We start from the raw sequence: 576,716 nt of genomic DNA, 5'->3' as shown, positions 1-576,716 counted from the left end.
ACATATGCTGAAGCAATTTCTTCACTGGTACCACTCCTAGGGCAATGGAAACTAAAGAGAAAATAAACAAATGGGACTACATCAAAATAAAAAGCTTTTGCACAGCAAAAGAAACCATCAGCAAAACAACAAAAAAGCCCACTGTATGGGAGAACATATTTGCAAATATTATCACTGATAAAGGTTTAATCTCCAACATCTACAGGGAACTTATACAACTTAATAAAAGGAAGATAAATGATCCAATTAAAAAATGGGCAATGGACCTAAATAGAATCTTTTCGAAAGAAGACAGAAGGAAGGCCAAGAGGCATATGAAAACATGATCAAAGTCACTAATTATCCGAAAGATGCAAATCAAAACGACAATGGGGTACCATCTCACATCTGTCAGAATGTCTATCATCAACAAACCAACAAACGACAAGTGCTGGCGAGGATGCGGAGAAAAAGGAACCCTCGTGCATTGCTGGTGGGAATGCAGACTGATGCAGCCACTGTGGAGAACAATACGGAGTTTCCTCAAAAAACTAAAAGTGGAACTCCCATTTGACCCAGTAATCCCACTTCTAGGAATATACCCCAAGAAACTAGAAACATGAATCAGAAAGGATATATGCACCCCTATGTTCATAGTAGCACAATTCACCATAGCTAAGATTTGAAAACAGCCCAAATGCCCATTAGCAGGTGAGTGGATTAGAAAACTATGGTACATCTACACAATGGAATACTACGCTGCTATAAAAAAGAAGGAATTCTTACCATTTGCAGCAGCATGGTTGGACCTGGAGAGCATTATGTTAAGTGAAATAAGCCAGACAATGAAAGAAAAATACCACATGATCTCACTCATTTATGGAAAATAAAGAACATTATAACCTGATGAACAAAAAGATAGACATAGAGGCAGTAAAGCACCAAACGGACTGTCAAATTACAGTGGGAAGGCTGGGGAGTGTTGGGGAGGGGGGGAAAGAGATCAACCAAGGGACTTGTATGCATGCATATAAGCACACCAATGGACACAAGACACTGGGTGGGGGGGGATGAGGGCATGTGACGGGGGTAGGGGAGGCTGGGGGAAGTTCTATGGGGGGAAAAAAGGAGATATATGTACTACTATATGTAATACTTTATACAATAAAAGAAAATTTAAAAATAAAGAAAGAAATGTGTTCCTTTAATCCACCAAGTTAGTGGCAATTTTTATAGCAGTAACTAGTGGCCTGGTGCACAAAATTCGTGCACGTGGGTGGGGGCGTTCCCAGCCCAGCCTGTACTCTCCAATCAGGGCCCCCTAGGGGGATGTCTGACAGGCATCGGGCCTAAACCCCTCTGCCTGCCGGCTGATCGCCCCTAACTGCCTCTGCCTGCCTGATCACCCCTAACTGCCCTCCCTTGCCGGCCTGATCTCACCCCCAACTGCCCTCCCCTGCTAACCTAGTTGTCCCCAACTGCCCTCCTCTGCCATCCTGATCTCACCCCAAACGGCCCTCCCCTCCCAGCCTGATCTCACCCCCAACTGCCCTCCCCTGCCGACTTGATCTCGCCCCCAACTGCCCTCCCCTGCAGGCCTGATCTGCCCCGAACTGCCCTCCCCTCCCTGCCAGCTCTCACCCTCAACTGCCCTCCCCTGCTGGCCTGATCCCCCTTAACGGCCTCTGCCTCAGCCCCCACCACCATGGCTTTGTCTGGAAGGAAGTTGGACATCCAGAAGATGGCCGGTTGACCCGGTCTAATTAGCTTATTACCCTTTTATTAGTATAGATAGATTATATAGAATAGGATTGCTTAATGAGGGGGAAAAGCCTTTTTCATCAGGAGGAGATGCTCTTGGCAGACAAAAATACATAATCCCTATATCTTGACTGATAGCCAGCCATGTGCATTATACTGCCAAACCGGTCATTAAAAAATGGAACCACTTTCTTACACCTTACACCAAAGAGCTGTTGCCCTTAAAACTCCTCCTCAGCCCCCACCTTAGGTTCTGCCATCGCAGTTCACCCAGATTAGGTTCTGACTGGTTGGTTTCTATGCCAGTCAGCGTCAAAAGCTCCGCCTCCTAGGAAGCCATTGGCTCCTTGCACTTCACCCAGATTTGGTTCTGATTGGTCGATTTCTGTGCCAGTCAGCATCTCTGGGCCTATCAACGGCCTGATCAGAGAGGCAGGGCTGTTCAGCAGCCCCAGCGGAGGCCCAAGAGAAAGAGAGGCGGGGATGCTGGCCAGGCCCGGAGAGAAAGAGAGAGGCATGGGCTGATCAACAGCTGCCATGGAGGCTATGAATCAGACCCTGCCTCTCCCCATCCTCTCTTCAGGCCTGATCTGCAGCCCCCTCAGCAGTCAGTGCTGGGTCACTGTGCCCACAGCAGCGGGCAGTCAGTGCTGGGTCACCATGACTTCCAGTTGGTCGAGGCTTTGGTAGTTTTGGATGTTATGGACCCTAGGTTTTTATATATTAGGATGGGAAACTAACAGAATAACTTAAGAAATTTAAGGCACAGCAGAAAAGCATAATAAATGCCTAGTTTAAAATTTATTTCAGCACTAAAATCCAATGATTATACTTGGCCTCATATTTTTTTTTGGTGGGAGTATATTTGGGAAGTCTCACATTGCTATAAAAATTTTATAGGCAGTATTTTATGATAATCTTGGATTATATTATATGAGGCTGCATGCCAAGAGACATGACCTCAATGAGGATAGGAATTGTATTGATTTTGTTCAGTATTGTATATGTACTAGAGGCCTGGTGCATGAAATTTGTGCACTGGGGGGGGTGTCTCTCAGCCCAGCCTGTGCCCTCTCGCAGTCCAGGACCCCTCACTCCTTACCACCTGCCTTCTCGCTGCTCCTTACTGCTCAGCTTACTACTCCTTAGCGCTGTCGCAGAGGCGGGAGAGGCTACTGCCACCACTGCTGCACTCGCCAGCCATGAGCCTGGCTTCTGGCTGAGCGGCGCTCCCCCTGTGGGAGCACATTGACTACCAGGGGCCAGCTCCTGCATTGAGCATCTGCCTCCTGGAGGTCAGTGTGCATCATAGCGACCGGTCATTCTGGTTGATCCGCCATAATGGTTGCTTAGGCTTTTATTATATAGATTACTTATAGAGAACTGGCCACATCATAAGTGCTCAGTAAAATATGCTTGGAATACTAGTAAGTGAAATCAGATTCTTAAACATTCTTCTGAAAGAAAATATATGAATACCCCTGCACAGGTAATTACTGTGCTCTTTTGATTAGTACACATGATAAAAGTGGGCTTTTCTCTACTGCCAAAGATGTAGGCAGATTCTAGCTCTCTGGCCATTTTTGTGATACACACATCCTAATATATAAAGAGCCAGGGTCCGTAAAGTCCAAAACGACCGAATGGATGACTGAATGCCAGGCGGTGTGCACAGCAGGCTCGGGTGGGCGGGGACTGGCGAGTGGGCTGAACTGCTAACTTCTTGGTCCCTCCAGGGTCGCGAGCGCCACGGTGACCCAGCACTAACTGCCACCATCAAGGTGGGTGCAATGCGATTGGTCGGGGATCCCTGCCATTGCCCCACGATCGCCCCACAGAGGAAGGCCCAGTCCACCGGCCAGGGGGCTCTGCGATTGCCCCAAAGAGGGAGACCCAGGCTACCGGGTCGGCAGCAGGTGGGCAGGGCCTCCCTCTGCTGGGCGATCAATCGCAGGGCTCCTGGACTGCGAGAGGGCGCAGGCCGGGCTGAAGGACCCTTACCTCCCGAGGGCACGAATTTTGTGCACCGGGCCTCTAGTACACAATAATAAATGATAAAAAAAGAAGTTGAAGTAAGGAGAATATACAGTAATGAAAGAATAAAGCCTTCAATAAGGCAACTACGGACAAGTATTCATAAGCTCAGCAACTGTGCACAGCTATGAGCTCCGTTCCTTTGACAAGGTATACCCATTTGTCACTTTAGCCCAGGCGTCCTCAAACTACGGCCTGCAGGCCACATGCGGCCTGCCAAGGACATTTATCCGGCCCGCCGGGTGCCGCTGCCTGTCCTGCTTAGCAGCCGACTCGTCCCGGGCCCGCAGTGCACATAGGAATTTGCTCATAGTTTTTTTTTTTAAAACTATAGTCCGGCCCTCCAACAGTCTGAGGGACAGTGAACTGGCCCCTTGTTTAAAAAGTTTGAGGACCCCTGCTTTAGCCATTTCACGCTTTTGAAGCAGTTTATTGTATTGACATGTTGTGGTAGGGTCATCACCTGGGCCAGCATCTCTCTCCTTCAGGTGGATGAGCTCCAGTGCTAAAAAACAGATCATGGCTTTCAGATTATTGCCACTCCAATGCCTCATTGACTACTTAGAGAACCCCATTTTCAGGTCAATTGCATAAGTTAACTCAAATAAAACTATTTGTGAAGAGGCACCTTTCTGGACTCCTATTAAATAGAATATGGACAATCAAGAAGTAAAGGAAAAAGAAAATTTTCCTGTAAAAAATATTATAGAATCCTTGGATATTAATCCATTTCCTCCTAATTTTAGACACCATAGCAATGTTAATTTACTTAATATCTAGTATACATAAGAAGTAGTGAATTAGCTGCAGTAAGATGGTACTGCATGCTAACAAAAAGATAGCACACAAAAAAGCTATAAGAAGCCATAAAGCATGGCCGTTAGGAGCCAGCAGGAGGTTATAATAAAATTAACAGTGTAGCATAATAATTGCCCTTTTGAAGGATGTATTCTTTCATTGGGACACTGATTCCATTTCAATAAATCTGGTTCAAATATCAGCTTCACCACTTACTAACTGGTGATTTCAGTTTCCCCACTGACACAAGGGAGATAATAATAGTACTTACCAATAGTGGAAAGGATCAAATTAGATAAAGCAAGTAATATTAAAAAACAAACAGTGCTTAGACATGGTAAATGTTAGTTGTTCTTTTATCAATTTTATTATAATTATTACCATTTATAAGTTATGTAATCTTTTTTTAATATATATTTTATTGATTTTTTACAGAGAGGAAGAGAGAGCGATAGAGAGTTAGAAACATTGATGAGAGAGAACATCAATCAGCTGCCTCCTGCACACCCCCTACTGGGGATGTGCCCACAACCATGCCCTTGACCGGAATCGAACCTGGGACCCTTGAGTCCGCAGGCCAACGCTCTATCCACTGAGCCAAACCAGTTATGGCAAGTTTTGTAATCTTAGGAAAGTTACTTTATCTGAAACTCAGTACCCTAGATTACCACTCATGGTTGTAACAAAATCAACTAAGGAAGTACATTATGTAAAACCTATCTTTAAGCTGCCAAATATTAATTATATTTTTACAGGAACAAATTATCCTATTCCCTTTTGTAATTCCAAAGAGCTGTAGTGAAATTGTAAAAAAAAAAAAAAAAGTGATGTGGTTATAATAATTTTGAATCATTAAAAATGCATTTAACTAATTTCATTAATCTAGTCAACTAATATTTATAAAGGAGATCTTCTTAGTCTGATACAGAATAGTTCAAATACTTCAAATATAAATAGTATAATAGACCATGGAAGTAGGAAAAAAATCCTTTGAGGGTATAAATCAGGGAAATTATAGTGAATTAAGTGGATATTAAAAGCTCAGAGGCATTGCCTCTCTATATGGGGAAGAAAGCATTCTAGACACAAATGGAGGGACTAATAGGCATATCATGTCTGTGAAACTATGAAAACTACAAGTATGTACTGGGGATTAAATGAATCAGAGAGAAGCCTACAAGTGAGAAAGAGGAGGATGAGGTGGGGGCGGGGGGCGAAGAAAGAAGAAAGAAGAAGAAAAGGTGGGCCCAGCCAGTGTGGCTCAGTTGGTTGAGCATCTTCCCATGCACGAGGAGGTCACAGTTTGATTCCCAGTCAGGGCACATGCCCAGGTTGCAGGCTTGAATTCCAGTAGGGGAGTGCAGGAGGCAGCTGATCCATGTTTCTCATCAACATTTCTATCTATCTCTACCTCTCCTTTCCTCTCTCTGAAATCAATAGAAACATATTAAAAAAAAAACACAAAAAAACAAGGTGGGACCCTGTGTGACTTACTAAGTGGTTTGACCAATATTTGGAGTCAGAGATTTTTGTTGCAAAAAATAAGAAAAAACACACATTATTACATAGTTTGTGGGACTCACAAAATCAGCAGGAGGCTAATTTGGAAAACAGAAAAATACCAAGGAGCTCCTGCAGGTCTAAAAACACAAGCAGAATAGCTGTTTTTTCATTAGAACAGAGAGGTTGGGAGGCCACCTCCACCCCTACGGGATGCTTCTGCAGGTTCTCCATGAATAGATCAAAATGTCTATGGCATTGGTGTAACCATCTCGAGTCAGTGCCCTGGGCAGGAGGATCCAATTTATTCCCCCTTTAGTTTAAATAGTAAAAGATGGGGCACTGAGTCCTACTAAAACTGAACACAGTAGCAGATCTTCCCAATATAGGAAAAGGGAGTTGGATAACAGAGAGGGGGGGAAAAAAAAGCAAGAACACGCCCTGGCCGGTTTGGCTCAGTGGATAGAGCGTGGGCCTGCTGATTGAAGGGTCCCGGGTTTGATTCCGGTCAAGGGCACATGCCTGGGCTGCGGGTTTGATCCACACTAGGGGGCGTGCAGGAGGCGACTGATCCATGGTTCTCTCTCATCAATGATGTTTCTATCTCTCTCCCTCTCCCTTCCTATCTGAAATCAATAAAAAGATATTTAAAAAAACAAACAACAACCAAAAAAAAAAAAACAACGCAAAAGCACACCACAAAAACAATCTTTGTAAGCAGCAGCAGTAGCAACAACACTACAACCAAAATAAATAGGCAGTCACAGACAGGATTCACATGTTCAACAGAAGATGGCTGTAAAGTGATGCGAAAGGGGACACATCGAAAAGTAATTATCCTCACTTCTGATTCCCAGGTTGCTATTTTCCTTCCCCAATGACATTTTTGCTATTTTCTTGCAAATATATATTTCTATGTATTTTATCATTTTGGTTACTAGGTAGATGGCATATTGCTTTTGATATATAAACTACTATTACAAATTCTTTTATTGCTTATAATATTTTCCCTCTGATTCTCTTTGGCTGATCAATTTGTGTGGTAGGCAGAATAATGGCTCTCCACATCATGGAACCTGTGACTATTGACAAAGACTCCCTTTGACCAAACTTTAGGCTCCTCTGAGCCATCTTCTCAACTAGGCCTTGCTTGACCTCAGGGCTTCCATGTCTGTCTTTGCATTGCCCAGTTTCAGCAAGAATCCTGCTAAGTCAGTGCAGCCAGAAACCCCACCCTTGATATCTAATTACTCTTAATATCTGAACAAATTCCTCAACCCCTGCTACTCCCCAGGTGATATCTGATCACCCTGGCCTGCCTTTGGCAAGAATCCTGTCAAGTCAGTTTAGCTAGAAATCCCCTTTTACACTTGATGTTTCTTTCCTTTTAGTAATTTTTCATCCACTGGCCCCCACCCTGCTCCTTGGCTAAATCCCCACTTGCTCATGTTGTATTCAGAACTGAGCCCATTTCTATACTGAGCTCTCTTTTCCTCTATTGTAATAGTATTGAATAAAATCTGATTTTACCTGTTAAACACAGCTCTGGTTTTTCTTTGACACTATGTTGTTACTTCATCTGGCAAAAAGGATTTTGTGGATGTTAATAAATTAAGGATCTTGAGGTGGAGGGGTTATCCTGGATTATCTGCGTGGGCCAATGCAATCACAAGGGTCCTTTGAAGGTGGAAGAGAGAGATAGGAGAGTCAGAGAATGAGAGGTGATGATAGAAGCAAAGGTTGGAGGGATACAGGGCATGAGCCAAGGATTGTGAGCAACCTCTAGAAGCTAGAAACGGCCAGGAAATGAATTCTCTCCTACAGCCTCAAAAAGAAACGCAGCCCTAGGACGCCTTGATTTTAGCCCAGTGAGACCCATTTTGGACTTCTGACCTCCAGAACGCTAATATAATAAATTTGTGTGTTTTAATTTATTAAATTTGTGGTGATTTGTTATAGCAACAATAGAAAATCAGTAACCTAGCCTTTCCCTCTCCTCTTATGTTTTTTTTTTTTTTTTTTTTAATATCTTTATTGCTTTCAGAGAGGAAGGGAGAGAGAGAGAGAGAGAAACATCCATGATGAGAATCAGGGACTGGCTGCCTCCTGCACGGCCCCCACTGGGGATTGAGCCCGCAACCCCGGGGCATGTGCCCTTGACTGGAATCGAACCTGGGACCTTTGGTCTGCAGGCCAACGCTCTATCCACTGAGCCAAACCAGCCAGGGCTCCTCTTATGTTTTTTAACAAATGATATACTGTATTATTTTTCTGTATCTTCGATTTTTTCTCTAATATATCTGAAAGACCATTTAAAATCATTTCACACAGATCTGCTTTATTTAACAGCTATAGAAAATTCTGTTGATGTACATTTTTCCCTATTAAAAAAATTGTGCTGTGGTCTTATTGAATTACACGAGCTGTTTATAAAACAAAGAAATAAGCACTACATCTGTAATATGTTCTAAATATTTTCTGCAATTTGTCAATTTTTACATTTTGTTATTAATATTTTTCATTTTTGGTAATACTTTAAATTTATTAATTTTATCAATATCTGCTGTGAATATCCGTGTGGATTTGGATTCTGGAGTTATGTCAACTTTGGAAGACTTTCTCCCTAATGAGATTATAAAAAATTCTTCAATGTTTTTTCCAGATTAGTTTTCATGTTTAGATCTTTGATCTATTTGGCATTTAATTTGCTATAAAAAAATAAGGTAGGGGTTCAAGATTTTTCAGATGGCTATCCAGTTGTCCCATCATCATTTTCTGAATAATCTATTTTTCTTGCATTAATTTTATATATTTTTTGTCTATATCTATTCTTTCTGTTCTCATCCATTGATCTAGCTTTCTTTTCAAGCTTTTAAACATTATAACTTCATAATGTTTTACTATCTAGTAATCTATTCTCCCCTCACTTCATTTCAGCTTTTCTGAAAAACCTCTTTTTTTGAAATGTCCATCCTCTGAGTATTTTTATTGGATAGAGAATTACATTAAATTTATAGTTTGCCCTAACTGGTTTGGCTCAGTGGATAGAATGTCAGCCTGCGGACTCGGGGGTCCCAGGTTCAATTCCGGTCACGGGCATGTACCTTGGTTGCAGGCACATCCCCATTAGGAGGTGTGCAGGAGGCGGCTGATCGATGTTTCTCTCTCATGGATGTTTCTAGCTCTCTGTACCTCTCCCTTCCTCTCTGTAAAAAAAAAAAAAAATCAATAAAATATATTTTAAAAATTTATAGTTTAATTAGGGGGTACTGATGTTTTTTTTAATTTTTTTTAATTTTTTTTATTTTATTGATTTTTTACAGAGAGGAAGGAAGAGGGATAGACAGTCAGAAACATCGATGAGAGAGAAACATCGATCAGCTGCCTCCTGCACACCTCCCACTGGGGATGTGCCCGAAACCAAGTTACATGCCCTTGACCGGAATCGAACCTGGGACCCCTCAGTCTGCAGGCCGACCCTCCTTCCACTGAGCCAAACCGGTTTTGGCAGGGGGCACTGATGTTTTCATACAATAGTGGTATCTTACCATTTGTTTAAATCAACTTCTTGATTCTTGCAAGAACACATTGTTTAGTGTGAAATGGCATTCATTTAGGCTTTGAAAAACTAGGAGGATTCTCCCCACACTGGCCAGGGGCATGGGTAAAAGGTTTAGTCCAAAAATTGATGAGTTGTTGGCTCAGTCTACTGATGTCCCCATCTAGGCAATCTGAATTATAAATGCGGAAATTATTTGCCAGTAGGGGCAGGACAGAAGAAAGTAGAAACATTTATTATAGTCAGGCCATATCTATGCAGAGTAGAACAAAGTTCACAAATTCTGCTGCTGAGTACTCCAGGGCTCTCTTGAGTCTAGAATCACTCCTGGAGACTTATTTGACTGTATTAAGGCACCTGTTTTGGGGGTTCTTAGACATTCACTCCCCATTGTTAGTCTACGAATGTTTTTTGTTTGTTTGTTTGTTTTTTGGTTTTTTTTAGTCTATGAATGTTTGTACAACAGCTCCACTATGAACAATATTCTTGAATAGATTTATTACTCTTTAAAAAGAGAGCCTCCCAAGGAAAGATATCTTACAATTACCTATCAGTTTACAAACTGCTGTCACAAATATTCCCATTTAATCTATCAACAACCCAGTAAACAAATGAACATCAGAGATGAGTTCTTGAGGCATCTAATAATTAAAACCACAAGGTTGAATAATCTGACGCTAAACTTTCATTAAAGGCGTTGGATAACTTACAGAGAGAAATTTCTTTCAGTGTCCTCTGAACATGGTTGGGTGTGAATGTATGTCCTAAACTGCTGTAGCCAATTCACCAGCAAGCAGAGGGTGAAGTTGGCACACACAGAGAGGCAGAGTCAAGGGAACGGTAGAGAAATGGAGCTGGAGCCAATGAATTAACACCAACCTGACACCTTCCCCATCTCTGAACTTCATTTCTGTGAGCCATTACATTTCCTCATTGTTTCAACCTGTTTAGACTGTAGTTTTTTGCTGTCTGTTACTGAAAACATACACGTTGATAGAGTAGCAATTACATTTTTAGATGCATTCAAAAAGCAGGGAAGTGTACCCCTGATTGGGGAAGGAGGGGTCTGAGAAATCTGGCCAAAGGATTTCTGGCCTAGTCAGTTCATGGGTATGAGTGCAGAGGAGGGTATTGGATAGCTAACTGATTGGAAGAGAAGACAGGAGGAGAAAATTATAGGTCAAAGAAAAATAAAGATAAATTACATGTACTTATAAGCTCAGCTCCTTCTGAGTTTGAATAGTTTTAGCTTTGATAGGAAACTTAGAACATATTCATAAACATGCAAATAAAAATAGTAATTTCTGACCTAGCAGGTTTGGCTCAATGGATAGAGCTTGTGGAATGAAGGGTCCCAGGTTTGATTCCGGTCAAGGGCACATGCCCGGGTTGTGGGCTCAATCCCCAATAGGGAATGTGCAGGAGGCAGCCAATCAATGATTCTCTCTCATCATTGATGTTCCCATCTCTCTCTCTCCCTTCCTCTCTGCAGTCAATGAAAATGTTTTTTTAAAAAAAAAGTCATTTCTGACTTTTAGAATTACATTTTAAATAGCGCTGTCTTAGAGCAGTGTCTCCCAAGCTTTAGTTTTCTCCCATAACACGTTTAGATGTTTGTCATATCTAAGCATGGTTTTTACCTAATGTTTTCCTTTAAATCAATGATTCTCAACTAGGAGTGATTTTCCCCCAGGAGGACATTTGTCAATGTCTGGAGACATTTTCATTTGTCATAACTGGGTGCTACTGGCATCTAGTGGAAAAAGTCAAGGATACTGGCAAGCATCCTACAATACACAGCACAGCTTACCATGAAAAAGTGCCAAATGTCAGCAGTGCCAAAGATGAGAAACCCTGATTTAAATCAGCTCATTTTCTTTTAAACTTTTACTAAGCAGCAATATATTTTAAATATTGTTCCAAGTGCTTGTCATGCAATATCCCACTGAATCCACTCATCAACATTAACATTAAACCTGTTTTACAATCGAGGAAATTGAGCGTTAACTCACCCACGGTCATACAGCTAGTAAGTAGCTGCATCTGGATAGTATGATCTTTAGTTTAACAAATAGGCTTTACTTTATATCACTATTATAAATGAAAACCAGTATCACACACCTTATGTAGTAAAACATATAAAGTCAGTAAGAGCAAAATGATATTAAACTCTAGCTAAATGTTGTTGCCTGCTGAAGTCTCTGAGTCTGAAGCCTGATATAATCAGAAGAAATGAAAGTGAACTTAAAAGGAAATAATTTTCCTAATATGTGATTCAATATTATATAACTAAGGCCCGGTGCATGGATTTATGCACGGGGTGGGAGGGTTCCCTCAGCCTGGCCTGCGGGGATCGGGCCTAACCCGGCAGTTAGACATCCCCAGAAGGATGTAGCAGTGTGCCAAATGGCAGGCGGCCAGGGAGGAGCCCAAGCCGGGGCCAGGTGCCCCTCACGCTCATCCCGGTCGCCGCCGCACCACTGCAGCTGCACTCACCAGCTGTGAGCCTGGCTTCTGGCTGAGCAGCACTACCCCTGTGGGAGTGCACTGATCACCAGGAGGCAGCTCCTGCATTGAGCGTCTGCCCCCTGGTGGTCAGTGCGCGTCATAGCAACTGGTCAACGGGTAATTCCAGTTGTTCCAGTCGTTTGGTTGTAACGGTCGCTTAGGCTTTTATATATATAGAATGCTGTGCTGTGTGCCACTTAAAATCCCAACTGTTCCATAATACACAGTCCTGGGATGTGTCTGATTTTACATGAATCAGATAGACCTGGGTTCAAATTCAGGATCTACTGGTGTTACACTAGGTGTGATTTAACATCCCCATCCATAGGACTGGGACAACCAGCATCCGCCTCATAGGGTTGTGGTGAGAATTATATAAAGAGTTTTGCAAAATTACTGGCAGAAAATTACACAGCAGAAAGTAAATATTAGTTCCCCTAATTTCCTGAAGATTCTGTGGTCTCTTTCCAGCTTTCATGATACAAGTGCTCTAAGAGCCATGGCAGGACAGGCAGCCACAGTTGGCTCCAGAGCATCACAGAGAACAAAGAGCTGCTTTCAGTCCTGTCCAAAGAAACCACTGGGGCCTCCTGGGATGAACTGACTTTTTGAGCCATGCTGTGTAGCCACATCCCTCACCCTCACTCCCAGTGAGGTTTGTTTTTATGATCCAGGGAAGGTTTATGGAAATTGCAAGCTAACAGCCCTGTGACAATGACACTGATAGATGATGCAGGTCCTTGGAGGTTGCCCGGGGAGAAGGGGAAAGCTTTCTTCCTAGGAACAGAGTTGTGGGTCCATCTTAACTTCTTTATACACACACATATACATGCTCCAATTTTAGACCTGCCATTTGGCCATGCAGTCATTGAGTTCATGGATAAAGGCTGTACTTGAAATATTCACAGAACCTCCTATAGGATTGAATTTGTGATTCTGTAGTTATTGGCTGTAGCAGAGTTCAAATGAGCATTGGAACTATTGTCTGTCTGGTAGTCAGAAGACCTTTTATCTTTATATTGTGATTCCAGAATTTCTTCCCTACTTGATTCCTGATGCTTCTATTCTTTTAAAATATTCAATAGACATGAGACGTCATGTCATAATTAGGGATAATTAAAATGTAAATACAACTAGAGAATTAATATGCTGCGTTAAACTCTGAATATCTTCTCCCTACTAGAAAGTAAACACTTGGGGTCAGCGACTTTGTCTGTTTTGAAACTTATCGTATATCCCCCAGGGCTTACATAAATAACTAGCATATAGTTAGGGCTTAATAAATATTTGTTGAATGAATGAATGAGAGTTCATGTTAAGGTATCAATGGTTGTAAAAGTGAACATTTCCTTCCTCTATGCATGTTGGTTCTTTTTTCCATGACTCTGGCTTTCACATGTTTCATCATCTTCCTGCAGTGCCTTCTCTGCCTCTTACTCCTCCATCCTTACTTCCTCACCTGGAGAAAGTCTAATAACCCTTTAAGACTCATTTTTGTGGTAAAACTCTTTCCCTTATATTCTCCTCAAATTAAGTGACATTCCTTCACCAGCTGAGCTCCTGTAGCCCTTTCCGTGTAATCTATTGTAAGAGGGATCATTTTGTACTGTAATTACTTGTTTACTAGAGGCCCGGTGCACGAATTCGTGTACCAATGGGATCTCTTGGCCTGGCCTGTGGGATCGGGCCGAAACCAGCTCTCCGACATCCCTAAAGGGGTCCCGGAATGTGAGCGGGTGCAGGACAGGCCGAGGGACCCCACTGGTGCACGATTGGGGCTGGGGAGGGACACAGGAGATTGGCCAGCCGGGGAGGGACTGATCGGCTGGACCCCAGCAGCAAGCTAACCTATCGGTTGAAGTGTCTACCCCCTGGTGGTCAGTGCATGTCATAGCGAGTGGTTGAGCGGCCTTAGCATATCATTAGCATATTACGCTTTGATTGGTTGAATGGACAACCAGATGACCGGACACTTAGCATATTAGGCTTTTATTATATAGGATATGTCAGTCTCTGCCACTAGAAACAAGCTCCTTGAGGGTTGTGATGTTGTATATCTCTTTTGTATCCTCACTCTTAGCACGATAACTGGTTTATGGTAGATCTTTAATAAATGTTACTGACTGAGTCTGAGCCCTTTATCCTGCAGGGCTTCTGGAAGGTCTCAGATAGGTCCATTATAAGGAGTGCATTACAAGATCACTCCCTTTAGGGGATAAATGGTGATGGATGGAGATGACTTGAGGTTGTGAACACACAATACAGTGTACAGATGATGTAGAATCGTACACTTGAAACTTGTATAATTTTGTTAACCAGTGTCACCCAATAAATTCAATAAAAAGGGAAAAAACAAAAGCAAAACAAGATCACTCCCTTTAAAAGCTCCATTTTGGATAGGAAATCTTCGTGCCCACAATGGTTTTATTTTACTACGTCCCTTTATCCTGTACTCAAATGGAATGACTGGTGTGGAAACACAGAGTGCAACCTATAAATAAGGGATTTGGAAATACTTGGTCAAATTTCAAGGTAAGATTGATTACCTTGGTCTTCTCTGTAATGCTCCCTGGTTGCCCTGATGCCACTCAGACCTTAAGGACCTTAGGGAGAAATACCAGAATTAGCCACAGGGTGTGTGAATTCAGTATTTATCTCTCAGGCATTGATAGCATTTGCTTTTAGTTTTATAGGAACAGTGATGTTTTGGGAGGATTTGGAATAACTCTCTGGAGGAAAAACAAATGGTTTGACTATCTGGAACCAGATTCCAGTTGGTGCAAGACAGGGGAATTATACTGTGCAAAGCTGTATCTCATGTCTCCAGCTATAAGAGGATTGTGGCCTGCTCAGGTTGCTATGGTTGTGACTATGACAACTATGGAAAACATGAGAGAGATGCCAAGAGGGGGTGTGAGAGAATAAATGGCCAAGACCAGGGACTGCCTAGAGTCTCTGGAGTCCAGTGGTCATATAGGCAGGGATTCAAGACCATATTGGAAGATCTGCCTTCCACATTTCATTATTTACATTGATGCAAACCCCGAACTGCTCAAACACAATCCCTTTCATTTATCCATTCTGCTTTAGGTTACTCTGAAGAAGGCAATGGAGAAGAGAATGGGGGGAGCAGCATAAGTACTTAGGGCACAACCCAAGGGCTGCAGTTCTTGAGAACAGGCTCTACTTAATTATGCCAACTGTGAATTTGTGTGGGTGAAAGTAACAGCTGCTGATTCTTAGGATATTTTTAAGGTGCAGCCAGTTGGGATACTCTATGTCTATATATGGTCCTTCATGTTAAAGAACCTCCTGGAGAGGGTTGGGCTAAAAACAGAGTCCTTGAAACTACATCCTCATCTCTTGGTTCTTGACAGCACATCAGTAGCCTGTGGGAAACTTCAGCAAGGTTAAAAGTTAAGCTGCTCATCTGACATATTCAGTGGTGACTCCTCCACCCCCGCCCCCCCCCCCCCCACATTGTTGCTAGGCTTTTTTGAGATTAATGGATAGACTTATTCATTTAGTCCCCATATACTCTCAAGCTGCTTTGTTACCATGTCTTTATGCACAACATGCACTCCAGGCAAACAAACTTTTAAGCGCACATTGAAGCAGCAAGCAAGCCTAGCAGATTAAGCCCCCTGAGCCCATGCGCTATATGAAGCAAAACAAAACACAGCTGGTGGAGTTAATTTTAGGCTTGCTGACCTTGGCAGTGTCCTATCAATTTGAGAAAAGCAGCTTTGAATAGGTTCAAAAAGGACCCTGCCTCCTCCTTCTCCCCATGCAGCTGACTGAGAAAGTGGCTTCATGGTTTAAGTTTATTGGGAAAAAAACAAATAATTATGAACAACGGTAAACTTGATAGATCAAGAAATTCATTTATTGAGCAAGTACAAAGCCCATGCAAGAAATATTTTATAATTTTTGTCCTATAGACTAGGAGCCTCAAAATTATACTGCAAGTAGCACTTTCTGACAAGTTCTAAAATGCTGGCTTCTCACAAACTACGTCCTGGCACTTTTATAAATATAGCAGGAATTTAAATGCATACTATTCACTTCTAAATGCACAGGATCCAATTCTCTGACCACCAAAATCGGTGAGGTTCCTGCAATATACACTCATGGACACTGGCACTGATACAGTTTCTAATTTTACTTTTATTTGTTTGATTGCCTATATTTCCCAATGACCTATAGGATTTTTTATGGCAGGGACTATATCCGTGTTTTCTGCTCACAGAGGCTCAGAGTAGATAATAGTTGTTGAATGAATAAATGAACAACTTGCACCTCATTGTTCCTTTAAATCTAGCATTCTATTACACTATCCTTGCCTTCAAAAGAATGAACAGCTTGAAGGGGAGGGTATTGAGTTAGGTTTGGGGCCAATGGAAGAGTCCTTCTTCCACTATAACATCCTATCTAATAAAGAGGGAATATGCTAATTAACCATCGCTCCATCACAAAGATGGATGCACCCACAGCTGAGGCCAAGTTCCCATAAGGAGTCTTAACAAGCAATCAGCAGGAACCTGAGGCTATGCCCTCCCCTACCCCCGTGGGGCTTGACAGGGGACCTCAAGGTGCACTTCCTGTCCTGGTGCTGGGCTAGGGGACCTCAGGCTGCTCCCCCCACCCCAGTGCCAGGCCAGGGGACCTCAGGCTGCACCCCCCACCAGTTGGGGCTTGACAGGGGACTTCAGGCTGCACATCCCGCCCCAGCACTGAGCCAAGGGACCTGAGGCTGCGTCCCCCTGCCTGGTAGGGCTTGACAGGGGACCTCAAGGTGCACCCCCAGTGCTGGGTCGGGGGAACTCAGGCCGCACCCCTCTGCTGATGGGGCTTGACAGGGGACCTGAGGCTGCACCCCCCCTCCCCCCGCCCCGCCTGGCGAGGCTTGATGGGGGACCTAAGGCCATGCCCCTCACCCAGCAGGGCTTGACAGGGGATCTCAGGCCATGTCCCACACCTGGTGGGGCTTGACGGGGGATCTCAAGGCATGCCCCCCCACCCCGGTCTGGGCTGGGGGACCTCAGGCCACATCCCCCATCCTGGTGCCGGGCCAGGGGACCTGAGGCTATGTTCCCTGCCCGGCGGGGCGTGACAAGGGTGGAACTAGCCAGGTCTGGATCTATCCCAATGAGGCGGCGGGGGGGGGGGGGGGGGGGGGCTGGGTCTGGGTCTCACGTGATTTTGAGGCCCATGTGGGTAGGTGGGTTCTTGACTCTGGGTCCCATGGTGTGCCCCAGACTCTGACAGGAGGAAGGTTTTCATATACATTTTACTAATTTTCTTTCATCTCTGTCACTTCTATTATAGAGAAAGGGCAAATAGCAATATTAAATTATTTCCTCTAATTAATCCCCTTTTAATGTGCACGAAATTCATATACCGGGCCACTAGTGTTAAATAAGACGCTTTGTGTTTTGATGCTTTCTGGCTTTCAGTGATAAATGAATGCATTGAGAGACAAGCTTCATGAACCAATCTTTTGTATTTCCATTCTCTTCTATTGTGTCAAAACAATATGTCCTTGAGAAGCATTTAGAACCATACATAGGCTTGTCTTTAATGAAGTAAGACACAGAATTAAAATCTAAAGAGCATTGATAAGGGTCAAATTGAATTGCTATCTATGTTAAGTATGATTGTGTAGAATGCTGAAATTCATTCAGAATCTACTCTTTCTAACTTAGGATATTTTTAAGGTGCAGCCAGTTGGGATATATGGTCATCCTGGGAAAAGGGAAAAGGAATTAGATATTACTGAATTCAGATTGTATTCACTAGTTATGTGATCTCGAACAAATTACATATATAACCTTTCAGCACTAATTTCCTTATCTATAAAAGGGGAAAAGTAACACAATATCAACCTCATGAGGCAGTGTAAAAAGTAAATGAACTAGAGTATATGAAAAGCTTAGCAGAGTGACTGGTCCATCAGAAATATTCAATATATGGTAGCTATAAAAATAATCTCATGTAATAAACTAACTGAATGCAATAAGTACATCAATGTAGACATTATATAACCCAAACACTCCTGCACAACAGAATGCATTTTATGAGGTTACTAAGAATTTGTTGTCCTGGTATACTTTTTTCTAGCATCTGTTTTTTAGGTATCTATTCCTTCAGAGTCAGATCATATTTCTGAATCAGAATTGAACAGCCACTCAAGAAATACCAGAGTTAGCCACAGGGTGTGAATTCAGTATTTATCTCTCTGGCATTGATAGCGTTTGCTTTTAGTTTTATAGGTACAAGAGCATCTTTATATATTTAGAAAAAGCTGGCTAATGTGAAGAACTCTCTAGTCCAAAAAATCATCAGCAAATTTACCAGCAAATTTTCCATTCCCATCATTAATAACACTTCTGTTAGGCCTCTTCAAAAGGAAACCTGGTATTTGTTTGCTTTTCTTTTTATTATGGAAAATTTCAAAACTAAGCAAAAGTAGACAGCACAGTATAATGATCCTCATGTACTTATCAACTCATAGCCAGTTTCTTTTCATCTGTATTCCTACTCTCCCTTCTACATTATTCTGCAGCAAATTCCAGGCATGTTATTTCATCTGTAAATAATTACATTAATATTTCTAAAAAATAAAGGCTCTTTAACCACATCATCAGCACAATTAATAATTGGTACATAGAATCATCAGATATCCGGTGTTCAAATTTTTCAGCTGCCTATAAATGACATAAACATTTGTTATTGTTCTTTTTCAGATTGCTCTTTTGAACCAGAATGCAAATAAGTGCACACATTATAATTGGCTGATATGCCTCTTATGTTTCTTTAACCTCTAGATTTCTCCTTCAGCTCTATTTTTGCCTTGCAATTCATTTGTTGAAGAAATTGGGTCCTGCATAGTTTCCCCACAGTTTGAATTTTGCTGATTGCATCCATGTAGGGTCATTTCACATGTTCTTTACCATATTCTTCTGTTCCCTGTATTTCCTGTAATTTGGTAGACGCTTGACCAAATTTAGGTTCTATTTTGTTGGCAAGATATCTTCACAGGTAATATACTAGTATTCTTTCATTAGGATACACAAAAAGTATGCTTGTCTCTCTTGTTATACTAGCAGCCAATGGTGTTCAATACCCAGATTCATTAATCTATTAGGAGTTGCAAAAATGGTGATATTATAATAATAATTCAATCATTCCTATTCGATTTTTTTAAACTAAAATACTCTGTAAGAAGAAATTTTTCCTCATCTACAATTTGGAAACCTGGCTTTAACTGGTGTTATTTTATCTAGGAGGGAAACATATTAATTAACACATTGGAAGTGATTAATTCATCTGATAAAAAGGTATGATGAATTATTTTCTTTAAGGTTCTAGAAACCCTCACATTGAGGGAAAAGGAGACTATAATTACACTGAGGGAGAGGTGGTAAATGGTGATCAGAAACCTGAGATATCTGGGGAGAGAAGTAAAGCAATAAGAAACACAGATGCATAAAGGTAACATTTTGCTAAGTCTATTCTTATTTGGCATAAAAATTCTGATTTGGAAGCCCAAATTATGGCTTCAAATACTTTTACTTACTGAGGACTCCTGCATTCATACTCTAGTTCTAACCTCTCCTCAGGCTTTGCATAGTATCAAAACTCTACCTGACATCAGCCCTGGCCTGTTTGGCTCAGTGGATAGAGTGTCGGGCTGCAGACTGAAGGGTCCCAGGTTCGATTCCGGTCAAGGGCATGTGCCTTGGTTGCGGGCGTATCCCCGGTGGGAGGCAGCTGAATTGATGTTTCTCTCTCATCGATGTTTCTAACTCTCTGTCCCTCTCCTTTTCTCTCTGTGAAAAATCAATAAAATATATTAAAACAAACAAACAAAAAAACACTCTACCTGACATCACTACTTTGATGTCTAAAAAAACGTCTTGCCCCTAGCCAGTTTAGCTCAGTGGGCCTGTGGCCTGAAAGGTCCCAGGTTTGATTCTGGTCAAGGGCATATGCCCAGATTGTGGCTTGATCCTCAGTAGGGGGTGTGCAGGAGGCAGCCAATCAATGATTCTCTCTCATCATTGATGTTTTTATCTCTATTTCACTCTCCCTTCCTCTCTGAAATCAATAAAAATATAAGTAAAATAAAAATATTAAAAAAGTCTCAAAGTTAATATATCCAAAATGGAACATTTTATTTTACTGCAATTACCTTGAGATTATTCTTTTTGTTGTTGTTAATCCTCACTTGAGAACATTTTTACACTGATTTTTAGAGAGAGTGGAAGGGAGGGAGGGAAGGAAGGGGGAATGAGAGAGAGAGAGAGAGAGAGAGAGAGAAACATCCATTGGTGATTGATTGCCTTCCTTGGGGCCCCCAGACTAGAGCAGGGATTGAACCTGCAATCCAAGTAGGAGGCCTTGACCGGAATCTGACTGGAATCTAACCTGAGACCCTTGGGTGCTCAGGCCAGCACTCTAACCACGTCAACGCTCTTTTTTCTATTATTAATGACATTACCCCACACCAAATCACAACTTTTGAGAAACAACTGGAAGAGTCCACTAGTCTTCTCGCTTACCTTCTGACATGTTGGTCCCTGCTAGTTCATTCTCCACAAAAAGGGAGAGGGGGAGCTTTCTAAAATGTTAATCAGGGATCATGAGCTGATAATTGGATTCATTAAAATAATTTCTTCCCCTTTGTATATGCTTGAAATTTTCCAAATTAAAATAAATGTTATTCAGATTATTTTATCTTATCCTCGTATTACTTTACTTCTCTGTTGACTTTTCAATGTTCTTAGAATAAAATTAAAATGTCTTGCCTAGGCTAGTGAGCCCCTCCTTGTCCTCTGTTTCTATTAAGTCCATTCTTGCCTGATGCCACTCTTCTTGCTCACTCTGCCCAGGCCATAACCAGTCAGTTCTACGAACACTTAAAGCTCTTTCTTATCTTATAGCATGTGCACTTGCTATTCTCTCTACCAGAAAATGTTCATCCCCTAGCACTCTGCAAAGCTGGCTCCTTCTTTTCCTTCAGGTCTCAGAAAAATGTTACCTCCTTAGAAAGGCCTTTCTTAATCACTCAATCTAAATTAGGTCCTATTCCTTCACCATTACGCTCAATCACATTATTCTGTTTATTTCATATCTTACCACACTTTGTAATTACCTTGTTTGTTTATATTTATACAAATATACTTACTTGTTATGACAAGTAACTCAAATGAATATTTAAAAGTATTTGAGGGCATAGACCTACTCCTATTCATTTTTTAATTTCAAATCTTTGAAAAATTGGCAGATAGAATATACATTTTAAGAATCTTGCTTCATAAACAAAGATTTATAAATAAAATAAGATTTTGATTTGGAGAATAATTTCTTGAAATTGAAATTTTAGGGAGTGGTATGAAATATACAGTGGGGCAAAAGCAGGTTTACAGTTGTATGTGAAAAGAGTCTATTCTTATATTATTAATTATTGTATTATTTTCCAATGAAACAACTATAAACCTACATTTGCCACACCCTCTATGAATTGGTGAAGAAATTGGAATTAGAAATGTGTATTTAAAAATATACTCTCGCTTTGATTATAGATTTTTCAATGTTTTTGCAGTGCTAAATAATTTTAAGTGACAGCTATTATGTGATTTGAATGACTAATCTCTGGAATTATATTCTGTATTATTAACATGACAGCTCTCTCATTTTTAGGTCCAATATATTTAAGTTATATCAGCTATTAATTTTAGGCAACTCTCCTAATTGAAGAACTCATCAGCTATCTTTGCAGCTTCTTTCCTCTACCAGTCATTGCCCTGTTAGTGTCATAAAATTCATCTAAATTGTGTTAAACCAAAAGCAAGGCTACATAAGCCACCTTACCAAATCAGAGAGCAGATAGGAACTGTCTGCCAAAAATCTGAAGGATGCCCCTAGCATGACAGACTTTTAGAACTGGACAATATCTTAAAGATCATGTAATAATCCAAGGCCCTCATTTTAAAAGGGGTGACACTGCTGTTCTAATAGGTTAACTGACTTATCCTTCCCAAACATAATTTCCTAATATGGTATCTCAAGTTTTATTTTCAGTAGAGTCTTAAGGAATTAAGTTAGTAGCATATCAATATCTAGAAATATATTGACATAATATTAAGATGAATCCTCCTTTTGCCATCTTTCCTGCATCTTTTGAGCCTTTAGGTCTTCTCAAATTCTTCTAGGGACCTCTGCTGTTCCCGTGATAGTGTCAAGATTTCAATTATTATTCTATTTTAAAACGTAGTTTGATTTAGCAAAATACCAAGCGAATAGTGAATACACTCAATTGTACGTATTTCATATTGGCACCTCCTTCAAGTCTATTAGCCTGTGGGTTAATAGCTGCATATAAGTTTTGTTCAGATTCTTTGAAAACTTACTTGTGTGTTTGATGGGTGTTGCTAGAGATGACCATCTTTCATGTAGAGTAAATGGGTACCCACTGATAATGCCGTGGTAGGTTGGTCATCAGTGGCAATGATGATTGAGCACTTATGCGGCCCAAGTCTATTATAACCACTGGGCATCCTGATGCACAAACCATTCTAGAATCTAGAAACGATTCAGTTCCTCTTATAGAGGGACCTGCATTTCACATAAGTTAAAGGGGCCTAGGCAAGTCTTTAAAATCTATTCAAGAATGCTCCACATAGTTCGAATATGTCACCACAGCAGTTTTCCCATTTTCCCAGCTGCTGATGAAAGCCTAGCTTGCCTGTTCAGACAGCGATGGGTCCTGACAGGGTTTTAAAATATGCCCTTAAAACAACAGGGACCTTGAAAACCCAGCTAGATCCTTTCCTCTCTCCTGGCAGAACCACACTCAAACCATTCTACCCAGATGAAATTTCCTGCTGTTTTTATGTAGTAGTAGATAGACTCCATAACCTTTCATCACCGTTTGCTGGCATTCACAGTGGGCAAAATTCGGATTGGCATTTCCATCCCTCAGAGCAGGACCCTGACATCCCGGAGTTGAAGCCCACTTCCTTCCGGAAGGATGAAAGGCACCTAAGCACCTCGGAACACTCTGCCACAACCCACCACCCTGGCGGACAGGCCTCGATCCGCACGGGCCGCTTTGGCGTCCTCGCGGGGCGTGCTGCGGCGCGGCAAAGGCGTCCAGAACCGAAGCACCCAGAGCCGCAGTCCGTGGGCCGGAGTGGGCACGCGTCTTTCTCGCGAGAGTTCGCGGGGTGGGGGCAGCTGGGGGCCGGCGAGGAGGAGGCGAGGGGTTGCACTGCGGCGGCAGCGGTGGCTGTTGTTCAGGGGCAGGCGAGCGCCCTTTCCCCGCCTCCCTTTCCTTCCCCTCCCACTGAGCGACTCGAGCTGAGCGCTTCCCACTTCCGCCCCCTCTGCGTGCCATTGGAACTAGAGTAGCCGAGCAAGTTGCGGCCGCGGAACCGCCGGCGCTGCCCTGCACCGCCTCTCCTCGCCTTCCTCTCCTTTTCTCTTCCTCCCGGGCCGCCGCCGCCGCCGCGTCCGAGGCCTTGCGACCACCGACCTGCAGCCCGCGCCGCGGCCGACATGAGCTTCTTGTTGTGAGTAGCCAGGCCCCGCGCGCCGGCTTTGTTCAGGCGACCTGGGCCGCCGCCCCCGCCCGCCTCGGCCCGCGGCCCCCTCCCGCCAGGTCCCGCGCTACCCGGCTCGGGCGTTCCCACCGCGCGGGGCTCCGGGAACCTGCCCCCGCGTTCGCGCTGCCCGGCCGCCGCCGCCTCCCCGGCCCGCCCCGAGCACGCGGGGGACCCCCAAGTCCCGACACACCCGGTGCCTGCGTTCGCATTTCTCTATCACCGCAACCTCGCCCTCTCTGGGTTTTGTTTATTTGCACGCTCTGAAGAAATACCTCCCACTCTCCGCATGACCCATATCCGACGCGTGCCGTCGCCTGTTTCAGTCTCCTGCCCATTGCTTTTTTTTCTGTGTCCCAAGCACAGAAGATAGAGCGCCGTCCTCCCCACCTCCCCCCAACCCCCGGTCACCCCAGGACCCTTTACCAGTACACTTCCCTCTTAGGTTTTTAGGAAGTTGGGGTGACAAGTCCTGTGGATGTTAACACACTTAACGAGGCTGTTTACAGGTCAGGACGCCCTGGTGACAGCCTGATGGAGTCTTGGGGTCTGGAGCAGCTTCTTGCTTCAAGTCACATGCTTTCCTGAAGAATATGGGCTTTATCTTTTCAGACAACCACCAACTAGGGCTTGGGTAGTGTGCCCTAGGTTGATTAGGTCCCCTGGGGACTTGTTTTGCAAATCATCTGTAAATGACAACTTAGTTTAGTACTGGCTGTCTTTTCCCTTCTCTTACTACAAGACATGTTGGGGGGCGGGGTATGGGTAGAAAGATGGGATGGCCAGATAGGGGTATGGAGGCAGCAGACAAGCCTCACGTCCTCGGAAAACAGGACCTTGCACCCCGCAGAAGGCTTCCTTATGATTCATTCATGTTTAATCTGTGGTTAGAAAGCTAATAAAAGCTCGAAGCTTGAAACCCACCCCATACTCTACTGTTGTAGAGAAAATATCATTTAATGATAATTTTATGTTCTGATGCTCTTTCCCCACCTTACATAATTTTTAGTCATCACCTTGGCACTTGAATCCTGAGAACTTAACCCTTATTTTCACATGCTCATATCTAGAATATGAATTCTTTTTAGGGTGTTTAAGCAAAATTGAGAGATCACAGAAGACAAACCTGCAGACAGACATTCTAACATGCATAAGGGGCCTGGCTTTTGTCATCCTGCCTAACACATTTGAGGTTGTGAAGCCTTTGTTTTGGTCTCATCCTAGAAGTTGAGTTTTTCAGATAAATGGTGATAGATAAGAGGACTGGGTGACTTCAGTCTTTGTTTTCTATTTTAGTTTGAGTCAACATATCCAGGCATCTCAGCTTGAAACTTCTCATCTTGAGTCTGTTTGCATTGCTGATGTTTTATTTCTTCAAGAACTTAAAAGCTATCTTCAAAATAGTAATATAGGTGATGTCCATGACTGCTGCTGATGGGCTTGTGTCTCTTGGAACTCACAGCTCAATTGGTTGAAACAGGGAAGAACTATATTTGGCAGAAATTTGGGGCTGGACAAGGTTTTGGTGGTATTTTCTGAATACAAATGTAATATTTTTTACATGGCTCAGTATTTATTAGCTACAGAAATTCAGTGGATAAGTTAATTTCTCCTGAAACATATTAGCTGGTACAAAAATGCTTTCCTGAAGAATATGGGCTTTATCTTTTGCCATTGTATATATATTCTCTCTCTCTCACACACACACACACACACACACACACACACACACACACACACATATATACACATATATATATATGTGTGTGTGTGTGTATATATATATATATATATGTACACACACAACATTAGAGTGTACTGTTTGAGGCACAATTTTTCAGTCAGGTTGCATATTACAGTTAATACTAGTAGATTCTCAACATCTTGAGCCTGTGTGCTTAGCAATCCAAAAGAGTAATCCAACATTTTTGGTTTTGTTTTTTGTCCACCATGACGTTTAAAATCTGAAGTGAATACCTTGTAGATAAAAATTATTAGAATGTAAAGAACAAAGTTTTGGTTATTTCATCTGTTATTTGGTATGGTTTTCTGAAAATTATTTCTATACCATCAGGTGAGCAAAGAAAATAAGAGTTGCAATTTAGGAGTTAAATAACAAATACTTTCTTCCAGTTCTAGGAAGCTTCCTCGTAAGGTGACTATAAATGGATGGAGCTCAGGAAATAAGGGCAATGCGAGATAGTGTTAGAAAGGCAATGACTCATAACTCATGAGGGCTTTTAGATAGAAGGAAAGAATTTTAGTTAAAAAACAAAACAAAACAAAAAAAAATCCTTCAGCCTGGCTGGTTTGGCTCAGGGGTTGAGCGTCGACGTATGAACTAGGAGGTCATGGTTCAATTCCCCATCAGGGCATATGCCCAGGTTGCAGGCTGGATCCCCAGTAGGGGGGTGTGTGTGCAGGAGGCAGCCTATCAATGATTCTCTTTCATCATTGATGTTTCTTTCTCTCCCTCTCCCTTCCTCTCTGAAATCAATAAAAATATATTTAAAAAAAAAACATTCATTGTGCCAGGCACTGATACAGGCATTGGGTATCATTTGTGGACAAATTGGATAAATATTCCTGCATTAGTGGAGCTTACATTAAGCAACCATATAGTATGGTAAGTGGTCTTAAAATGCCATGGAACAAAGTAGAACAGGGTGAAGAGGTTTTTTTGGATAGGAAGGTGAGGGAGATTAGGTAATCCCCAGAGGGTGTCCAGATAATCTGCAGCAGTGACGCCTTTGTGTAGCTTTTGTACAAATTTGCAAATAAATTTGCACTGCATATGTAGATCTGACTGGGACAAAGCTGTGGTTGTGCTGCAAATTGGCCTCCATGCATCTTCAGGTTGAGCTAAACTCCCCAGATGGTGCCTAGGGAACCTTCACAGGAACCTAATTTAACTTTGTAGACTCAAGTTTTTAAACACAGCTTCAGGACTTGCTGTGTTCTCTAGGCATTGTGCAAGAAGTGGGACTTCAGAGCTGGTAGACAGTTTATAAATAGTCCTCTATAATAGATGTAATACAGTCATTGGGGGTCCAAAGAATATGGAGCAATCTGATTTGGGCTCAGGGAAGGTTTCATGAAAAAAGGGATGGATATTTAATGGATGATATAACAAGAGTTCTCTAAAAGGGAAGGGGACATGGGAAACGGGAGATTTCAGTCAGAGGAAACATGGAGGCCTGAAATTGCCTGTGAATTCTCCATTTTCAGGTTTGTCCAAGAGGCTGTTGAATTTTGAAGCTAGATGGGCTCTATCAGTAACATAACTTACCTTTTTTTTTTTCTGAAATGGTAAAATCACCAACTTCAGGTTACTGGCCTAATTATTGTCCATGATAGAATTGGAACATAGTCTCTTGACTTAAGAGTTTTTCCTCCTCTGACATTTTAAGCATATAAAATTCAGGGAAATTTAGGATCAGAGTGAGTTCTTAACAATTACTCAAAAAGAGTGTTGAGTGTTCTCTGTGTTTCTAGCATTTTTAAATTGCACGTATCTTCTGACTGATGGAATTCCACAGAAACATTAGACTTGGAACAGAGTTAAAACTAATACAGCTAACTTGAAAATGCAAGTCTGTAGGAAAGGTGGTTTAGGAATGAGAATGAATATAAACCAGGTTTATTTCTGTATAGGAAGAAACAAAGAGATAGGCTGAGAAAGGAAATATTTGTTGAACATTATGCTACAGAGCTTCCATTTGTCTTCAACAGAATAGCAGTTTAGTAAAAGAGATCCAGGATTTATTTCATTGTGTTTGTATGTGTCTGTCTCTTGCTTTTCTGTCTACTTGTCTCCTTCCTACCCTCCCTCCCCCAGCATCTTTGTTTTCTGGCAAATGACTTTAGTATTTCAGTATCTTCACCTGTGAAAGAAAATGATGATAATAAAATAGCTAGCTAAGTACTATATGTCAGGCATAGCAGATGAAGAAACTGGCAAAGAGAGGTTAAATAATTTGCACAAAATTATGTAGCCAGTCAGTGGTATAACTGGGATTTGAATCCTGGCAAACTAGATCCAGAGATCTTGCATCATACTGCCTTATCTGTAATTGATAAAATTATATAAAAAGGTGGTATTCAGATCTTGTTTTTAAGAGAAATCTTAGGTTACTAGGTATTAATATCTCAAATTACTGGGATCATTTTGTAAGGTTCACCAAGAATATAATGGTGGAAGAGAAAATAGAAACCTTTAAATTTAAATAATACTTGTAAATTATTTTTTTACTTCCATTTTTAATGTAAAAATGATAAACATGGTGGAGAAATTATGAAATACTGCTAAGAAAATGAAGCAAATAGTCACTCATAATCACACCTTCAGGGATAACTGTTATTTGTGTTTTATGTCAATAGTTATAATTCTGCAACATCATTTTGAATGGCTGTCAACTAAGTATTACCTTAACGGTTTTGTTACCTGACAGCCTGGTTTAATATGTTATGCTCTTTTGGTGGGAGAAGTGGAAGTAAATATGGTCATCTTTTCAGAACTAAAGTTTGAGGAATTGCAGTCAGTTGGCTGGTCTTAGTTTACTCCTCCCATCTGATATAGGATTGCTTTTGTTTTACATTATTGAGTGCAAAACAATTGCTATGTGATTACTTTTATCTTTATTGCCTTTTTTTCTTGATGTAGTTGCAGAGTTTTTGTACCTTTGGAGTTTCTGATACATGAAAGAACATGTAGACCTTCTCTTCAATTTTATATTAGAAATGAAGCAGAATAGCTATGAATTATTACATGAAAAATGGTATCTGTTAAGAATGTTAAATCCTATAGAAAACTTTTTTTTAACCCTCCTTCCCACATTTCTATATTTTTCCTGATATTCCTGTGTTTAGGACCATACCTCAGATGTTGGAGGATTAGAGATACTGAATGTAAAAGACCTCAGTAAATTGTAATTATGTGTGCAGCAATGATACCTAGTTCATTACCAATATCTCAATAGTGCGATGATTGCTAGTAGCTGTTACTATATTTTATAAACATTCATCATTTCTGATTACTTAAGTTATAGCCAATTTCTGTGGGTTTATTATCATATGTATCAGTGCTACTTTGATTTTCTGAGGATTTTGAAGAAAAAAAAAAGACAAGCAGGAGTTAGAAGATAAGCAAATATTGTTTGGTAATAGTTTAAGTACCTCATAGCCAAGTAGCCTTATTGTTACCATTATTTGTGATGAAAGATTGAATTTCTTATTGCTATTATTGTTTTATCTTTCTGCCTAAGTTCTTTTGTTGTTTTCAAATTGAAATTTGATGAGAATAGTTCAATAGTTATATTGGGTATTAGAAAGAATATTTTTTGTGTGTTTCTTTGTAGAAAGAGATCATGATATAACTTAAGAACTTTCTTAGTATTCAGTGTAAATACAGAATATTTAAATAGAAGCAGGAGACGTGAAAGTCCTTAATAGCAACTTTTTTTTGGTTATCTTGCTGCCCAGATCATGTTTTGACAGAGCCCCAGCGTGACCTTCCCACTCTAGAGAATTCTTCCTTTGCTAACACCCTGCAGCAAAGGAAGATTTCACTACTGAGATAGCTCTTTGTTTAAAAACTCCCTGTGAGAATGATTTTTACTCCCAGATGCCCGATTTCAATGTCCCTAACCTTTCCCCACACTCTGCCAAAATATTCATCTGGCTCTCTTATTACGATTATTATTATTATTATTATTATTATTATTAGTCTCACCCAAGGACATGTTTATTGATTTTAGAGAGAGAGGAGAGGGGAGAGAGACAAACATCGATCCATTGCCTGCTGTACGTGCCCTGACTGGGGATTGAATTTAGAAACCTAGGCACGTGCCCTGTCCGGGAATCAAACCCTCAATCTTTAGGTGCACAGGACAATGCTCCAACCAACTGAGCCAATCTGCCAGTCTATCTTATTTTTAACTCTTAGGAATGGCACTTTTGAGTCAGTGAATAACAAACCAGTTTGTCAAAACTGATGTTTAGAAACAAATTAAGTTGTGGTCTCTGCCTTTAAGAATCTTAAAATTGGAGACTAACATGTGACGTGGTAAAATCACCAATAATTGCTTTTAACTCATGAGTTTTAAGTCCACTGGCTAATGAACATTTAACATTATTATTTTTTAAATATATTTTTATTGATTTCAGAGAGGGAGAGAAAGATGAGAGAGAATTCATTGATTGGCTGCCTCCTGCACACCTCCTACTGGGGATGAAGCCTGCAACCTGGGCATGTGCCCTTGATTGGAATTGAACCCAGGACCCTTCAGTCTGCAGGCTAGAATGATGCTAGAATATAATTTAAACATTCTTTGTCGAGGTTTCATCCACTCAGCCAAACCAGCTAGGGCGTTTCAACATTATTGATGACGCATTTTATACAAATTTCTTTGCATGTAAGTGTAAAATAGTTGTATTTGGTATTTATAAAAGTTATAAGGTGTACCTAGTATATTCATGTATTCAAAATGGTAAGAGTTTTGCAGATGTTTGTCTCTGTATTTTCGGCATGGGCCGCTTCTATTGGATAGATTTTGGGGGCTGCCCTGCTTGGTTTTGGCACTGCTGCCACTATCTCTCTAGTCTAACTCTGCATTTTTTAATAAGGTAAGGAAGTGGCTGGAATCCTTTGTCCCACAGATACAGAGTAAAGTGGCCTGGAGTGGTGGGTATAAGGAGCCTCCATATTATCATTCCAGCCTCATAGGTGCCCTCCTGCCTTGTTCTCCCCCACAGAGCTCAGCCATTTTATTTGTATTTCTTTCAACATGTATTTCTTCCACATCTGCCTGCCTTTGTGAATGCCGTTCCTGTTATTCTGGCTGGACTGCCCTTCTTTTCCCCACCCTCATTTCTTTAGTGTTGGAGCCAGCTCTTTCCCTGACCTGTACCCCCTTGCCAATTTGTTAGATACCATTTCAGTGTCCTCTGTAGTCCTTATTATATAGCCCTCATAAAAAAATACTGTTCTGGTCAGTTTTCAGGCCTTTCTTCCTCATCAGAGTGCGTGACCTCTTTGAAGATGCATTAGTTTCAAAACTACTTTTAAATTTCTACCACCTAGTATAGTGCCTAGTGTATATTACACACAGCTTTAAAAAAACCGTATCAATGACATCTTCAAGTGTTTTCACAATGGTAGGTGGAGATATGAGCGATTCTCTTCATTCTGCTCTAATTTCCCCCTTCCAAAGACTTCTGGGGAAATATGAGTAGACTAGAGGCCCGGTGCATGAAATTCGTGTATGGGGGGTGGCCCCCTCAGCTCACCCTGCACCCTCTCCAATCCCCGGGACCCCTCGGGACCACTGGCTCCTAACTGCTCACCTGCCTGCCTGCCTGATCACCCCTAACTGCCCCCCGCCTGATGGCCTGGTCACCCCGAACTGCCCCCTCTGCTGGCCTGGTTGCCCCCAATTGCCCCCACCCTGCCAGCCTGGTTGCCCCTAACTCCCACCCCGCCGGCTTGGTTGCCCCATACTCCCCCCCCCCCCCACTGGCCTGGTCACCCCAAACTACCCCCCCTGCCAGCCTGGTTGCCCCATGCAGCCTGTTGTTCGGTCGTTTGCTTGCCCCTCACTGCCCGTCCTGCCAGCCTGGTTGCCCCACGCAGCCTGCTACTCAGTTGTTTGGTCGGCCCTCACTAACCCCCCTGCCGGCCTGGTCACCCCACACAACCTGTTCGGTCATCCGTTCGGTTGTTTCGGTTGCGACAGTCGCTTAGGCTTTTATATATGTCGATAGCTCCTGTGCACAGAAAGGTTTGGGATACCTGCTTATTGGATTTCTATTTCACAATTTTGTAGAGATCTTGTTTTACCCTTCTTTCAAGGATTGGCATATGCCTGGCACATGTAAATTGTGTTCCAGTAGCCGTGAATGAGAGTAACATTTCCCTCATCCCCACCACCGTTGCACTACTAAGAATAATAATCATGAGAGCTTCTTGGGCTTCTATATTTACACCAAGCAAATCTTTTGAGCCCTAACTGGTTTGGCCTGCGGACTGAAGGGTCCCAGGTTTGGTTCCGGTCAATGGCATGTACCTTGGTTGCGGGCACATCCCCAGTAGGGAGTGTGCAGGAGGCAGTTGATTGATGTTTCTCTCTCATCGATATTTCTGACTCTCTATCCCTCTTCCTTCTTCTCTGTAAAAATCAATAAAATATATTAAAAAAAAATCTTTTGGAAGATTCTCCCAAAGAATTTCTTTTGTCATAGAGTGCTTGCTTCCATTGCCATCAACCTTTTTTTTCTCTTTTATTGTAAAAGGAAAAAATAGTATCTTTTTTTTTTTTTTTAAATATATTTTATTGATATTTCACAGAGAGGAAGGGAGAGGGATAGAGAGCTAGAAACATCGATGAGAGAGAAACATCGATCAGCTGCCTCCTGCACACGTCCCACTGAGGATGTGCCCGCAACCAAGGTACATGCCCTTGACCGGAATCGAACCCGGGACCTTTCAGTCCGCAGGCCGACGCTCTATCCACTGAGCCAAACCGGTTTCGGCAAAAATAGTATCTTTTATGTTAAAATTTAGAATGGAGCTCTTTGTTAATAAATGAAATTTAAAAATTAATAGTCGTGTGAAAAGTAATGCTAGAATATAATTTTAAAATTGTCAATGTGTTTACAGTTAAAATACTAAATTTTAAAATACTAATAACTTACTAGGAAAATATTACTTTCTCCAAGATGAGCACGGATTATAATCTGTAAAGGAGGACAAATTGAGATTTGTAACTCCAATCGAATTTCTTGTTTCTTAGTTATCTTTCTGATATTTTAATGCAGATATTAAACTGATAAATTAATGCAAATAATAAACATGTTTGGGAGGCATATGGCTTACGTGGAGCTGTAAATATCCTGTAGATTCTGGAGGTAGATTAAATTTTTACCTGTTACTCTTATCAGATTTATCGCTTTTCTCATGAAGTCTGCTAGAGAACTATGCCAGGGGGTTTTCTTTCTGGATTATTTCAAGGTGGGGAAATTTTCCCCAAAGCGTAAATAGTAGTGTCCAACTGTTAGTGAATCTGAAGACTGTGCCTTTATGATACGGTTATAGTTTTTGAGCATTTATAGGTCAAACTATTTATAAGCATGAGTAAGTTATATGTTATGACAACTTAGAACATTCTTTTTTTAAATTTTACTTATTTCCTCACCCAAGGATATTTTTTCCCATTGATTTTTAGAGAGAGTGCAAGGGAGGAGGGGAGAGAGGGAGAAAGAGAGAGAGAAAAAACCATCTATGTGAGATAAACATCAATTGGTTGCTCCCTCATGGTCCCCACTGGGGTGGTGGATGGAATCTGCAACCCAGCTATGTGCCCTTGACAGGGAATCGAACCTGAGACCCTTTGGTGCAAGGACCAATGCTCAACACTGGCCAGGCCAACTCAGAACATTCTTTATCATTTTATCAGTAAATACTCTGTATAATTGTTTTTTTTTTTTTAAATATATTTTATTGATATTTCACAGAAAGGAAGGGAGAGGGATAGAAAGCTAGAAACATCGATGAGAGAGAAACATCGATCAGCTGCCTCCTGCACACCTCCCACTGAGGATGTGCCCGCAGCCAAGGTACATGCCCTTGACCGGAATCGAACCCGGGACCTTTCAGTCCGCAGGCCGACGCTCTATCCATTGAGCCAAACCGGTTTCGGCTACTCTGTATAATTGTATGTGTGAGAAGTCCTGCTAGCCTTAAAGAATTTGTTCGTTTTTTTTTTTTTTAATGGTAGTTCTGATATTTACATTTCACTTAGTTAAAAGAAGAAACTGGAGAGAAAATGGGAGGATTTTTGCATTTAGTTATATGCATTTTTTAAAAAATTTCATTTTATTGTTTAAAGTATTACTAATAGTAGTACATATATCTCCTCCCACCCATTGACCTTCCTCCAGCCTCTCATAACCCCTGTCACATGCCCTCACACCCCCCTCCCCCCAGTGTCTTGTGTCTATTGGTTGTGCTTATATGCATGCATACAAGTCCTTTGGTTGATCTCTTTCCCCTCCTCCCCAACACTCCCCAGCCTTCCCGCTATAATTTGACAGTCTGTTCGATGCTTCACTGCCTCTGTATCTTTTTATTCATCAGATTATAACGTTCTTTATTTTCCATAAATGAGTGAGATCATACGATATTTTTCTTTCATTGCCTGGCTTATTTCACTTACCATAATGCTCTCCAGGTCCATCTATGCTGCTGCAAATGGTAAGAATTCCTCTTTTTTATAGCAGCATAGTATTCCATTGTGTAGATGTACCATAGTTTTCTGATCCACTCATCTACTGATGGGCACCTAGGCTGTTTCCAAATCTTAGCTATTGTAAATTGTGCTGCTATGAACAGAGGGGTGCATATATCCTTTCTGATTGGTGTTTCTAGTTTCTTGGGGTATATTCCTAGAAGTGGGATTACTGAGTCAAATGGGAGTTCCATTTTTAGTTTTTTGAGGAAACTCCATACTGTTTTGCACAGTGGCTGCACCAGTCTGCATTCCTACCAGCAGTACACGAGGGTTCCTTTTTCTCCGCACCCTTGCCAGCACTTGTCATTTGTTGATTTGTTGATGATAGCCATTCTGACAGGTGTGAGATGGTACCCCATTGTCGTTTTGATTTGCATTTCTTGGATAATTAATGACTTTGATCATGTTTTCATATGTCTCTTGGCCTTCTGTCTTCTTTCCAAAAGTATCTATGCCCGTTGCCCATTTTTTTTTTTAATATATTTTATTGATATTTTACAGAGAGGAAGGGAGAGGGATAGAGAGCTAGAAACATCGATGAGAGAGAAACATCGATCAGCTGCCTCCTGCACACCTCCCACTGGGGATGTGCCCGCAACCAAGGTACATGCCCTTGACTGGAATCGAACCCGGGACCCTTCAGTCCGCAGGCCGATGCTCTATCCACTGAGCCAAACTGGTTTCGGCCCGTTGCCCATTTTTTAATTGGATCGTTTATCTTCCTTTTGTTAAGTTGTATGAGTTCCCTGTAAATGTTGGAGTTTAAACCTTTATCGGTGATAACATTGGCAAATATATTCTCCCATGCAGTGGACTTTCTTGTTGTTTTGTTGATGGTTTCTTTTGCTGTGCAAAAGCTTTTTATTTTGATGTAGTCCCATTTGTTTATTTTCTCCTTAGTTTCCATTGCCCTAGGAGTGGTATCGGTGAAGAAATTGCTTCAGCATATGTCTGAATTTCGCTGCCTGTGGATTCCTCTAGTATTTTTGTGGTTTCCCGTCTTATGTTGAAGTCCTTTATCCATTTTGAGTTTACTTTTGTGTTTGGTGTAAGTTGATGGTCAAGTTTCATTTTTTTTGCATGTATCTGTCCAATTTTCCCAACACCATTTATTGAGGAGACTGTCTTGACTCCATTGTATGTTCATGCCTCCTTTGTCAAATATTAATTGAGCATAGTGGTTTGGGTCGATATCTGGGCTCTCTATTCTATTCCATTGGTCTATATGTCTGTTCTTGTGCCAGTACCAGGCTGTTTTGAGAACAGTGGCTTTGTAATACAGCTTGAAATCTGGTATTGAGATCCCACCTGCTTTGTTCTTCTTTCTCACGATTGCTGCAGCTATTCAGGGTCTTTTTTTATTCCAGATGAATTTTTGGAGAGCTCTTTCTAGGTCTATGAAATATGCTGTTGGTATTTTAATGGGGAGTGCATTGAATCTATAGATTGCTTTGGGTAGTATGGACATTTTAATGATGTTGATTGTACCAATCTATGAACATGGTATGTTCTCCCATCTGTTTATGTCTTCCTCTGTCTCTTTTTTCAGTGTCCTGTAGTATTCCGCATATAGGTCTTTTACCTCCTTAGTTAAGTTTATTCCTAGCTATCTTAATTTTTTTGGTGCGATGGTAAATGGGATTGCTTTTTTAGTCTCTCTTTCTGTAAGTTCACTATTGGTGTATAGAAATGCCATAGATTTCTTGGTGCTAATTTTGTATCCTGCTACATTGCCGAATTCATTTATTAAGTCTGATAGTTTTTTGATGGAGTCTTTCAGGTTTTTTATGTACAGTATCATGTCATCTGCAAATAAGGACAGTTTTACTTCTTCTTTTCCAATTTGGATGCCTTTTATTTCTTCTTCTTGTCTAATCACAATGGCTAATACTTCCAGTACTGTGTCGAACAGGAGTGGTGAGAGTGGGCATCCCTGTCTTGTTCCTGTTCTTAGGGGAAATGGTTTTAGTTTTTGCTCATTGAGTATGATGTTGGCTGTGGGTTTGTCATATATGGCTTTTATGATGTTGAGGTATGATCCTTCTATTCCCACCTTGCTTTTATCAAGAGAGGGTGTTGGATTTTGTCAAGTGTTTTTTGTGCATCAATTGATATCACTATGTGATTTTTATCTCTCAATTTGTTTATGTGATGTATCATGTTTATTGATTTGCGGATATTGTACCATCCTTGCATCCCTGGGATAAATCCTACTTGGTCATGGTGTATGATCTTTCTGATGTACTGCTGAATCCGATTTGCTAGAATTTTGTTGAGGATTTTGGCATCTATGTTCATGAGGGATATTGGCCTGTAATTCTCTTTCATTGTGTTGTCTTTATCTGGTTTTGGTATTAGGTTGATGCTGGCTTCATAGAATGAGCTTGGAAGTGTTCCTTCCTCTTGAATTTTTTGGTATAGTCTGAGGAGGATAGGTTTTAGTTCTTCCTTGTATGTTTGGTAAAATTCCCCTGTGAAGCCATCTGGCCCTGGGCTTTTGTTTGCTGGAAGCTTTTTGATGACTGCTTCAATTTCTTCCATAGTTATTGGCCTATTGAGATGTTTAGATTCTTCCTGATTGAGTTTTGGAAGGTTGTATTTTTCTAGGAATATGTCCATTTCCTCCAGGTTGTCCAGTTTGTTGGAATAGAGTTGTTCATAGTGTTTTTTTTAACAATTCTTTGTATTTCTGTGGGGTCTGTTGTTATTTTTCCTCTTTCATTTCTGATTGTTTATTTGGGTCCTCTCTCTTTGCTTCTTTGTGAGCCTGGCTAGAAGTTCATCAATCTTGTTCATCCTTTCAAAGAACCAGCTCTTGTTTTTGTTGATCTTTTATATTGTTTTTTTGGTCTCTATGTCGTTTATCTCCGCTCTGATCTTTATTATTTCCTTCCTTCTGCTTACACTGGGCTTCTCTTGTTGCTCTCTTTCTAACTCTTTGAGTTGTAGGGTTAGGTAATTTATTACCATTGTTTCTTGTTTTTTGCAGTAGGCTTGTAGAGCTATGAACTTCCCTCTCAAGATTGCTTTTGCTGTGTCCCATAGGTTTTGGATTATTGTGTTTTCATTGTTGCTTGTTGCCATGATGTTTTTTATTTCTTCCTTGATCTCTCTGGTAACCCAGTCATTGTTTAATAGCATGCTATTTAGTCTCCATGTGTTTGATTTTTTTGGATTATTTTTATTGTAGTTGATTTCCAGTTTTATGCCATTGTGATTTGAGAAGATGCTTGATATGATTTCTATCTTGTTGAATTTGAAGAGACTTTGCCTGTGACCCAATTTATGTGGTCTATCTTTGAAAATGACCCATGTGCACTTGAGAAGATTGTATATTCTGTGGCTTTGGGGTGAAATATTCTGAAGATGTTAATTAATTCCATCTGGTCTAGTGAGTCACTTAGGATTGATGTTTCTTTGCTGATTTTTTGTTTAGAGGATTTGTCCAATGGTGATAGTGGGGTATTAAAGTCCCCTACATGAATGTATTGCTGTCAATCTCTCCCTTTATATCCTCCAGAAGTTTTTTTATGTATTTGGGTGCTCCTGTATTGGGTGCATATATGTTTACCAGAGTTATTTCTTCTTGTTGGATTGCTCCCTTTAGTGTTATGAAGTGACCTTCCTTATCTCTTTTTATGTCCTTCACTTTGAGAACTAATTTGTCAGATATAAGTATTGCTACCCCAGCTTTTTTTTCATTTCCATTCGCCTGAAAAACCTTTTTCTGTCCCTTCACTATCAGTCTGTGTTCGTCTTTTTTTCTGAGGTGGGTTTCCTGTAGACAGCAGATATATGGGTCATCTTTTCTTATCCAATCAGTTACCCTATGTCTTTTGATTGGGGCATTTAATCCATTTACATTTAAAGTTATTAATAGGTACTTGTTTGTCTCCATTTTTATTCTTTATCCGTGTGTTCCTTCTTCACTTTCTTTTCTTCCTTTTAGAGCAGACCCTTTAGTATTTCTTGCATTGCTGGTTTGGTGGTAATAAACTCTCTTAGTCCTTTTTTGTCTGTGAAGCTCCTGATTTCACCCTTAATTTTGATTGATAGCCTTGCTGGATACAGTATTCTTGGATTCAAACCCTTGCTTTGCATGACTTTGTATATTTCATTCCATTCCCTTCCAGCCTGATGTGATTCTGTTGAGAAATCAGTCGCTAGTCTGATGGGGGATCTTTTGTAGGTAACTTTCTGTCTCTCTCTGGCCGTTTTTAAGATTCTTACTTTGTCGTTGGTGTTTGCTAATTTAATTATAATGTGCCTTGGCGTCGGTCTTTTGGGGTTCATTTTGTTTGGGACTCTGTGAGCTTCTTGGATTTGTGTGAGTTTTTTCTTCCCTATATCAGGGAAGTTTTCTGTCATTTCTTCAAACAGGTTTTCTATTGCTTGCTCAGTTTCCTCTCCTTCAGGCACCCCTATTATGCAGATGTTGTTTCGTTTCTTGTTGTCCCAAAGTTCCCTTAGGCTCTCCTCCTGTTTTTTAATTTTTTTTGTTCTAGATGCTGCTCTGCTTGGGTATTTTTTCCTACCTTGTCTTCCAGCTCACTGATGCGGTCCTCCGCTTCTTCTAGTCTACTGTTGATGCTTTGTATTGAGTTCTTTATGGCAGCGATGTCATTTTTCATTTCCTCTTGGTTCTTTTTCATTTCCTCTTGGTTCTTACACATATTGTTGAATTTGTTTTCCATTCTTTTCAGCCACCTTATGACCATTTCTCTGAATTATTTCTGTGACAGCTTGCTTGCCTCCATTTCGTTTACTTTCTTTTCTGGTGATGCCTCCTTTTCTTTTAGATGTGGTCTGTTTCTTTGTCTCCCCATGATCTCTCTTCTCCTGGTGTCCGGTTATGTAGTTCTCTCTCTCCTTTTCCTAGGCGAAATCTGACCTTTCCGTGAGAAGGTGCAGAGCTCCTCGGAGTCCGCGTATTTGCGCTTCTTGGGGTCCAGTGTTCCTGGGTTCGCAGCTGTTCCCTGGGTGGTGTTGTAGATTTCCGGGATTTTTAGACTTCCGATAACAGCCACTCTCCCCTTTAAGATGGTGCGGTCTCCGCATCAGAGCTGGTTGTTCCAGGAGGTATTTTAGCAGCAGTGCAGGTTGCCCGGTCAGGGGAACCCTTCTGGCAAATCCCAACAGTCCCTTGGAGTATAGCTGTCCCTCAACTCACCAATAAACACTCCCCATGGGACCACACACTCTCCTTTCGTTCTCTCATTCACGCACTATCTTTCAGTTTGCCTTTCTGTTGGCAGCCATCTTCCGGAGCCTTGCATTTATTCTTCTTCTTTCTCCTCTTTGATGCTTTTCACTCATTTGTGCTACTCTTTCTTAGTTTTAAATTCTAGGTATTGGGGCCACGGCATGTAACTCCTGATTAAACTAATTGTGAAAGTCTGGACGATCATCTTCACTCGCACTTGCACAGTATCCTACTTGTACTAAAATCTGAACCTTTAGTGAGATCTGTGGTGTAAAATGGCTTGCTTTAGGATTATGTTTCCTTATGTAAATCAAGTTATTTATTTATCTACTTCCTAATTTAAAAAATTTTGTTATTGTCTCCTCTCTCATTCTCTTTGTTCTTTTGGGGTTGTGATTTTAAAAAAAATTCACTTTATTGTCACCTTGAGTAGGGAACGAAAGCTAATGTGTATTTTCAGCTCACCATCTTCAACCATCACTCTTCAAAATAGTCTTCTTATAAGTACTAATCTATTTTTATTGCCTTTCTGTTAGCATCCACAATTGTATAGTGTCTCTGAGTGAAAAAAAAGTTAAGCTGCTTTATGTTTTTTGAGTTGTCTTTGTTACTGCGATTAGTTTGTAGTGAGTTTAAATGTCATTTTCAATGAATAGTTCAATACCTGATTTTTTTTAAGAAAACAGGTTAATCGAAATTTGAGCTAGAAGAAACTATCTTTTATTTATTCATTATTATCAGTCTTTAGTGATATTCCAGATTATTCAGGTTATGCTTCTGAAGTATACTTTAGCAAATCTTATTTAAATCTTTAATGTCTTTGACCTTAATTAGTCATTGGTAAAATTTATCTCTAAATTAGGAATTATTTTTATTTTATTTTCAGGTAAACAAACTAGCTGCATTTGAAATTAGATTTAAAGGAAAAAATGAATAACTTTTACATTCATGTTTCTAATATTTTTCTCCAGTTTCAGTAAATAAAAGAAATAAGGGCTGTTCTCATTTTCCAGGACACTTTATCAGATTTTTATCGGTATCAACATGAGCTTCTTTATTTTTTTTAAGAATATTAATTTAATTCATCCAATTTCCTACAAATTCCATGGTTTTGAACTTTAAGGTAAATTATTCTACAAATATGATCAAACCTTTCTGTTAGAATTATTATTTAATAGAAAAAACAAACCGTAGACTGTAATCTATAGATTTTTTTCATTGCATAAAAGTCCTATGCTTATTCATCCTGAATGTCTGTGTAGTTTTATCCAGAAGGGTACATCTATAGGTAACTTTAGAAAATAAATGTGGAGCTCAAATATTTTAGAATTGAATGTTGTCATGCTAGCCTGAGAGAAAGGAGTAGGGCAGGAGTTCTTTATCTGGGTTTATGAACAGAATTTCTGTATGAAAAATATGTTTCTTATTTCTCTAGAGAGAAGGCTTATACTGTGTTTCAGATTATCAGAGGCTCAAAATAGATTAAGAACTAGGGGCAAAAGCTTAGTAAAGAAAAAATTATATAAACGTTCAAGAACAACATGGAAAGTGTTTCCATATTACATAGTTCAGAGATAAATGTTGGTAGGCTCAAGTTCATTGCTTTATTTTTATTTTTGTTTTATTATGATTTACAAATAGTGAAATGATCAGATCTTAAGTATATTTTAATTAGTTTAGACAAATGTATACACACTTGTATAACCCACACTCCTTTCAAGACTCAGAACATTTTCATCACCCCAGAAGGTACTATAGCTTTTTTTTTTTTTAATATATTTTATTGACTTTTTACAGAGAGGAAGAGAGAGGGATAGAGAGTTAGAAACATCGATGAGAGAGAAACATCGATCAGCTGCCTCCTGCACACTCCCTACTGGGGATGTGCCCACAACCAAGGTACATGCCCTTGACTGGAATCGAACCTGGGACCCTTGAGTCTGCAGGCCGACGCTCTATCCACTGAGCCAAACCGGTAAGGGCGGTACTATAGTTTTTTACAGTAAAACCAAAGGCCATTCTTTGTGGGTCATTGAAAGAAGTACACACTTCCACTTCACATAGTTCTAGAAATTTCATTAGCTATGAGTAGCTCAGCTTTATGGAAGAGGAACAGATAGTCTGTTATTGCCTACTGTTTGCACTTGCTGCCCATTTTTACTCAGACAACACAACTTTTTTAACTGTGATCATCCTTTTGGTGAGCAAAGCACTGGAATGACACTTAGAACATCAGCTCCAAGGCCCCTAAAGAAAGTAGCTCATGTCAATTATTATAATTACTAGTGGCCCGGTGCATGAAATTCGTGCATGGGGGTGGGTGGTGTTCCTCAGCCGAGCCTGCACCCTCTCCAATCTGGGACCCCTCGAGGGATGTCCGACTGCCCGTTTAGGCCCGATATATCGGGCCTAAACGGGCAGTCGGACATCCCTCTCACAATCCTGGACTGCTGGCTTCCAACTGCTCGCCTGCCTGCCTTCCTGATTGCCCCTAACCGCTTCTGCCTGCCAGCCTCATCACCCCCTAACCACTCCCCTGCCAGCCTGATTAATGCCTTATCGCTCCCCTGCCAGCCTGTTTGGCCCTAACTGCACTCCCCTGCAGGCCTGGTCACCCCTAACTGCCCTTCCCTGCAGGCCTGGTCTCCCCCCACAACCCTTCCCTGCAGGCCTGGTTGCCCCCAACTTCCCTCCTCTGCTGGCCTGGTCACCCCTAACTGCCCTCCCCTGCAGGCTTGATTGCCCCCCAACTGCCCTCCCTTGCAGGCCTGGTCCCTCCCAACTGCCCCCCCCTGCTGGCCTGATTGCCGACAACTGCCCCCCCCCCCCCCCCGCTGGCCTGATTGCCCACAACTGCCCTCCCTTGCAGGCCTGGTCCCTCCCAACTGCCCTCCCCTGCTGGCCATCTTGTGGCAGCCATCTTTTGTCCACATGGGGGCAGCCATCTTTGACCACATGGGGCAGCCATCTTGTGTGTTGGAGTGATGGTCAATTTGCATATTACTCTTTTATTAGATAGGATAGAGGCCTGGTGCACAGGTGGGGGTCGGCTGGTTTGCCCTGAAGGGTGTCCCGGATCAGGGTGGGGGTTCCCTCGGGGCACGGGGTGGCCTGGGCAAGGAGTCGGTGGTGGTTTGCAGGCCAGCCACGTCCCCCAGCGACCCAAGCGGAGACCCTGGTATCTGGGATTTATTTATCTTCTATAATTGAAACTTTGTAGCCTTGAGCAGAGCCAAGCCTCCTGCTCGCTTCATGGCTGCAGCCATTTTTTTTTTTTTAATTTTTTTTTTTTAAATATATTTTATTGATTTTCCACAGAGAAGAAAGGAGAGGGATAGAGAGTTAGAAACATCAATGAGAGAGAAACATCGATCAGCTGCCTCCTGCACACCTCCCACTGGTGATGTGCCCGCAACCAAGGTACATGCCCTTGACCGGAATCGAACCCGGGACCCTTCAGTCCGCAGGCTGACGCTCTATCCACTGAGCCAAACCGGTTTCGGCTGCAGCCATTTTTGTTGGGATTTATTTACCTTCTATAATTGAAACTTTGTAGCCTTGAGTGGAGGCCTGTGCTGGCCAGGGTATGTGGAAAGCTTTGCTTCCTCCATCGCCGGGGGCAACTCAAGCCTCCTGCTCGCTCAGTGGCCGCAGCCATTTTTGTTGGGATTTATTTATCTTCTATAATTGAAACTTTGTAGCCTTGAGTGGAGTCCAGGGTATGCGGGAAGCTTGGCATCCTCCATTGCTGGGGAAACCCAAGCCTCCTGTTCGCTCCGTGGCCACAGCCATCTTGGTTGGGTTAATTTGCATACTCGCTCTTGTTTGGCTGGTGGGCGTGGCTTGTGGGTATATCAGAGTGATGGTTAATTTGCATATTACTCTTTTATTAGATAAGATTTATTTGATAGGATTCCTGTTTCTGTGATGAATCAACATCTGATATAAAATATGAGTAAAAGAACTTAAACTTTCCTAAACATAGTAGTTCAAGGAATAACAACTTAAAAAAAAGATCAACAATTATCAGTTGCTGTATTACAAAGTAACTTCTGGAAAAATACCTACACGAATAAGACTTGCAGTACTTGCTCCTAAATTGCGTATGGTAGTAGTGGGATCAGAGTAGTTAACACAATTCTCATAGTTTGGTGAATACAGTAATAAAGGACTGTGTAGAGCACAGCAGTACCTGGAAGAAGGCATGGTTAATTCTTTAGTGGATGGTCAATAACACTTTCTCTGAGATGCTACCTAAATAGTCGCTAGGAAGAGGAAGCTGGGCTTTGCTATGTGACGTCATTACCCGACACCCACAACCACCGTTTCTGGGCTGGGCTGGGCTGTGGGCCGCATTTTACACCATTGCGTCTCGGCAGCATCAGCTGTGATTTGGTGGGCTGTCGCTCCAGGGTGGTGGCGGGGTCTGTGTCACACTTGGGGGAAGCCGAGTGTTGCTTTGTTGGCGCCAGGTTTGCACTGCTGTTTCTCTGTAAATGGCCAGTGCGCATCACGGCAGCTCCTGCATTGAGCGTCTGCCCCTGCATTGAGCGTCTGCCCCCTGGTGGTCAGTGCGCATCATAGTGACCGGTTAGATGGGTGGAGGGACACTTAGCATATTAGCCTTTCATATATATAGATTTGTAAAATTGGGTTACTGTTTTCTATAGAGAGAACAGAAAAATGATTTACTTTTTCCTCTAATATGGCTGATCAAAATGTGTTTATTATTGACTAGAGTCCCTGTACATGAAAATTCGTGCACTTGGGGGGGTCCCTCAGCCCAGCCTGCACCCTATCACAATCCAGGACCCCTTGGGTAGGGTCCCTAGGCCTGGCCTGAGATCAGATCCTATTGGGGCTTTCCTTCCCCTGGCTTCAGGCAGCTGGTCCCACCCCCGCCACTGCCACTGCTTGCCATCTGTGGCTTCCCTCTGCACGCGACAGGCTGGGGTGCGATGGCTTGGCTAGCCTGAGCCTCCCTCTTTCTTTGCTGGGGGGCGGGGCCAGCCCTGAGAGGGGCCGTCTGCCTACCTGATCACCCCTAACCACTGGCCTGCCTACCTGATCGCCCCTAACCACTCTGCCTGCCTGTCTGATCGCTCCTAACTGCTTGCTTGGGGGTGATGTCAGCCCAGCGAGGGGCCATCTGCCTACCTGATCTTCCCTAACCACTGGCTTGCCTATTTGATTGCCCCTAACCACTTTCCTGCCTACCTGATCACCCCTAACCACTGGTCTGCCTACCTGATCACCCCTAACCACTCTGCCTGCCTGCCTCATTGTCCCTAACCGCTTGCTTGGGGGTGGGGCCAGCCCACGAGGGGCTGTGGTGGTCTGGTCTCTGGTCGTTTTGGTCGTGACGCCTCTGGCCTTTTATTATATAGGGTAGCTTAGAAAGGTTTCTGATTCTCAACTCATTTTATTGGTAATTTCATGTAATATTTCAAGATGGGTGCCCAAAGTACTGAACAGTCGTACTATTGAACTGTTTAAAAATAAGATGTATATTACTATGCATGTATAGTATGTCCTTATGCTCTTGTATCTGCTATAACTGGGCCTATTTTTATAAGGTGAGAATATAAACTTAGCAAATGTTGCCAGAGTTTTTGCTTTACCTACCAGTTTTGATCTGGAGTCCTTTATCAGTTTAGCTCAACAAACATTGAAGATCTGGTCTGACCCAGGCCTTCTGCTAGGAGATGCAGCGATGACTTAGAAACAGCCCTTGTCTTTGAGAGACTTGTGGTGCATTGTCAAATAGAGACACATGATAGTGTCATATGTGAACACAGAGAAGGTGTCCTTAACCCAACTTAGGATATCCGGGAAGCTGTCTGAGGAAAATGATCCCTGAATTAATTCTCTAGGGATGACTAGACATCCAATGTGTAAAAAGAAAGTTCAGTTAAAAGTGTATGAGATAAAAAGGAGTAGTCTGCATCTGATTTTAACTTTGTTTTTTTTCTAGTCAGGTTTGTTTTATTACAAGAATTTAATTTCAAAGCATTTAGAACACAAAACTGCTATGTCACTGATTTCATTGGATGCCTATGTTGTTACTGCTTCATATTTGCAGGCAGATATAGGAATTGTAGGTGAATCTTTGCCCTAGTGTTGGTATCTGTATTTGATGTAAAAATTGTTCCAATTACGGCCAAAGCTGCAGGCTTGACCTTTCATTGCACCCTTTATAATGGGCTGCGGTTTTGGATTAAATGCCAGGGGGAAATTCTGCTCTTTTACTTTGAAAGAAAATTAAGTAATCCTATTATAACAAGGAAGTGCATATTAGCTATTAAGAAAATAAAAGCTAGCCCAACCAATGTGGCTCAGTGGTTAAGCATCATTCCATCCCAGTCAGGGCACATGTGTGGGTTGCAAGCTTGATCCCCAGTGGGGGGCATGCAGGAGACAGCCGATCAATGATTCTCATCATTGATGTTCTATTTCTCTCCCGCTCCCTTCCTCTCTCTGAAATCAATGAAAAAAAACCCCAAAAAACACACTCATATTAAAAACAAACACTATTCTAAAAAAATAAATTAAAAGCTACCTCTTCTGTTTCTCTTCCTTTCCAGGGAAGAGTAGGAAGGAGTAGGCTTGCTTAGAATTACTGAGATGACTCACTTTGATTTTTTTTTTAGTGAATGATTGTAAAGGAAATTTTGGTGTCACGGTTAGGAAATATCCCCAATTCATCTGTTACTTCTCTGGCTGCAGTTAAAAACTTTTAGATTTGTTGCACCAAATAAAGATGATGGATCAATTCCTTCCTTTAGTATTGAGAACAACTGCTCCTTGCAATAACAACAAGATTTTTCTCTTTCAATATCGTTATTTAAGATAGTAAACCCTTATTAGGTATCTGTCCCAGGTTCTCTATTAGGGTAGGTACTGCAGATCAAGGATAACTAAGATATGATCTATGTTCTTGAGTAACTCACAGTGTAGTGAGAGAGAATAAGTAAAATGCAAACAAACACGAGGATACAATGCTTTAAGTTGACCTTTGTTTATGTATGTGTAAATTCTCACCCAAGGATATTTTTCCCATTGATTTTTAGAGAGAGTGGAAATGAGGGCAGGAGAGAGGTGGGAGAGAGAGCAAGAGAAACATGGATGTGAGAGAGATACTAGTGCATCTATTGTTGCCTCTTGCACAAACCCTGACTGGGGCCAGGGATGCAACCTGCAACTGAGGTACGTGCCCTTGACCAGGAATTGAACCGTCAACCCTGCAGTCCTTGGGCCATTGCTCTAACCACTGAGCAAAATTGACCAAGGCTTAAGTTGACCTTTTATGGATTAATAGAAGTGTAGTAGGAGGATTGCTGTTGTCTCAGTGCATCCCCCCAAACTCATATGTTGAAATCCTAATGCTCAATGTGGTGCTATTAGGCGGTGGGGTCTTTGAGAAGTGTTTATGTCATGAAGGCTCCACCCTCATGATTGGGGTGAGTGTCCTTAAAAAACGGACCCCACAGAGTTTCATTAAAGTTTTGTGTTTTTTTAATTTTTTTATTTTTAGAGAGAGAGAGAGGAAAGGAGAGATCGATTTGTTCGGCTTACTGATGCATTCATTGGTTGATTTTTGTATGTGTCCTGACCAGAGATCAAACCACAATCTTGGTATATCTGGGTGATGCTCTAACCAACTGAACTACCCAGCAGGACAAGACCCCACAGAAGTTTCATATTTTCATTAGAGGCCCGGTGCACGAGGGACACAGTTCTATAACTCAATCAAAGAATTTCCAGAACACTTACTTCCTCTGTCAGTTTAGTGTTGGATTTTTCTAGTGCATCCACTTTTGCTTGAAGGTTGTTTACAGTAGCACTATCAAGAGAAGAAAAAAACATAATGGTTTCTTTTGAGAAACAGAACAATATCCTGTACTTCCTTTTAAACACCCATCACACTTATCATTCATTAGAGGCCCGGTGCACAAAATTTGTGCATGGGAGGTGGGTGGGGGTGGTGTCCCTCAGCCCAGCCTGCACCCTCTCCAATCTGGGACCCCTCAAGGGATGTCCGACATCCCTCTCACAATCTAGGACTGCAGGCTCCCAACCGCTCGCCTGCCTGCCTGCCTGATTGGCCCTAACCACTCCCCTGGCAGCCTGATCGACGCTTAACTGCTCCTCTGCTGGTCTGATTGCCCTTAACTGCCCTCCCCTGCTGGCCCAGTCACCTCTAATTGCCCTCCCCTGCTGGCCTAGTTGCCCCCAACTGCCCTCCCCTGCTGGCCTGATCTAGCCCCTTAACTGCTCTCCCCTGCAGGCCTGATCTCACCCCCAACTGCCCTCCCCTGCAGGCCTGATCTTGCCCCCAACTGCCCTCCCCTGCCAGCCAATTTGGTTCTGATTGGTCCGTTTCTATGCCAGTCAGCGTCAAAAGCTCCACCTCCTAGGCAGCCATTGGTTCCTTGCACTTCATCCAGATTTGCTTCTGATTGGCCGGTTTCAATGCCAGTCAGCATCAAAAGCTCCACCTCCTAGGCAGCCATTGGCTCCTCACAGTTCACCCAGATTTGGTTCTGATTCGTTGGTTTCTATGCCAGTCAGTGTCTCCAGGCCTATATCTGGGCCTGATCAGAGAGGTGGAGCTGATCAGCAGCTCCTGCGGAAGCCTGGAGAGAAATAGAGGCATGGCTGCTGGCGAATCCCGGAGAGAAAGAGAGGGAGGCTGCGGATCAGACCCTGCCTCTCTCTCTTTGGGCCTCTCTCTGGGCCTGATCCACAGCCCCCTCGGCAGTCAGTGCTGGGTTGCTGCGCCCACACAGGCGGCAGTCAGTGCTGGGTCACCACGGCAACCCAGCACTGACTGCAGGACTGACTTCTGGTGTTTGGTCAAGCCTTCAGCCGTTTTGGATGTTATGGACCCTGGGTTTTTATATATTAGGATAAAAGGTTGTCAGAATATGCTAGTTGAATGAAAGAATGCAAGAGTAAATAAATGGATAAAAGAAGCTGACTTATTGTTGTAAGGAGCATTATTGAGAAGCTACTGATTTTTTTTAATAGTAAAGATAAAAATTTTTTTAAATTGAGTTACACCATAAAAATTCACATACCATAACATTTATCCTTTAAAGTGTAAAATTTAGTGGATTTTAGTATAGTCACAGAGTTGTGCCACCATAATGACTAATCCCAAAATATTTTCATCATCCCTCAAAGTAACCTTGTATCATAAATATCACTCTTTATTTCTCCCTCTCTAGCTTCTGGCAACCACTAGTCTACTTTTTATTTCAATGGATTTGCCTCTTCTGGACATCCTATATAATAAAAGAGTAATATGCATATCAACTGAACAGCGGAACGACCGGTCGCTATGACGTGCACTGACCACCAGAGGGAAGACGCTCAATGCAGGAGCTGCCCCTGGTGGTCAGTGCACTTCCACAGGGGGATCACCAGTCAGCCAGAAGCTGGCTCACAGCTGGACAGCGCAGTGGTGGTAGTGGGAGCCTCTCCTGCCTCTGCAGCAGCGCTAAGCCATCAGTCAAACATTCCCCTTGGGCTCCCGGGCTGCCAGAGGGATGTCTGACTGCCATCTTAGGCCCCAGGGGATTGGGCCTAAGCCGGCAGGTGGACATCGCCTGAGGGGTCCTGGACTGCGAGAGGGTGCAGGCCAGGCTGTGGGACCCCCCGAGTGCATGAATTTTTGTGCACTAGGCCTCTAGTCTATAGTAATAAAAGGGTAATATGCTAATTAGACTGGACGTCTTCCGGACGTCCTTCCAGACAAAGCTGCAGATGGCGACTGCTGCTGCAAGGGCTGGGCCGAGGCTCAGGCAAGCCACGGATGGTGGCTTCTGCTGCTGCGAGGGCCCGGCTGAGGCTCAAGCAGCCGTGGTGGCTATGAAGGCCGAGGCTCAGGCAGCCGCAGCAGCCGGCAGTGGCAGCAGCAGCGACATGATAGGGGCATCACCTCCCACAGAGGGAAGCCAGAGGCAGCAGCAGCGAGGAGGTGATGGGGGCGTTGCCTTCCCCTGATCAGCTAATCGCCTCCTGCAGAGGGAGGCCAGACTGCAGCTTAGGCCCGAGTGGGCCTAAGCCATCAGTAGGACATCCCCTGAGAGCTCCTGGTCTGTGAGAGGGGGCAGACCGGGCTGAGGGACCCCCCCCATGCATGAATTTTCATGCAATGGGCCTCTAATTTTATATAAATGGCATCATGCAATATGTGATACTACATGTTTTGTATCTAGGCTCCTTTCACTTAGCATAACATTATTAGCATCATGTTATAGCATGTATCAGTACTTCATTTTTATGGCTGAATAATGTTCTGTTGTATGTCACTATACCACATTTGATTTATACATGCATCAGTTTGCGGACTTTTTGTTTCTATTTTTTGACTCTTACAAATAGCTATGAACATTACTGTACAAGTTTTTTGTTTGGACATATTTTTCAGTTTTGGGGGGAATATACCTAGTCATCTTTCCTCCCTTCCACCTGAATCCCTCTCAGGCAAGCACTGATCACTTTACTGTCTTTATAATTTTTCCACAATGTCATGTATTTGGAATCATGCACTATGTAGCCTTTATAGGCTAAACTGGCTTTGTTTACTTGGCAGCATTCAGTTAAGGTTTCTTCATGGTGTGTGTGTGTGTGTGTGTGTGTGTGTGTGTGTTTGAGAGAGAGACTCTATAGCTCATTTCTTTTTATTAATTACTAGAGGCCCATTGCAGGAAGATTCCTGCAAGAATAGGCCTTCCTCGGGCCTATTCCTGCAAGAATAGGGCTTCCTGCAGCCAGAGCAAAGTGGAGAAGGCGGGCTTCGCTCCCTTCTCTGCTGCCTCGCTCCCTCCCATCTCCGCTGCCTCGCTCCCTCCCTTCTCCGCTGCCTCGCTCCCTTCTCCGCTGCCTCACTCCCTTCTCCGCTGCTTGGCTTCCTTCTACGCTGTCTTCAGTCTTTGATCTGCACCTGTGTATGCAAATTAACTGCCATCTTTGTTGGGTTAATTTGCATGCTCGCTCCTGATTGGCTGATGGGCGTAGCGGAGGGACAGTCAATTTGCATGTTTCTCTTTTATTAGTGTAGATAACAGAGAGAGAAATGGAGAGGGAGAGATCGAAACATCAGTGATGAGAGATCAATCATTGATTGGCTGCCTCCTGCACACCCACCACTGGGGATCAAGCCTGCAACCCAAGCATGTGCCCTTGACCAGAATTGAACCCGGGACCCTTCAGTCCACAGGCCGACGCTTTATCCACTGAGCCAAATCGGCTAGGGCTCTTTTTATTGAACACTAGAGGCCTGATGCAAGAATTCGTGTACGGGTGAGTTCCCTCGGCCTGGCGGGCGATAGGGGCCAATTGGGGCTGTCTCACCCAGTCCCGATTGGGCCGATCGGGGCCGGCTGGCCAGGGGGAGGTATTGCAGGAGGTTGGCCGGCCAGCGGGAGGTTGGCTGTGGGAGAGCACTGACCACCAGGGGGCAGCTCCTGCTCTGAACATCTGCCCCCTGGTGGTCAGTGTGTGTCATAGCTACCCACCAGTCATCCGGTGGTAACAGTCGCTTAGGCTTTTATATCTATAGTAGAGGCCCGATGCATGAAATTCATGCAAGGGATTCAATCCTTGTAGCCCCTCTCAGCCTCAGCCGGCCCTTGCAGCCCAGCTTCTTCAGGAAGGTTGTCCAGAAGGATCTCCGGAAGGTCGTTCAGCTGTTTGGTCTAATTAGCATATTAGCTCTTTATTATATAGGATATATAAAAGCATAAGCCACTGTTATGCCCAAACGACTGGTCAACCAGTTGCTATGACATGCACTGACCAACAGGGGGCAGACGCTCAGCAGCACAGTGGCAAGGGAAGGCAGTGGGGAGGCGGGGAACTGTGCAGTGGTATGGCACCAGCATCCATTCCTTCCGCGCCTGGCCCAGCGACCATCGCCTCCTCTCCCGACTCTACTGGAGCCTTTGGGCCCCAGGCTGGGATGGGTAACCGGGGATGGGTGGTGGCAGATGTGGCCCCTTTCCCAGTGGGGCTGAGGGCCAGCTCCCTTCTTGGGGTCGGCGGCCAACCTTCCACGCCCCATCCCTCCTCCCAGCCAGCCAACCATCCACGGTCCCCCCCCCCCCCCCCCCCGTTCTTACCCCTGGCTGGCAGGCCTCAATTAGCCTGGTCCTAAAGGCCCTGATCGTGGGCCAGGCCTAGGGACCCCACCCTAGGATGTCTACAGTTTGGTTATCCATTCACCTATTGAAAGGCACGATTAAAATTGATACAAACATTCACAGGTGGGTTTTTTGTAGATACAGGTTTTCAAATCCATTAAGTAAATACCTAGGAGTGGGATTGCTGAATTGTATGGAATGATTGTTTTAGCTTTGTAACAAACTGCCAAACTGTCTTCCAGAATGGCTATACAATTTTTCATTTTGCATTCCTTTCAGCAATGAATAGTTCTGCATCCTCATCAGTATTTGGTATTACCAGTTTTATGAATTGTAGCTATTTAAATAGTTGTGTAGTGGTATCTCATTGTTTTAATTTTCAATTTCTTGATGACAGATGATGTTGAGATTCTTTTCATATGTTTATTTGCTATCTGTATGTCTTCTTTGATGGGGTTTGCTCATATATTTTTGCCCATTTCTTTATGGAGTTGTTTTCTTTCTGTTGAATTTTAAGAACCTTTTGTGAATTTTGGATGCAAATTCTTTATCAGATATATGGTTTGCAAAAATTTTCTCCCACTCTGTGGCTTACAATTCTTTCACAGATCAGAGTATTTAATTTCAATAAATTGTCTATAGAGGCATCTCCCTACATCCCACACCTGAAAGTTCTGAGCCTTATCCTAATGTTAAATATCTGCTGCCACTTGCCTACCTCCCAGAAAAGGCCATCAGAGGAGGGTATTGAAATTCACTGGCTCAAAGTCTCTGAATCAAGTTCCCATATAATTGCTGAAGAGTCTCCTAAGGTCATTCTCCTTGCTGTCATTCTGAGTTTGGAGAATGGTGGAAATCACTCTTAACTTTGTTGCCTTATCTTTTGGGCATATACTAGGCTAGTTTTATTCAGACTTTCATTGTCACTGTGTCTCATCAACTTTTTAATCTTACCAGAGTTTTTCAATTTTGATCTGATAGCTTTCTTTCTTGCTTTCTAAGAATGTTAAGGATTTTTTACTCTCTCAACATGAACAATAATAATAAAAGAGAAACATGCAAATTGACCATACCTCCGGGACGCCCACCAGCCAGTCAGGAGCGAGTATGCATATTAACCCAACAAAGATGGCGGCACCCACAGCCACAAGATGGCGGCGCCCAGAGTCCCGTCAGCCCTGCGGGAGTCCCCGGTCCTTTCAGCCCTGCGGGGGGGTGGGAGGGTGGTGGGCAGGGAGCAGGGAATGGGGGTTTCCTTTGCGTGGCAGTGGTGGGGTAGCCCCCAGGCCTGGCAGACAGAGCCCGGACAGCAGGGCATGGGGGCTTCCTTAGTCTGGCAGAAGCGGCCAAGCCCCCAGGCCTGGCAGACAGAGTGCAGACGGTAGGTCATGGGGGCTTCCTTCACAGGGCGGCAGCGGGGAAGCCCCCAGGCCCAGCAGACAGAGCTGTACTGTGAACACACAGTACAATATACAGATGATATATTATAGCATTGTACACTTGAAACCTATATAATTTTATTAACCAACTAGAGGCCCGGTGCATGAAATTTGTGCATGATGGGGGGGTGTCCCTCAGCCCAAGCCTACAATGCTCTCCAATCTGGGATCCCTCTCACAATCCAGGACTGCTGGCTCCCAATTGCTCACCTGCCTGCCTGCCTGATTGCCCCTAACTGCTTCTGCCTGCCAGTCTGATCACCCCCTAACCATTCCCCTGCCATCCTGATCGACGCCTAACTGCTCCCCTGCCGGTCCAATTGCTCCTAACTGCCCTCCCCTGCTGGCCTGGTGTCCCCTAACTGTCCTCCCCTGCAGGCCTGGTTGCCCCCAACTGCCCTCCCCTGCTGGCCCTGTCACCCCTAGCTGCCCTCCCTTGCCAGACTGGTTGCCCCTAACTGCCCTCCCCTGCCAGCCTGGTCACCCCAACTGCCCTCCCCTGCAGGCCTGGTTGCCCCTAACTGTCCTCCCCTGCAGGCCTGGTCGCCCACAACTACCCTCCCCTCCTGGCCTAGTCACCCCTAACTTCCCTTCCTTGCCAGCCTGGTTGCCCCTAACTGCCCTCCTCTGCAGCCCTGATCCCCCCAACTGCCTCCCTTGCTGGCCTGATTGCCCACAACTGCCCTCCTCTGCTGGCCATCTTGTGTCCACATGGGGGTGGCTGGCTATCTTTGACCATATGGGGGCGGCCATCTTGTGTGTTGGAACGATGGTCAATTTGCATATTACCTCTTTATTATATAGGATGTCACCTCAATAAATTAAATAAAAATGTTTTTTAAAAGATTGTCTTTATGGTACTCATAGCCTTTAACTTTATTATTTTTAGAACACATTCTACTTAATTTTGACAATATCTAACATGTTTTGCTGGTGCATAATTACCTTTCTAAAAGCCTAAGTGTGTTCGGCAACCTTTGGGGGGAAACTGCTCTCTGGTGGAATTTTATTTTTTCTTAATGGCAGTACTAAGTATTCATCTAAATTAGAAAAGATGAGAAGAGAGGAAATGGAATTAGGTAGTTTGAAGATTGTTTTTAAAATGTGCCCACTGCCCAGCTGGTGCGGTTCAGTGAACCAGGAGGTCACGGTTCGATTCCTAGTCAGGGCACATACCTGGGTTGTGGGCTCAATCCCCAGTAGGGAGTGTGCTGGGGGGTAAGAAGAGGGAGCCGATCATTGAGAGTCTCTCATCATTGATGTTTCTTTCTATCCCTCTCCTTTTCTCTCTGAAATCAATAAAAAATATTTTTAAAAATGTGCCTACTAATAACTCTTTCAGCATAAATTACTCTTGTGTTGCTTCATAATTGACTTGATTACACTGGTGATATAGAAAGAAAATTATTACAATTAATTGGATAGAAAATAAAGGTAAACACCATATAGTGTTGGGGAGTGGATAAAAGAGTGGGCTATAAAGATTCAAATCCTAGATTTAAATTCTGGCTCCTCAATTTACCACTTTTTTAATCTTGAGCAAATTATTAAAGTACTTAGAGCCTCAGTTTTGTTACTCATAAAGTAATAGTATGTACATCATAAAGTTATGAGTACTAAATAAGATATTGCTTGTAAAATACTTCTGAGCACAAAGTCTGCAGTAAATATTAGTTAACTAGAGGCCCGGTGCTCAACATTTGTGCACTTGGGGGGCGGGTGGAAGGTCCCTCAGACTGGCCTGCACCCTTTCTCAGTCCAGGACCCCTCAGGAGATGTCCGCCTTCCAGCTTAGGCCCTGCTCATAGTGACCGGTCGTTCTGTTGTTTGGTTGATTTGCATAACAGGGTTTTATTATATAGGATGTTAATTATCACCATTACTATCCTGATAAGGAGTTTTTAGCCTGAAGTTGATTATAACTGTCAATCTATACTAATAAAAGGGTATTATGCTAATTAGACTGGGAGACCTTCCGGACCGCCTTCTGGACAAAGCCATGGTGGCGGGGCTGAGGCGGAGGTGGTTAGGGGCGATCAGGCCAGGAGGGGCGGGCAGTTGGGGGCGATTAAGCCAGTAAGGGGGCAGTTGGGGGCGAGCAGGCCAGCAGGCACAGTGGTTAGGGGCAATCAGGCAGGCAGGCAGGTGAGTGGTTAGGAGCCAGAGGTCCCAGATTGCGAGAGGGATGTCCGACTGCCACAGGGATCGGGCCTAAACCGGCAGTTGGACATCCCCCAAGGGGTCCCAGATTGGAGAAGGTGCAGGCCGGGCTGAGGGACATCCCCCCCCTCCCCCCGTACAAATTTCATGCACCGGGCCACTAGTCCTATATAATAAAGGCTAATTTGCAAATCAACCGAACGGCGGAATGACCGGTCACTATGACACACACTGACCACCAGGGGACAGATGCTCAATGCAGGAACTGCCCCCTGGTGGTCAGTGCGCTCCCACAGGGGGAGTGCCACTTGGCCAGAAGCCAAGCTCATGGCTGGCGAGTGCATCGAAGTGTCAGGAGCCTCTTCCACCTCCACAGCAACGCTAAGGATGTCCTACTGCTGGCTTAGGCCTGCTCCCCGTGGGGACATCCCCCGAGGGCTCTCGGACTGCGAGAGGGCGCAGGCTGGGCTGAGGAACCCCCCCCCCCCCAAGAACATGAATTTCATGCACCGGGCCTCTAGTTAATAAATATTTATCAAGTACCTAATTGCTAATATTAGACTTTAGACCCATGGAAGGAGATACCAATGTGAATGACAGATTGCTACCTAGAGGTGGAGCAAATATGACTAATACTGAGTTCTTATCACAGGGTTCAATAATAAGGTAGCTGTTATTCCCATTTTATTGATGAGGAAGCTGAGGCTTGGTGATGTTAAATAACTTGTTCAAGATAATAGACTGTTCTTGAATCCCATGTCTGTCATTTAACTACCGTAGCTGTGTGGTCGGAGTAATTCCCTTAACCTTGAAGGAATAGAGACTCAAATAAATTGATGTTAATTTGCTTGTAATTTTGAATATATTGACATGTTCTTTAGTATCAGAATATACAGATATCTATTCTACTAACTGTTATTAATGCCCTTTTTTAGTTCTCTATACATCTCCTCCACCCTCAATTCCTTCAGCCTTAAGATTCTCTAGTCCAGGGGTGGGCAAACTTTTTGACTCGAGGGCCACAATGGGTTCTTAAACTGGACCGGAGGGCCGGAACAAAAGCATGGATGGAGTGTTTGTGTGAACTAATATAAATTCAAAGTAAAGGAGCGGAGGGGAGAGCAAGAGAACCGGATAGAACAGCCGGATCCGGCCCGCGGGCCGTAGTTTGCCCAAGGCTGCTCTAGTCCAACTTAGAAAATACCAACTTCATTGATAGTTATTAAAAATAAAGCATTAAAAGTAAGGGTAATGATGGATGTGAGTGTTGAGATGGTAAGAACCAGTTTATGGGCGTTAACCTAGGTGTCACTATGGGGCCTAATCTATTCGTTAGTATCTCAAAAAGGAAATAAATGATGCTGTTGAAATTTATAAAAGATCAAATTGGCTAATTGTAAGGGATGTGTGCTCAGAGTTTTCCCTTAGGGCTCAGTTATTTACTTGTCAAACCACCCTGTCTTGCTGTAGAAATTGATAGGCCTTCAACTATGAATAAGAGAACTGGGGAAAAGAAATCTGAATTCTGGATGTTTATTTGGAAAGAAAATACTTCAGGTTAATGTTATAAATTATCAATACAACATCCCTTATATGTAATATATCATTCACATTCAAATCAAAAAGCTCTAAATTCTCATGAAGTTATGACACTATTTTTTTGGGAGCTGTCCAAGAAAAATTAGCATTGAATTGCTGTTCTCGAAGACCAAAAAATGTGTGTAACTACTCTCATACATCATTAATGGGATTGTACAAGGGTACAATTTATTTGGGGGGGAAGTGGGCCTTATATAAAATTTAAAAACATACATTCTGTGACCAGGAATCAAACCGTGACCTCTAGTTGTGGGCTCAATCCCCAGTGGGGGGCATGATGATTCTCTCCCATCATCGATGTTTCTGTCTCCGTCCCCCTCTCCCTTCATCTCTGAAATCAGTAAAAATATATTTTAAAAAAATGTACATTCCCTTTTACACAACAGTTTTACTTCTAGGAATTTATAGTAACAAATGACTAGAAACAACCTAAATGTTTATCAATAGGTGATTGATTAAAATATATATCTATACTATTAAATCCTTAAAAAGAATAAAGTATATTTACTTCTACCTTAGCATAAACAATCTCCTGGGTATATTACATGAAAAACAAGATTTAATATTCTTAGTATACAACAATTGTGTAAAAACAAACAGGCACAAGCATTCTTATACTTGTATAGACATACTCTGGAAGGATACACAATATTTCTTCTGAGATTCTTCTGATACACAGATTTCTTCTTAGATGGATGAGTGGAAGGCCAGCATACTTTCTGTTACAAAAAATGTTTTTTAATATTTGTATCAAATATCTAAAAATGCAATGTGATATATAAGCATTTGGCCATACATTGTTGCTGTAGGAGCTTGTATTCCTTGGTGAGGACTTTTGTGTACATGCTTTGGTATTTGTGCTTTTGATTTTTGAGCGGGTCTGTCAGTTGGCCTTTTGACCTAGGAATAAGGAGCAGTATTGTACTTCTAGGGTAGGGTGGATACTGGTAGAAGTTTCAGGTAACAGTTGAAGAAAAAGCTGAATATCATTTTAAAAAAGAATATTAAAAATATAGAGAGTATTAAAATGGTTAGTATTAAAATGGTTTATTCTGCCTAAAAAAAGCAGAAGGTCCAGAAAAGGAAAATTATATGGGAATTTTAAAGCATTTTGGAAGTATGAATGTACATGGAAATGAGAAACAGAGAAGGGAGATGAAAGTCCCCAGGGAACTAAAACCATTTTATAAACATGATCTCATCTCTAAACTATACCCTTTTGTAAAAAGTTATTTTCCAGACTTTCAAAAACAAAGAAATCGAAGCCCAGATGACGGTTTGTGGATTCCTATGTAACATAAGAAGAAAATAGCAAAATGAGGAATAGAACCTTGTTTTCTTGATTTCTAATCTAGCCCCACAATTATTCTGAGATCACTGAATCTTGATACAGATATAGCAACAAAAAACATGCAAACTTAAAAAAAAAATTCAGTTTTGAACTTGATGTGTAAAAGCATTTGTTTCCAAAGTAAGGTTTTGTTTTTCTGCATCCAGTCTTAGGAGATGAAGGTGGGAATGGACATTGAAAGAAAGCTTTGGACATTACACTAATTTCTTTTTATTATGAGTCATTCTGGTTCAGGAAAAGGAAAGATAATGAAAATATTAACATTTGCAAAGCCTTTTACAGTTTTAAAAGCTTTTTTCACATATTATTTTCTTATTTTACAGTTGTTCCATGATATAGGTTGTGGTGATGTTTTGTTATTTTTATTAGTCTTTCACTGTTAAAGAAAAAATAGGCCCAAGAAAAGTTGGGTAATTTGCCTGAGATAACATAGCTGATAAGTGTCAAAGCTGGCCTTCACAAAATTGAACTCAGATTTATTTTTTTCTTTCTACCCAAGCATAAGCTTTTACGAGGTAGATTTACTTAGCTTTGTGGAAACCAATTTTGGGTGGGACAGCAATCAAGAAAACATTTGGAAGCCTAAAACTTCAGAGCAGAGTGGTTCAATAAGTAGATGGTATTGGGGACAGATGAGGCTCTGACCCTCCTGAGTGCAGGTCCAGCTGATGTCCTTCTCTTCCTTTTCATATGAAGAGAGAAAGGGAATATTGAGAAGAGATGATGACTAGGATATAATACAATTTGGTAAGAACTTGCCAGCATTAACCAAAGAATCCATCTCTTAAAAATTCTTAAAATCATTTCTAAGACTAATTTCATTTGATCCATTTAAAAATACATATGAAATTTGAGCAAACCAATGCTATTAGTGTACAGCTACTTGTCTACATAACTAGAATTATGGATTAAGATTCCTGATGCTACCTATATATAATTGGGTAGAAGAACTTGTAGCTTTTCTTTCTTGCTCTAGGATTTTTGTGTTTTATTGATGTAAAATTGTATCTTGCCCTGGCTGGTTTGGCTCAGTGGATAGAGCGTTGGACTACGGACTGAAGGGTCCTGGGTTTGATTCCAGTCAAGGGTACGTGCCTGGGTTGTGAGTTCGATCCCCAGTAGAGGGCATGCAGGAAGCAGCTGATTAGTGATCCTCTCTCATCATTGATGTTTTTGTCTCTCTCTCCCTCTCCCTTCCTTTCTGGGGGAAAAAAAAATTAAAAAAGAAAAAAAGATCCCTGATCTCTGGGTTCAGAGGTAGATGCTCAACCACTGTGCCATGTCAGCTGGGCTGCAACTGTAATCTTGAATCATTAGTTTATTGTGAAGAGTTGGATAGTTACAACTAAAAATTCTTTTTCTCCTAGGAAGTTGCAGTAGGAAATATAGAGAAGGTTTGTAGGAGTTTTGGGTCTCAAACACATTGGTTACAGCACCATGTTGCCAGGATTTAATGTAGCCAATACAACTTAGGGCTCTTTATTTGTGGACATGTAGGATTACCTCTCTGTTATTTTGTCCAGTAATGTAGTGTAGTTGACTCTGTTGAAAGTCATGCCTTAAATATTGAAGTGCCTTTTTTTTTTTTCTTGTGTATTGTAGTGGTAGCCGCTCCTCTAAAACGTTTAAACCAAAGAAGAACATTCCTGAGGGTTCTCACCAGTATGAGCTCTTAAAGCATGCAGAAGCCACACTTGGCAGTGGCAATCTCCGGATGGCTGTCATGCTTCCTGAGGGAGAAGATCTCAATGAGTGGGTTGCAGTGAACAGTAAGTAGCCTTTCTGTTTCGCAGAAGATTCTAAATTAGGTTAGTAGCCTCATTATAGGTGAGTTTTGGGGTGCTGTCTATTCTGGAATCTAGTTAGCAATCTAATATCACAGTATAGTGATAGCTCAATCCACTTTAGCCTTTATGTTACCAGTATTTTATTTCTGAATATAGAGTTTTCTGAAATTCTTATCTCCTGTTATAATGACACACAAAGCATAGATTTACCATCTTTAGTGGATAAAAAGATCAACACAGCAATTAATATTTATGAAATACTAATTATGTGTCTGGCACTCTGCTATCCTGTCTACATGGATTATTTTATTCATATTTGGAACCTCATGATATAGGTACTATTATTATTCCAATTTAAGACAGATTAGGAAGCTGAGACAGAAAGATTAGGAACTTGCCTAGGTCATGCAGCTATTAAGTGGCAGACCCTGGGCTCTACTATAGAGCTGTAGAATTTTAGAGTCTGCACTTTAAGCACTCTGCTAAATTGCCTCTTTCAGTAGCCTACTCAGTTATCTAAGTTAATGCTATTTTTTTAAAAAAGACAAGTCACTAGTGATTTATGAACGTAATAAAATATATTTATGAGATAGTCTTAGCACCAAGGAAGAAAAACATATAAGTAAAAAGTAAATATATTCTTGGGAATTAAGCCAGAGAAAATTGGGGAATAAAAGTGGTACTTTTAATATTCAGGGTTTTTCAGCATTAGTAAAGAAACTATCAGAATTTACTAATTGGGAGTAATTTATATGAATCTAGCAAATAAAATGAAATTTAATTGAAAACATACACTATATGTCAAGGCTTTGATTAAGGAAAAACAAAAGAGTATTTTTCTTACAATATGTGATGTTATTATAATTTGAAATATAACATTGGATTTATAAATTGAGCAGCCACCCACTAATAACTTTTAGAAATCTAAAGGATCTTATTACTGAGGTGTCTAAAAATGTTACTGTGACAGCATTTGCATACAAGTAGTATCCTCCTATATAATAAAGAGGTAATATGCAAATTGACCCTCATGCTCTCACAAAGAGGGCTGCCTATGACTAGGCCGGCAGGGGATTAGTGAGGGATGACCAAATGACTGAACAAGCAGGCTGCGTGGGGTGACCAGGCTGGCAGTGGGGGGCAGTTGGGGGTGACCAGGCCGGCAGAGGGGGGCAGTTGGGGGTGACCAGGCCGGCAGAGGGGGGCAATTGGGGGCGACCCGGTCGGCAGGGGGGGCAGTTGGGGGTGACCAGGCTGGCGGGGGGGGGGGCAGTAATAGGCAACCAGGCCGGCGGGGGGGGGGGGCAGCAGTTAGAGGCCATCAGGCCAGCAGGAAGGGTGCAGTTGAGGGCAACTAGGCCGGCAGAGAGGGCAGTTGGGGGTGATTAGGCCGGCGGGGGGGGGGGGGAGCAGTGAGGGGCAACTAGGCCAGCAGGGGGGGCAGTTAGAGGCAACCAGGCTGGTGGGGGGGGCAGTGGGGGGCGATTAGGACCAGGCCGGCGGGGGGCGGGCAGTTAGGAGTGACCAAGCCGGCAGGGAGGGGGTAGTTGGGAGCGACCAGGCTGGCAGTGGGGGGCAGTTAGGGGCTATCAGGCCCGTGCCGGGGGCACTTAGGGGCGATCAGGCCAGCATGCAGAGGTAGTGAGGGGTGACCAGACAGGCAGGCAGGTAAGCGATTAGGAGCCAGCGGTCCAGGATTGTGAGAGGGATGTCCCCCAAGGGGTCCCGGACTGGAGAGGGTGCAGGCTGGGCTGAGGGGTACCCCTCTCCCCCAATACATGAATTTTGTGCACTGGGCCTCTAATTTATTATAATGTAGTTATCTTCCTGGACCCAGAGGGTTTAGTTACTAAAGAAGTAAAGTGACTTTTACTTTATTGGTCATCTTACTTATAAGATGGTTCTGTGACACTTCAAAATAGTATACAGAATAAATTTCCAATTGATTGTGTGCATTATTTTTTGTACTTGTTTGTGCCTATTTTGTGTCATTTACTTGAGTATCATTTACTTGATAACGCACTTATTTTAAAAATCTAAGGAAGGCAGCATAGAGCTTCTGTACCACATGAGATTCTTACTTGTAAGTATAAAAGCAGATCATCATTTTCTGTCTGTATTCTCTGTCTCAGTTGCCAGAACAGAGTGTCTGTACTACTGAAATGTCTAGAACTTCAGGAATTTCTAAAATTTCACAGGCATTTTGCAATTATAGTTAGACAAAAATTTCTTTGAACTGGAGCTTCAGAGCATCCCCTTAGAACAGAAATTCTGCCTTGAAAATACAACATTTGACTGAAGTATTGGATTGTAATATTTTCCCTAATTATAGTAATCTTCCCAAATGACTCTGGATGAAGTGAATAGGATTTGAGACTAGATATGTCCACTCATTGATAGTGGTTAAATAGACATTTGGGTACATAAAAGAGTGAAGGGAATTTGTTGATAAGATTGGCATCTTAATGACTTTTTGGCTTCAGTTCACTTGCCAGGTAAAGATAAATGGTTGAAGATGGGAAATCTTTACAAATTCAACAACTAGTCTCACAGCCAGAAACCAGAGCTTGCTTTTGAACATTCTGCTGCTAGAAAGAGTGGTAGCTTAAAGAAGACAGAAGGTTCAGGGTTCTGGAAAAAGCTGGATGGATGGCTTATAAGTAATTTATGTGGTACCGAATTCTGAGGTCATATCTTAGTTTGTGGAAGGAAATAAATATTTATTAATGCCCACTTAATGGTGGCCATATATATTTTTAATGCTTCATAATAAATCCAATTTTAAAGGTAGGGAACTGAGGCTCAGGGAGATTAAGTAACTCAACTGGAGTTGAGATTCAGACTTATCTTATTTCAAAGCTAAAGGTTGCTCTCTGTTCTTGTGGAGGACAATTTAAGAATTATTAAGTTGCACAGTCATTACTTAGTAACTTGGCTCTCTATGAGGTAAGAGGGAAGAGAAAAACTTGTGTGATTAAATTTAGTGTAATGCTCATTACTGTTCTACTTTCATAAGCAATTATGACTCCTTTTAAAGTCAGTTTTTTTCTTTGCTCTGAAAAGTCTGAAATTAAAAAAGCAAAGTGCTGGTCATGGGTAATTAATGGGATGAAAAAGGGATTTTAGGACTCTGAATAAAGAGGGAACAGGGGTTAAGCTCATAGTCACCATATGTAGTATTTATCCTTAAATAGTTGGTGGGGCTAAAATAGATTGAAGCAAAAAATTTAAACACTAAAGAAAGCTGATACAGTCATTAATATCAGACAAAGTAGACTTCAAGGCAAAAAAAAAAACACAATAAAGAGGAAGAGTTTAAAATGATAAATGGTTCAATTCACAAAGAATATATGGCGTTCTGAATTTGTCTCTAATTATGTCTTCTATAAAATAAAACTGCTGACTGAACAGAAAAAGTAGACAAATCCACAGTCATAATGGGAGATTTAAACACTCTTTTATTAATGGACTAGTGGCCCAGTGCACGAAATTTGGGGGGGTTGTCCCTCAGCCTGGCCTGCACCCTCTCCAGTCTGGGACATCCCTCTTGTAATCCGGGACTTCTGGTTCCTAACCGCTCACCTGCCTGCCTTCCTGATCTCCCCTAACCACTCTGCCTGTTGGCCTGATTGCCCCCAACTGCCTCCCCCCTTCCAGCCTGATCACCCCCAACTGCCCCCCACTGCCGGCCTGATCGCCCCAACTGCCCCTCCCCCCTGCTGACCTGCTCGCCCCCAAATACCCCCCCCCCACCCCCTGCCCACGGGTACCCTCGCAGGTAGCAGGTGCTGATTAGAGGAGGAGGGCATGATTGTTTCCTGGGACTGTAGGTTTTGAAGGTTTGCAGAGGGTTCGGCAGGCCTCGGAGGGGTGGACTCTGGCCAGCAGCCCTGTAGCGGTGGTCATCCCTGGAGGTGCTGGCGGGGGGTGGGGTGGGTGGCACTAGGGGGCGCTAGGGGGTGGGGCCAAAGGGAGAGTAACTGTCAAACCTCCCGCTTGGCGCCATTCTTTAAATGTGGCCGTTTCACAGGTGGGGGCTGGGCCAGGGCAGGGCCAGGCAGGCTAGGAAGGCGGGTTTAACTATGGCCCCCAGTGAGATTCAGAGACAGTGCTGCTGCTGTAGGGCGGGGTATGGGTCTGACCTGGGGGGCAGCTCAGGCCTGGCGGGTCTGGAGTTGTAGGGAGAGGTGTGCCCGGCCCCAGCGGAGGGGGCCTAGCAGTGGCGGGCTGCGGGTCCCAGGTGCCTCGTGGTGCTGACGGGTCATTGCTGGCATGCTATTGTTGTGGGTGCCCCTGGTGGGGATAGCAGGGGGAAGAGATCAGGAGTCGGAGGTGTGGGCTGCAGCTGCCCCCGAGGCTGGGTCTTCTCCTGGTCCTGTCAGCCTCCCTGTCCCTCCGGAGGTGCGGGGCCTGGGGTAGGGTGTCTGTGCAGGGGGATTGGAAGAGCTCCTCATGGCTGCTTCCTCTTCCTTCTTTGCAGTCCGGGCTCCTGTCAGGCACTCTCCTCAGACCCCAGGGGAACTTGGCTCTGGCCATCCCGTCCCTCCGTGGCTCCCTGCGCCCCCGCCTCACTCAGCTCTCCCCCGCCGCCCACCTGTCAGGAGGCTGCCAGGGTGCTCTGCGCCGTGCAGCGTGGTCCTGGGGTGTAAGGGGAGGGGGTGTGGGGAGCAGCTCCAGTGAAGTTTAGTAAACCCCAGGTCTGCTTCGGGATTTGGCTGCGGAGCCGCGGGGGAGTCTGCCTGGGTGGGACGAAATCACTTGCAACCCGGAGTCCCGCCCCGTGGCCCCACAGCCCCACCCACCTTGTTGACCGGTCGAGATTGGGACACCATAGGACCAATTAGCATATTATCTCTTTATATATATAGATAGAATGAGGAGGAAAAAAATCAACAGGGAATTAGAAAAATGTAAGCCATTTTTAATAGACTTGATTAATAGACTTGACCTGAGGGACACGTGGCCTAAGCACCTCAGATTACACATATGCACATTTAAAAAAATTGAAATGATTAAAATGATAAAACACACAGTTTTTGACCATAGTGGAATTTAGCTAGAAATCAGTAACAAAATCTAGGAAATCTGTATATGTTTAGAAAGAACACTGATAAATCTAGGTTCTGCTTAGTAAAATTAAATATTTTACTTATAACTGATATTTGCTTTGCAGCTGTGGATTTTTTCAATCAGATCAACATGCTTTATGGAACAATCACAGATTTCTGTACAGAGGAAAGTTGTCCAGTGATGTCAGCTGGCCCAAAGTAAGACATGGTTCATGATCAGTTCTCATTTTTACTTTATTTTATAGTTCATAGATAAGAAGATAGTTAATTTCTGTGCTTAGCATCCCCTTCGCTGGCTTACCGATGAGTAATATAATATAGTAAGTTCAGATTCCTTAGCCAGAACTTTATGACCCTTCTTGTATTGTCCTCCATTTTGCCTTTCTTCTGTTAACTTACACATCTTCTTTGGTCTATCCAGACAAGATTATAGAAGATGCCTTGCTTGCTATTCCCTCTACTACTTATACTCTGAAAACTTGTTCATTCTGTTCTTTTCTTGGATATTTTGCTTCTCATCTCCCTCTTATCTTCTGTTAACATTTCCAAAAATCTTACCCATCTTCAAGGCCCACATCAGGTACTTCCTTCTCCATGAAACCTTCTGATTTCTTCATACTAAATGTGATCTTTCTATTTAACTTTTTTGTTGTTACAATTTTATTTCTTTGTTATGCTATGATTATACTAGTGGCCTGGTGCACGGATTCGTGCACATTAAAAGGAAATTAATTAGAATAAATATTTTAATATCGCTATTTGCCTTTCTCTATAATAGAAGTGTCAGAGATGAAAGAAAATTAGTAAAATATATGAAAATAATATATAAATTGATTAATAGATAAACAATAACAACATGATATAACAACAAAGACCTGATATAAAAGCAACATGATATAAAACAACAAAAACATGATATAAAAACAACATTGATAAAAACAATGATAAATTGATTAATCATATTTTAATATCTCCCTGTATACCACATTAAGAATAAAAACACTTTGAGTACTTGACTAATTTCCCTTGTGATGAAATATTTACAACTTTAACTTTAACGTCACACGCTCTTCGAACTCGAGAGAAAGCAACATGTAACTGACCATGTCTGAAAACTGGTTCAGGTAGGAATATTCCTACTCTGTCTAGAGTTTGTCCTTGTGATTTATTAATAGTCATTGCAAATGCTGGCATCATGGGAAACTGTCTTCGAATTAATTTAAATGGGAGGCCAGTGTCAGACGGTGAAAAATCAGTTCTTGGAATCAGAACAACCTTTCCTTCTACAGATCCTGTTAATACTTCAGCTTTGATTATGTTAGTTTGCAATCTTTTGATAATAAATCTAGTACCATAACAAAGACCCCATTTACTATTAAGATTTCTCAGTAGCATGATGATTGCACCTACTTTCAATTTTAATTTATGACATGGCATTCCCAGAGAAGTAATACTATTAAGAAATTCGATAGGAGCTTTATATATATCACATATGTGCGAGTCAATGTTTATTTTTTACTCTTTTATTTTTTAAAAATATATATTTTATTGATTTTTTACAGAGAGGGAGGGAGAGGGATAGAGAGTTAGAAACATCGATGAGAGAGAAACATCGATCAGCTGCCTCCTGGACACTCCCCACTGGGGATGTGCCCGCAACCAAGGTACATGCCCTTGACCGGAATTGAACCTGGGACCCTTCAGTCCGCAGGCCGATGCTCTATCCATTGAGCCAAACCGGTCAGGGCAACATTTATTTTTAAATTGCCAGTGCGTGTCATATGTACCAGTCGGTCGGAAGGTCAGACAGATGTACAGTCAGTCACTTAGCCTTTTATATGTATAGATTATTTATACATGTCTTATTTAACCTGTCAGATTGGTTCTCTTTTAAATCTCTTTTGGTCAAGAATAGTCAGTGCCTGCAATCTAGTTACCGCTCAATAAATGTTGCTTTGATCAATAAATTTTTGAAACTTGCTTTTATTATGACTACTAGAGGCCTGGTGCATGGATTCGTGCACTGGTGGGATCCCTCAGCCTGGCCTGTGGGGATTGGGCCAAAACTGGATTTCTGACGTCCCCCAAGGGGTCCTGGATTGCGAGAGGGTAGTTCTCGGGTGATGCACCCAGAATTGGCCTCCCTCCTCTCTGGTTCCAGGTACATCACCCAAGAACCACAGCTGCCAAGTCACTGCAGCTCGGCAGCTCCTGTGTTGAGCATCTGCCCCCTGGTGGTCAGTGCACATCATAGCTACTGGCCAGTTGGCCAGTCAGCCTGTCGCTTAGGCTTTTATATATATAGATAGCTGACAATAACTATGTCAGCTACCATTTATTCAGTACTAACTAAATGTAAGGCCTTTATACAGCAAACCTATAAAGTAAGAAAACTATTGCTATCCTCATTTTACAGGAAAAGAAATTGAGTCTGAGAAAAGTTAAGTAACATGTCCAAGGGTCCTGTTATCCAGAAACAGAACCAGGTCTCTGTCATCCAGGACTCTTTGATTCCAGTGTGCCTATACTCTTAATTGCTACATTGTATTATTTTCTAATAAGAATATGAATTGATATTTATAAACTATATATAGAAAAGTTTTATTTTTAATGCTGATTTTTTATAAAGTATGTTCTCTCCCCCCAGTTATAAACAAAGCATAAATATCAAAACAAAACAAGGTGTCCAAACTTACTAGTGTATAGAAATATTATCATCAGTAGTAACCTTAGATTGCTAATCACTTATTGTGCTAATGTTTTCATTGCTCAGAATATTTTTGCTAATTTTTAAATTACAGAGCAGTCAGATCACTAGCTACCCAAGAGATTCAATTTTATTACTGCATAGTAATAGTTTGTTTATTGACCAAATTCATATATTGAACAAAGTATTACCTAGAATGGTCTACTTCCTTCCTCAAATTGACTCTAAATGAGTTTAGATGTTTCTCAGAACCTAGTCCTTTAAAAAAAATTGACAATTTTGTCATGGTAAAACATGTTCAAAATAATATGCTTTGACCATTTTCTGCGGTAATTTTTTTTGAAAAATAACTTATTTTCAAACTATTTCAGACTTGGAAACTTCAAGTAATTTCAAATGTATAGAAAAGTTGCCAGAACAGCACAAAGAACTCCCGTATCTCTTTTATCCAGATTCCTCAATTATTAACTTGCATGCTTCATCACTCCTCTCTATGTGTGTAGTCATTAAGATTAATTTTTTTCTGAATTTTTTTGAGCAAATTGTAAACATTTGCACCCCTTTATGCCTACATATTCAACTGTGTATTTTCTAAAAGCAGGAATACTCTTCTATACAACTAGCATATAAATCCTCTAAACCACTTCTTCCAGTTCATAGCCACCATTCACATTTCATCAGCTACCTCAATAATATCTCAGTTTTTCATTTCTACTCCAGGATCCTGTGTATGAATATGTATTGCATTTATTTGACATAACTCTTTAGGTGCCTTCAATCTGGAATAGTTGCTCAGTCTTTCCCTGTCCTAGTCTTTGTGCATAAAAGAGTTAATATAGCAGGCCTGACTGTAATCTCTTAAAAGGCCTAATTATCCTAATTACCTTATCATGTTAGTGTCTGCAAGGTTTTTTCACCTCAAATTAGTCATTTTCTTCCCCTTTGTAATTGACTAGTGTTTTATTGGGCAGTTTTCTGATATTACACCAATATCCCATTGCTGTGAATTAGGCAGAATTACTGCCACTTAGAATACAGCTCTGATCATTTTTCCCACAGAAATCTTATCTAAATAGGTGGTATAGGAACAATGTACCTAGTTATTTAAAAGTAAGAGTTGCTCTAGCCAGTTTGGCTCAGTGGATAGAGCCTTGGCCTGTGGACTAAAGGATCATGTTTCAATTCAATTCTAGTCAAGGGCACATACCTGGATTGCAGCTCGATCCCCAGTAGGGGGCGTGCAGGAGGCAGCTGACCAATGATTCTCATTATTGATATTTCTCTCTCCCTTCCTCTCTGAAATCAATATATTAAAAAAAAAAAAAAAGAGGCAAAGGATCTCTATAAAGATAATACAGAAATGAAAAATGACTTCCCTCCCTCCCTCCCTCTATCCTTAACCCTAAGTTAAAAACCCCAAGTTGTAAAGAATTGTACTGCATAAGGAAAAATATTTTTGAAGTAAGAAAATAGCCATAAAAACGTTAAGGATGGTCATCATAGAAGGAAGTAAGCTAGGTTTTCTACTATGACAATGTATGATTCTAAAATTTAAATTCTATATATGAAAGAAAGTTGTATAATAAACTTAAAACATGGGAGGAAAGCATTGAAACTCAAAAAAAATGAGTTTACTGAAATCTGCTTAGTTTGGGTCATAATAAGTACAAAAGAGTATAGTAACCATTTGAAAACATTAAATTAAAATGCCACATGTGGCCCTGGTTAGGTGTCGTCCTGATATGCCAAGGTTGCGGGTTCAATCCCTGGTCAGGGCACATATAAGAATCAACCAATGAGTGCATAAATAAGTGGAACTACAAATTGATATTTCTCTCTCTAAAATCAGTAATAAATAAGTAAATGAATAAATGAATGCTAAATGCAAAAATCTTTATTTGGAGGAACATATTGTTTAAAACATGTTCTGTATTCATTCATGATGCACACATGTGTCATATAAAAATATAGATACTGTGTATGGGTATATACTAATATTGTTTGCTTTTTATCTTTCTAATACAGATATGAGTATCATTGGGCAGATGGAACAAACATAAAGAAGCCTATTAAGTGCTCCGCACCAAAATATATTGATTACTTGATGACTTGGGTTCAGGACCAGTTGGATGATGAGACATTATTTCCTTCAAAAATAGGTATAATTGTTTTGTATAATTGGAATTGATCATGATTTACCTAATTTTATGTTTCTAGAATTTATTTTCTCTCTATTCCAGGAACCATACTAGATTGCCATATTTATAAAAATACTTCTAATCTTACACATTTAAAAGCATCCTGTCTTTTTCATACCAATTTATCATTATCATTAAGATAAACCTTACATTTTAATCTGTGAGAAATCAGTGTACCTCAAACAGTAACAAAATCTGGCCCATGTTATGGGGAAAAAAAAAAGACTGGTTATTGGGTTGGCAGCCAATATCATCTGCAACAGTCATATCCATTTTTTGTTTAGGGAAAGAGCTTGTATGCCTTATATCCAGTTTTACATTATATTTCTGGCAAAGAGGGAGTTTTAATTTATGACCAATGGTGTGAATTTTATAGACTGAAATCAAACTAGGTGAGAAGAAAACAAGATTTGAAGGGTTGGCTGGTTAGTAACTGACTTTTGTATTTTCATATTTTAAAAAAATTGATCCTAAGAGAGAGAAGAAGAAGGGGGCAGAAGAGAGAGAAACATTGATTTGGTGTTTCACTTATTTATGCATTCATTGATTGTTTCTTATATGTGCCCTTGTATGAGTTTGCTGGGATCTGCTTAGTTTGGGTCGTAATAAATGCAAGAGTCCAGTAACGAGGTTTGGAGTTCGAATCTGAAACCTTTGCTTATTGGGACGACACTCTAACTGAGCTACTTCGCCAGTGCCTTTCATATTTGTTCTTAAGGGTCAGCCTTTCAAGTGGAAATTTTTCACAATTAAAGACAGTTCACAAGATTTTACCTTCTCAAACTTCTTACAACTGTGTTTTCTGAAAAAATTAAGAATTTGTTTTTCTAGCAATAAATAATTTTTTGGCTATAGGACAGACAGTAATATAAATAGTTGTTATTATGGATTGTTTTAAACACATTTATTGAATGATTTTACTACTTTGGGGCATTTGTAATTAAAGGTCTATTTTTCAAGGCCGCTTTATTTATATATCATAATGGTTTTGGATAAGTGCCCTCACCTTATCTTTTATCTGATATATATATATATATATATATATATATATATATATATATATATATATATATGGTGGGACAAAAGTATATATATATATAGTTGTGAGTATGTGAAACACAGAGTTTATTCTTGTATTATTATTTATTAACTAGTACCCTGTGCACCCTTGCGTGAGTAGCTCGTTGCCGCCTGCCTCAGCTGGCCACCCTGCCCACCACCGCTGGTAGCTCTTGGCCACTTGTAGCTCACTGCCCTGCCCTTCTGTAGCTCTATGCCTGCTGCCCTGCCCTCCTGTAGCTTCTCCCCGCTTGTAGCTCACTGCCCCGCCCTCCTGTAGCTCTCCGCCACTTGTAGATTAGTTGTGACGTTATGGCATCGTGGCTAATTTGCATATTCCTCTATTATTATATTAGAGGCCTGGTGCATGAAATTTGTGCTTGGGGGAGGGTTCCCTCAGCCCACCCTGCACCCTCTCCAATCTGGAACATCCCTCTCACAATCCGGGACTGCAGGCTCCTAACTACTCACCTGCCTGCCTGCCTGATCACTCCTAACTGCTCCCACTGCTGGCCTGGTCACCCCAAAATGCCCCCCCCCCAAATGGCCTGGTCGCCCCTAACTGCCCCCCCGTGTCCTTGATCTCCCACGCAGCCTGCTGCTCGGTCATTTGGTCACCCCTCATTAACCCCAACTGCGGCCTGGTCGCCCCTGCTGCTGGGTCGCCCCTCACTAAACCCCCTGCCGGCCTGGTCGCCCCACGCAGCCTGCTGCTTGGTCGTTTGGTCGCCCCTCACTAACCCCCCTGCCGGCCTGGTCGCCCCACGCAGCCTGTTCAGTCATCTGTTCAGTTGTGATGGTCTCTTAGGCTTTTGTATATATAGATTAGATTACTATATTATTTTCCATGTGAACAACTGTAAACCTGCTTTTGCCCCACCCTGCATTTTTAACGTTTACTTTTGACTCAATTTTAAGAGTTTTTTGAACATTTTAAGGAAGTTTCATATTTGATGCCCTTTTATCCATTTGTGCTTCATTGTGTATTTCCTTAGAAAATGACAGCATAATTATCAAAATCAGAAAATTAACACTGCTACAGTTGTTTAATTTACAGATCTTATTCAGACTTTCCAAATTTTCCCAATAATATTCTTTAAAGTGAAAGAAAAATTTTAATAATTTTTCATGTGGTTGTCATGTTTCATTAGCCCTCTTTAGAGTATGTATGCAGACAAGTCCTCGGGTTACATCAGATTCGACATACGTCGTTTCGTGGTTACATGGCCATCTCCCATTTATTTATAAAAAAAAAGTTCCATCATTTCGATGTATGTACATATGCGCTTTATGTTTTTTTATTATTTATTTACCACAAGTAAAGGTCAGGAATTGTTATCTTTTTTAAAATTTTTTTTTTTACTGTTTAACTTCATTACTGCTGTGTATGTATGTGCTCCATGTGAGTGACGTAGGTGCTTATATAGATGGGTTCCGACTTACGGCAAAAATCACGTTACGTTGCACCATAGGAACGGATCTTTGACGTAACTCGAGGACCTACTGTACATCAGTCTTTTGTGGACTTTCATAACTGATCATTTTGAAGTGTGTAAGCATGCTATTTAGCATCCCTTTATTTTGGTTTGTGTTATGTTTCCTTGTGACCTATAATATATATAAACTATAGGCCCGGTGTGTGAAATTCATGCGCTGGGTGGGGCGGTGGCGGTGTCCCTCAGCTCAGCCTGCACCCTCTCCAATCTGGGACTCCTTGAGGGATGTCTGACTGCCTGTTTAGGCCCGATCCCCTAAACCGGCAGTTGGGATCTCTCTTACAATCCAGGACTGCTGGCTCCCAACTGCTCGCCTGCCTGCCTGCCTGCCTGATTGCCCCTAACCACTTCTGCTTGCCAGCCTGATCACCCCCTAACCACTCCCCTGCCAGCCTGATCAATGCCTAACTTTTCCCTTGCCACCCGATTGCTCCCAACTGCCCTCCCCTGCCGGCCTGGTTGCCCCCAACTGCCCTCCCCTGCTGGCCCAGTTGCCCCCAGTGTCCCTCCCCTGCTGGCCCAGTCGCTCCCAACGGCCCTACCCTGCCGGCCCGGTCACCCCCAACTGCTGCCCTCTGCTGGCCTGGTCGTCCCCAATTGCCCTCCCCTGCAGGCATGGTCACCCCCAACTGCCCTCCCCTGCTGGCCTGGTTGCCCCTAACTGCCCTCCCCTGCAGGCATGGTTCCCCCCCCAGCTGCCCTCCCCTGCCAGCCTGGTTGCCCCTAACTGCCCTCCCCTGCTGGCCTGATCGCTCACAACTGCCCTTCCCTGCCGACCATCTTGTGGCAGCTGTCTTGTGACCACATGGGGGTGGCCATCTTGTGCGAGAGCATGACAGTCAATTTGCATATTACCTCTTTATTATATAGGATATATTTTAACCCTCACCTGAGAATATGGCTTTTTTATTTTAGAAATGGAGAGAAACATCAATGTCAGAGAGAAACTGATCGGTTGATTCCCATATGCACGCCAACTGGGGATGGAACCTATGGCCTAGTTATGTGCTCTGACTTGGAATCGAATGCACAACCTTTTTGGTTTATGGAATGATGCTCCAACCAACTGAGCCACCCAGCCAGGGGATGACCAATCATATCTTTTTTTATTTATCCTATATAATAAAAGGCTAATATGTGAACGGTGGAACGACTGGTTGCTATGACAACGCACTGACCACCAGGAGACAGATGCTCAATGCAGGAGCTGCCCCCTGGTGGTCAGTGCGCTCCAACAGGGCGAGCGCTGCTCAGCCAGAAGCCCTGAGCTGGCCTCATGGCTGGCTAGCTCAGCGGCATTGGTGGGAGCCTCTCCCACCTCCACGGCAGTGCTAAGGATGTCTGACTGCCAGCTTAGGCTGATATCCACTGAGGGTTCCCAGACTGTGAGAGGGTGTAGGCCGGCAACCCCTGCTCCACCTCTCCCCCCCCCCCCCCCCCCCCCCCGCCGAGTGCATGAATTTCATGGATTGGGCCTCTAGTTAAAATATTTTTATTGATTTTTAGAGAGAGAGAAGGGAGAGGGATAGAGTTAGAAACATCGATGAGAGAGAAACATCACTGATTGGCTACCTTCTGCACGCCCCCCACTGGGCATTGAGCCCACAAGGGGCATGTGCCCTGACTGGGAATTGAATCAGTGACCTCTTGGTTCATGGTTCCACGCTCAGTCACTGAGCCACACCGGCCAGGCCCAATCTTATTTTTAAACTAGAGGCCTGGTGCACGAATTTGTGCATGGGTGGTGTCCCTCTGGGTGGCCTGCAGTGATTGGGCCAAAACACGCAGTCCAACTCCGCCTGCAAGTCCTGCCTGCCACTCCCGCTCATCCCGGCCCCACTGTGCCTGCCACGGGCTTGTGCCTAATCAGTTCTGATCTATCGGGAGAGGCTCATGCTGCCGCAGCAGGGCTCACCAGCCCTGATCCCTGCGTCTGGCACCCTCCCAAGGGGAGTGGCCTGCGAAATCAGGCTGAAACTGGCTCTCTGGCATCCCCCGAGGGGTCTTGGATTGCAAGAGGGCGCAGGCCAGGCTGAGGGACCCCACTGGTGCATGATCAGGCTGGGGAGGGACCGCAGGAGGCCTCCAAGGCATGTACGGCCCATCTTGCTCAGTTCTGATTGGCTGGACCCCAGCAGCAAGCTAACCTACCGGTCAGAGCATCTGCCCCCTGGTGGTCAGTGCATGTCATAGCGAGCAGTTGAGCAGCCTTAGCATATCATTAGCATATTACGCTTTGATTGGTTGTTCAGTTCTGCCGTTTGGTCTATTTGCATATTATTCTTTTATCATATAGGATATGTAGGATGAGTGGTATGTAAAATGATGACATTGAACCCAGTAGTACCAGTGTTTGGCTTGTGTTTTGCCAGTCTAGATTATTTAGCAAGAGTAACAAAGTATATGGAATTTTGTATTATTCTAGTTTTGTATTCATTTAATGCTGCAAAAGTGCTTTAATTCATAACAGGGAGCCTAACTGAATAGAGATTGCAGTTGTTTTTCAGGATAAATGTAGACCTGGATTAGTAATGAAATAATTCCCATAGAAAATATTTTAAAAATATATTGCAAGCATTTTAAACAAACATGATTAATATATTATTTGTGTCCAGCATATCTATACTAATAAAAGCCTAGGTGGCCCTCATGCCTTCACTCAACTCCTTCACGTCATCACAAGATGGCCGCCCCCATGTTGTCACAATATGGCTGCCTCCATATTATCACAAGGTGGCCGCCACAAGATGGCCAGCAGGGAAGGGCAGTTGTGGGCGATGAGGCTGGCAGGGGAGGGCATTTGGGGGTGATTGAGCTGGCAGGGGAGGACAGTTGGGGGTGACCAGGCTGGCAGGGGAGGGCAGTTGGGGGCGACAAGGCCTGCAGGGGAGAGCAGTTAGGCGGGACCTGGCCTTCAGGGGAGGGCAGTTAGGGGCAACCAGGCCAGTAGGGGAGGGCAGTTGGGGGCTATCGGGCTGGCAGGGGAGGGCAGTTGGGGCAATTGGGCCGGCAGGGGAGGGCAGTTGGGGGTGATCGGGCTGACAGGGGAGTGCAGTTGGGGGTGATCAGGCCAGCAGGGGAGTGGTTAGGGAGCGATCAGGCTGGCAAGCAGAAGTGATTAGGGGCAATCAGGCAGGCAGGCAAGTGGTGAGGAGCCAGCACTCCCGGATTGTGAGAGGGATGTCCGACTGACGGTTTAGTCGGGTCTAAACCATCAGTTGGACATCCCCTGAGGGGTTCCAGATTGGAGAGGGTGCAGGTTGGGCTGAGGGACACCCCCCAGTGAGTAAATTTTGTGCACCGGGCGTCTAGTATTTGTATAAAGAAATGATGTTACAAAATCTGAGGATCTCAGTGTGAGTTTTAGCTCCATTACCATCTTAGGCATTCATTTGTTTCATTTTAGTAAACTGTTGGAGGCCTAAAGGGCTATACTGAAAATTAGTTCTTGTTCCATAGAAGCTTTGAAGTTTATTTTCAGTCATGATATGTTGAAGACTTCTGAATAGTACAGTAGGTGTATTAAGTAGTAATTCATAAATCCTTCTTCTTTTCAGCCTTGTCTTGGCAATTTATGTTGCCATTTGTTAACAAATTCATATTGCCTTGTTCCTGTTCCTTTTTAATAGATGGGATTGTTTATCTATTTATTAGGTGTCCCATTCCCGAAGAACTTCATGTCTGTGGCAAAAACTATACTCAAACGCCTCTTCAGGGTTTATGCTCACATTTATCATCAGCATTTTGACCCTGTGATCCAGCTTCAGGAGGAAGCACATCTGAATACATCTTTCAAGCACTTCATCTTTTTTGTCCAGGTAAGTTGGATTAGGAGGCCTTTTTTGTTCAGTAAATTAGTTATCTACAGAGTTCTGAGGTGAATACTGCATTCACAGGATAAAAATTTGCCCTATTTCTCTAGTATTCCTCTTCTATACTTGCCATGATGATAAGGACTGGCCTTGTGTGTCTGAATTCCATTTATCTCTAAGCAGCCACATGCAAGTCATGCAGGTCTAAATAAAATGGCTCTGGGAATTCTTTCTTGGATTTGATTTAGTTAATGGGCTAATATGGAGGGGCCGAATAAGGAACCTGGCTAGTTTGGCAGATCTTTTTATGAACTTGATCTCTTGAACTTTTTAGCACTCCTCCTACTCCTCTTAACCCTCAAATCCAGGCTACTTTGGAACTTGTTTAGCATCCTCTGTCCTAGAAATGAGCTTTGAATATCACACCTTTTTCCCTTTTTTATTTTTAAATATTCTGAATAATTTTTAAGTTAGGTACTGTCCATTATGTCCAAAGGGAGAAATCTGTGTTACTATTCCAAGAGGTCCATTAGTCTTTGACCTGACTCCTTAGTTGACCTTTTTTCCTTCTCTTTTTAGTTCTCAGAGAACTAGACTTAGAGATGAGATTAAGAGGAGTGAAGATAGTCTCACCCTGCTATAACAATTGGAGAACTAACAGCCAGGAGTGAAAAATAGATGGCAAAGATAAGCTGACCAGCTTTTCTTTGGTGGAGATTGAGTGGGGTTTATGGTAAGCAGGAGAAGTCTAAGGCTTGGATTGGTGGTGTTTTTGTATATCTTTGGGTATATATACTTATAAATGCCTTCCCTGTGATCCATCTCCACTAAAGAAAAATATGTCTGTTTTCTCTCTATATACACTCTTCACACTGAAGGCACACATTTTGTGTCTCAGTTTTACCTAAACACTTCTTAGGAGATAGTAACATGCCAAAACGGTTGCTCTGAGCAGTTACCTCACTATGGTATTTCATCTACAGATACCCAGAGAAACAAAGAAAATGTTATTCTAAAGTTTGCATCTGTGCACAGACATGATTGCCAAAGTTCAGGTTTTAGTGGTTTAGGTGAGGATATTCCTCCACCAGAAGAGTTAGTTTTTACCTTACTGTATGATCTTAAAGTATACTGTATCTCCCAAGTCTTAGCAAATAATAGGGGATAGATTAATGACGTTTACTACATCTGAATCTGTTTACATCTTAGGACCTGCTTAAAGGTGGGTCCATTATACAGTATCAGCCCTTGAAGGAGAGTAAGCCCTTGGCCTCACAATTTAGAAAATCCTGCTCTGCTCCTTCTCCAGTTGTACTCCTCCCCATAGAGTGAGGAATCCACAGGGCAAACAACATACCTACCCAGATTCCTTCTGGTGTGTGCTTCTACCTCAGAATTTCCTGTCCAGATAGTCCCAAGTGTATTTCCAAGGTTTGCATAGATCTTTTCATTGGGTCTATTCTTTTGAGGGAAGGTCTTATCTCTGATTCGTATACCTCTAGACCTAAGTGGTAGCCAGTTAACAGCTGTTGATGAGGGTGTGTGGCATCCTATCTAATAAAAGAGTAATATGCAAATTGACCGTCACTCCAGCACACAATATGGCTGCCACAAGATGGCCAGCAGGGGAGGGCAATTGTGGGTGATCAGGCCGGCAGAAGAGGGCAGTTGGGGGTGACCAGGTCAGCAGGGGAGGGCAGTTGGGGGAGACCAGGCCAGCAGGGGAGGGCAGTTGGGAGGGACCAGGCCTGCAGGGGAGGGCAGTTAAGGGTGACCGGGCTGGCAGGGGAGGGCAGTTGTGGGGGACCAGGCCTGCAGGGGAGGGCAGTTGGGGGCAACCAGGCTGGCAGGGGAGGGCATTTAGAGGCAATCGGGCTGGCAGGGGAGCAGTTAGGCGTCGATCAGGCTGGCAGGGGAGTGGTTAAGGGGTGATCAGGCTGGCAGGCTGAAGCGGTTAGGGGCAATCAGGTAGGCTGGCAGGTGAGCAGTTGGGAGCCAGTGGTCCTGGATTGTGAAAGGGATGCAAGGAATCCCAGATTGGAGAGGGTGCAGGCTCTTCTGAGGTGCACACACCCCCCCCCCCCGCCCCGTGCATGAATTTTGTGCACCAGGCTTCTAGTTGCTTGTATAAGCAGACGGTGTCCACACTCATGCATGTGAAGCCCTTTGAAGAGCAGGATGGATCTGGTGGTGGGGAGATCAGCAAGGTTTGCTGAGGGTCAGGGGCTGGCTCTACTTTCCAGTGCAGAATTCTGAGGAGTCTTGAGAATTCTAAATTTGAATCTGCTCTCCTGGTCAATATGAAGGTATATTTTGTCAAGGTAGAAGAACAGAACATGTTTTATTTATCAATATATTAGCTTAATGTAAAATTTACTTAGTCATGCAATATATATATATATATATATATATATATATATATATATATATATATATATATTTGTGTTCTTGGTTCAGACCCCACAGATCTTACTGGTAGTGATAGGCTTGCAGTTAAATGCCCCCTAATGTCTCTCCCCAGTACATACTGCAGTGCTTGGCACGTGATGGATGTTAATAAATGAATGAAATTAGGAGTGCAGAATGCCCCACCATGGCAGAAGATTGGAAGTATAGACAGCTTCTATTTATTATAGTTCAGGGGAAATCTATTCAGAGTTTTACTTCAAAATGACACATCTCATGATAGCTTATAGATATGTTAGTTTATAACATAAACTAATTATTTTGGTCTGAAATTTGCCTGAGATGGTAGATATTTTGGTCTCAACTTGGTTGACTATATCTAAATGGTGCCCAGGTTATTCCTTTTAACAAGGAGCAGCAATTCCCAGTTATTGAGTGTTTACTTTGTGCCAAGGATTACTTGAAGTGATTAACTTACAGTATCACATTTAGTCTCCACAATAATTTTCTGAGGTAAGAGGACTTATTATTACATATGTAAAGCAATATCAAAAGTGGGTAAGTGATTTGTCTAAGACAGTGAGGGAATAGAAACTTAAAAAAAGAGATTTGACTTTTATTTACTTTAAAAGCTAATTTCCAATAAGTGTTAATGGAAATCTCTTTTGGAGTGAAATGTAAATAATAAGTCTTTGCTATTTCTTCTGCCTTTCTTTATCACGCATAGGAATTCAACCTGGTTGATAGAAGAGAACTTGCACCACTCCAAGAACTGATTGAAAAACTCACCTCAAAGGACAGATAAGGGATGCAGAACTGTGCAAATGGTTCCTCATGAAGTTGTGTGGAGTGTATTTGGATTTCATTGTATTTTATTTTTGTCTTGGTTGTTTTTGTCTTAGGTTTGGGGGGTTTATTTGGGTTCTTTTTTCTTCTGAATAAATAAAACCATATTCTATTGCTATAGGAAGCCAACAACCATTCTCTATACACTTGATAGGCATAAATTTTGGCATTTTTTTTTCCAACTTGGTTTTGGTTACTTGTGGAATTTTTTATAACGTTGTAGGTTGAAAGAGAATGCTTATTGATTGGGCTGCTCATGGATGGGATTCTACGTTGTGTAAATTGTGGCTGATTTTTTAAGTCCCCAAAAGACTTATATTTTAAGTGCCTTGGCAGGCTCACTTCTGAGGTGCAAAGCACATAGAACCAAACAGGGCTTGAAACAATATTAGGATTATTACCCAGAGCACTTACTGATGCATGTTTTAAAATATCTATGATAAAAGCCATAGTTTACCTGAATTGATGATCTCTAGCTTTTACTACATCAAAGAAACACAATTTGTAAAGGTGTGCATGTAGAGCATAAAAATTAGTATTTCTTAATTATTTTTCATATTGATGGTAATTCTGTTCAACAGATGCTTAAAGGTCCACAAGCAGGTCTTTTTCCATCTCTTTATATCTGTGATATTGAAACTTGAGGATGCTGAAATGCAATATCTATTGCATTTTGGCTTTCCACATGTTAACTGCACTGTAGGTGTGACTATTCAGGTTTATGTACAGGTTTGCCATCTTCAGAGGTGATGCTGAACTGTGAGGTTTCTTTGCAATTGCCAAATGAGCCATAAGTCTGCAGAATCTCCTTCTACTTTAAAGAAGCGGTGATAGGAGTGTGTGTTCTGTTGTGGGGGATTAGTTTGTATAAGGAGTTAAAGATGGAATTAACTATGGAGAGTCAAGTTCAAGAAGGTCCTGTCTTAAAATCCTTGAATAGAATGGCATGAAGATTTTAATCAATTTCTTGTAAGCAGAGTCTTAGAGACTTCTTTTTAGGAATCAACTTCCATAGAGAAGTTAAAAGTAAATTATTAATTTTAGGTATAGATATTAAGTAAGGAATAAAGAACTATTTGGGGACATTGACCACTTTCCAGCACTTCCATTCAGTGAATGGAGCTGGTGTTTGCCTGTCATTTTAAATGATACAGTACATTCTTTGCTTATTATAGGCTTAATTTGAAGCGTTCTGACATCTGATTTTCCACTGTGAAAGGAAATATTTTACTTTGCAGTGATATTAAACAATGAAAGTGCTAAGTCAGAGATTATTAACTTCTACATTTTAGTTTCTTTGACTTTTTAATGAATTATTCCCATAAGAAGTTCTGAAAATTGATTTTTAAAATAAATACTAACATTTTCACTTCATTTTTATTCTTGAGATACATTCTTTTTAGACTTCGTTTTAATTTTCTCATTTCCAGTAAATCTGTTTCTTCAGTTTGAAATATATACTCTTTTTTTTTTAAGTTAGAAATTTATACCTTTTTCCTTGTAGAATAGAAATCTTGCTCTGAAATTGTATAGAGTAAAAATACTTAGAATCTAAAATGAAATCAGTTAGGTTTTGCTCTTAACAAGTAGAGCAGTGATACAGTTTAATTACATTATAATTACGATCACTAGGAGCTGCCTTTTTCTCCATTTCATTTATAGCCATCATTTTCAAGTACCAACCATAGAAATATCAGGAGAGCCTGGCAGAGATATATTGGACATTCATTGGTAATGCTTAGTTATAAATTGCAGTGAGAACTAGCTGATGTCCTTAAAACAAAACTTTTAATATCCAGATCTTTTGGCAGCCATTATGGGTAGATTCAGAAGTAAAATTCGGCATCAACTGATTTTGGGTTCTATCTATTTGGGAAAATGAAGCACATAATTACTCAAGTAGTCTTCCGTACTGCATTTGTCTTCATATCAACCTAGTTACAAAGGGGTTGCAATAGCCAAATGTAGAGAGTATAGTGAAAAATTGTTCTTGCTCTTTTAAGCCTTATACAGTAATATACTGTAAAAATGGAAAAATGTTTCCATCAATGAATGTTTAGTAGTAGGACCTACTTTCCCACTGTATGTATATAAGAGTTTGTTGTCACTATGCCGGAATCTCAGGTGCCTGCCTCTGAGTATTCCTGTAAACAGAGTTATTGGAAAGCAAGGAGTTATGTATGTGTATATATGGTAACAAAGTAGAGAGGTTCTCCCAGAGGCCTGGCATTGTACATGGTGTTACATGGCTATGAGTAGGGAAACATTCACCAGAGCATGTGAGAAATAACTAATTTAATAAAAAATTGCTTTGATTCGGTTAGTTCCCATGAACCCTTTATAAAATAAGGATCACATCTTGGCTTTGCAACAGAACTTGTTTATAAATGTCTATTGAATTCTTTCCAGATTTCTTTGTTAAATTTATAAATAACCAAGATAAAGATTTTCCCCCTGTTCTTTATATGGAAATGTAAAACAGAAGTTGGTTTTCCCATCTGCTGATAAAAGTGTAAAATATAAAATAGTAATTTAACATAGTATTATTTTCACAATGCTTTGGTTAAATATTGATATGAAGCAAGTTTTAGGAATTATTTTAAATGATGGAGTGCTGGCGTTGGAGAGAACTTAACAGAAAGTGTGAAAATCTTTTAGTTAGCAGTAGATGGTGCTACTGGCTTTCATTTGCTGACTTGATTATTCTGTTTCCCATTAAAAACCCATTGTATTAAACTGCACTGAAACAGTAAACATTTTGTTAGTTAGCTGGTAGAAACTTTGGAAGTCAGTTTACCTTAACTTGAAAGATTTTAGATTGCTATTGCTTTTTACCTTTGTCATCTGTAAATTCTAAATGATCAGCATAAAATGTATTTGGTAGGAGATGACATGTTTAGTGTATAACATATCACAGACTGAGTTACTGCCTATTTTATCAGCAGAGATAAAGCACTACAATCGCTTTTATTCAGGAAGTACAGATGATGTGGAAATTTATATTTTACATGTAATCACCAGACTCCATTTTATGTATTAGCATTTTCCTTGCTTATGGGAAAATAGCAAAATGACAGATTTCTTTTATACCTTTGTCTACCCCTCTCTGAGAGAGGTTTTGATAACCACTGAAATGGTAAAATTTGTGAGATGCAATTGCTAAGTTGTAGGACTGCTTTTAAAGAAAATATGTTATTCCTTAAACATCCAAATGAGAGTTGATCTTCAGGGTGGTTCCTTTGGGAGCACTACTTATTCCAGCTATGCTGCAAAGGTGTAGAGTTTTTGGAATGCCCTAAAAGAAGCCTTGAGAATCAGTGTATGACTATGCAAGATAACGTTTCATCATTTTAGTTGCACCAAAGCCTCTTTTTGGCAACTTAATATGACTGTCTCATTCACCAAACCAACTCTGCTTTGCTGTTTTCTTGGAACTAAACCATGAAGGAAGTTCAAAAGAATGTACCACAGGTTCTGAAATTTGCAGAAGAGAGTGTTTTGAGCATAGGTAGCATCATATAATAAAGGAATCATTTCCCGATGTCACTACTTTGAAGTATACAGTATCATTTGGATATATAGGATTTATTTTTTTAATTTAGTTTAATTGTCTTATAGTTAAGTATAATAATAAAAAAATCAAAGTCTTTATCTTGTTTTCTATTTTTTTCCTTTCCCTGATAACTCTTGAATTCAATCTTGACTACTGTAAAATAGTTTTGATTTAAGGGATAGTGAGAAAAACATGGATCCAATATTTAAGATAGAAGTAGCCTAAGGAAACAATAGCCTTTACCTCCATCCCTTTTATTGAAAACCATTTTCACTCAGATGAATAATTTGAATTTAAAGACTAGAGATCATTTTACAAAGAAATTGGAATAAGTTTTATATATTAATTAGGCTGACTTTTAAGCTTACATATTACAGATAAAATACTTAAAATTGCATAACCATTTCATATATCATTTATAAATTTAAAATTATGAATGTCTTTTTAAAAGATATGGGACCAGAAGTCTATTTCTAATTTGAAAACGAGTCTGCATACCAAGAGAAAACTTTACTTATTTAGAAACTTATCTGAGATGTTAAAGAATATATCAGTTCTTAGAAATGCTATTCTACATCTACATTTTAAGGATCATTTCTAAAATAATTTCAATATTAGAATTTTGTCATAATGTTAAGATTCATCATAGGAATTACTGTTGTTCAGCTGCCACTTTAATGGTATATGAGATAAATGTTTAGAGGTAAAACTATCTCAAGATTGAATGAAAAATTTTAATTTTAAGATATAATAACAATTCTGACTGCAGACAGTATGAATTTTTAGGGTTTTCCTAATGAGCTAATCATATGGAAGAATTCATTTTGAAGGTATAAAACTGTGCTCCATGTCTGCTACTTGTAGCTAAATTGATACAGGATTGTGACAAAAGATATTACAGATTAAAAGATTGAGTACTCTCAATTTTGCTAGTGTGAATTTCTTTTTCTACATATAATAGTACACATAGATAACTTTGGATTACAGTTCTCCAATACAGATAGTGAAATCACTGGCCTTTTCCAGTTGACATCCCCTTCTCCTTGGAGGTAAATTACTTCCTTTACTGCTATTGGCTTTCCATATCTCCTATCCCCCCAAAACACACCACTTGGAAAACAAACAGGTCGATTGTGCAAGTCCTCATTAGTGCTTCTGAGGTACTTGCTGTCAACATGTAGGCTTCAGCTGAAGTGTTGGAAAATGCACTTACATAGGCATTCTTGTATTTTTGGCTGACAGCTTTCTTTAAATATGTCACTGAAGCTGAGATCATTAGCGATAAAATTAAACATTTTTGTTAATATTTAATTTCTCATATTATTTTTATGTGTGGGTGTTTCTTACTGGTTTGCACATGTTTTCCTTTTTACTTTGTTTCTGAAATACTTAATAATGTATAGGTTGTAAAATAGATTACATTTTCATTTTAAGAATACTTTTCTCCTTAAATTGTTCTGCTGAGATAACTATTTTTAGGGGAAATAGTTTTTTAAAGCAACTAAATTGTATTTGTTATTTTTGTACATGCATAACTAGGGTGCTGAGGGCACTAATGTGGGAAGACACTTAACTTTTGTTCTAGTTGAACTTTTCTTATACATTATTACTTAAAATTATCTAGAAACAGTGTCATAAAATCTAGGTTGAGAGAGAATACAGTATACATGAGACAGTTAAAGTCTGAATAGAAATTATTTATGGGGACAAAAGCAGAATAATACTGTCAGTGCCATATAATGGAAGCATAGAGGCAGCATTCACATTGTACAAGTATTTCAGAGAATGTGTAAAAACAGGGATTCGGCTCTATTGGAGATAGACAATTTCTATTAAAGTAGCTGGAAGAGGAAAAATGATCTAAAATATGAAATGTAACATCGACGCTATGTTGTAAACTGTGCCAAGATTACTCAAATTGTAGTTATTGTTGGTCAAAGTTTAACTGCTTTATCATTTTTATTTTAAAAGAGGATACTGAATGTCAGAAAATCCGTAATATGTTTTAGTTGAGAGGTGTAAATAATGTATACAGACTTGTATTTGATGGGATGGGAAGAAATATTTAAATTCTAGGTTTTTTTAAAGGAAGATACTGAATGTTTATTACAAAAAATAAATAGTTATGTTTGGCCATGAATTCTGACTTTGTGTTAATGTGTATTTTTGCTATCAATATTCCCCTGCTGAACACATTCCTACAGAAATATTGAAGGTATTTGGAGTATGTTAACATTTGAAATTTGTTAGGCGTTATTTTTTATGTTTACAACAACCCTGGATATTAGTATTTTAGTCTTACAAATTAGGAAACTAAAGCTCAGAAATTGTATAAGTCACTAACTAGGGTTTTAAAACCCAAATATTCATTGACCTTGAAGCCAACACTTTTGTTTGCTTTCTTTAAATACACAGTAGTCTCCTCTTATCTTGGGTTACCCATGGTTAACTGCAGTCTGAAAATATTAAATGGAAAATTCCAGAAAGAATTAGTAAGTTTTAAATTGCAACCATTTTGAGTAGAATGATGAAATCGTGTGCCATCCTGCTTCATCCTACCCCACCCTGCCCAGGATGTGAATCATCCTTGTCCAGCGTATCCATTCTGTATATGTTTCCAACCCATTAGTTGCTTATTAGCTTTGTCAGTTATCAAATCAACTGTGGAGGTATGGAGTGCTTATGTTCAAGTAATCCTTACTTTGCTTAATAATGGCCCCAAAGCACCAGAGTAGTGATGCTGGCAGTTCAGGAATGTCAAAGAGAAGCCATAAAGTGTATGTATGACTAGGAAAAATCATAGTATATGTAAGGTTATATATAATTTGAGTTTCAGGCATCGACAGAGGGTTTTGCAACATGTCCCCTATGGATAAGGTGGGACTACTGAATTATTACCATGAGAACAGTTAGCAAAATATTTATTTTTTATCTTCCCATCAAGCTAAGATTTCATCAAATTTTGTCTTCATTATAGACCATTAAAGAATGAACACTATGCCCTGGCCTGTGTGGCTCGGTTGGAGCGTCATCCAGTATACTGGAAGATTGCAGGTTCTACCCCTGGTTGGGTTCCTCTCTTCGCTAAAATCTATTTTTTTAAAAAAGAATGAGCAGTATTAGAGAATCTTCATTTTACTCTGATTTCTAAGTTCCAAAAGGAAATGGATATTTTAGAGTATTTTCCGAGTATCATTATTTTAGAGGTATTTATTTTTAGAGGCATTGTGTTTGGACTGTCAGGTTGAAAATATTTTGATGGTAATAGCCACAGATGCCCATTGTCACTAATTGGTATTTGAACAAAAGCCTGGAAGTAGAAATGTTAGTCCACACTGATGTGGACTGTCTCCAGGTTATTTTTTGTTGTTGTTTTTTTGTCTCCAGGTTTTAATAAAAACATCTTGTATTCTGCACATACAGTATGTACAAAACTTTTTTGTATAAAGAAATACTTATAAAAATTAACTACATTTTGGTAGGTTCATTTGTCTCTCTTGTAGTAAATTTAAATATTTAATTGTTAAATAATATTGACTGGAATAATGCATTTTGATAACACAAACATTCTAAATAATTATTCCTTTAAGGCTTAACCACGTTTAATGTTTTACACTCTTTTGTTTTAAACTGCATAATGAATACAGTGTCACATTTTTTTGATGACCTAGAGATTAACTTTACAAGCATGCTGCAAAATATAGCTTCCTTTCCTGAGGAGCTGTATAGGGCTGATGGCTGGCTCCTACGCCCTGCTGGTGTGTTATTTTGACATTGCACTTCAGATGTGCTGGAAGCACCCTGACCCTCCACCCTTACTTTTATGATGGCTTCTACATCCTCCTGTTTTCTAGTCAGTAATGAGGGAAGGTTGCAGGAGAAATTTATAACCAAGCTCATTAAGTTGATAGACATTATTTTACAAGAGTTGGGTTGGTATACACAAATGTGTAACCACTTCTTACCAATGTTAAGGGCCCATTATTTTTTCTGCCTTTGTTCTCATTTTTTGAGTTGGTTTAGAGTTTTCTCGATAAACTTGTATGTCATCAGTTAGGACCCTATCTCATTCACCAGCATTTCCACAGGAGAAAAGGAATTCCCAAATTGAAGGACTAGTAAAATTTCTGGCAAGAAAGTGTTAAGGTAGTAGCATGCTCATGACTGGATGGATGCTCCAATCCCCCTTTTTAAAAAAATATATATATATTTTTATTGATTTCAGAGAGGAAGGGAGGAGAGAGAGAAACATCAATGATGAGAGTGAATCATTGATTGGCTGCCTCCTGCACACCCCTATTGGGGATTGAGCCCAGAATCTGGTCATGTGCCCTTGACTGGAATCGAACCCGGGACACTTCAGTCCGCAGGCCAATGCTCTATCCACCCAGCCAAACGGGCTAGGGCCAATCCTGTGTCTTATCTGCAATTCCAAAATCTGAAAAGCTCAGAAAACAAAGTATTTTATTGATTCAGTGCAAACTTTACCTGATCTTAAGTGTCACCGCCAAATATTAGTGTATTTAATACTTATGCCGGAGGGTTAGGGAGAGTGACATAATGTGTATAGTATATGAATATTTCTTTTCTAAAGTCCAAAAATTTTTGAATTCTGAAACAGATCTGGCTACATTGCTTTCAGATAAGGGGTTGTGGACAAAAATCAGGAAGGCACTTTTAAAAGTGCACTCTGGTCTCTTCCTTGTGTTATCCACAAATTATGTAGGAAAATGGAAAATTATGCTGAACTTGGTGCCAAGAGAGCTAGATTCTCTTGTTTCCCCCATTTACTTTGTATTTTTGAGGTACACTCTTAAGCTTGGAGGAGCTCAAGTTCGCACAGCCAGAAGCTGGCAGAGTTGGATTTGAAAGCAGTCTTTAATTTTTCCGTGCTTAAACTGTTACTCACACTTCTTTTGTGTGTGTGTATGTGTGTTTTATGTGTGTGGAAACCACATTTGGGGATTCCTACTCCTCAACCCCAAACATCTTTAAGGGATCTATATGGACTTCAGTTCCACTTTCCTCCTGTTTGAAGGCCTCAGAGATTCACTCTGCCTTACCCCTTTCTCAGTAGCTGCCAGTACCCTTATCATTTCATGGGTGTTTCCCCAAGCTTAGGTGTGGAATAAAACACGTAGGAGCTTTCCTAGCTTCTTTGCCATCCTTGATGACAAGCATTCAGGCCTTCTTCATTTCAAGGATCCTGCTGCTAATCACTATGGGATAAACAAAAGTAATGCACATAAAGTAATAACTAGTAGCATAACAAACTAACAGGGAAATTACAAAGAATAATTTTTGCTGTTTTTATTCTAGAGTTCTCCATGAGATCACATTTTGATTTCTGCCCTTTATTTCTGAGAATGATTCACTGTTTTACCCACCTCCTTCTGAACTCCACCTTTAGATGCATTTTAAATGTGATGATAGTTGCAAAGTAAAAAAGAATAACAGGGCCGTTTGTTTTTGTAGATAATTTGAACTCAGTAACTTCTAGACTGAGTAGTGTCTAGTTTACTGGTTTTTTTTGTTTTTGTTTTTGTTTTTTACCATAATTAAAAAATGAGTTCCTGTGGGCATTTTTTACTCTGTTATTTGCCTCCAGCTAGCTGAGTGTTCTAGCAGAGTACATGGCACATAAGTACTCTGTGTTGAATTAAACAATTCAACATGTTTATTTGTTAACTATGTGCCAGGTATAAGGGCATGCAAAGTTAAATAAGTTCTAGTCATGCTGAAATATACCCAATGTGTTAACTTCTACATAGCATTGTAGAGGTGAAAAATGTTTTCCTTACTCCCTTCTAGGTTCTTTAGCTGGTCTAATAAGTAAATTGATATAAGAGAGGTTAATAGGAGAAAACCAAATTTTTTTCACAAATTTTATTTGTACAGCAGCCCCATAAAAATATGAAACTCAAAGTGAGCAAAGTAGGAAGCTTTTATATCTTTTAGACGAATAAACGATAAATTTGTGAAGACTTGACAAGGCAAATGATTTGGGCTTGTATGAGTACATTGGTGAAGAAGTAACAAGGTTTGTTAATACAGCCTGCTCTGCTCTAAATTCCCACCCCAGTTCCACTTGCTGACTTTGAACAACAGCCTCTCAGTGCCTGTTTCCTACTGACAAATGGGGTTAATTGTGGGATCTTCAGCATTGGTTTGCTAGTTACTTCATGAAAAGAGCTGGAAACTGCCTGGCTGGGTTGCCCAGCAGAATTTAGCCTGATGCTTGTCCTCCAGGCTGAGAACATAGGCCTGTAAGGTCTGGGGCTGGGAAAGCAGGAACTTTACAAACTTTGCTTTCTAGCCTGCTTGAATAATGAGGAAAATAAACTTAAGCTGTCTGACCTTGTAGGCCAGAGACTAGATATGCCCATAATTTCAATGCCATGCCAGGTGCATTTTTTAATTGGATAGAACTGTGTTGTTTTCAAGGCCAGCAGCGAGATAACCACTAAGTGCACATAGGGCTGGCTCTTTAATAAAAAGGGAAGTTCTGCTTGTAACCTTGCTTAGAATTTGAATTCATTTTCTCTAAGCCCACTGGTGAAGCCCACCGGTGAATAAGTGTGACTCCCCCGGCCTGTGCTCTCGGACCGCGGGACCTCACCCGAGAGCTTTCAATAAACGCGATTTTTCGCTTTTACCCTGCTTGTCTTGGTCAACTTATTGGTTTCGGTCGGGTTAAGTCTTACATCTCTGATTAAACCTTACAAGGCCAATGTCTGATTTTTCTATTACACATTGCTTCAGCCCGACAAGTTCAAAGGTTTAAGTCCAACCAATTCTGTTCAGACGCTTTATCTCTACTAGCCCCACCGCAGAGGCAAGTTACCCAAGCCCAGCCCAGGTGCCGACAGCAGGCCACACCCGCTGCCCTTGGGCGCCCTCCCGCGCTCCCAGGTCTTGGGCGTTTGCCAGTGGTTTCCACCACTCAGGAAGCACCCAATCCTCGTCCCCCCCCCCCCCCCCCCCCCCCCCGGCGGAGTTCCCGGAAGCGGCGCGCCTGCGTCATCTCGCGCGCGGCCCCGCCCTCTGCTCTCGCGGGATCCTCCTTGTGGGTAGCACCCAGCGGCCCCGGACTCGGCGGGCGAACTCTGAGGGGTCCGAGTCGACGTTCCAAGCTGCGGGGGCGGGGGAGGGGCGTGGCCTCCCCTCTGGGCGGGCTGCCCCGCCGCTGGTCCGCCTCCGTCGGCAGCCGCCTCCGCGCGCCAAAATCAAATCGGAGACCCGCCGGCGGGAGACCCAGTGACGAGCCGGAGTCCAGCCTGCAGCGCGGCGGCGGCGCGAGCAGCTGTGTCCACTTCCCAGCCACCTGCCCGACGTGCTCGGGCCGCACCCTGTCGAGGCATGGCCACCCCACCCAAGAGGAGCTGCCCCTCTCCCGCGACCAGCTCTGAGGGAACCCGCATCAAGAAAATTTCCATCGAAGGGAACATCGGTAAGGAGCTCCGCGCAATGTTGGGTCCATAGAAGGGGGGTCACGGCGGCGGCGAAGCGCGCGTTTGCTGCATCTCTGCTGCTCCTCAGTGAGGACCTTCTTCCCAGGCTGGCTGTGGAGCTGCGGTCTGGAATTCCCCTCCGACCGCAGCCTCCTCCGTGCCCTCCCGGCCTCCTCCGTGCCCTCCCGGCCTCCTCCGTGCCCTCCCGGCCTCCTCTCTGCCCTCCTAGCCTCCTCCCTGCCCTCCTGCTCTCTGCCCTCCTAGCCTCCTCCCTGCCCCAACGACGGCGGCGGCGGTGGCCTCCCGGGCATCTGGCAGCGCTTTGGGCCGGTTTCATCCTCTTTGTTGGGACACCACAAATGGAAGTTTTTTTTTTTGTTGTTTTTTTTTTGGGGGGGGGGTGTCAGTTCTTCTGGTGCAATTTACATACGTTAAATGACCCCTTTTAGGTGAACTCTTCAGTGAGGACTGGCAAACATATAATGTCATTCTACTACCACCACGATCAGGATTAAGAACATTTCCATCACCTCGGGAAGTTCCCTGTGCTCCTTTGTAGTCAGCCCCCTCTCTTCCTAGCCTTTGGCAACCACTGATCGCAGTCCTATCCTTATAGGTTTTGCCTTTTCCAGAATGTGATATAACGGGAATCATAGTGTGTGTAGCCTTGAGTGTTATACTTTAAATTAGCATAATTATTATATATTCATTCATGTTGCTTGTCTCGGTAGTTCTTTTCTATTGCCTGGTACTATTCCATTGCATGGTTATACCACAGTTTATCTCTTCCCTAGTTGTGGACATGTTTCCAGTTTTTAGGGATTATGACTAAAACTGCTATAAACATTGGTGTACAAGGACAGAGGTTTTTAATGATCTAACAGCATGGATTTCCTCACTGCCTATCCTACATCCAAGTAAACTTTGGGCTGTGATTCAAAGACCATTATGTTTCTGTTCTTTACCCAGATGAGGACAGAACACACCATTAATGCATTTTGCAAGATGCATCTGAACTTATGCTTCTTATATATTTCCTACCACAGGAAACCTATGCCTGACATTTCCTGTTTTGAGATAATTTTTTTTTTTGTCTCCAAGTTATGTACTAGTCATTCATGCATACAGTGAATGTTTTTAAATTTTTACCCCATTCAAAGCGCTTGCACTTTGTTTTTTGTTTCTTTAATTTTTATAAAGCACTTGGACTTTTAAAAAGCAAGACAAGCAGATGCTTTAGCAGCATTCCAAGGAATAGAAAAGAAGCTGAACATACCCTCAAAGAGGACATTTTGTTTAATTGCTCTCGTATTAAGGCACCAGTGGAAAAGATCCATATACAGTTGGACCCTTGAACAACATGTGTTTGAACTGTGCAAGTCAACTTATACGTGGATTTCCCCTCCAATAAATACCTGTACTGTTTCTGTAGTTGGGAGTCCGTGGATGCTGAGGGCAGACTATATGCATTGATTTACACTATTTTATATAGAGGACTTGAGGTCCTGGAACTAAAATCTGAATATTTGCTAACACCGAATCTTGCATTTCTGTAAGATGACATTTTGCTATTTAGATGAGCTTTATTCCTCACCACTTAGTCTTTCCTGACACTGAAGCTTTGCCAGTTGCTGTTATTGCTTTTGCACTGTTGCTCATGTCCCCTCCAATTTGTCACACCCAAATAAGCTATAAATGTACAAATTGCTTATCTGTGTTGTAGAAAACAATTTGTGATTCTTCTGATCCCTAGAATTTGAGACTTAACTGTTCATTTTATTTTATATTCATACTAGAGGCCTGGTGCACGAGATTCATACACTGGGGCAGGGGGGCCCTCAGCCTGGCCTGCGCCCTCTTGCAGTCGGGACCCCTCAGCGGACATCCCTCTTGCAGTCTGGGACTCTCGCAGTCTGGGACCGCTCACTCCTTACCGCCTGCACCCACCTGCAGTGGAGGCGGGAGAGGCTCCTGCCACCACTGCTGCTATGTTTGCCAGCTGTGAGCCGGCTCACTGCTCCTTAGTGCTGCCTTAGAGGTGGGAAAGGCTCCCACCACCGTCGCTGGGCTCGCCAGCCAGCTCTGAGCCCGGCTTCTGGCTGAGCGGCACTCCCCCTGTGGGAGCGCACTGACCACCAGGGGGCAGCTCCTATGTTGAGCATCAGTCCCCTGGTGGTCAGTGTGCATCATAGCGACTGGTCATTCCACCATCCGGTCAATTTTTATATTATGTTTTTATTATTCTACTAGAGGCCGATACACAAAATTCGTGCAAGGGGCTCAGCCCTTGCAACCGTGGCAGCTGCCTCAGCCCTTGCAGCCCCTTGGCTGTCTGGTCTAATTAGCATATTATGCATTTATTATTATAGATTATTATTATAGATATAATAAAAGCCTAATATGCTGAGTGTCCAGTTGTCCTGTCATCCGTTCAACCAATCAAAGCATAATATGCTAATGATATGCTAAGGCCGCTCAACCACTCACTATGACATGCACTGGGGCCAGATGCTCTGACCGGTAGGTTAGCTTGCTGCTGGGATCCGGCTGATTGGGACTGAGCGAGATGGGCTGGACATGCTCTGGAGCCCTCCTGTAGCTCCCCCACGTCCCTCCCTGTCCCCAATCGTGCACTGGTGGGATCCCTTGGTCTCACCTGCGCCCTCTCGCAATCTGGGACCCCTTGGAGGATGTTGGAGAGCTGGTTTTGGCCCAATCCCACAGGCCAGACCTAGGGACCCACTGGTACACGAATTTGTGCACCGGGCCTCTAGTATAAGATAACCATCTTCTCATGTTCTCTGTTACTAAAATACCCCCTTATGTTAGATTTATGGAGGCCTTAACCTGTTTCTTCTCATCTTAATAGTTTGTACAGAATAACTTTTGGCATGATGCCTGCTTGGCATTCATAATTGTTAGGTGCCATGACTTTTTAAAGTATTAACATCAGTGTCCTTGGTTCTTGTTCATCTTTGCCTTTATAGAATATTAATTTATTAATTAGCTTATTTTCTAGCCTCCCCCCCAAAAGCTAACAAACTAGATGTTAGTACAATTGGGAACTGCAGGTAATTATTGTTTGAATTACATGTACTTTTATTACTTTTAAAATTTCAAAATATGACCACATAAACTTTTTCCATGTGTAGGCAGTGTCAGAAGAAAGCTGAATTCTAGCCTAAGTGCTTTCAGGCTAAGATTGATTGATTTTGCCTGATTTTTAAAATGTGTTCCTCAGGTGTTTTTCTGAGCATCGCGTTTTCCTTTCCATCTTCATCTAGTTCAGTGAATGTCTGGTGATCATTTTTATGTTTCCACTTATTATTCTTCTAGATGCCTTACAGTCCCTATGTTTACCCTCTCCACACAAAATCTGTGGTCACCAGTGTTTTTCTCATTATTAAATCCGATAGTCATCTAATTTATCCTTAAAAGTTTTTCTCCTCAACTGTTCTCTGTCTGTTACCTTATCAACCCTCCTCTTTTTCCCCTCTATGTGTGATCTATTTATTTATTTATTTTTTTAATTGATTTCAGAGAGGAAGGGAGAGGGAGAGAGATAGATAGGAATATCAGTGATGAGGGAGAATCATTGATTGGCTGCCTCCTGCATGCCCCCTACTGGAGATTGAGCCTGCAACCCAGGCATGTGCCCTAGACTGGAATCGAACCTAGGACCCTTCAGTCCACAGGCCGACACTCTATCCACTGAGCCAAACCAGCTAGGGCCCTACATGTGATTTTTCAAAGTTCTTTCAGTTTGTTCTTTTTTTCTATTGTCCTAGATTTGAATGTAGTTTTGTAGGTCAAAGGTAAGTTCTTTTTGCCCTCTTTGGATCCAGTTTATAAGGAAGAGGAGGCTTTACTTATAAGCATACTGAAGTTGCTTTTTATGTGTGTGTGTGTGTGTGTGTGTGTGTGTGTGGAGAGAGAGAGAGAGAGAGAGAGAGAAACATGCTGACTGGAGATGTCTAATATAACCACATTTGGTGACTTCAGATAGAAAGGGTGTGGTGGTCATTAGGAGTACTGCTGCACCCTATTAAATTTTAGGTCAACACTTTTCCTATTATTAAATGAATGTATTCCTGGGTAATTTATAAATATAATGTGTTCTGATTTTACCTGAATATCTCCCCCACCGCAATTTCTAAGAAACTAGTGAATGGTCAGATAAATTTTTTTTAAGGATTGGATAGTGTACACATTGCACAGAACCATGAAAATAAAGCAGAGAAAACATGGCTATTGCTTGTAGGAAGTACTTTGCAAAAAAGGTTTTATAATTTACTAGTGGCCCAGTGCACGAATCCATGCACATTGAAAGGAAATTAATGAGAAGAAATATTTTAATATCGCTATTCGCCCTTTCTCTATAATAGATGTGTCAACCAAATTCACGATTGACAATGACAGATGGAAACACGTGTGTGATTGGCGCCAGCGAGAGCTTTATATGTATCACTAGATGTTGAGTTGTGCAGGGGCTGCTCCTTGGGTGGCAGTGGCTCCTCGGGCTGCGGTTGCTCCTCAGGCAGTCATGGCAGTGGCTGCTCCTCAGTTGGCAGCGGCTCCTCTGGTGGGTGCTGTTTGCAGCAGTGGTGTCTCCTCTTGCTGATGGGGGAAGGCTGCTCGCACAGCTGCTGCTCCGCGGACAGGGGTGCGCTGGTCACAAGGCTGCTGCTCCTCTGATGGGGGCAGGCTGTGCACGGCTGCTGCTCCTCAGACAGGAGTGGGCTGCTAGTGTGGTTGCTGCTCCTTGGATGGGGGCAGATTGCTCACGTGGCTACTGCTCCTTGGATGGGGGCTGGCTGCACGTGACTGCTGCTCCTCAGATGGGGCGAGCTGCTCATGAGGCTGCTGCTGCTTGGACCGGGGTGGGCTGCTTGGGCAGCTGCTGCTTGAATGGGGGCAGGCTGCTCATGTGGCTGCTGCTCCTCGGATGGGGGCAAATTGCTTGCACAGCTGCTGCTCCTCGGATGGGGGCGGGCTGGGCTGCTCATGGAGCTGCTGCTCCTCAGTCATGGGTGGGCTGCTCGTGCGGCTGCTGCTCCTCGGACGGGAGCATGCTGCTTGCGTGGTTGCTGTTCCTCAGACTGGGGAGTCGGCCGCTCACACAGCTGCTGCTTCTTGGACAGGGGCAGGCCATGTGAGGCTGCTGCTCTTCAGCCTTGGACGGGCTGCTTGCAGGGCTGCTGCTCCTTGGACAGGAGTGGGCTGCTCACGTGTCTACTGCTTACGTGGTCTCAGTGCCCTGGGCAGCTGAGTCTCCTTCCCCAATTCGGAGTGGATGTTATTCATTTCAGCTGCTCATTCTGTCTGCTCCAGGACAAGGCCCGGGACATGTCCATCTATTCCGCTGCCATTTTTTCGTCCCCACATTTTACACTTGAACCAAATGTCTGTGAAGCGTTTTCCCGTGCCTCATCTCATTTGATCCTCACAGAAGTCCTGGAGCAGGTAGATAGGGGACTTGGTGGAATCCAATTTTCTTTTCATTAGCCAGAAAATGGAGATTTTGAAAGCTTAGAAACTTGACCTGACTGAAAAGAAGTAACAAATGGTGCACCTTGAGAATGACTTCAGGTTTTCTCACTGGGCAGAATATAGTCAAACACTGCTGCAGTTAAATATTGTACCCTTTGTTCTCCCTGCGTGATCTACAATAATAATCTGCTTCGTGTTGATATTTACTGCTGTGTTGCTGACAATTACCTGAAAGAGAAGTTGGGGTGCTTCACTGGACTGGAAAAAGTTAACTAAGTCAGAAAGCAAGTCTAATTAAGCAAGTTTATTCTATACATATAAAAGGCTAAGTTGACTCGCACATGTGCAGTACACATAAAGCTCTTGCTGGCGCCAGTCGGACACATGTGTTTCGTTCTTTCATTGTCAATCATGAATTTGGTTGACATTTCTATTATAGAAAAAGAATAGCAATATTAAATATTTCTTCTAATTAATTTCCTTTCAATGTGCACAAATTCGTGCACTGGGCCACTAGTATGTGAATAATGCTTTGTGCTAAGATATTAGGATATCTATGTGTCTCTAGGTGATAGGAATTTTTCAGCTTTAGTCTTGAGGGAACCACCATAATACATGTAGTTCAACATTGAGCGAAATGTTGTTGTGCTGTGCATGATTATAACTTTTGAAAAGTTGAAGACTACTTTGGCTTTTTTTTTTTTTTCCTGATAAGTGTTTTTCCTCAGTTTTACTTTTCCTCTTCACAATAGCTGCAGGGAAGTCAACATTTGTGAATATCCTTAAACAAGTCTGTGAGGATTGGGAAGTGGTTCCTGAACCAGTTGCCAGATGGTGCAATGTTCAAAGTACTCAAGATGAATTTCAGGTATGAAAATAAAATTTAAGTAAAATAAAAATTTTTTGGCTTAGAGAAGCAGTAGTATTTAATCTCTTGGATGTTTGCTTGTTTTTCCTTTTTACAGTAAAACTTTGAAACCTAGCTTTAATTTTTTCTTAATATATTTTATTGATTTTCTACAGAGAGTAAGGGAGAGGGATAGAGAGTTAGAAACATCGATGAGAGAAACATCGATCAGCTGCCTCCTGCACACTGGGGATGTGCCCGCAACCAAGGTACATGCCCTTGACCAGAATCGAACCTGTGACCCTTCAGTCCACAGGCTGACGCTTACCCACTGAGCCAAACCGGCCAGGGCATAGCTTTAATTCTTTATGCTCATCTGGATAGTAGTACAAGGATGTTTATCTACGTAAACATTGGAGTATATGCACATAACATATATGTACTTGATTATATCTAAGTAAAATTTTTAAAGTTTTTAAAACTTGAAAGTTTTAAAAAATCTAATTGCAAGTTAAATTCCTTGAGTTGCTTTTTACTTTTTGTTTTAAAAAACATAAGCAAACAAGAAAAACAAAACTACCTAGTAACTGAATTTTATTAGTTTATTTTTTAAGCCTTTAGAAAGAACCATTTAAGCTCCCATTTCTTTGTACTGTCATTTTTTGCCAGACTTTCATCCTGGACACAAGTTTCAATTTCTCAGCATTATTCATTCTATGTTGTGAATGAGAAGAAGGGGAAATAAGAGTTACATTTGTTTTTTAAAAAATATATTTTTATTGACTACGGAGAGAGAGGGAGAGGGAGATTTCTACATCAATGATGAGAGAGAATCATTAATGGGCTGCCTCCTGAACACCTCCCATTGGGATTGAGCCCACAACCCAGGCATGTGCCCTGACCAGGAATCAAACCCTGGGTTGATGCTCAATCACTGAGCCATGATAGCTGGGCAAATCTCATTTTTTAAAGCACAGTTTTTCACTTTATGTATATGAAGAAGAGATATCGAATTGCTAATACTTTCATTTCTGGAGAAATGAGAATTGAAACTGAAAGCTGCATAGCTGTATAGCAGACACCTTCAAAATGGGAATGTGCTTAAAGCTTTGTTAGAGCTGAGGTGGACAGAGGATTGAAAAAAAGTCTATGTTTAAAGTTCAACTATTGGTATGAGGGATCTGGAAATAACTGAGTTTTTAAAATATAAGTTATGGGGCCTCCACATGCCCCCGGCCTCGCCCCCTCCGGGTACGGCGGCAGGAGCGGCTGTGGCCCGGACCCCTTCTCAGGAAAATCAAACCGGGCTGGCAGCCTCTCAGTCAATCGGGGAGGAGATGGGCCAGCCTCGGCCAATGGCCGCCACGGAAGCTAATGAGCACTAATGCCACATGGAAGCCCATTCACAAAGTAGCCGCTATTGTCTGACGGGGACAGGACGCTTGCACAGCCGGGGGCGGGCCCAGGATGGAGCTCGGCCGACAGGCCCATGGTTGGAGCTGCGATGGCTAAGCCGGGCTGCGTGCCGCCCTCCGCGCCTGGCACAGAGGGGCTGCCATGCGCTTTCCTGCAGAGCCTGCGCACCCTTTTCCACATCCTGGACAACCAGTGTTGCTGCTATGTGCACCTGCGCGAGATCGAGTCCCGCTGGCCAGGCACTGATACACGCGACCTGCCCTGCGGCATGCTCGAGGGCTTCCTGAGCTTTGATCACTTAGTGGCTGGCCTGTGCGCCTCGCTGGGGAGCGCCTACGGTGGCCCGCGGGGCCCAGAGCGTGGCTCGGGGCAAACCTCGGAGGCACATAAACGGAGGCATCACATAAGAATGGATTGTGAGCTGCTGAAGCAGATGGCAGAGCTGGAGCAGGATCAGGATCTGCACATGATGGCCCAGGGCCGAGACTGGTACGAGCAGTAGCTGCAGCACGTGCAGGATCACCAGCGTGCCTGGGCCAGAGCCCGGCCAGCACTGAGTTTGGGGCTGAGTGGAGCCCCCGCCCGCTGGGGCGACTGCTGCCCAAGGTTCAGGAGATGGCCTGGGGGAGCTGCTGATTGTGGCCTGTGCCTGTACGGCTCTGCCCTCTGTCTCCTCAGGGCTCCCATGCCACGCCCTGGCCCCCGCCTCACCCCCAGCGCCTGGCTGGCAGCAGCAGGCCATCCTGACACTGAAAGAGCAGAACCGGCTCCTCACGCAGGAGGTGACCGACAAGAGCGAGCAGATCTCACAGCTGGAGCAGGAGAAGTTCTCCCTCACCAAACAGCTGTTTGAGGCAGGTGCCCTCAGCCAGCAGGATGCCAGGCCTCTGGACTCCACCTTCATCTAAGGCCACAGGCACGGACATGGCCTCTTGACCGGACACTGGCCCTGGGCAGTGCCCTTCGATCCCAAGCTCGCTGGCTGAAGACCACTCAGCTGGCCTGGACACAGCTCTCCGGCCTCCCAATCTGGACTCCCCAGCCCTGGGTGGAGCTGGCAGGTGGGCTGCCCCCAGGATGCCCTTCCATCCTGGCCTGGGGATGGGAGCTGACCTGGGCCAGGGCTCCATTGTGCGGTCTCAGCCTGAAGCTACTGCTACCCCTTTCTCGCAGTCAGTGGATCCCTCCTCTAGTTTACCAGGTGTCCAGGTGTCAGTAATCTTTCTAGTGTTTACAGCTGGCCTGTCTCCCTTCCCCTCTGGAGTCTCTAGTAAAAGGTCCTGGTCACGTGGGGCTGCACTTCTGACAGCAGCCAGCAGAGCACCACCTGCATGCTGGTCATGGATCCTGAAGTCCCCACTGAGGTCTCACGTGGGGGTGGAGTAGGGGACCTTGGGGTGGGCTGGGACACCTGAGGGCCAATCAGGTGACCTCTCTCAACCCAGGACACCAAGACTAGGGGCCACTCACCAGGAACAGATGGAGGGGGTGGGGATGGCTCTGATGGGGGCATGGGGTCTGCCTATACCTGGTTCCAGGGACCCCCGGGATGTATGAAGGTGCCTGGAGTGGGGCTGGAATAATGGCCTGCTTGCCCCTCCACACAGACTCTGGGACCTAAATCAACATGGCTTAGCCGTCATCCCTCGGGCCGAGACTCAACCCAGACAGACAAGCCCACAGAGCAATCTGTGACCCAGCTCAGGGCCTTAGGGCCCCCCAGGCACCCTGGCCAGGGCGAGCTGTGATCACCAGTGGCTCCGATGTGGCCCTCACCAGGGTGGGGAGAGCCTTGGAATCCCAGACGTGCCGTGAGGGGCCTGGTGGGCCAAGCACCCCCGCCAGGTATGCACCCCACCTGTGGCCTCCTTCCCACCCCAGCTTGGCCCCAGGTCTGGGCTGGGAGACAGCATGTTGCTCAGAAAGGGGGGCTCAGGACTCAGAAGGAGGCTGGGACAGGTCCTCCAGGGAGGGGGGCAGGGGAGCAGGTCCTGAGGGCAGGACAGTCTCTGTCGGGCACCTAGGTAGACTTGCAGGGCACCCGTGCCAGCCAAGAGGGCCTGCCCACAGGACTCCCCAAGTCTTCCTCTTCCATGGTTCTTGGATCTGCCCCTGCCTCCCTCTCATCCCATGACCAGTCCCCTAACCTAGCTCAGGCCCTGTGCCCACCCTCACTGGGGTCCCTCTGCTCCCTATATGCAGCCTGTGACACTTCCAGAACTGAAACCCCACGGTCCCCTGCTCTGAATCCTCTCGTGATCCCAGCACTTGCAGACTCAGGCCCCAGTGGTGCAGCCTGGAGCCCCCACCCAACCCTCTGGTTTCGGGCTGTAGCTGTGCAGCCCACCACCCACCTCTGGGCTTTGCACATGCTATTCCATCTGGAATGCTCCTCCCTGGCCCTCCAGAATAGGTCAAAATGGCCAGGAATCTGGGGTGGTGGAATAGGATGGTCCTCGGCTTGTGACGCTGGTGGGGTGACTATCGTTGCCATTCATCTTTGTCTCTTCTCAGGGAACAGGTGGTCAGTGAAGGTTGTGTCTGTGATGTTCCAGCCAAGTTGAAGGAGTGTTAGAGCTTGAGGCCTTTGTTCCCTATTCTAACTTTCCTGCTTCATGAGGATAGTATTTTGGAGTACAAGGTTGTGGAGTGTGAGGGTGGTGTTGGGCGAGTGTATTCCTTGTATCTATACACTTAACAAAAAAAATCCTCACCCATGGATATTTTTCACTGATTTTAGAGAGAGGAGGGGGGAGAGAGAAACATTGATTAGCTGCTTCCTGTATGTGCCCTGACTGGGGATGAAACGGCAACCTTAGGTATGTGCCCTGACCAAGAATCAAACCCGCAACCTTTTTGGTGTACTGGCCAGTGCTCAACCAACTGAGCCACCCAGCTGGGCTGGATACTTTATTTGTTCTTTTTAAAAACTCAAGAAATGGGATTTCTTTTTTCATACTGAATACCTTTTTTATACCCATCCCTGATCTAATCCTTAAGGTTAGAGTTTGAGTCACCCATTGTCCAAATCTCAGCTTTCTTTAGAATATCATCAGTAGTGAAAAGTAGACGGTCTTCAGATTCAACCCTTTCAAGGCCAGTCCTGATTTGGATGTTCTCCATTTAATCACACTCTGGGCAGTTGGTGTAGAATTAGAAGAATTGGGCTGTTGATAACTTTTGATCTGTTTCCCTAGTCAGTAACTAAATTTGCACCTGTTAGCTTAGCTTGGGTTTTTCTTTTTTTAAGCTTTTTTTTTAACCTGCCACCTAGTGGCTGTAATGTTGCTATGTATTGACAAGCTGCCACAGATATTAGTAAAATAATGAGACTAAGTGTCATATGAGATGTATCTCCCTTACCTTCTCTTCCCATGTTAAGATTATCTTTAAAATATGCCATCAGTGCCCTAATCGGTTTGGTTAAGTAGATAGAGCATCGGCCCGTGTACTGAACGGTCCTGGGTTCAATTCCGGTCAAGGGCATGTACCTTGGTTGTCGGCTCGATCCCCCGTAGGGATTATGCAGGAGGCAGCTGATCAATGTTTCTCTCTCACTGATGTTTCGAACTGTATCCCTCTCCCTTCCTCTTTGTAAAAATCAATAAAATATATTTTAAAAATATGCTCCATCTCCTTTTGGAGAAATGAGGTAATGTGTCTTATAAAATCTGGTGTCAGTATTTAAATAAATTTAATGTGACCTGGTTTTTCAGTTTCATTGGATTCTTTTTCACTGCAGGTAAATGCAAATGTTTTTTGGTCTACTCATAGACCCTCTTTGAAGGAGTAGTTGACATCCAGGAAAGGTGAAGGAAGTTTTGTTAAGAGAAAATGCATGTTAATTACTTAAAAGTTTATGAAACTATTTTAGACCTGCCAAACTTTACTACGTGACAGTACATGATGAAAACATTCTTTGAAAACACAAATTTAACTGCCTTTTCTTTTGAAGGGGAATGTTTGCAATAGTTAAAAGTACAGGATAAAGGGACATGCAAATCGCTGAGAAAAGGAAGGAAGCACATTATTTTTGCAGCCAAAATGGAGGTCACAAAAATTATGCATTAAGGTTCTTAGGGTATTTACTTATACTTTTGACACAATCTAATAAACTTATTTTCTGATTAGAAGGGCCTGTCAAGGAAGGGACTTTAAAGAGGCAACCGTGTTGACCACCTGACATCAAAGGAGGAAATAGGAAAACTGAAAACAGACAAGAACTAACAAGGAATACCAGTTTTGACTCATTTATTATAAGATGAAATAGCAACTTGAAGAATTTGTGCCTGATGCTTTTATGTGTAGAATGGAAGCTTGTGCTCGATTGCTAACTTCTCTTGTGTATCCAGCAGTCAATATTCATAAAGTTGTGAGTCTCAACAGGAAATGGTGGGGCTTATAAACAATGAGTATGTGTCCTACCTAGTGAAGCACATATGACTTTGCTCTAGCTGAGTGGTCGGCAAACTCATTAGTCAACAGAGCCAAATATCAACAGTACAACGATTGAAATTTCTTTTGAGAGCCAAATTTTTTAAACTTAAACTACTTCTAACGCCACTTCTTCAAAATAGACTCGTCCAGGCCATGGTATTTTGTGGAAGAGCCACACTCAAGGGGCCAAAGAGCCGCATGTGGCTCGAGAGCCGCGGTTTGCCCACCACTGCTCTAGCTGATTTTTACTAAGAGGAAATACAGGCACAGTATTACTTCATTGTCCTATTTTTATTTATTTATTTTTTTTTTCAAATTTTTATTAAGGTATTATATGTGTACATATCTTACCATTGCCCCCCACCCCCACCCCACTCCCATACATGCCCTCACCCCCCAATGTTTTGCATCCGTTGGTTACTCTTATATACATGCATATAAGTCCTTCAGTTGATCTCTTATTTCCCCCACCTCTCCCTAACCTTACCACTGTAATTTGACAGTCTGTTTGATGCTTTACTGCCTCTGTAACTATCTTTTTGTTCATCAGTTTATAATGTTTTTCATTATCCCCAAATGAGTGGGATCATGTGGTATTTTTCTTTCATTGACTGGCTTATTTCACTTAGCATAATGTTCTCTAATTCCATCCAAGTGCCTACAAATGGTAGTAATTCCTTCTTTTTTACGGCAGCATAGTATTCCATTGTGTAGATGTACCATAGTTTTCTGATCCAGTCATCTGCTGATGGGCACCTAGGCTGTTTCCAAATCTTAGCTATTGTAAATTGTGCTGCTATGAACATAGGGGTGCATATATCCTTTCTGATTGGTGTTTCTGGTTTCTTAGGATATATTCCTAGGAGTGGGATTACTGGGTCAAATGGGAGTTCCATTTTCAGTTTTTTGAGGAAACTCCATACTGTTCTCCACAGTGGCTGCACCAGTCTGCATTCCCACCAGCAGTGCACGAGGGTTCCTTTTTCTCCGCATCCTCGCCAACACTTGTCGTTTGTTGATTTGTTGATGATAGCCATTCTGACAGGTGTGAGATGGTATCGCATTGTTGTTTTGATTTGCATCTCTCGGATAATTAGTGACTTTGAGCATGTTTTCATGTGTCTCTTGGCCTTCCTTCTGTCTTCTTTCGAAAAGCTTCTATTTAGGTCCGTTGCCCATTTTTTTATTGGATCATTTATCTTCCTTTTATTAAGTTGTATAAGTTGCCTGTAGATGTTGGAAATTAAACCTTTATCAGTGTTACCATTTGCAAATATGTTCTCCCATACAGTGGGGTTTCTTGTTGTTTTGTTGATGGTTTCTTTTGCTGTGCAAAAGCTTTTTATTTTGATGTAGTCCCATTTGTTTATTTTCTGTTTGGCTTCCATTGCCCTAGGGGCAGTATCACTGAAAAAGTTCTTTTGGCAAATGTCTGAGATTTTGCTGCCTGTGTATTCCTCTAGTATTTTTATGGTTTCCCGTCTTATATTTAAGTCCTGTACCCATTTTGAGTTTATTTTTGTGTATGGTGTAAGTTGGTGATCTAGTTTCATTTTTTTGCATGTATCTGTCCAATTTTCCCAACACCATTTATTAAAGAGACTGTCTTGACTCCATTGTATGCTCATGCCTCCTTTGTCAAATATTAAGTGCGCATATTGGTTTGGGTCGATATCTGGATTCTCTATTCTGTTCCATTGATCTATATGTCTGTTCTTGTGCCAGTACCAGGCTGTTTTGATGACAGTGGCTTTGTAATACAGCTTGAAATCTGGTATTGAGATCCCTCCTACTTTATTCTTCTTTCTCAGGATTGCTGTGGCTATTCGGGGTCTTTTTTTATTCCAGATGAATTTTTGGAGAGTTCTTTCTAGGTCTGTGAAATACGCCGTTGGTATTTTAATGGGGAGTGCATTGAATCTATAGATTGCTTTGGGTAGTATGGACATTTTAATGATGTTGATTCTACCAATCCATGAACATGGTATGTTCTTCCATCTGTTTACATCTTCCTCTATCTCTTTTTTCAGTGTCCTGTAGTTTTCCGCATATAGGTCTTTTACCTCCTTGGTTAGGTTTATTCCTAAGTATCTTAATTTTTTTGGTGCGATGGAAAATGGGATTGCTTTTTTAGTCTCTCTTTCTGTAAGTTCATTGTTGGTGTATAGAAATGCCATAGATTTCTTGGTGTTAATTTTGTATCCTGCTACATTGCCGAATTCATTTATTAAGTCTGTTAGTTTTTTGATGGAGTCTTTCGGGTTTTTTATGTACAATATCATGTCATCTGCAAATAAGGACAGCTTTACTTCTTCTTTTCCAATTTGGATGCCTTTTATTTCTTCTTCTTGTCTAATTGCAGTGGCTAATACTTCCAGTACTATGTCAAACAGGAGTGGTGAGAGTGGGCATCCCTGTCTTGTTCCTGTTCTTAGGGGAAATGGTTTTAGTTTTTGCCCATTGAGTATGATGTTAGCTGTGGGTTTATCATATATAGCTTTTATGATGTTGAGGTATGATCCTTCTATTCCCACCTTGTTGAGAGTTTTTATCAAGAAAGGGTGTTGGATTTTGTCAAATGCTTTTTCTGCATCAATTGATATGACTATGTGATTTTTATCTCTCAATTTGTTTATGTGATGTATCACATTTATTGATTTGCGGATATTGAACCATCCTTGCATTCCTGGGATAAACCCTACTTGGTCATGGTGTATGATCTTTCTGATGTACTGCTGGATCCTATTTGCTAGAATTTTGTTGAGGATTTTGGCATCTACATTCATGAGGGATATTGGCCTGTAATTCTCTTTCATTGTGTTGTCTTTATCTGGTTTTGATATTAGGGTGATGCTGGCTTCATAGAAGGAGCTTGGAAGTGTTCCTTCCTCTTGAATTTTTTGGAATAGTCTGAGGAGGATAGGTTTTAGTTCTTCCTTGAATGTTTGGTAGAACTCTCCTGTGAAGCCATCTGGCCCCGGGCTTTTGTTTGCCGGAAGCTCTTTGATGACTGCTTCAATTTCTTCCATAGTTACTGGCATGTTGAGCTGTTTAGATTCTTCCTGATTGAGTTTTGGAAGGTTATATTTTTCTAGGAATATGTCCATTTCCTCCAGGTTGTCCAGTTTGTTGGAATAGAGTTGTTCGTAGTATTTTTTAACAATCCTTTGTATTTCGGCGGGATCTGTTGTTATTTCACCTCTTTCATTTCTGATCTTGTTTATTTGGGTCCTCTCCCTTTGCTTCTTGGTGAGCCTGGCTAGAGGTTCATCAATCTTGTTTATCCTTTCAAAGAACCAGCTCTTGGTTTTGTTGATCTTTTGTATTGTTTCTTTGGTCTCTATGTCGTTTATCTGTGCTCTGATCTTTATTATTTCCTTCCTTCTGCTTACACTGGGCTTTTCTTGTTGCTCTTTTTCTAACTCTTTGAGTTGTTGGGTTAGGTAATTTATTAGCCCTGTTTCTTGTTTTTTGCAGTAGGCTTGTAGAGCTATGAACTTCCCTCTCAAGACTGCTTTCGCTGTGTCCCATAGATTTTGGATTGTAGTGTTTTCATTGTCATTTGTTGTCATGATGTTTTTTATTTCTTCTTTGATCTCTCTGGTAACCCAGTCATGGTTTAATAGCATGCTGTTTAGTCTCCATGTGTTTGATTTCTTTGGGTTGTTTTTATTGTAGTTGATTTCCAGTTTTATGCCACTGTGGTCTGAGAAGATGCTTGATATGATTTCTATCTTCTTGAATTTGAAGAGACTTTGCCTATGTCCCAACATATGGTCTATCTTTGAAAATGACCCATGTGCGCTTGAGAAGAATGTATATTCTGTGGCTTTGGGGTGAAATGTTCTGAAGATGTCAATTAATTCCATCTGGTCTAGTGAGTCATTTAGGATTGATGTTTCTTTGCTGATGTTTTGTTTAGAGGATTTGTCCAATGGTGATAGTGGGGTATTAAAGTCTCCTACTATGATTGTATTGCTGTCAATGTCTCCCTTGATATCCTCCAGGAGTTTTTTTATGTATTTGGGTGCTCCTGTATTGGGTGCATATATGTTTACCAGAGTTATTTCTTCTTGTTGGATTGCTCCCTTTAGTATTATGAAATGGCCTTCCTTATCTCTTGTTATGTCCTTCAGTTTGAGATCTAATTTGTCAGAAATAAGTATTGCTACCCCAGCTTTTTTTTCAGTTCCATTTGCCTGGAAAACCTTTTTCCATCCCTTCACCCTCAGTCTGTGTGTGTCTTTTTTTCTGAGGTGGGTTTCTTGTAGACAGCAGATATATGGGTCGTGTTTTCTTATCCAATCTGTTACCCTATGTCTTTTGATTGGGGCATTTAATCCATTTACATTTAAAGTTATTATTGATAGGTACTTATTTGTCGCCATTCCTATTCTTTACCCCTGTGTTACTTCTTCGCTTCCTGTTTCTTTCTTTCTTTCTTTCTTTTTTTTTTTTTCTTTTACAGTAGACCCTTTAGCATTTCTTGCATTGCTGGTTTGGTGGTAATAAATTCCCTTAGTCCTTTTTTGTCTGTGAAGCTCCTGATTTCACCTTCAATTTTGATTGACAGCCTTGCTGGGTACAGTATTCTTGGATTCAGCCCCTTCCTTTGCATGACTTTGTATATTTCATTCCATTCCCTTCTGGCCTGATGAGTTTCTGTTGAGAAATCAGTTGCTAGTCTGATGGGGGTTCCTTTGTATGTAACTTTCTGTCTCTCTCTTGCTGCTTTTAAGATTCTTACTTTGTCGTTGGTGTTTGCCAATTTAATTATAATGTGCCTTGGCGTCGGTCTTTTGGGGTTCATTTTGCTTGGGACTCTGTGAGCTTCTTGGATTTGTGTGGGTTTTTTCTTCCCTATATCTGGGAAATTTTCTGTCATTATTTCTTCAAAGAGGTTTTCTATTCCTTGCTCAGCTTCCTTTCCTTCTGGAACCCCTATTATGCGGATGTTGTTTTGTTTCGTGTTGTCCCAAAGTTCCCTTAGACTCTCCTCCTGCCTTTTAATTTTTTTTTCTAGAAGTTGCTTTTCTTGGGTATTTTTTTCCATCTTGTCTTCTAGCTCACTGATGCGGTCCTCTGCTTCTTCTAGTCTACTCTTGATGCTTTCTATTGAGTTCTTTACAGCAGCGATGTCATTTTTCATTTCTTCTTGGTTCTTCTTCATTTCCTCTTGGTTCTTGCTCATATTGTCGAATTTGTCTTCCATTCTTTTCAGCCACCTTATGACCATTTCTCTGAATTCTTTTTCTGGAAGGTTGCTTGCCTCCATTTCGTTTACTTCCTTTTCTGGTGATGCCTGCTTTTCTTTCATATGCGGGCTGCTTCTTTGTCTCCCCATGGTCTCTCTTCTCTGGGTGTCTGGTTATGTAGTTCTCTCTCTCCTGGGTTGATTTAAAGGCACAAAATACAGCACTACCAGGTACAACTCACAAGGCACTGAACAGGAATGTATTCACGATATTAATAACCTCCAATAAAGGTGACCACCAGAGAAAGGCAAATTAGGTGATAGGAGAGAAAGAAGAAGAGGAAAAAAGAAAGAAAGAAAGAAAAAAAGAAAAAAGGAGTGTGAAAATGAAATTGGGAAAAGGGAAAGTAAAGAGAAAAAAAAAAAGTAAGAGACAAGAAATTGACTAAGAGAGAAAGGGGAACAGACTATATATATTGGGGATAAAACTCCAATAGAACAATCACTAATCCCAGGAAATGCCAGCAACAAGTGCCTGGGGATTAGTACAAACTACAACACCAACTAATATGGAGTGAGGCAAGGTTAAGCTGAAGCACAAAACAAACAAAAGAATAAACAAAAGAAGAATAAGCAAAACAATCTCACAAAAAAAGCATAAAAATTGGATATAATCTACATTCAAGCAAACAACAACAAAAGGACAGAGATAAGGACAAGTTTATGGATCACTCAGACAGCGAAGGGAGAGGTGTATGTGGACTTGGAGCAGGGGATTGGAGATTAGATATGTAAGTAGGGTGAAATTTTAACAAGGGGTAAACAGAAAGAATAGGGAAAATCTAAAGCAGTAAAAGGGTAAGACAAACAGGACACTGAAAAGGGGGAGGTTAGGAAGAGAGTGATGGCCTAAAGGTAGAGTTGAGATAGAGTAAAACGATGCTAAAGGAAAGATAAAAAATAGAATGTAGAACCCTAATCCCAAAATAAAATGAAGAGAAAATAAAATGACACTTTAAAAAAAAAAAAAGATAAAATAGCAGTAGTAATAATACGGATTGAAAATAAAAATGTAATCATTAAAAAGGCAAAATCAAGTGATGAAAAAAGAAAAAAAAGTTTCTTGATTAAAAGATGCAAAAAATGAAAATTAAAAAAAAATAAAAAAAATAAAAAAAATAAAAGGTAAAAATAAAATGTGGAGTAGTGAAGGTCATTCACTTCCTCTGTTTTTCTGTTTGGCACGCCTGTTTCTCAGTCCAGACAGTATTGCAGTTCCCTGCGATCCACTGCTCTTCGGTGTTGTAAGCCAGTCCTGATTTTAAGCAGGCGGTGTGTCTTAATTTCTCGTATTCCTTTATTTTTGATTACACAAGAGTCAATTTGTGATTCAGCCCCTGGGTGGCAGTGTTTCTGGATTGACTTCCGGGTCTATCTATGGCCTCTCTAGGCAGTGTTAGAGCCTTCTTTCCCTGTGGCACTCGGGCCTGTGGGAGTGGTCTGCCTCAGAGCTGACTCTCTGATGGTCACTCCCCGCTCCGATCCCCAGGTTCCAGAAAAACAACCTTCCCCTGCAGTCTCCCAGGGTGTCCCCAACTGGGTGATCCTATGTATTGGGCTTAGTAATCAGAAGCAAGGATTTGAAGAGGAAAAAGCCCAAGTGTGCGAACTCCGGGACTGCGAGTGAGCCCAGGCACCCAGGGAGCGCACGGGCTGCGCGTAAGTCTGGACTGCCTGAAATTCTTAGGGTGTCCCTGCACTTCAGATCAAAATGGGTTGCTTTTTAGAGTGCCCTTCTCTTAGCAGCTCTGAGGACCCCTTTCCACAGTCACAGATCACGCCAGCCCCTACAGCCACGGATTTTTCTAGGCACAGACTTCCCTGGTCCTCCAGCTCCCGCAAAACGCGCGTTCCTCTCTCCCGCCGGGACCAGAGACCTCACCTTATCCCAGGCGAAATCTGACCTTTCCGTGGTGGAGTGTAGAGCTTCTCTGAACCCGTGTGCTTGCGCCAGTTGGGGAGCGTTGTTCTGGGGCTCGCAGCTGTTCCTGGGGTGCCGCAGTTGTGGATTCTCAGGCTTCAGATAAGCTCCACTTTCCGGATCAAGATGGCGCTCATTGTCCTATTTTTAAAAAGAAGATAAACATCCAGCTATATTATATGAAATTATTTAGCTTTTAGATATTGATAACTAATTTAAATGTTTTAATAGTTTCATTTGGGCCAAACAAATAATTTCTGACATAGGCTGTTTGTGACCTCTTGCGAAAAAGATCTAAGGAATTGGTGGTTAAGCTAGCTTTTCAAATTCTTCCAGGCTTCAGGTAACCTAAAAATACAGTGGAAAAGAAGAAAGAAGAAGACTTACTCATTTTGGTTTTGCTAATCATGATGCACTTATTTATCCAACTTCTCTTTATGAGCTTTAAAAAAAATTAAAATAGGCCTATTGATCATTAACTTTGCTTTTTGTTTCTTTTTTTTTCAAATTTGAAGCAGGAACTGACCACATCTCAGAAAAGTGGTGGGAATGTTCTTCAGATGATGTATGAGAAACCTGAGCGATGGTCTTTTACCTTCCAGTCATATGCCTGCCTCAGTCGCATACGAGCTCAGCTTGCCTCTCTCAATGGCAAGCTCAAAGATGCGGAGAAACCTGTATTATTTTTTGAACGATCTGTGTATAGTGACAGGTATATATAAATTACTTGTACTTATTAGGTTGGATCCTTGGCTTAGAACTGGAATTTCATTTTTCTGTTTCCTTGGAATCAAAGTAATAAGAGAGGTTGAATTGGGGATTTGAGAAGGAAAATGACATTTAATACTTTTAGCAGTTTGAAACTAATGGCATTAGGGAAGTTATAGTATTTACTAGAGGCCCGATGCACGAAATTTGTGCAAGGGTAGGCCTTCCTTCCCCCAGCTGCCAGCACCAGCTTCCCTCTGGCACCCGGGACCGGGGCTTCCCTTGCAGCCCCGGCTTTGTCCAGAAGGTCATCCCGAAGGATGTCCATTCTAATTAGCATGTTACACTTTTATTATTGTAGATAATTTCTAGATTCCATGGAAACTATAGGGAATATGTGGCCATCTCATTCAAATTTGTAGAGAAATTTTTTCCTCCAACCCTCTTAAAATTCTCATCTGCTCTGGTTAAATCTGAATCTATATTTAATCTAGACTCACTTGGAGCAAGAAGATGAAAAATCTTTAAGGGGGCCTTGGAATTACCCTGCGTATGCAAGGATTCTTTTAATCTCTAGAGTTAGCTCAGAACAGGGGTTCTCAAACTTTTGTTCTTAGGACCCCTTTCCATTCTTAATAATTATTGAGAAGTTCAAAGATCTTTGTGTCTTATTCATATTTCTGTTATTAGAAATTAAGATTGAGAAATGGAAAAAATTATTTAAAGTTAGCTATAAAAAACCCATTATATATAAACATAAATAACATACTAGTGAAAATTACGTTTTTCAAAGCAAAAAGAAATAGTGAGAAGAGCAGCATTTTACATTTCTGTGAATCTCTTTAATGCCTTGGAAGACAGCTGGGTTCTCATTTATGGTTCTGTATTCACTCAGTTGAATGTATTGTTTTGGTTGAAGTATAAAGTCTGGCCTCTCACACAAAACCCCTAGAAAGGTCTTGGGGTGTACCAGGGGTCCTCACACTACATTTCTGAGAACCACTGGGTAATACATAATTTTCTGTAGTTGGAGATACTCTATTGTTTTTTTTTCTGTTATCCAAGGCATTAATCTGCCGCAGGTTTTAGGAAAAGGTTCCATGTCCATTTGATAGATCCATTTTCTCTTTTCTATTTCTCTGTACTTTTTGGAAAGGATTTATGTAGACTCTCTTTCAGGTATATTTTTGCATCTAATTTGTATGAATCTGAATGTATGAATGAAACAGAATGGACAATTTATCAGGACTGGCATGACTGGATGAATAACCAATTTGGCCAAAGCCTTGAACTGGATGGAATCATTTATCTTCGAGCTAGTCCAGAGGTGAGACTTAAACATTTGCTTGTTCCTTGAAAATTTAAAGTAATATTTAGAAAATTTTCAGTGTTACGCAGTGAAGGCAAAACAATAAACCTCACTCCCCACCATCTAGATTCCTACCTCCAAATTAGAAACTGAGAACTGTGTGGATAGAAGATTCTATTTTCTCAGCAAACTAGGAACCCAGATTTGGCAGGTTGCTCTTTTAGGTCCTTATTTGTTCTACTTCAGTTCTATTCTTCATTATTTCTTAACTTTTGCAGAGTCTCTTATAACAGCTAGATTAAGAAACTTGCTTAAGCAACTTACAGGGGTGGGCAAACTTTTTGACTCGAAGGCCACAATGGGTTCTTAAACTGGACCGGAGGGCCGGAACAAAAGCATGGATGGAGTGTTTGTGTGAACTAATATAAATTCAAAGTAAAGGAGCAGAGGGGAGAGCGAGAGAACCCTCGGCTCTTTCGGCTCCGCGGGCCGGATAGAACAGCCGAACGGGCCGGATCCGGCCCACGGGCCGTAGTTTGCCCACGACTGTTCTAGAATATGGGCTTCATGAGGTGGGACTTTGGATATTTTAATTACTGTTGAATTTTCAGTGCCTAGAATAAGGCTTGGATACATAGTAGGAGCTCAGTAAATATTTGCTGAATGAATGGCAAAGTTGATGGAGGAAATCTTTCATGGTTTTGGTTTGGAATGGTTGGGTAGTAGCAGCTATAGTTGAGAAGAGACTTAGTGGACCCTTGCCATTTTTAGTTAAGGGAGTTTACTTGAAATTGTGCCTTTCATCATAGGTTGTAACATAGCTATTGTTTACATATGAAATTATATAATGAATGCAGGAAGACCAAGTAGATGCCTTTCATAAAACTAACCTAAATGAGAGCTTACATTTATTAAATTTCTGGTTTTGGTGCTTGCATTCCCATTTTTCTTTTCTTTTTTTTTTTTTTTTTTGATTTTATTTATTTTTATTTTTTATTTTTTATTAAGATATTATATGTGTACATGTCTTACCATTGCCCCCCGCCCCACCCCACTCCCATACATGCCCTCACCCCCCAATGTTTTGCATCCATTGGTTATTCTTATATGCATGCATATAAGTCCTTCGGTTGATCTCTTATTTCCCCCACCTCTCCCTAACCTTCCCGCTGTAATTTGACAGTCTGTTTGATGCTTTACTGCCTCTGTATCTATCTTTTTGTTCATCAGTTTATGTTTTTTATTATCCACAAATGAGTGAGATCAGGTGGTATTTTTCTTTCATTGACTGGCTTATTTCACTTAGCATAATGTTCTCTGATTCCATCCAGGTTGCTACAAATGGTAAGAATTCCTTCTTTTTTATGGCAGCATAGTATTCCATTGTGTAGATGTACCATAGTTTTCTGATCCAGTCATCTGCTGATGGGCCCATTTTTCGTTGATTTTTATTTCTACTTCTTACTTGAGTCACAAAGTAGGTTCTGATGAATGTAGATGTTACGACTCCTAGCCTGAAAGAATACTGTGTTATATTGAAACTCAATTTTCAAAGGAACTATGTTTCTGATTCCAAGTGATGATTTTGTTCTTCTAATATCAAGTAAACTAGAATTTAACAGTAATAATTTTGAAATTTACTTTTATTTCTGAAAATAATTTTTAATTATGAAAATAATAAATGCAAAAAGAAAGAATAATAATTTCATTGTTAGAAACATATCTTAAAGTCTAATATAAATCTGTTGTTTCATTAATATTGTTTATGACAGGGGTCCTCATACTTTTTAAACAGGGGGCCAGTTCACTGTCCCTCAGACCGTTGGAGGGCCGGACTATAGTTTAAAAAAAACAACTATGAACAAATTCCTATGCGCACTGCGGGCCCGGGACGAGTCAGCTGCTAAGCAGGACAGGCAGCGGCACCCGGCGGGCCGGATAAATGTCCTCGGCGGGCCGCATGTGGCCCGTGGGCTGTAGTTTGAGGACGCCAGGTTTATGATATCCTTTGATTAAATGATCATTTAATTATTTGAAAAGAATTTATAATAGAAGCACAGTTTTATTCCGCACTTATTTCTTTTTACCAAACTTATTTTAGATGATACATTTCAAATGTGGGTGCCAAAGGTTTAATAGACTTATTTTTGAAAGTAATACTAGTATTAGGTTTAGAGCCACCAAATTGTTGAAAAGTATAGGGAGGGAAAAAGGAACTATTGTTTATTCTTAGAAGGAATAGAGATTTTGGTTAGCATGACTAAAAGAACACTAAAGAAGAAAAATTTAATGGCATCAGACAAGAATAATAGTTCCCCCCCCCCACTCTCTCTTCTTTTTTCTTTTTTAATATATTTTTATTGATTTCAGAGAGGAAGGGAGAGGGAAAGAGAGATTGAAACATCAATGATGAGAATCATTGATCTGCTGCCTCCTGTGTGCCCCCAACTGGGCATTGAGCCTGCAACCCAGGCATGTGCCCTTGACCGGCATAAAACTTGGGACCCGTCAGTCCCCAGGCCAACGCTCTATCCACTGAGCCAGGGCTACCCTCTCTTCTTATTGCTTGCTTTTAGAAATGCTTGAGTAGAATATATTTACGGGGAAGAAATGAAGAACAAGGCATTCCTCTTGAATATTTAGAGAAGCTTCACTATAAGCATGAAAGCTGGCTCCTGCACAGAACACTGAAGTAAGACTTCCTTATTTTCTTATTTACTACTCATTTTTAATACTTTAATCAAATTTTAATTAAAAATGTACACTATGTCCAATTTTTTATTTTCAAATTAGGTGTGGATTTTAATTCTTTTTATTTCAGTGAGATCCATTTCCTTAAAGTTTTTATAGCTAATTTCCCCCAGTGGTATTGACAGCATAATATAAGGAATTTCACATTAAGTGATAAAGTAGGAAATGTAACTGTGTATATTATTTAGATACTCTCTTTCAGAGACTATTTTAAGATAAGATATTTCAAATTTGTTTCTTAGATCAAGACTTGGGAGGTAGTATAGCATAATTTTTAAGAGTATGGACTTTGCCACTAGTCAGTTTTTGGTTCAAACCAGCCCCACTTACTAGTGTATGACCTTGGACAATCTGAGTTTCAGAGTGGTCTCCTTGAACTTTAGTTTTATCATCTTTAAAATGCAGACATTCCTCCTACTATACAGTATGTTTTTGGTTTTTGAGGACTATTACATGTCACAATGCCTAGCTTTATATATTATACCTGAGATTTTTAGATATGTGTACGTAAATCTAGGTGAGAAAGAAGGGGCTGTCAGATGAAGTACTTACAGAATAACTTTAATAGAAAAATGACTGCCATTTTGATTTTTCTGTGTTATAATAATGAGTTTTTAGTTTTTCTCTTATTTATTGCTTTTTCTAATTGTTTTGTTTATCACTCTTTAAATAGAACCAACTTTGATTATCTAGAAGAAGTGCCTATCTTAATATTGGATGTTAATGAAGACTTTAAAGACAAACATGACAGTCTGGTTGAAAAGGTAGATTTGTACAAAGAGTATAAACTAATATTTGCTTGGTCTTGTCTAAAAAGGTATTCTAATTTGTGAGAAAATTTTCTAACAGAACTGATTACATAAAGTTACATTAAGGGGCAATTAAAAGCTTTAGAGGGATTTAGACTATTTAGATTGTAATCCTAACTTGAAATTCTAGCTTTGTGGCCTTACCTAAAATAAGGAGCTTTTTAATCCTTTAGTTCCTTTATCTGAGATACAGGAATAATCACAAAAGTTCTTGCTTGCTTCTCTCCTTTTTCCTCTTTTCCTATACCACTAGTCTTTAGACATTTTAATAATAAACTATTGGTTTATTTTTTTCAACTAAATTCAATATGGAGAATATTTGAAATTGTAAGATATAGATCTTATCTATTTTTATATTAGTCTTGAGATTAAAGGAGTTTTAGTTTTGAAATTTATTTGGATTGGGGATGGAGCCCACAACACAGGCACAGGCCCTGACCTGGAATCGAACTATGACCTCTCCTGGCTCATAGGTCGCTGCTCAACCACTGAGCCATGCTGGCCAGGCTATTTGGGACCTTTGTCAATGATGAATTGTCATTGTCTAATCATTGAGTCATTGTCTTTTTTATTTTTTTATTTTTTTATTTTATTGATTTTTTTACAGAGAGGAAGGGAGAGGGATAGAGAGCTAGAAACATCGATGAGAGAGAGACATCGATCAGCTGCCTCCTGCACACCTCCCACTGGAGATGTGCCTACAACCAAGGTACATGCCCCCGACCGGAATCGAACCCGGGACCCCTCAGTCCGCAGGCCAACGCTCTATCCACTGAGCCAAACCGGTTTCGGCGAGTCATTGTCTTAATCAGAGTTAATCTATTCCCCAGATGTTTGGTATATTCTATTAAGTAAGTGGTGCCTTTATTGATAAAGGTACTGGGAGAGAATTTTTGGTGAATGCTTGAGAGAGAATAGTCATGAGAATTACATAACAAATACCTTTGTACTTGTGTTAATTAAATTAGTGATCTAAGAAGCCACACTTTTTTGTTTAGTTTTGAGATAAATTTGATATTTTTTTTCTCCTGTCACAAAATGTTTGCTGTTTCCTAATAGGTACTTGACATTCATTAAGGGATATATCTCAAGAATTTTAAAAACCTGAACATTTATAGATAACTGCTATCGCAGATAGTTGTTTTTTCCATCATATAAATTAAAGCATATCTGGACAATTCAAGTGACTTCTTTCTTACTATAAATGATATTTAAAAATATAGGGTGGAATTCACTTAAATGATAACTATTAAAATAAATTAGCCATTGAAGCACTAACAGCCAACCATCATTTTAACTGAATGAATTTGTAAATCCACTTTAAAAAATTTTATTGTAACATTTCTGTGAAGAATGACTAGAAATCATCATTTTGTATTATTTATTTTTGTTTTATTAATAATATTAGCAGTTGGTTTTCTTTTTGAAATATTTTGACATGGCAATAATTGTTGTTTGTTCAGGAGAATTACTGTATAGTCTAGATAGGGGCTTAATCACAAGGAACAACAGCAGCCTGTAATTATTGGAATCGAGAGTCTAGGTCAGTGGTCGGCAAACTCATTAGTCAACAGTGCGGCAAACCACGACTCACGAGCCGCAGTTTGCCGACCACTGGTCTAGACTATGAAGAGAACAAAATCTTGTTACTATGATGTTGGTTAGTTGGCTAGATTCAGTCACTGCTTATATTGCCTTTCCTCAGACATTAACATTACAGAGTATATACAAGATTCAAATTTGTGCTTCAGAGAAATTACAGAAAATTAACTGGGGCGGGGGGCGGAGAAGCATTGCAAAAAAAGAAAAATTACAGATCTGTTACATGTCTGAACCTTCAGAATTGTTTAAATCATTACAGTTATTAATGTCATCAATACTAAAGCTGTACATGTCAGGGTCTGAGGTATTATAAAGAGATAAAATTATTATAAAATGAAAGATTATAAAGCTAGAGATTATGGCTGTTATAGAACTGTATCAATCTTAGGCTAAATTTAATAACTCCTTTAATTACATTTTATATCATTCAGCTTTTACTACTCAAGTATTTATTAATATATCTTTTAAAGTAAATGCTATGGCTTTGTGATAGAGTTATTTATATAGGTGGGTCCTCAATTGTTATATACTTTTAAATGAAGATGAATATTAGATATCTCAAATTAGTCAAATAACTATATTAATATGTTTTTCCTCCTCTCAGGTCAAAGAATTTTTGAGCACTTTGTGATCTTGCTGAAGACTTCAGGGAGCAAAATGATTCCAGACACTTCAGCTTTGTTTATCTTCATAGCTTTGTATTTATACAAGTCTCTCTAGAAAACCCAAGTTTTTAACCATTTTTGTTCCCAAGAAAAAATAATTTTTATGAGTCCTATATGAAAGTTTATGACCAGCTTCTTCCTTCCCTCCCTCCCTTCTTCCCTTCTTCCCTCCCTCTCTCCCTCCCTCCCTCCCTCTTTCCCTCTCTCTCTCCCTTCCTTCCTTTGTATAAAAACCAGACATTTAATTATCTCTCATGGCAAGAAGTCTGGAGGTAGATGGTTCCAGAATCACTATAGTGGCTAAAGGTCCTATTTCACAAAGGACCCACCCTCCTCTGTCTTTCCCCTGTTACCTCCTCAGCAGGTTGGCTTTTTTCCTGGTGCTTCTCATCTCACTGTTGACTAGTTTCTTAACTGGATGTCTTAATTGGAAGCTTTGTTTCATAGAAAATGGTAATGTGTCCTGTGTAAGCGCAAAAAGTTGGAAGTGGAATTTAAGGAATCCTTAGAAAAAGAATTGTTTTATTTTAAGTACTTTGATCCATTGCCTTCCCTTCTATCTCAATTTATGTGGAAGATAAGATCAGATATAATATTTAATCAATTCATTGATATTTATTAGTGTGTCTATAATACATTCATAGAGGAGCAAGTTAGACTATGTTCCTAGTTTGTAACGGCATACATCTGTACTATGGATGAGACTTCATCTTTTTGCATAGGATTTTGGATGATTATAGAAGAAATGTTTCTTAAAATATAACTTATAAGTGCCCTACCTGGTTTGGCTCAGTGGATAGAGTGGCCTGCAGACTGAAGGATCCCAGGTTAGATTCCGGTCAAGGGCACATGCCCAGGTTGCAGGCTTGATCCCCAATAGGGGGCATGCAAGAGGCAGCTGATCAATGATTTTCTCTCATCATTGATGTTTTTATTTCTCTCTCCCTCTCCCTTCCTCTCTGAAATCAATAAAAATATATTTAAAAAAATAATAATAACTTATAAGTGAAGGCCCGGTGAGGTGGCTAAGTTGATTGAATGATACCCTGTGCCAGTTCAATTCCTGGTTAGAGCACATGCCTGGGTTGTGGGTTCAGTCCCCAGTTGGGGCACGTGCAGAGGGGAACCAATTGATGTTTCTCTCCTTTCCTCTCTCTAAGCATGTCCTCGGGTAAGATTTAAAAAAATAAAAAGAACTTACTGAAGGTTATTACATGAGTGAATGATTTTCAGACCATTCTTTTACAATGGAATATTACTATTATCGTTAAAAGATAGTAATGATTATCTTTAAATCATTTGAGGTGGAAGTATACGTTTCTTCTCTTTTTAAAAAAAAAATTTTTTTTATTGATTTTAGGGAGAGGAAGGGAGAGGGAGAGAGAGAAACATGGATGTGTGAGAGAGAAACATACTTTGCTGACTCCTGCACGATCCCCACTGGGGATCAAGCTAGCAACCTGGGCATGTGCCCTGACCAGGAATTGAACTAGAGACCTTTCCATGCATGGGATGATGCTCAACTAACTGAGCCACACCAGCCAGAGCTCTACTCATTTTATATGTAAAACATTAGTGGAACATAGTGAGAGATACATTTTTTCATTTTATTCTTTATTGACTCTGCACTGGGAATGAGCAGTCTTTTATTACCTTTATATAGTTTGTAAGAAGTCAAAAGAAAAACTGAAGACAGGTAGATAATCTTAGGAGTGTAGTCTATTTAGTCCCACCTGTTATTTCCTGCCTCATCCTGGTTTTGCTCCTGTCAGAATTAATTAGGCAGTCTGCTATTGTAAACACACATTCTGCTTTGAGAACATTATGATTATTCTTCACTTCATGGTTGGCTTTGCTTCTCTGTCCCCCCTCTCCCTTTTTAAGGGAAATTACTGATAATGAATGATCTTGCTTTGCTTTATATGTTACATATCTTGAAAGCATTATTATTTCTTTTGAATATATATTGGAAAATATATTAATAAAGGAGAAAAAGGGTAAAATAGGTGTAATTTAAAAAAATCTCCTTGGATTCATTTTTATTCTGTATATAATTAAAGGTTTTTTTTCAAGTTTGTTTAGTTAAATTTGAGGTGTGTTTTCTATGTATATACCCTTCCTACTTGACATTTTAGAAAAAATTTTGTTTTTGAAGTGGGGGGAAGAGTCACTTTTTATTTTGAAATTATAATTTTCCTTTTCAAAATGTTTTGTTTTGTTTCTTTCTTTTTTTTTTTTTAAATATATTTTATTGATATTTTTACAGAGAGGAAGGGAGAGGGATAGAAAGCTAGAAACATCGATGAGAGAGAAACATCGATCAGCTGCCTCCTGCACACCCCCCACTGGGGATGTGCCCGCAGCCAAGGTACATGCCCTTGACCGGAATCGAACCCGGGACTCTTCAGTCCGCAGGCCGACGCTCTATCCACTGAGCCAAACCGGTTTCGGCTTGTTTTGTTTCTTGAGATAATTTAGTGGGTTAAACATTCTAGATGTCCTGATCTTTGAAAGGGAAACTGCATTTTAAGTTTGTAATCACACCTGGCCGGTGTGACTCAATGGTTGAGCATCAACCTATGAACCAGGAGTTCATGGTCTGATTCCCAGTCAGGGCACATCCCGGGTTGTGAGCTTGATCTCCAGTAGGGGGTGTGCAGGAGGCAGCCGATAGATGATTCTCTCTCAATGATGTTTCTATCCCTCTCTCCCTCTCCCTTCTTTGAAATCAATTAAAAAATTATAAAAAAATCTATAATCACCATGAGTATTTAAGCTATTTCATGATGTATGTGTGTTTTTTATTTGATATACATCAGTTTGTTTACTAAATTAAACATTTGCTTAATAAATAAGTATAAATCTCATGACCTGTAATGGAGCTACACTCATTGAATTAAAGTTTATTTTACTTTGGGAATATAGCCTAAGAAACCAAAAAACACCAATCAGAAAGAATGTATGCACTTCTATGTTCATAGAAGCACAATTTACAATAGCTAAGGTCTAGAAACAGCCCAAGTGCACATCAGTAGATGAATGGATAAAAAAGCTGTGGTACATTTATGCCATGGAATACTATGCAGCAATAAAAAAGAAGAATGTCTTGCCCTTTGAGATAGCATGGAGAGACCTGGAGAATATCATGCTAAGTGAAATAAGTCAGAGAAAGACAAGTATCCCATAATCTCACTCATATTTGGAATCTAAGTAACAAAATAAACCGATGAATGGAGTGGATCCAGAGACATGGAAGTATGGAACAGATTCTAGGGGGAAGATGGGAGGATGGGTGGGTGGGACATAATCAGTCAAAGACCTTGTATGCATATATGCATAACACATGGACACAGACAATAGGGTGCTGAAGGCCTGGGGTGGGGGTGCAGGGGTGGGCTAGAGGGGGTCAGTGGTGGAAAAATGGGGACATGTAATACTTTCAACAATAATGATTAAAATTTATTCTACTTTGAAGAAAAACATGACTATAAAAAGGTAACAATGGTTTATATAAATTATATTGATTCTATTTTAAGCAAAGAGTTCAGAGATTTTCAGTAACCTTTAAAAGTGTGTGATGACTTTAAATCTGTAGAATTGAAAAGAAGCTAAATTTATTATTTGTCATGACTCAAAATAAAAGCTGTACCATGGGATAGGCACAAGAGTATTGAGCTTAGTGGTCTGCATTCTCTTGGCTTGTTTTTCCCATATCAGATCATCCTCCATCAAAACATATGTACTACTTTTTATAGTTTGCTCTTCTAAGAAAATTGTACTATCCCCTCATTCAGAATGTCTCATCTTCTATGCCTAAAACTGTATACTGAGCTTATAGAAATTAGGTCTGTCATATTTTTTAGAACAAGGAGTACCAAAGTGTTTTTTACATAGAGATGTAAATCTTACTACCACCAAAAAAAAAAAAAAAAAAAAAAAAAGCTAGATTAGTTGCTTAAGGTACTTACAAATCGATAAATAATAGCCTTCCACATTTGACACATTTTATCTTCCCTCAAGACATTTTTTTAAAATTTTGAAGTAGTTTTTGATTCCCAAAATGTTATGAAAGTATTGGAGTTCCATCACTGATTCCCCCCCCAATGATAACATTTTACATAACCATAGTAAAATTAGCCTTAGTATCAAGACTAGGAAATTTACGTTGGTATACTATTACATAACACTGCAGGCCTTATTTGGATTTCACCAGTCTTATCTCTTTAAAAACTTAATAGACTTTATTTAGACTTATTGACAATATATTTTATGTTCCATCTATATTGTTTATTGCAGTTCTAAATTGATAGCAAAATTAAGTGGAAAATTCAATTTCTATATAGTCTCTACCCCTGAACTTGTACAGCATCCCCTACTATCAACATCCCCACCAGGTGGTACATTTGTTACATTCAGTGAACCTACATTGATACATTATTATCACTCTAAGTCCATAATGTACATTAGAGTTTATTCAGTGTTGTACATTCTGTGGGTTTTGATGAATAATGACGTATTCATCATACAAAAATAGTTTCATTGCCCTAAAAATCCTCAGTGTTTTGTTCATTCCCCTTACCCCAATCTCAGGCAACCACTGACCTTTTAATTGTCTCCATAGTTGCCTTTTCCAGAGTGTTATATATTTAGGTTGTTTAGTATGTAAACTTCAGATTAGCCTTTTTTTCACATAGGTATTTGCATTTAGTTTCCTCTCTGTCTTTTCATGGGTTGACAGCTTATTTCGTTTAAGTGCTGAATAACAGTCCATTGTCTGAACACACCCAGTTTATCTAACTCAGTTACTGACAGACAAGTTAGTTGCTTCCCAGTTATGGCAATTACGAATAAAGCTGCTTTATACACATTTGTGTGCAAGTTTTCCTATGAACATAATTTTTCAATTCATTTGGGTAAATACCAAGTAGTGCAATTGCTGGATTATATGTTGAGCATGTTTAAGTTTTTTAGAAACTGTCTTCCAAAATAGTTGTACCATTTTGCCTTCCTACCAGCAGTAAGTGAGTTCCTGTTCCTCCACCTTTGGTGGTGTCAGTGGTTTGGATTTACTCGATTCTTAATAGGTACCAGTATGTGGTTGTACCTCATTTTAATTTGCAATTCCCTAATGACATATAATAACTATTATTTCAATGCTTACTTGCCATCTGTATATCTTTGGTGAGTTGCCTGAAGGTCCGTTGTCATTTTAAAATGGGCTTTATTTTCTTATTACTGAGTTTTAAAATTTCTTTGAATATTTTAGACAATAGCCCTTTTTCAAATGGGTCTTCTGCAAATATTTTCTTCCAGTCTGTGGGTTGTCTTGTTCATCTGACATTGTGTTTTGCAGAGCAGAAGTTTTTAATAAAGTCCAGCTTATCAATTTCTTTTATAGATTGTACCTTGTGTTGTATCTAAGAAGTCATACCCAAGCTCATCTAAGTTTTCTCTTAAGTTATCTTCTAGGAGTTTTATAATTATGTGTTTTGTCTTCAGGCCTGTGATCCATTTTGAGTTAATTTTTATAAAGGGTGTAATATCTTTCTAGATTCATTGTTTTGCATGTGGATGTCCAGTTGTTCCAGCACCACTTATTGAAAAGACGATCTTTGCTTCATTGTATTGCCTTTGCTCCTTTATTGGTTACCAGTTGACTGTGTGGTTCTATTTCTAGGCTCTATTCTGTTCCATTGATCTATTTTTCCATTCTTTTGTCAATACCATACTGTCTGGATTACTGTAGCTTTATATAGGGTCATTTTGTGTTTCCTAGAGGCATGAGCTACCTGGTTTCGTAATACAATTGGGGCTTTTAAAGGCTATCCTAATAAGGTTTTTGCTTGTTTTGTTTTAAAGAATTTATGTGTAAAATGAAATGGTTTTTTTCTCATCTTCAGTTAGATGAATATTGAAAAATGAAGGCAACTTTGATATAATTCATTTTTTCTTTTATTCTGCTTAGTGCTTTGGAATGTTGTCATTAAGTATAAAATATATTAGTACTGAGGTCAGTAATGCCATATATATTCATTGATATATACATACATACATACATACATACATACATACATACATACTGTATATGTTTTAAATATTTAAATACAGACTTGCTCCATAAAAACATTTCAGTTAATAATTTTTGCCATAACATTTTAAAAAATATATTTTTATTGATTTCAGAGAGGAAGGGAGAGGGAGAGGGAGAGAGACAGAAACATCAATGATGAGGGAGACATAGATTGGTTGCTTCCTGCATGCACCCCAACCAGGGGCCAAGCCTGCAACTGAGATACACGCGCCTGACCAGAATTGAACGGGACCCTTCAGTCCGCAGGCCAAGGCTCTATCCCCTAAACCAAACAGGCTAGGGCTTTGCCATAACAACTTTTGAAAAGTTATATCACTTTTCAGACAATCATCATTTTTTTCTCCTTGAGTCTAAAGACTTCTTACTCCAAAGTACAATAAACAAGTATGCAATAAAAAATTTCTTTCTTAGACAAAAACATATTTGTTTACTTGACACTTTCTATGCTGTGTCATACACTTGAATTGTGCATCAGATTATTTTGCTTTCATAATTTTGTCAAATGAGAGGAATGAAGAGGTTGCATCTTCTGGGATTTCAGTGTTATGTACAGATGCCATTTCAATGTGTTTTGAAGTACCCTAAAGGTGTTATAACTTAATATTAAGTGCAGTTTGAGTGCAAGATAGCCATTACTACCCCAGAAGTCTAGAAAATTGATTGGGGGAAATGGTGTAGAAAGCAGAATTTACCTTCCAAAGAATGATTCCTTTATTCCTCTTCTCCATCAAACCACCACCCCCTATCAAGTTTTCCTCCTTGGCAAGTACAGTAAACCTTTACAATATATTTTATGGACAATCTATATTGTTTATTGCCTGAAAAATGGTTCTTAGTCAATTGATCCTGTTTTGGAGATCTTGGGATATAACGTATTATAATGTACCCTATTAAAATTAATGGAAAAGATTTCCATTTAAAGCCTTTTACTTAGTGGCAGTGCTTTCAGGGATAAATTACAAACATTAATGAGGAACAGGTATGTACTTCTTTTCCCCCACCTTTTTTTTTTTTTTTTAACATTGTGGCTGTCACTCTATAATTGTATGTTTAATGAGTTATAATTAATATGATATTGATGTTCTCAGAATGTTATTTTTTTATCAATGAGGATTTGGATTTGGTTCAGGGATTTCACATAAAAATTAACACCCAGTTTTGTTTTGTAAGACTTCAAATTGATACATATTGAAGTATTTTAAGAGTTAAGACTATTCTCTACCTGAAAATAACACAAAATAATATTGGATGTAAACTGTAATTGATGGAAAAAACTATCCTCAAAGAAGTTTATTAGCAATATGGCTATACTTTGAATTAGTTTAATCTTAGTTCTATGCCTAGAATAAAATAGGTGCTATATCAATCAATGTCCATTGCACTAGAATAAAAGGTGATAATTAGAAGTCAAACTAGGTAACAGTGCTTTAGTTTTAGGTTTTGTTTTTATGATGAGCTTAAAAATGTTTTAGTTATAGAACTATAAATACCATAACTGGGATAAAAGTTTCAGATACAAGATATAAAATTCACATAACCATATTTTAGCCTTTAAATTCGATAATAGAAAAAAACTTACCAGCATTTTGTAGATGTGAGAGCCTAAGGGATTTTTTCAAGTTCCCACAAAAATTAATAAAACTGAAACAAGAACCCAAATATTTTTACTCTAGCATGGGGGCCCCTTTTATTTTAGTGAATAGATGACTATTTTTTACCTCTGCCTTTTCTTTACATCTGAGGTCATTTTTCTCTTCTTCCTTTCTTCTAGGCAGTATTTAATGCCCATTTAAAAAAGCAATTTGAAAATAAAAATTTTGTAACAAAAGTTATTTAAGCCCATGATTATTTCATAGTTAAATCAGTAGTTATAGCCCTTTGCCACATGAGGTCATTATATACTTGATTCTTTCCTCTGCTCTGGCTATAATCCAAGCATCATTATTTTGATGGTGAAATGGTTGGAAAAGGATCTGATGAGAGGTTTTTCACATTGCCAGAGCAAAAGCATTAATTGATTAATAAATTATTGACATTTCATGTGTGCAGATGCGGCGAGGGCAGGGGGACGGGTATAATGAGCTGGTGGGTTAAATATAGGCAATAAAAAGGCAGTGTTTTGTACAAGCCAGGCGGGGGTTGGCAGTCCTTGGGGCAGGAGAAAAAAAGACCCCGACTATTTATCCCTTGGAAACCTCACCATAGGCTCATGGCCTCTCTTCACATGGAAAGAAACCTAACTCAAGAAAAGAATCCTAAATCCCAGCTCCTCCTCCTCCCACCTCCAAGGAGATCTTGCAGATTGTGCCAAAAAGCAGCTCCAACCCCCAGTGACTGGGGAAGAGCCAGAAGCTGTCCTTCCTTTCCATCCTGCCCCTCCCAACTCCTGCCAATCAGTGAAGCCCCCTTCCTGCCCAGCTTGGTTTCCTGGTGAGGGTCCTGCAGTCAAGGGCCCAGGGAAAGGTCTTCAGGAGAGAAGAAACCAAGGGCATCCTTGGGCCAAACTGTCTGCCTCTCCTGTCCACTGTTCTCTTCTGCTCACTCCTATCTTTAAAGGCTCCTTCCCAGGATGGATTGGGTGCTAGGATGTCTGTGGTCCAATCCACCAGCTCTCCCTGCCCCTGTGTCTTATTTCAGACATGAGAATAACTGTGCAGTGTAAACTTACAAAGGGTTTTTAATGGTTATATATTGGAAATAAAGTATGTCATATGAACAGTTAAAAAAAAGGCAGTGTTTTTAGAATTATTTTACTATAAAAAAGTCTACGTAATTCCAGCTGCTTCTCTAGCTATTAGATTGAATAATTCCAATTTTGTTTTGTTTTATGGGATAGTACTTGGTTAGATAATTATGCTTAACAGGTTGCCAGGAAATTTGATTTTTTTTTAAAAAAATGTGGAATGCTTCATGAATTTGCTTATCATCCTTGCTCAGGGGCCATGCTAATCTCTGTGTCATTCCGATTTCTAGTATATATGCTGCCGAAGGAAGCATGAAATTTGATTTTCTAATGTTCACTCAGTAGACTTTAAGGGCTGTCTCATAAGACTTTGGCATTTACTTAGCAATTATATATACAAAGGAGCTTCCAGTTATTTTTACTATTCTGTGGAACTACGTGGAGCTCTGACAGATGATTATTTGTCCAAGAAGAAAGGTTTACTTAACAAAAACATGGTCTAGAAAGTGACTCAGTAACAGAGGTAGGTGGAACTTGATCTTCGATTTAACCATCTTCTGAAACATTCCACCTCTAAATGTTATTTGGCATCACTTCAAAATGGTGGTGACGCTGGTGCTTTGGCGATGTTGAATATACTTAAATGTGTATGTGTGTACTGTTTTTACTGTTATCTCTTGTTTAAACTAATAAGATTTAGTCAAAGGTAAAGCATCCCCTCAAGCTGCCATTCTTGTCCCTGCTGTTACTGTCAGCTAGAGCAGAATCACTTTATATTAAAGAGTAAATTAGAAAAATTGGCTCATGTTGTAAAAACAATTTATGTTACAGTTGGCTCAGCAAAACTTTTGATATGTTATGCAGTGCTTAGGATACTAGCTATCAAATCACTGGCTTGGGAACAGAAGAGTCAATATGGACATCAGTTATTATTTTGGGATGGCTGACATGAACCAGCTGCTGGATTAGTGCCTGAAATAAACCTGTTAAATATGGTAACGGACCATTAGCAGACTGACTTTAAACAGACAATTAAGTTTTATTCTTTTCAGAATAGTTACCTTGAGAGACTACACATTTATTGGAAAGATTCTGCAATTATTTAAAAAAACTATTGCATCTGAGTTTAAAGTCTGAGTCATATATTTTAAAAATGTGATTTAGGTTCTTTTTGTTTGTGTGACTGGTATAGTGTTTTTTGAATGGCCATAAATCAGTTGGTGACAGTCTAGTCAATAAAATGGATAGTAAAACTTGAAAAAAGCTGCTTTTGGCCACAAAAGAAGGTAACAGTACAGAACTTAGATCACTTTTCCTGTTCAGCTTATGAAATATACTGTATATGAGGGAAATTCATGTGTGTGTTTTTTACTAATTCAAATACTTTTGCCTAATGGCAGACTCTAAACTGAATGTAAAATCTCTTGATACGGTGTCTTTGAAAGCACTACTAAGTATACAAGGTTCTGGTATAGTTAAAAACAACAAAACATTGTGTTCTATTATACATCTGGTATATACCAATAGTCACTCATTATTAAGGAAGAATTTATCCTTAATATTTTTAACATCACAGAGCCAGTAGAGAATCAGAACACAGGCTTGGAAAACAGACTGCTGGCTTCAAATCCTGGCCTTGCCACTTACTGTCTAACTTTGGGCAAGTCATTATAGCCTCGGGCAAGTAATATGTTTCAATTTCTTTATCTGTAAGAAGGGCCATAAGTTATAGTACCTACTATAAAGTTACGCAATTTTAATGTGTAGTGAATATATGAAGTATTTGGAACAATGCTCAATAAATGTTAGCCATTACTATTAGTACTATTATTGTCTGTCAGTCAATGTATTCGTTGCTGACAGCATCTGGAAAATTAAGTTAGTGCAGTTATTAATAAGAATGAATTATGTAGAACTATAGTAGGGTACCCATTGTATTTTTAAAATATAAATAGTTATGATATTTCTCTTCTCTCTCTTTTCTCTCTCTCTGTCATATACAGAGAGATTCACCAAACTTCATGTGGTTACTTCTGGTGAGTGGGATTGGAGTGGTGATTAAGATTCTTGGGAGAATATCTTTGGTATAAAAATAAAAAATTATTTAATATTAAATTTATTCACTCAACAAATATTTATTGATCTACTACATGCCAAGACTGGTGAAAGAACATCTAAGTTGTTAGAAATTATTCTTCCTCTTGAGAAAATTTGAAGCTACACATAAAGGAAATTAGATTCCTATCCAAGTTCTTAGCATTTTCCTTTATTTTTATTTTCTGTACTTTTATTTTTTGAGTGGTGCTGAATATAAACATTTGTGGTATCTCCATTAATGTTTCAGAAAATTATAATTTTTCATTTGTAAATGTAAATGTTCTAATTTTAAAAATATAAGAGTAGCTTTATTGTTTTCCGATTATAAAATAATAAATATTTTATGGAAAAGCCTCAGGAGAATTTGATGCTTGATACTCCTAACACCAAGAGACTTCCTTCTCTTGGGAAGTAGACGTAGACTCATTTTAACAGGCTATGGTTGTTATCTTTTGTTTTTAAGCAATACATAGAATCTTTGTACCCCTTCCTAGAAGATAGGTTTCAACAAAGAATTCTCCGTGTTTGTAAATAATCTTTAAAGTCAATTTCTTTAGAAATTACCCTTGCTCTTTCTGTTTTTGTAGAAGTTAGAAGCCTATTACTCCTCTCTTATTTGAGTAAAATTAGTGTTATGAACCCAATATTTCTGCTCTGGGGAAATGATATAAATGGCAAGATGCTCTATTTTCCACCCCACTGAAACAGTTGCCCAGATGTTTCTGTAAAGGCATGGTTGTAGGCTGCAGGCAAAAATCCTGCAGTGGCTTCATGCCTGGTCAGGCCCTCGGGACTGTTCAGACAGTTAAAGAATTCTGCCTTTTGTGCAGCAGTGCAAGTAATGCCTGGGTAATACTTGATGTTATTTAATAGGGACTAAAAGGAAAGTGAGTGAAACCCTTGACCTGCATCTATCAGTGTTCTGCAATTTCTATTTTGTTGCAAACAAAGAAGCAAGCTAAAGGAGGTAGGGGAGGCGTTCCTGATTTCTTGCGTACTAGAGCAATATTTAATATGGAGATTATTATAAAGAAAAAAGCAGAGTCTACTGGAAATCCCGCCACATCCTTACATTTTACTGTGTATACATCCTCATGTATGTGCACCTATTCACATCCATAGACCTGGTTTCTACAATTATATGTATTTGTGATCTTTAGAGGGCTTTTGTTTACATTCAGAAACCAAAATTCTGAATTCTATATTGAAAATGTAATACAGGGTTTTTAAAACTGAGATTTAATTATCAGCAAAAATTATTGACCCTTATCTTTTCCCTCCCTCCCTCCCTCCCTCCCTCCCTCCCTCCCTCCCTCCCTCCTTTTCTTCTTCTTCTTTTTTTTTTTTTTCTGCAAAAAGCTTTATTGTTTCATTTGGTCCAATGCATGGGAGAGGGCTCCAGGGTGGTTAAAAGAATGACTAGCAGTTTTGGGAAGGGCTCAGGTAAAAGCCAGAGACACCAGGGGATGCAGAGAGGCCTCTGAAAGGCCTCTGGGCTCCAAAGGCTCCTAGTCGTGCTTGAGGGTGAGCCTTTCGAAGAGATACTCACCCAGCCTGGGGGGCGGCCAGCCTGCGGATGTTAGTTAGGTGGTTGCCCATCTTCTTGATCAGTTTCACTCCTCCTCCAGGAAGTCGCAGAGATGAGGGTCTGCATGTTGACCCTTATCTTTTACTGGAGGCCCTGTGCACGAATTCATACACGGGTGGGGGCCCTCGGCCTGACCAGCAATCGAGGCCTATCAGGGGGCTGGCCAGCCAGGGGGAGGGACCTGAGAGGTTGGCCAGCCAGTCCCCCGATTGGGGCCAATGGGGGTGCTGGCCGGGGGGTGAGGGAGGAGGGGCCATGGGAGGTTGGCTGTGGGAGCACACTGACCACCAGGGGGCAGCTCCTGTGTTGAGTGTCTGCCCTCTGATGGTCAGTGCATGTCATAATGACTGGTCGACCAGTCGTTCTGGTCATTCTGGTCGTTCAGTCATAACGGTCACTTAGGCTTTTATATATATACTAGTGGCCCGGTGCACGAAATTTGTGCATGGGGGTGTGTGTGTCTCTCAGCCCAGCCTGCACCCCTTGAAGGATGTCCTACTGCCAGTTTACAGGGATTGGGCCTAAACTGGCAGTCGGACATCCCCCTCACAGTCCACGACTGCTGGCTCCTAACCACTCACCTGCCTGCCTGCCTGCCTGATTGCCCCTAACCACTCTGCCTGCTGGCCTGCTCTCCCCAATTGCCCCCCTGCTACCGGCCTGCTCACCCCCAACTTCCCCCCTGCCAGACTGATCATCCCCAACTGCCCCCTGTGCCAGTGTGCTCACCCCAACTGCCCCCCCCCTGCTGTCCTGCTTGCCCCCACCTTCCCTCCCCACTGGCCTGCTTGCCCCCAACTGCCCCCCTGCTCGCCTGCTCACTCCAAACTGCTACCCCCACTATCCTGATCACCTACAACTGACCCCCACTGACGTCCTGCTCACCCCCAACTGGCCCCCATGCTGATCTGCTTACCCCCAATGGCCCTGCCCCCCACCAGCCTGATCACTCACAACTGCTGTCCCATCCTGGCCTGATCACCCACAACTGCCCTTCCCTCTTGGCCTCTAACCACCTCTACCTCGGCCCCGCCACCATGGCTTTGTCCAAAAGAACTTCCGGAAGGTCTCCTGGAAGGTCTCCCCGTCTAATTAGCATATTACCCTTTTATTAGTATAGATAGAGGCCTGGTGCATGGGTGGGGGCTGGCTGGTTTGCCCTGAAGGGTGTCCCGGATCAGGGTAGGGGTTCCCTTGGGGCGTGGGGCAGCCTGGGTGAGGGGCTGAGGGCCTTTTTCAGGCTGGTCAAGCCCCCTAGTGGGGACTCTGACCCCATGGGGGTGTGGCCAGCCTGGGTGAGGGGCTGAGGGCTGTTTTCAAGCTGGCCACACCCCCTTCAGGGTGGGGGTCCCCACTAGGGTGCCTGGCCAGTCTGGATGAGGGGCTGATGGCTGTTTGCAGGCTGGCCACACTCTCTTTAGGGTGGGGGTCCCCACTGGGGTACCTGGCCAGCCTGGGTAAGGGGCTGATGGCTGTTTGCAGGCTGGCCAAGCCCCCCAGCGGGGACCCTCACCCCATGGGAGTGTGGCCAGCCTGGGTGAGGAGCTGAGGGCTGTTTTCAGGCTGGCCACACCCCCCGGTGATCCAGGCTCCCAGCCCCTCCTTTTTTTCTTTTTCTTTTTTCAGCGCTTCCTTGAGTGGAGGCCAGGGCCAGCTGGAAGCAGGTATCTGGGATTTATTTATCTTCTATAATTGAAACTTTGTAGCCTTAAGCGGAGGCCAGGACCAGCCAGGGCGCGTGGGAAGCTTGGCTTCCTCCATTGCCGGGGGCAACCCAAGCCTCCTGCTTGCTCTAGCTCTGTGGCCACCGCCATCTTTGTTGGGTTAATTTGCATACTTGCTCCTGATTGCTGGTGGGTGTGGCTGGTGGGTGTAGCAGAGGTATGGTCAATTTGCATGTTTCTCTTTTATTAGTGTAGATAAGTGTTTAGTAAGGGATACCTGTACCTAATTTATTGGACATGAAGATGAAGATTTTATAAATTAGAATTTGGGAATATTACCATTAATTATATGAGACTAGAGGCCCAGTGCATGAAAATTCATGCACTGGAGAGGGGTGCCCCTCAGCCCGGCCTGCCCCCTCTCACAGTCCAGGAGCCCTCAGGGATGGGAGGTGACCCAGTGATCAGGGGAAGGCGACACCCCCATCACACCTCTGCTGCTGCCACTCCAAGCAGCGCAAGCCTCAGCGGGCCCTGGTTACCTGAGCCTCAGGCGGCCCTGGGTAGTTGGGCAGCCGCCATCCAAGGCTTGCCTGTGCCTCGGGCATTGGCTGGGCAGCTGACATCCAAGGCTTGTGTGCATCTCGGGCTGGCCCTCAGTGGCTGGGGGGCTGAGGGTGGGTTCGGCCACACCATGCACCTGCCACCCCCCCGGCAGGGCTGAAAGGACTGGGGGATTCCAGCAAAGCTGAGGGGACTGGGTGCCGCCATCTTGTGGCTATGGGTGCTTCCATCTTTGTGATGGTGTGATGGTCAATTTGCATATTCTCTATTAGATAAGATGATTTTTTTTACTTCCACTTGATCTCCAGTTGGCAATGACAATAAGCCTAACATATTTATTTCCTTCATAAAATGAAGGAAATTATTTTAATGAACAATATGCCCATTAAAACAATTTGGAGGTTGCAGAAATGTTCAAATAAGATAATGTCCTGGATCCCATCATGCAGAGGTAAAACAATCCTAACAGGCTCTTGCCTTCCAGCTGTATGTACTTGAAGTAACACTATGGATTCAATTTAATGTTCTGCTTTGTAAAATATATATATATATTTATTGATTTTAGAGAGGAAGAGAGAGGGACTGAGAGAACATCAATGATAATAGAGAATCATTGATCAGGTGCTTCCTGCACGCCCCCAACTGGGGATTTAGCCTGAAACCTGGGCATGTGTATAGACTGGGAATTGAACCTTGACCTCCTGGTTCATAGATCAATGCTCAACCACTGAGCAACACTGGCATGACTTGTGTTCTGTTTTTTGTTGTTTTTTTTTTGAGTTTATTGTAAAAAATTTTTTATGTCTGAGACATTTTTGAAAATGCAATTAAGCCTATATTTTCTTGATTCTACAAAGTTTGAAATGTACAGAAAATATGAGAAGAAAAAAAATCTGTAATCCTCCCACTAAGAACCACTTACACATTAGTATTCTTCCATGCTGTGCATTTCTTGGTTTCCATATTCAAACAAATAAACCTTAAATGTCCATGGTAACTCCATATTTAATTTCTTCTCTTAAGTGAATAATACTTTGAAAAATGAATTTTTAAAAGTAATGTCATTATGTAATTAATATGATTAGTAAATTCATATTTTCACATTTTGTAGAACTTTTGAATTTTTAAAGGACTTTTTAATCCAAGAAAATTTATTGTAACATTTTCCCCATATAATTTATTTGTACATGTGTGAAAGTTTAAAAGCTAAATTCTTAACAGCCATTTTATGTTAGAGTTGTTAGGAAGATAGGTAGATGTGTGTGTGTGTGTGTGTGTAGAGAGAGTGTGTGTGAGTGTGTGTGACAAATGTGGACTCTCAAGACATATTGGTCTCTTTTTTCATCTGGATGGCCTTGGGCAAGCTTCAACTTCTATGAACTTCAGTTTTTTAATTTTTCATATTATAATGCTAGTATAGGCTTGTTGTAAGGAGCCAATAACACATAATCTGTGAAAGGACTTATAAATATACAAATGTTAATAGTTATTATTCAAGGATCATCAGGAAAGAAAAATAAAAGGCAAAGGCAGTTTTTTCTTGTATATCCTCCCCTGAGGAAGGGAAAGAGGAGAAACATTAATGTGAGAGAGAAAGATCAATTGGTTGCCTTTGGCGCGTGCCCTGACTGGGGATCAAATCAGCAATCTACGTGTTTGCCCTGACTGGGAATTGAACCCATAACCTTTTGGTGTATGGGACAATGCTCCCACCTACCGAGCCAAACTAGCCAGGGCCAACGGCAGTTTTTGAATCCAGCAAGTTATGGTCAGATTTTTTTTTTAGAATATGGAAATTGGGTATGGAAACCTTCCTGTAAGGTTTGCCTTGACTTTCATATCTTTTTTACCAAAAAGTACAAATTTTCCTAACTAACCACCTGTCTAGATCTTAGGGCAAGAGAGAATATAATTCTTTTTGTACTGTTTTAATATTGAACAAATCATTATTTTGGTACTTAGATATTAGGGGTGAGAAAAGGAAAAAGAGCAAGGAGCAATGGTATATCTGACCACCACCATCAGCTATTTTTAGATTGACTAGGAACCACTATTTGGCTGCCGTTGCTCATCTCATTTGGCAACTCTTACTGGTAAGTCTGCATCATTTAGAAAATATAAGAAGCTTAGAAGGTGTAAAACTGAATTTCTTTGATTTTTTGGATATCATTGATGAAAAAACACCATCACAAGCAACTTAAAGGGCATTGACTGTAAGTAAACAGTATTTTTCTTTAATGAGATGAGCTTACGAAACACAAAAGATATGATGTATTATTTCCACCTTTCTGCCTTAAGGGATGAACCTTCTGTCCTGGTTTGATTTTCACTCATTATCAAGAGAAATATTGATTTTAGAAAAAGATACAGATACTGTGCATTCATACACATGTAAATACATATATGCTTATATGTTTTTATGGCTTTTTAGAATAAATCCTTGGAAAAGAAAGGGAAACAATATGAATGTCAAGGAAAGAAGCACAAAAACAATCCTGGAAATGACAGTTTTTAAAATTAATGTACTGCGATGAATTGAAAGCTAAAGAAATAGAAAGTAAATAGAGAAATCTAATTTTCCATTTACTTGGATAAAGGGACTTGATATTATACCCATGGATCAGTTTTAAATGAGCATACATGTGGACATCCTACAGACAACAAAATTTAACTTATTTTAATCTATAGTTTCTATAAAGGGCTCTAAAACATTTCTGTTGGGTATTTATTGAAAGCGCTTTAAAAATCAGGTTATGTATGCTATGTAGTTTTTCTTTTGCCTATATAATTTTATTAGCATCCTATACTAACTTTCCTTTAACTGTTAAACTTTAATTGTTAAATTATTATTTTCTTATAACTGAAGAATTTTATTACATGAGTTAACAAATGTTAAGTGCTCAATAAATGTTTTCTATTTTTATAATTGTATTGGTATTTTTAATATGTGTATAAATTTTAGTGAAATTATATTAGAAAATTGTAAGTCATTAATTATTTTACATAACAGCACATTTAAGATGAAATTCACTGTCTCATAGCTGTTCCAAAGTTGGTATTTTCCTCCATGTTCAAAAGAGTTTGAGAAAAATTTACATTGTAAGCTTGGTCTTACATCTAGTAGTAATGTAAAATAATTTTGTCTTCTAGAAAGAGCTGTGGACATATTGCTCTATTTAAATTTGTGATTATGAAGTAAGTAACATATAAAAGAAAATCCATTTAGAATTTAGAAATAAAATTATTTTAGAGTTCTAACTTACTTGTAAAGAAAGTTTAGGGAACATATGTGAAGTGCTTTATTGTTTGCATAGGACCTTTGCATACTTAATCATTTGATCCTCATGATAACCCTGAGGTAAATAGTAGTATTCCTTTTTATAGATGAGAAAACTAAGGCCCACAGAGGTCACAATTTGCATGCGACAGAGCCAGACTTTCAACAAGAAACCTGATCACTGGATAGGATTCTAGAGAAAAGATGCCTACACAGGAAGGAGTCATGTAAAGATCCTATGAGGTTCTTTTGAATCCCCATTTCTGTGATTTCTATAGTTTGAGTAGAAGCAGCATGGTGTAGTGGGAAACACATGAGAAGACCTGGATTTACTACATCCTTGCCGTGAGCAAGTAATTCAGCCTCTCTGAACCTCAATTCCTCCTCTGTGAAATAGGATAACATTTTAATAACTTCAGTGTTATTGAAACGAAATGAGACAATTTAGAAAAGAGCCAGGCACTTAACTGCTCAACTGTAGAGGTAATATTAATGTGTATAAAATCCAAATACAGTAATCCTCCCAACATAACACAGTTGCCACGTAACTCATAAGAACCCTATCTTTAAAGAAGAGTATAGAGCTATTAATCAGTAACTTTTTGTGAATGAGGAAAATGAATGAATTTGCTGAAGATGTTAAAGCAGAGAAGTGAATTGCATAGAATGAAACCCATAGATACATTTCGAAGTGGAAACCAAAATCACAATTAAAGGTAATACAGATGGATGGAAGAATAATGCCGGTGTGTGTTTCTCGACATCTTGAAGGGTTCAGGAATCTGGAGAAGGCACTATGTGTAAATTATTAAAGAGTCCAGAGATGAAACATAATTTTGGAAGGCATTTTGGGAAGCCAGAGAAAACTTAGCTAAAGAAACCAAGTTCTGTCTCTCTGGACCCCTTGCTTTTTATTAACACAAACTGTCCTCAGACAAAGTAGATATACACATCAAAGGCCAAAGTTTAGTATACAGAGGCATTGTTGGATTGGAGGAACTGCCTTTGACTGTTCAGGTGTTTGGCCAGTAGGAGGCAATAACATATATATTAAGATGCCCTCAGCTGTCTGGCAGCAAGCAATCATTTATGCATCCTTTTCAGGTTTAGGAAAATGCCCTTAGCCATTTCCAACAGGCAATAACATATGTGATTCAGCCCTTGCTGAGTCCCCAAGTTCCATCAACCTTTTGATGAACCTCTTGCATTTATGACATGGTGGAATTAACTTCCAGCAGAAGAATACAGCAGGAGTAAGGAATAGCCCATGCCATAGCTCAGTAGGAGAGATTGCAAGAATCACTTGGCTAAATGGTGGGCAACTGTTTCAGGACCAACAACATATCAGAGAAGCTGGAAAGTTTCAGTAGTGGAATAGAATGGCTCACATGGGACCCAGGCCTTATAACCTGATAGACCTAGGTTAAGCTTTTGGCTGTACTAATTGCTAGCTGTTTGACCTTGGACAAGTTATTTGACATCCTATGTCTATTTTGTAAAAGGAGGATGATAAATCCTAACTCGTGGAGTTATTTCAAAAATTAAATAAAATATATAGGCTAAGTATTGTATTGCCTCCTCCCCATTCCCATATGCCTCACTAAATGATGTGAGGAAAATACTCCCAAGCTGCAGTGGCATTTATAAGATTTTTATCATCGTCAATCCTTGTGTAAATTTCTATTACATTTATTGTTCAGCCATTCAAGTAATATTTAATCACATCCTGTTTTTAAATATTTTTAAATTTTAATTTATTGTTGACAGTATTACAGATGTCTCCCCTTCTCCCCTGCTCCCTTCAGCCAAGCCCCTACTCTATCCCCTGAGCCCAGGTCTTCACTCTATTGTCCATGTCCATGGCTATGCATATAAGTATATAAGTTCTTTGGTTTATCTCCCCTTGTCCCCCCATCCCTACATGGAAGTATATCAGTCTGTTCTATGCCTCCATGCTTCAGGTCTTATTTTGTTTGTCAATTTGTTTTGTTCATTAGATTCCACAGATAAATGAGATCATGTGATATTTGTCTTTCTCAGATTGGCTTATTTCACTTAGCATAATAGTCTCCATGTCCCATCCATGCTGCCCCAAAGGGTAAGAGATCCCTCTTTTTTACAGCTGTATGGTATTCCATCGTGTATATGTCCTGCAGCTTGTTTTACCAATTCATCCACTAATGGGTACTTGGCTTGTTTCCAAATCTTAGTATTGTAAATAATGCTGCTATGAACATAGGGGTACATATATATTTTCTGATTTTTTTTTAAAAAATATATATTCCCAGAAGTGGAATCACAGGGACAAACAGAAGTTCCATATTTAATATTTTGAGGAAACTCCATACTGTTTTCCACAGTGGCTGCACCAATCTACATTCCCACCAGCAGTATACTAGGAGCCACATCCTGTTTTATGTTATAATCTGTGTTTTATTTTCCTAATTGGATTGTTAAGCTCATGGAGAGAAGGGAGTGGTTTTTATCCATCATCATCCAGTCCATATGCTTACAGTATCACTAGATTGAATTAATAATATACACTGTGAATTATTGGGAGTTTATACTTGACTAGAGGCCCGATGCACGAAATTCATGCAAGAGTAGGCCTTCCTTCCCCCAGTTGCTGACGCCGACTTCCCTCTGGCATCCAGGACCCAGGCTTCCCTTGCAGCCCCGGCTTCGTCTGGGAAGTCATCCAGAAGGACGTCTGGTCTAATTAGCATATTATGCTTTTATTATTATAGATAACTGTGATTGGAAATGGTAGGATTTTGGCTGAAGATGAAAATGTTTTCTTCAACGGTCTTCAATGGATGAAAGTTTCAAAGACATAATGTCAATGGCCAAGAAAAGGACAGAAAGATCTATATGAGGGTGTTTATGTTCTAATCCCAGAACAGAGAATATGTGTAGTGGATATTTTGAGGTATTCTTTGACAAACATTATCTCTCTTTCTCCTGAGCCTTTGCATGTGTCTTTGCTTGGAATTTTTTCCTTATTCCCTCTTCTTCACTTGTTAATACTATTCATCTTTGAGTTTTCAGTTCAATGATACTTTCTCTAAGAGGCCTCTGTGATACTAACCTAGATTGGACAAAGTATTTCTCATCTGGGTTCCCACAGTACCCTATACTTTCCTTATTACAATACATACAAAATTATATTGTAATATTCTGTTTATTTGTTTGTGTCCCCTACTACATGATAAGTCCATGATGGTCGTTGTATATGTCTTACCATCATATCCTGGCATGGTGCCTATTACTCAATAAGTATTTTTTTGAATAAATGAATGAAAAATGACTAAAGGAAAGGAAAAAATCTTCAATATAATAGCTGTTTTATTGAATGTCTGTTACTAACTTTACATAAGTTAATATTTAATCCTTGCAACAATCCAGATGGGGCAATTGAGTTCAGAGAACTTGACTTGGTCAAAGTGATACTGTTGAGATTTGAATCAGGATTTCTCTGTTCTTTCCACTTGATAATGTTGCCTCTATCATAACGTACATGTGTATAAATTGTTACAAGATATGAAACTTTTTTAGTCCTTATGACAGCCATGTGAAACTAGGCATTATCTCTAAAATTATATCTAGTAAGTGACAAGGTCTTGATTTTCAAATCTGGATCCAAGATTTTTCCACGATAACATGGCAATCCCATTCTGGAGAATGAAAAGGTGTGAGGCCAAAACAAAAATTGTGAGATAATAAAAGTTTAAAGAGTGATAAGAAGTTTTTGATTCATAAAAATAGAAATAATTCCAGCTAGATATATTTTAGCAGGCCTGGAATAAATTCTGTATTTTCTTTGCCATTTTTTCTAAGAAAAGAACAATTAATAAAGTTGGGAATAATTGCTGTTAATACCGTCGAGTTCTTCCTTCTCTTTGCTCTCTGATCCTTTTCTGGCCTTATATTGCTATGAGCTCAGAATTCATAGGATCCCTACAGCAGAGACCATTGCTGAAGGGCAGATATGATGCAGCTCCTTCCTCTCATTAGCCTTCCTTCTTGGAGCAGTTTGTTTTCCACTTACTCCTCACATCGTGGCTTCTGGTAGGAAGAAGCTTAGCGGGTTTGCCAGAGGTCATTGACTTTGGCCACCATTGGCCTATGACACTTCTGTGCTCTTTACCCTCCCACCAAGAATTACTTCTGTTGAGAAGTAAGGAGAGTGAGAATGGAGTATTGGGGAGAGTCATGTTTTTGACTGAAACATGCAGAGGCTCAGAACCAAGGTAAGCAGATCTCCACGACCACCATCCCAAAACTCAAGAAGTTTCCCATACATGCAGAGAAAAAGAAAATTTGGTGTGAAAATGAATTCAAATTTATTGTTTTAGTCCTGCTTGAGTGTTTGGCAGCTGCTCTGATACATTCAAGAAAATGGACTGTAGGGCAGTGCAAATGCAAAATCTCAGAAGGGAAAGAATTTTATTATAATCTCTTAATAGAATGTTAGATTTAAATGAAAGACTTTGAAACCAATTGAAAGTTTGAAAATAAATTGCTCTAAAACAATTATAATCCTAACATATATCTTGATTATGGGTTACTTTGTTCTGCCCTGTGCTGTTTGGTAAATGTTTGATGAAGCCACAGTTTGCTATTTACTTTTCTTTGATCTCTCCACCAACTAAATATATTTGTGTTTCTGTTTTCCCTGTGACTTTGCTTTTGTACTGTCTGGCATTGGAATTTTGCTGAATAGGTGAGTTTGACTCATAAGGGGGAGAAAGAAAGGAATGTGGGTAGCCCAGTCTCAAGTAGGTTGTGGTTGAATAGAAGGAAATCCCAGGCTAGTTTTTTTTTTTTTTAAATTAGGATACAATTTGTATAAAGTCTGTAAGTTGTACACAAACAGTAAAAAATATGCATACTTGCATTTAACCACCACTCATGAAAATATATTTTCGGTACCACAGAGGCTCTCAGATGGGCCCTCTCTGACTTTACCTACTCCCAAGAATAACCCTATTCTCATTTTCATCACTGTAAGTTGATTTTGTCTGGACAGCTGTTTTTAACAGTGCTTTTCACAGAAGACATCACGAATGGTAATGATTGATTGGGAGTAAATTCAAATTTCCTGGGATGATATATAAAACAGTTGCGGTATGTCCTTTGCTACCTAAAGACAGAAATTCCCAACTAGTTCCCTTCAGTTCTACATGGTCAGGGGGCAGGGTTTTCCTTTAAGTATCCATCTCCACATTGGAGGTCTAAGTACCCCACATTAAGTCCCACTCTCTTCAAGGGACATCTTAAGAGTGTCTAGGTTGTTTAGATGGTTACTGTCCACAGGCAAAGTACCTGTGGGTCCCACACATACAACTCATCACTGAGTCCTTTTCTCTGTGTTCCTAGATCTAAAATGTTCCCACTTCCACTTTGAAAGAGCCCCCAGACCTGGACCCCATCTAGTTCTGTTCTCCATCTCTACTTGACCCTATCTTAGGGCCAGGCATATTTACTCTTTGGGAACAAAAAAAGTGGAAGGATACATATATACTTTTCCTGTCTCACACTTTGTCTCAAGTCCATTGGGTTTTTGTGTCTCTATTTCTGCTCCTGGGCCAGGGGATAATACTGATCTTAGAGATAATTTCTTATTAGTACGTATGGATTTGTCCTACTCTTGGACATTTCCATATGATTCCAATTATATAAATGTATCCCAATTGTTCCCATATTTTGATATTTTAAATAATGCTGCATAGATATCTTTGTACATGGTTTTTTTTATATGTATCAACAAATATATGGGATAAATTCCTAGAAGGAATTTCTGAGTCGAAGATATATACACTTAAAATTTAATTTTAATGGTGCCAAATTGCTTTCAATAGGGCTAGTACCAATTTATACTACCATCAGCAATGTATGGATATTCATTTTTATACTTGTTGAAAATGTGTTATTAAAATTTTTGCTTATAGTATTTTTTCCATGCTGAAATTTTAATTGTTATTAATTTAACTTTATCAGTCTTTAATGATTTCCAGATTTTGCAATATACTTAGTAAAGCCTACCCTACTCTAATTCTATAAAAATTCTTTCTTGAACTCAGTAAAATAATTTTCTTGCTTCTAGTGTTCCATTTTTTTGTTGTTGTTATTTAAAATTTAATGTAGCAAAATTTTATTTTGGTATAAAGGATACCACATAACTTTTTTAAATGGATGGCTAACCTAGTTGTTCCAAAATCATTTACTTAATAATTAAAATTTTCTCCCACTGATGTGTAAGGCCACCTTTATACTACATTACCTAATATATTTATGTCTACTTCTAGGTCTCCTATTCTGTTTCATTCATTTTCCTGTGACTCATACAATAGCACCACATTATTTTAATTGGTAAAGCTTCAAATAAAAATATTATAGTAGTCTTGTTCCCCTCTTATTATTAATTTTATATTTTCCCCAGTGATTTATTTGGCTTATTTTCTTTTTCCATAAGCACTTTAGATACACCTTGCTATTTTTCCAACAAAAATTGTGATGGTATTTTCCTGGTATTGTACTAACTTTATAGATTTAAATTAGGGAGAATTGCTATCTTCATGATATTGAGTCTTTCTAGTCATGAAGTTGATATTTGTTTTCATATGTTCAAGGTCATTTCTGTATTCCTTATTAGTGTTTCAAAATTTTCTTAATATTTCTTGTCAATTTCATTCCCAAGAATTATGTCATGTTTTGTTATTATTGTAAATGGGTCTTCTCTTCATTTGTGTTTTTAAACTGGTTGTTGTTTGTATTAATACATATTAAGGCAATTAATGTTTGTATATTAGTTTTGTTCAAACATTAGTTAAGTTCACATTGCTGAAATCTTTTAGTTATAATTGTTTTTCCCTTTTAAGTGGAAGCAATTGATAGATGATCTATCAATTATAATGCTTACCTCCTCCTTTGCTATTTTCATATCTAATTTCTTCTATTAACCAATTTCATTGGCTACTCTCTCCTCCAGAACAATGTTAGATAACAATGGTGAGAGTGGTCATCTTTGAGCTTACATATTTAAATGTGTGTAAAATGATAAAAAATGCTATAAAATATGCTCCTTTAATACTATCACAGAGAATATATTTTTAGGAATGAAATAACATAAAGTAAAAGTGCTATTCTCTATGTTTGAATCTTTCAGGTATTTGTTCAAATTAATCTTTTCAGTGATCTTTCCTGACCAACTGTTTAAAATTGTACCTCTCCTCCTACCTAGTCTTTCCTATTCTTCTTCCCTGGCTTATTTTTATCCATAGCATTAATCATAATTTTCCAAGCTATCTATTTCACTTACTTCATCATATAATGTATGTTTCCCTCCACTGGAAACAATAACAGGGATATTTAAACCTTTTATTGGTTTACTGTTATATCTCTTGCACCTAGAACAATGTCTGGCACATAATAAATGATCAATAAATATTTGGATGGATGAAACTTCTTGCTGTTAATGACATAAATCATGAGGACAGCTGTAGAATTCTGGGACCATATTACTTACTTTTCCATGACTTATCCCAATTTCAAAAACTTTTAGACTCCACACTTGTATGTTTTGGTTCAGAAAGCATGTCAGGGGATCAAAGAAGGTTCTCTGAAGAAGTGGCACTTAGGCTAAAATATAAGCAATTGAACAGACATTAGCCAAGGGACATTGTCTTTTCCTCTATAGTGATGAATAATAAATAAGTCTTCAAATCCCGTGGGACTGGGAAGATAAGGACAGAGTGGTGGTAACTGTAAAGAGAATAGGCTGTGATTTGAGGCAGCAGGAATCTATATATATATAAAAGCAAGCGACTGGAATGACCAGAATGACCAGTCGCTATGACACACACTGTGGCCAGCCAACCTCCCACGGCCCCTCCCCCTCAGCCAGCCGGCCCAACCCCAACCATGCACGAAATTGTGCACCAGGCCTCTAGTTCCCATATAATTCCCTGACTGGCATCCATTTTGAAGAACAAAATATTTTTCATCTGTTTTGTAGCAAACCACTAGAAAGAGACTTCATCAGGAGGATTTGAGCTCCACAATACAATCTTAATATTGCTCCAAACAGATGTTCTTTTCTTTGTATCTAATTTACCATAAGAATTAAACACAGTAAAGGTCTTTCACTAAAACCATGAGAGACTTCATCTCTAAAGGAGATGATTTAGGCTCAGGATGTAACTAGTAAGAAAAAAAAGAGGAAGAGAAGGAGGAAGAGAGGGAGAGAGGGAAAGAGAAAGGTTATGGGATTCAAACAAATTAGCTGGTGAAGTTTTGTGCAATTTCTGTTGGAAAATTGTTCTGCTAGCCTCAGTGTGGGAAAGAAAAGGAGTGGCTCAGCAGCGACCTCGAAGATGAGTTACTGCATGCTGGCACACTTGCCTGGCAGATGCTTGGTGGTTGTTTCTTCTGAGTTCCAGTTGTATGTGGTACAGTGTTGATGCCTCTTTTTAATGTTTGCTCACCACAGGATGGGGATTAACCTGAACCTGAGGACATGTAACAAGGCTTAATTCAGAAGTGAAAATTGGGCATCTCTAGCTCAGAAGCTCTCATCACAATTGTGTTATTATTAGCTCCCTGATTAGGCTGAATTTAGACTAGCATTCCTATTTTACCTGATGGGGAAATAGGAGGTTACTGCATTTAGATGGAAGGAAATCATGAATGTCAGCCTGCTATTTACAATTTTTTTAGATAAAAATGGCAAGAGTCACATGTTATCATCTTGAAATGGATTTCAAAGCAGCCTGTTCCCTTCTTGGTATAGCGATTCCTGCTAATGTATTCCTTTCCTTCCTTTCACTGAATCCCAGATAGAAATAAGATGGACCTCTTCCTTTACAGTAAAGGAACTGTAATCCCATACTGTGTCTCTCATTTCAATCAGAGACAAGATGACCTTACCATGTGCCCTAAGGTATTTCATGATTTCCAATCTCACTTCTTACTACTTTGCTCTTTATTTGCTTCATAGACTCACCTCTGCTGTTCCTTGACTAGGCCAGGCACACTCTTTCTTTTTTTCTAAATATGTTTTTATTTATTTGAGAGTGACAGAAAGGGAGAGGGAGAGGTAGAAATATTGATGAGAGACAAACTTCAACATCCATTGGCTGCCTCCTGCACACCCCCTGCTGGAGATCGAGCCCGCAACCCTGACATATGCCCTGATGGAACCGAACCAGTGACCTCTCAGTGCAGGTGTGGAAGCTTGTCCCAGGGACTTTGCTCTTGCTAGTCAGTCCACCTGGGAGGCTTTTCCCCCAGATCTCTTCCTGGCTCACTCCAGCATCCTTCAGGTCTCTGTTCAAATGTCATCTTATTAAACAGGCTTCATCTGACTACCCTGTCCAAGTAGCACCCCTTTCCTCCTGCTTCTGTTCCTCACTATTCCCCTTATTCTGCTTTATGTTTGTTTATTGTTGTTTTTATCACCACCTGACAAATTATACATTTGTTTATAGTCTGTGTTCCTTCAATAGAATGTAATTTCCACCAGGGCAGGGCCTTTTTAAAAAAATTGCTGCTATGCTCTCAGTGCCTAGAATGGTATCTGGAAAATGAAGCAGATGCTTGATAAATATTGGTTGAATGAATAAATGAAACTGCTTTAATTTTTGCACCTTAATGTACAGGTTTGTTTGTTTTTCTTACTTAATTCTTCTGTGGCACATGGAGATCTATTTGTCATTTAGCATTAGTAGTCATTTATTTTTGCAAAATGTTTTATAGATACGAACTTTAAAAAAAAGATAAATATAATAAGATATGTGTGAAGGTTGCATATAAAGTTGGTTAATGAAAAATGGTCCAGGATTTCTCAGAGTTTATACTTTTAATTTCAGTTTCTATCTTTTTCTACCTAACTACACTCTGTGTTAGGTAGTCAAAGATATATGTACCCAACTTTTCATTATCTGTGCTAATAAACAGGCTACTTGCTGTAACTATTTTGCTGTGTTTGTTTTTATACTTTTTCTGAGTTAAAGAAGATCAATGTTTTGGTTGAGAGTTTGGTTATAGGATATGTAGGAGAAAAAAGTAAACAAGAAAAAAAAGAGCATTGTAGCAGATGGTCTTATTATCTATTCTGCTTAATGATGCCTAAGAATTTGAGAGCAAGGTTTGCATGGATGATGTTCCTCTTATTTTCCCCTACTGCACTTCCTTAGTTGCTTCCAACAAACATAGACAATTAGGAGTTTTATGTACATTAACAGACAAAAGAATTACTTTTCTGCAAATATACATAATGACTAAACATATATTATTTAAAAAAAATCAGCACCAATGTATTTATGTTAATCATGTGTGAGTCTCAGGAAAATGCATGTTCAGATAAAACATCTTATTTTCATCCCATTATCTGGAAAACCTTGATAAAAAATGAGATTCTAGAAGCTATAAGAAAAAAAAAAAGATGTATTTTATGTAGAAAAGACGACATGAGAAAAGATTTGGATACAGGAGTGCTATGGTCCCAGGAAGGGGTTCTGGAAGTTATTCAACACATTGTGGGCCCTCAAAAGGCATCAAACCATCTTTGAATGTACAATTAGTATACATTTAGTAACTTATTCTTTATTTAATTACCAGACATTACCTGAATGCCCACTAGGGGCCAGGAATTTTTGTTTGTTTTGCATTTTAAAATACAAAGGTGAGTAAATAATAGGACCCTACCATGATGTTGCTCACCACCTACTCAGCAAGAGAGAAATATTATTAATCAGTAAGTATAATTGGTTGCTTAGAAATCTATACAAGATATGGGGGAAGTGGTAGAGTTGGCCCCAGGAGGGAATGATAAATTCAATTTGGGCAGAGTTTGTGTGAGGGAAGCATGGAGTAGTGGAATCTAGGAAAGACTTAAGAATGTATTTTGCATGTCAAGTAAGAGTTGGAGTGATGCTTAAAATGTTAATTGGTGCAACAAAATAAAATTAGCTATATTGGACATCATCAAAATTGAAAACATGTGCTTCCAAGGACTCCGTCAAGAAAGTAAAAAGACAACCCACAGAATGGGAGAAAATTTTTGGCAAATCATATATATGATAATGGACCTATATCTAGAATACATAAAAAACTCCTACAACTCAATAATAATAATAATAATAATAATAATAATAAAATAACCCAACTTAGGAAATGGGTAAAACATCTGAATAGACATTTCTTCAAAGAAAATATGTAAATGGCTTATAAGCTAAAAAATGCATGTCATTTAGAATGAGGAAAATAAAAAAACAAAACCACACTGAGATAATACTTTATACCTACTAAAATGCCCACAATCAGAAAGACAGAGAATAACAAGTGTTGGTAAGGAGTGGAGAAATTAGCATCATAGTCACAAGTTCTACTCAAACTAAAGCAGAAAAATTGGCATTATATTCACAAGTTCTATTCACACTATGTTTCTGCAGCATATCTCCAAGGTTGTAACAAAATGATACTTTCTGGACCTGCAGTACAGGGTCTGTACACCATGGTGGGAATCTTGAGAACCATCTTGGACTTTACCCACCACACAGCATTTTACTCTGCTCAATTTTCTTTTTATCCATTTGTTCTACTTCCTAGGAGGTTTCATCAACTTTATATTCCAAATCATGGGTTAAGTGTTTTAAAAATTTTGGCAATCATATTTAACTTCCATGAGTACTTTCATGTTTTATGAATGCTTAAAAATTTTTATTATCTAGGATAGCTTGTATATAATAACCTATCATCTCTCTGAGTTTAACTTGTAGTTACATTTTTTTATTCTGTACCCTGCATTGACTATTTTCTCAGAATTTGTTTTGTTTTGTTTTTTCTCCTGTTTATGTTTTAGCCTCTGACTTTCATGTTGGAGCTGGTTCTTAAATGTGGTGATTCTTGACTGTCTACTCATAATTAAAAGTGAGTTACAAAGATGATTGGAAGCTCCGCAGGCTTGTATTTTGCTTGTTTTACTGTCAGTATTCTGGGAGCTGAATGGAGGGAGGGGTTCTGAGTTTCATAATTCAATGTGCATGTTTTCATTTAATCCTCTTGCTTTCAATATGGACCCTCATCCCTGCCTATAGCTGAGGCACAGCTGTTTTAATGTCTTAGGCGAGTAAAGCCTTCTTCAGCCAAGGAGTTCCTGGTTATATATGTTGAGGAAGGGTATCTTGAGATCTAACTTTCTAATAAAGACTTTCAACTAATGTTTCTGCTTCAGCCACACTGAGAGACAAATACAAGATTAATGGGGCATTAAGCTTAAAATTTAGGGCTTCCCCTTAAAGAAAAATAATACAAAAGTAAATACTGGACTTTGGCAGAGCCTGTGTAAGGGATTAAATTTGATAGATGTCACTTCTCCCTTTTACTTTCCTATGTACTAGTGCCTTCAATTTTGCAGTGCTCTGGGTAGAGAATGGAATGCTTTCTGTGCAGCTGCTTTAATGTCTGCTCAGCTAAATCAGTTGCACTTGTCCATCCATTGTCTACCTTTAGTTATTTTGTTAACATTTCTTTATCTTCTATTATTTTTTTCAATGGTCTCTGAACTTTTTATTGGCCTCTTGCCTATCAAGGGGTGCCCCACTTCTGCTGCCTTAATGTCTCAGAACTTTGGTGTCGTTGACCTCAGTTAGCACTTTGTCACCCACAATCCTGTGAGGGTGTTCTTTTGCATAGATTGCATGGAGTTGCTGTTGTCCAGGGCATCATCCAGAGAAAAGTCCTCCCTTTTTCCAGCAGGCAGAGGTAGGTGGCGAACTCTGCCTCCAGCTGGACCTTGATGTTCAGCAGACCCTCTGCCTGGGTCTGGGCCAGCTAACTCCAGGTGCAGCAGGATCCCGTTGAATTTTTCCATCTGTATGGCATAGCATGTCTCCACTTCCCTCAGGCTGTTCTCCAAACTTGCCTTCAGATTTTTCAGAGTCTAGTTCAGTCTCCAAGGACTGGATCATAGATCTCAGCTCTGTATCATGTTAGAGGTCTGCGAGGTGACCACTGTGGTGCTCTCCTTAATCTGCTGGGACCAATACTTGTCTAGCTTTTCTCGGTTCTTCCAAGCCAGCTGGTCATATTGGACCTGGATGTGCACCATGATCTTGCTGAGGTCCTGAGATTTGGGGCATTCAACTCCATGGTCACCCAGAGTTGACAGTCTGGTTTTGTAGACCATTTACTTCCTCCTCATGGTTCTTCTTCATGAAGAGTAGCTCCCCCACGATCGCCTCAATCTCTGTCTCCAGCTGCAGCTGAGTGACATTGGTATCATCAGTGACCTTTCAGAGCCCATTGATGTCACTCTCCACAGACTGGCACATGGCCAGCTACGTCTCATACTTGACTCTGAAGTCATCAGCAGCAATTTGGGCATTGTCAAACTGCAGAATGATGCAAGCACTGTGCACAGAACTTGCAAAGACCTTAGTTCCTCGATGGTCTTGAAATAATGCCCCCAGTCTCTGACCGGGGTCCCTTCTTTTCCAGGTGTTCCAGGATTTTGCTCTCCAGTCTCTGATTATCAGCCTCCAGGCTTCTCACTCTCTCCAGATAGGAGGCCAGGCTGTCATCTAGGCATTGCATAATCTCTTTCTCACTCTGGATGCCCCTTATGCTTTCATATTCCCCCCTGCCATTCCCACAGCCAGGCCCAGGACCCTCAGCTGCCCTGTACTCTGGTGGACTGAGACATGGAAATCTGAGAGCCCAATCCCCTGCATAAACACTGCCTGCGCTGCTGGCTGGCTGGGCCTGGTCACCAGGCATGGAGCCCAGGTTCTGGTAGTTTGTAGAGAAGCTGGAGCAGGTGCTGAAGCAGAGAGGAAGGCGAGAGGCCAGGACTCAGGTTTGACCAGTAATGAGTGCCAGGTCCGTGACTCAAGTTATATGCTCCTATTATTTTTGTCATTTTTCTTGTGAGTTTTTTTTAGGAGGAAGCAAAGAAAAATCTATCAAATTTAACCAGAGCTTCCATAAACTCAGTTTAGAGTTGGAAGAAATCATCCAGTTCAGGGGTCCTTAGCCTGGATTTTAGGAGGTTTAGAACCTTCTTCTCCCCAAATTATACTCAAAAGTTTATATAGAAGTCTTATGTCTATTTTCCTGGGAAGAAGTTCTATAGCTCATCAGATTCTCAAAAGTTAACATCCCTTGATATTCACAGTTGAGGACATTGTGATTAATAGAGACAAGGTCAGACATCTCCTTGATTCTATGTGCCTGACAATACAAAAGCCTTGGTTCTTAGTATAGAGGTCATCTAAGAGAAGAATTTTCTCAGCTAAGAGCTTTCTGACTCTGGTTGTCCTCAGCACACTCTAGGGTATATAAATATGGACCTTGGCAGAATCTTTGCTCTTCCCCACTTTAAGGTCTTCTCCCTCATTTAATAATAGTTTTGTCTTCCATTGTGGGGAAAAGTCATTTTCCTTGAGAGAATGATGTCCATGCTTGTAAATAAAGTAGGAGGATCTCAGCTTGCATCTTACCTGTGTTTATCCCACATGTAGCCATTTTGGGGGATTCAGGTATCAGGCTTCCCTAAATTTGCAAGGCCTCCAGGAGTCTACCTACATAGCAGCCTGAGAAACCCACTGAGCAATAACTCATTCTAAAGGAATAGAGGCAGCCTGGGTTTGGGTCGAGGCATTCTTCATTTAGCTCTTAAGAATTAAGACTGAAGGCATTAAAAGTTATTTCCTACTTTGGTGGAATGGTGCCATACTGTTTGTTCTTTGACAGCTTCAGGATGCTTCTATAGCCAAGGAGAGAGTCTCAGAGGACTTGGCAGTCACTTTAGGAAGCCAGGAAAGCAGGAAAATGGTGTTTATTATTCGGTAGCTGGGAGTAATGTAATCATTGCTTGTGAGATACCTCCTAGGGAGGGGAGGAGATGTTTGGGGTCTTACAATTGGGAGGCATTCCTATTGCAAGCCTCTTATTTGGTTGAGGCAGGGGAAACATGGGGCATATTTGCAATGTGTAAGGGCACCTATGGCTACAGAAGGGGCATGTCCTTTTGTGCTTTGAACTTCAGGTATGCTATCTCATTAAAAATTCTGTAGTCAGAATGATCTCCAAGCATCATCCAACCCTCAAGTCCTTTGATGATGAGATTTGAATTTCACCAACAGGAAATACAATGATTTGTTTATGGATCATTTTCCACAGTGCAAGGCTGCCAACAAGTCATCTTATGTTACTATCTGGAGACAGACTTCCCTGTGGGAAAAGTCTTCATTTTAATCAATAAGAAGATATGAAGTGTGAGGACTATGGGGCTCTGTCCCAAACAACCTAGAAATGCTGATGAGCAGTTCTTTTGCCTATATTATATGCTGCCAGCAACAGCCCTCTCTGGGGGATTAACATATTGGTCAGCCTGCTGGAAGGGGTAGTGACCTCCCCAGTGGCAGAAGTCTGGCTAATGCCTTAGTTTCTCTGACAGCAGGTCCAGAAGGAATCTGTTGCCAGGAATCGAAGGTAGTTGTTGCCGTGACAGCAGAGTGCAGCATGCATGTGTCTCTCCCAGTCCCCATGTGATCCTTTGCTGTGACGCTTGTGTGTTTACACCTGCGCAGACTCAGGAAGGTAGAGACAGCCTAGGTGTGTCCCATGTGCCCTCTTCAGGAGTCTGAGCTGGGCCCTCTGGGGTCAGTGTGCTCTTTCCCTTTGCTGCACTCTCAGAAGTCAACTGATGGGACCTCTTAAGCCAGAGGGGAACTCAGGGAAGACAGCATGGTTCCTGAGATGGGCAAAGTGCTGGGTAAGTAAGGGCACCTGCACTTTCAACAAACCAGTCGTCTAAAATGCTTCTCAACATTGGGCACGTGTATGAGGATGACTAGCTTCCCTTTCCAAGTGGCCATATATGTTGCTGACAAATCTCAACATCTCATTTGAATTATCTCAGATGTTTCTATTCCTCCTGCCTTTCTCATTCACATTATTTGTTCTTCATATAATCAAATGCTTAATAAGTTGAGGATTGCTTGTGTGACGAAATTCTAAGTGTTCAGGAATGAGTGGGGGGCATTCTTAGATTTGAGGCTGACTCTGCGGTCCCTGTTGCTCAGCTCCTATTTTCACCTGTTGCTCAGCTCCTCTTTTCACCTGCTGGAGGCGCTCTGTCACTTCTCTTATACCATCAGGCTTCAGACTAAAATTTTACTTATTACACAAAGTTCCATTGAAAACAGGCTCCAGGATTAGGTTTCTCTTTGTTTATAATTGAAGAGATTGTCATTATGTCATATTCATAAGTGGATATATATGATCATTTGCAGATTCTTCCTCCCTCCAGTCCTTCTTCCCCATTCTTTCTTTTCTTAATAAAAAATCCATATCTCAGAAGGATGCAAAAACACTGGGAAGAACCATCTAATTCAACTGTGTTTTATTTTATTATGTTTCCTCTGAAGCACAAATATTTCATAATCATGCTGTCTTTCACAGCAGCAAGTTATGGTGACTTGGACATAGCCTTTTCCCTTCCCTCCTGGGAGCCCCAAAACATCTCAGTTGCTCTGCACCCCACCTACCCATGATGGTTCTTGTAGAGTTCCCTTTCTCCATGCAGTTGTGGAAATTCCCCCACAAGATGCTTTTAATTTACCCACGCAGAGACCAGGCTAGAGTTCACAACGGGGGCTTCCAAGACTGGTTACCTAGGCTGCCAGGACTGGAGCTGTGCTGTTGCTACCGCAGTCTAGCTGCAGATCTCAGCCACAGGCCTGGTGCTGCTGCAGCATCTGTGCCAGCATGCCACAGCGCTGCCACCGCTGTGGTGCTCTTCTCAGGCACCTCAGCTGCTGGCACTTTTGCAAAATGAGAAAAGGAGTGCTTTTTTGCAATAAGGGTTCTAGAACAGGCTTGGTTAGCCTGCAAGCACAGTAAGTTAGACATACTGTGCTTTCTTCTTAGTCGAACTGCATCGCTTCTGCCGCAGCCAGGACTTCGACCTGGAACTTTAGTTGGAGCTCTGATCTTGCAGGTGCCTTGAGCCTGGTAAGCCGGGACTTTGCTGCCACCAGTGCCTTGTCATTTGAGATCCCTGCTAATATTTTGGTCAATGTTTTTGAGGATAAAAAAACCAGAATGTTTCTTTTCTTAGTTTTGGAAATGGTGGGAAGGTCTGCGCCCCAGAATTTCCAAGTTGTGTGATAGCTGTTAATTCCTAGGCACAGGGCTCAGCCAAGCTGCTGGGATGCCTAGGTGCCCTTGGGTTCTGCTCTCAGCTGCTAACATTCACTGCCCTGCAACCCTCAGGTCCTTTGTCTGAATTACTGCACCAGATACCTTGCTCCCTTTGGTAAATTTTCTGTTGTCTCTCATATATCTCATTTTATTTGAGGTTCCCCCAATTAATCAGACAGAGTTGTGTATGTATGAAACCTAGGTGGGGGTCAGGATTCAGTTATTTTCCCAGGAGGACCTGCAGTATCAAGGAATGCAGTATATGCTGAGATTCTGTGTCTGTGGGAGGGATGAAGGCTGGCAGGGCTCCTCATTGTCCCTAACTTGGATGTATCTGAGGCTCAGTTCCAGCCCAGATAAGGCTCTGCATTTCAGCCAGTGATAGCTCAGGTCCCAAACATTTTATTTACCTGTAGCTCCCCCACCCTCAGTACATGATCCTCTCCTCTCCCTCTCTCTTCCCAGGCCTATCTAACCATCACGTTGACATCTCCTCCTCCTCAACAGGTCTGCTCAGAACAGCCACCAGACTGCTCCATATTCCTTGCATTTCTCAGTGATTGGTCCATCTCTTTCCCACAGCCTTCTTTCATTTTCCTCAGAAAGAGAGTGTAAATTATGTATAAATACATTTCATACTTCACAATACTTATTACCTATTTCTCACAACTTTTCCCACCTAAGTTGTGCAGTTGAAATGCTCATCTATTTCAAACATTGAGGAATCTATAGAAACTAATATAACTGGTGCCTACAATGAACAAATGTGTAAACATTTGGCCAACTTGCTTCAGATATTTTAAAATAAATCCAACATTACAAGGTGTAGTTGAAGTCCTCTACTTCTCCCCAGCTCATAACTCCTAAAGTCCCCCAGAAGTAACTATGCTTGAGATTCATTTCGTTCCTTCCCAACAATGTTTTATGCATTTTGTTTACATGTGTGTATCCATATCTATGCATAATATGATTTTATGGATTTAAAAAGAAAATGAGTGATATTAAGTACACAGCATAGTCTAGCTTGATTTCTTCATTCAAACTTGTTTTTTCATATTTTTTTCATGTTGATCCATTAGATGTAATTTATTTTAGCTGCTATAGAGATCACATTTGAGAATATACCACAATTGATATATCCATTTTCAATTGACACGTCAAATAGCTACTTTGAGCCCAGCTGGCATAGCTCAGTGGTTAAGCATTGACCTATGAACCAGGAAGTCACAGTTAAATTCCCGGTCAGGGCATATGCCTTTGTTGTGGGTTCGATACCCAGTGTGGGACATGCAGGAGGCAGCTGATCAATGATTTCTTCTCATCATTGATGTTTCTATCTCTCTCTCCCTCTCCCTTCTTCTCTGAAATGAATAAAATCTATATTTAAAAAATAGCTACTTTGAAAAAGAAACTTCCTTCTTTCCCACTCTTCCAACTTTTGTCTTATTACTTCTGAAAAACATAATTATTACTTCCTGATTCTGATTATCGGTTCAATTCTAGAAGGCTTCTGACCTTGTTGGGCTTCCTTCAATGTTGAAGGAAGTAAATTGATACATGAACTAAAAGATAAGTAGATTTAGGATAGAAAAGGGGCACAAAATTCTAACTCTGAAATGATGACTTGAAGATGCTTAAAGGGCTTACATAAGGTTCATAAAGATGCTGTGGCTGATTCAGCAAGAGCACAAGGCTCTGGGGTATGACAGCACAAGCTGAATTCTAGTGCCAGTCTTTTCTAGCCTGTGGATTTAGCAATTCTCTCTAACCCTCTAAAAACTTTCTTAATCTCAAATCATGGAGTGTTTATAGAATTGGTTTTTATTTTTTTAAAAAATATATTTTATTGATTTTTTACAGAAAGAAAGGGAGAGGGATAGAGAGTCAGAAACATCGATGAGAGAGAAACATCGAACAGCTGCCTCTCGCACACCCCCCACTGGGGATGTGCCCGCAACCAAGGTACATGCCCTTGACTGGAATCGAACCTGGGACCCTTCAGTTCGCAGGCCGACGCACTATCCACTGAGCCAAACCAGTTAGGTCTAGAATTGGTTTTTAAAAAATATATATTTTTACTGATTTCAGAGAGGAAGGGAGAGGAGAGATAGAAACATCAATGATGAGAGGGAATCATTGATCAGCTGCCTCCTGCATGCCCCACACTGGGGATTGAGCCCAAAACCCAGACATGTGCTCTTGACTGGAATCGAACCTGGGACCTTTCAGTCTGCAGGCCGAAGCTCTATCCATTGAGCCAAACCAGCTGGGGCTATAGAATTGTTTTGAGAATTAAATGAAGTAATTTATATAAGGCTTGTAGTGCAGTGCCTGGCACAAGGTAAGTTTGCTGCTCATATTGGTTATGAGTAATAGTTATTACTTACTTGAAAGCAGATATCTCTATTTTGGTAGTGGGGTCCAAGTGAGGATCTACCTCTGCTTTTTGGCTGGGGTGTTCCCTCTCTTTCTTTATTATGTGGTTTAAGGAGGGATAGAAAGGGAATTACTGTAAGCTCTTATAAACTCAAGCTTACATAGAAGATCTGCTCCCCACTTCTGTTTCAAAGGCAAGATGGATTTTTTGATGTTTTGAGAATTCTGTATTAATTCAAGGGAATTATTAATATCCTAACATCTTCTAAAGACATTATCAATATTGGGATATAAAGATTATGTTGAAATATATTCTATAAAAGTAACTTCAATAATTCCACTACATTAACTATAGTTTAAGATGGTATTTTCAGATGTATGTTTTAACTTATTCAAGGCGTGCACGAACCTATTCAACTATTTCTTTAAACCCATCTCTGAATGAAAATCTTTATTAGAAATTAAATTAAAATTAAAAACACGTATATATGCAGATAAAGGTAGGAATAGACTATCAGGTTCAGGGGAAACTTTATGGCTTGAGATATTTCAGTGACTCCATTTTCATTCTCATAAAACCTGTCTTGTACAAACTGCTCCTTGAAGGTATTATCCAGACAAATACACACATGCTATTGAAAGAGACAAGGTTTGTCCTTTGCTGCGAACAATGCGCAGGCTACAAGTAGAATGGGAACCCCTTCAGAGTGGCTTTGTCTTTCCAATTCTCAAATAATTCCTAGGTCTTACTCAGAGATTGGTTATTTCACATGGCTCTATCAAGACAGTAACAGTGGCTGTGATGCTTATAGCCAGAGAGACAGAAGGAAGTGGTGCCAAATTGGGTGTTGAACACAAGGCAAATTCACACAGATGGTTGTTCATTGTGGAAATATTTTGAACAGTGATGCACTAATCCTGAGGATGAACGGAGGGGGTGTGTTGGTTAATCCCCAAACTCTCAAATAGCCAGCAGTGGGTCATGGCCCTCTCTCAGTCAGTCTGAGTTCTCATTCTCTTTATTCTCTGGGCATTCTGAAATTTTCATTTCTTTCACAGGGATAGGAAATAAAGAGATAATGAGCTTTGGGAAATACTTAATATCTCTGTTAGGATGAGGCTCCTAATACTAGTTTTGTACCTTTTCCCCAAACTGCTTTATACGAAGACTTTGCCCCATATAATAATGTCTATAATAGCAATTAAGATACATGCATTTTATTCATTGCATTTGTACAAAAACTATTAAATCCTCAAGGACTACCTGTGGGCTACATGTAGAACTACTCAGTAAGGAAATATAAAGGTGATCTTCATTAAGGGGTACAAGATAATGTAAACGGGAACTGGCAGTGCGTAAATAAGGATAATACAGCCATGATTTCTACACTGAGACCAATTTTGAGTATGAGTTTTCCTTAGACAACTCAGATAGTTATGGTTGATGGATTTAAAATAAATTCATATTTCAATGGGAATCTTTTTTCCTACATTTTCTTATAGAGACTTCTTCATTTTGACAAAATAAACATTTGTATTTATATACTTTAAATTGCAGTTAGAGGTTAGGAGTAGATAGCCTTATAAGAGTTCTTACAGAGATTTGCTGAGACAGATTTCCTACACGTTTTCTGAGGAGAAATCTTTGACTTTTATTATTTTGCCAGTTAATGGAATAATAGTGTAGAAATCTAAAGATAGTATGCCAAGAATAGATACTGAAAAGGGGGCAAGAAGAGAAAAAATGAAGAGGTTCTTTTTTTTTTTTAATATATTTTATTGATTTTTTACAGAGAGGAAGGAAGAAGGATAGAGAGTTAGAAACATCGATGAGAGAGAAACATCAATCAGCTGCCTCCTGCACACCTCCCACTGGGGATGTGCCCGCAACCAAGTTACGTGCCCTTGACCGGAATCGAACCTGGGACCTTTCAATTCGCAGGCTGACGCTGTATCCACTGAGCCAAACCGGTTTTGGCTGAAGAGGTTCTTATATGAATTTAGGTATCATGAGGTATCATACTCTCCATAAAAATGTTTATATTGTTTGAGACTCCCCAAGTAATTATTATTTTTCTTCTTACAGATATCAATACGTGTTTCATGACCTCCCCTGGCTATTAACCTGAGCACCAATGCTTGACCTACTATAAGTGAAAAAGTCATGTATGGGGAAGAAAATCAGCTTTGCATTTTAACCTCTTTCCTGTCTTTAATTTAAAAAAATAGATTTAAATCATTAACAGTTAGAAACAGAAAGACCTTTGTTTCTGTAAGCAAATGTCTGACCTGATTCTAAATTGGTAAACTGCATAGGTCTAGCTTTATTAATTTAAACTCCAAGAATTCCTCTTGTGATACTGGTTGGTACTCAATAAATCATTGCTGTTGTTGATGATGAGTATAGGTAAAGAAAAGAGTGGAGATGCATTTTTTTCCTTTTTGTGGCTTGATAGCAAAAATTTCCTTTCCAAACCATTGTAGAGAGACTCTATTTGTAGGTCTTTTAAAATATATATATTTTTATTGATTTTAGAGATGAAGGGAGAGGGAGAGAGAGAGAGAAACATCAGTGATGAGAGAGAATCATTGATCAGATGCCTCCTGCATGCCCCCTACTGGGTATGGAGCCCACAACCAGTGACCTCCTGGTTCATAGATCAATACTCAACCACTGAGCCACACAGGCTGGGCTATTTGTAGGTCTTATAACAGCGGGTCAATTATGCATCCATTATAATTGGGTCTAGACACATAGTTTTTATCTTCACATGGAAACAAATTGAAGAGAAGTAATGGGACACCATTCAGAATTGTTGGCAATTTTAAATGTTAAAAAAAAAAAAAAGAAGTCACAAAAACAGGGGAACAAAGGCCTTATCCTGGCTGATTAGATGATTTAACCAGCAGTTGGTGCTGGCACAAAAAGTCAGCCACACTGTTAAAAAAATCTCAGGGGCTGGAACTCTGTCCTCTGTGGGAAAAAATCTAAAATGTATCCCTCGTTATAACTTTCGGTACACAGATTTCCATAACGAATTTCTAATTGGAAGAAAAACATAAAGATACGGCACTGCAAGAAAAGCCAAGGGTGGGACACATAAAAATAAAAGGGAGTGGCCTTTCTGCAAGGGAGGCTTATCCTTGGAGTTTGTGAGGCAGAGTATCAAGTCTTATATTATCGGGGTGTCTCCTGCTGCCTGCATCTAAGCAACTTGGCTCACATATTGATGTTCCGAGGGAAAGATCCCAGGGAAAATGGATTGGAAAAGTACTTACACTTATTGTAAGGAGCCTCTGCAGTGTGGAGTGACATGTACAAGATCCTTCTCCAAGAACTAAGCACTGTGTATCTATTTTTGGCACCACATTTATAAAGGGGGCTCGTGCTCGCTGGGATACAGAAAAAAAAAAAAACACTGTCAAGATTTATATTCACTCTACCACTTTATAATATTTTAGGCTGCAGTATTTTTATAGATTATGCTAATTTGTTAGTGAGGTTTATTAGCTATGTGAGTCTCAGCTCTTAGTACAGGAAAGGACAAATGGTCAGGGAAGCTCTAAGTTTTTTCTGACAAATCCCCTTGTGGTAATAGGGAGTATTAACCACACACAGGAGGTTAATGAAGTTCTCTGTTTTTTTGTTTTTTAAATTAACTTTTTGCTCTTTTTTGGATAATAAGAAGCTGGTATTTTGTGCACATGTCCAGCTCATGTGACAGTCTTCATTCTCCCAGGAAAATAAAGACCTCTTCCTTCTTCTGCAGTCTTCAATGAAGACCCTAAAGCCAAGTTCTCCATTTTCCAGCTTGAATTTTTTGACTTTTGTTTTATATATACCCCATAAGTTTTAGGCTAAAGTTAGTTAAGCCATTAATGTTTTTTAACCTATGGAATCAGAGCTGTTTCAAATTGTTGTCCAGTAAGACCATGAGTATTGGTTTCAAACACTTGATATAAAATGAGCATCCAGTTTGATCAGCAAAATCTTCTCTGAAGAATATTAGGAACCTAACTATGTTAAGTAGGGGTTCCCAACATCGTGGCGAGCTTTTGGGAACTGGAAAAATTGAATCTCTTCCCTACTGCTATGTGAAGCCAAACTCTGATGAGGTGCAACAGCCAGCAAACCAGTAAAATCCTACATTCTGGAAAAGATAAATAGGCAGAGCATTTGATCACAGCAGAGCAGAAATGAGTTTCAGGAGGGATGCTAAAGGCCAGATGGCCCTGCAGAGGTCTGCCAAGATTTCTGAGGCCCCAGGTCACCCAAGCCAATAAATGGGCTGTGCTCTGCCTATTATACAGATAGCATGAGGGCAAGGAGTCCTGGTTATTTAGCAAAAAGATAGGTTCCAGGCTAGTAAAATGTGGGGCTTTCTCTTTAGCTGCTTCCTAACAGTGGCTGGACTTTGTGATCTTTGCATTTGCTGTATTTTGCTCATTTGCTCAATTGCTCATTGATTGCACAGGTTCTATTTGGATGGTGTTTGATTCTCACTGACTGCCATTGTTCCCTTACATAATTACTTATTGAGTAGCTGTGTTAGAGCTGGATGTATAATTGTGAACAAGATGGACATGGCTTCTGCCTTCATGGAGCTTGTGGTCTACTGGGGAAGACAGACAATGGAATGAGTAGTTACAATAATGCATAATGATGGATATGAAAGAGAAAGTACAGAGTCCTACAGGTGCACATAACAGGGGAAATAAATATAATCTAGAGGTCAGAGATGGTCTACCTGGAAGGGCCATGTAGGCTGAGACCTGAAGGATATGCAGGAATTTGCTAGTAAAAGTAAGGAAATACACCAGACAGAAAGGACAGTGTACATGAAGTTGTGAAATTGAGAGATTGAATAACTGGAGCATAAAGTAGAGGGAGGAATAAAATGGAGGGCCCAGAGGGTTTCTGTTTCTTCCTCTCCCTTCCTATACCATAAGGTATGAGGCAGGCAAGAGGGAGGTGGAGAGAAGGTTTTGGTGGGTACAGAGATTTACATTCTGGCAGGAGGAAATATTTCATTGGAAGTGGGAAGTTGGTCTCCAGAAATACATCATGGGAACAGGAATTGACTGACCCACAAAGGCAGAGAATTGGGGTTAAATTAGGATTAAATTATCCACATAGTATGGGTACTAATGTGACTGGAAGGTAAAGTGAAGAAGGAACAGAGAATATATGAATAATTTGGGTGGTATGTGTAGAGAAAGGAGAGAAGACTTAAAAAGAACCTTGAAGGACATTGACATTTAGTTGACAGAGGGAGAGTTGCAAAGAAGATTGAGAAGGAGAGACCAGAAAGAGAGCAACTAGTACTGTGGTTTGTCACAAAAGTGTCAGGAAGAGTGTCTTTTCAGGGTTGGGACTCCCCTCAGAACACAAAATTGAAGGGGGTGCCAAAACCCCCAGTAATTAAGATAAATAATATTTTAATGCAATATTAAAAAAAACACCTGAGTTAATGCAAAAGATCCACATGATCAAACCATCAAACTTTTAAATAGAGACAAGATCAGAATTATTGCTTTTTTTGCCTCAGGCTCTAATAAGGCTCAGTATACTACTATACTATTAGATTTAGAAATATTTTATATTTAGAAGTTTGTTATTTTGTTCATATAGAAAGAAGGAATGATAAACTGTGTTAAATATGGCTGAGAAGTCAGTCAAGGAACAGGTTGAAATGAGTCCACTGAATATAGGGACAAGCTATTGTTACGGGATATTTTTCTCTACCTTGTTTTAATAAAACATCCTATCTAATAAAAGAGTAATATGCAAATTGACCATCACTCCAAGACACAAGATGGCCACCTCATGTGGTCAAAGATGGCTGCCTGATGGACACAAGATGGCCACCAAAAGATAGCTGGCAGGGGAGGGCAGTTGTGGGCAGTTGGGGGTGACCAGGCTGGCAGAGGAGGGCAGTTGGGGGAGATCAGGCCAGAAAGGGAGGACAGTTGCGGGGGGAGGAACCCAGGCTTGCAGGGGAGGGCAGTTGGGGAGGACAAGGACTGCAGGGGAGGATAGTTGTGGGTGATCACGCAAGCAGGGAGGGCAGTTAGGGGTGACCAGGCCAGCAGAGGAGGGCAGTTGGGAGAGACCAGGTCAGTAGGGGAGGGCAGTTGGGGGGGACCAGGCCTGCAGGGGAGGGCAGTTGGGAGGGGACAGGCCTGCAGTGGAGGGCAGTTAGGGAAGGACCAGGCCTGCAGTGGAGGACAGTTGGGGGCGACCCAGGCCTGCAGGGGAGGGCAGTTGGAGGGGACCAGGCCTGCAGGGGAGGGCAGCTGGGAGGGAACAGGCCTGCAGGGGAGGACAGTTAGGGGCAACCAGACTAGCAGTAGAGGGCAGTTAGGAGTGACCAGGCCGGCAGGGGAGGGCAGTTAGGGGCAATCGGGCCAGCCAGGGAGCAGTTAGGCATCAATCAGGCTGGCAGGGGAGTGGTTAGGGGGTGATCAGGCTGGCAGACTGAAGTGGTTAGGGGCAATCAGGCAGAGGCAGGCAAGCAGTTGGGAGCCAGCAGTCCTGGATTGTGAGAGGGATGTCTGATCCCACTGTCCAGTGGGATCGGGCCTAAACGGGCAGTGGGACATCTCTCAATGCGTCCCAGATTGGAGAGGGTGCAGGTTGGGCTGAGGGACCCCCCCCCCCCATGCACGAATTTCATGCACTAAGCCTCTAGTAATAGAGATTATATTATTGTCTCTGCAAACATAATCATCACCTACTAAAAAGCTGAGTCTTTTTCTGAATTAGGAGATTATATAAACACGAAAATATATTTTTCTCCCTTAAAACATTTTTTATTATGGGAAAATATATGTAGCATAAAGATTACCATCTTGACTGTTTTGATGTACAGTTCAGTGATATTAAGTACTTCATATTGCTGTGCAACCAAGACCATCATCCATATTCAGAACTCTTTTCGTCTTTCAAAACTGAAACTATACCCAATGGAAAACTTTTTTTTTTTAATTTAAAGTTTATTTTGTCTTATATTAGAATAGCCATTCCTGCTCTCTTTTGGCTATTATATGCATAGAATATTTTTCCATCTTTCAACTTCCAATTTATTAGTGTCTTTGTATCTAAAGTCAGTCTCTTATAGACAGCATATAATTGGATCATGTTTTGTTTTGTTTTTCCATTCTGCCAATTTCTGTCTTTTGGTTGGAGAATTTAATCCATTTACATTTTAAATAAATATGGATAAGGAGGGACTTCCATCATTTTGTTTTTGTCTATATGCTTTATAGTTTATTTTCTCTCTCATTTTCTGTGCTAAGAGCTGTAATTAACCACAATTTACTGTCCAAGCCTTCCCTTGGAAGTTGCAAGCCTTCAATAGATTCTAGAGTTCCAAAAACAGTTACATCAGACAGATTCTGCCAGTACAATTGTTATCTGGGCAGGAAGACATTCCTGGTGCTCCCTATTCCACCATTTTTTTCCCAGGATCCTCTCTCCCCAAACATATATTTTAAAATTCATAGTATCTTTCATAACAACTTTAAGGTGAAATAAAATAGTTCCTTATTTTTATGAATTACTCTTTAAACATTCTCTGGATGGAACTGTGTTCTGGCATAAATCCATGGATCAGGCATATCTGAGGGTCAGAAATTTAGGCTGGGGAGCCAGGTAAATCGGTATAATTGCTAAGCCGGTCCATGTTTACCTCTGAGAGAAATCAATTGCTATTTTATTTGTACATTTAGTAACTATTTGGGAGGCACTAGATTCACTGTAAATAAATTGCTTCCTGAAGGGCTCTTCAGTTTGAAGTGCTTTGTGTATATCAGTTGCTATTTACAATACAATCCCCAGATCCCTTTCTTATAAAGATGTTTATATTCCTTCTCAAGTGCTCTGTTGCTTTTTATTCAGATCGTACCTTAGGTGCTTTCATGCTTTCATGCTATTTGTTTGTTCTGGTTTGGCTACTTTAGGTGATTGGAAATCACTTGTCATATCCCAGCCATCTGTCCAAAGTCTAAAGAGCTCTAGCTTCACCTCTCAGTGTGTCAAAAACTTAATCATACTTACAAGGTAAAAAATTTGCATTTGTATCTCACGAACTCATCCCCTTGCTTTAGGATGACCAATCATGGTGCTTTGGCTGTGACTGTCTGGGCTTGAGCACTGAACGTCCTGTGTCCTGCTAAACCCCTCAGTGCTGAGGAAACCTGGACAATTGGTTACCTTATTTGGCCTAGAAATATATCCTGGATTCCTTTGTTAAAGCCACCTCCTTTCTTCCAGGTCTAAGAGGAACAGGTGACTGCTAATTTTACATGTTCATGTTCTTGCTAAATTTATGAGGATTTGTTCAAAGATTATGCTCATTCCTGGACTGCTGGCAGTGCAGAGTGAGAAGGGAGCTGAGAGATCTTGCAGCACAACCATCTCAGTTTACAGATGAATACAATCTCAATTGCATTGGAAAGTTTTGGCCATCTTCATGCACTCTTGCTGCCATGGTACCAGATTTCTGCAATGTCTTCAAACATCTCCTTTCCCACTAATTAAAAACAGACGGTTATGTTGGAACATCAACTACAGTAACAGGAAAAAGTAGCATTCGGTTAGCTTTAAATTGTCCAATAATCTTTTTCTAATGCCTCTATTTGCGTCATAGGCATTTTAACTTCCCTTGTGTCTAAAGTTCAGTGTCTCTCATGGATTACTCATACTATCTGAGTGTGAAAATAAATATGGTCAGGTTAATTAGCATCAATTTTAATAAGATCCCAAAGTAATTCCATACACTGCTTCCTGGCAAGAAAGAAATTAAGCTTGATAACTGAGATGATAGAATCTAAAATAGAAGCAATGAAAGGGGCACAAATGAAAGAAAATAAGCATGGAAAAGGGAGAAAGAAATTGTGTGTGCTGTGTGTGATATATGGACAAAGTTTTCTTTACAAAACCACACCATGGGTCTTTGTTATTTTGGCTCCAAAGGAAGTCAGAGTCCAGTGGTTTTTCAGAAAGCAGACTGATCTCACAGGCTCGTTGAAAGGTCAAATACCTGGTTCCCATCCTTGGCCATTCTGAATCAGTAGCTCTAGTGTGGAACCTGGGAACCTCTATTTTTAATAAACTTCAAAAGTGATTCAAATGTAATTGGTCAGTGGAATGATGTCTGGGGACCACCAAACCTGTCTCTTTGAAGAAGCTGTGCTATTTTTCACTTTGGGAAAAATATTTAAGGGTCATTCCTTAGACTTCACTTTTTTTTTGAGATGACAGGTATCACCTCACTTCCTTTAAAGTGAGGGAAATTGAGGAAGTTAGAGTCACAGTTTAATGTAAGAATATGAGAAAATGAGGATTCACCCCTGCCCCAGTTTCACCCCGCAGAGTTTATTAAGGTCCTGAAAATGAAACCTGCTATAAAGAGCAAGGGTGAATTCCTCCAAAGGGTATGTGGAACTGTGTAAGGCAATTTGCACATTGTATATTTGACCATAATGAAGAGATGGAGCGGGGGAGCCTAGAAACTGCCCAAGAGTCCAGCATTTCACCCCTCATCTGACTGGTGCTGTAGAAATTGTCCAACCTTAACTGAGTGGTGGAGAATGACTGAAGTGTCTCTTGTTCACTAGCCATGATAGAAGTATCTCTTGTTAAAAGTTTACGTGGGCATGTACAAATACCCACGTAGCCTGAAAAGTCCTCTGGGAAACTAACACAAGGCCCCAAGTTCTTAATTAGCAGAGTGGATTCCCCTGCCCTGTCACTTAATGGTATTGCAAAACATGTGTTTGGCAACTAATTGGATGACCTGTAAAACTGGAATCCTGTCCACTTGTGGTCATTAAAGATCCCAGAACACTTTCCTTATGGCAGGTGGAGTCCTGGAATAGCTCCAACACTGATAATTAAATTAGATTCTGCCCAGCTCCCCTTTATACTTTCAATTTTACTCTGTTTCCTTTCTATCCTTAATTTCGGTGAACTTGTACATTAATAGAGAGCCACTGGGTTCCATAGAGGACTACAGTATAGTAACAATGTCTCCTGACTTACGGAGTGATATTCACTGTGTTAGTGGTTGACAGGCACACTTTGTACAAAAGGGAAGTTGTTGGATTGGTATCTGAAGAGACATGGAACCACTCCGAAAAATTAAGCCTGTTAAACATTTCAGCATATAATTAAAACTGTCCAATTAGCTTTTAGAAGTGCTATTTTTTTCCTTTTCTTTTCATGGATGATATCTTTCTATAAACAAAGTAATTAATAGGCATATTTTATTAGCAGAATGAATCCATGTGTTTAATTAAAAACACACACCAAAATATAAAAAGGCTGATCTCATTCACTAGGATAGAGGTAGAGACGAGAACAGTGAGACATAGTGGGAACCAATTTGGTGGCTTGAAATCTACTGATGCAGAATTTTACCTCAAGTTTCTTTATTATAAACAGTCTGCTTCTGATCTTCTACTACGTTTGTTCCAAAATGGGGTGGCTTTTAGGGCAGTATGTGTTCTCTTAATAGTTATATTCTTTTATTACCAGAAACTGTTTTATTAATACAAATGCTTTTTCAAGCAAATAAACATTCAGTGAACTGTGAATTTACTAAAAACAGAGTTGTATGTAAGGTGAACAAACTCCTATATGCTATTATTTAGCAAGTTGTCTATTTTTGGGAATTAAAATTCTCTCTGAAATATGTTTTAAGAATGAATGAAATTTCATTTTTAAATTGTGGATAAAAGTATTCAACTCTGTTAATAAACCATACAGCCCTTTCTTTGGTATGCAGATTAACTCAGACATATTGAGGAAAGTAAAACGTACTCCCTCATTTATATGGTTTGTCAACATTTGAGACTCAGTTGGAGACTGTTTTTGTTTACTTTTATTATTATTGTTAAACTAATTTTCTGTTTCAAATAATATATTTGATTCATAATTTCCTACTTTTAACACAGATGGGTCAACATACATAAACACAACGTTTACAACCTGAAAATTCTGTTACCATTTTCTGTGCATCTCTTCTCTAACCCACAATAAATAAGTGCTTTACTTCAATTGGACAAAGAAAGAAAGAAAAAAAGATAGAAATCAGAAGATAGACACCAGCTGGTTTCATTATAAGAAAGCTGGTTTTATTACCAGGGTTAATGTGAGGAAGAATTTTTTAAGAGTGCATTAAGGGTTTTGTAAAAGTGTTTTAAGTATAAACATATTCCTGTAATGACAATGTAAGTAACCTCAACAACATAGATTATAGTAAATTATAGTAACATAATTAGGAAGTGTACATTTTGAATGTTTATTATCTTTGTTTTGAATATACATTTTAACTATAAGTTTGTGTAATTTAATTTTTAATAATGGCTGTGTTTAACATTGACTCGCAAAATTTCTAAAAGAATTGGTCCTTGCAGTCAGGCACAAGTATGTTCCAACATTCCACCAGATACAATGCTGTTGGGTGGATTGGGGAAAACTAGGTTGAAAGTGGTATAAAACAGATAAATCTTCATTCCTTATAGCATAAAACAAAAGTACAATGACTGCGTAAAAAATAAGTTTTTCCAAAGACTTTTATATTATTCCTAACTTATTTAAATATGATTATAAGGAGAAGGATGGGAGGCTAACTGGTGATAGGATAGGACAAAGCTTTTATTGGAAGCTTTTCAGTTAATATTTAACCCCGAGTATGTACAAATTTGAAAAAAAAATCAACAGAAACAAAATAACTAATGAAAAAAAAAATGGTTTAATTCTACAGACATTTTGAAATAGTGTGAGATGGTGTTATTCCTCATGTGTCCTGTCTTGCTCACTGCTCTGGTCTATCAACAAGGAAAATGATCTAGTTCACTATTCGAGGTTCTTTTGCATCAAATTATTCAAAGGATCTAAAATTTGATATAACTGTTAGATATTTCTGACTGAGCTCATTTTAGCTGGTGTTTGAAAATTGGCTAATTTTTTATTGAAACTGTCAATTGGGATAAATTTGAATGTCTAATTTGCTGCTTTCTTCTGGTAGTCACTAAACCCTTATAATTTAGGCCATTGTCAGTGCACTAGGATTTTAATGAGGCAGCCGAATCCCATATGTTTATGTACATGGCTTTAACATCTCTAGTATGTTTATTTGTGTGGTGGTAGTACTTTAACACTCTGCTTTCCCAGAGGACATATAAACAGTCTGGTAACTTGATATATGATGTAACCATAAGAGACATACCAGTTAATCAAATGTCCTACATCCACCCACACCTTCAAGACCTGTCTGGTAAATGAGTGCATTGTAAATTCTGTTCATTCCTCTCTGATCAGGTCAGGTGCTTTTGTTTCTTCTTCCTCATTTCCACACTACTAATTCTCATTCCTATTACCTCAGTTTGGGATTATTGCACTGACCTCCTAACTCATCTTTCTACTTCCAAACTCTAGTGTTCAGTCCATTTTGAATCACATCGCTAAACTCATTTTCCAAAAATACTGCTTTAATGTCCCTCCTATGCTCAAAAATCTTCAGTGGTTTCATTCCCCACCCCCCCCAAGGTAAATTCACATAATCAGACCACTAATCTCCAAAGGGAGGTGGGTAGAATAAGACACACTTATGTATTTCATTCTTTAATCGTATTTTTGATCCACAAAAATAATGTGATTTCTCAGGATTCTGAACAAAGAATATCAATTAACAACATAAAAGGGGAATGGTTAGCAATAGCCTGGGTATATCCAGGAGATGTGAAAGAAAATCCATTGGAATATAGAAGAATATAGCAGAATTTTTAAATCTCTTTTTCTACATTATATAAATAACTATGCATATTTTTAAGTAAGAAAAGAAAAATTAAACTTTACCTACAGGGGTAGGAAAAGGTAGGTTTGGATAATATAAATAAATAATAATAATATAAGAATAAATTGTATTTTGTTGTAATCACAACTGTAACCTACTTTTGCCCATCACTGTACAGATTGATACAAGAACTGCCTTTCAGACTGTTTGTCAGATGATCATGTTACTCATGGCTTCTGAGTTATCCTATCTAATAAAAGAGTAATATGCAAATTGACCATCACTCCAACACACAAGATGGCTGCCCGCATGTGGACACAAGATGGCTGCCACAAGATGGCCAGCAGGGGAGGGCAGTTGGGAGGGACCAGGCCTGCAAGGGAGGGCAGTTAGGGGTGACCAGGCCAGCAGAGGAGGAAAGTTGGAGGCGACCAGGCCTGCAGGGAAGGGCAGTTGCGGGGGACCCAGGCCTGCAGGGGAGAGCAGTTGGGGGGTACCAGGCCTGCAGGGGAGGGGAGTTAAGGGTGACCAGGCCTGCAGGGGAAGGCAGTTAGGGGCAAACAGGCTGGCAGGGGAGCAGTTAGGCATCAATCAGGCTGGCAGGGCAGTGGTTAGGGGGTGATCAGGCTGGCAGGCAGAAGCAGTTAGGGGCAATCAGGAAGGCAGGCAGGAGAGCAGTTGGGAGCCAGCAGTCCTGGATTGTGAGAGGGAGTCCGACTGCCTGTTTAGGCCCGGGCCTAAACGGGCAGTCGGACATCCCTCGAGGGGTCCCAGATTAGAGAGTGTGCAGGCTGGGCTGAGGGACACACACCCCGCCATGCACGAATTTCATGCACTGGGCCTCTAGTCCTATATAATAAAGAGGTAATATGCAAATTGACCATCATACCCTCACAAGATGGCTGCTTATGACCAGGCCGCCAGGGGGGTTAGTGAGGGACGACCATACGACTGAACAAGCAGGCTGCGTGGGGTGACCAGGCCAGCAGGGGGGCTAATGAGGGATGACCAAATAAGCGAACAAGCAGGCTGCGTGGGGTGACCAGGCTGGCAGGGGGTTTAGTGAGGGATAACCAAATGACTGAACAGCAGGCTTTGTGGGGTGACCAGGCTGGTGGGGGGGCCATGAGGGGTGACCAGGTGGCAGGGGAGACATTTGGGGGTGACCAGGCTAGTAGGGGGGGCAGTTGGGGGCAACAGGCCGGCAGGGGGGTGGGCAGTTAGGGGCAACCAGGCAGGCAGGCAGGTGAGTGATTAGGAGCCAGCAGTCCAGGATTGTGAGAGGGATGTCTGACTGCCAGCAGTTGGACATCCCCCGAGGGGTCCTGGATTGGAGAGGGTGCAGGCTGGGCTGAAGGGACCCCCCCCATGCATGAATTTTGTGCACTGGACCTCTAGTCTTGAAATTATAGTTGAAGTTTCAAAGTACTTAGAAGATACACTAATTTTTTGGGTTAGTTTCCAGCATATGGTGATGTTTTTCTATTTAGATGTATCTAGTTATGGATTTTTTGATTTGTAGTTACATGAATGGGCAAGTGGCTTAATTAAAAAGACTTCAGGAAAGTCTTCACAGATTGAAGAGAATAGTAACTGCAAGTATAAGAGAACAACAACAAAAAGGCCAACTGTTACTTCTAGTCTTAGTGTACACACTTTGTAAGCCACATTATGCAATAATAATATTGCAAGTAATCAACTCAGACAAGAACTTGGTCCAAATGATTTAAATTACTGAAATGACTACTTGAAATAGGAATTCATGTCTTTATATTTAATAATATAGTTCACTTAAGTGTATATTGTGCTTGAGATTTTAAAGTCATTAAATTAGCAAGATATTGTAAACTGAAAACCTAAAAAGAACATAGTTGAATTTTGTGGAACTTGAACTTGAGTTAGTTTTCTTTAAAAGAACAAATACAAAATTGCAAATGCAAAATCAAATATGAAAGTGAATATTTGTCTAGAATGAGAAAAGAAATCACAACAGATAACTCATAAAAAGCAGGAAATACCACAAACAACACAAGATCCAGACAAATAACATAATAGTTTTATAAATGAACTGCTGACATGTCCCTATGCTACATTTTCCCTGTATCTTACTGCATCTTTTTTGAGCACCTCATATAACAATTACGTTGTATTATTTTCTGCAGATAAAATAGAAAAATAATTCATACTTTCCTTTAGGATGACTGATCAAATTATTATTGACAATAATTTTATATTAATAACTAGAGGCCCAGTGCATGAAAATTCATGCACTGGAGGGGGGTGTCCCTCAGCCCGGCCTGCTCCCTCTCACAGTCTGGGAGCCCTCAGGGGTGGGAGGCGACCCGGTGATCAGGGAAAGGTGACGCCCCCATCACACCTCTGCTGCTGCCACTGCCAGCAGCGCAAGTCTTGGCCGGCCCTGGTTACCTGAGCCTTGGGCGGCCCTGGGCAGCTAGGCAGCCGCCATCTGAGGCTTGCCTGTGCCTTGGGCTGGCCCTGGGTGGCTGGGCAGCCGCCATCTGAGGCTTGCCTGTGCCTCGGGCCAGCCCTGGGCGGCTGGGGGGCTGAGGGAACTGGGGGAATCTGGAGGCAGGCGCGCGGAGTGGCTGGGCCTGCCTGGGGGTGGGCCCGGCCTTGCCATGTGCCTGCCACACCGGCGGGGCTGTGGGGACTGGGCACCGCCATCTTGTGGCTGTGGGTGCCACCATCTTTGAGGGCAGGGCAGTCAATTAGCATATTCCCTCCTTAGTGGCTGTGGGTGCCACCATCTTTGGGACGGCATGAGGGTCAATTAGCATATTCCTTCTTTATTAGATAGGATGTTACATGGATTTCTAGGATTGTAGTCAAATTTGGGGAAACCTCTATAATGTTTACATTTGAATTGTAAGATATTTTTGGAGATTCATATTTCATCATGTAAGACTCACTTTAAATGCTCTTTGAATGAATAATACTAATAATCAGAGCAAATTCAAGTGCATTTAAAATCTGCTCTTATGTTGTTGTGAGCTATATAATTGTATAATCAAGTTATTCTTTTTTTTAAAAATAAATCTTTATTAAGATTATTACAATTGTTTCTCCTTTTCCCCCCATAGCTCCCCTCCACCCGGTTCCCACCCCACCTTCTGCCCTTACCTCCCCCGCACTGTCCTCATCCATGGGTGTATGATTTTTGTCCAGTCTCTTCCCGCACCCCCCATACCCCTTCCCCCCTGAGAATTATCAGTCCACTCCCTTTCTATGCCCCTGATTCTATTATATTCACCAGATTATTCTGTTCCTCAGGTTTTTAATTCACTTGATTTTTAGGTTCACTTGTTGATAGATATGTATTTGTTGTTCATAATTTTTATCTTTACTTTTTTCTTCTTCCTCTTCTTTAAGAATACCTTTCAGCATTTCATATAATACTTGTTTGGCGGTGATGAACTTCTTTAGCTTTTTCTTATCTGTGAAGCTCTTTATCTGCCCTTCAATTCTGAATGATAGCTTTGCTGGGTAGAGTCATCTTGGTTGTAGGTTCTTGCTATTCATCACTTTGAATATTTCTTGCCACTCCCTTCTGGCCTGCAGAGTTTCTGTTGAGAAATCAGCTGACAGTCGTATGGGTGCTCCCTTGTAGGTAATTAACTGTTTTTCTCTTGCTGCTTTTAATATTCTCTCTTTGTCTTTTGCTCTTGGCATTTTAATTATGATGTGTCTTGGTGTGGTCCTCTTTGGATTCCTTTTGTTTGGGGTTCTGTGCACTTCCTGGACTTGTAAGTCTATTTCTTTCACCAGGTGGGGGAAGTTTTCGGTCATTATTTCTTCAAATAGGTTTTCAGTATCTTGCTCTCTCTCTTCTTCTGGCACCCCCATAATTCTGATGTTGGTATGCTTGAAGTTGTCCCAGAGGCTTCTTACACTATCTTCAACTTTTTGGATTATTTTTTCTTTTTGCTTTTTCGGTTGAGTGTTTTTTGCTTCTTTGTATTTCAGATCTTTGACTTGATTCTTGTGTTCCTCTAGTCTGTTGTTGGGTCTCTGTATAATATTTTTTATTTCAGTCAGTGTATGTTTAATTTCTAGTTGGTTCTTTTTCATATCTTCGAGGGTCTCGTTATATTTATCGACCTTTTCTAGGATATTCTTGAAAAGCCTTATAACCGTGGTTTTGAATTCTATATCCAGTCGTTTGTTTTCCTCCATTTCTTTCATTTGTGATCTGTTTCTTTGACACCGCATTTTCATTGATTCCCTGAGTTGGTAGGGTAGATTTGTGTGCTAGGTTTCCTATATGGCCCAGTGGGTCGGCTTCCCCAGTTAACCTGAGGTGGACACTCTTGGTTGCACCCCTTTGTGGACTGTGTGTACAGCCTTGTTGTAGTTAAGTCTTGATTGTTGTTGGTATCACTGGGAGGAATTGACCTCCAGGCCAGTTGGCTGTAAGGATCAGCTGTGTCTATGCTGGGAGAAGTTCGGTGCTGGAGACAGCCTTATAGGATTAGACTTGCCAAATTGCAATAGCCTCTGTGCTCAGCTTGGATGGGGTGGAGTCTTAGGGTGGAGCAGACAGTCTTGGCTTCCAGTCAGCCTTGCCCTTGCGCGCATGCGTGTCTGTAGACCTCTGCCTTCCCCGGCTCCCGAGTCTCTGCCAGAGAGTCCAGATTCCCCCCCTTAAGAGCGCGGGTCCCCAGGGGCTTGCCTGGAACTGGGGTTCAGTGCAGTCAGAATTGGGGTTCAGTGCAGTCAGGAGCTTCAGACTCCCTTCTGCTAGGGAAAGCCTGTGGCAACCTCCGCAGCCTTTGTGCACACTGGCGCGCACGCCTCCAGAACCCTTCCTGCCGGGGCTCCCCCGGGTCTCCCCTGGGTCTTCGAGTCTCTGGGTGCCTTTCTCTCTACCTGACAGTCCAGACTCCCCCTGTATGAGCCTGGGTCCACAGGGTTTCGCCCGGAACTGGGGTTCAGTGCAGTCAGAACTGGGGTTCAGTGCGGTCCGGGGCTTCCTTCCCCCTTCCGCCAGAGAAAGTCAGCCAGGCTCTCAGCCGCCCTTCCTCTCTGCGCGCACAAAGCCCCTTTGCCGTACCTCCAATTCTCTGTGAGCTTTTCTCTTTCCTTCTAGTTGTAGAATTTTCACTCAGCCAGCTTTCCTGTGGTTCTGGATGGTGTCCGTTCTGTCTTTTAGTTGTAGTTTTGAAATTGTTGTGCGAGGCAGCAGTTTAGGTGCTTACCTATGCCGCCATCTTGGTTTCTTCCTCAAGTTATTCTTATACTACATATTTTGACATGGATAAACATGTGTAGGACACTTGTTCTTTATTTCGCTATGTTGGTGGCAATTTTTTATGTCACTTTACCTGGAACTGCTAAATATCTTCATGATTGGATACATGACACATGGTAAGATGTGATCTGATAGCTGGGATACATAAAACATGTGACTTCACACACAGACCTACTCATTGATTCTAGTATTGTCTTATAATACTAGAATGGGTTTGTGCCTTACCAACACAGGAATTTTGAGAAATTCTGTTTCATGCGAATATGATAAAAACTAAAACTAAAAAAGTATGATTTGTTTAAAATTTAATAATATAATGACAGGAGAGAATTTCCATTGAGAACCAGCTCTTTTGCTTATAATCTGACATTTCTGATTACTAGAAGAATTTTTACAGACAAGCTTCTGGTTCCAAAATTTCAAACCTTGCTTCTTTTCCATTTCCATGTAGTTTTGACCCTGCACACCATAGAACACACTCCACTTGCACCTCGATGTCACAACCACACGGGAGTCAATAGAGTGGGCAGGAATATTCCTGGGAGGTATCTTCTGCTGGGATGGCTAGTAATAACCAAAGTCCCCATGGAGGAGCCTAGGAACCTTAGAAATATATTCCATTACATGTATCCCGTATGTCCCCTATGGAGAAAAGCCATATGAGTGTAGTGATTATGGGAAGTCTTTCAGCCAAAGCTCTAAGCTAATTGAACATCACAGTGGTCACACTGGTGAAAGGCCTTACCAGTGTAGTGAATATGAGAATTTTTTTAAAATATATTTTATTGATTTTTTTACAGAGAGGAAGGGAGAGGGATAGAGAGTTAGAAACATCAATGAGAGAGAAACATCGATCAGCAGCCTCCTGCACACCCCCTACTAGGTATGTGCCTGCAACCAAGGTACATGCCCTTGACTGGAATCGAACCTGGGACCCTTGAGTCCAACGGCCGATGTTCTATCCACTGAGCCAAACTGGTCAGGGCTGAATATGAGAAGTTTTTGAGACTGAGATCTTACCTTTTCTGACACCAGAAAAGCACTGTGAGAGAAGTGAATGTGGGAAAAACTTTGGACAGTTTTTTTCTTTTTCCCCATTAAGCTAAATGTACTCCTAAGTCTGTTTTTACTTTTTGGATTCCAAAACAGCTCGCAGCCACTTATGCCCTATCTAACTCAAAGGAAGAGCAACAGAAGGAAGTCTGAATGGAAAGAAACAACAGTCTTAATTGTGATCAAAATATCTTACCTTTATCTCACCTCTGCAACCTTTACTGACACATATGATCGTGTGGATACATTTCAGGGAGGATGCTCACGCAGGGGAAGTGTCCTGAACTTAACTTAAGCTTCATGGTAAATTGATCTCTGTCTTCAGAAAACAAAACTATTTTAATGGTGTTTAAAGGCATTTAAAACAATAAAATATAGAACTAAAATGATAAATTCTCTAGAGATTCCTTTCTTAGTTAAAAATGAAAAACAAACAAAACACTCAACATATTTTTTGCCAGGTATGTCAGCCAGTAAAATCAATTATCAAAATGAGATGTGGTCCCGGCCAGATGGCTCAATTGGTTGGCGCATTGACCAGTACACCAAAAAGGTTGCAGGTTTGATTCCTGGTCAGGGCACATACCTAGTTTGTTTGTTCAGTCAGTTGGGGTGCATATGGAAGGCAACTGATTGATGTTTCTTTCTCATATTGATGCTTCTCTCTCTCTCCTTTTCCTCTCTCTGAAATCAATAAACATATCTTTGAGTGAGGATTTTAAAAAATAAAATAAATATAGAGCCAGACTTTTGAATTGCCATGTTATTTAAAGATTGGTAAATAGTATGTTAAATCATATTGTTGTCATTTAAAATATTGATGTTTTTCACAGATGACAAAAAGAATTTTTATACCATAAATACAAAAAATTTAATATTATTTCATCCTTTAAGAATATATAAAGTGCATAATCATATATCAACTTGTACATACACACATATATACACACATACATGTTGGGAGGTATGCTCATAATCTAAGATGCACAATCCAAAATATTTGGATGTCATTGAATTAGGCACTTAGAACCTCAAAATTTGACCCCATAGGACCCCATCTCTTTAGGTAGCCAGAATATTCCCACACCCTAAAATAAGACTTTATATCCCCATCTCAGTGTCCTTATCCAAGTAAATCGTATCCCATTTTCCAGCCTGGCATATCCCCTTTCCTTCTGGCACACTCTCTTATCTATCTTCAAGGACCTGATCTTTATACATTTTATTTATTTATTTATTTTTAGAATTATTCTTTTTTTAAAAAAATAAATCTCTATTGTTCAGATTATTACAATTCTTCCTCTTTTTTCCCCACCATAGTTCCCCTCCACCTGGTTCCCACCCCACCCTCTGCCCTCACCCCCCACCCCCACTGTCCTCATCCATAGGTGTACTCGATTTTTGTCCAGTCTCTTCCCGCACTCCCTACACCCCTTCTCCCCTGAGAATTGTCAGTCCACTCCCTTTCTATGCCCCTGATTCTATTATATTCACCAGTTTATTCTATTCATCAGATTTTTTTATTCACTTGATTTTTAGATTCACTTGTTGATAGATATGTATTTGTTGTTCATAATTTTTATCTTTACCTTTTTCTTCTTCTTCCTCTTCTTAAAGAATACCCTTCAGCATTTCATATAATACTGGTTTGGCGGTGATGAACTTCTTTAGCTTTTTCTTATCTGTGAAGCTCTTTATCTGCCCTTCAATTCTGAATGATAGCTTTGCTGGGTAGAGTAATCTTGATTGTAAATTCTTGCTATTCATCACTTTGAATATTTCTTGCCACTTCCATCTGGCCTGCATAGTTTCTGTTGAGAAATCAGCTGACAGTCGTATGGGTGCTCCCTTGTAGGTAACTAACTGTTTTTCTCTTGCTGCTTTTAATATTCTCTCTTTGTTTTTTGCTCTTGGCATTTTAATTATGATGTGTCTTGGTGTGGTCCTCCTTGGATTCCTTTTGTTTGGGGTTCTGTGCACTTCCTGGACTTGTAAGTCTATTTCTTTCACCAGGTGGGGGAAGTTTTTGGTCATTATTTCTTTAAATAGGTTTTCAGTATCTTGCTCTCTCTCTTCTTCTGGCACCCCCATAATTCTGATGTTGGTATGCTTGAAGTTGTCCCAGAGGCTCCTTACACTATCTTCAACTTTTTGGATTATTTTTTCTTTTTGCTTTTCCAGTTGGGTGTTTTTTGCTTCTTTGTATTTCAAATCTTTGACTTGATTCTTGGGATCCTCTAGTCTGCTGTTGGATCTCTGTATATTATTCTTTATTTCAGTCAGTGTATGCTTAATTTTTAGTTGGTTCTTTTTCATATCCTCGAGGGTCTCACTAAATTTATGGGCCTTTTCTAGAAAATTCTTGAAAAACCTTATAACCGTGGTTTTGAACTCTATATCCAGTCATTTGCTTTCCTCTATTTATTTCATTTGTGACCTCTTTCTTTGTCTCCACATTTTGGCTACTTCCCTGAGTTGATAGAGTGGCTTTGTGTGCTAGGTGTCCTATAGGGCCCAGTGGCTCAGCCTCCCCAGTTACCTGAGGTGGACACTCTTGGTGCACCCCTTTGTGGGCTGTGTGCACAGTCTTGTTATAGTTAAGCCTTGATTGTTGTTGGTATCACTGGGAGAAATTGACCTCCAGGCCAATTGGCTGTGAGGATCAGCTATGTCTACAATGGGAGAACTTCTGTGCTGGAGACACCCTTATGAGGCAAGACTTGCTTCAGTGGGGCTTTGGTGCTCACTGAGTCTGCCCCCTGAGTATGTCCCTTATGGATCTGAGGAGTTGTAATCTGGATGGTCCTACTCTGACCCCTGGGTACACTGGCTCTGGGATCTCCAAGGAGGTGCTAATTTAACCTCTGCCTGAGGCCACCCAGCAGGAGCTATGGAGAGATCTGCAGATTCCTCTTCTTTGTTTGGGTTTTGGAGGTGCCCAGATGAGGCCCAGCTGTGAAGCAATGCAAGCTGCTGTGGGGCCTTGGGCCTTCTTTTGGAGGTTCTGGGTCTTTCTGACTCAGCTACAGTTTGTTAGGTAAGTTTAGATTTCAAAGGACCAGGTCATTCATATGCAAAAGCCTCTGCGCACAGCTGGGGTGGGGCGGAGTCTCAGGGCAGAACAAACAGCATTGGTTTCCTATCAGCCCTGCCCTAAGAGGCCCCTGGATCTCAGTGTCCCTTGGTAATCACAGCAAGCACCTCTGAGAGAAAGCCGCCCTCGAGTTCTGCCCACTGCCAGGCAGTCCAGTTTCTCCCCGAATGAGTCTGGGTCCCCAGAGTCTCGCCCGGAATTGGAGTTCAGAGCATTCGGGAGCTTTTGTTTCCCTCCCGCTTGTAAAAGACAGCCGCGTACTCAGTTGCCAGCCCTCTCTACGCGTGCGCCTTCGTACCTCTGCCTTTACTTCCGCAGCTTCTCTGAGTCTCAGTGTGCTTTTCTCTTTTCTTCTAGTAGAATTTCCACTCAGCCAGCCTTCCTGTGGTTCTGGATGATGTCCGTTTTGTCTTTTAGTTGTAGTTTTGAAGTTGTTGTGCAAGGCAGCAGTTCAGGTGTTTACCTATGCCGCCATCTTGGTTTCTCCAAGGACCTGATATTTAAACACTCACTTGGCTTCCTCAGTTTTCAGAGTTCTCTCATTTTGTTAAATAAATAGTACTTATTTATTTTTAGCAGGCCATAGCACCAAGTGATAGCATACTTTAAGGCACCTCTTTTATTGTATTACTTGTTTTAATGCATATATATATATCTTATTTTGCAGGTTCTCAAAGGAAACCTCTCTCTTGCACTTTATTCCCACAATACCTAACAAGTCTAGGAAGCTAATAGATTCTCTATGAAGTTTTCTGAAATCAATACCTGTTTTGGAAAAAAAATCAAGTTAATGGGAGGTATCTTTGGAGTTCACAAAACCCTCCGTTGGGAGAGGGTGTGTGTGAAGGCAGTCATAATGGCAGCCTTTGTCTTCCCAGTGAGTCTGTGGGAGGAAGCTCTCCCCTTTACACTCGTCTCTCTCACTGAGAATGTAGTCCTTATGCTGGATAAGTAAGTGATATACACTAGAATCTCAAACTGACACTAAAGGGGAAGAACGATTTTATTTGGAGTCACAATGTGATTAATATATTCTCTTTCCCAAACTAGATGATTTTATCTCCTCAACAATATTTTTGCCTTATTCATCATAAGATCATGTTCACTAACAATGGCAAGATGGGAAGGGGGTGTCTGTTCATCTCACACTAGTATGGCATCTCTGTAGAAAGAAAACAAATTGATAAAAAATAAATCCTGTTTTTTTGTTGAGTGTCCTTGGGGACTTGGCTCTTTGGAAGTGCACTGTCACTGTCCCTCTGAAGGTGTTGGTTCTTTTTAACAGCAGAGGTCCTCCTTGCTCAGCAGTCCTCTGGGATCCAGGAACTACTCACCCTAATAGCCTGAGACCGTTGGAACTGCATGACTTACACGGATGATTAAAAGCCACTGTCTGTGCTAAAACTGGGTTTAGGATATCTTTTCATTGTGACACATGCCAACATTTCAAGGTTCTAATTAGCTGCTAATCAGGGTAAAAAGATCAGAATAAGCAGCACTGAATTACCATGTGGAAGTATATGCAAATCACTTGGGTTAAAGCTAAGAAAGAATTTGTACTTTAGGGAATAAAAAGCTACATTAATCTAGAATTATCAAATGCTTGTAAATGTACTCTTGACCTCGTCATGAGGCCAGACAGAAGAATTCTGTGGTCTAGAGCCCACATTTCCTGAACTCTGCTAAAGCAGGCGGGCTCTGGTGTGGTAGGTTCCATCTGAGTCACAGGGAGTGGAAAGAACCAAGCCTACACTAATCTGAGTGCGTCTGGGGTCCCAAGCTCAGGAGACTGGGACACGTTCTACCCTGTGCCACCCACATTTTCCCATCTGTATCTACATCCTACTGTGTTATCAGACGCTGCAGATGGAGCTTCCTGTGCCATTGTTAATTATTATTATTTTTTTATCTCTTCACCCATAATGTCTCTAAATCTCCTGGCTTTGGAACTGTTGTCTTTGTTGGACAGAAATGATAGCCTTCTGAGATGGTGATGGCGGCACTGCTTTGTGAGCAATGTGGCTACTATTCGAGTTTTAAAAAATAATAATTACGTCCTGACACTTTAAAAAGTAAATTTCTTTGTAATGAGTTCTTGTGTTTAGAATTGCTTTGAAATTCACTAGTGTTTTCCCTTTAAACAAGGAGAAAAGACTCAGTTTGTTTCCCTTGTTTGGGGTCCTTTGGGATGAAAAGCTCTATGGAACTGTAAGCTATTATTAATCTGTCCCTTCTCCAGAATATGTTGACGGGGGCTCTGAAATATATATCAGCTGATGGTCTGTCTTGGCTCAAAGGAAGCTGCAAAATTATTTTTCTGCATGTACTTTGAATTTGCCTAACGCCTGTCTATTTCATAGAAGTAGAAGTGACATTCTGTGCCTGAAGCATCTATTGGTTTTTTAAAAATAGTTTTTATTGATTTCAGAGAGGAAGGGAGAGGGAGAGATAGAAACATCAATGATGAGAGAGAATCATTGATTGACTGCCTCCTGCACACCCCACACTGGGGACTGAGCCCGCAATCAGATCGTGGGAATCCAACTGTGCCCTCCTGGTTCATAGCTCAACGCTCAACCACTGAGCCACGCCAGCTGGGCCACCTGCTGGTTTTAATAGTTACAATCAGGTTCATTCAACCATATAGATGCTACCTCCTAGATAATACCCAATGCTTTTCTCTAAGTGGTTTGTATAGCAAGGGTGGGGAGGGGTTTAGGTCTGCCTGGATGCAGAAGGATAAGTCGTGCAGATTTCCTTCAGAGCTTTGCATTCCATAACAGCACCTTGCTGCCTGCTGAATCTTTTGCAGTTGCTTACAGGTATTGACTAGTAAGAGGAAGAGAAAGTCACCATGTCTTATCTCATGTAGCTTTACCAGCTGTGTGCTTAGTTGCAATTTTTGAGCAATACTTCCTTTTCCAATGTTATGTTACAGCTGGTGTGGACTGATCCCAAACTATCCATATGTCATGGCCTCCACTCCCAGTGCCCTCTGTGGGATATTAAGAACTTACATGTGTGTATCAGTGTGTTGGCCACTGCATAAGCAGGACAGAGTGACAGCTCAAGATGACCCCAATGCAGGTGGACGTGTGGAAAGGGTGATGGGAACTAGCAACCGTCGAGCACCGCAGGAATAGACAAGGCTACAGATTTGCATTGTGGATCAGTTAACGTAAGTGCATTTGGTGAATTTCCATGTTTACTAGGGTGATACTTGTGGAAATTAGGGGTGTTTTCATTATAACTTGGAAAGGAATGAAAGCTCTAGAGCTCTTTCTAGTTCCCTGTCTCTGAACTCCGAGAGGATTTTAGTTGCCTCAGTAGCATGGGAAGCATCGGGACATCATCCTGTCAAGGGTCCCACTTGGACTTAGTCCTAAGTATATCTGTGAAGCTAAATCTTCACCATGTGTTTTAGTTGCCTATTCTCACCAAAACCCCAGTGGTTTAAACAATGATTATTTATTTGTTTATAATACCTTGGTCTTTGTTTTTTTTGCTTTTCAGTTTTCAATGATTCTATTGATATAGCCTCTACCTTAGAAATTCTCTCCTCGGCCATGCCTAGTTTACTAATAAGTCCACTGAAGGCATTCTTCATGTCCTTTACATTGCCTTTGATCGCTATAATTTCTTTTGGTTCTTTCTTAGGATTTCCATCTCTCTGCTTACACTGCCCATCTATTCTTGCATGCTGTCTACTTTATCCATTAGAGCCCTTAGCATATTAATCATAGTGTTTTAAAATTTATGGTCTAATAATTCCATGATCCCTGCCATGTCTGGTGCTGATGACTGCTCTGTCTCTTCAAATTGTGTTTGCTTTTTGGTATGCCTTGTAATTTTGTCTTGATAACTGGTAAAAGGAACTGCTATAACTAGGCCTTTAGCAATGTGGGGTGAGATGTGAGGGAGGGGAAGTGTTCTATAGTCTATGAATAGGTCTCAGTCTTTTAGTGAGCTTGTGCCTCTGGACTTTGCAAATGCTTCTTGGGCCCTCCTCTTCCCCAGGTGGCTCAAGATGGCTAGAGCAGGCTCAAGTTGGGATTTCCTTTCCTCCAAGAAAGTTAGGTTCTGATAACTAGTTTCTCCCGAGGACAGGCCTTGTGAAGAAGAACAAAATAGAAAAGATATATATACTTCCATGTTCATTGCAGCATTATTTACAATAGCCAAGACATGAAAAAAACTTAAGTGTTTACTGATGGATGAATGAATAAAGAAAATGTGGTACATATGTACAATGGAGTATCATTCAGTCGTAAAAAATAATGAAATCTTGCCATCTGTGACAACATGGATGAAATGTGAAGGCATCGTGCTAAGTGAACTAAATCAGATAGAGAAAGACAAATTCCATATGATATCACTTACATGTGGAACAAAAACAAAACAAAATAAAACCATGCTCATAGATACACAGACAAAATTGGTGGTTGCCGGAAAGAGAGAGGGAGGGACATGAAATGGATAAAGAGAGTAAAAAAGATACAAACTTGCAGTTATAAAGTAACTAAGTCACAGGGATATAATGCACAGCATGCTGACTATATCATAAAAGGCCTGTGGTCATGATGCCGGCAGCGTCCGCGGAGCGTGCGATATGGCCCTGATGACAGGCTAGGCCTAGGGGACCCTACACATGCACTATTTAATAGTGCGCTGGGCCTCTAGTAGTTAATAATACTGTCCTGCATATTTGAAAGTTGCTAAGGAAGTAAATCTTAAAAGTTCTCATCACAAGAAAAAAAATTCTGTAACGCTGTGTGCTGATGGATGTTAACTAGATTATTGTGGTGATCACTTTTCAGTATACACAAATATCAAATCATTAAGTTGTATACCTAAAACTAATATGATGTTGACTATCAATTATCCCTCAATTTAACAAAAGAAAGAAAAAGAGCAGTGCTCTGGCTGTTTCAAAATGGTTCCTTTTTCTCTCCCCAGCTGTTTACTGTGGGAATCTGGTTGAGCTCTTGGAGGCCAATCTCACAATACTAGTATTGTGGGGCCCCCCATGACGGGGTCCCCTTGGAATCTGTAGCAACAAGCCTCCAGCTCGGGTGCAGGTCAGGTTTTCCTCCCCAGTGCCTGTTCCTACGGCAGCTTCCTTGGCGTCTCTGCTCTGGTGAATTGTTATTTTCTACCTTCTCCTGTTGGTCCCTCCAGTCTTGGGGCAGCCATTTGCCCCTCTCCTACAGACTCGAGAGGAGTTTGTTTTTGAATCTGTTCAGCTTTTTCTTTGTTGTTAGGACAGAACGGGGATTTCCGTGCCACTGACATGTGGAACCGGAACACCTGCTTATGATTCTTTAATTTGGCTGTGACTCGGTAAGGCCAGCATGATACCCCCCATGGGGTGGTATCTTCCAGGGTGGCTCACCCACAGGGCAAGCAAATTGGTACTCAGTTGGGGCAGCCAGCCACGGGTACCCGGTTGGCAGGATTCCCAGGTTATGTTCCACATGGACTCTCCATGGGCCAGCCTGGGCTTCCGCACAGCAAGGGGGTCCAGGGTAGCCAGGTTTCTCACATGTGGCTAGCTCTGCCTCCAGCCCCCCACCTCCTGCAGTGCAAAAAGCAGAAGTTTCCAGATCTTTTCAAGGCTTAGTCCTGCATCTTGTGCAGGATCACTTCTGCCAGATCCGATTTAAGGGCAGGGCCTACATAGGTTGTGAGCACACACAGGAAGTGTGGTTCGTTGGGGTCATCAATGGAATCGTCTTCCAGTTTGGTTCCCTGGCTCTAGGTGGCTGTCCCTGCCTGGATCCCCTCCGTATTAATTTGGCACCTTCATTCTTCAAGGTTTTAGGGTCCTGCCTTCCTCTTGCCAGAACTTTTAAGGACTGAAGTCTTTCTCCTTAAACTGTGTCCTCCTGGCAGCTACCAGATGCCCTGCTCTGCCTTGTTGGCACAGCTTTATTTTCCTCCAGGACTTTCTGAAGGCTGCCTACCAATCGCCCAGGCCGTTGGTGTGTTCCTGACTCTCACGCAGAGGCCTGGGTGCACCTCGGTATATGGACTGTGTGCCAAGGACTGTGGGCAATTTGAGAGAAAAGCATCATCCCATCTTTGAGGGATCATCTTCCCTCAAAGCAGATTTAACTCAAAACGGGGATTTAAAAATATTCTCATTTCAATTATTATTTTTCTATAAAGTTTCTCTATAAAAGCGAATGTGGATAGGTTCACGAATAAATGCTGTCCTGTTGACTTTTTAAGCTAGAATATGAGGCTCCAAGGACATTTACAGCTTAGTATGGCTGCTTCAACTGAGTCCCCAGATTTCTGGGGCCATGGGTGTCTTCTCTCACGCCACTGCCAGTCTGTTGGGTTTTTGTTCCTAGAGACTTTCCCTCTCACCTTGCTTATCCCGCCATCCACCAGGCCCAGGTTGGACTACGTGGTGGCCTGGGCCCCAATGACGGTACTTTTGACCCTTGTTGTCTATAGCAGCTTCCCTGTAACGGAGGAGGGAAAGTACATTGTTTCGATATCCTCTTTCTGGGGCCCAAATCCTGTTCTAAATTTTGCTCCCTGTCTTCTGCATAGTGTTTGCCCCTCCCACTCCACATGCTTTCCCAGCCATCCTCTCAATACTGCTGATTGAGAATACTCAATCAATACAGACTGGATTGTGCTGTTTGAATGTAAGGAAGCCCAGAGGCCAAGGATCTCACCCTCTGTCCTGTGGCCAGCATGGCCGAGCCCTCTAGAAGCGCTGGGGCACATCAGCGGCTCCTCATTTCTGATCCTGGTATTCTGCAAAGTCTTTGAAGGCTGCGCTGCCCCAAGGCTGAGTCAGTCACTGGGACCCAATGCTATCTCCCCAGTGGAGAAGGGCTGGTGTGTAGAGAGCTTAGTGGTGACTTTTGGGCCGGCCTTGGGAGTGCCAGCAAGCTCTGTCTCCTCTGTGTGGCACTGGCTGGGGCCTCCAGCTCTTAGAGAGCCAGGCGATTGTGTTTCTCCTGCAGGGGTGACAGGAGGCTGGGCACCACGGTCAGTGTGTGCTGGGGATGACAAGTGCTGGGAGTGCATTGCTGAGCTCCAATAGGCCTGTAGGTAACTACAGAGGAATAAGGTTGTCTTCCACATGGCGGCTCACATCTTAGCCTGAGTCCCCTGGTATTTATTTATTTTTTAATTTAATAAATCTTTATTGTTCAGATCATTGTTCCTCTTTTTTCCCCACATAGCTCCCCTCCACAATTGTTCCTCTTTTTTCCCTCCCAAGCTCCCCTCCACCTGGTTCCCACCCCACCCTCTGCCCTTACCCTCCACCCCCACCCCCACTGTCCTCATCCATAGGTGTACGATTTTTGTCCAGTCTCTTCCTGCACCTCCCACACCCTTTTCCCCCGAGAATTGTCAGTCCACTCCCTTTCTATGCCCCTGATTCTATTATATTCACTAGTTTATTCTATTCATCAGATTTTTTTATTCACTTGATTTTTAGATTCACTTGTTGATAGATATGTATTTGTTGTTCATAATTTTTATCTTTACCTTTTTCTTCTTCTTCCTCTTCCTAAAGAATACCTTTCAGCATTTCATATAATACTGGTTTGGTGGTGATGAACTTCTTTAGCTTTTTCTTATCTGTGAAGCTCTTTATCTGCCCTTCAATTCTGAATGATAGCTTTGCTGGGTAGAGTCATCTCGGTTGTAGGTTCTTGCTATTCATCACTTTGAATATTTCTTGCCACTCCCGTCTGGCCTGCATAGTTTCTGTTGAGAAATCAGCTGACAATCGTATGGGTGCTCCCTTGTAGGTAACTAACTGTTTTTCCCTTGTTGCTTTTAATATTCTCTCTTTGTCTTTTGCTCTTGGCATTTTAATTATGATGTGTCTTGGTGTGGTCTTCCTAGGATTCCTTTTGTTTGGGGTTCTCTGTGCTTCCTGAACTTGTAAGTCTATTTCTTTCACCAGGTGGGGGAAGTTTTCTGTCATTATTTCTTCAAATAGGTTTTCAGTATCTTGCTCTCTCTCTTCTTCTGGCACCCCCATAATTCTGATGTTGGTATGCTTGAAGTTGTCCCAGAGGCTCCTTACACTATCTCCATATTTTTGGATTATTTTTTCTTTTTGCTTTTCCAGTTGGGTGTTTTTTGCTTCTTTGTATTTCAAATCTTTGACTTGATTCTTGCGATCCTCTAGTCTGCTGTTAGATCTCTGTATAACATTTTTTTATTTTAGTCAGTGTATGCTTAATTTCTAGTTGGTCCTTTTTCATATCCTCGAGGGTCTCACTAAATTTATGGGCCTTTTCTAGAAAATTCTTGGAAAACCTTATAACCGTGGTTTTGAACTCTATATCCAGTCGTTTGCTTTCCTCCATTTCTTTCATTTGTGACCTCTTTCTTTGTCTCCACATTTTGGCTGCTTCCCTGAGTTGATAGAGTGGCTTTGTGTGCTAGGTGTCCTATAGGGCCCAGTGGCTCAGCCTCCCCAGTTACCTGAGGTGGACACTCTTGGTGCACCCCTTTGTGGGCTGTGTGCACAGTCTTGTTGTAGTTAAGCCTTGATTGTTGTTGCTATCACTGGGAGAAATTGACCTCCAGGCCAATTGGCTGTGAGGATCAGCTGTGTCTACGATGTGAGAACTTCTGTGCTGGAGACACCCTTATGAAACAAGACTTGCAAAAGCCTCTGTGCTTAGTTTGGATGGGGCGGAGTCTCAGGGCAGAGGAGACAGCATTGGTTTCTCATCAGCCCTGCCCTAATAGGCCCCTGGGTCTCAGTGTCCCGTGTAATTGCTGCAAACACCTCTGAGAGAAAGCCGCCCTTGAGTTCCGCCAGCTGCCAGACAGTCCAGTTTCTCCCTGAATGAGTCTGAGGCCCCAGAGTCTTGCCCAGAACTGGAGTTCAGTGCAGTCAGGAGCTTTTGTCTCCCTCCCGCTTGAGAAAGCCAGCCATGCACTCAGTTGCCAGTCTTCTCCGTGGGTGCGTCTCAGTACCTCTGCCTCCTGCAGCTCCTCTGAGTCTCAGTGTGCTTTTCTCTTCCCTTCTAGTTGTAGAATTTCCACTCAGTGGTTCTGGATGATGTCTGTTTTGTCTTTAGTTGTAGTTTTGAAATTGTTGTGCGAGGCAGCAGTTCAGGTGTTTACCTATGCCACCATCTTGGTTTCTCTCCCCTGGTATTTAAATCCTGTCGCATCTCCACTAGATCCCAGAGGTAAATACTTGTTTTCTTTGTGTTGTTAAATTTGTTGAAGCCCAGCCCAGCCAGTCTTCTGAAAGAACTTAGCATTTTGGACTCAACTGAGATGCTCAGCACTTTTTATGTTGTTCTGATTACATTTTCAAACCCTCAGAGCTTCTCTACTTGAGGTTCACAGTACTCGGAGACAGGCCCTAGGGGAACATAAGATCTTGAGCTCCCTTTTCTCACCTATTGCCCTGTCCCTTTGAGGGGTAGCTTTGGAGGCTAGCACAGTCAAGTTGCCTGTGGGCAAACCTTTTAACGTTTCTAAACCCAACATTAATCTCATTTCAGCAGGGGCTTTAGCTGGGTGCTCTGGGGCTGGAAACTCAATACTGGGCATGTTCTCAATTACCCAGAGAGCAGCAAAACTGAATTCAAGCCCGATGCTGTTAGAGAGGAACCCTCACGCCACGCTGGATGTGTTTTCTCACCAAGCTTACGTGGGAGTGTATGATTTGCGTTCCCTTGAGAGAGAACCAGAAGTCCACCTGCCACTTGGAACAGATTAGAGTAGAGCTAAGCATTGCTCCTTAGCAACCACTGCAGTGTTGGTGCTGGGGGGAGGGGGGGGGCAGGGTTGCCTGTAAACCCCGTATGTGATGTACACCATCCTCTTAGGGGCCCTCTGGGATGGGCTATCTGAGATTCCAAAGTGGATTCAATTCAGTTATGGTTTCATATTTTAAAGAATCAGTATATTGTAGGAGCAAAGGTTCTGCTCATTGAAACACTAGTTCCTCCATGTTCCAATTGTGTAACCTTAGTTACCTAATTTCTTGGGGTGTCTCAGTTTTCTCATTCCTAAATATGTGGTAACAATAGCACCTAACTCAAGGGATGCTATGTGGGCTAAATGAGATGATGGTATAGCACGTAGCAAACCCTCAGTAATCCCCGAAATAATGATAACTAAAATGCTAGCATTTGTGTGTGTGTGTGACTTAGTGTAAGTCTGGCACAGTATTAAGCGTATTTACATGCTTTATGTACAAAAAGCCTATGTTACTATCAGCAGACTACTGTTGGGTAGTAGATGAGGAAGCTGAAACTTTTGTTTGAGTCCAAAGCCAATGTTCTAGTCTTGGCCATCTCTATGTCCTGGTAACTTCTTCCCATTAAACTATTGGAATCCTGAAGAGGAAGATAATGTAATGACCAGTCTGGTTCCCTTACCAGTTCATCCACCAATTTCCAAGTTGAAGTTAGTCTCTGACTTAAGCTTAGATCTGGCCCAGACTCAGTCTAATCAAGGAGAACATTAGCTCTAGACCAAGAGGCAGCTTCCTGCTGACTCTGCTTTGACTTCTACCATAGCTGTGATAGAAGCCTCCGACTTGAACCCAGGTTCTGATAACTGGATCTCTGTCATATTTCTTTCTGTTCCCACCTATACTCCACCCTGAACCTTCGTTCCTCAGTAGTCATCCTCCACTGATTGCCAGTCCATGACACTTCTTGATCCTGATCACATATCTATCTAGACATCTAGAAAACAGTCTATTTTCTGGCCAGGATACCTGATTAATCTGCTTAGTATTCCTCCTATGGCATAGAAAGTATTGCTTCCTGGATTAGCCTCTGAGCCTGAATGGATCTTTTTATTCATTGAATAATATTTAGTGAACTTGATTGATTACAAGCCTCCTGATACCCACAGGGTCCTTTCATCACCCTCCCTTTTAAAGCCTCCCTTGAACAAACCCTCATTTCCCCTGAGAAATAGCTCCTGGTTCAGCAACAACTTCATTCTTATTTGCTTTCTGCATATTTTGTGGACATTCAACAATCTTAGGATAGAAAATTCTCAAGTGGTTGCTACCTGTCCCCTTTGGAAACTTGAGCTCTGAGGGCAATTCTAACCATTGAAAAAAGAAGTGGAGATAAATAAAGTGCTGCAGTTGAGGTATGCAGGGAAAGACTCTCCTGTTTCAGGTTTGTTTTGCTCACAAACTTAAAGGCACAGGATCACTTTAATAGGAAGTTTCATCTGCAAAGCAATTTTATGAAATAGGCCCCAATACTTTGGTTGGCAAGGGTGGCTCCTAGCACACAGAGAAAATGACCTAGGTATTTGCTCTTTTGCTGATGTTAGACTCCAATAAAAAGTTCTTGTTAGTTTTTAAATATAAGAATGTTCCATGGAAAATGGGGGGGGGAGGTAGAAGAGGCTATAGGGGGATAAATGGAGATGGAAGGAGACTTAACTTGAGGTGGTGAACACAATACAATATACAGATGATTTATTGTGGAATTGTACACCTGAAACCTATATAATTTTATTAACCAATGTCACCCCAATAAAAAAATTTTTAAAAGAATGCTTTATGGATATATTTGCCAAGTTCATTTTTATATTTAACAGGGCCCATAGCAGGGCTCCAAAAGGCACACTTCATGCATTATGTCAGTGTGGCCTTGGAATGACAAACCAGGTAGTTAAGTTGATTAATGGAGGGTATGTTTAGTCACCACTTCAAATAAAAGGATGTCAGAGGGGTCAATAAGTAAACTCTTTCGGGAGGCCAACGTTATCACCCTATTAAAATATTAACACTATCCATCCCCTGGCTGCCTCACTAATCAATTCTTTTTTCATATTAATTTAGTTTTTAGGCCAGGCTCGTTTCCCAAGCGTGCCCAAGCAAACAAGATAAACCGCAGGTGGCAATCACATCAAATGATGGTCCTGGTTAGTGTCAACTCTCTTGCAAAACTCCAAGTAGAGCTTATGGGAAAGAATTTCCTTAGAAGAAAAATAAAGGTGCAACCAAGGGCACACCGAGACATTCCTTCTCTCCAGTTTGAGAAATCAAAGCATTATTAAATCTCACTCAATTCATCTTATCTCCATGGATCTGTACAGTCAGTGGGCAAAGTTCTCCTGAACAAGCATATCTCAGGGTTCACAGATTATCCAAACACCATTTCTTCTCTGTACTGACTGTATCCTTCCCTTCCACCTTTGTCACAGTGATTCACACTTCCCTGCCAGGGAAGCTGGATTTTTATTTTTTATTTTGGTGGGGTACATTGGGGGTCAGAGGAGAGGGTACAGGTTAAAAAATCAGTGAAACAATGATTGATCCATCTTCTCAATTTAACCACAAGGGGTCATCCAGTTGGGAGGGAAGCAGTGATTAATTCATTAAACTAAACCGCTTCTTTTTGGAATAGTTGTGGTGCTTGATTTTTCCCTTTCCTTGGACTTTCTAGTAAAACTATTTTAAAATGGGTTGTTTTGGAACACATCATAGCATCTAATGAGAATCAATAAAATCTCTGTTAATGACATCCAAGTTTATAACTCCAAGTTTGACTTCTCTTTGATGCCCAGACTTCTGTATTTAATTGCCTTGGATTTCCACTTGGATTTGTAATAGACATCACAAACACATTGCTTTGATTTTCCCTCCTAGGCTGCTCCTCCCCGCCCCTAACTGCCCCATCTCATTGAATGGCATCATCCACATTTCACTAAGCTTGCTCAGGGCCCAAACCTAGGACTAATTCTTGATTTCCTCTCTTTCTCACTTCCCCACAACTTGGCAACCCACTGGTTTACTTTGAAAATGTGTATCAAACACGACCACTTCTCCTCACTGCCCTTGCTATCAGGGTAGTTCAATGCACCATCAATCATCTCTCACCTGGACAACTGCAAAACTCCCAAACCTCCACTCTTGCCCCCGTCAGTATTATCTATAGCCAAAGTGATCACACAACTTCTTTGCTCAAAATCCCTGAGTGGCCTCCTGTTATATTTAGAATAGAAGCTAAATCTCTTACCATCTCTGCAAGGCCCTTATGATCTTTTTAGGCTCATTTTCTGCTGTTCTTTCCCTCATTCATGCTGCTCTAGCCACATGGCCTCAAACATTTCAAGATCTTCCCATCTCAGAGCTTGTGTTCTTGCTGTGTTCTCCTTGGACTGGTCTTCCCTCCCACGTTCACCTGGCTTGTTCTCTCACTTCGTTTGGGTCTCACCTCAAATGTCTTCACCCCTTCAGAAATGTCTTCTTGACCACCTAGCCATAAATAAGTTTTAAAACGGTGTTTATAATCTGTGTTCCCTACTGGGAATCAGTTCCAAGACATCAGGGATCTTGTCTGCCTTCTCATCAGTATCCTCAGCACCTAGACAAGAGCCTGTAACGTATTAATGCTTAATAAATATTGAATGAAAGGATGTATCCATTTGTGTATATAGTGTACTGGGAACTCAACTGGAGAGAATTAGATGTATTAAAGATCAGCAAAGCTCTCAAGCCAGGGTTCAATGTTTGGAGAACAGAAGGAAAGTGAATAGGAAGAAGTTAGTACTGGTTGCTTAGGTAGCTACATTTTAACCTTTTCCATCTTTTTTCTTTTTTAAATCCTCATATGAGGATATTGTTTTCAGAGAGAGTGGAAAGGAGGGAAGTGGGAAGGGAGGGAGAGAGAAAAAAACATCCATGCATCCACATCTACTGGTTGTCTTCCGCACCAGTCCCCGCTGGGGCGGGGAGCAAACCTGCAACCCAGGTACATGCTCTTGGCCAGGAATCGAACCTGAGATCCACTTAGCCACACTGGCCAGGGCTAACCTTTCCAATCTTTTAATCAAAAGGTTTAAATTAAACTAAAATAACACTTGGTTTTTATTTTTTTAAATATATTTTTATTGATTTCAGAGAGGAAGGGAGGAGAGAGAGATAGAAATCAATGATGAGAAAGTTTCATTGATTGGCTGCCTCCTGCACAACCCCTCCTGGGCATTGACCCTGCAACCCAGGCATGTGCCCTGACCGGGAATTGAACTGTGACTTTGTGGTTCATAGGTCAAACGCTCAAACATTGAGACACAGTAGCTGGGCTAAAATAACATTTATTGATAATCTATTATGTCTAAAGCATGAGAGCAGGGAATACAAAAGTTACATTTCAAATGGCCCCAAATATGTATATGTTGTGTGTGTGTGTGTGTGTGTGTGTGTGTGTGTGTGTGTAAGAGGGATAGATCTTTATCAAAAAGGAGTAAGGAAACTTCTTCAACAAATTGCAGGTAGTCATTGCTTCAGAATCAGAATTAATGCATAGAAAAGGCATAAGATAGTATGTGGTTAGAGTAGCGATTTTCAACTGGTGTGCCGCAAGAATTTTTAAAACATGCAATACCTATTTAGTCAAGGGTCCTGATCTCTTTTCCCAGAGATTGTCAAATGGAAAAATGACAGCAGCCAACACAATAGCCATCTGGTGTGAATTAATCAAATTATACCATTTTTGTGTGAGATTGACCAAAAGTATAATATATTTTTTGGTGTGCCACAGAATTTTAGTAATTAGTTTATGTGTGCCATGAGATGAAAAAGGTTGAAATTGCTGAGTTAGTGTAGCTCTAGGACCTGCCAGTTACAAGTTTGCTTCATGAGCAGCCTCCTCGTTTTGCTAAATCCTGAACAAACCTATAAGAACTACCGTTAAACTCTATGCATAAGAAAGAGTGGAAAGCGTTTAAGCAATATATTTAAAACAGAGGAGAAACTGATGTGTTTTGGAATCTGTTGAGGTAACCTTTCTGGGAACTTGTGGGGCCATGTCTGGGTACCCATGGCATTCAAACTCAACTGTGGTTCTTGCTACCCCTCTGTTTTATGATGAAACTAGAGGCCCGGTGCATGAAATCCATGCACAGGTAGGGTCCCTAGGCCTGGATGGTGATCAGGGCCGATTGGGGCCTTCCGGCTGCCGGCCAGAGCCTTCCTTCATTCTGCGCCGCCTCCTGGTGGTCAGCGCACGTCATAGTGAGCGATGGAACTCCCAGTCTCCTGGTTGAACTCCCGAGGGGACACTTTGCATATTAGCCTTTTATATATATATAGATAGATAATGCCTCAGAGATGTTACCAATGTTGGGTATTCACCTGTGACCCAGGACAGGCGGCGTCCTGTTACAGGGAATCCCAGCCCAAGTCTCTTCGTGCACCTACTGTGTTTTCCTTGGAGATGATACCCTGCAGCCAGAAGGACAGGTGGAGTAAACGCAGCTCTCCCCAGTTATTCCAAAGGGGTGACCAAAATTTTTTTGAGAGAGATTACATGGGGGACTGGGAATTGTGTGGGTTCCATTGTTTACAAGAAGCCTTTCTTTCCTTCTCCATTCAGATTTCTTCTCTTTAAGTTCTTTCTTTTCCTTTATGTTTGATCTTTCTCTTCTCCCTCTGCTCTTTCTGTCCTCTTTTTAAAATTTTTTTATTATTAATTTCAGAGAGGAAGGGAGAGGGAGAGAGAGCTAGAAACATCAATGATGAGGGAGAATCATTGATCGGCTGCATCCTGCACGCTCCCTACTGAGGATTGAGCCTGCAACCCAGGCATGTACCCTGACTGGGAATCAAACCATGACCTCCTGGCTCATAGGTCGATGCTCAACCACTGAGTCACACCAGCCGGGCTTTCCTGTCCTCTTTTCCTCCTCATCACCTCTGTCTGACGCCTCCCCACATTCCCTGGAGTTGGTGGTTGATGACAATCAGTGAGTAACAAGCAGTCAGAGAGATGTGTTCCAAAGTCAACGGTGGGAAACCAAACCACAGGCCACAGTGATGCTTTTCCTTCCTCTCTCCTTGTGCTTCTCCCCTGCAGGAACTGAGGACTTGGGTTTTCTGCCAGGGCCTGACGAACGATGCAGTGCAGCAGGAGCCAGAGGAAATAGGAAACAAATGGGACTTGACTTGCTCACACCCGGAGCTCATTTGTCAGAATACCCGGTTAATTTATTGCATCGAGACACGGGACGTCATTTTTGAAGACACGGAATGAAACCAAGTAGGATATCGTGGTTTTCCAGATAGGGTCTTGCTGAGCAGGGGGCCTGCGGAGACATTGCAGTCACCTCTCTGCATTACAGCCAGAAAAATAACTGCTTTCCGCATCACTAAGGCAGCACTTGTGTTGGCTGCAGTCCGTGCACCTAGGAAAGGACTGGCCTGCCTGGTTGTTCTGAGGGAGGTCAGAGCCCTTCCAGTAAGTGATGACCCCAGAGGGGACCAGGCTCATTTCAAGAAAGCCCTGGGCCTGACCAGTGAGAGATTCACTCCTTTCTTCCATGCTCCTCCTTGCTCCCTGCAGTCCAGGTAAATGGCTAGATTCAGAACCTTATTTCAGAATGCTGGGGGAGACTCCCGGACTGGAGAACCTCAGGACTGAAAAGGACTTTAGATGTCGTCAAACTCAGCGCTGACTAATGCTTCTTCCTTCCTCTCTCTGCTTTTAACTAAACGAAGGTAGCATTTATTGATCATTTATGACGTCCAAAGCAGAGAGCAGGGAATACAGCGTTGCATAATACATGGCCCTAAATACTTTTATGGTGTGTGTGTGTGTGTGTGTGTGTGTGTGTGTGTGTGTGGTATGAACAGTTCCTTGAACAGTGACAGGGAACTTCCCACAGCCTGAGCTAGCACATCTGATATTTATAATTTCGTTGAAACTCTAATGATCAGAGTAGCTCTTCTTCCTGTTGTCAGTATCTCTCTTCTGCCTACAGTTTTCCCACTGGCCCCCCTCAGCGCTGTCTGGGAGACTGTGAGGCAAGTCTTGGAGCGTCTAAGAGGACTCTGGACCCTCTACACTTTAGAACCTAAAGGAACGAGTCTCCTAGGGTCCTCTGTAGGAATAGCCTCAACCCACGAGGCTAGTTAGGTGGCAGCAAGATGTGCCATGAACTCAGTGATCTTAATCAGAAGGGCGTCACTCTCTCTCCTGAGTTTTCTCGCTCTTAATTCTTCAGAAGATAGCATGCAGGCACTCTTTACTATAATTACTTGTTTAAAATGAAAGGCCTAAAAATAGATTCAACACTAGGAAAAAAATTCTATGCAGATTCTCTCCCACAAATGACACAGTCTTTTTCTGGCCTCTCTTCTGATATGATTTAGGGGCATTGGTTCCAAAGGACCTAGAAATAGGACACAGCTCTTTTAGCCGGGAACAGGAAGTCCTAAATTTTGTATGTTAAAAGCACCAAGTGTGAGAGCATGAAGTGCCTTCAGCTCCTGGGTCAAACCAGAGAGGAGACCTCTAACCTTTCGTAGGTGTGACTCTGAAATTTTGCAACTACCCACAGGTATGGACGGGTTTTTCTACTCTCTTTCTCATTGTTATTAGTTCAACAGTGTTTCTTAAGCACCAATCACATGTCAGGCACTGTGCTCGCAATGGGTGGGGGTGGGAGAGGGGCAACACTCTCGTTTACCTTCCCAGGCTTGACTTGGAACTAGTTCTGTCAATTCTGCTGATAGGTTTGGATGAGATTCACTGTCCACTAATGGCTTCTCTTTTCCAATCAGTATAAAAATGCAGGAGGGGCCAGAGTTTTCCTGGCCTATTTTCAAAGATGGCATTATTTTTTGATTCATCAAATGCAGCCCCTAAATCCAATTAGCCATCTGGCTTCACATAATCGTTCATAAATGTAAGTGTGAATTTTAATATATACCAATATCACCCGCTCATAAATACTTATCTATAGTATATGTTCATTAAGCCATTTTAATGTGTCAATACTCCTTAAATGTTGTGGCTGGAAAGAAAAATACATTGTTAATCTTGAGTATTGTTACAAAAATAAATGGTGTGCCCTGACAATCCTGAGTGTTCAAGCAGTTAGTTTCTGTACACAGTGACGTTGCCCGGGGATACAGAGAGGATCTGGGAACAGAGAAACCAAACTGGGGTTTGGCTGAGGGGGGTGGGGAGGAGGGCGCCACTAGGTTCTGGGGAGAACCAAGAGCCATATGGTAGCATGTGGCTTGGAAAACAGATGCCCATCTCATAAACAGAGATGGTCTGCACGCAGCCTTCCTCTGGGAACCAAGGGTTAGGTTCAGCCAGAAATAGTGGCATTCCCTCAGGTGCCGACAAAAAACTGAGCCAGTTAAATACACGGGACCTTTTAAGTCCCCAGAGGCTAATGACAGCTCAGGGAAGTGAGATACCTAAATGGAAAGGTAAATGCAATTTGCAAAATGCTGTAAAGGTCCTGCCATTCAGCAGGACTAGCAGCAAAGATGATTTAAAAAATGAAATCCTTTGCTTTATCCCATCAACTGCTTCCAACGAGCAACTCTTCAAATAAGTGTGTGGTGATGGGGATGGGAGAAGCAGAGGCAGGGGTGTTTTGGGGCTCACCACCATACTCCCCTTTTGGCAGCTTGTTTAAGGGTTCTGGGACCACCATCTCTCTGGCTTTGGTTGATTATGCCTTTTCCATCTTGTGTTTTTCTTCTATATAATAAAAGGGTAGCATGCAAATTGACTTTAATAGCAGAACAACCAGAATGACCACCCGACCAGTCACTCTGAGGCGCACTGACCACCTCTCGGTCCCTTTCCCCGGTCGGCAGACTCCCATCGCCCATTGGTGAACGAGGTACCAGGGGTGGGTGGCTGGGGATGTGGGCGGTGCCAGGCAAAGGCCCCCGCCCCGCCGGTCACCCCACACACAGAGGGTGACCCGGGGTGGGGGCGGGGCTGGCAAGTGGGTGGGAAACTGGGGGTGGGTGGCGGCAGGGGGAGCGGGGCCGGCTACGGGCAGCTGGGGAGATGGCCCTGATCGTAGGCCAGGCCTAGGGACTGTACCCATGCACGAATTTTGTGCGTTGGGCCTCTAGTCTTATAAGTCTAAAGGAATCTGGGCTGATGGTAGAAGAGTTATGGTGTGAAAGGGGAAATATTTTGCTCCTTGAGAGTCCATGCCTCATCATTCTCTGTGACTTAATTTCATCCCACATGTGGGCAAATGAGGATATCCTGTGCCATCCAATGCAATAGCCATGATGAATACTTGAAATGTGCTTAGTGTGACTGAAAAACCAGAATTTTTAATTTAATGATACATTTCAGAGAAATTAGGAGAGATGTTTGTACAAGAGAGGGTGCAGTAAAGAATTGTCACAGGAACACCTGGTCCTCCAGCATATAATCCACAAAATACCTGGGTGAGATAGTTAACAATTGGGGTTAATAGGATTGGAAACTCATTTTGAAAATGTATATTGGACTTGGTTACAAAGACAGGGAAGATATATACTAATAAAAGCCTAGGTGGTCCTCGCACCCTCGTGCGATGCCCTCATGTCATCACAAGATGGCCGCCATAAGATGGCCACCATAAGCTGGCTGGCAGGGGAGGGCAGTTGGGGGCAAACAGGCTGGCAGGGGAGAGCAGTTGTTGGTGATTGGGCCAGCAGGGGAGGGCAGTTGTGGGCTATTGGGCTGGCAGGGGAGGGCAGTTGGGTGCGATCAGGCTGGCAGGGGAGCAGTTAGGTATCAATCAGGTTGGCAGGGGTGCAGTTAGGGGGCAATCAGGCTGGCAGGCAGAATCAGTTAGGGGCAATCAGGCAGGCAGGCAGGCAAGCAGTTAGGAGCCAGCAGTCCTGGATTGTGAGAGGGATGTCTGGCTGCCACAGGGATTGGGCCTAAACTGGCAGTAGGACATCCCCCGAGGGGTCCCAGATTGGAGAGGGTGCAGGCTGGGCTGAAGGTTATCCACTCCCCCCCACCCCTGCCCCATGCATGAATTTCATGCACTGGGCCTCTAGTATAATAATAAGTATTGTAAGTACTAGCAGCGTGAGGTAAAGTAGAAATCCTAAAATGCATTAGTGACAAAGTCAGGAAGACAAAAGTCATAATGGTGCATATTTTAGATGGAGAAAAAGCTGGGGGAAAAAAGCAAAGCTCTGACAATTAAAAGAAGAGTGGTTATAAATAATTCATCATTTATTTCTTACATCTGTGAAGGAAAATGTGGTGATCCATGCTATGGAAAGGATTCATCTATAAGTCTGTTTTTGTATCACTTTTAACATAAAAAATTGGATTTCATCTATAATTCATTTCACTTTTATAAATTGCCAAGGATTGGAGTATGGCCTAAATTTTTAAACTGGGGGTCATAAAATCAACAGTGGGTCACAAGAAGCATTTGAAAATAGAATAGAAACTATCAGAATGCATTTCATAAGGTAAGGGAAATCACTGTTTTTTGACATTTGTTATTATTATGTGTGTGTGTGTGTGTGTGTGTGTGTGTTGTGAGTCTGTGGTTGAAAAAGTTAAAAAGCCACCAGCCCAGATGACTTCTCTTGCATCCTTCTAATTCACAATTCTGTATTAAACAAGTTGAGTTCTGTAGATAGAAATTATTTTGTAGGATTTTCAGTAGTACCTCCATCTGGGAATAGCACTAATTTCTGTTGAATGGAATTTGAAAGTTGTCTCCACTTTGGACTGCCAAAAAAAAAAAAAAAAAGAGTAATTAGTGAAGAACCACCAGTCTCATCTTTAAGACAGTCCCAAATATGAGCTGATAGACATACTTAGGGGAAAGCTCCATCACATGACAATATTTCCTCTAGATTTCTGCTGTATTTCTCTGTAAGAGTTGATTAGATTATCCAATTAATTGGCAGCATTTTCAGTTCATGAATTAAAATAAAAGTCTGTATGGTTTTTTAAAGTCCATTTGATATTCCAGGTACCAGAAACATTGCTTGGTGATATATGAATGCACAAACTTCGCACCCATGATTCCTTGTAAATACAAGAATACCCATAATCTTTGCTGGCTTTTCACACACAAATTTAATAGAAAGGAGCTTGGTCTATCTTTCCTTATTATGTTTCTTTGCTATTATCCATGAAAGCCTGGTTTTGAACTTGTGGGGATGATGATGCACTGTCTAACCAGGCCTGTCCTGTGGCCATTGTGTGCTGCCAAAGGAGCAGTGGTGGTGGGAAGTGAGTTGGGTTTCCTAAAAGCCTGCACTACTCAGGGGCTGGTTGGAGATTTTGGTAAGCCTCGTAAAGGATTCTTGACACCTGACCACAGTTGGATGAAGTGAATGCTCTTTTGATTTGTAACTTTAGTAAACATTTCATTACTATGATGTATTTTCCCTCTGTGTGCAGCTGTGTGTACACCTCAGGTACACATGACATGTTTTTGGTATGTCCCCGTGGTCTTTGGCCATATTATGTTCACATAATTTTACAAGGAAAAATTATCGGCTTTTCACCACAACTGACTCTGATAGAATCAAACATATTGGTGTAAAGACCATAAAATTATATCTTGAAAAAAGTTGGTTTATGTTCAAACAAGCACACACATTGGGATTCCGTAGGTGACTGATATTAAAAAACATTGTAGTAAAAGAGGAATAACAGCCCTTGAAACAATGTGAGGCTTATTTTATAGTGAAGCCACCTTTGCTGCCACTAGTATTCTCCTACGAGTTTCTTGCATTTCATCAGCAGGAGTTTTTGGCCTCTTCTTGGTAATGCTGAGGCGACATTTCCTTTTGGCTCCAAACCCTTAACAGCTTTAATTAATAGTACTTATTCAGCTCACGCTTAGCAATTTTATTTTTGCAAAGTGATTTATAATCATTTTTATTAGTTATTCTAAATTGAGATTTAGAATGACATGTCATAAAGAAAATCCTTCATATTTGAACGGAGACTATTCCTACCCAGCATTTGTCTAAACAGCATAATTATGGCTGCATTACTCATAAATTGTTAATTATTTATTTCTTAATCTGTAGATGTAAATACACCACTTCAACCTATAATTATAGAAGGTTTGCAAACCTAAGTTGTGAAATTCAACTTATATGTGTAAGAATTCTTAAAGTAAAGTTGAATATATGTTGATAGCTAAAACACTATTAAAGAAAAATGAAGTTGAAATAATGATATAAATTATTAGACATTAATGACAATCCAAATTTAGTAATTTGTATAATGATGCCACATTGTTAGAAATCAAACGTATCAGAATCAAGATGGTTAAATGTTGATTTTTTTCTTTATTGATTAAGGTATTACATATGTGTCCTTATCCCCCTATTGCCCCCTACCTCCCCACTCATGCCCTCACCCCCTGGTGTCTGTGTCTATTGGTTAGGCTTATATGCATGCATACAAGTCCTTTGATTGATCTCTCTCCCTTACCCTCACCCTCCCCTACCTTAACTCTGAGGTTTGACGGTCTGATCGATGCTTCTCTGTCTCTGGATCTGTTTTTGTTCATCAGTTTATGTTGTTCATTATATTTCACAAATGAGTGAGATCAATTGATATTTATCTTTCTCTGACTGGCTTATTTCACTTAGCATAATGCTCTCCGGTTTCATCCATGCTGTTGCAAATGGTAAGAATTCCTTCTTTTTATTTATTTTATTTTATTTTATTTTTTAATTTAATAAATCTTTATTGTTCAGATTATTACAATTGTTTCTCATTTTTTTCCCCCATAGCTCCCCTCCATCCGGTTCCCACCCCACCCTCTGCCCTTACCTCCCCCCACACTGAACTCATCCATAGGTGTACGATTTTTGTGCAGTTTCTTCCCGCACCCCCACACCCTTTCCCCCTGAGAATTGTCAGTCCACTCCCTTCCTATGCCCCTGATTCTATTATATTCACCAGTTTATTCTGTTCATCAGATTTTTTATTCACTTGATTTTTAGATTCACTTGTTGATAGATATGTATTTGTTGTTCATAATTTTTCTCTTTACTTTTTTCTTCTTCCTCTTCTTAAAGAATACCTTTCAGCATTTCATATAATACTGCTTTGGTGGTGATGAACTCCTTTAGCTTTTTCTTATCTGTGAAGCTCTTTATCTGACCTTCCATTCTGAATAATAGCTTTGCTGGGTAGAGTCATCTTGGTTGTAGGTTCTTGCTATTCATCACTTTGACTATTTCTTGCCACTCCCTTCTGGCCTGCATAGTTTCTGTTGAGAAATCAGCTGACAATCGTATGGGTGCTCCCTTGTAGGTAATTAACTGTTTTTCTCTTGCTGCTTTTAATATTCTCTCTTTGTCTTTTGCTCTTGGCATTTTAATTATGATGTGTCTTGGTGTGGTCCTCTTTGGATTCCTTTTGTTTGGGGTTCTGTGGGCTTCCTGGACTTGTAAGTCTATTTCTTTCACCAGGTGGGGGAAGTTTTCTGTCATTATTTCTTCAAATAGGTTTTCAGTATCTTGCTCTCTCTCTTCTTCTGGCACCCCCATAATTCTGATGTTGGTATGCTTGAAGTTGTCCCAGAGTCTTCTTACACTATCTTCAACTTTTTGGATTCTTTTTTCTTTTTTTTGCTTTTCCGGTTGAGTGTTTTTTGCTTCTTTGTATTTCAGATCTTTGACTTGATTCTTGCGTTCCTCTAGTCTGCTGTTGGGTCTCTGTATAATATTTTTTATTTCAGTCAGTGTATGTTTAATTTCTAGTTGGTCCTTTTTCATATCTTTGAGGGTCTCATTATATTTATCGGCCTTTTCTAGGATATTCTTGAAAAGCCTTATAACTGTGGTTTTGAATTCTATATCCAGTCATTTGTTTTCCTCCATTTCTTTTGTTTGTGATCTGTTTCTTTGTCTCCCCATTTTTCACTGCTTCCCTGAGTTGGTAGGGTAGCTTTGTGTGCTAGGTTTCCTATATGGCCCAGCGGGTCGGCCTCCCCAGTTAACCTGAGGTGGACACTCTTGGTGCACCCCTTTGTGGACCGTGTGTACAGCCTTGTTGTAGTTAAGTCTTGATTGTTGTTGGTATCACTGGGAGGAATTGACCTGCAGGCCAGTTGGCTGTGAGGATCAGCTGATGCTACACTGGGAGATTTTCGGTGCTGGAGACAGCCTTATAGGATTAGCCTTGCCAGATTGCAAAAGCCTCTGTGCTCAGCTTGGAAGGGGTGGAGTCTCAGGGTGGAGCAGACAGTCTTGGCTTCCTGTCAGCCCTGCCCTTGCGCACAAGTCTCCAGACCTCTGCCTTCCACGGTTCCTGAGTTTCTGCCTTACAGTCCAGATTTCCCCCGTAAGAGCGTGGGTCTCCAGGGGCTCACCTGGAACTGCGGCTCAGTGCAGTCGGAACTGGGGTTCAGTGCAGTCAGGAGCTTCCGACTCCCTTCCGCTAGGGATAGCCTGTGGTAACCTCCGCAGTCAGTCTTTGTGCGCACTCGCACCTCCAGATCCCTGCCGCTGCGGCTCCCCTGAGTCTCCGAGTCTCCGAGTCTCTGTGTGCCTTTCTCTCTACCTGACAGTCCAAACTCCCCCTGTATGAACCTGGGTCCACAGGTTTTTGCCCGGAACTGGGGTTCAGTGCAGTCGGAACTGGGGTTCAGTGCAGTTGGGGGCTTCCTTCCCCCTCCCGCCAGAGAAAGCCAGCCAGGCAATCCGCCGCCCTTCCTTTCTGCGCGTGCGTGTCTCCGTACCTCAGCAGTTTGCCGCTCCTTCTCCGTGAGCTTTCCGCTTTCCTTCTAGTTGTAGAATTTCCACTCAGCCAGCTTTTCTGTGGTTCTGTCTTTTAGTTGTAGTTTTGAAATTGTTGTGCAGGGCAGCAGTTTAGGTGCTTACCTATGCCGCCATCTTGGTTTCTCGCAAAGAATTCCTTCTTTTTTACTGCAGCATAGTATTCCATTGTGCAGATGTACCACAGTTTTTTAATCCACTCATCTGCTGATGGGCACTTAGGCTGTTTCCAAATCTTAGCTATTGTAAATTGTGCTGCTATGAACATAAGGGTGCATATATCCTTTCTGATTGGTATTTCTAGTTTCTTGGGATATATTCCTAGAAGTGGGATTACTGGGGCAATTGGAGTTCCATTTTTAGTTTTTTGAGGAAACTCCATACTGTTCTCCACAGTGGCTGCACCAGTCTGCATTCCCACCAGCAGTGCATTAGGGTTCCTTTTTCTCCTCATCCTCGCCAGCACTTGTCATTTGTTGATGATAGTCATTCTGACAGGTGTGAGATGGTACCGCATTGTCATTTTGATTTGCATCTCTTGGATAATTAGTGACTTTGAGCAAGTTTTCATATGTCTCTTGGCCTTCCTTATGTCTTCTTTCAAAAAGTATCTGTTTAGGTCTGTTGTCCATTTTTTGATTGGGTTATTTATCTTCCTTTTGTTAAGTTGTTTGAGTTCCCTGTAAATGTTGGAGATTAAACCCTTATCAATGATAACATTGGAAAATATGTTTTTTCATGCTGTGGGCTTTCTTGCTGTTTTGTTGATGGTTTCCTTTGCTGTGCAAAAGCTTTTTATTTTGATATAGTCCCTAAATGTTGATTTTTAATTGAATTTTATAGATTTTGCATGTACCAAAAGGACAAATATAAGCAAGTTTTAATGACTTTTATATACTATTTTTGCATACATTACAGAATAAAAGTTCAAAGCTCTGAGATTAGGAAATTTGAAATGAAACGTGATGTTCTAATTACATTAACTCAGTACATAATTTTCAACTGATTTTTGACTATTCAAAGACCTTCTGGTCTTGGATTAGGTATATCTCACTTTGTCTTTCACACCTGCCCTTTTTTTTTTTTGTTAATCTTCACCCGAGGATATTTTTCCATTGATTTTTAGAGAGAATGAAAAGGAGAGGGGGAGAGAGAGAGAGAGAGGAACATCGATGTGAGAGAGACACATCAATTGGTTGCCTCCTGCATACACCCTGACCAGGGCCGGGGAACCTGCAACCAAGGTACATGTCCTTGACCAGAATCAAACCTGGGACCCTTCAGTCTGCAGCCGATGTTCTATTGACTGAGCCAAACTGCCTAGGGCCACGCCTGCCTTTTGGATAGTATACTACACATGTAAGAATCTGGATCAGAGCAGGATCCATAAGGGAAAGTGTTGAAACAGAGACTAGCTTTCTTGCTTGTTGGGGAAGGCAGTGGTGGGGAGAGGGAAAGAAGTCCAACTAAGAAACCCTATAACCAGAAAAATGTGTACCCACCCCATGCAAAGCCATTTTTCAGAATTAAGTCCAGTTTTCACATTATCAAATGATGAAAATGGATTTCACGAAAAGTTCTCTCCCCTGGTTACCATGGTGTTTATAAGAGAAAGAGACTATAAACAACAACCTAGGTTTACAGGGGAAAACCCAATTAAAAAATGGGAATGTAAGGCAAGCACATCCTTGACTCAGTGTGTCTCTTTTTTTTTTAGGAACGAGTAATATAAACATGTAGCCACACAGCATCTGCATAGATATTAAAGATGATAAAGAGATTTACGAACATACAACCTGAATGAAAGAGCATGTCTAAACACAATGAGTCCAATTCTCTGCTTACCCTGGCAAAGAAACCAACTACTGTGCCTACAAAAACAATTTAGTTTTATTAGCTAAATAGACTAATTAACACCACTGCTCCCCTGCTCCCATTTACCCAAAGCTTTTTCAAAGCCTGTGATGTCTCTCAAAAGCAAGGTATACATTTTAAATGTTGACTTGAAGTTTTAAACACACCAAAATTCAAGTAATGATTTCCATGGTGACCTTCCCTCAGCCACTTAGTTGGAAGGGCAGAGTACCTCCCCCTCTAATATCAAGTCTGTAAGTCCGATTAGCCTTGAACAGTGTGTTGAAGAAGGAGTGGCTGGCTTTGAGGAGGGTATCTGGTGTTGGGAGGCACTTCTCTTGTCTGTATAGATTCTGGTTCCTCCTCACTCTTGGTTTGGGGCATTCTGCTGGAATTCCATCCATTTTTGCCACCCATGGTGTTCCAAACCATGGCAGAGGAGAGTATGGGGAAAATGTGGGTGGGCCTGCAAGAGAGGAATTAGCACAGGGGAATCTGATGTGAACTGGCGAACAGAGTCCTGAAGTAACATGTTTCATTATTTGCACCTGGCAGATCTGAAAAGTCCAGTCTTCTTACCCAGGTAGATTTCATAGTACCTCATATGTGGCTTATCCTATCTAATAAAAGAGTAATATGCAGATTGACCATCACTCCAACACACAAGATGGCTGCCCCCATGTGGTCAAAGATCCTGCCCCCATGTGGACACAAGATGGCCACCACAAGATGGCCAGCAAGGGAGGGCACTTGGGAGGGACCAGGCCTGCAAGGGAGGGCAGTTGAGGGCGATCAAGCCTGCAGGGGAGGGCAGTTAGGGGTGACCAAGCCGGCAGAAGAGGAAAGTTGGGGGCAACCAGGCCTGCAGGGAAAGGCAGTTGGATGGGACCCAGGTCTGCAGGGGAGAGCAGTTGGGAGAGACCAGGCCTGCAGGGGAGGGTAGTTAGGGGTGACCAAGCCTGCAGGGGAGGGCAGTTGGGGGGGGGACCCAGGCCTGCAGGGGAGAGCAGTTGGGGGGACCAGGCCTGCAGGGGAGGGCAGTTAGGGGTGACCAGGCCTGCAGGGGAGGGCAGTTAGGGGAAAACAGGCTGGCAGGGGAGCAGTTAGGCATCAATCAGGCTGGCAGGGGAGTGGTTTGGGTGTGATCAGGCTGGCAGGCAGAAGCGGTTAGGGGCAATCAGGAAGGCAGGCAGGCGAGCAGTTGGGAGCCAGCAGTCCTGGATTGTGAGAGGGATATCCGACTGCCTGTTTAAGCCCGATCCCGGTAGGATCGGGCCTAAATGGGCAGTCGGACATCCCTCAAGGGGTCCCAGATTGGAGAGGGTGCAGACTGGGCTGAGGGACAACCCCCCCCCCCCCCCCCGTGCATGAATTTCGTGCACCGGTCCTCTAGTTAAAAATATGTATCTAGTATAATAACAACAAAATAAATAAAAAAGATGTACCATTAATTATAAAAGAAAAACATAGATGCAAAATGTGTGATATTTATATGTGTGCGAATGTGTATAGTTACTCATCTATCTCCATAATGAAAATATACAGGACTCTTCTGTTTTGCCAAATGATGATCAACACACCTCTCTGAAAATCTGGGTAGTTTTCCAATGCATTTGGCTTGCATTTTCTATAGCATTAGAGTTCAAAAAGGAAAGATGTGGATTTCTGTCATTTGGAATCTAATATAATAATAGCTCATATTTATTAAGGCTTCCTATGTACCAGACCTTCTAAGCACACTATATGCATTTAATTCATGTACTTTTCATAACAACTTGATGAAGTAGATACTTTTTACTAAGGTGGAAACTGTGCCTTAGAGAAGTTAGGTAACATTGACCCAGGTCATGCAGGTAGTAAATGAATGTGCTAGGATTTAAACCCATGTAGTTTGATTCTAGAGATGACAGTCTTAACCATGATCCAATACTCCCTCTTTCTTGATATCTACCTGGAAGGAATTAAACATATTCCCTATTGTTTTATCTTATACACAGGTCTAGGTGTTAACTCTAGGCCTTTTGTTTTCCTTTAAGAACAAAGGGACAGCCATTATAAACGTCAACTTTTGCTCAATGCTATTTGTTTCGATGCTTGATAAAACTGTAATTCTTCTACTTATATAGCAATTCAATAGGAAGCAAAGGAACATTCAGAAACCAGCTTAAATAATGAGGAGAGGAAACCTGAAATGGCAGGAGGGTATGGGCAGAGGGAAGAGGAATGTATTATCATAGAGTTGAGGTGGGTATCATGAGATGGAAGATAGTATAGATTAAAAATGAGGTAAAAGGTAGGAGCTTAGAATAAAGGAGGGAGCGATGAAAAAACATCCTTGGTCTAAAGAAAGTACAGCAATGAAGACAATTTGACAAAAATATCCACAGACTAGCAACACAGTGTTGGTGTCTAAGAATATAGCTTTTTTTAAAAATCACATTTGAAGAGTAAAAAAACAACACACCAATAATTTTTTTAAAAAAATGGGCTTTGTACTAATTTTTCCTTGCTGGCACACACTCTTTTATATATGGGCTAGATGTTAAAAATGAAGCTTTCATGAACTCTGAATGAAGATCTACATTTTGGAGAAGTGGTTACCTTCAAAAATAAATATTTATCCTCCAGATAAACATAAAATTCTTAAGAATGCATAAAATTTAAAAGAAACCTTATTTCCTCAGTACTGATTAAAATTATATAGCTGGCTAGAGCATCAGTCTATGGACTGAAGGGTCCTAGGTTTGATTCCAGTCAAGGGCACACTCCTGGGTTGCAGGCTCAATCCCTAGTAGGGGCATGCAGGAGGCAGCTAATCAATGATTCTTTCTATCTCTCTCTTTCTCTCTGAAATCAATAAAAATATATTTTAAAAAATTCTATACCTGCAGGGGGGAATGTGTCTATTAACGGGCAGGAAGAGAGATTTTCAGTCTTGATTTTCTTTCCCTTGCAAAGATGAAATCATGAAGCAGCCATAGGTTTTTAATAGAGACATCACCCTGAGCTCTTCTCCACAAAGCAAGTTTCTCAGTGTGCATTAAACAGTTTGTGTGATTGCCCTAAAGGCAAGTACAATGTTATAGAGTGAGAAAAGGCAGCATGTGACAATATGATTATTTCATTAACTTACTTTACAAGAACATTTATTGCCCCACCCAAGCATCGTCATTCATGTCCCATTGTTGGGTGTTACTGAGGGGATGATGTCAGTGGCAGGGAATGTGAAGATAGAAAGTTGTCTACAGTTACATTAGGTGTAGAGGTGAAGGCTCACCAGACTTCTCAAGGGCAGATCCCCATCTATTCTTATTCAATTGTGACTGTTGTCTAATCTTATTTGTAATTCATATATTGCCTACTTGGTATATTTATTTCATGTTTATCTTCTATAAGAACTCTACCATAAGCTCCATGAGGTCAGGGATTGTATCAGGTCTTGTTAACTATTGTTTATTACCACTACTGAGCATAGTGTTTGACACATAATAAACTTTATAAATTGTTGAATGAACGAATACTGCAAAATAGAATAGGAACATGACAGGTGATAATAGACGGTTATAGGCTCTAGCTCTAACCTGTATGCTAGGAAAACTTTATCAAGACTTTTTAAGAGAGAAAGAAAGGATGACATGATACAGTGGAAAAGAATGATGTCTACTCTCATGGATTATTTAATTCTGTTCTCAGAGTTTAAGAAAGGAATAAAAAGGTATAGATATGGATCCGTTCCTCTCTTGTATAATTCTGACCATACTCCCACACCAATCTCCTAATTGGCTGTAGGATTACGATGAGGTTTGCAGTTCCATAGGAAATAAGGAGATGAATTTAATAATGAGGACTATTCCAATGCTTATTTCCATGCCAAGCTATTACCTTAATTCAGTCAACATCATTTGGAAGAGATAATATTATTGCTCACCCAATTGAAGGTAGAATATAGATTGAGGCATTCAATGCGTTTGATGGACTGAGAGTTATTTACAATTATTTTGGTGTCTTTTCTTTGCATGTTTACTGAAATACTGTTAATACCTTCACTCTACCACCAGCAGCACTGACAGCCCATAGAACTAAGAGTAGAACCGAGCTTCAAGCCCAGAGTGGTCTATCTCCAAAACAGTTGCTCTTTTCTGTTGCTGTCTTGTTACAAGATGTGATCTCACTAGGCAGGTCCTCTTATAAGGATGAGGACAGCTATCTCCCATTTGATACCACTACTCTCAAATACATGCTTGTTAATCAGATCATTCCAAGATTTTACTGGTTTCAGTTCAAGTCTAAACTGCAGAACACCTGAGTTTAGTCCTTGGTGACTTTGCCCTGATCCTTTCCCTTATCTTTTAAATGGAGTCTGTAGATCATGAAAGTAGAGGGTGAATCACTAATTAATGTAGAGCACAGGGTAAAGTGGATTAGTTTGTAAATATTATAACTATGAGAGAACATTTTACCATTATGTTTGATTTTTGTATCAAAGTGTCTTAAAACTTGGGAAGATAGTAGAAAAGAAAAATAATTCTTTTTTTTTTACTCTTTTTTTTTTAATTGTTTGAAGTATTACAAATAGTAGTACATATGTCTCTTTTTTTTCCCCCCATTGGTCTCCCCCCAGCCTCCCCTTCCCCCCAGTACATGCCTTTACCTGCCCCCCCCAGTGTCTTTTATCCATTGGTTATGCTTATATGCATGTGTACAAGTCCTTCAGTTGATCTCTTACAGCACCACCCCCCCAAAAAAAAAAACCTCCTCTGCCTTCCCGCTGTAGTTTGACAGTCTGTTCAATGCTTCTTTGCTTCTGTATCCATTTTTCCCCCTTTTCTTTCCTTTAAAAAATCTTGCCTCTGCAGACTAGAAATAAACATATAATAACAAAAAATGTTTGAGTCCCAATTTCAATGTCCAACAGTTCTGAGTCCCCGTTTCAATGTCAAACAGTTCCTTATGTGTACATGTCAGCAGTGATAGAAAAATAATTCTTTAAGAATACTATATAAGGTCAAATTTTCTTTAAGATTGGGAAGACAAGACACCCAAGCACTCAACAAACACATTTATTTTATATTTCAATTTCATTTCTTTTTTTCACCTACTTCATTGCTTCTGGTTTTGTTGTATACTACTTTTGCTAACTTTCTTTTTCACCAAAACAATGTTCCTAAAATTGTACTATGATTCCTTATCAGTAATGATTCAATCTTTGGTGGAAACTAGGGGGTCAAGGGCTAGATTCATAATTACATAGGAAGAAGAGAGATTACTTTTATATATATATTTCTATTGATTTCAGAGAGGAAGGGAGAGGGAGAGAGCTAGAAACATCCATGATGAGAGAGAATTATTGATCAGCTGCCTCCTACATGCCCCACAATGGGGATCTATCCCGAAACTGCAAATGCAACCCGGGTATGTACCCTGACCAGGAATCGAATCGGGATGCTCAACACTGAGCCACACTCTAATGCCAACTAGGAAGAAAACAAAAATTTCAGGCCAGGTTGACCACATCAGATGCATTATTTGGCTATAGGAGTATGTAGGCCATTAAATAGTTAATCTTTAATTTCCTATTTTCCTTCACTTTTACTTAATGAGAATGGTTGGGGTCTGGGCTTTATTTTTGTCATGCCATTTTTATTAAGTTGACTAATTTATGTGAAACCGAAGTGTTCACTTCATTGTATGTGATATTAGTGTCTCTGAGGAGTGTACCCCACATCAACAATGTGTTTTAATTTAGATGTATTTACACAAGGTAATAGAATCCTTTGCTAAGTATTATGAACTAATATTTTCACACTTTCCTCCAACTCTATAATATTAGATATAGTCTTTTGGTCTGTTTCTTCCTTAGTGGTGTCTCAGAGTAGTTTTGTAGCATGCCAATCATTGCTGTAATATAATAATTGACCTATCTCAGTCTTATACAACAGGGGAGGTTGGATGAGTAAGGAGGCATAGTATAGTCTGCAATAAAACAAAACAAGAAGTATAAAGACATGCTAAGAAAACATGAAAGGTAAATCTTTTCATCAATAAACATGATTAAGTTCCTTTATATTTTATTAATGTAGTCTGCCTTTAGTTTCAATCAGGGTTGTCCCCTTTGTGGACAAATATGACCTCACCCATTCATTTGCATACTGCCTACAGCTCTTTCTCACAGCAATGGCAGAGTTGATTAGTTTGGTGACCCATGGTTTAAAGTAATTTCTTATCCTATTTCATATTGAGTATACATTCATAAAACAATCAGCCCCTAAATTCAAACTTTTCAGAAAAAAATTGTTTTGAAATTGTTATAGTACATCATGAAAATAATAACAGGACCCTGTAAGTCCCCAAATAAAAATTTCTACACAGCAGCCAGAGCATTATAAGGCTAAATCCTGAGTATGTTAGCTTATTTATTTGGAAATAAATGAAAATTTGTAAGCATGTGTATTTACTGTTTCTATTGGCTTCCAGAACTTGAACACTCCAAATAGAACACCAATATTGGTATTATTTATAGGGCATAATAGTGAAGGGAGAAATCAAGTCAAGAGCCTTGAGTTCAGTTTATTTTACCAACGCAGGACTTAAAAATTTATATTGATTATGGATCTGCAAAGGTAATCAAAACTTATTGGCTCACTGAGGAGTAAAATATGATCAAAGACCCACAGTGTCAGAGCCAGGAGGCAGTGGCTAAAATAACTCTCTCTCCGGAGATTTAATTTCTTGTTAGCACTTGCTAAAGTCACTCATTTGAAGGAGTGATCATTTACTAAATACTTCTCCTGTTGTAGAGGCAAAAATAAATAAATAAATAAATAAATAAATAAATAAATAAATTTATTCACTCATAGGAAGCAGGTACTAATTCCTAGGAAAATAGTTTATTTTCAAAATGTAGTAAATTATGTTAACACTGTTTTCAAATCAAGGTATTGTTTTTAGAGAAATATCTTAATATCCAAGGCCAAATACTCCTAATTCACACTTCTTGAAAGAAAGGTGAAGAGAAATATTGAGTGGTAAGAAAAGAAAAAATACAGATACTTTTTTCTGAAAACAAAACAACTTTGTATTTCAGTTCCCTAATCATCAGTCATACCTAGGAATTTTATTCATAAGCGGTCTATTCTATTTGTAGCTCCACTCATGTGAATTTAGAGATAACTGCAGGAAAACTGCTTATGGAATGTAAGGGGATAACAAAATTTGAAGTATCAGGGCTTTCAAATGTGGCTTTATTTGCTAGCTTTTATCAAACATGAATATGCTTTGCTATCAAACTTAACTTTATCAGAATTAAGTGCCAAATTTATATCAGAATTTTGAATTCCTTTTTTCTTCCACAGTTACCAGTAATATGATTATTTAACCTTCATTGGAGTAAGTAAAATGGTGTTTGGTTTAAGAATCCTGTTTGAGGATTGCATGCTCCTCTAGAATGTAGCATTGAACTGTACAGGCAACATATTTGTAGGATTATGTCTTAAATGTGTGCATTCCCTGAGTGTTTGATTAACAGGATGATGTGGTTACTATTGCTGCTTAATGAACTACCCCAACATTTCGTAGCTTACAATAATCACTTCTTTATGCTCATGGATTCCGTGGGTCCCGACAGGCAAGATAGCTTGACTCTGCTCCTCAGTGTCTAGGATCTCAGCTGAGAAGATTTGAGGGTGATTTGATGGCTGGGGCTGAAATTATCTGAAAGCCCCTTCACTTATTATCTGGTGCCTGTCGGGAAGACCTGGAGAGTAGAACTGCCAACCAGTCTGTAGTGGCTTCTCCATGTGTCTGCTCCAAGTGGCTTGGCTTGGAGCCAAGCATGGCAGCCTTAGGAGAACTGGATTTCTTACATGGCAGCACAAGGCTCCAAGCATGACTGTTTGGCAAGCAAAGTGATGGCTGCATCTTCTTTTGTGACCTAGCCTTGGAAGCCACACAGTCTCGCTTTTGCTGTGTTCTACTGGCCAAAGCAGTCTTAAGTCCATTCAGATTCCAGGGGAGGAGAGTTAGACTCTACCTCATTATAGGGGAGTGGCAAGGTCGCATTGAAAACAGGATGTGGGAATGGGAGACTTTGGGGACACCCTCTTTGGGAACACCCTCTTTGGGAAATACAATCTGCTACCCTGGCCAAAGAAAAAGGAAGTTGAGAAAATGTAGGTGTTCAATGTAATGTTAACATTTTTGTGATATTGGTTGTTTATTAGAATTGGATGTCTCAAACTTACTGTGTTCAAAACTGTGTTCTATGTCTTCCCCCCAAATAAAACCAGTGATTTTTATCTTCAAATTTGGTTCTCAGCAAATGTCTCCATCTTAGAAAATGACTCCTAGCCCAAACTTAGGAGTTATAATTGATTTTTCTTGTTCTTTCAACTCTTACATCTAATGTCAAATCCTTTGAGGTTTACCTCCTAAAATGTCTCTCATATTCATTTACTTCTCTCCATCTTCAGTGCATTCCTCTTAATGCAAGCCAATAGTTCCTCTTCAATCCATTCTCCATTTAGTACTAAGAATGAACTCCCCAAACCATAAATTTGATTATGTGGCACCCTTGTTATAATTCTTTAGTAGCTTTGGTTGCTCTTAGAATATGAACTTAATTTTTTCTTGAACCTAAAAAACTCTGCAAGACCTAATCCTGCCTTCTCCAAACCTCATCTCATACCACTCTCTCCTTTGCTTATTGCTACACCCTCACCAATAGCTTACTTCTCAATACCCAAGAGTCTTTGAAACTTGTTTTCACCCAGAGTTCATTCTGCACAGCCATCTGTATGGCTGCCTCACTTAAAGTCTGCAATTACCTCTTCAAGCCTTCCCTAACCAGCCAATCTAAAGTATTCCATCTCTTGGAGCTCCAGTGGTGCAATGGGTTAGCGCGCGGTACTTATAAAGTATTCCATCTCATTAGTCTCTCTTTTATTATCATACTAGAGGCCCAGTGCATGATATTTGTGCACTGGGCGGGGGGGGGGGGTGTCCCTCAGCCCAGCCTGCACCCTCTCCAATCTGGGACCCCTCGGGGGATGTCCGACTGCCGGTTTAGGCCCGATCCCTGCAGACAGTTGGACATCCCTCTCACAATCCAGGACTGCTGGCTCATAACCACTCGACTGCCTGCCTGACTGATTGCCCCCTAACTGCTTCTGCCTGCCAACCTGATCACCCCTAACCGCTCCCCTGCCAGTCTGATTGACGCCTAACTGCTCCCCTGCCAGTCCGATCGCCCCCAACTGCCCTCCCCTGTTGGCCCGGTTGTTCCCAACTGACCTCCCCTACTGGCCTGGTCACCCCCAACTGTCCTCCCCTGCCGGCCTGGTTGCCCCCAACTGCCATCCCCTGCCAGCCATCTTGTGGCAGCCATCTTGTGATGACACGGGGGTGGCCATCTTGTGATGACATGGGGTTGCCATTTTGTGACGACGTGGGGAAAGCCATCTGTGACAACGTGGGGGCGGCTATCTTGTGACTACATGGGGGCAGCCATCTTGTGATGATGTAAGGGCGCGAGGGCCACCTAGGCTTTTATTAGTATAGATTCACTTCTATAATTATTGATTATTGCCTCTCTTTCCAACTAGAATTTAAACTCTCTGAAGATAATGGCCTTCTCTGTCTTGATCACCCCTGTTTCTCCAATACTTTGCTGGATCTTGTGCATAATAGGCATTCCACAAATATATTTTGAATGAATACATAAAAGATTATTTAAAACAAGGAGAAAATTTTATGTTTAAGTCTAATTTACCATGAAAGCTTATCCATACATCCACATTTTACTAAAGCCCATGACTGAATATAAAAGAGATTTTTATATTAATAGCCACAGAGCAGTAAAAACTTACAAGTGCCTTTTGAGTTCATCTGACTTTCTAAGGAGGCTCTTACTATATTTGAAGTTGTGATTTTCAGTAACTCAACCTAACTTTCACTTATTCATTCTTTTATTTATTTACTTATTCAGTTTTTGGTGAGAGCCTACTATATGCATGGTACTGTACTAGAGTAGATGAAGAGTGTAAAAATGTATAGAATACATTTTCCACTTTCATAGAGCCTACAATTTTGTGGGCAAAATGAAAAACCTATACCAAAAACCTCATTACATTGAGTTGGTTTAAGTGACATGTAAGTAGCAGAACCTAAGTGGCAGAGCCTTCTCCTTCATATCTATTAGTATGGAGGAGAAGGTCTTCTGGGCCAAACTAATAAGAGAAGATAATATGGATTAGGTAGCATTGAATTGGATTTTTTTTTTTTTAAAAAAGACTTTCACTAGGTGGAAATGGAGGTGGAAGAAAGAAAGGCATGTTTAGGAAATGGTGAGAAGTCCAGGTTACATGGAGTTTCAAGCCATGTATGGGATCAGTAGCAAAGACAGCTAATGGAAACTAGGTCATGAAAGGCCACTGACTCCAATCTAAATAACTTGGACTTCATTCAGTAGTTGATGAAGAACATTGAAAGTGTTTTCTTCCCTCCCTCCCTCCCTCCCTCCCTTCCTCCCTCCCTCTTTCCCTCCCTCCTTCCCTTCTTCCCTTCCCTTCTTCCTTTCCTCCCTTTCTTTCTCTCTCTCTCTCTCTCTCTCTCTCTCTCTCTCTCTGGAGGGCAGGTGATTCATCGAACAGTGCTTTAGGAAGATTAACCTGCTTTGTTTGCAGAATTGACTGAAAATGGGTGTGCTTGTGGGGAGGAAGAAGTGTGAAGGTAAAGGGCCCAAACTTATCCTTCAAAGACCATGTAATGTCAACTTTTTCCACGATTGTCCTAGGGGTAGCTTGAGGAAGCATGGTAAAGTGGAAAGAGCAGGGGCTTAGAACCCTGGATCCATAACTTTGGTACGTGCATGACCTGAGGTGGGTCAGTTGGCATTTCTGACCCTCTCTTTCCTTAATTGTAAAATAGGGATCATTTTCATCCTATCATTCAAGGTTTCCATGAGGATTAGGAATTGCTTGACTAATGGTAATTGTTGTTAATTATTGAATACAGCATTGAATTTATTTGCTTAAAATCCTTTAGCATTATACTGGACTACTTCCATTTGCCTTAATTGGTGGTCTACGTTACAGCAAGATTATGAGAGCAGTTCGTTAGGACAGCACCACTACACCTAGAATGTAATATTTTCTTCTGCATTCTCTGAAAAATCACCTCCATCTACTTGATTACTCTGCTCTTTATTCCAAATCGTAACTGCAGCATCAGCAGAAGCTTTAGAATAGGTGTTCCTCCAAATGGAATGTCTCTCACTCTTGCCAGGATAGACAAAGTGTTAAATAAATACTCAATACTTATTGCATTTTAATTTAATCAAAGAAGCAGAAATAGAATTTGAGGGCTACTGGCTGGAGCAGAGACAGAGCTGTCTAGCACTTTCTTCTACTTTGTTCCATTTGCCTATTATTCTTTGTATCTCTTTAGGGTTTATTTTACTGCCTTCCTTGAACTAGGATGCCAGGCTATTGGTTCCAAGAGATCGCTAAACTCATGAAGAAACTCGAGTACCTAGAAGTAATTTGGGGTTACTTTACTTGCATTGACTTACCAAAGTACTCAGGTAAAAACTTGAGAGGAAGAGAATTTACCTTTTAATAATTTGAAAATTTCTTCCCTCTTTCAGTTTCTGACTTATCATTACATATGCTAGCACAGATGTTTTCTGACAAAGTTTTGCTAAATATTAACCTCTAAGTTTAAGCAAGTAAGAATTACTGAAGATATTGGATTACCATGTCTGTGTAATGCTGGATGAAATGTTAGTTTTTGGTAAACAGAGATAAAAGTTTCAAAACTTAACTTAGGAATGAAAATTGCCAGGCCCAGGGTCTAGACACCAAAACAACAGTAACATGACCAGAATACCAAGAAAAAGATTTCCTTCTCCCAATTATTGTAATATAGAAAATCAAATCTTCCAGGAAGAACAGTATAAGCAAATACCTATTCATAAGAAGTTATTAATAGTCTTCAAACACATATATGTTGTATGTTTGTTGTGTGCCTTATAGGGATGATTGTGGATGGAAAGCACTTCATGTGATTGAAGTTCAAAGAAAACACCACTGAAAAGCTCATTTAAATAGCCACGATAAAACATTAGCCATGTTAAAAAAGAAAATAAAACCAAACTATAGTGTCCACAACTTCCAAAAATTCTGGCTTTGGATATCCAGAAGTATATGCAGGGGGTGATATAGTATATATGTGTTCTGTCAAGTTCAGTTGACATTGGAGCAATTCAGGTGTCATGTCGTGTGGATTTCCTCAAACTCTCCTGAATCAGATGTTTAAGTTTATAGAGAAAAACCAACTCTCAACTCCAAACTTCCTTCAAATTTTGAGGAGATCTGAAACAGTTGATATGTATGAAAATATATGGAATTCTGGTATTCATCCTACTTCTTCTCATGATGGGGGTGATACTACTATTAATAATAGGGTTGTATGAATATTAATTCAGTTAATTTATGTTAAGTAATTAGAATAGTCCCTGGAAAATGATAATGACTATACAGGTGTTGGCTTTTATTGTAGTTGTTGTTAGTGGGACTATCAATATTTTCATTGCTGGATAGCAGAAACTGTCCATAGATAATATTCCATATGAATTTTCATAAAGGGCTGAGATAATAGCACAACAGCTACCAACTAGGATTAGAAAGATGGCATCTAATTTAGAGCGCCTCTTTCTTTTTTAGCCATATCTTTTTTGTGTGTGTGTGTTTAGACTTGCTCATTTTTTTTGTCTTTAATTTTATTTTTCCATCAACATTTATCCCCTCTATGTCTAAGCCATATCTATAAAAATTGATGTTTTATGCCAAAAGAGATTGTCCTCACTTAAAATTACCTTAATGACCACACTATGTTTAAAAAATACAATATGATTAATCAACTATAAACCACAAATTTAAATTATGCAAAGAAGAAAATATGCCAGAGCATTATCAGTCTTCTCTGAAAAAGTATATTCTTCACTGCCATTTCATCTACTTACCTCTATTGCATAACTTTTCCCCCCAATGAAACTACATCACTTTTATGATAGAAAAAAAGCAATAGATTTTCACTTTTGAAAATCAAAGAGCTATAAATCACAGATACAGCAAGATATCCAATAAAATGTTATTTTAAAAAAATATTACTGTGTATTTATTTGCCCAGGTGCAAGGAAAGTGGCAATGTCCCTTTTTAAAAAAAAAATATTTTATTGATTTTTTACAGAGAGGAAGGGAGAAGGATAGAGAGTTAGAAACAACAATGAGAGAGAAACATTGACCAGCTGCCTCCTGCACACCCCCTTACTGGGATGTGCCTGCAACCAAGGTACATGCCCTTGACTGGAATCGAACCTTGGGCCCTTCAGTCCTCAGGCTGATGCTCTATCCACTGAGCCAAACCGGTTAGGGCAGCAATATCCTTTTTAAGATCTCTTTGTCCTAGGACACTGATTTGAATGGAGCCCAGGTGGGCAGAGAGCAAACACTATCAGCACCGAACAGCATCCAATAACTAGGAAAGGGCTCAGACATCATTGGCTTTGCTGTAGCTGCTGATTTGTAATTTGTAAACATATTATTCCCACTGTCCTTCCAAGTAATATGCAAATTGACCGTCACTCCAAGACACAAGATGGCTGCCCCCATGTGGACACAAGATGGCCACCACAAGATGGCCTGAAGGGGAGGGCAGTTGTGGGCAATCAGGCCAGCAGGGGAGGGAAGTTAGGGGTGGCCAGGCCAGCAGGAGAGGGCACTTGGGGGGGACCCAGGCTTGCAGGAGAGGGCAGTTAGGGGTGACCAAGCCTGCAGGAGAGGGCAGTTGGGGGGACCAGGCCTGCAGGAGAGGGCACTTGGGGGGGACCCAGGCTTGTAGGAAAGGGCAGTTGAGGAGACCAGGCCTGCAGGGGAGGGCAGTTGGGAGGGACCAGGACTGCAAGGAAGGACAGGTGGGAGGGACCAGGCCTGCAAGGAAGGGCAGTTAGGGGTGACCAGGCCAGCAGGGGAGGGCAGTTAGGGGCAATCGGACCAGCAGCAGAGCAGTTAGACGTCTATCAGGCTGGCAGGGGAGTGGTTAGGGGGTGATCAGGCTGGCAGGCAGAAGTGGTTAGGGGCAATCAGGAAGGCAGGCAGGCAAGTGAGCGGTTGGGAGCCAGCAGTCCTGGATTGTGAGATGGATGTCAGACTGCCTGTTGGGATCGGGTCTAAACAGGCAGTTGGACATCCCTCAAGGGGTCCCAGATTGGAGAGGGTGCAGGCTGGGCTGAGGGACACCCCTGCCCCTGTGCACGAATTTTGTGCACCTGGCCTCTAGTATTATAATAATAGTAGAGGCCCCGTGCACGAAATTCATGCACTTGGGGGGTGGGAGGTCCCTCAGCCTGGCCTATGCCCTCTCGCAGTCCAGGAGCCATTGGGGGATGTCTGACTGATGGCTTAGGCCCACTGACCATGGGGAGGGGGCCTAAGCCAGCAATCGGACATCCTTAGCGCTCCTGCGGAGGCGGGAGAGGCTCCCGCCATGCCGCTGCGCTCGCCAGCCCTGAGCCCGGCTTCTGGCTGAGTGGCGCTCTCCCTATGGGAGCGCACTGATAACCAGGGGGCAGCTCCTGCATTGAGCATCTGCCCTCTGGTGGTCAGTGTGCATCATAGTGACCGGTTGTTCCACTGTTGGGCCAAAACCAGCTCTCTGACATGCCCCAAGGGGTTCCGGATTGCAAGAGGGTGCAGGCCAGCCCTAGGGACCCCACCGGTGCAGAATTGGGGCCAGGGAGGGCTGTGGGACGTTGGTCAGCTGGGGAGGGACCGTAGGAGGGCTCCAGGGCATGTCCGGCCCATCTCACTCAGTCCCGATCAGACGACCCCAGCAGCAAGCTAAACTATCAGTTGGAGTGTCTGCCCCCTGGTGGTCAGTGCACTTAATAGCGACTGGTCGACCAGGTGACTGTCTGTCACCTGGTGGTCAGTGCACATCATAGTGAGCGGTTGAGCCGCCTTAGCATATCATTAGCATATTATGCTTTGATTGATTGAATGGCTGACTGGACACTTAGCATATTAGGCTTTTATTATATAGAATTATTCATATGAAAAATAGCTCTAGGCATAGAGCTATTATGTATATATTTATATAAATGTATACTTATTTATATTAATTCAAATTTAAGTTAAAAAATAAGCAATCTATTTGCATGCCTCAATTTTTCTTATAAAAAGGTCACAGTGAAAAGTCTTCCTCCCTATGCTGTCCCACTATTACCTAGTTTCCCTCCCTGGAGATAAATAGTGCTTTTAGCTGCTCATGTCCTTCTGGAGATGTATCCCACATAGATACATAGAGGTAATTTGAAAGTTATTGTTTAAGAATGATGTCTTAAGGAATTTGTGGATACTGAATCTGATTTAATAGAAATATATTCTGGTTGAGTAACACTATTTTTTAATGTCCCCAAAGGAGTGGACACAATCAATCATTCTATTCTATTAGTAATGATTGGGTTCCTCCTATGTATGAAGGCACTGTGCCAGCTGCTATTTGTTCAATTTGCCTTTAAGATTTTTCCTAGTTATGCATCTCATCATTCAAATCTGTGTGCTCAAACAGCACCAGGTCCAGAGACCTTTCCTAAAATCCACTTGAAAATAGCTCTCTCTCTCTCTCTCTCTCCCTCCCTCTCTCTCTCTCTCTCTCTCTCTCTCTCTCTCTCTCTCTCTCTCTCTCTTCCATGTTTTATTTCTTCTACAGCTAAGGTGATACTATCATTTCTCATAAAATTTTCTTTTGAGAGTGAAAGGGGGTGCTGATATTATCACACAGGGATAACTGGGATAAACTGGACCTGTAAACTGGATGGTTGGCTACCCTATTTAGAGCATTTTCTGCTTCATAGCAATTTGCATTCCAAGGAAATGGAAATTACCCTGTTTATTTGTTTATTTGTAAGCGCCATGAAGCAGAAACTTTGGTTTGTTTTAGGAAGCCATCATCTACAGAGTCCTTGGCATATACTAAGTAGGTTCTTAAAAATATTTGTGGACTGAATGGATGACTCCATCATGCTTCATGTTCTGTGTAGAACTGAGCATCTTTTGGTTAGTATTGGGAAATTGAAAAGCCATAAAGGGCAAATTTGCTTAGACTGTTTCCTTCCTCAAGGTAGCAGCCAACTTTTAACATTTAGATTTCAACCTTTCAGCACTGCTGTACAGAAATCAGCCTGGACACAGGTGCTTGAGTGTCAACAGTTTTGTCGCTTGCAAGGAGATAGAGGTGCTGTGGACCCCAGGATAGGCCTGGTCTGGGGAGCAGACCAGTGGGATGAAAACGGTCATAGTCCAGTTCCATTCAGTGGTCATTTCATCTGTAGAAAACCGGTCTCCACGCAGTGGAACAGGTGTGTCCATGTGACTCAGTCCACAGGAGACAAGGAAGAGCAACTTTAGAGCAGGCTGCCATCTGGGCTCATTCATCCCCCACAGAGGCTGGAAGGCCAGCGGGATACAAAGGAACAAGCACCTCTCTGTCTGGCGTGGACACATGCGTGTGCACACACGCACACACATTGATTAGCAGAGACCAAGGGCCGTGGGAGTCAGTTCTGGCAGAGAAGACTGATGCAATTCCCTGCTATCTCACCCAAAACCAGACCAATCTTTGTAATCAGGGGGTGTAGGTTTTAGTGGCTTTGGAGCTCAATTTAATTTTTCCTTTTCCTTTTCAAACAGAGAGGCCTGTGTCCTGGGCTATGCTGATCCATGGGAGAATTCCTGTAGGAGGAAGAGGCTGAAACTCTGGCCTAGGGTTATTAAGGAGAACATTCATAATGAATGTGTCAATACCTTGTCTGAAAGATCTGCATGTTTCTCTATCACATTTTATTACAGAAAAATATGCCGGTGTCCTATCAGAATTATTCTTATTTTGTGTGTGTACAGTTATCTGAAGCCCCTTGATTTCATTGCGGGCACTAAGGCCCAGAAAGGTTGAATAACGTGCCTTCCTCAGCACAAACAGAGATAGGCTCCTGTTTTTAGGAGTCAGAACCTCTCCTCACACTTGACTTTAGGGATGTGTTTAAAAGACAGTTGCATATGGTTGAGAGCTTGGTAGCTTAAGCTGTGAAGCAATTTATGGCCCATGTTTAACCAAATTAAATCATTTTCCTAGCTCATGCCATGCTGACAGCTAGCAAAAACTGTGTTCACCTTTCTTCTCTCCTCATGAAAAGGGGCTGCCGTTATTTTTACGCCTGGGGTTTGAAGGAGGAAATACAGAGTTTAAGTCTAGGTCCGTTGAATTTATTCAGGAGCTTGTCAGGCTGCATATGAACTTTTTGGAGTGTAAATGAAACAAAAGTGAGGTCTTTACGTGACCTCTGTCTCTCTCTTTACCTATTTCTGTGTTTAGCTTCATCCCACACTAGTCCCAGGATGAGAAAAAGTAAACTTCTCTGTCCCTTCCTTACTCTTACATCATGCAGTAGTTGACTAAAATAATTACGGAGTGGCAACTTTAATGATCACTCTTTTGCAAGATTGTTTAATAACAGCTATAAGTCAAAACAAATATCAGCACAAAGAAAATCTCTATTCTGTGTAGCAAAATGTTTGTCAGACTTCCACCAAATGAACCATGTATTTTAAAAAAAACTGATATTAAGAAACATTTCTGATCATTCTTTGAAGTTTGTAGTAACGAGATAGAACATGTCTACTCCCACCTTTTTGTTTAGGCCCCCAAATGAGACATGTATGAATGTAATAATTTTGTATAACTCCAGGATAAACATTCAATGATATCTTTTTTAAATTTTCATTTAAATTCTTTATTGTTTAAAGTATTACATAAGTCTCCTTTTCCCCCCATTGACCTCTCCCCAGCCGCTCCCACCCCGGAGCACATGCCCTCACCTCCCTACTGTCTGTGTCCATTGATTATGCTCATATGCATGCATACAAGTCCTTTGGTTGATCTCTTAACCCTCTTCCCGCTCCCTTGCCTACCCTCTTAGGTTGGATGTATCTGTTTGATGTTTCTATGACTCTGGCTCTATTTTTGTTCATCAGTTTATATTGTTCATTATATTCCACAAGGAGTGAGATCCTGTGATATTTATCTTTCTCTGACTGGCTTATTTCACTTAGCATAATGCTCTCCAGGTCCATCCATGCTGTTGCAAATGGTAAGAGTTCCTTCTTTTTTCAGCAGCATAGCATTCTATTGTGAAGATGTACCACAGTTTTTTAATCCACTCATCTGCTGATGGGCACGTAGGCTGTTTCCAAATCTTAGCTATGGTAAATTGTGCTGCTATGAACATAGGGGTGCATATATCCTTTCTGATTACTGTTTCTGGTTTCTTGGGATACATTCCTAGAAGTGGGATCACTGGTTCAAATGGGTGTTCCATTTTTAAGGTTTTGAGGAAACTCCATACTGTTTCCACAGTGTCTGCACCAGTCTGTCAATGATATTTTCACTTTTTTTCTTTTCCAATAAAATATAATAATGGGAAAAATGTATAATAGTTGTATTTATGGGTTCTGCTATTTATTGAACAAAATGCTTTCTAGATAATTTCTAGTGACAAGTCATCACCCTCCTTATTTTATGTAATTAAGAAACTTAAATACTGAGGCCCTTAAGTACAAAACTACAGAGGTCTTTATACAGAGATGTGACTATAGAAAGTCACACAAAAACTGAGAAAACTTGCCATGGCAATAATCCTGTCTGCCCATCAGATGTGTACCCTACTTACTTTGAAAAATCAACACAGTGCCTATTAGTAGTATTATTTTACCACAGACAGCCTTCCTGTTTCAGAATCAAAGAGTGCTATGTTTATGCAAGACCAGGAATGCCTGGGCTGCCTATTCAAAAGCTTTCATCTTCTTCTTGTTGGAGACAGGTTCCGTCCCCTGCCGCCACTAGATGGTGCTTGTTGTTGAAACAAAGGTCTTTCTTCCCATCTTTCTGCTTTCTTTAGGCACCGATTAGGACCTTGGATGTGAAAGAAACTTGATTGATAAGCTAAGGAGTGGGTGGGTTCTAGAGGTCATTTAGCACAGAGTTATTGATTTAAAAAAATCATTATCAGTAAAGATTACTTACACTGTTTTTCTAATGCCATTAATTTTTTCTGTTCATTCATCTTGTCACCAAGTCGTGTGAACCCTAGACAAAAAGAACAAATAAATCTTTCTTTAGGCTCATGAGAATCAAGGGACATAACTCAAATTTTAGAATAGGTAAAAAAAAAAAAAAAAAAAAAAAAGATCTCAGGATTTATTGTCCTCACCAGGAATGACATTAGCAAAGGGGACCACATGCAGAGTTAACAAGAGAAGTTAATCAATGACCTTTCAAAGGCAAACACATGCATCTCAATTACTGGACAATAATCAATAGGAAAGAAAATGGAACATGCTCTTTTAATTGTGGGATAGCAAGCATCCAGTAATGAGAATGGTAATAGTGGTTGTTGGCTCTTTGCCAACGACAGCGATTTTTCTCATTAATTTAAGGCACACATAACACTTCCCCCCACAGTGCTCTCATTCTCTCCCTGCCTACCACTCCACACACCAACTTTATACCCCTTTCAGGGAAAAATTTTGCCAATCTTGATAGTGAAATGCCTCCAGGAATTACCTATTTATTTTATGGGAAGGACAGTTTGATATATGTTGCATCAGAATACTGAAAAGCATAAGTTTCTTGGACTTTTCCTTTCCCAAACATTCTCCAATGCTGACCAGTCACAGCTGGTTCATGATTATAATGAGAAATTGCCAGCTATGTTGAAATACATAATCCACAGTGTGAAAAACTGCTGAACAGCAGTGGCAAATTCTTAATACAAAAGTAGCTTTTGCCTGTGAGCTTGCTTTGGGGTTGCTGATTCTTGCTAACTGTGTGCTCAGGGACTGAAAGTTAATTTTAGTCTAAAAACAAAATATAACTATGTAGGCAAAAGCTTTAAAGCTACATTTAAAAACATCTTCTATTTTGAATCTCTCATATCACTGCAGTGAATCATGTAAAATGTGTGAACATACATGTTAGCCAGATGTAACAGCAAACAGCCAGATACATGACACTAATACATTTTAATCTCAGACATTAGACAGCTTCGGGTGGTTCCCAGTGCCTTCTGAGCATTAACCAAGGATTTTAAACATGCCAGCATTTTAAAAAGATACAAGCTTATACCTGCTTCTCAACCACTAGTGAGGTACAATGGATTTCTTCCAGTTTTAAAAACGGGAAAGAAAGCCTCTGTCCCCAAATTATTTTCCTTCAGATTTTTTTGGTAGTTATAGCTTAGTGCTGAAGAAAGGTTTGGAACCAGGAACAGGTAGCATGCGAAGTTTATTTATCTTGGCCTTTATGTGTTTTGGTGGGTACTGTTGAAAACGCTGTTTGGTCATTGACTTCTGCACTACATATATGCCATGTGGTTTCAATCCATTAAATGGCTACTCTCTAGCAGTGGTGCCCTTGTTGACAGTCTGTTCATATGGTTTAATGGTTTACTTAACTGATGATAATCGGGCTGGGTCATTGATATATTATTAGTAGTATTTGCTTGACAAAGGGCGCTTAAGCCTCCTTAATTAGCCCGAGGAACAGAGTAAACGTAAATAATCCCTTTGTACGCTCAAGAAACTCCCTTGGATGGCTAAAGATGTTTCCCAAACTGCTCAAGGAAGACAGAAGCCATCAGTGACATAAACGAGGGCAGATTGAGAACCGTGCTCACCCCAGACATGCAAAGGTGAACGCAGGCCACACTGTGTGCCAGCAGCCCTCTCTACCTACACTGCTCAAGTTTTATCAAGTAGCCTCCAGAGTGATTAGGGGCTGGGAAACGCGAGCAACTTCAGTTCTGCACGAGTTCGTAAGCTCTCCCCAGAGGGGAGCTCCTGTGAATTGGACAGAAAGCTAGACCCAGCAGCCCGCTCAGGGCGCGAGGGAGAAGGAACCGAGGAAGGCGAGGGCGGCCGGTCGGGAGCAGGGACCCCGCCAGCTCCAGGCTGACGCCTCGCGCGGAGCCCGAGCCCCCGGCGGAGGCGGTGCGGCCCGAAGCCCCTCCCCGTCGCCGCGGATGCCCGGGCTGCTGACGCCCAGCGGCGGCCCAGAGCGGCGGGGGCTGGCCGGGCGGGCGCGAGCGAGGGCAGGGCAGGGGGCTGGCCGAGGCCGCTCGCGGCTTTAAATATGGATCGCGGGCTCGCGCTCGTGGCACAGCCTCCGCCACGGCCGCTTTCCCCGAGTCCCGGTCCCCTGGCTGGCTCCCGAGGGGCGCCCTGCCGCGCACCGCTGCTGCAGTGTTCGTTACCGGCAGGAGCGGCGGAGAGCCCCATAAATATGCGGGAGCTGCACACGGCAGAGTAGAGTAGACGCTCTCCAGCGCTCGCCCGCCGCGCACCACGCGGGCCGTGGAGACATCTGCCCCCGCGCCTCCTTCTGCCCCGTCCTCGCGGACCGTTCAGGTGCCAGTCCCGCCGGCTCTGGAGACGCGCCCGCTCCAGCGCCCTCGCCCGGCTCTCGCCTCCCTCCGCCCGGACCCCGCACCCTCCCGTGCGGCAAAGTTGTGACTACTTGGACGCGGGCGGCTCGCTCCCCGCTCGCTCCGCGCCTCGCGCCGACAACTTCCCGCGGCTCGGCCCCGCCGCGCCCGGCCCCGCACCTCCCGGGATCCCGCGGATCCCCGTCTCCAGCCCCGGGCAGCGCTTCGGCGGCGACTACGGCCGGGGTAGCAGCGAAGGCGGCGGCGGCAGTGGCCGCTGCAGCCCCACACTCGGCCGCCAAACTGGAAGAGCGACGGAAGGCGGACCCTAGGAGGTGAGCGCGCGGCTGGGTCGGCGGGTCCGGGCGGGCGCGCTCCCCGGAGGCTGGGAGAGGTCACTTGCGGGCTGGGCATCCCCTGGACTGGGCGCCGGGGGAGTGCGGAAGCTGCTTCCGCAGAAAAGTACTTTTTTTCTTCTTCTCAGCGGTTAGAGGAGGAGTTCGCGTGGCCCTGGCACTCCCCCTCTGCAGAGCCCCCTTCGCGGAGCCCCGCGTGGTGGCCGGGACTGCGGGGCCAGCGTACGCGGCAGGCTGGGCTCGGGCGCAGTGACACGTGTGTTCCTGTGAGCCTGGGTGGTCCCAGCGTGACGCGCACCTGCTGGAGGGGAAAACCTCCCCGAGCCCACTAGCGGAGGGAGGCTTGGGGCGCTGCGGGTGCCACCGAGACCTCGGCTCCCACTTTACTGCCGGCTCCGAGACGGAGCCTTCACATCTCTGGCTGGCACGCCGAGAGTGGGGGGTGAGTCAGGCAGATTCGCTGCTGGTGGCACACACACAATTATTTGCAATGGGTTCGGAAGGGGGAGGCAGAGGTTAAACTGGGATTCCTCTTGGCCGGCGACAGCGTAGCTCTCGCTCAGGTACTGGGCAGCATGTGCGTCTTGGCAAGGACAGGTGCTTTCTTTTTTCTTAAGTGCATTTTACCCAGCCTTTGCCAGTCCGTTAATAAGAGTCACCAGAGGAAGGCAGGGGCTGAGAACTACATCAGCAAACTGCAGCAAACAGTTATTAAAGGAAAGAGTTATTAAAGAACAAAAGAAAGCACGCACGCACACACCCACACCCACCCACCCACACACACCCACACCCACACACACCCCAGCCCTGAACTTGAGTGAAAGATGAAGGAAGCCGTTCTACCTCTGTTCTACCATCGTAAAGCGTCATTTTTCCAGCTCTTGTAAAACTTCTGTTTTGCCACCCCTCATTCCTTCTCAAGGCCCAAGCTTCTCAGTATGATTGCCTGCAGCAAGCTCTTTCCAGTCCTGACAGTGAAGAGCAGTTACCTGTGGTTTACCGTCCCTAGTTCTTTCCCCATTTCACTTCAGGGCAGGAGAAAGTTATTCCTAAGAAGAAATTCCTCCTGGGCTGTCCTAAACACACATTGTCTTAAATCATGGAGCACTTCCTTCCCTTAGAGACACTGCATTGCACCGTACTTCCCTTTTTCCTTGTACCTGGGACTTGGAGGTAGGATTACCCATGATAAGTTAAAGTGTACACTGCCCATTAGGGTTTATTTTTTCATTTTGATGTAAATAGATTGTTCAGTGCTCTTAGAGCAGTATTCAGTAGCTTCTTGTAGACACTGTAATGTCTCTTGACAAAGTTTCTGGCTCAGAATTGGCCTCCTTGCATCTGTCAAATTAGCATTTAAATAATTTTTATAGTTATTATAGCCCTGAGGTTGAGGTGATTGGTAGAACTCCAATCAAAGGAAGCATGTCTGCCTATTTTTCTATAGTTTTAACAATTGAGAAAAAAAACAAAACCCTTTTACTTTCATTTTAAAGTTAAATGTAGTGATAGCACATTTAACATTAAATCTCTTTACATTAAATCTTGAAAATGAATAGTTTCGACTTGGTTCCAGAGTATCTGGTAAGATGACACCCAAGTCCCACATACAGGGTCGGGCAACAGTAGGTTTACAGCTGTGATTACTCGAAACATAAGAGTTTATTCGTCTTATTATTTATTGTATTATTGTATTTATTGTATTATTTCCATACAAACAACTGTAAACCTACCTTTGCTCCACCCTATTTATGGAATGAGAGAGGAAAGTAGTACTCTTATGAACTGTTGAGACCTAGGACATTTATAAGAGTCGGGGTGGGAGGGAGGGAGGGAGGGATAAGATGGGATGTTCTGACAGTTCCAGGCATATCTACCTTTGAGAAAACAGAAAACCAGGAAACCCCCAACGTTTTGTATGAGAATGTTTTCAAAATGAGGTTTGCGTGTCATTTAATGCTGGGGTTCATTCTGGAGACTTATTAACATATATAAGGCACCCTAGCCAGTGAGGTTGCCAGAATGTACTCTCAGTTTATAATGATGTATCTCTCTAAGTTCATTTTGCCAACATAAACTAACTTTTTAAAAATTAAATTTATGGGGGTGACATTGGTTGATAGGATCATATAGGTTTCATGTGTGCATTTCCATGATACAAAAATCTGTATATTGCACTGCGTGCCCACCACCCAAAGTCAAACCACTTTAAATGTTTGAATGTTAGTGTTATTAGTTTAGTCTTTTAAATGATTAGCTACATTTACAGCAACGTGTGAAAGGCATACAAGGAATCATGTTTAGAGAAAAAATGTGATAGGAATCAGATAACCTTTGGGACAACTTCCAGCAGGCTCTGCTGGTAATTTCATTTTTTATTGAGCTCTGGCAAGTACAGTTTTCAGGTTTGATCCCTTGTTCTGATAATAAGAGAAATCGTCTGGACATAGCTTTGCAAAGAAAAACACAAGGAAAGGAAATTCACGTTAGCTGGTGAATCATGTAGCTAATCAGGTTTCGTGGCCGCCTCTGAGGGCGCTGCCGGTTAGGACTACTGTTGTCAGGGGAGAGAGCCCTGAGAGAGCTCATTGCTACTTAAGTGTGGCAATAATGCACGTCATCTCCTTGTTTTTTGGAGTTTCTTTGTGTTTATTTTTAATAATATGGATACAGTCTAAGACTGGAGTTGATGTTAAGACTGGGAGTGGAGCTCTGGATGGTGGGCTCAGTGGTTAGAGTTGTGGTCTATACACCAAAGGGTCTCTGGTTCTATTCCCAGTCCAGGTACCTGGGTTGCAGGTTTGATCTCCAGCAGAGTCATTCAATCAGTGTGTCTCTCTTACATTGATGTTTCTCTCTCTCTCTCTCTCTCTCTCTCTCTCCCCTCCCCTCTCCTCCCTCCCTTCCTCTCTTGTACTCTCTCTCTCTCTCAAAAAAAAAAAAAAAAATCAATGGAAAAAATATCTTTGGGTGAGGATTCATAACAACAAAAAAAGACGGAGTGGAAAGAACAAACTGAGAAGAGAAAAAAATCTAATAGGGATGAAAGTTCCTAAGTAGTTTCTCCTTGATGGCTAAGTTGGAAGGAATCAGGGGACCTGATTTGATGGGACCAAAGAAGCTGTAAGCAGAACGCATGTCTCATTTCTCACTGTTAATGCCATTTCTGAGGCCAACATGTGATTTGTGACATTTATGCATTTGGGGGGAGTCATGTAGCAAATGGATAGTTTAGGAGCATCTAGGAAAGTAATAAGACTTCACAAAACAAGATGGGGCTACTTTTAGGATTTTTTTTGGCTTAATGCAGGAATTTTAGGAAAGGGAAGAAGAATGTTTCTTTCATATAAAGTCAGGGCTAAGATGTATTCCAAATACATTTTGCCTTTCTCCCAATGACTAAACATATGATATGTTTGTGTCACAAAATAGAAAATATGCCGGCCCTCGCTGGTTTGGCTCAGTGGTTATAGAGTTGGCCCACAGACTGAAGGGTGTCAGGTTTGATTCCAGGTCAAGGGCACCTACCTCGGTTGCAGGCTCCATCCGGCCTGGGTCAGGGTGCCTGCGGGAGGCAACCAATCTCTCTCTCTTTCTCTCTCTCTCTCTCTCTCTCTCTCTTCCTCTCATCTTCCTCCTCCTTCTCTTCCACTCTCTCTAAAAATCAATGGGAAAATATCCTCCCGTAGGATTAAAAAAATAAAATATGCTGGTGTCCTCACAGGAAGATGATATTTTATATCCATTTTATATTCTTTGGAATACATGCTGTTAGTTATTTTTTCAGCAGCGGAGATGGAATCTTCTAATCGACCTTTTACTCACTTTTTCCTCGGGTGTGTGCGCGCATGTGTGCGCATGCACATAAACACACACACACACACACACACACACACACACACACACAGTACTCATTTGTAGAGGCGGCTGACTTTATTTTACCTAAAGCCGCATTTATGACTGTCATAATGACTTTGTGGCAATGACTTTTATCAAGTTTCTCTAGTCTCAGTAGTGCAATGGCATTCCCAATGACGCATTGAAAAAACAGCCAGCCACGGATGGTGATGGATTTATTTACCTGCCATAGCAAAGAAGAGAGAAAAGTTTTACTTTCAATCTCCATGAAGTTTATCATCTTATTCCTTCGTGATAAGGTCTTACTAGCCTCTGAATTAAATTATGTGTTCGAAAAGGATGGTGGTAGAAATAGTAATGGTGAAAAACTGCACATCTCTACTTGTTTTCATATAAGCCGAAACCTCATCTTGTTCTTCTTCCCTGCATGTTAAATAGATGTAAGGGGTTTTATGCATGTTGAAGAGATATGGACACAAAGACACAGAAGACTTCATATGCTTTTCTCCCTCCCTCCCTCCCTCCCTTCCTTCCTTCCTTTCTTTCTTTTTTGTTAATCCTCACCTGAGGATATTTTTTTCATTGACTTTTACAGAGAGTGGAAGGGAGGGGGAGAGTCAGAGAGAGAGAGAAACATCGCTGTGCGAGAGAAAGAAACATCGCTGTGCGAGAGAAAGACACACATCAATAAGGCTGCCTCCCACACATGCCTCGATCGGGCAGGGGGATCGAGCCTGCAACCGGGGTAAGTGTCCTTGACCAGAATCAAACGTGAGACCCTTCAGTCCATGGGCTGACACTCTAACCAGTGAGCAAAAATGGCTAGGGCCAAATGCTTTTCTTAAACAAAATGGAAAATTATCACTGGAGGTCAGAACGAAGATTTTAGCTTTCAACTAGTGATACCTGTTTGAACTAGTGAATGACTGTCCTCAAAGGAATGACTGTTGTTTCAGTTTCAGCTGAAGTCACTAAAGCAAATAAAAGCTAAATTTATGGTTCACCTTCCCTGTAGGTAATTCTGCTCAGCATCAGCACTTACTAAGCCTCAATCTTATCTCAGGTCCTGCAGTGCCAGAAGTGTCCCACTGCTGAAGAACGTTCGGTTTGTGTGGACCAATTTCAGCTCTGGTCTTGAGACCTAACGTTTGTTTTTCATGGAGAATGAATACAGAAAGAAGCTACATGAAATTAGGATGCTAAAGGAAATAAAAAACCACCAACTGATATTTCTCTCTCTTTAAAAAAAATTTTTGTGGATTGTTTTGTGGAAAAAGGGTATCCTAAGTTCAACTTGAATTATTATATGCGAAGCCTTAAAAAGATTTTAAATAAAACTCATATTTTTGGGGGACTTTTAAAATCAAAATTAATAAAAATACAAAATGAGAAAGGAATATATTACTAGGTGTATCAGTTAATAAAGGGGATTTTGTAATCAAAGAAAACACAATAATTTCAAGAGAACATCAAAAGTATTTTATTCAAAGTAATGTCCATCGCTAGCTACACATTTCCCCCATCTTTCAGGTAATTTGTGGATACCATCCCAATAGAACTTTTCTTGTTTTGAGGCAAACAATTCAGAGACCCAATTTTCCACTTCTTCATACGTTTTGAAGTGCTGGCAGAAAGTGCGTGTGCCATCGATCGGAATAAGTGGTAATCTGAAGGAGCAAGGTCTGGTGAATATAGCGGGTGGGTTAATACTTCCCAGACAAGATCTTTTAACGTGTCTTTAACTGGTTTTGAAGTATGCGATGGTGCATCATCATGAAGCAAAATTACTTTGCCGTGTCCTCTGGCACATTCTGGTCATTTCACGATCAGAGCGTGGTTCAAATTGATTATTTGTTGTCGGTAGGGATAGGTATTAATGGTTTCACCTGGTTTTAGAAGCTCATAATACACAACACCTTCCTGATGCCACCAAACGCAGAGCATTGTCTACTTTCCGAAGCGATTTGGCCTTGCAGTCGATGTTGATGGTTGACCTGGATCAATCCATGATCTTGTGCATTTGGGATTCTCAAAATAAATCCACTTTTCATTATCAGTCACAATTCGATGCAAAAAAGACTTTCTTACCTGCCATTGAAGCAACCTTTTACTGATGACTTTTCGGTTTTCCATTTATCTTTCATTCAGTTGATGTGGCACCCATTTTCCTTCCTTTAAAATCTTTCCCATTGCTTGTAAATGATCGGATATTGTTTGCTGAGCAACATTTAATCTTTCTGCATGTTGTTTTTGAGTTTGACGCGCATCTTCATCCAATAATGCTTGTAATTGTTGGTCTCAAACTTTTTTGGTTGACCTGGATGTTCTTTGTCTTTCACATCGAAACCATCACTTTTAAAGCGTTTAAACCAGCGTTCACAACTATCTTGAGATGGAGCATGTTCACCATAAGCTTCCTGAAGTATTCAGCATCACTTTTCTTCAAAATAAAGTAATGAATTAAAACTTCCCACAAATGCTTTTTTTTGGCACAAAATTCAACATTTTTAAGTGTAAAAATATCTATGATGTTAACACCTTCAGAAAATTTGACATATGAAGTTTTGAAGCTTGTTGTCAATACAACAAAATAGCATACATATCAAATTGCATATATATCAACATATGTGTAACTCCATCTATTGAAAAAAATTCGCATTATTAACCGGTACACCTAGTACCTTTAAAACTGATATAATGTTCTATAAGTAACACAATTAGAAAAGCTGTTCATAATGTCTTGAATAAGAAGTTAGCAATTTCTTTCTTTTTTGTAATTACTGTCACTGATTGATATTCTCCTTTATACTATTTGCAAATAAAAAACTTGGAGATCTGGAATTTCATGTTAGTAATTTCTAGCTTTGGTCTGGAGATTAATATTCACTGATAGGGCCCTGTAACAACTTCTGTTTAGAACTCCTATATTTGGCATATTCTTCAGAAAAAAAGCCCTGAGCAGGCAGAATAAAGGGTTAAAAAAAAAAAAAGACATACATTAAAGAGGATTCATAGGTGATCCTTCAGAATCTGTTTGCTTTTTAAAAGATATATATATATATTTTATTTCAGAGAGAGGAAGAGAGAAGGAGAGAGAGATAGAAACATAAATGATGAGAGAGAATCATAGATCAGCTGCCTTCTGCCACCCCCCTCAGGGGATCGAGCCCTGTGCCCTGACCAGGACTCAAACCATGAACTCCTAGTTCATAGGTCGACGCTTAACCACTGAACCACACCAGCTGGGCCAGAATCTGTTTACTCTTAACTCACAATTTTAACATGATTGATAAGATTTCTAATCCCATAGCAAACATTTGATCTCACATTAGAAGATAGAAATGGCCTGGTATTGGCAGCCACATGGATAACATTGAAAAGTACCAGAGGAAAGCTTGGTAGTAAAGGAAGAGACTAAGTGCCAACAGCAGAGGAAGAATTAAAGCAAGCACAGCCATGGAGCACTATCTGGGTGTTTCCGAGGAGCGTCACTTCATTCCAGTCCCTTCTCCCTCCACGCTGTTTCCTTTCTTCTCCTTTCTCTCTCCTTCCTATCAAAGTTTTTAATGAAATATAACATGTGTATAGAAAAATACACATATTATTAAATGTTAAGTTAACAGCTCGGGGTGACTTACCTAAGTGAACACGTCCTTGTAACCAGCCCCAAGGCCAAGATGTAGACCATTGTCAGCAGCCAGAAACCCCGTTTCCTACTCCCTGGGTCATTACTTCCCTCCCAAAGGTAACTTCTCTCCTGACTTCTGAGACTGTTTATCTATTATTGAACTTTGTGCCAGAACACATGATGCATGTCCTTGTGTCTGACTTCTTTCGTTCATTATGCTTGTGATGTTCTTTTATGTTTTGTGTGTAGAACAGAGTATTTATTCTCATTGTTTTATGGTATTCTATTTTATGAGACTGCCACAATAGATTTATCCATTTCACTCTTGATGGACACTTGGGTTGTTTTCAGTTTTATGCTATTATGAATAGTGCTACTGTGAACTTCATTAGATACATCTTTTGGTAAATGTGGGAATTTTGGTTGTGTGTTATTGTGAGTCCAACTTCTGGGTCAGTTTTAGTAGATAGTGCCTTTCTTCAAAAGTGGTACTAATTCACTCTCCTGCCAGCCCTCATGAGCGTTCCATCTACTCCACATCCTCACAAACAGCTGTATTATCTCCTTTTTACAAAGCAGAGTATCTCGTAACCTGGTATTTCCCAGTGACCAATGGAAATATGGATTTGGAATATATGGGTTGGAGACCCCGTTTTCTCACTTGCTCGTTATTTGATTTGGGGAATTTAAAAAATCATCTCTCTTTCTCTCTCTTTGGTCATTAAAATGATTGTGCAACCTAATTCACAGAGGTATTATGTAGACAGATGAGGTGATATTTATAAATCTTTGTTCAGAACTCATATGCCAGTTGTTGTATTCTACAACATTCCTTATCCTTAAAAAATTTTTTTTAATCCTCATCTGAGGGCATGCTTTATTGATTTGGGGGTTGGGAGAGGGAGAGGGAGAGGGAGAGGGAAAGGGAGAGGGAGAGGAAGACGGGGAGGGGGTGGGAGAGGGAGAGGGAGAGGAAGACGGGGAGGGGGTGGGAGAGGGAGAGGGAGAGAGAACATTGATCGGTTGCCTCCTGTACTGTACTCGCCCTGACAGATGATCAAATGTGCAACCTAGGTACGTGCCCTGACCGGAATTGAACCCACAACCTTTTGGTGCACAGGACCACACTCCAGCCAGCTGAGCCACCTGCCCAGGGCAACATTCCTTATTCTTGAGTTAAATTGTGCCAGTACTGAGAACAGTATTCCTGATATATTAATAATTGTTGGCTGAACAAATAAACTCATTTAATCAAATTTCTTGATCTCTCACTCTGAGGCATTGAAACTGTGTTTTACATTTTTTTCTTTAGGACTATTACTTTTTCTTGGTAAAGCTGATTTGAGAACAGAGTTTATTAAACATCAGCTTGAAAAATTGAGTCTAATAGGCAGCAGTTTGAGAACACGCATTTCACTATATAGCACATATTAAATTTATGTCCCCAAGTAGCACACAGAAGACCTGGAGAACCCTTGAAAATGATTATAGTGCTCTTCACCTCCTGGGTGATCCCCACAAGCTTACGCACTGAATATAATTAGAATGCTGGCCAACAAACTTCCAGATTCAAAATATTGCAGTGTTCCTCCAGTGCTGATACCTTGGAAACCATGTTTTATGCAAAATTGAATATTTAAGGATGAATAATAGCTGGAGACTGGAGCTTGTTGAGAGACTTTTCAGTTTAGTTTGGTAAGGTGGTTCTCAGATGAGCAGATTATAATATCAAAAGCGAACTTGCAGCATCCTATATAATAAAGGGGTAATATGCAAATTGACCATCACACCCTCACACAAGATGGCCACCAAAAGATGGCCGGCCGGGGAGGGCAGTTGTGAGCGATCAGGCCAGCAGGGGGGGGCAGTTAGGGGCGACCAGGCCTGTAGGGGAGGGCAGTTGGGGGGGGGACTAGGCCAGCAGGGGAGGGTAGTTGGGGGCAAGTAAGATGGCAGGGGAGGGCAGTTGAGGGGGACCAGGCCTGCAGGCAGGGCAGTTGGGGGCAACTGGGCTGGTAGGGGAGGGCAGTTTGGGGAGACTGGCCTGGCAGGGGAGGGCAGTGGGGGTGATCCGGCTGGCAGGACAGGGCAGTTGGGGGCAATTGGGCTGGCAGGGGAGGGCAGTTGGGGGCAATCAGGCTGGCAGGGGAGCAGTTAGGCGTCAATCAGACTGGCAGGGGAGTGGTTAGGGGTTGATCGGGCTGTCAGGCAGAAGTGGTTAGGGGCAATCAGGCAGGCAGGCAGGCGAGCCGTTGGGAGCCAGCAGTCCCAGATTGTGAGAGGGATGTCTGACTGCTGGCAGTCAGACATCCCCCGAGGGGTCCCAGATTGGAGAGGGTGCAGGCTGGGCTGAGGTTCACCCCCTCCCCAGTGCACGAATTTCATGCACTGGACCTCTAGTATACCTTGTAAACGTTTGTGTAAAAATTCTTTTTTTTTTTTTTTAATAAGAGAACATTTATTTAGAAAATCACAGAGGTAGAAGTAATTTGTAGAAGAAATGGGCTTAGGAAACAAGTTATAGAGGCAAAGGAAGGGCCCTCTGAGCTTAGCAGTGAGGAAGGTCATGGTGACTTGCCTGGGAGAAGCGATGGAGAGAGGGGAGGGGCGAGGGTGTGCTCCCTGAGGGAGAGTGCCTGGGTCAAAATTCTTAATCCTTTGAAAGGTTTGATTCCCAGCTGTTGGTATGACTTTGTCACCCTCATTTATCTTCATCTGAGAAGAGGTTAGTGCCATCTATTTATTTTTAAATTAAATACAATGAACATTTATATGATTTTTATTTTGGAGAATTACATGATAATTAGTAGATACCTATTTGCAAAATCAGGCTTGCAGCAGAAAGAACTTAGATTTTGATGTGGAAATCTAATTAGATTTTTTTCTGACCCAAAGACTGATTTTATTTTCCTGTTTTCTTGTATTTGAATTTCTTTGAGAGCTGGTGATAATCTTGTCTTGGTTGGCTGGCTCTCATGATTATCATAACTGTTTTGTACTGAGCATGTACAATTTTACTCCAGAATAATGTAAGTCAATCTACATTTTTTGAGGGTATGTACCTCTGAGGTAGCATCCTTCCTAAGTGCTTGACCCAAATGTGGCTCTTTTAAGAGTGTTTCCGTGGACCATGGATTCTTCGATAATTTTGTTTTCTGTTATACACGCAATGCTGTGGAAAATTGAAAATAAACTGAAGGGTGATGATGGTGAGCCTTGTTAAACTCTTTTAAAAATGGTGAACTTTAGAAAACCTCATCTTCTGTTCTGGGGGGATTTCATTCCTGTGAGCCGTTAAACCGGTGTTTTAAAACCGAAGCATCCAGGCTTGGCTGGTTTTTGGTGTGTTAAACCCTGAAAGCACGGCTCCTCCCTTGGTGTCCTCTCCGCACATGGAAGTCTTTAAAAATTGTCACTATGGACTAGGGAAGGGCAAGTATTTAAAGACTAGGATCCTGACAATGGTCATAGCTAAACCAGTATCCCAAGGGAATAGGATGAGCGCTTTCATTTCTTGTGCTCGTCAGCATGGCCTCTGTCTGTATGTCTGGGTGGGGATATTCCCAATGTCTTTAATACAGGCCAGGCTTTTGTATCTTCTATTCTGGAATGACCATGAATGAAGTCCTGAAACTGTTATTTGGTGAGACGTTTGTCCTGAGTGAGGACTCCGTGAGGTCATCAGTCAGACCGAAAGTGTGAGTCATGTGAGTGTGGATGGCTGCACTCCTGAAACCCTCCCCTGGCGGGTGCATATTGACTGCAGCTGTGGTGAGACCTCACTGTGGAACTGCTTCAAGAATTCCTTCATTCCTTTGGCCTCTGGAGACTGCATCCTCAGGAATGTGAGATGAGCACTCATGATGTTAGCAGCGTGGCCTCATGGTCAGAGCGTGCTGAAGTACTGATTACAATCACCTTTAGAAAACTGCTGAGCGTTAACAGGTTAAGCAGAAACACACAGATCACACGTTTGCACTTTACTTGAGTTGAGCAACCCTGCCAGGGAAAAGAGAGAGGAGGACTGGAAATGTCTTAAGAGATTTAGATGAATGAGATAAGATAACTTCCCTTGAAAAATACACTAAGAAATGAAACAAAAACAGTGGTCCAAAAACATCAGGAGAAAATACAGTTCAAGCACCCCCACTTGTTTTTACTGAGAAACTTAAGGCAGTGGGTGCTGCACTTGACTCGGTCACTTTAGTATCTGCTCCTCACTGCCCGTTGTTTCCCACTACACCGGCTGCATGCTCACTGTAGGAACGGGTTAGAATAGCTCTGTGGTCCTCCCCGTGGCTAGCAGATTCTAAAGTGGAAATACTTACTTGGGGGAATGATACGTAGGTACTTAAAAAATCTGGACACATTGATCAGAGATGCCCAGTCATTATACCCACCTTCATCTAAACTTGATGACGTGCAATAATAGCTTTGATCATTGCTGTTAGGTCTTTGAAAGATTTCTTGTGAAATTCGTTGTCATGAAGTTTGGAATCCAGTCACTTTTGGGATGAAGCTTTGTTATTAGGCTTTGTGATGTGCAATACAGTTCTTTGGAAAAATTACCCAAGCTTTCTATTTAGAGATGGCTGTATTTTATCTGTCCTCTGAATTAGAAAGTTATAGTTACTGGGTTTTTTTGAGATTAAGTATGAGTAGTTAGCACTTAATTTTAACTTTTTATTTTAAAATAATTGTAGGCTCACAGGAAGTTGTGAAAAAAAGTACAGTTTTTACATAGTCTGTACCCAGCTTCCTCAAATGAATAACACATTTAAGATTTCTAAAAAGGCATTTAATCTAAAAAGATTTATAAGGAATTGTAAGTTTTTTGCTTTCTCTGAAGAATATATGTCAGAGGTATTATGAAAAAATGCAGAAGTAGGTGCATGTAGTATTTTCTGTGTTCAGTTGGAAAAGGTGTTCCTATTGAAGGCAAGGGGAGTCATTCATGCACTTATTCACATCTGTGAATTTGGTGCCTGCCTCATTCAAATCATTTACTGATCATATTGTACTAGGAATATTAAATCCAGATGTTATTCTCATAACATTTTTGGAAGATATAACACACATATCAGAATATCTTTGTATTATATATATCCATGTATTAAGTGTATATTATTTGCCTTATATGCACCTTATATGTGAATGCACAATATGTTGAGACATTTTAGAATACATGTTTTATTTATTATGTATGCATAATAACATTTCCAGTGACTCTCAGTATGTTACACTATTCTTTATTATACTGGTAACTATTACATTTCAACAGATAATATTTGAGTTCAGTTATCACCTCTTAATAAGGGCCTGTTATCACCTTTTATTTAAATTTTTAATCCTCAGCCGAGGATATTTTTTCCATTGATTTCTAGAGAGAGTAGAAGGGAGGAAGGAGGTGGAGAGAGAGAGAAAGAGAAACATTGATCTGAGAGAGACACATCAATTGGTTGCCTCTTGCAAATGCCCCTACTGGGCTGGGGAACCTGCAACTGAGGTGTGTGCCCTTGACTGGGACCCTTTGGTCTGTAGGCTGATGCTCTAACCATTGAGAAAACTGGCCAGGGCCTGTTATCATCTTTTAGTAGGGATCTTTTAATACCGTATATCTGTGTTCATCCATGTGTCTGAACCTTACGCAGTCTTACCTGGCATGCTCCCTTAAAGGTTTTGTCTTGAACCTCAAGACAGATGTAACTGGGAAAGGTGTAGAGAAATGGATTGAAAATCATGAAATTAAAGGATTGTCTCTAAGAGAAAAGACAGAAGTGAATATTTTAGTCTTGAACAATAAAGTCTGAAAGGAGACCTCCCCTAGGCCTATAATGTCATGAACACTTTCCCCCAAATCTACAACATCAGACCTGGGAGGACCACTTACAAGTGAGAGAAATAGGCTTAACATAAAAAAACAAATTTTAAGTTTATGTAGTGGGTATGTATATGAGCAACTTGTCACTCCAAAAGAGAAACTGGCTTCTTCCAAGCGGAGAAGATCCAGAAAAAATCTTGGGGTAGAGTAAGTTTTCCTACAATTTAAAAAAGAACATGGGCATATTGGGCGAATGAACCTGATGTTTTTGGATGATAGTCTCTGTTTACCCAGGGCTCTCTCACAGCACTTTGCTCAAGTCACTTACCATTTTGTAGAATGATGTTTTATTCTTTGCTGTCACTGTCAGATGCCACTGAATGTTGGTCTAGAACAGTGGTTGGCAAACTCATTAGTCAACAGAGCGGCAAACCGCGGCTCGCGAGCCGCATGTGGCTTGTGAGCCGCAGTTTGCCGACTACTGGTCTAGATTGTGGGTCTGACATCTCATGACAATTCTTGTAAAGTTTACTGGCCCCAGCATATCTTATCTCAGCTCTTGACCTTGACCAGTTGGTATAACTGCATTTTTATACTTGTGGTTATAAAATGATCAGATCACTTGGCCTCCTTATAAAATGCGTCTGAATCAAGTCCACACCTTGCTGCTGATACAGTGAAATTGGGTGTTATTGCTGAATTGAAACTCCTTTGGTTCTGGGCACATTTTGGATAATCTGAAATACTTTGCTTTCCCAAATAAATGAAACATATGTATATTGTTTTGTGTGCTGGTTTAAAAATCATTTTGTTGGGTAACTTTCTTAGATGTAATATTATGTACGCAAATTAGAGAGTTTGGAAAGTCTAATGCCCTATATTCCTGTTTGACCGATAGCTTTTGTGGTGGAAGGACGTTAGTGTATGGGCTTGAGTAACACAGTATACTATATAATAATTAGAGCAGCAGAAAAAAACAGGCTAGAGCAGCGGTTTGCCGCTCTGTTGACTAATGAGTTTGCCGACTACTGGGATAGGGGCTTAATCACAAGGAACAACAACAGCCTGTAATTATTGAAATCGAGAGTCTAGGTCAGTGGTCGCATGTGGCTCGCGAGCCGCAGTTTGCCAACCACTGGGTGAGAGCATAAAGCCCAGGCATTAAGCAGGTTGCTGCTTGAATCAGGAGCTGGTGCAATAACCTCTTAATTCTGTACAGACAGTGAGGGATTCAGTTCTAAGGCGGGTATAGGACCTAAGAAACCTCGATAACTTGGTGAGCGGTGATGGGACATTGTGAACACCTGAAGTATGGGCAGTAGATACTATGAGTTGCAGAGTCCATGGAATCAAGAAAGGGGAAATAATATTTTGAGGAGCCTGTTTCTGGGAAATTGTGAATCTCTCTGTTTGAGTAGCAGGAGTGGTCTAATTATCTACTGTCATTACATTATGAAGTATCCACTTTAGTTGAATTTCCTGATAACTGAAACGTAAGTGGCCAAACTTAAATTACCTTAAAATATGTTTTGATGTACATCATCCCAAAATGAATTGCACAGACGTATCTCCTTTCTTAACAACATACTGAAAACAATTTCCCCTGTGTACATCTTTCATGGTTATCATTGTATAACTCAGTGATGCTCTTTGGACAGGAGATGTGTGGAGCTATTACTCCCACACCAAGTGTTCCCATGTTGTTGTGCTTTCTACATTCTTTGGCTTATCCTTTATGTTGTAAAGAAGATGTCTTAGCTGCGTTGAAATAGGGATGAAGGCTCTGACTATTTGCTTATATGATGGGCAGTGATCCCCGACATATCTGTTTTCATGAGTTGCATATGAGAAAATGCATTAAAATTTTTTTTACATTTATTTATTGCTTTTGAAAGAGAGAGAGAGAAAAGAGAGAAACTGATTTGTTGTTCCACTTATTTCTGCATTCATTGGTTGACCCTTGTATGTGCTCTGACTGGGCATCAAACCCGCAGCCTTGACATATTGGGATGACACTCTAACCAACTGAGCTACTGGGCCAGAAGGAAATGCGGATTTGATTAGAGGCTGGGATGAGAGTTGGGAAAGCTGGGGGGGATGGAGGACACAATACTGTCTGCTCCCTTCCTATGTCCCAGGGAGGAGGCTTCAGCCATATTGAGGAGGGAGGCTATCAGACAAAGCTTAAGGCCCATTTCATGAGGTAGACTGAAAGGGGTGGGCTATGAGAGGGCTTCTTCGGGATCCAGGTGGCAGAGTGTGGTTCTAGGGTGATGGAGCCTGAGGTGGCGGGTGGGTGCTTCAGTGCCTTGGAAGTTTAGAGTACTAGGAGACACAGGAGAGAGCATCCTGGGAGGGAAAGTGGCATTCTCGAGTAGTCACTGGCCATCCATGAAGAGACCTAAGTAGAAGGACATGAAAGAATTGGTGGTGAGCATGGCTGACAGGGCCCAGAAGAAAAAGAAGGATGGTGAGATCAGTAGTCATGGGGCAGATTTCAGCTGTTACCAAGATCTCTTTTTACCTATGAGCTGTTGAGGCCAGTGAACGCCCATCGAGTTGTTTTCTGAATCTGCATTGACTATCAGGATTTCACTGTGCTTGGATCCTGCCTCCACCCCTGTCTTAGGTGGGGTTCCCTGAGAAACAGTTGCTGACTGTGCAGGAAGTTTATTGGGGCGGGCGCTGAGGGGTAAAACCTGTGAGGGAGTGAGGGAAGCTGGACTGGGCAGAGGGAGGCGTTGAAGTGCGTTTCAGTATCTTTAGTAAAGACCTCTACTGGCTGATTCCAGCAGGAGCTACGGGTCTGAGGAGACCCTGCAGAGCTGCCTTACCTTGCAGTAAGGGAGCCAGGCCATTTTTATCCATCACCAATCCTGAGGCCCTGGCTGGGTATGTCAGCTGATTACAGCATCTTCCGGATGCACCCAGGTTGCATATTGGGATGATATTGGCCAGGAAAGCTGCAGGGAATGGAGGACATAATGCTGTCTGTTCCCTTACTATGCTCCAGCGAGGAGGCTTTAGCCATATTGAGGAGGGAGGCTATAAGACAAAGCTGAAGGCCCATTTCATGAGGTAGACTGAGAGGGGTGGGCTGTACATTTGATCCCTGGCCTGGGTACATAGAAAAATCAACCAATGAATACATAAATAAGTGGAACAACAAATCAATGTTTCTCTCTCTCTCTCTCTCTCCCCCTCCCACGTTCTCTCTCTTTAAAATCAATAAAACAGCCGAAACCGGTTTGGCTCAGTGGATAGAGCGTCGGCCTGCGGACTGAAGGGTCCCAGGTTCGATTCCGGTCAAGGGCACGTACCTTGGTTGCGGGCACATCCCCAGTAGGGGGTGTGCAGGAGGCAGCTGATCGATGTTTCTCTCTCATCAATGTTTCTAGCTCTCTATCCCTCTCCTCTCTTCCTCTCTGTAAAAAATTAATAAAAAATATATTAAAAAAAAAATAAAAAAAATAAAATCAATAAAACAAAAACAAACCCCGTCCAGAGATGCAGGCTGTCCTTAGACAAGGGTGTGAGCTTGCTTCAGATGGCTCTCTTTGGCTACGACAGTTTGTGGACAAAACTGAGCTAAACTTTGTCAGTCACCAACACTCCCACCATGGAAAGCACCACTCCACTAGGGAAAGCACCTCCATTTTGAAGGGGAGATCTGGGCAGTGCAGCATAGCACCCAAATACTTAGTGCATCATGATTGGGCAACTCTCTGCTTCCAGTTCTTCATCCCACCTACCTCATTTAATTCCTAGGGCTGAGTAAGTTAATAAGTGTGAAATGCTTAAAATGTCGGTAGCACATAGTGAGTCTGGTGGGGGTGTTAGTTATGATCATACCTGACTTTACCAGCCCCACCTTTCCCTTATGATTCCTTTAATACTCTATGAGCTTGAAGGCTAATGCTCTCATTATCAACTTTTTCTGATTTTCTTTGCAAGGGAAAAACCATCGGATAATATCTTAGTAAGAAATGATTTAATATCGTATGTATTTTGCATTTTAAATTTTGCTAGAAGAAAGATGCAAGATAAGTCAATACGGCAGATGAGATTTGAAGGATTTGGACATAGGTTGAATGACGTTTTTAGATGTGTGTTGGTTCTTAGCCTCCCTCAAAGTACCTTAGATAAGGACCTTCTGAATTAAGGGTGGGCTCATCCCTGCTGTAGGGTTGGGAAGTGGTGGGATGGGAGCAGTGCAGGGCCAGGTGATAGTGTCCAGCTGAGAAGGTCCTCAGAATCTGGGTCTTTGTCTTTCCTGTCACCCTGATTCTAGACCTAAACATTGCAACATACAATCAATAAATGTAACATTGCCACTTAATTAAATTGCCTCATTTCTTAAACATTTCGGAATCATTCTTTTCAATATTTCAGTATTTAAGTTCCATAAATATAGAGCGGATCACCTGGAGTGTTTTAAAAATTTGGTTTTGATTCAAAGTAATGTTCTCCTGGAGGCTCAGTCCCTGCCAATTCATTTCTCATTTACTTGGGGACATGGCTACATTCTTTGGACACTTTTTATCTCCATATTCGTATGATGGGAAATATTTCATTTGAAATGACTTACTTGTTCCCTCTTCCCCCGGGATGGCAACTAGATCATATTAAGTTGCTTATTTTGTAGAAACTCTCTGATTGCCCTATTGACATTAACAGAGATAGTTAAGAATGTATGCCACAATCTTGGTTAGTGTGGTTCAGTTGGTTGGGCATCATTCCAGCCACCGTGAGGTTGCCAATTAGGTTCAAATTCCTGGTCAGAGAACATTTCCTTGGTTGCGGGCTCAATCCTCGGTAGGGGACATGCAGGAGGCAGCCCATATAATTTGTTTTCTCGCATCAATGTTTCTCTCTCTCTCTCCTGCTTCCTTCCTCTTTTTTAAAAAATCAATAAACTATTAAAAAAGAAGAATGTATGCCACAAAACACGTCTTTAAAATATCAAGTGTGCCTGTTTCTTCTATTTGTACCAAGAACCCATTGTTGGCACAGCCTAATAAAGCCAGCACAGTAGAAGAGGAAATACTGTGACCCCTCTTTTGAACGAATTTTTTAAAAGAAGCCTTTCTTGAATCTGTTTTTCTCCCAGTTTTAAATTGCTTATAGCTATTATCAAGACCTTTTAAAGAAATGAGAACGCTGGAGTGAACCATGAAAAACTATTTGTCTACATATTTGTTATACAATGCTCTGTAAAAGATGAAGATTATATGAAATATGTAGTAAGCAAGAAGCTGAGCAATGAGAGATTTTTTCTCAGTTGTTTTGGCTTTAACTTTGATTTTTGAGTTGAGCTCTCTGCTGTGGGTTCCACGCAGAATTCTTGTTACTTTTGTTATATGAGCAGCAACCTCATGAAGACTTTCTCACTTCAGCAACCAGCAGCAGTTTTTTTTTTTCTTCTTCTTACTGAGATTAGGAATGTGGAGAACATTTAAGTTTTCACTTATACATTTTTTTGGGGGGTGTTTTGGAGGGGTGAAAATGAATAAAAGATTTAAGGTTGGCTAATGGATGTGTAAATGGTATTGTTTAAAGTGGCAAAGATTCATCTTATAACAAGCCCTTTCTAAAAGCAAAGCTGACTTTTAAAGCTGTGTATTTGGGGGATTAAAATACATAAACCCTCTTTGTTGAGCTTACTGTAATGGGAAACAAGTCCCATATCCAAGAAGATTATGTCAATACAGTTTTTAATTCTCAAAAAACATGAAATTTTGACCTTTGTCTATATGATCTTTCACTTTGTAGGAGATATGAAGTAAAAAATAATATTTTGGACACAATTCTTTGTTTTCTTCCAAAATGGACATAGGTGTGAATGATTTATAATCTTGTATACTTAATCTCAAACCAAGCACAGTTTCTGTGTGATAGCTTTGCAGAGCATAGCCTCCCAAAGACTCTCCATTTATACATCACATAATGCTCTCCTCTTTTTTTTTTTTTTAGCTTGAATGTAGGTGGGTTTTTATGAAAATTTAAAAAAATACTTGTATGGATTGTTTAGAGAGAGAGAAAGGGAGAGGGAGAGAGAAAAACATCTCAGTGAGAGGGAAACTGATTGGCTGCCTCCTGCATGGCCCCTATTAGGAATCGAGACTGCAATCTTTCTGTGTATAGGACAATGCCCAACCGACTGAGCCACACTGTCTAGGGCTTAGTTAAACTTTTGTGAAGAAAATTTTTTCAATTTTGAGACATTTGTTTTGAGTTTTAAAGTGAATAAATTCTAACTGCACTGTCTCATAGATAAGAAGAAAAATTTGAGTAACCTAAACCCCTTCTTATTCAAGTAGAATAGCTTATTACTTTCACATAAAGTATTAATCAAAGTTAATCAATTCTTAGATTGTTAATCTAATCTTATACACGTAATGTAGTCATGAACACCTGAATAAATATGCTTGCTTATGTGATAATAGAGTAGAAATATATTAAACTAGATTTCTTTTATTCTCAAAGTTTTACAAATGAGATCTGTAGTAAATTTACTATTTATTTATATTAAATAAAAGGCAGAAGAGGAAAAATAGCTAACAAACATAAAACTACATTCCAGTGAAACCTCGTTGTTAGAATTTACATTTTCTCTAAAAATTAAGGACAAGTATTTTACTCACAGGAAACTCAAAGTTGACCAGAAGGAAAGGAAGGTTCCATGTGGGTGTTGGCTGTTTGGCCTAATGGTCTAAATGAAATGGAAAAAGAGAGCATGGAGTTGTCCTAATGGTTCAGTTTCCAACAATAAACCTGGTGAGTTCACTTGAAGTGTGGTTTGCTGAAATTGATGATGATTTTTAGCACTTAGCTTCTTATCTCCAAAGCACTTTCCAAATGTTGAATAATTAATTGCCACAACCCCCATGTGGGGGTAGAATATCAAGCATGTCTTTCTGTTTACCAGGAAACCATTATGGCAGAGTCTGGAAATGTTGATTTTTATTTTTAGAGGTTTCTGTGCTTCCCAAGGTGACCAGCTTTAAAAATGCTGTTCTGGTTTTTAATCACAGGGTCATGGGAAAAGTAGCCAAGGATGTTGAAAACTTTCTTCTCACTGTTCCTATACAGATTTCACTTTTCTGCCTGCTCATCGTTTTGCAACACAATTCTTTAAAAATGGAGTGTTAAATATCAGTAAGCTTAGTCTCTGCTATTAGTACAGTTTCTTTTTGCTTGGCAATTCAGAATTTGGGAAACCTGGTGGAACTGTGAGAACAAATCTCAGTGGCAAAAAAAAATCACGTTCCAAAAAACAGTTTTAATAAATTAAAGAAATGCATTTTTCAAACAATAGTTTTTGTAACTTTAACTTAACCTTGGAGTCTGAGAAATAATGTAGAATGTATGTATACTTATATATCTGTTTAGTAGTGTATTATATATACACTACTATGTGACATACATAGCTATGTGACATACATAGAGGACAAATTTATATTAAAAAGTTAGAGAACATGAAAGAACATGAGAGAGGCTAATTTAGTATAAAGTGGACATTGTACCATGGAGTTGATAAATCTGAAGGAGTTTGAGAAGAGAGAGGTCTTGGGCAAAGGTGTGATATGAGAGCTTTGAGCAAGGAGGGTGGCAGAATTTATGAGATGGGTCCTGGTGGTGATTGTGACCTGCTTACCAGATAACACCTACATTAGCCAGACTAATTCCTGGCTTGTTTGTGTTGCCAGCGGCAGGATGTCTACTGCTTAACTCTCTGGAGAGATGCAGGATAAAGTCACCCTGGTGGACTCAGAAGGCTATGCATCCTTCCCTCAGGTTCTCAACCTTTGAAATAGAAAAGAGCCAGGACCTTTCTTGGAGAATAATCCCTTTATGCTTTGAAAAACTCACCAGATAACAAAGACAATGCTTTGGTGATTATTTCTGATGAATACTGAGATTTCTTTGCATAAGATTAACACATTCCTTTCAAGGCCAGGAAGTTGTAGAAATCAGAGGTGTCAGTTCACGCTTCAGGGGTCTACTGAATGTGTGGATGGGTTCTGAATCTTGAGTCCATGGCTGAGCTTTGGGGGCGGAGGGTGGCTCATGAACTCCCCAGATAGTGCATGCAGAATTTTTATGTGTATTTTTATTTGTTTTATGTATTATATGTATGTTTTTGGAAAAGTGAATCCAAAGTATTCATGATGTTGCTAAAGCTGTGACATACCCCTAACATTTAATATTTAATATGGACCAGTGTCCCTTACACTGGTTTACTTAGTCCCCTCCAAATAACAAAACAAAATGTTTTCAGCTTTTTACTCCTCTAAAATCTAGATGGAAAAGAGAGTACAGTTTTGGTAATATTATTACATTTAAAGTATTTTTTCTTGAAATATTAATGTTTATTGCATATAATATTATTATACTTAAAATCGTTTTTCTTGAAATAAAAAAAAAAAAATAAAGAAAAGAAATGAGAGCCTATCAGCTTCAGGATATAACCTCTAAAAATCTAATGTTTTTACATAATCAAAAACATCAGAAAATGCAATCACAACCAGTGAACATGGCTATTTAACTACAGTCCATAAAATTTGGAACGGTAGTGATCAAGTCCATCTTATCTACAATCAGTCCTGGGGCTTTCCTCCTCAGATCTGAAGAAGGTGTGCCCAAAAGAACAAGGCAGCGTCAGTTGTGCATTTGTAACTTACTAGTAGCTTATTTTCTAACAGGAGGCTTGTTTGCTTTTTGTTAATCCTTACCCCAGGGTATTTTTCCCTTCATTTTAGAGAGAATGTAAGGGAGGGGAAGAGACAGAGAGAGAAACATCTATGTGAGGATGGGTTCTTAATCTTAACACATCGATTGGTTGCCTCCTGCCAGCAACCCAGGTTTGTGCCCTTGACTAGAATCAATCCGGGACCCTTCAGTCTGTGGGCCTATCCAAACCTGAGATGTTTTGTGGGAAACTGCTCACTGAATATGTGATAAAACTCTTACAGGAAGTAGGGGAATTCCTTGCTTCTCTATGAGATTTCTTCTATAAGCAATGTAGCTGTTTTCCTGAATATTTGTAGATTAATTTAATTTTTGTAAGTAGATTATGCTTATATGAAATTTTGCAAGTAAGATTTTGATTACAACTCATTAGGAGAAGCTTGATATTTATTTATTTATTTATTTATTTGAAGCTTAATATTTAAAGGAATACTGTAATATGAGAGAGAGAATCCACAAACACCAGTGCAGTGATCGGCAAACTGCGGCTCGCGAGCCACATGCGGCTCTTTGGCCCCTTGAGTGTGGCTCTTCCACAAAATACCACGTGCGGGCGCGCACGTACAGTGCGATTGAAACTGCGTGGCCCATGCACAGAAGTCGGTTTTCGGCTCTCAAAAGAAATTTCAGTTGTTGTACTGTTGATATTTGGCTCTGTTGACTAATGAGTTTGCCGACCACTGCACTAGTGCAAAGTAAGCCCCCCAAATTTGGGTTCTTGAGTTCATGGTGACCTTTTGGTAACAGGGGTTCAACGTTTCTTTATATAGTTATATTTTATTTTGAGTTTGGAATCTATAGCTTTCATCAGATTTTCAAAAGGATATTTTGTTACAGCAACCTGAAGGGACTAAGACAAGGGCTAAAAGTTCTGCAGATCTATTGCACACTATGTAAATATATTTAACACTACTGAACTGTACACTTAGAAATGTTAAGATGGTAGATTTTAGTTATGTGGTTTTTCACCACAATTTAAAACAAGTGTTTAGGGATGAGTGATAAATATGTATTAGATTTGATAATTGTATAAGAAGAAAAGCAAGAAAGATCAAATTAGTAACTTAAGTAACTTGAGGGTCTGGGATTGAATATATGGGTTGAAGTCTGTGGATAATCCTTGAATCTCATTATGACCATTAATGAAATCCACATTCATTTTGATTATTATTTTTTTTTAAAAGAGAGAAGATAAGGGAGAAGATGGTTTCTTACCCCAGTGATTGGATTTTTATTTCTTCTACTATATTTATCTCCTGGAGGAAAATCACACCGTTAAGTATTCAGGCTCTGGCATCAGACCAGATGGTCACATGGCTTTGCCATTTATGGCTGATGTCTTGGGCAAGTGAATTGACATTTCTGTGCCCCTCATCTGCAAAATAAGCATAACAATAGCACTGATCTCATGAGTAATTGTGAAAAATCAAATGCGTTGGTATATATTGGCAACAGTGCCTGTCTCATGGTAAGGACTTAGTAATTGTTAGTTTATTACTACTTTTGGAGTGATGTCTGCCAATAAGATAGATAAGATACTGCAGGCAGAAAGGACAGTAAGAAGAAATGAGGTGTTGGCTGTATGCCAAACACTATAATCATCCCTTGAATAAATGAGAATTGACAGTTTGTAATGTCATTGACACTAGTCTGAGGTCTCATGGAGATGTTTCATTTGATTTAATATGTCTAGACAAATGGTTCTTCCTTCCAAATAGAATATTTCTTAGCTTATCCTATCTAATAAAGAAAGAATATGCTACTTGACCATCACTCCGTCACAAAGATGGCTGCACCCACAGCTGAAGCCAAGTTCCCTAAAGGAGCCTTAATGGGCAGTCAGCAGGAACCTGAGGCTACACCCTCCCCCACCCCCATAGGGCTTGACAGGGGACCTCAGGCTGCATCCCCCACCTGGCAGGGCTTGACAGGGGACCTCAGACCGTGCCCCCTGCCTTGGCATCAGGCTGGGAGACCTCAGGCCACGCCCCCCACCCCGGCACCAGGCCAGGGGACCTGAGGCCATGCCCCCTGCCTGGCGGGGCTTGACGGACCTCAAGGTGTGCTTCCTGTCCTGGTGCTGGGCTAGGGGACCTCAGGCTGCTCCCCTTGCCCCAATGCCAGGCTGGGGGACCTCAGGCCATGCCCCCCACCAAGTGGGGCTTGACAGGGGACTTCAGGCCACACCCCACACCCCAGCAACAGGCTGGGGAACCTCAGACTGCACCCCGCGCCCGGCGGACTTGACAAGGGACTTCAGGCCATGCCCCCCGCCCACCGGGGCTTGATGGGGGACCTGAGGCTGTGCTCCCCTCCCAGTGCCAGGCTGGGGGGACCTGAGGCTCGCCCCCCCTGCCTGGCAGGGCTTGATGGGGGACCTCAGGCCATGCCCCCTACCCAGCGGGGCTTGACGGGATCTCAGGCCATGTCCCCCACCTGGCGGGGCTTGATGGGGGACCTCAAGGCATGCACCCCTACCCCAGTCTGGGCTGGGAGACCTCAGGCCATGCCCCCCATCCTGGCGCCGGGCCAGGGGATCTGAGACTACGTCCCCTGCCTGGCAGGGCTTGACAGGGGTGGGACTGGCCAGGTCTGGATCTAGCCCAATGGTGGCGGGGGCCGGCTGGGTCTGGGTCTCATGCGATTTTGAGGCGCATGTAGGTGGGCTGGGACTTGACTCTGGGTCCCATGGTGTGCCCCAGACTCTGACAGGAGGAAGGTTTTCATATACATTTTACTAATTTTCCTTCATCTCTGACACTTTTATTATAGAGGAAGGGCAAATAGCAGTATTAAATTATTTCCTCTAATTAATTCCCTTTTGCCGAAACCGGTTTGGCTCAGTGGATAGAGCGTTGGCCTGAGGACTGAAGGGTCCCGGGTTCGATTCCGGTCAAGGGCATGTACTTTGGTTGCGGGCACATCCCCAGTGGGAGGTGTGCAGGAGGCAGCTGATCGATGTTTCTCTCTCATCGACGTTTCTAACTCTCTATTCCCTCTCTTCCTCTCTGTAAAATATCAATAAAATATATTAAAAAAAATTAATTCCCTTTTAATGTGCACGAATTTTGTGCACCGGGTCACTAGTTAATTCATAATTATAAAGATTAAGAAAAATCTGTATCTATCTGTAGGGATAAATTTATAGAATATGCGTCTATATCTTTAAAGGAAAGGAGGCTTAAAGGTATAAATCTCTGTTGATTTAAAAAAATAAATATAATTTCTCATCATTTGGTGGATATTCAACTTTCTTCTTTTATACACACACAAACACATACCAACTAAACATAGGTCACTGTCTAAGAAATGCACTAAAAAATGTTGAAATCAGATCATTTAATGAATAAACTTGCTTTTTAACTTTCTGCAGAGGTAAAGGAAGCTCTGGAAATGGGATAGTGATGCAAAATTTGCTACTTAAAATTCTCCATGAATCACTTCATGGTTCCCTAACAACTTTGTGTTTCTGAGGACTGCATGAAAGCCTTTTTTTCTTTCTTCTTTTTTTAAATTAAATTTTTATTGTTGAAAGTATTACATATGTCCTCCTTTTTCCCCCACATTGACTCCTTCTAGCCCACCCCCAAAGCCTTTTTCTTTATGTAGAAAAAATTAGTGCTTATGTTGTATTTTTTTCTTCTTTTCATTTACATTTGAATTTTAAAAAATTTTGGAAGGTTTCTTTCCTTTGAGAAGTTAAAATAATATGACATATCAAGGTTATTATTACAGATATCTAGGTATATTGTTGGCCAATTATATCCAGAATTAAAAAAAAGATTATTGGGAATGAGACATGTTTAAACAGTTTATCATATTACATTAAAAGGGCCATATTGCATTGTGTAGAAGCAAATTTGGTTCACTTTTTTTGTGGGGGTGGGTAATAAAATCTTGTGATCTCATTTAATTATTTATCAGTTATGACTAGTGACCCAGTGCACGAAATTCGTGCACATTAAAAGGGAATTAATTAGAGGAAATAATTTAATACTGCTATTTGCCCTTCCTCTATAATAGAAGTGTCAGAGATGAAGGAAAATTAGTAAAATGTATATGAAAACCTTCCTCCTGTCAGAGTCTGGGGCTCACCATGGGACCCAGAGTCAAGTCCCAGCCCACCTACATGCGCCTCAAAATCGCATGAGACCCAGACCCAGCCGGCCCCCGCCCCCATTGGGATAGATCCAGACCTGGCCAGTCCCACCCCTGTCAAGCCCTGCCAGGCAGGAGACGTAGTCTCAGATCCCCTGGCCTGGCGCCAGGATGGGGGGCATGGCCTGAGGTCTCCCAGCCCAGACTGGGGTAGGGGGCATGCCTTGAGGTCCCCCACCTGGTGGGGCTTGATCTGCCACTGGACATGGCCTGAGATCCCCTGTCAAGCCCTGCTGGGTGGGGGGCATGGCCTGAGGTCCCCCATCAAGCCCTGCCAGGCAGGGGGGGGGCACAGCCTCAGGTCCCCCAGCCTGGCACTGGGAGGGGGGCATAGCCTCAGGTCCCCTGTCAAGCCCTGCTGGGTGGGGGGGGCATGGCCTGAGGCCCCCCGTCAAGCCCCACCAGTCGCAGGGTGCAGTCTGAGGTTCCCCGGCCTGGTGCTGGGGTGGGGGTGCGTGGCCTGAGTTCCCCCAACCCAGCAATTGGGTGCACTTTGAGGTCCTCTGTCAAGCCCTGCTGGGTGGGGAGCACAGCCTGAGGTCCCCTATCAGGCCCTGCCAGGCAGGGGGGCACAGCCTCAGGTCCCCTGGCCTGATCCTGGGGCAGGGGGTGCGACCTGAGGTCCCCTGTCAAGCCCTGCTGGGCAGGGGGTGCGGTCTGAGATCCCCTGGCCTGGTGCCAGGGTGGGGGGTGCGGCCTGAAGTCCCCTGTCAAGCCCCACTTGGTGGGGGGCGTGGCCTGAGGTCCCCAAGCCTGGCATTGGGGCGGGGGGAGCAGCCTGAGGTCCTTTAGCCCAGCACCAGGACAGGAAGCGCACCTTGAGGTCCCCCGTCAAGCCCCTCCAGGCGGGGGGCATGGCCTCAGGTCACCTGGCCTGGCGCCAGGGTGGGGGGCATGGCTTGAGGTCCCCCAGCATGATGTCAAGGCAAGGGGCCCAGTCTGAGGTCCCCTGTCAAGCCCTGCCAGGTGGGGGATGCAGCCTGAGGTCCCCTGTCAAGCCCTACTGGGGTGGGGGAGGGTGTAGCCTCAGGTTCCTGCTGATTGCCCATTAAGGCTCCTTAAGGGAACTTGGCTTCAGCTGTGGGTGCAGCCATCTTTGTGACGGAGTGATGGTCAATTATCATATTCCCTCTTTATTAGATAGGATTCTCTTTCCTGTTGTGGTCTTTGCTTTTATTATTATCATCTGGACTCTTTACTTGAAATCACCTTCCTGTTTTTGGTTCTGTGAAAAGCTAGTTAACCCAATTAAGTCGGATTCTAGGATGTCTGGATCAGTTTTCCAGATCTTTTGCACCACCTCTGGAGGATTCTAGATGGTACTCAGATAACCATCACTTGGATCTAGAGTAATTGTTGAGACATGACCAGCAAAGTTTTACACGAGATGAATATTTCTCAGCTTTTTTCTGGAGTTTCTAGATTTGAAATTGAGTAGTAATGAGCAGCGACTTTGGTAACCCCAGAAACCTTTTGATCTTTTTAGAATGGCTCTAGGGTCTTTATTCAATGCTAAAAATCTTTAGAAAGTCTGTGTCAAACATTTCCTGCCATGGGGGTTTATTCTGCATGGTCGGAGAAAGTTGAGTATGAAATGACTTAACATGACCCGGATACATATTTATTTTTCCACGCTCAGTATAGTATGCACATACAAAGGATGCCTCATACCTTTTGTGCTTTGGACACACTGTGTTACATTTTTACATCCAGAATGGTTTTCTTTGTAATTTCCCTTGGGAACATTTATTCATTGACAGATCCATGTGGTTTTTAGATTGCTTTCAAATAATATCTTTGTATGCCAGGCTGGCTGCATCATATATTTTTACCACAAAACGCCTTCACAAATGGTTTATCTTTTCATAATTACCTCCTTTTCTCTTTGCTTACTCCTACAGATTTTGGGGTTTGGCTGGCTACTTAAAAAGGATTTATAGTTTATTTGCTTGTAATGATATGAAGGCATAGTGATTCTCCTATGATTCTATACTGTGGTAAATTTAGATCTGTTATTACCATGCTTTATTTAAAATACATAAGTTTTTGTATTCCACCACTAAATCACCAAACAATTTTCACAATTAAAAATCAAAATGGTACATGATAGCTTAGACCATTCCTGAGATTCTTTTATCAGGGAGCTAGAAAGACATTTTGGGTCTATAACAGAAAATCCTAACAATAAATTTCTGTCCATATTATTGAGGATATACTATCAAAATAGAGCAGTGACCTTAATGTTGCTGCATTCTGAAGTTTTAAAAACGTGGGTATGTTAAACATGGCTTCCTGATAAATTGAACTTGAACCGGAAGAGATGGAACCCTGCCAAAATCAAGCAGATGAACTTTTACAAATCTATTGCTATCAAGATGGAACATTTGGCAATGTTCCCCATAATTCATATTTTATTCTTATTCTTTGGTTTGGAGTCTTTTTGTCTCTCCACCCTCTCCATCCCTGTAATGTTCTGTGCACTGAGCTTTGGTTTCTCACTTGGTTAGATTCAGGGTAAATATCGTCACAATTCTGATTTTTAACCTCAGGATCAGGAATGGATCTAGGCAAAATTGTGTTTGGCTGGGAAAGCAGCAAGGAAGAGGCCGAGTCCTCTGTGGCTGGGCAGAGAAGGTGGGGTCGCCCTTGCTTGGAGCAGAGGGTGAATGAATACCAGTGCTGATCTGAACTGGCCAAAGCGCTCAGAAATGGGAGAAGAGCCAAGAGGTCTGTCCTTAGGACCAAAATTGGGTTCACAAGGCAGAGCCACATGGGGGTGGGGAACTAAGGAATGTAAAAGTATGAGGCGGAGGTTGAGACTAGGTGAATGAGGAGGTGGTGAGCTATATTCCAAAATCTTAATGGTGTGTGTGTGTGTGTGTGCGCAGGGCACTAGGGCAGTTTTGGGCAGGCCAGGTCCCATTAAGGAGATGGGATGGGATGGATACTAGGGAATCTAACCAAGAGTGATTGCCATGAGCTCCTTAGTGCTGGGGAAAGGTATGGGCAGCCCTCCGTGTCCCGGGTTCCACATGGGTAAATTCAACCAACCTCAGATTAAAAACATTTTGGGGAAAAAAAGTTATGTTGCTGACATGTAGAGATGATTTAAAGTACACGGAGGATGCGTGTGGGCTATATGCAAATACTACATTTTATACACGGGACTTGAGCATCCTCCAATTTTGGTGTCTGAGGGGGGTTCTGGAACCAATCCCAGTGGAAACAGAGGGATGACTGTATCTAAAAATGAGAGAACTAAGTATATGACCCGGCGACATCTCAGAATTCCATGTTATGCTACATGCGCTATGTGGCTTGTCATTTGTACCTTTGTTACTCTGATTACTAGTAGTTTCGAATTTTGCCTCATACAGTACTGGCCTGTGAGTGCAGCTCTTGACATGTTATAAGGAGCTCACAAAGCAGAAACGGGGGCCTGTGTTCTCATTTTGGGGTTGGAGACAGAAGAGAATTCTGCTTCCAGGCTAGTGGGCTGGAAGGCAGGACCTTTTTTTGCCCCCACAGGCCCTTCCTGCGGTGGAGTACTGAGTCTTACTGCTCACCAGTTGCTCCTTATATAGTCATTTCTGTGGCTGTCCTTAGGATTGTGCACCTGTCTGTGTATTGAAGATAGAGTGGGAGATGAAATGGTGAGAAGGGAGTTTCCCTCTTCGCTGCTCCCCACTCAGGCCGCTCCCCACTCAGGGGAGCTACTCCCTTGCAACATCTTTGTGAGTGTTCATTTGACACTAATACCTTCATCATTTTTCTTTATCTGCCCCCAGGCCCCTGATGTGCCCCAGTGCATGTTGGGATTGGCCTGCGTGGAGACCTCCGTTGTGAGGGGCTCCCTCTTTGGCACAAACGGATCCTGTACTGAGGAGTGCCTTCCGCGGTGGCCTCCTACTTGTTTACACAACCTGTACACAGCACTTCAGAAAGTGTATCATCCTCAGCCTGGGATGACGCCGGCCAGCAGCTGTTAGGAAAATGATGGCCCCCTGGGGAGGGAAGAGCGCCGAGAGGGAATGGTTGTTCAGGCCACCCCGCGGTCTGCTGTGGATTTTCCAAGCTGTTAGCATTTCGGATCAAAAAGTTGGTAAAATGATGGATTCGTTGACTAAAGCTTCTAAATCTTTTTCATGTCACAGAACGCTTTGTGAGTAATAATGATTTGGGGCACGCTAGGTAACAATCTAGACACCTTGTGGCTTGGAGGGGACTGGCCTGGAGCTCCCAGGAGTGAGGGATGGACATCGCAGACCATCTGTAACTTATTCCCAGACACTGGTTGGGAGCCATCAGGATTCACATTTGACACAGTAGCACCTTTATCTGGTGAAATAAATTCTCTGCTAGGAACTTGCTTCTGCTATGACTTCTTTATGTGCTTAGAACCTCCTTTTGTCTGTCTTGTCTTATCTAGACCCAGTATAATACCTATCTCCTTCTGAGCCATTAGGCTTGTTGAGGAAATAAGGAGTATGAAGCTCTTTGAGTACCTTGAATGTAATACCCTATATATGATTACAGTGGTATCATACAATTTTGAAAGTCATTTTGTCTGTCTTATCTTCTACTCAGTCTTGTATAGAGTAGATTAAAACATCACAGATGGGCAGGTTTTTTTTTTTTTAAAAAAAATTAATTAATTTGCTTTTGACTGCTTTTATTGGTTTACTGAGAACTTTGTATTCTGGTCCTGTCCAAGGTGCAGATGGTTATGCTTTCAAAACATCTTAAATGTTTAATAGCTTCTATCTAAACTAATCAGTACACTACTCCGTCTCACCATTTTAAACAACATCGCTTTGGTCCCTGAGGGGAAGGTGATGAGTTTCCGTTGATACTCAGGGTCTGATCCTTCAGGGGGCCTCCATCCACTGGTATCGTTCCCAGGTTACTAAGGAGGGAGGGCATTCAAATGAACACTGTGCTGGGCACTTCCCTGGCCAGTAAGAGAAGTGGGTTTCTGAGTCAGATCTGAGTGAGAATTAGCATCCTTCCCCTTTGAGGCTCTGCATCTTCAGGCCATTCTCTCTATGGACTGAGACTGGGTTTCTTGTAAAATGGAGCTAGTAGTAACCGTAGCACCTGTGTGCTGTTCTGAAGAGCATAAACGATCCCTCTATAGAGACTGGCAAATAGCGGGTGCACAACAATGTATACGTATAATTATTATTGATAATTTCTTAGCATCAGTAGTTTTACTACACAGGAGAAATTGTTCTCACTCATCTACCGAGTTTGTCATTTTGATTTTAGGAAATCATTCATTTCAGAAATTTAGTTCTTGCAAGGCTATGTTAATAAAGATGCTGGGATGCACTATTTTGTCTTTCTTTTCTTGCCTCCATCCTTCTCAGTCACTTCTGTTTGTTATTTTTCTTTTATTCTGATTTTTAAAAATTGGCATTTGGAGTCATTGTCAACTCTTTTCCTGGTCAAAAAATTACGCAATTAGGTCTGTGTTTCCCAGGGTGACCACCTTTCAAAACTCCTCTGCTGGCTTGTTTCCAGTCCTCCCCACATTCCCAGTCAGTCCTCTGAGCATTATCAACACATTGAGAAATTTGACCTCTGGTGTATCAAGAGGTACATGTTCGACATTTTCTCTCCTCGATGCCTCTATACTTTACAGACACTGTGAGAGGGAAACTTCTCTCATCCTTTGTCCCTGGACTTAAGCTTAGAAAGACCTTGGAAGAACTACCTGGTAATCTTGTTTCATGTCAAGAGGGCGGCATGGAGGGAGAGTGTTGGAATCGGGCAGAGCTGGCAGTTGCTGGCAGCGTGACCTTCCTGAACTTGTGCCTCTCCGGGAAAGTGAAGGACCTTGCTGCACAATAATACCAGCTGCCCACGTAGTCGGGAGCTCCATGCCAACACCTACCACCAGTTTGCTTTTGTGTATATATTCCCGTAGCTTCCCCACAATTGAACAGTGTTCTTATTACTAAGCCCATTTTTCAGATGAGGAAATTGAGACGTAGAGTGTCAGTAACTTGAATTACATTCATATTTTGAAAATTCTTTACTAATTTATTTTAGAGAAATTGTGTGAGTGGGATAAAGTCAGGAGAATCAGAATTGGGCAAGAAATACCATTTTAGATTTGCCCAAACATCAAAGTTTCTTTTTTTTTTTTTTTAAATAGACTATTATTGCTGAGATTGACTAATAAGAGGCTTCTGCTAATGAATGGACCATCAGTGCTAATGACAAAAAAGTGCAAATCAGTCATATAATGAAGCAGTCCAGGATTTGGCTACTAACAAAATGGCATTTATAGAGCGTAGCGTGGATAGTTTTTATCCATAGGTGCTTATTATAGGCTCACCTTTCAAAACCCAATGTAAACAAAAATGATGCTATGAATGCAACAGAAACGGGCTGCGCTCAGCTGGTCATCATTTGTACTTAGCTGGCCTTTCCCAGTGTTGACTTTGATTTTACAGAACTGTAAGCACGGGCAGGAAGACTTACAAAACTGACTCGAGGTCTCCATCAAGGCTGGACCGTGGTGGTGATAATCTGACTGTACTATTTTGGACTTTTCCTTTCAGCTTGTCTGCAACTAGTAGGCTGGGAAGACTGTGGAAGCGAAAACAAATGGAGATTGGAGGGAAAGTAATCTTAACTTCTCTTAAAACTCTTCTTGGCAAAAGGAATTTTCTTGTGATATTTATTTCTTTTTCTTTTCTTTTAAAAATTAAAAATTTTCTGTCTTTTTAAACTTTTTTTTCCTTTTTTTTTGTGTGTTTTTCTGTTGCCTCCCCCCCCCTTATTTTTCTTTCTTTTAATATTTAAATGAAGATAGCATTCTTCCTTTGTAACTAGTGGCTTGTGTAATCGATTTAACTTGGTAATAGTTCACAAGCCAGTCCCAGGTCTCCATAGAGTGAATGTTAGTACACTGAGCAGAGCTTTAAAACTGATTGATGTGTTCCTTTGGCCTTAGCTGCCATGTGTTTATCCAGATCATTGATTTTTGAGATGAGGAGAAAAGCAAGTGTAAAAAAGTGCCTTAGACAATAGTGTATGTAATTTTTTCTTGGAGTAGATTTGTCTCAATTGATTGTGGTTAATTTTATTTAACTGGTAATTATCTTCTAATTTCAGTTATTTGTCTGATGGCCTTTCTAACCAAATGCATGCTGCTTCTAACTTGTTTTTGGAATGCCATCGTTATCTATGGTTGTTTGAAACTCAAGATGTATTTCTCCATAGAGAACAACATTAGAATGATGATTAGGGTTCCATTTGAGCCTACACAAGTCTAGTCACTCATTATGTACCTAAAACAATACTTTTAGCATTATACCATTATTAGTAATTTTATTTATTTATTTTAAATACATTTTTTATTTCAGAGAGGGAAGGGAAAGGGAGAGAGAGATAGAAACATCAATGATGCTCGCCCCACATTAGGGATCAAGCCCGCAACCCAGGCATGTGCCCTGACCAGGAATCGAACCATGACCTCCTGGTTTATAGGTCAATGCTCAACCACTGAGCAACACTGGCTGGGAAGTAATTTTATTTTTTAGAGAATTTTTATGAGTTTTTTGAGCCAAACATGACATATGCCAGGGAGCAAGATCTCAAATGCTCCAAAGAATGACAGTTTTGCAGCTTATTTTATGCATTTGAACTTAAGGAGGTAGGAAAAAGTATGGCAGGGATTAGGTTACAGGATTAACAAGATTATATGCTCTCTTGAGGGTGGTTACAGTTTATTCATTTTTATTGAATTTATTGGGGAGACATTGGTTAATAAAATTATACAGTTTTCAGGAGTATAATTCTGTAGCTCATCATCTATATATTGTATTGTGTGTTCACCATACCAAGTCAAGTTTCCTTACCTAGATACACAGAAACAATGAACAAGGCTTACTTAAGGCATTTACTAAAGAAGTTATAGGCCTGGGGCATGACTAGCCCCTATGACCTGCCCAATTAGGAATTTATGATCAGGTCACCCGATGAGGTTACTTTCTATAGAAACCCCCCCCCCCCTTTTTCTTTCATCCAGTTCCCCTTTTGGTCATATATTATTAGTAATTTTAATACTATTGACTGATAATCTACATGGGTTCCATCACTATATGACCTTGACAACTCGCTTGCATTTTATTTTAATTTTTTTATTATTTTTAAAATTTATTTATTTATTATCTGAAGTTTTACATGTCTCCTTTTTCCCCGCTTGACCTCCCCCGCCCCCAGCCATTCCCACCCCAGCAAGTCCCCACCGCCCCAGTGTCTGTGTCCACTGTTACGCTAATATGCATGCATACAAGTCCTATGGTTGCTCTCTAACCGCCCCCCCCTCACCCCCCTGCCATTTGTCCCTGGATCTATTCTTGTTCATCAAATTATGTTGATCATTATATCCCACATATGAGTGAGATCAACTGATATTTATCTTTCTCTGACTGGCTTATTTCACTTAGCATAATGTCTCCAGTTCTATCCATGCTGTTACAAATGGTAAAAGTTCCTTCTTTTTTATAGCAGCGTAGTATTCCATTGTGTAGATGCACCACAGTTTTCTAATCCACTCATCTGCTGATGGGCTCTTAGGCTGTTTCCAGATTTTAGCTATTGTAAATTGTGCTGCTATGAACATAGGGGTGCATATATCCTTCCTGATTGGTGTTTCTGTTTTCTTGGGATATATTCCTACAAGTGGGATTACTGGGTCAAATGGGAGTTCCATTTTTTATTTTTTGAGGAAACTCCATACTGTTCTCTACAGTGGCTGCACCAGTCTGTATTCCCACCAGCAGTGCCCGAGAGTTCCTTTTTCTCCACATCCTCACCAGCACTTGTCCTTTGTTGAATTGTTGATAATAGCCATTCTGACAGGTGTACCTCATTGTTTTGATTTGCATCTCTCGGATGATTAGTGATTTCATAGTTTTTATATGTCTCTCAGCCTTCTGTATGTCCTCTTTCGAAAAGTGTCTATTTAAGTCCTTTGGCCATTTTTTGATTGGATCGTTTATCCTCCTTTTGTTAAGTTGTATGAGTTCTCTGTAAATTTTGGAGATTAAACCCTTATCTGAAATATCATTGGCAAATATGTTCTCCCATAATGGGCTTTCTTGTTGTTTTGTTGATGGTTTCTTTTGCTGTGCAGAAGCTTATTATTTTGATATAGTCCCATTTGTTTATTTTCTTCTTAGTTTCCATTGCCCTAGGAGCTGTGTCTGTAAAGGTATTGCTACGACATATGTCTGCTATTTTGCTGCCTATGGAGTCTTGTAGGATTTTTATGGTTTCCCGTCTTACATTTAAGTCCTTTAGCCCTTTTGAGTTTGTTTTTGTATATGGTGTAAGTTGGTGATCTAGTTTCATTTTTTTTGCATGTGTCTGACCAAATTTCCCAGCACCATTTATTGAAGAGACTGTCTTGACTCCATTGTATGTTCGTGCCTCCTTTGTCAAATATTAATTGAGCATAATGGCTTGGGTCAATTTCTGGGTTTTCTGTTCTGTTCCATTGGTCTTTATGTCTGTTCTTGTGCCAGTACCAGGCAGTTTTGAGAACCGTGGCTTGGTAATATACCTTGATATCTGGTGCTGTGATCCCTCCAACTTTGTTCTTCTTTCTCAGAATTGCTGTGGCTATTCAGGGTCTTTTTTTAATTCCAGATGAATTTTTGCAGAGTTTGTTCTAGATCTTTGAAATATGCCACTGGTATTTTAATGGGGATTGCATTGAGTCTGTAGATTGCTTTGGGTAGTATGGACATTTTAATGATGTTTATTCTACCAATCCATGAACATGGTATGTTCTCCCATTTGTTTATGTCTTCCTCTATCTCTTTTTTCAATGTCCTGTAGTTTTCCGAGTAAAGGTCATTTACCTCCTTAGTTAAGTTTATTCCTACGTTGTCTTAATTTTTTTGGTGCTATGGTAAATGGGATTGCTTTTTATGTTTCTCTTTCTGTGAGTTCATTATTGGTGTATAAAAAGGCCACAGATTTCTGGGTGTTAATTTTGTATCCTGCAACATTGCCGAATTCATTTATTAGGGCTAGTAGTTTTTTGATGGAGTCCTTGGGGTTTTCTATGTATAGTATCATGTCATCTGTGAATAAGGAGAGTTTTACTTTTTCTTTTCCAATTTGGATGCCTTTTATTTCTTCTTCTTGTCTGATCGCTATGGCTACCACTTCCAGTACTGTATCGAACAGGAGTGGTGAATGTGGGCATCCCTGTCTTGTTCCCGTTTTCAGGGGAAATGAGTTTAGTTTTTGCCCATTGAGTATGATGTTGGCTGTAGGTTTGTCATATAAGGCTTTTATAATGTTGAGGTATGATCCCTCTACTCCCACTTTGCTGAGAGTTTTTATCAACAAAGGTTGTTGGATTTTGTCAAATGCTTTTCTGCATCAATGGATATGATTTTGTGATTTTTGTCTCTCAATTTGTTTATGTGATGTATCACATTTATTGATTTGCAGATGTTGTATCATCCTTGCATCCCCGGAATAAATCCCACTTGGTCATGGTGTATGATCTTTATAATATAATGCTGAATCCGATTTGCTAGAATTTTGTTGAGGATTTTAGCATCTGTGTTCATCAAGGATATTGGTCCGTAGTTCTCTTTTTTGTGGTGTCTTTTTCTGGTTTTGGAATTAGGGTAATGCTGGCTTCATAGAAAGAGCTTGAAAGTGTTGCTTCTTCTTGAATTTTTTGGAATAGTCTGAGGAGGATAGGTTTTAGTTCTTCTTTGAATGTTTGGTAGAACTCCCCTGTAAAGCCATCCAGACCAGGGCTTTGGTTTGCTGGAAGTTTTTTGATCACTGCTTCAGTTTCTTGAGCAGTAATTGGCCTATTCAGGCTTTTTGATTCTTCCTGATTGAGTTTTGGGAACTTGTATTTTTCAAAGAATATGTCCATTTCATCTAAGTTGTCCATTTTGTTGGAGTAGAGTTGTTCATAGTATTTTTTCATAATCCTTTGTATTTCTGTGGGATCAGTTGTTACTTCACCTCTTTCATTTCTGATTTTATTTATTTGGGTCCTCTTTCTTTGCTTCTTGGTGAGCCTGGCTAGAGGTTCATCAGTCTTGTTTATTCTTTCAAAGAACCAGCTCTTGGTTTTGTTGATCTTTTGTATTGTTTTTTTGGTCTCTGTGTAATTTATTTCTGCTCTGATCTTTATTATTTCCTTCCTTCTGCTTATACTGGGCTTCTCTTGTTGCTCTCTTTCTAACTCTTTGAGTTGTAGGGTTAGATAATTTATTACTATTTTTTCTTGTTGTTTTTTGAGGTAGGCCTGTAGAGCTATGAACTTCCCTCTCAAGACTGCTTTCACTGTGTCCCATAGATTTTGGATTGTTGTGTTTTCATTGTCGTTTGTTGCCATGATGCTTTTTATTTTTTCTTTGATCTCTTTGGTAACCCAATCATTACTTAATAGCATGCTATTTAGCCTCCAGGTGATTGATTTTTTTTTCATTGTTTTTATTGTAGTTGATTTCTACTTTTATGCCATTGTGATCTGAGAAGATGCTTGATATGATTTCTATCTTCTTGAATTTGAAGAGACTTTGCCTGTGTCCCAATATCTGGTCTATCTTTGAAAATGACCCATGTGCACTTGAGAAGAATGTATATTCTGTGGCTTTGGGGTGAAATGTTCTGAAGATGCCAATTAATTCCATGTGATCTAGTGAGTCATTTAGAATTGATATTTCTTTGCTGATTTTTTGTTTAAAGGATTTGTCCAGTGGTATTAGTGGGGTATTATAATCCCCTACTATCACTCTATTGTTTCAGTCTCTCCCTTGATATCCTCCAGGAGTTTTTTTATGTATATGGGTGCTCCTATATTGGGTGCTTATATGTTTACTAGAGTTATATCTTCTTGTTGAATTGCTCCCTTTAGTATTATGAAGTGGCCTTTCTTATCTCTTGTTATGGCCTTCACTTTGAGATCTAATTTGTCAGATGTATGTATTACTACCCTAGCTTTTTTTTCATTTTCATTTGCCTGAAAAATCTTTTTCCATACCTTTACCATCAGTCTTTGTGAGTCCTTTGTTCTGAGGTGGTTCTCTGGTAGATAGCAGATATATCAGTCATGTTTTCTTATCCACTCAGCTACCCTATGTCTTTTTTGGGGAATTTATCCAATCCATTTACATTGAAAGTTATTATTGATAGGTAGTTGTTTGTTGCCATTTTTATTCTTTATGCCTGTGTTCCTTCTTCCCTTTCTATTTCTTCTTTTTACCGCAGTCCCTTTAGCATTTCTTGCATTGCTGGTTTGGTGGTAATAAACTCCCTTAGTCCTTTTTTTGTCTGTGAAGCTCCTGATTTCCCTCTCAAATTTGATTGATAGCTTTGCTGGGCACAGTATTCTTGGATTCAAACCCTTCCTTTGCATGACTTTGTATATTTCATTTCATTCCCTTCTGGCCTGATGTGCTTCTGTTGAGAAAGCAGTCAGTAGTCTGATGGGAGATCCTTTGTAGGTAACTTTCTGTCTCTCTCTGGCAGCCTTTAAGATTCTTTGTCGTTGGTGTTTGCCAATTTAATTATAATGTGTCTTGGTGTTGGTCTTTTTGGGTTCATCTTCTTTGGGACTCTGAGTGCTTCTTGGACTTGTGAGTTTTTTCTTCTTCCCAATATCAGAGAAGTTTTCTGTCATTATTTCTTCAAACAAATTTTCTGTTCCTTGATCAGTTTCTTCTCCTTCTGGGACCCCTATTATGGGGATGTTGTTTCATTTCATGTTGTCCCAAAGTTCCCTTAGGCTCTCCTCCTGGTTTTTAATTTTTTTTCCAGTTGCTGCTCTGCTTGGGTATTTTTTCTACATTGTCTTCTAGCTCACTGATTCGGTCCTCTGCTTCTTCAAGTCTATTGTTGACGTTTTGTATTGTGTTCTTTATTGCAGCGATATCATTTTTCATTTCTTCTTGGTTCTTCTTTATTTCCTCTTGGTTCTTACACATATTGTTGAATTTGTCTTCCATCCTTTTTAGTGTCCTCATGACCATTTCTCTGAATTCTTTCTGTGACATATTGCTTGCCTCCATTTCATTTACTTCCTTTTCCAAGTGATTCCTCTTTTTTTTTTTTTTTTTTGTATGGGGGCTGTTTCTTTGTCTCCCCAAGTTCGCTCCTCTCAGGGTGTCTGGTTATGTAGGTCTCTCTCTCTTCTGTTGACTTAAAGGCACAAAATACCCGACAAGACACAATGCACAGGGCACCAAACACAAATGTATTCACAATACCAATAACCCCAAACAAAGGTGACCCACCAGAGAAAAGAGAATTAGGGGAGAGAAAAGCATGGAAAAATGATATCGAGAAAAGGAAAAAATGTAAGAGAGAAAAGAAAGGGAAGAAAAAGAAGGGGGGAAAATATATGTATATGGGGAGAAAACTTCAAAAACCAACAGCTAATCCAAAAAATGCAAATAACAAACACCCTGAGATGAATGCAAACAATAAACAACAACTAATCCAAAAAATGCAAACAACAAACACCCAAACAAGAAACACACAGCTGAATCTGAGGAGGCAGAGCTTATTTCCAGAAGGTAAGATCAAGGAATTGAATGAATGGGGAAATGGCCATAATTCAGTATAGAGGAGGCAGAAAGAGAATGAGTGTATAAGAAGAAAAGTGAAAAACAAAATACAAAAAAGAAGAGAAATATATATATATATATTAAAAATATATATAAGAGGAAATTATATATATATACATATATATATATAGTTTTCCCCCTTTCTTTATCTGTCTATCTTCTATTCATCTATTATTGGAGAAGTATAATAGAGAGTAGATAGGCCTGAGTTGGTGATTGGAATTAATTAAGCTATTAGTAGAAGAAGAGAACAAGCAAGGAGAGGAAAACCAGAAGCCAAAAAAGAGAAGAAAAAAAAAAACAAAGAATAAAAACGTAAAAAACAATCAAATAAACAACAATAACAAGACAGAAAGAAAGAAAAAGGAAAAAAAATTTGGCTAGTGAAGAAGGAGAAGCAAGAAGTGTGCCTGGACTTGGAGCAGGGGAGAGGAAATTAGATATATGAGTAAGATCAATTTTTTACGGGGAGTAAAAAGAAGGGATAGAGAAAAACTAAAGCAGGAACAGGGTAAGAGAAACAGGACGAAAAAGGGGAAAAGTGAGGAAGAGAGTGATGGCATATAGGAAAAATTGAGATAGAGTAAAACAATGCTAAAAGAAAGATAAAAATAGAATGTATTAGTAGAACACTAATCCAAAAATAAAATAAAAAAAATCAAATAAGACTTTAAAAAATAAAATAATAGTAGTAATAACAATAATTAAAAATAAAAATATAATAATAATAAAGGTAAAATCTAGTGAGAAAAAATTTTTTAGTTTCTTAATAAAAAATAAAAAAGTGAAGTAGTGAAGGTCGTTCACTTCCTCTATTGTTCTGCCTTCAGTTGTATTTGTATTTCTCAGTCTGCCTTCCTCCCTCTTCGAGGGCTACACTGACCCCAAGGTCTGCAGATTAGGTGGGGCGCTGTCTCCCTCTGAGGCTCTAGTCCCCGCTGTGTATGTTTCTCCCTCCCAAAGGCAGACTTTGTCTCCCCCTGGACAAACTTTTTAGGCACCTATGGCCCAGGAGGCTGGAGTCTTGGTGTTCTTGGGTTCACAGCTGAGGCAGCTGGTCCCTGGATGTTGTGGTTGTAGGGTCCCGGGAGGTATCTGAGGTCTCCCTAGTTGAAGGTAAGGCTGGGCTTCTGATCACAGCCACTATCTCCTTCAAGATGGTGTGGTCTCTGTGGCAGAGCTGGCTGCTCCGGGAGAGATTTCAGCAGTAGTAGAGGCTGCCCAGGCAGGGGAGCCTGGTCCACCAGTCCCCAACAGTTCCGTAGGATATAACTGTCCCTCACTCACAAATACAGACACTCCCTACATGTCCATGCACACTCCTTTCACTCTCTCACTCACACACTATCTTGTAGCCTGCTGTCCCTTGGCACCATCTTGAAGATCCCTACATTTTATTTTTTATAATATATTTTTATTGATTTCAGAGAGGAAGTGGGGAGAGAGAGAGATGGAAACATCAATGATGGGAAAGAATCATTGATGGCCTCCTCATGCATGCCCCCTACTGGGAATTGAGCCCACAACCCAGGTATGTGCCCTGACTGGGAATTGAACCATGACCTCCTGGTTTATAGGCTGATGTTCAACCACTGAGCTACACCAGCTGGGCTCACTTATATCTTTAAAATGGGGATATTATTAGCACTTATTTCATGGACTGGTAATAAATTTTAAATAATTTATATAAAGCACTTATTTTTATAATATGTCTACATTTGCAGTAAATAGATTTTTGTGAGTTGGCTTTGGAGTCTAACCAACAAATTAATGTTATTTCTTTGGGAAAAAATAGATGTCCTGTGTTTGGCAAGAAGGGAATCTGATGTCACTAGAGCATCTCTTTTCCCTTGTACCCCACCAATGTCCAGCAATAGAAAGGACTATACTGTTTTTGGATACTTTTTGTTCTTCCAGGATCTCGAAGAAAACTCACTGTCTTATGTATAGACATCATATATTTGTATGTTTAGTCAGTCCTGATTTATATAGGTTCAGCTTTCATACAAACTGTGCTTTGATATATAAGAACCATAGTTCACCTTTCATATTCTGTTGTGTTCTTTTGCGTGTCAGCTGAGGAGTGGAAGGACATCGGCAGCGAATTCATGGTGGTGTTGCACACCAACCTGTGGTTCTGCAACATGAAATTTATTTGTGCTTCAGTGTTTGTAGCTGCAAATATTTGAATGCTCTATTGCATTTTACTACAATTTCACACAAATGGAGGGAAAGTAAAAATGCTGATTCTAATGCTAAGAAACATATTGTTTTGAGTAAGAGGGAAAGCATTAGGCATGCCAAAGTCAATCAAGTACTTGTTGGAGGAGAGCCTGTGTATTAAGGTGTTAAGGAAAAGAAAAAAAAGTGTTGAAATGCTTAATACACATTTTTATTTATTATGTCTAAAATGAGCCATATGAGTGTGGGCTTTAGAGTTTTTTATTCTTTGGGCGTGGAGCCATCTTTATAATGTATATTTGTTATGCCTTTTATAGTAATACATGTTTTCTGGAATGGATTGGGCATAGAAGGGAGGCTTATATAACATACTTTTTAAATTAAAAAAAATTCCTACATAACCATTATCCAGCTTCAATAATTACCAATATGTTGCCAAACTTACTTCATACTCTTTCCTCTCACCCCCCCCCCTTTTTTTGTTTTTTTGTTTTTTTTTGGCTGGAGTCTTTTAAGATAAATCCTACATCATATCATTTCACCAATTATTACTTGTATTTATTTCTAAGAAATAAAGACATCACCCTACCTGGTTTGGCTCAGCAGATAGAGTGTCAGCCTGTGGACTGAAGGGTCCCAGGTTCAATTCTGGTCAAGGGCACATGCCTGGGTTGCAGGCTCGATCCCCAGTCGGGGCATGCAGAAACAGCCAATCAATGATTCTCTCTCATCATTGATGTTTCTGTCTGTCTCTCTTTCTCCCTTCCTCTATGAAACCAATAAAAATATATTAAAAAAAGAAAGACATCAAAATATGTAATCCCAATGCCATTATCATACCTAATAGAATCAACAATAATTTGTTAGTATCTTTTAATACGCATTCAAGCTTCCATGATTATCTCAGAAAAGTTTTAAAACCAGTTGATTAATTTGAATCAGGATCTCAGTTTGCATATTGCATTTGATGGTTATACGTTATAGGTGTTCTTAAGTTGGGGAGTACCATACTTCTGCTGCGTGGCCCCCTCCTTGACAACAAAGAAGCCATTAGAGCCAGGCAAGCAGTTAGTCTGTTCTTAGGCAAGGGATGACAAGCTGAGGGCATTTCCCTCTAAAATACAATAGAGGTAACTGTGGAATTTGCAATCTTCCTGTGCCCTTCCTGTTCTCATAAAATTAACCGAGAAAATTTACAGTTAAAAACAACTTTAAACATATTCCTAGATTTAAGTCATGGGTGTTAAAAGGTCACCAACAAATCAGTTCCATGCTATTCTCCTGATTATCTACCTATTAATCATCTATTTTGGCATCTTCTAACACTAAGCGTTGCCATCCCTGGGGCAAACTTAGGTAGGTGAGGATTCAGGTGGCAACTACTTGAGTCATGAACTTCGAGGCTAGTTTGGCAGAAGTTAAAGATTATATAAGTTAATGCAGATTGGCCTTGGTTCTGAGCACTGACACATTGCTCAGCACCTTCGTGAGGCTCAAGTCAGTGTGCAGGCGCTGAATACTGGGGATAAAGTCTTCCGAGGCTTGCCGGTCCTCCCTTTGATCTGCAGACACAGGACCCGGTCAGGTTGTGGCTTGACTGCCATAGGGCGCTGACTCAGCAGACCCCACCTCTGACTTACGCTACTCTAGCTGTGGTCCCTGGAAGACCTGAGTGGAACTAGGTTCCAGGAAGGAACTCAATGGAATTGTTTATATAATGACAAAGAGTGAAAAGTAAAGAAGACTGTTGAAAGCTGGAGGAAATATCACTGCTGCTCAGAACCTGCAGTGATTTCTCATGGCTCACAATCAACACCAAAGCCCTGAGAGTGGCCTCCCAGGCCCTGAGCCTGCCCCTCCTTAGCCTTTCCCTCTCTGACCTTAGCTCCTGCTTTCCACGTTCACTCTGCTTTACCTACTGAATTCCTTGAATCTGCCAGATTCTCTCCTGCTTCAGGGCCTTTGCATTCGCTGTTCCTTCCCACATACTCACTAACTGATCTCCTTACTCTCTGACTTTCTTACCTTCTCATCTCCTTTGGGTCTTTGTTCAGCTAGCACTCAGTGAAGGCTTTCCCCTAACTACCTATTCAAAACTGCCCTCCCTGCACCTGAATCCGTACCCCCAGTCTTCCTGCACTGTCCCATCAGCTCTCCCTAAATCTCTCCCTTGCTTATCTTTTTCCATAGCAGCATCACGTTCTAAAATATTAGACAATTTACTTTTTCATTTTGTTTATTATATTTTTCCCACCATGAATTGATCCTTTGTGCATAGAATAATGGCTGATCATAGTAGATATTCAATAAGTGTTTAAATGAGTGAGTAGATGAGTTAAATTCTGAAAAATTTGCCCCCAAGAATACAATACTAGCCTCAATACACTCAGTAGGTGAGTGCAAGTGATATAATTTGAAGTAATAAGAAGGTATACTGAAGTTTAGTAATATGAAAACTTCAGTGTTGGGGAAAACGAAGGATGAACTTGGAACGACACTGTGGTAAGAGACACTGTAGTAAGGGAACAGGCAAAGTGTCTTCACCGTTCATGCACCAGGGAACTGTGCTCACCAAGTTTATGTGAGATAGAGCTGTCTTTCTGTTCAGTAGTGTGGCCCGTATGGAGAGCCAGTGATGTGCTCTCTGGCTTTTGATACAGTAGATCCTTGGCTTCTGTGAATCTAACAATTGGGTTTCATATATTTGCTGGTAGCCCGGAAGGGTCATCGCATAGTTGTTTATACTTTGTAGAGACACCTGTGGTGACTGCTGTGCCAGCCATGAGCCCAGACGGAGCCTGAGGTGGCCTATCTCCTAAGCTTTCTTTAACTTGAGAATATAGAAACTCATATAGTTACACTTGACCATGTGTTATATCAGAAATTATGTGTCACAGTGATACTTGCGAATTTGGGCATTTGCAACCCGGGGTTGCAGGGGAGGGGCGTTTCATGAATGTCACGGGTCAGTATGCTCTCTAGGTATTCTGGTGAGTCTGCTCTTCACCAAAGTGCTGTTTAATATTTGTGGTCCCAGGTTCCTAAAGAGTTTGGAATGGATCAAGCAAATAAGCGAAAGAGAGCCAGCATGCCATGTAGTGGTTCAGAGCACAGACTTGTGGAGCTGGATAGCCTGGGTTTGAATCCTGACTTTGAAAGTTATTAGCTGCGTGACAATCTCTTTGTGCCTCAGAAACAATGATGGCCCATACCTCATTGGATTATTGTAAGAATTAAGTGAGTTAAAACTTGTAAAGCAGTTACTACAGTGGCTGGCACATAGTAAGCCAAACCTAAATGTTTGTTATGTAAAAATAAAGACATTTATTTGGGAGGCTTGTTAGAGAGTGCTTCAATCTTTGGCAGTAGGCACACCAAGACAGGGAAAGAAGTGAGTGTAAGTGATATAATTTGAAGTAATAAGAAGACATACTGAAGTTTAGTAATATGAAAAAAAAGTTATTGAGTCTAATCCCTAACGGACATGGGTTAGTTAACTATGAAGGAGTATAGTAGAGTGGTTAAACTGTGTACTGCTCAGTTATCCCCCTGCCTGGTCTTCTGATCACAATTACTGTGTGATTTTTGGGTCAATTACTTAACTTCAAATCACAACTCTGAAATGGATGTGTGAAAAGTACTTACCTCATGGGGCTGTCATGAGGTTGAATCAAGTAATCATTGTAAAGTGCTTAGGACAATACCTGGCATGTAGTAAATTTTGCAAATGGGACTTTAAAAAAATAATGGATGATGAAAGTCCCTAGTCTCTGTCCCCACATTGTTATAGGTATTAAATCCTTGAGCTAGAATCTTTAGCCCTGTCCTATTACTGAACCAGTTGGACAAAATCTGATAGCGCCAGGAATGAAATAATGCATGCATGATGCGTAGCACAGTGCCTGGCGTGTAGAAAGAACTCAGTAAAATGCTGGGAGCCTTATCCCCGCCACCAGGCATGATGGTTCAAAGTTAGCTGATAAGGAGAAAATGAGATAGTTATTATTTAAAAATTCCTTCTAGCCATTTCCCCATTGTAGCTTTGGAACAAATTACTGTTTCTTCAGTTTAATACATGACAAGTAATTGGAAGTTTGCTTATGTATGGGGTTCATGTTGTTTGAAAAATATATCCAGGTTCTTTAAATTTAGAGATGCACTTAGTATCAAACATGTGTGTACCCTTACTCTACCTATCCCTCACTAGTTGATTCATTCATTCATTCATTCATTCATCCATCAACATTTAATGAGCACTCACTATGTGTAGTAACCATGCTTGACATTGAACTGGAGGTAGAAAGATTTTATGTAGATGATACCTGCTTTTTAATAGTTTATAATGTGGTGGGGACATCTTCCATGACATATCAGTAGCATGAGGTTAAATGATTGTGACAAGGCAATGCCATACAAGTCATATAAAAATGCTATACATGCTGTGTATACCTTCAAGGAGCCAATGGAGAACAGATGAAGGATCATAGTTCTTCTTGGCCAAGGATATGTCTGAGAATGTAGAGAGGGCTCTGGAGAGGTTTGAGTTGGGTCTTGGAGAATGGGTTAACTAAGATGACATGTTAATTAGAGGAAGCAGCTTGTATACAAAGGCATGGTAGCCTGCTCAGGGAATGGCATGGCATGGGGGAAGGTAGGAGCTAAGTGTAGAAAGTCATGACAAGCTTTAAATTCTATGTTGAGTAGTTTGGACTTCCTCTTCAATATAATGAAGAGCCATTGTGTGATCTTTAAAAGGAGAATGATACCAAATTGTGTTTTATAAATGGATGGATTTAGGGGGACCTGATTTCAGAGCCAGGGAGACCAGTTTGAAACCACTGGTGGGAGCCATCACATACTCACTTCTAAGCCTGGACATGCTAGAGTATCCCTTGACTAATAGCTGCCTTGCAGGCTGGGTTCCCAGCTGTAGATAGTCCTTTACGCCACTGTTAACCTGTGGCTTGTCTCCCCTTCTCTTTGCTCTGCCTTCTTCACTCTGCTGCTGGTTTGGTCTGGCTCTTGGCTGAAGGCTGGCGGTGTGAGAAGGGAGGGAGACAGGATGGACCTGCCTACTGCTGCCCTTCTGGCTTCTCACGTGAAGCCCCCAACCTTTTCAGTTCTTGCCTCAACCGTTTCTTAGGACCTTTCTGATTTTCATGCAGAGCTCTTGAAGAAGGACAATTGAAAGTGAAAAGAGTTTAGAAGGGATCCTCCTTTTCCTGTCCCTGACGGTAAAAACGCAGGGAAAACTTTCAATGGGTAAAGTGTTGCATTTCCGACCTGGGAATGAAACTGCTGTGTTTGGCAGTGGAACTCGGGTCAGAAGCAGCACATGGTGGCCATGGAATTGGACCCTTAAAAAAATTAAAGAGTGTGTGACTGTGGGGCTGTTGGGATTGTTCTGAGAGGGTCATGCAAGCCATTTCCTTTTCAGCACTTCACCCTCTCCATCAATTTCTCCTTTCTTCTGTCAGCTCCCATGAGCCTCCACACCCTTCCTTGCTCCAGAGCCTCTGCCTCCATCCCATACCAGTTCTCTCCTTGTCCTTTATTGCTGAGCCTGTTCCAGCCTTTCAGAGCTCGGCCAGCAGACTGCCGGCAGAGGGGAGGAGACCTTGCCCCAACGTGGAGAGGATGGGAGAGAGGAGTGGGGTCCTGTGGCCTGGAGGGCCAGTTGATCGCTCATCTCCCCAGGTGACTCTGCCATGCATTTGCTCATGGAGACAGAATTGTGGCCTGCAGGTCTGTAGGACTATTAATCTTTACTGTACTCTCTGGGCCCCTGGGGACCTTAGGTTTAGATTCAGCTGAACCTAATTGAATTTATTTACTGAAGGAACTTCTCCAATACCTTAAGTCACTTAGGAAGTGTTTCAGGCCCAGTTTAAAGGATACTGAATGAGAGGGTAACTCACATTCCCAAGGTTGCACAGTTTCTACAGGGCACACCTGGGACTGGCCCTCAGCCTCACCTGATTCTGCGTATGTGTAGTTGGGCTAGCTTCCCCACCTGACTATCATGTTACTGTTTCCAGGGGGAAATTAAAAGTCAGATTTGCAAATGGGCTGTTTTTTTAAATTGAAAATTTTATTGACATAATGTCGACTGACACGCATGTTTGAGAAATAATAGAGTTTGCTTGTACACTGCCAGTTTTCCTCAGTGTTAACGTTTTCTAAACCTTTAGTGCAGTATCATAACCAGGATATTGGTAGCGAGATATCCATAAACCTCAGGTTTTCTCAATTTTACTTGTACTCATTTCTGTGTTTGTTTTAAGTTCTATACCAGTGGTCGGCAAACTCATTGGTCAACAGAGCCAAATATCAACAGTACAACGATTGAAATTTCTTTTGAGAGCCAAATTTTTTAAACTTAAACTTCTTCTAACACCACTTCTTCAAAATAGACTTGCCCAGGCCGTGGTATTTTGTGGAAGAGCCACACTCAAGGGGCCAAAGAGCTGCATGTGGCTTGCAAGCCGCAGTTTACCGACCACGGTTCTATACAATTTTATCACCTGTGTAGATTTATGTATCCATCACCAGAGGTAAGCTACTGAACAGAGCCAACTCTGCAAAGGCCTCTTTTGTTGCCTTTGTATAATCACAAATATTCCCCCGCCCCCCAGTTTCCACCCTGTGGCCACCACTAATCTACCTTTCATAGCTGAAGTGTTGTCATATGTTATATAAATGGAATCATATAGTGTATAACCTCTTGGTGTTAGCTTTTTCCATTCTGCATAATCCCCTGGAGAGTTATTCTACTGGTTTTGTATGTTCCTTTTTATGCCAAGCAGTATTCCTTGGTCTGGATGTACCATAGTTCGTTTAACCATTCACTTGTTAAAGGACACCTGGACTAATTCTAGGTTTTAGCTATTATAAGCCAAGCTGCTGTGAACATTCATGTACAGCTTTTTTAAAAAAAAATTTTATTTCAGAGAGGAAGGGAGATGGAGAGAGAGATAGAAACATCAATGATGAGAGAGAATCATTGATCGGCTGCCTCTTGCATGCCCCCTACTGGGGATTGAGCCTGCAACCCAGGCATGTGCCCTTGACCGGAATTGAACCCGGGACCGTTCAGTCTGCAGACTGACTCTCTATTCACTGAGCCAAACCAGCGAGGGCTCATGTACAGCTTTTTGTGTACCACTAAACATAAGTTTTCATTTCTCTGGGAGAAGCGCCCAAGGGTACAAATGAACTTCTAATGCAGTTCATAAACCCAGAATTATGTTTGGCGTGATCCTGCTCTGGATTATGTTCTCACCTTTTATCCAGTCGGCAGTTAGATTTCGTGTGGGGCCGTCACCCAGTTCTCCCTGGCCCGGGGCCTGTGTACATTTCCAGACTGATTAGGGCACTCCCCAACCCGAGTTGCTTTGTTGCTGGCTGACCTCCGGGAGTCGCCTCTGCCATTCATCACACTTGTTAGGTTTGTCTCACTGCTGTCTCTCTTCCCCATCTATGTCCAGAGCTCCAGCAGCCTCCACGGTTCCACCCACAACCATGTTCTTTCCCCTTCTTTGCTGTGGAAGTACGGGCTCTCTGGCCTGTGAAGTTGTGAAGGGAATAGCTGTCGCTTTTCCTCTGCCCCTGCCCTCCGCTTCCCTGTAGTGAACACATGTTGCCAAAAGATGGCAGTGTGCTTTGCACTGAGCTCGCTCTGCCCTGTCGCCTGTGGTTTGGAGAATTGATACTATTCTTTCTGTGCGTGTTGAAAACGTGGACAGCAGATTTTCCAGAACGACAAAGGCACCAAGAAATGGCTGTGTGATTTAAAAATTTTGAAAGAAAACATCACATTTTCAAATGATTTATAAGGAAACTGGTTCCCCACTTCTTAGAAATGATTTGAATAGGGAATAGAATTCAGAGATGTGTGTATAATTCTAGATGTCAGTGCGATTGTTGCATTCTATGTAGCTCCTGAAAAAGACCTGTGAAAATGCTGATTTTTGCCTCCCATCTGTTCTGAGAACAGCCAAGTAGCAGGGACAGCCTGCTTTTGAGCTCTGAGACCTGAGACACACACACCTCTTAGTCCTCCAGTGAAGGCCCTTATGCACACGGTAAATATAATTTTCAAGGCAGCAACGGTTAATGGTAATAAACTCTTCACTTCCTAGTATTGGTCCACTCCCCGGCGTGCGTCACTTCAGTGTGTGTGTGGGCATGTGTGCAAAGAACTGTTTAAACATTTGCTATGCACAGGAAAGCTGTTGTAAAGTGAGAGATTATGGGGTTTGCTGGATATCATAAACAGAGCAAGCTAGTGAGGGTAAAGTGGGATGAGTTTAAATCTGAGGTTAACTAATAAACATTAAGCTGTATGCATGGAGAAAACCAGCAGTGTCCAGTTCAGGTATGGGCATGTCAGAAACTGGAGCTCTTCTGCTCCCTAGGGTGCCGTCCTCTGGGGCCCTTTTTGGAAGCAGCCAGAAAGCCCTGCTGTTCATGCGACCCACGTGCAGCCTGGTGAAGTGGAGAATGCACGAGGTGTGGCGGAGAGGGGGCCCGCTCTGGGACTGGGGCTGCAAGCCTCAGCGTGGGCCCTCCACGCACGGGCCAGTGTGTGGAGGTTGCAGGGCCTGCTTTCTGCTCCCCCCACCCCCGCCCCGGTCTAGGAGCTGCCTCTGCTCTGACTCTGCAGCTCATAATATAGCTGCATGCCTGGGGTGACAAGGAACGGGCTCCACCTTAAGCAGCAGCCTTTTTGCTAGTGCATCCTTTGACGAAGGCCTTCGCTTAGGAAGACGATTACTCTGTATAAAGTTATAACCCTGAAACCAGATGCTGTTACTATGGAGATGAGGAAAATGCTGCTGTGGGAGGCCCAAGAGAGGAGGGGTGGGAGAAGGGCCGTAGGAGGGCAAGTGAGGCGAATGCAGAGGCTAGCACACCCAAAGACTTTCACCCTTTGGCAGCACTGTGCCCGGGTAGGCTTGCATCTGCAACTTGTGTGCTGGCGGCCTGCCACTTGCTGACTGGCTGAGTGGCAGCTGCTAGCTCTGTGTGGACTAGCTGGTGAGCACGCTGGCAGTTGGCGAGGGCTCTGGGGGCGGGAACCCACAGGGGTGGAATGTCGATGGGTGCCCAAGGCCCAATGGCTGACAGTTTTGCACAAATGTTTCTTGTGTTAGGCTTAAATCACTCTTCCAAGCCTGCTCAGTGCTTAGGACTGGCTGCTGGTGAAAGCCTGTCCATTTTGGCAGCAGATTTGACATGAGTTAGGGTCAAATCATGTTAGTGTCCCAGAATAACAGGGAATAAGAGAAACCCCACGTTGGGTGTGGACTTCTGAGGAAGGGTCCCCCTGCTCCTCTCAGGGCCTCGTGGAAGGAGGGTAGGGTAGCCCCCGAATGGATTTTGTCCTGACTGGTCTGACCCTTATCCCCGTGATGCTGGTGAGAAGCTTCCAAATCTATTCTGAACTTTGCCTCATGCTGGCGATGCGAGCCACCGGGAGCCGTTTAGAAGCCGATCTTTCCTTTCTTTGTTTTCAGCAAATGCAGCTTGTGTGAAAAGAACATTTTAAGAATGGATTTGAGGGCCTGATTAGGGACTAGAGGAGTTAATTTCTTCCCACTGATAGAGGGGAAAACTGATTAGGTCAGATGGTCATTTTAAAAGATATCTCTGTTCTGCTAATAATAGCAAGCAACTGCTGAGAGGGCTTTAAGGGGGGCGGGGTGGGGAGGGGAGTGTGACAGAAACCCAAATAACTGACATTTGTGCTGTAAAGATGGAAGAAAGCCGTAAATTCCCTGTGCTCTGTGCAGAAGCCCAGATGTGCCGGGCTGGACTAGCTCTCTCGGAGGAGAGGGCTGCTCTGGGAAAGGCTGCTGTGGGCGTGCAGATTTTATATTTTCAGTTTGCAGCACTCATTCTTTTTCGCTTCCTACAGGGAGGAGGCTGCTTGCAGACGCTCTGCATTGTCCCGTCAGGAAGGACTAGGTTTCTAATTACTTGCTATGTATAGTCTTGGAGGGAATGCGAAATATGCATCAGAGAGCCAAGGAATGCACCAGCCATTATTCTCACTCTAACTCAGCGGGAGCTCAGGGACACTGTTTCCTTGGCTGGATGGGTCTCAGCCTGGGGAGAGGACTCTGGGCATGAACGTGTCTACAGTCATCGGCTACAGTGTCTCCTTCAGTTGTTACTGGTGCCCTTCCTTTATTTCTGCTCCGCTTGTTTGTTGCATGCGATTTTGGGAAGGGCTTGGGTGCAGAGGCTACACATTTGATTTCGGGAATATGTAGAAAGTAAATAGGATCAGTTTGATTAATGGTGAGGCGCAGAAACGATGTTCTGTAGGAAATGGTGGTGGACTCTGTAGGTTGGTAGGACTGGAAAGCATTAGTTCTGAGAAGAACTGTGGGCTAAACTCTTTGTTTTTCAAAGAGGAAACAGTTCTATTAATGTCCATGCAGTAAGTAGTACAGGGCTCCAGGATTTTATTGGACTTCTGAGGTCTTTTGAGAAAATTTCCCATTAAGCTGTCATCCTTATCCATGTCGTCAAACGCTGTTATTACTGGTGGGGTTTTGCCCTTTGGATCGGCTGCCCTGGATTGCTAGGGGAGAAGGCAGATGTGATCACACTAGAGTCCTGTCTGTCTTGCTCCTCATTGTATCTCTAGTGCCTAGAAGTGTGCCTGGCACCTAGCAGGTACTCAGTAAATATTTACTGAATAGATGAATGGAGGAGGGCAGGAATGAGAAAGGGGAACGAGGGACTGCTGTCTGTGTGTCTAGCACCCGGTATGGTATGTTTCAAGTGCTTTGGTCATCGTCACCAACAACCTCCATAGTGCCAAATCCCATTTTTCCTTCTCTGTCTCCCCCTTTCTCAGCCTCCCAGTAGCATACTCTCCTCTTCGGTCAACTTCCTTGACATCACTCTTTCCTGGTTTTCCTCTTACCTCACTCACTGCTTTTGTTCCTCTGCTCTGCTTGTAAATGTTGGCATGCCCGGCGCTTGGTCTTAGGTCTCCGCCTCTGTTTCCACATTTTCTTCCTGGATGATCTCATCTAGGAATGGCTTCAGAGACCAGCTTCCTTCATTGATTTTCCAGTTTTTCTCTCCAGCCTCAGGCTCCTGTGCTACAGATTTAGACATCTAGTTGTGTACCGGATAGTTCCTTTTTCATATATAATACGCATCTCAACCATAAACGGGACAGGAAAGGACTCTTGATTCCTTCCCCCTGACAGGTTCCTCCCACAGCCTTCCCTGGACTCCTGAGATAGTTTCCTAGTTTCTTTGGTCTCCTGATGATCTATATTTCACATAGCAGCCAGAGTGATCCTTTAAAAACGATAAAACAGTTCCATCTTAAAACTCTTAACTATAGTTAATACTACTGTATTACATATTTGAAAGTTGCCCAAAGAGTAGCTCTTAAAAATTCTCATCCCAACAAATAAAATTTTGTAACTATATATGCTAACTAGGTGTATTGTGGCGTAGTCATTTCACAATACTGTAGTCTCCCCTTATCCAGGTTTCTACTTTCCATGGTTTCAGTTACCCATGGGGTTTGAAAATATTAAATGAAAAATTCCAGAAATAAGCGATCGATAGGTTTTAGATTGGGCGCTGTTTTGAGCAGTGTGATCAGATCTTGTGCTGTCTTGCTCCATCCCACTCCGGACATGAGTCTTCCCTCTGTCCAGCCTGTCCACGCTCTCCATGCATGAGTCATTTAGTAGCCATCTCAGTCATCAGATAGCATGGTATCGCAGTGCTTGTGTTCACGTTACCCTTATTTTACTTAATAATGGCCCCAAAGCACAAGAGTAGTGATGCTGGATAGGCCAAAGAAAAGTGCTTCCTTTAAGTGAAAAAGTAAAAGTTCTTGGCTTAATGAGGAAAGGAAAAAATGTAGTAAGCTGAACCCAGCCGGAGTGGCTCAGTGGTTGAGTGTCACCCTATGAACCAGGAGGTAAAGGTTTGTTCGATTCCTGGTCAGGGCACATGCCCCTGGTTGGGGGGGGGGGGGGCGGGCAGTGCAGGAGGTAGCTAATTGATGATTCTCTCTCATCATTGATGTTTCTATCTTTCTCTCCCTCTCCCTTCCTCTCTGAAATCAATAAAAATATATTTAAAAAAATGTAGTATGTTGAGGTTGCTAAGATCTACAGTAAGAATGAATCTTCTATCTGTGAAATGGCCTAATTTATAAGTTAAACTTGATCATAGTTATGCATGTCTAGGAAAAAACATATATATAGGTTTCAGTAGCATTGGTTTCAGACATCCATTGGGGGTCTTGGAACACGTCCCTCTCAGATAAGGAGGGGCTATGGTATATGCAAATATCAAATCACCGTGTTGTCCATCTGAAACTAATAGAATGTTATATGTCAGTTACACCTCAGTAAATCAGAATAAAAATAACTCTTCAGTGGCTCCCAGAACACCTCTGATGCTGACTGCCCACCATGGCCTGCATGGCCCTGATTCCTCCTGTCTCTCTCTCCAGCCTCACGGACCTCATTTCCATTCCTGGAACATGCTAAACTTGTTCCCACCTGAGGGCCTTGCACTTGCTGTTCCCTTTGCTTGGAATGCTTTGCCCCCAGATCTTCAAATGCCTGGTTCCTTCGTATCATTTTCTTCTCTGCTCAAATGTCACGTCCTCAGAAGCCTCATCTGAACCACCTTATGCCAGGTAGCTCACTGTCTCCTTGTATTTCCTACAAAGCACTTAATGCCGTCTAAGATGACCTTGTTTATCTATTTATTATTTTGTTTCTCAGGAATTGTCTGTGTCTTATTCACACATGCATCCCCCTCCCTCTGGAGAGCACCAGGACATAGCAGTTGCTGGAGTAGTAAATCAGTGTGTCATTCTTTCTTTGTGGGAAAGGCTCAGAGAGGGCTGGCAAAAGACTTGACTTCTCAAGTCTTCAAGGCATTGTTTTTCTACTGTAATTCTGGTGGCTGATCCAAATCCTATTTGTATTTAAATTTTATATTTTTAGTTTTAATACGGAGAAGGAACTAGATATTTATCAGGATGAATTATTGCATGCATGACCCATATCCCTGAAGGAAAATACTCTGCAAGTGTCCACAGGTAATGAGTTTCTTAATGGCATTGTCCACCAACAAATGTTAGGGTAAAAAGGAATCAGGAAAGAAGAAAGGAAAGAAACTTACCTTTATTAAACATGTACTAGGTGCTAGGCACAAAACTGAGTACTTTCACATTGGTTACCTAATTGAATCTGAAAGTGGTCCTGCAAGTCGATATTAGTATCCCAATTTTATAGATGGAAACATGGAGGCTCAAAAAGTTAATTCTTTGTTCCAGGTGATGCAAATGTTAAGTGTTTGACCAAGATTTTTAAAACCCAGGTCCACCTGACACCAGACTTCTGAAATTTTGTGCTAAGATGGTTGTTTGCAAGATGGATATGCTCCTAAAATAAAGAGGAGAAAAATGAGAATTCAGTGCATATCCACATATATTATAACAAGTATCTGAACCAGAAGAATAAATTATACAGGCAATATGGAAAACAGACCTATAGTGTTCAATGCCTGCACATTGAATAGATGGATGAATAGAATACAGAGTAAAACATTTGGTCCTCTGGCGGCGCTCATGTATGGTATGACATAGAGCAGCTGTCCCCAGAGAAAGTTCTTTGTTTCTAGACCGGGCCGACACAAGCAACATTTGAGCAATTGGGGATTTCTTTCTGCTTTCACTATAAATAGAGTGTGTGGAATTCTGCATGTCAAAGTTAATGCAGTGAAAACGAGTCACATTGAATAAGGAAATAAACCTTAACTAACTCCATATACTAGAAACATGTTTGGCACCGGGAGGCCATAAAAACACTGTCATTACTTGGATGGATCCTGAGGTCTTATTTAGCATGTGAAATTGCAGAAAGGATCCTATTATGTAAGGTGACAGGAGAACAGCATAATGTGGCTACAAAATAAAGAACTTGGTGCCCTTCATGGAAGAGTTAACAGGACAGATATACACAGAGAGAGGCGTGTGATAAGAACGTGGAACATAAATGAATGGGTGGCATATATGTGTGACTGTTGCCGAAGCCGCATTGCTGGATAATCCTCAGATGTCAGATTTCCGTAAGGCCAACATGTGACTCAAAGCTTGCCACTCCACAGAGCATACTGGGCTGTGCTGGTATTAAGAGGCTGGCTGGAAGCTAGGCTCTCACTGTGCCCTAGCCTACCTCCCTGTCGCTTTCTGTGTGTGGGTGGGTGTGCATGCGTGTGTGTGAGGGCATACATTTTTATGCAGTGGGTGTTTAAAGAGCTCAGCACTGAAGCTGGATTTCCACAAACGATCATCACGAGCACTCCAGACATACCAAACTTCCTCTCTTGGTATTTTTTTCTTTCCTTTTTTTTTTCTTTTTCCAAATGCAAATCCCGAAGGGGAGCACCCCCACCATCCAGCCTGCGGGATTGAGATGATTTTCTCTCACCTGTCCATGTGGGTGGCCTCTCGAGGTTAGAACTGAAGCCATGTGGGACCGGAGTATTCTCTGCCACCAGAGGAGAGGAGCTGCGTGAAGAAGTGGCAGTCACCAGACGAAGAGTGACTGTGCCCCGTTAACATGAACAACAGCTCGCAGGTCAACCTGCCCAGAAGCTGGGCTGCTTCGAGTGGCTCCCTCCAGGAGAAGTCTGAGCATTCTTTTTTTCTTTTTTATTACTATAGGATGGAGGATGAAGCTGTCCTGGACAGAGGGGCTTCTTTCCTTAAGCATGTGTGTGATGAAGAAGAAGTAGAAGGTGAGCTGTATGGGTCCAGGGAAGTATACATGCATATACGTATGTCTTTGTAGATAGGAGCATTCGTCCATTTCGTGTATCTTGTATTTTTGAAGTTAAAAACCAAAGCTTTTCGATGAGTTTCATTAATCTACCCATTTTGCTTCAACACAGAAAGTAATTTTAAGAACTTCATTGGACCATCAGAATCTGAGTCAGTGTAGTCCTGCATGGTTTTAAAAAAAGGGGTGGGGTCTTACTTTGAAGCAGGTGCCTCTTTGTAAAAAAGATTTTTTTTTTGCCAGAAAATATAAACCACCTTTCAATGACTAATTCAAGGAAGCCGCTAGATTTATATAAATGTGTTTGGTTGAATCTTCTTCTGTTCTTTCACATAGCTTGCAGGGTAGAGAAACAGATGTTACAGAAGGAGACTGATACCAATGTGTCCAGGAAGAGGGGTATAAGCTGAGGATGTAAAGAGTGGTAATCATGGATGAGTCTCAGTTAGGAAAAGATGGACAAGCATTTTTTACTTAAAAAAACCCCAGGACCTCTTTTGCTAATGTTCCCAGTCCTGTTAAAAACCAAATAAAAGTTAAATTTTAGCTCATATTATGATGCTTTTAATGTGTCTCTCTCTTGACTTATCAAAAATGTGGAATAATGCTGTTGATTTGATAGTGAGAAAGCAGGACTTAATATTTGTTAAAGTAATTATGTGAAGGCATCACAGATATGCAAGGTGTTATGAATATTTATAATGAGATTTAAAAAATAATTGGTACTCATAAAATTAAATGAAACTTGCAGGTGAACTATGTCATAAAATCTGCCTGTTAAAATCACCCGAGAGACAACTTACATGTGTTTGGAAACTCTAGTTTGATTAGTGCCATTTGGTCAACATTTAATGTATACCAAGAACTTGGACCTCAGGGGTGATGGGGTTAGGAGAGAGCGGGTGGTATTATGTGTTCTGGAGTGATTCTCCAATCAGACTCATCCCAGGCAAGTGATGCTTCTGTGCCACCTGGAGTCACTTGAAAAATCTGACCATGGTGTTTTTTCTCACATTTCCTTAGTAAGTTTCTTCTGACCATGCAGTGTTGGAGGGTAGGTTACCCCCTCCACCTTGCTACTTCCTGCAGTTATACTCTTGAGACTAATAAGAATTTGATACCTAAGTTTCTTAGAAAAAAGGAAACTGCAGTATTTTCTTTCATATTGTTTTATGGGTTCCTTGCACTTTTACAACATGACTGTGGGAAAATGTCAAGTTCGTGAAAGCAAAATAGTAAAACTTTTGTCTTAAGATTCTTACAATTCGTGATGTTAAGTCTCCATTGTCACTGTCCCAGGGTCAAAGAAGAGATAAGAATATTAAAGTTATAGTATATGTATGTAAGAAATATTGTAGGATTGAAAGAATATTCTATAGTTTCAGGACAATTAAAGTAGAAAAATCAGTGAGGAAGCTTGGGAATGAGATGTGTGAGTGTGTGTGTGTGTGTGTGTGTGTGTGTGTGTGTGTGTTTTCCTAGAGAATAATGTTCTAGCTAAGTTCACAGCAGATGTAAATCACTTTCTTAAGTGTGTAAGTTCTGTGGGATTGACAGCACCCTTACTGCAATTGGATATTGTACATGGGTTTCGTAAGGCTTTGACTAAGAAGTTAATTTCCTGAAATACTAGTATTTCCTTTGATTTTCAGGCACAAAATTAAGATAACAATTTAATGGATAGCATACAAATCAGGTTTCTCCAAGGAGAAACAAAAAAGACAACAAAAGGTGGTAAAAATCTATAAAATTGTTTGGCTTTGTGGTGATTAAACTTGCCACATGGATTTTGTGTATTTTCCTGTTCTGAGACTTCTATTTTAATGATTATCATTCATGTTGGTTGGAGCCTGAGTTGATTATATTTCTTTCAAGGCATGTTTAGCTAGATGCCTGTGGTTGAGTTTTTAGGGCCTACAGGATGGTTGTCAGTGGTATCATTATTTGGTGGAGAACACCCAACAGTACAGGCTCCTGTACAGTATACCTCTTAGAACTTCAATAGAAACTATTAGTTTCTAACTCTGTGCCCACCCAGTGGACCCTCCCATTTTCTCACCTGGCTCCGTCGGGTGGGGGTGGAGCACTTACATGTTATAGTGACTCTGGGTGAAAGTATAAAGAAGTTGCAGTGGACATGGGTGTGATGACTTATCTAGGCACCCAGTGGTGGAGCATGAAGAAGCAGATGACTTGACTGCGAAGACCTCTAATGAGAATTCTTCCATATCTTGAGTGAGAATGTACTCCTCAAGGACATAAGTCCGCCTCATATTTTTAATTGCACCAAGAAGGGTGTATTTGAAGGAAAGCAAACTGTTATCTCAGAACATAAGTAGCTGAGTTCTGGTAACATTTATGGCAGAAGGAAGTGCTCCAGATTTAAGGATGAGGAATTCAAAGGTTAACGGAGCTGGAACACCTTACATTTCTATTATCAAACAAAAATTTTTTTTAATGCAAGCAGTTATTTCTCTTGTTTTTAGGATAAACATGATTGACGCATATTGCAGCACACTTGGCAAAAGCAAACTTATCATAAAACTTTGTCCTTTAAAGTAATTTGCACAAATAAGATGTACTTCCATTAAGTGATTATTAGGGTGACGAAGGTCCAGTAGCTCTAGTTACTTGGAAATGTTCATGCTTTTAAAATTCTTCTTAGACCCTCAAATTGGGGGCATTGGATTGAGCTCAGCCTGAAGCAAAAAGAGCCCAGTGCTCTCTCATACGTCCATCCTCTGCTGTAGTTCTGAGCAGGGGAGGGGGGCAGGGACCTCAGCCCCGCCCTCAGTTCACCTGGTTCAACTTTACTCTCCGTGGGTGGCATGACACTTAATCCACCATCTGAAAACTAGCAGAATACCATCAACTGCAAAACTCACTCAGAACAGTGAGTCAGAAGAGGAGTCATCTTCTGTTTAAATAATGAATTCATCTGTGTGGGATATATTTAAAGACCTAAACCTACTTTTCACATAATTTGCCTTGTGCTTTTGTGTTAGTGGTGTAAAGATATACTCTTTAAAAAGGTAATCAAGTGTCAATTTTTAATCTTCAAAACAAAGAGAAGCTTTATCTTCGCTCGTTGCTTAGTGAAATAAGTCACCGAAAAAGTTCAGAACCGTATGATTTCACTCATAAGTGGGATATAAAACTAAAAGCAACAAATATACAAGAAAAACAAACAAAAACTCATCAACACAGACATCAGTATGGTGCTTACCAGAAGGAAGGGGGTTTAGGGATATAGTAAAGGGTAAAAGGAGTCAAGTATATGGTGATGGAAGATTATTTGACTTTGGGTGTTGGACGCACAGTGCAATATGAAGATTATATATCATAGAAGTGTACACATTAACCCTATGTAGTCTTATTAATCAATGTCACCCAAATAAATTTAATAAAAAAAAGTACAAAAAAAAATAAAGAGAAGCTTTAATATCCGTTCTTTCATTGGTTATGTTATACTTTGTATGTTTTTGTGGAGTTAACATTTTTGACTCAGAGTGGCTACTGGGGATAGACTCATTTAAAAAATTTAACGTTTAAGATAATCATATTTGTTTCTGTACCAAAAGGCTCCATCTCCAGCCCAGGTAGATGACAAATTGATGTTACCAGCATGACCCAGAAATGACGACTGTGAGAACTGCACTTGTTTTCATTTCAAACACACACAGAGAGGGGAAATTGGCAAGTTTTGTGGAGTGAACTAAAGTTGAGATAGGAAGAAAGAGCCCCAGGTATCTGTTTCCAGAGGGATATCTTATACATGTTTTATCCTTAAGAAAGTCAGCCAGCATTTTGGATCTGTATGATGTAAACAGATTACTTAATAATCTCATATTTCGCAATAGGGGAAAAGAACAAACTCCACCTTATCCTTTGAGATAAGGCCTTGGCTCTGCAGTGCTAGGTACCTTCCCAAGCAAGCTGTGGCACTCTGACGTTATGGGGAGGGGCCTTTTCTTAACCTCAAGTCTAACCAGCAACTCAGGAAGCATAAAGTACAGCAAGACAATATTGGCTGAAATGTGTCTCCACTTCTGAAGTCCGATTGGGGCTCCCAAAGCTATTCTGATATATTGTGGTGGCTTTCCTCTCCCATTCAGAACTAAGGCCAGGAGGAAGTGAGCTCTCATCCCTCCAAAAGGAAGAAGAATTAATGCAGAGTCCCATGTCTGCGGATGGACATTAAGAGAATGTTGTTGGAAATGCATGGAATTTTACCGGAGAATTATTTTTAGGGAAGTAAAAGTAAAAAAAGTAGGACACTGTCTGGAGCAGAATAAACATTTACCAAATATTTGTTAAAAGAAAGGGTGAATAAATGAATGCATAATATAAACTAAAGAAAGCATATGCAGGATTACTTTACATAATACTCTAAAATCTTTGTTTAGATTTTTAGTGAGAAATTTGATTCTCAGCAGTCTTAGTCAAATAAGATGACATAGTTTCTAGTGAGCCTATCCTTGCTGTTACTCTTGTTTAATTTTGCAAAGATGACTGCCATTTATATCATCTATATACTTAGTTTGATAAGACAAAGAATCCTCTAAAAACACCTCGCTGCCTTATTTTTCTTTTCCTTCTTCAGCTCTTTTGAGGAGAGAGACAAAATGATTAAATGGTAGCTTTTGTCTTTTTGGAAGTCAGGATCTCAACATTTTACAGACATGAAATCATAATGACTTAAACCTATTTTTCACTAGAGGATATTAGGATGATGTATTTATGTGTATTGGAAGAGTAGTATTCTAAAGAAAAAGTGGAGCCTGGCAGACATTTGTTAATAATTACAGTGGTAAAAAGTGGAATTGCTGAGCAGGAGTGAATGAAAACCTATCGGATGGGAAGGGAGGGGCCGAGTTGGGGCTGGGCTATTCTGAGCGCTGGATATAAGTGTCCGGTTGCATTTTGCTGACCTCTTCTCTGCTGGTTACTCTAATTTCTCAGAAACAGTGTGTGCAAAGGAAACACTTGGGCAAATATTGCTGAAGGAAAAGCCTGCTTAAAAGAAACAATGTGCCCACACATTGGAGAGCTTGAAAGCAATGTGGCGAGGTGTTTAAGGGCTGATACTTGAATCTGGGTTTCGCAGAGCAGGTTGAGCCCATACAGCCCATTCCCAACGCCCTGCTTCTTTCTCCTGGTGGCCCCAGCTGAAAGCCAGCCAGAGGTCCTTAAGGCAGGCAGCACTGAGCTTGGGAGCTAACACCTCCTGCTGTGTCAGGGAGATTAAACATTTGTCCACAGGTTTCTTAAGGTTCAAGGAAATCTGATGATAATGCCACGGTTTTATGAAACTGGAATCAGATACCCTTTCCCAGGGTTTTCCAACTGCAGAGAATTCCCTGGTAGGACGACCGTATGGGCTAAGGACCTCTTGAAGCCACTTTCTGTCCTACATGTTTATTGCAGTAGACATAAAAAACTGAACTTGGTACTTGCGTTGTGTTTAGCAAGGATCCAGAAATTCTGAAACGATACACTTGCAGCAGTTTTGTCTATAGAATTCTTCGTCTAAAGATTCATTTTAGAAGCTTTGTATCTGGTCATATTTCTAAAACATATTGTTTGATTTTTTTTTTTTTTGTGGGGAGGAGGGATGGTATCATTTGTTTTATTCATGTGTGTTAAAGCATAGTGGCTAAGCAGCAGTTTGGGAATATAAGTTTAAAACTTTATTGCTGAATCATTGCATAAGTGAGGACAAAACTTACAGTTTGGATTTTGGGCTTCTTGCTCTGTAAAATGGGAACAGTGGGACATGCCATTCACCATGGAGCTGTTTGGGTTATTACCAGGAACAGCGTTACTGCTGTGCCTGGCATTAGGAAAGGAGTGTTTTATACTCTACCATCTCTGTTCTTTTTTTTCTTTCTGATTAAAACAACTTCATAATAATTTTCATTTTCACCAATAATTAATATCACTCCAAAAATTTTAACTGGCCTAAATGATTTTTATTTGCTTAATTCTTTTTTATCAACATCTAACCTTTGCCTTCCTACCCATGCTTAGCTAATGCTTCCTGTATTGGAAAAGGCAAGCTAGAATGGTCCAGGGAAGGTTCCCAGGGCCTGCTGTCTATTTCTCTTTGAGCTCGTCCTGATTCTCTTTAACCTCTGGGTGTGAGATCTAATTTTCACGGTTAGACTGCTCTGATACACAGTGCCTCTAATTTGCCTCCTTTTCCAAGATGAGGCATATTAACTCCAATATAGGATAAAAACAAATGCATGCCCATTGCCTAGTAAAGCATGCAAATTTTCTTCTTCCGGAGAACAGATCTAAGTGTATAGTATTTTTCCACCAATAAAGAGGATTCAAAGATCTATTATATGAAATTAATATCAGCCTATTTTATATGATACACAACCTGTTACGTAATTTAGGTGCCAATTAAATGAGAGTATGCAATAGTACAGTAATGATACTATCTATTTGAACCTGAGCAAAATTCTTCCCCATTTTAATTCTTACAAGGTTCAGAATCATTGGGGGAGTTGAGAATTGGGACTTCTGAGGGAGAATAGAGGAAGAATAGAATAAGGCTGCATAGAGCGCGGTTGAGTGCCTCTTGCTGCTGCTGTGAGCTTGCTGGCGGGACTTTGTTTTGTTATGTCTTACTTTACTTTTTTGGCTGGTTGCATTTAGGGCACTGAGGTGAGAGCCTGTCATGACAGGAGTTCAGAAGTTTCCAAACACTGTGTCCCTGAAGCTGCTGATGGCCAGGGGCAAGGAAGGTGAAGGCAGGGAGGGTGGTGAGTGACACCCATTGAACCAGCAGTCCATCTAGGTGGCTACATGGCTCTGAGGAGCTGCAGAGCTTTCCATCTAGTTAATTGTTTTTACTGTCCCAGAGAGTTAGCATTGTAAGGCATCTATGGTAAGTGCTTTATCCAATGTGTTCGCCTTTCTTTACACTCTGTTGACTTGGAAAGGAGAACAGACTCTATTTAAACATCTTGAGACATTATTTTGCTTTGCTGACCCTTCATGGTGGAATACTCAACTTTTACCAGGCTAAAACTTTCAGAAGTAAAAATAGGTTTTGAATTTTAGTATTATTGGCCAACATATCAGCTTTAGAGTCAGAATTGCAAATTTACAGATTGGTGAAATCACCACCCCAGCCTCAGTTTATTATTAAATTTTCAACAAGTAATTCTATCCCTACTGAAAAATAAAATATCTTGGATGCAGAGCAGCGATTATCAATTGGTGTGCACAAAAATTTTTAGAACATGCAATAGTCAGGGGCACTGACCTCTTTTCCCTTAGATTGCCAAATAAAAAAATGACAGCAGCCAACACAATAGCCATCCAGTGTGAATGAATCAAAATTATACCTATTGTTTTGGTCAAAATTTTAGTGATTATGTGTGCCACGAGATGAAAAAGGTTGACAATTGCTGATGTGGAGTGAAAGCTCATATTTGAATCCACTGGACACACATATTTGGCAAATTAAATCAGTATCTGATAGTTCTGGTACTTTTATTCAGTGTTGTGGGTTGGAAAATGTCGTGAGAACCAGAAGTCACAGGACCCGCTTCTGTTCCTGGCTCTGTCCTCCCTTTCGGGATGACACAAGGCCAGTCATGCTGTGTGGTTACATCTCCTTCAAGCCAAGCGCAGTTGACCTACTTCCTTACCCAGCTATCAGCGATGCTCTAAGATAATACCTGAGAAATATGTTGATATTTGCAGGAAGCAATTGACATATTACTTAATTTCTGAATCTTGGTTTTTAGTACAAAGAAATAGCATTTGTCCCTCCCTATTTCCTAGTTTTGCTAGAAGTAAACTAATTTGAAATCCCCAGGATGAAGCCTATACATTTAAGATATTATCTCCCTTGGATATAGTTCCTGTCGGTCATTTTGTTTAACACTTCCTTGCCAGTGGTTGCTGTGACTGCAGAATGCATTTAGACTAACACTAGTGCTGATATCTGCTAATCAACGAATTAGTTGACTCGTATCTATGTTCATTGTTCTTATTAACTTTAACTGATGGGCATTGCTTTTTTTCCTTTAAGCTTGGGAAGGTGGTCAGGACAATTACAGATATAAGTTCTAATATGTTGCTTTTCTAAGCTCCCATAGCTCATTGAATGTGATAACATATTCTAGTTAGGGCCACAATTAATGTTCCGTCAAATCAACCAGTCATTACTTAAGGACACAAGATTGGTTATATGATAATTTAGAGAGTGTATCATGTATGGGAGACCAGGCTCTTCCATGGAGTGACATTAAGTTGAGACCGAAAGAATGAAGAGGAATTAAAAAGGTCAGGAATGAGGGAAGCACCGCAGGCAGGCAGTGTAAAGGCCCAGAGGTGAGAAAGAAGTAGGCCTGTTTGAGAAATGGGACGAGGTCTATGTGGCTGGACCATGTGAATAGGGAGAGAGTGGCCTGAGGTGTGTGGAGGCTAAAAAAATTTTCCTCCCACCTTCTAAGTTCTTCCAGCGGGACTAATACTCAAATTAACAGAGTCAGATTAACAGGAGAAAATGCCCAAAATTTATTATGCAAATGCACATTCAAGGTGCCAGAAGAATGAGACCAGAAATGCATTGGGCAGTTGAGGCTTATATGCCATTATGGACAAAGGAGAAAGGGGGCAGGGGTCTGTAGTTTCAAAGGGGAGATAGCCAACTTACTGGTAGCCAATACAGAACTGACCGTGTGATGAAAAAATTCCTGCTTGGCCCTGGCTGGCATGGCTCATCCCACCCATGGAAGGGCTGCTGATTCAATTCCCGATCAAGGCACATGCCAGAGTTGCAGGCTCAATGCTCAATCCCCAGTAGGGAGCATGCAGGAGGCAGCCATTTGGTGTTTCTCCCTCTCCCTTCCTCTCTCTAAAAATCAATGAAAAAATCTTAAAAAAAAAAATTACTGCTGGTTAACCCAGAAACAATGAGACACAAGGGGTTGGGGCGGGGAGGGGGGGATCTAGCTACCAGGACGCTTGGATCTTCCCTGTCTATGCTAAGATTCCTTTCCAGGAGCAGGCCTTTCCATCTGAATCTCTTAGGCAAGAAAGAGGGAGAGCCAAAGGTTTTTTCCTGAGTCTCTTGTTTCTCTTTTTCTTTTTTTTAAAAAAAATATATTTTATTGATTTTTTTACAGAGAGGAAGAAGGAGGGATAGAGAGTTAGAAACATCGATGAGAGAGAAACATCGATCAGCTGCCTCCTGCACACCTCCCACTGGGGATGTGCCTGCAACCAAGGTACATGCCCTTGACCAGAATCAAACCTAGGACCTTCCAGTCTGCAGGCCGATGCTCTATCCACTGAGCCAAACCGGTTAGGGCTAAAGGGCAGCTTCAGAGAGGAAGGGAGAGGGAGAGAGAGATAGAAACATCAATGATGAGAATCATTGATCGGCTGCCTCCTGCACTTCCCCTACTGGGGATCAAGCCTGAAACCTGGGCACGTGCCCTTGACCATAATTGAACCTGGGACCCTTCAGTCCGTAGGCCGATGCTCTATGCACTGAGCTAAACCAGCGAGGGCTCTTGTTTCTGAATAAGCAGCTTAAAACCAATATCCCAAAAGGCACATTTTGAGGAGGCAAAACTTTGGTCCCCTTCAGGTGGATAGGACCCAGATAATTCATGGCCTTTCTGCTCTGATAAGGACTTAAGATTTTGAGTGTGCACTGGAGAGCCATGGCAGAGGGTTTTAAGCAGGGAAGTGGCAAGACAAAATTGGCATGTAGAAAAGATCTCTGTGGCTGATGGGATAGAGTGAGAAGAGGACTGGACTGGGCTCTGTGAGTGCCAACATTTGGAGATTGAGAAGGAACAGTCCTAGAAGTTGGAGGAAAATCAGGAAGAGGGTGACTCTGAGGCCAAGATAAGATCACTTTCAATAAGAAGCAAGTGTGGACAGTGTCGAATTGCCTGGAGTCAGGTAGATGAGGATCGAAAAGTAGCCAGTGGATTAGGCAGAAAGAAGGCTATTGGTGGCTTTTGTTAGCAATTTGGGTGGCAGTGTTGAGAAAGAGTCAAATTGTGGAATAGGTTGGAGAGTGTCCAAAGAGAAAGTTATCATTATAAGAAGTTGGGAAGAGACTTTGAGAAATGGTCGAAAACTTTGAGCCTTTTCCTCTATGTGCTCCATTACACGTAAACAATTAAAATACTTAGTTTTGTTATAGAATTTTAAGGGCTAGAAAGGATCTTAGAGAGAATTTAGCTCAACATTCTCAACGTACCGAGGGATTGATGAGCCCTGGAGGGGTTCAAGTAATTTATTTGTAGTGATACTAATAGTAATGAAGTTAAAGGAAAATAAAAAAGAAAGAAAGGGTGTTGGAAGAGTTTATGAAGTAGTGAGAGAGAAGGAAGACACAAGCCTGGCCTCCTCATCATTTGAATGACTGCAGGTGATCCATGGGAGGACAATGTCACAGCCAGAACTTCTTCATATTGTGGGGCAGTTGATGCAACTGAGGGTTGTGGGTTCAGAGAATTATTTTTTATTGATTTGAGACAGAGAAGCATCGATTCATCCATGCATTCTTTGGTTGATTCTTCCAGGGTTGTGGATTTATGCTTGTCATTCTCTGTAGAGAGAAATATTTTCAGAGAATTTCTGAGCCTCCTTTTTTTCTTCTAAGTAACTGGGTAATTACTATTGAAAGGCCTTTTGTTAAGGTTTTTTTTTTTTTGGGCTAAGCTTTGGACACCCTGGAAGATGGGAGGGGTGGTGATGGGCTATTGCCATGGTAGTAGGACAGTGGGAAAAGGTAACCGTATATATCTAAGACCTCAAAGAGTCCCAGTCTCTACATCAACTCAGTATTTGGCTTTTGTTGGTTCACTGGTAGATGAAGAGGTTGAATTCGGTGATGTTGAAAGTCATTTCAACTTTGAAAGTGGGACTATGTGCTGTTGTGTCAGTGAATGCCATTCTTTTTTTATATGGAAACCCATAGTAATGAAGATTCTGGGATTGGGTTTATGGAAGCTAATTTAAATCTCTCGCAGCACTCTTCCTAGTTCATGGTCATTGTTTTAGCCTTTGGACATTATCCATGTCTCACCTATATTACAGGTTTGTGAGAGGAGGAAATGATGTGAGTAATATTAAATGTCTGATACCTGATTAGCCCTGAGTGCATTAACTGTGTGGTGGATTATCTGTTTATAGCCACTAAAGACTGTTCTTCCTGTTGCCCAGCCACAGCTTAGGCCAGTGCTTAGGGGAAGCCATACCGAGTCGGAGATGGACAATGTGGTTCGGATGAGAGTGTGAATTCGTGCTTGTGCATTTAGATGTCTCTCTAAGCATCTTCTCTGGCTGCAATTGCAAATCCAGTTATCAGTGACCATCCCTACTTCCCACTCAGCTGTGCAAATGGTGAGCACGAGAGAGAGAATGGAAACTGTCAGTTCTCTGTGTTTGGCTCACAGGTGGATTTTGTCTGACTGCATGTGTACTGTGCATTAAAATCTGACAGTTCTTTTGGGGTTCTGGGGTGTCAGGATGAGTGTCACTCTCCTCCTGTTGGGTGGTCCCTCTTTGCTCTTAGCACCGCCCTGCCTGGCATTGGCCTTCCTAGACCTGTGGTCGGCAAACTGCGCCTCGTGAGCCACATGCGGCTCTTTGGCCCCTTGAGTGTGGCTCTTCCACAAAATACCACGGCCTGGGTGAGTCTATTTGAAGAAGTGGTGTTAGAAGAAGTTTAAGTTTAAAAAAATTGGGCTCTCAAAAGAAATTTCAATCGTTGTGCTGTTGATATTTGGCTCTGCTGACTATGAGTTTGCCCACCACTGAGCTAGACCTTTTGGCTCCACTCTACCGTGTTCAGTCAAGTACAAGGACCAGCAGATCTGGTTCCTGGGAGTTGGCACTCACTGTGTGGAAGCTCCAGGGGAGACTATACCCGGGACAGGTGGAGACTGCCAGGCGCTTGCTTCTGGGCCAGGTGAGGGAAGGCTGAGTTTATGGAAGGTGTTGCTCTATTGAACAGTTATAATGAGTAAAATTGCTGAGGGAGGGATGGCTTAGACTTGGCCTAAAGTTGTCTATTCTGTTCTGCTTGGGGTGAATGCCCCGGAGTGCCTTTGCTAGAGAACAGAGGGAATTCACAGTTAGTATCAGGGCTGGAGGAGCGTGGCAGTCAGGAGAAATGGTGCTTTGTTTCCCCCTTTAGAATGGGAAGGGAGAAATAGGATCAACACTTACAGGGCACCGTTGTGTATCAGACACAGTGGGAGACACTTTGTTGACATCATTTGATTCTATAAAAATCTCTCTTTCTCCCTGTATATAGCTCCCGTAAAAGACATTATATAGATTGATCACTGAACAGAATAAAGTTATATTTCTTTAAAAATATTTACCAATTCCCACTTTTTATAGTGCTGGTCAGTTTTGCCTCTATTATAAGCTATGAGGAATGGAAACTGTGGTGAAATCTTAACTTTAATGTGTAGTTTTAGGGTCCTCAGACTTATCTAAAGACTTTAGAACCATTTTACTTAAAAATGAGCACTTAAAAGTCAGGTGCAACCCTGGCCAGTGTTGCTCAGTGGTTAGGATGTCGGCCCATCACCACCAAAGGGTTGCAGGTTCGATTCCCAGTCAAGGGCATATACCTGGGTTTCAGGTTTGTTTCTTGCCTCTGTATGGGGCATGTGCTGGAGGCAACCAAACCCCCCCCCCCCCTCTCTCTCTCTCTCTCTCTCTCTCTCTCTCTCTCCCTCTCCCTCTCCCTCTCCTCACTCCCTCCCTCCCTTTCTTCCACTGTCTCTGAAAAGCAGTGGAAAAAATATCCAAATATCCTCTGGTGAGGAAAAAAAAGGTCAGGTGTAGCTATTTGTTTTTCTAGAGATTGTTATCATCATTATAATCATCACTACATATTAAATATTAAAAGTGCTATGCTCAGTAAACACCAGTAGCAAGTTGAGATCCCTTATCAGTCTTGCCTGGGGAACCTCAGGTCACCTTAAGGATTTCTGAGAGGCTTTCTGTGAATAAAATCCCCATGCAACTCAGTGGGAAGAGAAGTCTTTCCCTGTTTTTCATAGCTTTTACCATTTATTTCCTTGCATGCCTGAACCTAAGGGTAATTGGTAGCATTAATATTAAAGTATTCAGCGTTCAGAATGATCTGTAAATAAATTACATATGTAATTATCTATTAATAAACATAAGCATTTTTTTTCTATGTGAAAAGTTGCCTTTATCCAAAATATAAAAATAGAAATCATCCCTTGTCCTGAGGAGTGATGTATGTTTGGAGTGTGGACCCCCATGCAAACATTTCATCAGCTGACTTACCCCCTGTTAACTGCAGAATTACTGCATGCCTTTTGAAGGTTGTTTTTTTCCCGCCCCCCCCCCCCCCATGAGCTGGAATTATTGCCCAAGTAAATTAGCAGTGTTCCTTTGATTATAGCCTCTAGAGCTGCTTATGGACACTCTTATGGATTTGTGAGTAATAAGCTAACAAATTATTTATATTTCATTTATTAAAATGTTTAGGATTATACATACTGATCTATTTCTTATTATATAAAGTGCCAGACACAATCTCTGCGGCATCAGGACTTATACTATAATTCTGTTTAAGGATTTTTAGGCATGTACTTCTATAGAATCTTTGAGATTTATTTGGCCCAAGAAGTAAAGTATTTATACCATCTTTTTTTTTTTTTTTTAATAACCTATCACTCATCCAGGGCCATTGCCTCTTCTACATTTTTCTTTTCATAATTAAAAAGAAATAATAAATACTCTTAATATTGCTTCCCTTCCCTATATGCTTTTTTATTTTTATTGATGAAGGTATTACATATGTGTCCTTATCCTCCCATTGCCCTTCCTACCTACCCCCCCCCACTCATGCCCTCACCCCCCTGGTGTCTGTGTCCATTGGTTAGGCTTATATGCATGCATACAAGTCCTTTGGTTGATCTCTCCCCCTTATTCCCGCCCTCCCCTACCTTCCCTCTGAGGTTTGACCGTCTGATCGATGCTTCTCTGTCTCTGGATCTGTTTTTGTTCATCAGTTTATGTTGTTCATTATATTCCACCAATGATTGAGATCAGTTGATATTTATCTTTCTCTGACTGGCTTCTTTTGCTTAGCATAATGCTCTCCAGTTCCATCCATGCTGTTGCAAATGGTAAGAATTCCTTCTTTTTTACTGCAGCGTAGTATTCCATTGTGTAGATGTACCACAGTTTTTTCTTCTTCTTTAAAAAAATTTTTTTTTATTGATTAAGGTATTACATATGTGTCCATATCTCTCCATTTCCATTCCCCCACCCCACTTCCATACATGCCCTCACCCCCACCCCCCAGTGTCTTGCATCCATTGGTTATGCTTATATGCATGCGTACAAGTCCTTTGGTTCATCTCTTACCCGCACCCCCCCTCCCCAGCCTTCCTGTGTAATTTGACAGTCTGTTCAATGCTTCTCTGCCTCTGTATCTATCTTTGTTAATCAGGTTATAATGTTCTTTATTATCCATAAATGAGTGAGATAATGTGGTATTTTTCTTTCACTGAATGGCTTATTTCACTTAGCATAATACTCTCCAGTTCCATCCATGCTGCTGCAAATGCTAAGAACTCCTTTTTTATAGCAGTGTAGTATTCCATTGTATAGATGTACCACAGTTTTTTAATCCACTCATCTGCTGATGGGCACTTAGGCTGTTTCCAAATCTTAGCTATTATAAATTGTTCTGTTATGAACATAGGGGTGCATATATCCTTTCTGATTGGTGTTTCTAGTTTCTTGGGATATGGCCCTAGAAGTGGGATCATGGGGTCAAATGGGAGTTCCATTTTTAGTTTTTTTGAGGAAACTCCATACTGTTCTCCACAGTGGCTGCACCAGTCTGCATTCCCACCAGCGGTGCATGAGGGTTCCTTTTTCTCCTCATCCTCGACAGCACTTGTCATTTGTTGGTTTGTTGATGATAGCCATTCTGACAGGTGTGAGATGGTACTGCATTGTCATTTTGATTTGCATCTCTAGGATGATTAGTGACTTTGAGCATATTTTCATATGTCTCTTGGCCTTACTTATGTCTTCTTTCAAAAACTATCTATTTAGGACCGTTGCCCATTTTTTGATTGGGTTGTTTATCTTTCTCTTGTTAAGTTGTATGAGTTCCCTATAAATGTTGGATATTAAACCCTTATCAGTGATAATATTGGCAAATATGTTCTCCCATGCAGTGGGCTTTCTTGTTGTTTTGTTGATGGTTTCTTTTGCTGTGCAGAAGCTTTTTATTTTGATGTTGTCCCATTTGTTTATTTTCTCTTTAGTTTCCATTGGTCTAGGAGCTGTATCTATGAAGATATTGCTTGGGCATATATCTGAGATTTTGCTGCCTGTGGATTCCTCTAATATTTTTATGGTTTCCCATCTTATGTTTAAGTCCTTTATCCATTTTGAGTTTATTTTTGTGTATGGTGTAAGTTGGTGGTCTAGTTTCATTTTTTTGCATGTATCTGTCCAATTTTCTGAACCATTTATTGAAGAGACTGTCTTCACGCCATTGTATGTTCTTGCCTATATCCTTCTTGGCAGTAGCCATACAAATTTTAGGAATCTTGGAGTAAGATTAAGTTACTTTAGGTAAGCCAGGGAAGGCAGTACTTAAGTTATATTTTGGGAATATTGCTGATTAGTTCTAAAAAGAATGATATAAAGTGCCAAGTGTTGTGGAATATTTGCTTTAAACTAGAGAGAAAAGAAATTCTGTTGATTATAGAAAGAGCAATACTGTGGATAAAAATCAAATTTGGAACATCTCTCTGTGTTAGAGATGTATGTAGGTAGCTGAGGGTAAAGGGTGGGTTTGCTGGGGTGATTGTGGGGGTCTAATCCATAGTTCAGAAATCTACTTCCCTCACTGTCACCCAGCCATCTCCATCCTCCTCCCCCAGGAGGGTGTAAAAAGTATTTATATGCTGTTTTATTCCAAACAGGTTAGTGTGAAGGGAAAATAATGATTGCAAGTTTAGAAGAGTGAGTTAGTGTATAAAATCCCTGTCACGAAACTCTGCCTGCGCACTACAGGTTGGCCCGAGAGATGTCTCTTCTATTTCTAGCAGTCAGTGTGACGAAGGGCACATAATCAGTTGTAAGACTGATAGTATAAATATAGGATATATTACAGCAAAACAAAACACTGCCAAAGCAGTGACGAAGCGCTCCCTGGTCTTGATACTGACACCTGAGAGAGAGTTCTGTGGGGCTTTATGCCTTAACCGGTGACAGTATCCTTGACTTCCCTGAACCTTGGATTCGTCTCTTGTACAGTGTGGATAACAGCAGTATTTAATTCAGACAGTTATGAGGACTGCATGAAGTAATAGATATGAGACTTCGCCAGAAGCTGGCCCATTTGTGAGTACCCAGTAAATGGTTTCCACCATCTGTATGTACTGTAAACACAGCACCATGTTTCCTAAAGGAGCTAATAGATCTGTCTTGCAGGTAGAGGCATATGTTGTTAAGCACCCAGTCCCCTAGAGAAAGTTTGCCCCTGGTAAACCCCTTTACTGGTTTGATGGGTTTAATTTTACAAAGTCTTAAGTCCTCCTTGGTAGCAAAGTGGGTATCTGTGAAAGCCTATTGGAATGACTCCAGGGTGGTGAAGGGTCAGGGTGCTCTGGTGGCCTGTGTGCACGACAGCAGCTATCAGTGATGTCAGTTTAGAAATATCTGAGGAATTCGGAGAACTGCACACGATAGCTTCACAGCACTTCATCTTTCAGCTGAGGTGGAGCAGGTGAGGATGGGGCGGGCCAAGGATCACCTGGTGCTAATTTCTGACATTTAGAGATAACCCAGAAAGCCATGTTTACTTCCCAGTAGCGCTGGCTGTGGGGTGGATTCTGAGATATTCCCGAGACATGTAGAGTTTCTGGGGAATTTGCACCATCTGTCTGAGAAAGGCATGCGGGGTATGTATTTGAACACATGATACCGAGGCCACTGCCAAGTTAAGGCCTGGGTACTCTTTGACTCACACCTAAATTGTAGTAATTTAACTTTACAAAATTTTGAGGAGCAAGAATGGAACCTTTATTTTAATAACATTTTAAACCATCGCCTTTTCCCTACGAATTATTGTTATTTTAAAATGTTTCCTTCTTTTTACACTATCTTTGGAAACATTTTTAGAGAGAAGTGTTTTTGTGTGTGTGAGTTTGTGTTTAACCTAAAATTTTCCGGTAAGTTTAGCAGGTAACTGTCCCTGATTCTTTGAGTATCTTACTGTTTTGTAGACCCTTGCTGGGTAGGAAAGCTTGTCTGTCACATTTCTCATTTTCATTTTACATGTAAATAATTCTCCATCTTCAACCTTTATGGCTTTTCTGAGAGCTTGCTGTCTTTTTTTTTGTTTTGTTGTTGTTAATCCTTATCCGATGATGTTTTTCCATTGATTGTTAGAGAAAGTAGAAGGGAGAGAGACAGAGAAACATCAATGTGAGAGAGATACATCAGTTGGTTGCCTCCTGCATGCACCCTGACCAGGGCTGGGGAACCTGCAACCAAGGTACGTGCCTTTGACAGGAATGGAACCTGAGACCCTTCAGTCTGCAGGCTGACACTCTATCCACTGAGCCAAAGTGGCTAGGGCTCTGAGAGTGGTGATTTAAAAAATAGCCATCCATCTTCATGATCTATCTCTGAGACAAGTACAGATATTCTAATGAAAATAAATATTGAGATCCACCTAGAGTCATCTTATCAACAATAGCCTGTTTCCATCAGTGATGCTGCGTCTATGGATCCTAAAGACAGGTATTCTGTGCGGGTGGTAAGAATTTTCATGTTCCAGCTCATTCTACTTCTGGTGTTTTTGTTGCTTAGCACATCCAGCTTATGAAGAATGTGGTCCTCCCCTTGAGAAAGCATGCCAACCCCCCCTCTCCCCCATCACCAAAGCGAGGCTGTCCTTACTCTCTTCTCAAAGAAGCTGAGGTGGAGTGGAGAGAGGTCAAGAAGTAATTGATGAAACACAGGCGCTGTCCCTGAGTTCTTGGTTTGCTTCGCCTCGGGACCATGCTCCTTTGCCTCTATCTGAACACAGGTCAGAACAGGAAGTTTCAGTTTATGCGAGAGGAGAAGGAAGATGCTTTGAGGTTTGGGTCACTCAGCTCAGGGCCATGACTTCCTCTGGCCACTCTTGGAAAGGCGTACCTTCCTCACTCAGGGGATATGGGTTTTTACTGTGCTGTGAGGATCCCCACAAACGGTTCATAGCCTCACAGGTGTCAGAGCGCTGTAGCTTCCCAGAGGCCATCACTGAGACTATCAAACGTGCCTGAGTGGTTGTACGGGATGAAGTGACAGCCGAGAGTAACTGCAAATGGGCAGGAGGGTCTTTTTTTTAGAATTGGTGGAAATGCTCTCAAATTAGATAATGGTGATGGCTGCACAACTCTGTAAACATACGAAAAATCACTGGATTGTGCTCTTCCAACGTGTGAGTTTTATGACATGTACTAGTACATTATACCTCAATAAAGCTAACAATAAAAATGCCTGAAATTTGGGCTGTCTTGAAAGGAGCCACGTTTCAGGACCAGTACACCTGTCTGAAAGTGTGTGACAGAGTGAGTGGGGGAGGCATCTGAGGCGGGCGCTGGAGGAAACGGGACCAGCAGAATCTTACTCATAAGCCAGGGCGGAGGCCTGGGATCAAAATGGGAATAAAATGGCACCATTTTTGTGGTGATGACAACTCGAATTAGGTTCCAGAAGGTAATTACATTGCTCTCTATGAAAGCTCACTTTCTGAATAGCTCTAACGCTTTCAGTTGGTGAACAACAACACTTTATAACCAGAAATCTTACCTTAAATTCGTATCAGCCAAGTAAGAGTGTCTTGTCAATGAGTCATCAGGTGTACTCTACAGATTTGTGTAAATAGATTACCAAATGTTTCCGAATAGCATCAATATAACTAATGCAGCTTAACTGCCATTTTTTCTTGCTTGTCATTATTTAATAAGATGTAGATAATAGTTAATGTGATAGGTTTTAAAAAATTTTCCAACTTACTTTTTTTTATGATATTTTCTGAATCCCGGAATGAAGGCAACTAAGCTTTCAGTGTTTGCTTTACTCAAGAAATCGGTTGGCTTTGCTTACATATATTGTGTGCAACTTCAGATAAAGCTGCAGGACTCCCTCCATAACTGGAGCGCAGGAAACAATTGACACTGTTACTTAGTTCACATTGTTTCTGAGACATTTCCTACTTTCCCATGAGAACAATTTGCTTGCAAATGGTTAGACGTGATCCATTTCTCCTTGGTACCGGTTCTGTGAGGAGAAGTTCATGGTGCTTTGTAGTAGTTGAGTTAGTGTGTGTGTCTGTGTGTGTTGCTGGGGGGAGGTTCATGCGTTATACACATAGATGCCTCCAACTTCATTCCAAGTAGCAAATGTTTTCCTTTGAATGCTAGCCCATTCACTCCGGGTTCTGCATTCCTTACTTGGAACCTTTTTTTTGAAGGAGCACATTCTAGGAATTGTTTTAATCCTTCCAGTCTAAGGAAACACTGCTGTGAATGATGGTGTTTTAAGATATGCTGAATGAGTTACTGGGGAAAGCAGTTCCCAGCAGTTTAACTCAGCCCTACTGCATGGTCAAGTATTACATACATGTAGGTGTGTGTGATATTGTCTGGGACACTGTACAGTGGTCATCAAGGGATGATTCCAGAATGGGCGAGCAAACCCATACATGAGATACTCTAATTAGAAGGTCAAAAAAACCAAAGTTTTTGTATTACTTCTAAAAATAGTGGTTCCCACATCCAGGAGTTATGCTGGATATAAAATGAAAGTAAAAGTTTCCCAATTAAAAAAAAAAAGATGTGGAACTTTGAGTTCCCTTTTTTCTGTCTTATCAGATTTTGTTAAAATAAAAGCGCCTGTCAGTTTTGCAGCTCCATGCATCCAGAGAGCTGAAATCCCTTCACAATCTTTTCTCCTCATGCCCTTCTCTTCAAGGCAATTTTGGCTGGGCTGGTAACAACCCAGTTTTTAGAAACTTTTGGAAACGAAAAAGAAAAATGAGAATGGCACTGTAGCTGACATTCATTTTAGCTGCTGCATCGTGTGAACATTTGAGTATTTCTAAAATCTTCTCTCCAAGCATGTTGTATGTCTTATTTTTTCACAATTTGTCCCAGTTCTAAGTCTCTGTTCTGCTGATTGGGTAAAAAAAAAGTTTTAGTATAAAACCTTATCACAGCAGAATGACTTCTTGAACTCTGAGTTAGATCTTTATTTTTTGTAGCCTCAAGAGTTCCTTTTTCAGCACCCTGTTGAGTATAATCACAGACCCAGGGGAGGTTAGCACTGGAAGGGCCTCTGGAGTTGCCCAAGGTAAGTCTGTCATTATACAAATGATGAGCTTGAGGCCCAGAATGGTTAAGGGACATATTCAAGGTCATAGAGGTCACTAATGGCAGAGGTCTGACTAGAATCAAGGATTTCTGATTTCCAGTGTGGTATTCCTTTGGCTCTCCTAAACAAAACTAGCCTATCTAGATAGGAACTAGAGGACACCCTCAAAGAATCTCAGGGCCCACCAGCAGGTTGAATGACACTCTGCTAACTGAGATTTGGAAGGGGATTTCATTTTTTAGCTTGAACTTATTTGTCAAATATAGAATGCTAATGCTGAATTCGTTGACTTTTTTTTTTTTTTTTGACCTGTGGATTTTGTGCAGTTTATATGCAGCACAGGATGTGGTTTCAAATGGTGATTTGTGTACCTTCCTTTAGGCCACCACACCATCTACATTGGGGTCCATGTGCCAAAGAGCTACAGGAGAAGGAGACGTCACAAGAAAAAGACGGGACACAAAGAAAAGAAGGAAAAGGAGAGAGTCTCGGAGAACTACTCAGACAAGTCTGATGTGGAGAACGCCGATGAGTCCGGCAGCAGCATCCTCAAGCCGCTCAGTGAGTACTCCGTGGATGTGGCTGCCGCTCTCTGCCTCACTCCCACGGCCTGGGGAAAGACACCTCTTAGGATCTTGTGGCTCATGGGGAGGGTGCAATCATAAGGAGATGACCTCCTCTAAAGGGTCATGTCAGTGGAGATGCTCTTCTTGTCCTAACAGGTTGTTCTAGGAGGAGATCTGAGTGGGTCGGAGAATATTTGACAAAGTTTAGGCATGGTTGTGTATCCTACATTTTGACTAGTGAAATAGGGCAGAGTATTAAAGATGGCATTTGACTACAGTAATAAACATATTGACTAAAAGAAATTTTTGGATTGTTTCTGCTGAGAAATAGGTTCCATTGAGACAGTAGCCCAAGATGAAAATTATATATTTATAATATATAATATATATATTATATGATACTTATAGGGTTCTAAGTGACATTTAACCAGGTCATGGGTTGGTAATTTAAAAAGGAACAGTGGAAAAACATTCTGTAAGTCATAGAAGAATGTAGAGTAGAGTGGCATAGCTCTTGAAATGTCGAACATATTAGATATCATACTTTGGATAGAAGTGTTACTAAGAACAGAATAACAGGAGGTCAAAGTCATGGGAGGACTGTGTGTTTAGGCGCATGTGTATGTTGCTTTTGTTTCTTTAGATGTGCAGAATATTTGGCTATCCGGGTAACTGTGTCTGAAGTGAGAATGAGTATGTGCAGTAGAAGCAAGAAGCAGTAGAAACACAGGCCAATTTGGGGAGATTCCCCAACAGGAGTTACGTAGTGACAGCTTTTCACGTTGGCAGAGCTCTGTTCATTCTTCATCTCTTTGCGACAGTTGCAGAAATATGGAACCTGCAATAAAATACATTAGGGGTGGCATGGATGCAAATCCAGTTCTGTCACTGCAGGTGATGAGAAGCCAAATTAGAATGAACAGCTGAGGAGTGTTGAAAAGTGAGTTTATAGAGGTAAATTGAAGAGGGTGTGAAGTGCAGTGATGTGAATCTGTGAATTTGTTAGAGTCTTGCTATTGGAACTGAGCAGGTGGCTTGAAACTATAGAGGCACCTGCTGAGAGGAGCAGTGGACCTCCTGAGTAAAGAGAGATGTCCTGAGGGGAGTTTGGAGATGGACCACTACGTTAAAACTTGAAGGTGCTGGAATAAATGTGAGACTTAGGAGGGGCCAGAGGGCAGGAGACAAGAGTTATGCACTTTTCATTGGAATTTTGGGAATCTGAAGGGAATCCTTCATATATTGACTAAAAACAACTAAAAACGAAAAAGCATGGGGACTGTTTTAAGTAAAGTCCTTGAAATGCTGATAAAAAAGGTCACAGTTAATAGTGTGGAGGAACAAAAGATAACATCTCTTTCCAAATAAATTACTACTGTCTATCTTGATTTACTATCTGTTTCAGCAAGGCCTGAGCCCGAATCAGAGATACTCTACCCAGTGTGTGTGTGTGTGTGTGTGTGTGTGTGTGTGTGTGTGTGTGTGTGTGTGAAAGAGAGAGAGAGAGAGAGAGAGAGAGAGAGAGAGATCTCTTTCTCTCTCCTAGTCATTTCCCATTCTGCAATTTAAGAACAAGAGTACATCATCACTATCCATAATAAAAAGGGAGAGATGCCCTCTTAGACAAATGGGCCAAGGGATTTTGAGATGATAATTATGTACCAGCTTTGTAAAGGAAAGGCAATGGAACAATGCCAGTAATACTCAAGTCAGTAATAGGGGATGAACTGATCAGAAAGGTAGTGAGTATCAGTATGTGTCTATCATGGGAGTACTGTTCCTTTCTGTGGCATTTGGGGACTAGTTTGAATACAGCATGTACAACAAGCAAGGTATTCATTCTCATTAGCCTCAGGTCTCCTTCCTGGGGAGGATTACATTGTGTTGTATGCCTGGTTTCTGAAGGGATCATACGGAGAGACCATTGTGAAGGACCAAGTTATTCAGAGATCATCATAAAATTATTTATAAATTTGCATTTTATAGTTAGTTATTTTCCTGCTAGTTAATAAGTTATGCACCATTCAATTCAGCATGAACGTTCTCTTAGAAAGTATCGTATATTCTCTCCACTGCTTATTGTGGAGACTAGATGGACTGGTAGCTGGTTTATCTGGTGCTGTTCTACTTAAGATGTTACACTCATGTATCGGAGGACATTTAACCCTATGATTTTGGGGAAGCTACAGGGCACTGGCACCAATATGACAATAACATTCTTTATGGGAAAACTCATTTACTGAAATATCTAGCCGTTTGCCATTATTGGTTCTCAAGAACAGCCACACAGTTTCTGTTATTGTTAGGTGTAGGCTTTTGGAGATACTTATGTCTGTAATGGACCATAGCCCATAGACAAGATTATTTCCCCCCCATTTAATATTTTTTAATTATTTATTTATTGTCTAAAGTTTTACATACGTCTCCTTTTTCCCCGATTGACCCCCTCCTTCCCCAGCCATTCCGGGCAAGCCCCCACCACCCCACTGTCTGTGTCCATTGGTTACGCTAATATGCATACATGCAAGTCCTTTGGTTGCTCCCTAACCCCTCCCCCACCCACCTCCACTGCCATTTGTTTCTGGATCTATTTTTGTTCATCAAATTATGTTGATCGCTATATCTCACATATGAGTGAGATCATGTGATATTTATCTTTCTCTGACTGGCTTATTTTGCTTAGCATAATGCTTTCCAGTTCCATCCATGCTGTTGCAAATGGTAAAAGTTCCTTTTTTATAGCAGTGTAGTATTCCATTGTGTAGGTGTACCACAGTTTTTTAAACCACTCATCTGCTGATGGGCACTTAGGCTGTTTCCAAATCTTAGCTATTGTAAATTGTGCTGCTATGAACATAGACAAGATTCGTGCATGGGCCTGACATTGTGTCAGGCGAGGCTTCTATTATTGAAAGTACCCCACATATAAGTAGAGTGACTCAATGAGAATCATCTCTGATTCTTTCCTTGATGTCACCCACATATACCACCCATCAATGCCTTTTGTTGGTTCTACTTGTAAAATATGCCTGGATCGGTCTACCACTGAGCAGTGTGGCTGCCACTTTTGGGGCCAGGGAATTGTCATCTCTTACGTAGACAACTGTAACAGGCTCCACTTTTCAAGTCTTCTTCTACCCAGAGGCAACAGGGGTCATAGTAAAGTGCAAATCGAGCCATGCCACTTGTGAGTTGAAAACTTCCTGTTGTCCTTAGAAGAAAATCCCGATTGGGCAGCATGGCCCATGGAGTCTCAACACTCGTGCTCCATGTCGTTCTCTCCTTGCTCTCTGTTCTTCAGCCACACTGACTTTTCAGCTTCGTGGTGTCCACACCTTTTCAGCTTCAGGGCCTTTGCACATGTAATCCTGTCTTTTTTGGAATGGTCATCCCATTTCTGTCCTGGTTAGCTTTCCTCCTGCTTTATATTCCAGCTTTAAAATTTTGTGTCATCTGGGAGGCCTTTCCTTCCTACCCTGTACAGGGTGGGGTTAAAGTAGGCTTACAGCTGTGAGTCCCGAATATTATTTATTACTTATTGCATTCGTTTCCATACGAAAAACTGTCAACCTGCTTTTGCCCCACCCTGTGTAATGTGTGTTCTCCAGTGTTGTTCTTTCTCAGCTCTTTGTTTCCTTAATAATATATGTTTTAACTTTCAGTTTTGTGAGCCTACAGTTTTGTCTGGTGCTGATGCTAGGTTATGAGCTCTGTGAGTGCTAGGATCAGATTTGTTTTGTCATTGTTTTCTCTGGCACCTAGCACAGTGTCTGATATGTGGTATATGCTTCATAAATGCTAACTGAAGAGTAATTGATTGGATGGATTACTACAGGTAAATACATAAGCATTGCTTTTATTTATCTAAATACTTCCTACATTATAGATAATGGGTCAGCGATTTTCTTATTTTTAATCCTTGCAAATTATCTTTATATTTCCTTGCACTGCCTTCCTCCCTTGCCATGGAAATCTGTTCCAAACTCTTAATTATGCTGCTTTGGAAAGTGCCTTATTATTTTAACTACTAGAGGCCTGGTGCACGAAATTCATGCATTGGCCAGGGGGTGAGGGTGGGGGGTGGGGCGTCCCTCAGCCCGGCCTGCACCCTCTCCAATCCAGAATCCCTCTCATAATCTGGAACCACTGGCTCCTAACCCCTCACCTGCCGGCCTGCCTAATGCCCCTAACTGCTTAACTGCTCTCCCCTCCTGGCCTGATCCCCCTAACTGCCTATCTGCTCTCCCATCCTGACCTGATTGCCCTAACTGCCTAACTGCTCTCCCCTCCTGGCCTGATTACCCTGCCTAACTGCCACCTTCTCCCTTCTGCCTTCTCCCTTCTGCCTGCTTGTGCACGGTGCTGGCCTTTTCACCTTCTCCCTTCTGCCTTCTCCCATGGCGCAGCCCACCCACGAGTCGCCTCAGGCTGGTCCCATCTTCTCCCAGTGCCTCCCTGTTTCCACCTTGTCTCCGGAGCAACGCCTTTGGCGCACATAGGAGCTAATAAAGAGCTAATGGTCCGGTTGTGACCTGTTATGGCGTCCCAGCCTAATTTGCATATTACTATATATATATATACACACACATATATATATATAGCTAAAGAGGTATTTTGGCCTGGGTAGGTCTCGAATCTGCTGAGTTGTTTATCATATGCAGGTGATGGAAGAAACTGATCCACAGGGCACAGGAATTCATCACACACACTTGAAGATGCTCACTACTCCACACAAAACTTGGGCTGCTCAGCTTCAGAAGCCATAGTCAAGAGGCATGGACTCGGATAGTTAAGGCCATTTAAAAGAAGAAATAAGCCCAATATTTAGGCACATTAGGAAGATGACATTAGCGGGTTCATTTAGCTGATGACACAGGTGCTTTTGCTTTTCTCTGTGGCTTCGGTGTCAACACGGGGCTTCTAAAAAGTGAGTGCATATTCTGACTCACACATTTGGAGCTGTGACGAAGGAAGCTCGCTGGCTTTATTTCCCCCTCGGAGCTCAGCGGCAGCTCCAAGTCCGTGCACAGCGGCTGTTCCTCCAGTGTGGTGTCTGAGTGGCTGGTGACTGAGCTGGTGTCCCAGCTTAGGACACAGAGCGGGAAACACGTGTGAGAAGCGTGGTACATGAGCTGGGGGAGCAAGGCTGGGGAGGAAATGTGAAATGGAGGAGAAGCAGGAGGGAAGACAAGGGAATGAGGAGGTGGTGTGGAGTGGGTGGTGGAGAGAAAAGTTAGATTGTGCTCTTTCTTAAAAATAACCCTTTTGCCTCCTCCACGGTACACTTTTTTTTTTTTGTCAGTTAGCAGCTGCCATCCTCTAAGGGTTGCCCAGAAAGTGGTGGGGAAGGTGGTCCTCGGTGACCTAGGCTCTGGAAACGCAGCACGACTTCCCACCATAGGTGGTTTTGATCTTGAACGTCTCATTCTGTTAGTGTCCTGGGATATTTATGGCGGAATCACAGGCCACTTTGTGACTGCAGAGACTGAAAATGTGTAAGGTATTGGGAAACAGAGCTACAAACAGAACATCCTGTTCAGCATGTCAGGGTGATGTGTAACATGTTTCTTGACAAGTTTGAGCGGGCATCAGTGCCTGGAGGCAATCGCACACATATGTGTTGCCCTTAGGGAATCATCTTGCTAGGTGTATGCACACACATACTCTCAGTCTTGTGGTATTCTTTTTTTTTTTTTTTTGAAAGAGAGAGAGAAAGAGGAGAGAGAGAAAGAGAAACATTAATTTGTTGTTCCACTTGTTTATGCATTCGATGATTGATTCTTGTATGTGCCCTGACCGTGGATCAAACCCACAACCATGGTGTATCCGGACGATGCTCTAACCAACCGAGCTACCTGGCCAGGGCCTTGTGTATTCTTTCTAAGCTCCTTGGCTGTGTCCCAGAAGTGATGGATCTGTGCTAGTGAGCATTGTTCCGTGCGCCTGGAACAATGGCTGCCAGTGGGTGCTCCTGTTAGATTCAGGAAACTGAAACAGAGAAATGGGCAGCTGCTTTTGTTTAGTGCTTCCCGGTAAATGGACAGAGTAGCCGTGCATAAGTGCCAAAATTATTGGGGGTTTTGTCACTTGACTTCCCCTTTCCCAGTGCACACCCTGTGCCCTCCCCCAATCTGACGTTATCCTTCTTGGTGAATTTCTGTGTTTTTTGGTTTTTAAACGTTCTCAGCTAAGGCCCTTAATTTTGATATCATAAGGTAAGATTTCTTTTTCTGTGTGCTACTTGCATGTACCCAAAATGAATCCACGTGCAGGAGAGAAGGAGATCTTCGGAATGCGTGTGAAATGAGGTAGACTCTTTTCCTGTTAAGAAACAAAACAAAACACAAAAAACTATACCCTCCTTTCTGTTTTTTTTTTTTTTTTTTCATCTTATGTAAGTAGGAGGAAGTACTTTATCTTTAGGAAATACTTTATCTTTAATATAAAAACAAAGGCTTTTTACATTAAATAACTGAAGACGTAAAACCTGCCTTTGCAGAAGGGGCACTTGGGATATAATTTCCTGGAGAGGCAGTCAGGGGCGTGTATTCCAGCCAGACCCAGTGTGAATCCCAGCTCCTACCAGCAGTGTAATCTTGGCAAGATACGTCACCTCTCTGTGCTTCAGTTTCTTCATCTGTAAAAAGGGATAATGATAGAACTTAAGTCATAGCATTCTGAGTATTAAATGAGTGGTGCATCTAGTTAGCAATAATGATGAGCAATTATTATTTTGGGTTTCTCTGAACACGTTCTTCAAGCTCATCTTTTCTGTACAGTGTACACAGGTATTGCAAAACTTTGGAGAGATGAAGTCCCTATGAATGCTAATCACTATTCTGTAAGCCTGCTGGCCTTTTTGACTACAATTACCCACTAGCTTCCCTTTGCTTTAGCTGTCAGCTTGGCTCCTGGCTCCCCATGGCATCTTTGGAAAAACTAACCTAAATCCAGTCTCTTAACTTGCCAATGGGTATCAGCCTGGATGCTGGTTGGCAGGAGTAAGGACCAAGGAAGTAAGGGACAGGCGATTCCTAGTGCATAATTTTTTGTGTGTGTAGGGGACTGCCATTAGCAAGTGGCTCTGCTTACCAAGAGTGTCCTTGGATTTAGTCAACAGTTGGAATTCCTAGTTCTGGACCACTGAGAGCAAATGGGCCATTCAGTTTCTCATGAGAAGGATCTCTTTCTGGATCCTTGTGTGTGTGTTTCCCAGCGAAATTAATCTGATTAGAAGCGCCTTTGGGTGGGACAAGTCAGCAGCTTGAAGGCAGTGCTGTGCGGAAAGGACAAGTGTTTGGCATACTTCGGTTTTCGGTGGCACTGGGTTGGCTCAACAATGTTGTGTTTTGTGTGGTGCAAATAATTGCTGTTCATTCCTCTGTGACACTGATGGATGCAGGAGGACTGTGTCATGGTGCTTCAGTCTTCTTTAGCCAGTTAAATAGGGGAGCCTTGGATTTCTGGAATGCTGTTCTCTTGAAGTCACCAAGAAGTGCCCTCCAAGCAGACGTTCTTACACTATGAAAGGTGGCCTCTGACTATTCTGTTACAATAGTGCTTCCATTTTATCATGCCGTGCGATGTTATGAATAGTGTGTTTATGTGTGTCATGGGAGAGTTGATGTTGCTGCTATTTATAGTGACTCATGAGTTAAGGAGGCCTCACAGGGTTCTACCATCTCCAGGTGCTGGGGACTTCAAGGCTCAAAAGAGATTGTGACTTGGGGTGGAAAATGGGGAAAAAAAACAGAGCCGTGCATAGAATCTAAAATGTGAAATATACTTTACTGAAGTGAATGGGGTGTAAATGACTGTCTGCCACAGGCATTACTGCCTAAGTAGAAGGCAGGACACATCTTGTGGTTTGGGTCCAAGTTTATGAGGCAGGAAACTAGAGCAGTGAGTGTATTTGTGAGTATGTGTGTAAGTTGTTGTGTGGCTGGAATGCACTGAAAGATTGGGAGATATTGGTAGGGATCTTGGGAAATTTCTCATATTGAAGTAAATGATTCTTAAAGGACTATATGGGTTCTTTTTTTGTGTGTGTGTTAATCCTCACCCCAGGATATTTTTTTCCATTGATTTTAGGGAGAGTGGAAGAGAGAGGGAAAGACAGAGAGAAACATTGATGTGAGAGAAACACATTGATTGGTTGCCTCCTGCATGAGCCCTGACCAGGGTCTGGGCTGGGGAGGAGTCTGCAACCGAGGTAAGTGCTCTTGGCTGGAATCAAACCCGGGACCCTTTGGTTGGCAGGCCAACATTCTGTCCACTGAGCCAAACTGGTTAGGGCTATATAGGTTCTTAATCCTGGGGTTTTAGATTCAGGGCTTTGTGAGTGTGAACTGTTGATACAGAAGTGATTGAGATGAGCGACCATGTCAGAGTACAAAATGTTAGTTAAGACAGCATTTCTCTAAAGAACCATATAGCATGTTGAGCTGGAATAAGCCTGACTCTGTTGATGACTATTTATTTAGGGTTTGTATTCCACTGTGGTGAGGATTGTGTATAAAATAGGCTACTTACGATAGTGAGATTTTTCATTGCTGAGTGTGTTGCCAAGGCTGTTTGTGGAGGGTGTTACATAGAGAATCTAAGAATTGTTTATGTAAGTGTATTATGGATACACAGATTAGTCTACATTGCTGCAGGATGAACTTAGATGACCTTTGTACACCCTTCTCAGAATAATGATTTCATGATTTGGAACAAGCACATCCCTGAATATTTTTTATTATTTTGCTGTTTGCCAATTAAGCAGAATTCCTTTTTTTTTTTTTTTTTTTTTTTTAGCATTTAAGCAGGATGCACTCAATACCCTAGAAGCCACTTCTGGTAGCAGTGTTATTGTGGTCTAGAAATTTGTATTAAAATAATCCTTTGTCACCAAAACTTGGCCATGGAAATCACAAGAGAAAGCAATTATATTTAATTGATTCTGCTTCATTTAGGAGGCTTTGGGAAAGACTAATGCAGGTGTTATGGAAAATGTGACTTTCGAATGAAAATTTACAATAAACATGTGGACCATATAGCTAGCTGTGTTCATTCAAAACTACAGTTGAAGCAGAAAATAAGGTGCTTTTTATTACCAAGGCAGGAGAATAGCACTTTTTATAACTGGGAATTTGCTGCCGATTCACCCAATATCCAGAACACATGCATGAGCAACTGTAAAGTCCTAAGTCAATTCTTGGTCTTAATTTTACTGTTACTTCTTGTGAAAATACTGCATGTCCCACGCAAATAAACACCAAGGAGACAAAGAAGCAAAACATATTTCAGAAAGATTTATGGATTATTTTTTATTGATGTCCACACCCAGAAACAGCTAATCTTTCCCTTTCCTCTAATTCTTAAAGATAGATTTTGAGCTCACTCAAGATACTCTGGTTAAGAAGGACCGAAGGCAGATCACTGGTATTTCACTGGCTACTTCATTTAGATCAAATACTAATCAAAGTTTTTGAAAGTATGTGTGAAAGGTTTGTTGAGGAAACTTTTGTGAGTTATAATTTGCATGTTCAAATCAAACTTGGAATGTATATAGGCCTCTCCCCCTACCCCGGCCCCGCCCCCGACATGAAACTGACTGGAAATCTGTGTATGCTACATTCTATTTAAGCTCCTTTTATTCTTCCTTACATTTGTATAAACATGTAAGAGATGAATATATTGAGATAAAGTTGAGGATCTTTGCATATTTTTGTATGCAGAAATATTTTTCTGGTTTGGCAGGTGGGGAGAATGTACTGTCTTTAATTGTGAGAGTCGGGAGTCTTATTTATTTATTAAAATCAATAAAGATATGTTTTTATTGATTTTAGAGAGAGTGGAAGGAAGAGAGAGAGAGAGAGAGAGAGAGAGAAGAGAAGAGAGAAGAGAGAGAAACATGGATCAGTTGCCTCCTGTATGCATCCTGACCGGGATTCCAACTCGCAACCTTTTGATGTATGGGACAATGCTCCAACCCACTGACCCACCTGTCCAGGGCCAGAATCTTTATTTTAATAGAAGGTTCATTATAGTTTAGATGAGAAAGAAATCAATTGAGGACAATATATAAGAAAACCAACATGGAGAATGCATTTATTTTTAAATAACAATTGATTTTTTTAAGTGTCATTGAGTTTTATATTTTGGCCAGTTGTAGGGATAGAGGAAGAAAGCACATGAATGATACTGACGGTAAAAAGAGAGAGAGGGGATGACAAATTCTGAGAAAGAGGGATGTGGAGGGACCCTGACTATGAAGAAAGACAATGAGACTAAAGAACAGAAGTCACAGAGAGTGGCAAAGGCTAACATGTCACCCCTCAGTCTAGAGCCTCATTACTTAGCAGGACCAGTTTCATGTGGCCTCTACCTAGGTGCCTGACTTTAATTCCCTTGGGATAGTTTTCATCCTGATTTGAAAATGATTACAGTGATTTTCTAATTAGCTTCCTTACATTCTTATATTTGCATGACCTCTTTGTTACTGTTGTTAGTCATGTCTGCAAGATGATTCTCCGATGAGGAATTTGGGCCTTCTCTTAGAGCTGTGCTACTCCTTTTCTTAATACTTGGGGATTTGTTTTTATTTATATATATATTTATTCATTTCAGAGAGGAAGGAAGAAGGAGAGAGAGAGAGAGAAACATCCATGATGAGAGAGAATCATGGATGGCTGCCTCCTACACGCCCCCTACTGGGGAGCGTGCCCACAACCCGGGCATGTGCCCTTGACCGGAATCGAACTGTGACCTCCTGGTTCATAGGTCGATGTTCAGCCACTTAGTCACACCAGCTGGGCGGGGATTTATTTTTTGATGCCAGAACACCATAGGATGAATAACCTTAGCGTTCTAAAAAACCCTTTTAAATCTTCTCTAGTCTTCTAGCAGGTCATTTAACATAACTGCAATTCACTTTATACCTCTTATAGCAGAGTACCTCCAGGATGTGTCCAGGTCCAGCCACAGGACAAAGCTGGAGGAAGGTACTTACTTTCTACAGAGGCTACCCTGAGTGTCCACACCAGATCCAAGACTGGTCCCTTAGAAATCTGCTTGATGACAGTGGAAATTTAGAGTGAGGCAATGGGATTTTTTAGGAAGACAGTTGGGGCTAGGGGAATTTTTGTAAGCAGTGAACCATTCTTTAATTGAAACCACTGGATGTGGTTAGTAGTTTATTTTAAAAACACCATATGTTAGTTCATTTCTATGTATTGTGACAATCATAGTTTAATCAAAAACTGCTTGTGACATTTCTGTTTAGTGTTCATGAAAGAGTGGCTTGCTTCCTTGAAATCCTGAACTCCGTGCCAAATGCCAACACTTTCACAACTACAGCTTGGCTTTTAGGCAGTTGCATAGCTTTTGGAATATGTGGTAGCTTTTTGTTTACTTTCATTAACTTGTCATATTCTTAAATGGAATAATGTTTTCTCAGCCTTTTGTTTGGTAAACAGTGACTTTTACTCTTTTCTCCATGGTTCTCCTGAGAGGAAATAAGTATAAGTTAATGTAGCTGTTTTTTCATTCTCCTTTTTGGCTAAAAAGGCAGGCTAATGTATGATCTCTTTGAAACGTGACCAATTTTATGAACCATAAACTTGTAAGCTTGTCATCATCCTTCATGGTATGGGCAGGCACCCCGTTCGCCACCACAACAGGCTGAGAAAGATGCAGATGCAGCCAGATCCTTGAGCTTTCAGTGCAGTGCAAATCCACTCAGTTCATTTCAGTCCAATCCATTTTGATCCAACCCAAGAAATATTTATGGAGCACTTCTTTTTGCAGGCATAGTCTTGGGTACTGGGCCTACAGAAATGAAAATTTCATTAAAAATGGACAGTCTAGCCCTGGCCAGTGTGGCTCAGTTGGTTGAGTTCATCCCATGCACTGAAAGGTCTCTGGTTCAGTTCCTGGTTGGGGTACATACGGGAGGCAATCAGTCGATGTTTCTCTCACATTGATGTCCCCCCCACCCCTCCTTCCCTATCTGCCTCTCGCTCCCTTCCTCTCTCTCTAAAATCAGTAAAAACATATTTAAAAAGAAATGTCCATTTTAGGACATTCTGCTTAGTGATCTGCCTAATATCCATTCCCTCTTCTTTATCCTTAGAAGCCCAGTTCTGTTCATGACAGCAATGTGGCAGCTAAAAAAAAACCTTGATTTCCTAGGTTTCCTGGTGGTAAGGGATAGTCATGTGACCTATCCTGACCAATAGAATGCAGGCTTAAGTGTACTGTATGGTACTTGGGAGAAGTGTATTGTTTCCTGGTGGAAAGGCATAGGTTCTGATATGTATTTTAATGGGTATTGATGAATGAATATTTTAATTCCATTATTTACTCCATAAAGAATAAACTATTGTCATGTATTTTTGCTTTCAAAGACCTGGCATCTCTTAACTTTGTCATTAGTTTGGTGAGCCTGAGTTTCGCCTTACATATTTTAGCTTGCTCTGTTTATGTCTATTCTCTTTCTCCTTACTAAAGAGGAGTATGAGAAGTAGTAAGAATGAATCTATACATAAGGTGAGTTAAATTTCATTGATAAAATATTGATGATAATAATAATAAAATATTTATTGAACATTATATGTGGTCAAGGTGCTGTGCAGGTATCTAAGAAACATAACCTTAGTTTTCCTCAGCAACGCCCTTAGAGGTTCATATTCTCCTTTTTTGGGTTGAGGACACTGAAGCTCACAGAGGTGGGTGACTCACCTGATATTGCATGGTTGGCTGGGATACTGGGGTCTCTCTGACTCCAAGCAAAGCCTCCTAACTATTGCATAAGAGTGATTATGGAAAAGGTTGGATCAGGCTTTTTCACAGCTTCACACTAGCGTGAATGATATTTGAAAGATATATGCATCCAAATTCAATTTTCATTGTCAAAACTGACTTTATATTACACTGAAGATAAAGAACATAAGCAAAATGAATGAAGAAGCTCTCCTCTTCTCTCTTGAAATCCTACATGTTTAATCTAGAAATCTTAGCTTAGAATCAGAAGTCATATTGTGTGTCTTTTATTGGTGATTTTTAAAGTAATTACATTTACCGTTTGAGAAAACACAAAAACAAATTAGAACTAAGGTAGCTAAAATGGACTAAAAGAAATGGGCAGTGTGGCTAGATTTTGCTATGGACAGAAGTTTTCCTTTCTGGATAAAGTATCAATAACCTGTTTATCTTATGTTAAAACCTGCCATCTGTTAATTGATTCATTTATTAATCAATTGATCATTTGTTTGCTTGTTCTGTCATTTATTTTTAGTTTAAAAAATTTTAAAATTTGGCCCTAACTGGTTTGGCTCAGTGGATAGAGCATTGGCCTGCGGACTGAAGGGTCCCAGGTTTGATTCCGGTCAAAGGCATGTACCTTGGTTGTGGGCACATCCCCAGTAGGGGGTGTGCAGGAGGCAGCTGATCGATGTTTCTCTCTCATTGATGTTTCTAACTCTCTATCCCTCTCCCTTCCTCTCTGTAAAAAATCAATAAAATATATTTTAAAAAAAAGAAAAAGGAAAAAAAATTAAAATTTGGTCAATTATCTTGGTTGCATGCTTTGAAAATATTTAGGTTTCAAGTGAGTTTATTATAAAATGTCATTCAACCTCCCTGCTTCAGAAAGTCCTTAGCCCTCTAATCTGTTCCATCTGAATAAATGTTGTCATCGAAAAGTTATGAGAGCTCTAGGGAGAATCTGTCAATAAACCCTAGGATTACATCAGTATCAGAAAGGATGAAATGCCTCCTGCATCCATTTATCCCTTCATCTGGAATATTTATTGAAAGTCTACCATGTACCAAATAGGTGCTAGATACTGGGGATGTGGTAGTGAGCAAAATAAAAGACTTCTACCCTTAAAGGAGTTTATAGTCTATTGGATAAGTACTCACTAATCAAATATTCATTCAAATAAATGTTAAATTGCACCTATGGTGCTATAATGGAGTGTGGCCCATGGTGCTATAAAATCTGGTAATAGTGAGATAGTCATAGTTGAGATCTGAAGGATGAGATAGAAAACAATCGGTGAAGGTTGAGAAGAACACTGCCGGTAAAAAGAAGAGCAAGAAACAGGAAGGCCCTTTGCTAGGAAGGAGCATGTGAGCACAAGCACTCTTGTTTAAGACACTCCATCAGCACTGCCTGAGTGTGGGGAGTTCTCACTGAGAACAATTCCATCTCAAAAATAATTCCGTTTTCTTTGACTGATATTGGAGAAAACGAAAGGTACCAATTTCAGGTTAATAATTAGGCATGTAGGCTGTTCAATGCACTCAGTAAGCTAAAGCATCAATTTTTTAACTGAGTTTAAATAGGACTTTTTACTTTCTGCCTTCATATCCCTCTCCCCATGCTGTTTTACCTACAGAATCACTTACAACTTTTGCTTTCATGTCATTACCTTCTTTTCTGCAGTATTCTTTTTACTGTACCAGTGTGTCAAACAAACGATTTGTTTTTGAGCCACTAATGAGTCTCAGCAAAAGCTTCTGGTCTTGGCAGGAGGGATGCATTCCTAACTTCTCTAGTGGCTCCGTGACCGTCTGTTTTGATGTAATACTCTACTGGCAGTCAAGATCGTCTCCTGAGGATAGCAGTTCTACACTTTAGATATGAGAGGGTGGAGGGGCACAGCATTCTGGATAAATGCTCGAGGAGCATTGACTTTAAATCATGCACATGCCTTTTCTATCTGTGACTCACATGATATAAGGAAGAGGAGGAGGATCAAGTGACAGAGTCAAGAGGGTAGACACAAAACCTCAGCCCTGCTTCTGGTTACTCAAAGATTTCCTTCCAGAATGACTTTATGTGCATCGCCAGAGTGTGGTATGGTATCTTACCATGACGATTCTGTGGTTTGGGTTTGTTATCTTATCCTGTCACAGATAGGGCAAGAAGAGAAACTTTCTGATGCAAAGGGAGATTTTATTTGGCCAGAGGAATTTTGAAACCTTTTCATACTACGTAGTTCAGGGTATTTTTTTTTCACTGTACTTTTTGAAGTTTGTGATCAGAAAATGCGTGTTTTCTCTAAAAAGAAATAAAAAAGGCCCTAGGAGGGCCTCATTGATTGTAGTGAAATATATATATATTATATATAGCCCTTTTTATGTTTTCACATGTTGCTATTCCTCCTGGTTGCATTTTTCCATCCACATTATTTTGGATGGCATTGAAAGTTTTGCCTCGGCCCTTTATGCTCAGTTCAAAGGACATTCAGAGGGTTGACTAAGCCCAGCTGAGATGACTATAGATTGTGAAATATTTTATTTCTGTGTAGTGCTGTATAACTTACAGAGGCTTTTATACACAGTATCCCATTGTTCCATAGCCCTCGATGCAATTAGAGCAAGCATTATTCCTGTTTTAGGAATACATATCACAGGTTCCTACAGGCTAACCACTTCCTGAAGTCACACATCCTGTATTGGCAGAATGAGGCTAAGGACAAGGTGTTTAGACGCCTGGTCTGGCTCTCTTTATACTGTATCATGAAGCTGTATTCCTGGAGAGGTCGGGCTGTAAATGAAGAGCATTTGGTGGGTGCAGTCAGGTCCTGGACGAGTCCATGACTCATTTCTCCAGAGCTTGGTGTATTCAAAATTAGAAAATTATAGCTACGAATAGTTGTTTTCCACTTGATTGGTAAAGTCAATTGAATTCTGTAGAAAAGTCTTTTGACAGTGGGTTGCCTTGGAAATGGAGGAGCACAGCAGTACAACAGCTTTTTCTGTATTTGAGATCCCAGCAGTTCACGTGTCAGTTGTATCTTTCTGAAGGGTGTGGGCAGTCTGAACAGACTTCTCTGGTTGCTTATCAGCTTGGCCGTCATCGTTCTTGTTACAGCAGTCGCTCGTTTCCACAGATGTCTGTTAAAAACCTTTCGGTGTTGTTTCTGAGTTGAGAATATGTAGAAGAAACTTCTTTTTGGTGGGTTACATCGGTTGTCCTTGCCTAGCAAGTAGCTGGTGTGAGGAAATGCATGCTGACTCGAGTAGGAACATGTCACCTTTGTGACCTGACTTTAAGCTTAGTAAGCGCTGCCTCCTCCATGATTATCTTCGATCTTCACAACAACCATGTGAGAAATTGAATGTCCATTTTACCATTCCCTTATTTTACAGGTGAAGAAAAGCAAGATTTACCAATATTACACAGTGGTTAAGACCCCGGGCTTGAAATCATAGTTTGAGTTCAGATTCCATTATGTCTTACTGACCAGCTTTTTGATGGTGGATGACAGTTCTGTCTCAGTTCTTATAATCTATGAAATAAGGTGTGAGAGATAGGGTACCTCGTTAGGTTGCTGTGAGGGTTAAATGAGTGATGAGGCCTTCAAATGGCACTGGCAAATAAGGGTCAGTGTATATTAATAAGTGACTTGATCCCATTCACACATTAGCAAGGAGTGGAGTGGGACTTGAACCAGGGACTTTCTACTCCACCTCTGACCTTCTCATCTTTTCAGCATACCATCCTACAGCAATCTCCTTCTTTCTCTCTGCCATGAACAGGCAGCTGCTGTACTAAGTTATTAGTGAGGGGGATGGGTTTTTGGAATAAAAGACTTAAGAGATGCTGCAGGAACATTTGAACTCCTGGAATAAAGTCAGCAAATTATTCTAAAAATGGAGAACACCCTCCCTATTATTAAGAGCTGTTTGGTTCTAACCTAAATTTAGCTTTTTAAAAATTCCCCCCTCTTTGAATTCCATTAATAGTATATGAGTACTTGTGGATGTACCTACCAGTTGATGTGAGGTGTCTGCTGTCATTGGCAGGGGACGGAGGAGAGATGTTGCATTCCCACATTATAAGCCCCCTGAAGCCCCCTGACCCACAGCCTGTCCCTGTGATGGTTCTGGTGAGAGTGAGGGCTGCAGCTGAAAGGCTCCTGGGGCACCAACCATTTGCACTGTTCTTCAAGCAAATCAGTTTACATTGGTGGCCAAATAAACAGTTGACTTGAGATGTTACAGAATTGGGATTGTCCCTCAAGGTGTTTGCATTCATTTCTATCATACTGTCAGACTTCTCCCTTTTTTTCTGAGAGTCCTGCTCGACCTTTCTAGGGGGCCTAGGTGGTGGCAGCAATGGGTCCCCATCACTACACGTCTTGCCTGCAGGGGTCCCCAGTGCTGCACCGTAGTCTCCGTGTACGTGCACACCTTCACTTGTGTGAGCCTCCACCTCTTCTCTGACTCTAAAAACAATAATACCTTACTTTATCTAGCTCTTGACAGGTTGCAAAGCACACTCACATACACAAGTGATTCTGATGGCTGTGTAGAGATTATTATTCCTACATGACATAAGAAACTATAGATCTGAAAGGTTAGGTGAATATTCCAAGGAGAGAGGATAAGTGTGAGAAATAGTTAGGACTTGAGCATCCCAAGTCTGTGTGTTTTTTTTTCATATTGATTTTCAAAATCAGCGTCTTCCTCTTGACTGAATTCATTAGTTGGTTTGTTAATAGCTTCTTAAAGTTTACAGAAGATTTAGATGTCTTGAAATAATTAAATAGGGGTGAAAATAGATGTCAAAACCAGGGAGAACATGTAATATGAAGAACCACCAGAACCAATATTGTTATCAGAGGTGAATTTAATTTGTCTCTGAGCTTCCTGGCAGCCAAGATAAAAAGAAAGACACAATCAGTTACATGTTTCTGTAAAGGAAAAGCATGCTAAAGGGAAGTAAAGATTTTACCAAGATTATATTCTAAAAGGAATGTTTTGCTTGAAGCTTTAGATTATGGGCAATAGGGATAAGTGAAGATAATTCTCTCAATCAAATTATGTAGCTGTGCAGTACAATAGTCCTCCCTTGTTTGTGGGGAGTGTGTTCCAAGACTCTGGGTGGATTCCTGAAACTGTGGAGTGTAGCAAATTCTGTACATCCTATGTTTTACCTATACATACATACCTATGCTAAATTTAATTTATAAATTAGGCACAGTAAGAAATTAACAATAAGTAAGCATTTAATAGAATAGATATAACAATATACTGTAATAAAAGTTATGTGAATGTGGTCTCTCTCAAAATATCTTGTACTCTACTCATCCTTCTTGTGATAATGTCAGATGATACTACATAAAGTGATGAAGTGAGGTGAATAATGCTGACATTGCACTGTAGCATCAGGCTACTATAAAGGTTACTTGAACCCAAGCACTGCCATACCACAATAGTTAATCTGATAACCTAGAAGACTAACAAGTGACTAAGGGGCAGGGAGCATATATGGTGTGGACACGCTGGACAAAGGGCTGACTCATGACCTGGGCAGGATGGAGCAGGACAGCATGAGGTTTCATCATGCTACTCAGAATGGTGCACAATTTAAAACTTACAAATTGTTTATTTCTGGAATTTTCCATTTAATATTTTTGGACTGTGGTTAACTGTAGGTAACTGAAACTATGGAAAGCAAGTCATTACTATAACATAAAAATGCATTGCAAGGGAGCTAACATTTGTTGGGTGCTATTATGTATCAGGCATTGTACTAGGGACTTTGCATGCCTTATTTTGTTTAACTTCCATAAACATTTAATTATTACACCTGCCTTTTATTTGTTTTGTTTTTGTTAATCCTCACCTGAGGATATTTTTTCATTGATTTTTAGAGAGAGCAGAAGGGAGGGAAGGAAGGCAAGAGAGAGAGAGAGAGGGAGTGAGAGAGAAACATCAATGTAAGAGACATGGATTGGTTGCCTCCCCACGTGCCCTGATAAGGGCCAGTATTGAACCTGCAACCCAGGTATGTGTTCTTGACTGGGAATCGAACCCCTGGCTCTCCAGTGCACAGGCCGATGCTCTAAACACCATGTCACACTGGCCAGGGCTACACCTACCTTTTAAAGTTATCATTATACCCACTTGATGATAAGGAAACTCAGCCTCAAAGACTTTATATAACTTCTTCAAGATCTGTAGTAAGGAGTAAACATGTAAAGGAGAACCTGACCTTGTCTCATTCTGAAGCCCATGCTCTCCTCACTCTAGCATGTTCTTACCATGCTTTAAGAAGATCAGTTAACTGAAAGCAAGTATATCGTATTCTAGGTCTTTTGTGCTTTCCAGGGATGATTTTTTAGAGGACCAGATTAGAGGATCATCTTGTGTAAATGTCACTTCTCTCCCATCTAGGCCTTGCTAGGAGGTGGGAAATAGAAATCTTTTGTTCTGTTGCTGCTTGAGAGTGTTTCCCTAAACTAGGAATAATAGTTGTTTATTATTGTTGTTGAATACTACTTGCTCTGTACATTATCTTCTTTAGTCTCCCAGCAGCCCAGTGAGGAAGGTACCATTTTTATTTTTATTTTTTTTTATTTTTTATTTTTATTTTTTTTTTAGGAAGGTACCATTTTTATTCCCATTTTGCAGTTGAGGAAAGAGAGGCTCACTGAAGTTAGATGATCCACAAAAGGTCGTAGAGCGGCACAGTGGCAACATTCAAACAGAGGTCACTCTGACTGTAAGGAGCATGTTGTGCTAGTAGGCCTCTGGTTAAGCAAGTGCAAAAGTGGTTAATCTCTTGGTAAAACACACCAAGATTCTAATTTAGACTCTTGTCTGGAAAAAATATTACCTCATCTCAGCACTGAGATAGACCACAGGGATAGCCACAGGCAAGTCTGAATTTTCCCCTGATAGGCATTGGGTCAGTTCAAGCTTTAGTGTACAGAGTTTAACATCATCTATCATGAATGATACAGCATTGACATGCAGAAATTCCAAAGGTGTTCCTGATAACTTTCATAGCCATAGGAAAACCTTAAAAATGTTTCAGTGGATTTAATTTTATGTTTTATGGGGTCTCTGAGGAAGCCCCCGTGGTGAATTAACCACTAGGTTCAGGGGTGTCAAGAACTGACATGGATAAGTAAAATTTTGGAGAATACAGACAAATGTAATGATTTTAGTTTAGAATAGTTAAATACAGAACTTCTTTTTATCCCTCACCTGAGGATATGTTTTTATTGATTTTTAGAAAGAGGAAGGAGAGAGGGGGGTGGGGGAGGAAGGAGGAGGAGGAGGAGGAGGCAAATGAGGAGGAGGAAGAGGAGGAGAAGGAGGAGGGAAAAGAAACATCAATATAAGAGAGAACTATAGATTGGTTACTTCCTATACATACCCCGATTGAGGATCTAACCTGCAACCTTTTGGTGTACGGGACAATGCTCCAACCAACTGAGCCACCTGGCCAGGGCCAGAACTGTTCTTTTTGACAGTCCTTCAATACTATGGTCAATTATACAAGTCATTCCCATTTTGTGATTATTCTGATAGAGTGCTAATCACAACCGTCACCATAATTGCAGTCAGAATAGGTAATGCTGTGAGGGAGGTATAATTGTTAACTCCATTTTATAGATGAAGAAGTGTAGAGAAATGTGTAACTCACCCAAGGCACACAACTGATAAATGGTTTTCTCACTGTGCTAGTCTGCTCTTTATATATGGTGGATCAAACAAAGATACATATGTCCCTCTTCTTCATTGCAGGTTACAATGCAACCAGTTCATATGCAAGTGCTTTTAAATCCCTAACAACAGAATTAAAAATAATGGGGGAGGGATGCAGAAAACAGCTTAAGATGACTAGATTCCTTAGGAAGAGACCATGCCTGTCCAGATTAATTCTTGCAGTGGGGCAAGTACCAAATGCCTGGGAATCTCTACTGAGCTCATGTAGTTTGGTTCATCATTGGTTTCAGTCCACAGAATCAAAAGCTGATTAGAAATCCAGAAAAACTCAATCTTATGACATTGTTCTTGACATGTTCCCTCACAAGGTAATGTTTCAATAGTTGATAGTACATACTTTTGCCTAAGTCCACTTGCTCTACAAGTGGAATATTGCATTGAGAATTCTAGATGTATACCTGTATATTGATAGCAAATTGGTACAAAGTTCTGAAAAAACAGCTGAGTGATGAAGCAGTCTGTAGCTCTGGGTAGCAAATGGGATACGACTAAAACCTGGGTTAGGATACGTGGCCTTGGGCCATTTTACTAACGTCTCCGAGTCTCCGTTTGCTTCTCTGAAAAAATGGGGATGAAACTACCAAACTCATAAAATTGTTGTGATGATTACATGAGATAAGCAACATAAAATGCTTAGTCTGGTGCCTGGCATAAGCTGTCAATAAATATATATCATATCAGGTTTCCCGTTAAAAATGGTTAACGATGCTCTGAGTCCATTCAGACAGAATTATACATGAAGAATGAGAGCAAACAGCTTGACAAAGATTGGGAGTCACCAAATGGAATATTCCTGAGTAATTTAGGTGTCAGAATTTAAGTCTGCACATGCGGTTGGTATCATTAGAAGAGTTCGAAGCTCTAATGATCAAACTCTAGAATTTATTTTCCGACCTGAAAGGAATGAAGATGGTCCTGTGGCAGAGCAGAGAGAGCGCCAAGCTGGGCTCAAGAGGCTGAGTCCTAGGCCAGCTGTGCACCTTTTACCAACCACTTGACATTTGGCGCAATACTGGAATGTTTTGGGACTTCAGTTTACTGAGCTGTAGAATGAGGGATTGGTGTAGGTAATCTCTAAGTTTCTCCTAGCTTTCATATTCTACTGTAAATTAGTTTAGGTTATATGAAACGAGATAAACTCATCAGTTTAAAAAAAAAGGTGCCATTAAGGGCTTTTTAAAGATAGTTCCAAATAAAACAGAGAGGACATAACTGAAAATACAACAGAAATTCCAAAGTGGGTTGCTGGAGATTCTGTTTTTATTTTTTTATTTTATTTATTTTATTTAAAAACGTTCCTTAGGGCCAAATGACCCTTTACTGTCTTTCATTGATTTCTTTGGAGAAATGTCCTCAGCTCATTCACAGGCTTCGGAACTTTTGCTTCCTTCCTTGATTGAAAAAAAAAATTCCTTTCAGTTCTTTTCATTGCAGCAGCAGGAGTGGCCCCAGAGGATGCAGCCACAGGAAGCGTCTCTGCTTTAATTGTTGCCTATGGCAGCACAGCCCTTTTCTGAGTCGCCCTGAGCTGCCACCAGAGTGAATATATGAATGAATCAAATGAATAGGGGATATAAGTCCAAATAACAGAACAGTTTTCTTCCCCAAATAACAGTTTTGTTTTGAGCAAAGCGTCATTTAAACTGGAGATGTGGTTGGCACGGTGCCCTGGAAAGGCTTGTCACTTTCTTTCTACAAGGCAGTACTTCCTGAAAAGTTGCCCTTTCATCTGGAACTTGTTCTGAGTGGCTGTCATAATTTTCCTTAAAGTAATGGTGACAGGGAGTGATGATTAAGTGTAGAGTACATTATAGGACTGGTCTTTGCCTTTCAAAGTTTCAAGGTAATACGACTTTCCTCAGAAATTTAGCTCTTCTGTCTCTGATGGTGCTTTGAGAGCAGCAGTAATATATACTGGGCTGACAACATCATACATTATTTAGTTAAACCTTCACATTTAATATTGAATGTGAGACAACTGAAGAAAAGTCACTTGGCCATGGTGGCCCAGAGTTAACTTAGGCCTCTAACACTCAAGCAAGTATTTATCATGCCACAATTCCTTCCTCTATTGGGCTGTGGCTTCCTCATTCTTACAAAACTTGAATTTGTCACAGCAGTAACCATCTCGCCCCAACATTAGAACTTAAGTGGAGCCCTAGTCGGTTTGGGTCAGTGGCTAGAGCATCGGCCTGCGGACTGAAGGGTCCTGGGCATGTACCTCGGTTGCAGGCTCCTCCCTGGCCCGGGCCCTGGCCAGGGTGTGTACAGGAAGCAACCAATCAATGTGTTTCTCTCACATTGATGTGTGGCTCTGTCTTTTCCACTCTCTAAAAATCAATGGAAAAATATCCTCAGGTGAGGATTAAAAAAAAAAAAAAGAACTTACGCAAAAAGATTTTCCTTCTTTGTAAAGCCATGCTTCTAAATGACTTTCTGCAAGTGACTTGAGCAGAGCTCCAGTTTCCTCCTGTGATCACCTAGTAGCCCACCACTGTCATATACTACCCTTTACCTCTTTGCACACAATATGCCACAACTGCCTAACCCTCACAGCTTCCAACTACACGGTAACATTTAGTCTAGTCCAGTGGTCGTCAAACTCATTAGTCAACAGAGCAGCAAACTGCGGCTTGTGAGCTGCATGTGGCTCGCGAGCCGCGGTTTGCCGACCACTGACCTAGGCGATCTCCAAAGTCTCTTCTAGGTTTACATTTCATGGTTCTCGGATTTTTTTTTTTTTAAATAAAATGGACTGTGGTATGATCTTAATTTTCTCTTGATTAGAATTTAAAGCCTTGATATGAGAAATGATAATTGATGTCTAACAATGAACTTGTTAAATAAAGTGTTTTGGAAATGTCCCCTTTGATATAAAATAAGCACTTTGTTTACATGTATGTAATGCTTCAGGGAGTTAATTGATTGACAGTTCTCTTTCAAAACTATTTGAGGGATTATAATGTCACGTTAAATATTGTGTGTCCTCTTGGAATTGACAATCTGTGAGCAATAGCTTAGTAATGCCAATGAAATATAAACTGTTTGTCTTGAACAATACACAACATCAGCGAGTGGCCAGGGACATTTAACTTATTTTCTCTCCTTTGTTTCTCTTTAATTTTCTGAGTGAGATACGTGCATGATGCATGTTATTTCATTCTTATATTTCTTAGTTACATGACCTCAGTTCTTGCTCACTGACTGGTACAAGTTCTGAAAAAGAGTGACTTTTTAATGAACCCTGTTAAAAAAAACCTTGTAAAGTTAAGTTTGGGATTTGAACAGAAAGGAAATGGAAAAATGATCGGCATTCTTAGGAAAGAAAAAGCAGCATGGCTTGATAAAGTTCCCAGTGCGCTCTGTGGGAAGCCAGATAATAACCCGCTTGGCCAGTGCATTATATTGTACAGCAAGCAGATGGGCAGCGTAGCTGCATTAGGGAGAAGGGCAGCCCTAACACTGATTTTAACTGGATAAGAACCATGTCAATCGGCATTAATGCATGGAACACCCACGTGTGTGACGGGATTTTTCAAATGTGCAAAGAAACAGGGACCATTACATGTAAAGCTGAGGTGTGACAATGCTACATAGACTTGGTTTGTAAATCTAAAGAGCAAAGCTTTGTCACGAAAATACCCATCACGTGTCCTGTCATGCATTTTGGAAAAAGCATGTCCATCTTTGTCCTTTGTGATCACCTAGAACTGTTGATCTGCCTCAGAGCAGCAACCATGACCGTAGCTCTGCTGATGTGTTTTATGTTTCTTTCACATCATTATACTCTTCACTCCTTTCTCCCCTCCTCCCCTAATTTTAACTGGATAAGAACCATGTCAATTAAAATAATCTCTCTTTCGTTGTCTTAGGAAGCCTTTCTGTGAAAACCCCATGTCCATCTTTGGTTTCTGTGTGCTCGTTCATGGTGCTGTCTCCTGGAACAGGAGGGCAGTTTTGGTGCAGAGTGTCTGCAGTGCCTGCAATGTGTGCAGTCTGGGCATCTGACTCACAGAGGGAGCCGCTCCTGTCCTCAGAGTCACATAGGACCGAACTCTTCTGCCTCAGTTGCATTGAATGTCTCGGCCTCTGTGTGTGGGAAGCCAGCAGAATCTTGGCAGGATTAGGTGTGAAGGCTACTCTTGTCTCATTCGTGCTAGCTCACAGCCTCATCACCCTAATTTCCAAGGAAGGAAATGTGAGGCTGTTGGGGGAGTGCCTTTTGAATCAACATTATTGCTATATGATCTCCCCTTGTAGATCACCAGATGGTACCCATTAAACATGTATTGCTATTTAAAGAAATTAGATTAGTTATGAAACTTCTATTACCTTTTTTTTCTGTAACATTTCCACTGCTTTTGCAGGCGTTCTAGGTCCTAGGGCACTTCCCTGCGCAGTTCAGTGTAAGCTGATCCCAGCTGGTCCCCGTGTCATCCTCTCAGACCCAAGTGAGCTTTTTATAGTCTGGTACTGCAGATCCCTTCTCCTTTTGCTTCTTTATGCTAAATGAGGAGGGCGAACGATCCTCTTAGGGAATTTTCTCAGTAGTCAGCGTTCAGGAATAGATCTTTTTTTTTTCTGTCTTGACTTGTAAAGTCTGTAAACTTCTGCTGGAAACTTAACCCATGGTGATAAGGGTAATTGGAGTAATGCTAGGAGTAGTATGATGTCATAGGTAAAAATAAGCCTCTATCAGTTATATTTCCCAGAATGGCAATAAAGGACTTCTCCTTGTCATTTAGACTGGGATCATTTTAGATGTGATACGCTCTGCCAGATTCATTACTACTCCTTTAATGGTAGAAAAACTTGGTTTCTGCTTAAAGTAGTTTTCAAAGAATTTGAGCACAAAGGGAATTTAAGGGCCAGTTGTTCTCTCTCTCACCCAAGTAAAAGTCTTAGCCATAATTTTTCTGACTGATCATAATTCATACTCCTAGGGCCAGGGACTCATTGTTTGCACTGTGGTCCATTCCATTCGTGGATAGTTTTAATAATTAAAATGCTTTTCTTTACATGGGATCAAAGTCGGACTTCCCATGATTTTGACCCTTTGGTCTTGGTAATACAATCAATCATCTCCCCGCTCCACCCCTCCACAACAGCCCTTGAAAATAAGAAGGAATTGTAACATCTCTCAGCTTTGTGTGACTTGCTGTTTTAAAACTTGCTGTTTTAAAATAACTTGATGTTATTTTAAAGCTATATTCTATTTATCTGTCTTCTTCCAAGTCACTGCTAACAATGTCAAATAGAACAGTGTGCTACTTTTCCAAGCTGATCTTGGTTCATCAGTCAACTCTCTTTGTGCTTATGTCTTTCTGCTCCTTTACGTGGAAACTAGAACGATGACTCACTTGTGCTTCCTGGTCGTTGAACACCTTTGCTCCCACTAGTTATTTCCCATTCTTTTGTATATTTCTATATTCTTACACTTTGGGTTTTGTGTCTTGTTTCCAGTTTTACATTGTCCCCTGGTCACGTCTGATTTTCTGGGGTTTCCTACTTTAATCACTTTGGGTAACTACCTGCCAACCTACTTTCACGAATAGCTATCAGACGTCTGCCCTTGACTGGGAGTCTGAGCAGGCCTTGTTTAGCCATGCAGCGGTGTTCCTTAGAGTGTGCTTGTGGTTTGGGTCCTGTGGCAGCGGATTACAGATGTGCTGAGAAATTGATCTCCGCAGATCTTGGATAGCTGGCCAGGGCCTCAGTGGACCCAGGTGTCAAGTAGCCTCCTCTACATACTTCAGTGGACATACAAACATCATTCTCTGTGTACTTCATGACAGGCCACAGCCTTCAGCATTGTCTCAAGGAATCATAGAGTACCACTAAGTTATGGTTCAGGATAATCTGCTTAACTCAAGATAAATGATGCAGTCATTTAATCAGAAAGGAAATGAGGCTTTCTTGGCATCACAGTCTTGGTGAACCCATCGTGGCTCCAGGTAAAAGGGGTGAGATGAGTGTGGCTGGGTGCTGTTGGCAGTGCTCGGTGTGGCGATCCCTCCTGAAGGCTCACCTGGATAGCGTGAAGGCAGATTGCCTGTGTTGATTACAATCTCTCATTAGATGTCTCTAACCTCAAAACATGGGTGGTAGTAATTCAGGCATGTTCTGTGAAGGCTGGGGCTTGATGAAACATTGGAACTTGGAAGTATGCTGATTTTCAACTCATGCTTTTGTATGTATGGCTGGCACAGGCAAGTGGTAAGGTAAGGGAGTCAATATCTGAAACACTAAAGAAACCTGACTGCTTGATAAGACCAGTTGTAAAACGATTCTTTTATTATTTTACGAGATGTCATGAAAAAGATGTATTTAAAGGAGAAGTTAAATCTTAATTTTTTTTGAAATTGTGGTAAGTGCTGGCTATATTTATTTTATGACTTTTCACAACAAAACTTTGAAGCGGCTGTTCAGTTCTCAGACTTGAGGGGACATCAGAACCACTTGAAGGTCTTATAAAAAATTCAGATTTTTGGCCTTACTCCCAGAGACTTTGAGTAAGTAAGGGTGTTGCTAAGGAATGTTTTATAAAAGCATGCCATGTGGGTTCTCTTGCAAGTGGTCAGAAGATGAAACATTGAAAAACATTGGATGTAAAAGATGATGCTTTCCTATTTACCAGTTGGTGGGTGCTTTGTATTATATTGTCAAAGGATCGTTTGCCTTAGAGACTTGTATCTCTCCCCTGGCACGTGTCTCTTTCTTGTATTGTATTGAAATACAGAAACATCTAACCAAATGGAATCATCACCAGCAGTTTCTATAACTTTATGCAAAGTCAGGTCAAACAATATATGTTGTCTTTGGTTATGATATGTAGAAAACACTCAACTTACTAAGAAGGACAGAATGATATTACCTTACATTTGTGTATAGTTGTACTATTAAGCAGTATTTTCACTGACATTGTCTCAATTGATCTTTATAAAAATTGTTAGTTTCATTTTATGACATAGAAAGTTTGAGGTTGTGAGTAAGTAGTAGAAGTGATACCCTAACCCCTATTATTTATACTCCAAAATTAGGTAGGATTTATTATGTGCTAGGGACTATGATGTACATGCAGTTCATTCTCTTTCAATTTTCATAAGGACACTGTGAGGTAAGTATTATTATTATCTTTATTATCATCATAACTTTTTTTTCCAGTTGGCTCTTGATGAGGTTAAGTAACAGTAACTTCTCAAGGTCACGCCTTTAGGAAATGTCAGAGCCAAGATTTGAGCTGGGTTTGTCTGACACCAGAGTTCATGCTCTTACCCAGGTAGTGTGAAGGCAGATTGCCTGGATTGATTATGGTGTTCTAATTAGACGTCTGTGTTCCCAGAAGGATGGGTGGTAGTATTTCCAGGCAAGTTACCAGTACACATTACAGTATACATTATACAAAGCCACGTTGCAACTCTCTTTAGAAAGAAAAGAAGTAATAGAAAGATCTAACCAGAAGGGAAGTAGACATTCATAGTATGAAAGGAAATAAAACCAAATGAAAGGAAACAAAATTGTACGTTTTTATTTTTTACTTATATATTTTTAATTTTAATTTTTAAATTAAATTTATTGGGTTGATACTGGTTAACAAAATTATCCAGATTTCAGGTGCACATAAAATTGTAAATTTTTAGAAAACTTGATAAAAATAACATTTGCACTCTTTAATCACCAGGAATACAAAGTAGGCAAGTCGTTAAATTGTGATCTACTTACATTCTGATAATGTTAGCTATTCTTTTTGAAGAAGTAGTAAAGTTGTCTTGTGTTTTACGGGCTTTTGAGTATGGTTCAGTCTTTCATTTATGGGATCATACTTCCATTCCTAATACCAACTGACATTTGACCTTTCATGCTTATATCCTTGGCAGTGATTGTCTCTGTATCTCCAATGTACAGTATGACCTTTGTGTTTTAATCAGAAGTTTGTTTTCATCAGACACATTTTGTGTTGTTGTGCTATACTCCCCCCACCACCCATATTGATAGAAAAGTCTCACTGATGCTGTATTTATCCTAGTTTTCTTTATGAAAGTTTGAAATTAAAGATTTTGGTTTCACGAAGGACTTGCATGCATATGAGCATAACCAATGGACATGGGGGCGGGGGGCGTGGTGTGGGGGAATGTGCTGGGGGTGTGGGCAGCCGGGGAGAGGTCAATGGGGGAAAAAGGAGACGTGTAATACTTTAAACAATAAAGAATTTAAATTAAAAAAAAGAAAGTAAAAAATAAATTTTGGTTTCGGTTGTAATCCAATGATTACTTTTAACACATTGCGGACCAGTAGTTTTATTGTTAGCTTTACCCAGTGGCCAGATAAGTTTCTCTTGAATGAGTACAAAAAACGGTTTACATAAATGTTAAAGGTACACTTTAAAATTAAATACCCATTGCATTTTGAAGTTATTTATTACATATTCTTACAAGCTAATATCTTTTTAAAGTATGATACTTTGTAAAACACTGTGTAATATGAAGCGAGAATTCTCATGATCCATCTGCAATGTCTTTAATACAGAAGAAATAAGCAAAATGTTTAAATAGTTTCCCCACTGAATCCTACTCTGATTCAAAACAAAGCATGTGTGTGTGTGTGTGTGTGTGTGTGTATATATATGTATGTGTGTGTGTGTGTGTGTGTGTGTGTGTGTGTGTATATATATATATACACACACACACTAGAGTCCCAGTGCATGAAATTCGTGCATGGGGGTATATGTCCCTCAGCCCAGCCTGCACCCTCTCCAATATGGACCCCTCGAGGGATGTCCGACTGCCCGTTTAGGCCCGATCCTGTAGGATCGGGCCTAAACGGGCAGTCGGACATCCCTCTCACAATCCAGGACTGCTGGCTCCCAACTGCTCGCCTGCCTGCCTTCCTGATTGCCCCTATCCACTTCTGCCTGCCAGCCTAATCACCCCCTAACCCCTCCCCTGCCAGCCTGATTGATGCCTAACTGCTCCCCTGCCAGCCTGTTTGCCCCTAACTGCCCTCCCCTGCAGGCCTGGTCCCCGCTAACTGCCCTCCCCTGCAGGCCTGGTCCCCCCCAACTGCTCTCCCCTGCAGGCTTGGGTCCCCCCCAACTGCCCTTCCCAGCAGGCCCAGTTGCCCCCAACTTCCCTCCTCTGCCAGCCTGGTCACCCCTAACTGACCTCCCCTGCAGGCTTGATCACCCCCAACTGCCCTCCCCTGCAGGCCTGGTCCCCCCCAACTGCTTTCCCCTGCAGGCTTGGGTCCCCCCCCCCCCAACTGCCCTTCCCAGCAGGCCCAGTTGCCCCCAACTTCCCTCTTCTGCCAGCCTGGTCCCTCCCAACTGCCCTCCCCTGCTGGCCATCTTGTGGCGGCCATCTTGTGTCCACATGGGGGCAGGATTTTTGACCACATAGGGGCAGCCATCTTGTGTGTTGGAGTGATGGTCAATTTGCATATTACTCTTTTATTAGATAGGATAGAGGCCTGGTGCACGGGTGAGGGCTGGCTGATTTGCCCTAACGGTTGTCCCAGATCAGGGTGGGGGTTCCCTTGGGGCGTGGGGCAGCCTGGGCAATGGGCCTGTGGTGGTTTGCAGGCTGGCCACGCCCCATGGCGACCCAAGTGGAGGCCCTGGGATCTGGGATTTATTTATCTTCTATAATTGAAACTTTGTAGCCTTGAGTGGAGCCAAGACTCCTGCTTGCTCTGTGGCCGCAGCCATTTTTGTTGGGATTTATTTATCTTCTATAATTGAAACTTTGTAGCCTTAAGCGGAGGCCAAGGCAGGCTAGGGCTGCAGAAGCTTGGCTTCCTCCATTGCCAGGGGCAACTCAAGCCTCCTGCTCTCTCCAGCTCTGTGGCTGCTGCCATTTTTGTTGGGATTTATTTATCTTCTATAATTGAAACTTTGTAGCCTTGAGTGGAGGCCTGGGCCTGCCAGGGTGTGCGGAAAGCTTGGCTTCCTCCATTGCCAGAGAAACCCAAGCCTCTTGCTTGCTCCATGGCTGCAGCCATCTTGGTTGGGTTAATTTGCATACTCACTCCTGATTGGCTGGTGGGTGTGGCTTGTGGGTGTAGCGGAGTGATGGTTAATTTGCATATTACTCTTTTATTAGATAGGATATATATATATATATATATATATATATATATATATATATATATATATATTAGAGGCCCGGTGCATGAATTTGTGCATGGGTGGGGTCCGGTCAGCCTGGCCAGGGGGAGGGGACATGGGCAGTTGGCCGGCCTACCTGCTGGTTGAACTCCTGGTCGAGGGACAATTTGCATTTTAGCCTTTTATTATATAGGATATACACTGAGTGGCCAGATTATTATGCGTTCAGAGATCATAATAATCTGGCCACTCAATGTGTGTGTGTGTGTGTGTGTGTGTGTGTGTGTGTGTGTATGTCTGTATTTCACCCAGATTTAAGATAAGTAAATTATTGGAACCTTTTTTTTTTTTGCTCAAAAGCCAAGCTTTATCATAACCTTGTATCATCTGTTATTGATGCTGATGAAAATTCCCAGGATGTAATATGTTGTCCTAACATCTATTAATCTCTTTCTACCAATGCCCATTTAGCAACTGTTCATATTCATCTGACTTTTAATACTTACCAATTACATATTAGTATCTTTTGGCTCTGATAGTCTAGGGCAATGGTCGGCAAACTACGGCTCATGAACTGCGGTTTGCCGCTCTGTTGACTAATGAGTTTGCCAACCACTGACCTAGACTCTGGGTTCCAATAATTATAGGCTGTTGTTGTTCCTTGTGATTAAGCCCCTATCCCAGTGGTTGGCAAACTCATTAGTCAACAGAGCAGCAAATGGCGGCTTGCGAGCCGCATGTGGCTCACGAGCCGCAGTTTGCCAACCACTAGTGTAGGGGTCTGTGCCAGAAAGGAGCAGCATTCAGGATGACGTCTAATTGGAATTGAGTCTGCCTTGCATGGTGGCCTATTTGAAAGCCATGAGAGGAAGATCTGGGATACGTCAGTCAGAGCTATCTTTTCTAAATGCTTTTCCTTCAGGGGGAGGCTGAAAATGTCAGAGGCCCTGCTTTCTATGGAGACAGTGAGTCCATGCAGCTCTTGATGGTTTGGCTTGATAAAAAGGAGAGCAAATGCAGGGTAGGGCCTCTACAGCAGCTTTCAAGGGCATCTGGAGCCATCAGGCCAGTATCCTCACTCAAGAAATCTTGTGGAGTTCAGTATTTATTCAATTAAAAACAACTCATGGAAATGCCAGGCAGAGCACCCTGCTTTTCCCCTCACTCCATCCTATGAGTAACAGAAACTCTGTTTTAATTCGCTCTTTTTCTCCTTTGTATGACTGGTATCAAAACTCGTATGACCTTTGTATCTTTTAGTGAAATGCTGGAAGCGTCTAGACTTTTAGTGTGGCTGTTAGAATTGCATTCTAAGTTCTAGACTTCAGGGACTTATGCAGAGGCCTAGGCTGACCTTGAGAATGTACTTTTTTATGCCTTTGAGAGTAGCACTGAGCAAAGCAGATTGGGGAGCCAGTATTCCAATACAGGCAGGAGTAAGTAAGTAGGTTAGTTAAGAAATTATTCCTTATCCTTCCAGGAGGTGGATAAGCTAAAGAGGAAAGCATGAGAAAGAGGATTAAGCTCATCTGAAGAGGGAAAGTGTTTATAATGAAATATTTTAAGACTTTTTATTGAAGGAAATTGTATCTCTTGTGACTATTGATTAAAATGTGTATTGGATATATAACATTTCTTATAGGTATAGGATTTGGGTGTAGGGTTATGATATTGGCCAGCCATGATAATACTTTATTAATTAATAACTAATTAGTGGATGCCTGCTGGAATTGGAGTACCAAAATGTTCTAAATGTTTTTTTTTTATAAGAACTAAAATGTTATTATAAATGAGACATTCCCTACTTCCAAGGCATTTTGTAATCTAGTAGGGATTAAGATAGAGTGTATATATGGTACTATTTGAGAACCCATGCCAAGTAACATATCAACAAGTGGGAATAAAATCCCAGTGTAAATTGTATATCTAAATATTGAGTGATTAAGGGAGTGATGTTAATGATAGGAGGCTAGTGAGGAAGGAGCTGGATTTTGAACTGGATAAGGAGAAAGAGAGAAACATAAATTGGCAGACAGAAGCAAGGTTGGCATTTTGAGTGAGAAGAAAGGCATGTGAGAAGACACGGATTTGGGAATGACAAGTAAGTCCTGTGGAAGGAGGTTCCTAAGCCCAGTGGCTTGATCCAGATGGAACTTCCATGGCCATGGATAATTTGTGATGAATTCGATTATTGATTTGATGTGATAGACAGTAGGAATGTGCCATCGGTTCTTAAAAACAGCAGGTCCTCGAATCACATCATTTTATTAAAGGTCGTTTTGTTATAACATTGATGAGATGCCAAAAAGAACTTAACTCTTACTTACATCAATATGCTTATGGTAAAGTTGGTTTGGTTATACTTCACTTAAAGTTACAAAACCTATGGATGATGTTAAGTGAAGACTTACTATATATGCAATGTGCTAGAAATGATAGATATGATAATTATTTAGGCAGCGGTATCTATGATGGATTGGAGTGGGAGAGCTAGAGATGGGGTGAGTGTCAGGGGGCTGTTTCATAATAAAGAGGTTAAATAAAGAGGATTTAATGTGGGGTGTTGGGAAAGTGTGCTGGCCTAGAAAAAAGTGAGCTCAGTTTTGAGATGTTCTATTTCAGGTGTCAGGGGTCATAGCCTGAGATGAACAGTCAGGAACTGGAGATGGGATCCCAGTTTAGAGGCCAAGCCTTTGTCATTGATTTTTTGAGGCACCTGTGCAAGGCGATAGTTCAGTAATGGATGTGGTATATGCTTTGTGGTGGTGAATACTGAGGGAGAAATGCAGAAAGCTGAGTTCTGAACCTTAGGAGCTTTTGCCAGCCAAGGGGGTGGAGGCCAAAAAAAGAACAGTCAGCAAATGAGACACAGAGAACATCCAGAGAAACCATGCGAGGAGAGAATTTCAACAGTGCTAAATGAAGCATAGAGGTCAAGGGGATTGAAAACTTGAGAAAGGTCTATGGGATTTGTTAAGGGAAAGGTCTTTAGAGACTTAGAAAAATGTGTTCCCAGTGACGTTTCAGTGCAAAAGTGCATCAGAGATTTTCTAGGTGCTCTGTGTGACAAGGGGTTTAATGTTTAATAAATAAATCCCTCCTGTAATTGCTTTAGCACATATGACTGGGTAGCTGGGTCTTCAGTATTTCAAGGGAAACTGAGGTCACCTCAGGAAGGAATTGAGGTATCTGATATTATGCAAATCAATGAGGTGATCTGGTGTGTTATGTGAGAGAGAAAATCTCAAAGCTAAACTATTGGGCTGACTTAGATTCACGAGATCATTTTGGCTCCAGGGAAAATCTCTGGGAAAATGTAAAACCCAAGCAATTGCTTGAAAGCTCCTCATGGGTCCCGTTATTTGGTATATGCTAACGGATGAGCCTGAAGTCTTTGTCATAAATGTTTAGTTGTAGAAAATAATAAGAATCAGGTTTGTTTATGAAAATAATTGACATAAAAATGGAGGCACCAAAGAAATGTTGATCAAGATTGAATCAAAGCTCTAAATTTAATGGCCTATTACTAACGCGATGCCAAGAGAATGTAACATCAGTCTAGTATGGAATTGATAGGTTAGGTATGGTGAAGAACTCAAAATTTAAAAGTTAGCAGATATATTTTCATGACTCAAGGGGGGAAATTTATAGAAAAAACCCCCACAAACTTTTCAATTTCCCACTCAACTAATTATTGGTAGTTTCATTAATTATAAAATCTGAAACTACAACTATAACATGATCTAACTTAGATGTAAATAGGTGAAAATATGCTTTTCTGGTGAGTTAAATATGTGAATTGGGATTTATAATCACATCACAGCAAGTTAGTTGAGAAGGGATGAAGGTAAAAAACGGCATTAACGTTTTCCTTTTGCCTTTAGCTCATTTTTCTTTAATGTTCAGCTGGTAGTTGTCTAGGACTCACTAAGGGCTAAATATAGTTTTCTTATAATTGAGGATGTGACCTTAATGTTTCCATGTCTTTTTAAAAATATTTTTATTGATTACAGAAAGAAAGGAGAGGCAGAGAGAGAGAAAGAAACATCAATGATGAGAGAGAGTAATTGATGGGCTGCCTCCCGCACAACCTACACTGGGGATCTAGCCCAAAACCCAGGCATGTGCCCTGACTAGGAGTCAAACCAGTGACCTCCTGGTTCATAGGGTGACGCTCAACCACTGAGCCACACACTGTCCAGGCCAGATTTCCATGTCTTTACAGCAGAACATGAATTGCTTGTGCTATTTCTCTTATGTAAAATAAGTGAGTTTTCCAGTGCTTTATGAAATATAATTTACATGGGTGAACTTGAACTATGCTTAAACTTGGTTTGCATGGACACTGAAATTTTCCTAATAGTCTGTTCAAGTTGATACTTGGCTGTGATAGTGTTTCTTCTTGATTTTCCAGAAGCTGTTGTACATTATAGGATGTACAGCGTGTGGCTAAAGTAGGTTTATAGTTGTGAGTATGCACAACACAGAGTTTATTCTTATATTATTATTTATTTTTGTATTATTTTCCACATGAACAACTATAAACCTACTTTTGCCCCACCCTGTATATTGAATTAAGCCAGTAATTTTCAAAAGGTCTCAAAACTTTATAAACTTACTTACTTGAATTCTGCCTTATTACTGCAAAGTTCCAAGGTGACATATAGTTATTACAGAAACTAAAAGAACACAAAATTAATTAGAGATACTTGAGAAAATGGAAGGGAAAAGAAGAGATTTAAATAGAGTCAAGAAACAAGTGTAAAACTTAGTTACAGTTATGTGGTTTATGTGGACCTCACTTTATTTTAAGTTTTCCACCAGGCAGGGCAAAATATGAAACTTGATTACTTAATTTATAGGGACCATGAATTAAAAACAGATTACTTGTTTCGGAGATGCACAAGTAATCACCAACACAGAACCCAGAAAGAAAGAGGACTTGGTATAATGCAACGAATGACACCCTTAACATCTAGACTGGAGACCAGTCAAGGTCACCAGGTCCCATCCCCGGAGGTGGCTCCATGAGTCCACACACTGCTGGTGTCACCCGCAACGTCAGTTCAATGGTGCGTCTTCAGGGTCAGTCAGATAATTCTCTTAATAAGTATATTTGGGGTAACGATTTTTCTTTTCACCTCACGCATTGTGAACTTTCAGGGCAGCCATTACATGCCCGTGTCACTCTGAAGGTCAATGTGCCGGCTCTCCTCTACAGGGAGCAGCGGGAAGGGTGCACTTTCCTAACAGCAGGGAAGGGTGAGGTAATTCTTACACCATGGGTTTTGGAGCACGTGATAACTCCAAGGAGCAGTCAGGGTCTTCAGTCCCCAGTGGAAGGCTGGAGAACTGAATCTGGCAAAAGTTTCCAGAAACCATTATCCTGTCCCCTTCATAACCAGAAGTATATTAGTAACTACTGCAATTTTTTTTTTCTAGAATGAGGAGGAACATTCAGAAAAATAAACGAAATAAAATAGTAGGAAGAGTTCTATGAGTTTAAGGGAGAAGCACATTCTCTAGTTAGGCAGGGTCTCCTCTGTGCTGCCGTGGAGCCATTCCCTGACAGGTGTGAACCGCGCCTTCTCTCTCCGCGGCCTGTTCATTGTATTTCCCTTGGCATATGGTTCAGGCTGTTGGAGACCTTGGTAAACTCATCACATTAGATCATGGGTTGATGTAAGTTCATGTTGGATGTTTTTAAAATTGGTTGGGGCCTGGCTCAGGGAAGAATGTATGTCCACAACAGCCCTGAAAGAGATTCAACAGGTTTGAAATGTTTTCCATGGCAGCACCGAGGCGAGTAATGTTTCTTTCGCTGGGAGCTGCAAGAGTGCCTGTGAGGAGAGCATTCCCAACCTGTGAGGCTGGTTTGCTATAGGCTAGGTGAGGCCGTGGAAACTGCTTGTTGGCGAGATTTTGTCATTAGTTATGGAAGATGAACATGCCACCGATTTAAGGACTAGAGACAGAGACTAAAACCAAACCGATTCCTATCTTGTTGTATGTTTTCTTTTCATTTAAACTTTAGAGCTTGCTGCCTTCAAAGTAGTTGGTTTTCTCCAGCCAATGATCTGTAAAGAATGAAGGTAACCAAAATTGTTACAAATATTTCATTTAGAGTTATAGTTAATGTAACACATGACAAGTCAGTAGTCAAAAAGACAGTTTAGTTTTTTTTTCTCTGCCAAAAATTCAATCTTGTTCCACAAAACAGATTTATAAACCTTTGCTTTTCCCAGACTATGTATTTAGCTCTCTGTAATTTTGAGCATTTAGGTGTGCTATCATTATAAAGCATGCTTATTCAGACCTTAAGTTTTATATACAGTTGGCTGGGGGAAATACAAATTCAGCAATAGAAATGGGGGACAGAGCTCATTTGTGGAGGGAGTGATAATTGGAGACAAAAGACAAAAATATAGGAACATCACAGTTGTGATATTGATTTAGGAGTCACCTATTGTACTTCAAATATGTTTGTCTAACTACAAAAGTAGTATGCATGTGTATGTATTAAAGAAAATATTATTAGTGTTGATAAGCAAAAAGAAAAAAACAATTATCTAGGGCCTGTAGATAGTCATTAATGTTTTGGATATATACTCCCGAGTTTCTTAATTAAACATACATATTTTTGATAAAAATATTATCATACTATAAATACGGTCTTCATAACCTGCTATTTTCTCCTAACAGCAGGTCATTGTATAGGTTCATAACTCAGTATAATTTTTAATGGCTATTATATAAGTATACCATGGCTTCTTTAGTCATTCCCCTGTTTTGCGGTGTTAGGTTCTTCCTCATTTTGATTACCAATAAGTAGTACTTTAATGAATATCCATCCCTATAGTTAAACCCTTGAGCCCATCCATGGTTATTTCCTCAGAATAAATTCCCACAATGTGGATTTTCTGGATGAAGGCGTAAGCAGAACTAAAAGCTTCTGCTACACAGCATCACAATTGTCCTCCACAAAGCCTGCATTAATTTACCATATGGTCAGTGGTAAATGGCAGGATGCATCGAGGTGGCATCCTCTCTTGATATAATAGCTGAAGTTTTGTTATCATATGTAACTTGGGATGATTGACAGTTTGGTTTAGCATCTGGGCGAGGACCTCCTTCTTGGGGGTTGGAGCTTTCTTTAGCTCCTACACTGTTATGTCCGGTAATATCTTAGGCTGACTCCTTCCTGAGCCAGGCTCCGCCTTACAATTTAAAACCACCTCGCAGGGTCAGTCATGGCCTGTGGCAAAGGGAAAAACTCCTCTTCTCCTCCTTACACCTGCCTTTCTTTGACTCAGAGCCATCCACAGATACTCTTGTCCTGCTTATAGTTTGAGTCATTTGCCACTGAAACCTGCACTGAGAGATGGAGGGGGATTGTAGAGCCCAGAGCTGCAAACTCTCGGCATTTATACAGCATCTCTGGGCTGGTTTACCTTTGGTTTGGAATAACACACATCCTTTTTTATACCCACGTCGGAGGTTTGCAGGGGCTTTACCTTGGTTTTCTTAAGAGAGGAGGCAATCCTAGAACTGCATTTCTTTTCCTAACTCTTAAACAGTGATTGGAGAAGAACATGTTTGTAGTTCCCCCTGCCTTTCACATTGGGAAAGCCTTAACAATGTAACTTACTTTAAATCGAAGTGTGCTTATCCTTGGCAGCAGCTGCCCACCCTCCCTTTTCTAAGGCTCTGCGTCATTCAGCAGCTGTTTCCAGGTTTTTCGTGGCCCTGTCTTGAACCAAATCTTTCAAATTTGTTTTCTCCCCCACTTTTTTCTTTATCTCAATAAAAATTTGAATGCATGTTTATTTCCGCAGTTCAAACAATGTGGAGTAAAAAGCAATAAAATACAGAATAAATGATGAAGCAGAAAATGAGCCTCTCTCCATCCCTCTGTGCTTGAGCCTTCTCCAGGGTTATCTTTCTATTTCTTTCTCGTTGGATTTATATGCATTTAAATGTACAGGAAGAAGGACATTAATCTGTGTTTTGCAATAGACAGGATTAGAAATTTACCTATTGCATGTGTAATGATTGATGAATTGTCAGCCTAAAAATCCAATTTGTATGTTTTAGTAGCATACAGCATTTCTATGTTAGAAGAAATGTCCTGATAAATGGCAAAGCTCTAGGCTCATTGAGTTTATTTTTATTCAGAGTTTCATGTATTTTCACTTTCAGGGCCATTAGTGACTTTTAGATATATTGGACTAGCTCACGATATTTTCAACATAAAAAAAGAATTTGGGGGGACTCAAATATGATTTGGTAATTTTCATTGAGTCATTGCCTCCTTAATAGTTTCCTAATTAAAAACCTTCCTACTTAAAAGGCTGTTTTCTCAGGTTAAAGGGGAGAAGTATTCTGTCCTTATAGATATGCCATTTCACAGGCATATCAGTTTGCCTTATTGGCTGGGTGATAGAAAATAAAGGGCAGGAAATAAGAAATCATCCTCCATTGGATATTACCTTGTTCTCTTATCTGGATTTGAAAGTATTATTGGAAAAAAATACACCCTAATCTTTCATTAAAGATAAAGAACAAGCTCTTACAAAGTATAGGTTGTTTGCAGGACTGAGAAATACTGGAAATATGTCTTGGCTCAACTAGCTGGCCACTCTTGAGAGCCAGTAATACTAAGTGGCTCAGCTTAGTTGCACTCAGTGGCAAGAGATGTTCTGAGGTTTCTCATGTGTTGGGAGGGGGCCCAAGACAAAGAGGTCCTTGTAAGACTCCACTAGAGACTTGGCAGTGGGACAGAGTCCTTGACAAATCTGCATTAACTGTGCCCTGCCCAGTGGCATATGCTGCCACCGCCCCTGTGCAGTGAACCATCAGCATCATGGGATGAGTTTGTGTCTCTAGGTAGACACCTGAGCGTCTTCAGCTTCCTGACCTCATTATTGTCCCTGAACACTGGAGCTGCCCATGGAACATCACATGCCTTCTCTGCAAAATCATATTACATATTCATTTTACTTATGCTTTACATCTACCTTTCTGGTTTGCTGTGTGTGTTTGTGTGGGTGTGTGTACATAAGTGTATATATGTATGTATTTGTGAACATATCCTATCTAATAAAAAGTAATATGCAAATTGACCATACCTCCACTACACCCTCAAGCCATGCCCACCAGCCAATCAGGAGTGAGTATGCAAATTAACCCAACCAAGATGGCTGCAGCCACGGAGAGAGCAGGAGGCTTGGGTTTCCCCGGCAATAAAGGAAGCCAAGCTTTCCACCTACCCTGGCAGGCCCAGGCCTCCACTCAAGGCTACAAAGTTTCAATTATAGAAGATAAATAAATCCCAACAAAAATGGCGGCAGCCACGGAGCTGGAGAGAACAGGAGGCTTGAGTTGTCCCCAGAGATGGAGAAAGCCAAGCTTTCCGCCTGCCCTGTCCTGCCTTGGTCTCCGCTCAAGGCTACAAAGTTTCAATTATAGAAGATAAATAAATCCCAACAAAAATGGCTGTGGCCACAGAACCAGCAGGAGGCTTGGCTCTGCTCAAGGCTACAAAGTTTCAATTATAGAAGATAAATATTTCCCAGATACCAGGGCCTCCACTTGGGTTGCTGGGGGGCATGGCCGGCCTGCAAACCACCACAGGCCCCTTGCCCAGGCCGCCCCATGCCCCAAGGGAACCCCCACCCTCATCCGGGACATCCTTCAGAGCAAACCAGCTGGCCCCCACCCGTGCACCACGCCTCTATTCTATCTAATAAAAGGATAATATGCAAATTGACCGTCACTTGAACACACAAGATGGTTGCCCCCATGTGGTCAAAGATGGCTGGCCCCATGTGGACACAAGATGGCTGCCACAAGATGGCCAGCAGGGGAGGGCAGTTGGGAGGGACCACGTCTGCAAGGGAGGGCAGTTGTGGGCAATCAGGCCAGCAGGGGAGGGCGGTTGGGAGGGACTAGGCCTGCAAGGGAGGGCAGTTGGGGGCAATCAAGCCTGCAGGGAAGGGCAGTTAGGGGTGACCAGGCCAGCAGAGGAGGGAAGTTGGGGATGACCGGCCTTCAGGGAAGGGCAGTTGCGGGGGACCCAGGCCTGCAGGGGAGAGTAGTTGGGGAGGACCAGGTTTGCAGGGGAGGGCAGTTAGGGGTGACCAGGCTGGCAGGGGAGTGGTTAGGGGGTGATCAGGCTAGCAGGCAGAAGCGGTTAGGGGCAATCAGGAAGTCAGGCAGGCGAGCAGTTGGGAGCCAGCAGTCCTGGATTGTGAGAGGGATGTCCGACTGCTCGTTTAGGCCCGATCCTGCCTGGAGTTGTGGAAGTGGGCAGTCGGACATCCCTCGAGGGTTCCCATATTGGAGAGGGTGCAGGCTGGGCTGAGAGACACAACCCCCGTGCACGAATTTCGTGCACCGGGCCTCTAGTATATTATAAATGTAAACATATAAGTATTTATATATATCTAAGTAAAGTGTTTAAATTCACCAATGCACTGGTTTCTTTTACCATAATATGAAGAGCAGAGTATTGGAAGTCAGAAGACCCAAGCTCAGGTTCTGCTTCTGCCACCTAATAGCCCTGTGACCTTCTGAGGCTCTGTTTCCATTTCCCTTTCCCATCTTGCTTGGGACTTGTGAGCCTCAAATGAAGTAACCTATTTAAAAGCATTTGTGAACTCTAAACTACCACATAAATATTGTCATTATTTTAAATTTATTCTCTTCAGGAAAATCAAACATTAGTAATTATGCCTCAGGAGTGTCTTAATCCCAGAGAAGACACATAAACTTATATTCTTTTTTGATAGTGAAAAGGCATATTCATATAAGGCTACTGGTAAGGAGTGAAGACCACAGTATGCTAATTTCATGCTGGGTGGAGAAAGGAGGAGGCAGACAACAAAGATCAATAAAAACTTAGTTTATACATAACCTGGTGAGACTGCATTTTGAAGGATTGAGTTTAATTGTTAAGGTTGACAGTGTTTTACACTTTACATGGATGCCTAACTAGCATTTACCAACTTTTAAAACAATAATTTTCTGAGTCACCAAATGCACAAATAAGGTCAAAAGTGTGTTACTCTTTTCAGAGAAATTATCTAGCTGTCTGGGTAGTAAGAGTCCTTTGACTCCATAGGAAACAGCATAGGGAAGACGATTTAGTATTTTCTAAGGTGAATTTCACATCCTGGAAAAGGTGTTTTCTCATTTAGATGCTGGGGCCATCTTCAGGTTGGAAAGTGTCAACAGGAAAAAGTTCAGGCTCAGGTCTGGGCAGGTTCCCAGATTCCCAGTTTCAAAAAGGGCATCTGGTAATCAATTGTGACTTGGTTTTCACCCACCCAGCTTCGCAGGTGAGTGGCCAGTTTCATTTCATTCTATGGCTTCATCTTCAATGTAGTTGCTTGTTCTTTCATGGAAAAATTTTAACTTTACTGATGAAAATTTGTGTGTGTGTGTGTGTGTGTGTGTGTGTGTGTGTGTGTGTGTGTATTCAACTTCAGTGAATTCTGAGAACATTTTATTGATTAGTCTAGCTATTATGTTGATTCTTATAACATCTCACACATATCTAGATGCTCATAATGTGAACATTTTTATTGCCCTCCACAAAGCTTTATTCTGGGTTTGAGTGAACTGTTGAATTAGCAGATTGACGAGATTCCTTTTTGCTGCCTGTGAGGCTGAAAAGTGGCAGAAGGATATGTGACTTCAGCCAGCTGGCCGCTGACCAGCCTCCCTGTTGTCTGGGCCATAGGAAATAGGACATTTGGAGGCAGGTGCTGAGGAAATGAATAACACTTACTATGATAAGTCTGACACATTCCCAGTTTTGCTCTCTATATTTGGTGTTAGGTGCTTGTGTTGTCTTGCAAAGGATGGTATAGCTTAGTAAGATGTAATTTTATTTCAGTGTCCAGGTACGAATGACTGAGTGTTGTAGACCTGCGGAGGAGGCACCTGTTTGAATTTGGAGCTCTTATTTAGTCTTGTGTGCTGGCAAGTAGTGGTGATATTTTTTTTTCAGTCTTAGCAAAGGACATATTTTAAAATCTCTGAAACAACTAGGTTATTGATAGTCAGATTACAGGAAAATAAATGTGCTGGGAGTAATGAATACAATAAAATCTTGGCTCTGCTAATAGCTTGCTGAACATGAATGTTTTCCTTAATGTCTCTGAACCTTTGTTTTCTTGTTTATAAAATACTTCTATATGCTTTTAAATGTCCCTTTTACATCTAAAATTCTGTGGCTCTGATTTTCCTCTATGTCTTGTCTCAATGATTATGATTTTTCTTTTTTTCTTTTCTTTCCCTGCATCCTTTTTTTCTTTTTCCTTTTTTATTGTCTAAAGTTTTACATATGTCTCCTTTTTCCCTGATTGACCGCCCCCAACCCCCACCGCCCCAGTGTCTGTGTCCATTGGTTATGCTAATATGCATGCATACAAGTCCTTTGGTTGCTCTCTAACCCCCCCTCCCCTGCCCTTTGTCTCTGGATCTATTCTTGTTCATCAAATTATGTTGATCATTATATCCCACATATGAGTGAGATCATGTGATATTTAATGATTATTATTTTTCAAATGTTTTTATTTATTTTTAGAGAGAGAGGAAGGGAGAAAGAGAGAGAGATAGAAACATCAGCATGGATCAGCTGCCTCCAGCACGTCCCCTGCTGAGGACCGAGCCCACAGCTCTGGCATATGCCCTGACCAGAAATCGAACCAGTGACCTCTTGATGCATGGGATCATGCTCAACCACTGAGTTACACCAGCAGGGTGATGATTGATTGATTGCAGAGTAAGAAGTAATAGTAAGATACTTCCTATTAACAAAAATTACCCTTAAAGATATAAGGCAGCAAGTTTTGTTGCCAAGGGCATATGTGGAAAAGGTCCTGTGGGTCTTGAACCTAACTGTGTTGCCTGTAGCTCACTCATACTCCCTGCATTGTTGACTCATGGCTGTTTGTTTCTCCACCTCCAGTTGCTGAGATTCTGGAAGGTCGGTATTTTGCCTTGAATGAGTAGTTTCAGTAACCTCTTTCTAGTCAGGACATATATATATTAATGGGGACTTTCAGTGAAAGTGATGCCCAGCCTTCATTGTAGGTAATACTAACATTGGGACTTTGCAACCATATGGGAAAGGAGGGTGGTGCCACGTTAGAATTCAATTGAGTATTTTGGTGCTGGCTGGGGTGGCTGGGAGTGTCAGCCCGCACACCGAGGGGTTGGGGGTTTGATTCCTGGTCAAAGGCACATACTGGGGTTGCAGGTTCATTTCCGGCTCTGGTTGGGGCACATGTGGGAGGCAACCAGTCGATGTATCTCTCTCACATAGGTGTTTCTCTCTCTCTCTTTCCCACCCCTCCCTACTCTGAAAAGCAATGGAAAAAATATCCTCAGGTGAGGATTAACAACAACAAAATTAAATACAGTTTTTTGGAGATGCAAAATATCATATAGTTTACACAAGCATAGATTTTGGTAAATGGATTTTCAATCTCCATCATGTTTCCTTAGACGTTTTTACTTATTGTAGTAATCATTTTTCTGTGTTTATAATACATTCTGTTATAAATGAGGGTTACCATCTGCCAGGAAGAAAGTATAAAAATCAGGCTGTGCCCATCTTTTCTTCTCTCTAGAGTAATTTCCATCAGATCTCATTTTCCTCTGCTTTAATCTCTCCTGTGAATGTGGTCACGATCTTGAGTCAGGTACCTCAAGATCTTGAGGCATGTTACAGATATAAATCTGAGGGTTTAGCAGGAAAAGGGAGGGCAAAATCAATGCTACGATGGGATGGGGGAGTAGATTGATTATTCATGTACACTTGTTTGGGAGAAAGAACAGCAGATTGGTTGTTTACGATAAAATTCAGCCCAAATGGCATTTGCACCATCGTGAAGGTTCATTTCACAGCAATGCAATATGCCTATTAGCGTTGCATACGTCTCTCTGCTGCTCTGTCAGGATGTTTGCAGATGACTTTGCTGCTCATACTTAACGCCACCTTTTGTTTCCTGGCATCTTTCCCATGGACCATTGCTTGATAAACAACTCTTGCAGTGTACATGCATGAACTATCTATTTAAGACCCATCCCATTTCTTTGATTATGAATCACAATTTCTGTGACTATTAGCAGAAAGAAGAAAACGGGAAGCGTTAGTGTAACGTTGTAATCCAGGATCAAAATCACAAGACTGTGTGTGACTTTGAACCTTGCCTGTTCTTTCTCAGAAGAGTTGCAGCTGTAACATCCTAGATATGTTTTTATCTCCTTTTCTTTCCTCTCCCTTCTTCTTCCACTTCCCTTTCCTGTCCATCCTCTCTTTCTCCTTCCTTCTCCCTCCCTCTTTCCTTTCCTACCTTCTTTTCTTCCTCACTATACTGACGTATGAGCAAGAAAAGGGGCACTACCCCTGTTTGGCAGATTCTGATCCATCCTATCTAACAAGGGCCTGTTGTATTCTTGGCTCGATGCTGGGCCCATTCCTGTGCATGTCTCATTTAAACCCCAAGGCAGTCCTTTGATAAAGCTGGTTCATTCCACTCTGTCAACGAGGAAACTTTGGCCTGACTCACAGAGCTGCTATATGGCAGAGCCTGAAACTGAAATTAGGTCTTCAGAATCCTTCCTCCACTGGGTAGAAACTCTATGTTTCATTTTGGCAGTGCTTTTAGAAAAAGAGCCACACCTTAGTATGGGAGCAAGGCAGCTGCGATCAAATGAGAAAAACAGACCAGATTCTGGTTCCCGATTCCCCAATTACTGAGTCGGCCTTGGGCACGGTTTTTAGCTTTGTACGTTCAAGTCCCTCCTTATTAATTGGGATAGTAAAACTGTGTCCTAGAATAATGTTAATCTGTAAGTGTCTCTATTCACAGTGGAATCTTACTTTCATTTATACTCTAATTTTGTGGAAAACTGGGAACTTCTTAGGAGAGAAATTTCAACACAGTTGTCTATATAGCGCCAGCATTTAAAAAAATGTTATCATCTAAATCAGTTGTTAACAAATGTGCTCCATTGCTGAGCAGAATCTGATTATTCACTGAGCCAACCAATACATAGTAATTGAATACATACTATGTGACTTGTGGCAACTTGCATTTGTTATCTCATTTCATCCTTATATCATTCCTGTGAGTTCGCAAACACTAACCTCACAGATTATAAAAATGAGGCTCATGAACTCATAGAAATAGAGAATAGAATCAGAGAAAGTATTGGTCAAAGGGTACAGACTTCTGGTTATAAGATAAATAAGTTCTAGAGATCTAATGTACAGCATGGTGAGTATACTTAACAATCCTGTCCTATAAAATTGAAAATTGCTTTGAGAGTAAAGCTTAAATGTTCTTAACACACACACACACACACACACACACACACACACACACACACACGGTAATTATGTAAGGTGACAGAGTGTTAACATTATTATGGTAATAGTTTAGTAATATATACTTGTATCAAATCATCATGTTTTACACCTTGATCTTATACAATGTTTTATATCAATTATATCTCAATAAAGCTGGGGTAAAAAACGAGGCTCAGGGAAATTAAATAATTTTCCCAAGGTCATGTAACTCGTAGATGCTGGAGGTGGGATGTGGATCTTTGAGAGCATAGAAATAGTACAGTGGTTACTAGTGTGCTATTTGGAGTCAGATTTAAGTCCCAGTAGTATCTCTTACTAGCTGTGCAAACTTGGGCAAGTGACTTGACCTCTCTAAATCTTCATTTTTAGAGTGAGCTACTTCAGTGGACTCTTCTAAAAATTAAATCACAAGAATGTACGCCTTTAACATGGTCTGACATAGTAAGTGAGATATGAAATGAGTTTACCCCAGTCTACAAGGGCTTGCTTTGTTAAATGAGAAATGAAGTATAAAGATAAAATGTGAACAAAATTTTATGTTTCATAATGTATGATAAAATGTTAGCTCATGCGGTTTATCAAAAGAGAAGACTAGGGTGGTGCATGTGGTATATTAGACAGATGTTGAATCAGGGCTGGGATATGCATACTCTTTCCTCATCTTTGCCACTAGGGTACCATGACGCTTAGAGTAAGTCATCTCACTTCCATGTCCCTCCTACTGTGCTTCATTTGTTCAGTCATTGATCAAATATCTATTGAGAGATGGCAGTGTGTCCAGGCACATGTACTGGAATCTAGGTACTAGAGAAGGACTTAAGACATGGTCCCTGTTCTCAAATGGGCCATGGAACTTACAACCTACCAGGAGGAGTGGCAGACATAAGACTTAATTATAATGCAAGGTGAAAAGTGATATAATAGTGCTTGAGAGACACACACACACAGTACTTTGCTCACTACAGAAAACATTGATAAAGTCTGTCTGGAGTCAGGGAAGGCTTTATTAAAGCCATGACAATTCAATTCATCAGTGAAGATGAGAAAGGACCATGTCTTATTCATCTTTGCATTAACACAATGCCTAACACACAGTAGGTGCTCAGTAGTGGATTAGGTACTGAGTCACAAGCCTGACTTGTTCTGAAGACCCCTTTCTTCCTATGTATCATGTAATAGCTCCTCCAACTCTGTCAAACACAGTTCAAGCCATAATCTACTCTCAGCATCAGCATACCAGATGGTGAAAAGCAGAGGCTCCGAAGTTAGTCTTCTTGGTTTCAATTCCTCTCTCTACCACTTACTGGATCTTTGGCTTTGGACAGGTTACTTAACTTCTCCTTGCCTCAGTTTCCACATCTATAAAAGGAAAATAATAATGGTACCTAGCATTAGTAAATGGAAAAAATTAACTGCAAAGAACTTAGGATGGGGACTAAGTTTTAAGGATAGTAATCACTTACAAGCTAGTAGCAATTTTTATTTTCATTTGCCCTAAGTTCATTTGTCTAATGCAGCCTCACAAATCCTCATTGTTACCTGCAAAAATAGTATTTACTGTATATATTCTGATTGACAGGGGACAAAAAGGGAAGATGGCTTATTTTAGGAAGCAAGTTACTTATTCATGGCTGGTCTTGCTGTAAAGTACTGACCATAAGGTCCTGGTTAATGTCACAAGGAACTCACATGTGTTTTGCTAATTACAAATCATGCTTTTTGGCGGCCCTTTTAACTTCTAAAATGACCTCCAGATTCTGATTTTTCTTCACTCTTTATTAATAGTTAACAAATTGTTTTAATACATAGCAGGAAAGCCAAGTAAGCCCAATGCATTTAGAAAAGGGCATGCGAATTAGTTGTAAACTGTTTCAGTAAACATTAAATGGGGGGCAATTACTTAGAGTGATTGCCTAAGTTTCAGTAAAGTATTTAAAAGAAAAATAGGTGCTTAATGCTGCTTTAATTATAAGGAACTCATTGGGATAGCTTCAATTTATGGTTTACCAAACCAGCTTAATTCATAACCTCACCCAGGGCATCTTTTAAAAATATGGATTCCTAACTTGCCCCACCCCACTCAGACCTACTGAGATGGGAGACCTGATACCCTGTTCTTAATAACTCAGGTGAATCTGATGATCAGGTAACTCTTCCTGTGTTGTCTGGCTAAAAGTCTGCTTTAGAGTTTGCTTTCAACAATTGAAAAAAAAACACAAACACTTAAAGATGCTAAAGTAGAACTGGTTATCAAGGGTTCATATTGGTGTATATGGAATGAGAGTAGCTGAGAAAATGAGAGTTTGTGATGTTTGGATTGTCTTCCTAAACCATCAGCATCAGCAGCAACACCATTTATTGGGCTACGTCAGGACATGCTATAGCTCGATCTGCCACAAGTTGGCTTTTTTAGATAGGCGAAGAGTATGGATGTTGTCTGATAAGTGGGCGTGGTACATTTGTGAAGAGAGCTGCAAAAGAAATTGCTGAGTACACTTTTGAAGAAAGGTGGCCTAACCACATATTATTGGAAACAAATAGAAGCAGGCAGCTACATTCTCAAGGTGTGTCCAGCCAAGAATACAGATGCTGAGACGCAAAGAACAGTCAGGTTGAATAGGTGTCCATAGTAGGTGTCACAACTTTATAGATATAATCACCATGGTAAGAACTGCTGAATACTTCCCATCCTCCACCCCACCAACAATGGCACGGACCTAATCGGTTTTCTAAAACAACTCCTGATTTTGCCGCTTCCTGCTTGAAGCCCTCAATACTTCCCTATTGGTACTGTAGGATTAAAGTCTAAGTGCTTTATCAAAGTATATAGGGCCATTCACCATTTATCTCATATCTGTTTTTATAGTTTTATCTTTCTTCTGTTACCACATTTTCATGCTCTGTGCTCCAGCCACACTGAACTGCAAGGCTTCCAAAATAAGTTAAGGAAAAAACGTTCTGTTATAGCCCTTAGAGCATGTTGCCTAGTAGGGCTTACATAGTAGGTGCTTAATGAGTTTATTGGATAAATGACTACATCAACAATACTTAACACAAGTACTGTAATTATCTGTTTACATGTGGGTTTTTCCCTTTTGGCATGTGAGCCAACCCAGAGCTCTAGAGTGTGTGTACAGTTTAAGGCACATTGTAGATACTCATTACAAATGTCTGACTGAATCAATAGCCTGATTGGCACAGCTGATAGGTACTTTACATCCTTAGGGTCAGACCTTAGTTATCCATGCTGTTGAAGGGAGCTTGGATAAGCTAAACATATTAAATAATAATGTGTTTGGTTTTCTTGGAATTTGTGAAATTATCAAGCCAAACATGACTATCTGGATCTTGAAAGACTGGAAATTTGGCTGACTTTCTAGGTACCTCCCTTCCCCGTGGAATTTTTTGCTTTGCTCTCTAGTCTATGTCCAACAGCATCAGACCTAAGGCTCACAAATATAATAGATTTAGGCTTCAAAGTCTCTCTCTCAATAGTTCACACCTCTCCAAGGGGGGAAGACAAGTAAGTGTTGTGAACTGTATAAGACGTTGGCTTGAGTGGGGTTTCCCAGGCAGACAAAAATAGGCAAGAGGTATTGAGTAGTTATTATATTATTTTATCACTGTCAGTTTAGTCATGATGAGGAGCTAAAAGGAATGGATGACAGTTGGACATAGTCAGCTGGATGCATGTTGAGCCATGCAAAGCTGTGGTGCAGACGTTGAGTTAGACTTTCTTCAACGGAGGCCAAGAAGACTTCCTTCTCAGACAGGGATCGATGTTCCCAGGGCTGGGGCGTGAGGCGCAGTATAAACATATTTACCTGAAGCATCACTTTTACTGGGATATTTGGAAAGAAACATTTTTTAAAATAGTAAAATTAACATAGAACTATGAATTTGAAATATAAAATCCATGAAAATCTTTAAAGTTTAAGAACAAATCATGGAGATTATTTTGAGGCTCGGTGGCTGCCTCAACTATCCCCTCAGATTAAAAATATGAAGAATGTGCACATTAGCTAATGGATTGGTTTGTAACTTGGAAGATTTAATGACTGTACCATAGACATTTGTAATTAAAGCACATATTTAAAGGACAAAGCCCTGGAAAGCCTTAGTTTTTTACTTTATTCCTGTGGACTGTGAAATTCTCTCTCACCACTTCTTGGGCATAAAAGACGGTGGTACAATCGTCATCTTCAGTTGTTGCGTGGGAAACCAGTTAGGACCCAAAGCTTCTGAGAGAGAAGGGGGATGCCTTCCTGCTTTTGAGAACAGCTTAAATCAGGAACTGCTTTATTTAGAGTCAGTTGGAGGTAGCATACTGCTGGCAGCTCCAAACCATTTAAAAAACAAAAGTTATGGTTATTAATTTTTGAAGCCACAAAAGCATGAATCAACATTATAGCCATTGTCAGTATCTCAGTAGGAACTGGCTTCAACTGAACTGTGGCAGCAAAATAAACATTTGCAGATTGTTTTGACAGAATGTCTTCCACTGGGCTTCAATTTATTCGCCAGCAGCTTTACTTTTGAAACATTGTTGTTGCACTCTAAGTAGAGAAGAAAATCCTCCTGCTGAACATTTCTGGACCTCAGCAAATAACTCTATTTGCAAGCGTTTGAAATGTAGTTCTGCAAATGTTTTCAGAAAGAACTGAACGCAGTTGCTAAGAGATGCGCCTCTAAACATCTGCTTGACATATTTCACTGTTGTGCAAATTAGGGAAATGGATTCATAAAGCAAAGTGGTCAGCTGGTCACCATGGTGGTACTGGCCATTTTAAGACACAGGTCACATCTCTTTTTAAGGCTTTCTAGACAGGTCTGTAAGACGGAAAGGTACTTTTTCAGCTAATGTACTGAATTATTATAAGCACTTACTGACCCTTGATCATAAATTAAAATTGTAATAATATAATAATGTTCCTTGGCTAATTTTTATGGTATATATATATATATATATATATATATTCCCTAAGATTTTATGTGTTGATGCACTGTTAGTTGATTTTATTCTTATTTTCCAATGTACACCCATCACTGAAGATTGGGTACATGCAAAATCCTAGTTTATTCCCTAGAATGATGTCTTTTTTTATGTTTTGAAAATCGTCTTATGAATCTGAAGAGAATAATTTTCTAAAGCATTTACATCAATTTTATACAAAACTCGGCTTGTGTGTTTGTATGCATTTCATCTGCCTCTTAAACAGATCTGCAGTCCCCAAAGTTAAAACTGACAAGTTTATAGACTAAGTTGTTTGAGCTCTGGAATGAATTTAGACAGCTCTTAAAGCCATTTATAATCATAGGAAAATAAATTTAAGGAACAGAATGGATGGCTTGTTGAAAAGTAAAGGAATAATGGCTGAGTCCCAAGCTTACTGTAGGAACAGTTTAGCTCTCATTAGAGGGCATTTGGTAATATAGAGCTTGGTTATTTAAAGAGAAAAATAAACATTATTATCAAGATTTCAACATGTCTCACTTTCAAAGAGTTCAGGTCAATGGCCAGATATGTTTTTGAGATAGGAGCCTGGGCTCTTGAAGGGTGCCCTTATTCAGAAATATGGTAGAAATAGAAGCGGGGAAGCGCACTGTAATAAAAAGCATGGACTAGCCAAGTCTGTATGACTGCATTCAAAATCTAGAGCTCCTGATTACTAGATTTGTGATCTGGGTAATGTGTGTGGCCTCCTTGAGCATATTTCATTTGTGAATCTAGAGCTAATAATCCTTAGATTATAGGAGTGTTTCCAATCAAGTGTCCTAACTAATGCAAATATTACCGTTCAAACTGCTTGGCTGGAGAAAATGGAAGCAAGCTGAAGACCATCTTCAATAAGCCCCATATTAGTAGTCATCTCTTGAAAAGGCATGCATGTGGTGAATGAGGAATGAAACCTTGTGATAGTGGAAAACAGAAGTATAAATTTTGGAAGAAAATAGTTTGCTTTTATGTGATTATATCCCCAAAGAGATTATAAGCCAAGTTATTGTACTAATAGTCTTTGAGCATTTTATTTATTTATTCATTTTTCAAAAATTTATCTTTATTGTTGAAAGTATTACAGCTGTCCTTTTTTCTCCCATGGACTCCGCTAATCCTATTTCTGCCTTTCCCAGGCCTTCTTTGAGCATTTTAAATAGTAATAAGTCATGATAGAAGAGAAACTTACCCCTGAAATGAGCTTGATTTCAACATGTGAAAGAAGACATTTTTTGGGGAACTTAGTTCCAAATATACTAATTTCATAGGCAAATTAGCCAATTGTTATTCATGGCAGGACATACCATGCAAGCATTTCAGAAAAATTTTAATTGTAGTTGATGTTTCTGAAGTGAATTTTTGGGCATAGCCATCTATATAACTTTGATGAATCACTCCATAGGAGAAAATTTAGTATCAACTGATTCAATGTGCAAATAATAAAATTTTAATATTTAGGCATATTTTATATTAGTGGCCAAAAAACCATTAGAAGTTGACTTTTAGAATTTTGTTTAGGGGATTTATTTAGCTGAGATCACAAGGAACTATTAGATGTCATTTTTGGATGAATATATTGGATGAATATAATGTTATAAAAGCTGAGCATTGGTCAATTTCTCTTTGAGTATACAAGGAAGAAGCTCAAAGTTTATTTAATAACTATAATTTATTTTCATGTAAACCAGTGATGAAATTTGTAAAAATATTTGAGCTCTTGTTTTGAAGATTTAAGACTTTCTTTTAGGAACATGGTTAAGAACTGATTTACACATTTTATTTTAACACTAGAGGCACAGTGCATGAAATTTGTTTCCAGGGGCGGGGGGGGGGGGTGTCCCTCATCCTGGCCTGTGCCCTCTCGGCATGCATCAGTGACCATACTTTTCATACAGGTGAAAGGCATCTTGCTGTTATATGGGAAGCTACATTTTTTTTTGCCATGATTATAAAAAGTAGTACATAACATGATCCTTCTGAGGCAGTGGTACCATTTTCCCCATCTTATGGGTGGAAAAACTGAAGCAGAGAGAACTTAAGTAACTGGCTGTGTCACACAGTTATAAGTGTCAGAATCAGGGCTGAACACAAAATGTCCAAGCCAGAGTCCATGCATGCCATCGCTGCATCATCCTGTTTTTTCAGTGTTAGAGTAGCCTTGCCAGGTTTTAATTTTTAAATCTAAGAGACTGTTCCCAATATATAGGGCATGATCCCTAGGCCTGGCTGGCGATCAGGGCCGATCTGTGGGGCAACTGGCGGGCAGGGCCATCAGCGGGCCACCTGCTGGCCAGCCCTGCCACTCCCCTCTCCCCCCGCCCCCGTTGCTCCTGCCAGTAGCCTCCCTCTCAGTCAGTGCAACCCCATGGTGGTCAGTGCACCTCATAGCGACCAGTTCCACCATTGGGTCGATTTGCATATTAGGGTTTTATTATATAGGATGAGTTTTGTTCTGTAGTACAGAATCACACTTCCTGAAATCTCTACTCAACAAGAGTAGAAACTAAGTGGGCATATCTTAGGGTATAACAATTTTAATGTGTGTCTCTTTTGAGTACAGCTCAGAGATAACCAATGTTTAATATTCATTGAGTATCTCTTGGGTTGCTGATTGTGTATTTGTTTTTAAGACAGATATTACTTGAGAAGAAAAAGTAGGTGATTGTCAATAAAACCTGTGAGTCAAAACTTCTACTATACACACAATTTTCATATTTATTTCAGTAAGTCCCCCTTGTGCGTAACTTAGTTCTTTTACCACATATTCTTTTTATCTGTGAACCATCATGCATACTTTTTCCTTTCTGTCTTTGGAAATTCTCACCCTTATTCACATGCTTTATTCTTCACATGGGATTATTTTTAGACCTGTGTGGCTGCTCAGCCTGCTAGCTTTCATAGTCATAGCCAGTCCAGCTTTTTAATTACCCTAAACACTTAGTGCTTACTTAGGTTTCTGGAGTTGATTATGTGCCTTTACCTCGTAAGGTCACTTTGAGGGTTATTTTCGATGCCACAATTGATAAATTCATTGAAAAAGGAAGAGTAAATATCTTCATGCATTGTGCAACTTCTTTATGTAGCTGGTGTCTAAATACTACTAGTTAGTGCTCACTGCACATCTTTAACTAAATAACAGTGTAAATAAAGGATGAGAATATTGCTAAGGGTTAGTTTCCCATCAAGGAATGCCTAGTTCAGTTGTTTCAGTCTTTGCATTTGAAAATCTGTTGGTATTGCTTCTCAAAGGAAAGATGAGAACAAAACTGATAGAACCAATAGTGCATTAGTCATCATCTATATAATAAAAGCCTAAGCGACCGTTACCGCGAAATGACCAGAATGACCAGTTGCTATGATGTGCACTGACCACCAGGGGGAAGATGCTCAATGCAGGAACTGCCCCCTGGTGGTCAGTGCACTCCCACAGGGGGAGCACTGCTCAGCCAGAAGCTGGGCTCATGGCTGGCAAGCACAGCAGTGGTGGTGGGAGTCTCTCCTGCCTCTGCGGCAGCACTAAGCAGCAGCGAGCAGGCAGGCAGAAAGGAGCAGCGAGCAGGCAGGCAGAAAGGAGCGAGGGGTCCCGGATTGTGAGAAGGCGCAGGCCGGGCTGAGGGACCCCCGCCCCCAGTGCATGAATTTTGTGCACCGGGCCTCTAGTTTAATATAATAGCACTGTCTTATATTTACTAGTATGAATATACTAGAGACCTGATGCATGAAATTCGTGCCTGGTTAGGGTCCCTAGGCCTGGCCGGCAATCAGGGCTGATCTGTGGGGTGACTGGTGGGGTGATCGGGGGGCCCCTGCTGGCACCCGCCTTGTCTGGCCTGGGGCCTGTGAGCTGGGGGCAGCTCCTGTGTTGAGCGTCTGCTCCCTGGTGGTCAGTGCACATCATAGTGACCGGTCGTTCCACTGGTCGTTCCACCGGCTGTTCCACCATTTGGTTCATTTGCATATTAGACTTTTATTATATAGGATTTTTGTAAGCCAGAAGAGCAAAACTCAATTTCACCATCCATAGATGTGCCTTGTAATCTAGTTTTTCAGGCTCTGAGCATCTTCCATAGCCTTAGTAGGAGTTCCCTGCCTCATTCTTTATATTCCTCTATATCTGAATCCCACCTATACCATATAAGGAAGGTGTCACAGGGATTTGGACAGTTTTCAAGTGAATGCCTAATGTTTACCTCAGGTAAGGTTTCTAAAGCATTTTATGAACACAGTTCTAGGAAAGACAGATCTGAGCTTATGTAGGTAAAATTGTGGTAAATAGATAAATGTGTTTATAAACTAGCTTAAACTGATACATGATGGATCTAAAGAAGTAGTTATTTGAGAAGGCAAAGGAACTCTAAGTTTTATGATTGATATTTAATTAATTGGAAATTCTGCACCCAACTAAGGAACAGTCATGCATTACACATTACCACAAGCCTTAGAAGTGAATACTACTTTCTCTGTCCGTTCTTTCTGAACAGGAAGCTGTTAATAATGAATCTTGAAGTGGCACTCATTTACCTCCCCCCTGGTGAATGGAGGTTTTCTCCAGATGATTTGAAGTGTTTACATCAGCTTTTCATATCAGGGATTAGGAAATATTGGCTAGAAAGAGTATAGTGAAGCATATTGTTTTGAAACGGGTGATTTATTTACTTTTATTGGTATTGCTCTGTGAAATACATGGATTGTTCACAGCACACTTGAATGGGAAATTGAAATCCCTAGCCAGCCCACACATACTCTCTGATCCCTGGTTTCCATCAGCTTTATGTGGTTTTGCTCTATGGATAATTTAGAAGGAAGTTTATTTTTGTCACAAATGATGCTCTTCTGCTCTAAATCATGGTTCTAAAAACTTAGCTGGTCCCATTTTATTACTTACTAGAGGCCCAAAATTCGTGCATGGGTAGTATCCCTAGGCCTGGCCGGCAATCAGGGCCAAACTGGGGCGATGGGTAGGAGACCGGGGGCCCTGCTGGCATCTGCCTTGGCCAGCCTGGTGCCGCCTGCTGGTCACCTCCCTCTGCAGGGCTATTGGGGAGCCCCACTGGCACCCGCCTTGGCTGGCCTGGGGCCTGAGGGCTGGGGGCAAACCCTGCATTGAGCATCTGCCCCCTGGTGGTCAGTGTGCGTCATAGTGACCAGTTGTTCCATCGGTCATTCCGCCGTTTGGTCGATTTGCATATTAGGCTTTTATTACATAGGATTGGAAATAATTTAGCAAGTTTCTGTTGATAATTTGGGAAGGTACTTAATGAAACAAAATCAAAACTTCATTGTTTACTTGTAAATAGACTTGTAACTCAGATGCCATCTCTCAAGTAGTTGAACTGAGACTTTCCAAATGATCTTTCAGATTCTGGCCTGGTTTTTGGGTCTTGGACATGTGTTGCTGGTTGGTTTCCCTAATGCAGAGCTTTTTGGGTGGATAATACAAGGCAAATGAAGCTGTCTGCTGTCTGAGAACAGCCAGACTATAAATGTCAAGTAGGTAGTGTTGGAGGAACTGTTATATATTATTTTCTTTGCTGAGGATGTAATTTAGCGTTAGAGAGGTTGGGTGATCACTGCCACTAATTTTGGACCTCTAACTTGGGTACAAAAGAAGAAAAATTTATTGTAGAATCTTGATGATGTTTTTGTATTACGTTGAGAGTTTTATCAAAATCTTTAGAGCAATGATATATCTATGAGGAATGTGGCTTTTTTTTTTTTAAACAAAGAACCAGTCCTTGTAATGTTTTCTTGATACATCTGGTCCCTACTCTCCCCTTTTAATGGGATTAAATGGGAATTGAATCACATTTTTCAATATTGCTATCTAGAAAAAGATGGGTAGAACTTTTTGGTAATGTGGAGATGAAGTCATCAGAAGTCCTAAAGGTTCTTTTAACACTTGGTGCCTTTGTATTCTTATACATTTTGACAGAAAGTCCATAGGAAGAAGGCTATCTTTTGTATGTGGAGGCATCTAATGGCAGCATTAGCATGGTGGTTTTGACACTAATTTTGGAGCATTAAATATAGCTACTTTGTATAGAAGATCATTGCACTTGAGCAAAGGCTGGAGACTTTATTTTTGGAGTCCTGAAGATTTCCTCATGTTGATGAGAATTGGGTCTGACTTTAGAAACCTCAGGGTATAAATTGTGCTGATAATTGTTCTGAATTGAACCTGGAGAAAATGCTGATGTGTTACTCTTAAGCAGAGTGATTCATCACAGAAACCTTATCACAGACAAGTCTGGCAGAGCAAAGCGAAGTGGAGTTAGAAATGAAAGGAAAATGGAAATGGGAGTTATGACATACGTTAGGAACTTTTAGGTCTTTTAGGAAGAGGCTGCTTGGTGGCCATATTCTTTACCATCTTAATTAATGGGTGAGTTTCTGTTTGCAGAAAGCATCTTACCTTTCCATGCCACATGCAAGAAGCCCCTCACCCCTGTTCCCATGGTTCTGTGCTCATGGGGTTATTTTTAGACCCGTGTGGCTGCTCCGTCTGCTGGGTTTCATGGTCATAGCCAGTCCTGTTACATGGTGTTGTACCAGGGTAGTGACATTGCCATGATTGGCTCTGGTGACACTGTTTACAATGTGGTACCCTTTCCAGGTGGATTTTCAGACACAGGGCATCAACAATGGTATGGAGCCAAAAGGATGAGTAAGTGTAAAACGTCCATTAAAATACGTGGGAGGTAGATTAATTGGAGGGTAGAAGGGGATGCAGGTTTGTGATATGCAAATGGGGAAAGAATCAGTGAAATTCAGTTATTTTTATTTCTGTGAGCCCATTTTTTTTTTCTCCCAAAGGTTTATGACCACCAACCAAACCTGGATTAAATGAAGGAGGGAAAATGATTAGTCAACTCAGGCTACCGTAACAAAACACCATAGGCTGGGTGGCTTAAACAACAGGAAATTATTTCTTACCGTTCTGGAGGCTAGGAAGTGCAAGACCAAAGGGCCAGGTGATTTGGTTCCCTAGTGAGGGCCCACTTCTTCTTTTTTTAAAAATATATATTTTATTGATTTTTTACAGAGAGGAAAGGAGAGGGATAGAGAGTTAGAAACATCGATGAGAGAGAAACATCGATCAGCTGCCTCCTGCACACCCCCTACTGGGGATGTGCCCGCAACCAAGGTACATGCCCTTGATCGGAATCGAACCTGGGACCCTTGAGTCCGCAGGCCGACGCTCTATCCACTGAGCCAAACCGGTTAAGATGGGCCCACTTCTTGACTTGCAGATGGAAAGCCTTCTCACTGTGTCCTCACACAGTGGAGAAAAAGAGGAAACAAGCTCTGGTATCTTCACTTATAAGGGCACCAATCCCGTCATGAGGGTCCCACCCTCATGAGTTCATCTAAACCTAAATACCCATGAAGGGCCCCATCTTTAAATACTATCTCATTAGGGATTAGAGTTTTTCTGTATGAATTTGGGGGAGGGGAGAGAATTCAGTCCATAATTGTTACTCATTAGGCCATTATTGAGGTTGCTAAAACCCAAAATGACTGATTTGAATTTTATATCTCTCTGATAGAGATTCTTGAAATATTGAAATAATATTAACAATATAATTAATATAATTAAATACTTAATAAAAGAATCAACAGACCAAAAAAGACTTTGAGCCAATGTCTTCTCAATACAGCAGTCCCTGGAATTTTATAGACAAAATTTATTTGACTGCTAGTCCATAACTGGGACTGCTTTTTTGTGAATGGCTTAGTAGCATTACAAAAAACACACACATATTAACGTCACTGATAGCCTAGTTTTAATTTTTCCACCCCTTGTATCGACAGAGATTATGAAGGAGGAAGACAATTAATTGGGGGAATTGAAGGGCTACCATCTTTTGATTCTAAAGAATTCTGAGTATTTTATACATATGACCCGAGTCCTGATAACGTCTTTGTAATGTAAACATAGGTAAGATTTTTTTTCCAACATTTTGAAGATGAAAGGCTAAGACACAGATATTTCCCAAAAATGTCTCAGCAAGTTCCAGTTTTTATTACCTCTTGCTAGCTGAAATTGAACTTATTCTGCTCCTAAGTAAGATAGTTTGGTAGTGTTCTGAAATCCAGGATCTTAGTGCTGCTGACTCCTTATAGCTGAATAATAATGGCACGGTACATTAAGGATAATTGTGGTAATTGACAGCTTTTCATGTGTGGGAGTTTATTAATACATGGATGCCTAAGTATTTTTAAAATTACCTTATCTTAATGAATGCTATTTTGCTGTTTTAATTTCTTAGCTAATTTGAAACAGAAAAAGTAACCATCTAATTTACCTGTCTAGAATCTGCCAGCATGTAAATCATTAGTAATTTTCTGGATCTGTTGAGGTAGAGGTAGGTTAAAGCATGGAGAAAGGCTAGATGACTTGTACAGATCACTCTAAGAAAACTTGAGTTCCATATAAACAAATTCTTTGATACAATTACTTTGAAGATGCTGATCTCTAACCCGTTAAAATGGAATTGTATCTGCATCTATCCGGACTCTTGGTTGCAAGTGACCAAAAAAAAATCTCAGATTACTTTAAGCTAAAAAGGAATCATCACATATGGTTGAAAAGTAACTGACTTCAGGTCTGGCTGAATCTAGGTGCTTAAATGATGGCATTAAGAACCCGTGTCTATCTGGTTCTAGTTCTTCCATGTTTACTTTGTTCTCAGGCAGGCTCTTCCCTTAGGTTGCAAGATGACCATCTGCACTCAAAGATTTTGTTTTATTATCTTAGCACTTTAGCATAAAGTGAAAATCTATTTCCTGGAAGTTGCACCAAAAAGCTGACACTTCCTCTGATTGGCCTGGATTAGGTAAAGTACCCCCTCAAAAAATGAATTGCTGTGGCCAAGAGTTATGATATCCTCATTGTTCAGACCTGTATCGCAGGGGCTGAATTCAGCCTCAGTGAACTTACAAGTATAAAGATGGTTCTCCAAAAGAAAATTGGAGGCTGTTGTCAGAAAATGAGTTTAGGTTGCTGAGTGGTCGGGAGTAACAGATCATTACTACAATGCGTTTATGTTTAAAGATTTATATGTATGTGAAACTTAGTTATTTCTCATTTCTTATAGTTATGAATATGAAAATGAAGTTTGAGGATTTTATATGTATATTTAAGTGTATTTCTAGAATACTACAGTGGTCTAATAATTAGATAAATTGTGGAAGTTTTAACAACCATGATGTCAAACTATAAACTATATCTCAGAATGAAGACGGGAAATGAATACTTAAAATTATGACTATGTGAATCAGTTGGTGGTAGCGTATTAATAACGTAAAGAGATAAAGTTATTTCTTTTTATACTTTGGTTTGAGAGCTCAGAGTTTACCAGATGGTGGACTTTGTCAGGAGAAAATACAAAATCCAGAAATCCTCATTTAACCCACAGGAGGAAATTTGCATATAAACTTGCCATGCTCAGTATGAATTGTTCATTATGATCATTATTTCTATTAAAAACAATTTTTCTTGGTAGCCTGCAGGGTGGCCACAGTGGGATGCTTCCAAGACCAAAAATAAAAGGGCACAGTCACAAGGTGCCTTTGGGTGGTTAATGAACCAAATGCTCCGTTATTACGTGAGGACTATTTCATATGCCATTGTGATTTCTGTCTCTTCTGAGATCCAGTACATTTATGTCTGTGCTGTTCATGTGGCAATCTGACTCTTTTTTGTCTTTGTTTTTAAATGAGATTATCCATTAGAGTGTGATGGCTAAGAAATGGGCTTGGAAATAATATGGGTAGGTTTGAGATCAGATCACTTACTTTTGTGATCCCTTAACCTTTTAACACTCAGTTTCCCCATCTGTAATATAAGAATAATATAAGAGGAGAATAATAGTAGATATTTTATAGGCTTAACAATACCTGATACAGTGTAACCATTCAAAAACTTTAGTGATTGCACATTACATGTTTATTCATGGCATTTTTCCTATTGTTATTTGTTATCTTACCATCTAGGAGTTCCTTGAGGACAAAGAACTTAAAAATAGTTTGCGTTCTTTCAACAAATACTGTAGTGTATTGCATCCCCTAAAAACTAGTAAGTATTAAGTTACAAAATGAAAGTATAGAACTATAGATATTTCAATTATTGCTAGGCCTCAGGGTTTCCATTTTGTCACACCATCTCGTTTTCCTACTGCATTTACAAAGAGGCAGAGGAAAGAAGCAGAGAAATATTTCTTATGATAAACTGGGGCAGAATGTATATTATTCATTTTTTAACTGATTGTCTTACTCGTTCTGTTATCCATTCTTTTTTGTGTAACTTCACTGTGCATTACGTAGGCACCAAGAATAGTTGAAGTAAGGGATGAAACAGATGGTTGGCTTAGTCAAGGTGCAAAGACAAAGTACAGCAATGAATACCACATAAAGCAGTAGATATTAAATGTCTTCATAGAACTGCAGATTACACATTGTGGTCCCTCGGGTAGGTGATTGCATCAAGATGAAGAAAATAGCTTGCCTGAAGTTGTTTATTCTTTTATTTGTAGCTTCCTCAGCATAGAATGGTGACTGTATTTTGGTCTTGGTAAAGCTAAGATGGATTAAGGGGAAGGGTAGAATAAGGGCAGTTTTTAAAACAGATATTTTTCATTTCAGAGCTCTGTATGCTTCCTTTGGCAAATGGTTATGTTTTTATGTATTTGGAAATGTCCGAGGTTTATTAAGCCATATCTAATTCATTACTATTCAAAGTGACTATTAGGTGCATGGTACTAGGCCTGTCTTTGAGAGGAAAGTGCATAAAACACAGACCCTGTCTTCCAGGACCTTGGGGATCTAGTTGGAAAGTCATACCTACAAAAGTTAGGTAATCATGAGCAGGTTGCATATATATGTATGTGTTGGTGCTGAGTAAGTAATTTAAACACAAAGTATTATTATGGTTTAACTGAAGGAGAACTCACCTTTCTATGAATGGTTAATGTAAGTTCTTGGAAAAGATAGAATGTTCTACTGGAGCTTAGCAATTGAGTCAGAGTTAGAGGGAAGAATAATGTAGACAGGAAAAATGAAAATGATCTGAAAATGAGCAGGTGTAGTCTGTCACAAGACACTTCAGGATGTGGGAGACAAGGTTGGGCACACAAATTGGGGCCAGAGTGACATGAAAGGCAAACTGAGAATAGACAGTCTTCTAGCTGGCATGGTGGAGAGGATTCGGCTCATACAGCCTCTCTGACCGAGGGACAGTGGCTGCTCTGAGGCCAATCAAGTTCAGGCTCAACAGGAATGAGCGTGATGACGCGTGAGTGATGTCTTCTGTAGGTGCTGGTGGTGGGAGTGGAGTGCACAGCATTCCTGCCACATATCTGCCTTTCTTCTTGTCAGCAACAGGAATTTTGGAGCCCTAGGTTTCCCCAAACTTTTCAGACCATCACATTTTTATCCTGCAGGTGGACACTGGTCAGGGATAATCACATTGATCTAGGACCCTCCAGGAAATTCTACAGCTACTAAACAAGCAAATCTCCCCAAAGCAAAACATTTTAACAAGAGAACAGAATAAAAAAAAAAGAAAAGAAAAAAATCAAGGCAGAGGCTTTATCCACAGGGCTTCTGTTCCGACAAATGCGTTAGGATTAATTTGAAGTTTCTCTCTCTTCCCTCATTTCCCCCCTCCCTGTCACCCTCTCTCATTTTTCTCCCGGTTTTCTTTCATGATTAAACTAGGTTAGTTATTACTTAGAGTCAGAATCTTTTCATCTGTAATGCAAGTTGATTTTCTGATGTCCCCCTCGCCCTCAGTTATTGAAGTGGAACTGTAAGGATTTCATTATTTTCCCCTATTCTTTTATTGGCTGCTTCCCAGAATGTAGGTTATCTTTGTGTTCTCATTACTGAAGCTACTTAATTTGCTGAAGTAAGTAACACATGCAGAACTGGGCTTTTTTCTTCCCTACCTTACATACTTTCCACATGTATGGGCTCTTAAGGCCAGTATCTGTGAGAGCTTTCTTTCTTAGAAGCTAGGCAGATTGTACTAGTAAGGACCAGCAATTTTTTAAAAGAATTAAAGCCTTGAATTTAACTACTGTGTAATGATGATAATCATCCCACTTTTCAGATAGGGAACTTGAAACTCAGAGAGGTTAATTAATTCATTTAAGTCACACAACAAATAAGTAACAGAATTTGGATTCAAACTCTGGCAATTTGGCTCCAGAGTCTATACTTTTAATCTCAATGAAATGCTGTGTCTTGTGTTTAGCCCATTTAACCATTTGACCAAAAGTTATGGGGCCCTATCCTGTTTGGCTCAATGGATAGAGCGTCGGCCTGCGGACGGAAGGGTCCTGGGTTCGATGCAGGTCAAGGGCACATGCCTGGGTTGCCGGCTTAATGCCCAGTAGGGGGCGTGCAGAAGGCAGCCAATCTGTGAGTCTCATCATTGATGTTTCAATCTCTCTCTCCCTTCCTCTCTCTGAAATCAATAAAATTATATTAAAAAAAGTTACGGGAAAAAATGAATTCTTGATGCACTTCATTAGAGGGACTCTTGCTCTGCATATCTTTATGTTAAGAATGATGCTAGGGCCCTGGCTGGGGTAGCTCAGTGATTGGACTGAGCTACCCCAGCCAGGCACCAGTGAGTTTCTGGTTCATTCCCAGGCCCCTTTTGAGGCATGTGCAGGAAGCAACCAAATGATGTTTCTCTCTCACATCAATGTTTCTCTTCAAAACCGCCCCCCTCCCCGCCCCCAATCCTCCCTTCTCTCTAAAAATCAATGGAAAAAATACCCTTGGGTGAGGATTAACAACAACAAAAAAGATGTTAGAAATTTTGGGAAGGGTATTTTGCTGGCCACAGAGGATGCCCCTCCCATAGGTGGATATTTACAATACAATTGTTGATTCCTTTTAATTCCTAGGAAGCTCAGGAGAGCAACTAGGGAAAGGAATTTACAAGAATAGCAAGCTACTTTAGGACACATGATTTTGGAATTTTATTCCAAAGGGATTGTTATATTGGTTGCTTAAAGGCTGTATTTAATAAATAAGACAACTTAAGAAAGGTGCTTAGCCACATGCAAATGAATGAAACTGGATTAGTTTGTCCCAGTGTACAAAAACCAATTCAAAATGTATCAAAGGCCTAAATATAAGACCCAAAACAGCAAGTAACATAGAATAAAATATAGGTACCAAACTTATGGACCTTGGTTGTAGAGAAAATTTTATGAACTTGACCCCAAAGGCAAGGGAAGTAAAGGCAAAAATAAATGAATGGGACTATATTAACGAAGAGCTTCTGCACAGCAACAGAAACTGACAACAAAACAAAGAGGCAGCCAACCAGATGGGAGATGATGTTTGCAAACAGTAGCTCCAACAAAGGTTTAATTTCCAAAATATATAAAGAACTCATAAAACTCAACACCAAACAAACCACCCAATCAAAAAGTGGGCAGAAGATCTGAAAATACACCTCTCCCAAGAAGATACATGAACAGCCAATAGATATATGAAAAGACGTTCAACCTCACTGGCAGTTAGGGAAATGAAAATCAAAACTACAGTCAGATTACCCACTGACACCTGTTAGAGTGGCCATTATCAACAAGACAAGAAACAACAAGTGTTGAAGACGTTGTGGGAAAAAGGGAACCCTCATTCACTGCTGATGGGAAAGTAGACTGGTACAACCACTATGGAAAGCAGTCTGGCGATTCCTCAAAAAATTATGAATAGAGCTACCATATGACCCAGCAATCCCTCTTCTGGGTATGTACCCGAAAAACTTGAAGTCATTTACTTGCAACGATATATGACAACTCGAAGTCATTTACTTGAAAAGATATGTGCACCCCTATGTTCATTGCAGCATTATTCATGGTGGAAACAACCAAGTGGTACATATATACAGTGGGATACTACTCAGCATAAGAAAGGATGAAATAGCGCCATTTGTAACAACATGGATGGGTCTTGAGAACATTATTCTAGGTCAGTGGTCGGCAAACTGCGGCTCTAGAACCACATGCGGCTCGCGAGCCACGATTTGCCACTCTGTTGACTAATGAGTTTGCCGACCACTGGGATAGGGGCTTAATCACAAGGAACAACAGCAGCCTGTAATTATTGGAATCAAGAGTCTAGGTCAGTGGTCGGCAAACTCATTAGTCAACAGAGTGGCAAACCGCGGCTCACGAGCCGCAGTTTGCCGACCACTGTGCTAGGTGAAACAAGTCAGACAGAAAAAGCTAACAACTATATGATTTTACTCATATGTGGGATATAAAATTGAAGCTCATGAACATAAGCAGCAGTGTGGTGGTTACCAGAGGGAAGAGAGTCAGGGGAGAAGAGGGTCCTAATATATGGTGACAAGAGATGATTTGACTTTGGGTGGTGGGCATGATGCAATATACAGATCTTGTAACATAGAAACCCACATCTGAAACCTATATGTTCATGTTGGCCAATGTTACCCCAATAAATTTAATTAATAAAATTTAAAATAAAAAAAAGGGAAAGCTGCTTAGATACAGTGCCTAGTGAGGAAGACCAGAGGTATTGTTGCATCCTTCTTCCAGTCCATTTTGCAGAAGTCACAGGTGAATTGCTGTCTGATAAGCAGTGAGTTGTGTTTTCCTAGCTGAGAACACCGGACTACAGAGTAATGCTCTGTGGGTTAGAGCAGAGCAGAGGTGTGTGCTGTCTGTGCAGGAGCTTCTGTTATTTAAGCAGGAGAAACATTGACTCTTCCGTTGGAGGTTGGGACAAATCCACATCACCTCTTTCAGAAATCCAGAAATCGACAAAAGTTGATTCTCTAAACATAGTGCCCCTTCTAAAAGCTGGTTCTCACTCAGGGATCTTTGATGTTGAATGTTGATGAAAATCAATCAAATTTGTCAGTCAGCTGTAGAACCACTGGGATCAATAACTACATTTTTAGTAATGTGAACACTATACTCCTCAGAAGTATTACCCAGATTCCAAATTCTGCCTATCATTTTAAACTCTCCCCTTATTTTTTTATGCTATCCCTGATCCTCTAAAAAATAATCACACATTCTTTTTGTTGACTGGAAAGGCAATTGCAAATGTTTTTGCACAAAGTTCTGAAGCTTTAGATATTTTTCTACCAGAGATGTTAAGAAATTTTAAAGCCCTTTTTTTCTAATAACAAAAGTAAAACATATTATAACCTGTGCTAATATGTGCAATTACCTTATTTTTAAAATTGATTTTTACAGAGAGAGGAAGGGAGAGAGAGAGAGAGAAACAGTGATCCCATATGCTACCCTACCAGGGATCGAAGCCCCAACCTAGGTATGTGCCCTGACCAGGAACTGGTGTATAGGACGATGTTCTAACCAAACTGAGACACCCAGCCATGGCTCAATTACCTTATTTTAATGTTTTGCAAACACACTTCATAAATATTTTTTGCTTGTTGTTTAATTTAATTAATTGATGGATTAATTAATGTTTGCTTCCCCTCCTACCATGTAACTTTGATAACAACAGGAATCTTTTTGTCAAGTTCTTCACTTACCCTTTAGAGCCTGAAGCAAAGCCTATTAGAACATAGGTAACACTCAGTAAATACTGCTGAATGAATAAATGAATGAACTGTGCACACTTCAGAATTAATAGAAAAATAAAAGGAAGAAAATAAACATTTGAAAGATGTGTATACAGGCAATCCTTGCTTTTGCAGGACTGTAAAACTGACTATGCATGCTGAAGGTATGTAAAACAATCCTAATAATCAATGAGAAAAGTTACTATTATTGTTCTTTGACTTTTAAAAAATTTGCCAAATCATTAAGCTCCATCTTGCTTTTGGCTGTAAAGGCACAGGGGAATAAAAAAAGTAGTAAAACTAATATTTATTTAGTACATGCTAATTTTTAGAAACATTAGGATGAAAGGGGGTGATTCCTTTGTAAAATCTCATCAGAAGTAGTTTGAATAGTGCTTGCTTTCTTGCTATTGTACAACTAATGAAATGGAATGAGCATCTTTTCTATGCCCAAATTGTCATACTCCTCCCTAATTTGAATCAGCTTCCAATATTTTATCCTCTGTGCTTACCATGTCAAGAAATGTCTGAGAGTTGCTTTAATGTGAAGTGGTTTTTGGTTTGTTTTTTTGCCAGCACCACTTCCTTTGGGACATTGTTATCATTTTGTTACAACCACTTTCCTATTTATGTTGACCAGTATGCCTTCACTGAGTTCCCCCACTAGATAACTACTCTCTCAAATGGTCACTGGCAGCATTGTTTGTCTACATGCCCATGCCCAGTGAGGTCTTCTATGCCTCCATTTACATTTGACTACAGATTTCACTTCCGGTGTCATCAGGTTTTGTTTCTGTGCAGTTCTTTCATCTTTGTTGGCCAACTCTCTTTTGAGTATCCATGTTGTATGAATTTATCACTGGGAGATAAGAAGGCAACACAACCACACAGTTTGCTGTCTGTACATGAACTGGATAACAAATGTGTAGTAACCAATCACTGACAGACTTTGAAAGATGCACTATGACTGGTCACTGATCAAGATGCACATATGTTATTTACATAGTCATTAATTGTGGACTAGAGAATGAAGTTTGTACTTTAGTCAATTGCTCACAGTTTGTATACCAGGCTAACGAAAATTTGTACTGTGTTGTTAGGGGACTAGTATTATTTAACTAAACTGTGGTAACTGAAATTTCACACATATTGGAACCTTGCAAAGTGAGGACTCCCACAATTCCGGGCTATTTTATGTACATATATGTATTTTTTTCTTTACTAAAGTGGAATCACACTTTATTAAAGTGGAATCACATTATGAATTGACAATTTTATTTGTTTATTTAATATTAATGTATATACATAAAAAAACAATAATCTTAACTTCAGGTTTTATGACTATATAGTATTTTATTTTATTTTAAAATATATTTTTATTGATTTCAGAGAGGAAAGGAGAGGGAGAGAGAGATATAAACATCATTGATGAGAGAGAATCATTGATTGGCTGCCTCCTGCACGCTCCCTATTGGGGATCGAGCCTGCAATCTGGGCATGTGCCCTGACCAGGAATTGAACCATGACCTTCTGGTTCATAGTTCAACACTCAACCACTGAGCCTCACTGGCTGGGCAACTACATGGTATTTTATTGAATAGTTGTATTATAGTTTATTTAATCAATCCTCCTTTTTTGGACATTTTGGCTTTTTCTATTTTTCTTAATTATAAAACTGCGGTGATCACCTCTGTAGCTAAGTCTTTGAGATAACAACTGCTATTTATTTGAAATGAATGACTTTCTAATGATAGAATTGCTGACTCACTAGACTCATATACTTAAAAAAATTTTTTTTATTGATTTCAGAGAGAAAGGGAGAGGTGGAGAGAGATAGAAACATCAATGATGAGAGAGAATCATTGATCAGCCACCTCCTGCATGCTCCCTACTAGGGATTGAGCCTGAAACCCAGGCATGTGCCCTGATCAGGAATGGAACCATGACCTCCCCGTTCACAGGTCAATGCTCAACTGCTGAGCCATACCAGCCAGGTTCGACACATATACTTTTAAGACATTTCCATATCATTCCAAATTTCCATATCATTCCAAATTTCCCTTCAGATAGTGATGTTCCCTGTTAGGCTCCTAACAGGGAACATCACTATCTGAAGGGAAATGCCCAGATTGCAGGCTCGATCCCCAGTAGGGAGCGTGCAGGAGGCAGCTAATCAATGATTCATAAATTCATACAACATGGATACTCAAAAGAGAGTTGGCCAACAAAGATGAAAGAACTGCACAGAAACAAAACGTGATGACACTGGAAGTGAAATCTGTAGTCAAATGTAAATGGAGGCATAGAAGACCTCACTGGGCATGGGCATGTAGACAAACAATGCTGCCAGTGACCATTTGAGAGAGTAGTTATCTAGTGGAGGAACTCAGTGAAGGCATACTGTTGAACTATGAACCAGAAGGTCATGGTTCAAAATTTTTTAAGTATATGAGTCTAGTGGCATAAATTTTCTAAATCATTGCTGATATTAGACATTATCATTCCTTTTCATTTTTGCCATTTTAATAGGTAAGACATATTTTAATAATTAGTTTTGAATACTAGTTAGGTTGAATATTTTTATGGGTTTATTTGAGTAAATACATCTTGAGATACGAAATTTTATCCTTGTCCTCTTTATAATAGTTTTCAGATGATATGGATTTTTTTAGGTTAGTTGAGTACGTACATTTTTACACACACACACACACATGCACACAAAACATACACACACATATATATTGGTGTACCTGAACTACATTCATATGTACATACCATTCTTAGTTTTATCTTGGGATTATACTGGTATAGAGTATCTGTGGGCCTTAGGTTTGTAACAAAGCCTTCAGTTTCCAAATGCTACCCTTCAAAAAAAAGAAGGGGAACATAACCCATGACCTGGAGGAGATGCTAGTTAATTTTTTATTATGTTATTTTCAGGAGATGGGGTCAAAAGGAGCTAGTAGGGCATTCAATTCAAGTGTGTTGGAAATCCCCGCGCCCCCCCCCCGCCCCCCCCCCCCCCCCCCCGGTGTACAATATTTTACTTGGGCTTGTTTTTCCAAGTGCACTGAAGTGTGACTAAATATTTTTGGTGCACCATTATGTAAAGAAGAGGCCCATCTTGTTAAATATTTTTTCATCAACTTTGTAGTTAGCCTGTAAGGGCATGGGCGTTAGGCATTGGACAAAGGGAAGGTAGGTGGGAGGCGGGCACCTGGGCGAAACTGAGGATAGGAGTGCTCTGTTGTCTCCTCCCACTGTTGTAGAAAAGTGATTGGATCAAGCTGGCTTCTGTCTAATCATTTTGGATGGCTCATAAATGGGGAAGGAGAGAAAGTCATGAGGTCGGACCTCAGCTCATCTGAGGGCTAAAGGTTCTTTGTCACACACCACACAGAACTGGAGCGCTGTCCTTGCAGAGAGCTGAGATACAGTTTAGAACCAAAGGAAGAGAGAAGGGCTTTGATTTCTTTTTGTCTTGAGGTTGGGGATAAGCAAGGAAGATGTCTACTGAAGATGTGGAAGGGAAGCCCAGCAGCTTTGGGGACGGAGGAAGAGCTCGGAGCTACACGTTCCTCAGGGTGGTGCAGCCAGTGTTTAACCGCAGTATTTTCACTTCTGCAGTCTCTCCTGCCGCAGAGCGAATCCGATTCATCTTGGGCGAGGAGGATGACAGCCCAGCACCCCCTCAGCTCTTCACCGAACTGGATGAGCTGCTGTCCGTGGATGGGCAGGAGATGGAATGGAAGGAGACAGCGAGGTGAGGCATGGTGTATGTGTGCAGTACTGACCTGGGGGAACAAGGATGGGCAAGAGAGTTGAGTGTGAATGAGCACCTTTCTCTAACCTTAGCACTTTGAATAACTGATGAGCATGATGTTGGCTGGGTTAGGGAATTAAACAATTTTTCTCTTCTCTTTCACATTGACATGATGCTGGACACCCTTTATTGTACTGCTAGAGCATCGTTTCACTGATCCGTGTTGCTATAATTTTAACCCTGATGAGGAATTAATAGTAAATCTCCACCCATATGCTACTTATTAGTGAAATATTTTAAAATAAACTCAAGTACCCAAACATGATAGTGTAGAGATATGTGCCTTCAGCCTCCACATGTCAAAATATCTTGTGAGATAATGTTTGATTTATTATCCATTCCCTGTTAGGAGGGAGGTTGCAAAGGCAGTAACTGGTACCAACAAACTTGCTATTATTCCAAGTAAAAACCTGTCATCTTTTTAAATATCCAGTGAAAGTAAGTAGAAGATTCACCTGAACTTAGAGTTTAGAGACCTGAGTTCTAGTTCAAACTCTGTAGCCTGTTAGCTCAAAACAGTTTCTCAGAACTTTGATTTCATTACCAATGGAGTGGATAATAATGCCTACTTCATATAACATGTATGCTATATAAGATATGTAACATATGTAAATATAATATACAATATATGTCTGATTATTTTATATATACACACGTGTACGTATATAATGAAATTCTTCGTAAATTGTTAAGCACTGTATAAATATCCAAGTTTTTATTAATTTCATGAGAGCAGAGCTTTTCCTTCTTTCTATATATAGGTTTAGTTATATATTCCACACTAAATCTTTGATGACATATAACATTTACATAAGATAAAGACTGATATAATGCAGTTGTTGGTCTCTCATTGCCATCATTTCATGGAGAGTCAGTATATTTCACTTTCTTAAACAGAATTATGTTAAGGTATGCCTTTCATAGTCTGTAATTTAACTAAAACCAATTAAATTGAACCAGTGTTTTTTGAATGCCTGGGATAGGTCAGGTACTATTTTAGTATTGGGAATACAGAAGTAAATATTTTTATTACTTGCTCTTTTAGGATCTCTTTTCATGTGTCTCTTCTTCCCATTCTCAGTACCAATAACCTGGATATAGTATAAAGTCCTTCATAAATGTACTTTTAGTTCATAAAACATCCTGCAAAAGAAGGCTTTTGAAGCAGAACCTTTTATTAGTATCTCCATTTCATTCTTTCTTTCCCTTCTTCCTAACAGAAAAAGAATGAGAGTTGTACTGTTGCAATCTGAATTAAGTGTTGGGGGGATGTTGGTTTAGCCTTGGCTCTGTATTAACCAGCTGTTTAACTTTGGGTGAGTCATGTAGTCATGTCGTCTTCCTGAGTGTGCATTTTCTATTCTATCAAATGAGGGTCCTATTGGGTTACATCCTCATACTTTAGAGCTCTAAAATTCCATCCCTGCTGTATACTGGTGTAGTCAGCTGTGATTAGAAGACATATTTGACTCTTATTTTTATCTTAAAGTTCTGTGAGAATACTTTATATAGATTAGAATTCAGGTATAGCATCCTGTTTTTCTTTCAGTCAAGTGAAGACTACACTTTATTTTCTATGACCCCTGGTCCCAGAAATGTGGAGAGATCACAGTTCACTTATAGGTAATAAAATGTTGAGAGAGGTGGACATCGTATTTTCCTTTAAGATTGTTAAAGATTAAGATGGTCTTAAATACTGTATTATCCATAAAGACTTTATTTCCTTGGAAGCATATGTGTCATTTTGATGATGCCCTTGGTTCCTGGGAGATTGGACTTCTGGAGAAGTGTGTTGGGAATATGCCAGGTATCAGAGGGAAGCTGTCCAGGAAGAAACATACTTACACATAGTCAACACCTACGACTCCTCCTATATAGGACTTGCCACAGTTACTAGTAACAATTAATCAACCATATATGTGATATTATTGTTTTGGTTTTATCTCCCTCCTTACACTAATTCATATGAAGGCAGGGATCACCATGTCTGTCTTTTACTACTGCATTCCCAGTTCCTTGCTATACCTGGTACATAATAGGTCAGTAATATTTGTTGAGTGTGATTAGTTGAGAACTGATTGCTTTATAAACAAGTGTTCTACATATACCTTCTTGGAGTTCTGTGGTAATCCATCCCTGATGGATAGATAGCTGAATGATAAACCCAGCACATCATTGAGAAAGCCCAGAAGAGGAAAAAAGCCCTGTGTTTGATGTTTCAAACTAATTCATCCGTATACTGATGCCATCTGCTTTTAGTTCTCTAGCCATACTTCTTGCCTTATTTGACTGAAAACAAATGATGGCCCAGCCGGTGTGGGTCAGTGGTTGAATGTCAATCTATGAACCAGGATGTCACGGTCCTATTCCTGGTCAGGGCCCATGCATGGGTGGTGGGCTTGATCCCCACTGTGGGGTGTGCGGAGGCAGCAGATCAATGATTCTCTCTCACTATTGATGTTTTTATCTCTCTCTTCCTCTCCCTTTCTCTCTGAAATAACTAAAAATATATTTAAAGAACACACAAATGGTTGGATAGCTAGTGAGCATCTCAAAATAGCATGTCTAGAATGAAGCTTCTGATTCATTTACTTCAGATAAGCTCCTCCTACAGAGTTCCTCACTACAATGAAAACTCCATTTTTGTAGCTGCTCAAGCCAGAAACACAGTAGTCTTCCTTGACTCCTGTCTTTCTCTACACCCCTTACTTAATCCTTTGGCAAATCTTATCTATTTATCCTCCAAGATACTCAGAATCTCACCATGTCTTATATTCAGTACTGCCATAACCTGGTCCAAGCCACCATTATCTCGCACCTAGATTACTGCAAATCCTTCTTAACTAGTCCACCTCGCTGCACTTGCCTTGCCCTTACCTCCCTCATGAATTGTCCACGATGATCTCTCTGACCTCATCTGCTTCTTCTGTTCTTGTTCTCTCTGCTTGCATCTCAATGGCCAGTCATGCTCCTGTGTCAGGGATTTTGCATTTGCTGTTCCCTCTGTCTGGCTCATTTTCTCACCTCCTTCAGGTCTTTATTCAAATATGACCTTCTAAGTGACTGCCCTTTCTATAGCGGAAGCATTCCCCCAACTCTCTATCCCCCATGCTCCATAATTTGTATCTTTAGCATTTACCAGCATTTAGCATTTTACATACATTGTTATTTTCTCTTATGAATAAAATTAAAGCCCTCTGAAGGCAGGAATTTTTGGTTGTTTTGTTCACCACTATGCTTCCAGTGCCTACAACTACCTGGCACACAGTCTACAATCAAGACATCTGTGCTAAGAGAATGAGTGGAGAAATAGGACCTTGATTCTTAGTTTACTGCTCCACCTAAACCCTGTTGGGAAGTTTTGAGGTGATTGTGCCTCCAGAAATTATTCAGGTTTTTAGTAATTTTTACTTCCTGGATGTTTGCAATAATTTGACTGCCATTTATGAGGTCCGGTTTCCAGACATGATCGGGTTCTTTTTCCATGAAAAGCTCTCAAATCTACCAGACCAATAAAAGTGTTGTGCTTAGAGGGAATTCACTTTATTTTTGAAAGTGCAGCATGGATATTTTTGTGGCTAACTTATAAAATTGAGAAACCCCAATTGACAGATTATTGTATTCCATAGAGAACTAAGCTACCAGACTTCTTCAGCTTAATATATGTTCTACTGTTCACATCCTCTACCCATTTTAATACTCTTCCTTTTAATGTTCTATACTTTTCATTTGACTAATGATTTGATATCACCAAGAATATCCTACATTGAGTGTCAGAGTTACTGTAGTTTCAGTCCTGTTTCAGGAAGTTCAAGTTAGCTCCGTGTCTCAAAAAGTAAGGAGGAGGATTTCAGTAGTAGGAAAAATATCCCCATTTAAGTTGTGGAATTCACAGTAGTCATGTAAAACTATGAACAAGGGAAGCTTTTATTTATATGAAATTTGAAGGATAGCCAGTACTACCACCTTCATTTTTCACATCTTTCCCCTGCTCTTCCTTTTCCTAAAAGTTAGAACTTTAAATTTTTACTGGCTCTTCCAACAGAGTTCAAGTTAAAGACTGTGCAAAGGGTGGAATGATCAGACCTAAGAAGACTATATGATCAGTGGAATGCAGAGAGCACTGTGTGTTTTTTCTTTCAATACAAGGCTTTTATTGTATCTTTATAATATCGCAAACATCTTTATAATATCGCAAACAAGTGTGACACATCATTCGGCATCTTGGTGTTTCTATAGTTGGACAACTTAGATCTTATTCATCAGCCTGCTGAACTGGTCCTTTTTCGGAAACAGATACCATCCAAAAATTTTTTGATAACCTTGTTTTTAACTGTTGTGGCTCGCTGAATCAAAACAGCTGAATTTGATACAAGTTCAATGTCATTTCCTTCAAGAATCAACTCATCTTTCTGGGCTTGAGATACTGAATAAGCAATGCCTGACCTCATCTGAACTCTGTGAATGTATTTTTCACCCAAGAAATTTCTAATTTCAACAAGAGAACCATCCTCCTTTTTTTTTTTTAAATATATTTTATTGATATTTTATAGAGAGGAAGGGAGAGGGATAGAGAGCTAGAAACATCGATGAGAGAGAAACATCGATCAGCTGCCTCCTGTACACCTCCCACTGGGGATGTGCCCGCAACCAATGTACATGCCCTTGACCGGAATCGAACCCGGGACCCTTCAGTCCGCAGGCCGACGCTCTATCCACTAAGCCAAACCGGTTTCGGCAGAACCATCCTCCTTAATAACAATGTTGATGGGGAAGTGAGCGTACACAGACCTCATATTGTAATGGAAGCTCAGTGTAACACCCTTGATCATGTTCTGTACATGACTGTGGATAGTGCAAACTGTGGCCAGTTCCTTTCTATTTCCCCACCATTTGTCAACCCAGAGCCTCTTCTTTTTCTTTCCAAGGAGACTGAGCTCTACATTGATGTAGTTGAAGTCCCTCCACAGGGTGCCTCTGGGGCCCTTCACAATAACTGTGCATCCTTTCAGAGTGATGTCCACATTTTCTGGGATGTCCACAGTCTGATTGCTGAGAATGGTCTTCATCCTCACAGTAGATGTGTCACAAAGCGAGAGCACTGTGTTTTAAAGAGTACTCCTAAGTGTTAGGTCATTAGAATACTGACATTTAGTAATGTAGCAGTAATTATAATGGAATATTTGATATTAGGGAAGAAGCCCATGTTTCTCATTAAGAATTTCTAGGAGCTAGGTATTAGCTAGTGGACTCATGAAGCAAACTGGTAAAGAATAAGTCATGGTCCAGCTTTGGTGATGGCCCCATCACCAAACTCTGTTTCTTTGAATCAGTAATATCTCTGCAGAAATCGTTATTGGCTTTCACTTTTATTTCAGTGACTGTTCAAATGGGCAATGTTGTAAGTGGTGAATGTCACAAGAAACTGTGTTAAAGTTCACTCCCCCAGTGTCTCAGTGGGTAAGAAGGAAAGGCATCAAAAGTTTCAGCAAATGAACAAGCCAACGAAGGGAAAGGTTATTGGGTTTCCCTTCTGCTAGGAGAACACACAGGAGCACCCGCTTGTTCCAGTTTGCCCTGCAGACTGACTGATATACCTCTGGAGAATCTGATGTTAGGGCCTGGCCATCAAACGGAGCCGCGTGCACTGATCCTGGGGCTGTGGAGAGAAACCGCTCCCTTCCCAATTGACATTAACTTCTCTTTGGAAAATTCCGTTTGAGACCAAGTTCATTGTTTCTGTAAGAAAAAGGCTGAAGGAAAGGGAATTTAATCACTTTATAATTCAATGTAGTTACAACATACAGATAATTTTATATAAATATGCAGAAGTGTAACTTCATATACTTTTTATACGTACACATAACTTTTATAACAACATGCATAGGACTTTTGCAATAACTTTCACAGTTGCTCTAGAAATTTAAGCATTCTCCTTAAAAATATCATTTATCCCAGATACACACTAGCACTGGTTTTTTTTTTTTATGTGATGAGGCAATTACTAGTTAGCAAGAAATTTTATTATCATTTTAATAGTTTTATGAAGTTGAACTATAATCTAGGGCAAAGGTCATGTCAATTTTCCACAGTAAAACTGGCATATTTTTAAGTTAGAGGTCTTGTCTTTTCTTAATTATATTCAATCATATGATTGGAAAATTGCAAAATTCAGTGAGTCCCAGTGAGTTTTCTATTTCTTCACCAAATGAGTTGAGTCCTGTTGTTTGGCAGTCACTCAGAGTGTGTTAAACTGCAGTGTGCTTTATCATTGTTCTTCTAAGACCTTGGAATAAATAAACTTCACCTAATAAACTCCTCGTCCAAGGTTACAACAGTTTTGTAATGCAAGCATTTAAAAAGCCAACTTCTTAAATTAATTTTCCTATAACATGTCAAGTACTAGGCAGAAGAAAAAGTGAGAAACTTATTGCAGACACATGGTTATTCATAGCTATTATGGAGGGTAGATAGGCTTTTAGTACATTTAACAGGAAGAACATCTATTTTTTACCATTGTAATTACATGGTTCTGAAGCACCTTTACAAATCCATTGGCTGAACTTTGGTACCTTGGCCTTAGCCTTTTCCTTAATGGGTTCTATTTGAGTTGAGTAGTTTTCAGTATTTTTTTTTTTTTCAAATTTGTCCTTGCTACGTGAGGAGGATGGAGATGGGATGTGTAGTTTCTAGAATGAAACTCCCTGCAAATAATCTGTTTAAATGGCAAACTTAGTTGACGCCTGAAAGCATATGTTGGAAGTACCTTGAACAAGCAATTCTTTAAACAATTATTGCAATACATTTTAAAGGAATTTAATAGTCCTTATTCCAGAATTTCCCTTATGCTGTTAGCTATGCTAGGATATGACATCATCACAACATTCAATATTTACTGAATTCAAAATGAAATAGATGCTAAACTGAACTATGAGATAATACTTATCCCCTGAGAATCTGGATTCCAAGGCGCTGGCTAGTTTGAGACTGCATTTCATTCCTCTACTAGAGGCCTGGTGCACGACATTCGTGCACTGGGCGGGGGGGTCCTCCAAGCCTGGCCTGTGCCCTCTCGCAGTCCACAACCCCTCAGGGGATGTCCAGCTGCTGGCTTAGGCCCAGTGCCCCCTGCGCTCATCAGCCGTGAGCCCAGCTTCTGGCTGAGCGGCGCTCCCCCTGTGGGAGTGTGCTGACCACCAGGGGACTGCTCCTGCATTGAACATCTGCCCCCTGGTGGTCAGTGCACATCATAGAGACTGGTGGTTCTGCCAGTCATTCTACTGTTTGGTCGATTAGCATATTAGGGTTTTATTATATAGGATTGTTAAATCTTGATTTAATGTCCTCTAGGAAGGTGAGTAATGCTATTCCATAAATCCAAGCTAGTTAAGATTTATGATTTCTAAATATACTTTAAAAACTTGTTCAAAGTCATATTGAAGTATAGTGTGGTTCCTGTAATATACACTATGGAGAGGAATGAAATAAAAGATCAATCACAGAAGAATGCAGAGGTTTTACTCCTTTAAATTTTTTTTTAAATTAAACTTATACTGTCTAAATATAGTAAAATAGAACCATTGTCACGTGCTGTGTGTAAGTGAGGCTTAGTTTTCTCTCAAGAAATGGTTTTGGCAATATGAATTTATGGCAGATGGTAAAAAGGGGGACTCGTTTAGTAAAGATTAGCCGGAATTGAAGGCTGTATAAAACACTTCCCTTCATTGAGTTTCTAGCTGACTCTTGTCATTCATCTTGGGCTTAAATTTTATGGCCAAAGATTCTACTCCTCAACTAATAAGAATACTCTTAGGAATGAAAATAAGGAGTCACTACAGTCTTTAAAGATGATATAATTTTTATGTAACCCTGTCTTGGTTTCATATGCTATATAATCTTCTAACCTCTAGAGTCTTATCTTGAGCAATAACTTATAACATCAAATGTAAATGTGATTCACATAGTAGTTGCCAACAAACATGGTTAGAGATTCTGTCAGCAAGCATGAAAAGATAATACACCTAAAGTTAACCAATGTAATATGCTCCATAAAATGATTACTTTCAAAATAACCCCAATTACCTTTTATCGTTTTGGCAAATTATATGAGTGTGATGTAAAATTGTCATTGTTCTATTTCTGCGGTTCTAATACCGAAGTGAAGAACTAAATTACACATATACATACACACACAAGAATATTAAGGGTCTTTGGTTCTTTCTTGGGATGTTTTGCAATCACTTTGTAGAGATAAACAAGGCCCAGTTATGAAGGTTTAAAACTTTGGTGGTGCTGTTTGTTTTTTAACTTGTGAGGAAAGCCTGTAAAAAGTCTCCACTGCCTACATATTTTGGGATACAGGGGAAAGGAGGAGGGTCTTAGAATTAAGGATGAGGTTAGGAATAAGGTTGCCATTGACAAGTGGGAGTTTATTGGGTGGGAGAGGCTTCCTGAGAGGGGTAATGGAGGGAGACTTTTCAAATATGGCTAAAATACTTCTGAATCACATGAGTGTTAGGCTTGCTTAAAATTCTTAATTTTCTATGACACTGTGGCTGACCTCTTGATCTCTTTTCCCTCCTGGTTCTGCTAATGTGTTTTTTCCCTCCTCTGGGGGTGGTGAGCGGTCTATAAATAATATCTTATGTAGAGCTTCCTCTGATCTCTGCCCTTTGTTCTCATGTTTAGTGAGCGTTTAGCTTTTCTAGGTAAACATTTTTCAATCATTAAACCTTTGGGTGAAGAATGTAGAAAAACAATTTTTTATACCCCTCTCTTGATCTTTTTCAGTATCTTTTAGAAGGTTTGAAGTGAGAGGAAAAAAGCATTTTTCTTTGGATCATGCTGAATAGCAAAATGATAATGCTTTCCTTTTTTTTCTTTAATGTGTATTTTTAACCAGTGTATGAAGAGTCTATACCAGTGTAATGTGTGGGACATAAGAACTGTCAAGTGTGTTTTGCTCTCATTTCCATTAAACTTTTTGATATATATTACTAAGCTATCAAAATGTCCAGGAATCTCAGAAAGAAGAAGCTCTGAAAGAGGGTTGTTTGCTCCATTGCTAAGGTTAATAGATCTGTTATAAGAAGATATGTTGTTCGTTGAGCTTGTGTATTTTTAAACACATGTGAAGCCAGATTTTAAGGAGGGAACATAGGTTAGCAGAGAAATATGTATTAAAGTAAGACATAGCAACACATGCTCACCCTCTGTAGGCATTAAAGGGGAATTTTATATTCATGTGACCACTTTACACCATGTTTTTCAAATATTTAAGATAAATATTGGTTTATAACTGATATTTCACCTTCTATAAATTAACCTTGTGAATTCACATAGTGGTGGCTCTACCTACATGGATAATTCTGTAATGCATATTTTTCTACCTTATTTTAAAAAAATTAGTTAAATCATTCTAAAGGATTTTGTGGTTACTGATAGACAGATATAAAACCTTTGGTTCCGCCCTAACCGGTTTGACTCAGTGGATAGAACATCAGCTTGCAGACTGAAAGGTCCCAGGTTCGATTTCGGTCAAGGGCATGTACCTTGGTTGCGGCACATCCCCAGTAGGAGGTGTGCAGGAGGCAGCTGATCAATGTTTCTACCTCTCTGTCCCTCTCCCTTCCTCTCTGTAAAAAATCAATAAAATATATTTAAAAAACAAAACAAAAACAAAAACAAAAGACCCTTTGGTTCCTTTGGGTTTTTTTTTTCTCTCTCTCATTAGGGAAAGGTGCAGACTACTGACTCTGTTTGGCGTATTTATTTATTTATTAAATTTATCTTTATTCTTGAAAGTATTACAGATGTCCTCTTTGTTTTTTTCCCCATTGACTCCATCTACCCCGCACCTGCCCCTCCCAGGCCTTCAACACACTATTGTCTATGTCAATAGGCTATGCATATAAGTTCCCTGGTTAATCCCCCATCCCCCTCTGCCCATCACAATTAATGATATAATAAGGATTTAAGACTCTAGGAAAGGAGACATTTTGGTAGTGCTGATGGGGGTGGAAACGGAGGGGTTGATGTTGCCATTTCCAAGGTAGTTAGAACACTTTTAATTGCTATTCATGAATCTCATGTTCCTAGGTGGATTAAGTTTGAAGAAAAAGTGGAAGAGGGTGGGGAGAGATGGAGCAAGCCCCACGTGGCCACATTATCCCTTCACAGCTTATTTGAGCTGAGGACATGTATGGAGAAAGGATCCATCATGCTTGACAGGGAGGCTTCTTCTCTCCCACAGTTGGTGGGTAAGTATGTTGTTTTAAGTTCCTATCATTTTTTCATCTTTTCCTACCTATTCATGAGTTTCCATCAATGCTGATGATTTCTAGTGTAAGCAGAGTTGAATATTCTAGAATATTTACTCTCTCTCATTTTATGTTTTAAAACTAGTAAGGTTTCTTGCAGAAAATTTGGAAAATACAGACATATATTGAGAAGAACATTTAAGAAGTCATTCATTGCACCTAACATTTTGGTGTATTTTTATCCAGTTTTGTTTCTCAGTCTTCTCTTTTATGCTTTCCATTTTTATGTTATTTTATAAAAATTAATATTGTGATTATACTATATGTACATGGATATGCATCTATTTTCTAGGATTAATATTTTGAATGGAGTCCCCACCCAATTTTTTGGTTATATTGGACTGGATGTCTGGATACTAGGTTTCTCGAACTCTTTTTCCTTAGACATTGAACTGAGCTGCTCTAGGCCTCAGTTTTGTCGTCTGTACAATAGGGTTTAAATCCTCTGTAGGAAGGAAAACAGTCTAGTTCCTGGGTTGGGGCTGATTTTGTAGACGGAAGTCAAACTTCTTTAGCTGTAGGTAGAGAAAAGTTGTGTGGAGCCAGAAGCCAGCAGGACCTTATGGGCTAGTGGTCAGATCACATTAGTTCTGAGTGTCATTTGTACAACCACCCGCAAGTCAGTGAACCTAATGGTACAGGGCAGCTTTGGCATCTTTTGCAATTAGTGTTGTGTAGTGAAAGTTAACTCATCATGTAGAACACCTTGGGCACACATCACTACATTCCAGACAGTAGTAATTGTTTTTATTTTCTAGCAGAACCAGAAGTATGGCCTAAGCGGCCTTAATACCCTTCAGATCTAGGTGTACTGAATAACAGCATAGGTGTGTTGCTCATTGAGCACACCTTCAAAAACAGGTGCAGGGGCTCTGTCTGTTATTCCTAGGAAAATTCCATAACCAGGTGACCATTGGACCTGTTAGGATGACTACACTTTCCCAAGGGATCTTCAGGGTGCCTACTTTGGGATTATGGGGAAGAGGATGTGGATCATGGCTCTACAGAAAGGGACTAGTGTAAAATTTCTGTGTAATTTCAGATTGCTGCAAAATTTCTTTGATTATCTTTAGACAAAAGGCTTGCCTATGGCATCTGTGTCTTTCTAGACACTGGGGAGTTTATAGCACTTACACTGAAAGAAAAGATTTGTTGTCAGATGAGGCATATATCTGGCTGATGTGTATGTATTCCCTTCTTCTTCAGAGCTTGTTAGATTTGCAAAGAAGCCCCATACTTTTCATGCATCTGAAGTATTGAAGGTGCATGAGAAGGGAGAAAGACCAATGTGAAGATGCTGGGTGGACAGAATTAATGAGTTCATACATTTATTCAGCAATGGTGTGTAAGCTTCTGCAATGTGCCAGACACTGTTCCAGGCCCTGCAATTAGGTTTGCAAATCTACCACTTTGTAAACGGGATAAGTTACAAATCCATGTCTATATAGGTAGTTAGAAGATAATGTAGGAAATACAGCTCTGTGTAGAATTTTTCGTATTTGACAAGGCAGATGAGGCTGCAATGGACATTTGATATATGAGGAGAGATCTTGGATTATTGTACCAAGGGAAGGTGGGGCACATCTACAAAGACAGAAGCAAATGGAAGGGATGGTTTTCTGGGCAATTTGTTCCACCTGTGATTTTTAAAACTAAATTGAAATGTTACTTATATATGAAAATTTATCATGTTGTTTGGGTTTATTAAAAAAAAAAAGATTTTTATCATTGAAACTCTTGTGGCTTTCAAACTCCATAGCTGAATGACGACTGTTACTTTAGCCAAGTGATTCTTTGAGGTAGATAAGTGTAAGGATTCTTCCTTCTTCTTCTGCATCTCCGCAACAAGAATGTAAAATCAGAAACATTAGGATTCTAAATTGAATAAAGGCATTCACATTGTATGTTCTTTGCTTACAATGAGGGATACGTCAGCTTTTCTTACAAAGCATCTTATGAATAAACTAGGATAGAACAGTAAGTGATCTCAGTGATACAAATACAACTCATACTTCAGTAGAAACAGAAACATGGAGAACAAAAACATGTCTCCTAACAGAATAATTTGTATATTGACGATTTAAGGTTTTATAATTTCACTAGAGGCCCGGCGCACGAAATTCGTGCACAGAGGTGTGTGTCCCTCAGCCCAGCCTGCACCCTCTCCAATCTGGGACCCCTCGAGGGATGTCCGACTGCCCGTTTAGGCCCGTTCTCAGTAGGAATGGGCCTAAACGGGCAGTCGGACATCCCTCTCACAATCCAGGACTGCTGGCTCCCAACTGCTCGCCTGCCTGCCTTCCTGATTGCCCCTAACCGCTTCTGCCTGCCAGCCTGATCACCCCCTAACCACGCCCCTGCCAGCCTGTTTGCTCCTAACTGCCCTCCCCTGCCAGCCTGGTCACCCCTAACTGCCCTCCCCTGCAGGCTTGATCACCCCCAACTGTCCTCCCTTGCAGGCCTGGTCCCTCCCAACTGCCCTCCCCTGCTGGCCTGATCGCCCACAACTGCCCTCCCTTGCAGGCCTGGTCCCTCCCAACTGCCCTCCCCTGCTGGCCATCTTGTGGCAGCCATCTTGTGTCCACATGGGGGCAGGATCTTTGACCACATGGGGGCAGCCATCTTGTGTCTTGGAATGATGGTCAATTTGCATGTTACTCTTTTATTAGATAGGATAGAGGCCTGGTGCATGGGTGGGGGCCAGCTGGTTTGCCCTGAATGGTGTCCCGGACCAGGGTGAAGATTCCCTTGGGGTGTGGGGCGGCCTGGGCAAGGGGCCTGTGGTGGTTTGCAGGCCGGCCCCCGCCCACCCCCGGCTACCCAAGTGGAGGCCCTGGTATCTGGGATTTGTTTATCTTCTATAATTGAAACTTTGTAGCCTTGAGCGGAGCCAAGCCTCCTGTTTGCTCTGTGGCCAAAGCCATTTTTGTTGGGATTTATTTATCTTCTATAATTGAAACTTTGTAGCCTTGAGTGGAGGCCAAGGCAGGCCAGGGTGTGCGGAAAGCTTGGCTTCCTCCATTGTCGGGGGCAATCCAAGCCTCCTGATCGCTCCGTGGCCGCAGCCATCTTGGTTGGGTTAATTTGCATACTCGCTCCTGATTTGGCTGGTGGGTGTGGCTTGTGGGTGTATCAGAGTGATGGTTGATTTGCATATTACTCTTTTATTAGATAGGATAAGCATCTTACAGAGCTGAAAGCATCCTAAGTAACAGGCGCCAGAATTGTTTCATGGGTATCCTTCCTTAATGGCCTACTGGCACTACAATGCACTCTTAAACATACATGTGTATCACTCTTCACCCACTAACTTTTTTCATTTATTAAAGTCTGCATGAGAGATTATTATTTAAAAAAGTGTTATGGTTAGCAAAAATCAATCTGATTTTTGAGTGAGAACTGCAATCTCTGTATTCTTAGATTTTAAGAACTGATCTGGAGCAAAAATGTCTGAAATCAGACAAGTTGCAAAAATACATTAGGAATGCATACATGCAAGACAAAATGGACATTAAATTGTGTCCTGGCAACGCATAGGCAGTCTAAAGGGAGAAGATGTGTGTAGTTCAAAGGTCACCAGAAAGATTCCTATATTCAGAAGGAAAAGTCTTACCATAGGCTTTTGTTACTGCCTGAAATTTCATCATCGTTTGGAGATTTATTTCACTGAGCCCAGAGAGTCCTGTATTAAAATATACTGCTGTTTGACAAAGGTCATGTATTAATTCCATGAGACACAGAGTGGTGGTGTAGAAAGGATGGTGGGTTTACAGTTGAAGGGGGTTTAATGAAAGATTACGTCTACTAGCCTGGATGACTGTGGGATGGACAAAGCAAGTTATTTAATCTTTAGTGGTCTCAGTTTACTCCTCTGTAAAAGCAGGATGAAGGTGGACTTCTCAGAGTTTTTTGTGAGAAGCAAATGAGGATATCAGGTGTGATTATTATGTTCTTACATAACTATGTCAGTATACATGAGTTTATCCAAATCTTTCTCCCTGTCACCCAGCAGAGGGCTGAGTGTAGCCTGAGTCAGGTAGATGTTCAGGGACTTTGTGAGCAGGAGAAAAGATTCTGAAAGGTGTAGTGGATGGATCTGGAAATAATTAACAGCTTCTGTGCTGTGCCTAGATGTGGTCAACAAGGGTGACGAAAGTTAAAGTGGATTACATACTTGGACTTTCTGTAAAACTGTCTTTGGGATAGTCATCATCAGAAAGGGTCATCTTAAGGAGCTTCTGTTCTTCAGCAACTAACTGACCTTTTATTTGAAGTAGAGGACAGAGTCCCACATTATAGTGGAACTTTGTTAGCCAATGACCAGAGAGGTTCTGGTATTTACTACAATTAGGAAAGGGTCTCCAAGCATTGTGTTCTCACTTTAATTTTCCATTACCTTTTGTTATCAGCTGTGAACTTTTTCTCTAACCTCCATGCATTTATTTAAAAAATTGTCATTAAAATTTAAAATTAGACACTACTAGGTCACCTTGTACTATCATTAGTTAGTAATAGGTTTGCTCTGCGGTCCCTGGGGTGAGCAGGCAGAGGAGAGGGCCAGAGGTGCATTGTGGAGCTGATAATACAGAGAAACAAGTCAGAGGCAAATAAAGAGGCAAAAAAACAATTCACAAGTGAAAGAAAGAAAAGAAAGGACCAGATTTGCAGGAGTGCAAAGAAAAGAACATGTTTGAGAGAGTGTAACTGGCTGAAAAGAAATACTTAAAAATCTTCTGAAACAATCTAAACCTTGCAGAAAGTTAAAGAATATGAAAGGGGGAAAAGCCCTTATTTCATTTCATTTCATTTCATTTCATTTCATTTCATTTCATTTCATTTCATTTCATTTCATTTCATTTCATGTATTTATTTAGTTCTCACCCAAGGATATGTTTATTGATTTGAGAGCGAGAGAGAGAGAGAGATGAGAGAGAAATATAGATCAGTTGCCTCCTGTATGCATCCCAACTGAGAATTGGACCTGCAGCCTTTTGGTGCATGGGATGATGCTCCAACCAACCGAGCCACCCAGCCAAGGCCCAGATTTCGTTTTAAATGACAGGAGATAGAATGGTAGCTTGAAGAGTTATTGTCATTATTTGGTTATCAAAAAATTATTCTTTCTTTAGCAGAGGGTGAAGTGGAGTTGTTTTGTCCTGAATTGAGTTGAGAATTATGTGCAACTATGTCTTAATAGACATCTCCCCTCCACCCCATTTATCTAAGCAAATGAGAAGAAAAAGTGATAATAACAAGTGTGATTATAGCAAAGAAACAATAGCAAGATTTTTATCCTTTTTTGCAGTCCACCTGCTACCCCTTCTTAGTGGCATCTGATGCCTCGAGTTTGCAGGCGTGAAGGAACCTGGTCCTGAGCGGAGGAAGACTGTTTAAGCAGTCGTTCCTTCTCACACGTGCATAAAAAAAATTCAGCCCAATTCTGATTCTCCTCAGAGCCTCTTCTTGTTTTCTTCATGCAGAATCCCTTCTTAACGCTGGTAGAAAATTTTGTTTTTAAAGTATTTAAAGGATAAACACTGATTATTTGGTAGCTTTATTATTACTATCATTATAATTCTACATTTAAAGAGTGTCATTCACATATGAATCAAGTACATTGGTATTTTCCTCCCCTCCTAAGTTAAAAAAATTATGTCATTTCAGGTATTTTATTATGATGGGACATGGATTAGGAAAATGTAGCTCTATTTTTGGAGTTCTCATTTTTATATTTAAAGGCGTTCCTGAGCTATGGCTGTGAGCAGATGTGCTAGTCATTTTTTTTTTTTTTGCTTCTTACACCTTTTATATTTGCAGAATAGTAATATATGTGTTTTATCACAAATCTATGTTCATTTTTAAATAATCCAGAAAAATATAACACAAAAATCAAAATATCACAAATCTGATCCTGCAGAGCTGTCCTCCTGCAATTTTTCTGTACATCTCTTTACAGATATGAAATGTATTTTACAAAACAGGATCATACTATTACACTTCAATCTGCCTTTTTCTAAACTCAAAAACATAATACAAATTTTCTTTCCACATCATTAAATAGAAATATAAACATCATTTTAATAGCTGCAAAATACTTAAAAATCTATTATTGGGCATTGAATTGCCTTTAAGATTTTATTGTAAAGAAAAGAAGTGACCTGGCTGGTATGTGTGCTCAGTGGTTGAGGGTAGACCTATGATCCAGGAAGTCACGGTTTGATACCCGGTCAGCGCACATTTCTGGGCTCGGTCCCCAGTGTGGCAGCCAATTAATGATTCTCTCTCGTCATTGATGTTGCTGTCTCTCTCTCCCTCTCTTTCCTCTCTGAAATAAAAAATATATATATGTATTAAAAAGAAATAAATAAAGATCACTCAGGACTGGGTCCCCAGACCTCAGCTTTAAAAGGTAAAAATAAAAAGAAGTGACCATTTTTGTCCTCTTATGAAACTGTTTCCTTAATATAGATTTCCAATGGTGACATATCCAAAAAGCTTGAACATTTTAAAGGGTTTTGTCATGTGGTTGTGGGTGCCTTCAGGACAGAATGCACTAGTTACTACACTCTTCATCAGTATGTGGAATTGCCTGTTGCACACATCCTTCATGTCCCCAGGGACTCGCCTTTTAAATTTTGCCACTTTAATAGATTAACAGAGACCTCGTAATTGGTTATATCGTGAAAATTTGTTCAAATTGTCTGTTAGTCTTGGAGTTAACTAATAACTTGGGTGTTTGTATTTCCTTTAAGAATGTCTCCTTTGGCCCTAGCTGGTTTGGCTCAGTGGATAGAGAGTCAGCTTGTGGACTGAAGGGTCCTGGGTTTGATTCCAGTCAGGGGCACATGCCTGGGTTGTGGGCTTGATCCCCAGTTGGGGGCGTTCAGGTGGCAGCCGATCAATGATTCTCTCTCATCATTGATGTTTCTATCTCTCCCTCTTCCTTCCTCTCTGAAATCAATAAAAGTATATATTAAAAAAAAAGAATGTCTCCTTTGGCTTTTTTCCCCCTTTCTGTTACATGGCCATCTTCCTGTTGGTTTGCAGAAACTCTGCATGTATCAATATTTTTTTTTTTGGTTTAGAGCTTCCTTTTCAAATAAAGAAAAGTATTGTGTGATATGGAAAAAAATCTAAACTGTGAGCCAGAAAACCTGGTTTTATTTGGGGGTATTTTGCCTCTAATTGGGCTATGTCTGTGAACAAGTCTCTCTTGCCCAGTCTTTTCTCATCTGTGGAACAGGAGGTTGAACTGGACGCTCTTTGCTATCATGTAGGGTTGGCACATTCTTTCCCAATTGGTAACGTCTGTGGAGTTTTGACATTGAAGGCTTAATTTCAGTGTAGCTATGAGATGTTACTGCCCCCACTTTCCTTGAAAGGTTTTGTAGTTGATGCTTAAAGAGTTTCCTGCACTGTGGGCCATTTTTATAGAAACTTAATGAAAGGTATAAGCCACACAGATGTTTTAACCTGTGCTAACTGGTGATTTCCAGGCATTAGTAACAGACGGCGGGCTGTGCCTATGTAGGCTTGGTTTGAGATTACCAGGGAGGGCAAGAATGGAGGGAGGCCCTGCCAGGAAGGGTAGATAAGAAACACTTTAATCCACAACCCTGGAATTAGAGTAGGAGTTTGATAACACTTGCAGCCGATATGCTGAGGCTGTTTGTTTATTTTTGTGGTTCCGCTGTCAACTGGACTTTCCACATTGAACAAGCCTTAAAGGGAAAGTAGAGGAGTTGTGTTTAGTAGCACCGAATTACTTTTGCTGTGGAGCAGAGGGTTCATTGTAATTTCAGAATCAGTTCTGAGAGTTTTGTTGAGCATGGTTTGCATAGTTAAAAATATTCAGAGCTAAAGGCCATTGTCAAACCAAAAATTCTGATGTGAGAGACTCTTCCTGCCTTGCCCAGGCTCCCTACCAAGTGGTCCAGCGTGATGTGATATTTATGGCATCTGTGTAAGGCACGTGATGGAAAATCTGGATTCTGCCTCTGTTTGGCTCCCAAATAGTTCGTTGTACACTGTGTAAATCATTAGTTTCTAGTCGTAGGCTGTGAGGCCAGGTCTGTGAGTGCTTGCTTTGTAAAGATGAGCTGCTGAGAGGTGTGGTCCTGCCCTAGCAAACCCCCTTGGATATTCCTAACTTTACAAAAGGTTGGGAATGCTTGGGAGATGCTGTTATCCTAACAGCTCCAGTCAATTCTCTCTCATTCTTTCCTCCCGCCTTTATTTTATTTTATTTTTCCCCATCACCATTTATCCCTCCTATACCCTCTTCCACTTCCTCCCCCACCCCCTGCCATCACCACACTTGTCTGTGTCCATGAGTTCTTTCGGTGTTTTTTTTTTTTTTCTTGCTTGCTCAATCCCTCTCCCCCTCCCCCACACCAGAGCCGTCCACCTGCTCTCTATCTAGGAGTCTGTCTCTATTTTACTTGTTAGTTCAGTTTGTTCATTAGATTCCACATATGAGTGAAATCATATGGTACTTGTCTTTCTCTGACTGGCTTAGTTCACTTAGCATAATGTTCTCTGGTTCTATGCATGCTGTCGCAAAGGGTAAATTTTTCTTCCTTTTTGCAGCCAAGTAGCATGGAGTTTTGTTTTCTTCTCCGTTTTTGTAAACTGAGAACTTTGCCCAAGGAAAATATTGATATGTGCTAGATGAACCCATGTACCTGAAAAGGTGGGCATGGGGTGCATTGTTCTGGTTCTATGCAGGGACAAAAGCTCTATCCGCATATGTTGAGGTAGCGTCCTGCCATTGCATGTCTTGCACAGATTCTGTGATGCTTTGGCTGAGTCCTATTTTGGACAGAGGAAATGTCAAATTGTGATGTGACATTAGGATGGGGTGCACCAGAGTACATTTGCCCTGACTTGTGAGAAAAAGGATTTCGTATTTTTGAAAAATTTTAAATTTTTTACTTTTTTCAGTTACAGTTTATATTCACTGTTATTTTGTATTAGTTTCAGGTATACAGCATAGTGGTTAAACAGTCATATACTTAACCGAGTGTTTCCCCTGATGTTTCCAGAACCCACCTGGTACCATACAAAGTTATCACAATATTATTGACTATATTTCCTATGCTGTAATGTACATTCTAGTCACTATCTTATTTATGATTAGAGTAAAATTTGTCCTTCAGCAGAGCCACCCATGGAGCAATTTCTATGAAACACAGTCAGTCATCTTTTCTAGTGAAAACCATTCCTAAAAAAGGAACTAATAAAAAATTTAATTTTTTTGTAGTAAGAATAAGATATTAAAATTTCATAGAAAATTGTAGTCAGGTTATACCTTAAAATGACTAATGGGTTATATTGGATCTAAACAAGAATAGGCATCCCTTCTTAGATAAGACTAAGGCATAATTTGTAGTTTAATTGCTTTTATTGGATTAATTGTTATTCAAATAACCTGATATGGGAAGGCATTGTTTTCCTTTACTGGGTCCCATTATAAAGAAAGTAGAACATTACAGAAGAATTTGAGGAAATATTTTAAAACATCAATAATGTCACTACTTTTAATTTTCCATATTCTCTAAGTTTTTTATATCATTTATATTGCTGGCACACTTGCTATGATAGAGTACATGAACTGTTCTAATCTTAACTTTTTTTTCTTAATTGAAAAATGTAAATTGCTGATTTATGCTGTTACTCATAGAAGAATTGATTAATGTGAATTTACTACTAAGTGGGATTAAAAAAATGAACAAGAATTTTTCCTCTCCAAAAATATAATTAATACTGGAATACTTACAGCTCTCATTAATACCAATATTCCTGTACCTATATCTTTACCCTTCTCATAAGGTGGGAAGTTTGAAATTTGGAGAATAGTATATTGATATTAAATTTGAGGATGACATCTTTAAAGTTAGAGTAAAAAATTGACTTCGTGATCTTGTGACTGAGTTTTGTTTTTGTTTTGCTTTGTTTTTGTATCAGATATGATTGTTGACCATCAGATTGAGACAGGCCTTTTGAAACCTGACCTTAAGGATAAGGTGACCTACACTCTGCTCCGGAAGCATCGGCATCAAACCAAGAAGTCCAACCTTCGATCCCTGGCTGACATTGGGAAGACAGTCTCCAGTGCAAGTAGAATGTTTGCCAGCCCTGATAATGGTAATGCAGGGCCGACTGTCTGCTGCTCTCTTTACCAGTCTCACCTTTACTCCATCGCTTGTCATCTTTTGTTTAAACTCCCTCTCCATATTTCTTCATACTCAAGTTCATATGCCACAGCCATTTCATAATGACACTTTTTATCCAGTTGGGCAGGTTTGCAGTCCTGTTGGAAAGATTTCAGTGGCTATTGTAGGCTACAAATGCCAAGATGCCTTGCTTGCTCCATATACATGTATTCTGATGGACTGGGATGGTTTGGTAATAATGTTGTGATGAAACAACTGAGATGAATCAGCGAAGGTGTAGATTATTGAGGACATCAAGGAGTATGCTTTCGACATGGTAGTTTGTCAGAATTAGGACAGACTAACACATGAATGCTCTGAGATCTCTTATAGTGAAGTATTTGCTTGGTATGTGAGCTGGTATCCAGCCTGTAAATGATCATCAAAATAAGGCTCACTATTATTTTTCTACTTAAACACACAACCTGTTCTTTTGTTATATGATAATGATAGTTAAGGAGAATAATGATTCCAGGTGGGACATTAACCTCATTATATAGCAATATGAAAGACTGTCTTATTTATATTCTATTGCGTTCACCAGAGCTTTCTGTAAAGGGTCTGTCTTCTGTGTCCTTGTCTTTGTTTCATATAAATGTCATGATTGGATACAATCTGAGAAGGGAGAAGTTAATTTGGATGGAGTACTGAAAAATGAAGGCATGGTGGAAAGAGTTGCTAAACATTGAGCTGGTACAAGTAGGTCTCTCCCATCCCACCCCCAGTCGTTTTTTAGTATTAAGAGAAATGAGTAGATAAGGGAGCTTCTAATTCACTGCCCTCAGCTGCATTTTCAGAATAATATAAAACATGCTGTCATGGAAAAGGTGGGCTAAGTGAATTGTATAAACTGAATTCTAACTCAGCTGCTCCATTTTCCGGAAATTTTAGTATTTGTGACTGAATATTAAAATGAATGGTAGTCTGGAAGAAAGCTTTCCATTAGCAAACTTTTGAACCATTCCATTATTGTAAATATTAAAATGAATGGTAGTCTGGAAGAAAGCTTACTCTTAGCTCTATTTTTTAACCATTCCAACCTTGTAGTTTCTCTTGAGTGTTTAGTTCTTAAACAGAACCAAATAAAAAGTTCAGTTTTATTAAATGGCTTAGATATTTAAAAAAAAATAAAATCAGTTATAAATAAATAATATAAAGAAAAATACTGCTTATAAAAAAACAGCCACAAAATAAGTAAGATAATCTAGAACATTCATACTACAATTTGATGGCCCTGCCATTACCTGGAATGTTACTGCTGACTGGAAATGTTTTGGTTTTTTAAAATTGTGTTTTTGAAGAGAGACATTGTTTAGTGGCTGGAAATGTTATGGGATGAAGAGATTATTATAACTGATGTCACATATATTTCATTTTAAAAGCACCCTGTGTTTTTAAAATGGTGGCAATTAAAATAAAATTCTGTCTTTCATATTTTATTTATTATTCTTTCTCTGGCATAAAATGAAATTCCATGATTTAGAGTTTTTTTTTTGTCATGAAGTTGGTGGTAGTATAAAGAAGCAAGAATCCTATATAATCCTATATAATAAAAGGCTAATATGCAAACTGACCGAATGGCGGAACAACCGGTCACTATGACGCTCACTGACAACCAGGGGGACGATGCTCAATGCAGGAACTGCCCCCTGGTGGTCAGTGCGCTCCCACAGGAGGAGTGCTGCTCAGCCAGAAGCCAGGCTCATGGCTGGCGAGTGCAGCCACGGTGGTGGAAGCCTCTCAGGGGTCCCAGACTGCGAGAGGGTGCAGGCCAGGCTGAGGGACTGCCCTTCCCTCACCCTTCCAGTGCACGAATGTTGTGCACTGGGCCTCTAGTCCTATCTGATAAAAGAGTAAGATGCAAATTGACTGTCACTGCAACACACAAGATGGCTGCCCCCATGTGGACAAAAGATGGCTGCCACAAGATAGCCAGCAAGGGAGGGCAGTTGGGGGGGACCAGGCCTGCAGGGGAGGGCAGTTGGGGGGACAAGGCCTTCAGGGGAGGGCAGTTGGGGGTGACCAGGCCAGCAGGGAAGGGCAGTTAAAGGTGACCAGGCTGGCAGGGGAGGGCAGTTAGGGGTGACCAGGCTGGCAGGGGAGGGCAGTTAGGGGCAATTGGGCTGGCAGGGGAGTGGTTAGGGGGTGATCAGGCTGGCAGGCAGAAGCGGTTAGGGGCAATCAGGAAGGTAGGCAGGCGAGCAGTTGGGAGCCAGCAGTCCTGGATTGTGAGAGGGATGTCCGACTGCCCGTTTAGGGGTCCCAGATTGGAGAGGGTGCAGGCTGGACTGAGGGACCGCCCCCCTCCGTGCATGAATTTCGTGCACCGGACCTCTAATATTAATATATTTGCAAAGAGAAGAGGAAAACGGATATGACAGAGTGAGGATGCCTTCCACCAGTGTGGTGTGATCTTCATTTTCATAGCTGTTCAGGCAGAGTAGAATTAGCAACAGATGGGTCTTGGAGGCCAGCATCTTGTGCTTTGGGAGTGGAGTAACTAATGAGTTGATATCACTCATCACTCATCACTCAATCTTTTATCCTATCAGTAGATCTTTGTACTTCAGAGGAAAGTTGAAATTGCTCTTGTCAGTCACCTTTTCTCTTGTGACGGGTTATATAGCTGGGCAGAAAGCAAATAGGAAGGGCAGGCAGGTCTTTTCCTTTCTGCCTCTCCACTTACCCTAAAGCATGGAATTCAGGAGGGCATTTTAAACATGTTATTATTGACCGTTGTGTTACTTAACTCCTTTCAAATATCCAGAGGCAAGATTTAAGATTTGGCTTTGAGAAATTCTATAGTAATGAATTTCATGTGCTTCCGGGGTGGTACACTCTTACAAATGAACAGATGGTTAAATGTCGGTTTTCTAGAGGCCCTTAACTTACAAGTTTATATAGTTACCTTGGTATATTAGGGTTTAATTACATAATATTTTTAATGTTATGAAATACTCCTAGGATACATTTCTAAAAATGAATTATGGAACTCTTGCTACTATTTTAATAAACCAGAATTTTATATTTATTGTAGTTCGAACTAGATTCTGATATCTCTATGTAAAACCTAGATAAACTTGTCATAGTCTAGAAAATAGACTCAGTGACACTGTCAACTTTAGTTATAAGAGCAACAATGTACTTAGTAGCTGAAATTTATGAAGATACTGGAGAATTAGAAATTTTTTTTATTTCACAGTGGTATACTGGAGCAACCTCTTATCTACTCGTAAGAGTCAGTTATCAGGAATTTTGTGACCTGGTTGTTATATATAGCTGTTAGTAAAAATTAAATTATATAAACATATGCTTAAATACTTATATTAAAAATGAAGGTAATAAAAACTCAAACTTCATCACTTCCTACTTATTTTACTGAATTTTGCTATAGTCTATCCTCTTGAGGTTTTTTACATCTACTGTGCCTGGATGGTAGCAGTACTATAAAATAATATGCTATTGTGCACCTCTTCTCAACTCTGTATGTAGTGACTGGTAGTATTTACACCAGACAAATCAGCAAAGGCTACAAATCAGGGCTAAGATTTATTGGTGATTGATTGTCTCTAGACTTAAAAAAGTGATGAAGAAAATGTTAATAATGCAGAGTCAATTTAAAAGTGTATGATGGCCATTAGTTGCCTTAGTCACCTTGGCTGCTACAAGAAATCACCATAGACTGGGTGGCTTACCCAACTGCACTTATTTCTCACAATTCTAGAGGCTTGGAAGGCTGGGATCAAAGTGCTGCAGATTTGGTATTTGCTGAGGGCTCTCTTCTTGGCTTGTAGATGGCTGCCTTCTCACTGCATTTTCACCTGGCAGAGACAGATGATCTTTGACCTGTCTTTCCTTATAAGGACACTAAATCCCATTCAGGATGTCTCTGCCCTCATGACCTATTCACCACCCAAAGGCTCCACCTCTTAATATCATGACATTGGGGGGTTAGGATTACAACATGTGAATTTGGGGAAGATACAGATATTTAGTCCATAACAGCTGTTTAAATGTGAATAGCACAAGTAATTGAGGAAATATTCTTCTGGGATTCAGAAACTATTATTATCCAGATTAAGCAAAGGAGTTACTGACAATTGACAGGTGAGTGAAGTCTGACACGTGTCTTCATTGTTTTGCTTTTGTCTTGCTTATTAGCATAGAAGATAATGGATGTTCATCATGGATACTGGAACTGTGCTTGTTTGCCAGTTGTCACTATAAGTTGCCTACAGACAAAAGAGTTTGGTGAAAATCAGCAGAAGCATTCTATGGGAATCAACTGGCACATGCAGGCAATTTACACGAGATTATTGTGTATTTTATTATTCATATGTGTGCTGCACATCCTTTATATCAGTAAAATTTACTACACACACACACACACACACACACACACGTTTTTCTGCCCTGCTTGAGAGCTGGTTTTCAAATATTTACCACAACACTCACTACCAGTCCAAACACTGTCTATCCATAGCTAAAGACTAACTCTCATGTTTAAGGTCCTAATGTGGCTTGGAGTTCAAGACAACTTAGTGTGTTGTTTTTTTTTTAAAGATAAATGTTTTTACTTGTAATAAATTAGGGAAGAATGAGGCCAGCTTCCAAGATGTTAATTATTGTGAAATTGATACTTGTTTGAGACATTTGTGTATGCCAGGTAAGAGACTTTAGGCAAGTGCTATAGTTTCTCAATATATTCATTGAGGCATTTCTATAGAGTTGGTGTTTACTGAAGAAATTAATGAGGTTATCAATTCCTCTGACGGTGGGTTTTCCTTTACCTATTCTATTTATCACTATTGTTTCAGGTTGAACTATATGAAATTGCCATTTTTGTGGGTAAGATAGGGTTGACTGTTGGTAATTTCATATAGTTCTAATAATTTGGTCTGAGACACATAGGTGATAGTTCTGTATTATTATGGTTTACTAGGAAAGAATAACATGCAAGCCTAGGAACATTCCTTGGTAGTAGTTAAAAATCAAGTAACCAATCGATGTGTTTCTCTCACATCAGTGTTTCTCTCTGCCTTTCCCTCTCTCTTCTACTCTCCCTAAAAATCAATGGGAAATTGTCCTTGGGTGAGGATTAAAAAAAATTAAAAATAAATAAATAAAAATCAAGTAAGATGGATTCAGTTTGCTTTTTATTAAAAAGTGGAAGTTTATACTTTTGGTTTGGTATTCATCAATACATATTAAGATGTTTATGACAAGGTTACCTGATAACTCTGTTTTTAAAAGCCATGGTTTATAGGATGATCTGATTTTTAAAAATACCACTTACCATTTACATGGATACTTCTGATATGTATGATCTAAGCTCAGAAAAGATAAATGAGACCTGCCTTGAGGACCAGGATCAACCAGAAACCAGGATCACTGCCTTTGTGGAAATTTGGGCAAAGCTGTCATCAATTTGTCCTAAACTGTTACAAAAATCGGTTCCTTGTCCTTCATGGCTGGGGAGTACCATACACTTCACTGGAAAGTGATTTTGGTTATCCAGTCAGAGCTACACTTTGAATTTTATTTTTCCTGAGTACAATTTCATGACCCCATTTTTCATTTGTATTTTTAAGTAAAAAATTCGAAAATAATTTAGTACTCAGTTTCAATATCTATAAAACCGAGGTAATAAAAATTAAATGAGATACTATATGTAAAATGTTTAGAATGGTAATTGTCACATAGTAATCACTCAACCAATGATATTAAATTATATATACGTTTAAGCACAATTAAGGAAGAAAACCTCATATTTAGTAAGAGTGATTTTGGGTATTATATTTGCCCTGTAGCTTACTATTTGGGAAGAGACTTATGGATATAGTGTTGATTTATTTCCTCTGCCCTTTGGTAATATCGTCAGCCATGGGAGAGGCAGGAGCCTGTTTTCATCACAGTCCTCTTACAGAATACCTGTCCCTGTCAGAGGTTTTACATTTTGTTGAATGTCTGTCAGAGAAATACTAAACCACACTGAAAATCCAAGACTAGATGAGACGTTAGGAAAGGTGGCAGCTCCAGGCCCGGGCAGTCGGCTCCTAAACCTCACCCTGGTTCCGCCAGGCTTTCTCCTGGTGCTATATGGCGTCTTCTTTACTATTTATTGGGATATAGACTACTCCTGGTTGACTTTATCTTCAGTCCAACACTATTTTTTTTCCTGTCAAGTTTGAGAAATTAGATCCACTTGCTCCCACCACTTATATCTCTCTGGATTCCTCTTTTCAGTGTTATCTGCCAGGCATAATACTGCTTCCTTGCTTTCCACCACATGCTGTTTCTGACATAAGCACACAACATCTTCAGGTGTTTTAAAAGTCTGTTCAGTTTCCTAAAGTGACTTAGGTAGTGGTTCACAACATTGAACAAACAATGGAAAGAAATACATTCTTTTTGTGGTGGATCTGGCTGGGACCACTGCCAGATTTGGCAGCTTTCTCAGTCTCTTTAGAAACTCTTAGCTTTTTGTCTGGGCTCTGGATTGCAGCTTATCTTGATTGTCTCTGGCTGGATGGTTCTACTTGGTGCTCTCTCCTACCCCCCCGCCCCCATATCCTTGAATTCAGACTTGGTCCCTGAATCAATGGGTGAGGCAGGTATTTCCCTTACTTCCTTCCCTCAAAGATTCTGTTCCACTGAAGCAGGCCATCATGCTCTTCTACCTCTGAGATGGATCCATCCACAGACCCACATCACCTAAGATGAGTCATCTTCCAAGGTGCCTTTCTGCATACAATCAACTCTCCAAAAGCCAGCAGCATCCCTCCACCTGTTCTGTTCAGAACGCTAATTCTGCATTCATTTGCGCAGCACAAATGAATATCCTGGCCAGAAACCAATGATCAAGCTCTTCTCAGCCTTAGATTTAATAGCCAATCCATGGAAAGTTTCTATAAAAGTACCTGAATGAAAGTGTTTCCTAATAACAGTAGTTATCGTTACTGTTTTCATTATATTTCTAATTCATTTATCAGACCCCATTCTTATCTTCCTTTCTTTTCCCCAGGTAGGTGACCGATCTTCCAGATTTATAATGTTCAGGTCTTTAAATAAACAATAATAAATTTTCCTCCATGGGTCATTCTCTCCCTCTATGTGGAAGTCTGTTCTGCTCTTTATGACACTGAGGAGTCAGGCTTAACCAGTTAATTGCCATGAGTCCAAAACGAAAACGATCCCCATTTCTTCGATATGCGCTGGAATATTTACGAATTTAAATTACCATAGTTTTCTTTACAAACCCAGAAATGTCACTAACAAGTCCGATTTTAAAATTGGGCGACCAGAGTTGATATGCAAGGTTTGCATCTATAGATGCTTATGGCATACAAAGTTAAGAGATAATCACAAAAGTGAGGATTTAGATTTTGACATTAAAGGCCTACTTTATAATCTTCTTGAAGACATGGTATTATCTTTTCCAAAGGCTACACTAATCCTGGGCTTATCCTTTGTAGTAGTGTGATTTTGAGCAATTTAATTTTTTATTGAATTATTAGAGTGATATTGGTTAATAAAATTATATAGGTTTCAGGCATACAATTCTATAATACATCATCTGTATATTGTGTTATGTGTTCACCACCCCTTGAACAATTTAAACAACCTTCTTGAGCCTCAGTTTTTATATGTGTAAAATAAGGATAAGAATGTCTTATTCTGTGTATACAACCAGGAATAAGCTATCTTTGTGAAAGTATTTAATTAGCACAACATGATGTACACTGTAGGGAACAGGTATTACCCAGAAATATTTTAAGGGGCAAGTTTAGTGCCTTTCAGATTTAAAACTGAGGACAGAACTTCAATTCAGCACCTTTATTTTGTATTCTATTATTTTCTGTGTCTCTCAATTTTTTTCTTCCACTACTCCATATATAAAAACCTTCTTGGAGCTTTACTTTTTAAACAGTGTTACTTTCATTATCAACTTTACAGATGCCAAATAATGCATAATGAGGCATCACTCATGAGCTTTATAGTATTTTAAATTTAGAGTTGAAAATTGATCGGTATGTCTGAGCAATGACAGTTTTTAGCTCTCAATAAGTAATATATGTGTAACAGGATGTTACCATGAAATGAACATATTTTAAAGTGTTACTAATTGCCAGTCTGTTTTGCATAGCCAGAGTCTGTGATGAAGTAAAGTAACCAGCCCTTCACTGATGTGCTGCTGTTAGCCCTGAATAAATCTTTCAAGGCTTAAGGTCCTTGGTAGAGCTGCCCATATGAAGTCTTGTTTTCCCAAGCCTTGTCTTCTTCTAAGAGCAAATAGGAGAGTAAGAGTAGATCTGGGATCAGGTCCTGGTCTCTGTGAAAGGGAAGTAGAGAGGAGTAGAGGAAAGTTAGGCAAACACGAGAAAAGGAGGAAAGGCAAAATAAAGCACTGTGCATTCTTTCCTGTGTCTTCTCAAAAGAAAAAAGGGGAAATAAACATCTTCCGAGATGATTAAGCATGCCTTATTCTACTCAATCCCTGTTTCATTACAAATACAAAGGACAAGAAGGAGATCTTGGCAGGTTTGTGAACCTCATTTCTTAAGAATCACCTTTTAAATTTAAAGCAGGTTGCAATCTTTAGGGTTTCCAGCACCCTTTTGGATGCTGAACAGAGAAGACATCGGTCCATCAATGATAATAGTACTAGTAGCAATGATAACACCACCTCCCATTAATTGAGCACCTATTGTATACTTTGTTCTTTACTATGGTTCTAATGTATATATCATTATCTCCATTTGCAGATGAAAAACCTGAAGCTCAGAAATGTAAGATAACATGTTCAAACATACAAAATGGAGGAACCCAGTTGGTTAATAACAATATGCTACTGCAACTACAGCAGGTCACAAGCTTCCTCAGGTGTAATTTATTTCCCACATATCAGTGAGTTGAGGTCTCTTTGGGTGATCCTGTGATGTTGAAGGGCTCTGGCAGGAATACATACCAAACATAGCAGTTGGATGTTTTTATTGGCTTTTCCAAATGGAAATTTGTAGACAACCTGTCTCATGTGTTTACAGGTGAAATGTTGCTATGCTCTTGGGTTAAATTTCTTCGCTAAATAACAGTATGAAATGCATAGTAGTTGCTCAATAACCATTTGCTCATACAACATTGCAATCCTGAAGGAATCCTAAAACTTTAACATAAGTAAAATTTATTTTCTTCTTAATAAGACTGTTAAAAAAATAATTTTCATGGAGCAGATTCTTGGTCTACTTGAATAATTCAGATTGCAAAGAGAAGACACCCTCCTCATTTGAACAGATTTGGGATTGATGGTTTTGGATAAGTTGATTCTCCAGGGAAACATGAATCATCAAGAAAAAAGTCCTCTTCACGACATCTTTTTCTACAGTCTAGATATTGGAAACCATCATTCAAAAATCTTTCCCAATCATATAAGCCAATTTCTACCTTGTTCATGCATGAAGTCAGGCAAAGGTGATTTAAAAGAGAACATGTAAGATCGAAGCAAAACTAAGTTATTTTGTAGCTTAAGTGTACAGTAAAAACATCATTTGGAAAAGGTGTTTGATAACATATTATTACCATGGTATAATCATAGAAAGTTCAGCTCCATCTTTGGGAACAACTTTCAAAGTTTTATCTTTGGAATAAAATTGTGAAGAGAAAAGAAGCAACATGAAAGGGTTATAAAGTTTGTACCTCCTTCTGCACAGAAGTATGCACAGGGTCCAACAAATCAAAATGTTGTAATTTGCCAATATAAGTAATGGATGCTGTGAGCCTCCCCGTTTTCATGATGGTAAGTAAGCAGATGGCTCCAATCAGCTTTGCTGAAACACAGGTGCCAAGTCTCTATGGGCTGTTTCATTTTCATGCCTGTCTTTGGAGCCAGGTTCTTTCCCGGTGTGTGGCAGGCTCCATTCCACTGTCTTCTTGATGGTGAGGTTCAGTGTCATTGGAGATAGTCGATGCAGAAAGACTTTCCAGCTTTAGTTCCCAACCAATCACACATTGATACATACAGTGGAGGAGAGAGAAGCTACTGAGAAAAGTTCGTTATTAACATCTGAATTTTGGAGTGGCTGCTGACCTCTTTTACTTACTTTCGGAGAAGCCATGGCATCAGAAAACTACATACTGCTTAGAAGCTAACAGATGAGAGCATTCTTTTGAGTTTACTTTGCATTACCAACCTCTGTTAGTTCTCACTGACCTGGAATTTCAGTAGGTTCTTGCTTGGGCCTGCATCAATGGCTGCCAGTTGTCTAGCCTCTCTCATTGCCTTTAGCTAAGCCTGCAGGAATAATGGCTCTTGAAGCAGGTCACTCAGTTGTCTAAAGAAATAGGAGGTGAAACTTGGTCAGTATGATAATATATGTTTCTGAATGCCTCCCTCTTGACAAAAGCAATTTGGAATAATCTCAACTGGTTCATTTCCCTTTATCATGTTTCTTAGTGCAATAAAAACTTGCAAAGAAATTCAGTTATGGGAAACAATTAAAAATTCAGATTGCAAAGAGAAGACATCAGACTTGCCTCAAACAGGTGCTGGCACAGATGGCCCACTCACAAGTGCTGGCTTTATTTACAGCATTTAAACATAGACAGATAAATTGACAAAAATGGTTTTAGATTTTATAATGTGCTGAATGCCCAAATTTGGCCATAAAATTACATTAACTTATGTAAATGATTCCATTTAAAACTTGACCTTCCAAGTCACCAATAGCCTTAAGAAGACTACTTGTCTGCCCTGTTGTATATATACTTGTGTAAATAGAAGATCTAATCTTTGATTTTAGTTGGCTATGCTTTGTTTATTGCCTTGATCATTAAGTGACTGTCTTATTAAGGGGGGAAAACTCTCTCATGTTGAATTGTATGGAATGTGATGGTTAGATATTTCCAACCTCATTGTTCTTCCTGGAAGGGCAATGATGTTGCCTATTTCTTACTGCCCTTGGAATGAGGTGTTTGATAAGAATAGCAGAATAGATAACAGGAAACCCTAATGAAACTATCTTCAGGCAGAAGTTGATGAAAACTATCTGGAGGAACCATAGTATGTTTTTAGCCTGCATCATTATTCTGTCTTGGATGTGGTCTAAGATTTGGCATGGGTGCACCAAATTATAAAATTATAGTAAAGCAAATATTAAAGGGCACCAGAAAATGAGTACTGATTTGCATTCCTGACTTGGTTTGTATTAAGGTATTCATTTAGCTATATCCTAGTCTCATGTTTTGGAAGGGCTGAAAAGCACTAGGCAGAAGAAATTGCAAACCAGTTCTATATTCACCAGGGAAAATATTCCAAAGTGGAAGTATGAACTGTTGCTTTCTGCATTGGTGCACAGGACCCATAGAAGGGTCTGTTGGGCAGATCAGAAAAAAGCTGCTTACTAATACAACACCCTGCTCCCGTGCTTCACAAAACTGTGGACCTTCCCTGTGTGTGTGTGTGCTTAGGTGGTGCAAAATTATTAACAGTCTTGATCTTACATCTTGGATTAGTGTTCATTATGTGACTCTCTCCTCCAGATACAATCCATGTTTTGTGTATTAGCACTGCAGGGTGGATCATCCACTGGTACTGGGGGAACTATAATGATTGAATGTAATGTTTTCCTTCCGTGTTGGAATTTGTTCCATCAAAGGATGCAGGGTCATGGGAGGGGGTGTGTGTCCAATGTAATATGTCATTATTCTCCTTTAACCCGCTTGTGTGATTTGCTTTAGTATTTTTTCTTCTTAATTAATGCTCCATCCTCATCCTTGCTGTGGCTGCTCATGTGTCCTCCTCCTCCTCCTGTCTTCTGCTTCTGACACTAAAGCCCGCAGCCCGCTTGAGAACTCAGTGCCCTGCCTAGCAACCCGCACCCTGGATGATGACCCTCGAGTGCGGCGTGCTCCCAGCGTGGGATGGCTGAGTAAGTCAATGACTGGGGCAAGGGCAAGGATGGTGGCGGTGGCGGGCAGTGGGAGGGCAGCGAGACTGGGCTGATGGTTACTGAGTGGAGGGCATCCTCAGGGTGCCTGAAAGGATAAGGCGTGCAGATTCCTAAACTCATAGTTACTGGTTTATTCCTGCTGCTACCAAATTGTATAGCAATAATGTCTTCTCTGGGTGGTCTGCCCTCCTGAATTCAAGTTGAGTAGTTCATAAGGTAGCGGAAAGAGTTTTTTCTTTCTTTCTCTCTCTCTCTCTCTCTCTCTTTTTTTTTTTTTTTGTCTTATTTCAGAGAGAGAGAGAGAGAGAGAGAAGAAAGAAGGAAAGGAGGGAGGGAGGGAGAGAGAGAGAAATTGGTTGTTGTTTTACTTATTTATGCATTCATTGCTTGATTCTTGTATGTGCCCTGATCGGAGATCGAACCCTCAACCTTGGAAAATTGGTACAACACTCTAACCAACTGAGCTACCCAGCCAGGGGCAGTGGGAAGAGTTTGAGACAAAGGTTAGGCCCGGCACTGGCAGCACCTCCTCCAGTTTCCTTCAGAGGACTGTGAGGAAGATCCTGGAGATGAGATTTCTGAGGGTGGTTTGAAAGCATTCCAGTGATAGGTAAGAGGAAGAACTTACTATTAAGTTAATGGTCTAAAAAAACAAAAACAAAACAGATTCCTATTACATGCTAGAAAGGCAGTGGGTGTTACGGGCAGTGAAACAATAATATGATAGAATCTTTATTTTTAAAATAAAAAACTTTGTAAAAGAGACAGGGTTTATATACCTAAAATCCAAACAGAAAAGAACATGCACAGAAAACTGCATGGACTTTCCCCTAGGATTTCCAGATCTGATTATGTGTGCTATAAATTTTAGTTGTCAAGAAACCCGTCCATGGTGACATCATTCAGTCTTAGCTGTTTATTATTACCTTAAGCCTATTGATTTAAGCTTTTTACTATTTTAGTGTGAGTAAATTTCACTTTCCTAGGAAGATGTCCTTCTCCATTGACTTCATGGGGGATATTTTAGTTCATCCTAAAATGGTGTTTGGTGTGCTACATTATTCCACAGCTTTCAATGGAGTAAATTTAACATTTTTAGAAACTATTAGTAATCTTTATTTCCACTAAGAATATAGATGCTCTGGGTATCTATATATATAAAAACCCAGCGACCGGAATGCTGTAACAACCAGAACGCCATAACGACAGGAACGCCGTAATGACCGGTCACTATGACGCCCACTGAGGCCAGCGAACTGGCCAATCGGGGGGTGGGGCTGGCCGGCCCTCCCCCCAGCTGCTCTGCCCCTGGCCAACCCCGCCCCCCGACGGCCTTTTCCCCCAGCTGGCCCCAGCCCCGATTGGCTGCTCCACCCCAATTGGCCCGCAGCCCCTCCCCCAGCTGGCTTCACCCCTGGTTGCCCCCCCCACCCTAATAGGGGGAAGGGTCCGCTGGCCAACCTCCTGCAGCCCCTCCCCCGGCCGGCCCTGCCCCAGATAGGCCCCATCACCCCGATCAGGGGCAGGGCCAGCCAGCCAACCACCTGCCGCCCCTCCCCCCAGCCGGTCCCACCCCCAATGGGCCACCACCACCCCAATCAGCCCATGGCCCTTCGCCCCAGCCAGCTCCACTCCAGATTGGTCCCCCTACTCTGATCAGCGGAAGGGCTGGCTGGCCAACCACCCATGGCCCTTCCCCCAGGCCGCTGGCCCCTGCCCCCCCCCACCCTATTCGGGGGCAGGGCCTGCCAGCCAACACCCACGGCCCCTCCCCGCAGCTGGCCCTGCCCTGATCAGGTCCTGATCAGGCCAGGCTGGCCAGCCAATCTCCCGCCATCTCCCATCTCCTCCTCCCAACAGGCCTGGCCCCGATTTGCCAATTGGGGCCAGGCCGGCTGGACCCTACCCATGCATGAATTTGTGCACTGGGCCTCTAGTTTAGAGATAAATACATGAATCTTTGCCCTCAGGTTTGTTTTTTTTTCCTAATGAGGGAAGCAGGACACTATATAAAAATTGTACAAAATGCTGAGTGAAATGACTGAAAAAAACATGCACACACACTTGCATACACAAGATTATGGGAACATCTGATCTGCTTGGCCTGGGAGTTGTGTTGGTAGAAGAGACTTTGGAATAGATGATTTTGGGGTTAAATCTTAAAGGAAGTGTAGGAATTTGGTGGTGGGAGAATTGGAGGAAGGGCCTCTTATTGAACTATTACCTTGATTTCTGCTGTAAAGTAGGTCTAATTTTACTTGACTCATAATACAGGTTGCAAACATTAATTCATTACTTTTCAGGTAAAAACCCTGAGCTAAGTACTTTGTGTAATACCTTTTCATTTTTTGAACAATCCTGTACAATGACTATTGATATTACTCACATTTTGCAGATGAAGAAATGGTACTTAGAGAGCTTTAGCAACTTGTCCAAATCACACAGATACTGAGTATATAGGGCAGGACTTGAACTTCACCATAAGGTAGTTCGATCTTCGATGGGCAATTTCATTGAAATTAAAGTATAGGATAGTCACACATTCAGATTTCCAAAAAGATCTACTGACCCCATGCTGAAGCTCTGATACTAATATTATTTTCTCTTAAAGAATCATCCATTCCTTCTAAATAGTGCTTTTTTCCCCCCTCAATGATGCCTTTGGGGTAAAAAATAAATTTAGGTAAGAAGTTTAGTCATTGGGGTTTGGAATCAGGCAGGATTGGGTTTGAATCCTGCATCTGCCATTTGCTGGCCTCCAGACATTGGGCAAGTTACTTCTCTACTGTAAATTTGGGTTTCTCAACTATAAAATTGAATTAGTTTTACCAACATAGGATTGTAGTAAGAATTAAATTAGAAATATGTAAAATATTTAGCAAATTGCTCAGCACTCAGTAAATTCAGCATCACTGTTATTAGCAAAGTGCTTATAGGAATTGCTCAACAAATTGTAGTTGGTCTTATCCTCTGAAAGTTTTATTTATTCCATGTCAGACATTCAGACACTGAAATATTGTGGATAAAGCATCAAGAAAATTGACCAAAATATTCAGTTTGTTGATGATACAGAAATATGGTAACTATTTGGAAATCAACCTAACACCACATGTGGGTCAGTCTTTCTAAGAAAACACATTTCAGTCATAAGAGAGGATTCTTCTCATAGTCTATTTATGTGATATATTCTCTCCCTAAATAAACAACTTTTATGTATACTCTTAATCATCTTCTCCAGGGCTTCTTATATCTACCACACCAATTCAGTAAATTTTGGATACATATATTAAATAATGAAAGTGTACAAAGTGGTGTTAAATAATCCTCGTTCTATCTACCTATCCAGCCTAATTCTCATCTTTTCTCAGGATGAACCTGTAGTCCAATCAACTTCTCTTTTTCTTTTGGCTTATGTTGTATCAAGTCCGACTTCTGTGCCTTCATTGATTCCTCTGCCCTTTCAAGAGGGCCTTTTCAAGTGTGCCTATCCACGACTATCCAGCAGGGTCTGAATGCAGTGTCATCTCCCTGATCAAACAGTTCTAGTAAGCATGAAAGATCTCTCCAGGTCTTAACATTTCAGAGTCGCTGCTGTCTGTGCCTCACAGTTGAAGATTTAGCATTATGTTGTCTTTGGTGCTGCATTGTTTGTATTTTTTGGTTTCAACTATATAAAAAAATCTCCTTTAGGGGAGGTGCTGTATCTCATGCTTTTGTGTGTCGGCCAGTGCAGTGTAGGTACTTGAAACATGGGAGTTGTATAGAAAACAATGATTGATTCATGACACTTGGACATTTCATTAAAAGCAACCAGCAGCTCAGTATTCACTAGGGCCCATCTTGGCCACAGTCAACTATTAACCAGAAATGAATATTGTTTACTACCTGCAAAAATGATTTCCCCGTATTTCTGCTCATCCTGGTCTGATGAATTTGATTAGCAGTTTATTCTGATAGCTAACACGGAATTATTTTTCAAAAACACTGCCAAAATATCAGCTGAAACACAGGTTTGTGAACAAGGTTCCAATAACTTAATCTTTCAGTATTCTTAGCAAGGCATTTTCAGGCTTAGTGTCACTTGAAGTAACTAACTACCTTTAAAAATCTCCCTTTAAAGTTGCTTTTGGAGTAAGCGCTCATCATTTTTACATTGTGTGCTTCTTATCTTAGTTGTCACCTGAGGCAGATACGAGCTTACAGCTCTTATCCATTTCAAATGCTGCCAAGGTATTGAATTAGAAGTTGGGACAAAACCAAAAATGATTTCCTCTTACAGATCTCACTGGCAGGTCTGAGATCAGCCCTGGCCACTGAGAGCAAAAGAGAAGCTTTCACCTCTCCTTTTCAGGACAAACTAATACCCACTTAAATGCTTCGCCATTATTAGAGCACAGGAGCAGACCCTATCTTGGGAGATCCAGATGGCTCTTCACTCTTGCTCTTATCTGGGAAGTCGGTTTGACATCTAGCACTGGTATCCTCAGAGCCCTTAGAAATCACTTGTGTCCTTTCACCGTTATTGGAAGCTGAGATCAGCTGTTGGGACTCTTATGTCTGAACTTCAAAGAAGAAAGTAAGGTTTAGGGTTTTTTTCTTACCATCTACACATCCTGGCATGTCTTCACCTTGTTCAACAAGGAGATTTTGGTATTTGCGAACATTCAAACTTGTGCTTGGTAAAATAGTGATATGTAGACTATGTTCATACTCACATTCTTTCTCTCATCACCAAAGCTGTTCCTTTTTCTGACCTTCCTGTTTCTTACCATCTTTCTTCCTCTTTCAGACTTGGAAACGTACAGGCGTCTTTGATTACATACTCTCTCTTCACCTCTACCCTCATTGAATCACTGCATCTGTTAATTGTTACCTCTGTACTGTTGCTTAACTCTGTCTCCGTTCTCATCTTACTGCCATTGCTTTGGTTCTGGTCCTTTTTTCCTCTTGTTTAGTCTAACTCAATAGCCTGTTATTTGTGGTCACTGCTTGTAGTTGGGCATATGCAATCACATTTGTCACTTTGCTTCCAGTTAATCTTATCATATCTGGCTGATAAGTTACCTCCTCATGTGGAAATGGTCAAGGGCAACTCGGTGCATCTCAAACAACATCCAAAATACTGGGCCTGGCATTCAAGGCTCATTGCACAGTGAGTTAAAGTTGAGTAAGTGGCATTTCATGCTACTGTATTTCCCTTTATTTACACTACATTTCAGCAGCTACTTACCATTACTTGAATTTGCTGAATGCTTCCCTCTGTTAGTGTCTTTGCCCTAGGCATTCTTTCCACTTGGAATACTCTCCTTTCTCCTGAGGCTTTCTGTGAAAATTCTGCCCATTGTTCAAGGCCCACAAAGTCTAAAATATTTACTAAAAAGTTTTCTGATCTTTGCACTATAGTACTGGTTCTTAAAGTGAGGACTGGAGAGTCCTGGGTATCCTGAGATCATTTCAGAGGGTTTGAAAGGTCTTAGGATTTTTTAAAAATATCACTCAACACAACATACATATCTCAACAGATTGAGCACAGAAAGAGACATGAGAATCCAGTTGTGTTCCATTAATCCATACATTAAAGAGATTTGTAAAAATGTGAAACAATGCCATTCTTTTTATCACATTTTTTGTTTTGTTTTGTGAAACAAGTTATTTTTCATAAAATACATTACTTATGTTACCATGTAATGGGTTTATTAATATTATTGAAATTTATTTGATAAATATTTTTAAATTTTTAGTTTTAGTTTCTAATATGATACATGTTGAAAGATAAACACTCTTAATTTTTAAGTGTGTAAAGGTGTCCTGGGACCAAAAGGTTTGACAGCTGCTAGCAGAATGTTGAAAGAATGAGTAACAGAATCAAATGTAAAATTAAAGCACTGTGGTAATAAATGAAAGTATTGAAAGGGAAGTAGAAGTAAGAGCCATTAAGAAATTATGTCTACTATGTGTTTTGTAACTTTGATTCTTCCTTTGCCTCCCAGAGAACATTGATGAGCCATAGTACAGTGAGGATAGCTTGAGGAGGTAGGAAGAACAGCTCGTCTTCCTGACCTTTTTCCTTTCATGACAACTCTAGTCAAGATGGGCTGGATTATGCTACAGTGACAACTAACCCCAAACATCTCACCTCATTAACATCACAGAAGTTTCTTATTCATATTACTACATGTTTATGTGGAACTTGAGGGAGCTCTGCTCACCATCATTAGTCAGAATCCAGGCTCACAGAAGGTTTCTCTCAATACATGCTTCCACAATCATTGTTGCTGCCTCTTCAACTTCTGCCCAGCCATGACATACACTGAGTGGCCAGATTATTATGATCTCTGAACGCATAATAATCTGGCCACTCAGTGTAAATCCTACATAATAAAAGGCTAATATGCAAATTGTCCCCTTGACCAGGAGTTTGACCAGCAGGCAGGCTGGCCAACCACCCATGTCCCCTCCCCCTGGCCAGGCTGGCCGGACTCCACCCATGCACGAATTCATGCACCGGGCCTCTAATATGCATTCAGAGATCATAATAATCTGGCCACTCAGTGTATGTTACTTTGACTCACATTTCATTTGCCATAGTGAGTCATATGTCTCCACCTAAAGAACTGTTACTCCCCACTTGCTCAGAGGTGGAGATTCAGAACTATTTGGTAGACAGTGCTAATGATGACCTCTCAGTCACAACCGAAATTGTAGCCTTGACTTTGGCATGTGTCCTTCTTGGCAATGCCGAGAGCAGTGTGAAGCTAGGTAAGGACAGTGTACAGAAAATATTCTCTTTCTGCATACTCTTGTAGATGGGTGATGAGGGCTTTTCTCATAGTGAGGGAAGGCTGGGGTTATCAGTTCAAGGGCTACCACTAGGACTGTGGTTTTATGAGCGACTTCTGAGATGGACTAGATTAATTTGAAACTGATGGAGGTCCTTTCATGTAGATATACAGTAAACCGTTCTTCTTAGACCAAACAACATCTGGATTTAATTCTTGGAGACAGCTTAAAATCTAACTACTTGAATTAGTATGTCTGTACATATGTGAGTGAAGAGACTGGAGGAAAAGCAAATGTAATATTCTAGCTGCAGATATCAATTTCAAAGTGAATAATGAAATTTCTTTTTGGCAGCTAGTGGTAGAGTTTTACTTTGATAAAAATTGCTGGCAGAATCTTCAGAAATTTGCCTTTTCTTTTTGTGGTAAACTGAATGTACATGGTGTTTACGTTGTTCTGACATTTCAGGTCCCAAGTCTGTTCCTCTTAATGCATCTTCCATCTCAGTAGCTCCTCATCCATCTCTTGTCAGGGCAAAAGCCCCTGTCATCTCAGACTCCTCCTTGTCCTCTATTCTCCACCCTCTCCTGTTTTTTTCCTGCCCTTCTCTGAATCTCAATTACAACTGCTCTATTTCAGTCCTCATAATCTCTTGTGAAAACAATGTCAATATCCTAGTTTTCTCAGCATCCATTCTTACCCCTTTATATCCATCCTCCACAACTGCTAGAAGGACCGAAGTCACAAAAGCAAACAAGTCACTCCCTCTGCTCAAAAACCTTGTGTGACAATTCTTTGTCCTTTATATGCTCAAGCCCATGCTCCCAAGTCTGGCTTTCTAATCTGTAACATGTGCCTTGACTTGGTCTCTCCTTAACTCAAATTATCTGTGGACATTACTACTCTAGAACTACAAGGTCCACTGATAATTTGGATTCTCATGTACTTAGATTCCATGCCTTTCAACCTCTCTATATCTTGACCTGACTAAATTTAACCTATCCTTGAAGTTCTTATTTCTTCTAGTTGATTCTTTTTCATCTCTCTCCTTTCCCTCCATTCCACCAAAGTGCCTCTCCCTCATTTCTGCTCTCACTCCTTGCCTTGTTTTATCATTGCACCATAGTACAAGCATGTTTTCTTCATTGTTGACAAAGTGCTCAAAGGACCTGAACCATATCCCACTTATCTTTGAATCTCCATTGCCAAGCACAATGCCATACACTTAGTAGATATTCAGTAATAGTTGGACTGCACTAATTCATCCACCTGAATCTTGCCTGCCATGGGTAAATTATTTTCTAACTGGGCATTGTTAGTCACACTTGTATCTCATTTGTCCCCACTAGGTTGATATGGATAAGATATACTCTCATCATGTTTAAGAACTTTGTCAATCTGAAAAAAATAAGAGAAGCCCTAACCGGTTTGGCTCAGTGGATAGAGCATCGGCCTGCGGACTGAAAGGTCCCGGGTTCGGTTCCGGTCAAGGGCATGTGCCTTGGTTGCGGGCACATCCCCAGTGGGAGGTGTGTGAGAGGCGGCTGATTGATGTTTCTCTCCCATCGATGTTTCTAACTCTCTATCCCTCTCCCTTCCTCTCTGTAAAAAAAATTAATAAAATAATTAAAAAAAAATAAGAGAAGAATGTAGCATATACTTAACCAGAATGTGCAGCATCCATTTGCTTGAGACAAACCTTTGGAATAATAGGCAGTTCCAATTTTGTTTGTTACTATTGGGCACTCTTGGAAGGAATAACAAACTTCTCAAATTCATCTACATTTTATTTGGCTTAGTTTCCTTTTTATTTTTCTATATTTTTCGTGAGAGGTGGTAGTAGTGTGGTTCATGAATTGTGATTTGTCATGCATAGATTGGGATTCTTTCGGAGAACTGTGATTTGTTTATCACTCAGGGCCTTTCAGGAGCCACAGATACTTCATGAATAATTGTTATTTAAATGCATACTTAAACTGAAAATGAGATAAAAGACTGAAAAGAGACCAGAAATGATTTTTTTTTTTCGAATTTGTTAGATCAGAATCTTCACATCACCCAAATTAACCAGCCTCAGCCCCAGTGGCATCAGGAAGCTCTGCTGCTTTTCTTTGGCTGCTATTTCTTCGGTAGCAGAATTTGAGAATTCTTGGGCCAGGGGCTCCATTTCTGGTTGACCAGACCATTCTATCCATGGTTGAGATATCACTACTAAGGCAACAGCTGCCTTCTATTCAACCTGGCCCTGTCTCATTTAATTCCCACAAAACATTCTATGAAGTTCAAGCATCACTGACCCCTTATTATAGATGAAGATGCTGAGGCTCAATGAGGTTAAGTACTTAGAGTATTCATTAAGGCTATTCACAAATGTTACAACTCTCTTCTGGGTAAATATGAGGATTCTACTTCCTCAACCATTTGAAGTTAGGTGCGACCATATGACTTGTTTTGGCTAATGAAACATGAGCAGAATGATGGATGTCATTTCCAGGAAAACTATTCTTTCCTTCATAGCAGCAGTGTTCTAGAGAGCGGTTACATGCATTTAATACCCGGTTTAAAGACAAAGATGCAGGCCCAAACGCCCAGCAAGTCCACTGTGGACATTATCATGAGTGAGAAATAAGTCACAGTTGTTTTAAGTTATGAGACTCTGAGGTTGTTATTTTACTGTAACCTTGCCTATGTGGCAGGGGAGTCCTTGAAGTCACCCAGTAAGTGGGGCACCAGGGTTTGCATTCAGGTGTGCAGACTCCAGATGGCACGCTTCCTTTTTATTTCTCTTTTGCTTCTCATTCTCTCTGTCTTCAGGTCTTCCTACTTTCAGCCATAGATAGTGCTCTTGTCTGCTAATAAGAGGTGTGGACACTTACCATTCAGAGTTTTGTCATTTCACATCAGAAAATGAAATTCCTAGTATTTCTTAATGAGAGACAGCAAGTCAGCATTCCAAAGTGTAATTTTCTGGGATGGTTCTGTTTTCTAAGGCCCATTCTTAATGACTCCAGGAAACAGCTGGAGCACACAAACTATTATGGGCCATGATCAGCTTTTGCTTCAGAAAAGCCATACGCTGTGATGGGTTTTACAAGTAGCAACCATGGTTACCAGTCAAAGAACAGTATTGTTAGGTGAATGTGGCAGAGAGACTAATATCATCATTCTTTTTGAGGAGGAAGAATAGGGTAACTCCAATTGTAATGACAAGTTTTCCCCTCAATAAATGTCTTACTTTAAAAATCAATTCTCCCAGCACACATTTAGACTGTGGTCTGGATTTTAGGAATAGCTGTCGATGTCAAGGTTGACTCATTTCTTCAATTTCTAAAGGACATCTTTGAATAATTTTTAACAGTCTTTTGAGGGAACTGCCTAGAGCAGGGGTGGGCAAACTTTTTGACTCGAGGGCCACAATGGGTTCTTAAACTGGACCGGAGGGCCGGAACAAAAGCATGGATGGAGTGTTTGTGTGAACTAATATAAATTCAAAGTAAAGGAGCGGAGGGGAGAGCAAGAGAACCCTCTGCTCTTTCGGCTCTGCGGGCCGGATAGAACAGCTGAACGGGCTGGATCCGGCCCGCGGGCCGTAGTTTGCCCACGGCTGGCCTAGAGCCTGTAAGAAAGTGGCCATTTCCTTTGGACTAGTTAGTGGCTGAACTGTGTAGGTTATTTTTATTTGTAATGATGTCAGTGGTGTTTGAGACTATTGTCTTCAGTAAGAATGATTATTATCCCCTTGAATTGGTAGTATCCCTTCTCCTTTAGTGATGATACATTCACTATATCCAGTTGTAGTGATAGAGTTTTTGGGTGTTATATTAATTCATGTAAACTGTCCATTCATTCATTCATTCATTCATGTAAATATTTTTAACTACCACTCTCTGGCCAGCGCTCAGCTAGGTGCTGCGAAAATACAATGAACAAGGCAGACACAGTCTCCACCTTTAGAGACCTACTGGTTCAACCAGTTTTTACCAAGGGGAGAGTGAAGTTTGTGATAAACTGATTCTCCTGAGCAAAGTGGGAGTGTATGTAGAGCAGTGGTTCTCAACCTTTCTGATGCCGCGACCCTTTAATACAGTTCCTCATGTTGTGGTGACCCCCAACCATAAAATTATTTTCATTGCTACTTCATAACTGTAATTTTGCTACGATTATGAATCGTAATGTAAATATCTGTGTTTTCCGATGGTTTTAGGTGACCCTGGTAGCGGTTCTCAACCTGTGGATCGTGACCCACAGGTTGAGAAACGCTGCTGTAGAGCCTAAGACCATCGGAAAACACGGATATTTACATTACGATTCATAACAGTAGCAAAATGACAGTTATGAAGTAGCAATGAAAATAATTTTATGGTTGGGGGTCACCACAACATGAGGAACTGTATTAAAGGGTCGCAGCATTAGAAAGGTTGAGAACCACTGGTATAGAGAGAGTGAGTCACAACTGAAGGGGAGAATGAGGACATAGAGACCATCTAGGCTAGGACCGCAGTCACCAACCTTTTGGACCTTACGGACCACCAGTGGTCCGCCGACCACCAGTTGGGGACCGCTGATCTAGAAAGTGATCAGATAGCAAGAGATCCGACTCAGCCTGGGAATGTTGTTTAGAGGAATCGGAGAAAGGGAAACGCAGTTGGCTCAGGATGAGGGCTAGCTTAATACAAACAAGTGGAGGAAAGTAGACTTTGCTGCTTCAGAGAACAGAACCAGGCTCTAAGGGTGAACATTTTTGGGGAGAAGATATTGACTCAAGACTCCTGATGTTTTAGATAAGTATTTGTAATTTTTGTTTTCATGATTTTCCAAAAGGATCAGTGACCTGATCCAGGTTCAGGCTGGTGAACCCCAGTTGGCAAGGATATAGTTCCTTATCTTTTGTACAAGGATGTAGACTTTCATATCAAGGTACCTTTGTTTAACAGTGTTTTGCGTGGGTTTTTTTTTGGGGGGGGTGGGGCGCGGGGGAAGGGAATGAGGGCTGCAGGAACCACCTCCCCTGTGCCAGAGAATTGTAAAGGTAAAGCAAGGGCCTCTGTTTATGAAATCCATAGTCAATCCTGGGAATATATGAGGATGTACATTATTTATAAGAAGTTATGTGTATTTAAATGAAAGCGAGCTCTTGCTATGCATGTGTGTGCTTTGAAACGGCACATACCGTCTCTTGGTCCATCCACATGCTGCTATCTACTTGAGAAATTTGCCACAGGTAATCATGAGCTTTATTACAATGAAATTGGTTACCTCATTATATGGCAAGGTTCCTGTCATCCAAAATATATAAGCAGATATTAAGAGACTGGCTCTGTCTGATATTATAGAACTGCTTGGGAAAGAACTTGATTATGATCTCCAGGTACTTTTTAATTCTGTGATTCTATGAGACACATCTATAATAACATACACAGCCTTCCAGTGTATCTACCCCTTGGGGCATTTAAACTTATACCATCTGTATTATATTCCTCTAGAGATAACATGTAACTGTGAGAAAATTCCAGTCTACTGTACTAGATGAATTTCTGAAGCAAAAGTTTTGATACTGATTAAAATTATTACTGATAGGAGTTTTTTTTTCTAATTTTCTGCTTTTCCCCTTCTTCATTTTGGTTTAGCCAAAAATAGATTTTCTAGAAAGGATCTTTGCCCACTGATTTATGCTGTCGTTAAACAGCATAACTAGACCTGGTGAAGCATTCTTGGAGTCTCTGCATCTTTTTGGGGGGTTGTTGATTGAGGTTTCATATGTTTTACCCTTTGCTCTTGTTCTACTCATTTCACCCTCTATTCCACTGTAGTAGTAAATATAGAAAGGCATATATTGCCTTCAAATCAGAGGGAGAGGTGCTAGAATGAACTGAGACCACAGTCTCCTCAGAACACAGTAGTGATCACCTTAAGAACTTTCTGTCACCACGATATAACACATCAAAAGCATAGGTTTCTCAGGTAAATATTTATTAATGACCTCTGTGCTCAGCAGGACATCTGACACCTTTCCTAGAAGCTCTCTACCTCTGGTTTGTCTGAAGTCCCTCTGTGTGATGAATACCCTCTGGTTTGTCTGAAGTCCCTGCATGCCCTCTGTGTGATGAATCACAGCTACTTTAGGCCTCAGTCCCCATTTCTTGATTTGGCTCAGATTATTTCAACCGCCCCGCCCCTCCCCGCTGCAGCCTCTCAGTTCTCTGAATTGGTCTCCTAAGCCTGGAAAATTACACATGGTGGGATCCTACCATGGCGCCTGGAGTTCACAGTTTCTTGAGCATCTTTAGTTCTAAGGGGATTTATGCATGTGGTTTCAGGCCAAAGGGAAGGAGAAAACCATGAACGTTGATTGAGCAACTGTGCAGAACTATTGTTCACATGTTTCCCTGCTTAATCCTTTCAACAATCCTGTAAAAGAGCATTACTCCCGTTTTACCACCTTTTCATACTCAATTTTTTCTTCTTTCCATGATACAATGCTGACAAGTTATCTCTGGGGTTCTTTTTGTATTTCTCCTTATGGACCATTAGGTTCATCTGAGAGAGGTGAGGTGTGAGCCACCACCCTGTACACCCCCACCCACCATCAGAAAAACGGCTGTGGCAGTTGGTGTCATGCAGATCTGTGTCATGGAGTTAAAGATCCTTACTCTCTGGATTTATTCATTTATATATATTTGTTAATTTCAGAGAGGAAAGGAGAGGGAAAGAGAGATAGAAACATGAGTGATGAGAGAATCATTGATCGGCTGCCTCCTGCATGCCCCACACTGGGGATCGAGCTATCAAGAGGCCGCAACCCAGGCATGTGCCCTGACCAGGAATTGAACCGTGACCTCCTGGTTCATAAGTCAACGTTCAACCACTTAGCCACACCAGCCGGGTCCCTTGGGATTTCTTAGAATAGATGACGACATGGTTTTGGAGTAGGACAGGATCAACTTGGCACTGCAAGCATCAGTTCAGCTCTGGTTTTTCATTAAGAGGGAAATCCTGAGCGCATCTTAATTCTGATCAGAATTCCCCAGCGTAACCCTAACAGCCGTGGGCAAACTACGGCCCGCGGGCCGGATCCGGCTGTTCTATCTGGTTCTCTTGCTCTCCCCTCCGCTCCTTTACTTTGAATTTATATTAGTTCACACAAACACTCCATCCATGCTTTTGTTCCGGCCCTCCGGTCCAGTTTAAGAACCCATTGTGGCCCTTGAGTCAAAAAGTTTGCCCACCCCTGCCCTAGGATCACTTGTGGCCTCAAAGCTATCACTTGGAATCTAGAGGTCACTTTGGCTGACTTTCTCCAAGGGGGAGAAAGGAGGGTCTGAGTAAGTGCACACCAGGAAAGGGGCTGTCCCCTGCTTTTGCTGTCACCCAGACTTACAGTACGTAACTGAGAGTCTTCAGGACATTTGGGGGATAGAGGCATTGGCCCGGAGATGTTTGTGTCCTTTTCTGGAGGCTGCTCTCTGAGCTGTGAGTGACCTGTAATTATTATTGCTCAGTGTGTATTAACTAATTGCATGTGTGTCAGCAAGGCCATGTGGAGTTACTGCCCAGGAAGCCAATTTAAATGATTTTTCCCCAAATCCCTGTTTCTGAGCCATGAATCAGGAGCCACGAGGAGGGGCTACATTTGTAACTGGGGGCCTAGAGACTGTGCTTTATACTCTTTTTTAAAAAAATATATTTTATTGACTTCTTACAGAGAGGCAGGGAGAGGGATAGTTACAAACATTGATGAGAGAGAAACATCGATCAGCTGCCTCCTGCACACTCCCCACTGGGGATACCCCACAACCAAGGTACATGCCCTTGACAGGAATCAAACCTGGGACCCTTTAGTCCACAGGCCGACGCTCTATCCACTGAGCCAAACTGGTTAGGGCATGTGCCTTATACTCTTAAAGTTTTATATCTATGTCTGTGTCTATCCCTATCTAATACTTACATATCTAATACTTACAAACTTACAGTTTATGAGATATACTATAAGTTTATAATTATATCTAATACGTATAAACGGTTTCTATATCGGCATTGATATTGACATCCATATGTATGTATTTATTTGGCCATTGATGCAGAACTATATTAAATGGCTTTTCTGTGCATGCTCTTTTTTTCTGCATATAATTTTCAGGTATAAGTATTTTTGTTGACTAAAACTATCGGTGTAAATCTTTGATAATTCAGACAGAACCTTCAGGAAAAATTTCCCTTGCTGTGATTTTAAAAATAGTGTAAATATTTATTATTTCATGGAGCATGTTAAAACTACTTAAAAATTGATTTTAAATTTATTTAAATTTTGATCTCAATGTTTACATTAAAATTTGATCTAATTAAATCTTCCAAGGTTGTCTGCTAGCAATAATGTTTCAACTTAATCTCAGGTACTTAGAAATAATCAAAGTGTACCTACTTAACATTTATCATATGATAAATAGACATGTATTATATTTTTTTAAAGTATTATGTGCAAATCGTTATGGAATTGAAGAGCCCAGAAGGATTTCAAATGAAAAAATGAACTGTTCGGCTTCATATTCCTGGGCCCGCCCTTGTAACAACCACTTGTAATTCTTTAAATTGTTTCTATTTTAAAAATTTATTTTAGGAATCTCTTTATATATATATCTCTTTATAATTAGCTTACCTTGCTATTTCTTGTTTATCAATCTTAGATATTGTCTGTTAATTTTTTCTTTGCTAGAAAACATTTTATCTATTTTATGCAACCATGTTTCTGTCCTCCAAATATGTTTGTATCTTCCTCTTAGTTCTGTTAATTACATTTGTAATATTTAAGCAATAAACCTATGCTTTTGTTATTTATTTGTTTTGTTTGTTTATTCATTTGTGGCAAGTATTGGTGGGATCTTTTGACATCTTACTTGAGGAAAGGGATATTGACTTCCCTACCCCTCTCCTCGTTATATTCCTTTCCTTGCCCCTCTCCTTGCTATTTTCACTTCCAGGCTTCTGTCATCAGTACTTCTCCTACTTATTGTCAATATTGGTTAGATTTACATTCTTGTCTCTACAAATAATATCTGTGTTTTTTGTCAGTCAATTCTAAAGTCAGAAACGCATAATATCATTTATATTATTATGACTATATGAATATTATTTACTCTAAAGCTATAGATTGGACTATGATCACATTTTATCTTTGTACATTTTTTTTAAACCTAGAGTTTTAAATTACATTTTTTAGAATCACCTAACATTACTTTGTTCCCAAACTTTTTCAATATTTCAGGGATACAGTAAACCCTATAGATACCTCCTTCTTGCAGATCCATCGTCCTGTTGTCCCCCACTGCCCCGCACCACCCTCTTGCTGCATAAGACACCTGGTCCTCCAGACCTGCTGCACAGCTGCTGTTCTTTTACTTTCACTGCTCTCCTGAGTTCAAGACCACGTCTCTCTTTTTCTTAGTCTGTTCCTTCATTTTGGTAAATCACGCTTCAAGTAACTTTGTATAAAAGGGCATATATAAGAGTTGACCTTTTTTTATTCCCTAAAAGTTTCATTGTGTGTGTGTGTGTGTGTGTGTGTGTGTGTGTGTGTGTGTGTATTTCCACATGTATTATTTGGATGAGTACAGGATTACATGTTGAAATGATTTTTCTCCCAGAACTTTGAAAATATGGTCCCATTCTCTTCTATCATTCCTTAAGAGAATTCCAAAAGTCTGATTCTTATTTTCTTTCCTCTGTAGATAAAAAATCTTAGAATATTTTCTTCATTCTTGGTATTGTGAATTTTCACAATGATTCATCTATATATAGGGCTGGATGTGTGTGTGTGTGTGTGTGTGTGTGTGTGTGTGTGTGTGTGTGTGTGGTTTGTTTATTTTTCTCTTGGGACCCTTGTGATTTGAAGAAACATATCCTTTAGATCTGGTATATTTTCTTTAATACTGTTCTCTTTTTCAATGGGTTAACAGGTTAGTAGGGCTCCTAATAGTCAGCTGCTGGCCTTCCTGGAGCAGCCTCTGTTCCTCTGATCTTTTCTCTCAGGTTTTCTGGCTGTTTGTCCCCCTTGCTGTCAGTGGGAAACAGGCTCCTCAGGGGATCCCCAGAAAAGCATTTCAAGGACCCACTCACAGGAGATTGTGATGTGGCAAGGTGGCTTATTAGTGATGGCTGCCCCTGCCCCTGCCCCCTGGGCTCCCAATGTCCCCTCTCCATCAAGCCATGGAGAAAGACCAACCATGTTTTCTGCAGGGCCAAAATGAAAGCTAGTGCCCAGAGTTATGCTTCATAGTTCTTCAGAGCCCACATAGTCTGCCAGCCTTAGTTGGCCACCAGATCCCCATGTTCTACTAGTCCCTGGCAGGAGAGAGCAGAAAGTAACAGGGTAGGGGCGGCCATCACAGGACCAGTGCAGATCCGAGAGAGAGAGAGAGAGAGAGAGAGAGAGAGAGAGAGAGAGAGAGAGAGAGAGAGAGAGAGAGAGAATGAATGGATGAGAATGCTTTCTCTCCAGGGATTGTAACCAGGAGCTTTTTCAAAATACCAAATTTCACAGGCTTGCAGTGGCTCCACCCCCTAGCCAATGATCTTTTCTCCCAGGTTAGACTGACAGGCCTCTAGGGTCAAACACCTCCCCCTGTGTTTGACTTCATTGGGCAGTCCTTATCTCTCCTCCAGCTGCCCAGTACCAGAGGGGAGAAGGGAGGGGTGTTAATCCCCTTGGAGGGACAATGCTGATTTCTTGGGGTGTGAAGCTGTAGCTTCCTAGTGAAGCAAACAGGCCTCAGCTTCCCAGCTGAATATGCTCAACAATGTCTGGCTCTCTTTGCTTTCTTCCTTTAGATAACTAGCTAAGGACTATGGCACCTCTACCCTTACATTTTTTGGAATATTTTCCTTATTATATTTTCTAACCTTTATATTGTTTATTTTATTTTATTTGCAATGATATATGGTCTTTAAAAGTAATTATAACTCTAAAGTATTTTTTGCTTTATTTTTTATAACATCTTGTACATATTTTATGAATATAATAGCTTCCTTCTTTCCTTTTTTTAAATTTGCACCCTAGGATTATTTTTAACCCCACTGATTTTTAGAGAGAGTGTAAGGGAGGGCAAGAAGAAGGGATGGGATGGAGAGAGAGAGAGAGAGAGAGAGAGAGAGAGAGAGAGAGAGAGAGAGAGACAGGCAGACAGACAGGCATTGATTGGTTGCCTACCCCAGGCATCCCACCTGGGCAAGGGATCGAACCTACAACTAGGTATATGTCCTGAGAACCTTAGGTATGCAGGCCGACCCTCTAATCACTGAGCCACGCTGGTCAAGGCTATAATAGCTTCTTAATCTCTCTGCAGACTGGTAAGAGTTTTTATTTAAATTTTTAAAATTATATTTTTAAAAATTGAAATTGTGTGGGGTTTTTTTTTGGTGTGTGTTTTAGGCTTTCTCAAATATTTGATGATCTTCAATTGCTCATTTGTATTTAAGAAAAAGTATTTGTTTTTGAATGAGTAGAAAATGTTATCCTGATGTATCCCCTAAATTCTAGAGTTCAGAAGACTGCTCTGAGGTACAAATTACCTGCACTAATTACCCCTGTGTTCTCTAACACCTCTTTAGCAAACAGCCCTGTGGTGTAATGGCTGCTGGGTGCTCTGCCCACTGGGGTGGTGGTAAACTTTCGGTGCATAGAGTTTCCATAAACTCATCTCTTTCAACCCCCATTATATTTGGCCTCTTCCAGTGTGAGCGTCTTTGGAGTTTTGCAGGGAAGATCTCCTTTTTGACACATGCCTCTCTGCACATATTTTACACTGCAGTTTCTATACTCTGCAGATTGTTCCAAGTTCTAATATACCATCTGCTCTTCTTCATCCAGAAAGTTTTGGAAGTCTGTTTCTGTTAGTCTTCCACCAGTTTTTTTTTTTTTAATTGATGTGGTTTTATATTATTTTGTTTTTAGTATTTTCTTTTAAAATTTATTTTTATTGATTTCAGAGAGGAAGGGAGAGAGAGAGAAATAGAAATCTCAGTGATGAGAGAAAATCATTGATTGGCTGCCTCCTGCACACGCCACACTGGGAATTGAGGCCACAACTCGGTCATCTGCCCTGACCGGGAATCGAACCATGACCTCGTGGTTCTTAGGTCAAAGCTCAACCACTGAGCCATGCGAGCTGGGCAGAATAACTTTTTGTTCATAATTTTATGTGTGTGGTGTGTGTGTGTGTGTGGGGGGGGGTGGGTGGGTGGGTGTGTGCGTGCATGTGAGATACAGAGAAAGAATTAGTATTGGATCACAAATTCTGTATGTAATACAGGGACCACAGATTCCTTGAAGTACTTTATGGGACTTTTCTATTTAGTAAGTTTTTCAGTCCTTGTTTGCCTCTGAATGTTTATTCAACTGAGTAGAGGTTTGTTTGTTTTTTTGTTTTTTTTTCTGTCTTTTTTATGTATCTGATGCAGAAAGAGAATGAAATGCTTTCTTAATAAAAACTATCTGTTTTAGAGTATAATAGAAATTAAATATCCAGTGTAATATTATTAAAATGGGAGTCTCCATGGTTAGAGCATTTTGCTTTTGTTGATATAAATTTTAAAAGAATTAGAAGAGATGAACCTTGTATATTTGACATTGAAGTCTAAGACCTAACATTAACTCTTGGGAAAAGCCCAAAGAGTAGCAGAAAACTCAAAAACGGGAGAGAATAGGGTCAAGGTGATTGAAGTTGGAAAGATTATCAAGCGGCATGTGGACAGTCAAGATCTCAATAGGTAGAGAACGGTCTTTAAAAGTAAAGAGTAGTCTCTGTGAGGACTCATTGGCATAGGTGTTCATTATATTGTGGTTTGGCCTCTGTGCACTTCTAGTTCTCTCTAGAAGATGTCCCTTCCATTGTCTTTGTCCCATACATTAGGGATGACTTGAGCTTTTGGCTAGAACTTGACTAACATACTTTGATAGTTATCTGGATCTTTTCAAGTCTTCTTTTCTCCAAATTTGCTTAACTTTCAAAGCCAATTACAATACTGAGTTATTTCCTTTCCCCTAGAGTTCTCTACCCAAGGCTCTCCTTTCCTTTTGCTGACGTGCTGACACTCTCCCTTATTTCTCCTTTTATTCTCACCTCCTGATTCTTCCTTTACAGGGTGTTTTTATTTGTTCCACTGCCGACTGACGGCTTTAAGCTACTTTGGCAGAGTCCTTTCCTTCTGTTAGTTCTGGGTCAGCTGCAAACTTCTTCCTTATGTACTCTAAGGCTTTCCAAGTCTGAAGGCTATTGAAGTGTGCACACAGCATCTCCCTCCATAGGAAATGGACTTTGAACAGTAGTGCTTATAGTAACTCAAAATGGAGGTAAAATGATACCCAGTTGTTATTCATTCATTCACAAATACTTACTAAGTGTCACTAGTGCCAAGCTCAGAGGCTATAACTGTGAACAAGATAAACTGAAGGCCATGGCTCTGGACCCTTGGAGTTTACATCATATTAAATCATAAACAGCAGAAGTTCTCTAAATAAAACATAACAGTTGCAATTGAAAGAAGCAAAAATATTCAAATTGATTTTCTCTTAGTCATGAAGTTCCTTCAGAGAGCTCCTTCTGATGATATTTTTAACTTCCCTTAGTCTAATATTTATATTTTAAATATTTCTGTATTTTATTTGGAGGTAGGGAATGAGAAGGGGTTGGAATTTTTAATGACATGCTTATTTTAATATTGTTTTTGGTGGGGAGAGCTCTTAAAATTCTGTTGCCATGGAAGACGAGGAAACTTGTCTGATAAAATCCAAGCTTATCCATTAGCCATTTCTTCTAGACTTTCTCAGTTAAACTTATTGTGATTTATTCTGTCTCATTATATTCCTGATTAGTGGTTGAAATGGGAATTGCATTTGGAGTAACTTGAAATGCGGAAAACCAACATGGAAATAATGAAGAATTGGCTGTATGATCATTGTTGGACCTTACTATGTCTGTGAATTAGCACATTCAGAAGCATGTGGCATTATTGCTTTTATAATTACATTTTATTGTTTTTAGCATATTTTCTTTTTTGTTACAGAACAGTGGTTTGGAGTTACTATTTAATCTCAGTGCTAAACAGACTAGCTGAGTTGAATATCTGCCCTCCCCCCTCATTTTTTTCTTTATGAAAATAAAAACACAAAGATGTGTAAATTTCATTTTTTGGAACATCTAAAATTGGAAACCAAGAGCTTTTTTATCTTAAACATTTTTAGTAATATATTGCACACAATTGGCATGGAAATAGGATATATTCTTTGTAGTTATACTGTAAATTTTCTCTTCATTAGAAGTGAAGTTCATGTGTTTATTTATGTAAATAACATAGAGAGACCATTTTTTTTTCCTCAGAGGCAGTGGGATTTGTATTAAGAGATCCAGATTTAAATTATGTTTTTACCATTTGCTGTGTGATCATAAATTTAACTGCCTTGGAGTTCATGTTTATGTTAAAGTGGTAATAACAATACTAACCGCAAAGTGTTTATGTAAGGGTTAAGATTATGGAAGTTCAAGTACCTAGTACTAAAAAAGATTAGTTGGTCCTTAATCTTAGATAGAGACATTTTCTAGTAGATTTGTTATAACAACAAGCGCAGGGGGAAACCATCAGTGAGTCATTGGGAGACAGAACATATTAGTATGCATTATTCTGAAACTACATATTGTTTTGTGGTCCCAAGCAGTTCAAATCATACCCATGGCTCTAAACTTTCTGACATTAATGCCCAGATTCATTTAAATGTCCATTACATGTAAGTTACCTTAGTTATTTTTATGGTAAAAATATTATTTAATGCCCAACTGGCATGGCTCAGTGGTTGAGCATTGACCTATGAACCAGGAGGTCAGGGTTCAATTCCCAGTCAGGGCAAAATAATATAAATATATATTTTTAAAATATTATTTAAATATTAGTAAGAATAAAAACCCAGTTTATCTCATAGCCCATGTGATCTTTGTTTTACCTTGTTCCTAGGTTCTCTATTGGCTCGTTATAAAGGTATGAGGTGTGCATGTGGCAATATATGTGTCATCACACACATATTTGCAATTTTATCTAATATGTACTCTATTAAAAAATTTTAAAATATGTTTTTATTGATTTCAGAATGAGAAAGGGAGAGGAACAGAGAGATAAAAACACCACTAATGAGAGAGAATCATTGATTGGCTGCCTCCTGCACACTCCACAGTGGGGATCAAGCCCGCAACCTAGGCATACGTCCTGACTGGGAATCGAACCATGACCTCCTGGTTCATGGGTGGATGCTCAACCACTGAGTCACACCTGCCAGGCTGATATGTACACTTTTACATATCATCCTCTTCCTATGCTGTACACTCTCCTCACCCCTTTTTATTTTATCGAGGAGATATACTTGCAGAGGATTTTATGAATTGCTACATGTGTGCTAAAGAATAAAAATGATTTTCAAACTTAGTACAGAATGCAATTAGTTTTTATAGAAGACAGTATGTACCTGCCAAGTGGGTACTTAGAAAATGAAATTGTTTTTGATTGTGTGAAACTGCTTGAAAATGTGATTCTCCAAAGCTTTCTTTTTCTTATGGCAAGAAATCAGGGATATGCGAATTCATTATAATTAATGCACATGAGGCTGGTCCTACTTTTTCTTCTTTTTAAAAACCAACACTTAAAACCCAAAATTTCTTTGGACCAAGAACAGTTTTAAGACATCTGTATGCCCTGGATTTCAGATTGGAAGTGCCTGCTGGTGGCAGCTCCGAGTAAAGGAATCACTGCTTGCACAAGTGGTAGCACGCTTTAGGGTATCCTTGTAACACACCTTTCTGGTACAAGGGGACATTTTCCTCTGCTACCCCCACTCACTCAGGACTGCAGTATAATGAGTTTACATTATAGGATAAAACTCTAAATAGAAAGCACTGGTTTGTTCTGACAATGCGTCTTATTGAATGTCAGGTGCAAAATATCCACAATAGAACGTTGTTAGGGACCTGTTGTATAACAGCTTTTGGGTCTGCTAAAATGCTGCACTCAGATTTCTGATTCCCAGATATAATTTGGTTTGTCATCTCTTTTGGCTCTTGTCCTTGTCTTTTTGAATTGGGTGGTATGTTTCTGGAAAAGGCTAATTAAAACAGTGAACTTCCAAAACAAAGTTAGTTATTTACTTGATAGTGTAGGTGATGATTTAGAGGAAAAGCCTGGCATGACCATTTTTTGTCTGTTTATGTGGCAAGGATGCTAATTTACTGATTTGCTTGGATAGGACAGTTTGAAGCAGTAGCTTGGGGGAGAAAAGGTTATCAGAACTGCCACTCTGGCTACTTTAGCTTATTTAACCCCCTCTCAACTCTGATTCTGACTGGGACACCCTTTGGTTAAGATAACTGGTTTATTTAGAGCAGTAATTCTCAAACTTTAGCATGTTTCAGAATCACTTCCAAGGTTTGTTAGTGCCCACGTTGCTAAGCCCCATACCCAGAGTTTTGATATAGTTGATTTGGGGTGAGTCCCAGGAATTTGCATTTCTAACAAGTTCTCATGTGGTGCTGATGCTGTTGGTCTGGGGCCACAGGTTGGGAATTGGGAAGCATTTGTCTCTGGTTCAAGGTGTTAGGGTGTAAGGGTGAGGAATTTGTTAGGGAGGGAGGTGGGAAAAGATTGAAGAATGCTGATCATCTCCTTAGGGCTTACCTAGAAGTGTTGACTTTGAATTCTTCTAGCGTATTACAAAGTTAAACATTAGGGAACATTCCTAATTTTACTTTTTTTTTAAAAATATATTTTATTGATTTTTTACAGAGAGGAAGGGAGAGGGATAGAGAGTCAGGAACATCGATGAGAGAGAAACATCGATCAGCTGCCTCCTGCACACCTCCCACTGGAGATGTGCCCGCAACCAAGGTACATGCCCTTGACCGGAATCGAACTTGGGACCCTTCAGTCCTCGGGCCGACGCTCTATCCACTGAGCCAAACCGGTCAGGGCCCTAATTTTACTTTTAAATAGTACTTTTATTAATGAGAAAAGTTAAGTGTAGGAGGGACCATAGAGTTGATTATTTCTTAACACTGGCCTCCTTTTCCCCATCTGGTTCCTTCCTCTTCCTTGGACCTGTGCCTCTTCGTTCCCCATGTAATACAAATATAGATAGCTGTCTTTCAGAAATGAGAAATGATGAGACAGTAGATGAGGTTTCTTGGAAAAGTGGTGACATCAGTTAAGATTACCATCATAATAAAGACCTTATTCATTTGGCTTCCCCATACTCAGATTTTGCAGCAGTTAGGGCAGGACTTGGGTTGAAATGTTCCTTTTCAGTATTTCCAAAGCAAACCAGTGAGTGAGTTTAGGATATTGCCCAGGAAATTTAAATTACTTAATGAAAGACTGCCTTCAATTTATTTCAGTACTTCAACTTAATACAATTGCTTTATAATTAGAAATTAATCTTATCTAATTGCTTACCTAATCTACATTTAACTTATAATTAGTATTTCTAAGGTTTCATTGACATAGGAGTATAGAATTTAGATTTCTTTACTTACTCAGGTAGACTTTTTATCCATTTACTTCAAATAACTGGTTTTATATTTTAAGTATAAAGTGCAAAATTATATCTACTTCTTTCCTGTGCGTTTCAAACCCAACATTACCTTGGGGCATTCATGTTTGTACGTGGTATTGCTTGTATCCAGTGGTGTGCATGCAGTTCAAAGAAGAAAATGTGGCCTTCAAAGAAGTTCTTTTAATATTGCACATAAACATTTTTTCAGCTCTTACTTTCCTTTGAAAAATGCTCTGTGCTCAGATTTTCCTAGAATAAAATAACCCACCAGGTAAAGACTTTCAGAGACCTAGGACATGCTTACTCAATGAAATGCAACGGAGTGGAAAGCATCCTGTCTCTCAGCCCCAGAAAATTATGATTTTCCTGATCTAGTAGTTAAAGACAGTTATAGAATTTAAAGAGCTGCTGGTATATACACATTAAATTATTAAGAGTAAATTGCAATCTTTTGTAAAATTCTGTGTTGAAGTTTTGATCGGAAGGAATTAAAGTCTGTAATAAATATTTTTTTGGAAGCAAATGTGAAGCTGTGTTGGAACTTCTGCTTTTTTCCCTAACCCTTGTCCTCTTGGTGTGAAGACCAGCCTGAATCAGACCATTGAGGATTAAGGATGAATGCATTACTCAGCACCCTGCAGGGGTGGGTCAAGCACCCTGGCTTCAAAAAGTTACTCTTTTGCTTAGTAAGCCTAGAGCTTTCAGGTCAACTGCAGAATGAAAGTTCAGTATTGTGTTGATTAACACAGTCTACTTGAAAATGGTCTCTCACTCTTCCAGATGTCCTTCCTCTCTGTGCTTGTGTTAACAGTGTCTAAAATCACTGACTGGATTGCCAGTGGATGTTACCTACAGCAGCTGTGTTGCCAGAGAGCTTGGTTCCCCTGAACCATCCTTTGACTTGAATAAGGAGTTTGGCATGTTAAGGGGGAAGAAGGGACACAGTTATTTTAGTCTGGCAAATGGGAATGCAGGAACTAAGGGGAGCCTGTGATAACACTATTTTGAGGCAAAGAATGGGGATTCTGGATCAGATGCCTACTAAGGAGAAATATTCTTTTTAAAAAATATATATTTTTATTGATTTCAGAGAGGAAGGGAGAGGGAGAGAGAAATAGAAACATCAATGATGAGAATCATTGATTGGCTGCCTCCTGCACGCCCCCTACTAGGGATTGAGCCTGCAACCCAGGCATGTGCCCTTGACTGGAATCGAACCTGGGACCCTTTAGTCTGCCGGCTGACACTCTGTTCACTGAGCCAAACCATCTAGGGGAGGATAAATATTTTTATTAAAATGTTAGCTAGAGAAAGGAACACAGATAGCTTTTTGTGTTGATTGGAATGAGGGGTGTCCTAGGAAGGACTGCAGAGGCCTGGAAGAGAGGACAGTAGGCCTGAATCTGGGGCCAGCTCTGCTGACAAGAGAAAGAGCCTGGCTCTGCAGGGGAGAGGAAAAGGAAAGGCACCTGGTAGGTTAGGCTGTGTGTGAAAGGGCTGGGACAAAAACCAACCAAACCGGGAGTACATTTGTTTTTATGCCTTTTGTTTTTGATGTTTCTTTCCAAGTGTAACTTATCTTAAAATAGGGATTGGCAGTCAGACTTCAACAAGTTATGGGAGATTTTTCACACTTTCCCTTTAACCGTATCTGCGCTCCAACCTTGATCGTAGCTAAAGCATCATCACCATGCCCATCATCATCTACGAGTGTTAATGAAATATTCAACCAGAGTCTCTGTGCTTTTGAGAAGAAGTCTTAAATTAGGATTTGCTTTTGTTTTTCCAGGTAGCCCAGCCCTGACTCATAGGAATCTGACTTCCGCCAGTCTGAATGACATTTCTGATAAACCTGAGAAGGACCAGGTAAGCAAAGAATTCTTGCTCCTTTGAAATGTAAGACTAAGTGCATATCTAGAAGATGCTGGGAAAAGATTAGAAATGATAGTTCCCTGACTGAAAAGAACCAATATGTGTAGATGGGGTTTTTGTACTTTTTCTGTGGGAAGAGGAGGCTGTCTGTGAAAGGGATTTGGAGTTCAGAACCCAAGAATTAGAGTCATGACTTCAGCCTTTGTAGATGTAGTCTCTTGGGCAATTTGTTATAACTATAGTTATATTAGCTTTAAAATAGTAATAATAATCCCTACCTCAGGGTTATTGTGAGGATTAAGTGAAACACTTAATGAAAAAGTGCATTGATAAAGAAAGAACTAACATTCTGGCAATTGTTCATTCTTGGGTCTATTTCTGGCAAAGGTAATGTAGTTTTGCTAGCTGTAGATTTGTCTATTAAAATACATAGTAGGTAGACTATTTAAAATGTAGAGCAATTAGGGTTTGAGTCTCAATTTTTTTCTTTTAAAAAAATATGGTAGAAACTGGGCCATTTTTTCAGTTGGGAGAATATCCGGGCGGATAATAGAAAATGGTGAGCAGGTATAATTTTGCATTGTGCAATAAAAACCAAAACCAGTTGTGTGGCCTAAGTGGGTGAAATTTTTACCTGAATAAATAAATCAGAATTGTACATTTCTTCTTTATGAGGATGCATCTCTTTAACTAGCAACATTTGTAAAAAGTACAGGAAAGATGGAATTCATGTTCTTTCTTGTACATGAATATATCCAAAATAGCTTCTGGATTCTTCCTTCTCCTTCTCACCAACAGCACCCTAACAGGGCCATTATCATCTCAGCCTGTGTTGCTAGAAAAGCCCTTGGAGCTAATTCCTTGTCTCCATTTTTTCACAACTTAACACACTTTGTAGAATATTGTACTTCCATTTCTCCCTTGGATTAAAAGCTTGTAATGGCTTCCTATAAAGTTAAGTTCAGAATTGCCTGTATGACTTTTAAGATGCTCTGAAATCCCATGTTATCCTTCTTATCTTAATTTATTTTTGTTCCCTAGAAGAGGGATGTTTTGCTTTGGCCAGGCCTAATTTCTTCCCTCTTTACATTGAGATTAATTCTTGATTCCTAGTGCTACTCATCCTTCAAGTGCTAATGTGCATAGCTCTCCTCCCCTCCCTTTCCTGCCTCTTAAAATGATGGGGAGAAAATCATTAAATATGGAATACAGCAGCAGAAAAGGGAAAACTCAGTCCACTAGGACTTATTGAGGATTCACTTCAACACTATTTCATACATCTTGGTTCCACTCAGTATTTATCAAACAACATCTATATATATAAAAGCCTAACATGCTAAGTGTCTGACCATTTGGTCGACCACTCTACCAGTGGCTATGATGCGCACTTGACCATCAGGGGGCAGACACTCCGACTGGTAGGTTAGCTTGCTGCTGGGGTCCGGCTGATTGGGACTGGGCGAGATGGGCCAGACACGCTCTGGAGCTAACCTCCTGCGGTCCCTCCCCGGCCTCTAAAATATTTTTTTCTAATTAATTTCCTTTCAATGTGCACTAATTCGTGCACCAGGCCTCTAGTTTTTAAAATAATAGTTAATATTTATTGAGCATTTATTATTGGCCAGGCCCTAAGCTAAGAATTTATGCATACTCATTACATAAGGTTGGTACAAATGAGGAGATTTAGACTTAGGAAGATTAAATACATTGTTCTAAATGGCGATTTTCACTAAAGAAGCAACAGGAAGTCTCAAAAAAGACCACTTAAGGAATGCTCCCTAGAAAAGTACTTGGCTAAATAAAATATGGGTGTCAGGGGCTTAATAACCATGACTTTCAAGGGCCATTAAATTGAAAAGAAAAAAAAAATATGGGGAACCAACATAGATCCACAGTTCTTATATGTCATATGTGATTGTTTTCTTTTTACAAGTATATCAGATATGAATTCAATAGCATCAACTTGTTCTGGCTCTTGATTTTGATTGTTGTTCATACTGTATGGGAACAGAAGTGGAGAAGCCCTAAATCTATTTCTGATTCCATGGGGAAACTGAGAGGAACAGTAGCAGATTAGCTACGTGATTGTGATCCAGATAAGAGATGGTGATTGATAAGAATTGTCGTACCTTCATTCATTCATTCCTTTAATATTTGATTACACAATTATGCTATGCCAGCCTCTATATAAGGTATCATGCAACACTAATTATGAGGTTTGCCAGGGGTCATGATTCTAGATGAGGCAGAGTTAGGAATATCTGGTTGACATACTCTTTGAGGAAGGCTTTTTTTTATTAGGGACAGTTCTTCTCTGGATATTTGTCAATAAGCAGCTGATAAATGCTGAGAGAAATTTCTTACCTTCTTGGGTCTCTTCATATCTGGGCATGTGCAGAAGAAATTCAATGGCTTAAGAGGTATCTTGCACAAGATTTTGTATTAGAAGAAATAGGCTGGACATTATGTTTCTGGGGTGTTGATTTTACTATAAAACCTGTGTGATGTCCTTGAAACCAGAATCTTTGCTATCACTAGCATCTCATATTTATCAGTGGTTCTCAACCTTTCTAATGCCGCAACCCTTTAATACGGTTCCTCATGTTGTGGTGACCCCCAACCATAAAATTATTTTCGTTGCTACTTCATAACTGTAATTTTGCTACTGTTAATGAATTGTAATGTAAATATCTGTGTTTTCCGATGGTCTTAGGCTCTACAGCAGTGGTTCTCAACCTGTGGGTACCCACAGGTTGAGAACCGCTAGCAGGGTCACCTAAGACCATCGGAAAACACAGATATTTACATTACAGTTCATTAACAGTAGAAAAATTACAGTTATGAAGTAGCAACGAAAATAATTTTATGGTTGGGGGTCACCACAACATGAGGAACCGTATTAAAGGGTCGCGGCATTAGAAAGGTTGAGAACCACTGCATATTTATGAAGATTCAGAGTAAGATAAAACCAGGGAGATTTAATTTAGGAGTTTAGTTCTTTTTGTTTTCAAAGCCTGAAAATGAGGTTGATAAGGATATCATTATAAGAGCAACTATCCATCTCCATTTATCTAATATAACAGCCATAGTTAATGCAATGAGCCCTTTATCCTCCCCGCAAAGAGGAAGAATCTATGTTCTTTGCTTCCCACGAAAGAATTTGAAGCGAAGTTTTGTGACCGACCCATGATCTGTCTATGACCCAAGGTAGAGTAGGACTTCAAACTAATAGTTCCAGTTTCTATTACCACTATTTTAGTAACCTCAAATACAAAGGGTGCTAAGAAAAAATGGGCTTGCAAAGAAGATGAAGCTATGGCAAAAAAAACCCCACAAAACTAAAAAAAAAAACACAAAAAACAACAGCACAACAATCCTGGGCTTTTATTATATTGAACCTGCTTTTTTTCTTTCTCTTTGGGTAGGAAAAAAGGTTGCCAGGCTCAAATTTGTTTTGAAAAAGCTTTTATAATTAATTAGCCAGTGTCCTGGAAATGATCTTGGCAGTAAAGTCAAACTTGTTCTGTAGGCTTTTCCAAGTTGGCCCCAAAAACTTTCATCCCACTGGAACTAAAGTTTCTGATTGACTGATTGTTCTGCCTGGATACCATTTGAACAGTTGCGATGGTGCCTCCCGACTTCCTGGAGCTATGTGACTTCTCAGTAGCACAAGAAATGGGTTTAACTTTCAGAGTTATGAACAGGAGCCGAATTTCTCATTCTGTCAGCTACATCGTGACAGAATTTGAGGGCATGTTTTTTATGAGATTCTGTTTTGGGAAAAACAGAAGAAACAAATCTGTGGACTGTACTTTTTCTCTCTGGCTCTGCCAAGCCTGTGTGCTGATGATTTCAGTAGCGCTGCCCTGCGGAGAAATAGCTTAAAATAGTTAACGGCAGAAGAAGACTATAGCCAGAATTTAGGTGATTCAATGCTTCAGCAATATTCCAACTTGGATGTTCTATTTATTAAGCAGAAAAACACCTGGGAGAAGTAGATTAAAAAAAAAAAACATCTGGAACTCATCTACTTGTAAATCTACATAAATAATCTCTTCTATTTTGTTGCTATGGATGATTTTTTTCTTCCATTATCCAGTTATCTTCCCCAATTACCTTGTATTGATTAGTTTTTCTTTACCCTTATATTCGTTTTCTGTTCTTTTAAAAACCTACAAGTGCCTGGCCGGTGTGGCTCAGTGATTGAGTGTGGACCTATGAACCAGACGGTCAGGGTTTGATTCTCAATCAGGGCACATGCCTGGGTTACTGGCTTGATCCCCAGTAGGGGGCATACAGGAGGCAGCCGATCAATGATTCTCATCACTGATGTTTCTATCTCTCTCTCCCTCATCCTTCTTCTCTGAAACCAATAAAAATATATTTAAAAATGTGCAAGTGTGGTGGGTGCTTATCAAACATAATGGGTTTCGTTCTCATTTTCATGTGGGTATGGAATTAGCTGTGAGGATAAGAAAATCCTTCTCATCATGTTACTGCTTAGCCTTAACTCTCTGGTGGAAGTGCTGTGCTCAGTGTACAGTGACTTTAAAAGGGCTTGACATTTCTTTTCCTGGGTTTATCAATAATGCAATGACATCTCACAATTACACGACCAACCTTAAGTGAAATTGCAGTCCACAGATTGCAGCAGATGTAGTAGTTGTAGAAATACCTTACAGATTCTCAGGGAGAGATTTAGGGCTCAGACCCTTGGAACTTCTTGTCTGATCATCACTTCCATGATACTCATTACTTAGCTAGCTTTTCTGAGATCCTATCTATAGGTCTTCTGGTGGAATTTGGCCCAAGGTTAATTTCTAAAGTGTATTATAATCATTTTTAGCACTATCTATTGCCTATTATCTTTAAGTATACTTGGCTGTCTTGATTTCTATTTTTGAAGTCTTAGTCTTTTGCAGAAATAGAGCTGAATGTAAATATTTTGTCAGAGAGTAAGAGGATGAAACCATTAAGCCATGTGTAAGTTTGAGACTGCTAAGCCACAATTGCCTTAAAATGAAAATTAGAAACATTTTGTGATTAAACAACCCCAAATCCTTTTCTGACACATACATAATGTAGGAGCAAGTCAGCTACATTCAGCTGAGATGACTTTTCAACGTTTCGAAGATTCCCATCCTAAGGTTCACATAGAGCTTCCCTTAGCATGAATAACTATTTTATTTGTAAAAATACTAGAGGCCCAGTGCACGAAATTCGTGCACGGGGGTGGGGGTGTCCCTCAGCCCAACCTGCACCCTCTCCAATCTGGGACCATTTGAGGGATGTCCGACCACCCGTTTAATGGGCGGTCAGATATCCCTCTTGCAATCCAGGACTGCTGGCTCCCAAATGCTCGCCTGCCTCTGCCTGATTGCCCCTAACCACTTCTGCCTGCAGCCTGATCACCCCCTAACCACTCCCCTGCCAATCTGATCGATGCCTAACTGCTCCCCAGCTGGCCCGATTGCCCCTAACTGCCCTCCCCTATCAGCCTGGTCACTCCTAACTGCCCTCCCCTGCCAGTCTGGTTGCCCCTAATTGTCCTCCCCTGCAGGCCTGTTTTTCTCCAACTACCCTCCCCTGCTGGCCCGGTCATTCCTAACTGCCCTCCCCTGCTGGCCTGGTTCCCCCCAACTGCTCTCCCTTGCAGGCCTGGTCCCCCCCAACTGCTCTCCCCTGCAGGCCTGGTCCCCCCAACTGCCCTCCCCTGCTGGCCTGGTTCCCCCCAACTGCCCTCCCCTGCAGGCCTGGTCATCCCCAACTGCCCTCCCCTGCTGACCTTGTCACCCCCAACTGCCCTCCCCTGCAGGCCTGGTGCCGCCCAACTGCCCTCCCCTGCCAACCCGGTCACCCCTAAATGCCCTCCCCTGCCAGCCTCATTGCCCCTAACTGCTCTCCCTTGGTGGTCTGGTCCCCCCACAACTGCTCTCCCTTGCAGGCCTGGTCCCCCCAACTGCCCTTCCCTGCAGCCCTGGTGCCCCCCCAGCTGCCCTTCCCTGCTGACCTGGACTCTCCCAACTGCCCCCCTCTGTCAGCCCGGTCACCCCTAACTGCCCTCCCTGCTTACCTGATCACCCACAACTGCCTTCTCTTGCAGGCCTGGCCCCCCCAACTGCCCTCCCCTGCAGGCCTGGTCCCCCCCAACTGTCCACTGCAGGCCTGGTTCCCCCCCCCCCCAACTGCCCTCCCCTGCAGGCCTGGTCTCCCCCAACTGCTCTCCCCTGCAGGCCCGTGCCCCCCCCCCCCCCCCAACTACCCTCCTCTGCAGTACTGGTCTCCCCTAACTTCCCTCCTCTGCCAGCCCAGTCACCCCTAACTGCCCATCCTGCTTGCCTGATTGCCCCCAACTGCCCTCCCCTGCAGGCCTGGTCCCCCCCCCCAACTTCCCTCCCCTGCAGGCTGGTTCCCCCCCCCCCCCCCAACTTCCCTCCCTTCCTGGCCTGGTCTCCCCCAACTGCCCACAACTGCCCTCCCCTGCAGGCCATCTTGTGGTAGCCATCTTGTGTCCACATGGGGGCAGTCATCTTGTGTCTTGGAGTGATGGTCAATTTGCATATTACTCTTTTATTAGATAGGATATCTTTATTGTTGAAAGTATTACAGATGTCTCCTTTTTTCCCCATTGACCCCCTTCACCCCACACCCCCCAACCACCCTGGCCTTCACCACATTATTTTCTGTGTCCATGGATTATGCATATATGCATAGAAGTTCTTTGGTTAATCTCTCCCCACCCACCTACCTACTCACCTTCACTCAGATTTGTCAGTCTGTTCCATGCTTCCATGCCTTTGGATCTATTTTGTTCATCAGTTTGTTTTGTTCATTAGATTTCACATATAAGTGAGATCATGTGATACTTGTCTATCTCTGACTGTCTTAGTTCACTTAGCATAATACTCTCCAGGTCCCTCCATGCTGTCTCAAAGGGTAAGAGACCCTTCTTTTTTATTAATAGCTATTTTATTCACAATGATAGAAATATAACAGCACCTCCTTTTCTTTTTCATGGCTCAGCCAGAAAACCTTCTAACTCACACTGAGCACTGGCAGTCTCGCTCCACTCCTCAGAGAAGGTGCAGTGGCTAAGAAAGGCTCACGTTTTCCGAGGTTAGGGTGCTTATTGTTAGCATGTGTTCAGGGACCAGTGAAACACTGCTGTACCAGGAGGAATCACATCTGTGAAGATCTGAGGACGAAGGCGTGTTGTGAGGAGGTGGTTACAGTCGTCAGATGCCTTCAGTCACTATAGTTTTCATAACTGCAATGCGCTTCCTTGTGGTTCAGTGGCTACAGCTTTCCTTCGCCAGGTGTCCTCGATGGGAACTGGTGTGGGCATTGCAATGATTAGCTTTCATGTCCCTTTCCAAGGGGGTTAGCTTGTCACTTAGGTAATCAACCGAACTGATGGTTGTCATCACCTTTTCCCTTTCTATAAGAAATTTGACTTTATATATCTTCTCTCCCACCTGATACTCTCTCCCATATTCTTAAAGAATTGGCAATCAGTGGTTATTTGTAGTGTTTGAAACACACTGATATACTGATTTCAAGAACTCAAGTTCTTGAACCTATGTCCCAATTAAAATTGGGACAGTTGAATTTTCCCATTTTCATAATGCTGTTTTTCCGGGAAAGCTGTTTATCTGGATCAGAAGACTGGGTTTTATTTAAAAACAGCTTGAAAATGAACCAGATAATCCTGTTTGAAGTCAACTAAGTTCTATCTTGCATTTTCAGTAAGAAAAAGAGGAGTCTTTTGTAAACTTTAGCATGAAAGTTTTAAGTAACTGTGATAGTGCAATAAATTAGAACTTCTAAATAACCCCATTACTGTATGCTGCTTTGATTTAAACGTCCATTCATTTAAAAAATATATTCTGTGCTAGAATGGGTTCCAGAGGTGAATGCGACAGATAAATCTTTTGACTCATGGAGCTTTCCTGCTTTTGGGGGACAAATTGACAATAAACATCAAAACCAAGTAAACAGATGAATAAGATACTTTTGCACAATGATAACTGCTATTCTGAAAACACAGCAAGATAATGTACAGAGGTACAGGAAAGCTGGTTTTGGGGTGTGTGTGTGTGGATGGGGCGGGGTGCGGCTAGGCAGAGAGGAGAAGACCAGGAGGATGAGGTTTTCTTGCTGAGCAGAAAGCAAGAGTAAAGCCATGAGGCAGGAATGGTGTAGTCAAGACATAAGGGGGAGAAGAAGAAAGTCTCTGGAGTGACTGCAGAAAGGTGGCAGGTGTGCAGAGGTAGGTGAGGCCGGGGAAGGCTGCAGGGGGAACTTGTAATTTTACTCTGAGTGGAGTGAGACACTATTTTAGGAACTTTATCTGGAGAGTTGTGGGTTCTGATTTACATTTTAAAAAGATCCCTGGGGATGCTGTGTGATAGGATGGAGGAACTGGCCAGTGTTCTGGACCATCTTGTGTTATTCCTATAATTAAGCATTGGATGAGCACTTCAGTGCATGAAACTGAGAGCTTACAGACCCAACAACCAGTTTCTTAATGCATTTGCCATAGACGTCAAGACCTTATTGCTATCAAACAAAGGAAGTTCTGTTCCACAGATACTGTAAGAAAGAAAAAGAGTTTCCTAGTTAAAATATTTTCCATGTATTATTGATTATATTAAATTATTAATATTAATAAAATAGTATTATTTTTTAATTGTCTACAATTTTACATATGTCTCCTTTTTCCCCAATTGACCTCCCCAGCCATTCCCACCCCGGGCAAGTCCCCACCGCCCCAGTGTCTGTGTCCATTGATTATGCTAATATGCATGCATACAAGTCCTTTGGTTGCTCTCTAACCGCCCCTCCCCTGCCATTTGTCTCTGCATCTATTCTTGTTCATCAAATTATGTTGATCATTATATCCCACATATGAGTGAGATCATGTGATATTTATCTTTCTCTGACTGGCTTATTTTGCTTAGCATAATGCTCTCCAGTTCCATCCATGCTGTTGCAAATGGTAAAAGTTCCTTCTTTTTTATAGCAGCATAGTATTCCATTGTGTAGATGTACCACAGTTTTTTAATCCACTCATCTGCTTATGGGCACTTAGGTTGTTTCCAAATCTTAGCTATTGCAAATTGTGCTGCTATGAACATAGGGGTGCATATATCCTTTCTGACTGATGTTTCTGGTTTCTTGGAATATATTCCTAGGAGTGGGATTACTGGGTCAAATGGGATTCCATTTTTAACTTTTTGAGGAAACTCCATACTGTCTTCCACAGTGGCTGCACCAGTCTGCATTCCCACCAGCAGTGCAGGAGGGTTCCTTTTTTTCCACATCCTCCTCAACTTGTCCTTTGTTGATTTGTTGATGATAGCCATTCTGACAGGCGTGCGGGGGTATTTCATTGTTGTTTTGATTTGCATCTCTCAGATGATTAGTGACTTTGAGCATGTTTTCATATGTCTCTGGGCCTTCTGTATATCCTCTTTTGAAAAGTGTTTATTTAGATCCTTTGCTCATTTTTTTTTAGTGGATTGTTTATCTTCCTTTTGTTAAGTTGTATGAGTTCTCTGTAAATTTTGGATATTAAACCCTTATCTGAAATATCATTGGCAAATATGTTCTCCCATGCAGTGGGCTTTCTGGTTGTTTTATTAATGGTTTCTTTTGCTGTGCAGAAGCTTTTTATTTTGATGTAGTCCCATTTGTTTATTTTCTCCTTAGTCTCCATTGCCCTAGGATCTGTGTCTGTAAAGATATTGCTACGACGTATGTCTGCTATTTTGCTGCCTATGGAGTCCTGTAGGATTTTTATGGTTTCCCGTGTTACATTTAAGTCCTTTACCATTTTGAGTTTGTTTTTGTGTATGGTGTAAGTTGATGATGTAGTTTCATTTTTTTTTTTTTTTTTGGCATGTATCTGTCCAAATGTCTCAGCACCATTTATTGAAGAGACTGTTTTGACTCCATTGTATGCTCTTGTCTCCTTTGTCAAATATTGAGCATAATGGCTTGGGTTGATTTCTGGGTTCTCTGTTCTGTTCAATTGGTCTATATGTCTGTTCTTCTGCCAGTACCAGGCAGTTTTGAGAACCGTGGCTTGGTAATATAGCTTGATATCTGGTGTTGTGATCTCTCCAACTTTGTTCTTCTTTCTCAGGATTGCTGTGGCTATTCAGGATCTTTTTTTATTACAGATAAATTTTTGGAGAGTTTATTCTAGATCTTTGAAATATGTCGGTATTTTAATGGGGATTGCATTGAATCTAAAGATTGCTTTGGATAGTATGGACATTTTAATGATGTTGATTCTACCAATCCATGAACATGGTATGTTCTCCCATTTCTTTATGTCTTCCTCTATCTCTTTTTTCAATGTCCTGTAGTTTTCCAAGTACAGGTTTTTTATGTCCTTAGTTAAGTTTATTTCTAGGTATCTTAATTTTTTTGGTGCAATGATAAATGGGATTGATTTTTTCATTTCTCTTTCTGTGAGTTCATTATTGGTGTATAAAAAGGCCATAGATTTCTGGGTATTAATTTTGTATCCTGCAACATTGCCGAATTCATTTATTAGGTCTAGTAGTTTTTTGATGGAGTCTTTGGGGTTTTCTATGTATAGTATCATGTCACCTGTGAATAAGGACAGTTTTACTTCTTCTTTTCCAATTTGGATGCCGTTTATATCTTCTTCTTGTCTGATCGTTATGGCTAGCACTTCCAGTACTATATCAAATAGGAGTGTTGAAAGTGGGCATCCCTGTTTTGTTCCTTTTCTTAGGGGAAATGAGTTTAGTTTTTACCCATTGAGTATGATGTTGGCTGTAGGTTTGTCATATAAGGCTTTTATTATGTAGAGGTATGATCCCTTTATTACCACTTTGCTGAGAGTTTTTTTATCAAGAAAGGGTGTTGGATATTGTCAAATGCTTTTTCTCCATCAATTGATATGATTATGTAATTTTGTCTCTCAATTTGTTTATGTGATGTATCACATTCATTGATTTGTAGATATTGTACCATCCTTGTATCCCCGGAATAAATCCCTCTTGGTCATGGTGTATGATCTTTCTAATGTAATGCTAAATCTGATTTGCTAGAATTTTGTTGAGGATTTTAGCATCTATGTTCATCAAGGATATTGGCCTGTAGTTCTCTTTTTTTGTGGTGTCTTTATCTGGTTTGGGGATTAGAGCAGTGGTCGGCAAACTGTGGCTCATGAGCCACATGCGGCTCACGAGCCGCGGTTTGCCGCTCTGTTGACTAATGAGTTTGCCGACCACTAGATTAGGGTAATGCTGGCTTCATAGAAAGAGCTTGGAAGTGTTGCTTCCTCTTGAATTTTTTGGAATAGTCTGAGGATAGGTTTTAGTTCTTCTTTGAATGCTTGGTAAAACTCCTCTGTAAAGCCATCCAGACCAGGGCTTTTGTTTGCTGGAAGATTTTTGATCACTGCTTCAATTTCTTTGGTAGTTATCGGCCTATTCAGGTGTTTTGATTCTTCCTGATTTAGTTTTGGGAGCTTGTATTTTTCTAAGAATATGTCTATTTCATCTAGGTTGTCCATTTTGTTGGAATAGAGTTGTTCATAGTATTTTTTCATAATCCTTTGTATTTCTGTGGGATCAGTTGTTAATTCACCTCTTTCACTTCTGATTTTGTTTATTTGGGTCCTCTCTCTTTGTTTCTTGGTGAGCCTGGCTAGAGGTTCATCAATCTTGTTTATCCTTTCAAAGAACCAGTTCTTGGTTTTGTTGATTTTTTGTATTTTTTTTTTTTTTTGGTCTCTATGTCGTTTATTTCTGCTCTGATCTTTATTATTTCCTTCCTTCTGCTTATGCTGGGCTTTTCTTGCTCTCTTTCTAACTCTTTGAGTTGTAGGGTTAGATAATTTATTACCATTTTTTCTTGTTTTTTGAGGTAGGCCTGTAGAGCTATGAACTTCCCTCTCAAGACTGCTTTCACTGTGTCCCATAGATTTTGGATTGTTATGTTTTCATTGTCGCTTGTTGCCTTGATGCTTTTTATGTCTTCTTTTATCTCTTTGGTAACCCAGTCATTGTTTAAGAGCATGCTATTTAGTCTCCAGGTGTTTGATTTTTTTGGATTGTTTTTATTGTAGTTGATTTTCAGTTTTATGCTATTGTAATCTGAGAAAATGCTTGATATGATTTCTATCTTCTTGAATTTGAAGAGACTTTGCCTGTGTCCCAAAATGTGGTGTATCTTTGAACATGACCCATGTGCACTTGAGAAGAATGTATATTCTGTGGCTTTGGGGTGAAATGTTCTGAAGATGTCAATTAATTCCATCTAATTTAGTGAGTCATTTTGGATTGATGTTTCTTTGTTTAGAGGATTTGTCCAGTGGTGTTAATGGGGTATTAACGTCCCCTGCTATGACTGTATTGCTGTCAATTTCTCCCTTGATATCCTCCAGAAGTTTTTTTTTTTTTTTATGTATTTGGGTGCTCCTGTATTGGGTGTATATATGTTTACTGGAGTTATATCTTCTTGTTGAATTGCTCCCTTTAGTATTATGAAGTGGCCTTTCTTATCTCTTGTTATGGCTTACATTTTGAGGTCTAATTTGTCAGATATAAATATTGCTACCCTAGCTTTTTTTTTTTTTTTTTCATTTTCATTTGCCTGAAAAACCTTTTACCATCCCTTCACCATCAGTCTGTGTGAGTCTTTTGTTCTGAGGTGGGTCTCTGGTAGACAGCAGATATATGGGTCATGTTTTCTTATCCCCTCAGTCTACCCTATGTCTTTTGATTGGGGCATTTAATCCATTTACATTTAAAGTTATTATTGATAGGTAGTTGTTTGTCGCCATTTTTATTCTTTATGCCTGTGTTCCTTCTTCCCTTCCTATTTTTTCTTTTTACAGCAGACCCTTTAGCATTTCTTGCATTGCTGGTTTGGTGGTAATAAACTCCCTTAGTCCTTTTTTTGTCTGTGAAGCTCCTAATTTCACCCTCAACTTTGATTGATAGCCTTTCTGGGTACAGTATTCTTGGATTCAGTCCCTTGCTTTGCATGACTTTGTATATTTCATTCCATTCCCTTCTTGCCTTATGTACTTCTGTTGAGAAATCAGTCAATAGTCTGATGGGAGATCCCTTGTAGGTAGCTTTCTGTCTTTCTCTGGCAGCCTTTAAGATTCTTAATTTGTCATTGGTGTTTGCCAATTTAATTACAATGTGTCTTGATGTCAGTCTTTTGGGGTTCATCTTGTGTGGGACTCTGTGAGGTTCTTGGACTTGTGTGAGTTTTTTCATTCCAATATCAAGGAAGTTTTCTGTCATTATTTCTTCAAACAGGTTTTCTATTCCTTGCTCCGTTTCCACTCCTTCCAGGACCCCTGTTATGTGGATGTTGTTTCGTTTCGTGTTGTCCCAAAGTTCCCTTAGGCTCTCCTCCTGTTTTTTAAGTTTTTTTTCTAGGTGCTGTTCTGCTTGGGTATTTTTTCCTACCTTGTCTTCTAGCTCACTGATGCAGTCCTACACTTCTAGTCTACTTTTGATGCTTTCTATTGAGTTCTTTATTGCAGCGATATCATTTTTCATTTCTTCTTGGTTCTTCTTCATTTACTCTTGGTTCTTACACATATTGTTGAATTCATCTTCTATCCTTTTTAGTGTTCTCAGGACCATTGCTCTGAATTCTTTCTCTGACATATTGCTTGCCTCCATTTAATTTACTTCCTTTTCTGGTGATTCCTCCTTTTCTTTCATACGGGGGCTGCTTCTTTGTCTCCCCATGTTCGCTCCTCTCAGGGTGTCTGGTTATGTAGGTCTCTCTCTCTTCTGTTGACTTAAAGGCACAATATACAACATGACAAGACACAATGCACAGGGCACCAAACACAAATGTATTCATGATACAGCTGTGTTTAATTCCCCAATTCCGGGTGGTTGTTGTTCGATTCAGCTGTTCATTCTATATGCTCTGTAGTAAGGCGCAGGGCCCGTCTGCATATTCAATGCTGCTTTCTCTCCCCCTGGACAGACTTTTTAGCCATCTGCAGTCGGGGAGGCTGGAGTCTCAGTGTTCATGGGTTTGCAGCTGAGGCAGCTGGTCATTGGGCATTGTGGTTGTAGGGTCCCGGGAGGTATCTGAGGTTTCTCTGGTTGAAGGTAAGGCTGGGCTTCCGATCACAGCTGGTCTCCCGTTCAAGATGGCGTAATCTCTGCAGTAGAGCTGGCTGCTACAGGAGAGATTTCAGCAGTGGTAGAGGCTGCCTGGCCAGGGGAGCCTGGTCCACCAGTCCCCAACAGTCCTCTGGAATATAGCTGTCCCTCACTCACAAATACAGACATTTCCCGCACATCCATGCACTTTCGTTCTCTCACTCACTATCTTGCAGCCTGCCATCCTGTCGGCAGTCATCTTGGATCCTTCAATAAAATATTTTAATGCACTAGTGCAGTGGTTGGCAAACTCATTAGTCAACAGAGCCAAATATCAACAGTATAACATTGAAATTTCTTTTGAGAGCCAAGTGTTTTAAACTTAAACTTCTTCTAATGCCACTTCTTCAAAATATACTCGCCCAGGCCGTGGTATTTTGTGGAAGAGCCACACTCAAGGGGCCAAAGAGCCACATGTGGCTCGGGAGCCGCAGTTTGCCAACCTGGCACTAGTGGTAGACATAGGCCAATGAAAGTAGTGAGATTGAGCTTTTAAGTGATTACATCTATACCTCCAGTTCTCTTTTTTTGTTTGTTTGTTTTGTAAGTCCTCAGCCAAGGATATTTTTCCATTGATTTTTAGGAAGAGTGGAAGGGAGAGGAAGAGTCAGAGGGAGAGAAACATTGATATGAGAGAGACACATCGACTGGTTGCCTTCTGCATGTGCCTCACCAGGGCTGGGGATTGAGCCTGCAACCAAGGTACATGCCTCTGACTGGAATCAAAACTGGGAGCATGCAGGCTGAGGGCCAACACTCTACCCATTGAGCCAAACTGGCTAGGACTCTCCAGTTCTCTTGAGGTTACTATTGGCTGATATCAGGCGTGATCTGGGTAAAACACATGACTCCTGAAACCTTCACTACGGGCCTCTCTGAGGAGCAGTGGCAAGCATCTTTGTCTCCATTGTTTAGAAAGGGGTATTGGGGGTGTAGGAGGAGGACAGAGCATCTGAGGTGGGTCCTGAGAAAGAATTGAGCTCCAGGGGCACTGCAGGAAATTTAATTCAACATTTAATAAACGGCATGGCAGGTTTTAATAAAAGGAATGTCACCTTTTTTTCCCTCTTTTCAATAGGTAACATTCTGCCATATTCCTATACCATGAATATACTTAGAATACAGGGAGGGGCAAAAGTAGATTTTCAGTTATGAGTATGTGAAACACAAAGTTTATTTTTATATTATTGTTTATTAATTGTATTATTCTTCATACAATAATACAAACAACTGTACAGTTGTTCATACAAACAACTGTAAGCCTACTTTTACCTCACCCTGTATAATGCAGAGAGTAACAGAATGCCGTCAACATTTATCTTTTTAAAAATTAATTAATTTTTTATTGTTGGACAGTATTACAGATGCCCCTGCTTTGCCCTTCTCCACCGAGCTCCCACCCTACCCCAGGCCTTCACCACATTATTGTCTGTGTCCATCGGTTATGCTTATATGTATCATCAACATTTATCGTTGATGGATGTCTACACTCATGTCATATGTTACCTACTCTGACCGAGAACTCATTAAAAAAACAAACTTTCTCCTCTTGGAAGTAGCAAATTGTTACACAACCAGAAAGTAGCAATATCTTATGATGAACATTCTAAGGGCATGGTTTAAAAACCTTTATAACAAGAGTTATAAATATAGACATGGAATTGTTCTTTACCTACTATTGCAATGATTTTCAACCTTTTTCATTTTCTGGCATACATAAACTAATTACTAAAGCTCTGCAGCATACCAAAAACATATATATTATTTTTTTGCTGATATGACAAAAAAAGTAGGTATAATTTTGATTCATTCACACTGGATGGCTATTGTTATGTTGTCCTTTTTTAAAAAATTTTGACAAACTAAGGGAAAAGAGGTCAGTGCCCCTCACTAACTAGTCAGGCATTGCATGTTTTAAAAATTCTTGTGGCACACCGGTTGAAAATCATTGTAACATGTTAATATCTATAATATTTTTTAAAACTTGAGCTCTTTCTGATACAAAAGTATACAAAATTGCTACAGAAATTCAAACAAAGCAAAAATGAATAACATAGAAGGTGAAATTCTCACCTTCAAAATAACCACTGTTAGCAGTTTGATGTAATTTTCTACACATAAATACTTGCATATTTATCTATATAAAATAAAAATAGCACAATATTGTTCTGCAAAAGAAACCAAACAGAATGTCATGAATATCTATATTCTTCTTCTTAAAGCCTAGTATATATGAATCATTTTACTTAAATGATCTATTAATAGATAGTTAATTACTTTCATTTCTTTGCTGTTACAAACAAACCTTTAAGAAATATTCTTATTGTAATTGTTTTGCATTCCTTCATGAGTATTTTCTGGAGGAGAAATTTTTAAAACTCGTTTTTTAATCGAATTTATGGGGGTGACATTGGTTAATAAAATTATATAGGTTTCAGGTGTACCATTGTATAATACATCATCTGTATATTACACCATGTTGCTGGGTCACTGTGAATTGCCAATTACTTTCTCAAAAGAGCATACCAATTTATGTCCTAGATCTTTTAAACACTTTAATAAATCCTCCGCCACTGTTTGCCTGTCAGATTTGAGTTTCTCCTTTATTTCACTCCACTGAAAGCTTAGCAACTCAAAGGGAAAAGAATCTCAGTCCCTAACATCTGCCTCCCAGCTTGCTCTGGAGGCTTTTTCAGCTTAAAATTTTGAGGTGAACACCTGGTGTACTCCCCTGGTCCAGCTGGATCCTGAGCTGGCTAATCCGCCCATGTTCTGAGGCGAGGAGGTGAAAAGTGCAGGCAGTAGACTTGGCCACCTGTATGTGTCTTATTGCTTCTGCTGGAGGTGCTGCTGTTCCCAACTCTGAGAGAAATCCTTCAGGCTTTGTGGGAATTTCCTTGGCAACCAAAAATGGCTTCATCTCAAGAGCCCTTCTTGGTGGTCAGAATTTGGAACAAAAAGAAAAATTGTAAAAAGAGCTGGACAAGCGTTCTCTTTGAAGCACTACTCAGCACATTTGCAGCTTGGCTTTGCATCTCCTTCCTCCTGGCTCTCCCACCCCCAAGAGAATTTTGAGTGAACTTATAACCGATTGTGAAGTTCGTTAAAGGAAAAGTTTATACCTTTTGTGGAATGCATTATTAGGAGCTTTGAAGGAGTGTTGTCATCTGGGATAACTGATAAAAAAGATCAGTGAACCATTCCTTGCAAGTTGGGTAGTAGTTGCAGATTTTACTGCTTCCTATTTCCCTCTCAGCAGGGAATCTCAGCAGAGTAGCTTTATGAAAAGGCCATGCCATGGGAGGAAGCTTCTCTTGCTCTTCTTCAGAAAGGGAAGGGCTTCCCACTGTTCCCAGCTCACTTGTGTGACTGATCCCACGGCTAGTTGGTTTATTTGCCTCAGCAGAATCTTATGACCTTATCAATCACTAGCAGAGCTTCCTGATTCTCTGCGTGTCACCACCAGTGGTCTGGTTCCACTCCCTAGAACTGAACTGAACCGAAAACAACCAGGCTTCCCTTTTCTCTGCTGCCATGTTAAAAGGGTAGCAGTAATTCTTTTCTACAATCTGAAAGCCGTGCTTAAGCATACCAAGCTGACACTGCTGCCTAATCAGTGTTCTATGCATGTACATGTAGGAAGACAGAAAATAACTGAGTCACTGTATTGGGATGCATTGTAATAGCTTTGCACTTCAAATTTAGCTGCACTGTCTATCATTCAGTGGCTCCACCTGATAGTATTGAGTCTATTTGTCTATAAAGAATAATATTGGACACTTATTCACACTAATGCTTTGGTTGGTATTGTCAACCCTATTTTACATATTGGTAAACTTAAGATAGAAAAAAATAATTTCCTCAAAGCTTAATAGCATCTAAGTGGTAGAGCTTCATTAAGATACGAGCCTATGAATTCTGCCTATTTGTATTATGGTCTTTTTCAGGTCCTAAGCCCTAGGTGTCCAGTTGATAGTTACTAGCCATTGGTTTGTCTTTGAGGCACACATCATCCAGAATAGGCTAATCACCAGATTTACTATTAAATAAACCAACAATTTAATAACTTCTTAAGGGTTTTATGGTGATTGGATGTTTCTGCTGCCACAGTGATTAAGACTCAATGAATTAAATGTGTGTTGTGTGCCCATACTCTGGGTGGTGGTGGTGGAAGTCAATGAGAAAAGGTTGATACTATTTTTAAAAGTATCTCAGATTGTGAGTTTATAGACCAAATAGAGTAAATTGCAGTGGTTCAATGAAAGACAAGCCAAATGTGTGGGTGGAATCATCAATCAGAGAGAAACAAGGGCCCTGGATGATGTGGCTCAGTTGGTCAGACAAGCATTGTCCTGTGCACCAAAAGGTGGCCGGTTAGATTCTCGTCAGGGCACATACCCAGTCTTGGTTCAATCCCCAGTCAGGGGATATACTGAGAACAATTGATTGATGTTTCTCTCTCACATCAATGTTTCTCTTTCTCCCTCTCCCTTCCTCTTTCCTACAATCAATGAAAAACATATCCTTCGATGAGGATTAAAAAAAAAAGTAGAGGAAAAATAGAGAAATGAGGGACTTTAGAAGCATCTTTCTATTTTAGAGAACATAAATAACAGAAGATAAGAGTTTTAACCAAATATAACATTCTTCCTTGTAAAAAGAGTTGAGTAAGAATTGTGAAAAATAAATTGGAATGTAACTATCTGCAGATTAACAGTACACAATTTGAGTGATTTGGTTTATCCAATAAATGGAAAATACTGTGACTTTTAAAATTCTTTGAACAATGGGTCAATAACCCCCCATATTTGATGAAAGACAACAAGGTTTCAATGTTAACCTATTTTTGTAGTTAGAGTTACCTGTAGAATTAGAAAAAGTGGATTAGATTAGTTAAAGGTTGACCTGTCCATGGACCACGGTAGATACTCACTTGATTTACAAATTCGTACTTCTGCTTCACGGAAACATTTTATGATTCCTAACTGTCAGGCTGTTCAGTATTTATTTTCAATATAAATATATATTCATTTCTTTATTATTATGTCTGATAGATGCACAACATTATAACCTTTATATTTTTTTCTGATAAGAGGAAAAAGCAATTATTATTAAACTTTTTTCATTAAGCTGATCACAAGATAGCACTGAAGATGTAAATGAGCATATTAAACTTTTACTCCTTTGAACCTCAGTTTTCTGATTTATAATATCTACACCAGGGGTCCTCAAACTTTTTAAATAGGGGGCCAGTTCACTGTCCCTCAGACCATTGGAGGGCCGGACTATAGTTTAAAGAAAAAACTATGAACAAATTCCTATGCGCACTGCGGGCCCGGGATGAGTTGGCTGCTAAGCAGGACAGGCAGCGGCACCTGGCGGGCCAGATTAATGTCCTCAGCGGGCCGCATGTGGCCTGCGGGCTGTAGTTTGAGGATGTCTGATCTACACTAATAAAAGAGAAACATGCAAATTGACCATCACTCCGCTACACCCACCAGCCAATCAGAGTGAGTATGCAAAATAACCCAACTAAGATGGCAATGGAGGAAGCCAAGCTTCCTGGCTGGCCCTGGCCTCAGCTCAAGGCTACAAAGTTTCAATTATAGAAGATAAACAAATCCCAGATACCTGCTTCCAGCTGGCCCTGGCCTATGCTTGGGTTGCCGGGGAGTGTGGCCGGCCTGGAAACGACCACAGGCCCCTCAACCAGGCCACCCCATGCCCCAAGGGAACCCCCACCCTGATCTGGGACATTCAGGACAAACCAGCCAGCCCCCACCCATGCAGCAGGCCTCTATCCTATCTAATAAAAGAGTAATATGCAAATTGACCATCACTCCAAGACACAAATGGCTGCCCCCATGTGGACACAAGATGGCTGCCACAAGATGGCCAGCAGGGGAGGGCAGTTGGGAGGGATCAGGCCTGCAAGGGAGGGTAGTTGGGGGCGATCAAGCCTGTTGGGGAGGGCAGTTAGGGGTGACCAGGCCGGCAGAGGAGGGAAGTTGGGGACGACCGGGCCTGCAGGGAAGGGCAGTTGGGGGAGACCAAGGCCTGCAGGGGAGAGTAGTTGGGGGGGGGCAGGCCGGCAGAGCAGTTGCGGGGGGACCAAGCCTGCAGGGGAGGGCAGTTTGGGGGGACCCAGGCCTGCAGGGGAGGGCAGTTGGGGGGGACCAGACCACCAAGGGAGAGCAGTCGAGGCTGGCAGGGGAGGGCATTTAGGGGTGACCGGGTTGGCAGGGGAGGGCAGTTGGGTGGCACCAGGCCTGCAGGGGAGGGCAGTTGGGGGCGACCAGGTCGGCAGGGGAGGGCAGTTGGGGATGACCAGGCCTGCAGGGGAGGGCAGTTGGGGGAAACCCAGGCCTGCAGGGGAGGGCAGTTGGGCAGGGACCAGACCAGCTGGGGAGAGCAGTTGGAGGGGACCAGGCCTGCAGGGGAGGGCAGTTAGGCATCAATCAGGCTGGCAGGGGAGTGGTTAGGGGGTGATCAGGCTGGCAGGCAGAAGTGGTTAGGGGCAATCAGGAAGGCAGGCAGGCTAGCAGTTGGGAGCCAGCAGTCCTAGATTGTGAGAGGGATGTCTGACTGCCCGTTTAGGCCCAGGGATCGGGCCTAAGCGGGCAGTCGGACATCTCTTGAGGGGTCCCAGATTGGAGAGGGTGCAGGCTTGGCCGAGGGACACCCCCCCGTGCACGAATTTTGTGCACCAGTCCTCTAGTAGATATTATAATTCATTTTAAAAAATTATTTTTATTGTTGAAAGATAAATTACATATCTCCCCTTTTTTTTTCATCATTGACTCCCTCCACCCTGCTGCCATCCCCCCTACCCCAGGCCTTCACCACTCTATTGTCTGTGTCCATGGGTTATGCATATATGCACATAAATTCTTTGGTTAGTCTCTTCCTGCTCACCCCCTTTCCTCTGAGATTCATCAGTCTGTTCCATGCTGTGCCTTCTCCATGGCGTGGTTATGTGAAAAGGAATGTGCTTAATATACTTTAAATTATTATGTAAGTCTTAGTTATCATTTTCATTTTCATTACTTAAATGTGCCACTGCTTTTAATTTTTGGTTTTGTTTTGCTTGAAGATTGGGTAGGATGGAAGTCATTTCCATGTTAGATTTTATTCCTTAAATATCCATTGTTAACTTGGCTCTTTGGGGTTTCATGCTCTTACCTTCTGTATTCCACTGCTCTGCCTGTGCTCCAGTGAAATGTGTCTGACTGTGCTTCCGTGAGTATTGTTACTGCATGCACATTTCCATTGGACCCCAGAGTCTCTTTTCCTCTCTACTCTTCCAAGGCCTCCCTTTCCTTCAAGACATATGTCAAGGGCTACTTTTTCCTTACTTGCATCCTTGAACATTCTGGCCCATGTTAATCACTCCTGTCTTAAATTTCTACCACCACCTAGCACTTACTATTTGTCACTTCACAGGGACTCACTTCGTTGCTATTATTTTTTGGTGTTTCATCTTCTTTATTGGGTGGGGATGGGGAGACAGAGGAGGAGGAGGATGAAGCAGGAGTCTCTTAAGTTACTTTCTGAGAGTAACGATGATGACGACTAATTGGGGAGAATCGGCTTGTACTTATTCTATCTCTCAGAACTTTGTTTTTAAAGGCTAAAAAAATGACTATGACTATGAGAGTTTCTCAGAGAAAGTTAATTTCACAAAGTATTGTTATTGTCTTATCTTTTCATTCTGGTAACTTCTTAGCATGATCACTGACAGAGTGTTTTGTTAGGTTAACCAGTTGGTTGAAGTACATCTCATACATTTAATTTTTTTCATCTAGAACAATCATGTAAATGTTAACATTTCAAATATAGTTTGCTCTTTCACTTTTAAAATCCATTTGCACATTTTTATTACAATGAAAACTCAATGAACATAGTTAACTGGCTGACTGACATAGTTTAAACAAATACAAAATCTTTTTTTCCCTTTATTTTAAAAAAAGTGTAGTGTGTCACAAGGACATATTGGAAAAGCCAACTGTCGGCAGAGAAAGATGTTCTATTACAAGATGACATGGCATTGCTAAGTTTTCCCAAGCATGGCACATTTCAAATCATGCACTACCCAACATTCTACTTTTAGACATGGGCCACTTCATTTTGTATGACATGAGATAGTGTGAAATTATGGTTAAGGCAGATCAAACTTGGGAAGGATTTATCATTGAACTAGAGGCCTGGTGCATGAAATTCATGCACTGGTAAGGGGGATCCCTCAGTCTGGCCTGCACCCTCTCACAGTCCGGGACCCCTCAGGGGTTGTCTGCCTGCCAGCTTAGGCCTGATCCCTCTCACTATCCAAGATCCCTTGCTCCTTACCACCCGCCTACTCGCTCCTTACCGCTTGGCTCTCTGCTCCTTAGCAGCAGGCTCTTTACCACTTTGCTCACTGCTCCTTAGCGACAGGCTCCTTACTGCTTGGCTCGCTGCTTCTTAGCGCTACTGTGGAGGCAGGAGAGGCTCCCACCACCACTGCTGCGCTTGCTAGCCATGAGCCCAGCTTCTGGCTGAGCTGTGCTCCTCCTGTGGGATCCACTGACCACCAGGGGGCAGCTCCTGCATTGAGTGTCTGCCCCCTGGTGGTCAGTGCGTATTATAGTGACTGGTCGTTCTGGTCATTCCACCTTAACAGTTGCTTAGGCTTTTGTTATATAGATGGGATACATTATATAATTTACTAGTTCTATACATTATTGTAACCCTTTTTCACGTCACATTTTTTTTTTAATATATTTTATTGATATTTTACAGAGAGGAAGGGAGAGGGATAGAGAGCCAGAAACATTGATGAGAGAGAAACATCAATCAGCTGCCTCCTGCACACCCCCCACTGGGGATGTGCCTGCAACCAAGGTACATGCCCCCGACCGGAATCGAACCCGGGACCCTTCAGTCCGCAGGGCGACGCTCCATCCACTGAGCCAAACCGGTTTCGGCCACGTCACATTTTTCTTATAGTTTAGGTCTAAGGACTGCATTATGATAAAGATCCAAGTATGTTATTGAAAATAAAAAAGAACAAGTCAAGTTGAAATCCAACTATGTTTCAGAAAAACCTTTTGGTCAGAGCTGAAAGAATTTTATCTCTTCTCATTGTGTCTTTGACTGCATTACTCACTGTTTCTCAAATGAAAGATGTGGAGGAAGCTTGTTTCAATATCAGCTTGTCTGTGATACTGAGAAATAAATGAGGGGAATTCCAGAAATTTCAATAAGTTACCTTTACATTGTATGAAGAAAAACTAGGTGCATGATTTATTGCCTTGTTGAATTATGATCTCTAAGAAGGCATCCTCAGACACTACATTCTGGAAGGAAGATCTTTGTTTAGAAAAATAACAATTGCAACAACTACTTAAAATAGTTGTGAAACTTTTTCAGAGTGAGGAATTCCCAAGGAGTAGTTTTGTCATGAGGACATTATGCAAACATCTGTAAAAATGTGTCATGGAGGGGTTTTCTTGGGCTGATGGCCATGTTGTTTCTAGTCTACATGTCTTTGTGGAACTCTCTGAATGAAGTTCTGCTAAGGGAATGAAGTGCAATTAGTTGTTTTGAAAGACCTGGATTCATGTCACATTTAGGTTTCCAGTTATATTTGTAAACATTCTCTATAGTTTTTCACTTTTAAAAGGCGTGTTGAAGTAGCACAACATGCAGGTTTTATTAAAATGAAAAACCAGAATAAATGAAAATAAAAAAACTTTTACTCTAATGCAAGGGTGGGGAATGTCCAGCCCACAGGCCTTATAAGGCTGGCGAAATCATTTGGTCTGGCCCTGTCAAGGCATTAGGGGTGAGTTAATTAAACGTTTGACCAAATATAGCAGGCTTATTTTTAAGTTGATAATTTTGTATGGCACTTGAGTGATGTTATAAATATCCAAATGGTCCTTGGCAGAAAAACGGTTCCCCACCCCTGCCTATTGCTATACTAGGGACTCCATGCTTCTAATGCTTATATATTCTGTGCTTCATGGTCTGAACCATGCTATGGGCTACATTGTCTTCCTTTTAGCTGTGCCTTCTTGATCTAAATTCTTACCTTGGGACACCTCAGTGTGGAAAATATAAGATAGGAGATTTAAATAAAAGGAATAAAAATGTAGTGTCCTTTCAGAGTTTTCTGGATAATAGGAAATGTGTTTTGCTCAATGAGGAAGAAAAGCCTGGGTTTTTTAACCTAGAGATGTTGGTTCAAATCCTAGCTTCCTTCCCTACCAGCTGAGTTATCTTGTGCAGGTACTTAATGTCCCTGAGCCTTAAAAAAGTGGGTAAAAACTTACTTTTCATGTTCTTATGAGAATAAAAAGAGATAATGTGTGTACAGCAAGCACAGATTAATTAGTGTTTTAAAAATATCACTTCCCTCTCCCCACCCTGCTCGCCTGCCTTCTTGTGAATAGAGGAACAGGATAAACTATGAGATAAAATAGGGGAAAATGAAACAAGTGAATAAGTGAGGCAATATATATTTGATTTTTGGAGTGGCTCAAGAAAAAGTAGCAAATTAGAACACGGGTATTTAAAAGTTTTATTAGTATAGATCTTAATTTAGAATGATTTTATATTAAATTGTTTCCTAGGCATATACATGTAAAATTTTGTAGTGGTGTTTTCTCTTTCCCTTCTTCTTTTCTGAAAGTAATAAGCCACTAGCCAGTCTATAGTAGTACAGTAAGAATTACTTTTACCTTCATATAAACCATTATAATTTATATTTTATATATTTTTAATTTTTAAATTTAAAAAGGTTTTTTTTTTATACAACTATGATTTTTAAACGTGAGAATGTGGAAAACCAATAAAGCACTGTGAGGGTGTACAGATTATGTAAGACAGGCTCTGCACTGGAGTGTACAGAGGTTGTCACTCACAGCTTAACATTGTTTGGTGGTCACCACTGCCTTTGCAATGAGCCCCGAATCCTTAGCATGGCCCCCGGAGCCCTTTGTTATCCCGCCTCTCTCCCTTGGCGACTACTGTGAGGACACAGTGTTCTTTCAGGTACAGTAGCGTGGCACTCTCCCTCGCTACCTTGGGCCTTTTTGCATGTGCTGTTTCCTCTGACTGAAATTCTCTCTCTGCCCAGGCAACTGGAGTTCACTCATTATTTCTCAGTTAATGTCATCTCTTCAGGGAAGTTTCCTGTGACCCCTCTGTTTAGGCTAGAGTCTGCTGTGATAGGCTCTCTTTGCACATTATACTTTTCTATCATGGCACCTATTACAACTATCTATATATATAAAAAGCCAAGTGACCGGAACCATGGAACAACCAGAATGACTGGTCGCTATGCCTGCACACTGCAGCGGCCAACCAGCCCAATCGGGGCCCTGACTGGCCCCCGCCCACCACCTGCGGGCCCCCCTCCCTGGCCAGCCCTGCCCCCAATCGGGGCCCCCCCATCGGGGGTGGGGCCAGCCAACCTCCCACAGACCTCCCCCCCACACTGGTCCCGCCCCAATCAGGCCACGTTGAGGGGTGGGGCTGGCAGCCAACCTCCTGCAGCCCCTTCACCCCCCACCGGCCTGGCCCCGATCAGCCACCATCAGGGCGAGCCGGCCGGACCCCACCCATGCATGAATTCGTGCACCAGGCCTCTAGTCATCAAATAAGTGCCTATTTTAATTTTTGGTAAACATGTTTGTCTTCACCAATACACCATTTGCTTCAAAATTGAAGAGATGATGTCTGGCAAACTGCTGCTCATGGATCATAGCCTGCCAGAAGCCTGCTTTTGTAAGGCTGGCAAGCTAAGAATGGTTACAGTTTTAAAGAGTTGTTAAAAAAAAACAAGAATATGTGACAGAGTCTTTATGTTGCCTGTAAAGCCTAATTTAACCTTTAAAAAAACACACCTTGTCGATCTATGATCTAAGTCATTGATACATGTGTTGAGTAGATGGACATAAGTGTATTTACATATCACTTTATTTGCATGAGCAGGACACTTGATTATAGTAAGGTATCCATGATGATGTTGTTATAAGCACTTTGATAGACTGAGGGCTGTGTGGCCATCACGGGTTTCTTAGCTAGAAAATAATTGTATTCAAAGTGTGTGGGTTAATGACCAATATAAATGTGGAAGGAGTTTTTAATGTCACTTTTTAGCTTGTACTGCCCAGATGAGCAGATTTATTACCAATTTGGATTGAGCCACAATGCATGCTTATCAGATTCTCAGCGGACATAAATTGGGCAAGGTTAGCCATCCAAGTTTTAAATGATAGAATCATGATGGAGAATGATCTTGACGGGCTGAAACCACACAGACTTTAACAAGAATAAATGTAAGCTATTTACGTTCAAACCATGATGTAAATAATGTGAAAATCCCATTTTATTTGGGCATAAAGTTTATGACTCATCAGATTTAGACTTTTGAAAGGTGCCCATTATTTGAAAACAGTTGAGGGCATAGTTATGGTAACTACAATGATGAGATGGTTGCCTTATGGTGAAAGAATAGATTCACAGTCTATTGCTCTAGACATAAACTTGCGATAGCAGGTGCGTGTTTTATGGAGGCAGTTTTTATTCTAACATAAGGATGAGTTAGATAGGAAATAGAGCAGTATTGCTAACTTACTTAAGAAGCACTAAATTCCTTTGCACTAAACTTTTATTAGGGGTCAGGATACCATTTCTGCCTTTCAGAGCTTCTGATGATAGACTGTGAGACAAATCAGTAAGTAATGTAGGGTGGTGGGTATCTTAGCCCAGAGAAGGGAGCATGAATTCTGCCAGGAGCTGGGCAGTGGACAGAGATGACAATGGATTTTGTCTTTTTTAAAAAATAATTTAAAAAAATGTGTTTTTATTGAATTTATTTTTAGAGGGAGGAAGGGAGAGGGATAGAGAGATAGACACATCAATGAGGAACATCATTGATCGGCTGCCTCCTGCACACCTCCCCTGTTGGGGATTTGAGCCCGTAACCTGGGCATGTGCCCTGATCAGGAATTGAACCAGTGACCTCTTGGTTCATGGGTCAATGCTCAACCACTGAGCAATACCAGCCAGGCAAATGATTCTGTCTTTTACTGTTATGTTCAAGAAGAAGCCAATGACTGTATGTTAGGAATATAGGGTGTTAGGAATATTAGGTCATTGGGTGGGATATTGGATTAGACAGTCTTTGAGTTCTTTTAAGATGTACTAATTTGATGAATATCAAATGAATGGCACATGGGGATTCAACAATTCAAAGTTCAAAAAAGAAGTAGAACTTTGCACTGGGGTGTACCATGGAACAAAGGCATGAACAGGCCCTCTGGCTCAATACTCATGTCAATAAAGTGATCATAACCTACTGGTGTCTAGTCAGAGCATACCAGGTAGAAATGAAGACCCTCTCAGGGGAGTTTTATATACTGTTGCCTGCTCTTGGGTCAAAATTTTAGTTTCCCGTTGATTTATTTTTTTCTGCTTCTTCAGTGTTTTCTATTGTTCTAATTTCGTTCATGATCTCAGAGATCTCAGTAAAGGGTATGTTAAAAAAATCTGCTAAATAAATAATAGCACGACTACTACAGATTTAATTATAGCCACACAACTGCCTGTTTGAGGTGTCCTGCTAGGGCCATATGGTTCCTTGTACCTGAAAGGTCCTGTTTGCAGTTTCCCAGTAAATAGTATTAAATTCTCAGAGAATGGCTAGCAGCCATTTGGAAGTCAACAGATTCTGTGCTTTACCTCCCTTGCCTCTCTGTGGATGGACGTTTTATTGGCAATTTCTTACTAGAACCCAAGTAATCAGATATTAAAGCATCCAGGTCTGAAGAGTATGTCCCCTTGTTAGTTTTACAGGCTGAGTTTGGTCACCACATTTGATGAGCTGAGTGGAAAGTACTCCATTTCACCACTTTCATTCAATGGCTTTTTAAAAATATTATTTTCATGGGTGATTTTTAAAAGTGGTTTCTGTCCCAGTGGTGTGGGGGGAACAGAAGTGGAGAAGGGCTCTGTAGAGGGCCTCTGTCCTGCCAACACCACTGCTGTAGGAGTGTGACCTTGAGGGAATATGTAGCTTCTCTGGGTCCCAAGAGAGCCAGAACTGGCCCCACTAGGTCCCTTCTAGTTCTAGTATCCTGCAGGAATCATCTGGGGAACATGTCCTTTTGGTGATAAGCATCTAGAGCCAGCATGTCGAACTCAAAGGCTACCACGGGCCAAATGAGGTTTACGTTTATGTGGGCCACAAAAACACAAAAGCTTCAATTTTCATAGAAACGTAGGTTTATTTTGATAGATACATGCTGAATACAAAGGGCTGAAATAAATGAGTAATCGTTAACATAAAATAATAGAACAGTTTAATAAAAATAAAATAAATTTTAATAAAAATTTTTTTCTCGAACATTAACTTAGCAGACACTGAATAACTGCACAAATTAATAAGTGTAATGCAAATAAACCTATTTTTCTTATTCTCCGAAAGCAAAATATTTCCTGTTGTGTACACCAAACAAGTCAGTCCAAGACTAATGACATGGCAATTGGCTGCTAAAATATTCGCTGCTAGTATTAGTGGAGAGAAATGGTGCACCTACGCGTAAGGCGCGGAAGGGAAATGAATACAACATGATTATAATCAGTCATTAGTGACAATGTATTTCGTTATTAATAATTATGTATAACAGGATATTGTAAAAATGAAGTTACAAAATTTTTATTAAAACGTTTCTTACACACTGTTATATTGGCTGGGCTGCAAAAATATTCATTGTGGGCCACGAGTTTGACATGCTTGATCTAGAGTAGAAGGGTGGTCTTTTCTTTTATCATCGTAGTATTTTGTGTATCTCTTCCCTTAGTGCTTAGAATGCTCAAATTGCCCATTCCTTGGGCTACAAAACTTCCGGTATGAAATCTGTGTAAAGATTTTAACCATAGAGATCAGCAGTGTTGGCCTTCATTGCGTATTGTTTCAGTTCAAATGCAGTGATCTTAAGCTTTCTCCATGTCAAGAATCCATTTGTGTTTGGAATGATACGATGGATGCTTTCACCAGAGAAATGCAAAATAATTGTTCAGGCACAAAAAATATGCTTGTAATTGCAAAACGCCCATGAAGCCACTGGGTCACCAACTTCACAACTGCTGCTCTGTTCTTTAAAAAGAGCCCTGCTTTTGTTCCAAGGGACGGGAACTGCAGGTGAGGTTGAGGACAGAAAAGAAGAAGGTGTGAAGCCTGAAGCATCAGCTCCAAGGGTCACATAGTGCCCAGGGCAGAGCTTGTGGGCTGATTTGGAGTGGAGCACATGGGGCGGTGGGCAGGCAGTATTTTCTCAGCTCCCACATGAGAAAAGCGTTCTGTATTGGTGTTTGTCAAGCCCTTACTTTTCAACTCCCTTGGTTGCCTCGATTGCCGTAGATAATTCCACCCTCCCACCTCGCTTCCCTTGAACTTTTTGTTTTTAAAGAGTGGTCTTTGTACTTTATTAACAGCCCTTTTGGGATGTGTGCAAAAGGGAATGCACACAAAACATTTCCCTTAAACTATAATTTTCTCTTTTAAGTTACTAACTCCGTGATGCTAATTTTTAGGGTTTTTCTTGTTTGTTTTGTCTTCATGTGGTTGTTCCTTCTGCTGCCCCTTCTCCCAGTGGCAGCTGGAGAGTTTGAGGAGAAAGAAGAAAGGAACCCTATGTTTAGGGTCTTTCTTTTTGGGGTGGCAGGGGAAGACTGTAAACAGATACTGCTTTTTAGATATTAATAGGTAGGGTGAGGCTTAGAAGTAAAACATTTTCATCGTGAGTTTTTTTTGTTTTGTTTTGTTTTTTGCTGCTGAAAATAGTCATTCAGAGACAAGGTATGTCATATGAGGGAATGCAGGTAAAATGGTGCCATTATTGCAAGGAATTATATTCATTTTACAGTATAGCTGCCCTGTTCTACCCAGGCTCATCTCAGTTTGCAGTCTATCCGAATATTTCTGTAACCATCTCAACTTAAAACTTAATGCATCTATACACTTGGTAGAATTAACACTCCTAGAGAGATACTCTACTGGATGAGAATACATTTGTAAGTCTGATATAAACGGGGGAAAGAGATTTCTGTCTGTAATTCAGAGAATTGTATATCTGAACTAAATGTGGTGCCAATGTAACTTGGTTCCTTTGAGAGAGAAAAATTTTATTTTGCCACATCATCTGTTTTCTGTATATGCTAGAATTATATTAAAACTCTAATATGATAACAATCATTGTTACTGTTTACTGAATATCTACCATGCTACGTCAGATACTATACTAGGAGCTTTTTACATATTACCTGCAACATGTAAAGGCACTATTATCAACCTGAGTGAAGAGGCTAAATGCAGAAGGTAAGTAACTTGATGGTCTTCCCAGCAACTGTTGCTTAGGTTAAAATAAGATGAAAACTCAGGGCACAGGTATTTTTGGTGCTCAGCCAAATTAGCATCTGTTATTCAGCAGTATCAGCAACACATTTGCTTTTGGTGTCAGGGAACACTGGGCATTTGAAGAAATGCACTTCCAGTGTTGCTTGTATTTAGGCAGAGTGTAAGGATGCCATTGTACAGGTGTGGTCACATGGAAACCAGACATTTAACAACTGTTTAGTGAACACTTACCACAAGATGGTGCCTTTATAAGGCACTGGGAAATAGAGTTGAATGATATGTGCTTTCTTTTATAGGGAACTTAAGTACCCTTCTTCTTTTTTTTTTTTTAAATATATTTTATTGATATTTTACAGAGAGGAAGGGGAAGGGATAGAGAGCTAGAAACATCGATGAGAGAGAAACATCGATCAGCTGCCTCCTGCACACCTCCCACTGGGGATGTGCCCGCAACCAAGGTACATGCCCTTGACCGGAATCGAACCCGGGACCCTTGAGTCCGCAGGCCGACGTTCTGTCCACTGAGCCAAACCGGTTTCGGCTTAAGTACCCTTCTTAAAGGTACTTATCCTATATAATAAAGATGTAATATGCAAATGGTCATTATGCAGTGAAGCGTAACGACCAACCCCATAACGACCAGATCACGGATCAGCTATGAGGGGGTGGGCGGGGGGCGGGGGTGGCGTGGAGGGAGCTACAGGAGGGTGGAGCAGCAGGTGGAGAGCTACTGGAGGGTGGCAGTGAGCTACTGGCGCACGGATTAGTGCACAGGGCTACTAGTAGTTTAATAAGAGTCATAGCCGAGTCAATCAATGAATGCATCGTGATAACTATAACCTCAGAGGGAAGGCTAATTAAGGTGCTATTGTAGCACAAAGTCCGGGTAAGTAGGGGGAGTCAGGGTCAGGCATATTCTCCCAGTAATTCTTGGCTAAAGTTTGGAGGTGTAATCTGTAATTAGTATTAAAGTGGAATCTAGGTGGGTGGCATTTCCCACCAGACAATTAATATGTATTTCAAGTCTCTTTCCTTGATGCATAAAGCAGGTGACCCACCCTTACACATGAGTTCATGACACAACAGTGAAAGAGGAAAAAGAACTTAAAAAAATATTACCTAAATCACCTACCACTTAGAATTTGCAGGTTCTCGATTTTCTTTAAATACTTTTTAAAGTGCTGTTCTCTTTATTTTGGTTTTCTGCTTTACCTGTTTCTCTGACTTATATTATGCAATTAAATACTGTTAAGTGCTTTAAAATATGCTCATTAAAAATTTTAAAGGTTATTTGTACAGAGCCCAAACCAGTGTAGATGCTTAACATTGGGTTGTTGCAGAAAAGCTTCAGAGACTTCGGGACGAGGTCTTCTAAACTTTGTAGGTAGTAAAATATATTCACAGCAATATCAGAGTCTCACAGTATAGTGAGGTAGACACAGCATGAAAGGTTAGAATTTCCATCCTGGCTCGGTTAGTTAGCTGTATGAGTTTCATAAAGTTCCTTAACTTTTTGAACTTTAGTTTCTCTTATCCGTAAGATGGTTTAATAATGTATTTGTCATAAGCTTATTGTAAGAATTCAAATAAGATAATAAATGTGAAAGTATTTTAAAACTGTAAATACTTGCCCTGAGCAGGTAGCTCAGTTGGTTAGAGTGTCTTCCTGATATGCCAAGGTTGTGGTGTGATCCCAAGGTTGCATGTTCTATCACCAGTCAGGGCACATACAAGAATCAACCGATGAATGCATAAATAATGCATTCATGGAACAAATCAGTGTTTCTCTCTGTCTCTATCTCTATCTCTATCTCTATCTCTATCTCTATCTCTATCTCTATCTCTATCTCTATCTCTATCTCTATCTCTTTCCCCCTCCCTCCTCCTCTTCCTCTCTCCCTTACTTTCTCTCTCTCTACAATAAATAAATAAATAAAATAAAATTTAAAAACTGTAAATAGCTATAAACAGTGACAGTATTATTTTTTAATGATATAAGACATGAGAAAATGTGACTAGAGATTTTGACAAGTTGCATTTTAAACTAGGTCAGTACTTGAAATTTCATCCTATTTAGGAAATCAGAACTGATGGATTGTACTTAATGTTATATTTAGTTTAATAGCCATTTGTAAATGTGCTACTTTGTAGAATCATTTGCATTTATGGTGATAAGATGTCTATATTTGGAAGGAAAAATTAGAAAATCAAATTTTCACCCTCAGGGGACTGTTTTCATTTTGTATTTTAAAGATAGAATATGTGAAAGTAGGAGAGAAATTGAAAAATAAAACATGTAACCACCAAACCTTTTGGCATCTTATCTTATTAAATGATTTTGTTTGCACACTTTCATATTTTATACACTCTGGAAACCTCAGAACTTATCATAAATGTTTGGTACTAATAGCATTATAAGTGATAGCCTAAATTTTGGATTCTGTGGGCAGTCAAGCAATAGTTCCTCTTTTTAGGCCTCTTAGACATTGGGTTAATAGTTTTTAAATTTACCCATTGGAAATATTTCTCTAAATCACAACTTGGAGATAACCTACAGGGCAATCAGAGCTCCATTAAAAACAAAACAAAAAATGTTTATAGTCACACCAAAAAAAATGCCCCATCCCACAAATTAGCTGGAGGGATGAGTAGAGAATCTCCTCATTTCCCTGGTCAGTGTGGCTCGGTTGTGTGTTGTCCCATGCACCAAAAGATTGATGGTTGGATTCCCAGTCAGGGCACATGCCCAGGTTGTGGGCTCTGTCTCTGGTAGGGGGCATGCAGGAGGCAGCTGATAAATGTTCCACTCTCACATCGATGTTTCTCTTTCTCCCTCTTCCTTCCTCCCTCTCTCAAAATAAATGAAAATATTTTAGACAAAGAATATCCTTATTTAACAGAAAAGTTTTAAGATAATTCTTCTTACATGGTCTTGGAATAAAAAGCAATACTGGGGTAAGCTTATAAAATAGCAATCCTTATCTTTTCTCTTCTGTCATTTCCTAGTTCAGCCATCATACAATTTACACTAAAGAAGTAAGATTTAGGGACAGAACACTGGCGTGTGTTTATGATGGTGTTTGTCCAGGCTATTCAGGAGCACCCAAACCCTATCCTCTGCCCAACACTTTCTCTAGAAGATCATCAGGGGAAATGTATACACAGAGAATCAAAGGAAACCTATGTTATTGGCTGAAGTTTTGGCTGTGAACCCTAGAGCAGAATCCTGAGAAACTAGGCAGAAGATCTGTCTCATTGTGATAGCTACAAAGAGCCTAGAAGCAAAGCAGGCTTCCTTATATTTGGAACTCAGGAGTAGGCTTCCTCTTAGTACAGTAAATTCCCTATTACAAAGCAAGACCAGAACAGAGCTTTCATTGAGAAGAACTATTTTCTCAGTGCCTGGAGAAAAGGTGGTGTAGGCTAATTGACTTAGAATTTGATTAAGGAAGATCAGTCCTTTTTTTCCTTAGCTGGGAACTACTGGAAAGTGGGGGGAGGATGGGAGATAGGGGCAGTCTTTAATTTACCATAGAAGCCATCTGTAGGTAATGAACTGGTCTCCAACTATCATACTCCAGGATCCCCAGAGTTTGAGACTGTAGGTTTGCTCCAAATAGATTCACATAGTTCTTGGTAGGTCAAATCTATTTCAAAATTATCCCAGGGATTAGTTTTCACAAGGTTCCTTGTGATGGCCTGTATCTTTATCCCAGCCCTCTTGGAGGCTAATTTTAACCTGAGGAAAGTATACTTGATTAGGTTATATTATATTTAAGTTGAGTAGTGGTGGGATATTAGGGTGTGTATACCATTAGAAGATAAAGGCTGGAATACATCATTTCAGACAGAGCACATTCAGGTGGTATATGCTGACGTGCACTATAGGAAGAGAGAAGGCAGTAGGCAGGTTTGCTCTCTATGTTGGAGAATCTAATAAGAAGGGAGGAGTGAGCCCATATTTTTAGGTATATCACCTGGAATTTTACCTCTTATCTCTTCTAATCTTTACAAAAGTTTGTAAAGTATGAGTTATCGCCATGGAATATGGTTTTAGTTTTTCACTTTCCTTGATTTCTGTATGGGTTTCTTGCCAAGGGAGCACTACATGTAAGCCATATTTACAATGAAATCATAGTTTATTTATTAAAAATCTCATTGTACTATAATTATTTTATTAAAGTAAACCATGTATGTGATTTACTTATATACATATATAAAAATCATAAATCACTTGATGATTTTCCTCAATGTGAACACACCTGCATAATTGTCATTCACATTAGAAATAGAACATGACCAGCATAGAATATTTATTTTCTATGTCATGATTTATTCTCTTGCTTCCTTTTTTATACCTTCTTTGAGTTTTGTTTGCTGTTTTATTCTTACTTTTTGAGATATATGTTTAGATAATTGAATTTTAGCTTTTCTTTTGTAATATTTGCATTGAAGGCCATGAATTTCACTCAATGAGCATGTTCAGCAGGATTCCACACATTTTGATATGTCATATTTTGATATTATGAGTATATTGACTTTAACAACTCAATAGTACATATTTTAATTTCTAAGATATCTGTTTTTTAAATAGCTTCTGCTGAAATTACCTTGTAATAAATATTTAAAAATATTACTAAGTTATTTCAAAAGTCTATGTTTGATAACTACAATATGTATCTCTGCTTTAAGTTTGTTTCTAATTTCTGTTGTTGTTGTTGTTTTACTTCTTGGGTTCTGTTCATTTGATTTTGCCTACAAGTATGCCTTGAATGTTAGCTATAATGTATACATAGTAGAAATAATCTGATACTCTTGATGATGTTATCTTTCTCCCTAGATTATTTCCTTTGCTCTGGGTTGGTGTTAGGCTGGGGGCAGGTCACCATAATATTTACTGTGGGAGTGAGCTGACTGGAAGGTGGATTTCTGTCCATGTGGACTGGCTCATTCCTGGTTTGCCTTTTGCCTTGGGGGTTTGTCCGTTAGGGGTCCCAGCTGGACGCCTGCCATGTTTGCCCATCGTTTTGGGAGTGCAGTAGGGTCTGCTCAGTTTCTGAATCCCTGTAGGTACTTAGGAATCATCAGATGCCTTTAGAAGAATATCAGCTGAATTTAGCCTCACCTCTGCAGTTTCCTTTTTCAGAGATATCATTTCCTCAAATTTTTAGTATAGTAATTTTCTGATTCCTTTAAACCAGTGATTTTCAGAGTCTGGTGTGCCATAAGAATTCTGAAAACATGAAATACCTGACTATTTAGTCAGAGGCACTGAACTCTTTTCCCTTAGATTGTCACATTTTAAAACAAATGACAACAAAAAGGAGACATATGTACTACTATTTTTAATACTTTAAACAATAAAATAAAATTAAAAAAATCTTAAGATATTTGATTAAGAACTGTACTTTAGCCCAGCTGGTGTGGCTCAGTGGTTGAGCATCAACCTATGAACCAGGAGGTCATGGTTTGATTCCCAGTCAGGGCACATGCCTGGGTTGCAGGCTTGATCCCCAGTGGGTGACGTGCAGGAGGCAGCCGATCAATGATTCTCTCTCATCATTGATACTTCTATCTCTCTCTCCCTCTCTCTTCCTCTCTGAAATAAATAAAAATATACTTTTTAAAAAGAAAAAAAAAATGACAACAGCCAGCACAACAGTAGCTGTCTGGTGTGAATGAATCAAAATTATACTTATCTTTTGTGTCAGATAGGCAAAAAATATATTTTTGTGTCCCACAGAATTTTCGCAGTCATATTTATGTGTCCCATCAGATGAAAAAGGTTGAAAATTGCTGTTTTAAACACATTGTAAAAATTCAGCTTTTTAGTTTTACTTGATGGAAGGGTTGGTGTGATGCAAGTTAGTTTATCATAGCTGGAAGTGATGTCTCTTGAAAACATTATTTAGGTTAGAAATTTCTAGTTCACTAAATACACAGCTCTAGGCCTACAACCAACCACACAGAATCTAAAATTGGGATTCATAGACTTAAGATATATGTGTTATGACAGAAATATAGTTGGGCCTATGAAACAGACTCTGAGTCAACATATCCGACCAGCCACGTGGATGAAGATGTCAGGTTTCTCGTTTCCATTCACTTGTCTTGCTGTAAGAGAAAATAATCAGCTTGCTTCTTGCTTTCAAGGTACTGTACCCTTCCATTAGAAAAAAGTCCCAATAAATTTGCTAAACTTTAATCCATCAAATTGGCCACTTTTTCCAAGGTGTAGAGGAGGAGCGTGGGCAGAGGCAGAAATATCTTACTCATAGTGAGTGAAAGAACACTTTTTCCTATCCTAATAACTAATATTGTTTGCATATAGTAAATGAATAAATTCATACTCTGGAGAAATACTTTACTCAGATGCTATTTGAGCTAAGCTTATTTCCCTCATTCTTTCAAATTACTTGAATCTTAAGTTTTCACAGCATATAATTATTCTTCAATGCCATGTCTTAGGCACTGCTCAAGAGTCAGCCTTCATGAGATTAATATGTAAGGTGACTGTATAATGGTTTTCATAGTCCGGGATACTTTTCAGCATGATAAAGGGTAATATTAACGATCACACCAGGACAGTGGGGGTAAACTGGGACTGTCCAAAGCAAACTTAGTAGTAAAGTATGGCGACTCTACTACTAACACAGGTATCTTTGCAATGGAAGGACATGGTACTAGGGTGACATAGAATGATTTTTGAGCTTACCAGATGAGTTGTTTTATTTTTTTGGAGAGAATAACAACTGGCAATGTCCAAAGAGAATGGAAGGGGACAAAGTCAGCAGGAAGAAGAGAAAATAAGCTAGGAAGATGATAAACAGAGGGGAAAGAATACCAATACAAAAGCCAGGGATAAGCTCTTTGCTCTGGAAAACAGGTGAATGTTAGCTTATGAACATGAGGCATTAGGCAGGGTCAATTGAAAGTGAATACAGATTGGAAGACTAGAGTTATTCTTCTGGAGAAGAAAAAAGAATGCATGGAATGCAGTAACAGTAGGGGTAAGCTTTGTCAAAATAATGAGGAAGTATACTCAAATTTAGATGATTTTTAAAATATTACTTGTACTAAGGACAGCCTATAGAATTGCCTTCTAATAAATCAGGTTCAAATGACAAACCTGGAGTACTGATTATAAATGAGACAATATTACAGAGATACACTTATTATAACATGCTAATAATGGCAGAGAAAAGGAGGTCTGATACCTGCCTACTGACTGAGTATGATATCCTGGGCCTACTTAACAGGTGATGCTGTAGGTCTGAGGATGATGGTAAGGAGATTAGGAGGACATGGTGTTAATCAAATGGTTATCCCAGTAAATGGTTATTAACATTGAATAGCAGTTATAGAAAACCTAAAATATGTGAACTGCTTTCATAGAAGAGGACAGGAGAACTAAGACTGGAGTGGAGAATGGAAGATTTCTCAATTAGCTACATATGATGCATATCACTTGTTTATGTGTAACTTTTCCATCATCACACAGAGTTACCATCCCAAGTAAGCTATCTACTCAGTCCTTCTGCTACATCCATTCATATTCTCCAGTTTCTTAGTATGTTAATACTGTGCTTACTGGGTTGTTAGAAAACCACTCAGAAAGTAAGAAAGGTTATGCAGTTATAAGGGTAAACATTTATGGCAGAGGGCAAGCCATTATTTCTGGGTAATTATAGCAAGACCTTACTGTGGAAGAAAGAATACAGGCTGGTCTAAAAGGAACCTGAAGTGTACACATCGTACACATCTGGACTCAGAGAGTTGGTAGTGTTACCTGGTAAAGACAAAACAAGGCACAGAATCACTGTAATAGTCTTAGTATCTCTTACCAATTGTAGCTGCCCATGGCAGCCATTTGAAATCCATTTCTTTGAAATCAAGATTAGCTAAGGGAATTTTTTTTTCCACTGTGTGTGTTCTCATAGTTGACCCTGCATAAAATCCAGGCTGAGTATCCCTTGGAGAATAAACTAATGATCTATAAGAAAGGAATGTCAAACTTTATCTTTGAAATTCAATCCAGATGAGTTTATTGGGTGATTTTCAATCTGATTTGAAGGCCTTTAGAGTCTGTTCTTGTTTTCATTCTCTTTTATTGTTCTTTGTAATTATTGGGTTATTCTTCATCTTTTTGTTTAGTATTTATACTTTTTTCTTACTATTTTATTATTGTTTACAGTTTATTGTGTAAGTGCAGAATTGGTTTTCATACTTCAATCATTACTTTTTTTTACCAGATATTATTGGGGTACTTGGAAAAGACAGCATATGAATGAATCAGTATTTAATGAGCCCACCTTTACCAGAGAGATTCAGAGGGGAGCCTTTCTTGAACTGTTGTGACCTCACATTGAACAATATACCTCTCAAATGGTTTTTATGTTTCGTTTTTTTTTTCATTATAGCTACTTCTATATTTTCTTCTCTCCATTGCACTGTAACTTCAGGAGAGCAGTGCCTACTACTAGCCTTGAATATTGTGGGCACACATACAGTTTAAAGAGAATTAAGTGGAGTTGAGAGAGGGATTAAATAGTAGATAAGTCCATTTCTGTCCAATGCAGCATTTTCTATTCTGTTTTCATATCATAGTGTGTTTTATTTAACTCCTAGTGGGAGAGAAAGCACTCAGGCACATAGGCGTATTCAAGACTCTGAGAAAGTATGTAGTATAGAAACGTATTCAATTTTATTTAACCTGGAATTCCTAAAATTTATTTGATAAATGTACTTTGATGAAGGGTCTGGACTCTTCAGTAAACAGAAATCACCCCAAATTAATTAAAGTCCCAAGTGGAATTTTCTGACTTATGTAACTGGTAAGACTTCTTGATGAGTTTACAGAATGGAGGAACTGCAGGACCTCAGGGCCAGAGACTGGGGACTCAGCAATCTCTCTTCCCATTCTTTTTTTTTTCTCTCCTGCTTTTGTCTGTTTCATTTTGGGTGCTGACCTCATTCTCTCCTAATGTGCACAGTGCTGTGGCAGGCCCTTTAACATGGAGGGAGCAATACCAGGTGAAAGGGAGAGCGTTGATTTTTATATACTCAAATATTGATTTTCCAAGTGGTTTAGTCCCTACTTGGGTGGTGCATCCATCCTTTGGGCCTATCACTTTTATCAGAGGCAGAGTTTATTAATATTGGCTATATCTAGGCCTTTTGTCCACTTGCTTGGGTGGTGGTAGCATGTCTAGAACCTATGATCTTAAGAGAGGAGTTAGGAAAGCTTATTGGGAAGAACAGAAATAATAATCATCATTCAGCAAAAGTTATTGAATCTTTCTCCTCAGGCATCTCCTAGGCATTAGGGATATAACACTGAACATAATGGCTGGATATTCCTGCTTTCATGGAGTTTAGATTCTAGTGGAGAGGCAGAAAATGAGGAAGATAAGTAAAACATATAACATGTTTGGCTGTGACAAAGTACAAAGAAGAAAAAAAGAAAGCATGAACGAGGAGTAAGAAGAATCTATGGGGAGAAAGAGGTTAAAAGTTTAATGTGGCGAGGGAAAGACTCACTGCTATGACAGTGACTTGTAAATAAAGATCTGAAGGAAAAGGAAGTGAGGCAGGGAGCTGTGCAGCAGGTGTACAGGCCCCGAGGTGAGAGTATGCCTGGTGAGTTTGAGGGAGGACATGGAGGCTAGAGTAGCAGGCATGGGAAGACGGAGTGAGCGGTAGGAAATAAGGTCAAGGAGCTGATGGTAACATTGCCTTCTCTCTTAGTGAAATCGGGACCAATAGAGTTTTGAGCAGAGGAGAGACATGATCTGACTCCTGATTTGACCTCTGGCCACTTTGGTGAATAGACTGGGTATAGGGGCAGAAGCAGATAATCCAGCCAGGAGGCCACTGCCATAATCCAGGAGAAGAATGAACGATTGTAATGTCGCCGAGGGTGGTGGCAGGGAAGGTGGTGAGAAATGGTCAGGTTCTGGATATACTTTCAACATAGATCTAACAAGATTTGCTGGTAGAGTGGACATAGGGTATGAGAGAAAGAAAAATGTTGAAAATGACAGCAAGGTTTTGGCCTGAGCAATGGGAGAATGGAGTTGCCATTAACCAGATGAGGAGCACTGGATGAAGACCTAGTTTGAAGGGACTATCAGGAGGACTCAGTTTTGCTTAAAATGCCTGTTAGACATCCACATAGAGATGTTTTTAGGTCTGGGGTTCAGGGAAGATGTCCTGGCTAAAGGTATAAATTTATGAGTCATCATCATATAGATGGGACTTAAAGACATGGGACCTTGGTGATCAACCATAGTTTGTGTAGAAAGAAAAGAGCCATCTGAGGACTGACTTCTGGGGCACCTCAGGTACCACACAGAGTTATTTTAGAACAGCTACTCGTTTTTCTGAGAACGCATGTGTTCCACTAACACAGTTTGAGAAACACTGATATAAAAGAACGTATCTTGACAATTTTTAGTTGCTTAGTGACAGAGCCAGATATAGTTTTAAAGGTTCTAGAATAAGCCTTTAAAACCTCTCCAGCCCTGGCTTGTGTTGTTCAGTGGTTAGTGTTGGCCTGTGCGCTGAAGGATTGTAGGTTCAATTCTTTGTCAAGGACATGTACCTGGGTTGTAGGTTCGATCCCAACCTGGTTTGGTGCATGCAGGAGGCAACAAATCAATGTGTCTCTCTCACATTGGTGTTTCTCTTTCTCTATCTCTTTCTCTTTTCCCCTGCTCCACCTCCCTCCTTTTACTCTCTCTAAAAATCAGTGGAAAAAATAATCTTGGATGAGGAATAACAAAACAAACAAACAAACACATCCTTTCTAACGTTCCTAGGCATTTGAAGTCCTTTTGGTCTGATTTTTAGTGCTCCAGAGTTCATTTCTTTCATTCAAAATATTTAGTATAGCTGAATTATGTGAAAAGCAGGTAGGTGTTCAGTACAAGGAAGGATAAACTGTTCTAACCCTCAAGAGACTTGGGGGAAAAACTTGAAAGTGGATAAAAGTCTGATTCAGAAATGAGCACTTCCGGAGTTCCCAAGAAAGTGGGCAGAGATGGTAGCAAGGCTTGGGCTGAGCATTGAAGGATGTTTAGAAAAGGCAGAAATGAGAGAGTTTTTGGTCATGACTGTGGGATAAATACATAAAACAGAAGTGGAAATGATTCGATTACCTGCCTAACTAGAGCAAAGAGAGGATGCTGGAGAGAATGGGGAATAAAATCTGATTATCACAGAACTTCGTGCCCAGTGTTGGTAATGGGAACTCTGCTCTAGCAGTGATATTGTGTTATGTGCTTGGGCCACTTGGCCATATCCCACACTCTGTTCTGTGTTATAGAGAACAGTTCATTGCTGGAACTTCTTTAGGCCATAATAATAGCTTTTTTTTATGACAATTTGATGTTTATAGACTCTTCCCATGGCTTCTCTTTTCATATCTGTAAATGTAAACATAATTTATTTTAATATGAGCATTTCTTGGAGGATTAATGGTACAAGCTTTGGAAATATCCCTTACCGCTCAGAAGTAATCATGTTTCTAACTTCTAAAAAATATATTTTGCTTTTGATTTTTGGTTTCCACTAAATTATTAGCCCTAACTTCCTTGTTTTTTGTTTGTTTGTTTTTTGCCTCATAACTTTCTTCTTATATAAAGTACCAAATTTAAGGAAAAAATCCCATAAAAATGCTACTGAGGGTAATGGAGTTTTAGGGATAAGTTTTCATTACGTTTAATTTCGTTATTTAAGAACTATTTAAACAGAAATAGAAAGTAAAGTCTTACTGCAACCTTTTTATTGTTGGGGAAAATTGGTCCATGCCTGCCACTTCCCATCTCAGCAATAATGCAGGGCACAAAATACTAAGTGCACTGGTAACTTTTGACTTGAGAGGAGAGACATTTCTATTGATAATATATCACAAGTCTGCCTTTCATTTGGTTCTGCAAAATTCTTATCTCTGTCCTTCCATGATTGTTGAAATGTTTTCCGTGAGCTGTGGGAGGCATTTCCCACTCACTGAAGGATGCTTAAACACCCCTTTCTAAGTGGGTGTTGAAAAGGGAAGGGAAGTAAGGAATAACACCTACAAGATGTAATTTCCTCAAAAAATTAAAAATGGCACTGCCATTTGACCCAGTGATCCCATTTCTAGGAATATATCCTAAGAATCCCAAAACACCAATCAGAAAGAATATATGTACCCCTATGTTCATAACAGTGCTATTTACAATAGCTAAGATCTGTAAACAGTCCAAATGCCTGTCAGTAAATGAGTGGGTAACAAAGCTGTGGTACATTTACACAGTGGAATACTATGCAGCTATAAAAATGAAGAATCTCTTACTCTTTGAGACAGCATGGTCGGCCCTGGAGAGTATTATGCTAAGCAAAATAAACCAGTCAGAGAAAGACAAGTATCACATGATCTCACTTATATGTGGAATCTAATGAACAAAATAAACTAATGAACAAAATAGATCTAGAGACATTAAAGTATGCAACAGACTGACAAATTTCAGAGGAAGGCAGGGAGGCAGGAAGAGATTAACCAAAGAACTTATATGCATGTGTGTGTAACCCATGGACACAGACAATAGTGCAGTGAAGGCCTGGGGAAGGGTTGGGAGTGGAATGGAAATGGTGAAAAAAGGGACATCTGTAATACTTTCAACAATAAAGATAAATTGAAAAAAAAGATAAGCTTTCAAAGTGACTGTTAAGCAACCTCCACTCTCCAAGAAAACCACATCTTTACCACTGTACTCAAACTCCCACATACCTCCCCCTCTTTTTCACTATCAGCTCACTTGTCTTTCACTGCAAAAATGTGCGTCTTCAGAAGACCTCATCTTCACCCACCAAATCTCCCCAATACTCCCCTCTGTACCCAGATAGTTTGCTTTCCCTAATGAGGATTGATAAATGCTCTGTGTTCCTATCTGAAATAATCCCTCTACTTGTGATGTGGATAATCTCTTCTCAAGAGTTCAGGGTTGCTTGAGTGGCTTTTGAAGTTATCCCGTATCTCCACAGCAATAATCTGTCTCTACTACATCATTCTCATTAACATTTACAAGTGTTATCATATTTCCCACTTAAGAAAATCCCCTATTTTATGCCTTCTTTCACCTGTCCACCTATTATTTGGCTTTTCTTGGTAGCAACATTTCTCAAAATAATTAATGTGTACTCCAGATCTCCATTTCTTCACCTCTTATTCTTTACTGGGCTCCCTGATGTGCACTGTAATAGCTCTTGTCAAGATCACCCAGCACCTCAGTCTTGCCAAATTCGTTGGGTCCATTCTTAGTTCTGATCTTATTTGAGCTTTCAGCAGCCTTTGACTCAGCTGATACGCTTTCCTCATTGAGCCCTTTCTTCACCTGACTGTTAAGCCCTGGCTTTCCTCCTACCTCACTGGCTGCTCTTCTCCAGTGTCCTCTGCTGAAAGCTCCTCCCATTCCTATAAAAGGCAGGTTGGCCCAGCATTTAGATCTTATCCTTCTTCTCTGTCTATACTCACACCCAGACTTGTATGATCTTGTCCTATGGTCATAAGCATTGTTTACATGGCGATATCTCTGAAATGTATGTCTTTCTACTCTACCTTTCCACCTGGGCTTTTATTAGGCAAGTCCCACTTAAAACATCCAGAGCTCCTGACTGTGGCCTTCAAAGTCCTTACCATCTGGTCCCTCCCCCACCCTCTTACCTATGCAACTTCATTTGTTGCTATTTTACCCCCATTGTTCCTTCAGCTGCCATCACACCTGCCTTACTATTTCCTCTTTCCCATCTCAGAGGCTTTGCACTTGCTGTTCTCTTGCCTGGAATGTTCTTTGCCCAGATCTTTGCATGGCTTGTCCCCTGACTCCAGGGTCAAATATATTTCTTTCTTTTTTAAAAAATATGTTTTATTGATTTTTTTACAAAGAGGCAGGGAGAGGGAGAGAGAGTGAAAGATCGATGAGAGAGAAACATCAATCAGCTGCCTCCTGCACACCCCCACTGAGGAAGTGCCCACAACCAAGGTACATGCCCTTGACCAGAATCGAACCTGGGACCCTTGAGTCCGCAGGTCGACACTCTATCCACTGAGCCAAACCAGTTAGGGTTCAAATGTATTTCTTCAGAGGCCTCTCCTGACCACCCTACCTAGAGTATCCTTTTACTGGTTTTATTTCTTTTTCTCTTAGCACTTATCACTACTTCAAATCATATTTTATTTCTCCCCTACTGGAATATGAATCCAAGGAGGACATGTGATTAGCTGATCCTTCCCTGTATTCCTAGTATTATTGTGCAGTGCATGGCCCCTTCTAGACTTTCAACATGGTTATTGAGTGAGTGAATCAGTAAATGAATTGTGTTACATGTAAGCCATGTGATTATACCTTCAATTTTTTTAATCCAATGTCCAGAGAAATGTTTATTAGAATGGTTAAACATAATAGGAAAATGGCTGTAGCTAGGTCCTGATATATGGACTGTTTCTTCTTGTTCCCTCTTCTGGAAATAAGCAGTGTTTTCTTGACTCTTTCCATGCAGCTGAAGAACAAGTTCATGAAAAAACTGCCCCGTGATGCAGAAGCCTCCAACGTGCTTGTTGGGGAGGTCGACTTCTTGGATGCGCCTTTCGTTGCCTTTGTTCGGCTGCAGCAGGCGGTCATGCTGGGTGCCCTGACTGAGGTCCCTGTGCCCACCAGGTAAGCTGAACCCTGACCTGCTGGGGCCTACAGTGTGGTTATAGGGAAACCTCCCCTCTCGCAGGCTAGAGAATCAATAGACTGAGGATACATCCAGAGAGAGCATATAGGAAAGATTTAATATGAAATAATGGTTTAATCTGACTTTCATACCATCATATGACTAGGCACTTATATAGTAGTAATCGTAATTGTTAACAAAACAATTTCTTGGATCATGTATTGGTTTCTTCTTATGGATTAGTCTACTTAATCCTCACAGTAATATTTTTTAAGTATAAACTGTAGGTGTATGGATTTAAAACTGAGTCTGAAAGTTTAAGTAACTTGTCCAAACTCATACAGATGGTTATTGATTCAGAGGTCAGTTGCTTTCATTTGTTCTATTTTTTATCAGAAAATTAATAGTGTGTGTGTGTATATATATGTGTATGTATACATATATATATATATATATATATATATATATATATATATACACACTATACATACACACTATATATACACACTATATACATACACACTATATATATATATATTAGAGGCCTGGTGCACAAAATTTGTGCACTTGGGATGAGGGAAGATCCTTCAGCCCAGCCTGCACCCTCTCGCAGTCCGGGAGCCCCCTTCAGGGGAAGTCCAACTGACGGTTTAGGGCCTAAGCCGGCAATAGCTAAGGAGGCCGGAGAGGCTTCTGCCACCGCCACTGTGCTCGCCAGCCATGAGCCCGGCTCAGGGCTTCTGGCTGAGCTGCGCTCCCCCTGTGGGAGCACACTGACTACCAGGGGGCAGTTCCTGCGTTGAGTGTCTGCCCCCTGGTGGTCAGTGTGCATCATTCCGTCATTCGGTTGATTTGCATATTAGCCTTTTATTATATAGGATGTGTGTGTGTGTGTGTGTGTGTGTGTGTGTATACATATACACAGACATGTAAAAATTATAAAGCTGTACCCATAACTTGACTGTTATGAGTTATGTTCCATAAATTTTTATTTTAAAAAGAAGCATATTATTGTTATTATAATCATGTATTTAATATACTGTACAGTATCTTCAAATTCATTCTGTTTATTTCCCTCTGCAACTGTTCTAATAGAGTTAGGAAGCTTGACTTATGGAATGCAATAGGTGAATAGGAATTAATGCTTCTCTTAAACTTGTGCTGAGAAGAGCTTGAAGAAAAGGTTGTAATCTTCAAATTGATGTCTGAAAATTATCACATGAATAGCAACTTTTCATTGTGTGTGTGTGTGTGTGCTTTTCCTGGGCCCCAGGGACAGGTGACATGTCTCTTCTTTAGGTTTCCCAGGTGAGCAGGAAGGACTATGGATCCTCCTCAGTGATCTCAGATGGTCTGAGCATGATCAGCTGACAATGACAAGGGGCTCAAGGTTGGTTTTGAACCAAGCTGGCAGGAAAATAAGGAGAACATTCCTTTTACGGCATCTCAATGCATAGATTACAGGACATTCTTCCTCATCATACAGATATTTTTTCTCATTTTTGTATTTCTTAGATACTTCAAATGGGAATAATACCTGTCATTATTAGGCAATCATTGGACAAATAGCTGAGGAAAGGAGATGACCATTGCTTTTCAATTAATGGGATTATCATGATTTGTGCTTTCTGTAACTTAGCTTTTGGCTTGAAAACACACCAGCAGAGCCTCAAAGTTCTATCAGAGCAATCACCCGGTGAAAGCTGGCTGACTCAGATCATGGCTGAAGGCCAGCTCGCGTGTCCCTATGGTTTTATTTATGTCTCTTTGGACAAACTTTACTGGAGCTCAAAAGAAAAAAAAAGCCAAGAAGTGTTAAATTGCTCTTGCTTTTTCATTTTTATTATTTTTCTTTAAAAGCTACGAATAAAAAATATTTCCAAAGGCTTTTTATTTAACAGTAGTATGAGATTATGGAGCAGCAAATTGTGACCATTTTTGTGTTCTTCTTATCATCTGTTCCTGCCTGTCTCATTTTTTCCTCTGTACTGGAGCGTGGCAGGAGTCTAGAGGTGAAATACAGCATCGTTTGAATGAACAAAAGGAGCCCAGTAATTCAAGGGAATGTAATTCAATGATGACATCAAACTATTTCAGGGCAATAATCTGAACAATTCTAGCATGTTAACATTTTCCCAGGAAATAGTTTTATTCATTTGCTGTCCCCTGAACCAGTGCAAGCTGGAATCACAGAGTAGGGAGTCTCATTAGCTTTTGGTGTGGATGAGTAATGTGGGGCCATTGACAATGGCTGCATCCTGTGAAATCCAATAAAGGAAATCCCACGAGGAACGTGGCAGTCATGTGTGGGACTGCCTCTGCACCAGCCATGTGCTCTCACATGCACGCCACTCTGTTGTACTGCAGGGACACCTGGGAAGTCTGGTTTGGGGCACATCTTGTAATGATCTTTTTCCCGTTTGAAGGTGGAGGAAAGTTATGCTTTTATGCTTATTATTTTTATTTATAATAAGCGGTATTACTACTGTGCACCTTTTAGGAAGTGTAACTCTAGGAGTTTCCTTGTGTGGAGTTCCCAAGTTATTTGGTTGATCTATTTTAGCTTTCTGTTTGTAGCTGGACTACTACCAACCAAGTGGATGTGATCTACTTAGGGGCCCTTCTTGCCATCCATGTGAAAGCAAACAAACTTTTTTTTCTTTTTTTAGTTTTGTTCCCTGGGTTGGATACGTTTACGATTTTCCTAGCATCTTGTACACACTTTGCTTGCTGTCATCTTTATTCATAGAGGCTGCTCCTAACTCACATTCATGGGCTCTGTGGGGGATAACTATTATTATTCCCACTTTATAGTTGAGAGATAGAGGCAAAAGGAAGATCCACTGTCAGTGCTAGAAATAGGACTGCAGATTTTTGACTGTGAGGCCAGGGTTTTAGGGAGAATCCAAGGAGATACCTAGAATGGACTGAAATAAAATACTTTAGGGTTTTCCCCTGAAGAAGAATAAAAGCCCTTGAGCAGTTTGTCCTTTCCTTAGATTTTCATATCTAAGGCTAATTTAGTGAGTTGTAGCCCCTAGAATGTTTACCTCTTTAATTTCACTGTAAGTTTCTATATATTATGTTGTAAATTATTATTTACCTAAAAAAAGTAGTTTCCACTTAATTGTTAAAACCATAACATACCCTATTAGAGGTCTTGGATTGGAGGTCTTGCTAGTTCCATTCTGTCTAGTCCAACAACCCAATTGCTACCTGCTGTTCACATAAGGCATGTGGTTGGTTACGGTTAGTTTGTGGCCCTCATGAGTCTATTGTGGAAGCTACAGGTCAGCCACATTTTCCAAAGCTGCCAAATATGAATAATGGGTTATTTGATTCACTGTTGTTTTGAGAGAAGCGAGTAAAGGATTGGTAAAAGCTGAGTTTATTCTAGAAATAGCTCTGATATATCAGGAAGGAGGGGGTGCACATCCTTTCTAAAAAGATTGAGTGGTTTAGGAAGGCTGGCTCTTTTTCTGATATTATGCTCTGTTTCTGGCTATAATTATTTTGTGAATGTGAGTGCAGCCCATTGGTTCCGGACACAGATCATCTGGCACTTGTTTTTGTTGTGGAAAATGCTACAGGCACCCTCCTCCCCGGCACAATGAGATATACGAAAATGCTCACAGGAGTATAAGTGCCTCGTGAAGATTCCAGAGACGACGAGGCACTGTTAAAAATTCGAACTGACTTATTTCTCGTTATGAGTGAATCAAAACAACTCAGTAACATAAATCAATCTTTCCCCCCGAGCTGTCAACGTGGGCTGTGCCCTTCCAGCCACACAAATGTGATGTTTACTTGAATTTGTTAATAAAGAAAAAAGCTTCTGGTTAAAAATAACATCTGTCCATTGACAAAAACCAGCTTGGGTCATGAAAGGAGTTTTCAGTACATTATAAAAGCTGAGCTTGGCAAGATGTGCTTCTATCATAAAAGTTGTAACGGCTTTCACTTCTTTGAGGTTAAAGGGGAGAGAACATGTTTCAAGCAGAAGGAACTTGAACTTGATGAGTGGTTCTGTTAGTTTTTTTCTTTTTTAATCTTTCATCCCCATTTTGACAATACAGTCCAAATTAGACACTTCTGAAGGGTCTCATTCCTACAGATGAAATTCTCAGCCTGAGGGGATGTTTTCTGCTACTGATAGATGGCCAGATTTTCTCTTTTTCTCTATAGTATTTGAAGGAGATGAATATACTGAATGGTTCCTGACTGGAGTAATGTGAAAATTTAACTGATACATAAGATGTTATTTCTATTTGGTACTTGGTGACTTTTCATTAAAGAAGAACATTATTTATATATGTGTGTGTGTAAGTTATATGTGTATATATATATATGTATATGTATATGTATATGTATATGTATATGTATATGTATATATACATATATATATGTAAAACTTATATATATATATACACATATACACACACACATGCACACACACATACACACACATACACACACACACATTATATTGCCTAAGAGGAATTGTACCTTTATATATAATTTACTGAAGTTATTAAAACATTATAATTCTCAGATATTGGGTTTTGCTATGGTACATGTTATATTCACCATTGGTCTGCTACTTCCATTTATTCTTTGGTGCTATTTAGCAGGGAATATTTAGCACTATTTAGCAATTTAGTGCTTCGGGTTTCTTATAGTTATAAGAAACCCGAAGCACTAAATTGAAAGAACATATGCACCCCTGCATTCATTGCAGCATTATTTACAACAGCCAAGAGTTGGAAGCAGCCCAAGTCCACTCTCAGTAGATGAATGGATTAAAAGGCTGTGGTATATCTACACAATGGAATACTACTCAGCTGTAAAAAAGGAGGAAATCATATCTTTTTTGACAGCATGGATGGATCTGGAGAGTATATGCTAAGTGAAATAACCAGTCAGAGAAAAATAAATACCATATGATTTCACTTACATGTAATGAAAAAAATAATCTAACAAAATAGAAACAGATGCATAGATACAGAAAACAGTGTGGTGATTACCAGAGGGAATGGGGGCTAAGAGGAAGTAGAAGAGGGTAAAAAGCGGGGGGGGATAAATGATGACTGTGAGTGGTTAACACAATACAATATACATATGATGTTGCCGTATAGTCAACCTGAAAATTAACTCCCGTGTCAGTTGATAAATGTGTATTTCCACAATGTGTATTTGTAAACTATAATCATAATGGAGATGCTAGGGAGAGGCAAAAAGAGGTATAGAGTGGTTCTGGAAAAGTTTAAGATATTATGAATTACTGAAAAACTAATATTTAGATACATGGAAATAATAAAAATGGCAAGGAGAAAGACCTTATTATTTAAAAATTTATTAAGTAGAAGATTCAGATGTCCATTTTCTCCTGTTGCAGTGCACCTGTCCCCTTTTGCCTAAAACTATGCCCTGATGGTCCTGCCTGACAGCTGGCCATTGGTAGATTAGGGAATACGGCTGGGAAATGTGACCAGTGCTATAGGAGTTTCTTAATTTGTATTTTGCCTTAGTGGTTAAATATTTCCTGCATGTGTTGCACTCAAATCAGTCCCTTTAGAAAAATAAATTTCACTGTCATAAAGGAGCACTGTATAATACTATATGTAGGGGTATATAATTTAAGCCCAGCTTCAAAGGAAGGAAAGTTCTAGTCTCAACTGAACTTCAGTGTTAGAAGAACTAAAATCCAATTCTGGTAATGGCTTCCTTCATACTTGCACAGACTTTTGTGCCTGCTGACTGCTGTGGCTCTTGCATCCACTGTGATAACACTTGAAAGTGAACATGCCGCCCCATTGCAGAACTGGTTGCTAAGCACATAAGTGCTGAATGACTTTATTCTGAGATAAACTCCGAGTGTTCATCCTTACAGATACTTTTTACATTCTTTATTTCTGGTTTTTCTTCTTCTTTGGATTGAATTTTATAATGAAAAAGAGGAATTACCTGTTCAAGGGCAGTTTGGAACAAACGCTAACACATTCAAGAGTACTTGCTGTCAATCCCTTTTTATTTAAAGTGAGGTATATAAATAAATAAGAAATAAAATTTTACTAAGCCAAGTCCTCAGCCATTCCTGGTCCCCTAAAATTTTTCCTAAGATTTCTTGCTCCCAGCTAAATATCCACAGCACCTTTCTCCAGGGTGAGCTATGGAAGTCATTGTTGGATAGCCTTTCTCTACAGAATCATAACCCTGGTGTATAGGTTGGGCAGGTAATATTAGGCAGAATTATGTGCTGAAAATAACAAAAGATTGGACGGCCTGTCTGCTCTCTCTCATATACCAGGCACAGTCTTTGGGCTCATCCATTAACTTTCTTGAGCCTGGGTTTCTTCACCATTAAACAGGACTAGGATACCTGTTCGTATTGCAAAGGGTTGTATGGAATTTAAATGAGGTGATGAATGTGAAGTGCTTTGCAAGCTTTAAAAAACTGTGCAAATATATGATGTGATCATTTTAATTGTCCTTATTATCTCTGTGTTAGGCAAGATATGAACATAAACAAGACAGGGATTTATCTGATGTTGCCTTTAGTATATATTTTTTATTCATTTACATATCAGGTTCCTCCTCCCTAGTCAAGACATATATCTTTGCTCTTGTCGTCAATGTGGGATTTTTTCCTCCATGATAAGAGGTGAACCTAAATGGGGATAAGCTTATTATTGAAAGTTTCAGGACCTACTCACTGTGGAGCACTGCTTGTGCATTATCAAGAAAAGAAGTTTGGAAAGGAAAATGAGGTTACCCACCAAAAAACACACAACACACCCCACACAAAACCTTAACTCTGAATGATGCTTTATTTTGCATTTTTTTTCATAGTTTCTTTCTTTACTGTCAGCATGTGGCTTACTTGTAGAAGACTTGTCACTTCTTAGTAGGAACATTTCTTAAGCCTGGAGAAGGTCATATGTCATTGCCCAAATTGGGTAAGGGAAAGTCAGAGAAATCAGAAGATGCACTAAATCTTTCTACTTATTGTGTTTAATGGTTTTTACTAAAGATTCTGCAATTTAGTAGAAATGGAGAGAAAAGAAAGTTTAGAAAAGAAAAATTGAATGACTCAAAAAATGGAACCTTTTCTTGTCAACGAAGAAGCTTCTCAGGTTTCCATGCTAAATTCTCCATTGCCTCCAAATAAACTAAACAGTGCGTTTTGTTTCACTGTAGTTGAAAGAGTATCTGTCATATGCTAAGAATATTACATTTGTTTAAAGATGAATTCTATACCTAACCTTTTCATGAGGAAGGATAAACGTGTCTCAGTTCAATGTATTTTGAGTTTGATGATATGTGTGTTATAGCCTTTGCTTCTTTCCTCTTCCATTAGGTTCTTATTCATTCTCCTAGGTCCTAAGGGGAAAGCCAAGTCCTACCATGAGATTGGCAGAGCCATTGCCACCTTGATGTCTGACGAGGTAGGAAATCGGGAAGATGGTGATCTGCGAAAGTCTTACTTGTGTGTTTTCATACTGTGATTTGGCTGTCACTGTAAGCTAATACTGTGACTTGACCTTCTTAAAAAATACTTAACCTACATCAGTTTTAAGAAGGGAAAATGTACCCTGGCCAATTGGTTGGAGCATCATCCCATACACCAAAATGTGGTGGGTTCAATTCCTGATCAGGGCACATAACCAGGTGTGGGTTCGATCCCCAGTCAGGCAGAGGCAATTGATCGATGTTTTTCTCTCACATTGATGTTTCTTTCTCTCCCCATTCCTCGCTCTAAAATCAGTAAAAATAAATACAACACACACATAAATAATGAAAAATGTTTATAAAATAAAGGAAAATATATTTATCCCAATATGAAACTTACTTTTTGAAAACTGTGGATGTCAGCTTATTTGCCGTGAAGCTCATTATAAAGAAGGCTGACAACCACATCCTTCTAATTAAATGATGTACATTCAGCAAGTTCTTTCTTTGGATATTTGCATAAAAGGCATGGAGCATTTGCTGCCTTAGATGGTTTAGTTGTTGCCTCAATAACTAGATAAGCATATAGACACTCTCTGCATTCAAGAATGTACATAATTCTTTTTGCCAGTTCCATTCTTTTTGCCTAACTGATGATCTGAAAGTCCCTTACACATATCCTAAGTCTTTCATAGCTGGACAGATGATCGCCTACATTTAAAACCCTTTGGTTTAGGTGTTGCCAATATAGCTCAGATTTTCTTTTTCAAAAAATAGCTAACATTATTTTTGTGTTTGAAAGCTGCAGTGTTTTTCTCTTAACCTGGTCTTAACACTCAGTTTGATCTTTTCCTTCTTGAATGATCAGCGGTGGTTTGTCCCGGTAGTTTTTATTTCAGGGAATGATTCTTCAGTGTATTTCTCCAAATCATTTTCATTTGGTTTCCATAGCAACTATATCAATAATGGTATTTACCATTGGCAGATAATAGGCAATGTTATTTTACAGTATTATAGAAAAAATATAAAAGAAACAGCCATTTGTTTCTCATGCCTCTCCCTATATTCTTTGGGTTTATTACTGAAATATTTTGGGGCAAGCTGAATAACAGAAAATGTGCGAGTGCGGTTATAGTGATATTAAAGTGGATTATGGATTATATTCTTTAGGCCGGGCATGTGAGGCACGTGGAGAGTTACCTTGTTGGGTCAGCACACCTCTTCTTCTTCTTTAGGTGTTCCATGACATTGCTTATAAAGCAAAAGACAGGCAGGACCTGATTGCTGGCATTGATGAGTTCCTAGATGAAGTCATTGTCCTTCCTCCTGGGGAATGGGATCCAGCGATCAGGATAGAGCCTCCTAAGAGTCTTCCATCATCTGACAAAAGGTAAATTATCAAGCAGTTGGGGGTGTTAAACCTCGAGAAAGAGGTTATGTTTGGCAAAGGAAATGGAGTCAGGCTACTGCCCTGATATTTTTAGGTTCCCATTTAACTTGATGTATTATGTCATCTCAGATGAATCCCATATGTACCTTGGTTTGACATTTCATTGACACTGTACAATGAATGTTACATGTTGTGATGTTCTTTGGTGATTACAAAGTAGAGATATGATATTGGAATATATCACAGAGCCTCTTTGATAATGTTCTGGGGACTCCTTGTGCATATGGGAAGATTAGTTTACTCAAAATGGTGTCCTGTAGATATAAGAGCTTAAGAAATTGGGTGAGATGATTGAGGAGAAGCCATTTTCTGGATACCTGTTACTTTCCAGGTGAAATGGTTTGCCTCCTATCCAATATACAATTTGTTCAACTTTTCTATTTCCCCAGTCATTTGTGTTGGCTCTAAATATAACACTTTCAGAACTGTCTGTGAGGATGGCAGAAGGAAATAATGATCCTTCTCCCAAAAGGTTTTCAGCTCATCTCTTCATTAGCTGGTGCAGATAAGTACAATAAACTAATATTCCCTTGGGCTCTCTTGTCTTAGAAAGAACATGTACTCGGGTGGAGAGAATGTTCAGATGAATGGGGACACTCCCCATGATGGTGGCCATGGAGGAGGAGGAGGAGGACATGGGGACAGTGAAGAATTGAAGAAAACTGGACGGTAACTGATGGATTCTTTTGTCATTCATGATCTAAATTTCCTCAATTTCCCTTCATCTTTCTATCAGCATTTTATTTACTGTTTGCACATTCATTCAGCTAACAAATATTTATAGTTACCTAATAGTCACAGCCATTGGGGATGCAGCAGTGAACTGAACGAAACTCCTTATCCTTATGGGTCTTGCTTTGTAGTGGTGGATACATATAGTGAGCAAATCAAGGAATGTGGTGATGGTTTTATGTGGGGAATCAAAGGAGAAGGAGGGAGTTTGCATTGTGAGAAAGGTGTTTTAGATAGGGTGGCCACAGAGGGCCTTAAAGAGAATTGCAGCTTTTGAGGAAAGTCCTGAGGGAGGTGGCAGATAGACCATGTAGACATGGGGTTGGAAGAGGGGACAGCAGAGCACCTGGCGTGTGCTAGGCTGGCACTGTGGCCAGTGTGACTGGAGTGGAGTGAGGGAGGGGGTGTGAGAGACAAAAAAGAGAGGTTCTGGGTAGAGTGTATGGCAGGAAGAATGTATAATGTGCCAGTCTTGCACACTTGGCTTTCATGATTCCATCTCTTCCCTGTACATTTACTCAAAAGGGGGTAACATGTTATAGCAGTGGTCGGCAAACTGCGGTGGCTTGCGAGCCGCGGTTTGCCGCTCTGTTGACTAATGAGTTTGTCGACCACTGACCTAGACTCCAATAATTACAGGCTGTTGTTGTTCCTTGTGATTAAGCCCCTATCCCAGTGGTCGGCAAACTCATTAGTCAACAGAGCGGCAAACCACAGCTCGCGAGCCGCATGTGGCTCGCGAGCTGCAGTTTGCCGACCACTGTGTTATAGAAATACATGAGTAACTCACAGGTCCTGTTTTCCAGAGAGGGCAGTTGGGGAATCAGGTTTTCCAGATTGCTTTGGCTAAATCTCTTTTCATGACAATTCTCCCTCCTCCACTGCTAGGTTCTCCATTTCATTTTGGGTTAAGTAAAATTTTAAGTTGGGTACTCATTTTATGAAAATAATGTCTTTTTAAAAACACTACAGACTGAGATGTCATTCTTCCGTATTTCACCTTTGCTAAATGCACCAAGTGTCTGCAGTTTGCCCGGCTCTGTGCATACCAAGATGTGAGATTTGGCTGGGAGGGTGAGTTGACTGATGCATAAGTCAGCTGACCTGCTAACATTTGCAGTGGGAGTCAGCAGACAGCGCTGTTCTACCACATACCTGCATGGCTTCCTTGAATCTGAAATGTCTTCAGATTCTTACCCCAAAGTCACCTGATCGGGAGACCCGTTCTGGCCACCATCATATTTCAACCACTGCTCTTCTCTCATCTAATAATCCTATTCCCCACTTAATTTTTTCCTTGATTTTTAGCACCGTGCATTTTACATATTTTGTCTCCTCCATACTGAAAGTAAACTTCATGAGAGTGGGTATTTTTTTTTTCTTTTCTGTATCATTCGATTTATATCTCCAGTACCCAGATTAGTTCTGGGCATATCACAGATGCTCAATAAGCATTTATGGAATAATGACTGACTGACTGACTGACTGAATGAATGAATGAATGAGTCTGTAAAGGAAGCCATGGCAAGATTATAAAGGTCCTTGTATGATCTGCTCACATGTTTGGGTGATTTTCTTCAGACAGTGAGAAGTTTTAATTTATCTCAACAATTCACTCTCATCTAAAGACCAACTGTCTGGTCTTTAGGGAATGTGACACCTAATTTGGTGACTGAAAAAAGGGAAAGATAGGAGAAAATTTATGCTTCCACAGTTTTCTGGTTTTATCTTAAGTGATTAAATAGTACCTTGTTCCTTCAAGCATGTTAAGTACACATTCTTTGTGGTTTAATAAGTTATCTCTTGGTTAATTTGATGGTAATTTATGTTACATCGTCACATGTTTGCTTTCTCCTTACCCAGGTTCTGTGGTGGACTAATTAAGGACATAAAGAGGAAAGCACCATTTTTTGCCAGTGATTTTTATGACGCTTTAAATATTCAGGCTCTATCAGCAACTCTCTTCATTTATCTGGCGACTGTAACTAATGCGATCACGTTTGGAGGACTGCTTGGGGATGCCACTGACAACATGCAGGTGGGTTGGGTTTGGGGGAAGACACAAATAGTACAGCCCAGATCGCCTTCCTCACCCTGCGGCTCAGTGAGAAGCAGATGGCCTTTCAGTTACTCAGCGTGATTTTCCTTTTTTTGCTGGATGCTGCGTTTTACTTTGCTTCTGGCCTGCTGCTGTATTTCCAACATTTTAGTAATTATAAAAATAGCTTGATGAAATCTGGCTTGAGTCACAAGTGGAGAAAAGAAGGGAAGGAAATGAGGATATACAATTCTATTTGGGCAAAAGCATATCAGCTGCTTTAATTTGGTGCAGGGCACAAGGTTTAGATCTTCTACTACCTTGAATGTATGGACCATTTTGTTAAACTTGATGACCACACTCTTTCCAGAAATATGTGGTCACCTTCATTGTACACCTGACCCAACAGAATCGTCAACTTAGGGTGGATTTGCTTATCAGTCAGTGGAACTCAGTGTTAAGAAATACGGAATAAGATTTGTTTCTCCTATTCCTGAATGTACTTGTTAAGCTGTAAAAACTGTGAATTTATTTATTTTGTCTGAACCATAATACTTTGGTGACTTAGCAGGTGGCATTTGCCTACCTTTTGAATCAGTAATACCTAATGTTTTAGTGATAGGAAAAATACTTCAGATTCTCTTAGTCAATCAGAAAAACATGTACAAAACTACTTTTATTTGATCTAGTCATTAAGAAAAAAAGTAGGCATTGTGGGAGATACTGGACACAGTGTAGTGAGTGAAGGTGATAGTCTTATGTAAAGAACCAGATTCAAGCCCTTTTCTAATTCTGTCCTTCTCTTTTACGACTTATTACTGTTTAACCTATGTGACATTCCTCAGTGCTGCCAGCCAACTTATTAAAAAAAATACAGCTGATTCCAAATGATTGCTTTTCTTCCACTTCTATTTTCTTCCCTGGGCACATTTATGTTTTAGACTTCTGATTAAACACAAAAATAAGAAGGAGACTATCTTTATTGCTCCAAGTAAAAAAGGAGAATCTATTTTAAACAAGTGTATTTAGTTTCTTGAGAGTATATTTTATCTCTTAGTGCTCATTTATTGCTGCATAGCATATTGTCCCAAAGCTTAGGGGCTTGAAACAACCGTTTAATCTCTCCTAGTTTGGGTGGTTGATGGAGTCAGGTGGTTCTCTCTTTGGTTCTCATATACTTTCAAGATGGCAACTGAGGTTGGAGTCATCTGAAGGCTTCTTGACTCACAGGCCCAGTGCCCAGGCTGGATGTCTGCAGGAGCTGGGACTGAGGACTCTCCGCATGACTTTACCACGTGGCTCGCCTGGGATTCCTCACAGCTGGGGCCGTGACAACTCCTGAGAGGCCACATTCGGTTGGAAAGGGGCAGCTGCCACTCAGCTCTGCTTCTTTCCACATGAAAATATACTCAGTATAATTTCATTTTCTGATTTTCAAAGAGCGGTTGAAATGTAAAGTTCTTATGTGAAATCTGGTGATTTAAAATACTGGCACCTGATTGACATTTTTAAAATATGTTTTTATTGATTTCAGAGATGAAGGGGGAGAGAGAGAGAGAGAGAGAGAGAGAGAGAGAGAGAGAGAGAGAGAGAGAGAGAATCATCAATGATGAGAGAGAATCACTGATTGGCTGCCTCCTGCTGGAGATCAAGTCTGCAACCCCAGCATGTGCCCTGACCTGAACTGAACCACAAACTCCTGGTTCATAGTTTGATGCTGAACCACTGAGCCATGCCAGCCGGGCCTGATTGACATTTTAAAAATAACATTGTGCTGGCCAGAGAGCACTTGTCTGTGTGTTCCCAATGGTAGGCCTGCTGCATGAGGAGTAGACAGTGTGGCAGAAACAGAGGAAGTATATGAAGAAGGTGTGCTCTTTTTTGCTTTCATAAGATAGAAATGAAAAATTGAAGTTAGAGCAATAATGTCAGCAGGAGACTTTCTTTAAAATTTGACTGTATTCAAATAGATAGGTACTCTTCATGCAAATGAGAGCATTGCGATAACTAAAACATAAACTTCAAGGAAATAGGTAGAAAAAAGGGAGATGTGATTTTGAGAGTAGCAAGAACAAAACCATCTTGTCTTTCAGAATATAGAGATTTTTTTGTGCAGATTTTAAAAATGTTTTTCAGTGTTATTTTGTATTAGTTTCAGGTGTACAGCATAGTGGTTAGATAATTATATACTTTACAAAGTGGTTTCCCAATATTTCAAGTACCCACCTGACACTGTACATAGTTATTATGAGATTATTGACTATATTCCCTCATGCTGTACTATATCTGGGACTATTTTGAAATTACCAATCGGTAGTTTTTAATCCCTTCACCTTTTTCACCCCGTCCCCTAGCCACGCTCCGCTCTGGCAACCATCAGTCTGATCTCTGTGTCTATGAGTCTGTTTCTATTTTGCTTGTTTATTTTTTGTGCAGATATTGTTTCAACACTTTTATTTTCATTAATGTTCTTCTTATTGACATAGAGACATTATGACACTTCCTTTGTGTTGTTTATTGCCTTAAATTTTTAAAATTACAGTTTAAACTATGTAATTACATTAGTTTCCAGTGTACACCCCAGTGATTAGACATTGCATAACTTACTAAGTTATCATCCTGATAAATTTTGTACCCACTTAACACCATACATAGTTATTAGAATATTATTGACCATATTCCTTATGCTTATTGCTTTAAAAAAAATCAACTGAATTGAACTCCTTAGCTTTAGAACACTGTATCTGAGATGTGACATCTGTTAGTCTATTGTCCACCCCTCCTAGGTGAGTTAATTTCTATATGAGTGAGTTCTTGGGAAAATAAAGGACTCTGTTGTGTAACATGAAATGTGTATTCTTCTCCTCTGTGATAAATCACACAGGAAAGGCCTTGCTGGTGGAGTAAGCTGTTTTCTAGGTTCTGAAGACTTTAGGAGAAACATAAATACTTTCCATGGTCAGGATGTTAAAAATGACCATTTGCTGGGTGTTATTACTGGGGGTTGACTTCATTCAAAGTATCTAATTAGCAAAAGAACTACACTTTGACACTTCTGGAAGTCACAGTGGGTGGCAGAAACACTGAAAAAGTGGGCTAGAAAATTAATGATTGTTAATATTTGTTGAACTGAATAGTCTGTTATTAATTTCTTTTGGGTGAACTACTGCTATAAGTAAGTGAATGCACAAGCACTGGGTTTATAAATCTAAAACATCTGTGTAAATAGAAATTAAATAGGTAGTACATGCACACATGTACCCAACTCAATGGTTATATAGTGATTTTACATATCCTAATATTTTAATATGAAAAACTTTACCTGTAGTAATCATATTAGGTTTTCTTATAATGGTAGATGATTATATATATGTATGTACTGGTATGTGTGTATATATATATATTTATATGTTTATATGTATATACACACATATATAATATCAACAGATATATGTATATTAGTAGTTATCGATATATACATGTAGATGTATGTGTATACATATATGTGTGTGTGTATACATATGTGCGCACACACACACATATGTATGTTGATTTGGTCTCTATTAAGGACCAAGGAGTGAGGTGACCTGAGATGCTGAGCGTACTCGGCACTGAGAGGGTAAGAGCTGTAACATGCAGAAGAGCTGATGCTCCGGCAGTGGAAGTCCTCTTGGCATCAGGACAACAAAGTGTTCTGTGGATTTGGTGCTAAGGCCCAGGTCATTTCACAAGTCTATGGCAGAGGTTGATTCATTCCTTTGAAAATATTTACTTAATGTCTGCTGTGTGCCAGACACTATTTTAAGTGCTGGGGAAACAGATAAGTGACCAAAATAGATAAGACTCCTCTTCTGACAGCATTTACAGTCTAGGGTGTTGATAGAGCTATCTGTTTCTCTGCCCCCGGGAGATAACCATAGTGGTGTGTAGAGGGCTCATTTAGGGGGTGAGGTCCTCTGGCTTTATTTGACACTCTAAACAATAGATCAATATGAAGCAGCAAAGCATTGGCACAGCCTGAAATAATCTTCAATTATATCACATGCCTTTATAAATGTGGCAGTGGGTTATTCTCAAATGTACAAGCAGCTGAAATGAGTCAACTGAAAACAGTGTCCTTGCTTTTAAAGGCAGACAGCTCAGAGATGGTTCACATAGGGCCTTTATTGTCAGGCACAAATAGACACGGGCGCTGGCTAGAAACATGTTGTGAAAACACAAATGAGTCACTGCATGGCTGTTGTTTAAGCACACTCTTCCGCCAGCTTCTGTGCAGGAGGTCTTGCCTACTCAAAGATAGGAATTTACATCGAAGCATTTATTTCAGAGATGAAATATGTGTGTGTATAATAATCTCACGTATATAATAAGATATATATTTAATAATTCCATATACACTTACATGATATATATGTTTAATGTCCCCATCTATTTGTATACACACACACACACTTCACTAGAAGCAAATCTGGGTAGCCTTATGGATCATTTCCCATTTCCCATGGACCTGTGTTCAAAATAAGACAGTTGAAGCTATGATGGCTCCAAGTATAACCAATTTATAATGGCCACATAGATGGCTGTATAATTTCCCCAACATGGCACTTTGACTGTGAGGCCGCTGCCATTTCCAGAGTGAGTATTCACAGCTTGCTTGTTAAGCATGGGCGAGGTTTAGCTTGGGCTTCCGGGAGCAACTGAACCTCTTCATCAAGAGTTGACCTTATATTCATCTAGGATCCAGCCCAGGCTGGTACTGTTTTATGTTCTTAGAGTTTTATAAGAGCATAACCTTTCTGAGATCTATGAATTGTGCTGATACTTATTATATTCGTATTACTCTTACCTTTTCAGGAAGTCCCACCATAACACCACTCAGGTCCCCTGCATGCTGTGAATTAAACAAGGGCTTTTCAGCTTCACCATCCTGAAAATTTGTCCTTCCCACAATTGAGTTCTGTGACCATCCATGTCAATTCGCTGCATTACATTTACACTAGAGGCCCGGTGCATGAAATTAGTGCAGTGGGGGGGGGGGTGTCCCTCAGCCCAGCCTGCACCCTCTCCAATCTGGGACCCCTTGGGAGATGTCCGACTGCCAGTTTAGGCCCAATCCCAAAGGGGACAATCCGGGACTGCTGGCTCCCAACCACTCGCCTGCCTGCCTGCCTGATTGCCCCTAACTGCTTCTGCCTGCCAGGCTTATCACCCCCTAACCACTCCCCTGCCGGCCTGATTGCCCCAAACTGCCCTCCCCTGCCAGCCCAGTCACCCCCAACTGCCCTCTTCTGCTGGCCTGGTCGCCCCTAACTGCCCTCCCTTGCAGGCCTAGTTGCCCCCAACTGCCCTCCCCTGCTGGCCTGGTCACCCCTAACTGCCCTCCCCTGATGGCCATCTTGTGGCGGCCATCTTTGACCACATGGGGGTGGCCATCTTGTGCGAGGGCATGAGGGTCAATTTGCATATTACCTCTTTATTATATAAGATAGTTTAGTCTTTGGGCAGGATACTGATATAGAGAACATTTTTTGATACTTCATGGCAAGTCTTTGTGTTATTTAAAAGTTGTTTAGCTTTAAGAAACAAAAGTATTTTAACTTAAATCTATATTGTTAATTGTAAATGACTGAGCATAGTTTAGAGTGAATAAATGAAAACCATTTTAATTTTTTTCAAGAGTAAATATAACCCTATTTTCACAATCTTATAGCAAAAGAATACAGTAAGATTTTTAGAGTTCTGTGAATTTTGTGATATTTATGGAGCCCAACGGAGCACATTTTAAGGGAATTTGTCTCATAATAAGGAACATTTATAGCTGGCATCTCCAAATTTGAGGCTTTATTTTAACATACTGCTGTGCTGAGAATACTTAATCAATCTGCTTAAGTTGGAAATATATCATTTCTTATTCACATTGCAGTCCTCGATGAGATAGACATTTCTTTATGAAGCTGATTTTGTGTAATTTATAACAGCAAGGTTAAAGCCAATTGGTAATTACTTCACTATAGTGAGGGTTGTCTAGTAATTTCAACTTACCTACATGTTACACTTTGGTACCAAAATCCATTTCTTCCTTGAAGTGGAAATGTGAGATGACATGTTGGTTCCTTGAACTAGTCTTCTAGACTAGGAGGTAGTCTGAGCTGTTTGAGTAAGCAAAATTAAATGTTCCTGACAAAGTAAGGGGCTCTGTGTTGTTCAGCTGCCTCCAAGGTCTGCTGGCCATTCCTTCTCCCAGGAAGGACTTTAAGTCATTTGCTTCACTTCAGGTGCAGATTCTGAATTAAATCTGCTTGATTAAAGTTAAGTTATTTACTCCCAGTTGGTGTGGTTCAGTGGTTAAGCGCTGACCTATGAACCAGGAGGTCACAGTTCGATTCCTGGTCAGGGCACATGCCTGTATTGTGGGCTCAAACCCCAGTGGGGTGTGGGCAGGAAGCAGCCAATCAATGATTCTCTCTCATCATTGATGTTTCTATCTCTCTCTTCCTCTTCCTTCCTTTCTGAAATGTGTGTGTGTGTGAGAGAGAAATATATATATATTTAAAGTTGGCATTTGTGACCAAATTTTACTTACCAGAATTTTGTTTTGTTTTTAAATTTGTTACCTTTATTTTCTTGGTGATCAGAAAATGATAGTAATTAGGCTGGTTGGGGATGCCAAATGTTGAAAATTTCTAGAATTATTTTGCGTTTGGCTTAAAATTAGTTTGAAATAACTTTATTTTTGTAAGATGTAATTATGCATTGTAGAAAATGCAAGCAACACAGTAAAACTAGGTAGAATGTAATTTTCCCCTTATACTTATCACCCAGAAATAACCATTATTAAATTTTTTATGAACACCTTCCCATACATTTTGCAATGCATGTACAGATAAGATTTTATATAAATGAGATCATAAATATACTATTTCAAAGCATGATTTAAGTGAAGTCTCTTCACTTCAATATGGATCTTGAGAATAATTTTTAATGACTACATCTATTTGTACACATGTGCTATAATTTACTTAATAAATCCCTTTTTAGTAGATTTTCAGTTTTCCCAAATTTTCTCATCTATAAACAAAAGTTATGCCAATTTATACTTCTACTAATAATGGACAAGAGTGCCCACTTATCTACAGCCTTGCACAAACAGGATTTCTCATTTTTGTTATTCTGAGGGTTGAAAAATGATAGCTCATTCTTATTTAGTTCAAATTTATTTGAATTTAAGTAGGGGTGAATATCCTTTCACATTTTTATTGACTACCCTTTTCTTTTTATCCCAACTCAAGTATATGCTTGTTGATTTTAGAGAGCAGGGGGAGGGAGAGAGAAAGAGAGAGAGAAACATTGATGTGAGAGAGAACATTGATTGGTTGCCTTCCTTACATGCCCTGATGAGGGATGGAACCCCCAACCTATGTATGTGCCCTGATCGGGAATAGAACTGGCAATCTTTTGGTATATGGGACAACCCTCCAACCCACTGAACCACACTGGTCAGGGCAGGCTATCTATTCTTATTTATATTTGTGTCCTTGCTGTATTTTCCCATTACCCATTTGTTTTTTTCCCATTGACTTGTTCAAAACTTATGTAATAAGGATATTTTTCTTTGCTTCTCAGAAGTATCACAAATATTATTTTTCCTAGATTTACTGTATGCCTTCTAACCTTATTTATGATTTTTTTTTTGCTGTATAGATTACAACTTTTATGTAGTCAAAATCTTCAATGTTTTATAGTTTCATATTTTCATGATATATTTAGAGAGGTTTCCCTACCCCAGGATCAGAAAAATATTTACCCACATATCTTAGGTCTTTAATGTTTTCCTTTGAATTTTTTATCCATCTGGAATTGATTTTTGTGTAAGGTTATACAGGCATTTGATGTTTGGGCACTTCAGATGATCTAGATACATACTCCCAGCTCTTCAAACAAAAAGACATTGTAAAGCCTCCCTGTCTTGCCCGTCCATTCTGTTAGGCTTGGAGTTGAAGTTCTTTTGGCTCATACTTTTCTTCAAGTGGGGAGCTAATTTGTCTTTCAAGTCTTCCCTCTTTTTCGGTTCCTGCTGGGCAGTGTGAGGAGAAATCCTGTTTATGACGACAAAGCACTTTTAGGCAGAGTAGGTGGCAGTAAGGATTTGGCAGCTGCGATGTCAGGACAGAACTCACTGAAATGAAACTCAGGTGAAATGAAAAATGAGGGTTGGATATCCAATCTTCTTCCCCCTGTAGATGAGGTTGGTGTAACTGAGCCTTAACTATGCTAGCGGTGGTTCATATTTTGAAGAGGGGGGAAAGGTTGCTTGAATGCAAATCAAAATTGGGCCCCGCAAGAATCAGCTGGGGAACTTTGAAAGCATGCTGATTCCCTAGGCCTGATCTTCTGAGGTTATGATTTAATTTTTCAAGGTAGAGATAAAAAAAACAACAACAGTCCTTTATTTTTTTCTTAAAAAAAATTTCTGATAATTCTCATGTGCCTAAAATTTGATTATATACTTGTATCATTTCTCCTCTCATTTTGATCATATGGCTTGGCTTATGCTGGGAATCTGGCATCAAAGCTGCAGGTAACAGCACTCACTACCTATGTCCAACAGCAATGTTTAACTGGCATTAGGCTGCATCATTTTTCTTGGCTAAATTTCAGAATCAAAGACTTACCTAAAGAAATTTAATTTTATTATTCAACAGTCTACTCAGTTTGCATAAGTTACCACTGGCAGGGACTAGATTTTCTCTCTTTATGGTTGGAAACATTTTAGTGTTGTTGTTGATCTTAAAGCTTGAATATAACAATAATGTTGGCAAATGCTTTATCATTTTCTGACACCAACGTATTTTATTTTCCAAGTTTCACTTGGTTGAAAGTTGTCAAAGAAACAGAAAATTCTTTGTTTGGGAGGCAGTTGTGCCATTTTTCTCTTTCTGTTTTTACCATTCAATAATTACAGAAACTAACATTTTACTGTCTCTCTACTTTATTCTTAGCTCTTTATATATTACTAGAGGCCCGGTGCACAAAATTTGTGCACTGGTGTGTGTGCCCCTCAGTCCAGACTGCACCCTCTCCAATCTGGGACCCCTCTAGGGATGTCCGACTGACTGTTTAGGCCCGGGTAGGATCGGGCCTAAATGGGCAGTCGGACAACCCTCTCACAATCCAGGACTGCTGGCTCCCAACTGCTCACCTGCCTGCCTTCCTGATTGCCCCTAACCGCTTCTGCCTGTCAGCCTGATCACCCCCTAACCACTCCCCTGCCAGCCTGATTGATGCCTAACTGCTCCCCTGCCAGCCTGATTGCCCCTAGCTGCCCTCCCCTGCAGGCCTGGGTCCCCCCCAACTGCCCTTTCCTACAGTCCTGGTTGCCCCCAACTTCCATCCTCTGCCCGCCTGTTCACCCCTAACTGCCCTCCCCTGCTGGCCACCTTGTTGTGGTCATCTTGTGTACACATGGGGGCAGCCATCGTTGACCACATGGGGGCAGCCATCTTGTGTGTTGGAGTGATGGTCAATTTGCATATTACTCTTTTATTAGATAGGATTTTCTTATTTAGTCCAAATGATTATCCTGTAAATAGCCATCAATGTTCCAGAAGAGAGAATTAGGAGTTAGAGAGTCTGGTGACAGGTGGAGCAGATATTTAAACCCAGATATTCCTGACTCTAAGACATGCTGTTTGTGCTGAGCCTTACCTGGAAGTGACCTTGGACCTCATCTAGCTCAACTTCACCTTACATCTAAATAAATACATTATGTCTATATTACTATTCATCAAAAGTGTATTATCTGCCAGAGGCTATGCTAAGCACTTTATATACATTATCTAACCTACTAGTCCTGGATTGTGAGAGGGATGTCCGATTGCCCATTTAGGCCCGATTTCACCAGGATCGGGCCTAAACAGCAGTTGGACATCCCTTGAGGGGTCCCAGGTTGGAGAGGGTGCAGGCTGGGCTGAGGGACATATATTAAGCCATAGAGAGATTAAGTCACTAGCTTAAAGTCACTGAACTAGTTACTTAATGGTACAGTCTACAGGTAAGCTTGAGATTGTCTGAATCCTGAGTCCATGGTTATACTCTATCAGCTCGATGTTTTTCTGCAACATAAAAAAACTAAATTTGACAAAGGTTAAGTGACATTCCCAAGATCATCAGCTCTTTGGTGGCAGAATGAAGTTTAGACTCTAGATTTGCTGCCTGCCAGTTGTTTGTTCCTTCTACTGTTCTGCAGTGGGCAACGCTTGATCAGAAATGACATCCTCCTATAGAATAAAGAGGTAATATGCAAATTGACCATCACTCCAACACACAAGATGGCCGCCCCATGTGATTAGAGATGGCCACCCCCATGTGGACACAAGATGGCTGCCACAAGATGGCCAGCAGGGGAGGGCAGTTGTGAGCGATCAGGCCAGCAGGGGAGGGCAGTTAGGGGTGACCAGGCCTGCAGGAGAGGGCAGTTGGGGGTGACCAGGCCGGCAGGGGAGGGCAGTTGGGGGTGACCAGGCCAGCAGGGGAGGGCAGTTGGGGGTGACCAGGCCTGTAGGGGAGGGCAGTTAGGGGCAATTGGGCTGGCAGGGGAGCAGTTAGGCATCGAACAGGCTGGCAGGGGAGTGGTTAGGGGATGATCAGGCTGGCAGGCAGAAGCAGTTAGGGGCAATCAGGCAGGCGGGCAGGTGAGCAGTTGGGAGCCAGCAGTCCTGGATTGTGAGAGGTATGTCCGATTGCTCGTTTAGGCCCGATTTCACCAGGATTGGGCCTAAACAGGCAGTTGGACATCCCTCGAGGGGTTCCAGATTGGAGAGGGTGCAGGCTGGGCTGAGGGACACCCCCGCCCCCGTGCACGAATTTCATGCACCAGGCCTCTATTACTAGTACAATAAAACCTAACCAAAATGGAGTTGGAGTACTTTATGGCACCTGATTCTGCCACACATCAGAGCTCAGCCATCTGCATTCTCATGAGTTTGTTCATCTGTGGGAAATAAGGTATAGAAGTATCTTTCTGAGTCATAGCTACTAAAATTATGCACATCCACCCATTATTTTCCTTTTTTATATCAGTGAACACTGAATATAGTAAATCAGAAAAGAGATTTCTGATAGTTCACTTTATAAATTGCTTTAAATTCTAGGTACAATTAAACTAAAGTTATTCATTGCATGAGGTTGTTTTTTTTTAAATTTCTGTATTGTCAAGAGTAACATGTCAAAATATGGTGAAAATAGTTCTTTTCTCAGAAATGCTGGAAGCATCTCTAAGTTCAAGCAAGTTTCTTTCCAGTGCAGTGTGTATAATTAATCACCTTTCTCTGTTTCAAAATTGTCAGCCACAGAATGGAAACTTTAGCACTTACCAAAGGATCAAGTACTGAAATAAAAATAATCTGCCTTTTAGTTGTCACATGGCATCCATAAATCAAAGCCATTTTCTGGAAGAAAGTAGCTGTTATCTTTACTGAATGTGCTGCTCTGGCTGTTGACCTTTGATAAGTGGAACGTAGTATGTGATTTGGGCATTTCTTCTTGGATTCCTGTAGCATTTCCCAGGTGCCTGCAGAGCACGTGAGATATAGTGTATAGCATGATGGGAGGAAGAAAAAGAGGACCCTATTCCCTACCCTCACAGTTACTAATGGTGATGTCAGACCAAGTAGAGAGTCTTAATCTCACATTCCTCCTTCCTTCCTTCATGTTCTCCTTTGCACCCAGGCTGTGCTGTATTTTGACCCTGAAGTAGTGATGAAAAATAGGCACCCCATGCTTGATAAAGAATGATGCAGGCAAAAACACTTTGCCTATCACATGTACCCAATGCAGCTTGTCCCGCCACATGGAACATTCCAGTCCTATCCTTTCATGTTACACACATTGAAGTAAGTCATGAAAAAGAGAGATAGATGATAAAGACCCCAATGTCAATGCACAAGGAGTAGAAAACTGTATGTCCAAGGAAATCCTAGACACAGACACATCTTTTCTCCTTGCTAAGGGCGACGTTGTGGTTTGAAAGACTTGTTGTGCCAAATATGGATTTGTTCATTCATTTAACCTCCTGAAACTCAGTATCTTCACATGTAAGAGATCAAGACTGATACTAATTTGTTGGGCACAAATTAGTCTCTGCATAAATGCTTCCTGGTTCTGCCACTAGCTTGTTATTCTGCTCCCTGTCCCTCTGAGTAAGAAAGGAGTGGACACTTTGATTACATATGGATTGGCTATAAAGTAAGATGGCACCCTCCAGCATGCAGTAGATTTCACATCCCTAGAAACAGGGCCTCTTTCTGCCAGACATTTTAGATAGAAGAAGGAATTGTTTCAGGATGTGTATACTCTTTATGTGAGAAGCCAGTCTTATGACTTGTCATCCCTATCCCCACCCCAGCTCCATTGTTACATAATGTTACACTAAAGGATTTGTGTGTTTTCTGAATTAAACTCCATCTATAGAAGAGAAGGATGTGCTATTGATAATGTTGTTTTAAGGAGAATATTACTGGCTCTGAAGCAGTACAAAAAAATGTGCTCAGTAATCCTATCTAATAAAGAGGGGATATGCTAATTGACCCTCACGCCATCACAAAGGTGGTGGCACCCACAGTCAATAAGGAGGGAATATGCTAATTGGCTGCCCCGCCCTCAAAGATGGTGGCGCCCACAGCCAATAAAGAGGGATTATGCTAATTGACTGTCACGCCCTCAAAGATGGCGGCACCCACAAGATGGCGGCGCCCAGTCCCCTCAGCCCCGCTGGGGCGGCAGGCGTGCGGCAAGGCCGGGCCCGCCCCAAGGCAGGCCTGGCCGCTCTGCGTGCCTGCCTCCAGAGTCCCCCAGTACCCACAGCCCCCCAGCCACCCAAGGCGGGCCCAAGGTGCAGGCAAGCCTTGGATGGCAGCTGCCCAGCCACCCATGGTCGCCTGAGGCTCAGGTAACCAGGGCTGGCCAAGGCTTGCACTGCTGGCAGTGGCAGCAGCAGAGGTGTGATGGGGGCATCACCTTCCCCTGATCTCCAGGTTGCCTCCTGCCCCTGAGGGCTCCCAGACTGTGAGAGGGGACAGGCCGGGCTGAGGGAACCCCCTTCAGTGCATGAATTTTCATGCACCAGGCCTCTAGTCATTATAATAAGGGTCTTCTAGGATGGCTTTTGAGTGGAGATAGCCCTTAGTGTATTTCAATTATATTAGTTGATTAAAAAACACACCAATTTATTTGCAATCATTTTATATATATTATATGAAAGTGAATGAAAAGTTGCGGAAGAATTTTGGGGGCAGTGGAAAGAGGTGACTTAGGGAGGCTGACAGGTGGATAAGTTAACTGGGGAGTGAGGAAGGACTGGGAACATCTCAGATTCCCAGAGAGCCAGTCTGCTCCACTCAGAGGGCAGTTTAGGTTTATGTAAACATAAAATCATGCTTCTACAAACAAATAATTACTTTTCAGTTGAAGAGGGAAATCTTCCTAGTACCATTTTATTTAGTATACACATAAAGTTCAGAGATCCCATAATTCTCCTTTACTATATAAACTTATTTACCACTAAATATATTTATATCCTTTAAAGCTATAGAATATCTTGACTCATTTAAAAATTGTTTTATCTTACAGTTTTCGTGGTTCAGATGTACAGCTTTATGTAAAGGGTCTCTGCCATATTTTTATATTTAAAATCCTCTCTTGATAAAGTACTGTCTTACATTTACAAACGGACCTTTTTACAAATAAATGTGGACTTCTCTAACTGAAGTTTGAAATGATGAGAAATATAGGAAACAGGCTAGTTTGCCACCATCTGAGGCATTGGTCCCAAATGATGCGATTAAGTTTGTGTAATTTTGTAAGTGGGTGATGCTTTGTAGCTCATTTATCTTTGCTCTTGTTTTGCTAACGGAAAATAATGGGTTGATTTCCAGAGATGTAACTACAGTGAAATGTGGCCACAAAGGTTTAGCTATGATGTCCCTGCACATTTACTTCCTCTAAGATAAAGTAAATGGAAGCTCCTGTCTAAGTTGGCATTGGACAATGAATACGTAATAAGAATATTTTTGGAATTGATGTCTTAGACATTGCAGGTTGGAGGGCAATTTACTTTGTGTGTCCCCTTTGCTCCCCTCTGCACTTAAAAGCTTTCCTATAAAAAGTAGCATTTGTGCATAAAATGTAACTGCTTATAAGTGCCAGCTATGTGCAAGGTGAAATCAGGCTAAAACAAACACGGAAGGTAACCAAAAAGACTAAACCACCATCCGAAGGGCTACATCCCTGCTCCCCACTTGGTGGGATTGTATAATGTGATTTTATGTGCAGAAGCTTCAGTTAATATTTTCAGAATGGGTCAGAATCATCTCCCGCCTTCTGTAGTCAACCACCTGTCATTTTAGTCACTTCGTTCTTTGAGCAATTCAGCCATTGGGGTAGGGAGGGATGACTAAACCGCATGCGTGGTAAAATAAGTGATGATACACATATTGGTAAGAATCCGTTGTTCGTATCTGTTTGCTATGTTTGCCAGGGCCCTGTGGCTTAATTTCCCTAGTGACACCAACACGAGAAGAGAAACGCCATGCGTTTTAACGCCTGTGTGTTTTCTTCCTCCTAGGGCGTGTTGGAGAGCTTCCTGGGCACGGCCGTCTCTGGAGCCATCTTCTGCCTCTTCGCTGGGCAGCCGCTCACTATTCTGAGCAGCACGGGGCCTGTTCTGGTTTTTGAGAGGCTTCTATTTAATTTCAGCAAGTATGTACAGACGCATCTAATTGTAAATTGGGACTGTTTAACTGCAGAACATTCGTCGTCTAGATGGAGCGCAGTGTAGTAGTTCAGCCCCTGTAAGGGCGGCCCCTCCACCCTGCCTGTAGCCCTCAGCAGGCTCTGGGGACTCTACTCCTTCATTGGTCTTTTCAAACCAGGAGGTAGGACTGGCTTCCTGATGTTGCTGGTCCCTGTAAATAGCCCATTTATTAAGTTGTTCTCAGAAACCCATCTGAAAACGACTTCTGGTTCCTGCCATGACCCTGACTGACACACCAGAGATAGGAAATGTCTTGTTCCAGGTCACATGGCTCAAGCATGAATGAGACTGGCTGCTCCTGTGGTCCACTGCCCCTAACCTCCACTACAGTGTTTTTAGCTACAGATACATTGTAGCACTTAGCTGAGTAATAACTAATATTTGTTGAGTGCTGACCATGTCCCTGGCATTATCTTATGTGCATTACATATACTCCCTCATTTAATTCTGGTAGCAGGCCTATGAGGTAGGGCCGTGTTCTGCTTGATTGATGAGAAAGCTGGTGTGGAGTGGGTAAGTGGATTGCTGACGGCTATATCACCAGTCATTGGCTGGGCTGGGATATGAGTCCCTGCTTTCTGACTCCATAACATCCAGCTCTTACAGAATCACTAGACATACTAATGGGCAGGATAATAATGATATGAACATTTTCTTTTAGAAATTGATGGATCATTGTAAGGAGAAAATCAAGTTACGCAAATTATCCAAGTGGCCACATTAGCACACAAATGGGTTTGAAACAAAATTGGGTATTCCAGCCTCTTTCTAATGAACTTAATACCTTTAAGAGGGAATTGCCTTTACTGGCAGATCTCAACCCTTAAAGAGATTGAAGAATTTCATAAAACTTGCTATTACTCCTTGTTGGAATTTCCATATTATATTATTATACATTTTTAGTATTTTAATGTTAGAAATGTCATTACTTATACCTCATGGACTTAGCAACTCATATAATATTGAAACTGTGTCCCATCAGATATGATCACAAGGTAGAGGAGGGGATGAGGACTTAAAACTAGCGGTTTGAAAACTGGGTTGAGAATATCAGCGAGGGTCTTCTGAGAATTTGAAGTTCTACATTTTAAATAATGTCGTGAGCTTTCTCTAGCTCATTACTACACATCCCTCCTCTATTATAATTCTCAGAAAGACATTGGAAAGAATTCTGTTCATGTCAGTTTATAGAAAGAGTCAAACAGTTTTTATATGTTTAAGAAAACATTGTGTGAGACAAGAGAGCTTTTGTGGAAAGATTAAACAAGCACGTACTATAAACAGGAACAAACATGCACAACCTTTGCAGAAAGATTTATTGGATGCAATGTGATCAGAGCCTTAATCTACAGAAAATGTTTGTATCTCAGTTTACTTTAGATAATTGAAGGAGAGAGATTATTTCCTTTCACTAAGTTCCTTTCTCACTTTCCCTTCTGTTTCATCATAATTGGTAACATAAACATAGTTCCAAGTAATTTATTTGAAAACAGTTGTAAAGCAGCAAGAAACCTTGTAAGTCAGTGATAGATTTAAAGTGGGGTTTCTCAAATGTTTCTTGTGGCAAACCTTATTTTATTTACAGTGCTGTATCATTTACTTAAATATTATAACAACAGTGCTAATATTTTGTCTAGATGCAGAGTATTTGTCTAGATGGATAATTCCCAAAGTATGTTTCATCAATTAGTAGTCCCATGGATACTCCATGAAAAAACACTAATAAGTCTGGGGAATGCTGTATATTATATCTCCCTCTTGGCAGTTCACTTTACATGTTAACTTATGAAGGGATCTGAGAAATCCTTCAGTGAAGAAACTGTTCTATTCTGTCTTTCCCAGACTTTGCCCAACATATTTTATAATTTTTTGAGAAATAGTTAAATTCTTGTTTTTTTAGGTTCAGTGGGCTCAAACAGTAACTCTACATAATCCACAGATTTTCTCTGACATAGGATATAGATTTGAATGTTTGCCCTACAAAGTGGAGAATCAAAAAAATGTGAGTGATGTGTGCTGTCACCTTTTAAAATTAGTAACAGAATGAAGGAAAGAGCTCACAACTGTCTCCCAATTTCTGCCGTCTCTTTTGCATTATTTTTGTACATTGTATCCCAGTAATACAGAAATAGATGATTGGACAAGGCCCACCCACATTATGGAAAGAGAGATGGAAACATCTTTGAGGGAGAAACATCCTTTGGCTGCCTCCCACACGCCCCCTACTGGGGACTGAGCCCAAGACCCAGGCATGTGCCCTGACCAGAAATCTAACCATGACCTCCTGGTTTATAGTCAATGCTCAGTCACTGAGCCATGCCAGCCAAGCAAGGAATTATTTCTTTATGGTGGCATCATAATATCACTAGACCAAATCCTTAAACTTGATATTTTCTGGAAAACAAATCAAGAATGAGCTTTTATCTAGTGGCTCAATGTGATCTTGCAATGTTAGCAGTCTTTCTGCAGACATTCGGTAGTTGTATATTATTCTTTGTGATCACTGGAGACGGAGTCTAACCTTTCTTTCTCCTTTTCAGGGACCATGGTTTTGACTATTTGGAGTTTCGCCTTTGGATTGGCCTGTGGTCAGCCTTTCTGTGCTTCATTTTGGTAGCCACCGATGCCAGCTTCTTGGTTCAGTACTTTACTCGCTTCACTGAAGAGGGCTTCTCGTCTCTGATTAGCTTCATCTTTATCTACGATGCTTTCAAGAAGATGATCAAGCTAGCCGATTACTACCCCATCAACTCTGACTTCAAAGTGGGCTACAATACTCACTTTTCCTGTGCCTGTATGCCGCCTGACCCAGGTGAGGGCATCGTGGGCAGCATTTGTGCTTGCCTGGTGGTTGGAGGAAGGTGCGGGCTTCATGCGTGCAAGCTTTCAACATGGGATTGTGATCCTCAGAAAGGGGTTTGTTTTATTTTCTCTTTGAGACCATCCTGTTGAATTTGAAGTGTCATTGCCTGATGTATCTTAGCCATGTGATTCCACGTGAGTGGAATCAGCTCTAGAATCTGAACATAGCTAGCTCAATATTTTAAAATTAACTCAAACTGCATTAGTTGCAAGGAAATTTTGTGTGTGTTATTAGTAGTCTTATCTGATAGGTGAGGAAAGCAGGTACATACATTAACAGATACAAGGACAAGGCAAACCTAGACCTCTGAGCATCTGTCCCATATTTTACTGCTCCTTTATTGCTACAGGAATCTCTTCCTTTAAGGAAACTCTAAATAGATTGTTTCAAGCCTACTTAATTCATTTTGTATATCTGAAGCATAAAATTAAAAATAAATGCAGACTGGAGTCACCTGGCAGTAAAGTAGAGCCTTAATGTTCATCTCTGTTAGACAACATAAATAAGAAATGGAAAGGAAAAGAACAAACAAAAGAAAAAAGGAAAAGAAGGAATTAGAGAAGATTTATACTCTAGAGTCAGGAAAGACATAAAAGTAAAATTAACTTCTGGATAAGAAATATGATTCTATACATCTTAGCACTTTAATATCCATCTTACCAAACCTGAGAACTTTTTCACAAAAAAAATGTTGAACACTTGGTCTTTGAAAAAATTTCTTGTTGTAATTCATCATCATTTTATAATAGGGAAGGCGTTTAGAAAAAAGGATTCACTTAGAGAAAAATTGCTTTACATCTGTCAGAGACAATTAAATGGTAATAGTGTTAGTGGTCCCAAGTTATGCAATTAGCTACATGTTGATGCCCTTTAATGTGAAAATTGATATACAGCCCATGCCCTTTGGAGTGTAGAATCAGAGTTACAGCAGTGTTCTGATGGCTGTGCAAACATGGACATGAGTGTGGGGCACATTCAGAAAAAAAAATCTCTTAATATTTATAGGAAAACAAATATGGTTATTTTATAGACTACAATGCAAATGCTTTTGAGTTTAAAGACTAAACGAAATGCTACAATGCTGGAATTTTGATGCACATGGCAAGCTGTGTCAGATTACTCCCAGATATTTGAGTTGTGTACCTTCATTCTTCTCTGTCACTTTGGGGAGAAGTCTTACAGGACTGATATCATCTTGAGTGGTGAGAGAAAAGAGAACAGTATCTCCCTAAAAATGTGTCCATCAGCAACACTGATGAGAAGATAGGGCATTGTTGGGCTTTGCACGCATGGATTTTTGTTTTGTTTTGTTTAAGGAATATCAACACACATTAAGAGAAAACCCATGCTTAAAAGCAAAGCAGAGAGAGTATAAAGTGGGAATATGAAAATTCAGGAGAACATGAATCACATGTAATTATGAAGGCCTATTATTGTTAAGATATATACTGATTGGAAATATTTTATAACTTAAAAGTGTATGGGAAGAATAGGTACTCAATACATGATGGATATTAGAATCAATTAAATACGCTTCCTAGAGAAACACAGATGTTACCTTTACACACCTGTGTAGAGCTCTTCCCAGGAGAGAAGGTGGTAGAACTCCCAGTCATCACCCATCCTGGACTTTCAGGGGAAGTCCGGACTGTACATGTTCAAAATATTGGATCACAGACATACAGCAGGTACTCAAATAAAATCATTTTGTTCAGTGTCATTTTGTTATAGATCAATGAGATGCTGTAGGAGCTTAACTCTTGTTTATATCAGTTAGCCGACAGTAAAATTGGTTTTGTTATACATCATTTTGCCTAAACTCACCACCTATCAACAATGTTAAGTGAGGACTTACTGTATTTAATTGTGGGATTTCAAGCTCTACGTTTCCTTTTTTTATTTCTATCTATCTGTATGTATATATTTATGGAAAAGTCTGTGAGCTGACTTCTTAGGCAAGTCTGAATAATCATACACCAAGATTTTCTAAAGGGCAAGCATACCACTCAGCAGTGCTGTGGTGTGAGGTGTTCGTAAGGACAGGTGAGGGCTTTGTCAGCACACCTGTCACAAGGAGAGATCTGCCTGTTGTCAGCCCGGTGCCCACCTGAGGGGAATGGAAACTTGCACCCATTGTTTTAATTGGATGCTGGCAGAAAAGGTAACATGAAACCCAGGAAGGCATATCTGAATGTGTTTTTATTACGAAAGACACAAAAAGGTTTTACATGTAATTTTCCTTCCAAGAAGGACCTTGGTTTTCTTGAAAAAGTGATATTGAGGCCTAGACTGAGCTGATGTTTGGCATGGCAAGTGCTGGCTGAGGTGGTGATGGCTCTTCCTTTGATCCGTTTCTCCCAGGTTGTGTACAAGTCAGTCCTAAATAGCTAGACAGTCTTCCTACCTCTGGTGGTACCAGCAAAGCAGGACTGCTGGGCTTCGAAGTCAGAAAATCACACATTCCAGTCCCAGCCAGTAATGCCCAGTGTGTGACTTTGGGGAAAGCTCATGTTCCTGAGGTAGCTTAGTCTTGCCAGATCACCTGACTAATGGGGTTAAAAATAGAACCTACCTTATAGAATTGTTTTCAAGGGGGGGAGGAGACATTATAGAAAAGGTACTTAGTTTCTAATATGTGATAAATAATTGAATGTTAACTGCCATTATTCATTAAAATTTAAGGCTCGTGAGTAGCTTTTCAGTAGGATGATATAGAACAAATAAGTCAGTCTTCCTCATTCTCCCTTCTGAGCAAACATTCTTGGGCGGTTGGCCCATTCTACAATAGGACTGTTGGTGGCACTCTATATTTTTAGAGTCATCCAGATGAGTGGCACTCATGACCAATGTGCTCATGAATGCGAGGATTACGTAAACCTATGGAGATGGAATCTGTTTCTGGTTTGGAAAAAAAAGCAAATGTCTATTTGCATTTTCGTGACAATCCATGTTTTACAAAACCCCTTAAGATTAATGATAGTGTATTTCTCCAGTAGCCTTAGTATGTATTTATAGCAAATTGCAAAAACCCACCATAAATTTAGTACTTCAGGATGGCAAATTGAAAAACGATAGCAAGAGAATAATGCATTATCACGTACAGCTAGAGTAAGTATTCTAAAAACAACAAAAGACTGGTCTTTCATCACAACATGCCCTCCTACTAAAAGAATTCAATCAATGAGTCAATAATATTTAAACTGGCGGGTGACTTGTTTTCTAACATGGGGGCAGTATGTAACAGTGAACCAAGAGCTGCACAGATGTAGTCGTGATCCTGCAAACTGAGAAATGATTTTACAGGAGGAAAATAGGAGTCATTTAATCACTAAGGAAACTTCACTCATGGCCAAAATAATAATGTGAGTTTTTGTGATCTTTCTTGTTCTCACTTGCTTCCCTAAAACTTCATCACTTCCTGAGTTTCCTTTTCTTTTTTAAATTTATTTCTTAAATTATCTTTAATAATAAAAGCGTATTATGCCAATTAGCCTGGACATCCTTCCGGATGAGCCGGACTGTGAGGGAAGCCCAGGTCCCTGGTGCCTGCCGGTGGCTGGAGGGAAGCCGGGGCCCTGGGTGCCAGAGGGAAGCCGGTGCTGGCAGCTGGGGGAAGGAAGGCCTATTCTTGCACGAATTTTGTGTGTTGGGCCTCTAGTAGTTAGTATACAATCTTATGTTGGCTATATTATGTTTCAAGTGTATCATATAGTGATTCGGCATCTTTATGCCTTACAATGTGATCACATCACTAATTCTAGTAATCATGTGTCACCTTGTAAACTTATCACAGTATTCTTCACTATATTCCTCTTTCCCTTTGACTGTAGTCACCCATCCCCTGTCCCTCCCTCTTGTAATCATCCCTTTGGTTTGTTACTATGAGTCTGATTTTGTTTTGTTTGTTTTTAGATTCCACATGTAGGTGAAACCATACATATTTGTCTTTCTCTGCCTGACTTATTTCACTTAGCATAATACCCTCTAGGTCTATCTGAGTTTCCTTTTCTTAATGTACCCTTTTCTCCCTCTCACCCCATCCATTGCTCAGTAACCCAGGTTCTCATTTACAGAAGAACTAAGGAAGCTCAGTGGCAAGTACTAAAAGGAAAATTGGCCACGAAGTTTGACCTATCAGTCAGGTGGATGGATTTTGTACTAAAATTTCCTTTTCTCAGACATGGGATAGCTATTAGTTAATATAGAGGCAATAGGTGTTCTGTTACCCACTTTGCCTTGATAGTTATATAGCAGAGGTGTATAAGAAAGAAGGCGATTCAGTTCAAAAGCCAAAAGTGAAAACTGAAAATACCTCATTGACGGACAAGTCACAATATCTTATTTCATCACCAACATCCCAGTTTAGAAAATCGGTACTGTGATAAAGTGCAAACAATATGTGCTTTGGTATAAAAGAAACTGAGTTTGAATTTAAGCTCTGACAAGCACTTTGATTTTGGGCTATGCCAGTGACCTAATCTCTTTGTTTGATAATCTGTGAGCTGGGTTAGTAATTGTACTTTCTCTTAGAGGTTACTATAAGGATGAAATGAAATGCCATAGATAAAAATGTTTGGCACCTAACAGGCACTGCGTAAAAATTTGTGTTTGTTTTCTTTTTTAATTTCTCATCGCCCCACAAAAAATGCCCCAGACAATTTGTATTCATGTACAGGGGTTCAAACATTTTATTTTCCCTGAAATTTCCTAGCAAAAGATACTAAGTTTCTATAGGAAGCCTATAAAAAATTAGCAACTAATATGCTATGGTAGATAAATGTGAAACATTGAAGCCATATTTAAAGAAAAAATGTTAAGGTGTTCAGTGCATCATAATTAGATAATTTAATACTATTACACTGAATCTCAAGACTATGAAAGTGTTAGCAAGCATGCATACAGCATACACAGTCATATAGAAGAAGGCTTTAAAGTCCTAGAGGTGAGATGGTCAGCTCTGCTAAGAGGAATCTAATTCATTCAAAAACATAAAAATCAGCTCTGGCCGGGTGGTTCAATTGGTTGGAGCGTCATCCCTTATACCCAAAGGACATGGGTTCGCTTCCCGGTCAGGGCACATACCTAGGTACCTAAGTTGCTGGTCGATCCTTGGTTAGGGTGCCTATGAGAGGCAACAGATTGATGGTGAGGATTTTAAAAGCAAACAATACACTTTAAAACAAAAAAACAACAACAAAAAAAATAAAAATAAAATAATAAAAAGCAAACAAACAAACATAAATGTCGAAATTTTGTGAACAGGATGTAGACTTTCTTTACCCCTTTTCCTTCCCCTTCTGTCATCAAAAAAAATTTACTGGGGGTCTATTTCATTGTTTTTTAAGAATTGTGCTACTTGCAATGAAGTAGAATACATATCTTCCCCCCACAGATATATGTACACATATTGCTTATTATAAAATGTGTTGTTTTTTAAATAGTATCAATTACTATGGGAATGAACAAGGTTGGATTTTCATTTGACCTAGACATTAGAAATAAATGTCACTCTAGTACCTGTGTTCATTTACCTAATGTGCCAAGGTGTCTATACACTCAAGGGCATGTTAATATTTTGGAAAGTGTCGAAATAACTATTCTGACCAGGTGTTTGTTGGCTTTGTATCTGGAGGGGAAAGAAGCTTGGTAAAAATGATTAACAAATTAGTAAAGCAAGAAAAAAATCGCCTCAAGGTAACAGACACTATGCCGTATTGTTAATAGAAGGGATATATTTTATTGATTCATTGTTGACTGTCCTGGGGAGAACATGCTTAATAATGGATGAATGAGATGAATAAAGCCTTTCTCGGGCACCCAGCGCATCATTGTCTCTAGTCTCTCCAAGTAAATGATGGCCTTTTCCCTGGTGTGAAACTGTAAGACCAAGTCAAGTGATTGCAGCTCGCCAACGCTTTCATTTCCATACTTTTGTTTTATTCACAGCGTGAGGAGGCTCCCAGATGCTCTGTGACGGTTGTCACTGGAGTGGAATTTCATTACCATTTCTTTCTATATAATTTTTCTATTATCTTAATAAATGCTACCCACCAATATGTTATAACCATTAAAAAGAACTGCTGCACCACGTCTCCTGGGGTCCCATATTATAGGCAATATGTATTTCATAATTAGAAAGCCCATTAAAAGAAAATTAGGAAATAAAAGATAATCCTAACTTATCTTCCGTGACCTGCATCATATTCGGTGTGATTTTTTATTTATTTATGTGGCATTCCCTTTTTAGATTATGAAGTAGGTTTAAATCATAGACTGGTGGTTAAAGGGGAAGCCCGAGGCCCTCTGGTGCAGCATTGCTCAGCTTCTGTTTGCAAGGACGCTGCACCCGCACCACTCACATTTTATCATTCATGGTAGTAGAGTCTTTTAGGGAAAGCAAAGATATTTGAAGGACCCATCGTTTTAGCTTCCTTTTACTGTCCCAACCTATCTTTCAGCACTTTTTGTACATGCTTGCCACAGGAATCAGAAAGGGAAAAGCAATGAATTTGGATAATCACCAGACCTGGAATATCTCTAGCTTAGGGTTTGTATAAAACACAGATGTTAAAAACATACCCCTGAAGAATGTCTCTTCATATGCTAAAAGTAAGATAAGTGGGTATGCAAGAGAAGTTTTTGTGAAAATACGTCTGTAAGTTTTGTGGCTAAACATATCCAGCTTAATTGGGGTAGCAGCTCAGCTCTTTAACGTCCAGTGCAAAATCACAGTGAACATGGGAAAGCGTCCATGCCCCATGCAGGCCATACCTGAACTTGCCTAGTTATAGTGAAAATCTCAAGCATCAGGCCTGGTAAAGATACGTAGGGGGAAAAAAAGGATAATAACAAGAAAGAGTGAAGAAAAACTTTCTATTAATTCTGTTTTAAGATTAAAGGCTGAAATACTGGCAGGTAATTTCCCCGAGAGCTACTTATCTCAAAGTTTCCCTCATTTGCCTTGTCATCCCTACAAAAACCACTTTGCTTTTTTATTGATCTAGAAATTGAAAGCATAAATATTTGACTTTCTCCAGAGGCACATGTGTGCTCAAATTTTCCAGGGCCCTTAAAGAAAGCTGATATGACCAGGTAGGCAAGGAGCTTATTCAGTTTTATTCTGTATCTATTTTCCAGTTACTGAATTTCCCAAAGAAGTTGCTGAAATAGAATGAGCTAAAACATTAAAGTTTTATTGTCATGATGAATACTCTTAAATGTATTCTGATTCAGAGCAGGTTAGTCAGTTTCATGTGCTTGTAACCCCACAAGCTATGCGGAGGGGATAGTTTCAGATTTGCTTGACTTTTATGAAGCACCCTTCCAATAGCAGCCATCTTACTAGAGGATCTCCATAAACTACATTTTAATATATGTATTATAATACATATGCATTTAATTATCACATAAATTTGTGAGTTAGCTGACATTCTCTCCAGGGGTATAATTCTGCTTTCTCCAGGTCATAAAGCTAGTAATTATCTTAGCTACCATTTATTTAGCTCTTACCTAGTACTGGACCCTGTGCTGACAGTGATGCCTACGTTGTTTTATTTAATCCTCACAGTAACCTTCTGAGGTAGATAGTTCTAAATCCAATGTCACAAATGAGGGATTGTAGTCAAGAGGAGTGGGGTAACTTCCTCAGGATTATGTGGCGAGGGAGTTTGGAGACCCTGTGCTTCTGAAGGTAGCGGGGCCAGAATTTCAGCCCAGGTCTCCGAGTGTCCCTTTCTCTCCATCGGGATGTGGTGGTACATCAAAGCAGACAGATCTGCCTCAGGGGCCAGTTGTTGCTCGTACTTGACCTCGTGGTCTTAGGTGAGCTTTTGTGTGTATTCCTGATGGTACAGTTCCTGCTGATGTGTAAAGCAGAGGAGTCATGGGGCAGTTCCTGGTGCCAGGTTACTAGACGATAAAGAAGGACAGCGTTAAGCAATGCCGTTGATAGTCCCTCTGCAGGAGGTATACTAGCAAGGACACGTGGATGTGTCCACGAATAGCTCCTACAGCCTGTTCTTTCCCTAGAGCTCTCATGAAACATAAAGAAGGGAAAGCCAGCTAAAGAGTGAAAACTCACAGACACGTGTTTAAATGTCTCTTACTGACCATGTTCATTCCCCTGTTCCAGAGGATCAGCTAGAATTTGATACATGGGAAGGAGGATCAAGAAGTGAAAATCCAAGTAACATAAAACTATTAACCCGCGGAAACTCCCTGAAACCAAGTATGGGGCACAGACTGTCCCGGTAACAAGTGGCTGATTCTACATGAGCCAGGCTCTTAGGGCAAAGACTTCCTTTGCTTCATAAGCCATGGTGCTCAGCAAATAGTGAGGACAGGCACAGTGCAGTGTATTTTGGCTTTTCCATTTGACCTTTCCAGAATCCTAATTAAGAATATTGCAAATTCTATATAAACAGACCATTCTGCAGTTGGTTGCCAAAATATTTGCATCGTATGTGTATCATGTATCAAATTCTAGATCCAAACGGTGACCAATGGCTCTTGTAGACCAAACTCCCAATTGGAATTAGTCATTTTTTCTTCTGTGAGCTTAAATAAATTAACTTTTAATCTTATTTATGGACTCTACCGTATTCTGCCAATATATATTTATGGAAGTGCTTGTTTATATATTTATTTTAAAGTCTTTCTCTTGAAGCAGCTGTTTATTAAAATAAGTATGAAGAGTTGATATTTTTTTACTGTCCTTTTGATACTGGTCTTTTGGTATTTTGAGAGCCTATGTACTTTATTTCATAGCTTGACTCCGAGGAAAACTAAAAAGATAAAAGGAATTTTATGAACAGCATTGACATGTCCCCAAAACTTAAGAGCAGTTGCTAAAAGTTCAGACTGGAATCCTATTTTAGTTTCCTCATGGTCTTCATTGCCTCTCATTCATTTCACACACAGAAAGCATTGACTATCTTTCCCCCTCCCTCCCACTCCTTGTTTTTATGCAGAGAAGTGTGTTGCAAAAAGACCCTCACTGCCTTGTGCAGGAAGCTCATAAAATTGCATTGAAGTACCTGGCTCAGGACGAACAGCTTCCCAGTCCCCATCTAAGTAGTGCTTATGGTTGCACATAAGCTGTTTTCTTGCCAACACTCAGACATTTCAGTTCCAGTCAAGATTCACATCATCTAACACTAGCAACTGCTCTCCCACCTTGAATTCTGCGGCCACCTGCATCATCTTGATTTTGATAGTTAGCAGTGCTGGGTAGGAAAAGAAAGAATGCTGAGCAGGTTTGGGTACCAACTCTGCGTCGGATTGACCTTGTAACCCTGGGCAAGAACCCTGGCATAGCGTGGTCCAGAGTCCCACTCAACACAGAAAGGGTATAAGAGTATCCCTGGTCTATGGGCTTGTGTGTTTTTCAGTGAACAAATGGAGTAATGTGAAAAACGTGCTTCAAGCCTTTTAGAACAAAATGGTAACAAAAATGTAGGTTTTGTGAAAGATAATTTGCTAACATCGTTCTTTTGGGAGTGGATGCCTGTTTGGTTGTATCGCTTGGGCCTAGCGTCCTTTCACCTGTTTTGATTCTCTCTGTGACCTGTAATGAAACAGAGCATAAGCCAGCAGACAGTATGCGTGCTGGTTTTACGGAGGAAATGGGAACACTCTGGCAGCAGCCAGCTTTAGGTTAAAAATGTAACAGTTCCAGAGCCTTCAAAGGTCAGAATGGACTCTCAAATTGAGAACTAGGACTTAAGCTAAATATTTTCTCTCTTTTTATTTCTTTCCTTACTTCCTTGTGTTTGCCTTTATCTGCTCTCATTCATTTGTGTCTACAAATTAAATGGCCCCTTTCCTAGCCTCTTTTATTGACCGTAAACAAATATTTTTCAGACTTATTGAAGTATAATTGACAAAAACAATTTTAATATACTTAAAGTGTGCAACATGATTTCATTTACATATGAATTGTGAAAGGTTTCCCATCAAGTTAATTAACACATCCACAACCTCACATATTTATTTTATTTGATGAGAACACTTAAGTTCTATTCTCAGCAAATTTTAATTAAATAATACAGTATTATTAATTATAGTCACCATGTGTTACATTAGATCCTTAGATCTTATTCATCTTATAGAGAAAGTTCGTATCCTTTTACCAGCCTCTCCCTATTTCCCTACCCCCAGCCCCTGGCCACCACCTTTTTACTCTCTGTTTTTCTGAGTTAGACCTATTTTTTCTTTTCTTAAGATTCTACCTATAAGTGATACCAGGCAGTATTAGTCTTTGTCTTTGGCTCATTTCATTTAAAATTAAAGTGCTTCGTGTTTATCCATGTAGCTGCAAATAGCAGGATTTCCTTCTTTTTAAAGACTGAATAATAAACAAATATTTTTGAGTTCCTGTTAGTTAAGTGCCAAAGTGGGCAGATTCTGGGGAAACGCCGTGAACAAGACATGCCCCTTCTATTCTTCCCTGATAGAGCTTACATTTGAAAGTTCACAGTCAAATAAACCTGTTTGGTTCTCCTTAAAAATTTACGTAGGCGAGACCTAAACCATGGCAAACTAAAAGGACAGGCTAGGAGCTTGAGAAAGGGGTGGTGCTTAGGGACCAAACAACAATTAGCAATTTGGATGTTAAATACTAAATGAGATAGTTGCAAGAGGAGGGTTGGTTTAATAAATAAATTTGGTTCTTTGCAGGTAACATCTACAAATGATGTCAAATTAGATGAAATAATTTTAAAAATTAGATTAAATATTCACCCCAATTATATGTATATAATTTATTATTTATTTATTACTGTCTTTTTTTCACACATTTTGCAAAGACATACTTTCTCATACACAGTCCAAACTTACAAAAATTCCCAAGAGGCTGACTCTTATTTAGTGAAACTCCAGTTTGTGAGTTTGACTCTACATGAAGGCAGTCATCAACTTGTTAACAGCCATGTCTTCCACCGAAGTATGAAACCCAAAACAAATTTTAATGCCGTCTCATTCAATATTTGCCATGTTTCTTACCAGATTAGAGCATGACAGATGTGTCCCAATTTTTTATTATTTTATCTAGGTGAAAGGTAAATATCTATAACAATAAAAGCATAATATGCTAATTAGACTGGATGTCTTTCCAGACGACCTTCCAGATGAAGCTGGGGCTGCAAGGGAAGCCCGGGTCCCGGGTGCCTGAGGGAAGCCGGTGCTGGTAGCCGGGGAAAGGAAGGCCTACTCTTGTATGAATTTCATGCATCAGGCCTCTAGTAGTTATAATAAAGGAAAATTAATTGTGCCCTTACGTTGTTATTAAAGACATTTGTAATGCCTAACCCTGCATTTTTAGATGACCAGTTCTGCATTTTTTGTCATTTACATTTTCCTTTTATAGTAAAAATTATCTTTGTCTTACAGTTAATATCTCAGTATCTAATGACACCACATTGGCGCCAGAGGAATTGCCACCTATGTTCCCTACTGACATGGTAAGTGACTTAATATTCCGAGCCACTTGTACACTTGCATATTGTATACCCTAATTATTATATTCATAATGTGATGTCTCCTGCCACTCAGCAAACCTAGCCCAAGCACGTTGAACACTCAGTGATGGTGGAAGGACAGAAATAACACTTCCCTTGCTCTATTTAGCTTGCTTTTTCTTTTGTGTGTGTGTTTTTTTAAAAAAACTGGAGTGAATATTTACTTCTACCGCATGCTTTTTAAACCTGCTTAGGAATTTAACTGCTTAGCCAATTAACTGTCACCTTGAAATATTTTCACAAGGTAAAGTGAGGGGAGTCAAGAAATGAGAGCAGGGTGTCCTCTCTGTTCCTAGTACAATTAAGAATTCTTCTGACTGTGTTCTCTTCACTAACACTAAGGGTGATTGTAGCGGGACATTTCCCCTGTCACTGAGAAAAAAACCGAGCCTCTGTCACATGATATCCTTTCCCATGGCAAGTAACCAAGGATCTTTGAGAGACTTGAACTAAGTTTTAAAAATGAGCTGTTTTGCATGGAAGGTCACACACTGGAAGGAGACTTTTGTGCTGGAGAAAAAGAGGAAAGTGCTGTCTCACACTTCCAATTGTGTTCCTCCTACACTGGACATGGACTCTGACCAAAGAATATCAATCTCTCACTTATAAAGATGGGAACCATAATACCTTGTATTGATAGAGTGCCCATCTCTCAGGAGACCAGAACACTTCTGCAGGTATTACACACAACATCCCTTTCAAAGATGATGTTTTGTATCTGTCCTGGACAACTCTCACTTGACCCTATTTCACTCTTGTTTTCATAGTCTGTGGTTCTCTTAACTTTTTAAAAGTTTTCTTTGACTTTCCCCAAACGTAGCCTCTTTTATTCTTCCACACTTGAGTGTGTATATGTTCCTATACCTTTTAAAGCCACATTGAGAAAAGAGTTCAGTTTTTAATCTTTCAGCCAGCCAGCCTATTGCCTGAAAGGATTTGATTAAAAATACAGAGAAAAATACTGTCTTCTAGACTTTAAAGAATTTTAATTAAAATCTAATAAAAATTTAAAAGTATATTTAATTAAAACTGTAAACAATAAAAATTAATAAAACACTCGCTTCCACTGACTTAAAAAGAGATTGTTCCTAACTTAATTATTTTTGTTTAATTAAGAAAAGCTATAAAATTAATGAATTTTTAAGCCCTGTCTTTGGGCAAGACCTGGGGAGACTTCAGTGATTGATATATCGTAACTATAGTCAGATGACACTGTAAGATTCATGGAAAACAAATGGCAGTTTGTGACTATGATAGAGGATATAAAGGCACAATGATGATTGTAACTTAGCTGCCAATTATAGAGCGTCTGCTGCCAACAAGGTGTTTCACATGTCTTATAATCATTATAAGCCTTAATATGTATTCTAATCATTAACACAAACTACCAGGCATGATTATCTCCATTTGCTAGATGAAAGAAACAATTTCCTGAAGGTAAGAAATCTTTCTTGCTCTAGGTCACATAGCCATAAATTTGTAGAACAAAGAATTGAAGTGAAGTGTGGGTAGTTCCAAGACTTGTGATATTGGAAACCCTGAAGCACCACGATGCTTCAGTGTTTGCAAATTGAAATGTTTACCCTTTCAGTTCCTGTGAGTGCTGTATACTGCAGGGCAGCAGCCCCTCTTGTGTGCATTAATTGCACACCTTAATTAAATTATTAAGTTGCTATGTTCAGAGAAAAAATTAGGAAAAAATATGCATATGTGTGTATGTAATTATGAAACATAATGTTTATTCTATTTTCATTTCTCCTTTTCTATCCATATCAATTCCTTTGTATAGACACACACACACACACACACACACGCACACACACGCACACACACACGCACAGACAATATATAGGTAGACAATCTAGAAATGAGTATTGAAGAGATAATATGATTATTATCAGAAATAACTACCATTTTTTAAGCACCTACTAGGGGACAGACTCTTTACATTAATTGTCTATAATCCTTACAATAACTTTGTGAGTTATTATGTAACCTGTAATTTATAGACGAAACAGAGGCTTAGGAAGGTTAACTGATCTTCCAAAGGCCATATCACCAGTATATGGTAAAACCAGGATTTGAATTTAGGCTTTCCAACTTCAAAATTTGCCCATTTCCATTCTTTGGGTAATCAAAACAAGTGTTTCATGTAGAAGACTTGCAGATATTGAGTTCTCGTGTCAGACTGCCTAGCTTCAAATGCAAGGCTCCACTACTTAACAGCCCGTGGAACCTTCTTAGTTTCCTATCTGTAAACTGGTGATGGTAATAGTATATACACCCAAGATACTGAAAGGTCGGGCAAAAGTATGCTTACAGTTGTCAGTACACAAAACACAAGGTTTATTCTTGTATTATTATTGATTACCTTTTGCATTATTTTCTATACAAACACCTACAAACCTACTTTTGCTCCACCCTGTATAAGGGTCCAATGAATAATAAATAGGATGTAGCATAGTAACTGGCACATATCTCTCAGTCAACATTAGGCACCGTTATTATTCTGTTTGGATATTATTACCATTCCAGTAGGCCATGCTGCCTCCATAACTCCGATTGATGGAGAGAAGAAACAGAAGCCCCTGCTTCCCACAGGCTGCTGAGACCTCTGTCTGCCCAGCCACGCGAGCTCCACCACCTGAACCTTCACTGTGACGTACAGTCATCAGGACTTAATTTCCTTCTTTTCATTTCAGCCATAATTAGATCATGAGAGAAGGTACTGTGAAAGTGACACACAGCGCCAAGCACCAGCCAGACTCCCTCTCCCAGGCCCTGAGAACATCCTGCCAGAGGAAGGAAGGCCTTTTCTTTCAGCTTCATTAGCATGAAGACAAGCCGTCTTCTTCCTAGTGATAGGGGGGTGTCTTCAGGAGGAAAGAGCAGGAAAATTGGGGCATTGGAACATTTAGACAGAGATTAGAACTCTAGAATAACCATCCCTCAAGATAAAAGGGCAGGTTTTCCATTATTTTCATTTATTGTTGGATTCATTGTGTCTTTAATTCTTCTTACCTTCATCAGTTTTCCCATAGATTTCTCCTCTGGTATATTCCTTCAACTCGTAAGCAAAATTCGTTCATAGGTCCCTTAAGACTTTGAGACCAGCTACAGCTTATCCACCCTGTATATCTAAACAGTAAGCTTTAAGATCTGTTGGCTTCCACTTAGCAGTTCCCAATGGGAGAGACCAGATTTCAAAATCTAATGCCATCTCTTCTGAGGATGTCATTGAATGGAGCAGGTGGTATTTCTTTTTTATGTTAGATTCCTTTTTGTTGTTTTTGTTTTTTAGTAAATTGAGGCCTGTCATAAAATGTGCAGTTCTTACATGTTCACTGCAATGCATTTTGGCAATTTTATACACTCATGTAACGGTCACCCCAAACAAGAACATTCCCCTCATCCCAGAATGCCCCATGGAATGTTCTAGATCTTGTTCTCTGCCCCAGCTTTTGGGCTTTGGGAGATCTTTCTTTTTCCGACTGCTCTGCCCTCAATCTCCAGGGGTCAGATGCCTTAGTCCTCTTCAGTCAAAAGTGCCTGAATGGTTCTGAGGGTTTTCTCTCAGCTCTCCTGCCCTGCCTCCCATCTGAGGAAAGGGGCTTTCTTGCATTTGGTGAAGACTCTGTGTCTAAGGGGGCATTTCTTGTAGCAATCTGATCTAACCTCCGGCCTTTTCTGTACTACCTGGGCATGCAGCAAAGACTGTGAGAAAGTTTGGTGGGAGGATACAGGCTCCATCTATGCCTAGGGCCCCTCAGAATCCTAATGGGCAGTTAGGCAGCTATTAAAAATTCATTTAAGGTTTGACTTATTTCTCCTTACCTCCATCTGTAGTTGCTTTATCTTCCACCTGCTACTCTACCAGGGGTGAGGCAGCCTTTGAAGGTTTTGTAACTTTTTGGAATTTATTTAGGTTTCTTTGCATCCTCATCTCTGGTGGATGTTTAAAAATTATGATTTTATAGCTTATCCAGCTGTGATGGTATCCTGCAACTTCCTATATCTTAACTAATTAGTTTTGGTATTTTACAATCCTATCTAATAAAAGAGTAATATGCAAATTGACCGTACCTCTGCCATACCAATAAGCCATGCCCACAAGCCATGCCCACCAGCCACTCAGGAGCGAATATGCAAATAAACCCAACCAAGATGGCTGCGGCCACAGAGAGAGCAGGAGGGAGGCTTGGGTTTCCCTGGCAATGGAGGAAGCCAAGCTTTCCGCCTGCCCTTGCCGGCCCAGGCCTCCATTCAATGCTACAAAGTTTCAATGATAGAAGATAAATAAATCCCAACAAAAATGGTGGCAGCCACGGAGCTGGAGAGAGCAGGAGGCTAGGGTTGCCCCCAGCGATGGAGGAAGCCAAGCTTCAGCAGCCCTGGCCTGCCTTGGCCTCAGCTTAAGGCTACAAAGTTTCAATTATAGAAGATAAATAAATCCCAACAGAAATGGCTGCCACCACGGAGTGAGCAGAAGGCGTGGCTCCTCTCCAGGCTACAAAGTTTCAATTATAGAAGATAAATAAATCCCAGATCCCAGGGCCTCCGCTTGGGTTGCCGGGGGGCATGGCTGACCTGCAAACCACCACAGGCTCCTCGCCCAGGCCACCCCATGCCCTAAGGAAACCCCAACCCTGATCCAGGACACCCTTCAGGGCAAACCAGCTGGCCCCCACACATGCACCAGGCCTCTATCCTATCTAATCCTATCTAATTAAAGAATAATATGCAAATTGACCATCACCCCAACACACAAGATGGCTGCCCCAATGTGGTCAAAGATGGCTGCCCCCATGTGGACACAAGATGGCCACCACAAGATGGCCAGCAGGGGAGGGCAGTTGGGGGTGATAAAGTCTACAGAGGAGGGCAGTTAGGGGTGACCAGGCCAGCAGAGGAGGGAAGTTGGGGGCGACCGGGCCTGCAGGAAAGGGCATTTGGGGGGGACCAGGCCTGCAGGGAAGGGCAGTTAGGGGTGACCAGGCCTGCAGGGAGGGCAGTTAGGGGTGACCAGGCCTGCAGGGGAGTGCAGTTAGGGCCAAACAGGCTGGCAGGGGAGCAGTTAGGCATCAATAAGGCTGGCAGGGGAGTGGTTAGGGGGTGATCAGGAAGGCAGGCAGGTGAGCAGTTGGGAGCCAGCAGTCCTGGATTGTGAGAGGGATGTCCGACTGCCCGTTTAGGCCCGATCCTACTGGGATCGGGCCTAAACGGGCTATCGGACATTCCTCAAGGGGTCCCAGATTGGAGAGGATTCAGGCTGGGCTGAGGGACACCCCCCCACCCCCATGCACAAATTTCGTGCACCGGGGCTCTAATAATATAATACAGACAACTGAAGCGCAAATGCATCCTGTCCATCATAAAATAAGATTGTCGATTATTGCAAAGCTGACTCACCCACTGCAGGGAAGAACCCTAAATGAGTACATGTACTATTTAACCTTGACACTTTTATTATAGCATTACCATCATTTATATATATTTAAAAAGATATATAGTTTACCAGTCTATACTCAAAGAGAGCAATGTTGAATTTTTAATTTTTCAATTTTTTTTCCTTATTGTATTACCCAGAAAAGCATATCATATCTACATGGAGATGCTGTTAATCATGGGACTAAGAAGTATTATAGTCTCATATATTCTGCTTGGCAGCCAGACATGAAAGCAAAAGTGCTTTGATTTGATATACCTTCTGGGCAATTCGAGGAATGAACATTCATTTCAATAGGAAATGAAATGTCATATTTATCTTCTTGTGCGTAGCGTCCTTATGCTTTTCTTTCATTGAGAAAGATAAGTGCAGAAACCACTCTGTCCTTAAATCTCCTTGAAGATTACATGTGCTTAGCTTTTAAACTATTATGGAACATGTAAAACATGCACTAAAGTAGAGAGCATGGCACAGTGAAACCCACATACATATGACCTAGCTTCAGAGACTGTCAACATTCTGCCCATCCTCTCATCTAGCGCCCTTTTGTGATTGGAGAGGATGCTATAGTATTTTTAATTTTGAAATTAATCTTTTAGTATACATTCTACTTTTAAGAGTTAGAAACATATCCACTTAATATAAACAGGGTCTCTAGAAAATGAGATCCAGAGAAATAGACTAAAATCTTTTTCTGTGAGCTTGACCTCAGTTAAAAACACCAGAAACTTAGCCCCATTTCCTTTACATTTTTTTTTCTCACTTCCCATTTACACGGACAGTCTGCTTTGACCCACCTGGTCCACTCACTGTCAGTTCCTCTACATGGTGAGAAGTAAGGTTTGATTAAAGGACTTAATGAATAAGTGAATGAAGCATTGTGTGTAAGCAAGAAAACATCTCTGTCATTTCACGTACATGTGTATAGTTTTCACTTCAACCTGAATCTCTGTAAGAAAATCAATAAAACTTCCTGTTGGGATTTTTTAAATGCAGCCTACCATTTTGGGAACTCTAGTTATAAAAAAAGCATTGTGGCCCTGGCTGGGTGGCTTGGTTGGAGCCTCATCCCATACACCAAAAGGTTGTGGGTACATACCTAGGTTGCCGGTTCAATCCCAGGTTGGGCCCACATACAGGAAGCAGCTAATGGATGTTTCTCACTCACATTGATTTTTTTTTAAATTCTCTTTCTCCCTTCCTCTCCCTTTAAAATCAAAATCTATAAAAACATATCCTCAGGTGGCAATAAAAAAAAAGTCATTCTGCCGATATAAAAGACCCGAACTGAAATTATAGTAAATATTTGCTGATTTTAAAACAAAGAAATCAGTTACCTATTATGACCCCTAAACTTTAAATGTATTCTGCTGAAAACATCCATTTGCAGAAATTTGAAAAAACAAAATGAGACATGATTAATCAACTCTCAGAAGCAGAATTTGATAAAGGAGTAATTATGCAATTCAGATGTTTTTAAGTTGAAGCTAATATAGAAAAAAATATTTCAGGGAATGACTTTATTTTTGTTGTTGTTGTAAAAGAAAAGTGTGAGCACTTTACATGTTGAGTTCTATAAAAATATAGCACTCTTCCTGTCCAAAAAGTCTTCTTTTATATGTATGATCTTTTTTGACTAGATCACTCCTATCAACATATCAAGAGAATTCACTGAACAGTAAATGGTATTGAGGATGCATTTGGTTTGAGGTAGAACTCTTGCTTCCAAAGGACAGGAGAAATTTACCTTTCCACGCTTATTTGCAAGGGATCCTCAAATAGCTCTTCTGTTTACACATAATATACCCATTAGCCCTGTACCCAAGAGGAAGTCCAATATCATGGTGTCGGCAGATGCAGTATCTGGTGCGGATGTGTTTTCTAGCTCATAGACAGCCTTCTCCTCACTGTGTCCTCATATGGCAGAAGGGGTAAGGGAGCTCTCTGGGGTCCCTTTTATAAGAACACTAATCCCATTCATGAAGACTCCACCTTAGGGAATTAGGTTTCAACATTGAGTTTTAGGGGAGCCCAAATATTCAGTCAGTAGCACCCCATTAGTGTGGTCAGTAATTGGCTTCAGTAACATTCCAGGTAAGGTAGCTCTTAGGCTGAAGGCAGTTCTCTAGGGAAGGAGCTGTGAGCTGGTCGCAGCTAAAACTCAGAACAGCTGGGGATGGGTGCACTGGCCTATTCATTACCTTAGCAAAAGGATTCTCCTGCGTAGTAGAAACAGAAAATAGAAACAGGAGTGAGCTTTTCTTGAGAAGCACAACACTGACAACATGACAGCAACTTATGAGAAGGAAATCTGAAAATTGACCTTTGAGCGTGAGGCCATGTAATGTAGGGATGGATGGATATCCCATACATAACACCACAGCCCATTACCGCACGTTCCAATGAGGGACACTCATGATGCAGACCTGGAGTCAACAAGAAAAAAGCTATATTTTATTAGGATGTACATTGAAAAAGCAGGGTCCATCAACATGTTATAGTTGTATTCCTTAATTTTCCAAATCTAGTTATTTAGAAGACAAATAGCTCATTTGTGAAAATGTTGGGTAAATGAGTAGTTAACAATATAACCTTTAGTGCTTTAAAAGCTTGAAGCATAAGGAGCTGCTCACTACAAAAGTAAGTACTTTTGAACAACCATGTTTCAGACTCTCACGTTTTGAGACAGGCTATTGTGCCTCAGTTTCCTCTCAGGAAGACTGATGGGAAAGAAGGACTTGGTTTGAACAAATAGGTGACTGTCAGGCTGTAGCTCAAAGTAGGTAACAGACTGTGACATTCTCGTTGTATTTTCAGTAACTGCCAGCCTCCTGGGCACCCGCACTTGTTATCCCATTAACATCTCACCCAGTTTCACCCTGCAACGGTGGCCTCCAGACTGTTTTACAGAGACTTTGAGCATAATCCCTATGCGCCCATCAAGTAGAAAAGCTTTTGATGTGTCAGTGTGCTCTAGAAAAATGTTCATATTTTTCTTCTTCAGTACTACAATGCTACCTTTGACTGGGCACTTTTGTCAAAGAAGGAGTGTTTGAAATATGGAGGCCAGCTTGTGGGGAGCAACTGCGATTTTGTTCCTGATGTCACACTCATGTCTTTCATCCTCTTTCTGGGCACCTACACCACTTCCATGGCTCTGAAAAAATTCAAAACCAGTCGTTATTTTCCAACCATGGTAAGTACTTGAGCTTTAAATAATTTTCATTGAATTTACACTGTATCAACAATCATACAATTTTATGTAAGGAAAAGGGCACCTGTAATTCAACCTTTCCAATGTAATTTTGTACATTTAAAAATTGCTTTCCAGTCTTTTTCCATAGGCATATGTATTTTTAAAATAATTATAGTCCAGCTTTGGAAAACCTTCCACAGATTTTGCTCACATAATTCTGTCATAAATTCTGACTGTCATAATTCTGACTGTACTAAAATGAAAAAGTGGAGCATAGTCTATGTAAAAATTCACAAGTTAAGAAAATACCTTTTAAATCCATAGTGTTTGAGTATGTAAGCAAAAACTCATTTCATATTAATCAGGAATTTTGATGTAGAATTTCTTGCTCATCCGATGTCCATTTGAATATTTTAGTAGTTAAATTATGAGCTGTGGGAGGAAACTTAAACTGTGTTGTTACACAAGTATTGGCATAAGATATGAGTGTTATCTTAGCCAAACTTTCAATCCCATAATAACGAATGTCATGGTATGGAAAAACAGACGATTGAGTTGGGTTGTGCAGACATCCTGTCTCCCATTAATATGCTTGGGTGAATGTAAAGTCACAACTGTGATTCTTTGAGACAGTACAGGATAAGATCAACATTTAGTTAATGGCATTTTGTGTGTGTGGTGTGTTTTTTTTTTTGTTTTTTTTTACCTGAAGAATAAAACTAAGATAATCCTTTGTTTCACAGTTCAGTTCTCAGTGTTTAGGATGTCAGTAATTCTTAGGTAATCTTGATAATACCTGACTTTTACCAGTGAACTGCTCTATACTGGAATTTCATGAAATCTTTCCTCTGGTGTTTTGTGTACAAGGAATGGAAGAATTTAAAAGACAGGAGATGCATTTGAGGAAGTTGCTTTTTTCAATGCCTAGGAAATGAAACTTAAAATTAATACTTTGACTCTTTGATTCTTCTTGTAAAACTGAAAATAAAGGGCTAGGTTGTTCATTGTCTTAGTCTATTTGAGGTACTGTAACAGAATGTTGTAGAATGGGAAGCTTATAAACAGCAGACATTTATTTCTCACAGTTCTGCAGGCTGGGAAATCCAAGATTAGAAGCCATCATGGTTGGATGAGGGCCCTGTTTCTGGTTAATAGCCATCGCTTTTTTGCTGTGTCCTCATGTAGTCAAAGGGCTAGGAATCAATTTAGTTTGTCTTTTATACAAATACTAATCTCATTCATAATGGCTTCACCCTGATGACCTAAGCACAATCCAAGGCTCTACCTCCTCATACCATCTTCTTTGGGGGTTAGGATTTCAATACATGGCCTTTGGGGGGACACACATTCAGACCACTGCAATAAATGAAATGTTTTGAACTAGTTGACCCAAGGAATGAAAAATTTCCACAAAGTTGAAATGTAGAAAGAAGAATTCAACTTAATCTGCCTAAAAGCGACACCACAAACTGGTGGTCCACAGACAGAATTCAGCCCCCAGCCATTCTTTATTTGTACACACACATACACACACTTCAGGCCTTAGGGGTCTGTACTTCGCAGGTAGTTATTGTCCTCACAACTCTGTATTGTCTAAGACTTGGCTACTTCACACATTCAGATTAACTGCCTGTCCCTGAAGATGTTTCAACTTGTAACACCTTCGCACAATGGGAAATATGCTTACTTGACCTACATCTTCACGGATGAAAGTTTCCTGTAGAACAGATTCCTGAGGAAAGGTCTTTTAGGATGATTTCTTCTCTATTGAGGCTTTTTTCTTTCTTAATTATTAATTCACTGGGCATCTTGGGAATCATCATCCACTTTCCAAAGTCTGATATTTATACATAGCGGGTGGAAAAGTGAAAAATTTGTGAAGCAATCATAATTAACAGAATAAACTAATTTCAACCTTAAGATGAATAGAGATAATTTTAACTGTCTAGATAGACATTACCTTTTTTCTTCCAACAATAATTTCCAAATTGAAAATAGCTCTTCAGATTTAAAGAAATTTTGCCTTTAGGAGAATCCAAGCAGGTAATTTCTCAGCCATTGATAAATGCTCTTGAAAAAGTCATGAATATGTGAAAATAGAATAATGATGCATTTGTAACTACCGTTCCTGTTAAGAAGGTTCTCAGCATAGTTGAGAATTGTATATACCAAATCATACAGTAAACAGGAGGAGAACACATATGTTATTTCTAAGAAGTAATGTTCAAGTGTGTGGGCTTTCAGACTTTCCTCTTCTTACTTCACATGTACAGCCAAATCGTAATACATACATAAATTCACACATACATACATGAATAATAAGTAAAATTTTTCTTGTTCATTTGCCAAAATATGTTTTTAGTTAAGCCAGGGTGGGGAACATCTGGCTCTCAAGCCTTATAAGGCCCATGAAATCCTTTGGTCTGGCCATGCCAAAGCATTAGGGGTGAGTTAATGAAATGTTTGATCAAATATAGCAGGCTAATTTTTAAGTTGATAATTTTGTATGGCCTGTGAATGATGTTATAAATATCTAAATAGCCATTGGCAGAAAAAAGGTTCCCACCCCTGATTTAAGCTGTCATTTAGAAGGATGGTCTCAGTAGGGTAGGAGCAGATTACATATTATATTCTACAATTAAAACTTATATGCTTAAACATGATAAATTAGATAGTCCTTTATTGTTGGGACAATAATTAAGCCTTTTACTACTTTCTCACTCACACCAACAAGAAACCTCTGAAATCTCCAAATGTTAATGCTAAATGGCAGTACGCTGGTCTTACAAAACACCCTATTTTCCTGTTGCTTTCACAGTCATGTGTCTTTAGTACTCATTTCAAAACATTTGTATGAATTATTAATCAATTAAGACTCACTGTAAATTGCTGTAGAACGGTTGTACTTCTATTTTATTCCAGACATATCAATCAGCAAAATGTTGGATGCAGATTAGGTGCTCAATACTTGACTCATGGAAACCAGTCAAGTAGATACATGCTGCATTCTATGAAAAGAGCACAGATGTAGGAACACAGAAGCTGTAGAGTCTAGTTCCAGCACTGCCATTGACTAACATGTACCATTTCCTAGCAAGCTGTGGACTTAGGTGAGGTTAGGTTTAGGGAAACCATAGGGAGAGTGTAGTGTCCAGTGCTCATAGCAGTGGGTTTGTTACTATCCCTAGCCCAAAGGATGTGGAAAGGAAGTGGCTGCTGGAACCTGGAAGAAGAGGTGGGAGGGTAGAGAATTATTGTGAAGCAATCATAATTAATGTGATTTATGTGACCTTGGATAGAGAGATGTAGCCAGTGTGAGGCAGCCTCACTGGGATACAGTGAAGGGAATCAGTACTCTGATCTCTCTCTTCCCTCTGATGGCCTGTCCAGGTTGCCATGGACTAAACCAATCTGGAATCCATAGAGCAAGGGAGCTCATTGTAGACCACATAGGTCAGCCTCCCAATGCAGAGAGCATGGCGGAAAGGCATAGAACATAGATCTGTTTTGACAAAAGGTAGTATCCATTGCATTTGTCTCTCCAAGTTTTTTTTTTTTAAGTCAAATTAACCTCATTACAGTCCCCTAAATTATCCCGCTATAATCTCTTTCCTTTATACTTATACTTCTGTTTCCCTAGTTCAGTTCCTCATTACTTTTGCCTAGACCAGAGTCAGTTACCCATCAGTATGAACACTTATGATGAAAGAATTCTCCTTTGCTAGTCTGGCTCTCAGGAATTCAATTTGTATATCAATCATTTCCAGAGAATCCGAATGCTCAGTAGATGTGGGTGGAATTTCAGTATTCCATCGTGCCTCTGTTCTTGTTGGAGGGATGCATCAGTCTGCTGTCTCACACAGTTACTGGTCTGTTATATCAGCCTCAAGTCTTTAGTCAAAGTCTTTCAGTATCAAAACATCACAGCTTAATCTGTGATCTTCTGTGGCAGATGGCTCAGGGCATTAAACATAAAATATTCTTCCAGAATCCCATCCCAGCAAGTGACCATAAGCATGGAACAAAAATGCCATCATGGCACATCTGCTGGCAAAATGAAAGCAGAAGCTTAAAGACAGAGTAGAACTGTGATGAGTAGAATTTATAAAACTATAGAGCCCTCAGAATTAGGCAAAATTAAATAAAATCAGTAGATTCAAGGTGAAATTTATGAAACCTTCTATGCTTTATTTAGATAAAACTTAAGCAGAAAGTTCTTTGATGTCTGTATTTAGAAAACAAATCAGTATTCTATATCATATAATATCGTATAATACTTTCAATATGGAAAAATATTGTAACTTTGTGCTTGACACAATACTAGGATACAAAGACAAGTTAATCCATAGACCTAACATATAGTTGGAACTTTATATTTGTTGAATAAGTTAGATTTTTGGATTTTGAAATGATAATGATTCCTTTTGATCCTTTTGCAACATTCATGATTATGACCTCCTGTGAGATCACACTTTGGTGCCTTCTTTGACTTAAGTAAGCTGATGGTGGTCTTTGAGAACTGCCTTTATGGATGAGATAAAAGTATATGTCTTCAGAAATGTCAGTGAAAACATAATGAACATTTTAGTTAGGTGATGCATTTGGTTTTTATCCATATAATACGCAGGAGAGATTAGAATTCCACAATTGGCTTATATTTTTGGAAACATGTTTTTTTGTTTGACATTTTGGCCTGTGACAATTCTATTAAAGTTTGATGTGTTTAGTTTATAAACAACTCTTTATAAAAATCAGGTGACACCTCTATTCTATTTCCTTTTTATCTCAGATACTTTCTGATTAATGGTAAATGCTGTCAAACAAAAATAAGTAATATGTCAAGAAATAAGTAAGAAATAATGGGCATATATTATATGTTTAGTGTTACTAATACTGGGTGACATTTGGCTGGTTATTTAAACTCATTCAGAAAATAACTTTGCTGTCAGTGAAGGAGAAACAGATTTTCAAATTCTTGTGTTATTTTGTACCAAGAAATGTAATTTTTAGAGTCAAGGACACTCGATTTTAATTCAAAAATATTTTCTATATTTTATTTTCTTAACAGTGACAAAGGGATATTTAGGTGTAAATACAACGTAATCCAGGAAGCATTTGACAAAGATTACAACTACTTCAGTTCTTATGGACATTTGACAAAAAAAAAAAAAAAAAAAAAAAAAAAGTAGTCAACTTAAGTTGATCCCTAAGAAAACCAGAAAACCAAGGTTGGGAGCACTGATTGGCCATATCACTTTGTGAGAGCTTTAATGGCAGCATAAAGGCAGTGTGTGGATAGAAGTAATTTGACCATGGTAGCTTATTGGTTCTAAGCACTTGCAGCTTACTTGTCCATCATAGAAAAGTCACCAGCATTGAAATCCATACCTTAACACAAAATGGTCTCCTACTCCATTCCAGATTGTCTAATTTATACCCATGATTTACTAATTTTTTTAAATTTGTGTATTTGTACCTTAATATAAATTATAAAACCATCTTTTATAGCCCGAGAACCCTTTATTATGATGATTTGGGGGACATACAAAACCCTATTAGAGGGTCAAGAAATTTTTATAATTAGGCCTAATCATTGAATTTTAGTGTTCATTCTTGGTAGAAATATAGACCTGCCTTTCTACAGCCTCTGTCCTCAGGGTCTGCTCCTCCCTCTGAAGCTGCACAGAACATATTGAGTCTTTCTTTCCTAGGACACATTTCACATCTTTGAAGACCGTTTCTTCCCACAACTCCTTGAGGACTACAGTCATTTTTCATGTGATGTGTTTGCAGACTCCTGTTCCTCTGTGTATGCTCTTTTGGTTCAACTCCAGATTTTCAGTTTCAGTTTAGAATGAAGTGACCAGACCGGGCCATCGTATTTCCCACAGGACTTGATCATTTGCTTCTGGCACACACTCATGTGGTTCCTTGTTCTACTGCTCAGTTTTAAGGCAGGATGGAGGAGAGGCCTGTGATGGCTGAGGTCTCCTTAGCATCCCTGCTGAACCACTTCATCAGGCCTACTCCCCTCTGTCCATGCTTGGAAAACCTTTTTTTTTTTTTCCTGGTAGATTTCCGTTGGCAACTTCTAAGCCCCACCCAGATAAATTGTCCAAATGAATTCCCTTGTTTGTTCCCCCAAATCTCTCTGACTCTGAAACTTAAGGCATTAAAATACTGGAGTCTAAATCAGACTTTCCTTTTATTGAATTCTAATTATAGTAGGTATTATTAATTCAAAGTACAGTGTATTATGATGGCTATACTGATGTCAGTGCTTATTTCTTTTACAGTGCTTTATAGCATTGGCTTCTGGGAGCTCAAATGTCAAAATTTTCATGGTATGGTGTGCCTTTTCATGATTGCCAAAAGGCACATATTTTTTGTTTGGCTTACTTTTTGTTCATCTAGAATAAATGCTTTTTACACAGTTGTTTTTAGCATTTTCCAAGCACCAGAATCATGAGAGGCATGACATCGCAAATTAATGTTTATTGAGGACCCACAGGGTGCCTGCTGCTCTAACAGCTCCATCCATGGGAGCTGCTCTGCAGGCTCACAGCCTTTCCCCCAGTTAATGCAGGAGCAGCTGCAGGCCTTGCAAAGTGAAAACTAAATGTCCTCTGTGGCTTCAGAGGAAACAAATTCATTTTCCCCCTGTAAATCAACCAGCTTCTCACTGTGGCGTCTCGATGATTATGACTCTCTTAATAATTAATAAAGTATCTTCCTTCATGAATATGTTTATAATAGATTTGTTAGGTTGTTTTGCCCAAGAACAAGAGAACAGCTTATGGCTATTTGAATTTCTCTTCCAATCCATTTAATTTCTTCTTTGCTTTGGTAGTTTATTTTAGCTGGTTGCTTCTTATTGGATTAATTGAGATATTTTGTAATTAATTATGCAGTCAGAAGTATTTTTTTCTTTTTATAATGAAAAAGATGGTAAAAAGCTGAAAACCAGGGTGATCTATATATAAAAGACTAATATGCTAAGTGTCCGACCATCCGACTGGTCGCTATGACCCATACTGACCACCAGGGGGCAGACGCTCAGCACAGGAGCTGCCGAGCTGCAGTGACTTGGCAGCAGCGGTTCTCAGGTGACACACCCCGAAACCAGGGAGGAGGGAGCCCGATTCCTTGCAGGACCGTGCGATTCTACCTTCGGACACGGGTTATGTTGCTGGGCACTGTTGGTGCCGAATCTGGTTTACTGCACACTTGCATTTGTGTTCCACACCCTGTACAACAGCAACTTACAGAGTGCCCTCTCGCACTTTGGGACCCTGTGGGGGATGTCGGAGAGCTGGTTTTCTTCACCATTCAGTCTCCCTGTGTCTTTTGTTTGAGCATTTAATACATTTACATTTAAAGAAATTATATAGGTATGCAGTTATTGCCATGTTATCATTCATATTTTTAAAACTTTTTCTTCTTCTTAAAGAAGTCCCTTTAACATTTCTTGTAATACTGCTTTTGTAGTAATGAACTCCTTTAGCTCTTTTGTGTCTGGAATGAGTTATCTTAATTTGTGTTTCACTTAGGTTGTAATAGTTTATATTCCTGGGATATGGAAGCTTGAGCCTGGAGATACTTAGCATTTGATTGGATAGTCACCTATAAGAATTTGTCCAAGTTCGGTTTGAGGCCTCTAAATTCACAGGATTGGGCATGAAATCTTATGCAAACAGCTTTTCTCATGAAAACTTTTGTACTTGTAATCATTACCAGTAATAGCTAGTACTGAATTAGGAAGTATTAGGAACTATACATTTGTAATTTATATATATATTTATATATATGTGTGTCTGTGTGTGTGTGTGTGTGTGTGTGTGTGTGTGTGTGTATATATATATATATATATATATATATATATATATATATATATATATATATATGGGTACATATAGGGATAGAGATATAGTGCCACATAAAAGGGTGCTGTTTTGTAGTGTTTGAAAGAGATCAAGTTTGATGAAAATGAAAGGTAAAATAAATTTTAAAATGGAAGGAAATTCACGTTTCTTTTCTAAATGTGTTTGCAAATGTTAAGAGGGGCTCAAAGAAAGCAATTCTTATTTCCTTAAAGTCAGACTCAGAGCTCCTGTTACGCAGGTCCTGGAGTGTATCTGATAAGCTATGTGTACTCCGTGATGGACAGTTTTAGGATGCTTTCTAGTTCTGCTGTCAGTTTTGCCTCGTTCAAATTAAACTAACTTTTTAGTGTAGGTAGGACCTGAATAGTCTGCTAAGTCAGCACCCCTACCTGCATCTTCTAATTAGAGCATTTAGAGTTGAATAAAAAAGTGGCCTGGGAAAAATCAATTTCCTTGACTATGAGTTTAAACTGGATCCAGTATCTTAGAAATGAGTGTCTTACAATAAACACTCTCCGGGAGTGAATTCTGCTGTAACTGAACTGAAGAGTATAATTTAAGTGGAAGGAAAGGGAAATAGAAGTATATTATACAGAACACATCACCCTGGCTGTGCTTTTTAATGAGGTTAGCAACATTATTACCATTTTTCGATGGACACTTAGCAAAACTGAGTATCGTTTCCCCCCATAAATTGTAAGAAATGTAATCCTGAAGGTTATTAGCATTTGTTCTTTTAGCTGCTTTTATACTTAAAATTTAATAATACCACACTTGACCAGAATGCCTTTGCCGAGGGGCTATCTCAGGTTTATATATTGATATATAAATTTTGGAAATAACCATACTAAAATAGATAAACTATTTATTTATATTAGTTATTAGTTTCCCGTGGAGGCAATATCAAATTACTACAAACATGATGGCTTAAAAAATAAAACAACACAAATGTATTGTCTTGAGATCTGGAGGTCAGAGTCTGAAATGGGTCTACATGGGCTGACATCAAGGTCCTGGCAGGGCTGTGTTCTTTCTGAAAGCTCTGGTGGAAAATGTATTTCCTTGCCCTCTCTGACTTCTAGAGACGGCCCTCATTTCTTGGCTTGTGGCCCCTGTTCTCCATCTTCAAAGCCAACAATGGCCTGTCAAATCTTTCTCACCTGTATACCTCTGACACGGACTCGCCTGCCCCCCTCTTTCACTTATGAGCACCCTTGTGATTTCACTGGACCCATCATCATAATACCAGGTCATTTTTCTAGTCTCAAGGTCAGCTGATTAGCAACCTTAATTCTCCCTAGTCATGGAATGTACATACTCATAGGTTCCAGGAATTAGTGCATGGATATTTTTAGGGGGTATTATTCTGCCTACACATTATCTGACCTAAATTTTAACATGATTATGTTGGGTGATACCTTGGCAGTGTACTGAAGGAGGAGGGACGGTGGTGTAGAAGCAGGAAGATGAGTGAGGTGCACAAAACCATATGAGATAAAGTGGTGGCTTAGACAAAGGTGGTCATAGCAACAGAGGTGGAGAGAAGTAACAGGATTCTGGATATATTTTGAAGGCAATTTGCTGGCCTGGTAGGTATAGGATGTGAGAGGAAAAGAAGAGTCACGTGGAATTTTTGGCCTAAGCACTAGGAAAAATTAAGTTGCCCTTAATTAGGATGGAAAAAACAGCTGAAAGAGTAGGTTTAGGGGTTTAGTATTCAGTTTATGGAAAACACAGAATCCTCCTTTTTTAAAAAAACAGGACCACTGTCTTTTTAATAAAACGTTTTGAACATTTGAACATCTTCTGGTATATCTGAGTTGTCAAGAAGTTGGATTTACTGGGTAAGGATTAGGAGGGTGATAAAGAAAAACTAACTTTTTTTTTTTTTTTTGCCTTTGCAATGACTTCTGTTATTCCAGTGATTTATAACCTACTGGACCAGGGAGGTTGTTGTAACATCTTAATATATTCCAGAAACTGCTTCCCATGACCACTTTTGCCAGATCATCCTGAACTGCCTGTGTCAACACTTGCACAAAACTTAAGAAATGAGTATTTCCAAACATACCACACTAATGCATGATGTTAATGATAGAGGGAATTGTGACAGGAGGTATATGGAACTCTCTCAACTATCTTCTCTATTCTGTAAATAGAAAACTGTGCTAACAAATAAAGTTGATTGATTTTAAAAAGAGAGCAAAAGAAAGAAATGGGAATTTTCTCCAGTATTGAGTCCCTAGAAAACATCTTCTTTCTGTAGAAATTAGCTCTGAGTGGCAGTTTCATGTTATTACTGGGTTTTTATTTCTTTTTATATTTGAAGATTTTTTTAAAAGACTTCCTGACGGTGGATTATTTAGTTATTCCAGTGGTTTTGGCAGCCACAGAGGCCTGTGGAACTTGAAAAAAAAACACAATAGTTAACATATATTAGGAGAGGTTATTATATTCCAGGTGTTATGTTAAGCACTTTCAATGGCTTACCCTATTTAATTCTTAGAACAAACTGATGAACTCTTTAGGAATTATCTTGTCTACGTTTTGCTGGTGGAGTAATTGACGCTAAGAAAGAATTGGAAATAATGGTGCTGGAGTTTCAGCCCAGGTAACATGACTATACAAACTGCCTCTCCCTGTTGTACCATATTTTCTGACAAAACTGATCCATGCCATCTGTGTGTGATTGGTATTAATTTGCCCCCAAAAGTTCCCGTAGCTGGCTTTCTGCTCCCCTGCGAGTACTTCTCAAGAAAGCTAAATCTAGCAGCATCCAGGTCTCCAAGAGGGAAAGGAACTTGTGGCCAAAGGGCCATCTGTGGTCCTGCTGCTAGTTAGTACAAGCTCCTGACACCTGGTAATGGTCACAAATTGAGCCCTGCCTCAGCCTTCAGCATACATCCCACATCATCAAGTAATTTCATGCTTCACTTCTGGTTCCATTGAACACCTGATGGCTTGTGGCCCATTTCCTCCACCTTCAAAGCCAACAATGGCCCATCTGACACTGCATCCCTCTGACACTGACTGTCCTGCCTCCCTCTTTCCTGCTCCTCTTTTACAAGACCCACTCCCTGGAGAACTGTGCAGCCACTCAGCCCATCTGCAATCTCTCTTCATCTGGCAGCACCAGAAAACTGACTGCTCACCCTGAGCCAACCTGGTAACTGCTCAATCAACCGTGGTTTTATCTGAAATTAGGAGCAGGCTTCCTTGTGAATGACTTGACTATAAGCTTCATGAGGCATGGATTGTGTCTGTTTGGTTCACTGTGATATTTCTAGTGCCAAGCAAAGTATTAGGTACTAAGTTCCTGTTGAATGATCATATTGTGCACGACTGTGTGTAAGTACCTTATAGGGAAACTCAGGTGTCTTTGCTCTAGTAATGCTCTTGGGCTGTTGTCTGTGCCACTAAACACCACAGAGGAATAGCCAAGCAACTAAATAACCCAACTCTCCCCTGCGAACTTAGAAATGGCCATTCTGCACCTACTCCGTGGGAAAGGTTTGGGTTTAATGCTACATCCCATAAAGCCCAGCCCTTGTCCTGACCAGGTACTGAGTAGTTTAAAGGTGTTGATTAATGGCAATCACACTTAATAGTGGAGAACAGATATTTCACATATTGGAGATTTTAAAGACTAATCTAGAGTGAAAAGTATTTTCTTGGAAAAAGTTAGTGAAGCCATCAAATTTCCATCTGCCATCACTTTGCATTTCTCTGAGGTCTTGAGTCCACTCAGTGGACTAGAACTCATCTATGTTTTTGTGCAGATTTTTATAATATGCCCTGAGATTTCATCCTTATCCAGTTCTCTTTTGTGCTGCAAACAGGAAAAGTGTTTATATACATTATTTCAGGGATATATTACCTTTGACTTCTCGCCCCTGCATGCACTCACACTGATCTATGGTGTGGGATTAGATTACTATTGACCAGGTAACAGAATGATGCAAAAACAATTTGAAATATAATCTCTCTGCAGTGTAACAGCTCCTTTCACTTGTTGATGAAGCTGTTCCTATAAACACAGGCAAATATGTGGATCCAATACTAAACAGTCCTGCTTTCTTTTTTATTTTCCCAGGCAAGAAAATTGATCAGTGATTTTGCCATCATCTTGTCCATTCTCATCTTTTGTGTAACAGATGCCCTGGTAGGTGTGGATACTCCAAAACTAATTGTGCCAAGTGAGTTCAAGGTAGGTGAACTTCTGTCTTTTGGTCATTCCTGGAACTCTTTGGCTTTCTTTCCTTCCCCCTATTTTTCTAGTTTGCCATATCTGTCCTTAGTTAGTTTTGTACAATTATCCATTTCTTTACATATTTTGAAAATGTTCTCTTGATAGGCACATGTATACATTTGTCTGTTTCTTTATTACAATTAAGTGCCTGAAAGATCATATGCAAAGTTAAGATTATATTGATTTTTATGAAAAACTAGAGGCCCAGTGCATGAAATTTGTGCACGGGGGTGTGTATCCCTCAGCCCAGCCTGCACCCTCTCCAATCTGGGACCCCTCGAGGGATGTCCAACTGCCCATCTAGGCCCGATCCCAGTAGTATTGGGCCTAAATGGGCAGTCGGACATCCCTCTCACAACCCAGGACTGCTGGCTCCCAACTGTTCACCTGCCTGCCTTCCTGATTGCCCCTAACTGCTTCTGCCTGCCTGCCTGATCACCCCCTAACCACTCCCCTGCCAGCCTGATTGAAGCCTAACTGCTCCCCTGCCAGCCTGTTTGTCCCTAACTACCCTCCCCTGCAGGCCTGGTCACCCCTAACTGCCCTCCCCTGCAGGTTTGATTGCCTCCAACTGCCCTCCCTTGCAGGCGTGGTCCCTCCCAACTGCCCTCCCCTGCTGGCCATCTTGTGGTGGCCATCTTATGTCCACACGGGGGTGTGTATCCCTCAGCCCAGCCTGCACCCTCTCCAATCTGGGACCCCTCGAGGGATGTCCAACTGCCCATCTAGGCCCGATCCCAGTAGTATTGGGCCTAAATGGGCAGTCGGACATCCCTCTCACAACCCAGGACTGCTGGCTCCCAACTGTTCACCTGCCTGCCTTCCTGATTGCCCCTAACTGCTTCTGCCTGCCTGCCTGATCACCCCCTAACCACTCCCCTGCCAGCCTGATTGAAGCCTAACTGCTCCCCTGCCAGCCTGTTTGTCCCTAACTACCCTCCCCTGCAGGCCTGGTCACCCCTAACTGCCCTCCCCTGCAGGTTTGATTGCCCAGCCTGCACCCCCGTGCACAAATTTCATGCACTGGGCCTCTAGTTTTTCATTTAGGCCCAATACTACTGGGATCGGGCCTAGATGGGCAGTTGGACATCCCTCGAGGGGTCCCAGATTGGAGAGGGTGCAGGCTGGGCTGAGGGTGCAGGCTGTCCACATGGGGGCAGCCATCTTTGACCACATGGGGGCAGCCACCTTGTGTGTTGGAGTGATGGTCAATTTGCATATTACTCTTTTATTAGATAGGATACCTTATGATAACATTACAAACTCTGCATTATACTTTTAGAGTATTTTAAAATATTCAGAGTATTTTCATACAACTCATCACTTTGACCTATATAATAATTCTAGGATGCAATGTAACTATCATCATCCTTATTTTATGAAGTTGATTTTTAAGCTCAAAAAATCAAGTAAAATACCCACAATTACATTACTACTTCAGTGCTCTTTTTCTGCTACCAAACCACCTGCCATGTAAACACATATTTATGTATAATGTGCATTTTAATTATTACAAAGAAGATAAAGGAATTATTAATTTTATATTGTTGGTATTTGCAGGCCCAATAGCTAAAATTTACATTTCAGTCATTCTTAATGTTTCATACCTAAGTTTCCATTATAAGTTTTTTACCTATTTTCTAGAACACTCCTAACCTCGCCTTCCATCATGGAGACCATACACTTGCTAAGAAAAACTAAATTAACTATAGTTTTAGCTTAATAAGTACTCAGTGAGGAAGGGATATCTATGTTATAGCAAACAGAATATTTTTGCATTATCTCTTCCATTACATATTCATTAGCAAAGAAAAGTTCTCATGCATTTAATCATTAGTTTATTTAAGCCAACTTATACTGGATGTGTGCTTTGAATTAGGCTCTATACTGGATATCTGTAATGCAAGCAAGACAAAGTTCCTTTCCTTACAAGCTCACAACCTGATAAAGATAGTAAAATGTGGATAAATTCAGTGATGGAGTTATGAGCAAGTAAGAGGAAAAACAGAAATATCTTCAGAGGAGAAATGAGACTTTTTTGATAGTAAATACAGAGAAAATAATTCATAGGATTTTATTTTAGTTTACTTACATTGTTTAAAGTTAGAAAAAAGATAGGATTTTTTTTTGTAGTAGAGATATATGATCTGCTGATAGACATTAGATTGGGAACTAGAAGAATAACTGTATTTTTTCATTTTCTGTGATATTTCTGAGGATTTAACCAATTATCCTGGGTTATTTTTCATATATAAAATAAGAAACACCAGAGTGTTCAAGTAAGTTTGAGTATAACATAAAAATATTTGTAGCTTTTTATATATTATATTATAAAATCATTATAATGTGGCAGTATGAGCAACAACTTCAGTGTAATTGCTCAAGTCCATAGACAAAGTTTGTGGTAGTTTTGTAATTTCTTGCCTATCTCTTTACTGAATATCACATCTGGGTTTTTTCTTATGGCCGGCCCTTAAACTTAAATTCCTTTCTTCCATATCTTAGATTGTTTTTTTCCACCGGACCTATATTCTTAGTCTCCTTCATTTAAATTAGTGCCTTAAAAATAAGCTCCTTTAGGAAACATTTGGTGAATAATCTTCTTTGTCCAATCTATCCATAAAACTCTTCCCATTTTTTTGTGTTGGCTCTCCAAAATTAGAAGTGTCTCTCCCCTGTTGATTTTCACCAAGTGGTATGTATTCATATTGATTGTTCTCTCTCTTCAAGCCAACAAGTCCAAACCGCGGTTGGTTTGTTCCGCCCTTTGGAAAAAACCCCTGGTGGGTGTCCCTTGCGGCTGCTATCCCCGCTTTGTTGGTCACCATTCTCATTTTCATGGACCAGCAAATCACAGCTGTGATTGTAAACAGGAAGGAGCATAAACTCAAGGTAAATGCTTATAAAAATGGTTATTATTGCCTTCTCCTTTCTTTGAAGTATTTGAAAATAAATTTCAATTCAAACTAAGATGGTTTGATTGGGAGTTATATGATAGCCACTGTTCTTCAAGACTTTGCAGAGTCCTAGGATCACCTTGCATTGACACATTTCCTCAATATAATACTTTAGGGAGATTTCATTTAAATCCAAAGAAGTTGTTTCATGTTGTATTTCCTTAGCCACTGAAGAGAGCAATTTCAGCACCAAACCCAGTTGTCGATTTATGGTTGGGAATATCTTTGGGGATTACTTTTTTTTCCCTCTTAATGAAATTACATCTCCTGGAAAGACCAAGAGAAGCATGTACTCCCATTGATTTTCTCTGTAGGTTTTACTTTTTTAGTTGACCAATTTAGTATGCTGTGTTTACAGTATCTTTGTTTTATTTCCCCTGTATCCCTATGATTGACCTCCTGTTCATGGAGTTCAGAAGGTCATTCTAATCCAGTCTTAAAACCTCAAGGACTCCCATGATCTCTCAGGGCAGGCTTGGACCCGAGGGCTTGCTGACTGTAGATTTACTCTTTCTTGTTGCCATTGTTTTTTTGTGTCTAGTTGTTTCTCTTACTTTCTGTCTGGTAGCCATGATTTGTGTAAGATATTTTCTGTATCTGGTCAAGCATTTTCAGATGTTCTATACTGGGAGGGGTTCAGCATTGATTTAGTTTGAAAGGCTGAAAATGGATGTTGGCTAATATATTTTATTCTGAAAAAAATTTGGAAACATAATCTTTGTTTTGATATATAGTTGGCCAGATATGTGTCTTTGGAAGTAAATAACTATTTTCATTTTGCTTAGGTTTTCTTACTAATAAAATTCAGAATTTTGAATTTAGAAAATTTAGGATTGAAAAAACAGAATTTTTAACTCTCCTATTCCCTGTAGAAAACATTGGAAAATCAAGACACATTAGGATTTACCTCTTGGAAATAGGAGTTGAGTAGTAAATAAAAAATAACTTTTCATCACTTTTGTAATTGCTTATTTGAAGTCATTCCTTTGAATGATAATGGTTATAGAATAAGTGCCAGGCTTCTGACACACATCTAATGATACTAGTGGAGATTTAATCATGAATTAAAGGCTTTTCACTCTGGATATTGTTTTGTTCACATTTGTTAATCAAGGAATGTGAAAATTGCAGATACTGTCTAAAATTATAAAGGTCCCTGACTACTATGAAATTGAGTCCAGAAGGAAGCCTGAAACAGTGATGGAGAGGGAGCATTGTGATATTAAAAGCCGCATGGTTTTGGGTGGCATTTGCTTTGGCTCTGTGTCAAGTGGCACTGGCTGGGATGAGATCCACCTTTGGGATGAGATCCACCTTTCCACTCTGCTGCACAGCTCTGTATTGATGTAGGAATGCCAGGGCACTTGGCTTTTCTTTTTTGGCCATCATTTTGGTTAGTTTTCCCCACATTATCCTTGCAGAGCACTCAAAAGCAAACCAGGTTCAGCAAGGTCATGTCTTATCCAAGGTCATTCCCCGAATCATTGCAGAGACAAGAAGAGTGTCTGAATTTCAGATCACAAAGCAAGGGATACTTCTCACAAGGAAAGTGATTTTAAGTGTTATAGATAGGGTGTGGGAGGGAGAAATAGTTTTGGATAGGTATACATTAGGTGGTTGTAGCAATAAATTTTGTCTGATATTCTCTCTAATAAAACCCTAAATTTTAATGTGTTTTCTTGGATAACTAAAAAATCTGCCTTGCTTTCATTTTTTTCTTTTTATTCCTGCTATCAAAGCTTAGATCCTTTTATTTCATGTCTAGAATATTCTAATTGTTTAGCTAATTGTTAAGTTAATAACCAGTCTCTTTTGCTTCATTCTAAAAGCAATAATTTTTTTTAAGTGTTGTTCTTAGCCCTGGCTGGTGTGGCTCAGTTGGTTGAGCATCAACCCAGGCACCAGGAGGTGTCCGGTTAGACTCCCAATCAGGGCACATGCCTGAGTTGCAGGTTTGATTCCCGGCAGAGGGAACAAGGCAACTGATCAATATTTCTCTCTCACATCGATGTTTCTCTCTCTCTCCCTCTCCTTTCCTCTCTGTAAAAATTAATATATTTTTTTTAAAAAGTGTTGTTCTTTTATGTCAGTCCTCTATTTCTAAACCTATATTCCTTGGCCTCTAAATCTTTGCCCCTTGAAGAATATCAATTTGCCTTAGCCTGGGATTTAAGTCTCTTTGTGATATGATCTCAACCTAAATTTCAAAGGATTCTCTTCACATACTATACAATACTGTGGTCAAATTAATTGTTGGTTTCTCATCAAGTCTGGCAATTTCTTCTGCTAGTTATCCAACACTCCACCCCTTAGCGATTACTGTTTATCAAAATCCTCACCTTCCTTTAAGATACTCCAAATATAAACATTTGTTAGTGTAGCCTTCACTCCTAATATAATTTCTATTGTTTTTGTTTTTGCTCTTAGTAATTTTGTATTATTCTGTAGCTCTTTGTCTCGCAAGAGAGATATTTTGTGTATTTTCCTTATGGCCTTCTCTGGGCCAACACGTTTTTAAGCTAAAGACCATGTTTCAGTCTTGTTTTCCGCTCTCATGTGGCCCATCGCAATGATTGCCATATGGCAGACTGAATAAATACACATTGAAGAATTTTGTTATCTTGGGCCACGTGGTTCTCAGAGGTGTTGCATTGTTTGAGATGGGTGATAACCGGAAACCATGCCAGCCCATCTCCAGTTCTCATAGTGAGTGCTTATAGCATTCCAACCCCTGTTTAGATGTTATCACTGCAGGAATTTTTGTGGGTTCTTTCTAGATATAGTTAAAACACTTTATCCTCTGTACTTTTGGGTGTCTCTTTCAAACTTCTTGGAATGTGTATTTGGATTGCATTGTAATTTGTGTACAAATCTGAGTCCCCTCATCCTATTGTGAGCCCTTTGGTGGAAAGAACTATGTCATGGTTCTCAGTGTCCCTATAAACCTTTATTGTCTGGATCATGGGGGGCTCCTAGCGTGAATGCTTATTCTGTGTCTATGCATATGTGTATATTGCTCCTGACCTCTTTGTAATAATTATGTGTTACCAAATGTAAACTTTAGATTGTTAGGCTAGTCTTTTTCTCTTGTAGTTTCTTTATTTCTGTATTTGCATTCCTAAATTACTTTTGCTTTCTATAACAAAGCATGTGCAGCATCAAAAGGAAGTAAAGTTTCACTTCCTATCACTTCACTTAAAATAATCTCCAGTTTCAGAAGGTAGAACATCCTTTGGATTTATATTCTTGAAGACAAGGACATTTTTTAATCTTTCAAGCATGTGTTAATCCTTGCTATGTATGGAGCATTCATGTTAGATGTTGAAGATAAAAATCGTTCTAAGTTATGGTCTCAATGTGGTTGAAGGAAAGGAAGACTTTTTGAAGAGAGTGATGTTAAGAGGCACAGAGTAATTATCTATGTATTATTTTGCCCCAGAACTTTTATTTATTCTGGTGCTTTTGCTTTCCAAGGTTTGTATTCTACTTTGTAAAATCCTCATGTTACCCTCTTTGGTATTATGTGGCCCCTTTTTGCCAGTCTCCAGGATATTTTACTCAAACTTCTTTTAGTTGAAAGAGTTTAAGAAAGCATCAAGATAGCTCATAGCATAGATTTTTCTGCAACAGCTAATTCTTTTGACCCATTGACCTGGCCAGTGTCCACATCTTTAGGTTATTACAGCTTTCTTGGAGACAAGATTTGGGGATCCTGCCTATTAACAACCCTGTTGGTACCTCTAATATAGTCTTGAGTGATTTAAGCTAAATAAGGCTTAAAACTATGTGATATTCCCAGCTGCTGTCAACCTCCATTCCTTCCCCCCAAAATGACTCCTATTTCTACCAACAAATAAGTTTTAATTTTTTGAATGGCCAATAAATAAATTAATTATAGTTGACATTCAGAAGAATGTATAAATCCTATTTGTCATTCATTTTTTAAAAATATATTTTATTGGTTTTAGAGAGGAAGGGAGAGAGATAGAGAGATAGAAACATTGATGAGAAAGACACATAGATCAAATACCTCCCACACACACCCACACTGGGGATCGAGCCTGCAACCTGGGCATGTGCCCCGACCAGGAATCGAATGAGAGACCTCTTAGTTCATGGGTCGATGCTCAACCACTGAACCACACCATCTTGATTGTCATTCATTTTTTAGTAAAGATTAATTGGGAATTGACTCTATATCATGCACTCTGCTAAAGTATTCAGGATACAGTTGCAGTTTTACTGTTACTCATAGTCTAATGTCAGAGACAGATAAATACACATACAGCTTTAAAACAGTGCGATGAGTGCTGTGATAGAGGAAAGCATGAAATGACAGATAGGAAAACATGAAAAAGGAGACCTAACCTTAAGGAACTCAGCCATCTCACCTGACTGAAGCAGGAAAAACTACCAGAAAAAGTGAAGGCTGATTTAAGTTTTAAGAATGAGTAATACTGAGCCAATGGAAGAAGGCATTAGTGAGTAAGACATATTCAAGGAATTACATGTGGTTGAAAGTAGTCATGGCATAGGAACCAAGCAGGGGACAGGTGAAATGTGAGTTTACAGATGTGAACAGAAGCCATATCATGAATGGCATGTAGCAAGGTCATAAGACACAGCCCCAGGCAGGAGTGAACACCCTCTGTACGTGCCACCTTAAGGTGTAATCAGAATCCCAAACACTTCTTGCCATCTTTACTGCTGCCTCCCTCATTCTTTCACAAGCTCTAACACGGAACTTGTAAGTGAGGAGGTCTTATGTCCTTGACCCTCTTCAGGCTGTTCCTAACACAGCAGCCATAGTGCTTAGAACATAAGCAAATCCTGTCAGTCTTCCACTTAAAACCCTTCAGTGGCGTCCCATGTACAGTACTCAGCATAGAAGCCCAAGTACTTCTAGTTCCCCTTAGTGCTTATTACTCTTTAAGATACTGGGTAGTTGACTTATTTATGTTGTTTATTGTTGTCTCTCTTAGTAGAATGGAAACTCCACAAGTGCCGGAATCTTTGTCTATTTTATTCTCAAGTGTGTCATCAACATCTAGGACTATGCCTGTTAATAAATGTTCAGTATTTGTTGAAAGAATGAGTGACTGGGCCCCCAGATAATATCATGATAATGATCTCATTTGTTACTATTTAATGAGTTTATGTTAGCCATCCCCACCCTTGTCCTCCTTTCCCCTACCTTACTCCACTCCCACTTCAAACCATTATGCTTTCAAACCACTGATGCTGAAATGAACTGGTTTTAGGACTATGTATTAGTCTCTTTGTCTCACAAGGAGATTTTTGTTCTTAGTCAGACTTGGACTAAGTAAATTTATGCTTTTCTTTCTTGTGTCAGCTCCCCTTGCCCGTGATGAGTTCTGTGAGAACATGATTAGACCCATGTGTGTGAGCCAGGGGTGAAATCTTGGCCTTTTAGAGAGAGGAGAGCAAGTGTTCCGACTAACTGTAACAGGATCTGAATCAAAACAGTCACTGGGTTCCTAGTGTAAAATCACATTCTCATTTTTTAAAGCCATCGTCTCCATTCCCTGGGATTGGTCACATTCTGGCTCTTGGTGCTGCTGCTTTCATGCTGTGAAAATGAACTGCTCTATTTTCTCAGGCTCCATAGGGGCATTAAGCATTTGATTTCTTCACAAATAGAACAGAGAAACAGAACCATAGAATAACATTGTGGACACATTTGACAATATTTATTTAGTGAGTAAAAGAGTTAGACCTTCTGTTACATTGTCTGCTCTCCCAGTCAATAAATGTTATTGTGACCATTGGGCAATGCTTGAAATCAGCCTATTGTGATTATGGGGATATTCATTACCTTCATGATAATGTTCAGCAGATTATAAACAGTTATTTCCAACTACTATGAAAGGTGAGACATGGTCTTCTACAAAGCCTCTCAAGGTTGCTTTCAGATCTTTCGTCTACATGCTGAATGCTGTCTAGGTGAACAGCATCCTGCTAAGCGGTTGAGCAGAGACAGCACAATGCCTGCTTTTAAGGTGCTTTTCTTGCTTATGTTAACAACAATCAATATCCCTATTGCTACTATTATTTATTGAGCTCCTACTATGTAGCAACCACTGCCAGGTGCTTTGCTTCTGACATTTCATTGAATGGTTCCAATACTAGTCAAGGTAGATGTGCATCTCTGTTGTTGATCATAAAATTGGGTGCAGAGAAGATAAGTAACAATAAACAAATAATAAGTAAGCTGTAACACATCAAGCTAGAAGAGGTGCCATGTGGCCACTGGGTGTTTAATTGCTAGGGTGAATAATAGGACAAGGAAGTTACTTCACTCAGAGAGCTCACCTTTTAGTAGATATTTTTATCGAGCAGAGCGAGTTGGTTTCTTTGACTAATCTTAACTCCCACCGGGAGCTACGACTTGATAGCAATATGAGTATTTTCTTCACGTGGCTTTGTTACCTCTTTCCACAGAAAGGAGCTGGATACCACCTGGATCTCTTTTGGGTGGCCATCCTCATGATGGTGTGCTCCTTCATGGCTCTTCCATGGTACGTGGCTGCGACTGTCATCTCCATTGCTCACATCGACAGTCTGAAGATGGAGACAGAGACTTCTGCCCCTGGAGAGCAGCCCAAGTTTCTTGGAGTGAGGTATGTGAAGTCAGAAGACAATGGCTCTACAGAACACCGCGTGCACACATCCACATGCCATTCATAAGCAAATGGGAAAATATGGAGAAGAAAGGGCCAGGGATGATTAATTTATTCCTGTACTTCCTTTTCTAGAAAGGACTAAATTTTTCATCAGAAAGTCTTCAATAATTTTTTTGAGTTCGCTTCTTATGATAAATAAATTTTCTTTGATTTATGAAAGGCTAAGTGATACAATGTAAAAATGCAAACAGGTCACTCATTTTCTTCAACATGCAGGTCCTGCTGGTGCTGTGGTACTTACTCTAGCATACCATATATAAAGACCAAATCCTTTCATCTTTTAGCTCCTTTGAGACTCCCTAAAACTCTTGAGTCTGCTTATGATTTTTAAGATCCTATGAAGGGGAAAGAATTCTTATTTTCCAGTTCATTTTCGATCCCCATAAGCCTGAGAAACTTTGACCTTTGGCTGTTAAATTTGAGTAGCCATGAAGGACTTTACAGGACCTTTATATGCTGTTGTCTACTTTTTACAGCAAACCCTGCCCCTCAGTGCTGGGGTGAATAGCTCACATGACAGAGCCATCGTTTCCCACGCCACAACAGTGGGTGATTCTTTCTTGGGGGCCGGGGGAGGGGGTGTTGTATGGGAATCATATTTGTTAAAAAGTACTTTTGTTGTTGTAGATTTGGAAATTAGACTGATGAGATTTAATTGCACTTAGGAAATTTCCCCGAGCTGTTTATTAATTAGAATGTGGGACAATGTAATATCTGTCTCCTGTGAAAGAAGGTGTAATTACACAACAGATCAAGTTGTTTAAAAAATAAGGGCTTCAAAGAGGCCCATACTTGATGGGCCAAGAGCAAGTGATTTTTTTTCTTTCTTGATTCTGAAAGGAGCAAAGGGTTTAGTAGAATCAGTTTCCTCTTGATGAATTAAAATCACATATTGCAATAGTTTTAAGAGAATTTTATATTTATGTTGATCTTATATGCTGTCCTTGAGGTATTAATTACATATGATATCAACACCTTTGCTATTTTAGCCAAACATTGATTTGGTCAATGTATAGTCTTTGGAAGGTGGAAAAACAAGAGGTAGATTGGTAATCTTTTGATTTGGTTTCAGGGAACAAAGAGTCACTGGAACCCTTGTGTTTATTCTGACTGGTCTGTCAGTCTTTATGGCTCCCATCTTGAAGGTAAATATGTGAAACATTTCGTCCTTCTCCAATACTGGCAGATAACTGGATATGTGAAGAGTAGAATTTCTTGTGAAACATCTGCAGGACTCTCATTAGTTCTATAACGCACTGAAGCAGTGGTCAGATAGAATGAGGACTTTAAAAAACTTTCATCTTGATTTTCTTCGCATTCCTGTGCTCTATTTTTATTATTATTATTATTGTAATTAGCTGGTTTAAACCATATTAAATTACCAATATTCCAACTTTCGACCTATGAAAATGGCAACTGCATGTAATTCAACTTGATTTTCCTCCACCCCACATATTTTATCCCCTTAGTTTTCTTTAATGCTTTCTTCCCATCGCTTTCCATTTACTTTCTCTAATTCCCGCCCCCTTGTGTCCCCATAATAGACTCCCGGATAACGTGAGTGACTCAGGATAATCATTTTGCAATTTTTCTCCTATTCTTAATCATTACTCACTATTTCTATTTTCTTTGAATAAGAAGGCCTAATATTCACAAAGGGCGAATACAGTAAAATTACTGATTTATAATTAGAAAACTTAGAATTGAACTTTTTTTCAAATTATAAGAGAAAGTTTATTTAGAAAGTTACAGAGGTAGTAGCAGTGAGACAACTGGGCTGTGCAGGCTCAGGGAACAAGTTATAGAAGCAAAAGAGGGGGCCTTGGAGCTTAGGGGAAGGAAAGGCAAAGGTAACGTGCCTGGGGGGAGGAAACGGTGGTCAGGAAAGGCTTGGACTTGCTCCCAAGAGAGGGAGAGCATGCCTAGAATTGAATTTTTGAAGAAGGAAAATGATATGGTAGGTTATTTAGAAAGTTAGGAATCAATATAAAGGTTTGATTGATAGGGTGAATGTCTGGCCTAAATATATAAATATAAACTACATGTGAAAACTTAGAAACAGAAATAGGACTAAAACAGGTTCAGATTAATACATACTTTCAGTTTTCTTTTGTGACACAAGCATTTTATTTTCTTATGTATCATATAAACAGTACTAGACAGTTATTGATAATTTGTATCTTATGCTTTGAACCACAAGGCAAAGCACCAAATTCACCCTACACAAAGAGCCATAAACAACTGTTAGCAATTTCCTTCCAAATTTTTTTCTGACATTTTTAAACAATTCTAATTTATAAGGTTTTTAAAATGCTTATTTAATTGCACAAGTAATGAAGCAGTACACTCTTGTAAAGAATTCAAACAATACAGGACAGATGGTGAAAGGCAAAAGCCATCCATTTCTCTCGGGTTAGAACATTATATGTCAATCGCCAATCAGATGAATTTGAGAACAATGAAATTATAAATTCTTAAACATATAGATAAGACTGACTTTGCCTTTAGGATACTTAGGTTAATGCATAATTATGCACAAAATACCTGGTAAACAGTTAAAAGATTTAAATATTCATCTTTCATCCTTGGTTTCCACAATGTCAGTTAACTGGTTTAATTTCCTTTTTTGACTGCAATCAGGAGGGAATATGTATCTCATGCAACACATGGAGTAGTACAATTAAAAATAACCTTACAGAAGCCATTTCTGATTATAGAGAGAGGACCTAAAAAAAGAGTATAGATCTTACGTTCTACAGCAGCAATTTTCAACCTTTTTCATCTCCTAGCATACATAAACTAATTACTAAAATTCTGCAACACACCAAAAAATATAACTTTTGCTGATTTTACAAAAAACAGATAAAATTTTGATTCACTCACAGTGAATGGCTATTGTTGTGTTGGCTGTTGTCATTTTTTATTTGACACTGTAAAGGAAAAGAGGTCAGTTCCCCTGACTGAATAATCAGGTATTGCATGTTTTAAAATTTCTTGCAGTACAGCCCCAGCAGGGTGGCTCAGTTGGTTGAGCATCCTCCCCCCTATACCCAAAGGGTTTCAGGTTCAATTACTGGTTAGGGTGAATGGGGTGGTGGGGCAGCTGCTTGATGTTTCTCCATCACATTGATATTTCTCCCTCTCCTTTTCTCTCTCTCTCAAATCAATTTTTAAAAAATTCTTCCGACACACAGATTGAAAATCCCTGTTCTACATGGACAGAGGGAAATCTATTGTTGCTCTTGATAAGTGCACAGTAAGTTGCGGGGTAGGGTTGAAGTCGTTGTGTTCCCCAGCATTAAATCCACTGCCAGAGTGCTTTCTGTTCCTCTGCTGTCCCAGAGACAGCAGCACATCAGCTGATGGGGAAATCTAGTGACAGCTTTTTACCACATGGGCAGCAGAGATCAGTTTTTAGAGATGTCATTGCTGCAGTTATGACCCCATGTGTGGGAAGCTGTACTGGGAATGAATCTGCTCCTGGGCTCCCCCTGGAGGTGGGCTTGCTTGGCACACTGCAAAGTTTCTTTTATGGGGTCTCTTGTACTTGGCCATTATTAGACAAGGGATAATATACAAAGACCTTTCCATCAGTTCATATTTACTCATCACCCCCCCCCACACACACACCTATTGTTTCTTTTATTTTTATATTATTTATTTTCATTAGCACAAAGAATGTTTCAAGTCCTTTAGTTGTTACAGCAAATTGGCCTTCATCTTGGGAGAATCTGTCAGCTGAGGAATCATATGTGACTCCAAAGGGACACAGAGAATAGATACTGTATAAATTGCTATTTTTCAGATGAGACGCAAAACTCACATTTTCAACAATGCTTCCTGTTTTCTCACCCTGCACCCAAATATGGCTGCAGAGGAATTAAAGCTGAAAACATTTTTGTTCTTTCTTTTCCAGTGATTCTTTTTGCCTCGGATATGCAAAGCACCTTAGTATCTACAGGAACAAATTAGAATGCAGAGAAAGGAAAAGGAGAGATGTAAGGGATCAGTGAGCATGAGCTCACTTTTCCTTTGACCTCCCTTAAGTGATCCAGGCTTTGCTTACCCTCATTAAGCTGCTAGAGTCCATAATTGTGGCTCTTGCCACCTCCTACTTTGGTTCAATGCAAAGAGTCATTGTAGGGATCAGTGAAAAAGGCAGTACAGCAAACAGTTTTATTAGGCAAGACTTTGCCCAAAATGTGGGACTTGAAATTGTTTTGTTAATATAGTTTCCAACATATTGTGGGAAACCTAGACTTAAAAACAAGAGTAAAATAGTATAGCAGTGACTACTGTGATTTTTTCTTTAAGTAGTTACAACTATTTTTTACTTTAAGAATCATCGCTGATAAAGTCAGCTAATTTTATTTTTATTTTTATAAATGAGTATGTTTTCATTGATTTTATAGAGAGAGAAAGGGAAAGGGAGAGAGAAAAAAATCAATCGGCTGCCTTCTGCATGCCCTCTATTGGGGATCCAGCCCACAACCTGGACATGTGCCCTGACCAGGAATAAAAAAAAACAGGACCTTTTGGTGCATGGGAAGATGCTCAACCAACTGAGCCACACCAGCCAGGGCAAGTCAGCTAATTTTAGACCATGTGTCCTTTTTGTCATTAAAGTTTGATGTCATATGCATTCACCACAGAACTGTTGTAGCTCATTTGAAAAGTCAATACAGGAAGAAGCAGAAGTTAAGGGTAGAGTTAAACTAAAACCTAAGTTACAAGTGAATCGAAGTTACAATTAAAAGTCAAGATTAACAATTAACCTCAGAATTTACACAGAAAAGCATGATGGGGGGTTAACTTGGAGGAGGGAACCTTCCCTCCCCCCCACCCTCACCATGTGACTGTGTGTGTTTTAAAGAAACAGGTGACACCATTAGAGAATTATTTTACTTAAGAGTTTGCCCTAAAAGGCAGATCAAAAGAATGGGATCGAGAGAAATGTGTGACTTTTACTTTTTAAAATGAAATGGCTCAACACGTAATCCCTCACAAGTTTAATGGCCTCAAATGATCCTAGTAATTTTCTCCCATGCATTAAGCTGTATAGGAAGTTGTTCTCTGCCCCTGCTTAGGCAGGCTTACTTTGAACATGAAGTTTATAACCTCTGTTTTGATCTCTTTGCCAAAATATGTCTGTTCTACATGGAAGAATATAAGGAATCATAGCATAGTAGCTTTATTAAGTTCATGAGGATACCCCTTGACCTTAGCCAGCTACGTCTTCCATGTCTCAGATCTCACTACTGATTCAATACAGAACTGTTGGGAAGCAGGCATAACTGGCTTCCCAGGCTGGTTAAACCTTTCAGATGTGTGTTTCTGTTTGGGAGACTAAAGAGCAGCAAAAAGATGAAAGGTAGCTTACTTTTCTCATTCCTCTGGCAAGCCTAAAGAAATAAAGATCGTGTAAAGTTCACTGCTACTTCTGTTGCCTTTGCTTGAAGTAGTTTATCTTTAACGTGAGGAGTGGTGGCCAAAATTTATCTTTCAGATTGGTTTAGCGTTCTAAAATGTGAAGGGTAGCAAAGAATTAGTATTTGGCAAACACTGGTTGAACTCCTACAATATGCCACACACCCTGCTCATGAACAGGGAAATACAGATAAATAATAGTGATGATGATGATAGTGATTGTAATAGTAGCTTCCATTTATTGAGCTTGGTATTGGACTAAGGGCTCGGTACAGATTTTTAACATTTAGTTCTCCAATAACACTTACAAAACTATCTTAATAATTGCACTCATTTTGCAGATAAGAAAAATGATGAATAACCAGTCAGGTCACAACATTCTTAAATGGTAGAGCCAAGATTCGATCTTAGGCAGTTTGGCTCCAAAGGCTGATTTCGTAACCATCAGAGTTTACCTCCTTTTAAAATAAAACAATACTTACTGTCAGAGAATTCATTCGGTTTCGTTTCCCATGAGGTGATCTTTCCCAGCCTCTTTGATCCATTTTCCAATTCTCTCATGTGGAGAGAAATGTGGCGTTTTCACAAACTGATTGTACCGCCATAGTTTCTTCAATGACTAGGGAGCAGTTTACAAGTCAGCAACTTTCATATTAACGCAGATTTGTAAGGCTTAAGGGCATTGAGATGTTATTTTAATAACATGTTCCTAAAGGCAGCTGTTATAGTTGAAAGGACAATGCTGTAGACTTAAATAAAACCCAGCCTTCAAGTCTCACCTTTGCAGCAATCCTTCTGGTCTATACTCCTGTCCCCTTCTCCCCCCACCCCCCGCCCCCACTACAGAAGGACCAAAGAGAGTTGTGCTTTGCAGCTGCAGGCTTTTGACTTGGCAGTGAAGGTCCTGATAATGACATCAATGCCACATTTATCATTTATTGAAGATTATCAGGCAGACCTATGCAGTCTGATTTCTGTGCCCATGCTCTTCAATAGGACTTTGTTCAGAGTTTTACACCCCTCCCCACCACACACACACAAACGTTATTCTGCTGGGAGGCCTCACTCCTGTACTGAAGTCTGTGCTGTGGATAACTACAATCGATCTTTCTTATTAGACTTACCCTTTTTGCATTTTTTCCTTATGGAAATAATCTAACACTATCAGAAAAGCAAAGGGAAGGAGAAGTGAAAGAAAATGGAATGACAGTCACCAGAATATAGTAATTTCAGTTACCTAGTCTGAATCGGACCTAGTCTGAATATGTTCATCTTCATTGACTTAATCTCCATTTCATTATTCTACATGGTTGTAGGATCAAGCACTTAATTTTTTTCATTTTTATGTTTATTAAAGTCATGATAATATTTATAATTATACTTTTTGGCTTTCTGGGTATGGTTGTTATTTAAATAATTTTCTTTGCATAATTTTATCATTTGGCAATTCTTGTTATGCCTATAAACCTAGTATACCTTGTGTTTTAATTTCTCCTATCTTGCTTTGTAAAAATAGGTCTATCTCCTCTTACTAGGTATATTATATTATTTTAACTTAAAAGAAGATCCCATCTTTTAAAACACATTCTTCTTTCCTTCCTCAGGCAAAATTTTTGTTGTGATGAATGATTCCATTGTAATGAATTTTTAAAGATTGACCTTCTGATGTGACTCATTAACCAAATCCAATAAAAAGTATCCTCTAACCCAGTAATTGTTAAAATTCATCAAGATTTCCAAACTGGAAGATTTTTATTGAGACATTGCATTACCGTACAGAAAATGGTGAATTTCACAGAGCATCTGTATCACAGTGAAGTTGCCCGAAAATCTAATTAATAGTCTTCCTTGCATGTATTGTTTCCTTTTCACCAATGGATCATTTTTGAAAACATCTTCATATCTAATGCTCTTTCCCTACCCATACCTCATGCCGTTCTGAGTTACTGGTGAATTCTGATTTTATTTTGTGGTAGATTCAGTCACATTTGTCGTCATAAGTTCAGAAAGAATAGGCCCGGGCACAAGCACAGCTTGCCTTCACTTTGGCATTGGAACCACATTAGAGAAAATAGGAGCTAAGCCAAGGTGAGGGGTGGACATAGGGCCACCATCGCCTTTGTGATTACTTCCCTTCAAGCCAGGAAAGCACTTTATACAGATTAAAAAGTAACTACTGCCCGGCTTCTAACCAGTTTCCCATGAGCTGTGTGTCTCTTTGCCCCTTCCACCTTTCTTTTCTCCCCAAGAAATTAGAAATAAAACGACCAGAAGGAAATCATTCTGTGATAAGGAACAATGGCAGTGCCCCCTGCCCGTGGAACGTATTTTAAAAATTACGAAAGGAGACAAAGCGATAAAATGGTGCCGTTGTTAGTTTCATTTCTTATTTTTTGTTGTCAATTTGTACCGAGTAATGGTAAGGAATGGAACATTCGTGTTCTAAAAGGAATAAAGGCTCATGTCAGAACTCAAGTGGCTGAGCGTCTATTGGGTATCACCGCACACATGGCTCTCCCACCACTCACACCATCCCTCTCACCTCCTTCAGCGTTCAATGTCATTTATTTTTCTTTGAGCTGAAGGTCAAATTACCTGTGTCAAAATTCGTAGCCTTTTTTAGAAGCATGTGATGTTTTATGGACACAAGTATATTTATTCCATATAAATTTACCAATTCCTCCAACAAACCAATAACAATTGGAGATACTCGTGACATCTTAGAATTTGCTATTTCCCCAATAGTGACCAAAGGGTCTCCTATTGATAGTTAGGTAATCACAAAGAAAGGCTGATAGAAATTGTGCATCACTAACACATGCAATAGTTCTTTAAAAATTACTCTAAAGTCATTCTGCTTTCTTGCTACAATAGCCTGCTTTATGTAGATGAGGTAAGATTGGGCTTAATTGATTATGGTTTTAGCTTTGAAAACTCCTGAAGTTACTTGAGCTTCTTTTCAAAATAGAACCTTGAGAACCTTTTGTAGTGCAGATAGAAGACTTCCCAGAAGCTCATCCTTGACATGCTTCATCCCTGTAGTTCTAGGGAAGTTTCAAAGGGCTAGGAATAGATAAAACTTTCAAACAGCACAATGGAACGTCCCATTGTTAAGCCGCTTTGTATAATGTAAAAAGACTCTTGCTAATTAAAGCATGAAATGTATTAATTTGGTTTTGAAAGCTGTGTATTAATCCCTGTGTGGAATTAATTGCTTGCAGATGCTTGATGCTCCTTTCAAGCGGTGTTCTCATTAGTTCCCAGTATTCCTGAGGAGAAGAAAGGGAACAGTCGTTTGATGCTTTAGTTGAAAGAAGCATTTAAACACCAAGTAGATAGATCATTTGGTGAAAATTATTAAGGAAAAAAATCAATAGACCATTGGGCAAAGAACTTGGTCTCAGGAGTGATGTGACTGACGCTCTGCCTCTCTCTACCTCACAGCTCATGCAAGCATCTGGCTTACATAGTCATTCCTTTTAAGGCGAAAGGCAAACAAACTTTTTTCCCATTAAAAAAGACTACTTATTAAAGTCATGCATGTTCATTGTAAAAAAGTACAAACAGGCATCAAATGAAAATTCAGTCTCCTTCCCCTCCATTTATTTCTAGTACAAAGGGTTTAGAAGTTTGTCAGTGATCACTAAAGCACACTAATTAGAGATCATTATATTATTATGGTCTATCTTTTAGTTTCAGATTTAGCTTTTATTTAAACTACCCCTCTCCATTACTGTATTTACTATTATTATTTTTAACTGGTCTCCAATTTTCTTCATTCCTAGTTTATTCCCATGCCTGTACTCTATGGCGTGTTCCTGTATATGGGGGTAGCATCCCTTAATGGTGTCCAGGTAAGTTTTCCATAGCCACCTAAGTACAGTCATGTTTTCCTAGCAGTAAGGCTAGTCCAGTAATAGATCTTTGAAGGGAAGTGCTAATTATTTGCTACGTTTTTAAAGTGCATTTATTTTCTACTTTCTCTACCATTATCTATTTTTCATTTCTGATTTAATTAACAAAGTTAGCTTGTGTTAACAAATGTTATCATACATACCCATTCTTAAACTAGGCTGTTAAAGGTCACGTGATCAGGAAAGTAAGAGAGCTATGATCTACCTTCCTTTCTTCTTTCTTTCCTTCCTTTCTCTCTCTCTCTCTCTTCCTTCCTCTTCTTTTTTTCTTTTTGTCTCAAAAAGGAAATCAACCCTTTCAGTGTACTCTTCAAGATACTATTTACCATTTGACTTTACCTATACTAAGAACAGGCTCTTCTTTTTTTATTTTGTATTTTTATTGCTTTCAAAGAGAAAGGGAAAGGGAGGGAGAGATAGAAACATCAATGATGAGAGAGAATCATTGATCAGCTGACACCTTCACATTCCCTACTGGGGATCGAGCCCACAACCCAGGCATATGCCCTTGACCAGAATCGAACCCAGGATCCTTCAGTCCGCAGGCTGATGCTTTATCCACTGAGCCAAACCGGCTAGGGCCAGGCTCTTCTTATCTGATGTACTTTTTACATGATTGAATTCAATGATCAAAGTTTTGAACCAATAAAAGAATAAAGTAGTTTATGTACTACTTTTGTTGAAATCTTCAGCTATTCACAACTTTGGTAAACTGTCCCCCTTTTTAAAAAGTCATTAGAGAAAACTTGGTCTTTCCATTGAGGTTTAATTTAATTGGCACTGGGAAACTGGAAGTCCTTCTGCTGGTTTCTGGCACCTTGTTAGTTGAAGCCTTATTTAGCACTTAATAACATTTTAATGGGAAAAGGCAGCATGTTCTGCGAACATCATAACAATTTATTTAAACCCCTTCATAATAGTCCTTGCTTTCATTTCATATTGAGTTTAGATTAATTTAGTTTTATAGTCAGCTAGAGCTGGACAAGTGGCCATTCTCCCCAAAAGAGAAAAGGCTACTTTATTTTTCCTTATTTAGGCCCATTGAGTAGAGTTCTTCACCATTTGGTTATTTGTTACCAAACACAAGCCGGTTTTCAGAGATGGGACTAGATGACTATGAATGTGTATTTATTTGTGCCTTTGAAACTTTTGGGAAGATAAATGTATCAAAATACTATATTTGTTCCTGGTATTTTAAATATTGTTTACTCTCCTAAGTGGAAAGATGTGAAAATAATGTGACCTCCAAACTAATAGTGCTTATTTTTGTTTAGTTTTAAAAGGTCAGTCTAGATAAGAAGTTTGATTGTATGCATTCTAAGTGCTTGATTGATGGTTAGAGCTCAGTACATGTTTCTTAAATAGAAGAAAGAAATCTATATCACAATGACGGGGAAACCCTTTGCTGAAGGGAAAGATAGTAGAGTTCTAAAACTCGGCTGCTGTCCCTATTGCCTTTTCTCTCTTTTCCTTACTTTCCTCTTGATTCTTCCTCTTTTAGAACTTTAGGCAAATTTGATTTTAGCAGGGAATTTTGTCACCTGGTCTTTATAAGCAGCAAGGCCCCCAGAGACTGTGGTCTGTGATAGTCTAGTTTTCTTTTACACTTCTCCCTTCCCTCCAGAGAGAACGCAGGGATATTATTTCAGAGTTCTTGTGACATAATAATTCACTTTAGCAGTTATTTACTGCGCATCTCCCATCAGAAAGATCATATGGTAGGTGTGGCGATATCATCCTTATCATCATCATCAGTGTAAATTCAACAGTTATTCTGTGACGCACAGCCCCTGGCACCCAGGTGCTCAGCAGTAGTTTCAATACCTGCTTATACATGACGGTGTGATAGCCCCTCCAGGATTCTGCTCTCTGGTTGTGGACACTCTGAAACTCACGGTCATTAATATTCACATGGCTTTTCTCTTTTAAAAATGGTAATGCATTGCTGAATGTCTTACTTATGCCATAGATAATGTGGAGTTTATGTGAAAATACCAGTGCATTCCCACTTGCAAGTTGGATACTTCCTTTATATCCTTGAAACATCCCTGAAATGTATGTGACACATAGCGGCATCTCTCCTCTTTCAGATAAGACAACCAAGGTAGTGTAAGATGCATTAGTGTAAGATACATGAGTTAGGTGTCTTGCTTCTGCATATCATTATTAAAGAGTCACAAGATCCTCTGTCCCAAGACTCAGATAGTATAAACAGAAAGAGATGAACATCTAGAATTTACATTGTGCTTTGGAACTTTATTCTTGGAGGCCACTTTAGCTCATATGTCTGCATAACATTCCTGCAAAGTAATGAAAATCGGAAGACTCCTACAATGTCTAATGGTGCTAGGTAGGCTAAATTTCTGCACGCCTTGACCACTGTCCTCTGAAAAAGATACTGCTGGCCCAGATTAGAGGAGATGAGTCACTAGTGGAGAGTTGGGCACAATGGAAATGACTTCGTGTATCCGCTCTTGAAGTAATGCAGCTGTGCTCTTCTCCCCAGTTCATGGATCGCCTGAAGCTGCTCCTGATGCCTCTGAAGCATCAGCCTGACTTTATCTACCTGCGCCATGTCCCGCTGCGCAGGGTCCACCTGTTCACCTTCCTGCAGGTGTTGTGCCTCGCCCTGCTCTGGATCCTCAAGTCAACCGTGGCTGCTATCATTTTTCCAGTCATGGTAGGGATTTTTTTCATTGAACCTACCCATGAGGTCATACCAATATCATGTGGTATCTTTTATGTGTGGTTCCAGTTTTTTCCAGCTTTGACTAAATCATTTAGATTGGCTCAGCTGTAATTTAAGGTTCCTATGTCTGTGATTGTCTACACTGGACCTCAGAGTCAGACTAAGCTGAGTTCAGATTCTGGCCCTGGTTCGTGCTGGTTGGTGAAACTCCCTGAGCTGCCATTAACGTATCAGTAAGATAAGGATGGTATTGTTGTTATTCTGAGCATCAGTAATGAATATCAAATATATAGCACAACGCCCAGCACATAGTAGACACCAATACACATTGGTTATTTTTAAAATACAATAGAATTTTGTACAATAGAATCAATGTAATCAAGTATGTCAGATTTTACTCCAAATAATAGAGGACAAATTGACAAATTGGGAAACCTATGGGAGATTATCCATAGATAGAAGAAATGGAATGAAAAGTTTTGCTCTTGAAGGTCTTGCTAGTTTTATCATGCTAAATTTAAGTCTGGGCTCTCTATCCTTGCTGTGATATGGTGAGAAGTACTGGGTGAAAAGGTGAAAGGATTAGGAAGTAGACAGACACGGGGACGTAAATTACAGCATATGAAATATATTCAATAATATTGTAATAACCATGTGTGGTGCCAGATGGGTATTGGAAATATCATGGGGATCACTTTGTAAAGTATATGATTAGCTAACCACTCTGCTGTACACCTGAAACTAATACAAAATAATATTGAATGTGAAAGAAGGAAAAAGGGAATGCTAGCTCTGTATTTGGTTTCCTTATTGAATTTTATACTTTACCATAGATTTCCATTTCTTGCCAGAAAATGCATAAACATACACTTGAAACAAGTCACAAAGCCAGCCCCAGGTCTGCTCTGCCACCGCCAGGGCTTTGGGAACAGAATTTTCACACATAAACCATATTTTGTTTTTTATAAAAGTTCTCTTAGGATTATTATTTTGTTTTATGGTTATTTATTGTTTATAATTGTGTTTTTTTTGTTTTTTTTTTCTCCAGGGATGCAGGAAAAGTGGTAAAAAATACTAGTGGTATTTGTAGTCAGATTTTTTTTTGGATAATTCCTCATATCTTTATCTTTTTGTTTTTATGTTATTCTTTTTTTATTTTTTAATTATTTAAATTATAGTTTACATTCAATATTATTTTGTGTTAGTTTCAGGTTTACAGCATTCTGGTTAGACAATCACATACTTTACAAAGTGTTGCCCCCGATATTCCAGTACCCACCTAGCACCATACGTAGTTATTATATTTATTATTAACTATATTCCCTATGCTGTACTTTACATCCCATGACTACTACTTTGTAACTACCAATCTGTACTTCTCAGTTCCTTCACCCAGTTCCCCAACTCCAATTAAACTCCATTAACTTACTGAAAAACATACTGAGAAAAAAATTCCCATTGGCCTTTTGGTATAATGTACCTATCTGTTAGTTTTGCTAAAGCCAAGAAAAAACGAAGTTAGGATAAATTTGAAATACATATAGTAAATCACTTATTGCTTGTGCTAAATAACAAAACAAAGTTTTACCTTTATAAAGTATTTTCATCTTTTGAGAGCTTTTATTTGATTCCAAAACAATCACAGAATTTCCGTAGAGCAGATTTATTAACTTCTCTAGGAAATGAAGAAACTGAAACCCAGAGAGCATATAGATCAAGACAGCTGTTTATTTGAAGCAGAGTCGTGACTTGTATCCTAGCACATACAGATTTCACTGTTGAGCAAGGACGTCTTTAATGTCCCTTCAGAAGTTCATCTTCAAGAACTATTTATAAAATCGAAGATATGGAGTTTAGTTTAAGAATACTGATTTTAGAGGCAGGCAGCTTGGCCCCTCCGTACTCCTCCTTTTTCTGGCTTAGTGATCTTGGATGATGTACTTATGTCTAAAAGCTTCAGTTTCCTCAGCTGTAAGATAGAGATCCTAATATCTACTCTTTAGGTTTGTTGTGGGAATAAGAAAATACTGCCTAAGCGTTTTAGCACAGCATCTGAAACATGGTAAGTATTCAGTTAATGGTAGTTTTTTAAGTCGCTCAGTAGTTTAAATGGTCTGTGCATATTCAACTACTACCTCATTATTAATACTTTGAAGATGTCTTAGTGTACTGTATGTTGCACAGATTTTCAACAACTTGTATACTGTTTTAATTTTGAGTAATTAGAAATCATATGCAGGCCATTTTTTTCTTTAACTTTTTAGTTATTGTATTGAAAAGCTAAAACTTGAAAGAAAATAATTTAAAAACTAATCCTTTCACATTGAGATTCTAAGTGAAATTGATTACACATTTCATTGAGAAAAACAAAGTGAGTGTCAATTAACACTTTTATAAGCCAACTTTCTCCATGAAGAAAATGTTTATGGTCCACTTAATATAAGTTCATATAAGCAAGGTGAGTTCCATCATCCTCTAATCTTATACAAAGTAGGTTTCAACTGCCTTTGATAAGGAAGTATTTATATCATTATGACTTCATCCGACATGGTTCTTTTCATATTTTTTTATTTATTCTTTCAGATCTTGGCACTGGTCGCTGTCAGAAAAGGCATGGACTACCTCTTCTCCCAGCACGACCTCAGCTTCCTCGATGATGTCATTCCAGAAAAGGACAAGAAAAAGAAGGAAGATGAGAAGAGAAAGAAAAAGAAGAAAGGAAGTCTGGATAGTGACCTTGATGATGTAAGGAATTTTCCAGAATTCCAGAGTAATGCTAGTTAAAGAAAGATATGTGAAAAATCAATTTTTTTATCCCTTATGTGAGATGTATGTCTGAGTTTCAAGAATGTTTACTTGTCCGTGTTACATGTCAGTCTTCACCTTCCTTTACCCTTTATTTTCTCTCTTTGTTTTTTTATATTTTCTGAAGCCTTTCTTTAACCATTAATACACTAAAAATGATAAAATGACTTCTAAAAACCAAACCAAAAAAAGTCCACCACATCTAAAGAACTCCAATCTCATAAATAAAAAGTAAGTTTGCTTAGTACTGCTATAAAATGTATTTGATTTGCTGTTGACAATCCAGGATTTAAATTTGAGATGACTCCGGTTTATGTAATAATGTTTAGCCTAATGTAGACAAATGCTGGTTCCCTCACCTCCTGTGTTTGAGTAGGCTCTCAACCAAAGTCCTCTGCTATTGTTTTTATCTTTGCATTGGGCTTTGACATAATTTTGGATTATTTCTCTGTAACCCTTCAATTAAAAGGAAAGGGAATTTTACTTTAGGGTCTTTTTACATAATTGTAATAGTCATAGATGATCCTCCTTCAGGTGGGTGAGTAAGTTGAAAAATAAAATAATTGCCCATTTTTTTCTTTAGGAGACCATTTCAGAGGAATACAGGTGCTCTAATAGGAGTCTGTCATTAGTGCTAGGAGAAAAGATGAGATTTGTTTCACACACACACAGGCCTATCCTAGTAGTCTTTGAAAGGACTGCCAAAATGAGATTTTATGTGTGAAGATTTGTTCTGAATTTTTTTAACACAGTGAAGTATCCCTATTCTAATGGGACCCCTGGGATCCCATTCTAAAGTGGGAGTGTAGTTAATTTTTGCTGTGTACTATATACTTGATCATTTTGATTGATCATGCAAACTTGTATTCAATTGCCAAAACAGCTGTTTCTAGTATATATTTTTGTTCCTACTTTACATATGAGGAACTTTAGACTGAGAAATGTTCAGTCATTTTTTTAAGTGTCTACATTATAACAAATGCATAAATATTTGCTGATGGAAAGCTTTCCAGCTGTTCCAATCTATAGTGACTTCCATTTGGTGCAGCTCTAGTGTTAACTGACTCAATCCCATTAACTCAGAAGGGAGGAAAACAAAAGTGAGGGAGAAAGATGGTGTAGAATGTGAAAAGTTATCCAAGTGGAAGTGATTGTATCTAAGGCTTTTCTCCTTAGTACAATGTAAATGACAGTTTGGTAAGTTTAATCAATATTGGGAGGTAGGGAGGTCTGTATAGTAACACCTTTCTTAAAACTTACAAATTTCTTTCACAGTCTGACTGCCCATACTCAGAAAAAGTTCCAAGTATTAAAATTCCAATGGACATCATGGAACAGCAACCTTTCCTAAGTGATAGCAAACCTTCCGACAGTGAGTAGAACTAACCTCTTGCTTCCCTGCTTTAATATGATTTGCACTTGCAGAGAAAAAACTTTAGAACGATCATTTACATTAACTTTCCCTCCGTTTTCTTTTTTCTCTATGCGAAGATTTACACTTAATTATTTTTTTAAACTTCATTTTTACATTCCCTGAGCTTCCCTTTTCTTCCTTTTATCTTAAGTTTTCGCTTGGTAGTCTTTTCTCTGATCCAAGTTATCACCAGTTTCTTTCAGTTGCTAAACTCATAACCATGTCTTTAACTGATTTTTCTTTTCCCTGCTGGTGTTTAGAATTGCGGCTCATAGGACTACATCACTGTCTGTTACTGTTTGTCTTCCTTAGGCTTCAGCCAATGACCAGATCGGCTCAAAAGAGAAATTGCAACATGGGCTCTCAGTGATCAATGAATCAATGGTTAATATTGAGAATTTGGAATAATTGATTATTTTAAATTTAATTGGCAATCATAAACTAATTAACAGAAATTTTTAGGTATGATTTACAAGATTTATGCATTTTCTCCCTCATGTCTTCCTCCTCTACTATTTCAAAATCACCTTTGTAACTGCACTGTATTTTTCCTTAGGTAATAGCCCGATGGCTACGGTGTAGTGATTTCTGACACATCGCCTTTTCTTTTGTAGTCAACAGGCTCCTTAAAAAGGGGGGGACCTCTATAGTAACATTACTGAATATATCTCAAGCTTTTCCAATAGCAATGGCCTCCAAACTGCTTTCACTTCGCGTTCCCATTGGAAGAAAATGTATTTTTTAAGATCCAGATGCCCTTCAAAGCCTACTGATCTGCTAAAGGAAAAAGACAGTTGAGACCTTCTCACTTCTATTTGACAATGCCACTTCAATAACAGCTTACCAGGAGAAGTTTGAAATGAATGACTATTTATGAAAATAGGTATATGAGTTATTGATTGCTGTGTAACAAATTACTACAAAACTTAGCAGCTGGAAACAACAAACCTGTTTTCTAACACAGTTCCTGACATTCTGAAATTCAGGAGCAGCTGATTTGGATGGTTCTGGGTCCAGGTATCTCATGAGGTTGCAATCAAGTTCTCGGCTGGGGCTGAGTCTTGCCGGGAACTGGGATCTGCTTCCAAACTCAGTCACAGGCAGTTGGCAGATGCCAGTTCCTTGGTCCGTGGGCGCCTCCATAGGGCTGCCCATGCATGGTTTGGCTTCCACCAGAGCCCGTGATAACAGAGTGTGGAACCAAGGCAGGAACTGCAGTCTTTTATAACCGAATCTCAAAAGCGGTATATCATCCCTTCTGCCATATTATATTGGTCATACAAACCAACCCTGGTACAGAGTGGGAAGGAATTATACAAGGATATGAATACCAGGGGGCAGGGAGCATTGGGAACCATCTTGGAATCTGGCCAGCACACTAGGTTTAAAGAATTGAAAACACTCTCACCTTTAGTGTCTAATCTGTACGTAGGCTATAGTTTATAACTGAGGCCAATTTCTTCTCAGTCCTCTCAGTGGGATTTAGTTAATTTTTCCTTTTTAAATTCAAGTTCCCCAAACCATGTTCTAGCTCCATTTTTCATCTTCAAAGCATCAATAGCAAATGAAGACTGAAAGAGAGCCCATTATGTATGTCGTCCATCTAGCTAGTAGAGCCTTTCCAAGTACAGTTTAAAGGCTGCTTTAGAAAAAAAAAATCAGTTAGAATTTGAGGCTCCTGGAAAATATTTATAGCAATTAGATTATCTACTGCTAGTATTTTTCATTCTCTCAAAAATCCTTTAAAAAAGGATACTTTGAAAGCTGATATATTAGAAATTTACTTAAGCAAATCACCCATGATCATTCTGACATCTTTTTATTTTATTTTTTTACATTTTTAAATAGATTTTTAGAAAGACAGGAAGGGAGAGAGAGAAACATCAATATGAGAGTGAAACATTGATCCATTGCTTCCTGCACACCCCTACCAGGGATCGAACCCGCAGCCCAGGCATGTGCCCCACCGACCGGGAACTGAACCAGGGGACCTCCAGTGCACGAGATGATGCCCAAGCCACGGAGCCACACCCACCAAGGCTAAATGACATCTTTTCTAATGTCATATTTATCTTTTATAATCCACGAAAAAACAAAATTGATAGAGTTGCAGTATAAATAAATTCCTCAAAATATTTTTATTCCCCCACAAATAACAGGACAAAATTGTGAATGCTGAAGATATAAGAAAATCCAAGAGTAAGCATAAGATATTAAGAAGACGCTACCACTTTTTAAAAATGATTCACCTCCTGCCTCCTTACTGAAAGGAACATTAGTGGTTATTTCTAGAAAAAACCTAAAGTAAAGGAAACAAAGTGATTTTGGCTTCATCACACTAGTTAGACTCTTACCTTGATACAGTGTTTATTGAAATTGTCTACACTTGCTTTTCTTATTCTTCCCAATTGTGAAAAGAGGCATCCATTTTTGTGGAGATTTTTATTTTCATTCTAGTTTTAAATATTACCAAAAACTACTCTTTATGGTTAACAAAGATTTTTTTTTTCTAGGAGAAAGATCACCAACATTCCTTGAACACCACACATCATGCTGATAAAATTCCTTTTCTTCAGTCACTGGGTATGCTAAGGTAAAGGACGGCCCTGTTTCCCCTGTGTTGTTCTGTGCGATGATTGCCCCACAGACATGAAGTCAAAGCTGGTTATTGGCAGAACACCTTGTTCTCCTTCCATTTATCTTAAATAAATTACCCAACCACCAAACCTTACCCTAGTTTTCACTGGTAGAACACCTTCTAAGAGGCCTCCTCCGTTGACTCTTAGAAATACTGAAACCTCTCAGTAGCATTAAAATAAAGCCCGAGATCAATCAATGTCACCTCTTATCATTTCTGTATAATCTCTGACTTAATGGGTAACTGCATTTCCAGGAGTTTCCTTCCCTCTTAACCTGGCTCTGCAGATTTCAGATCTTAATTGATTGCCCAAAAAGTATAATCCCCGAATATTTTCTTCATGAAAGTATTTTTGTCCTTTAAGTTGACAGTATCACCCACCTGGCAGTCCACCTTCTTGTTGTTTTTCCAAATCTAGGTATGAGAGCTTAAGACATTTTTACTTGACTATCTTGACTCTCTAGGTACCTTCATCCTACTTAAAATGTTTGCTTTATGAATACAGAAAGTGGAGATAATTATTTACAGAAAACAAAGGACACATTTGGCTTCTGTCCAATATATAGACATTTGACAGATGAGAAAGGAAATCTGATTTACTTACCAGTTCTTTTCTTTTCTTTTTCTCTAGTCCTCCTAGAACTCCAGCACAAGTTGTGCCTCAAATCAGAATAGAACTTGAGCCTGACGACAATGATGATTACTGGAGGAGCAAGGGAACAGAAACTACATTGTAACTTGTCTTTCCTCAGACTAACAGATTTTGTTGTTCATGGTCTTGTTTTTTTGTCTGGTTGTTTATTTTTAATTCTTGTTTTGTCTTGGGTTTTGGTCATTGGCCAAATAGTACAGTGCTCTCTCTGCTTCTCCCCAGCATAAGGTACAACGAAGACAGTAGTGCACCATTCCTGAAAAACAGCACCTGAAGAGCCCCCTTTTGTTATACTTTCAGATGTATCCTCTGACAACCAAATTCTTCTGTCACGAGGACACGCACAGACCCGGTCCTTTTCCTTTCTTAACCAGAGGTAAAAAGTATTAAGGATTTTATAACACCTTTGATTCAAACACTGAAGGAACTTACCACTTGAGCTTTAGAGCCGTGCTTCCTGGCTTGTCTTTCTGTCTGGCAGAACAAACCTTGATCTCCAGACAGAGTTTCCTCTTGCTTAGGAGCTCTCCAGAACTGGAAAAGTGCTGCTATTCTAAGTTGTTCTTGCTGATGAACCCTAGTCCTAGAATTATCAAAAGAAGAAAAACTGAAGGTACTTTACTCCCTGTAGCAAAACTATTGCCATCATTGTAGCAAGTGCTGGAATGTCCCTTTTTCCTATGCAACTTTTTTTAACCCTTTAATGAACTTATCTGTTGAGTACATTTGAAGAATATTTTTCTTCCTAGATTTTGTTGTTTAAATTATGGGGCCTAACCTGCAACTTATTTTTTTTGTCAATTTTTTAAACTTTTTTTTAATTACTGTAAAATAATGAATTTTTTCCTGCAGCAGGAAACATAGTTTTGAGTAGTTCTACCTCTTATTTGTAGCTGCCAGGCTTTCTGTAAAAATTGTATTGTATATAATGTGATTTTTACACACATATACACACTCATACACACATACACACACAAATACACAATCTTTAAGGTAAGCCAGATGGCTCGATCAGAGGAAAAACACCATGTTTCTAAGCGTCGATTTTCCCCTTTCCTTAAAAGAAATTTATCTGTTCTGTGAAGAATGGGGGAGAAGGGAGAAGCTCCAATGTTATGGGAATAACTGATGCTTTGAGAACAGTACTATCCAGGCACAGATGCTAATTGTATTACCATGTCCATGTCCTATGCAGTATTGTTAGATTTTTTTTTTTCACTTTGAAATATTTGTGTGTTTGTGTATATACTCTGTGTGTGGCTGGTGCATATATGTGCAAAGTTATGGACAGAGCGATGGTAGGCAAAGGGCAGAGTTACCCAGTCTCTTGTGTCAGTTGTCATAAAACCCAAACCATATATGAAAAATCCATCAGAGGTCTAAGAGACTTACAGTTATGCAAATGAGGGTGAATATAGTTTATTATTCAGATATCAGTAACCATCACTGATACAGTAGCCCATAATTACAATAAAAAATTCATAGAAATATCAATAGACCATTTGCACATTTATAAAGTGTTTATGGCATGACAAATAGATCTGCAGAGGTATATGTGTATACATTGTAATAAGACTCACATTTTTTAGGATGGAAAGGCAATTCCTTGTTATTGGGAAGTTTAGAATATATGCGTGTGTGTATATACACACAAAAGTACCATTTTGAAAATTAGAAAAAAGAAAATTAATCTTTATTAATTAAATTGCCATGTTATTTTAATATAATGTTTTTAATAGGTTGAATTATGTATTATAATCTGCATTAAAAATGTTAAAATGTTGAATCCATATTTTGGAGTCATATAGTCACATTTTGTGGTGCATCCTAAGTAAGATAGATTTTTAGAAGAGTTCAAAAATAGAACAAAGCCACCTATTTTGGTTTCATAATATATACACAGTGACTCCTACTTATTTTTATATTAATTAAGTTATACTACTGTTCTCTTAAAATTCTGATTACAAAAATTTTATTCTGAATTAGCTGTTTCTTTTATAGTATCGGATAATCTTTAAACCTTCAATTTTATACAAATTAGATATAAATGACTTGCAGTTTTTTTTAATTCAAATGAAAGTGGCAAATTACTTGTTATTTATTAAAACCTCACAGGCTAAATTTTGGCTTGTATTTACAACTATTCTTAAAATGATTACTCTATATTATATAGTTTTTTCATTAAACTAAGATAAAATTAGAAGCTTTCCCCAGTTTTTTTAACTGATAGAAGCACCAATAAAATGTTTGAAAGCCATGCATAATATATTCAGCCTAACCTAAAATCTTGTTAAATTAATGACATTTTTGTTCATTTTTATAAAATCTCTAGCTATAATAATTTTTATTCTGATCATGAATCAATTATTTAAGGATTCATACCCCTCTCCATTCCTTTCAAAAAACTCCTAAAATAACTTAATTCAGTACTTCAGCCTTTGAGTAAATCTAAAAGTTATCTGCACCTCTGTGTATGATGCATGTTCAATGAGTGTTTGATACTTATAATATGAATGTGGAATAATACGTTATGTTTGCTAAAAGGATCATAGGTATCAAACCTTTTCAATATTTTGGGACCCAGGGACATATTTAAAAAATCGTAACTTTCAGAGGAATAGAAATAGTTACCCAACAAACAAAACCTGAGGTCCACACAGAGCCACCAAATTATCTCTCTTTCAATTTAATTTACTTATTATTTAAGAACTAACCAGATTGTGTGGTTTCGTTTCTTTGTAAACTGGACACACATAATACACTGGTTAAAATTTTACAAAGTGTTTCTCCCTGATGTGAATACAGACAAAAAGAAAAAAAGATGTGAGTTGTTAGAAGTAAAGAACTAAGTAATTAAGTGTTACACTCAGAATTGTTAACCGGAGCGTTTGGCTGTACAGACTTACTGTTGGAAGGGAAGATCACTAGGCCAAGAGTCTGCCTTATGGAAGCAAAAAGGTCTCTGGCTTTGCATTTGAAAGAACATATTTTGGAGGCACCGTTTTCATGATGAAAGTCACTCTTCTCTACTGCGTGAAACTAGGACTTGGAACCCTGATTATGTTGTGTGCCATAGGCAGTAGTGTTCCTGATTGTTCTTCTAGTCAAGCTGTGGAATGGGGGTGGAGAGGTGGACGCTTAAAGAAGTAGGGAAAAGCTCTCTCTAATCAGCCCCATAACCTCAGAGAAGGGGGGTGGGGCGGGGGAGAGTAATTGTCTGCCTCAGTAATTCAGGTGTGTAGTTCTATATATTTTATGCACATGCACCAACACACACAGAGTAAATCTTTTATCAGCTCTATATCGATGTTTAATACAGAGAACGATTGTCTTCCGAGTTTTGGTTCTTTTGTTTTGAACTGTGTTAAAGTACTTGAATTGTATTGACTGCTGACTATCTTTAAAAAACAAAACAAAACTATTTGAGTTGTATTACAGAGGTTGACATTGTTCAGGGATGGGGCAAAGCTTTCTTCAACCCTCTTCATACCACTTAACGATTTTGGTGCAGGAACTTGAGATTTTCTTATTTATTTCTTATTTCACATCTGCTCTTCACAGCATGAGCATGAAGCCCAGTGGCACCAAGGGGCTGAATACAATCAAATGATAGTTTGTGGCACTTGACCATCTGAAGGGCTGTGGAAGTTTGGAGATGATGATTTCATTGAGCTTCATTGCAGCCTGAAATACGGTTTTGTGATATATGCAAACACCACGTTGTGTTTGGACAAGATATTTGCATATGTCCTATTTTTGGCTCATTTCTTTGTGTTCTATGGGTACATACAAAAATCCTGAATTATATTTCCTAGGCAAATATTGCAACTCAGGGCTAATGTCATCCAGTAAAACTTTTAGAGCCAGAAGTAACTTTGTCCCATTCCTACAATGTGAAAAGAGTGAATAGTTGCCTCTTTTTAGCCATTTTCATGGCTGGTACATATTCATACACATTACTTTTCAGAATCAATACGCACTTTCAGATATTCTTATTTTTATTCTCTTAAGTCTTTATTAACTTTGGAGAAATGATGCATCTTTTTATTTTAAATGAAGTAGATCAACATGGTGGAATAAAATGCTAAAGAACAGAAAACATTTCAATATAGTACTAATAATTTTTTCCAATATAAAACCTAAAATTCCTATAACATTATAGTATTTTACAGTTTTATGAAGCTTTCTATTGTGACTTTTATGGAATTAAGAGATGAAGAAGATGAGATATTTTAGCATTTATATTTTTCAAAATTAAATGTATACTTAAAATAAAGTAACTTTATGCATTTGGGAGTGTTAAGTGCTTCTGTTCAACTCTTCAAATAATTATTACATGCCTATTACTTTGTTCCCGGAAAAGGGGCCTGGCCTTCGTGTGGGTCTACCTAGGACTGGTTGGTAGTGTGTGGGTTCTTGACTTCTTGCAGGAAAGATTTCACAGGGCGAGTCCCTGTGATTTTCAGAGCATGTTTATTAAAGCTGGGGACCGGAAGCAGCAGGAGAGCCTAAGCAGGGCAGCCTTGGCCCTCTGGAAATGTTTCAGGAGAGATGAGCCTAGGCTAGTCTGCTTCCGCTCACTAGGAAGTCAGAGAAAAGGGGGCCTTGGAGACAAGTTCACGGTTAGCCTGGAGGAATTGCCACAGCCCAGGGCTGCCCTGGCTGCAAGCTTGTGAGGTCCTTAGAGTTTAGGAGATGCATACCTATGGGGAAGGAGCCAGGGAGAAGGGAAAGGCACTGGCCTGCTCTTGGGAGGGAGAGCACACTGGGTCTTCTATCCTAAAAGCTTTTAAGGGTGGAGACCTTAGGGGAGGTCCCAGAGGAATCTCAATAGAATATTCATCAGCATTTCAGGTGGGTCTCCACTGATGGGTGTCAAAGCAGGGGCAGGGCCTCATTAGTTAATGCAGCTGGTCCTGAGGTCAACCTAGGAGTCCCTTGTCTGGTTTTACTGCTTTTCTGGGCCTGGAGCTCTAGGACTTGAGGCCTAGATGTTATCTCTAGGGAGGAAATGTCAGGGGGCTCATACCATTTGACCATGAAAGATCAGGGAAGGAAAGCTGGCTCTCCCAGCTTTGGCCCCCTGCCAGGCACTTGTACCTGGCTGTAAATTGCTTGGCCAATGTTTTGTCTTTTGTTTAGGTATATGTCCTCAGTTTCCCTATTCCACTTGCCAAGGAGTTTTTCCTAGCTTCTTACTAACCTGCCTCAGTTTTACTCCTGGGGGCTTTGGGGAATACAGAGATGAGTAAATCAGAATCCTTGACCCCAGATTGCTTTTAATCACTCCAGGCAGGAGGATTAAAACTGTTAAGTTCCTCAAAGGATTGAGTTGCCAGCTAAATGATAGTAATACAGGATTTTTGGACTGGAACCCTGATTCTTTGTCTGCTGGAGTCGAAGAATGAATCCACGGGACAGAGGGTTAGTATAGCAAAGGTGGAGATTTATTGAAGAACAAAGTACAGACTCCCACATGGGGAGAGGGAAAGAGTCCCACAGAATGGACTCCCACATGGGGAGGGGGAAAAGGGTCCCCCCAGACTTCCTGTTTCCATGGTTTATAAAGGCTGTAGTTCCTGTGTCCTGATATCCCCTCTGATTGGTCAGTATTCCCTTTTGAATTATTACTATAGTGAGTTATGAGGCCCGCTTCCCTCATTGTCCTCTCATTCCTTCTGGGCTTCCTTCTTCTTTATTTTGTGTACATATAGATCTTTTTCTGGCTACTTCCAGTTCCCTTGTCTTATGGAAATACTGTATAGCCTGCTGCTGCTCCCTTGTCTTATGGAGATGTAACTGCCACTGGCTTCCTTGTGTTATAGAAATGTACCTTCTTCCCTTCTGTAGCCCTATGTTTTTTTTTCCATGGACCCCAATTCTAAAATATTCCTAAACCTGCCTACGTCCCCCTAAAATTCCTGTTTTCAATAGCATAGGTTGATTCGCTTATCTGACTGCATTACCTTTCTTTAGTAAAACCTCTTATATAGTTTTAGTCACTCAAATCAAGGAGGCTAACCATTATATTTCTTCGTATCAAGTTTTGAAATTGGTAGGTACCAATAAGACAGTTATGATGAGAGCTCTCTAAAAAAATGCCCCAATTTGCAGGGTTTTCCAATTGAAAGCATCCATTTGCTGGCTGTTGACAGTAGGAACTATTAATCTCAATGGCAAGTCAAATCAATAAGCCTTTTATGGCAAAAGATCAAGATGCAGAAAATTCACTCCCTGAGTACTTTAAGACAGTCAAAATCCTTCCTTGCTGGAGGCAGTAAAGCAACAGGTTAAGATGCCAGAGGCCCCTTATGAACTCAGAGGCCTCATGACCAACTTCCCTGGGAGCTGGCATGGTCTGACAAAACGGCACAAAGATGCCCGTAGACTGGTTACAGCTACCAGTCAGTCGCACGCCTGAGGGCAATCCCTACGCTTCTCTTTCCTGGGAAACAGCTGCCAGGAATCCCCAGGGCATTGGCCTGCCCACCAGGTACACCTGGGTAAGTTGCACCTCCAGGTGGTGGAGACCAGAGAGAAATATTTTAGCCAAAACTCTCAGGACGTACAACTACTAGGAGAAGAAAGGAAAAATCGCATCCATTTTTTACATAGACCCACAGCAAAGTGTTCACAAGCTCTTCAGTTCGCAGGGGCCGGCCCTGGACAACAGGTTTATAGCATTGAGATGCCCATGTCCTCCCCAGTGGACCGTCTTTCTAGGATAACAGTACAACAGAGACAAGGAAGGGAAACAAAGGAGTGAGCAACAGAATGAGGGTTCCCCCACCCAGGAAAAGTCCCTGTGCGCTGCTGTCTCCAGGGGACTTCCCACAAGCATGAAAAGCCCCTTCTGAGGGGAAAAGTATGCTTTCTCAAGCCATTGCAAGTTCAAGCCGCTCACCTCGAGGGCAGCCTTCACAGGTGAAGGAAGGTCTCCTCCTGAGGGGAGGAAAATCCCTCCTGAGGTATCGAACTCCCAGGCAGCCTTGCACAGGTGAGGGAGGTTTCTTCCTGAGGAGATCCCTCCCACTGTAGCGACTCTAAGCAGAAGGCCATGGGACAACCCCTCCCTGAGGTTATTGTTCCACGTGAGAAAAATCCCTCCCCGTTTCGTGTAAAGGCTCCAACTTCAACCCGAAGGAGTTAGGTCTGCACCCAGGAGGGCTTCAGGGTCAAGAAGCATGGTCTCTGGAAGCAGTGGATGCAAAAACGTCTCTGTAGATACCGCCCCTGGTTCCAGGAGATGTCAGTCCTTCAAGGTGAATTTGCTTCTGATTTGATTCTGACATTAGACGTGCTACCTTCAAAATAAAAAGGCCTAAATGAGAGGCAACAAAAGTTCATTTGAGATCCAAATGAAGAAACTATCCAGAAAGCACTGACTCAGGCAGAACCCAAATAGTGTTAAATTGGGAGGTGAAGGCAGGTATTTATGAGAAAGGGGAAGGGGAACTGCTACAGAAATAGAAGAAAGGAATTGCTATAGGTACAGATAAGCTAACATAGTGATGCTAATTTTAAAGAATGCCTAGAATTTTCAGTCTGGTAATCAGAATGTCTGCTTTCCTGTTACCTTTGCAAGCAGCTGTTTGGAATACAGTGTTGCTTTAGGCCCAGAGCAAAGGTTACATTGCCCGGTTTTAACATTCCAAAGGTTTGAGGAGCAAGATGAGCAGGGCAGTTCCTCTGTGATGGCAGCTCACACTCCCCTTTGAGGTGGCTCCATTTACATTCTTCTTCCCAATACTGTGTATGTTGATGTATATATTTAATTCTCAAGGCAAAAGAAAAACTGCTAAGCAAAGCACTTGCTAAAAAATAAGTATTCGCCCAGCTGGTGTAGCTTAGTTGGTTGAGCGTCTTCGCATCTTCCCATGTACCAGGAGGTTGCCTGTTCCATTCCCCAGTCAGGGTACATGCCTGGGGTTGGGGCTCAATCCCCAGTGCGAGTTGTGCAGGAGGCAGCCATCGATGTTTCTCATCTATGTTTTTTCTCTCTCTCTCCCTCTCCATATCTCTGAAATCAAATAAGACATACTTTTTTTTAAAAAAAGGTATTCAGCCCTGG

General features: G+C 40.5%; 4 protein-coding genes and 1 pseudogene across 8 annotated transcripts; 3 read left to right on the top strand and 2 right to left on the bottom strand.

Annotated features, from left to right (window-relative positions):
- Nucleotides 1–23,376: 23,376 nt before the first annotated feature.
- On the top strand, nucleotides 23,377–82,961 carry MOB1B (MOB kinase activator 1B). Its single transcript, XM_080687834.1, has 6 exons — nucleotides 23,377–23,715; nucleotides 59,535–59,701; nucleotides 64,893–64,986; nucleotides 69,521–69,654; nucleotides 75,903–76,066; nucleotides 79,194–82,961. The coding sequence occupies exons 1-6, from the start codon at nucleotides 23,702–23,704 to the stop codon at nucleotides 79,269–79,271; spliced, it is 651 nt and encodes a 216-aa protein (XP_080543960.1). The 5' UTR covers nucleotides 23,377–23,701; the 3' UTR covers nucleotides 79,272–82,961.
- A 6,991-nt stretch (nucleotides 82,962–89,952) lies between these two features.
- DCK (deoxycytidine kinase) lies at nucleotides 89,953–120,280 on the top strand. Of its 2 annotated transcripts, none has more exons than XM_080677523.1 (7): nucleotides 89,953–90,315; nucleotides 96,559–96,674; nucleotides 110,200–110,393; nucleotides 111,569–111,716; nucleotides 114,275–114,390; nucleotides 115,123–115,213; nucleotides 117,465–120,280. In XM_080677523.1, the coding sequence occupies exons 1-7, from the start codon at nucleotides 90,225–90,227 to the stop codon at nucleotides 117,489–117,491; spliced, it is 783 nt and encodes a 260-aa protein (XP_080533649.1). In that variant the 5' UTR covers nucleotides 89,953–90,224; the 3' UTR covers nucleotides 117,492–120,280. The 2 variants fall into 2 exon arrangements, with proteins under 2 accessions (XP_080533649.1, XP_080533648.1); XM_080677522.1 differs by having other exon boundaries at nucleotides 110,197–110,393.
- Nucleotides 120,281–148,103: 27,823 nt separating this feature from the next.
- Nucleotides 148,104–149,268, bottom strand: LOC308241961 (keratin, type I cytoskeletal 18-like; annotated as a pseudogene). Its single transcript has one exon. The product of its transcript is annotated as a keratin, type I cytoskeletal 18-like (transcript).
- Nucleotides 149,269–224,822: 75,554 nt separating this feature from the next.
- SLC4A4 (solute carrier family 4 member 4) lies at nucleotides 224,823–572,934 on the top strand. Of its 3 annotated transcripts, none has more exons than XM_080659937.1 (25): nucleotides 224,823–225,527; nucleotides 282,299–282,372; nucleotides 303,228–303,407; nucleotides 373,623–373,758; nucleotides 383,917–384,077; nucleotides 394,104–394,283; nucleotides 432,444–432,520; nucleotides 477,656–477,813; nucleotides 485,172–485,259; nucleotides 486,499–486,653; nucleotides 487,263–487,382; nucleotides 489,309–489,483; nucleotides 504,104–504,237; nucleotides 506,833–507,104; nucleotides 518,544–518,614; nucleotides 527,122–527,313; nucleotides 539,290–539,403; nucleotides 542,176–542,337; nucleotides 548,865–549,043; nucleotides 550,179–550,251; nucleotides 558,319–558,387; nucleotides 560,954–561,127; nucleotides 563,720–563,881; nucleotides 567,869–567,948; nucleotides 568,625–572,934. In XM_080659937.1, the coding sequence occupies exons 2-25, from the start codon at nucleotides 282,300–282,302 to the stop codon at nucleotides 568,728–568,730; spliced, it is 3,291 nt and encodes a 1,096-aa protein (XP_080516063.1). In that variant the 5' UTR covers nucleotides 224,823–225,527; nucleotide 282,299; the 3' UTR covers nucleotides 568,731–572,934. The 3 variants fall into 3 exon arrangements, with proteins under 3 accessions (XP_080516063.1, XP_080516062.1, XP_080516061.1); XM_080659936.1 differs by lacking the exon at nucleotides 224,823–225,527 and adding an exon at nucleotides 565,217–565,313 and having other exon boundaries at nucleotides 281,731–282,372; XM_080659935.1 differs by lacking the exon at nucleotides 224,823–225,527 and having other exon boundaries at nucleotides 281,731–282,372.
- On the bottom strand, nucleotides 378,081–378,887 carry LOC308244123 (large ribosomal subunit protein uL6-like; the record flags this gene model as incomplete). The annotated part of the gene is made up of 2 exons (XM_080660145.1): nucleotides 378,081–378,332; nucleotides 378,570–378,887. The coding sequence occupies 2 exons, from the start codon at nucleotides 378,885–378,887 to the stop codon at nucleotides 378,081–378,083; spliced, it is 570 nt and encodes a 189-aa protein (XP_080516271.1).
- Nucleotides 572,935–576,716: the final 3,782 nt, after the last annotated feature.

The sequence above is a fragment of the Plecotus auritus genome, assembly GCF_963455305.1.
Source record: "Plecotus auritus genome assembly, chromosome: 1".
Lineage (NCBI taxonomy): Eukaryota > Metazoa > Chordata > Mammalia > Chiroptera > Vespertilionidae > Plecotus > Plecotus auritus.
Note: the sequence above shows the minus strand (reverse complement) of the source record. Positions and strands in the feature narration are given on the sequence as shown.

Excerpts from the sequence above, each read along its gene's own strand:
- MOB1B (XM_080687834.1), top strand. Across the intron at positions 64,987-69,520 it reads GTGATGTCAGCTGGCCCAAA|ATATGAGTATCATTGGGCAG; the intron begins GTAAGACATGGT and ends TTTCTAATACAG. Across the intron at positions 69,655-75,902 it reads ATTATTTCCTTCAAAAATAG|GTGTCCCATTCCCGAAGAAC; the intron begins GTATAATTGTTT and ends TCTATTTATTAG.
- DCK (XM_080677522.1), top strand. The coding sequence starts at position 90,225 with ATGGCCACCCCACCCAAGAGGAGCTGCCCCTCTCCCGCGACCAGCTCT. Across the intron at positions 90,316-96,558 it reads TTCCATCGAAGGGAACATCG|CTGCAGGGAAGTCAACATTT; the intron begins GTAAGGAGCTCC and ends TCTTCACAATAG. Across the intron at positions 96,675-110,196 it reads GTACTCAAGATGAATTTCAG|CAGGAACTGACCACATCTCA; the intron begins GTATGAAAATAA and ends TCAAATTTGAAG.
- SLC4A4 (XM_080659935.1), top strand. The coding sequence starts at position 282,195 with ATGAACAACAGCTCGCAGGTCAACCTGCCCAGAAGCTGGGCTGCTTCG. Across the intron at positions 282,373-303,227 it reads TGATGAAGAAGAAGTAGAAG|GCCACCACACCATCTACATT; the intron begins GTGAGCTGTATG and ends ACCTTCCTTTAG. Across the intron at positions 561,128-563,719 it reads CTATCATTTTTCCAGTCATG|ATCTTGGCACTGGTCGCTGT; the intron begins GTAGGGATTTTT and ends TTATTCTTTCAG.